A 574,033-nucleotide genomic window follows, 5' to 3' on the forward strand; every position below is an offset into this window, starting at 1 on the left:
GGTGAGAAATGTGGCAGCAGAGGTCGGTGGAACCAGAGGGACCCTGAAGCCTCTTTAGGATGGAGCAGCAGGGGATGCTTTCAGCAGAGTGGGAAGCGCCCAGCTGTGCATTCCAGGAAGGTCCCGGCAGCTCTGGACAGAGAACAGATGCGGGAGGAAGGCTCCCTTCCTCATCCTCACCACACCTGAAGGGAGAGAAGAGGGTGGGCTGCTTTAGCATGGAGGCCCTGGGATGGGACAGTGAGAGCAGATTCAGGAGCTAGTCAGCAGGGAAAATAGGCCGATGTGGGGGGAGGAGAGGGGGAAGTCAGCGATGACTCTCAGGTTATGGGCTGCGGGAGGCGGGGGCAGGGTCAGATGTGTTGAGTCTCAGGTGCCTGGGGGACACCCAGGTGGAGGTGTGTGCTATCCATTCATTCATTCATTCATGCAGCTGTTAAGTCAGCGATTCTTTCATCCAGTGAATATTGCAGACCTACCGTGAGGGGTGGGAGCTGGGTCTGGGAGACAGACTGGGACCCAGATAAAAAGGCTTTGAATGTCAGGACAAGAGGGTCAGGCTTTGGCCTCTGGGCGAGAAGAAACCACAGCAGCAGAGTGAGGCTGGGCAGGGCCGTGTCCAAAGGGAAATCTGGCCCAGGGCCCCTTGGAGCTCTTTATTCTCACCCAGGATCCTTTCAAAGTTACAAGTGGACCACAGAGGTCCGGGAGATGATTTTCATTGACACATGGGAAAAATTTTAATCTATTTTAATAGTTGTGTTTATGTAAATGTGTATTAGGAAAAAAATGTATAACGGGCACATTAGTGCCATGATTTCACAGACGTTATTGCTTAAGATGAAACCAAAGTAGGCATTTAAGTTTAAAGAAAAAAAGTTGGCTTAAAGAAAAATATTAAATAAATAATCGTGGAAGTGGTATGTGATTATGGTACGCGGACGGCTCAAGCAAGGCCCATCCTTACCCTCTGCTCAGGCCAGAGAGGGAGACGGGGAGGAGGGAGGAGGCCCATGGGATGGCTCAGGCTTCAAGTCCTTTTGGGCACCTGCTGGGCAGCGGGGAGAAGTAGCTGTCTTTCAGTCTCACAGAGGTTGCAGCAAGAAGGCTGCAGGTTAGATTAAAGGAAGCACTTCCAGGCAGGCCAGGCGAACGATCCCAATGAGTCCCTACTGAGAGTTACTGGAAGGGTTGTCTTCATGCAGGGAACAAATGCCACACTGTCTGTCTGAACTTGGGAGGAGGAAGGACCACCTGATTTGAAAGCAGGGGTGCTGGGTGAGCACACAGAGGCTTGGATGGGGAGGCAAAGGCGCCCTCTTTCCGCCCCAGCAGACAACTTTCTCAGCTCCATTCCCTGCACTGAGCAGTCATGGATAGAATGACCATCCGTCTGTCCATGGATAGAATGGCCGTTGGCCTTGGATGTTGACCTTGACCCCCATAGGTTGGCCTGACCCACAGCCCAGAGTAGTTCTTATACAGCCTGTTCTGCCCTGGGCACCTGCTCCCAGCCTCCCTAAAGCCACACACCCTGGGCTTGTGTGCACACGCCAACCTCGACATTGTATAAGCTTGAGTTAGCAATTCGTACGTGCACAGCTGCTAACCCACCCTTGCCTGTGTGCTCCCGCTGGCCCTGAGCACGTGCTCATGTGGGCACGTGCTGGCCCTGGACATGTAACAGCCCTGGACCCGTGACTGCACATGCCCCGTGCCCTGAAATGAGGCTCTGCCCTTTTGTTTACTCACGTCACCCCCTTTCTTCCAAGGTGCCCTTGGGGCCATGGTCCTTCCCCTGCCCGGAGGCTAACGGGCAGGTCCAGGCCTCTGGAGGTCACTGGGCTGACTGCCCTCTTCGGCTGGTGGCTGTGATGAGCCATCCTCCCCGCCACCAGCACCAAAGCCAACCCGTCCTGGCCACACACTCCCTCAGGTAATGGAAGCGTCAACTTGATTCATGGCCATTTGTCCGCAGCAGCCAGGCCTGAGGACAAGGCACGCTGGGAGGCTCATCTCTGGGAAGAGCCGCTGCTTCCAAGGTGCCGACTCCTTGTTTGGGAGGAAGTGGGGACACAGGAAAGCAGCTGGGGCTGCAGAGTTAGTTCAAATCCTGAGACCACCACTGACCTGCATTGGGCCTCATTCATCGAGAACTATTTGCCGAGGGGCTTCCGTGTGCCGGGCGCTGAGTGTGCACTGGAGCTGCCACGGTGAGTCAGAAAGACACTGACTCTATCCTCATGGAAAGTATATTCCAGGGAGGAGACAGAGATGACTTTAATAATTCTAACAAAAATATCAGTTCAGCTCCTGAGAAGCTCTGTGTAGGCGAACCATGGAAAGACCGGATTTAAACTGCAGGGGTGAGGGCGGGCCTCTCAGAGGAAGGGCCATGGCAACAGGGATTGAAGGATGAGGAAGGAGGCAACGAGGTGGTGTGGGCAGAAGTCACAGCATGTGCAAAGGCCCTGGGGTCGACATGAATGCCGTGTGGTTGTGTGTGACACTGGGACAGTATGCCTGGAGCTCCAGGTGAGGGCATGAGGGCTGCTACTGAGCAGGTGTCTGGGGTCAGAGTGTGTGGGGCCGTGTGGATTACGGCAAGTTTGGCCTTCACCTGGAAGGCTGCAGGGAACCTCTGATAGGAGGGTTTTAAGAGATGGACACATCAGCTCTGCGTTTTGGGAAGTTCATCCAGGTCTGGGAGATGGGGTGCAGGGCAGAGGCAGGGTGACCAGAGAGGAGCTGCTGCAGGTCCTGGAGGGAGATGGGGAGGGGGGGAGGGGCACCTGGACTGGGTTGGCCTTTCTCTGAGCCTCCCTTTGGGGCTTTGATACCGTGCAGGCAGGGATGCTGTAGGCCACATGAGGCCTTCGTGGAAACCAGGAAAGAGTGTCCTCTGAGTGGATGACTTAGAAAAGCTCCTGTCCCCAAAGCATGAGAGATGGGGGCCTGGAGCACACAGCCTGGGAGGCCTGGACTTTAGCTCCTCTCCCTGCTCCCCCCTCCCCCAGGGCCTCTGGGCAGTGAAGGAATTACACTGCTGCGCTGGTGGACAGCCCCGCCGTGGGACCGAAGATAAATTCAGCCCAGCCGGACCACCAGTCATGAGGAAAAAACCAGTCTCCTCTGCGTGGGGATTTACTGCACAGACAGACAGGAAATCATGGCGCGGGACCTCTTCCCTGTGCCCGCACAGCCCGGCCCACCATACCCTGGAAATTGCTTCTCGGGCCACATTTCACCCCGGACTGACGCTGTCTGAGCCTCTGCCTTCGGGGAGGCCGGTGACTGGGGGACGGCCAGAGGCCTGGCAGGGGAGCAGGCAGCGGCCAGGACTGGCCAGGACATTGGGGAGGGAGGGGCCCTGGGACTCGTGGGGCGGAGAGCGGGAAGGGGCCTCTGCTTGGGAGAAGTTCCATGGCATGAGGCCAAGATGGTGAGTCAGTGCACCAAGCCCCCTTCCCTGGACCCTGCTGACCCTCCCCCAGAACTTCCAGGGTGAGTGGATGGGTGTCAGGGGTGGGAGTTGCAGGCAGGGTGGGTTAGAGAGAGGAGACGAGGGAGGGGCTCAGAGCAGGGACAAGAGCTGGTGGGGGAGGGGAGAGCACTCACTCTCTAAGGCCAGTGCCCTTTGAGGACGACCAGCTGAGGCTGGAGGGCATCCCGCAAGTTCAGGTGGGCGGAGCGGGAGAGAGTGCCGTGTTGCTCTGGTGAGGAGCCTCGGCCCGGAGCTGGGCAGCCCTGGGGTCCCATTTCAGCCCCCAGGCCACTCTCTTACTGTGAAAGCCTCAGTTTGCACACCTATAAAATGGGGGCAATCGGGCTTCCCTGGTGGCGCAGTGGTTGGGAGTCCGCCTGCCGAAGCAGGGGACACGGGTTCGTGCCCCGGTCCGGGAAGATCCCACATGCCGCGGAGCGGCTGGGCCCATGAGTCGTGGCCGCTGAGCCTGCGCGTCCGGAGCCTGTGCTCCGCAACGGGAGAGGCCACAACAGTGAGAGGCCCGTGTACCGCAAAAAAAAAAAAAAAGGGCAATCATGGAACTTAGCCAGCGTGCTCTCCCTCCCAGGAGATGCCCTAAGGGCACCCAGAGAGACTCCACGGATCAGGCACGGCTGGCACCCTGCGACCTGGGTAAGGAAGCTGAGGAAGCGCGGGGCATAAAGTCACTGGAGAAGGTCGCACAGCTAGGAGGTGGTGGGGCCTCACTTGAGCCCTGGCTGGCTGGCCCCAGGGCTGTTGCTCCCATCATCAGCACGCTGGGGAAAGGGTACCCTCGAGGTCTCGGTGTCTCACAGTGATACGCACCATCAGTGACGAAACCCACAGAGCATCCAGCTTGGTACGGGCTTCGCGTGCATTGGCTGTTATTATTTTTGTTGTCATCATCACAGAACATGACTAGCAAAGGCTGCCCCTTCGGCAGGGGCTGAGCGGAGCCGTTTCCCAGAGGCTGGGAACCTGGAAGTGGTGTCGTGAGTGCCACGTGGAGGTCCAGGGACATGCCTGACCGCCAGCCCCATGGCACATTGGGACACACGACAGACACCTCGCCTGCTTCCCCTGGCCCCCTGGTCTGGGCCTGTTGCCTGACTGGATGTTTGAAGATTGAGTCCCAGGCCCCCAGGAGAGCTCTCTGCCTGCCTAGGAGGCTGAGCCCCACCCCTGCCGGGCCCTACAGCACTGTCCCCCCGTCCCCCTGCTCTTCCACACGATCAAACTGTCTCTGTCTCAGGGGTGCCAAGTCGGATGCTGTGGAGTTGTGACATCGAGGCCAGTGAGGCAAAAGGGGCTGGTGGGGACTGTGGTGATCTGGGAGGAGCCGCCGGGCTCAGGGCCAGCTCTGGCTTTGGGGACCATCTGGTAATGTGGGATGAGAGCTGCCAGAGCTTCCAGTTTTTCCAGAGAAGCAGGGAATTGCCAGACCAGTGCAGCCAACCAACCCCGAGGAGGCTGAGCCTCCAGACTGTGAGCTGCCGTTCCACTCAGAGGCCAGGGGGTGCCTGGAGCCTCAGGAAAGGGTCATCCTGGCTCCAGGTGGGGTGGGAGGTGAGGCCTGCGGAGGGACCCAGGGCATCTCAGCAAACATGTCTGGGCATGGGGCAGCTGTCACCTGTCTGGCTACAGAAAAAACAGCCTTGGCAGGCTCTGCGGGACCCTCTGGGCCCTTCTGAGGTCATGGTGCCAGTGCTGGAACTGTTTGGAGCCAAACAGACAGACAGAAGCAGGTCCTTCCCACTGTAGATCAGAGAAGGCAGGTCCCCAGGGCACGGAGGCCTGGGGGAGGCTCCCCTGGGAGCCTGTGCCTGCTCTTCCTTAATCCTCTTGTCAGCTGTGGCCAAGATTCATTCCCAGCAGACCATGCCTGGGTGCCAACAAGCCCCTCCGTGGTCTGGGTGCCAACTGACGGCTCTGGTTTGGGGCTGATTTACACCCCTGTGTTTACAGGGTCGGGGTGGGATGCAGGGAACAGGAAGCGGGATGTGGAGAGAGAGGAAGGCCTCTGTTCTCCAGGAGGGCTGAGGGTGGGGACTGTAGCTCCAGTCGGCAAAGGTTACCCCACTGACCCCTGCCTTTCTGCCCCTGGGCATTGAGGGGCGGGGCTGAGGTCTCAGGAATAATCTCCTCCCTCCCTTTACCTCCCTGGAGAGGCAAGGAGGGCTGGGGGGAACCAGCCCTGGGCACTCATGGAGCCAGGGGTCAGGGACTGAAAGCTCCCGGGGGCCAGGAAGGGAGGGAGGGCTGATGTTCAGGTTGAGCTGGGGTGGACGGTCAGCTACGCAGGACTTGTAACCGGATTTATTTGGCTCACTCAATGTTTACTTTAACTTAAACAATTTAGAGCCAACATTTAAAAGTCCGATTTCACATTAAAAATAATGAAAACACCTGGATTCCTGGCTTCCCTTAAAACCCCTGAAGATCTGGCCTTGCGGGACCCTGGGTGCTGAGCTGCAGCTGCCCCCTAGAAGGGGCCCATGCTGCCCTGTTGACCAGGTCCTTGAAGGCCAGCTTTGCTCCCCGACGTTGCTTGCCTGGCTCCTGAGCAACAAGGACCCAGGCCCAGGGCCCTGGCTGGTGGCTGGAGAGGCTTAGAAGTTGGGATGCCCGGCCAGCCTCACAGCCCACAGCTGGAGTGCAGGAAGGGCTGGCCTGCATTCAGGGTCTCCAGGGCTGGTGCAGAGACACAAGCCCTGGCAACACCATGGTGGCTGACAGTGCAGGGCCCTTCTGTCTTCACAGGAACTCAGAGGGGAACAGGGGCTGGGGCGGGCCCCCTAGAGGCCCTGCCATCTTCCCTACATTCGGGCAGGACAGAGGCCCTCTCCCCTCTCACTGGTTCAGTGGAGGGAGGTGGGGTCTCCAGAGGGCCCTCTTACCTAGTGCCAGTGCAATTGCTGGCAACCAAGCTGTAGTCTAGACCCCTGGCCCCTTCGACTGAACCTTCTTCCCACTCAATGGCTGCTTTAACCAGATGCCAATGCTCACCCCTAAGGGACGCAGGGGCGTGGGGAACTGCAGGAGGAGCCAGCAATCCAGCATCTGGGGGCTGGGCTTTCAGAATCCACACATGCTGAAGGGAAACCCCAGGGCCCAGGGAATTTCACCCCATCTCAGCTCTCCCTTGGTTATCTCAGGATTTGTGTATTGACTAATAGCTCCCCAAACTGTGTGTCTTGGGCAAGTTACTCAACCTCTCTGTGCCCTGGTTCCCTTGTCTGTAAAAGGGGGATCATAATCACACCTACCCTACAGGGTTGCATGTGGATGAAATGAGTTAGTTCCAGGCAGGTAATAACCACTATAAACGTACAGGCTTCTATTACCTGGCCAGGACCACGACCCCATTTGCAGGTGGGAAAACAGAACAGCCAGCCTCCAGTGGACTCTGACTCAGTTCTTGGCGGCAACACAGGCTCCCTCTGTCTGACCCCAAATCCAGTGCATCAGACCATATTCTTAACAACATCTTTTATTGATTTTGCAAGAGGAAAAAATAGAAAGTTATTTTAGAGTTAATGCCTGTACAGCTTCCCCCCCACCCCAAATTGCATGGTACATACAATTATTCTAAACATCAACTGAGACTCCAGGAGCAAGTGTGTGCGGTGTTCGTGCAATCTCCCGGACACGTCTGACCTGTAAACGTGCCTCGGCGGGGATGGAAGGCTGGGCTACCTTGAAAGCCACGGCACTGGTTTTGGTCACTAAAAGCTGGTCAGGTCTCCTGGGAGCCCCGAGGCCCCGGAGGCACTTGCCACATCTGGGAAGTGAGCAGGGCAGCCGGGGGCTTGCAAGCTACAGAAATGATGGATCTTCTCCTTCTCCGGGAGAAACAATTCCTTATCTTCACATCAGCCCCACGCTTCAAATGAGAAGCGCATTTGCATAGCTGCTCGGCTGAAGCTGCAAAGCTCATAAAGTATTTGCTGGGGCTTTTGGTTGCATAGGAACTACTCCGAGTACAGTAACGCGGCGGGGCTGGGCCGGGAGCCAGGAAAACAACGGATTAATATTTGGAACAAGAAATTACCCACCACTGGGAAACCAATTAGGTCCCTTATCCGAGCTTGTTACACGGGTGGAAATAGATGCGTTTTGGGCTTCACGCAGCCGGGGGTGCAAGGCCTATTTCCAACTTGCTGGGAAGCTGCTCGATGAGGGAGAAGGGGTGGGGACCCCCGGCAACAAGAACCTCACTGCCTGATGCCCAGGACACGGGGTCAAGGACAGATGGAAAGGGAAACAGCAAGCGCGAAAAGCCTGGATCAGACCGAGGGCAGGGACAGGCGGGGAGTGAGGGCCCCGCCCCCTCCAGGCTAGTTCCAGCGGAAGGGGGCGGGGCTTCTGGGGCCCTGGCACCGGTCCTCTGTCTCCGGGGCCTTCATCCAGAAGGCATCTGGGTGGGTCCTACTGGCCTTCTGGGGTATGACGCTGCCCACCTGTCCTATCTGGGCCGGGCAGCACCGCAGGGACAAGGCTCCGCATGCCAGGGTGGGGCCGTGGGGCCGGCTGTAGGCCGCTGGTGGGTTCAGCTCCTTCTGTTGCTCAGCAGGACACATGCCCTTGGCACATCCCTTCTTGGGCTTGACCAGAGGACAGAGGCCCTGCAGGACCGGCTCCCCTCAGGGGATCCCGCCTTCTCAACTGGGCCTGGGCGGGACCCAGGATGGGTGAAGGGGCGGTAGCAGTCCAGGCTAGACATCCGGAGGGGGTCCAGGGGAAAGTCCCACCCGCTCAGCTGGCTCCGCAGCCCCCAGATGAGGCGGGGATGTGGTGGGGGTGGGAGCTACTGGCCCCTCAGCGGGGGCCTCGGAAGGCAGGACCCCACGCCTGTCGGTAGTGGTGTCTGACGCCTAGCCTCCTTCGCCCGCTCAGCCCTACTCCAGGCCCTGGCACGGCTGGCCATGGTACCTTCCTGCCTGGAGTCAGGCCGAGCCCGCGGATCCCACGACAGGCCTCAGCGGACTCGGGCCCTGCTTTGCTGGATCTCACGGTAGAGCCACGGAGCCAGGGGACCCCGGGCTCCCTGCAGCTGGCCCCAGGACCGCAGGGGACAGTGGAAGGCCACACCACACCACTTCTTCCACCTGCCCGGAACTCCTGTATTTCCCAGGGCCGTTCACCCCTTGAGTGCCTTCTCTCCAGCGGGCTCCATCCACGCTGCAGCTCCCTTCCAGCTCCTGGGGTCTGGGGTCTGGGCTGGCCCACACGGAGGCCTGAGGGCGGGGGACATGGGTGCTGGGGGGGGCCGGGTGACGGAGCCCCACCCCGGCTGAGAGGACCAGCTCCCCCTCCTTCAGCGGTCAGCACCGCCAGCGTCTCGCTGTCTCCTTCTCGCTGATGCACGTTTTGGGGCGTAAGGCTGTCAAGGGAGAGCACAGAGGGAGCAGTGTCACCCAGCTGCCATCCCCAAGGGCTGCCCCATGCCCTTGGGGTGAAATCCAGACTGCCTGGGGGTTGCCATTCACGGCCCCTGGAGACCTGGCCTCCGCCCCCAGCAGCCTCGAGCTCGGAGCAGGCTCTGCCACGCTGTTCCCTCTGCCTGACCAGCCCTGAGCATCTTTCAGGATCCAGCTCAGGCATCCCTCCTCTGGGAAGCCCTCGCCCTGTGCATCCTCTCCTGGTTTCCCGCGGCCCAGGGCAGGGCAACCCTTTCAATATAGCGCTTCTGCCCTTAATGGCCCTTTTCCCTCTGTACATGCAAGGCTTGGCTTCTGGGAAGCACACGACATTGCTCCCGGGGCTCTGCCCCCGTCAGCACCCCCGCAGCCCCCCGGGGAAGGCTCCTGGGCGGAGGAGAGGGGTCTGAAGGCTGGCAGGGGCGAGAGACAGTGCGCGATGCTGCGAGCTCCTTCTCTGTTCCCACCAGACTCCTGAAGGGGGGTGGGAGGGGTGCTCTGGGCAGAGAAGGAAGCTGACCTGGGTCAGCTGCATTCTGCTTCCTTTTCGAGTTGGTAACGATTTGGTTTTCATTCATCATCTGCACGTCCTGACCCTCCACCTGATTACTGCGGGGAGGGAAAAGCCAGAAGGTTCCATCAGGCTCCAGGCAGCGTGTCCCTGCCATCCTTCCTTGTTAGGGCCGGCAGGGGAGGTGATGGGGGAGGGGAGGTCACGGGCTCGGGGCGCACCTGATGGCGGTGTGCTTCTCCTGGTGACAGATGTCCGTGTCCTCGGTGAAGAGGATGGTGTGGTAGGGTACTGTGGGCTCGCACGTGGGCAGGATGCCCCTGACCAGGTGGCCCACCATGGCCAGGATCCCATTGTACACGAGCAAGTCATCCACCAGGAGCTGGACAGACAGAGGAGGGGCTGTGTGGTGTGTGATCCATCATCCCCCTCGTCCTTCCCACGTGTGACCTCGGGCAAAGTGCATCACTGCTCAGAGCCTCGCCTACTAGGTGCGCGGCCCGTGTTATGACTTCAAACCTTCACGACGACCAGTAAAGGCGCCTGGATTAGCCCCACATTGCAGATGGGGAAGCTGAGGCTCAAAGGGCTAAAATCTTTCACCCATGTGGCAGGGCTGGGAGGCAAACTCAGGTCTCTGGTCCCCCAGGGCCCTAGCTCTCCCTACCCCAGAGTCGCCTCCAGCAGGAAGGCGACTGCCTACACCAGTACGATTCGAGAAGAAAAGCCACTTTGTTTTTTTCGGGGTGATGATGCAAATCGCTCGGAGGTTTTGAATTCATGGTTGGATGGCAAATCTCCCTGCCTCTGAGGACCAGGCATTTGTGTCTAAGGTTGTATCTGAGAGAAGTAAATCAAACTGCGGCAAATGATAATTGCTGGCAGCCTAATTACCAACGAGCATAATTATCTCAAAAAACCCAGCCAGTGGGCTTCCCTGGTGGCGCAGTGGTTGAGAGTCTGCCTGCCGATGCAGGGGACACAGGTTCATGCCCCAGTCCGAGAAAATCCCACATGCCACAGAGCGGCTGGGCCCGTGAGCCATGGCCGTTGAGCCTGCGCGTCCGGAGCCTGTGCTCCACAATGGGAGAGGCCACAACAGTGAGAGGCCCACATACCACAAAAAACCAAACAAACAAAAAAACCCAGCCAGTAAGTACTTACGCCAAACTCCTTCACCCCTCGATGGGGTGTTTTCGCGTAATTCCACAGTTTGATCATTGACACCGTGGTAGGCCGATCGAAAATCACATAAACCCGGTTCACCTGTCAGAGAGAAGAACTAATTAAAACAGGCATGTTTAGGAACAGAGGCACTGGGCTGGGCCCGGGGTGCCAGGCGTGGGCCAGGGCGCCAGGGTGGTGGGTGCCCGAGGCAGTGCCGGCCCAGGTGGGCCGCCTGGGCTGCTCGGGGCCGCTGTGCGTGGGGTTCCCGCCGCCTTTCTTCTCCTTGCAGCCCATCTTGAGTCAGGTCACGTGTGGCTGCGTTTGCAACAAACCGCTGAGCTGGCTGTTGAAAGGCCTGTTTTCTGGGCCTGGCATGGCCGTCATTTAAATGCCTGCGGAGAACTGGGCGTGCCCTTCCCTTTCCTCCAGGTCAGGTCCAGAAACACAGTCTGGGGCTCCAGGGGCCAAGGGAACGGTCCCCAGCTCCAGAGTCAAGAGGCACGACCTCCGAGCAATCAGCACAGCCTTGACCCCTGTTTGTCCTTTCTCCGAATCATAAATGAAAAGCACAGCCGAGTGGCCCTGAAGGCACCACTGGGTGATTTTCAGCGGAGATCTTTGAACCTCTGCTGGCGGATGGGGAGGGAGGTGTCCCGATCCGTGGCAGATCAGCTAGTAAAGTGGGACCCAACAGCCTCCTCACCCCCAACAAAGACTCGCAAATATTAGGGGGCCCCTTGCAAGACAGAAGAAAGCAGTAAGAATTCAGTGTTGGCCACAGGCTGCAGACTTCGTTTTGTTCCAGCCCTGGGTCTCAGCCCCAGGAGGACGTAGGGGGATGTGGAAAGGGTTGGCCTTCTGCTTGTACCATGGAAATAATAAAGGTCTAGAGGAGGGTCCTCAAACTCAGTTGCCCACAGCGTTCAACTGGATACAAATGTTTGAGTCCAGCTAGAAGAGGGAGAGACGGAGAAACTGCTCTACACCCAAAGACCTTCATGTGAAAGATGTTGGCAAATGCCTGCTGGCCAAGGTCAAGATGGCAGCCGGCTGGACTGGCCAGGGGGCCACCAGTTTGCAGCCCCAGGTCGGAGGGCTGATAGATCTATGTGGTTCTCCTTTGCAGTGGTGGGGCTGAGGGGTTTGGCCTCTTCTCAAGGGAAACTGATGGACCATTGAAGGGGTGCTGCCCCTTCCTGTGAGGGTTTTGAGAGGAAAATGTACCCCTTATCTTCCCACCCAGTGGTCACAGGGGTAGATGCCCAGCCCCTGCTGCACATCTACACAGGCATCTGGCCCCGTGACTGAGCGGCTAGGGAGTGCTACCCAACCCGTCCCATCTCCTGGTCTCTCACCGCCCTCTCTACCACTATCGACCAGGCCCAGGTGGGCAAAGGCCCACCCCGAGGTTCGCCATCAGGCCTTGGAGCAAAGAGATAGGCAGGACCAACTGCAGAGTCTGAGATCTGGGAGACGGAGTCAGTTGGTTGGAAGAGCTTACCAGGCAGGTCTGAGGCCAGAGAGAGGGCAAGGTTGGGGTCAAGTGCCCAGCGGCATAAAAAGGGAGCAGAAAGAGTGAGTGTGGAGAGGCTGGGGCTGGGAAGAAAAGGACAGAGTGGACTCTGCAGAGAGAGCCAGGGGCAGAAAAGAGAACCAGAGAGGGATGTCTTGCAGGGATTGACAGATGCCCAGGCCCCCAGGACTGCTGCACTGGGCTCCTGGCCTCAGAGTCCAATGTGGCCCTTCATCTCCCTGGTGTCCCCTTATCATATGCACCCTCAGAGCAAAGGGAAAGGACTCTGGCCAGGAAGAGCCAACCTGTCAGATGTGTTAGCAAAGACCCGAGGCTTCCTGGCGGCCCCTGGGCATTTTGACTTGTTCGAGGTTAACCTGGCCTGGAAGAAAGATGTGTCACTGAGACCAGGGACAGAAAGCCGCCCGCCCCCCACCATCCACCCCAGGGCTGAGAGCCTCCGGAACCCACCAGGCCGGGCAGGATGGGAGCCAGCCACATGTGTCTGCCGTGACTGGTGTCGTTCACTTGGTCGATGAGCTTGTCGGGGGTCCGGACGTCCCCACGTACACCCTCCAGAGAGTTGACGCTGTCGGGGAAGGCGGCGATATCTGTGGACGCCTCTAAGCTCTCATAACCCAAAGCAGAATGCTCAGCACCGCGCACCGTGGGCCACTCTTGCGGCCTCCAGCCTCCATCACGCTGATGGCGCGGCTCAGGGGGACGCCAGGGCAGGCGCACCTGGCGGGCAGAGCCGCCATCTGCTGCTCTGGGCAGCCAGAGGAGTGACAGCCAAATTAGACATGTTCTGGGGAAAATGAAAGCAAGGAGGCTGAGGGGAGTGGGGGTGAGAGTGGAGGCGTGGCCAGTTTCAAGGAAAGGGGAGGAGAGCAGGCAGAGAGCAGGCTGAAAAAGACGGGTTTCGTGGAAGTGCTGGAGGCGGGAATAAAAACTGTTGCTGTGTCTTTGGAGCGTGGAGGGCAGACTGAGGTTTTCCTTTGCGAGGGGATGGACGGGGTCATGGCTGGATTCTGCCTTGGCATGTGACCACCCTACCGAGACTGGAAGGATGTGGGGGGCGGAGCCTGACTCAGCTATTGCTACTCAAGGGATGGGCATTAATGCGGACGGAGAGGACATGGTCCCAGCTCTGACTCTGCCATCCTGACCTGTGAGATCTTGGGCAAGTCATGGGCTATCTCTGGGCTTGTCTCCTCATCTGTAAAATGGGAATAAACATCTCTATGTCCCAGAAGTGATGAAGACTTATACATCTAAGGAATCACTAATAACGATCAAAACCACCAAGAATCACTTATCCCAGGTGAGGAGCATGGTGCCACCAGGGCAAAGCAGAAAAGGATCCAATCAGAACCCAGGGACCCCAAAGAGATGCAAGGAAGGCTTTCGGGTTTGACCTGCTCTGGTAGTTCCCTAACTGGTGCATCAGGGATCACAGATCAAGAGCCCAGAGGGGTCAGGCAGGTTGTATCAAAGGGAAGCAGGACAGCTCAGTGGTCAAGAGCAAGGTCTTTGGAGCCAGACTCCCAGCTCACTGGCTGTGTGACCTTGGGTAAGTTACTCAACCTCTCTGTGCCTCACTTCACAAGATTGTTGTGAGGGCAAATGAGGTACATGGGACAAGCCCTGGCACCGAGTGAGCCCTTGGTGAATATTAACACTATGTTTCTGGGGCCTGGGAGGTAACAGTGGAGGTAGAGGACTGGGATCAACCCGGTGGATGCGCTTGGGGAGAAAGGGCAGCAGACACTCAGGTCCAGCCATCGTCACTATGCAGGACTGTGGCCTCGCACTGCCAACTTCTCAAGAGAAGCTGAAGATTGGGTTGTCATCTGAAACCTCCTGATTTTTAAAAAATATTAGCGACTAACTCAGAACATTTAAAAACTCACTGGGCTAACAGTTTGCTAATTCTGGTGTCGGTATTCTGTGAGCAAAGGGCTCCATGGTCCATAAATTCAGGACACACTGGGTTGAACACAATAGAACAGGTTTCTCCCTACAGGTCTTGTCAGAACCTTTACAACTCCAAAGTGTCTGTGGTTCTCCAAGAGGGGGCTGCAGTTGGTAGCCTCTCCCAAATTCCTGAACCACAGGACTCTTTGTTTTATGGATGTCTTGGCAGGTGTGCCTGGGAGCTTCTCTCTGCTTTGCAAGGGTCACATCTGACTGTAAGTAGAGCCCAGTGGCATTTTTAATTTCCAGGTGTGGTTCCTACAGGGACATTTCTCTCTACATTCGAGGATTCTGCTTCTTCCCCCGACCCTCCCATGCTCCCTGCAGTCTGGGTGGAGCCCCCCCTTCTGCCTAGAAAGGATACTGTTTTCTGACAGAGGGATTTTTTCTCCCCGTTCGTCATACAGCTCCAGGCCGGTAAGACCGATGTAATAGGGGTCACCCCAGCTGGTCAGGAGCTGAAACTGGAAAATGACTGGTACATGTTATTAAGGAAACACAGGCTTAATTTTCTGGAGAACAGAGGAGAACAATTACAAAGATAAAAGAGATATGTATATATATATAAACATATATATATATTTTATAGAGATGAACGAGAGAAAAAAATGATTTCTTTTTCTTTTGAGACTGAAGTCAATCAAAATATATGTGGCACGAAATTTTCTTTAATTTAAACTGCATATGAATGTGTGTATGTGTGTTTTAAGAATTCAAAAGCTTTCTCCAGGCCCCAGGAGGTAGGAGGACACACGGGGAGGGTGCACTCCAGGGAGCTGGCAGGGGGGACGCATCTGTCACAAACTCAGTATTTAGAGCTGAACAGTGACCAGGCCTCAAACTACCTCCTGCCTCAGTTTCCCTGGTTGTAAAATGACACAAACACAGTGCCTGTTCCCTGCTCCACCCGTTTCAAGTGTGCAGGGCGTGAACAGGGTGTGGGGATGCGGGAGCATCACAGCATTGGGGGGATGGGCCCTGGCAGGGTGACCCCCCCCAACTCCCGCATTACTGACTGCGCCTCACAAAGACAACCAGGCATCCAGCCCTTCCTCACCTCTGTCCCCCACTGGCTCCCAGCATCCCCAGGAGCAGGCAGGCCGGGAAGCCTGATAAGTGGTAGGGTGGTCCCCAGGCGATAAAGCCGGAGGGAGAACAGGCTAGTGAGAGAGCCAGGCTGTCTGTATTCACTAACCCGGTCCTACCCCTTCCCGGCTAGGTGGCCTGGCAAGTCAGTTAACCTCTCTGTGCCTCAGTTTTCTCAGCTGTGAAATGGGGATGCAGTAGCCACCTCACAGGGCTAACACATGAGGTTCATACAGGTGGCCTACTGCAAACAGTGCCGGGCGGCAGAAAGGGTCCAGCACAGTTGAGCTATGATTCCTTCTCTCTTCACCTCCTCCCTGCCTGGTTCCAAGGAGAGACCCCAGCCCAGTCCCCGGGTCGGTTCCAGCTCCTCTGGCCCCTCCCAGCTATAGTCCTTGGCGCTGCCTCCTGAACCTTGGCCCACCAGGGGGGCGGGGCCTGGAACTCCTCGGTCCCAGCAGCACCCAGTGTCCCCAAGGACCCGGGAGCTCTCCCATCCTCCCCTTAGTTTCCCTGCATGGGCTCCAGCTGCCTTGGCTGTGGCCTGGCTGAAACCCAGGGCAGCAGCTGAGACCCAGACCCCACCTCAGGGCCCGCGAGGAGGCCACAGGGGCCTCGCCCTCTCCCTGGGTTCTGGGCATAGACCCAGTGGCCGGGATGTGAGGCGGGTGGAGGAGGATACAGCCACAGGGCATCAGGGGCGCCTCATAGTCCATGCTCGCCCGCTCCAGGCTCTTTGTGTCCAGTCTGAAAAAACACAAAACAGCACCAGGAAGCAGAGGATTGCAGTGGCCCGAGTCGCTGGTCAGTTATCCCCCGGGGAGGCAGTGGGGGAAGGACAGACAAGCTTCTGGAGTTTCCATCTACTGGGGGAGGCTCGTCACCTTGGGTTTGACTCGCATTCCTCAAAACAACCCTGGGAGGTGGGTACTCTCACATCCCTGTTGTGGGTGAGGAAGCTGGAGCACAGGGAAGTGAAGTCACTTGCTCAAGGTCACACAGCTGGGAGGTGGCACAAGTGGGATGTGACCTGAGGTTGTCGGTTCCAGGGTCCACACTCTTAATCACCCCACCCAACTTTAGCCCCTTCATGAACAAGGTAAGTCCACACCGTTCTGAGAGCTGAGTGAGACCCACGATGGGCCAATGGGGTGGAGTGCTGGGAGCGGGCAGGCTACCCCAGGCAGTAATCAGGGAAGTGATGTCTGAGCTAAGGAGGAGGCAGCCATGGGAAGAGTCAGAGCCGAGCCTTCCAAGCCAAAGAGCACCCAGAACAAAGGCCCTGAGGTGGGATGGGGCTGGACAGTTGATGTTTGTCCCAGAAAGCAGCCAGACGGGCTGAAGTGTGGGGTGGGATGGGAGGCGGGCAGGGAGAGGAGGCAGGGAGGTGGGGAGAGCCCTGAAGTCTTTGCTTCATGATCTTGAGCAAGAGGCTTCACTCGCCTGAGACTCAGTTCCCACATCTGTGAAATGGGCCTAACAATCCCTGCTTCAAAGGGTGGTTGGAAGGATTCCCTGAAGGATGACTACAAAGCATCTGGCTCACAGAAGGCACACGGGAGGGAGCCTCTCTCCTCCTCCAGACTCCTCCCCGCGGGGCTTCTCTCCCTGGTCCACGGCCAGTGCCCTCCAGCCCTGGCCTGGTTTTCTTCAGTTTCAAGGGCAGTGTTATAATTAAGTGACTATTCCCAGTATCTGGCCCAAGGAGTGATCCCAGCTACAGTGGAGGGAAACTCATTTTGTTTTGAGAGCTTGGCCTCTGGTACTTGGACATCAGGGGGTTTAAATGAATAAACTTAATGTGGCATTTACAAATTGTTATGAACTTAATGCAGCTGAGATGGGCCAAGCAATCCCAGTGAATCCATGAAATGTTAGGCTCTATTTTTCTCTTTGAATCTTTCTAAATCAGGAATATAGAAACAAGAGGAGGAAGGTCCTTCCCCGAATTGGCCAGCAGGCATTTCTGGAATCTAGGCAGGCTTGAGCCTCTCTTCCCAGCAGGAAGCACAACGAAGAATTTAAAATCTCAAGCACTCCAGACTGTGAGAAACCCAAACATCCCCAGACAAGGTGGGTACATCCCCCAGGCTTCCGGAGAGGCTTGGCTAAGCTTAAGAAAACAGCCAAGTTGAAAAGCAATGTGTTTGATCATCATTTCAAAGCCCTTTAGGTACACGTTTCAGAGCACATGCAAAGCCAGTGCCCTTGGGCCGGGAGGGACCATTCATGGAGCCACTCCCCTCACCTCTGGGCTGGTGGGGGCAGCGGGCAGGGGTGCAGGTAGTCCACAAAGAGGATTTCTTGAGCAAAATCAAAGTGGCAGTTTCCCGGCCCCTTCCGGATGAGGAAGCCCTCAGGAGGGGAGACGCACAGGCCATCCAGGGAGACGTGGACGATTTTGGCCTAGCAAACAAAAGAAATAACAAGTCTGAAGAACAGGAGCCAGTGTGAGGAGGGCGGTGAGCGCTGACGTGGCTGGTGCTGCTGGCAGCTGGCATGTATGACTGGGGGCCTTCACAGAGCCCCCAGGCCTTTCTCCCAGACCAGAAGCACTTGGCCGGGGTCCCCTTTCCAGTGCCATCCCTACTCTGTGCTGGGCGCTGGACGTATAGCAGGGGAGCAGGCAGGTGAGGCCCTAGCCATGGTGGACACGCACAGACCTTCCCTGGTCTACTCAGCTGCAGTGGCCTGAGGAGGTATGACATGGTGGTCAAGGGCGTGGACTCAGCTGCTCTGAGATCCACCATGAGTAGTTGTGCAAGTTACTTGACTTCCCTGCCTCAATTTCCTCATCTGTTAAATGGGCTCAACGAGGAGCTGACTTATATAAAGTCTCCAGAACAGAACAGTGCCTTGCACAAAATACACACTGCAACAGTGTTAGCCTAGACTGATCCTTCTTCAAACCCTGGCTCATACCTCACCTCCTCTCCTAGCACCTTCCCCTGCGACAGAAATGGGCCCCTTCCTGATATTCCTTCTCACAGCCGTTGGTTTGTCCTTTTAAGGGCATGTATTCCCTAGCTGTGTCCTTCATGGTTTGGGGGTCTCCCCTGATGGCAGAGACCCCAGCTGGATTATCTCTACATCTGCCTCTGGGCATGGCACACAGTAGGAGCTTGCTGAATTGATTTGATCTGGGCCACCATGGCCCCCTGTTATAGGCCAGATTTTGCCAGCCGGATGGCCAGGATCTGCCAGTAAATGTCAAAGCCTAGTGGCAGGATCTGAGGTGGCTCAGCTCTGTTCCCCTGGGGAAGGGCGGTGGTAGGGGAGCAGAAAGCGGGGCTAAGCCAGTACCCTCTCTGACTCCACATTTTAGAATCAGGGCTCCTTGGCACCTCACTCCACCTTCACGGTTAGCAGCCCAGCCAGCTGCTGACCAAACTGGTGGTGTTTCACCCTGGAAGACACAGAGGGCTTCCCCATGAGGAAAGGAAGGGGCCCTGTCCTGGGTCTCATGGATAACAATGTACCCTGGGGCTCTTCACCCTTCAGCATTTAGGGAGCCCCCGTAACTCAGTCAGTCAGTCACAGGGTGCATAAACCTAAAAGGTGTAGAGGGGCTGGAAATGGCGACCCCAAAGCTATCTCACTACACCCCCACTCTGCTTTCCTCAAGCCTAATTCCTGCCTGGGCCCCAGGGCTGTGACTCAGGCCTGGCCAAACAGAACTGTCACCCACTGGCCATGTGGATGCAAGAGCCACGTGGTTCTTGGGGTTTTGCTGGCTTGCTCTGCTAGACTTGGAGCGTGCAGGATGCAAGCCCAGAGCTGCCAGGGTTGGCCCGGAGGAGAAAGCCACCTGAAGTGAAGCTGGCAACAGAGCAAAGCAGAGGTCCAGGAAGTCCCTGTCCCTCTTCTAGGGCCACCACCACCTCCTGGGAGCATCTCTGACTTCCCCAGACCCCGGTTCATTGCCTCAGAAGGGGCTTTTATTATCACCTCCATCTTATATCTAAGGAAACTAGAGTTCTGAGAGGCTAAGCAATTTGCCCAAGGACACACTGGAGGGGTGTGCAGCCCACCTCCTGGACTGCCAGGCCTGGCTCTAACCTCATGCCAGGGGCTCAGAGCCAGGGTGCCCAGTGGTGCCTTGTGGGGTAGGCAACTGATGCACTTCCCTGAGGAGGGAGGGGCCAGAGTTCCCATTACTCTGTGCCCTGGGATCGCCCTCTCAGATGGCGCTCATCCCCCCTCCCATGGTGGCCACTCATCACTGGCATCAAGGCTGGTGGGGGCCAGACCTGGGAAGCAGGGGCTCTGGGCCCAACGTTTCCAGGCGGTAAATCCAGGTCGTGGAAGCTCAACTGGAAAGAGGGATTCACTCAAGGGAAGGGAAAGGCCCAGAGGCACGAGTTGAGGCAAAAGAATGTTTCTTTAACGCCAATATAGCTGACATTTTATTCGCGCTCGACCCAAGAGCACGCTTACAAAGACACCAGGGCGGCCTGGGGAGGGTTTGTAAACGACACACTCAGGGGAGCCAATGCTCCTGAAGGCAAGCACCTGGGGGGCTGGGGGCTGCTCACTCCGCTGTGATAAACCACCACAGTCTTAAGTCCCTGGACATATTGGGGACCCAGAACTGGGCTCACAGCATCCTCACAGGCTGGGTCCTGGCTTTGTCAACTTCCGTGGGCCAGAGGCAGGTATCCTCCTCCTCCTCCTTTTACAGACGAGGAAACTGAGGTCCAGGGAAGGCGGGCCACTTGCCAAAGGTCACACAGCTGGTAAGGGTCAGAGGGGGGGATTCAGATGCAGAGCCTTGTGCATTTAGGGCCCTAACTGCATTGTTATATTTTAGGTGACCTTGTCATCATCACTTCCATGTAGTGGGAGGGGACAAATGTCTCATGGTTCATGGTCACACAGGTCAGAAAAGCCCATGAAAGGGGGCACTTCTTTTTTTTTTTTTTTTTGCAGTACGTGGGCCTCTCACTGTTGTGGCCTCTCCCGCTGCGGAGCAGAAGCTCCAGTCGCGCAGGCCCAGCGGCCATGGCTCATGGGCCCAGCTGCTCCGTGGCATGTGGGATCCTCCCGAACCAGGGCACAAACCCGTGTCCCTGCATTGGCAGGCAGACTCTCAACCACTGCACCACCAGGGAAGCCCCAAGGGGGCACTTCTGATGCTCTTTTCCACATGCCAACAGAGGCCCCTGCTTTTTCACACCCAGACGGAGAAGAACATAGTGTAGAAAATTAAGAGTGTAGGCTCCAAGCTCAGCAGACGTGGACTGGGCCTCTAGCTGTGTGACCTGAGACGAGTGACTGGACCTCTCTAAACCTCAGTTTTCAATACCCTGAAAGATGGGGCTAATAACACCTGCCTCCCAGAGGCTGGGATGTGGGTCCAATGAAATGACAAAGGCGTGAGAAGCCCTCAGCCCGGGCCTGGCCCCCAAAGCGCTCAGTGAACAGCAGGGCTGCAACCAGCCCCTGTGAGTTAGGGGCTGGGCCTGCTGAGGAGCCCTGAACCCCCAGAAGAGACAAGGCGCTGCAGTTCTCCGAGTCTGCCCTGGGCTCTTTAGCCTGCACTTGCTGTTTGCAGAAGAAGGAAACAGCAGCAGCTCTCTCTCCCTGGCTGTAACCTCCCCCAGCTTCATTTGGAAATTTCTGAAGGATTTACGCTCCTCTCTGGCAGCCACGCCAGCCATTCATCAAGGTGCTGTTTCCCTGACAGTGGACTGAGCGCGGCTGCTGTTGCCCGGCTTACCCCTCGATAGGTGTCCTCGGGAGATTTATTGTAGTTCCAGAAGCGCAGGCCTGCGATGCTCTCGGCTCTGTCGAAGTGGATCGTGACCACGTGGTCCAGCCCCGGCAAGAAGGGGATCAGCCACATGTGCTCACCCTCCATCGTGATGTTGGCTCCATCGATTAACCTGCGCTCAGTGGGGAAGGAGCGGAGAGATGGGGGCAGCCCGGTCTGCTGGGAGAACTCACAGTGTAGGGTCTACACCCACTCCTCTCCCCATGGCAGCCCCTGCCTGGCATGAGCCTGGCTGGATCCGGCTCATTACGGGGAGGTGAGACTAATTAAAGCAACAGTGAAGAGCCATCTCCCATCTGTGAAGTCAGACAAAATAGGAAAACAAGGGGGAAAATAACAGTCTGTGCTGTTAAAGGTACAGTGAAGCCATCATCAAGGTTTTTAAAACGGGGATGCGGGTGTGTGCTATTTTTTAGGACCCTTTAACCCAGCGATCCCATTTCTAGAATTTATTTCCCCTAAGAAAAATGTATGCAACATGTCAAAAAGCTATCTGCACCAAGATACTACTTACATTAGCAACAAACAAACAAACCCTAAAAGGTCTCAAAATAGGGAAAAGTTCAGTAAATCTGTATGGTAGTTAAAATGATAATCACAAGGATGATGCAGTAACGGGAAAAGGCAGGCTACGGGACGGCAGGGGCGCTGATTTTAATGCTGTAAAATGAGGACAAGGACCAGGAGAGATTATGCAAAACTGAAAGATATATTTCTGTCAGAGGGGATGGGGGAGTGTGACTATTTCTATTTTCCCAAATTTCTATAAAGTGATGTATTGACTCCATGGTACATTTTGAAAGAATTCTATTCCTTCTTTCTTTCTTCTTTTTTTCTTTCTTTTTTTTTTTTTTTTTTTTTTGTGTGTGGTACGCCGGCCTCTCACTGTTGTGGCCTCTCCCTTCGCGGAGCACAGGCTCCGGACGCGCAGGCTCAGCGGCCATGGCTCATAGGCCCAGCCGCTCCGCAGCACGTGGGATCTTCCCGGACCGGGGCACGAACCCGCATCCCCTGCATCGGCAGGCGGACTCTCAACCACTGCGCCACCAGGGAAGCCCTATTCCTTCTTTCTTGTGCTGGGGGAGAAAGATACTAAAGCACCAGGGTGAACTTGGCAGCTCCTGGCGTGGGACAAGTACAAGAAGGGGCAGGTGCCTGTGGCGGGGAGATGGTCTGGCCTGTAGTCACCCAGCCTGGGTATCCCCGGGCAGCCCGCCACCACTGGGAAGGAGCCCCCAGCACCCTCATGTTCTAAAAGAGCCTGTCACCACCCTGCAGTCCCATCCAGGCCAGTTTCTGGTTCTCCTGCTTGGGACATCCTGCCTCAGCCTCCCCAACTCTGCCCAGCACACCTCAGCCCAGACCCCAGCCCTGATCTCACTACCACTGAGAGGCTTGGCCCTGGAGATAGGGGCCCAACTCTCAGCCTCTTGGGCGACCCCCTCCCCTCCCCCTCCCATTTTCCTGGTGACTTTGAAGCTGCTGCCCTGGGAGGGACACAGGCTGCTGCCGCATTTCCTAGATTTTTTTTTTTAAACATTCTATTTATTTATTTTGGTGGCGCAGCATGTGGGATCTTAGTTTCCAGACCAGGGATCGAATCCATGCCCCCTGCATTGGAAGCACGGATTCTTAACCACTGGACTGCCAGGGAAGGCCCCATGTTTCCTAGATTTTAAAATAAACTTTATGTTTTTCCTCTTACATTTTGAAGTTTTGGACTTGGAATAAATCTTACAATTGAAGTGTTCATCCAAGGAGGTAATGTTTCTTTTTTTCTCTAAAAGGCTGTTATTAAATTGATGGATGGTGTGTCTTACAATTGCTGGCATCTTAAAAGTGAGGAAATGCAGCAATTTAACCCTGGGGTGTTTGTGGAATTAAGCTGACTGACGTCTAAAGCTAGAGAACCTTCTATTTCCTTCCAAAAGCAATTACCTCTCTGTCCTAGATATGGTGCCACCTCCAAAGCAAAACTACTGCCCAATTCTGAGAGTGGAGAGAACCGATGAAGCGTTTATAGCTGACAGTGAAGGGAGATCCCTATAGACACCCTCAAGAATATCTAAATGATACTTCCTAGCTCTGTCCACAAAAAAAGCCTAGAAACAAGGATTGACCCAGTAGCAATGAATATCCCTAGTGGCTAGATTATGGTCTCTAAATACCATTTTCCACTAGAAGGAACCTGGGCTTCTTGGAGAAATAGCTGATTCCATGCCTGGGACAATACACATAAAAGAGGAACCTGGACTACCTTGTCACATCAGAAAGCAAGGCAGCGATCAGAGATTACTATTTTACAACAGGATTTGGGAGGTCCCAATGTCCAAAGAGGGATCAATTTGAGCATCAATAGGATAAAAACCGTAATAGATCGAAACTCTTCAAACACAGTAGGTTTAAATCCATGAGTTTATGGTAGTCAAAAGCAAACAAATGTTTTAAAGGATGCTAGAGAAACAATTTGCTCTTTTGAAGACTGAAAAATAAAGGGAAAGAATCAAACATTTAGGTTGTCTTTCCTGTTTGAATTGTACCTCAAAGTAACCAAATAATTGGGGGAAATTTTCCCTTTATTGACAAAAAAAGAGTGATAGGATCAGTGTATCACTGTTTCACAACCCCCAATAGAGTAATAGATCTAACCACTAAGTATTGGCTGCCAACATCACAGAGAGCCTGACAACCAGATATTCCATGAGTCCTGAAGGGAATACACAGTGACATCCACACCCTGATGGTTATGTCTTGCCCTAATGGTCAAACCTCAATCTGATCAGGCCTCTAGATCTGGTGAACAATTTACAAGAAATACAGGGGCCTGAAGAACAGGCTAAATGATACCATAGTGATGCAGCCAGTAAAATCCAGACTCAACAGGGCAAAAACCCTGGTTTCTTCAACAGATAATTTATAAGGAAAAAAAGAAGAAAGATGGAAGGGAACCTAGAGATTATGAGAGGCTTAAGAGACATATCAACCTACAAAGGAACTTACTTACAAAACAGAAATAGACTCACAGTCATAGAAAACAAACATATAAAACAAACTTATGGTTACCAAAGTGGAAAGAGGTGGGGGAGGGATACATTAGGAGTTTGGGATTAAAATATACACACTACTATATATAAAATAGACAACCAACAAGGACCCACTGTGTAGCACAGGGGACTCTACTCAATATTTTGTAATAACCTGTAATGGAAAAGAATCTAAAAAAGGAATATGAATATATAGATATATATATCTGAATTACTTTGCTGCTTACCCTAAACTAACACAACATTGTAAATCAACTATATGTCAATACAATTTTTTTAAAAAATAAATAAATAAAATTTTAACATTAAAAAAAAAATTCTTTTTTGGCTGTGCCACTCGGTTTGTGGGATCCCAGTTCCCCGACCAGGGATCGAACCCGGGTCCTCTGCAGTGGATTGTGGAGTCCTAACCACTGGACTGCCAGGGAATTACCAAAAAAATTTTTTAAAACGAGGCATAACAACCAATCACAATGTATGGACCTTACCTGGATGTCAATTCAAGGAACAAACTGTTATAAAAGGGGGAAAAAGATGGTCAGGGAAATAGAAACATGCTGGATATCTAGTAATTTAAGAAATGACTGTTACTTATTTAGCTGGAATAATGGTACTCAGATTATGTTTAAGTCCTTATTGTTTAGAGCTACCTACTGAAATATGTAGAGATGAAATACTATCAGACCTGGGATTTGCTGCAACACAATCTGGGTAGAGGGTGGGTGTGGATGAACAAGCAGGGCCAGCCATGAGCTGATCACCTTTACAATCGGCAGCGGGGACCATGGTGTGCAGGAGTGTGACTCGCCAAGATGGCCCGCGACAGGCAATGACAGCAGGCTGTGAGGGCCGCGGCCAAGGGGCACCTTAGAGGAAAGCAGGTAGGAGTCCACCATGGACCCCACACATGCTCTGGGCCAGGGATGGGGCGCAGCTGTGATGTGGCAATCCCCCTCCTGCCCTCCAGCCATGGGAATTAATTATTGTCCCCATTCTACTGATAAGGAAACTGAGGCATAACTTAGTGGTTAAATGTATGGGTGTTGGTCTCCCATAGACCCGTGTTCAAATCATGACTCTGCCACTCAACTAGTGTGGGTGACAATTTTAACCTCTCTGTACCTCAGTTTCTTCATCTGTAGAGTGGGGGCCTCTTTGGGCTGTTTGAGGTTTAAATGAATGAATATCTGCAACCTGCTTTGCATGGTCCAGTGTCTGGCATTTAATAAATGCTCAAAAAATAGCAGTTATAATTTCCATTATTATTATTATTATCATGACTATTATTATTGGAGAGGTTAAGAAACTAGCTGGTAAGGGGCAGGGACAGGATTTGACCTCTCATCCCTCTGACTCCCCTAGGCTCTTCTTGTTTGCACCTCCAGGCAGGGCCTAAGCCTGACAGCTGTCCTGATTCAGGGGGACTGAGTGCCAGTCTGCAGGTTCTGGGGCCCCGTGGATCAATGCTATATTCAGGCTTGTGTTCTCTTATTGACTTGACCCAACCTGGGCTTATGAATCTGACAAATGCAGAGGAAAGTGCAGCTGTAGCCACCTGTGGAGACTTCCTCAGCCATCACCTCTGACCTCAGGGAGGGGAAAGCTTTCAGCCCCTGAGAGGTGGGGTCCCTCATGCCTAATCACCGAGCTAAAGGCTTACCAAGCAGCCACCATGTGCGAGGCCCATGCTAAGCACCGTGAAGAAAACACAAAGCACACCTGGGTCTGGAAGCAGGAGAGCCTGGCTTCTAATCCTGCCTACCTCTTCCAGTTGTGTGGCCCTTTCCTGGGCCTCAGTTTCCCTTGAGTATAAAATGGGCAGCCCCCAGACCTCACGGGGTGGCTGGGAGAAGGTGGAATAGGAGATGCCGGTTGATGGTTGAGTCTGAAACCTACGATACAGATCAGGTCCCTGAACCCCTGCTGTCATGAGCCTTGCGCTTCTTACAGACACTCACTTGTCCAGGGTCCGGGAGTCGTTGGTGTACTCAGGGAGGTCATTTAAGTCTCTGGGGGAGGCAGAGATCTGGTGCAGGTTGATGGGCAGTGCCTGGCCGTCCTTGCCCACCACTTCCAGACCTGTGAGCCCCAGGTAATGTAGGTCTCCCCAGGAGGCGGTGAAATTCAGCTGGAGGCCTGCAGCAGGAAGAAAAGTGTCCCGTGAACATCAGAGGTTCCAGAGGAGGTACCCAAGATGGAGAGAGGAAGAGGAGTGATCTTCAGCCTCTGCATTCTACCAACTGGAAAGCTCAGACTTCAATGAAAGGGCCTTCAGAGTGGGCTCTGCACCTTTCCTCTCAGTGGCCCTTGGGCCTGGGTCACTGTTGATGCATAGGAAATGTCTGCAGGATGAGTGCGCCTGTGTGGTTTAAACTTGCACACAGCCCTGGGTCTTTTCTCCACTTATCAATCACGTTGCCCACCCCGTGCTTAACACCTTAGCGTGGCTTCCCATGCTGCTTGGCCAGCAGGCTTCGTCATCTGGCTTCTGCCTACTTCTCTAACCTCACCTTGCACCCAAAATCCCTTGCTCCACTCAGACTATCTTTCAGTCCCTCATATTTACATTCCCCTCTCCCATCACAGGGCCTTTGCACATGCTGTTCTCTCCCTCCTGAACTCACATGGCCTAGGTTAACTTGTGCTCATCCTTTAGATCCCAGCTACTTCCTCAGGGAAGCCCTCTCAACTTCTTTGACCACATCAAGCCTCCACTCACAGCCTGCCATGTCACTGTGAACTTCCCCTTACATGCTCTGGTCACCAGTGTGATCTTGTGATCGTTTGGTAAATACCCATCTGCCCTGAGGGCAGAAATCTCATCTGTTTTGCTAGCTCATTGTGCCCGCAGAGCTTGGCACAGTACCTACCACACAGTAGGAGCTCAGTACCGATGGAATGATTAAACAAGTAACTAAATAGAGGAGGCTACAGCAGTGAGCCACAGCGTCAGAAATGGACATTTTATGCAAATTGGTCACAATCATAAGGATTCAAGGTAAAGGAAGTGACCCATGGTGACACTCCCATGTTTTTGCCCTTGTTCCACCCCTTCTCCATCAGGGAGCATTTAGGAGTGAACTTCTGGGCAAAACTGCCCAGGTGAGTCATTCATTTGCCCAGAAAGTGCAAAGCAGATGAATCTCTATCCAATATCTGGCTGGAGTTTCTCTTTCCTTAATGGTCTCCCATTACAGCAGGACCAGGATCAAGCCCCATGAACTCTTCTACCCTTGGAGAACTGGGGGCCTACTTTAGCACTCTTTTGGGTGGCTGTGTTCCAAAGAGTCACATTTGTTGCAACTTTCACAGAATGCCAGCACCATAGCACTGGAAGAAGGAAGCCTGGATTCATGTAGCTCAACCCATTTCAGCTCAGGGAGGTTGCAGATGTCCTTGTAGCTGGAAGGGAGGCCAAGCCACGTGACCTCCCTGGAGCGTGGCTTCCTCTCCTACGCCCCTGTCGTTTCCAACATACATTTTGTAACTTGGTCTCAGATCCCTCTGCCCTCCATGGTGCCAAGGTAACTCTGAGCATCTTGGGGGCACATGAAACAGATGTGTGACCAGCGTGGTCCTGGGCACATCATAGCTTCTCACAGCACCAGAAGCCTGCAAAATGGCCACAAATTCCTCCCACCGAGTCCTTGCCTCTTTGCAATGTGGTTTGCTGCTTCTCCCATCCAGAAGTGGAGTCTATTTCTTCACTTCCTGAATCTGGGCCATGTGATTTGCTTTGGCCAATGGGACAGAAGCAAAAGTGAAGCACGCAGAGGCTGTAAAGCGCATGTATACAGGGGTTTGGCCTCTCTTTCCACACCTGGAGTCTTGCCATGTGAAGGAGCCAGGCTAGCCTCCAAATTACAGGCCATGTGGGTGAAGACATCCTAGGTCATTCAGCTGCCAGCCCATCTGCCAGCTAACCAGACACATGAGCAGGGCCAGCAGAGGCCAGCCCGGCTCAGATGCAAAGGAATGCCCAGCCAAGCCACTGAATTATGATAAATCACAATTAATGGTGGTTATATTAAGCTGCTAAATTTGGGGTTGGTTTGTTTCATAGCAGAAGCTAACTGATGCATTCCTTTTCATGATGAGTCTATATTTAATTGTCATCTCCTCAGAGAGGCCCTGCCAGCCACCTGAACTCAAATAGCACTCTCTCCCATCACTCTCAAAACCCTTCTTCTGCTTTATTTTTCGTCACCTGACAAGATGTTCTACATTGATTTGCTTATTTGTTTTCATCAGTCTTTCCCACTAAGACGGAAGCTCCCTGAGGGCAGGGGCTCTGTTAGCTGTGTTCACTGTTGTTATCTCCAGAGCCTAGAATAGTGCCTGAAAACAGATGCTCAATTAAGGCTTTTTTAAAAAAAAAAAGATTGATTGAAGAGTATGTGTTTAGTAGATACGTGTAGGTAAATGAATCAAAATACAATCATTTGAGTTTCACCAACACAGTCAATGGTAAACATATTGCTACTATGGTACCAAGTCCTGTTCTTGGCACTGGAGATTTAGGGGTAAATACATAGCAAAATCTTTCTAGGAGCTTCCACTGCAGTGAAGACAGACAATGAACACACATCAAAAAAATAATCGGATAGTTCCATAGAGTGATGAATACCATGAAAAAAATGAAAGAGATAAGACAGGGACTAACTAAGCAGGAATAGGGCTGGTCACGGAGGGCCTTTCTGAGGAGGTGACATTTGAGCTGAGACCTGGGCGATAAGACGGAGGCCGCCATTCTGTAGCATTTCTGGAAGAACATTCTAGGCTGAGAGGGCAGGAAGGGCAAAGGCCCTGGGATGGGAACATATTTGATCTGTGGTTGGAACCAAGTGACTGAGGTAGAAGGTGGAGGAAAATGAGATCAGAAGGTTAGGTGGAGGCTAGATCATGTCATGAAGTCTGGATTTTCTTCTCTGCAGCAGGCAGCTAGGGAGGCTTAGATGTGGAAGCCGAGAAGTGACATGATCGGACCCGTGTCTTGGAAAGCACACTGGGGTTGGACTCCATAGGGAGGTCAGGGAGGAGGCTGTTGTGATACCTGTAGCCGGGACAAAGGCGGCAGTGGTGAAAACGGGGGCAAAGTGGACAGATTCAGGATCTGTTTTGGAGACAGCATTGACAGGGCTCTCAATGGCCTGATTGATGAACAGAGAAAATGCTTCTGACCCAAGGGACAGAGTAGCTGTGGGTACCATTCCTGAGATGGAGAAGGCCTGGAGGTGGAGGAGGGAGTGGACTTAGATCAGGGGGATCCCTGTGAGGGAGAAATGCCACCTCCCCCTCGAAACAAGGGGCAGCACCCCGGACTCTCCCAAGCCTGCCACCCCTTTGTTTGCCTGGTAAGATGCACTGGGACGCCATCTAATCTAGGGCTGCTCTGAAAGTGATTACTCTCCTTTTTGAGCTATTATCCGTGTTCCATATTCATTTTCCTCTGGTGTATCAATTAGTATTTATATAAATGGAAATTAATTTTGTTATTTCTCTCCCATGTTTCAACTCTCTCAGCTCCTTTCCTATTCATCACCGCTGATATTTGCAAAACTTCCAAAATTAGTGTCATCTGCAAATTAGCAAGTCATATATCCCCGTTCAAAACGTTAATAGGATTGGCCGTATTTACCAACCCCAACGCATCCCCCCTGGGTCACTTTATCAAAGCTCTCTTCATTTGCACAGGCTGGGAAAGTAGGGTTAGGATTTGGGATACAATGAGGAAAAAGCCAAAGGTTCAGAGAAGAGAGATTCGGAAATCACAGGCCTCAAAACGGGCAGAGGGGGTCCTTGATCAGGAGGTTCTTCTGCCTTCCTGCTGAGTAGATTACACTTTCCTTGCAGCAAAAAGGTCTGGGAGCGCTACTCCAGGGCAAGACTCCCAAAGGCACTGAAATAACATTTCCTAGAAAGGTCAGAAGCCGGTTCAGTGGGACAGACATTTACAGACAGCATCTTTGGGGAAATCATCAGAGGAAGAGGACAGTAGCTGCTTCTGGCCTTCCTCCCTCCCTCCCTTCCTTCCTTCATTCCTTCCTCCCTTCCCTCTTTTTCTTTCTTTCTTTCTTTCTTCCTTCCTTCCTTCCCTCCTTCCTCCTTCCCTCCCTCCGTCCCTCCCTTCCTTCCTCTGGTTATGGCACTCTAACCTCCTCTGAAGCACTGTATGGGAGGCTGACTCCTCATCCTTGGCTCCAAAGATGGGCTTCTGACCCAGGCCGGGCCAATCCGTGTTTTCCATCACACGCTCCTCCCTCCCCGCCAAGGTGAGCCACGGTGATTATTAGTTAAGGATGGGCACGTGACCTGAGCCAGGTGAGGAGACAATTCTGGGACAACTGTTGGACTTATTGGGAAACAGAAGTTCTTTTACCTGGGATTACCAGGTACAGCTTCTAGGAGCTCCCATGTGGATAGAGTCTGAATGGGAGACGGACAAGAGAGTGAGAAATAGGGCAGAGAGATGCAGGGAGATGCCAAGGCTTGACGACGTCATTTGCACACCTGGATCCAGCAGTACGGGGAAACTAGCAACGCCTGATCTTTTTAGTTGCATAAGCTAAGAAATGCTCTTTTTTGCTTAACTCAACTGGAATTCAAGTTCCATTGTTCCCCCCTGCCCCTGCCCCTCAGGATCCTGACCAACCTAGGGGAGTCCAGACTAAACAAGAAATGATTGCTGTCTTCTAGGACCTTACAGCTCTGTGGGGATGCTGACTCTTCCCAAAGACCTCTGAGGTGAAGCAGCCTCTCAGGGAGTGTGTTGAGTGGTGAGGACCTGCGCTTTGAATTCAGATATGCTTGGTCCCGTTCTTGGCCTTGTACTAGCTGTGTGACTTTGGGTGGCTTTCTCAATTTCTCAGAGCCTCAGTTTCCTAATCTAATCTGAAAAATGGGGAGAATAAGGGCTGTGAGTGAGATAAGGGAGGGAAAGCCCCAGCACACTGCCTGAATGGGATACGCAACCAAGCCTCAAACCAGGCTCTTGACTACATTAGGTTGGCTTTTAAATTACTCGGTTGTCCCAAAGTCCAAAGTAATTGAGAGAGAGTTCTGGAAAGTAAGGGGCTGTGAGGATTCAAAGGAAGACTTGGTCTTTTCTAAGAGGTCATTTGTCCTTGTGGAGTGAGAGAGGGAGAGCTGAATTCTCAGTGGGCACCGTGGGGAAGGCTTCTGGGGATGGGATTACAGCAAGGCCTTAGGAAGGCGGAGTGGAGGACAGGGGCGCCACCCAGACCCCACCTCCCATCCCCAGGGCTGAAGGGCTCGTTCCTCCAGTGGCTGGGAGTGCTGACAGCTGACAGCCCACAGCTGAGTCCCCTCACTTGTGACTAATCCTGGCTTTGCCCCTCGCCAGCCCATATCCAGTGACATGTTAACACAGGCATGTAAAGGCCCAGCCCCCTTACTCAACTCAGGGACAACTTCCAGGGGACTTTGCAGCTCCCTGTGGAGCTGGCAGAGGCCTTGGTGTGACTGCCCCACAGCCCAGTTCTCCCTCTGCCCAGCCCTGCTTCCTGCCCTCCCCCAAATGCATGCACCCAGGAAACTCCATCTCAGAGGCTGCTTCTTGGGAACCCGATCGACAGTCGACATCCTTTCAATGGGCAGGGATGGAGAGCAGGGAACAGAAGCCTGCAGGGGGAGGTGGGGGCGGGGAGGAGGCTAAACTCTGACACATTCTGGCTCCGGCTTCGTTCTGGAGACGATGGTGGGGAGGTGGGGAGGGGGCGTGACAATGGCACGTCTCTTCTTTTCAGAAGATAACTGGAGGCAGATGACAGGCACAAGGGGGCAAGAAAGAGCAGGAGGGGGACTACCCTGGTGGCGCAGTGGTTAAGAATCCGCCTGCCAATGCAGGGGACACGGGTTCGCGCCCTGGTCTGGGAATATCCCACATGCCGCGGAGCAGCTAAGCCCGTCATGCGCCATAACTACTGAGCCTGCGCTCTAGAGCCCCCGAGCCACAACTACTGAGCCTGTGCTCTAGAGCCTGCGAGCCACAAATACTGAGCCCGCGTGCCTAGAGCCCGTGCTCCGCAACAAGAGAAGCCACCGCAGTGAGAAGCCCGCGCACTGCAATGAAGAGTAGCCCTCGCTCGTCACAACTAGAGAAAAGCCCGCGCGCAGCAAAGAAGACCCAACGCAGCCAAAAATAAAAAAATTTTTTAAAAAAAGAAAGAGCAGGAGGGGAGGCCGCAGCGAGCAAGCTCCCAGAGCCTGTGAACAGGGAACCGGTGGGAGAGATCACGGCGCAACGCTGGGCCTGAGGATTCCCTGGGATGCAGGCGGAGGTGCTGGTGGGAAGTACGCGGAGTAAGAGAGGAACTGGCTGGAATGGCACACAGGCAGAGGAGACAGAAGAACAGACACAGCGAAACCCAGGCGGGATCTGCTCAGAGGCCACCACCAGCAGCCGGCTGGCCGGACACACGTGTTTTGTTTGGCTCATAGGGTGTTTTAAAATACTGTAAGATTAGTCACCAACATTGAAAAATCTGGAGATTTCATGTAAAAATCCAGATTTCTTGGCACCTGCGCCAGTACTCCTGCTGCCCCACCCCACCTAGAGCCAGGAGGATGCAGACTTTCTCTGCTCCAGCACCTGCTCTGTGGTCCAGTTTGAAGGGGCAACTCAAACCCCTAACTGACAGATGCCCAAGTCTCCCTGGCTCTTATGTCGTCTTGCTCTATAACTTCTGGGCTCCAACTCCTGCCTCCCGGGTCAGGGCTGCAGCTAACACGTAAGACGTCTGCGTGTGAAATGCAGAAGTGCCCCTCTGGGAGGGCACACTGCCAGGAGGACCCCTCCTCTGAAGGTATGCAGCCCTGCCCGGGCCAGTGTTGCCAATGCAGGCTGGTTTCAGCCCTGACTTACCCCGGGGCCTGGTGTCTCTGTGCCAAGGTACAACCTGCCCAACTGTCCCAGGAAACCCCGTCCCAAGTGGCCATGACTCCCTCCCCACCCCCGACCCGTGAAGGTCCTCCTTCCCCTGACATTGCCCCCAGAGAAGGTACTCACAGATGCCCTGGTAGACGCCCGGCTCTGGCGCGGTGACTTCAGGGACAGGGGGGCTGGCAGGCAGCTCTGGTTCAGGCGTCTGCACACAGGTTGGAGAGAAGCAGAGGGAACGGGGGTGATTTTAGTGATACCCACGCAGCTCACTGGACATCTTCCCAGCTAGATGCCCACTCTGTGCCCCAGGTAAGTCCCAGTGTCTTTTCTTGTGTTTTCTGCCCTGGTGGGAGCTCCATGACTGGTAATACGGGCGGGCCCAGAAACCCTGAGTGCATCTGAGTCCTTGCCGGAAGTTCTTACTGGTAGGGGAGGAGTTTGACACTAACCAGCTCAGGTGATTAGATTTTCTGGTACAGGGAAGGGCCCTATCTAGTTTATCTAGTGAACCAGAGGAAGCGGGGAGGGAGAGAGATCTGGAGGGAGGGATGGAGGGAAGGAGAAGAAAGAATTCAAACGTAGAGAGTGGTTCTCAATCCTGGGGCCTGTGCATCGGCATTTTTAAAACCTCCTCTGTGATTCCCATGGGCAGGCAGATAAAGAACCCTTGGTCTACAGACACAGTGGGCTGCCACATCCTGCTTCTTGGGTCTCTATGTAAACTCTTTTCATTAGATCTCTGCACCATAAGTCAGGGTAGAAGTGCCTGTACTACGTCACAGACAGGAAAGCTGAGATGCAAAAAGAGGTGAAGTCGCTTGTCTGGATCTTAGAGTTTTTAGTGGGGATGGTGTTTCGGTACCAATGACACCCTGATGACCCCTCAGTCCAGTCCCTAGGGACAGCCTCTCCAGGCCCCTGCCCGGCTATGGGGAGGAGGGAGAGGAAGGTTGTCTGCCAGAAGTTAACCCCTGATGCTGAGTGGCCTCCCGGAAAGCTGCTGCCCTGGAACCCACATGCCTTCTCCTGCTTTCCCTGGCACCCTGCCCTCCCTGAGCCTCCTGCCACGCCCCCTGGTGGATGCACCCGACCCGGGACACCTAGGTGGGCGTGGGGCAGCTCCAGCCCAGCCACCTGCTAGGGGTGTGACACTGACATGGCCTCCCTGAGCTCGAGGTCCTATCTTTAAGGCAGAGAGAGTGATCCCTCCCTGCCCCTCCCAGGACTAGATCCTATCAGAGCTCCTGAGCAGGGACTTTGCCATTTGGAAAATGTTGGGGGAATGAAAGGCCTCAAGGCCATCTCCCAGCTGGAGGCCTGCGCAGCAAAGCCAGACCACGGACATGTTTTGTGGCCCGCAGAAGGGTTGAAAACATCATGGATTAGTTGCCAACATTTCTTAATGGGGAGATTTTTACATAACAATCCAGATTTCTGGTTTTCTTTGAAAAAATCAGGACAACCATCAACAATGAGCTAGCTTGTCTGAGTGGGCGGGGCAGGGGCATGTCACTGTACCGCCTTGGTCATGACCTTCTTGTGTCCGAACCTTTTGTCTGTGGTTCCTGGTTCTTTCCACTCTTCCCCCCACCCTCTTTAACCATCTCCTCTTTCTCCTATGGCCTCAAGAACATCCCCGGAGACCCTGGTGTCTCTTCACCTTGAGTACTCGTCTTTGACTTGGGCTGACCCTTGCCCTGAAGGTCATCTTTCATTTTTGATAATTTGTCCATTAAAAGCACAGACTCTGGGGCTTCCCTGGTGGCGCAGTGGTAGAGAGTCCACCTGCCAATGCAGGGGACACGGGTTCGTGCCCCGGTCCGGGAGGATCCCACATGCCGCGGAGCGACTGGGCCCATTAGCCATGGTCGCTGAGCCCGCGCGTCTGGAGCCTGTGCTCCGCAATGGGAGAGGCCGCAAGAGTGAGAGGCCTGCGTACCGCAAAAAATAAATAAAGAAATAAATAAGCACAGACTTTGGAGTCCTGCATTCAAGTTCTAGCCTTGTTATTCTCCCAAGGGTAAGGCCCTTAGCCTGTCTGAGCCTTGGTTTCCTAAACGGGGATATTAATCATCTCTACTCCAAGGGCTGTCAGGAGGGTTAAACACCATAACAAGGTGCTCCACAACTGGATCACGGTATGTGCCCAATAAGTGATTGCCAGGATCATCATTCTTTTAATTCTCAAGTCGCCTATTAAAAGCATTTCTAGCCCTTCCATCAAAAACAACAGTGAGTGATCAAAATGTAACCCAAAGTAAAAATTCCCCTGAGACTGTCAACCTCTAAATTAGAGAAATGACACAGAACTGATTTCCCTTGGCTTTGATTAAAATTTGAATACTTCCTTCACTTTGGTTTAAAAAAAATAAAAAATAATTAGAGAATGAAATATGACCTACAGAACAAAAATGAAGCAGAAAAATGGGAAATGTCAAAACGGGAGCACCAGCAGCTTAAACGAGATCCATCTTCATTCCTCCTGGTATACTCTGAGCCAGGAGAAGAAGTCTCTCTGGGGCGCCCACCCGCCTCCAGTCCTACCTGGTCATCAGCCCAGGAGCCAGCCTGGGTGTAGGGCCTCTCCTCCCCCCGGCCGTCGGCCGTGCTGGGCCTCCTCAGCGCCTCCTCGCACCGCAGGCTGCACAGGCTCTCCACGTCCAAGTCAAACGTCTCATCAGAACAGAAGATGGCCTCAAGAATGTCATCATCGGTTGTGAATAAGATCGTGTCTCCAAAGTGCTCTGGAGCTGGCGGGGTACCAGGAAGACAGAAGAGTCAGCTCACCCCGTGTCCCAGTGATGTGCAGACCAGGAACCTAAACCCACCAACCTTTGGGCTAGAAAGTCCCAAACCACTAACAGGTCTTGATTTGTGTAACTGAGCCTTATTCTTCTTTACGTATTTGCAAATGGAATTCACAGACCATAAGAACCACATAGATTTAATGAAGGCACCTAATCTAATGAGAACCACTGTGGTCTGTCATGAAATAAGGGATGTTTCTTAGGCGCGGGTGAGGCACGGTAGCTGACGCTGTTGGTGCCCCATCCAGATCCTTTGCCGATCCTTATAGGGGGTCTTCCTGGAGGGGTGTGGGAGTTATGTCCCAACCAGGGGAGTCCGAGGGTTCCAAAGCCCTGCTGCTTTGCCTTAAGGCAGGACAGACCCTGCAATTTACACTCCAGAGCTCCCCTTGGGATCAGGCTGAGGCTGGGCTTCCCCTGAAACGATATCCTTGCCTAGCTTCTTCCCCCCACCCTTCCATATCCTACACCCCTCCCTGCCCTACAGGGTCTCCTGAGAGCACTCCCTCCATAACTCACTTGCACTCATCAGGCTCAGGCCCTAGGAAGCTAAGAAAGGCTGGTACCCAGGGGAGGCGTTTCAATGAGGTCAGCTCTTTCACACCCAGCAGCAAAAGGGGAGGAGCGGGCCAACTCTTGGAAAAGGAGAGAGACCTGTCTGTCACTGGCTAGCCACTAAGGTTAGTTTTTCTTCAGAGCCTCAGCCAGTAGCAGGTAGGGGTTTCGAGAGCATTCTTTCAGACATTCTGTACCTCCCGTCAGGGTTCCCGAGGCTTTGGCGATTTCTCCCTTAAAGATGCACTGCGTATCTAACAGCATCGTGATGTCCTTCACACCCCGGAAGGAATGTATCCGCGATTTATTGTAATTCCAGATCCTGATCAGGGCGACTTGGCAAGGCTGCACGAAGTCGATGGAGATGGAGTGGGACTTGCCCGGCGTGAAGGGGGCCAGCCAGACATGCATGTCGTCCTGGGTCCTATTCACCCCGTCGATAAGGTTGGTGACCACACGGGGGTCTTTCCCATAGGCCGGTAAGATATTGATGTCCGGGGGGTCGGCTTGAATGTTCACAATTTGCACCGGCTCTCCCTTGGAACTGAATATTTCTATCCCGTTAAGGCCAACGTAGTGCCTGTCCCCCCACGTGGACTTGATGTCGACGACCAAGTGCTGTCCGTAAGGCAAGACGGGGATTTTAAAGTCACCCCCGTCATCTATCTCTAGGGAGCCGTGGTCCTGTCCTTTCATGGGCTCCGGCTTCTCCTCCTTCCAGGGGTGCGGCTGGTCGCTGTGCCGGCTGCTCTTCTGCTGCTGCAGGAACTCATCCAGGATGTCGCCTTGGAACTCCACGTTGGAGATGCGTCCCTGGTGGGAGTGGTCAAAGACGGTGAGGGAGTTCCACGATTCACGTAAGGTGTGTTCCTGCTTGCTGTGCCACTGGGGCCGCAGTGGCGTCCGGGTGGACCAGGCATCCTCTGGAAGGAAGGACACAGGAGAGGCGAAGCCCCATTAGTGGCGTGTGTGGAAGTGGGGACCCTTAGAGATCGTTTCACCCAGTGGCTCTCAGCTGGGTGGGGGTCACCCTCGGGGGAAATTCTAGAAACCAGTGGGTGGTTCGATGCTCTTGGCTATCTCAGTGCCTATTGGCCCTGCTGGCGCTTGAAGGGTGGGACCAGGGATGTGACTGTCCCTCACTGCCAGGGATGGTTCCAGGCACAGAGTACACTCTTCTGTCTCAGGCGCCATTCAGGTCGGTAAAAAAATTGTTTATGGTCACCCGAGTCTGGAACCTAGTTGTTTTACAAAGAGCACAGTGTTTCTCGGTGTACTTTGAATTTTCTAAGAATGCGACTACCATGCAAATCAAGGGAACACTCTCTGCTTGTGTGAGAACCTTTTCAGAAACTCACGCGACCCAGGGCGATGCTGCTGCCTGCGGAGTCTGAGTCAGCAACCCCAGGGTCTGCTCTGAAGACTGTCACAGCCACGTGACTCTAACGGGGTGTTTCAAAGACTGCCTAATAGCAGGCGGAAGGCTTGTGAAAGAATGTTACATGGAAAAACAAAGAGCCAGGGGGCTTCCCTGGTGGCGCAGTGGTTGAGGGTACGCCTGCTGATGCAGGGGACACGGGTTCGTGCCCTGGTCCGGGAGGATCCCACATGCCGCAGAGCGGCTGGGCCCGTGAGCCATGGCCGCTGAGCCTGCGCGTCCGGAGCCTGTGCTCTGCAACGGGAGAGGCCACGACAGTGAGAGACCCGCGTACCGCAAAAAAAAAAAAAAAAAAAAAAAAGAGCCAGATGGGCCATTTTATTTTATTTATTTATTTATTTATTTATTTTTTATTTTTTTGCTGTACGCGGGCCTCTCACTGCTGTGGCCTCTCCCGTTGCGGAGCACAGGCTCCGGACACACAGGCTCCGCGGCCATGGCTCGCGGGCCCAGCCGCTCCGCGGCATGTGGGATCCTCCGGGATCGGGGCACGAACCCGCGTCCCCTGCATCGGCAGGCGGACTCTCAACCACTGTGCCACCAGGGAAGCCCCAGATGGGCCATTTTAGATGAGGCCTCTCCTAGTGTGGGCAGCATGTCCCGACGTGTTAATATCAGCGTTTCTGCGTGGTGAGTAGGAAAGACTTGTACTTTCTTCTTTGACACCGTATCTTCTAAGTTCCCTACGTGTAATTTTTATAATCAGGGACAAATTCTATTAAAAAACCAAACAACCCAGGTATATTACAAGGTAAGGAATTTACTTCTACTCGTGCTTAAACTGGCTCCAAGAGCCGAAGCTGCGTCTGGGGCATGCGGAGAACACGGGCCTGGCCCTCAGAGGCATGGCTCTGAGGGCCCTGCTCTCCTGCTTGTAGAATATTAAAGCCCTGGTGTGTGCATCTAAGCAGCAGCCGGTCCTCACGGCCACGCCATGGCTAACTGCCATCTAAGGGTGTCATTCTGGAAAAACAGCAGCTGATGACACTGACATTCTGTTTTTCCTTCTTTCATATCATGCTGCGCCCTGCACTCCATTTTCTGCCTGTCTCCTCGGGGGCCTGGCCCCATCAATTATCTCCTCTCTCCAGAATCTTCAATCACTCCTTCCCCACTGGCATCTTCCCCTCTCTCTGTCTGCAGACATGCATAAATCTCTCCTACCTGAAAGAGAAAGGAACCTGACCTGATCTTGGGGCTCCCTCCCACCACCGTCTTATTTTCTCCCTCCTTTCACCGAAGACACTACATCCTCATCACCACTGCCCTCTCTCACCACCATTACCCTCTCTCGACCCCCTGAAGCTTGGTTCCTGTGGGCAGAGTTGTTGTTTTGCCCACCCAGACTCCACTTCTCCTTCTCCTAGGAACAAAATTCTGATTTTCCCCACCTTCAGTCCATGCAGATTAGGCAAAACACGGACAGCATCCTTCCAAGCTGGGCTCGTGAAAGGAAGTACGGGGAGAGAGAGGGGCTCTCTTTAAATTGGCACTGCTGAGCTGGTAGGACGGAGGGGTGGAGTTGTTGGTGGCCATTTGCTACACTCTGTGTGTGGGGAGCCTGGCTGAGAATGAAGCCAACCTGGGGAACGTGAGCTGAGAGATGCAGAGTCCTGATGACAATCATTTGAGCCCCTGGATCCAGCTGCACCTGAAGTCAATCCCTTTGTGGTTTTCTGTTCCTGGCATCCGTAAGAGTCCTATAATTCCCACAACCCTCCACTGAAGTGACTTTCTCCAAGTACACAATGACTCCAAGTACACAACCTTTTCTCAGTTCTCCTTCCCTGCTCGACATCCCAGGCAAAGCTCCTCCATTCAGCAGTGCCCCCCTCCACCAGCTTAGGAGACATCATCCCTTCCTGGTTCTCCACTTCCCCGGCCAACAGCTCCTCTCTTTGTGTCATGGCGCCCTCCACTCCTCCCTGCACGCTAAGTCTGGTTGTGCCCAAAGCCCTCAGCTCCATGCAGTCCTCTCCCAACCCTGCCCTCATCCAGCTCCTGGCTCCCATGCGGGCCCTGCTCACTGACATCAGCCAAGTTCTGGCCTCTCTTCCTGGGGTACCATCTTCCAATTCCAAAGACCCCTTGGACGGTCCAGACATGTCCACTCTGTCACTTCAAACTCCGGGTACCTAAAATGGAGTTTGTCATCAACCCCTCTAACTGGCATTATCTCTACTACATTGAGAATAAAGAAAATCTAACTCCTCACCGTGCCCCTAGGGCCCTGAGTGTGGACCCCCAACTCCCGGCTGACTTCTCCAGCCTAGCCTCACACCCTTCTCTCCACGAGCATCCCACTCCAGCCATGCCAGCCTTTCATTCCATGGACACAAGTCTCTCCTTGCCTCAGAGTCTTTGCCCTTACTGTGCCCTCTGCCAGGAACGCTCTTCCCCCAGAGCCCCACTTTGCTGGCTCTTCTTGACACCCTCCTTCTTGGAGAGGCCTTTTCTGCCCTGTTCCCTGCTGCATCCCAGGGCCTGGCACAGAACCTGGTGCCTGGAAGTGCTCAATAAATGTGTGCCAGTAAAGGGACGGGTGGTTGGCGCCACCATCACGTACCCCCTGTGCTCAGGGCTGGATGCTGAGGGACTCCCCCTCCACCGGTCAGTTCTCCTACACTTCCTGTCCTCTCCCCTCCTTCTCAGCTGTCATTAACAAGACCCCAGGAGTTCCTTCCATCCTTTCTTCCAGGCATGAGGCTTAACATCTGGCAGAAGGAATTTCCCATATGGATCGTCATGACCTCAGTTTACTGTGATTTGATTTCCACTGACTGAAATGAATGGGCTGGGTTGGTCTGCAAGGGCAACCGAGGAGAAAGCGCCAAAAGTCTCGTGTCAGGGGACTCAGCCTGCCTTTTTCTGCCAGGGTGTGCAAGAAAGGCAGGACTTGGCTTTCATCCTGTATCTGCTTTCTGACCTATTCTCCCTGAGATGTACGTACGTCCTGGGTTTTAAAAGCAGAGAGGTATAGACTTTGTCTTGGACCTCTCAGGTGAAACAGCAGGCTGGGGCCCACGTTTCCCTCTGTCACACATGACTCATTAGACTTTGGGAGTTGGGCAACTGCTGGGATTGGTGCTTTGTCCTGTCTGTCAACATTCCTGCCAACAAATCTGAACTGACAACAGAAAGCTACTGCTTTAATCTGTAGTCCACATGGTCTGGGAGGGACCAGTATGAGATGATGGGATTAAAGGTTCAAAACTACTCTTTGGTGGAGATTAATATGAACTGCAAAGTTCTGAACTTCAGTTTATAAAAATCACTGGCACCACTATGAGGTAGGCATTAATTGCTATTAAAATGGGAGTGAAAAAGCATGTAGTGAGATGCAACAAAACCACGTTTATTCGAGGTGAACAGCCAATTAGCCATAGCTGACTGGACTAGGGGTGGACACCTGACCCATGCCAGCCAATCAGCTTCTGCCCTGAGACTCTGGAATTGTATTCTGGAGCTAGAGCTGGGAAATTGTCACTTTTGGACTGCAAAGCCATTTCCTGCCATGTGCACAGAGGAGGGGTGAGGAAGAGTGGACCTGCAAAGAAGCAGAGGCAGGGCCCAGCAGCCCTGGAGAGTCAGGGAGAAGCTTCCTCAGTGCCTACTGGCTTTCTGGTTCCTCCTTCAAATCCCATGTGATGCTTCCTGTCTTTGGGGGTCCAGGAGCTTCTCAAATAACACCCCATTTTACTGCTCAAACTGGGCCCATGAGATTTCATTCACCTGTAGCTAACTGACCCCTGATAAAGACACTTCCAAAATGCAGATGTCATTACAATGAGATACTTTGTTTAACAAAAGGATTTCCAGGCTCTCTATTATGGTGACAGCACGATTCCAGTCCCAGGGAGGATCGTTGGCAGTCATTCATTCTACAAGCACTGTTGGGGGGCTTGGCCCCCACTTTTCCTGAAGGGCATGGCTATGGGATTTGGCTCTATGTAATGGGTAATTTAAAATTTCTAAGCAACTTTCCTTTTTAGCACGACCAGCTTAACAAGCATGAAATCTCAGGGGCTCAGTTCTTAATGTGTGTTGAGCCAAGCAGTGAAATGCCTGGAAGGAAATTAAAGTGAGACAAAGTCTTCTGAACATGGACAAGTTAGAAAAATGCCCATCACCTCATAACTCCCAGAGGTTCTTTGGGTCTGTTTACCAGGAAGGTTTGGAATTGCCTAGCTCTTCTGGGGCAGGTGGCTGATGACAGCTGGGGAAACAGGGCACTGTAGGGTAGTAGTTCGAAGCATGGATGCTGGAGCAGGACTGCCTGGGTTCAAATCCTGCTCTAACACTTATTGGCTGTGTGACCCGAGGAAAGTTACTTAAACCTCACATTTTCTTTTCTTTTCTCTTTTTTAATCATATAACTTTCAGGTGTACAGCATTGTGGTTCAACATCTGTATACACTACAAAGTGATCACCAACATAAATCTAGCTCCCATCCATCACCATACAATTGACCTCCTTCATCCATTTCACCCACACCCCAACTGCCTTCTCCTCTGGTAGCCACTAATCTGCTCTCCATATCTATAAATTTGTCTTTGTTTTATTTTGTTTGTTTTGTTTATTAGATTCCACATATTAGTGAAGTCATCGGTATTTGTCTTTCTCTGTCTGACTTATTTTACTTAGCATAATACCCTCAAGGTCCACCCATGTTGTTGCAAGTGGCAGGATTTCATTCTTTTTTATGGCTGAGAAGTATTACATTGTACATACATTATTCCATGTACATATATACTATATATATATATATGTATATATATATATATATATATATATATATATATATACCACATCTTCTTTATTCATTCATCAGTGGACACTTAGGTTTTTTCCATATCTTGTCTCTTGTAAATAATGCTGCAATGAACATGGGGGTGCATATATCTTTTCAAATTAGTGTTTTAATGTTCTTCAGATAAATACCCGTAAGTGGTAAAGCTGGGTCATATAGCAGTCCTATTCTTAATATTTTGAGGAATCTCCATACTGTTTTCCATAGTGGCTGCACCAATTTACAATCTTGCCAACAGTGTACAAGAATTCCCTTTTCTCCACATCCTCTCCAACATTTATTATTTCTTGTCTTCTTGATAGTAGCCATTCTAACAGGTGTGATGGGACATTGCCTTGTGGTTTTGATTTGCATCTCCCTGATAATTAGTGATATTGAACACCTTTTCTTGTGCTTGTTGGCCATCTGTATGTCTTCTTTGGAAAAAATGTCTATTCAGACCCTCTTCCCACTTTTAAATCTGTTTGTATTCTTTTGTTGAGTTGTATGAGTTCTTTATATATTTTGGATATTAACCCCTTAAAAGATATATGATTTGCGAATATCTTCTCCCATTCGGTAGGTTGCCTTTTCATTTTGAGGATGGTTTCCTTTACTGTACATAACCTTTTCTGTTTGATGTAGTCCCATTTATTTATTTATGCTTTTGTTTCTCTTGCCTTTGGAGTCAGATCCACAAAAACATTTATAAGGCTGATGTCAATAAGGTTACTGTCTATGTTTTCTTCTAGGAATTTTATGGTTTCAGGTCTTATATTCAAGTCTTTAATCCATTTTGAGTTAATTTTTGTGTATGGTGTAAGATAGTGGTCTAGTTCCATCCTTTGCATTTGGCTGTCCAGTTTTCCCAACACAATTTATTGAAGAGACTGTCCTTTCTCCATTCTATGTCTTTGCTCCTTTGTCACTGAATAATAGTCCATATGTGCATGGGTTTATTTCTGGGCTCTCAATTCTATTCCATTGATCTGTGTGTCTCTTTTTGTGCCAGTATCATACTGTTTTGATCACTATAGCTATGTAGTGTAATTTAAAATCAAGGAGCATGATACCTCCAGCTTTGTTCTTCTTTCTCAAGATGCTTTTGGCTATTTGGGATCTTTTGTGGTTCTATATACATTTTAGAATTATTTGTTCTAGTTCTGTGAAGTACACCACTGGAATTTTGATAAGGATTGCATTATATCTATAGATTGCTTTAGTAGTATGGCATGGACATTTTAACAATATTAATTCTTCCAATCCATAAGCAAAGAATATCTTTCATTTTGTGTGTGTGTGTCTTCTTTAATTTCTTTCATCAGTATCTTATAGCTTTCAGTGTACAAGTCTTTAACCTCCTTGATTAAATTTATTCCTAAGTATTATTTCTTTTTTTTTTTTCTTTAGTAATTGCTTTTCCTTGATAAGGATTTCTCACTCATTACAGGGAAACTGCAAATGTAATAGTTAAGAGACACGATTCCACTGTAGTAACATTTTTCATCCTGACCCTATTCCCAAGGTTAAGAAACTACTCGTCAGTTTAATGTTTTCTATTTGCTTCTTTGCCAGCTGCATGTTTCTTTTTTTTTTTTATTTTACAAATTTAATCAGTTATACATATACATATGTTCCCATATCCCCTCCCTTTTGTGTCTCCCTCCCACCCTCCCTATCCCACCCCTCCAGGCGGTCACAAAGAACCGAGCTGATCTCCCTGTGCTATGCGGCTGCTTCCCACTAGCTATCTACCTTACGTTTGGTAGTGTATATATGTCCATGCCGCTCTTTCACTTTGTCACAGCTTACCCTTCCCCCTCCCCATATCCTCAAGTCCATGCTCTAGTAGGTCTGTGTCTTTATTCCTGTCTTACCCCTATGTTCTTCATGACATTTTTTTTTCTTAAATTCCATATATATGTGTCAGCATACAGTATTTGTCTTTCTCTTTCTGACTTATTTCACTCTGTATGACAGACTCTAGGTCCATCCACCTCATTACAAATAGCTCAATTTCATTTCTTTTTATGGTTGAGTAATATTCCATTGTATATATGTGCCACATCTTCTTTACCCATTCATCCGATGATGGACACTTAGGTTGTTTCCATCTCTGGGCTATTGTAAATAGGGCTGCTATGAACATTTTGGTACATGTCTCTTTTTGAATTATGGTTTTCTCAGGGTATATGCCCAGTAGTGGGATTGCTGGGTCATATGGTAGTTCTATTTGTAGTTTTTTAAGGAACCTCCATACTGTTCTCCATAGTGGCTGTACCAATTCACATTCCCACCAGCAGTGCAAGAGTGTTCCCTTTTTTCCACACCCTCTCCAGCATTTATTGTTTCTAGATTTTTTGATGATGGCCATTCTGACTGGTGTGAGATGATATCTCATTGTAGTTTTGATTTGCATTTCTCTAATGAGTAAAGATGTTGAGCATCCTTTCATGTGTTTGTTGGCAGTCTGTATATCTTCTGTGGAGAAATGTCTATTTAGGTCTTCTGCCCATTTTTGGATTGGGTTGTTTGTTTTTTTGCTATTGAGCTGCATGAGCTGCTTATAAATTTTGGAGATTAATCCTTTGTCAGTTGCTTCATTTGCAAATATTTTCTCCCATTCTGAGGGTTGTCTTTTCGTCTTGTTTATGGTTTAAGGATTGCATTATATCTATAGATTGCTTTAGTAGTATGGCATGGACATTTTAACAATATTAATTCTTCCAATCCATAAGCAAAGAATATCTTTCATTTTGTGTGTGTGTGTCTTCTTTAATTTCTTTCATCAGTATCTTATAGCTTTCAGTGTACAAGTCTTTAACCTCCTTGATTAAATTTATTCCTAAGTATTATTTCTTTTTGATGCAATTGTAAATGGAATTGTTTTCTTTACTTCTCTTTCTGACAGTTCATTATTAGTGTATAGAAATGCCACATATTTCTGTATATTGGTTTTGTATGCTGCAGTTTTACTGAATTCATTTATTAGTTATAACAGTTTTTTGATGGAGTCTTTACGGTTTTCTATATATAGTATCATGTCATCTGCAAATAGCGAGTTTTATTTCTTCCGTTCTGATTTGGATGATTTTTATTTCTTTTTCTTGCCTAATTGCTGTGGCTAGGACTTCCAATGTTGAATGAAAGTGGTGAGACTGTGCATCCTTGTCTTGTTCCTGATCTCTTAAAGGAAACACTTTCAGCTTTTCACCATTGAGTATGATGTTAGCTGTGAGTTTGTCACATATGCTCTTTATTATGTTGAGGTATGTTCCCTCTATACCAACGATGTTGAGAATTTTTATCATAAGTAAATGTCGAATGTTGTCAAAACCATTTTTTAAATCTATTGAGATAATCATATGATTTGTATTCTTCATTTTGTTGTATCATGTTGATTGATTTGTGGATATTGAACCACCTTTGCATCCCTGGAATAAATCCCACTTATTCATGGTGTATGAGACTTTTTTTTTTTTTTGCGGTATGCGGGCCTCTCACTGTTGTGGCCTCCCCCGTTGCGGAGCACAGGCTCCGGACGCGCAGGCTCTGGACGCGCAGGCTCAGCGGCCATGGCTCACGGGCCCAGCCGCTCCGCGGCATATGGGATCCCCCCAGACCGGGGCACGAACCCGTATCCCCTGCATCGGCAGGCGGACACTCAACCACTTGCGCCACCAGGGAGGCCCGGTGTATGAGACTTTTAATGTATTGTTGGATTAGGTTCACTCATATTTTGTTGAGAATTTCTGCATGTATGTTCATCAGTGATATTGGTCTGTAATTTTTTTTTTTTTTTTTTTGGTGATGTCCTTGTCCAGTTTTGGTATCAGGGTAATGCTGGCTTCATAAAATGTGTTTGGAAGATTTCCCTCCTCTTCAATTTTTTGGAAGCGTTTGAAAAGACTAGGTATTAAATCTTCTTTGAGTGTTTTGTAGAATTCACCAGTGAAGCCGTCTGGTCCTGGGCTTTTGTTTGTTGGAAGATTTTTGATTACTGTTTCAATCTCCTTACTAGTAATTGGTCTATTTAAATTTTCTATTTCTTCATGATTCAATCTTAGAAGATTGTTTGTTTCTAGGAATTTATCCATTTCTTCTAGGTTGCCCAATTTACTGGCATATAATTGTTCATAGTAGTCTCTTATGATCCTTTGTATTTGTGTGGTATTAGTTGTAACTTCTCTTTCATTTCTGATTTTATTTATTTGAGCCCTCTCTCTTTTCCTCTTGGTTAGTCTAGCTAAAGGTTTGTCAACTACATTTATCTTTTCAAAGAATCAGCTCCTAGTTTCACTGATTTTTTTCTATTTTATTTTAGTCTCTACTTCATTTATTTCTGCTCTGATCTTTATTATTTCCTTCATCTACTAATTCTGGGCTTTATTTGTTCTTTTTTTCTAGTTCCTTTAGGTGTTAAGTTAGATTGTTTATTGGGAATTTTTCTTATTTCTTGAGGAGGGTCTGTATTGCTATGAACTTCCCTCCCAGAACCACTTTTGCTGTATCCCACAGATTTTGGTATGTTGTATTTCTGTTTTCATTTGTCTCCAGGTATTTTTTGTTTCTCCTTGATTTCTTCAATGCTGCCCCACCCCCAGTTGTTTTGTAGCATGTTGTTTAATCTTCTTGTTTTTGTGGTTTTCCCCATTTTTTTCTTTTTTTTTTTTTCTTTTTGCGGTATGCGGGCCTCTCACTGTTGTGGCCTCTCCCGTTGCGGAGCACAGGCTCCGGATGCGCAGGCCCAGCGGCCATGGCTCACGGGCCCAGCCGCTCCGCGGCATATGGGATCCTCCCAGACCGGGGCACGAACCCGTATCCCCTGCATCGGCAGGCGGACTCTCAACCACTGCGCCACCAGGGAGGCCCTTCCCCATTTTTTTCTTGTGATTGATTTCTAGTTTCATACCACTGTAGTTGGAGAAGATTCTTGATATGATTTAAATCTTCTTGAATTTATTGAGACTTGTTTTGTGACCTAACATGTGATTTATCCTGGAGAATGTTCCATGTGCACTTGAGAAGAATGTATGTTCTGCTGCTTTTGGATGGAATATTTGGTATATATCTGTTCATCCGATCTGCTATAATGTGTTGCTTAAGTCTGATGTTTCCTTATCAATTTTCTCTCTGGATGATTTATCCATTGAGGTAAGCAGGGTGTTAAAGTCCCCTACTATTACTGTATTGCTTTCAATTTCTCTAAGTCCATCAATATTTGCTTTATATACTTCGGTGCTCCTATGTTGGGTGCATATACATTTATAAATGTTATAACTTCTTGTTGCATCGACTCCTTTATCATTATGTAATGTCCTTCTTTGTCTTTTATTATAGTCTTGTTTTAAAGTCTATTTTGTCTGATATAAGAATAGCTACTCCAGCTTTCTTTTCATTTCACTTGCATGGAATATCTTTTTCTATCCCTTCACTTTCAGTCAGCATGTGTCCTTACTTCTGAAATGAGCTTCTTGTAGGCAGCATATAGATGAGTGTTTTTTTCTTTTAATCCATTAAGCCACTTTCTGTCTTTTGATTAGTGAATTTAGCCCATTTAAAGTAATTATTGGTAAGTAGGTAATTACTGCCATTTTGTGAATTGTTTTCTGGCTGTTTTTGTAGTTCTTCTCTGTTCCTTTCTTTTTCTTTTCTCATTTTCCTTATGTTTTGGTGGCTTTCTTTAGTGCTATATTTAGATTCCTTTCTCATTTTCTTTTGTGTATTTACTGTGAGTTTTTTCCTTGTGGTTACCATGAGGATCACACATGCCATCCCAGGTAAGCTGCAGTCTGTTTTAAGTTGGTAGCAACTTAAATTTGAACACATTCCAAAGCTTTGTCTTTCTACTCCCCCTCCACACATTTTATACTTTGATGACAAGTACTCCATCTTTTTATTTTATGTATCCCTTAACAAACTATTGTAATTTTAGTTAATTTTTAACATTTTTGCCTTTTAACCTTCAAGCTTGCTTTATAATTGATTTTTTAAATAGATAAATAAACACATTTATCTATCTATCTATTTATCTATCTATCTATCTATTTATTTATTTTTGGCTGTGTTGGGTCTCTGTTGCTGCGTGCAGGCTTTCTGTAGTTGTGGCAAGCGGGGGCTACTCTTTGTTGTGGTGCATGGGCTTCCCATTGTGGTGGCTTCTCTTTGTTGCAGAGTACAGACCCTAGAGCATGTGGGCTTCAGTAGTTGTGGCATGTGGGCTCAGCAGTTGTGGCTCATGGGCTCTAGAGCACAGGCTCAGTAGTTGTGGCATGCGGGCTCTAGAGCGCAGGCTCAGTATTTGTGGTGCACAGACTTAGTTGCTCCACGGCATGTGGAATCTTCCCAGATCAGGGCTTGAACCCGTGTCCCCTGCATTGGCAGGCAGATTCTTAACCACTGCACCACCAGGGAAGTTGTGCTTTATGACTGATTGATCCACTACTTTTATTATATATTTACCTTTGCCACTAAGATTTTTACATTTGTATGTTTTCATATTATTAATTAGTGTCATTTAGTTTAAAGGAGTCACTTTAACATTTCTTGTACAGCCAGTTTAGTGGTGATAAACTCCTTCAGCTTTTGCTTACCTGGGAAACTCTTAATCTCTCCTTCAATTCTGAATGATAAACTCGCTGGGCAGAGAATTCTCACTGGAAGTTTTTTTCTTTCAGCATTTGGAATATGTCATGCCATTCCCTTCTGGCCTGTAAAGTTTATGCTGAAAAAAAATCTGCTGACAGCCTTAAAGGGATTTCCTTGCATGTCACAAGTTGCTTTTCTCTTGCTGCTTTTAGGATTCTCTTTTTATCCTTAACTTTTACCATTTTAATTATAATGTGTCTTGGTGGGTGTCTCTTTGGGTTCATCTTATTCAGAACTCTCTGGGCTTCCTGGATGTCTGTTTCCTTCCCCAGGGAAATTTTCAGCCACTATTCCTTCAAATGATTTTTCTCGCCCTTTCTCTCTTCTCCTTCTGGGAGCCTATAATATGAATGTTATTCTGCTTGATGTCCCAAAGATCCCTTAAAATATCTTTATTTTTTTAAAATTCTTTTTTCATTATGCTGCTCTGTCTGGGTGAGTTCCATTGCTTTGTCTTCCAGCTTGCTGATTTGTTTTTCTACCTCATCCAATCTGCTGTTGAACCCCTCTAGTGTATTTCTCAGTTCAGTTATAATTTGTGTGATACTTTCTATTTCTTTGTTGTTCTCGCCATGTTTGTCCATTCTTCTCCCAAGTTCTATGAGCATAATTTGACCATTATTTTGAGCTTTTTATCAGGTAGATGGATTATCTCTGTTTTGTTTAGTTCTTTTTCTGTGGTTCTGTCTTGTTCTTTTGATAGGAATATATTCCTCTGTTTCCTCATTTTGCCTAATTTTCTGTGTTTGTTTCTATATATTAAGTAAATCAGCTACCTCTCTTGGTCTTGAAGGAGTGGCCTTATGTAGGAGATGTCCTATGGGGCTCAGAAATGCAATCATGCCTGGCCACCAGAGCCAGGTCCTCAAGCAGTGTCCCCTTATGGGTTGCGTGCACCCTCTTATTGTAGCAGGGTCGTGGATGCTGCTGCCATGCATTGGTGGGCAGGGCTGGCCCCTGGAAAGACTGCAGTGCTGGCCACAATGGCTGATGGGTTCTAGTGGGCAGGGTTATCACATAGTCAGCTGTGAGGCCTGGCTGAGGTGCAGGGGTGGGTGGGGCTCTAAATGGGGTGTGTCAACTGGTGCTAACAGACTAGAGGGAGAATTTCAAAATGGCACCCACCAGCATTGGAATCAGCAAGGTAGCCTGAGACTGGAAAAACGGCTCCCTCAAGTTTCTCAGTCCCCAGGGAGCGTCCCAACTCATTCCTGCCTCTTCAGCAGATGCTTCAAGATTAGTAGGTGGATCCCATTCACCTACGGTCCATGCACTTTTCAGTCTGGTGTTTTTTTGCTGGTTTTCAGGTGGAGTGAGTGTGAGTGTGCCCTTTAAAAGCTAGCTTTCCATTCTCTGCAGTTCTATAGTTTTGAGTGTATTCCCCATTGGTTTTCAAAGCCAGATGTTTTGGGGCCTCATCTCTCTTGTGCAGGATCTAAGGACTGGGGTGCCTGACGTGAAGCTCAAATCCCTCAATCCCCAGGGAAAGTAACTGTACCTGTGTAATCCCTCCCATCTGTGGACTGTCACACCTGGGGTGTGGTTTTTTTCCTTGATGAGATCATCTCTCTGCCTCTCTTATCTGCCTTGATGCTGCCCTTTTACCCTTTCTTGTGGAGACTCTGTTCATCCAGTTTTCAGGTCCTTTTCAGCGGGAATTAGTCTACATGTAGCTGTACTTTTGTTGTGTCCATGTGAGGAGCTGAGTTCAGGATCTTCCTATGCCACCATCTTGAACCTCCCATCTCACCCTGCTTTCTTACCTCACATTTTCTTTATCTGTAAAATGGGACTGGTATGAGGATTAAATGAACCCGTTTGAGTAACGTGCCCAAATGACAGCCTGGCTTACTGCAAACATGCCATGCATCTAGCCATTGCAGTTCCTTCTTTCCATCATTTCTCCCACACTGCAGAAGACCCACCATGAGTCAGGCACCTGGGTCCTGGGGACCCCAACACAAATAAGATGCAGTCCCTGCCCCCAAAGAGCTTCTCGGTTCTGTTCTCCTACTCTTCTCTTCTCCCTGATACCTAGTCTCAGGGTTAAGTCTTGGTGGGGGTGGGCAGCAGAATCTGTAAGGCTGGGGAGCCAGAGGGGAAGCTCTGCCTGGGAGAAGGGAGCCAGCTGCTCACCATGGAAAGGCACTCAAGAGTCTGAGGGACTTGCTCTGCCCTAAGTAACATTAAGGGTCTGAAAGAAGCCACAAACTCTTCACATTTCTATGTGTAAACTCTGGCTAAATGCAGGCCTTTGGGGTCTGTCCAGTAGACAGTAATAGTGCAGATACTAATGTAATTCACTAAAAATATATATACATTGGCTTCACATACAGATACACCAAGAGGCAGAGTCACCGAATGGGAATGACGATGACAATGATGATGATAACAATAATAATAATAATAAATAGCAGCAGCTAACATCTGTTGGGTGCTCTATGTCCCAGGCACAGTGCCAAATGCTGCACATGTAGGATCTCATTTGATCCTCCCAGCCCCTCGTGAGTTGGATATTACTGGTGTCCTTATAAACGAGGAAACTGAGGCTCAGGGGGATTTCAGAACTTGCCCACGGTGTGGGTTGGCAGTGGGGAACCAGGATACATGCCCAGTCAGTTTGACTCCAGGGCTTCTGCTCCTGTGTGGTAGGGGGTGGGGATAAACTCAGAGGATCTAGAGGTGAGCCTTGCCTTGGTAGGTCCAGGAGCTCTGTGGGCAAGAAAGGATGTAGAAGCTAGTGTTGAAATCATGGCCACCACTTCTGGAGCACTTTCCACATGCCAGGCTCTGGCTATCAACTCATTTGAAGCTATCAACTCATTCATTTTTCACAACACTGTGGGGCATGGGGGTTCATTCCCATTTCACAGATGAAGATGCTGAGGCTCCGAAAGTGGAAATGCCCAGCTCTGTAGGACCCAGTCTAGAGGTCCCAGACCTATAAGTAGCAGAGCTTGAATTCAAATGGTTTGGCTCCTTGTTGCTATGCTACACTCCATCCCAGTAACCAAATCTGAGGGCAAATACTCAGAAACCCAGCCGTTGGCACCTCCTTTCAGATCTCTTAGAGATAATCTACTGCAAAGTTCAAAAAGCAGGTGAATCCTGCTAGCAGATGTATATATATATTTTTTGACCCACACAGTGATTTAAAAATAATCTCCATCAGTTGCCAATGTTAAAAAACAAGAATATTCTACAATTTTGATTTCTCTTGATAAAAGGAAAAGGGAGATCTGGCATACTGGTCTTGTATTCCTGAATACCATAGTCCTCACCATTCCCTATAGTCCTTCCAACCCCCAGGCAAGAATTGATTGCTATTTTTCATCACACTTGTATTATTTTTCTAATGGTATGGTTAAGAAGAAGTGAAGTTCTTAGAGACCAACGTCTCTATCAGAGGTGGGATAACAGTCTAGATTGGAAAAGCCATGTTTTGCAAGAAAAATGGACAAAGGAACATATCTTGGAGGTAATGACAAATATATCTATGAGTTTAACATGCAAAGTGTGCCTTGCCCTTTTCACTCATTGCTACCACCCCTGTGGCCCCTGAGACAGGGAATTTGTGACCCTTAGTTGAGAAGAACCCACTTGCTTTGCAGATGAGGAAACTGAGGTCCAGGGAGCAAAATGGCTTCATGCCAATCAGTGGCCCTGGGCTCAGGTAAGATGGCCCCGAGTCAGACTGTTTCCCAAGCTTACCTCTGCTGTCTGGCTGGCCATCACCATGACTGTTGTTGAGGGCATCCTTCCTCAGGCCCCTCCTCCCACTAGCAGGGTGCTCCCTGTGGGAGGGTTGGTTAAAGATGTCGAAGTCATCACCGCAGACTCTGGGGGTCGCTCTCTGAGCTCTCTCGCTGGCAATGACATTCCAGCTGCTTGCCCGCCCTTGCTCACGCCTGGGGCCTTTATCTCCAGCCTCCGTCTCTCCAGGCCCCTCACGGATGATATCTGCTGATGGAAGCCTGCCTCTCCAGTCCAGCGGCTTCTCCGGACTCAGCCAGAGGGGTTTTGACTTCGGGCCTCCCTGCTTCCTGCCTTTCCCTGTGGGAGAAGGTTGTAACCAGGATGGGGTTTTCCCTGGAGGCTCAGAGACTTTTCTGCCCATAAGGTTTTCCAGCTGTTGGATCAGCGAGAGCTCCTGGTCAAGAGGAGGAGGGCATTCCTCAGGGGAGGAGTGGGGAGGGACACTGGGCATGCCACCTGGCGAGGATGGTGCGGCTAAAAAGCTGCACTCTTCCTCTAACTTGGACAAATTGTCTTCCATGCAGTCAGGAGGATTCATCCTTCCACCAAATAAATTTCCTTGTGAAGAAACCTTCACATCCTCTGCTGCTCCAGCTGGCTGCGAGTAACTGGCACCGAGCTCCTCGTCCCCATCGGTGCTGTTCCTCTTGCGGGCACCTTTGCTTTCTTCTGAGTGGGCAGCAACGCTGTTTTCCATTCTCTCATTTTGCAGGCCCACCAGGATGCTCTGTGGGGCCTCGTCACCTCCTTTGTCTAAGTTGCCATCAAAGATGAGTTTTTTGTTGACATAAAGCTTCACGTTTTTGGCCCCAATGTCAAGATCCTGAAAACACAAAATTTCACAAAATGAAGATGCGTGGCATAGGACTGATGTATCAGAATTTGAAGGGAGCAGATGAAAAAGACAAATGTGGGACGCTGGACACGGGAGCTTTCTGAGACCACAGCACTGGGGCTGTGAAATCAGACTCCTTTTCATTTTGGCACAAAGGGTTACATATGTTATAAATCAAAGGATTTTCACAAAGCGGCGGCCTCCATGGCCATCTTCATCATCATTACCTCCTGCTGGGACACATGTAATAGCCTGCTAATTGGTCTCCCTGCTTCCTGTCTCTTGCTCCTCCAACCTCAGCTTCACATTGTCACCCGTGTTAGTTTTCTACAAAAGCAGATCTGGCCCAGTCACATCCCTTTGTGAAATTCTTCATGTTTTTTTCACTGCCTATAGCAGGGTTCTTTAAAGTATGGTTCCTGGGCCTCCTGTGTCAGAAAAGCTTGGCAGGCACATAAAATGCAGATGCCCTAGGTTCCATGGGTGCCATATTTTGGGGGCCCTGAGAGCAGAGCCTGAGACAAGGATTTGAGTGCAGGTAGCTTATCAGCAGGTGCTCCTAAGAGGGAGAGTCAGGTAGGGCAGGTGAAAACCCAAAAAGGTTTTGGGGCTGGTCACTGCTGTGGGGAACTGGGGCTCCATCCAGCTGGGACACTGTGAGGGACCGGCAGAATGCATCTCAGAAGTGTCCCTCCAAAGGCGGGAGGCTGGGTGTTTATCCACTGACTCCCTTCCCTGCTGTTGATGGATGCCCCTGGGGACACTGACTCCCCGCCATGACCACAGGCTAAGCCCTCTAGGGGCTTTGGCAAAAGGACCCAAGCAGAAAGGCTTAGAGCCTGGAAGCACTGGAAGTGGTGCCCAGTCAGCACGCCTGGGACTGTCCCAGCGCAGCTGTGGCCACAAGTGGAGGGGAGCCCAGAGGATGCGGTGTGAGCGCTGCACTTGTGTGGAGAACACCAGACCCATGAGATGAATTCCAAACCCCTCAGCATGACATACAGTAACCTTCACAAAAGGGTCCCTGCTAGCCTTCTGTCTCCTCCTTTCCCAGCACATGTGCCCCGTATCAGGCAGGTATTCAAGGCTTCTTGGGTCATACTTAAAATTAGGGGGCTTCCCTGGTGGCGCAGTGGTTAAGAATCCGCCTGCCAATGCAGGGGACACGGGTTCGAGCCCTGGTCTGGGAAGATCCCACATGCCGTGGAGCAACTAAGCCCGTGCACCACAACTACTGAGCCCTCATGCCACAACTACTGAAGCCTGTGCGCCTAGAGCCCATGCTCCGCAGCAAGAGAAGCCACTGCAATGAGAAGCCCTCGCACCACAATGAAGAGAAGCCTCCACTTGCTGCAACTAGAGAAAGCCCACGCACAGCAAAGAAGACCCAACGCAGCCAAAAAAAAAAAAAAAGAAAAGAAAAAAAAAATCAAATAACACCTCCTCCTGCTACTGCCTTATTTGGCCATGCCTCTTTACACAAAAACATTTTTAATAAACAGCTTTCTCGAGGAATATAATACATACCTCATACAGTAAACTGTACATGTTTAAAGCATACAACTTAATGGATAAAGAAGATGTGGTGTGTATATATATATATATATACACAATGGATATTACTCAGCCATAAAAAAAGCATGAAATAATGCCATTTGCAGCAACATGCATGGACCTAGAGATGATCATACTAAGTCAAGTAAGACAGAGAAAGACAAATATCATGTGACATTGCTTATATGTGGAATCTAAAAAAAAGATACAAATGAACTTATTTACAAAACAGAAATAGACCCACATTCATAGAAAATAAATTTATGGTTACCAAAGGGGAAAGGGAGGGATAAATTAGGAGTTTGGGATTAGCAGATACACACTCCTAAGTATAAAATAGATAACCAACAAGGATCTACTTATAGCACAGGGAACTATATTCAATATTTTGTGATAACCTTCTCAGTGAAAAGAGTCTGCAAAGGATATACACACACACACACACACACACACACACACACACACACACATATATATAACTATATATAACTGAATCACTGTGCTATACACCTGAAACTAACACAACATTGTAAATCAACTATACTTCAGTAAAAAAAAAAACATACTGCTTGATAAGTTTTAACACATATACACCCATGATCAAGGTAATGAACACACCCATCACACACAAGGTTTCCTCATACCCCTATGTAATCCCTGCCACCCTATCTTCTTCCCCCACCCCAAGCCAACCACCCATCAGCCTTCTGTCACCAAGGATTACTCTGCATTTTCTAGAATTTTTCTATAAAAGGCATCACACACTATGAACTCTTTGGGGCCTGGCTTCTTTCACTCGGCATAATAACTCTGAGATTCATCCATGTTGTGTCAATGAGTAGTTTTATTCCTTCTTATTGCTGGGGTGCCCCACAATCTGTTTGTCCACCTTTACAGCAAACTCTAAGAGTCACAGTCATAGCTGCGCCTCCTGCCCACTGGCCTTTGCCTCCTCCTCTACACGAACCCACCCTGCCAAGGGTGCCAGAAACTGGGTCACAGAACTTCCCTGTTTGCCTGGACGATTCTGACTTATTCCCGTTGCCCTGGTCTATCACTCATAGAGCCTTCTTTTCACTCCAAAGGGTGCCCTGGTTTGGACAATCAGCTTTAGGGTCCAGCAGGGGATCAGACCCACCAGGAAGTTCTCCGTTCTCAGGTAGACTGTCCTCCTGCCCCCTGCTCTCACCGCAGCCCAGGCTCCCCGCTGTTGCTCCTCTTCAGCTGGGCCTTGACCAGTTGGGCTGGTCCCCGGCCTCCCGATTTTCCTGCACCCTCTCACCAGGGGGTCCCACTCAGGCCCAGGGCCCTATCATTCTCTCACTGGTGACTCCTGACTATTTAATTTTACTTTATTATTGAAGTATAGGTGATTTACTATGTTGTTTCAGTTTCAGATGTACAGCAAAGTGATTCCGTTTTATATATGTGTGTGTGTATACATATTCTTTTCCATACTCTTTTCCATTATGGTTTTTTTTTAAATAAATTTTATTTATTTATTTATACTTTTGGCTGCATTGGGTCTTTGTTGCTGTGCGTGGGCTTTCTCTAGCTGTGGCGAGCGGGGGTTACTCTTCGTTGTGGTGCGCGGGCCTCTCATTGCGGTGGCTTCTCTTTGTTGCGGAGCACGGGCTCTAGGCGCGCAGGCTTCAGTAGTTGTGGCACGTGGGTTGAGTAGTTGTGGCTCACGGTCTCTAGAGCGCAGGCTCAGTAGTTGTGGCGCACGGGCTTAGCTGCTCCGTGGCATGTGGGATCTTCCTGGACCAGGGATCGAACCCGTGTCCCCTGCATTGGCAGGTGGATTCTTAACCCCTGTGTCACCAGGGAAGTCCCTTCCATTATGTTTTACTGCAAGATATTGAATATAGTTCTTTGTGCTATATAGTAGGTCTTTGTTGTTCATCTATTTTATATATAGTAGTTTGTATCTGCTAATTTCCAACTCCTAATTTATCCTTCCCCACCCCCTTTCCCCTTCGGTAACCATAAGTTTGTTTTCTATGTCTGTGAGTCTGTTTCTATTTTGTGAATAAGTTCATTTGTATCAGTTTTTAGATTCCACATATAAGTGATATATGATATTTGTCTTTGTGTGATTTACTTCACTTAGTATGATAATCTCTAGGTCCATCCATGTTGCTGCAAATGGAATTATTTTTGTCCTTTTTTATGGCTGAGTAGTATTCCATTGTGTATATGTACCACATCTTCTTTATCCATTCATTTGTCAGTGGACATTTAGGTTGCTTCCATGTCTTGGCTATTGTGAATAATGCCAATGAACACTGGATTCCTGACTATTTTAATCTCCAGTCCTGACCTCTCCATCCAGCCCACAGTGACCACGTGACCTCTCTTCTTGGATATCTAACAGGCGTCTCAACCTTAACAGGCCCCAAACAGAATGATCAACCCACTCTTCCCAAACCTTGTCTTCTTTCATCTCAAAAGTGGTTCCGCCGTTCAGCCAGCTGCCCCAAACCTAGGAGTCCTTGAGTCTTCTTGCTGTCTCACTCACACATCCAATCCATCAGAAGCCCTGCAGCTCTACCTCCAAAACCCCTCTGGAATCTGACCTCTTCTCCCTGAATGGCGGCCGCCTCCTAGCCCGGGCCACAGTCATCTCTCCTGGAGACAACAACCGTATCCTCCTAAGTGCTCTCTGCGTTTCCACTCTGCACCGTCACCCACCCACCCCCACCCCACCCCGGCACACACACTTCGTTTCCAGCAGCCAGTCTTTCTTAAAAAACAACTTAAATCAGGGAATTCCGTGGCGATCCAGTGGTTAGGATTCTGCGCTTCCACAGCAGGGGACCCGGGTTCAATCCCTGCTCAGGGAACTGGGATCCCACAAGCCGCACGGTGCTGCCAGAAAAAACCAAACCAAACCAAAACAACTTAAATCAGATCACGGCAGGCCCCTGCTTAAAACCACCCAATGGGGCTTCCCTGGTGGCGCAGTGGTTGAGAGTCCGCCTGCCGATGCAGGGGACACGGGTTCGTGCCCCTGTCCGGGAAGATCCCACGTACCGCAGAGCGGCTGGGCCCGTGAGCCATGGCCACTGAGCCTGCGCGCAACAGGAGAGGCCACAACAGTGAAAGGTCCGCGTACCACAAAAAAAACCCCAAAAAACCAAAAAAACAAAAAACACCCAATGGTTTCCTACTACGCGGAGAATAAATTCCAGCTCCCTTCAGTGGTCAATGTGGCCTGCGTGATCTGGTCCTGTGACGACCTCTCTCTCCCCTCTCCTTCTGCTTCCAACACACCGCTCTGCTTGCTGCTCTGTGACCCCAGGGAGCTCCTGCCCACCTTGGGACCTGGGCACCTGCCTGGAATGTTCTGCTCCGGAAACCTGCAAGGCTGGCACCTCCTTGTCTTCAGAGAGATGTGGCTGCTCTCCCTAGAGCAGCCCCCACCCCATCCAGTCACCTCTCTAGCCCATGGCCCTGTTTTCTTTCCTTCTGGTCTCTGAAATGGTCTTATTTATCAGCTTTCTAACTTATTTATTGTCTCCCCCACTCAAAGTTAAGCTCCAAGACAGCAGAGACCCTACTAATCTCGTCCAAGGGCGCCACAAGTGCCTGGCACATAGCTGCTGCTCAGTAATCCCTTTGGAATTATAAGTGAATAAACACAGGTATTTTTCTCCCCGGGGAACACTGTTCTCTAACAATCTTCAGAGAAGAAACCTGATCAGAAAAATGGTAGCCTGTTGGTTTCAACCCCAGACCATTTTCCATCTTGCTTTGGCTTCTGATCTGCTCTTGGGATACAAGATCTGAGATCCCAGAGGTGTCCATCTATACTTATTTCCCCCTGCCTTAGCCCTCCTGAAAGCCAGGCAATGAAGCTCCAACTAACTTCCTAGTTCACTAAGTTATTGCTACGAAGGTTTCCGTAGCAATTTAGGATGAGAAACGTCAAGCCCGTGTTACACCACAGGAACCCAGCTTCAATCGTCCAATTGCAGGATGGCAGGCTACTATTTGCCGCCTGTCAGTTCTCAAAGCCCTCTTTTACATGTTTATACGGATGTGTTCTCTGTTTAGCGGAAGCGCAGCGCAAGTGTGTGCTGTGAATTAATCAGGAAATAGCTGTTTGAGAAGGACAGCCTGGGCAGCTTTCAATGACTAGTCCTGCAAAATTACCGCCATGGAAACATCTGGTGAGACAGACACGCTCTCACTGAAAGAGGCGGTGGGGTGGGGAGGAGACCTTTCAGTCCGCATAGTCATCACATGGGCATCCTGGCTTCCGTAAGGAGATGCCTGGTTTCCACAATGGGCTCCTTGACCGTCCGTGAACGGTCTAGAGCCCCGTCTGACCTCAGCTCTCTCCAAGAAGCCTGGCTGAGTGGGGACAGAGAGGGGAGCAGGCTGGGGCAGGGGTGTGACCTCTCATGCCCCTAGGATCAGGCAGGTAGGAGAGAGAAGAGGGTTAGGGTGGAAACCACAGGGAGTGGCGGGGGTCATGGGGAGCTGAGAGGTTCATGCCCCCTACCTGATGGTGTTTAAACCTGCCAAGTTTCCAACACCCTGCAGACCAAACAAGCCGTATCTGTGGGTGGATTTGGTCCAAGCATTATCAGGGTGGGATCCCCGGTGGGAAACGGTAGGGAGTCACTTCTCTGGGGATTCTATGTGCTAAAAAAAAAAAAAAATGCTGCATGCATTGGCCCATGCTGTCCTTGGAACAACTCCCCAAGGTCTTGGGCATTAGGGCCCATCTGACAGATGAAGAAACTGAGCCTCAGCATTCTCTGAGGTCACACAGCTGGTGCACAGGGAGCCACTCTGGCTGACACCCTGAAGTCCTATTGCCACCTCCCTTTGGGTCAAGCCAGACCTGGAGTCTTGGCCGTGCTAGCCTGGCCACCTGCTCTGGGTGGAATCCTGAGTCCCCACTTCTATTTCTTAATTAGTCCCCATGGACCAACTATCTCGTACTCCCATCCTAGCTCTCTCCTCACTCCCTAGAGGCAGTCATTGTGGGCACCAGTGGGGAGCATATGTACGTATGCTTGTGTCCTTCCAGACTTTTCCTATGTATTTACGTACATATTGATGCAACTGCCATCACACCTCAAGAGTGTGGTCCAAAGCTATGTGAGACACATGTCTGCTCCGTGGAGAAGACGGGGTCGAGATTTTGCAGGTCTGTACTACTTGGCATCCCTCTGTAAAGCTCTGCATGAGGGGTGCCTTTGGGAATAGATCCAAGGGAAAATCCTTTCACTCCTAAACAACCAACCTGCTTCCTCCTTCCAGCAAGAGGGCTCTAGTCCTGGCTGTTTCCTCCTTTGCCTCAGCTTCCATGAAATCGAGGTGAAACTCCACGCTGCTGACGACCGTACCCTGAGAACCATGTGTGTGTGTGGGGGGGTACTTGCTTCCCTAGTGCTCCTATTTTCTTCCTCGTTTAACGGGAGTTATTGCTATGCCTTTTGCTGATGCCGTCTCAAACCCCTTTTGCAGTGGATTTTCAAAAGGACACTTTGAAACTCTGTGGCTGCCATGTGGTCAATGCGAGCACCTTCTCTAGTCCAAAGAAGGACTTTATCCTTTTTTCCAGTTGACGAGGACCAGTCACGTTGAGACTGTAATGCATTTTAAACACAACAACATTAATATTATTTTGATCTAAGTAATTGAAGTGACTCGATAAGGCCACCTTCCTCCCTGGTCCTGGGGTCAAATGACATGTCTCTTCCAATGAGCACATGAATTGCTCAGCAAAGATTGATGGCGGCCCGGCTCCATCACGACAACAACCCAAGCAGAGGCGAGGGCTCCTGTGCTCACAAAACACTTTCCCTAGAGACCAACAACTGCCCTCAGCACAGGCGAAAAAGCCTGAAGGAAATCATCTGGAGCAAAGCATTGGCCAAGCCTATGTGCCGGATGCCAGGGAGGGTCCATCAAAGCAAACCCTTCCTCGGCGTGGGTGACAATTGGAGTCGAACCAGCTGTGTGTCGCTGGACCTCATTCATGCACAGCCTGAGGGGGCCCACACTCTAGGGGTTCTGTCACCAGCTGGGCACCCATGCTGGCTCCACTACACCTGGAGAACATGGGCTGCCGTCCCTTACTGCTCTCTTTGCCGGGAAGTGCTGGGTCCACAACAGGAGGGGCCGAGGGGCTGTGGGTGATTGGGAGGCTTATCAAGCACGGGCGACTTCGGGGAGTGAGCTGCGGCTGCCCAGAGAGCTGCCATGTAGGCTTCGGGACCTGGCTCAGGAGCTGAAGACCCCTCCGGGAAGCCCCTGGCTCTCCCGATCTGCCCCTCCCGACCTGCCCCTCCCCGCCTCCTCGGGTTGAGTCGAGGGTCCTCCTCTAGGCTCTCACAGCTGGGCTTGCGACTGGACCCTTGCGCCTACTACCTCGTGGCCCCATGTGCTCACCGGTCTTCAGCGGATGGAGACCTTCAAGGATGGGGGACAGGCCTATCCCCATCTATCTTGAGGCCTAGCTCTGGGAACTAAACCTGCTCTTTGCACCTGAACTTGAATGCTTTATTGAGAGGAGATCTCAATGACCTTTCATATGTCCCTCGGGAGGAAGAGCAATGAAAACCCTTCTTTGTGATATAGCCACTTGAAGAAGATGGTGGGGACATGTGGCATTTAACAAGCTACATTTAACCTATTACATGCCAGGCTGGGGGCCAACGACTCTGACCTCCCGGTATCACAGACTCAGAGGACAAAGGACGGGGATGGGACCTGACAGACGGGGCCACTAACCGGAGGACCTACAGCTGGATCTGGGCTGGTTTGGCCCATAGAGCAGTTAAAAATTTCAAAACCAGCTGATAATATCTTAAAACTGAGAGCTTTCACATCACAATGTGCCTTTTTGGCCTCTCTTGAAGATTTAGGCCATCTGGCAGGACGGGGCCAGGGCAGAGTGATGGCTGCCCTAGGCAGGGCCCGGCTTGCCAGGGACCACAGTTACTCTCTATTGAAAGGCGGGACCAGGTGGTGGGCACCAGATTGCCTGGTAGTCATGTGACTACCAGCAAGTTCTTCTGCTTTTCTGGGCCTCAGCTTCCCCATCTGTAGGATGGAGCTGATCACCACAGTATCAATCTCATAGGACTGCTGTACGGAATAAACGAGCTCATACGTGTAAAGTGCTTTCAATGCTGACTGGCACATAATACACACTCAAGAAATGCAAGCCGCCATCATTGTCTTGTACCCAATCTACTGCCTGGATGGAAGTACCTGCTGAGGCTGGCTGCTCAGGGCTAGCGTGGCTGGAGACTCCCTGCTCCCCTAAGTCCTGGTGCAGCAGTTTCCTGTTCCTGGAAGAGGCTGGCAGCAGGCACAGGAGAACCCCATCCACTCCAGAGTGGAGCCTAGCATTACTCTTGCTGACTTAGGTCAAGATTCCCCTCAAGATGGGACTGACATATACACACGACTATATATAAAACAGATAACCAGCAAGGACCTTCTGTATAGCACAGGGAACTCTACTCAGTATTTTGCAATAACCTATAAGGGAAAAGAATCTGAAAAGGAATATATATATATATATATATATATATATATATGTGTGTGTGTGTGTATATATGTATATACATAACATATATATGCATACATATATATAACTGAATCACTGTGCTGTACACCAGAAACTAACATGATATTGTAAATCGACTATATTTCAATAAAAAATAAATTAAAAAAAAAAAAAAGATTCCCCTCGATCTGGGCTCAGGCCCCAGCAGGCAATTCTCGCAATTTTATTCAACCCAACACATACCACATGGGGGCCTTTCAGGATCCTGGCCTGTGTGAGACACAAAAGATGACAGCAAGTCTCCTCTCCTTAAGGAGTTCACAAAAGTATGAATAATTAGGTGTCACAGACTCAAATGCTTGCAGCACCACAGACGTGAGCGGCACGGGGATGCTGGTGAGCTGGGGAACGCACACCTGCAAGTCCAGAGGCTGCAGGGGTCACTGGACTCCAGCCGGTGGACGCCACAGAGGGAATATAGCCAGCTCATCAAAAGCCAACTTTCCAATGTTGTCAAATGTTTCACAAGCTGTACAACATCGTGAGTGCCAAACGGAATATGCCTGCAGGATAGATTTGGCTGGGGGCACCCGTTTGGGATACCAAAGGCTCAGGAAACTGAGGGATACCCTAGGGAAGTACATGACTTGGTGACTGGAAGGGGTGGCTGAGACCACCAGAAGGGGCCTGGGGCAGGCTAAGGGTGTGCAGGAGGCTGGTGGGTGAAGCAGAACCTTGATGTTTCCAAAGGCAGGGTTTGTAATGAGACCGACTAGGTATTCCAGGTGCTGGGAAGGGCAGGAGCAAAGGCACAGAAGAGAGGAATTTCCTAGGGACCAGAGGGGATGAAAGTTGCGTAAGGATGGAAGAGCCAGAGAGCCAGTTTTGGGGTCTGAGAATGGAGAAGGTCACCAGTGCATATGCACACAGGGCCTGGGCAAGCATGGCAAATGGGAGAGGTGGTGTGGTGTCAGGACAGCTGTGCCAGTGTGTCGGGGACACAAGTAGGAGTGGTGGGGACTGTGGTGCCATGACTCAGCTCCGCCAAAGCTTCCAGGAGTGGATGTGACCTCGTGTCACCAGATCGTCTAGTTTCTCAATAAAAGTCAAAAATCCCTATTTTGCATGGAATCCCTTCCAATTTTTAAATGTTGGCAATTAATTAAAGAACTTTGAAAACACGCTGTGAGCCAGCTGCAATCTGTGAGCTGCCTTTGGTCAGTTGGGGCATAGCCTCTTCCCAGGATGCCCCGGCAGCACGAGCTGGCCGGGGACTGTGGCCTCTCCCCTGAGGCATTCTGCAGTGGCGAGGCCCTTGGCTCATCTCCCGCCACTGTCCCAGCCCCACTGAACTGTGGTTTGCCGTTATCCCCCTGGGCCCTCCTGCCTGGGTGAGAGCTCGCAGAGGCAGACAGCGTGTCTGATTCCTGGCCCCAGCAAAACGCCTGAGTGTGGGGCGATCGATAACGGCTCTGCTGATGAGACGCAGGGACTGAGCAGATGAGTGAGCGGAGCGGGGAGGTGGTGGGGGCAGCGGGCAGCAGGGGAAGGGGGAGCTGGACTTGGAAGGAGACAGGTTTGGGCAGTGGAAATGGTAGGACTTAGGGATGACTGGCAGTGAGGGGCAAAGCGGGGAGCGGAGGATTCATAGGTGGGAGTCGGGCGCTGCTGCAGACAGTAAGAGGAAGCGGAGCCGGGACTGGGGCCGAGGGGCCTGGGGGTGGGGATACCAAGTTGGGGTGTCGGTGCAAGGCCGGGCGGATATGCCGAAGAAAAGTATGTCATGGCTAGGAGCGAAGCTTGGTTCAGAAATTAAGCCTTGGGGAAGGTTTAGTGAATAAATTCAACAGCATGTGATTTCTGCATTCTTAGAGGAAAAGAAAAAGGACCTAGTTTGGCTATCGTTTTCTACTTTCCCTGGTGATGTTCCCTTCTTTTGGAGACAGCACCTCAATTTTTCATCAGGAATCCACCCTTCCCTCGACCTGACTTCATGTGGATAATGTGGGCCTCACCCCAGGTTGCAACCCAGGCCTGGCCAGTGGGGCCTCAGTCGGGGACTTTCTTGAGGAGAGTCTCTTTCTGCAAGGAGTGCTGAAATCAAGAGCGATGTCATCAGGGACCACCACTTGGAACCTGAGGATGATGCCAACACAGAGGAAAGCAGAGATATGTGATGGAGGGAGGCAGCTTCCTGATGGCATCCTGTGAACTCCTGGATCCTGCCATGCCTGAAGCCAGAAAACTCTTACTCTCCTGTAACATGGGCCAAAGAACACTTTTTTGTCCTTAAGCCGGATTTAATTGGGTTTTCTTGTCCTTTGTTACCAAGAGAATCCTGGCTGATACATTAGCGCTGGGAAATTTAATCAAAAGATTCAGCTACTAAATCAGTCCTGGCCAAGGCAGGCAGGAAATGGGGAGCCCTACCGCCTAGGGGGTCTGGGATTTATCTTGCTGTCCTAGGCTGGCCCCTGCACATGGGTGAGCAGTTCTCCCTACTTAGACATCTGTCTGGTCCCAGATGCAGCCTGTCCCCTGGTCTGTACAGAACAGGATATTGGCCTCAGCTTCTACCCTGGTTTTGCATCTGTGTTCTCATCCCTGGTGGGGGTACAGTATGGATCTGAATTCCAACCTTCTGGTTGGAGCCTGAATACCTCGTTGAGTCCCCTCTCTCAAGGCAGAATTCTCTCCTCACCTCTCCTTCCCCTGCTGGCTGGGGGTCTGCTTCAAACCTGAGTCTCCTGGGACTCTCAAGATGATCACACCTGTATCTTCCCCAGCGTGGACTCTGCACATAGATTTCAGATCCTGCAGCCCACCTATAAGAGAGCACCCTCTGGTGACAGGCAATGGCCTAGACCAAGCCTGAGGTCAACACCTAAGGAAGGCTCTTGTGCGCCTGGGTTAGTGCCTTTCCCACCAGCTGCCCTGTTAAGATGCCATCATGATCTCCAGGCCCAAGGGTGCACAGACCCCACCATATGGCAGAGCCATCAGGCTACACTGACTCAGCTGCCCAAATGAAGGTCACATCTTTGACTTCAAAGCCATTGCCATGTTTGGCCTCAGTTTGTATCCTGATCCAAACAAATCAACTATTAAAAAAAATAGGGCTTCCCTGGTGGCGCAGTGGTTGAGAGTCCGCCTGCCGATGCAGGGGACAGGGGTTCGTGCCCCGGTCCGGGAAGATCCCACATGCCGCGGAGCGGCTGGGCCCGTGAGCCATGGCCGCTGAGCCTGCGCGTCCGGAGCCTGTGCTCCGCAACGGGAGAGGCCACAACAGTGAGAGGCCTGCGTACCACAAAAATAAAATAAAATAAAATAAAAATAATTTGGGGGCAATCAAGGATATTTGAATATGGACTGGGTATTACAGCATAATAATTAATTATTGTCAGGTATGATAGTGGCATTGGGATTATATAAAAACAAACTCCTTATCTGTTAGAGATGCATACAAAAAATTTATGAGTGAAATGATATGATAGCTACAATTTATTTTTAAATGTTAGGGGAAGAGATGGAGCAAAAATGGCAGAATGTAGATAATTAATGAAGCTGGTGAAAGGTACGTAGGTCGTTATTGAACTAATCTCTTCACTTGCATTCATTTGAAAGTCCACCCCTGCCCGCCCCCCTGCCAAAAAAAGAGGCCTTTCTGAAAATACAAATATTGCCCTGGGATGAATTGAATCTACCCATGGTGCACTCCAGAGGCACTGTGACCCTCATCCAAGCCACCAAGCTAGACTATGCTAAGAGCCTCCTCTTGGGGCTCCCTCTTCCCTCTGATCCCTTCTCCAAACAGCAGCCTGAGTGATCTTTTAAATTCCTCAATCAGATTGTATCACCCTTTGCCCAAAACCCTTCAATAATGATACTAAGAGCTGACCTTTGTATAGTGCTCACAAAGGCCAGGAATCATTCTGAGCACTTCATACGTATTAACCGAACAATAATCACCCCATTTTCCAGATGAGGAAACCGAGGCATAGAGGCATAGAGTAACATGCCCAAGGTCACATGGCTAGGAAGAGGAGGAGCCAGGGTTTGCCTCAGCTGGGCTGGCTCTGACCATCCCCTTATTCTGCCTGCAAACCAGTAAGGCCCACACGACCTGGTTCCCACCTACCCCTGGGACCTCCCCTTACCCTCTCCTCTGTTCACCAGCTCAGTCTCTGCCTAAACTGGTTGTTCCTGCCTTCCCTCTTGCTGTGCCCCGTGCTGGGAATTCTCTTCCCACTGATGTTAGCATGGCTGCTCCTTCTCCACATCCAGGTCGGGGAAGGCCTTTGATCACCTGTCCAGAGCAGCCCTACCTCTTTCTCCTCCTGCCTCTCTCCCGTTGCCTGATTTTATCGCCTTCAGAACACTTAGCATTACTTGAAATGACACTATTCACTTGTGCCCTTTTTTTTTTTTTTTTTGTCCCTTCCTCATGAGAAGTGACAGGGCTGCATGAACAGGACCTTGTCTATTTGTTCAACGTGGTTCCCTGAGCACCAAGACCCTTATGGTCCGATATGTAGTCACCAGCCACATGTGGACAATTATATTAATAATAAAATGAAATAAATTATAAAATGCGGTCTCTCAGTTACAGGAGCCACAATTCAAGTTCTCAGTGGCCACCTGGGGCTAGTGGCTACTGCCCTAGACAGGGCAGATAGAGCATGTTAATATCATCAGAAGTTCTATTGGGCAGTCCTGGCCTGGATCACCATGACAAGTCACAGAGATATACCACTGGAGTTTGGGATTGACATGTACACACTGCTATTTTAAAAATGGATAACCCACAGGGACCTGCTGTATAGCACAGGGAACTCTGCTCAATATTACATAACAACCTAAATGGGAAAAGAATTTGAAAAAGAATAGTTATATGTAAATGTATAACTGAATCACTTTGCTGTATACCTGAAACTATCACAACGTTGTTAATCAACTATACTCCAATATAAAATAAAAAGTTTAAAAAAAAAAGAAAAGAAATACACCCCTGGGGAAATCTAACATTAATTAATTAATAATTAATTCAAAAACTACTTAGCACCATTTCCATGCATAAAATATATCACTGGATCCTGCCTCACTTGCTGTTGTGACCAGGCTGGAGGTGGCATCTGCATGGTGATGCTGCAGGTGAAAATGGTGATGGAATGGTGCCACGTAGATGATGAATGTGCTTATTATAAATGAAAACAGATGGACCGTGGCGAGCAGCTGTAAGTCCACTTTTTGGATGGGTTATTACATCCTAGAGGAGGGAGACCATTGATTCTTTTCTCCTAGCAGATGTCGCTCTGCAGGGGAAGCAATGTCGAGAAAAACCGCAGGGAAACCCACAGCCCCCATGTTTCCTTCCCACCTCAGGCCCTTACTCCTCATGAGCTGGGCCAGTCATTTAATCTGGGGAAACATCACACAATGTGACAAACATATTATCGCGTCCTCCTCCTGAGCCTAAGACAGGCATCGCTGATCAATCACACACCCTTTCCTGGATGAACCAGAAGGAAAGCTCTAAATCCTTCTCAAGACAGCACTCCAGGCAGCCATTTCCAAGCAGAGTTGGCAAAAGAGACGCAGCTATCTGTCCCATAGGATCTTTTTATCCTAAGCCCCAGCTTCTTTATCTACAACATGGGGCCCGACAACATCCACCTTGTAGGACGGTTGGGAGGTTAATTGAGATGATTCATTTGTTCAGTTATTTGTTCAGGCATCAAATGTTTACGGAGCACTCAGTGGGGGCTTCATGCCTGCCTGATGCATGCAGCATTGGGTAAACAGCAGCTGTGATGAGTACCCACATCTGCGGGCCGCCCTGTGTGCCTGCGTGGACGGATGCTAGCCTCCGTGTCCTTACCCTGCCCGGAAGTCCTCTCCTCCGGGCCGGTTCATGCTTACCGCATCACCTAACGTGGCAGCAGATTTCCCAATAAGAGACTCCTTTTCTTCTAGCACCTTCTTTTCTTATGCTCTAAACAAGCCTTGGTTGGATCAGCGCCTCACATTGAACTTTGCTTCCTTGAATTCCCAGACACAAAACACTGTCTTAACAAGCCGTGTCTACTGGGCTGAGCTATATTTCCAATAAACTCTCATTTTATCTCCTCTAAAACACACAGTAATAGCATTCTCTGGAAGAATATTAAATGAAACCAACCTGCAGCTGCATTTGTTTGTGCTTTCTGTCCCCGGAAAATTCTGTCAACAGATAGATGTGTGTTACATAAGTGGTGGCCCTGTCAGGGACTGCGGTCCTCCACACACTCCTCTGTGTAGAAACACCTCAAGTCTCTAATCCCCGTAGCCGGCTGCTCCCCAAAGCGCCCGCAACAGCAATGACGCCCTCATGTCCTGCTCCTTTTCTATTCTCAGTACACAGGGAAGGCCAAGTGCAGGTTAAAGAAGAAAGGCAGGCCTCAGCCAAAAGGGACGAAGCTTATCTTCTTTGTAATATAGCACATAAAATCTGCCTTTCTTGGCCTGAGCAATATAGTTGATGACAGGGCCGAGCTACAGGGCATGGGCTTGGGCAGCCAGCGCCGTTTCATTAACCATTCCAGAAGATGCTGGTGACCGCCTGCCAGGAAGTGCCGGGCGAACTGGAGAAGGAGAGGACCCAGCCCTAGATGCTGGGAACGCACTGCAGCTACATGGGGCCGGGGCTGCATCCGGGGCCTAGAGGACAGCCCCTGCGCACACCCCGGGCAGGGGAGGCTGACACGCCCACAGGAACTTTCTCATTTGTTCCAATAGTTTGGACTTTTTCTCAAATTTAAACTTTAGGCATTTGTTTGAAAAAAAAAATCAAAACACAGAAATCAGAGAATGCTTTTTGTTACTTCTCTGGGGCAGCATCGTGTGTGAACAGAGCCGGCTGGGACCGCATCTGCCATGTTAGCCTCCAGATCCCCAGAGCCCAGCAGATGGTTATTTGGAAGCTGGAGAGACGGCTGGGTGAGTGGGTGGGCGGAGAACCAGCCAGAAGAGGTACAGGAGGGGAGGACGGCCAGGCGGGAGGAGGCATGGAGTCTCCTGGTTGAGCCCCAGCTGGCCTCTAACCTGCGGTATGACCTTGGGCAAGCATCCTAACCCCTCCTACTCCCAGTCTCTCATCTGGATCTCAAGAAGGATGAGACAATTGCTTATGGGCTCCTGGGGGAATGAACTCATTCATTCATTCGACAACCATGTATTTCTACTTGGAACAGAGCAGTGGTGGAGATGACTCAGGCCCTGCTCCCAAGAGGCCCACAGTGTGATGGGGGGGCAAGTGCCCATCCTGGTACAGGGGCGATAGAACCAGTTCATGAGGTCCAGAAGTGCACAAGGGTCAGGGGGTCAGGCGAGCATCCTGGAGAAAGGGAAGTCTGGGTTTCCCAGGAATTCGAGGCAGAGGCAAACATTTTGAGATGAGCGAGATGGGAGGGGCCAGGGACTAAAGATGCGCCTACCAGGGAGGGCGGTGGAGAGCCACGAGCAGCTGGCACTCTGGAGGGTGGCGTGGTCAAGGGGCGGGTGCCGAGAGAGAAGCAGGCTTGACGCACAGGGATTAGGGGCCCTCTGTCCTGGATTCTCTGGATCAAGGGGAGCCTTTGAGGGCTTGAAACAGTAGAGTCGTGATAAGACCTCCCAGTGGCTACTGGAGACAGACCGGAGGCTTGGGCCTGGGGTCAGGGAGAGCAATTAGGAGGCTGTACTCTTCCACACCTCCACGCCTTTGCCCGCGAAGCTCCCTCCACCTGGAGAGGCTTTCTCTTTTCTGTCCAGCTCAGTGCTTCTCTTTTCACTAGAGCTCAGGTATGTGCTCTTTCAAGTACCTTCCCTGACCTCTCCCAGCCTGAGGCAGGCTCCCTCCTCCAGGCTCCAGCGGCAGCAGACTGGGAAAGGCTAGCTCCAGCCCAAAGATGAGTTTGGTTTGAACTGTATGGTGGCTTCCAAAGAAGTGAAATTAGCTACTGACATCTGCAAACAGAATAGCTCATCTCAAAATCCAGATTCCCAGCTCTCAGGGAACGTTCAGAAGATCTAGCAGCACTGGCTGGCGTTGCTCCGTATCAGTCGTTAGTTAAAGCTGAAAAACGCCCTGCCCTTTACCTGGGCCACGTGCCTGCCAGTCTGCCACGTTCCCCACCAGGCCCTAGCGTCTCTCTAACAACATTGAGGCCGAGGATTGGTTCCCATTTATCATCTCGCTTGTACGATTGCTTCCCTTATAGCAGATTAGAAAGGAAAGTAGAACAAGTTTTGTTCCCTTTTCTGTCATAAGAGGGGAAACCAAGACAGGCTGAGGGAGTCCTGCCCCTCCTTGTTCACTGCGTTCCCTGCTGAGTCCCTGGGGCTTCTGTTTGAAACCCTTGGCTCTCTGGGTTCAGCTTTATCAAGGCCTTCATCACACTGCCTCATACTTCCACATTTACTTGTCTGCCAGCTTTTAGACAAGGAGCACTTCCAAGGCATGGACTGTGTCTTTACATCAGTGTCCTCACAATTGATCATGAAGCCTGACGGTACCTAGGATGTGCTCAATAATCAAGGTTGAATGGAGGAATAAATGCATATGAATATGTGAAAAACAACCCGGAGAAGAAAGCAAGGATGAGGGCCCGGGTAGTGGTATGAGGGTAGGAAGGAGGGGAGGGGTTCTGAAACCAGAGGGGCTGAAGAGCACAGAGGTTAAGAGCCTGGCTGTTTAGAGTGGGGTGCACACACCAGGGGCACTGGTACATGTGGGAGCTGGTTAGACGTGCAGAATCTTGGGCCCCGCCCTAGACCCGCTGGATTAGAACCCGCTTTTTATCAAGATCCCAGGCAAGTTGTTGCGGATACGGTTTGAGAAGCGCTGGCTAAGCCAATGGGCCTGGAGTCTGACTGCAGGGATTCAAATTCTCACTCTGACGCTCACTGGCTGTGTGCCTTGGGCCACGTTACGTAACCTCTCTGTGTGTCTGTTTCCTTATCTGTTAAAACTGCGCCTCGGTTCGTATTTCTCCAGTTCCCCCGAAAGGTGACCTGATTCTACTTCCCAAACCTTCAGCGGAGGCTCTGCTCCTGGAGGCTCTGACGACGCGAAGTGACATCCCCCAGCAGGCGCTTGCTACACGCAGGAGGAAGGGCAACGGGGCCTCCTGGTCCCCATTTTGCAACTTGGGGAATCAGGCTATGGGAAAGCACTAAATGCTTCCATCAGCCAAATGCCCAGCCAGGAACCGGAGCCCGTTACTTACGCCGTCAGCCGTGCAGTAATTCCAAACTTTGATCTTGGTTAGACCAAAGTCACGCAGCTGTCTCGTGTTGCGGATAACAAAAAAGAGCTGGAGCGGCGGGTGGAAGGGGCACGTCCACAAGGAAGGGTCTTTCTTGCCCTGAAACGCCAGCAAGAGAAGGAAGTTGTTACTGTTAGCACAATTCTGCCTTACCCCAAAGTAAGCAGGCAGTGACTATGGAAACCAGGGGAGGATGAGGGTGGGAAGCCACCCACCTTCTCTACTTCATCCTGGGTGGGGTCTTAGATCTCACCCCATCTGGACTGCATTTTGGAGCAGGTTACTGACCCTCGTCCCCGGCACAAAGCTGTCACATGGGGCCCTGCCATCCAGAGCAAATTTAAAATGCAGCGGGCTTTATTTTAATCGACCTAATCGGCTTTGCTGGGGAGAGAGACTGGAGGAGAAGGACGGGAAAAGAGCCATGACTTGAGCTATTTGATTAACCTGGCAAACAGAGCCTTTGATTTTCTTTTGTAAAACCCTGTAGAATTTTAAAAATTTCAAAATAGAAAAGAAAGAAACCGGCTCAGGCGTTTGTTGGGACGGGGCCATGGCACTGAGCCTTAGGATTTATTCTGTTCTCTTTCAGGGTTTCCAAGCCTTGGGACCCCTGTGTGCAGTTTCCGCCTGCCAGCGAGGCTGCCAAGGCCATTCTCAAGGCCAAAGAGGCAGAGGAGCAGGGGAGCCTTGCTGTCATTTTCATTTGCACCAACAACATTTCATATAATGAGTGTTTGGGACGCAGATGGGAAAAAGTGAAATCGGGGGACTTTTCTCAGCCCTGGTCACCCCCTCTCGTCTCTTTGGGTACCTCTTCTGCTCTATGTCTGGACAAAACGCACAGTTGTTCCCAAATATGTCCATGCTGGCTCGGCCTCTGCGCCTTTGCACAGGCTGGGCCTCTGAGTGCAGTACTCTCCTGCCCTTCTCCCCCTGGGAACTTCAGCTCAGATGTGCTGTCTCCCCCACTGTCACCCCTTCCCTTGACACAGTCACTCCCTTCTCCAGGTGCCCACGGCTCCTTGCAACACCTGAGGTTATGATTTTTTTTGGTTTTTTTTTTTTACTAGGGAAGCCCTGAGGTTATAATTTACTCAGTGTCCCACAAGTACCTGTCTTCATGTCTATGTCACCCCCCCCACAAACACACGCATGCGCACGCACGCACGCACACATACACATACATGCACACTCAGCTGCAAGCTCTTCTAATTCATTCCAGAACCCTTAGCGTTCAGCACAGTTCCTTGGCACATGGTAAATGACAAAAAAACTTTGAATTGAATTTTTTGAACAATCGTTGAATGAAGAAATGAACAGATAAGTGAAATGTACCTCCTAATATCTGTCCTCTCATTGAAACTTTAAAGAGACTAAACTGATCTGGCTGGCAGAGCTATTTTGTCTAGCTCATGAAGTGGTTTTTTTTTTTAAGGCAAATTCGTTGCCAAGACTTAAAGATGGAAGATATCCCCTCCCCCTCAGAGCTAGGTGTCTGGCTTGTCTACAGACTTAGGAGACACGGCAACACGGGGTCCCTGACAGCTGTTGGCTGGAGCTGAGTACACTGCTCTGGTGGCCAGGGTGGGTGCTCTCCGGTGCCCCAGTCCTCACCATTCCCTACTGTTCTACACCCACCTCACCTCCCTGGTTATGCTTCTGCCCGGCCCCTGCAGGCATGAGTTTAGGGTCCCTGCTTAGGGGCTGAACAGTCACAAGTCCCACCTGCCAATAAGCAACCTGTATCTCTGACACTGGCTGAAGTTGTTCCTTTTATCTAAAAGGAGCATCGCTCCGTATTTGAGAGCGTCTCCATGGGCTCCCATCCCCAGGACCGTGCCTGCCTCTGGGGTCTGTTGGCCCCCAGGAGACGTGAGGCTCAGGCTCCAGCTGCGCGGAGGACAGAGGTGGCTTGTCCCAGTGACAATGGTGCCTTTCAGGAGGGAGGAGGCTGCTTTGTTAGGGGGGAGAGATGAGTTCAAGGGGTTCTGACTTATTCTGGCAAGTTTCTCAAGCTCTGCGAGAACTTTTAGTGCTCTGGGCAGCTGCGAGGGGTCAGAGATAGCACATCTCAAATCCAGCAGGGGAGTCTCATTCCTTCTCTTCACTGGAGCCTAAAATGGGTCGCTGAGGCTGCTTGACAAAGGCAGAGACTGAAGACTGACCCTTAGACACAAGCGAGGGGACTGTAATTGATTTCCCATCACGTTTCCGTCAGCGGGAGGGATAACGGGAGGGCTAGGTGGGAGTCGTGGTGTTCAAAGCCGGAGAACATTAACCTGTGGGTAACTCTGGGCCTCATTAGCAACTGGGCAAACCTCCAGGTGCCAGGCCAGCAGGAGAGCGTCTGCTGCACCTGCCCATTGCAGGTGGTAATCAAGATGGCAGAACAGGGCTTCCCTGGTGGCGCAGTGGTTGAGAGTCCGCCTGCCGATGCAGGGGACACGGGTTCGTGTCCCGGTCCGGGAAGATCCCACATGCCGCGGAGCGGCTGGGCCCGTGAGCCATGGCCGCTGAGCCTGTGCGTCCGGAGCCTGTGCTCCGCAACGGGAGAGGCCGCAACAGTGAGAGGCCCATGTACCGCAAAAAAAAAAAGAAAAAAAAAAATACGGCAGAACAAGAATCAGGGCACCTGGGCACCGCCGTTATCTCACTGGGTTCTCTCCAAGCCCTGGAAGGTGAGTACTGCAGTAACACCCATGTCACTGAAGGAAGACCAGAGTCCAGCAAAGGTGTGGTTTGCCCAAGTGATGGAGTGAGGATTTAAACCTAGGTTTTTAATTCATTCATTCATTCATTCATTCACTCATTCATTCATTCTGTGTTGGTTTGGATTCCCCCAGGAACAGACCCTGAGGCAAGGCAAGTGTAAGGAGTTGATTTAGACAGTGAAGGAAACACCAGTTGGAGGGTGGGGAAGTGAGAGGGGGAGAGGCATTCCATAAAGAGTGTGTTACCAGGCTAGGCACACCTGTGAGCTCCACGTCACCAGGGAACCTGGGAACCAGTGTGGAACACACCTCAGGGTGACTCCACTTCCGGGACAAGGGAGCTGGGGTACCCACACCCCGGTTCCCATCAGTGTAGGTTCAGGGCTGCTCCTGGGGGCTCAGTTCCCCACCAGTCTGGGCCTGCTGCAGGGGAGGCAAAGTGGGCCCTGGAGGCCAGAAAACAGATCCTCCATTGGAGAAATGTGTGTGCTGGCAGTGAGAAGAGGAGCCAGCAGGGACCAAAGTGGGAAGGGCAAGGGCCTGCGGGAGGCGCCAACGGCATCTGCTACCCACTTGCTCAACAAATACCGAGTGCGGGGGGGGGGGTGCCTGGCCCAGCAGATCCCAGCTCTGTGCCAGGAGGGGAGGCAAACAAGTAACATTGCCAAGAAAAAAAAAATCAAGTGGGGCTGGGGGTGGGGAAATAAATTCGATGAAGAAAATATGAGAGAATTATTAATGGCCAATGGAAGGACTGTTTTAGAACAGATGGTCAGAGAAGAAGGCCTCTCTCAGGAGGTAACTTTCTAACTCCTAACATAGGTGCTTTCTCCAGCTTTAACCTAACACAGATCCACACACCCCCAGGGAGATGCTGGACTGCCCTCAGAAGTAGCCCCGATTTAATAAGTTATCGCCTTAAAAAGGAACAAACTCTTGATACAACAATTTGGTTAGGTGTCAAGGGCATTATACTGAGTAGGAAAAAGTCAGTCTCAAAAAGGTTACATATAGTATGATTCCATGTATATAGCATTCTTGAAATGACAAAAAGTATAGAGAATAGGTTGGTGGCTGTCTGGGTTAGGGACAGGGGTGGGGAGGGGTGGCCATAAAGGGTCGCATGAGGGAATTCCTTTGAGGTGATGGAGTTGTTCTGCATCTTGATGTGGTGGTGGTTCCACAAATCTACATGTGACAAAACTGAAAAGAACTTACACACACACACACACACACACACACACGTGTATGAAGGTCTGCACATTATACCAATGTCACTTTCCTAGTTTTGATAATGTACTATGGTCACATAGGATGTTACCATTGGAGGAAGCTGGGCAAAGACACATGGGACCTCTCTATACTTTTTTAAAAATTGAGATATAATTCACATACATGAAATTACCGCTTTAAAGTGTACAAGTCAGTGGTTTTTTAGTATAGTCACAAGGTGGTGCAACCATCACCACTATCTTTTCCTAGCATATTTTTATCACCCCCAAAAGAAACCCTTTAGCAGTCACTCCCCATTCCCCACATTCCCCCAGTCCCTGGAAACCTCTAGTCTACTTTCTGTCTCTATGGATTCACTCATTCTGGACATTTCATATAAATGCTATCATACAATATATGATCCCTATGTCTGACATCCGTCATTCAGCATAATGCTTTCAAGTTTATCCATGTTGTAGCATGTATCAGTACTTAACTCCTTTTTTATTTTTTTTTTGCGGTACGCGGGCCTCTCACTGTTGTGGCCTCTCCCGTTGCAGAGCACAGGCTCCGGACACGCAGGCTCAGCGGCCATGGCTCACGGGCCCAGCCACTCCGCAGCATGTGGGATCTTCCTGGACCAGGGCACGAACCCATGTCCCCTGCATTGGCAGGCGGACTCTCAACGACTGCGCCACCAGGGAAGCCCGTCTTTATGGTTTTGATTAGCATTTCCCTAATGGCTAATGATGTTGAGCATCTTTTCATGTGCTTATTGGCCATTTGTATATCATCTCTGGAGAAATGTCTATTCAGAGTACTTTGGTCATATTTTCACTGGGTTGTTTGTCTTTTTGTTGTTGAGTCTGAGTCATTTTCTTCATATATTCTGGATACAAGACCCTTATCAGATACATGATTTGCAAATATTTTCTCCTTTTTTGTAGGTTATCTTTTTACTTTCTTGATAATGTTCTTTGAAGCAAAAATGTTTAAAAATTTTTGTTTGTTTAAAAATTTTGATGAGGTCTGATTTACCTATTTTTTTCTTTTGCTGTTTATGCTTTGGATGTCATATCTAAAACTCCATTGAAAAATTCCAGGCTATGAAGATTTACACTATGTTTTCTTCTAAGAGTTTCATAGCCTTAACACTATAAAAGTTTCAAGGTATTTGACCCATTGAGTTAGTTTTTGTAAATGGTGTGTAGGAGTCCAATTTCATTCTTTTGCATGTGGAAATCCAGTTGTTCCAATACCATTTGTTAAAAAGAAACTATTCTTTCCTCATCGAATGGTATTGGCATCCTTGTTAAAAATCAATTGACTATTGATGTATGAATCTATTTCTGGACTCTCAGTTCCACTCCATTGATCTATATGTCTATCCTTATGCCAGAACCACACAGTCGTAATTACTGTGGCTTGGTAGTAAGTTTTGAAACTGGACTCACTCAAAGTGTGAGTCCTCCAACTTTGTCCTTTTCCAACATTGTTTTGGCTCTTCTGGGTTCTTTGAACTTTCATTATACACTTTAGAACCAGCTTGTCAATTTCCACAAAAAAGGTAGCAGGATTACATTGAATCTGTAGATAATTTGGGAGCACTGCCATATAAATGGTATTAAGTCTTCCAATCCATGAACACAGATATCTTTTCATCTTTCATCATTTAGGTCTTTTTAATTTCTGTCAACAATATTTTGTACTTTTCAGTGTACAAGTCTTTCACTTATTTGGTGAAGTCTATTCTTAAGTATTTTATTCTTAAATAGCATCAAACTATTATAAATGGAAATGTCTTAATTTCCTTTTTGGATGGTTCATTGTTAGTGTATAGGAATACTACTGATTTCTGTATATTGATCTTTTATTCTCTAAGCTTGCTGAACTCGATGTTAGCTTTACCAGTAACTTCTGTGAATTCTTTAAGATTTTCTGTATATAAGATCGTTTCACCTGCAAATATAGTTTATTTCTTCCTTTCCAACATCTTATTTCATTTTCTAGCTTAACTTCCTTGAGTAGAATCTCCAGTACAATGCTGAATAGAAGTGATGAAAGCAGGCGTCCTTGTCCCATTCCTGGCCTTAGAGGGAAAGCTTTCAGTCTTCCACCATTCAGTAGGATGTTAGCTGTGGGTTTTCATAGATGCCCTTTATCAGACTGAGGATGTTTCCTTCTATTATTGGTTTGTTGATGTATTATCATGAAAGAATGTTGAATTTTATCAAATGCCTTTTCTGTGTCTATTAAGACATCATGTGGTTATTTCCTGCTTTATTCTATTAATATGCTGTATTCTGTTAATTTCCACATGTTGAACAACTTTGCATTCCTGGAATAAACTCCACTAGGTCTTGATATATAAATCTTTTTATAGACTGCTAGATTTGATTTGTTAATGTTTTGTTGAGGATTTTTACATCTATATTCATAAGGGATACTGGTCTGTAGTTTTCTTGTGATGGCTTTTTCTGGTTTCGGTATCAGGGTAATACTGGCCTCAGAGAATGAGTTGGGAAGTGTTCTCTCTTCTTCTATATTTTAGAACAGTTTGTGAGGCTTGGTGCTAATTCTTTAAATATTTGGTAAGATTCACCAGTGAAGCCATCTGGTCCCGGGCTTTTCTTTGTGGGAAGTTTTTTATTGATCACTAATTCAATCTCTTTTCTTGCTATAGGTCTATTCAGATTTTCTATTTCTTCTTGATTCAGTTTTGGTAATTTGTGTCTTTCTAGGAATTTGTCCATTTCATCTAGGATATCTAATTTGTTGGCATAAAATTGTTCATAATATTCCCTTGTAATCCTTTTTATTTCTATTAGTTTGGTAGCGATGGCCCCTTTTTCATTCCTGATTTTAGGAATTTGAATATTTTCCCCTTTTTTTTTCTTGCTCAGTCTAGCTAAAGGTTTGTTCATTTTGTTGATTCTTCCAAAAAAACAACTTTTGGTTTGTTGATTTTTCTCTATTGTTCTTCTCTTTTCTGCACTGTTTTTTTAAAAAAGATTTCCTGTGAGTCTATAATTATTTATTTTTAAAAGTTCAAAAATGTATTGCTCTATGTGATAGGGATATAGTGTGAATAGGACAGACAAGAACTTACAGGTTGGTGGGAGGAGACTGATCAGAAACAAGTGAACAAAATCACTTTTTTTTTTTTTTTTTCATTACGCGGGCCTCTCACTGTTGTGGCCTCTCCCATTGCGGAGCACAGGCTCTGGACGCGCAGGCTCAGCGGCCATGGCTCACGGGCCCAGCCGCTCTGTGGCATGTGGGATCTTCCCGGACCGGGGCACGAACCCGCGTCCCCTGCATCGGCAGGCGGACTCTCAACCACTGCGCCACCAGGGAAGCCCCACAAAATCACTTTTGATAGTGGGAAGTGGTCTGAAGAAAATGAAAAAAGCTGATGTGATAGAGACTGGCATAGGGAGGGAACAGGACTCCTCCAGCTTGTAGAGTCCGGGAAGGTCTTGCTGAGAAAGTGATACCTGGGCTGAAATCTGAGTGATGAGAAAGGAAGGAGCCACATGAACATCTGGAGGAGGGATGCTCTGGGCAGAGGGAGCGGCAAGTGCCGAACCCACAGGTGAGAACGAGCTTGGCACATCAGAGGAGCAGAAGGGAGCCCTGGTATGTGAGGCAGGCAGAGAGGGAGTTGGACGTTGGTTCACAGACAGCCTCCGGGGCCACAGAGAGGCATCCAATTTTCCCCAGAAAGTCACGGCAGGGGTTTTAAGCAGGGGAGGGCTGCAAGCTGACATCTGTTAAAGGTCCCTTTGGATACAGAATGGAAAATGGAGTGGATGGGGGCAAGAATGGAAGAAAGGAATGAGAGAGGAGACCACTTAATAGTTCCAGTGAGAGGGAGCAGCTGATCAGACTTGGGAAGAACCAGTGGAAATGGAGAGAAGGGGCCAGATCCAGGCTCCATGTTGGAGGTGGAATCAATAGGACTTCCTGATGTGTTGGAAGGGGAAGGGGCATGGGGCAACCAAGGAAGACTCTTAAGTGGTGGGCTTGGCAGCTGAGCGGATGGGGATGCCATTTACTGCGCTGGAGGAGGAAGAGATGAGGGCGTGGGCCAGGGAATCGACACTCAGGTTTCAGGTCTCTGAAGTCTGAGATGCTGAGCGGAAGCTGACATTCAAGTCAGGAACTCGGAAGCAGGCAGGGCTGGGCATATAAATTTGGAGCCAACTTGAAGCCATGGGCCTGGGGGTGGCGATGAGAGAGATGGGGTGGGCAGGGCAGGAAGGAGGGTTTGCACTGAACACGGGGCACTCATACAGCCCCCCGCATGCCCCTCATTCACCTCCACTGAAGCAACTTCTCTTTCAAACCCAGACTCTGCTTTCAGGTATCTTCTCCTCAGCTTTCAGCCGAGCCCCACCACTCCACAGCAGTGTGGCCTGGACGAGTCACTCATCCTCCCTGAGACTTGGTTTTCTCGTTTATCAGATGGGGAAAGTCATCCCGAGGTTCATGTGAGGATTCAATGAGGGATGCCCGAGACCCCAGTGAAACTGAATGGTTCTGAGAGGCAGTGTGTTCTGGTGGCCTCAGGCGTGGTTCATAGGGCGACTATCAGAGAGATCCCAGGCCAGGGCAGCAGGGGGAATCCAGCCCACGCACAGCTGGGCCCAGAGATCTAGCAGCCCAGGGTGAGACAGGTGCCTCAGGGCCCCAAGTTTAAAAAAAAAACAAAAAACCCCCAAAAACGAAACCCACCCAAACCCCGGGCCAAAGTCCTCACTGCTATCACATGGCAATGTTCATCAGCCTCTGCTAAACAGAGAAAAGGGGAGAGCAATCATCAGAATTTGTCCCCATTAAATCCAGTGATGCTTTTTATCGTCCCTGGTATGCTCTGTTCTGTACAGTAGGCTTCCAAAATGCCACTGCTTTGTGCACGAGGGGGACGGGAGAGGTTTCGCAAGGGCTGGTCCAAGCCTCAGCAGCTTGCACGGGAGCCTACAGACTTGAAGCAGAGAGCAGAGCAGGGAATGCAAGGCCAGAGCGTCCAAGTGGCCATGACCTGTTTCTCTCAAGGTCCCATAGCTGCTGATCTGAGTGGGCTCAGAAACCACTCAGCCCAACCCTATGGACAGGCTGTGTTTCCTGGCTATCTCACATCTACCCTGCCTTTCTTTCAGTAACAACCACAAATTTCTTCAGGGAAAATTCCCTCCCTGCCCCACTGGGGCATCTTAGTGGAACTGGCACCAAGGTGCCTGGCCCTCCTAGTCAGGTTGGTCCATCAGCCTTCCTTTCCTGGACTGGATATCTCCAGCAGAATGACAAGATGACAAACCAACGAACCAACCAATCAACCAACAAACACTGCACCCTCTCCCCCCACCAAAAAAAAGAAGACCAAACTCTCGGTATTCATGCATCCCAGGATGCTACCCAGAACCCCAAGTTGCTTACAGGGCCTGTCCTCTTTTGGCCTGGGTGACAGTGAATACGCCAGCTACTCAAAAGCCTTGCAACAAATTTCTTTTCAAAAATTTGCTAAAGAGAGCCAGACTCAGTTTCTTTTGCTGGCAAAATAAGAATCATATGAATTATCCAGGCCCTCCACTCCCATTCTACAGGGGGCAGAAAAAAGTGACTCTTAGAGAAGGTGGGTAAGATGGCCAAGGCTAGAGAGTCAAGACCAGAACCTGGGTCTCTAGAGCTGGGGATTTCAAAGCCCTCCTTTCTTGCTTCTTTTTCTTTAAATGGCAATAATATTTACTTCATAGTGGTATTACTGCTACGACGACTAGTAACAACGGAAACAGTAACAGCTAATGTTTTGGAGCCCTTTCAAACAGTGAGGATCATATTTACATGTGATCCTTAAAACATCGTATCAAGGTAAGTATTATTATTACCCCCATTTTACAGACGAGGAAATCAAAGTAGATGTTAGGTGAGTTGCCCACGATCATGAAGCTGTAAGTGATTAAGCTTTGAACCCAGGCCTTTCTGCTTCTCCAGCCTGTACACTGTTTCGTTTAAATAAGATTATACACACAACACACTTAGCGTGGTGCTGGGCACAAAGCAAGAACTGAACATGTGGCAATTGTCTTCATTTTCAATACCTTTAAAAAATTAATAATTTGTTCTTTGGAATAGCAAATACATGTACGTCGCAGGAAATTTAAAAGGTGCAAAAAAGCATCCAAGGGAAAGTCTTCCTATTGCCCTGTCCCTTGCTCAGCCAGTTCCGTGGCCCAAAGGCAACCTCTATTCCCCATATCTCGGGCCCCTCCCAGAGGTCACAGTGACTGATGCTGAAGCACGGAGCACCATAAAGATGTCAGTGCTGGGTGGTCTGTCTAGTCTCCTGTGTCCAGCTTGCAAGCAGCAGGAAGAGAAAATGCCAGTACTCTTCTTTTTTTAACTTTCAGATATTTAAAAGAAAGTGATGTTCCACATTTGCTGGGTGCGTACTCCATGCCCCAGGGAAGCAGGACCCTGGCCCTGGGCCAGGCTGCAGGGGGTGCATTTGCACCGCCCCCCTCCCCCCTCCCCGACCTTCCAGCTGTGTGACCTTGGCCAAGTCAATGCCCTTGTCCAAGCCTTAGTTTCTTCATCTACAAAACGTGGGTGTTGCCCTCAATGACATCCCGAGGTCCTGTGTTTGGTGGTTACTGTGGGAAACTGCAATGTAGATAAAGGGGGTGAACCGGCTCCTCTTTGGCCCCTCACCCCCCACAAGAACCCTCTACAGAGCAGGGATCTGGGCAAGAGCTCAGGGCGGGGGGTGCCGCTGGAGGCCCCTCCCTGTACCTTGCCCTCCGGTTCCTCCCCACCCTGCCCAAATGAATGGCTGTGGATGATTACATCATCCTTCCCCTTGCTGCACCCACACCCTTATCGTGGGCTTATCGTGGGCAGAAAAAATGCACCAAAACATGCAGCCAAGACTCACACAAGGCCGCCTCCACTTACAGCTAAGTTCCTGCTGACCAGGTGGCCCGGCTCCCCGGGCGTGTCCGAGTTCCGGACAGCCACATCGCGAGGCGACACATAAAGCTTTGTGTTGTTCCGGTCGAAGAATTCCACTTCCGTGAGACCCACCCACGACGCGCTGCCCCAGTTGGACTGGATTTCCATGGTCACGTAGACGGCATCTTTGATCTCTTCTGCTTTCGGTCCCGATTTGTCCTTAGTGAGGAGAAAAGTAATGCCAAAGGATGGAAACACAACAGATGGAATCCAGCTCTACCACTAAATGACAAGGTATTTAATCGCTCAGTGGCCGGGTTTCCCCCTCTGTACAATGAGGATAAGAAGAGCACCCATTACAGATGGTTATCATGGAGATTAAATGAGCTCATGTTTGTAAGGCATTTCAAACATAGTTACTAGAGGAATTTCCTGGTGGTCCAGTGGCTAGGACTTGGCAATTTCACTGCCGGGCCCAGGTTCGATCCCTGGTCGGGGAACTAAGATCCCGCAAGCCATGCAGTACGGCCAAAAAAAAAAAAAAAACCTTACTATGAACCCTGGCACTTAGTATTTTCTGTAAGAGTCTGCAAATAACAAAGAATGTTTAAAAGGCATCAGACTCTGCCTGAACACGTACTTTTCTCACCCACTACCAAGGGTTCATGTCCTATAGGCATGTCACAACTTATGCTGAATTGGGCTTGTGTTTTGAGCTAAATTGTGTCGTCCACACACAAATTCAGAACTGAAGCCCAAACCCTAGTAGCTCAGAAGGTGACTGTTTGGAGACAGGGCCTTTAAAGAGGTAATTAAGTTAAAATGAGGCCATTAGGGTGGGCCTAATCCATTCTGACTGATGTCCTTACAAGAAGAGGACATTTGGACACCTAGAGAGACACCAGGGATGGGCAGGCACGAAGCAAAGGCCATGTGGGGACTCAGTGAGAAGCTGGAGAAACCCAGCTTGCCCACACCTGGACCTTGGATTTGCTTCCAGAACTGTGAGAAAAGAAGTCTCTGCTGTTTAAGCCACCCAGTCTGTGGTACTTGGTTGTGGTAGCCTAGCAGATGGCCTATCTAACACAGTAGATAACACAGGACCCTGGACAAGTCAGTTGACATCCCCCTGCCTGGTTGGGGACCAGGAGATGACACCATAGATCTGACAATCTTGTTCCAGAGATTAAGTGGGATACACACCCGGAGAAGACCCGGTCAGCAGTCCTGGCCTGCGTGCACTTTGTAAGTGGCCATTTCCGCCCATTTCTCTCCTCCATGGATTTTAATGCCTGCCTCCTTCGCGGGTAGGTTGTCTGGTCTGAGAGGTCGTGGATGCCATTAATCAAGCCACACCGCGGAATGGCTTCCCGAGGCCCCTTCGGGCTCCGACTGCAGTGCTGGTCGCCACGGATCAGCCGTTCAGAAAATGGTACCTTCCCCGCATGCACATGCCCTCTCTTAATTAACACCGTAATCTGCGATGGTTCTGTGAGCAGGAAGCTGAGCAAATGAACAGCAACTGTTCCCTACTTATTTTTTTAATTAATAGCCAGCGAGACGTGCTAGTGCTCTCAGCGTGTGTTTGGATGGGCCTTGATTGTCAGGTGATGGGATGGGGACATGCAGGGAGGGAAGTCAGTTGTCAGCTCCCGGAAGGAACGCAGGGGCTGTGTTTATTAGCAGACCCCACGGCTTCCTCCTTCTCTGCCGCGGGGCCTTGTGGGCCCAGGCCAAGCTCTCTGCTACCCTGGGCCTGAGTCCCAGGCAGGCAGGATGGTGATAAAACTCTACTGGCCCGGCTCAAGCCTCGGGGATCGGGAGGTTAATGAACTCATGCTTGGGAGGCGCGTTCCGCTGCCAGGTGCGCCCTGTGGGAAGCGTGAGGATGCGGCACTGGTCACCGTGGTTGTTGGCCGTTGGGAGGAGGCCAGATGGGAGGCGAGCTGCCTCGAGGAGGGGCTGCTGGATCTCACGCACAGTGCAATCTAAGATGTGCAAATTCCTGCAGCGGGGTTTCTAAACGAAGAAGCTGAAGGGTCTATTAACGAAGGAAGTGTCACAACTTGTCAGCGTTGCAACCCGATGGCCGCCCCTGCTCGATTTAGGATCGAGGGGTCTGAGGCAAACACTGGCTGGCAAGCTTCTGGTCCCTGGTGTTCACTGCCCCGCTCTCAACAAGACCACCTGCTTTTCCTTTGGTGAAGCTGCTCCTTCTCTTTTCTCAGCCATGAGGTATGGGGGATGGACACTTTCCTACCCTAAGGAGGAGATGAACTGGTCCAACTGATCAGTGTGTCCTGTTACCCGGGCCACCTGGAGGGAATGGCTCAGTGATGGGCACATGACCCAGTTTCAGATCTGTGTGTGGAGAAACTGCTCTTTTCTCCTGACCGTGGGGTCTGAGGGTATTAGGGCAAGAGGTGGGAATCACTCTAGCTATTGAGGGGTCACAGGGAAAGAGCAGAGCTGGGACTGGGCACTGAGGTGGGGATGAGGCTCAAGATGCAGCTGACACAGTACAGACATAGTGTGAGCTTCTGGATCAAGCCCTACTTGCTCCCGACTACGGCATTCAGTACAAAGAAATGTGTCATTTTTCTTCTCTGTTTTTTTTTTTTTTTTTTTGCGGTACGCGGGCCTCTCACTGTTGTGGCCTCTCCCGTTGTGGAGCACAGGCTCCGGACGCGCAGGCTCAGCGGCCACGGCTCACGGGCCCAGCTGCTCTGCGGCATGTGGGATCTTCCCAGACCGGGGCACGAACACGTGTCCCCTGCATCGCAGGCGGACTCTCAACCACTGCGCCACCAGGGAAGCCCTTCTCTTTGTTTTATAAGTCAGTTTGCACTGGGTTTTCTGTCTCCTATAATATAAGGAGACTTGATCCATCCAGGCTCTTTTTAATATGGCTGAGGTTTCACCACACTTAGGATCTTCATAGGTAAGAAAGCAACTATGCCATACAGGGGGGAACAAAGCTTTGCTTTCCCCAGATTTTTTTAGACGGCATATTTCCTGATTCCTCCTTGCCTTGTGCCAGGCACCGAGCCATCTGCCCTCACAGACCTTTCCTCTTCCAGCTGCACAGTGGCCCTGTGGGCTGTGGATTATTTACCTAGTTTGACAGTCACACACCCCCAGGACCAGACAGCTTAAGAGGCTTATGTAAGGTCACACGACCTCTTAATGATGATGCCAGACTTCAAGCCAGAACTCCAGTCTGGGCTGGAGCAGGGCTCTTTCTGCTTTCATATGAGCTTTACGTGTGACCTTGGGAGGGCTTCCTGTTAAGTCCCCATTGGCCAATCACAAGATGGGTGACCGCTGAACCAAATAGTTATAAGAAAGGCTTGGGTAGAGGAAGAGATGAGAGGATGTGCTGGACACACACCTTTTGACCCAAAAGAGAAAAGCATCATCCATTATCCCTCCACCCTGATGCTACCTTGCCCTTTCACCGTTCATGTCGCAGCTCCATCGACCCGCTCACAGCCATATCCTTGCCCAGTCGCTGCAATTGTATTGGACTCGATGAAGATGAACATCACTTTTTGCAGCTAACTTCATATCCTTAACATTTTCTATCTGCATAATCTCCATAATGAAAATTTCCATCCTTGTACACGACTGCATTGTGCTGATGTATCATACTTTCCTGATTAACTCTACTATTGTGAGACATTTATGTTATTTCTGTGTTTTTTTTCTCTCACCTTTCCCTACTTCCAATAATTGTGCAATAGACATTTTTGCGCCTATAGTTTTATTTCTGTTGAGTGATTTCTTCAGGGTAAGAAAGTGGGATCGTCGGGCTGGAAGACATAAGTATTTCTAAGGCTCTTCCTAAGAGCCTTTCGGCTTTTCAAAAGCTTTCCACCCATTTCTATTGCTGCCAGCAGGGTAAGACTGCCAGTTTTACTGTAACCTTGCCAGTGCTAGAGGTTATCATCAAAAATAATTTGTTAACTGAGATTTGCTAACGTCAAATGGGATGTTAAGGTTGCTCTAATTTGTATTTTTTTTGGGGGGGGGTTGGTTCATGGGCCTCGCACTGTTGTGGCCTCTCCCGTTGCGGAGCACAGGCTCCGGACGCGCAGGCTCAGCGGCCATGGCTCACGGGCCCAGCTGCTCCGCGGCATGGGGGATCTTCCCGGACCGGGGCAATCAGCAGGCGGACTCTCAACCACTGTGCCACCAGGGAAGCCCTAATTTGTATTTCTTGATTACAAGTGATGCTGGATATTTTTCTATGGGCTTACAGGCTATTTATATTTCCTCTTGTGTGGACAGGCTTCTGTCTTCTGAAACTTCACGCTCCACTTCATGGATGTCTATGTGCTGGGGAGGAGCGGGGATGGAGACTGGGGCAGAAAGATGCTAAGTTCACCACTGTCAGAGCAGCTCCCACCGAACAGAAATGATTGTACTGAGGGGCCCTTCCTCCCTCAGCCTCCAGGCAAGACATGAATGTCTTAAGAAACCCGCATAAGTCAAGGTTCTCACCTCTGGGTCCAGAACTTGCTCCTCAGTGGGTGAAACAGCCTGGCTGAGTTGGGCGGAGTCACTTTCGATGGCCTGGAGGACTTTCAGAACCTTCTGCTGGTGTCTGAAATTGATTTTGTTTTAGCAAACAGGTATGATAGTAAGGATACATCATAGAGAACGTTCCCATCAAGGGTACCAGGCTTACTTTTCTATTTCAGAGAGAAGTAACAATTTGAGACGAAAATACTCACACCCCCGCAGACAGATCAAAGGCGCACACCAGCTGGTTTTCTCCCTTTATAAATAATTGTACAATTAGCGATGAAAGAAGGGCCAAGTAAGAGAAATTGCTTGGGGCCAGATGGCCAGCTGATCTCCTTAAGCTGACTGCTAGGCTGTAAGAGTCTAGAGCGGGTGTCTACACAGTACATACAGCCTGCAGGTCAAACGCAGCCCGCAGCCTGTTTCTGTGTGGCCTGCAAGCTAAGAATGGTTTTTACGTTGTTAAAGCGTTGTTAAAACAAACAAACAAACAAAAAGTGAAAAGCCTGAAGTATTTGCTATCTGGCCCTTTACTGAAAAAGTTTGCCAGCTCCTGATCTAGTGACCTGCCTTGCATCTCTAGTTTCTGAGGACACAGCATTCCAAACCTAGCAGAGAGTTGTCTGCAAACACACCCTACTTGTGCTGTTTAAGGCTGAGAACTCCCAAGACCCTGAAGCACAAAGGATCTTGATGATGAAGAAAGAAGCATTTGGTGATGTGTGTGCTGCTTGTAATATATCCTGTATCTGTATCTGATGTAACATATCCTCATGGCCCAGCCCTTTCACTCGCGGAGGAAACTTCAAGTTCTTATTTATGGCCACAATGGTCCACAGCATGGTTTCGAATCTGGGGTGTGCAGACTCCTGGAGGAGTGGCTAGCACTGCCTTTAGCCTATTCAGAGTTTTTCTACAAATTATCAAAGGCAAACACCCTCTGGATGGACACAGATCTGGAGGGTACATAGGCTGGCCAGGAAATTCCTCCTTTGTGCAGAGAAAAAGCCCCCACTCCTTTCGGGGCTGCTGCAGCCTCAGGCCAGAGCCTCAGCTTAGCGACCACTGTGGAGGCTGGATTTCAGCTGCGCTCACCGCTCAGCCAGGCATGGGCACTGCACAGACTACCACGCGCCCAGCTCTGCACAGCGGCCCGGGGAGCATGGTGGGGCTCAAATGCATGCTTGAAGCTATTGGCTCGGCATGGTGCATCTTTCTGAAGATCAGTGTTGCCTGATGACTACAGGAAAGGCTTTATTTTGATAATGAAACTTGACAGTGCCAATCACTGATGCTATGTGTGAACGGAAGAGAATGCTGCATTTGAACAAACTCTGAATAGAGAAAAGAAGGTTCAGAGGACACTGCCTTGGGTCACTGTCTGCCGCGTGGGCTGCTTCCGTGGAAGCCTTTGAGGAGACTGAAGTTTTACATGGGCTGAAGGGAACTGAACAAGCCAAGAGACATGTGTCTGAAAGGATCAAGTCAATTTCAGGCTTTTGGGTTGGAGGGAGGGTGAGGGGGGATGCAGTCTAAGGGAGCAGTTTTAAATGGTCTGGAATCATAATGCAAAGAAAAACCTCAGTTAATAAGATCCTCGTGGCTGGATGGCTACGGGTTGCTGTTTTTGTTTTGAAGCTGCCTCGATAAATACCTGCTCCCCAGAAGGCCGCTTCTGTCGATGGCTTCACCGACGGCTCTGGCTCCCCCTGCTGCCCTGGACTGCTCCTGCGTGCTGGTCGCTGTGCTCGTTGCCGCGGTGATGGAGGGCGGCTGAGGGAGGATGGAAAAGCTTATTAAACAGATGTCCAAGGCGACCCTCCTGGCCCAAGACACAGCAGAGCCACCGTCAAAGGGACACACTTCGCAGGCCGTCAGTCTTGTTGAGGGAAACTGGGGACAGGAAGGAGGGTGAAAGCGACTACCTGGGGCTGATTAGATCTATAATCCCCTCACACGGTCTTTGCAAAAAAGGTGGGATCTCAGTGTCTTATGATCTGGGAGGTCCCAGGAAATGGTCTGCTTCAATGAGCCATTGAAAAATTTCTCTCATCAAAACCTTTCCCCTCCTCCAGTGAATCTCTGTTCTGTTTGCTACAAAGTAATGGGACTCCATGGAGGATGCCAGGAACATTAGACCCCTTGATTTTTAATCCTCCAAGCCTTTTCCCCTTTTTTCCATTTATCATCTAAACTAGAAATGTGCTTTGCTCTTTATCTGCAAATAATTGTAGCCATTGGAAGCTCTGTGAATCAGGGGTCAGGTCATCCAGAAATCCTGGACCGCAGGGTGGGCAAAGTGGCAAAACCTGTCAGAAAGATTGGCCGGCAATGGTTTCAGATGGCTGGGAAGTAATAGACAAAGTAGGAGCGATGCCAAAAGAAAACCACTATGTTGCTCTGGGTGCTGCCCTGCCCGCCCTCTGTTTCATGAGCGTTCTCTCCAGTTCCCTACTGTCCACCCCTTATCTTCCCCTGACCTCTTCTCCTCCACGACTCTCCCACTCCTGGAACAGGCCAGGCTCATTCTCACTTCGAAGCTTTTCCCCTGTTCCTTCCACTTGGAATGCTGTTCCTTTGTTGGCTGTCTCCTTTTTTTTTTTTTGGCTCCTTCTTACAAGGCAGAGCTAAGCCTAAATGGGACACCTTCCAAGGGGCCTCCTTGGATCCCCCTGTGGGAGGTAGCCACCATCCTATACCCTGTCACTCTCTCACCCATTAGCACCTTGTATTGCCACCTGTCTCTGAAGTCACCTTGGTTATATACGGCTTTACTCGTATATACTCGAATCTTGTCTGAAAGCTCCCTGAGGCCAGGGGCTACTCTGGTCTGACTCGGTCACCTCTGTATTCTGAGGACACAGCATAGACTTGTGCACAATCTAACAAAGACGCTCCCAGGTGTTTTATTAATTCACGACCATATTTCCTGGGGTCATCTTTGCTGAGATGGGCCTAACTGACCTAGACAGATGTAGATATAAATTTATTTATTTAGGATACTAAGATCCTTTTCTGTGTTATCTTGTCAGGAAATGGAAGCGTAACAAGGGACTGGAATCAGCAGGCCTGGATGAGTTCTGGCTTCCACTCGTAACCTTGGGCAACGTGCTTCAGCACGGGTCTCCCATGTGGGAGATGGGCAGAATGCTGGCGTGCTCAGGGAGCACAGTGAGGTCCTGCTGGGACCGTGTGGGGAAGGCCCTCTGGAGACTGTTGGCTGCTGTGGGAATGGGGCTCTGCTGTCCCTCTCTGGCCTTCACTGGCCTCAGGGGTCTCCTCCTTCAGCAGACTGGTCCATGACTCTGCTGGTGGTCTCTCTGTGCCCTGGAAGGATGGAATCACATGATCTGAGGTCAGAATAAAGCCACCCACTTTATATTCTTCACTGAGAGAGGTAAAGACTGTCTTGAGGTCATAGACACAAATGTCAGGGACAAAGGGCCGAGCACCAGGAAAAGAGACAACAGATGCTGCTTGATGATCACCCCAAAGAGCAGCCCGCCAACAGGGCCTGGGGAGCAACTAGTGGTGTGGACGGGGCCCTAGGCTTTCAGGCAGGCAGACCTCAGCCACGTCCACAGACATGCCATGAGAAAGCCACCCTGATTCCCTGGGTGCCATCAGCCATATCTATAAAACAGTGTGATGAAACCAGCCCTGCCTGTTTCAGGGCTACTGTGATCATCAAGTTAAGGTAAAGGATTTCAACAGGTGAGTCAGGGGACATGCTTCTGAGAAAGAAGTAGACATTGAGGGATGTCCAAGGCCTCCAGCTCCCCAGAGACCCCCGCTCCACCCCACGATCCATCCTCCTGTTTGCTGCTCAAAGCCGAAGGCTGCAGGCACCAACTCAAACACTTGTAGGGCCAGAGGGGTTTCCTGAGAAGGTGAAGCAGGCCAGGAGCAGGACGTTAAGGAGTGGTGAGGACTGCGGAGGCTGGAAGGGCTCATGCTCTGGGGAAGGGGGTCTTTCCAGAGAAGCCAGAACTGGTTGTTTGCGCCATCCTGTCTCTGACCCACCAATGTTCAACTCTAGTTGAAGGTATTCAGGGTTTGTAAGGAAATCAGCAAGAATTGGAGGCATAATAGCGTCCAATTAGGCTTAGGAAACAAAAGATGGAAAGGAGGTGGAGGAAATGGGGAGACTTCGACAGGTCAGTAAGCAGCTGAGCATCAGACAGTGGATGTGCCGATTGGTCTAAGGTCAGGGGTGCCTCCACTGCTCTCTCTCCTCACCACGTGCTCTTTGCAAGCACCGCTCAGACACTGTCTGGTCCCTGAGTAGCCCAAGTCCTTCTCCATCCTTTCCCTCTGCCTGGGAACGCACCTGTGGTGGGCTGGCGGGGGGCTCAGCCTTTCTGCTGAGGATCGCCCTCTGCAGGGCTTCGTTCTCCACCTGGATGGCTCTGAGCACGGCTGAGGCGTCCTCCTCTCGGTCCTCATCCTTGCGCACGAGTTTTCGGGTTGCTGATAGGGGTCTCTCTCGGCGGCTTCCAGGTCCTGGGGGTAGAAAACAGGGGGCGAGCCTTTAGATTGCATTCTTGGAGGACAGCTCCAAGTCGATTAGACTCAAATTGAGGAACATTCTATAAAAACAACTGGCCCATACTCTCCAAAAATGTCAAGGTCAAAAAAGACAAAGACAGCCTGGAGAGCTGCTCTAGATGAAAGCAGATGGGGCAGACATGGCAGCTGAATGCAATGGCGATCCCGAGGCTGGATCCTGGGTCGGCAAACATCCCTGTAAAGAACATTGTTGTAGCAAGTGGAGAAATTCGAGTAGAGTCTGTGACTTGGATAATAGTATTGTATTAATGCTAAATATCCTGAATTTCATACGTAAGTGCGCTGTGGCGATGTAAAATGAATGCCCTTGTTCTTAGGAGATACATACTGCAGTGTTCAGGGTAAAGTGGGATGCTGTCTACAATTTAATCTCAAATGATTTAAAAATACACACACGCAGAGCAAATATAAAGCAACTGCAGCAAAATGTTAACAACTGGTGAACCTGGGGGAATGGGAGTGTCATTTGTACTATCCTTGCAACTTGCCTTTACATCTAAAATTGAAATAAAAAGTTAAAAAGTTAGCCCTCTAACAAAGTGCGTATAAGGACTAATACCTGACATTGTGAAGGAGGATGGGTATTTGGGAATATTTTTGCTTTGTTTCATATTTACATGGGAAATAAGAGTTACAAAGAAATTACTCCTCAACTGAAGAAAAAAAGTATTGCAAAGCTGTAGTCGATTCTGGAAGTTCTAATGAGTGGAACACTGATTTTATAATATGCAAAAATATTCGCAATATATGAAAAAGTACCCAACAAGACTGGTTGGAAAAAAATACATTATGGTATGTTTACCCAATGGAATACTACGCATCTGTAAAAAGGAAGGCATTCTAAAATATCTATAGATAAATATGGTGACCTGAATTTGCTTCATAATCACCTGGGGTGTGGGTGTGGGTGCAGATGAAATTGGCCATCAATTGACCGTTGCCAAGGTTGGGTAATGAACATGGGGGGTTATGATAACATCCTCTCAATTACTTATGGTTGGATTCTTTCTCTGTTAAAAAAAATCTCCATTTAAAAATAGAACTGCTCAAAATGTTTCCATTGGGATGTTTAAAGAGGCTTTAACCTACTAAATTTCAACCCCTAGGCAAATATTTATTGAGTGCCACTCTGCCAGGCTCTGTTCTTAGCACTGGGGACACAGCAGCGACCATACAGATCAAGACCCTTGCCCTTGTAGAGAGAGGCAATAGGCAGAGAAACAATAAATACTCTAGGGTGTTCCATGTCAGAAAATGATATGGAAAAAGAAGAAAAGCAGAGCAGGGTAACAGAGATGGGGTGAGCAGGGTGGCAGGGTTGGCCTGACGGAGCGTTGGGGAAGTGCGGTCCAGGAACCAGTGTGAAGTGAGAGGCCTGAGAAGGGGTGGGGAGGGCCAAGGCAGGGCCTTGGAGGACACTGTAAGGCCATTACTCTGAGAGAAATGGGGAGCCACTGAAGGCTTGAAAGCAGGGGACCTGATTTGACTTAGGTGCTGAGTGGAGAACAGAATGAAGGGAGGTGAGGGGGAAAGCAGAGAGGCCAGTTAGGGCTCCTGCAGCTGTGCAGTGGAGCGGGGACACAGAGTGTGGTCAGTTTCTGCGTGTCTGTTGCAGACAGAGCCAACAGGATTTCCTGACAAGAGTAGATGTGGCTGGTGCAGAAAGAGAGTCAAGAATGATGCCAGGGTTCTGGCCTGAGGAAACAGATGATGGGGTTGTTTTCAGTTGAGCTGCAGAGGGCTGTCAGAGGAGCAGGTTTGGAAGCGAAGAGCAGGGGCAGCTTGGAGCCCAGAGATGTGATTCTGGCATCAGGGTGGAGCTGTTGAGTTGGCCTGTACACACACTCGAGTGTGGAGTTTGGGAGGGTGGTCTGGGCTGGAGATGTGAATTCAACCTAGGCAACTTGGTTGCATCATTTAACAATAGTATCAATGACTGACATTAACACTGGCCTATAACTAACTAACTGGGAATTGATAGCTATGACTTCTCTGGGGAGATATAGATATAGATATAGATATAGATATAGATATAGATATAGATATAGATAGCCTGGTACAAAGGCTTGTTAAAAACCAGCAACCTGGGCTTACCTGGTAGCACAGTGGTTGAGAGTCCGCCTGCCAATGCAGGGGACACGGGTTCGAGCCCTGGTCCGGGAAGATCCCACATGCCACGGAGCAACTAAGCCCGTGTGCCACAACTACTGAGCCTGCATTCTAGTGCCCATGAGCCACAACTACTGAGCCTGCGTTCTAGTGCCCATGAGCCACAACTACTGAGCCTGCATGCCACCACTACTGAGCCTGTGCTCTAGAGCCCGTGAGCCACAACTACCGAGCCCATGTGCCACAACTACTGAGCCCACGCGCCTAGAGCCCGTGCTCTGCAACAGGAGAAGCCACCGCAATGAGAAGCCCGCGCACCGCAATGAAGAGCAGCCCCCGCTCGCCACAACTAGAGAAAGCCTGTGAGCAGCAATGAAGACCCAACGCAGCGCGCAGCAACAAAGATCCAACGCAGCCAATAAATAAATAAAATTTGAAAACAAACAAACAAACAAAAAAAAAACCCAGCAACCTTCCATCTCATGACCTCAGTAAACAGGCACCGCTGATTATTAGAGATTTAGTTGGAGCCCTTTATCCTCCTGCTATGTTAGAATCTGCATCTGAATGAGACTTCAAGTAGCAACACCAAGAATGGCTTTGGCAGGAGAGGGAGTATAGCCAGGTACTGGGTTGATGGAAAAGCTAAGCTAAAATGAGGGGACACCAATTTCTTCCAGGCATCCAGGAGAGGGGCTTTGGATGTGAATGCCCAGGGACTGGGCAGGCACTCTGAGTGAGTGAGACTGAACTCGGGGTCGGGGTGGGGGAGATGGGAGGCAGCTGAGCCACTGCCCAGCTCCAGCCAGTGTCTGCCACACAGAGCGGTGCTTCTAGCGTTGCCAGGTTTTTCTCCAAGAAAAGTTAGAATCTGAAGTTTATGTGAAATCCCCCTGAATTTATTTGTTCATAAAGCATTTCAGTTTTTAGGAAATGTGAAAGCCAACAGAACCCAAGGGCTGGTCTAATACAGGCCACGGCAAGTCCAAGCTGCTCCTCCAGGAAAGTCAAGGGCACACAAAGGAAGCCTTGCATGCCTTCGGATGGCTGGCTGGATGGCTGGCTGGGTCATTCTCTGACTTTGATGGACTCTTGCTGTGGCTCCAGTACTGCTCCTGGGGACATAGAGTAAGGCACTGCTGGCAATGTGACCTGGGGATTCTGTTCTCCCCAGTCAAGGCTGCTTTAACTCTTTTCCTTTCTTATCAGCTACTCAGCTCACTCTGCAACTCGAGGGATGAGAAGGTGAGAGCTGGAAGGAGCTGATGGAGGTGGGGATTCTCGTTGCTATGGAAACACTGTGGGTCCAAGGGGTGTGGTGAGGCCACTGGGATCTTCCTCACGCAGGTCCCTGAAGCAGCTGAGAGGACAGGAAAAGAGAGTGAAAGAAAAGAAGCGGCCTTGAGACCCTCTGGAGCTGGAACTGAGGAATCCTGAAGCACCAACACACCCTCACCCCAAGGGGAGCTGAAGCAGAACTGGGTTCCCCGCAAGGCACAGGCATTAATGACACAGGCTCTCAACTGTCACTACACTGTGGGAGACAAGATGCTGCTCTGGGTGCCGGGGTACAGACGTGGGTGGGAAAGGCATGTCCCTGTCCTCACAGACCTCACAGTCATGGGGCAGGGACAGACACGGATCAGGCACACAGGACACGCCAGCAGCAGGTGATGAGTTCTGGGGAGAAAAATCAAGTGGGATAAAAGCTAGAGATGACAGGAGGGGGAAGGACACTATTTCAGACACTTGGTCAGGGAAAGTGACATCTGAGCAGAGACGTGAAGGCGGTGAGCCTTGTGCATACCCATATGGGGAGGCTGTTCCAGGCCAAGGGAGCAGCAGGTGTCAAGGCCCTGTGGTGGGCGGAGCTTGGCACAGGGAGGAATAGCAGGGGGGCTGGCCTCGGGGAGCGAGGGGAAGCCTTGGGGGCAGCGGGGGGTAGACAGGTCTCATGGGACCCTGAGGCGACGTAAGCCCCAGAGGCCTCCTGCTACTCCAGGAGGCCACGCCCACCTTGTTTGCTGCTACGCCCTGGCTCCCGGCATTATGACCGTTGTCAAATGAATGGATGGAAAATGATTTCAATCCCGAACCTTGTCAATCTCAGTATTTGCGAATATCATTAAAACATATCATTTCCTCCTCCATCTGCAGTAAAGCAGAGCTGAGAAATTCAAGGCCCCTTCAGATCCTACAGAAGATCCTACAAATAAGGGCCGAGGATCTTGTGTACAGCTAAACAAACGTGACAGCACTCTGACACTGGGGGTGCAAACTCCAGCATCAGTGCGAGGCTCGGGCAACGCCAGGATAAGCAGAACCTGAGATTCGTAAGCTCCTTCTGCATTTCCTGCCTCGAGCACTTATAGAGTCAGTCGAAGGAGAGCCCCTGCATGGTGACCCTTGCCTATTTATTGCCACTATGTGGGCAAGAGCCCCGTCCGCTTGTGCCTCAGTGGTCTGGAGCTATGGTGGAGCATCGCGCCCAACATAACTATCTGTTCTTGGCCACTACAACCCTACGATCACCTGTTCTTGGAAAAGGATAATCAGGAAGGCATTTTCTTCCAGCGGGGTTCAGCTTTGTCTGCACAAACCCTTTTGCCCTGAGCGCCTTTCACCTGGGAGGGAATGCTCCTGCAACAACACTATCGTTGGGTCCTGCCTGTGCCCTTTGAGTCATATTAGGCTAAGAAGATGCTTTTAAAAATTAAATCAGGCTTTCTCTGAGTGAAGGTCAATGCCACAGCTCCACCACCAGAGCTCTCCCCACCCATGGCTTCCCAGAAACGCGTGTACACAGTACAGTGCCCGTGTCCTCCTGAATCACATCCCCGCTGCCCGGCTGTGTAGACTGTGCATTTCCTCATTGCACACGAGGTCACTGCCTTTTGATTCCATTGGAATTTCTCCTTGCTTGCTTGGGTGAGCCGTTTCTGCACTGGCCTGAGCACCACGTGAGGGTGGATTTATTCTCATCACTGATCTGGAGAACGGTGGGTTTATTCACACAATAAATCGGTGCCACCAGCAAAAGCCAAATGGCACGTTTTAATTTATCCCAAGCCGCTCTTTTCTGGTTGAAAACCACTCCTCTACTGTTAACTTCACTTTCTCTTTGCTTCACTAGAACTTGGCTTTCATCTCTCTTGCAGGGAAACAAAAGAGCGTATCAATTCAGGAGATTTACCATGAATGCAGCACATGTCACAAAGAAGACATGAGGACATGGGGGCTGTCCGGTCAGCTCACCAGCCAGGTGGCTTCTTCCCACTCGCCAGCTATGACTCGAAAAGCTCAAAGTCAGAGTCTCAGCAAAATGACCCCTTCCCACATGCAAGAGACCTCTGAGATCACCTGGGAATCCACTGAAAAGGCACATTACATCTGAGAATCACAAGGGTCTAAGGTAGAGCTCATAGGCCGGCAGCCCAAAGGCTGAAGCCAGCCTGCAGATTGCGTTGTGTGACTTTTTTTTAAAAATTGGAAACATATGCTAAGTTAAAAAAAAAAAAAAAGAATAGGAAATCCACCTGAAAATCGGGATTCCTGGCGTCTCTTGAAAAGTCCTATGATCTGACGTGGCATTCGTGAGCTGGGGAGCAGCGCCTGCTGCAGACGGGGCATCAGTGGTGGCCACGTGCCTGTCAGCCCGGAAACTGTGCACGATTTGTGCGGTGAAACGTCCAGGGAAACAGCTGGCTTAGCCCTGTTTTGTCCTGAGCTGCACATACTCCCTCTAAACTCCAACCAGGAGGGGGAAGGGGGCTGCCCGCTGGGACAATAGCTTACATCGGAGTATTCCAGAGCCTCTGTGCATTTTAAGTTGGCTCAGCCTCAGCAGGCTACACACTTCCCACAGCGTAGGAGACCGCGACAAATGGCCACAAATGCCTCCCACCTGCAATGTGCCACATCGCCCTGTGACGCTGCAGCATCTCCCATCAAAAGGTGGGTGGAATCTGTTTCTCTAGCTGGGCATGGCCTGGTGACTTCCTTTGGCCAACAGGTCCTTAGCAGTCACGACCAAACGGAGCCTAACTTAAGAAAGCACGCACATGCTGGGGTGTGTCCTCTCGGGCTGCCTGGAGACCACCAGGCCCAGGATAATGAGACCACGTGGAGGAGAGACGAGGTGTCCCAGCTGAGGTCCTTGGGCCAGTGGGACCGCCAGATGCTGTGAGGGTGGCCGTGCGAGACCAGCCAGCCAGGCACCCACTATGGAACCGGCCAGCCCCACCGCAGCAATAATAAAAGCATTGTTGCTTACAGCCACTGTAGTGTGGAGGGGACTGTTAGGCGGCGAGAGATAGCTGATACACCTCGCTTGTCCAGGCCTGTGCTCTTCTCATCTCTGAAGCTTATTTAGGGGCCTCTCCACAGGCAGATGCTGTCTGTAACCCTTAACACTCATTCTTCCGCTGCGGTCTCTTCGTGAGCCCAGGAATGCACGTGACTTTTAATGATTTTTCAAGGAAGGCAGTCAGCCCCCATCTCCCCATCCCTGACTAAATAAATAACTTTACTCTTTCCTTGCATATTACAGTCCTTTGCTCCGCACCCGGCCCCTGAAGAATTTGTAGCAAAGTGTCCTGTGTGGTTAATTTTTGTAAGAAATGAGCAGCAGTTGCTTTCATCCTCCCAGCAGCAGTGACCTTCACGGCATCCATGTTTCCCTTCAGGGAACCACCTCTTCTCCATCTTCTCAGTCTACATGCTTTGGATGGATCTGGATCTGCCCCCACTCCTGGCCCTGCCTGGGCCCTTGGGAGAACAGGTGCCTCTCCCTGACTACAGAGACCGGAGATTGGTTCAGGGTAGAGCTGGAACTATTTGGAGAGGAGCAGTCCCTTTCCCCTGGGGTTGCTAAGTCAGTAAATGTGAGCCTGGAGCCACCAGGGACCATCTCTGGACCATGCCTGAGACTACAGATGTGGTTCTCAAAGTGTGGTCCCTGGAGCAGTAACATCAGTATCACCTAGGAACTTGTTAGGAATTAAAGCACTTAGGCTCCACCCTAGATGCACTGAATTAAAAATTGGGCAGGGTCCAAAAATCTGGTTTTAATTTGCTTGGCCAATAATTCTGATGCATGTTCAAGTTTGAGACCCACTGGACTCAAAAAGTAGAGCTAAGTGATGAAGAAACAGTTCCTGGTGATAGCATCATCTGAGTACCTGGATCCCACCATACCTGAGGGCAAATCTATAGTCGTGGGCTTTTCAGGTCTCTGAGCAATACATTTTCCTTTGTTGCTTCAGCCAGTTTGGATTTCTGACACTTGCTATTAATAATGAATACTGACATATGTTATGAGACTCTGGACTTTGGCAGAACAGTCTTCCTAATGCAGGTTTTCTTGACAGAAATGCTAACTGTGCTAACTGCAGGGCTGTTAGGGTCTTCTAATTCACTCATGCTGAGGGGTGTTACTTTATTTCTGTGGTTGGCAGCTTGTCTGGGAAAAGTGGTTCAGATATATAACTTCCCTAGAGCACTCTGACAACTTGGACAGTAAACTTTCTGCATTAAAGACTGATGTTCTTTCACCTTCAACAAGACAACAGGTCTCTAGAAGTTTCCTGGAAGGCTTATTGATAGAGACCAAAGTAACCCAGGGCATGAGGCCCTTTCATTAGAACAAGGGACAATTATAGTGATAGAGAGGAATTAAGCTCTCGTGGAGTTGCACCATATGTACATTTAATTGACATAAATTCAATTTTATGACCTTGGCCAAAGATAAAGGAGCAAGGAGAGAAATAACTCTTTTAAGATGGCAGGCAATAGGTTACACATATGGTAATGGCAGGCTATCTAATCCAGACCAACCTGTCCCTGGAGCACAACTAGAAAACCTGGACTGAATAGTAGTATAAAAATCTGTTTATAAAAAGAAATCTGTTTGAAGGCATGGAGAGTGAACAGGGCTGTGAAGGGTTACAGGCAGGAGAACAGAAACCTAGAGAGGTGACCCCAGCACCTGGGAAGTGTTTCCCCTCAAGGTGCTGCTGATTCTAAGAGCTGTTGCAAGGCTGAGAAACTGAAGATAGCTGGTGATAGACTCAGGGCTACAGTCTGAGAGTCAGGATGACCTAGAAAGAGCCAGGCGTGAAGGGCACAGAAAGGTTAACAATGCAGGCAAATCTAAATTACTATTGACTATTTTAATAATAATAATAATAATAATAATAATGATGTCTGGTGAGGTTTAATATCTAGAGAGAATTAAAATGCATGACAATAATAGCATTTAATTTTGGATGGGAGTAAATGGAGTTACAGAGTTGTAAGGTCTCCACTGAATGAGAAGCAGTCAACTTGCTAATTTAAAGTAGACTCTAATAAGTCAAGAATACATGTTGCAATCTCTGGTAATGACTAAAGAATAGTAAAAGAATGTATAACTAACAAGCTAATAGAGAAGAAAAAAGAGGGATAATGTAATCAGTTCAGAATAGGGCAAGAAAGGAGAGAAAAAGGAACATAAAACAGGCGGAACAAATAAAAAGCAAACAATAAAATGGTAGATTTAAACTCAAATATATCTGCAATTACATTAAACGTAAATGGACTAAATGTGCCCATTAAAACACATAGATTGTTAGAGGATAAAAATAAAAACCAATTACATGGGGTTTACAAGAGACAAACCCCAATGTAAGGATGCAGACTGTTTGAAATGAAAGGATGAAAAAGGATACGCTACATAAACACTAACCAAAAGAAAGCTGGTCAACTTTAAGACAAAAGCATTATTAGAGTGAAAAAGAGACAACACATGGTGATAAAAGGTTCAGTTCACCAGGAAGATATAAAAAGGCTGATTTTGTATGCCCCCCAGAAAGACGTCGCCCCCACAAACAGAAAGTAAAGCATCTAAGCAGTCCAGATTTCGCCTGGACAAGTGAGAGCTGGTTTGAGTCTTCTGTCCTTTCAGCAAGTCTCAGGGTCCTGTGCCTCTGGAGGAAGGAATATCTCAGTGACCTCAGCATAATGCCAGTGCTTAAAGTCACATTTTCCCTACAACCAGACCCTAAACAAGGCCAACTGCTTCATCTGGGGCTTGACCAAGAAGCTGTATTGTCCCCACCCTGGAGGAGCAATGAGTCTCTTGGGCTTAAGGACAGGTGATATGGCTGTATGGGGTTTTCTAGATGGAGCCACATACGCTGCACCTGATCATCAGTCTGAGGGATTTTCAAGGGTAGCTTTAACCACCTGCACTTTTTTTGGACCTTTAGAACCTCATCCCCATGGGACATGCGGCTCCAATGTCATCCCATTTCAGTATGAGAGTGGTGACAATGCCATGGTTTTCAACTTTCCTTTTTTTCAAATTTGGCCTATGTAGGAGCCATGTATACTTAACAGATAAAGGCTGACCTCCAAACCTGTTCAAAATGAGGATTCCACCACCTCAAACAGTATCCTCTTTAAGGGAATCAATGGGACAAACTAAGAACCAAGTGCCAGGGACAGCTGGTAATCTGATTTTTACCAGATGGACCCAGTGACATGTGTTGTTTATGTGAATGCATTGCTTCCTTGCCATGGTGGTCAGGAAACTCAAAGTCATGAGTGTGACCCCCTGAGGCATTCATCTGTTCACCCCTTGGTGTCAACTTATTGTTCCTACTCTTGTTTTCCCTTTACCTTCATTTCCTTACATATTTGTTAAAGTCTTCTTGCACTACAAAATTTGTTAGAACATGTCAGAACTTCTTGGAGAAAGGCAGATTATAAATAATTAATGAAGCTCGACTTCTCAAAATGCTGTACATGAAGGTGTGTGTTACAGTTGACTTGTTGAAGTCTTAACCTCCTAGTACCTGTGAATGTGACCTTATTTGGAAATAGGGTCTTTGCTGATGATCGAGTTAAGATGAGGTCATTAGGGTGGGCCTCAATCCAATATGACTGGTACCCTTATAAAAAGGGGAAACTTGGACCCAGAGACAGATGTGTACACAGGAAAGCACCAGGTGAAGGTTGGAGTTATGTTGCCAAAAGGCAAGGAAATACCAGAAGCTAGGAGAGAAGCCTGGTACAGATTCACCCCTAGTGCCTTCAGAAGGAACACGGCCCTGCTGACACCTTGATCTTGGACTTCCCAGCCTCCAGAAATGTGACACAATAACTTTCTATTGTTTAAGCCAGTCAGACTGTGGTACTTTGTTACAGCAGCCCTGGGAAATGAATACAGTATTTGAAATGATTTTAGCTGATACATGGTTTAACTTTAAAAATGTTAACAGTTATATATTTATATTAATGAACATTAGAAAAAACAGAACAAGTGACTCCAACCTGTGGATTTTAGACACGTCATTGCTTAGAACTAGATTGATGTGGGTATGTCGCAAGCAAATAGCAGTTTAGTTGACACACAAGGGGCCATGCAGTGGAGTGATTGAGAACAGATACTCTGCAGCCAGGTTTTAAACACTGGCTTTACACTTACTGGCTGTGTGACCTTGGACAGATTCCTCAACCTCTCTGTGCCTTGGTTTCCTCTGTATAATAGTGTTGATAATAGCAGTACCTACTGCACGGGGTTGTTTGGGTGATTAGATGCAAGATTAACACGTGTGGTACAAAACACAGCCTGGGAGCTGGTTCAGTCCTTTGTAAGTGCTGGTTCTTCATTTTATTACCCAGAAACGTAAATATTTAGTGATCGGGCTTCTCTGGTGGCGCAGTGGTTGAGAGTCTGCCTGCCGATGCAGGGGACACGGGTTCATGCCCCGGTCCGGGAGGATCCCACATGCCGCAGAGCAGCTGGGCCCATGAGCCATGGCCACTGAGCCTGCGCGTCCGGAGCCTGTGCTCCGCAATGGGAGAGGCCACGGCAGTGAGAGGCCCGTGTACCGCAAAAAAAAAAAAAAAAAAAATTTAGTGATCATGGCCTGCACATGAAGGAGGGAGATCCCAGTGAGCCCAGTAGGACGGCTGGGAAGGGTGCTTGACTGCCACTGTGCTGCTCTCACTCTACCAGGGGCTCTGGCAGTTTCCTGCACAGTGGCACTCTACCCTTGGTTTCATTTCTTTTAACAACTTGTCTTGGAGGAATTTTCTAAAAAGCCATTTTTTAATTTTTTCACATAGAGTGAACACCAGCAGTACAGACTGGAGTCCTGTCAACTCGAGCAGTGGTCAGTGGAGCCAGTCCAGGTGTAGAAGAAACAATGGCTCAGGGCTGGCCCTCCACACTCTCCACCAGCTGACCCTGAGCAAGCACTTGCTCTGAGCCAGGTGCTCCTCTAAGCAGTCTATCCATCCAGTCCTTTAATCCTTATTCTGACCCTCAGAGGAGAGTCTTACTCTTATCCCTGTTTGGCAGATGGGAGAGTGAGGCCCAGAGAGGTTAAGTAACCTGCCCAAGGTCACAGAGCTGGTAGGTGGACGGGAAGGATTTGTAACAGGTGGTCAGGCTGCAGAGTCTGCCAGGCCTATTTTCTGCCAGGGTTTCTGGGCTGGTGGGCTGTCAGCCCAGAGCTGCTGGTGGGCTGTCTCACCACCCTAAGAGCCTTTCTGAGAATGTAGGGCATAAAGGAGAAGCTGACCAAGAGGTGGGGAGAGGCAGACTGCTGACATACTTTAATTACTGGGGTCTGGCTGTGCCCAAAGGTTACCCCACCTTTGAAAGTTCATTTACATGGGTTGATGTAGATGCTTTTCCTTCAATCCACTATTTTTATCACTTGCTCTCTAAAACGCTTTGCCTTGTATTAGTCCGGTCTTTTCCCCCCATCAGTTTGGGGCTTGATAAGGGTTAATCAGGGAATGCTTGGGTGCCACCTTAGCCAGACCTCCACCTGCAGCTCTGCCTCAGGGGTCCGCCGGCACCCAGAGCCTCCTGAGCCAGAGCACTGGAGGGTCAACACCACCCGGCACAGCCCACAACCCAGGACCGAAGGGAGGGTCCCTCATCCACCCCAGGGTGGGAGCAGGCTTCTGCTCAGCCCCACCCGCTGAACTCCCCAGCAAGGTGGAGCTCCACTTGCCCAGTGAACTTGCTTGGTGATGAAGCCAGTTTGGGCTCCTCCCCTTTCCTGTCCCCTTCCAGGGACCACCTCCCAACTAGATTACTTGTTCTGAAAACCTTATCTCAGAGTCTGGTTCTGGGGAATCCAAACCAAGACAATATTTACATAGCAGGGAACAAACGCTCAGTAAGTGAAAGGATTGTTATCACTTCCTCCGCCTCCTTCCATCTGCCCTGAGCTGCTGGGAAAAGAGCTTCAAGCCTCAGGCCTCATGCATGGAGTGCACTGGTCCAGATCTGGGAACTGTGACTGGAGTAGGGGTTGCTTCCTGCCACCAGGTCCCTTGGCCCGTCCCTGCAGGAAACAGTCCCTCCAGCTCCTCAGTAAACATGGATGGAATGTCATGGCCACAGAGGTCACTTGTCTAACAAGGCTGGCTGCCTGGGGCTGGATTTTGCCCTAGGCACCCCACAGTTCCAAATTCTTAGGACACCAGGATGCCTTTACTCTCTGAGGTTCTTTGGATCACAGAAATCAGAAGCAAGTTGCCCTCACAGAGTCACTCCAGCCACTAGTTTGGATCCACAGCATCAGACTGAGATGTTTCATCTGCAGTCTCCAGTGTGTGCAGTCTGCTGGTTAAGGACACAGCAGTGGAGTCACTCCACGAGGGTTTGAGGCCTACATCTGCTGCTTTCCAGCTGTGTGAGTCACCTGCTCTGTGCCTCAGTTCCTCATCTGAGAAATGGGCACAATCGGAGAACCCACCTCAAAGCCTGGTGATAAGGATTATAATTTACCTACACATATAAATTACATATATAATTTACTTATACAGTAAGTCCCCTACACACGAATGAGTTCTGCTCTGAGAGTGGGCTCATAAGTCCAATTTATCATAAGTCCAACAGAGTTAGCCTAGATACCCAACTAACACAGTCAGCTATATAGTGCTGTACCGTAATAGGTTTATAATACTTTTCACACAAATAATACATAAAAAACAAACACAAAAAATAAAGAAAACATTTTTAGGAGACTTCCCTGGCAGTCCAGTGGTTAAGACTCTGTGCTCCCAATGCAGGGGTTGTGGGTTCGATCCCTGGTTGGGGAATTAAGATCCCACATGCCGTGCATGGTGTGGCCAAAAAAACAAACAAACAAAAACAACAACCAAATATTTTAAATCTTACAGTACAGTACCTTGAAAAGTATAGTAGTACAGTACAACAGCTGGCATCCAGGGGCTGGCATCGAGTGAACAGGCAAGAAGAGTTATTGACTGGATGAGGGAGAGGAGGTGGGACATGGTAGAGCTGAAGGATCGTCAGCAATAGGAGATGGAGGGCAAGCTGCAATGTCACTGAAGTCTGACGTTGATGGAACGCATGTTCACATCTTTGAAAGTTTGCAACTTGAAGGTTCGTACGTAGGGGACTTACTGCATATAGATGAGTAAATTTCATATAGAATATATATATATAAGTAAACTATATAATGTATATAAGTAAATGATAAGTAAACACATAGTAAATTGTAATAAATAAAAGCTTACAATGGTGGCTGGCTCATGGTAAGTACTCAATCAATGGACCCCCTCATTTCATTAGAAGGGCGGCACATGGACCTTTCACCATAAACTTCTTTGCATCTTTAGAAATGTAGTATCATCTGCATGTATTGTTACCCATAAAAGTAAGCAAATTCATTTAAAAGTAAAAACAAAAATAAAACAAATTTTCAATTATAACCACATCTTGGTTGTAGACCCAGAAAATAACTGTGACAGATAATTTTAGGTGTCCACTCGACTAGGCCGTGGGGAGCCCAGCTATTTGGTCAAACATTATTCTGGATGTTTCTGAGAGGATGTTTGGGGGTGAGATTAACATTTTAGTTGACAGAAGAAAACAGACTGCCCTCCATAGTGTGGGTGGGCCTCATCCAATCAGTGGAAGGCCTGAATAAAACAAAAACGCTGATCCTCCCATGAACAAGAGAGAATCCTCCAGCCTCCGGATTTCATCTGCAACACTGGTCCTTCCTGCCTGCTGGCCTTCGAACTGGAACACTGACTTTTCCTCGGTCTCCAGCCTGCTGACCCATCATATAGATCGGACTTGGCAGCCTCCATAATTGCATGAGCCAATTCCTTACAACAAATTTCTCTCTGGGGGAAGAAAGGACTGGAGGTATGGGGTTAGCAGATGAAAACCATTACATACAGAATGGATGGACAACAACGTCCTACTGTATAGCACAGGGAACTATATTCAATATCCTGGGGTAAACCATAATGGAAAGGAATATATAAAAGAATGTATATATGTGTATAACTGAGTCATTTTGCTGTGCAGCAGAAATTAACACAACCTTGTAAATCAACTATACTTCAATAAAAAAAATAAATTTCTCCACCTCTCTCTCTCTCTATATATATATGTATGTATGTATATATATATATATATATATATATATATATATATATATATATATGCATATGTATATATACACACATCCTATTGGTTCTGTTTCTCTGGAGACGTTGACCAATAATACATTTGCTAAAGGTCAGCTCAGGCCTCGGGGAGGAGGGTGATGAAGCAAGGACTCCTCCATCACGGCACCCCACTGACCCAAAGCCCAGCCCCAACTGCTCGGGGGTGGGCACAGAACTCTTACTTGAGCATGCCCTCTCCTGGTCTGGGAACACGGTCAGGGGCTGGGGACTCAGGTTTGGCTCAGGTTTGCTGGGAATGAAGACCTCAGCGTTGTCCTTCCGCTTAGCAGACAAATTCCTTTCCTTTTTATTACCTGTAAAAACACAATAGTTTATATGTCAAATACTGAGTGCAGGCAGAGTTGGGAAATTCTGCTCCAGCACCTGTTTATTTGTGCATTCACTTATTCATTCAACAAATGTTGATGGAATCCCTGCTCTGTGCCAGGCACCATGCTCATTTTGGATTTGTTGCAGACAACAAAACAAGTTTGCTGAGAGCCGTTATGTGCCAAGTACCACATTTTGGTAAATAAGTGAATTCTTCTAGGACACACACAGGTTTTCAAGTTTTAACATTTCTGAATAGGGACAAGTCTTATAAACAATGGGGTACTGGGTTTAATTGGCAGCAAGATACATAAAATAATGATGTAACCAAGGATATGCAGGAGCAGGAAAAGTATAGTAGGACATGTTTGCTGCCCTCAAGGCACATTCTTGCCAAGGAAAAGGACGGTTGAATGGATAAGAGAGCAGGGCTGGCACAGAAGATCCAGTACCAGGGTCACAGAGGAGCATGCAGCCTGGAGGACAGGGCTGGCAGGTGTGTAGCCAACATGAAGAGAACCCTTACAGATGACCGGGGTGTCTCCAGGGCACAGAACTGGGGGGCATTCAGACACAGGGAACAGTGTGTGTGAAGGCTTGAGAGCTGACATGCGTGTGGCAGGTGGGTGGCTAGGGTCTGGGCTGGCAAGAGGAGCCAGACAGTGAAGGGCCCACGGGCCATGATTTATAGTCAGTGTTTCCCAAAGTGGGGTGCCTGGATCACTGGTGAAATAGGTGATGACTGGGACTTCCCTGGTGGCTCAGTGGATAAGAATCCATCTGCCAAAGCAGGGCACATGGGTTTGATCCCTGGTCCGGGAAGATCCCACATGCCACGGAGCAACTAAGCCCGTGCGCCACACTACTGAGCCTGCGCTCTAGAGCCCGCGAGCCACAACTACTGAGCCCATGTGGCACAACTACTGAAGGCTGTGTGCCTAGAGCCCGTGATCTGCAACAAGAGAAGCCACCACAATGAGAAGCCCGCACATCACAACAAAGAGTAGCTCCCGCTCGCCTCAACTAGAGAAAGCCCGCGCGCAGCAATTAACACCCAACACTGCCAAAAATAAATAAAATTTAAAAAAAGAAAGCAATTATCTATCTTAACGTGTATGGGAAAAAAGTAAGCAACCAGTGTATCAAACCTTGATTTCATGTACATTATTGTGTGGAACAATCCTAGAATTATGAAAGAAAAGAAAGAAGGAGTGAGGAAGGAAGGGGTGAGGGGGTGGAGAGAGAAGGAAAGAAGGAAAGAAGAAAGGTGACTGGTTTAAATAACAGCTAAAAAATAGTATGAGTGGTCTGTGAATTTGGCAAAAAAAAAAAAAAAAAAAAATTGTGAAGAAGGTTTGCAAAGGGCACAAGTCTGGGTAAAGTGGCTCCAGGCAGGAAAGCAGCCCAGGGGGCAGCGAGGCAGGTGGCTAAATGGAATAAAGAGAAAAAGCAGGGAGAAGAGTTAGGTCCCTGGACTTGGGAACCTCCAGCCTGGGAAGGCAGAAAACCTGGGAAGTGTCTGCTCAAATTCAAAGGAAATCCTGGGGCCTGTGGTGGCCCAAAGGAGGGAAGCCCCAGAATCAAGGGCACTATGGGATTCTTGGGAGCTCAGGGTAGACGTTGGGGATGAGTGTGGGGTCTGTCCGACTTGCACTAACCTCTCTGCTATCCCCCTTTGACTTTGCAAAGGACACGTGTTTCTCTACACTTTCTCAAGGAGTGCATGAATGAACAGCCCATAACCAAGCACATCTTTTCAGATGTCTGCTGACTGTTCTTGAGTAAACACTCAGGATTATCTCAGAACTCCAATCCCATGCTGGGGTCTGGGGAGACCTTGTAACAGGCCCCTCAGCCTCCTTCTTGCTCCCCTTGTTGGGAGCCTGTCTCCTGCTGGGGCTGAGAAGCCAGCCAGGGGCTGCAGATGAAAGGGGCGGCTGAGAGCGGCGGTAGGGGGTGTTCGTGACGCCCTCGTGTACTGCAGACTGGGCACCCGCCGCCTGCAGCAGACATCACCAGGGTCAACTCGGGGCCTGCCGAGCAATCTAATTGTTAAAAAATGTAAAATGGCAAGAAAGTGAAGTTCTCTCCTTTAGCCATTTTTTTTTTTTTTTTTTGCGGTACGCGGGCCTCTCACTGCTGTGGCCTCTCCCGTTGCGGAGCACAGGCTCTGGACGCGCAGGCTCAGCGGCCATGGTTCACGGGCCCAGCCGTTCCGCGGCATTGTGGGATCTTCCTGGACCGGGGCACGAACTCGTGTCCCCTGCATCGGCAGGCGGACTCTCAACCACTGTGCCACCAGGGAAGCCGTCTCCTTTAGCTTTATGCCCAGTATCACTATTAAACTGCCTGGGGTCCAACTGCTCCCCTTCTATGGCCTGGTCCTCCACACCCGGAAGTGACTGTCATACCCATTCCCACCTCCATCCCCGCCACACCCCGGTTTCCAGGGCAGAGGCCCAGTCAACCCCCTCACAGCACTTCCCTTCCCCTTGGAGGAAACACAACCCACAGCAATGATGCAGCCCCAGTGGGTCTCACTCAGAAGGGCATGTTCATTGCCGTGACCACCAGATGCTTTAGCAGGTGGGCACAGTCCTTCACTTATTTTAAAGATTTCCCGAATGGCTTGAATGTGCCAGGTGAAGGCTGCAAGCTGGGGATGCAACAGAGGGGAAGAGCTGGCCTGTGCCCTGGCAGAGCTCACAGGCCGGAGGGAGAGAAAGGCAACTGCGGGCATTGAGACGAGTGCCATGATGATGCTACAGGAGCAGAGCAGGCACCGACCTAGCTGGCCAGGCTGGGAGTGCCAAGAAGGCTTCCTGGAGGAAGCAGCCTCTGAGCTGAGTCTCGAGGAAAAAGCAGGGAGCCAGGTTTCATGGGTCAGAGTGGAGAGGAAAGGAAATGTGGTGATCTAGGTGGAGGGAACAGCCCAGCAAGGAGGTGAGAGCATGTCGGAGGGACAAATGTTCTCTTCACTGGAGACATCAACCGTGGGGTGTAGATTTTCCAGAGCTGCCTGTTATTATGTCCCCCCAAGACTCATAGGTTCAAGTCTTAACCCCCAATACCTCAGAATATGGCTGTATTTGGAGGTAGGGTCACCAGAGAGGTAGTTAAGGTAAAATGAGGCCTTTAGAGTGGGCGCTAAGCCAACATGACTGGTGTCCTTATAAGAAGAGGAGATTAGGACACAGGGACACACAGAGGGAAGACCATGTGAGGACACAGGGAGAAGGTAGCCATCTGCAACCCAAGGACAGAGGCCTCAGAAGACACCAAGCTTGCCGAAGCCCTGATCTTGGATTTCTAACCTCCAGAACTGTGAAAAAAATTACATTTCGGTGGCTGTTGATGCCACCCCTGGTCTGTGTACTTTGTTACGGCAGCCTGGGCAGACGAATATACTCACTGCCTGATTTCAAACATTCCCTCATTTCTCCTTCCTTAGGTTCACTCATGCTTCCCCATTGGTTGGTCTTGGTATTTGGTTCAGGAAATACGGCACCTCCAGCTTTGGGGAGAATGCCCTAACCGTAACCCTCCCTGCCACCCACCAATTGTTCTGTTGACTCTACCTTCTAGGGTGATTTCTGAAAAACCTTCTCCAGTGGACAGTTGCTGTTGGTGCGCAGCTGCTTTCCTTCTCCTTCAGATTCGCCTTAATTTTCCTTTGGAAACTACTATCTCCGTCCATGTGGTTTGGGTGGCGATAACCACACCCCCAGTCCTGTTGACTGGACCTGGCCAATCAGAGCCACAGTGACTAGTTCAGAGCTGTGACCCCACGTGGGTTCAAGAGCCAAGTCTGGGACTTTTGCTGGAGCTTTTAGGAAGAGAAATCCACTTTCTGATGGAGTTGCAAAGCCAGTGTCTCAATTCTGCGTCTATATGTGGAAAGCCCACTTGAGAATGGTGCCAAGAAAAAAGAAGGAAGAGAGAAGAGGGAGAAAAGGAAGAAGGGAAGGGGAGGGGAGGGGAACGGAAGTGAGTCCTATTGCAGCCCTGGACTCCTTAGTTATCCAAGTCAATAAATAGTCCCGGGCTTCCCTGGTGGCACAGTGGTTGAGAGTCCGCCTGCCGATGCAGGGGACGCAGGTCCGTGCCCCGGTCCGGGAAGATCCCACATGCTGCAGCGGCTGGGCCCGTGAGCCATGGCTGCTGAGCCTGCACGTCCGGAGCCTGTGCTCCCCAACGGGAGAGGCCACAGCAGTGAGAGGCCCGCGTACCGTAAAAAAGAAAAAAAAAAAAAAAAATAGTCCCTTTTGCTCAAGTCAGTTTCACTAGCCAGTTGCCACATAGATGCTGGTAAACTTCCTACAATGCACAGGACAGCCCCCCACAACTATCTGCCAGACATTTACCATCTGGAATTTCAGGGTCATCTGTAAGCTTTTGGGAGCCTTCACCTCTTGCAATCAGCAGAGACCTGATATACACCCTGGCCTATGAGATGGTCTACCCAAAGCTGAATTCAAAGTACCACTGGAAATTTAAGTCCTATTATTAGATCCAGAGACATCAAAGGCAAAGAAATGCCACATAAGACAGAGCTTACTTTTGGAAGCTGGGTTAAATTCCAGCACTACGAGGGTGTCTGGGCCCTGGGGAGGGCGTCCGTCTGTCTCCTGGTCCTCGGAAACATGCTTCTGCACGGAGTCCCCACTGGGAAGAGGGGAGTCATCTCTAGGATGGCCCACCAGCACCTGGTCCTCAGGCTCCGGCTCAGAGAGTACATCTTCTTCGATAGAGTCAGACTCATCACTGGAACCATCTTCTTCTTTCCTTTGTAGGTTGACAGTAAGTTCCAGGCTTTTTCTCAGCTCCTGCCAAAAGTCAAGAAGAGAAGTGAAAAATGAAATATGTTCCTTTGAGGAAAAACTCTTTTGAAAATAGATCATTAGAATCAAAGAACTATTCCCGTGAAACTAACATTTACCAAAACCATCTCAACCCATGTGTTATCCTCACTTTGAGGATGAGAAAACAAAGGGGCAGGGACAAATAAGAAACTCTCCTCTGGATGGAGCAGAGTGTAGTTTTATAGTATTAATTGTGGTTTTCTGTAGCTGTTTGCAAATTTTTTCATATGTCTTCTGTCTCTAAGAGATTGTAGATTTACAATCTTAAGACCAAGCATTAAGCTATACTTACAGTGATCAAAAAATTTATCACTGAAGCCAGGATAGTTTGAATTTATTTATTTATGGCTGCATTGGGTCTTCGTTTCTGAGCGCAGGCTTTTCTCTAGTCATGGAAAGCGGAGAGCAGGGGCTACTCTTTGTTGTGATGTGCGGGCTTCTCATTGCAGTGGCTTCTCTTGTTGCGGAGCATGGGCTCTAAGCACGCGGGCTCCAGTAGTTGTGGCTCATGGGCTCAGCAGTTGTGGCTCACGGGCTCTAGAGCACAGGCTCAGTAGTTGTGGCACATGGGCTTAGCTGCTCCACAGCATGTGGGATCTTCCCAGACCAGGGCTCGAACCCATGTCCCCTGCATTGGCAGGAGGATTCTTAACCACTGCACCACCAGGGAAGTCCCCAGGATACTTTGGAAGGGGAATAAAGGCACTACTACATTTACACTGGGATGAAAGTGTACACTGGACTGTCTGGGGAACCCAGTATGTTTGGTTAGCCTAGCTAGGCTATCCCTGTAGCCCTTGTAGTAACTAACATAGTTGTGAGAGCGTGAGAAGCAATCAAGTTTACGATTGACCATAAACTTAATAGTTGCGTGGTAGGCTGAATAATGATTCCCCAAAGATGTCCAAGTCCTTATTCCTGGACCCACTGAATTAGTGAGGGCTCATGTACAAGTGAGAAGCACCACATAGAAAACTTTGATCATCTTAGAGAAATCATCCTAAAAAGCCCAATGATAGAAATACGGACATCAAAGGTGCTGCTGGTGAGGGCTCAGGAAATAAGGAACATGTTATTGGGAACTAGAGGACAGAAAATCCTGTTATGTGGCAGCAGAATCTTAGCCAAACTGTGTCCTATAGTTATACTGTAAGAGGAACTTGTAAAGGATGAACTTGGATATTTAGCTCAAGAGAGTTCCAAGCAAAGTGTTAAAGATACAGTCTGGTTCCTTCTTGCTGCTTAGAGTAAAATGCTAGAGGAAAGGGACAGACTGAGAGAACTGTTAAGTAAAAAGAACTGGGAGTTGATGATTTGGGAAGCTTTCAGCCTACTGCAAAAGATGCTAAAAAAAAATAATAATAAAGCATGAAAAAGCCAGGAAAGCATGCTCTGGAGAAAAAAACGAAGGGTGTGGCTCGACAACCTTTTGCCAAAACCTTAGAAGGATCTACAGTTTAGAGCAGCGGTCCCCAACCCCCGGTCCATGGACCAGTACCAGTCCACGGCCTGTTAGGTGAGGTGAGCAGTGGGCTGGCCAGCGAAGCTTCATCTGCCACTCCCCATCGCTCACATTACTGCCTGAACCATCACCCCACCCCGTCTGTGGAAAAACTGTCTTCCATGAAACCGGTCCCTGGTGCCAAAAAGGTTGGGGACCACTGGTTTAGAGTATTCAATCACACTGAGGGCTCTTTGAAGAGATTAGACATGTGACTCATGAATCCCCTTAGACATCTCAGCAGAAGCCAGGAAAAGAGATGGGATTATCCAGGAAAGATTTGTGGAGGAGCCTCTTGTCTTTTTTTTTTTTTTTTTTTGTAGGAAACCTGGGTTCTTTTATTTTTTTTTAACATCTTTATTGGCGTATAATTGCTGAGCCTCTTGTCTAATGGAGTGAATCCTAGAGACATACAGAGGAGACGCACATGGTTTTTGAGACTGTTATACCAGCAGAAACACTGCCAGCTTGGACTCAGTGGGAGAGGGAAAGGACAAAATTAAAGAAAGCTGACAGGCTCCCAGAATTCTACAGGCAGGAAACAGGTTAATGAAATTACGTAGGTGCAAACACATGCTACCCTTCATGAAAGAGGAAGAATGACTCCCAGGGTGGAGCCATGGGCCCAGAGGGAGGAATCCTGAGCCACAGTGAATTATTCCTGTGCCTTGAAACCTAATGGAGTTTGCCCAGTTGGATTTCAAAATTGCTTGGGTTTGGTGGCTCCTTTTTCCCTTTAATTTTCTGTCTGTTGTAATGGGAATGTCTATAACTGTTATCCTGTGCCTGACCCACCACTGTATTTGGGAGCAGATAACTTGCTTTCTAGTTTTAAAAGTTCCCAGAGGGAGAGAAATTTTGCCTTAAGATGAGTAATACCCATAGACTCACCCCTAGCTAATTTAGATATAGATAATGAGCTTTGGGAGTTTTGAGCAGATGAGACTTAAATGATATTTTGCACTTAAGTTGCTACTGTAATGGGTTGAGACTTTTGGGAAACTTGGGATGGGATGGAAGTATTTTGCATGTGAGGTGGACATGAATCTTTGGGGGCCCGAGAGCAGACTGTTGTGGACCCCAAAGATGTCCATGTTCTAATCACCTTGGATGGTGAATATTACATGGCAAAGGGACCTTGCAGATACGATTAACGATCTTGGGATGGGGGATATTATCTTGGATATCTAGAGGGGCCTATGTTATCACAAGGGTCCTTCCAAGGAGGCAGGAAGATCAGCCTCAGAAAGATAAGATATAAGGGTGGAAGCAGAGGTTAGGGAGGAGAGAAGATGCTACCCTGCTGGCCTTGAAGGAGGAAAGGGCACAAGCCAAGGAATGTAGGTGGCCTCTAGAAGTTGGAAAAGGCAAGGAAACGGATTCTCCTCTAGAGCCTCTAGAAGGAACATAGGTCTGCTGACATCTTGATTTTAGACCAATGAAACTGAATTTGGATGTCTGAGCTCCAGAACTGTAAGATAAACCACTAAGTTTGTGGTAAGTTGTCATGGCAGCAATAAGAAACTTTTTTTTGGTTTTTTTAGACATGCCTCACAGCTTGTGGGATCTTAGTTCCCTGACCAGGGATTGAACCCAGACCCCTGGCAGTGGAAGCACTGAGTCTTAACCATTGGACCACCAGGGAATTCCCCAGGAAACTAATATAGCTATCGATCTTTTATAGCTCTCTCCCTCCCACCCTGCCCAATATCAAGTGTCAGTGATATTTATTGAGCAAATAGAACACTGCCTGGCACATAGTAGATGCTTGACAAATACGTGCTGAATGACTAATTTATGTCAGTGACTGGGTAGAAGCTGTAAGCAGGGGTGGGGAGCACCCACCTGCCTTGGCAGTGGCATTAGTGATGTGACTCTTAGAAAGTTACTTAACTTCTCTGATCTGCATTTTGCCATCCATAAAAATGGGTTAACGAATCCCAACCTCACTGAATTGTTTTATTAAAGTAGTGGTGTGAACTGGGGATGATTTTGTCCCCCTCTCCAGGGGACATTTGGCAGTTATTTGGAGATGTTTTTGGTCAGAACTGGGGGAAAGGAGCGCTAGCGGCATCTGGTAGGTGGAGGCCAGGGATGCTGCTAAACATCCTAGAATGTACAGGACAGTTCCCACAACAAAGAATTATCTGGGCAAATGTCAATAGTGGTGTGAGTGAAAAACCCTACATTAAAGTGAGCACGTATTCACCAATGGCATTTCAGAAGATAATAGCAAGGTCTTCTAGTTGAGTGTATTGACATGATCCATGCAACCTTCACGGAAGCCAGACTGAAGTCATGGCTCATGTCTTCAAAGTCTGACTGTGGTCGGCAGTTGGAGGGCGAACAGATTTACTGCTCCTCCGTGGGGAAACATGAGTTCCTGGGTGGCCTGCTGTTTAACAGCAACTGCAGTGACTCTAAAGCTAGTAATCCTCTACAGCGGAATAATGTTCTGTACTTTACAAAGTGCGACTTGCTTTGGTGATAACGTGAACTCTGGCCACAGCAAGATAAGCAGTTGGTCCCGGTTCTTGGTCGACCCCACCCATCTCAGATGGGGTCATCTTCAGTTCTCTGTTCTGCAGGGGTGGAGGCGAGGCTAGGTGAGAAAATGGGGCAAACGCGGTATTCTCACCCAGTCACGGTGGAAAAAAATGGTAAAAGCAATGCCAGCTAAACTGGGAGACTCCCGGTTGGGAGACTGCTGTGACTGTCCAGGAGATCCTGGTCAGTCCCAGGGCCCAGAATCTTCTCCACTGATGCCTAAGGCTGAGTGGAGCTACCACCCACTGCCAGTTCCAGGAAATAGCTGGATGGGGCATTAGGATTCTAGAACCCACGGTCAGCTGAGCAGGTTCCCTCCAGCCTCTTCATTACCTTCACCTTGTGGTAGCCCCATATTTTAAGTGACTGAATTTCTGGAGTCCCCACAAGTCGGAGGACTGAGGCCTAGAGCCTTTAAGCTGGTCTCACCTGTCACAATGATTAAGTGGCAGAGTCGTGACGTGTGCCCTCAGCCACAGCTCCCTGCTCCTTCTAGACTATCCAAGTGTAAAACAGACTCACTTTTGTGGTCCAACCAATGGGGAAGAAGATGTGGCAACTATTATCATTCACTTATTCACACACGCAGGTTTGCTACAGGCGCTTCGTTGAGGGCTGAGGTAATGGCAGGGAGTAAGATGGCGAAGCTTCGGGCAATCAGTGCACAAAGAAAAAGAATCAGAGGCATTTCAGGTGTGGCCAGGACTGGGAAGGAAAGAGCCTGCCTGCATGATGAAACCACGAGTGAGTGGGCTGAGGGCAGCCCTGTTGAAAGCTGGTCAGGGAATGCTGGGTGATAAAGAAACGCCCAGTGAATGTCTAGGGCACAAGGTGTGTCAGGAGGAACAGCAGAGGCAAAAGCCTGGAGGCAGCAATGGCTGGAGGGCAGCGGGTACCAAACACACTGGGAGGAGAGGGCCGGGAGCAGGGAGCGGGTCACAGGGGCGGTGCCTTGTAGGCCACAGAGCAGAGTCTGGATTTTCTTTTATGTACCATGAGAGGTCACGAAGGATGCTAAGCAGAAATACAACATTATCTGATTTCTGTTTTTAAAGATCACTATGGCTCTTGGATACCAAGTGGATTTTGAGAGGCGGGGCCAGGATGGAAACAGGACAGACAGCAGACAGCTGCACCTGTGGTAGCAGGTAAAGAGGAAGGTGGAAGCAGAGGTGGGGAGAGGAGATGCATTTTGAGATGTATTTTGGAGGCCGAGATGACAGAAATGGCTGACTAGAAATTAACAATGTGCATACCCTTCACCCCAGCCCTTCTAGGATTTACTCTTCATTCTTAAGTATGCAAAGATCGTTGAGGCATCATTTATAAAAGAGAATGACCTGCATGTTCGTTAGTAAGAGATGGGCTAAATTACTAATAGAGCAGGCGTTGACGGAGCCCCAGGCAGCCCTTACAGAGAATGAGGTAGGTCTCATGCACTTATTCAGAAAGACAGCAAGATATATGTTTAAGTAAAAAGAAGCATGTTGGAAAATGTACATATAGTATAAACCTGATTCTCTTAAAAATTATTATATTAGTATGTATACATACAGGCATACACAAAGTCTGGAAACATCAAACTCTTAACAATATTCTCTCTGGGGTGGCATTAAGGGGACTTTGTTTTCTGCTTTGTTTTACTTAATTTTTTATTATAAGCATGTTTTCAATTTTATAAATAGAAAAATATCAGGTATTTACATTTATGTTTAAATCCTTACTCCTGAAAATAAATAAATTCCATATAGGAGTGGTAGGAACAGTGGTGTGGAGGACCCTGAACGGCCAGTTGTCTGATAGTCACTGATCTCTAGCCCTGGAACACATCTTGTCCCCAAAAGAGGGATTCAGAGATGGGTGAGTTGCAGCGCTCGATGCTGGCAGATGAGGGAGCAGCATCTAACTTACTGTATCCACTCAAGTGGTCCAGATTTAAAAGTAACACGCCACCAATCTCAACAGGGAGAAATTCCGGTAATATAAATATAGCACCCATAAGTCCTTCTCAGAAAAAAACCTCCAGAGGACAAAATCCAAACAATGAAAAGTAAAATCAAAATAAAGAACACAGGGCTTCCCTGGTGGCGCAGTGGTTGAGAGTCCGCCTGCCGATGCAGGGGACACGGGTTCGTGCCCAGGTCCGGGAAGATCCCACATGCCGTGGAGCGGCTGGGCTCGTGAGCCATGGCCGCTGAGCCTGCGCGTCTGGAGCCTGTGCTCCGCAACGGGAGAGGCCACAGCAGTGAGAGGCCCGTGTACCGCCAAAAAAAAAAAAAAAAAAGAACACAGACCAGGAGACCCTATGATAAAAGGTCTAATGGTGAACACTGAAGACGTTTAGAGACTAAAGAAATACAAGTGACCCTTGAACAACACGGGGATTGGGGCCCTGCCCACCATGCAGTCGAAAATACATGTAGTGCTATCTCTGCCTCAAAAGCAAAGGAACTGATAACTGGCTCACCGAAGGGCAGGAAGCTGAAGCAGTCTGGAGAGAAGGGGACTCAAACCCCAGTTCTTTTGATTTCGCATATTGTGATCTCTAACCGAACACAAACCTTTCCTCATACTTAAAGATCTGTAAAATGAAAATACAGGAACTATATTTATTGAAAAAAACCCCACGTACAAGTGGACCCATGCAGTTCAGACCCGTGTTACTTAAGGGTCACTGTATTAGACAATTGTATGTTTCCGGATTATGGACCAAAATGTAATGTTCTAAACCTAAGCTCTTAGCTAAGCTCACAAAAACCAGAAGAGGGCAGGCAGTGTGGGTGCAACCTGGCCTCATTTTCCATAGCATATTAGTCAATTCATATCCATCTTAAATGGAAACAACAGGGTTTTAAAAAATGGCAACTCCAACCTCTTAATATTTTGTTCATAATTTATTAAATAGACGGGATGTTTTAAGAAATCTCTCTTGTGATAAAGAAATCTGAATTTCAATAATTCTGTTTCAATTTGGTTTTGCTTCTGGCAAATTAATGCAAATTTAAATGCCATAATTGTATTTACTATAAATATATAGTAAATATATATATAAAAGAAGCCTAGATTCTGCATTACTGCTATCTTGTTCACAGAGGAAAAGAATACATTTGCTTACACTGGGTGAGCACACTTTAAGAACCTAGGCCCTTATAATGCCCACGTGATCTAAAACCATCTGTTCCAGGGGCAAAGGGGAGATGAATTAAGTAGCCACATTCCCTCGAGAAAGCCGTTTAAATCCTTTCCACCTGGAAAGATGAGGACCTTGGGTTGGTCGCTTTGAAAGACAACCTGCTGATACTTCAAAGGGATACCCTGCTAGGGCATCTACCAGTTGCTTTGAAGCTGTCATCCAGAAAAAGCTCTGTGAAAACTTACTTTATAGCTTTGCTTTAAAACCTTGTTATATGCAATTTCAATGCTCAGCCCTTAAAATGTTCAGTTCAAGCCCTTTCAACAGAAAACCTTCTGCATGAAGGCCAGGCTGCAAATACCACAGGTGGGGAGCAGATGATGGGACTGTATACAAATTGGCCTTCTTGCTAGAGAGCCAGGGAGGAGGCGAGGGAAGGAAGGATGCTGGAACAGTGACTAAAACGCAGCCAAGGTTTCATGGTCAGTGGATTAGTGCCTTACATGCCTGATCTTCTCTTTTCTGCTGGGCTAGGAAAAGAGCAAAACCAGGTCACCATAGCACATGAAATGTCTGCAACAATAGCAACCACAACTGTAATATCAACAATGGCAGCAGCTGCCGATTACAAAGCTTTTGCTACATATCAGGCACCAGGCTAACCCCTCTACACACCTCATCTCCCTGCAGCCTCCCACCACCCCTGTGTGTAGGTATCCTTATCTTATAGGTTCAGGGCACTTAAATGGCAGCCCCAGGTCATGTGGCTAGCAAGGGCAGAGCCAGGGTTTGGATGAAGGACTGTCTGACTCCAAAGTCCAGGTTTTTCATTCCGTGCCCACATTTATTCCCTGCCTGGCATCAATGCATTGGAAGCCAGTGGTCTCTAGAGCGAGATGAAAGTCAAGTGCTCTGTGATCACCCATTGGCTTACACGAAATTGATGACAACTGCCTGTAAGAGCTTTTGACACAAAGCTGACATGAGGCCACTAAATGTGTTAAAGCATGTGTTCGGTGTTAGTGGATGAAGCATTAAACCTCTAACTCCACTTAGAAAAGGGAACAGCTTGGCCTAAGTTCTGGATGTGGGTACCAACCGGGCTCCAGCCGCCCTATGTCCCCAGGCAAGTCCCTGAGCCTCAAGCCCCCACCTCTCATGTGGGAAAATGTTCCCTGACAACCTGACAAGTTTGTGGAAGGGATGCAATGAGATAATAGCTATGAATTAGTGTTTCATGATTGCTCTATCAGAGGTCTAGTTTTTACAGAAAATTTAACATTGAGATGACAGCATATTCTTTTCTATCTCTCAGACCCTATTGACACTGCGTACAAGAACATCAGATGTTTAGCCCATGAAGCCACACTGGATACTTTGAGCCCTCAAGAGGAAGCAGCAGTCTCTGCGGTAGAGGTCACGGACATGCCGCGAACCCCCAATGATGTCCTCATTTGATTGGCAATTTTATAAAAGTGGGATTTGCATGCACTGTTAGTTGCAATAATTTCCACCAACTCCTACTGCCTTATATGAGCCATTTTACATATATTAAACTGCCTGACCCAGAAATGATTTTTACCCTGCAATGAGGGGTTAATTAACTAATCTGTCCTTCTTTCCATTCATTCATTTATTGTTGAATATACGTGTCCCCGTAAGCAGGTCTGATTGCTAAGTGCTAGGGATAGAGTGATGAATAAGACAGAGTCCCTGTTCTCATGGAATTTATAATCTGGCAACAAAGACAGCCATTCCATAAGAAATTACCAATATAACGAGCGTCAAGAACCCACATCTGAGGCTTACCAGTCCACACCTCAAGCCTGGTGGCATCTAGATCACAAACTTCCCAGAATAAAGTGACTTGAGCTCTAACTATAGGGTCCATGCTGTGTATTTTTTTTTTTTTTTTTTTTTTTTTTGCTGTACGCGGGCCTCTCACTGCTGTGGCCTCTCCCGTTGCGGAGCACAGGCTCCGGACACACAGGCTCCGCGGCCATGGCTCGCGGGCCCAGCCGCTCCGCGGCATGTGGGATCTTCCGGGATCGGGGCACGAACCCGTGTCCCCTGCATCGGCAGGCGGACTCTCAACCACTGCGCCACCAGGGAAGCCCCCATGCTGTGTATTTTTTAAACCACATTTCCCTTCATCTATTCTGATGGAACTATGGCTAGGAAAATATGAGTTTTATCCGAGCTTCAAGTACCTGTGTGATGTTTTTGGTTTTCTGCTACTTTCTTACTGCCCCCTTTCAACCTTGGATTTTCTTTCACTGATTTTCATTCACAGCTAAATTTATTGATGAATCCCCCTAGAGTTCAGTCTCAAATGTCCATTATCATGAAGACAAAAGCCATCTTTGTCTTCAGGAGTGGAGTGATATGAGAGGAAGAGCACAGACTCAGGAAGCAGAAGGGTACCATTTCCTGGCTATAAGGCCCTGGGCAAACCCTGTGCCATCAGTGTGCTGTGGCTGCCTCACCTGAGCCTGCCCGGAGCAGGGGTGGGAGGGTGGCCGAAAGATCAAGAGAAGGAAATCAGGTAGGGATGGCAGGATAGAGACCAAACAACACAGAATGCTGCTGGATCACTAGAAAGTTTGAGGAATTCTTGAAAGGCAAGAAAGCAGAGATCACATCTATGAAGCAGTAAAAGCAGAGGAAACTATGGACCAAAACAAGGGCAGTAAAATTTTCCATACAAGGAATTGTGTGTGTGTGTGTGTGTGTGTGTGTAGCTGAGTCCAGAGTCAAGGTGGAGTGAGAGGAAGCCCTGGGGCATTCACTGGGGGCTGCTTTTAGGGCTGCTGGCCCCTCCCCAGCTGTATTAAGTACACACAGGCTGATGCCTGGATGTGGGCAATGCTCTAGGAGGTCATTTTCCCCAAAGTAGACTAGGAGTTCCCATACCTGGAAGAGGAGCTAAGGCACACAGCCTCCAGGAGCATGTTGTGCCCCAACCAACATCAAGGTCACGTTATATTAAATAGAACAGGCAGAAGAAGTAGGATTCTCAAATACAAAGATGAGCAGACAACCGAGAATGACCAAACATTTGGGAAAACCAGAACTCTGAAGAGTGGCACAAAATTTAATTAACAAAAGAACGAACACCCATTGAAAGCGAGTTAATAGAATAAGCAGAGGAAGACTTTAGAATCCTGAAAATGAATATCCCTGGAGAGATTTGAGAGGACATTTCATCCATGAAAAAGAAACAGCTAGAGATCTCAAGTTTTAATTTTATCATTAACATTTTGGAAAAGATAAACTAAGTACAGAAAGAGCTAAAAGGTGACAAATTAAGTGTGCTAGAAATTCAAGCCAAACAATTTCACATGGACACAGTATAAAAAGACAAAAAGAAAAATATGAAAGAAAAATTAAGAGACTTGAAGATCTGGGCCAACATTTGTCCAAGAGGAGCTCCAGAGGATAGAACAGAAACAATGGAAAATAATAACAACAACAATAATAAATGAACATTTTCCAATGCTAAAAAAAGACATAAGCCTTTAGACTGAAAAGGCCCACCTAGTGCTTTAAACAGGACAAAGAGAATGATACTGATATATTCATATGGATTAAACAAACAACCTGTCAGAAAACATCTTGACTCTATATGTACACAATGACAGATTTGAAATGTATAAAGCAAAAACAGAGAAATATAAGGGAACATTGATAAGTTCACAGAAATCACCCAGATTAAATAGACAAAAATTAATTAGGGCTCTATTGCAGTGGTTTGCTAATGAGCATAAGAATTTTCTGGGAGTCCTATTAAAAATGAAGATTCTGAGCACTCCATGCCCCCTGTAAACCTAGCTCTATATCTTTGAACAGGGTATGAGAATTTACATTTTTAATAAGAAGCCAGAGTGATTCTGATATAGGTGGTCTGGGACTATACTGGGACATACATAATTGCCTGGTTAAATAACATAATTAATAGCTTGCTTTAATAGATATACTGAGAACTTCATACCAAAAAGAGAATGATTATTCTTTCGAAATACCATAGAGCATTCATAAAAATTATCTGGTAGACCACAAAGTCTCAAAAACTTCCAAAACAACAGAAATCAAGCAGACCAATCTCTAACCATAATGTAGTAAAATTAGAAATTAACACAGAAAGATAGACAAAAACTCTCTACTTAGAACATTTGTAAAACTCTTCTAAATAAAGAGAAAAAAATCCCTAGAATCACAAACCAAAAGAAGTAAATGACAATGAAAACACTACATACACACAAAATTTGTGAGATAAGGACAGAGCAGTATTCAGAGGGAAATTTATAGGCTTAAAATTGCTGTATTAGAAAACAAGGCTGAAAATAAGGGAATTAAGCATTTAAAGTAAGAAGCCAGGTTATGGGATGGGGGTGGGGGGAGAATCAAAGCAATAAATTAAACCAAAAAGTTTAGGGAAGGAATCAAGATAAAAGCAGAAATGAACTGAAATAGAAAACAGTAAATGAATGAATGAATGAATGACAAAATAAATAAAGTATGCATGCTCAATAGAACTGAAAGCTAGGCCTGGTGTGTCTGGGCGGTAGAGAGAGCTTTTCCTATTTTACTCAGTTTACTTCTTAATTGTTTGAATCTTTTCTAATGAGAAATCACTCATATATTAGATGTTACATAAAATGACAAAATAATGTGAAAATACCTAAGAAATTCTAAGTAGACTATAAATGCAAGAAATAAAAAAGATTATTCTGGTATTGATCCAGAGATCATTTTAAATTTTCATTAAGATTGAAAAGGATGCTTTAGGAAGTCAAATACCATCCAGTATCTTCACTTACAGGGATGTTCTATTAGGTGAAAGAATTACTACATCTCTCAGCCCTGGACCTGTATTTTATGGGTATTTAGTGCTTGTTCAGCATCATTCCACACAAATCATTCATGCTCATAACTGAATTATTCCTGCTCAGCTGGCTTTGTGCTGTCTGACCTACCTGCTCAGGGACCTTCCTAATGCCGTTAGCCAGGTGGTCCTTTGGTCTGAGCTATCCAGCTGGGCATCTCTGGGTACATTCAGGATGCCATGACCCTGATGGTTCTGGGTACCAGAGGGGCTAACTCAAGTGTCACTGGAAAGGAAAAAACCTCTTCCTCTTCTCTTGTCAGGAGCTAACAAAGCTTTCATTGTCTAAATCAAAAGTTGCAAGCTGGTGGTCTGAAGACCAAATCTGGCCAGCAAGCACAATTTGTTTGGTTCATAGAAAATTGTGAATTAGTTACCAACATAAAAAAAATGGGAGAAATCGAACACAAACAAGCCCAGATACTTGGCTTCTCTTAAAATTAGAAAGCCTGGCACCACTGGGCCCCTATGATGACAGTCAGCTGAGCTGTGTAGAGACTGTTCCCTACATCCCCACTACTTTCTACCATGCCCTGACACCCAGGCCAAGTGCCATCCTTGGTACCGCCCCCCCAGCCCCCCTCACTCATGTCACTTAAAATATTCATTTTAATTAGCACCCTCTGCCAGAAATCCCAATATTTCAGAATCCAAGCTATATCTCCCAAACTGACACTTCTACCCCAAGCAGCACAGAAATTCTTTGTCAGATTATGTGTCCTGATTCATAGTTTGGAAAATACTGTCATCATAATTATAACTTAGCGATGTGATAACTGAACTCAGCTATGTGTGGGCTGGCCAGGGTGCCTAATCAACCTCTCTGCCACGCTAGCTCATTGATTCAATCAATCAACTACCCAATTCACTTGCTTAACAAAGATTTGCAAACTAACTCTATGCCAGGCACTTTTCTAGGGACCAGAGATACGGCAGGCAAGAGACAGCACATGTCTCTGCCATCATGAAGCTTAGATCTGGGATGGGGGGGAAGGGTGTTTCAAGCCCTAAATAAGTAACTTGCAAACAGCCTCCAGAAATGGTCCTTGGATGAGTGGAGGGCTCCATGAACTACCATGTATCCTCTCTTCTTGTGGATTTTGCAATATGGGAACACCTATAAACTCCCCCTAGGATGTATGATTTCAGAGCTGACAGGCACAGGAAATAATCTATCCCTTTTTGTTGTAGGGGAGGAAGTGGGGCTCCAAAAGAGTGTGACTTAGCCAAGTCCCCACAGAGTTTATAGAAGAGCTCAAACTACCCTCTCCAGACTTGCTGAGTCACAGTTACTGGTTCTTTTTCCTCCCTAAAACAGAGCCACAAGCTCCCTACATCTTCAGAAAATGTAATGCCGTGTGAAACAGCAATGGGAGACACAGTGTCAGCCAACAGGGAGAGGTGAGGACTAAGGCAGAGTGAAGGCTGCATGCTCAGAATAAAAGTTTTCTAATTCCAAATATTGGTTTGGCCAAAAAGTTTGTTCGGATTTTTTCCAGTTTGGCCAACCCCATAAAACAGCAACAATAATGATTATAGCACAACACCAGACCAGCCAATGAAACACACCCATGAGCTGAAGCTGGCCCTTGAGGTCACGGGTCCAAACCCTCCCCTTTGGATATACCCTCTTCCATTTATCACTATATTTCTACCCTTATCTTGAATTTAAGCATAACTTTTTCAAGTCGTAACTAATAAGAAATCCTCTCTTACATGCCGCTATTTTTTCTGAATTTTTTTCCTCAAATTTGAGACCTATTTTGAATGTGTGACGTATTTTGAATGTGACCGAAGTGAGAAAACCAAGTATGAAGAGTGCATATTCATTTTCTTAATATAATAATGCCTTAATAATATAAAATGAATTTCTATTTATCTAAAATTCACCCCTTTAAATAGTCAAAAACCTAAATAAAATAATTTTAAATGAAAGTATTTCTAAAATAGATAAGATTTCCTTGTCTTCTTAAAAGAGTATGTATATTAAACATAATTTAGTCTTTTCTTAATATGAATGATCAATATTCTGGAGAGAAATTGATCTATAATACAGGAGATATTGCCAGGAGCTCTTATGCTTTCATATCTTTCATTTATTAAGTGACATCCTCTCTTACCCGAGTTTCCAGAAGTACAGGATATGGTTTGAAGACAAGGGAAGAGCCCCCTCTCATCCCTTTCTGGCTTTTGTGAACCTCTGGATTTTTGTTGTTATTTTATTTTGCTTTTTACTTTACAGTTATCTTAATTTTATCTGACATATGAGATTCTGACTTCCAATTTTAACATTTCTTTCTTTTATAGTCCCCAAATCAAAGCCACAAAGTCCAAATGATCTCGAAAACTTTCCTTCCATTTAAGAGAGACTCTCATCTTCAGACCTTCTGATTCAGAATCCCCAGGAGTTCATCTGTTAAAAACTGTGCTACCTCCTGTAAACAACTCTCTTGGCATAAAAATTAGACCTAAAATATGCATTTAAAAAATTACCATGGTGGGCTTCCCTGGTGGCACAGTGGTTGAGAGTCCGCCTGCCGATGCAGGGAACGCGGGTTCGTGCCCCGGTCCGGGAAGATCCCACATGCCGCGGAGCGGCTGGGCCTGTGAGCCATGGCCGCTGAGCCTGCGCGTCCAGAGCCTGTGCTCCGCAACGGGAGAGGCCACAACAGTGAGAGGCCCGTGTACCACACACACACACACACACAAATATATATATATATCCTTAGTGATTCTTTTTGTTGTTGTTGTTATTTACTTTTCCCTTTTTTTTAAACATCTTTATTAGAGTATAATTTCTTTACAATGCTATGTTAGTTTCTGCTTTATAACAAAGTGAATCAGCTATACATATACATATATCCCCATATCTCCTCCCTTTTACGTCTCCCTCCCACCCTCCCTATCCTACCCCTCTAGATGGTCACAAAGCACCGAGGTGATTTCCCTGTGCTATTCGGTTGCTTCCCACTAGCTATCTATTTTACGTTTGGTAGTGTATATATGTCCATGCCACTCTCTCACTTCGTCCCAGCTTACCCTTCCCCCTCCCCGTGTCCTCAAGTCCATTCTCTACGCCTGCATCTTTATTTCTGTCCTGCCCCTAGGTTCTTCAGAACCATTTTTTTTAGATTCCATATATATGTGTTAGCATACGGTATTTGTTTTTCTCTTTCTGACTTACTTCCCTCTGTGTGACCGACTCTAGGTCCATCCACCTCACTACAAATAACTCAATTTCGTTTCTTTTTATGGCTGAGTAATATTCCATTGTATATATATGTGCCACATCTTCTTTATCCATTCATCTGTCGATGGACCTTAGTAATTCTTGTGTATATCAAATTTTAAGATCCATGGCTCTATCTTTTCCTTATAACGGTGATTCTCAAACATTGCTGCAAATTAGTCACATGGGGTGCTTAAACAGAGAAATCATGTCTGAGTCCAAATCCAGAATCAGAATCAAAACCTCTGGATGATATGACCTGGACATTTGTGTTTCTTTTATTTAGTTAGCTTTTTACTTTTGGTTTTGAGCTAACTGTAGACAATACAGAGCCATACCATGTACCCTTCATCCAGTCTCCCCCACGGTAACATCCTGTATAACAAGAGCACAATAGCACAGTCCAGAAACTGACATCAATACAATCCTACTAAGCTTTTTAAACTAGGTCTCCTTTTTTTTTTTACTTTTTTCTATTTCTTCCTTTGCTGATGCTTAGCTCTACTGAAGGAGCTTGTCTCCTCCTTAATGTACTGGCTTCTTAAAAACTTGGTTTGAAAAAATGTAAAACCCATAGAAAATTTATCAGCATAGTATAATAGAAGGGTATAATGAATGCCCAAATACCCATCACCTATATTCACCAATTCTTCACCAATTCTCAGAAACCTGAGAACAGGGACCTTTTCTTACATAACCACAATATAATTACCGAACTCAGGAAATTTAACATCAGTACAGTATTATTTTCTGATATAATATGATTTTCAAATTTCATTAATTTCTCCAAACCATCCTTAAATTTAGAGCAATCCCCCCAACCTCCCAGGATCTCACATCGCATAACTGTGGTATCTCTTTAGCTCCCTTTAATCTGGAACAGCCTTTCCCTGTCTCTTATGCAACTGACATTTCTGAAGACTCCCGGCCAGTTGTTTTGTAGGCTGTCCCTCAATTTGGCTTTGTCTGGTTGTTTCCTCATTGGACTTCACTTTTGAAAAACATTTTTCATCAATGTTCCCAGCTTGGGGTTCACTGGAGAAATATTTGTCAGAGGAGAGGTCTTCTCCAGGTTGTTTAAAACAGTTAAGCAAAACCGATGGATGGCCACCTCTGAACACCTTCCTCCTAGGCAGAACATCAATGATACTCATAACAGACCCTGCCCAAAAAACAGCTCAGCGCAATTCCTGGCCTGTGATTGTTAATTTTATGGAACAAGGAGTCCTGGGGTCTGGGCTTCCAGTCTCGGCTTCTCTGAGGCCTTGGTGAGCAACATCATTTCTCATCCCTCAGTTTCCTCAAACTATAAAATGAGAATGAAAATTCCTAGCAAGTAACTTGCAGGGTTAATGAATGCAGTGACGGATGTCATACACTGCACACAGTGCTAGGTACTGAGTAAGTGCTCATTTAATGTGAGCTTTTTCTATCATTAAAGAAAATAATGGTATTAAGTCAAGCCTCTTGTGTGTTGTTTGAAATCTTCTGGTGGGTAGGCCAGAGGTTTTTTGTTAACATCCAATCCTGTTGTGATCTGTGTTGTTTTCCCAGGTGTAAATGGAGACTCTCTCGTGGAGTCTATCTTATGGCCCAGCTGCTTGGTATGGAGAAGACCCTGGCCCCTGACAGTTAGGATGTGAAAGTCCATCTTACCATTACATCCTGAATAGTTAAGAGGATCCTTTCTCTGTCTATAGCACTTGGAGGGTTGGGGCATCCATGTACATTCAGAAGGGAGAAATTAAAATCACAGGGCATGGTGCTGATGGGAGATTTGGTATCCTAGGGGCAAGCAGAGAGAACTGGGTGTAGTAAAAGAAACTTATATCCCTGGAGATGTATGGGGTCCTCTTTCTCTCTCTTGGTCTCTATGCCTCCTTAAGTCATTCTCGCTCTTAAAGCTCATCTGATCAAACTCATCCCTGCTTTACCAACACCATTGCAGGAACACAGTTGGTAAGTGGACCAGGATTCAAACTCTGGCCACCAACAACCTAAACAGTGTTCAGAGCCACTGGGTTCAGATGGCTGAGTGAGTACTGGTGTAGTAAGATGGCCCTGGCATGTTGTTGACTAAAAACAGTGGAGCTATCAAATAGCCTGGATAGTATAATCCCACTTATGTGGAAAGAACAATAAAAGATCAAGAAAAGGGACTTCCCTGGTGGTGCAGTGGTTAAGAATCGGCCTGCCAATGCAGGGGACATGGGTTCGAGCCCTGGTCCGGGAAGATCCCACATGCCGCAGAGCAACTAAGCCTGTGCGCCACAACTACTGAGCCTGCGCTCTAGAGCTTGCAAGCCACAACTACTGAGCCCGCTCACCTAGAGCCCGTGCTCCGCAAGAGAAGCCACCGCAATGAGAAGCCCGCATATGACGAAGAGTAGCCCCCGCTCACCGCAACTAGAGAAAGCCTGTGCACAGCAACGAAGATCCAATGCGGCCAAAAATAAATAAACAAACAAATAAAATTTTTTTAAAAGGCACTCGCTCAAAGGTTATTTATATGGTAATCTGAGACAGCAGAAGTTCCCAAGCAATAGAACTGCCCTAAAAAACGATCCCTTGGGCTTCCATGGTGGCACAGTGGTTGAGAGTCCGCCTGCCGATGCAGGGGACGCGGGTTCATGCCCCGGTCCGGGAAGATCCCACATACCGCGGAGCTGCTGGGCCCGTGAGCCATGGCCTCTGAGCCTGCGCGTCCGGAGCCTGTGCTCCCCAACGGGAGAGGCCACGACAGTGAGAAGCCCGCGTACCGCAAAAAAAAAAACACCCAAAATGATCCCTCCTTTTTTAAGTCTCACCATTGAAATTAATGAAGGGTGACTGAAGGGATTTGCCGAAGAGCCCTGCCGGGGACAAAGTGGGGCGGGCTGGTCCACTGAGGGATGCTCCACCAATGATGGCACAGCCCCATAATCTACATTGTACCGACAGGTGGGTGAGCCGTCATGGACCACAGCAGAGTCCACATGTGGCAGCCCTGCTGGTGGCACACGGGTTAAGACAGGTTTTTAGTTGTTATATGTGTCAGCAAGTAACAATGACTTCAAAACACTGAATTGTAATTGTGGCCAAATATCCAGTTCACGCCACTCCAGGATCTACACAATGGAAAGAAAAACTCAGAGAAGGTATTCCAGAAGATGCTGGAGTGGGCCAGTCTTCTTCCCATCACCTGTCATGCTCTCAGGGACGGATAAGATAACGCAGAAAATACCACTCATTGGGAACAGGCCAGGACTGGAACATTCCAGATCAACTCTCTCATCTTGGATATAATTAATATATACTTTCAAGGAACATAATGAATATATGCAATTTTTAGTCTGGATGGTAATATACCCACCTATTCACAGCACTAATCTCTGGGGCAGTGGGATTAGGAGAGGACTTTTATTTTCTTTGTTATCATTTGAATTTTTAACATTGATCACGCATTGTCAGGAAAAAAAGGATACCTTAATAATAGAAAAAAAAATGTGTACTTTCATTCCTGGTCCTTAAATGGAGCCGAAAGCATTTAAATGGAGCCTTATTATCCATTGTAACACATACCCCAAGGCAAGCCAACATAACCCAGAGCTGGCACTTAGGCAGAACTCTCTGGAAAGAAAGAGGTGTCCTCTTTTCCCTGGAGTTGTTAAGCTACAATGGCTTACAAAACCCTATGATGACTTCTCCTCTGACTCAAAGGAGAATCCCTCACCTTTAGCACAGCCCTCAAAGCCCGGTGCCTTCTAAGCCTTGGCTACGTCTCTGGCCTCACCGCCTCTTCCTTGTCCCCTTGCTCACTCACCTCCAGCCACACTGGCCTCCCTGCTGTCCTCCCTCCTCGGGGCCTCTGCACCTGTTGCTCCCTGTGTGTGGAAGCTCTTCTCTATCTACTCATTCCCTGGCTTCCTTGAGGCCCCTGCTCACACAGCACCTCATCAAGGGTAAGCCCCGTCCTCCCATATCACATGGCAGCCTCCACCCACATTCTCTAGCCCCTTACTCTGCCCTAGTTCTCTTACAAGCCCCATCACCTGCTGGCATATTATGTACTTGTCTGTTTTAGCTTCAGCATCTAGATGGTGCCGGGAAATGGTGGGGACTGTGGTACATGCAGCACACACTTGTCTAAGGGGACAGGTACCCCCCAGCTCCACTCGCGGCTGTCATTTAAGAATGTAATTCCTGGGCTTCCCTGGTGGCGCAGTGGTTGAGAGTCTGCCTGCCGATGCAGGGGAAACGGGTTCGTGCCCCAGTCTGGGAAGATCCCACATGCCGCGGAGCGGCTGGGCCCGTGAGCCATGGCCGCTGAGCCTGCGCTTCCGGAGCCTGTGCTCCGCAACGGGAGAGGCCACAACAGTGAGAGGCCCGCGTACCACAAAAAAAAAAAAAAGAAAAAAGAATGTAATTCCTAAATCTTTCGACTTTTCAAGAGAAACCCCCAATTCAGATCTTGACATGAACTCCCCTGATTCTTAAATGTCAGCTGTAATTCACATCTTTTAAAAAGGCACAGTCAATGGGGGGTGAAGGCCAACAGAACACGCCTGCATATGCTGGTCTGTGAACTCAGAGCGCCAAGAAATTGAAGTTCACTAAGGATCTGATGGAAGGCGAAAAGGCTGGTGTGTTTCAACAGTGAAGGTCAGATGAAAAGTACACATGCGGACAGCAATTCCTTTTGCTCCATTTCAGACTGCACTTGCAAACAGTGGGAGGGGGGCTGAGTATATGTAGCCAGGCATTATTTTTCTTTCTCTGTTCAGATTGCATCTCTTAAGGCTTCTGCCTTTGCCGAAAACTGGCATGGCCATTTCACTCTTTCACTTAGCAGGAAAATAACTCTAAGGGGAAACTGACTGTGAAGGCTTACGGAGTGCCGCCTCAAGATGGGGAGAAAAAGGGAAGGAAGAAATACAATCAGGCACTCACGGTGGAGAAAATTAAGTGCGGGTGAGCAGGGAGATGCTGATTCAGAGCACGCTCACACAGGAATGCTAATGGCGCTTAATAGCTTGTGAGGGACAGGCTGCGTGGTGTTGCAGGGAGCTTGGAAGCTTGCAAAAGAAGGAATACTGTATACGTTCAATTAACAGGGGGTACCAAATGGCCAGAGGAGGAGAGGACGAGCATGCCTCTTGCTTGAAGGGCATGCACGCGTTCTGAGACAGGGGACGGGGCTAGGGTTGCAACAGACTGAACTTGGCTTCAAACCAGCCTCCCTAAGGGAAGCTGAGGGCTGTTTGCACAGACTGATCCTGAGCAGAAAACCTTTTGGTTGATTCAAAAGCGTGTGTGTGTGTGTGTGTGTGTGTGTGCGTGTGTGTGTCTGTCTGTCTGTCTGTGTCGTGTGGGAGGTGCGTGTTGAGGGCAATAAAGACCACGATTTTGCCTACTGTAAAAATCCCATTTCTATGGACTGTTTTTAAGGACTGTTTTTAAGTCTTTGGGTCCTTCCATAGAAAAGGACTTTTTTTTTCCAGGAAGACAAAAATTTGCAATTAACTTTAACTTTCAGATTTTTTGCAGCCGGAATGTGAAACAAAGTGATCCCCTGCTCCTTAAATCGTCTTTCCTTTACAAGCAAAGAAGGAAACACCAACATGCAATGGTGATCAGAGGAATGTTTCCTGGATGACATTCCCATCTCCTTTTTGAGTCATTTTCATTTCAGAAAAGCAGGTTTTTGGTACAGAAGGCACATGCGGAAGGAAGTCTGTCGTCCTGCTGAGGCTCTGGAATCCGCAGCCCGGGTCCATGGCTGAACAATCTCATTCTGGCAAATGGGGCAGGACGGGCTTAGCGACTTGCCTCTGCCTCCTCTAAAAGTTAGCTTGTATATAACCATGGAGATAATTTACGCACTCACTCTAATTATAAAAGCGATGCCCTTGAAATAAAATTCAACTCTCCGTCCCTACCCATGCCTGGTCTGCCCCTCTGCCCCACCAACCTCATCGCCTTCTAACTCCCCTTGGCTCACATCATGTCCACATCATGCGCCCTTGAACAAGCCCAGCCTCAGGTCACCCGTGCTCGCTGTTCCCTCCGCCTGGAATGCTTTTCCCATTGCTGGCTCCAAAGCCTGCTCCTTCTTATCCATCAAGTTTCAGCGGAAACGTCATACCTGAGAGAGGCGTTCCTTCCCTCTCTACCGTCTAATGTTCCCTCTCTCCCATGCTGTCTGATCTCCTGGCTGTCCCATCTCCCCTTTCTGTTTTTTTTTCCCTAGAACATATCAATACCTGAAATCGCATTATTTATTTCTTGGTTTTATTCTTTATTGTCTGTCTCTCCCTTGGGAACATGAGTTATTAAGAATAGGCCCCTTGTCAGTTTTGTTCATTTCTGCATCTCTGGTGCCTAGGACAGAGCCTGATGCTCAAAAGTAGGGACCCAACAAATGCTTGTTGAATGGGAGACTGGGGTTGAATGGGAGACTGTTGCAATTCCAAGGGTTTCAGAAATGAAATGACAATTTGAGGAAGGGGAGTGAAACACCCCATGGTCACCCCTGTGAGTTGCTACATGGCCAGGGACTCTGAGCTACAGCTACACAGGGCCTCTGGGTGTTTCCATGTGTGGTTTCTGGTGCTGTGGCAGGAGGGGGAGGGGGCGCAGATATTCAAAATATTTAACAACAGGTTTAGGCATATAGGTGTGGACAGGCTGAGTATCAGCTCGGCTTACCTACCCTTACCTCCCTGGCCCTCACACTCTTACCCAGCTTTTAGGAACCAGGTAAATGTCACTCCCTCCAGGAAGCCTTCCTAGATACTCTCCCTCCTGGTCCCGCTATGCCCTGCCCCACCTGTCAGCTCCCTCTTGTGGTAAAGGGATTATACACTTTTGCCTCTTTTGGGTCAGACACCAGCCTTGCTGACCTTTGGACACTGGATCCCTCCCTAGCAGAGCGTCTAGCACAAGATTTGTCTGCTTGTTAAAGTGCTAAATAAATGCGAGAGTGAAGGAAGGCAAGGGCTCGCAAAGGAATGAATAAGTAACTGTTAGAAAGCGCCCCCGCGAGCCGCTATAGCCCCGAGCTGAGGCCGGTCCTACCTGTGGACGATCCCCAGAAGCATCCTCTGCCTTGACAGTCACACCCCCACGTGCCTCACAATCTTCAGAACAGTCCAGAGGAGGCTCGATGTAGAGCCGCGGGCCAGCTTCCGTTCTGATCTGCACAGATTTCTATACACAGAAAGTCAGACTGTTTCAGATACGGTGAAACAAACCTCTTGTTTCCTCTGAGGGGCAAGCACTGTAGGGGTTCGCTGCACATGACAGCAGCCAGGTCAGGGTGCACCTGGCCCAGCATCATCCCGGGAAGCCCAGCTGGGTGGGTCACGCCACTTCCACTCAAGTCTTTACTGGTTCTTACCGCCCACAGTGTGTTCAGTAGAGTCTTTCAGTAATTTTTTTGGTTTGAAATAACTTATCGGTAGAATTTTAGTGGGTGTTAAACTTCCCCAAATGGGCTTTGTGATATAAATAAGTTTAGGAAAGCCCGGGTTTTGGGTCAGGACTTCTCAGGGCCTTTAATGGCCCCCTCACCCCCTCCTCCACACACACTGTGGATTTCCTAAAACAGAATACAGATGGAACATACCCCAAACTTTTGGGGCCATGGAAACTGTGTGGTGGGGCCTCTTCCTCCTAGCACTCCCTGGATCATTCTTTAGGATACCCATCCTTTGGCCTGGTGTGGCAGCCCACAGGTTGTCCCTGGAATGTCCGTTTCCCCTTTCTCTCTTGTACTGAGTCTCCAGATGTGCAAGTGATGCTCCCAGCATCCCCTGCGGCTGGGAGGGAGCAGGTGAACACGTTCTGGCCCGTGATGTGTGTGGGTGGGCGAGAGGGGCGTGTACATCTTTGACGTTGTGCCCGGAAAGGGAAGGGGAGAGCCCCCCCTTGCCCTGCCCCGCTTCCTGACGACTGGAACGAGGAGGTGGCAGCAAGCTGCTGAGGACTGTGGGGAGGGGGCGACAGCTGGAGGATGCTGGAGTGACAAAAGAGGTTGTGCTGGGGTTCCTCCGTGAACTCTCGGAGCAAGGTGACTGCCCACCGCTAACCTGTGTCAGAGACATTAACTTTCATGTTGTTTAAGCCAATATTTGGATCTCCTTGCTTTAGGAGCCAGACCTGTACCCTAAATGGTGTATACCTGGCATGTGAAGGTCTCTACAACACGGCCCCAACCGATCTTTCCCGCACTGATTCCCACACATACATTCACACACCTGACACCTGGGCCAAGCAAAATTGCTTCCTGTACCCCAAATATCTGCAGCTTTGTCAGCCCAGCATCCATTCCCCAGCCTGAAGGAAAGGTCTCCCTCATTTTCCTCCAGGCCCCATTTCCCTCCCCGACTCAGTCCACATGTGGCCTAAGGGAGGGTGGGAATGTGACTCAGGCCTGGCCAATCAGCCCATTCCATCCTTCACAATACGCCTGGCCAGCGGTTCAGAGACGGGAATGGACCTATGGCAGCCAATGACAGTAGCTCCAGGACTCCTGCTACAGCTGTCGGAGGAGGTGCTCTCTTCCTACAGGGGTGCTAAGCTGCAGGGAGGCACCCCAGGAGCTTCTGGGGACCACTGTGTCCCTTCCACAGAGATAAAGAGAGCTGAAAGAGTGAAGCAGAGTCCTGGTGGATTAGTTCAGAACCCCTGGATCCAGCCATGCCTGAAGGAAGACATCGCTGAAGCTTCCTCTCTTTTGCTTAAGCCAATGCGAATAGCGTTTATGTTGTTTGTGACACAGTCCTGACTCTCGCCTAGGCCCCAAACTCTCCCACCTCTGTACCTTTGCTCATGCTGTTCTCCCGACCTTAAGGCCATTCTTTCAAATCTTCTCCATGTATCCAAGTCCTATCTAAACTTTGGAGACACTTCCTGACCACCCAATAGCTATCCATGGCCCTCTCCATCCTGACTTAATGGAACCCCGATTCTATCGAGTTGGCATTGTGCCCCTTTAAGATGGTCATGTCTCTGGAGGCCCTTGCAGCTGGGAAGGCGTATGAGGCAGATGTGAGTGGCTGGAGGAGACACTGAGGAAGCCACTATTTCCCTGTTCATCAAGACTCACTCAGGGGGGCTTCCCTGGTGGCGCAGTGGTTAAGAATCCACCTGCCAATGCAGGGGACACGGGTTCGAGCCCTGGTCTGGGAAGATCCCACATGCCATGGAGCAACTAGGCCCGTGTGCCACAACTACTGAGCCAGTGTGCCACAACTACTGAAGCCCGTGGGCCTAGAGCCCGTGCTGCGCAACAAGAGAAGCCACCGCAATGGGAAGCCCACGCACCACATCAAAGAGTAGCCCCCTCTCGCCGCAACTAGAGAAAGCCTGTGCGCAGCAATGAAGACCCAACGCAGCCAAAAAAGACTCACTCAGGGACACAGGATTTTTGCCCTTTATCCTTCTCCCCTTCTTCCTGATGGAATGTGGATGTAACATTTGGGAGCAGGGTAGCCATCTTGTGAGAATAAGAAAGAAAGCCACCTGCTAAGGATGGCAAAACCGAAGGAGCCTGGGTCCCTGGGAGCATCATCCACCCGTCCTAGCAGCCTGGCTGCCTCCAAACGCCTTGTTCCTGTCAGAGGAAGAACAGCAAGTCTTTAAGCCCCAGGGGTTCAGTGTCCATTACGTGCAGCTGAGCTGCACCCTAGTGGGTAACCCTCCTTTGGGCACTCGGCACTCTTTGTGGCTGTTTTAGAGTTGCTCACATGTGGCTTAGGGCCTGGGTTCTAAATTCAGGCAGACGGGTTTGAGCCCTGGCACTCTGATGATTATTCCCTGTGCAGCCCTGGGCAAGTCACGGACCCTCGCTGAGCACCGGTTTCCACATCTGTCAGAGCGGCACTAGTAACATCTTCCTCGCAGAACTGCCCTGAGGATGACTCGTGGTGATGGGCTGAGCCCTTGGCGAGGGGCTGCGATGAGCAGTGCAGTGGGCTGCACCGTTTGCCTTAGGTGGCATCAAGTCTACACAGGGGGCCAGACCTCCCCCCAGGGGTATGTTTCATCCACCATGGACCCAGGACCAAACTGCCTGGGTAATCAAGCAAAGAAACCGCCACCGGTCCAGCACTGGCTGTGCTAGACTTGGTGAGCAAGGCTGGGGCCTGTGTGAGGCGAGCCAGGTGCCCAGGGAGCAACGTCTAAGGAGGTGTTCCCTATGGCTGAGGCCGCGCACGTGCACAAATCCGAGAGCCAGGGCCTCCTTAAATGTCACTCTGAGAGTCAGAAGAGGTCCACCAAGCCATGTGGACTGGACCTACTTCCTAGCCGAGAGACAGTCAAGGGTGATTCAGAGCTTGCATTTCCCCTGATGCCCCAGCGTAAGAACCCTCCACCCCCGGGGTGAGATTCAGCTTCCCCACAAGCTTGGTGAAACAAGCTATTTTTATATCTAGATGATGAGGATGGTGAGCCTTGTTGACCCGCGGGACTCTCGTGGGTTAGGACGGAAGTTCTTTCTCATCGCGTCCATGCCACCGGCACTCCCACCCCACCCCCTGCCGTCACCTGGGGCACCAAGTCACTTAATGCAGAGCGAGTGCACTCCAAGAGCTTCGAGGGCATTTGCTCATTTAGTCCTCACAGCCATCCCAGGGGGAGACCGGGGCACAAGGGTGTAAGCCACGTGACCAAGGTCACACAGCTAGGAAGCCACGGACCTGGATCTGAACCCCAGCAGCATGGCTCCAGAGGCCTTACTCGAAAACACGGATGGGCCAGTTTCCTGTAAAGAATAAATATTTTAAGGTTTTGCCAGCCCTGTGGTCTCTGCTACAATAGTCAACTGTTCCACTGTAGCTCAGAGCAGCCCTGGACGATGCCTACATAAATGGGCATGGCTGTGTCCCCACAGCACTTGATTTACAGAAACAGGCTGTGGCTGAATTTGGCCCCGGGGCTGTAGTTTTCTGACTGACCCCTGTCCTGCACCTCGATGCTGTATTGCCCCCAACAGGCAAGTGAAAAAGAAATGTATCCAGCCTGGGCTACAGTGGCCTTTGGGGAGAACAAGGAGGGATTCAAGAATTTTCTGAGACTATTTAACACTAAAGGGGCAGGGGCTGGGCTCTAGATCATTCCAGGAAAAAGCCTTGGAGAGAGAGTGTAAGAGGCAGAAAAAGGCAGGTAGGGAGCTCCCCGTCGGAGAACCGGGAGGCAGAGGTGCACAAGGAAGGGGCCCTGGGGCACTTTTCCTCCCACGGGCGATGCCATCTTGTGGCGATGTTCGCCAGACTCCAAGTGCGCCTTGCGCTTTCTGGAACTGCACCTTCCACCCATCTTCCTTTTGGCCGTCGGCCTCGCTGCCCTGGGCTCTGGCCTCCCGTATGGTGTCACTGCCTCCCAGGCTTTGTCAACTCGCTCTCAGAGCGTTTGTTGGCGCCAGCAGTGGGCACCACGTGGAGGGCGGGCACCACGGAATCCACAGGCCTGGGTCTTTCCAGGCCAGGAGGCTCCTGGGGGCTTTCTCGCCTTGGACCAGGATGAAGCTGTGAAGGCTTTGAAGTTCATGGCTGGGATGGGTGTTCCACAGTGTGCTCCTCCCTCCTCCCGGGAACCACTCAATGACGTTCAAATGTTGGGAAGAAACAGTCCTAGAGTGGAGGAGGGAAGGGGGAGGGGGAACAGAGCGAGGACCACTGGGCACGGGGTCCAGGCCTGGGTCGCAGCCTGGCTCCTCCATGGGTTTCTGTTCCTTTCTCTGGAAAGGGAGGGCTGGGACGAGGATCCAGGGACCAGCAGCATTGGCTTCTCCTAGGAATTTGTGAGAAATGCAAAGTTTCAAGCCCCACCTCAGATGCAGGAATCAGAATCTGCATTTTACCAAGAACTCGGGTGATTTACACGCACATTAAAGTTGGCGAGGTGTGAGATCAGGAGGTCTGTGAGGTTTTGTGCTGGGCGCTGTTGCTTCTGCCTGTCTAGCATGCGTTCCCCTGTCTTCTGGTAAAAGTACCCTGGTTTTCTTTTGGGAAATCCTCCCTTTCCCCACTCCCAACCCAAGCATTCATGTGGAACTGCATCCAGGGGTGGGTAGAGCACATGACCCAGGCCTGGCCACTCTGAGCATTAGATCCTGCTGGCCCACGGTCTCTGGGTGATTGGTTTAGGGAAGCCAAAGAAGTGTAACAGCAGGTGAAAGAATGTAAGTTGGGAGCTGCTGCTGGCCATCTTGGTTCACCCAGGGCAACATGGAAAAAAGCAGAGTTGGGTGACGGTGAATGAGCCCTGCTACATTGTCTGAGCACCTGGATCCAGCCATACCTGAAGTGGAAATTCCCACTGGCAAGTAAGAGAGTTGGGATTAATGCAGCTCTACTGGTCTGATCTTAATTATAACTAGGAGAAGGCACTCCAGCGTTCAAGGAGAAGAGTTCATGTGTGTCTCTCTCTGTCCTGCAGCTTTTCCATCCTCCCTCCAAGGAGCTTAGCACAACTGCTCACCTCACCAAGATATCAGGAGACAGGTTTGCAATAGGCATTAAGGAACAATCAGCAAGTCCTTACCGAGTGCTAACTGCATACTAGGCTCTGGAAACATGTCAACATATAAAAAAACTTTAAAACCAACGTCCGGGCCTCAAGGAACCCACCCAGCACACATAACGGAAAATGTGTTTATGAAGCAACATGTGACAAAATTAATGCGGTCCAGAAAGAGTGTCTAAACACTGAGTGGGTGCTGGAGAGGGAAATAAATAGTTTCTCCATCTGGCCAGCTCTCCCGCCCCAGCCCCAGGGAGGTGCCTCTACCCACATCGGGAGGAGATGGCAAGCAGCCCCGCCCATACGAGGACGCCCACCTGCTGCTGAGGAGCGCGAGGTGGCAGGTTCCAACCCAGTCCCCGGGCTCACCCGCCCGCTCCCTGTCTCCCACCTTCACGCCCTTGCGAAGATGATGCCCAAGCTTCTGGCTGGCTCCCCGCTCGGCACACTGCTTTACCCGGAGTGGGTGTTTCTAAGCGGCTGCTCTCTCCTGCCTACTTGCAAGTGCCCAGACCTGATACTCCCTTGCAGTATCGACCATATACTGGAACAGGGTTTAAAAGCCCTCATGCCTAAACACCCATGTTCCAGTTTGCCAGCCCAAGGCCAGCTTGTTCTGTACTCAGCCACACTCAGCCCAGTGTCATGCTCAGAGTTTTTTGTGTGTGTTGCCACCCCTCTTAGCAAAGTATTCTAAGAGGTCTGCATTAACGCTTATTATCAGTTAGAAAAAAAGAGCAAGGCTGGGGGCTGCCCTGGATGGTTGCACAGGTTGTGCAGTATGTAAATGGCTCCCTCTAGAGGTGGGAGAGCTCTGAAGATACTGACAGAGCCAGCTTTGGGCTGGGGTGGGGAATAAATCGACCTTATTTGATATGTTCTTCCCGGATCTGTCTGATCTCTTACAAATAACAGCATTTGCGTTCTGACAGTCTGTGTCAAGCAAGGTCACTGTAAAGGCTGATGCTTTATGGGTTGTTTCATTTACTATCCTCACTGCAGGGGGTTTCAAAACTCAGGAAAAAAAAAAAAAAAGAAAAGAAAACAAAGGGAAGGGCCCCACACGCTTCACATTTTCACTTATGAGCTTTCCTGGAGGTGTTTAAGCTGCCTGGCCCCCAACAGGAAAGCGGATATGGCGGCAGAGAGAGGACAAAGCCTTTGCTTTAATAATTGCAATGAACTTGCTTTCCAGGCCTTTAAGGAAAGCCCACCCCACAGTAAATTGCTGGAAGGCCAATCCCTTCACTACCAATTTACTGCTAAGAGCCGCTGACGTTCATCAAATCTGACAGCATTTTGGTAAACGACGGCTCTGTTGATTAGGCCTCTGTCCACCCAAGTATTACAAGTCTGAAGAAGCCATAAATCTTAATCCACTGATAGCAGCAGAAAGATCTAAGGCCGGGAAGCAGTGGGGGGAAAAAAGGACAGCACCAACAAGAGCCATTTATCACCACCAGCCCGATCCACAGCGCAGGCGGCCACTCGGAAGCCCAGCCCAGTGTCGCCAGCTGCCTCCCTGGCTCCCCCAGCACTGGAGAGTCAGGGAAGGGTCTTACGGGTGGAGTGGTCAGCATCTCGGCCAGCATTTGGATGACTCTCTGACCTTCTGGCCCAGGCATCCTCGGGCACGTGCACCTGCGGCAGCCCCTTCCATCAGGACAGCTCCACCCAAAAGTGCTTCCTAGTTGGTGGGCAAGACCCTAAGCTGGCAACTCTGTTCTACTGGAAGAGGCACTGGGCTTGGTCAGTGGAAAGGTAACGTGGGACTCAAGAGAGTTTAGGGGGCCGCTCAGAGAAACGGGCAAGGTGACATGTCGGAGGGGGCGGGGATGCAACAGGGAGGAAGTGGTGCTGGCTGGGGGCTGGCTGTGACCGCTGTGTCCCCTGCTGACCCGGCCACGGCCTGTGTGAATACACCCAGCGACTGTGTGGCCCCACCTGTCCCTTCTGCTGGGCACAGCACACAAGAGGACTGGGACAGGGCTGTGGTCCCTCTCCTGATGGGGTGGCTTTTGAGAACTGGCCACCAGTGGCCATGGGAGATTCTGCTGCCTTGACCACTCTGCCTGACCTTGGCCACCTCCAAGGGCGGTGGTCCCCATCCGAAAGGATGGAAGTAGAGAGACCGCCTTCCTCTCTATCCTTTGCACCCCCAAATCTGTCTCCGTGTACTTTCCACCATGGAGAAATGTTCTACTTTACTCCACTTCTTGGGGCCAAAGGAAGCCAATCCATTCCCTCTTCCTCTTGACAATAACAATGCAGTTGGCAAATCGAGTCTATTTACTGTCCTGCCTACAGCCTCCTCAACGAGAAGGTGGGGACCCAGTCCCTGCTCAGGGGACAGCTCTAGGGCAGGCAGGCTTTGAATCGTCTGACCTGGTCCCCACCACCAGTCCCGGCCAACTGAGGCCTGAGTGGGCGCCTCGTCAGGCTGACCGGCAGGCCAGGCCGTGCCCCGAGTAACAAAGACGAGCTGAGAGACTCAGAAGGTCTCTCTCTTGGAAAATGTCAACAAACAAATACTGAGGGAGATAAAAACTGTAACCCGGAGAAAGCTGAAATGAGAAGGAGAAGCTGGGGGAAGGGAGCAGGTGCAAGGGTGGGGCTGGGGAAGGTTGGGAGAGAGAAAAGGCCCGTTAGGCTTACGGGGAGCCCTGCTTCAGAGCCCCCACCTGGTCCTTCTGTGTAACCGCTGCAGATGTTTCCAAAACAGGAGCCCAACACACAACTTTCCTGCTGAAAACCCTCCAGGGGAGTCCTCACATGTAAGATGATATGCAAGCTCCTTTCTGGGGTCTTCTAGACCCTCTGGCCTATGAGCCCCGACCCGCACACCGGAGCTGGCCTAGCCTGCCTCACTTACTGCTCTGACCCCAGCACCTGCAAGTGTCCAGTAGATGGTCCCGGAATGAATGAAGGACTGAACAAGTGAAGGAACCCTCTGGAGTGAAGAGCCGCCCTCGGCATCTGCCTGCCTCTCAGCTGATTACAATGGTCACTACCATCTACTGTCAGCTTCCTCTGTGCCAGGCACTGGTTGGCGCGTTCTACAACTGGTTCGCTCACTCAGTCCTCAGCAACTACCCGCTGAGGAGGGTACCATTACCAGCCCCACTTACAGATGAGAAGACAAGCCACTTATCCAGGGCCGTACAGCCAGCAACTGGTAGAGCTGAGGCTTTGAACCCAGGCTGCTGGGTTCCTGAGTCTGTGCTCTTAACCATCTGGACTTGTGTGTCACCTGCCTCCAGATGCTCCTGCCTGAGGGAGCCGACAGCCCCTGCTGATGGACCGCCCGTGACACATACTATACACACATTCCTTCCCAGCAGCCCTGGGAGGCTTTATGGATGGTGAGCCCAAAGCTCAGAGAGGTCACGTGGCTGGCTCCAGGGCACACAGCTAGTAAGCTGTTTGTCTGACTCCAAAGCCCATTCCCTTCTACTCTCCAGGGGCCCAGGTTCAAATGCCCCAGTGAGTCAGGTGGGGAATGGCAAAGGGGGAAGCTGCTGGGTATAAGAGAAACAGCAGCCAGAGCATGATGACAAACTGCAACTACCACTCGGCCTCGGCGCTAGGGCTCTAAAGGGAGTGGTGGGGACCACGGCAAACAGGAGGGCTGCTCGCTGTCTAAACTGGGAACCGCCACTCGGCTGCCACTGATGGCTGCCTTCTGGGTGGCGGCCCAGCATGGAAGTCAGATCTTCCCATTTCCCTAGGCAAGGAGGAATCGAACTTTTAAAAAAATGTGTAAAATCTTTTGAATTTAAATGTTAGCAAGTGATTAAGTTTTGTTTTTTTTTTTTTTTTTTTTTTTTTGCGGTACCCGGGCCTCTCACTGTTGTGGCCTCTCCCGTTGCGGAGCACAGGCTCCGGACGCGCAGGCTCAGCGGCCATGGCTCACAGGCCCAGCCGCTCCGCGGCACGTGGGATCTTCCCGGACCGGGGCGCGAACCCGTGTCTCCTGCATCGGCAGGTGGACTCTCAACCACTGCGCCACCAGGGAAGCCCTGATTAAGTCTTTTTAAACTGTGTGAGTCCAAAAACCATTATCTGGGGGGCCAGTTCAGCCCACAGGCTTCAAGCTGTTAACTTTCAGAGTCTACGGGGCTAGCCCTCCGTATGTTGGAGAACAGCTGTTGCACCTCCCTCCCAGGATAAGCAGTGCCCATGTCTTCACAGTTGGATCTTCCAGGGCAGGAACTGAGCCTGATTTTTGTTTTTTAACCCCAGAGGCTTGCAGAGTGCCTGGCCCGTGGTAATACATGTTCGTTAACTCAATGGATGACTTCTCTCATGATATGGCTCCCAGTCCACTCACCACTTCTGAAGGTTCCCGGGTTTGTTTCTGTCTCTGAGGGCTGGTCCCCAGAGGACTGTGTGTGGGTGGAACAGAGTCGATGCGAAGGTGGGGGGAGCGGCCCCCCAGCACCCATTCCGCTCTCCTCCAAGGGTGCCTCTCTGCTCAGTAGAGGCTGGAAAGCCAGACACTGCATTTCCCAGCCTCCCTCCCAGCTGGGGTCTGGATGTGACGTGGGTGCAGCAGATCAGATGGCCTCATGGAAGGCAGTGACAGCAGAAGTGAGGTGGAAAGGAGGGGACACACGCTGGCTGTTTCTGTGCTAAGCATGTGGCAGAGGCCATGAGTGTTCTCATCCATGTCCCACCCTGGCTGGATGAGCTGTGAGCAAGGTCTTTCTTCCAAGTGTCGCTCTAGCAGACACAGCATCACTCTGAGGCCAATGGTTGTGGCACTGGCTTCCTGATTCCTGGATCACAGCTCAGGTGACACATTCCTGAGGCTGATCCCAACCTTCCCTCCTGTGTCCTAGGTAGCAGCTTTCCTGGCAGGTCTGCGTTAGGATGCTGGGTACCATTCCTGGAGGCCTGGCTCCGAGCCCATCCTCTCGCCGGATGCAAGCACCCAATTCCCTGCCTCCCATTCATTTATGCTTCAAATAGCCTGCCAGGTCTCTGTTGTTAGGCACTGACTGACCCCTGACGGATTCAGTACAGAAGGCCAATTACAGCCTTCATGGCATCAGAAAGCCAGGAAATTAGCCATGATTAGGCCCAGTGAAGTGTGGGACCACAGGGAGAGACTGGGGAGGGATGCAAATTAATCTTAGGCCAAGTCTTTAAATTGCACAGACTCTGGGGTCAGGCATTAAGTCACAGTCTAAGATGCAAATATGGCTCCTGATAATAGAAGGCACTCAAAACAGCTAGGAGAACTCTCTGAAGTGCCAAGTGGAGAAAGGCCTCATTATTGGGAAATTAACATTCATTGCTGGGGACAAAAGGAAGCCTCCAGGCTGTGTGCCCTGAAGGCCTTGCTCATCAGCATGGAGATGAGGCTTGGGAGTTAGCTGGCAGGAACACCCCTCCCCATTTCATCAGAGACCCACAGACTTCCCTGCCGAGAAGTGAGGACCGCTGGGTCTGGAGTCACAGGTCCAGGGTGCAAACCTCAGCCTACGTCCTCCCTTAGTATCTATGGGAGCACGTCACCTTATGACCTCTCTACTCTCTGGGCCTCAATTTCTTCAGTGGCACAATGAAGGATACTTATGTACCTCCAGGGTTATTGCAAAGATGGCGGATAAAGCGTAGGCAAGTATTTACCATAGACCCATACGTATGGGCAGTGTGAAATGTTATAAAGCAGTACTTCCCAATCTTGGTGAGCAAAGGATTAACATACACACACACACACACACACACACAGATATATATATATATATATATATATATATATATATATATATATATACACATATACTTATATGTATGTATATGTTGCTTAAGCCTCATCTCAGACCAAGTGAGCCAGAATCTCTGAGGGTGGGGCCTGAGAATCCCAGGTGATTCGAATGTGCACTGGGGGTCCCACTGGTCCCAAGTAAGGCTGAGTAACTGCAAGGGAAGGTGTCAGGACTCTATGAGCAAGAACACGGAGCTTGGAGCCACAGATCTAGATTTGAATCTTGATTCTGCCACTTCTAGTGGTTGACCTTGGAAAGTTCACTTAACTTTTCTGAGCTCAAGTGTCCTCAGCATCATGAAAAGAGGAAGGACTTTGGAATTTATCCTATAGGTCTGCTGTGAGGGTAAAGGAGAGGAGTCACGTGGGAGCTCAGCTCACGCCTGGTACTGGCAGGTGCTCAAAAAAGCCAGCTGCCAAATCAGCAGCATCGGTAGCAATCCGAAGAGGCATCTCAGGTCTGTGGGGCAGGGGTTTTGTCTCATCCACCCACCGCATCCACGGCATCTAAGACCATGCCTGGCACATCACAGGTGCTCAATAAAAAACAGCTGCACGAATGCATCATCATGACAGGGCTGTGAGTTTGACCTGTGATGCTCCTGAGTGGGGCTGGGGTGGCCCCAGCCAGAAGGGAGGATCATGCCACAGAGTGGGCTGGAGGGCCCCCAGGGCCCCTCTGCTCTCCAGAGGCCAGTGCCACAGGCGGAGAAGGCACCATGGCAGTGCCCAGCCAGACCCAACCCCTGCCCGCGGGGATTCCATATGCTCTGATTATGTTTCTATTCTCACAATAACCCTGCTGCTTATTCTAAAGTGTGAGCTGGGGCCACCGCCTTGTCTCTGCCCAGGGTTTCCACACCTGGTGCCATCCTCGGCGCTGGACTTTGCTGGGGGCTGTCCGTGAATTGCATCTTAAAGTTTCTTCAGCTTCTCGAAACAGGGTTTTTCGTCCGCAATCTGCACCAGAGATGAGGGAAAGAGACTTGGTGAGGCCCCGATGACGAGCCAACACCGATGGTGGTTTTGTAACTTACATCTACAATGCCCGTCAGGGTGCCCAGAGTCTTGTATGTGAAGCAATACGCTTTTGTAGCACTGTTTGTAGGCAAAAGGCATCAGAAAACAAGCTAAATGCCCAACAAAAAGGGATGGGGTATCAGTCACAGCACCGCTGTGCTATGGAACAGTAGGTATGTTCCTGAATTGGGCAGGTCTATGTACAAAAGGAGCAATCTCTAAGATACAGAAGCAGGGTACATAGGACAGGGCGCACAACAGACCAGCATTAGTATAAAAGAGGGGTGAGGGGAGAGAGATATGTTGAATGAGTAAATATACTGCTGGGGACCCAAGGACAGAGACTCCTGTTATCTGCACCTCCCTGAAACCTGGACCAGGAAAGGCCGGCTTCTCCTAACTAGCTGCTCAGCCAGACTCCTCCCCCATGAAAGCTAGGAGAGTCCATCCCACTTCCCTCTTTGCCCTGGGGGCTAGGAAACTCATGCTAAACTCAAGCAGAAATGCAGTGGCTCTCCTAAGGGAAGATTTGAAGACACTACTTTCTCCTTTTATCCCCTTGTTGTTGTATTGACTTTTACTGTCTGTTAATAGCTTGGGATCTTACCGTACCTGTGAGGCAATGAATTAGAACACAAGTCAAGATTATTGCGTGCTGGACACTTTACACTTCTTATGTTGTCTAATCTTCCTGGGAAGCCTGTAAGGTGGGCATAATTACTCCCATTTTACAGAAGAGGAAACTGAGGGTCAGAGAGGACCCAACTGCCAGAGGTCTCAAAGCTAGAAAGTGGCAGAACAGGGTTCGAACCCAACCCTGCCTTGTTCCAAATCCTCTTCTTGTAACCCAGTAGCACACTGTCCTCTTAGGCAAAGTGACCCGCCTTGAAGGGCACTCTGGCACTCATTAGCCCCATTTTAAAGATGAGAAAACAAAGTCACAGAGAGACAAAAATGGTTTCCCCAAAGCAATACAGCCAAACTGGTATCTGACTCCTATGCACTGCCATTTCATTCATTCAACCACCAACGAATCATTTTCGGTGCCTATGTGGGGCCAGCCACTGGGTCGGGTGCCTTCTAGGCCACTTCCCAGATTTTATTTCATGTGTCCTTTATTACAGGACACCTGAAATCCACTTAAAGTCTGCAGAGTATATATTAACTAAATTCAGACATGAACAGTGGAATCAATTATCACAGGGGTTAGGTACTGAAGTTAAGACATAGTGAGTGAAAATCAAGTATAATCAAAATTATCCTTGACATTTCCTTAAACGACTGGCACATGAGACCTAGGAAATGTAAAAGCCAGGAATTGACTGCTCTGGCCACCTTTGCCCTGCGGGGGTGGAGGCTGAGACTAGTTTAAAAAGAAGTGGAAAAGGATTTCTCTCTCTCTCTCTCTCTCTCTCTCTCACTTTCATGTTCTTTCTTTCTGGCCAAGTGGGTAGAGTTAACTTGTACAGGTTAACTAGTTTCTGTGCATGGGGTGTGGCTCCACTGTCCCTAATTTGTCTGCAGAGCTGTTGCTGGCCTGTGCTCACCGTGAGTCCCCTCGGCGTGGGAGGCACTTCTGGAGAAGTTGGAGTGGACGGCTTTCCGAGGGTGTGTCTTCAGTTCAGAATTGGCCCCGTTGACGTAGACAGAGAACCCGTGTTCCAGGTGTTCCAGCCTCAATTGCATGGGGTCCTTGGCTTTCAAATGCTTTAATATCCTGGAAGAGAAACGAATGCTGGCTTCTCATTCTAGGAGCCTGGGCCACCGCCCACCCCCACGCGGGGAGGGACCTGCTGCTCTGACAGCCAAGCGTCTCTAATCGGAGGCCGGGTGGCTGGTGCCCAGCTGTTCATCCATAAACAGCCCTGAGAGGCCCATTACACACATGCAGGAGCAGCGACGGGGAGGCTGTTCCGGACCCTGCAGGGGTGTTTCTGCTTTTCATTCTGAGGCTCAGACATACGTTAGCAAAACCTTGGGCACCCAGCCTCGCCCCCAAGGTGGCTGAGACAAAACATGCGCGTGTGCACGCTGCGGCACACAGCCCGGATCTCCAGGGATGATCCCAATTTCGCGCATCTCTACTTTGCGTGGAGAGCAGCACTTTGTTCCACGTGTAACAAAACGCGGTCTAAGCCTTTGTGAGAGAGATTGCACAGAACACATACACACATCAGGAAACGGCCGTCATCAGGCCAGGTGGACTGATTTTTGGCTTCAGGAAATAAATGTGTTCTCAAACACTCACCCCCTGATATCCCAAATGTCATTATTTTATATTCTGATGCAGTTTAAAAATACACCAGTGCAGGCTTTGCTCAAGATTAATGATGTGTGTGATGAGCACACCCTTTGGCTAAAAGGGTCTTGGCGTGAGCACGGCCGGGTCCATTGTTCAGCTTTCTCTAAAGCCCGACCTCGCACCTTGGCTTGGTCCTTTTCTCCCCAGTCCTGATGTTCACTGCCGTAAACGGTGTGCAGTGGTCTCTTTGGAATTGCTCCCGTGTGATGCCAAACCCTTCAGCGCCTTTACAGACACTTCTGGGCACCCCGCACAAACCAGAGTTATTTCCCCACGAGAAGAAATACAACCAACCAACCATCATGGCAACAAATGTGCATCCTCTTCAGTGATTAAGTAAGTTCCCACCAAATTAGCAAAATGTACATTTTAAAAAATAATAGTAATGGTAATCACATAAAGGGTAGAAGGCCAAACCCTGTTCTAGATGCTTTGCATATAGTCAGTTCTCATTATTCACAATAGTTATGCTCTATAAAGTTGCCGCAAACACTGAATTAGTGAATACTGAACCACTGTTCCGAGGGGAAAATACAGGATTTGGTACCTGTGAGCCTCTGGTCACAACATTTTCATCAGCCGATCAATACAAAACCTTGCTTTATGTGTGTTTCTGCTTGAAGGCACCTTATTTAATATATACTTAATACCATAACACTGAACTCATGCCAGCAGCACTTCAACTCATGAGTGAAGGAAGCTTATCTAACACGCGTATATTCTCTGTAAGGGACATCATAGCCTTCTTGGGCTTAGAAATAAATGCGAGACACCACTTTACTCCTATGCCAGGGGGCCAGTTTAAACAGCAAAGTCATCAATGAAAAGCACAAAAATATAAAAAACACGGTGAAACAGAGCAGGACCCTATCTATGGTCTTTGTCCCGCAGGTCCTCAGCCTGCCTTTTGTCCGTGGGAAAACTTAGCCAAAGAATAAATTTCATCAGAGAAGTGAGAAAATGCAGAAACAAAGGAAAACAGTCCAACAAGACCTTTAGTTCCTTCTCAAGGGCTATAGGTAATATTCTGAGCCATCTCCAGTGAGCTGTCTTGTAGATACTGAAAGCCCCACCAGGTGGAAGAAGTTAACTACATGATGACAGGACTGTAGCCATGACATAAGCTCCCACAATTCCAAGAACTGGCCTCAAGGAAATGGGAACAAACCGACCCTGGAACTAAAGATTAACTGTACTTAAAACAATCAAATGATGCCGGTCAGACCACCGCAGGACCAATTTCAAGATGACTGTCAAGAGCTGACTGTTCTGTTTCTGCCTGTAGTCCTCTTCCTTTGTCTATAAAAGCTCTTGCCCACTGACTGTCAGTGTGGGGAGAGTTGGCCTTTGGTCAGAAGTCCGCCCTCCCCTCTGGTTGCCGGCATCTGAAATAAAGCAAACTTTCCTTTCCACCAACCTGGACTCTTTATTGGCTTTTGAGTGGTGAGCAGCTGGACCCCACTTTCGGTTACAACAGCGCTAAGTAAAATGTGAAAAGAACACTTTACAGTGTAAGATCTGAAACAAGAAGGCAGAGTGTTCCCTTGTTCTACCTTAGCTGGGAACGTGTGTGCTGGGCAACTAAAATTTTTTTGCCATCCGCATGTGTCTTTGAGTGACCACAAAAGCATTGCAAGTATTGATTTGGAGGTTACAAATAAATTTTAGTGAGTGGGTAAATTTGCAAATATGGAGTCTGTGTATAATAAGGACTGACTGTATTAAGACTTTAATCTTTACAACAACCCTGTGGGGTAATTACTTTTCTTAACTTCACTGAATAGATAAAGAAACTGGAGCACAGAGAGGTTAAGTAACTTGCCTAAGGTCACTCAGCTAGTATGGCATCAGGGCTAGGATGCAAATTGAAGCAATGTGGCTCCAGAGTCTTCACCACAACAAAGGCGACTTATAAAGCTAGCAAGCTGAAACTGGCAAACTTAGACATTGCTGGAAACTCAGAGGACCTTCTCAGAAGTAATATGAAAATACAGAAATGCCATATACTTGGTCTTTGCCCAGTAAGCAAATTGTTTCTGATCAGGAACAATGGTCAGCATTCAGTCATAACAAAACCATGAAAGCAACTCGAATGTCCAACACTAGGGAAGGGGAAGCCGGGATCTCATGCAGCTGTTAAAATTACGAAGAGTCTGTCGAAACATAGGGGATTATTTGTGATCTGTTCAGTGGGGGGGTGAAAAAGGCAGGATAAAAATGGTATATATGTGATAAGTGCAAAGTTGGAAAAAAGTGTGTTTGTGGACCCAGAGCGGAGGGTGATAAATGTGAAAATTAAATCAGCTGTTGAGGGAGGGTGGTGATATTACTGGTGATTTCTTTGTTTGCTTTTTAAATGCTTCTTTAACGGTTGATACATCCATCCTGCCAATCGTGGCAGGAACATTTATGACAGACTGCTTATCTCTTGCCAGCCTCGGAAGCCTGGGAGATGCCTGATTGTTGGGCAACAGCATAAAACAGACGGAAAACACAAGTAACTAAGAGACAATTTCCAAACATGGCAGTAGCTGCATTCTCTGGAGCAAACAATCCAAAGGCGCAGTGGGTACCAGCAGTCCCCGGGGAGGGAGAACAGGGAGCCCAGGGAGGGGCGGCACGAGGAAAATCTGACCATCTAGACAGGGAGTGCCTGCCTCAACTTCCTTCCGGAGACCACCCGGTCTCCTGATGCTACCTTAATGGTCACGGTGGCATCCCGTTATCCAGGCTCTGTGGCTGGTGCTCCACAGAGGTCTCTCTTTAAGTAGAGTGATTTATGAAAATGTGGCTTTAAGAAACTGATAAGTGAGGAGATAATTATTCAGACTGTGAAAGGAATCACTAAAGGAACTCCCCTGCTGCAGCTAAGCACGTCAGCAGTACACACAGTGGCATCAAAGAAAAGTGGGCGTTTTTTAACGGATAGCTCACTTTGCATAAAAAGCTGCCCTTAGGGTCAGGGATTCCAAAAAATCAGATTAAGTCCCTGCCCTTTTGGAGATGGAGCCCCCAGCCACCTGCTGCCCTGTCACTCTCTATTCCCTTACAGATTCTGTTTGTTTCAGAGCACGTGTCTCCCTGCCTCATGCTATGGAATAGTATCCGTGTGCCTGTTTATTCTCCCTTCCTGCCCCCTGGGTGTGGGATCCGTGATGAGTGTGAGGAACGGTGAGGAATACTCTCAATATTTCTGGAACTCAAGGTCTAGCAGGAGAGAGAAGGCACGGACACGCCCCCTAATACAGCTACCGTGTATCTAACCACGTCACAGGCATCATTTCCGCTTATCTCATAATGACCTTTGGGGTCACTTGTACAGAGAGCTCTTTTGTTCAGAAGAGGAAGTGGAGGTACTGTGAGTTAGAGCACAGGGTGTCACGTGAGGGACTGTGACGGGGTGGTGGGGGGACGGACATGAGATGCTTGACGGCTGGGCGGTCAGGGCACAAGCAGGGGTCCAGGTGGTGAGAGGACTTAGCTGAGCTCAAAGGGCAGGTGGCGTGTTGCTCATAGGCCTAATTGTGACTGGGTTTATGACTGAACCATCTCGGTCTCTAAGCGCCACAGTTACTGTGTGACTGTGGGCTAGCCACTTGCCTCCTCTGGACCTCATTTACCCCCAGGATCAACTGAGGGGTTCTCTAAGGGTCAGGCATTCAAGGATTATCTGGACATCATTTGAGAAGGCATGGTTATCATTAAAATGATGATGATGGGGCTTCCCTGGTGGTGCAGTGGTTGAGAGTCCGCCTGCCGATGCAGGGGACGCGGGTTCGTGCCCCAGTCTGGGAAGATCCCACATGCCGCGGAGCGGCTGGGCTCGTGAGCCATGGCCGCTGAGCCTGCGCGTCCGGAGCCTGTGCTCCGCAACGGGAGAGGCCACAGCAGTGAGAAGCCCACGTACCGCAAAAAAAAAAAAATGATGATGATGATGATGATGATGATGATGATGATGATGGAGAAAGTATACTTGGATGGGTGGGCTTAACTGTGGACCTCCAAGCACCTCATCCTGCTTAATCCTTCACTGGCCCAGGGATTAAGTTCCTACCATTGATCTGTTTTATAGATGAATTTGCCCAAGGTCAGAGAGCCGAGGAAGCAGCCAGGATTTAAATTCCAGTCCATGAGGCTCCGGAGCCCGTCTCCCAGCCACATCACTGTGCCATTGCTTGTCTCCTCACCAGGCATCATGCCACAGGGGCTCCAAGCAAGGAGAGTTCAGAGGAGAAGCAGTGGCTCCCAGGTGGGGGCTTCTTGGAGGTGGTGGCATTTCAGTGCAGCCTTGAAGGATGCAGAGGAGGAGGGCAGTGGTGCAAAGAGCCTGCCATTCCTCCCAGAACCTGGGGGCCCACAGGCTCTGTAATTTGTCTTCTAGGATGTCACCACCCCCCACCCATGTGGGTGGAGGACAGAGCTCCGTACTGGAGGCTCTGCCATTTCCCAGCTTTTGTGACCTTGGGCAAGTCCCTACACCTCCTGGGGCCTGTTTCCTCTTCTGTAAAATGAGACCAAGGATGCCTGTGGCTCATGCGGATGGAAGGGGATACCAGATGAATCTCCAGCTCAGAGACAGGCCTGTGCAAGGCCCACCCCGGGTGCTGGTTCTCCCCTTTCTTCTTTCTGCCTGAATCTCCTCTTGGGGCAGTGGGTTCACCTCTCATATGGGTACGTTTTCCTATAAGTTTCCCTCAAACAACCTTTCTCAAAAAGCAAATACCAGGCTTCCCTGGTGGCACAGTGGTTGAGGGTCTGCCTGCCAATGCAGGGGATGCGGGTTCGTGTCCCGGTCTGGGAAGATCCCACATGCCGCAGAGCAGCTGGGCCTGTGAGCCATGGCCTCTGAGCCTGCGCGTCCGGAGCCTGTGCTCCGCAACGGGAGAGGCCACAACAGTGAGAGGCCCGCGTACCACAAAAAAAAAAAAAAAAAAAAAAAGCAAATACCATTGCTGGATTCTTAGATCTTAGATCTGCCACCATCTAGCGCGTATATTACAGTCCCTCTTGGCCATTAGCCCTTAACTGGTCCTCATATCTCAGCCCTTTGATGATTCTGGTTGGATTTTCATGAGTCCTGTTGGCCATGATTACATCTTTCCTGAAGCTGAGTGACTAGAATCACTAAGCACCCTCTGGGCGAGGGCTGTACGGGGGTGAAACAGGGCGGCCACACCTTCTCCACTCGCCCCGGTCCTCTCCTGGAGCACATGATCACTTTCTGCGCTTCCGGCAAAGTCACAGGTGGCCTTGTGCTCACTTGCCGCTGCCTGGGGAGTTCCTTGAGGGCCAGGGCTGTGTGGTGGGCACCTGTTCTTTTTGCCTGCCCAGCAACTCTCCCCCATCTTCCAAACACAGCCCCTCAGGTTCCCCTCGGGAACTGCTCTCCGCCTCCTCTTACTCCTCGTGGTTTGGGTGAGACTCACACCATCGCCCAGGTTAATGGGGTGGCCCAGGAGTGGCCAGGCAGACCCTGCCACCCCCACCAGGCACAGGGCGGCAATTGGCTCAGGGATGGGAACGGGGCCCCAGCCAGACCAACGGAGGCCCTCCTCAGCACTTTTGCTGGAACTATTAGGAAAGATGTGCTCTCTTCCCCTCGAGGTGGGATGTTAAGTGTGGGGTTTCCAGTGGCTGCCTTGACCTCCGTGAGGCAAGTACCTGCCTGAGATGATTCCAACATGAGAAAACAGAACTGAGACATGGAGAGTGACTGATTTCAGTGACCCAGTTTGAGTGCCTGGATCCAACTATGCCTGAAGCCAGTGTATCATCCTGGATTTGTTAATTTCACAAGTCAATACGTTTCGTTGTTTAAAGTCATTTACCTTGGGTTCCTGTCCCTTCAAGCAAAGGAGCACTAACTAATACAGTCTGTGTCTCCCTCATTGCAATGTTCTCCTTCATACCAGTGGTAATGCTAGGCACTGAGTCAGGTACTCAAGGAATCCTGCTGAATGAATAGAAGAATAATGTCACCAGCATCTTGTGGGCAGCTGTGTTCTGGGCAGATGTCTAAGAACTCAGCCCAGTGATTGCACACCCCCTTCTTGGGTCACAAGGCAATGCAGATAAGCAGCCCGGGTTTTCACCTTCCTCTGTGCCCAATATAAAGTTCAGAGGCTGGTTTTCTAGCCAGTCTTATAACTACATTTCCAAGTCAATTTCAGTTTATTCCCACAAAACTCCTCCGTAGTGAACTTAAGAGCCATTGGCAACCCTGGCAGGTTTCTCTCCTTTTGATTATTGATGACAATGTCGAACAAAACACAAATAAGAAAGCACCGCCCAGCTCCACCACTTCCTGGCTGCAGGACCGTGGGCAAATTGCTTGCTGTCCTGGTCTCCGCTTCCTTATCTGTAAAATAGGTGCAATAACTGTACCGACGGGGTTGAGGTGCCTGCCACACAGATGGCACTCCAGCAAAGGTGCCTTTTCAGGCTTCATCTGATGACAGCTCAGGGGCACTCCCACTCTGCAGGTCTCCACTTGGAGGTGTTCTCGCTCTACTTTCTCATTTCCTGTCATCAAGCCAGCTCGCTCTTGGTGACAACGCGTCCCCCCAATTGCACGGCAGCTCCATGCTGACGTATTTTTTAATGGCCTTTGTGTTGCAACCTCATCTCTGGATCTGTTCAGCTATGTTATTGGTCGGTGCCCTTTGATCACGCACGTATTGATCTCTCGATTAATGAGAAGCAATTTGCTCATAAAGAACTATGACACTCTCCTCCCAGACAAGTCACATGTATATGATTCAATGATCGCCCAGGTGTTCAGTGGCACCATCCAGCCTGCCAGAAACTGAATAAAAACATTCTGTTCCTGGCATTAATGATGATAAAAACCCACACAGGTCTAATCAGCACAAGCCTGGGTTTGAGGCTGCCCCTTGGATGGAGAGAGATGAGTGCAGAGCAGCTGGGCACATGGGATGTTGCCTGGCATTTCTGGCGCGTCCTGGAGAGTTGATCTATTCAGAAGTTCTCTACGCGGGGGCGGGACCGCCTTGCAAGGAGGCATCTGGAATGCGGGCAGGTATTGTTGTCATAGATACTGGGGGTCTTAGTGGAATTAAGTAAAGGGGTGGGTAGGCAGGGACGCTAAACTCCTACAACACATGGGACAATTCCGCACCATAAAAACTTGCCCCATGTGACATGCCACCGGGGCCCCAGTTGACAAGCACCGGGAATCCAGCCCATCAAACAAGGGCTGAATTCACATTCAGAATAACAACCCGCAGACTCTCTTACCTACAAGACCCCAAGCCCAGCCCACAACACAAAGCCCCACATTAGTACCCCTGTCCTTCCCCCTCCTGCAGATCTGTCTGGGGGGCCTGCGGTATTCCTCTGTTTGTTTTGTGCTTTGATTTGAATTCATTACCAACATTTTAAAACTCAGGAGATTTCACCACACAAATCCAGATTTCCAGCTTCTCTGGCCACCTTGGAGGATATGGACCCCTTGGCCCGTGAGAGTTCCAGGTGCCCACTGTCCCCACTGAGCCAGCTTCACTCCCCGCCTGTCCCCTCCTAGCATCGGAGTTTGCAAACCCAGCTTTCTGTAGGGTTCCAGGCCTGAAGACAAACCACAGTGAACTGCAAATGAACTTGTGTAGCCCTGCAAAGTCACGGAGGACATGATACCCACTCTCTTTCAAACCAGACCACAAGCCTTGACCCCAGTCACTACACATGGCATGGCTGCAGGCTTTTGTAAGAACCAGCACTTCAGAGTCAAAATCAGGACTGACTTAACTTTAAATGACATCAACCAACTTCAAACACAAGTGTAAAAGGACTCCTCCTTTATACAACAAGGCATGATTACGGGCTCAGATTTCCAGGGACCTTCAAAGCCGGTGAGATCACAGGCTGGCCTATTCAGGTGACTAATGCACAGGCCCTGCCAAATTCTAGCTTTTCACAGCAAACCCGGCTTCTCCCAGAACCGAAGCAGGGAAGCGAGAGGCGGCCCTGACAGGTCGAACAGTTTGCTACAGCTCAACCAGAAGATGCAATTAAATCGGTGAATGGAGAAATAGGAACTGGGATGGCGGATATTATTCCAAGATTCTGAGTGGAGGGTGACTGCATGCCATTCCTATGTGAAAAAGCCTGCATGCTGTTAATAAATCTAAATAGGATTTTGATTTGGCTAATATTAAGGGCAGCCGTTGAGCGGCTTCATCTTACCGGTTCCTCTGCTGGAGCAATATTAAATACTCATCGTGTTTCTCATCAAAGTCTGTCACCATGTCCTTAGTGTAACCCTGAAATGAAGAAACAGAGCGGTGTGATATCGGAATGCAGGGAAGCTTTACTGAAGCCTGGGTACAGCACACACCACACAGGAGGCCGAGAGGCAGGGAGGCTGACCTTGACGAAGGCCCAGCTCCCTGGGCACACCACCCTGGTGACCCAGAGACTGTCTTATGGGCCACTGGGTCTTGAACATACACAACTAACAATCTACGAAAAGGAGAAGGTCGATTCCCCAGCCTTGCCACTGTTCTCTCCTCCCATGTCCTATAAAATCAAGGACTCTGAGAAGACTTGGGCTTTACGGTTTTCTCCACACTCATGATTTTGTGATCTCAGTTGTCCCAACCAGATGGAACCCAGATCAGTTGTTTAAGAGGGGAAGCTCATCTTTCTCTTGCCATTGTAAGAAAAACGCATGCTTATTATAAACAACTCAGTCATTACAAAAATATATGACCCCCCCAAAAAAATATATGACCCAAAGAATGAAGGCTCCTTTAAAGCAGACATTTGTGGTTTCCTCCTTCCTCTTCCGGCCACAGAACTCTGAGTTTCTTCGGGGGAACCATTCGGCCCCCTTTTTTTAGTTCACTGGCTTCCTTAGATGCCCTTGAAAGTTCCTTTGGTCTCCTCTTGGGTCACATGACCTTGGCCTTGGTCTCAACCATCAACATAGTTCTTCCCTCAGCCACAACGATTCACTAGTCTAGGGATGAGCCATGGCCTGAGCACGGCCCTTGAAAGTCAGCCCTGGGACTTCGCTAATACTCCTGGGGAAAAAGCTGTTCTCTTTCCACTGGGGTGCTAAAGTGATGAGATGCAGGCCTGGAATTGCCTGAGAATGAAGTCAGGAAAGAAGACAGCAGATCCCAGAGATGGAGAGAGAGAGATTCCCAGTGACATAATTTGAGCCCCTGGATCCACCCATGCCTGAAGAAGTACTGGAACAACTTAGTTATTGCTTTAAAGTTTCAGCTGAGTTTCTGCCCTTTGTAGCCAAAAGAATTATAAGTCATATACCGTAACCTGACCATTAGAGATACCCCTATTAGAATTTGTTACAGCTTTATGGAGGGATAATAAATGTATAATAAACTATACATATTAAAAGCAACATGTATATACCAGTAAAACCCCCATTACAATCTGATACATATTTCTCTAGATGTTTTTCTTTGTTTACAATATACATATATTCATATTTATAAATACACACACAAACACACACATTCTTTTAAACAAAAGTAAGATGATACTGTAAACAATGCTTTGCAATTTTCTATGTTTCTTAACTAACTTTTTGCCAAGGAATGGATTAAAGGGACAATATCAGCTGCATTCTAGTCACAAGTCACAGGGATTAAGTGTTAAATGGCAAGCAAGACATTTGTAAGAGAAACACAATTTGTGTGAAAATCCTAACAATTATCATGGGAAGAAGAAAAAAAAAGAATCTCCATTATTCTCTTCTTAGCACCTCAAAATCTGGCCTTAACCCCACTAATCTACCAGAACTCTCCCCAAGGGTGACTCATAACCTCCTTAAGCAAATATAACAGCTCTTCCCAACTTCATCCTTTTCGTCTGCTCTGGGCCATGGGGAGCTAGCTGTTCCCACCCATCTGTCCCCAAATTCCCCTCCTGTAGCTTCTGCGGTTCTGAATGAGCCTCCCTTCCCTCCTGCGCCTCCTCTGGCTGACTTTCCTCCTTGGCCTTGGACATGGATGGTCACTGTCTCTGTCCACCTCACCTCTCTGGGTCTCTCTCCCTCTTTCTTCTCTTCCTCCAAGGAAATGGGTCCCCTGGATGGGGAAGCCAGAGAGTTACTGCTAGTCCAGGCCTGACAGCCCAGTCCCCTTCTCTCCCCTTTTCCTATAGGACTCCAGGTTGTGGCCATCTGCTTCCCTCTTTCCCTGTCACCCCCACTTTTCCTCCCAGGCTCCCCTCTCTCTGGGCCACCTGGGGACAGGATGCTGTACTCCCATCTTCTCTCACCCGATGTCTCTGAAGCCTCTGGATTTTCCTGGGGTTTTCCGGCTTAGCTAATCTGGCCAATCAGGAAGTGGGGAATAATAAGAAAGGGTGATATTATGAAATCATAAGAAATGTAAACAAACTAGCAATAGGTGTTCCTATTCCTATTTCCCTGGCTTCCTGAGATGCCCAGAGATGTGCCCTTGTCCTCCTCGGGACTGAGCCCTGCCTCACCTTGACTGTGAGAAAAGCCCGTGACCTCCGCCCTCTGGACAGCTGGTTGGTTGCGGGACACTGGGTCTGGAGAGGATTCTCAGTTCCTTCCACAACAACATGTGTACGATGCGGACAGTTGACGCAGCAATTCCATATACATGATTCTCCTTTGATCTTTGCAGCAGCTTTTGAGGTGGTTATTATTACCCCACTTAAGATACAAGGAAACCCATCCCATGCATCTCCCCGGAATACAGATCCTACTCCATGGCAATTTACAGAACCATTTTGAGATATTAAAATGACCACTGATACATTATGGTATGGAATGAAATAGTCAATGACATTTTTAGATGAAATATGAGACTTCAGAGAAATCTCGGCTTGGGGTGGGCTGTCCTGGGCTTTTACCTCAAACCCTCCGGGAATACATTTATTCGCCTCTGCCAGGAGGGAGATGTCATAGGAAAGATTTGAAGAGCTCAGGCATAGATCCAGCCAAACTTCTCACCAGCCCCCTGCTTCTCAAATGCTGATGTGAACACAAATCACCTGGGGATTGTGCTGAAATGCAGGTTCTCCTTCAGCAGGACTGGGAAGGGTCCCAAGCCGACACATCTAACAGGCTCCCAGACAATGCCCGTGGGCCACACTTAGCCAGCAAGGCCCTAGACCAGCCCAGCTTACCCCTCACTATTCACAAAACGCCCACCTCTAATCAGATCAGCACTGAACTTGAACTGTGAAGAATGTGAGCTTTGGAGTCCAGGCCTGGCTCCAAGTCACAACCGTGCTATTTGTTTCCTTATCTATCAAATGGAGTTAACAATAGTACCTGTCTGGTTGGATTTGTCTTTCCTTCACAGGGTCAAAGGTGGGTTGGATGCAATAACAATAAGAAAGCCATAGCACAGTACCTGGCACTTGGGTAGCTCTCAATGAACGGTTAGTTACATTTGCATTTATGGAGTTCCATTATTTAACTAGTACTATCCTGGCCCCTCTCCACTCCCAGTCAGCTCATTGTTATCCCGATGCCTTAATCATTCGATTCCCTTTCCCTCCAGCCTCCACCCAAATCCTCTCCAAGGCCCAGCTCAGCTCCCCAATTCTCCGCGAAGCCTTCCCCTACCATTCTCACCCCTGCTCCCTTCAGCTCATTCTGAAACCCTGCAATTAGTATTAAATTATATACAATACAGCGTGAAACCATATATAATTAAGTGCTGCACTGTAAGCCTTTAACTATATCTATTGCTCACTCATTATCTGGGGATTTGGAGACCTGGAGGTGAGTCCTGAACCCTGCTACTTACTTTCTCTGAGCCTCAGTATCCTCATCTGTAAAAAGGGAATAGTAATAAGGTCTACCTCGCTGCTCTAAGGATTAACTAGGAGAAAAGTAGAAGTAATTTAGGATCCATTTCTTTCTTCTTATTATTGATTCCCCAGCTGGATTATAAATTCCTGGAGCACAGAACTGGGGAAGGAGGGGACCATCATGGGGGAGCCTGGAGTCCTGGGCTCGGGTCTCAGCTTCAACAACATCCAGCTCCGTGATGATAACTGCTAAGGCTGACCAAGTACCCACCTGGTTAACCCTCACCGTGGTCAGACATCAGACACTACCTCTCCCCAGCACGGCATATTTCACTTTGCTGAGGCTTTATTTCTCAGGCTATAAAGCGGAGGCATTAATTAATATTTAAGGCATCCCACAAAGGTGGGAGAAACTTAGAAAGCGCCAGGTTTATCATCACTGTGTTTCAGCAAACACTGACCAAGTGTTTACTGTGTGGCTGTTACCTATGCAATGAGGGTTTAACAAAAAACTGACCCAGCGTGCATTCAGGTTCCGGCGTGCCTGCAGACAGTACCCAACCACCAGCCAGGGGCCGATCTGCACAACTCTGCCCCCATTCCTGTTGTGTGCGGTGTGAAGGGCACCCCCTGCTTTCATGTACCCAGTCAAGCAACACACTCTGGCCAGGGGTCCCTAATATGGGGGATGGCCCGCAGCGGGCTCTGGGGCACCGATTCAACTGAATGCACAAGGGTACTATTCTGGGAAGAGAGTCCATACTTTGATCAGATTACCAAGGGTGTCTGGGGCCAAAAAAGAGACAAGTGATGATAGCAAAATGTATAAAATGTGATGCCAAGGACCTGAAGGAGGGAACAGGGAAGGCTCCTGAGGGCACGGCCAGGCCCAAATCCTTGGCAGTCATCTTCGAAGCGTAACTCACTAACTCACTCTCCCACTCCACGTCCAATCCATCAGCTCCATGTGAAAAATACCATGTATCCAAAAGCTGACCACTTCTCCCCACTTCCCCGCTACCACACTGGTTCGGGACGCTTCACTGGCCTCTGGCTCCCGCCCTCACACCTACAGTCCGTTCTCCTTTCTACAGCCGGGGGTCCTGATGAAAGGGAAGTCGAATCACGTCACTTCTCTGCTCTGGACTCTGCACGGGTCCCAGCGGCCACCAGGCCCTGCCCATTGGGCCTCCATCCACGTCCCTGACCTTCTCCCACTGCTCCACCCTCCTCCTCATCACTCCAGTACCCGCAACACCCAGCATGTGCCCACCTCAGGGCCTTAGACCCACCATTCCTTCCCCCAGGTAAATACCCAGATTCCTCACCTCCTCAAGGCTTGTCTTAGATCTTACCATCTCGGGGAGGTCCTCCCCAGCCATCCTATTTAAAATTGCAAGCTGTGCGTGCACGTGTGCGCACACGTGCACACACACACACATACACACATACACACACTCCCAACCGCTTGCTAATAATCTCTACTTTATCTTGTTCATCAAGCCTTTTATTTATTGGGCCATCCCCTGCATTAGAATGGAAATTTCAGGAAGGCAGGGACTGCGCCTGTTTTGATTATTGGTGTATTCCAAGCCCCTAGGACATTGTCTGGCACACAATGGGCCCTAAATGAATAAATAAGGAGACATCTGAGCTGAGATTTGAAAGTTGAAAGGTTTGCTGGGCAATAAGAGAAAGGCATTCCAGGCAGCAGGAGCAGCACAGGCAAAGGTTTGGGGGCCTGAAAAAGCCTGAAACGTTCATGGATTGGCCAGAAGTTGGGTTTGACTAGAGTGATGGGTGCCGGGGAGGCGTGAGTTAAGTACGGGAAAAGGTTTAAGGAATTTGGACGTGATGCGAAAGCAAAGTCCCACTGCCAGTACTGTTATCCTTATCATTTTTATCCCTAATGCTGGCCCCAGAGATGGTGTAGAATTTTATCAATGGCCATATTATTAATTCTCTCTGGGGGAAAAAGAAATGGAATTGGAGAGAAAGGCCAAGAATCAGTTATGCTTAAAGGAACTCGATACAGTCTGTATTTCAGGGATCACGTATTCCTCTGAGGCCAGAATATTGGAATTCTCCTAAACAGGGTTGATTTAGCGAGTGCCAGAGCCTGAGCTGCATTAACGAGCAGCTTAGAGCATAGGGTTGGTTTCCAGGGCTGGAGGACATTGAGGACCTGACTTTGTAGGTGTCAAGTCCCAGCGGAGAAGAACAATAACTTGGAATGGTTTAATAATGAGCTGTGAACACACTGTGTCGGGGGCACCACAGAGGGGGCACCACAGAGTTCTCGAAGCACTTCTGCACACCTGACTGACTACTCCACCTGCCCTGCCCCTCCCCCCCCCCAAATGCCACATCTTAACTGAGGGATGATTTATGAGCGACAAGCGAGGTTACTGCAGCCCAGTCTTCCGGCCGCTTTAATGACCATTTATGAGGCTCTCTGTGGTGCTTATTGTGGGTGTCTGCAATAATGCTATGCCCTGGGGTCATTATCCTCATTTTACAGAGGAGGAAACTGAGGCTTGGAAAGCTGAAGCGAATTGCCCAAGGGCCATGTCCAAGTGGAGACAGTGGACATTTGTTGTTTCTGTCGGTCTAGCATCTATTCATTTTCTTCTAGTTACATCGTCTTGGTCTTCCTTTGGGAAACCACATCTCCTCCACTCTCAATCCACGTGGTGTGGGTGGAAATAACACTGCTGGCACTTCAAGGGCGAGCACATGACAGAGGCCTGGCCACTCAAGGCCAGGCGAGTCTGGCTAGTCCGTTTCCCTGGCCATGTGACTGGTTTAGGACTAGGCACGTGCCCAAAGCCAGGTCAACAGACTCAACCCAGGGATTGGTTGAATCTGCTGGAAAAGTCCCTCTTCCTCTTCCCCCGGAATTATTAGCTGATGTGAGCTGAGAGCTACAAGGGCCACCAAAAGGAAGAAGTTATTATTATTATTAATTTTTTTTTTTTTGCGGTACGCGGGCCTCTCACTGTTGTGGCCTCTCCCGTTGCGGAGCACAGGCTCCGGAAGCGCAGGCTCAGCGGCCATGGCTCACGGGCCCAGCCGCTCCGCGGCATGTGGAATCTTCCCGGACCGGGGCACGAACCCGCGTCCCCTGCATCGGCAGGCGGACTCTCAACCACTGTGCCACCAGGGAAGCCTGGAAGAAGTTACTTTTTAATCAACTGATTAGGTTCACTATTATGCATGTCCTTCTATGTTCCATGAAGAGATCTGTCCAAGAGTGACACCAACATAGAGGGAGCAGAATTGAGGACACAGAGAGACAGACCAGATAGAAAGTAGAACTTCTTAACCGTGTTCAATCCCCGTAACCAGCCCCGTGTGGAGCCAGCACTATCTTGGACTTTTAAGTCACAAGAGCTAATACATTCCTTTCTTCACTCAAGCCACTTTGAATTGTGTGTGTGTGTGTGTGTGTATGACTCACACTTGAGTGAGTTCTCGGTGGTACAGTGGAAGAACTAATACTCAGAGGTGTCTGAATCTGAAGTCTCTGCTGTGTCCTACGGCCAGAGGAGCATTTAGTAGAGGATTAAAATAATTCCTTAATGAGTATTCTCAACGATGGCCCTAAGCCCACAGAAAGCGACAATCCAAATGTATCTCACAGTACAAAACTCCTACTCTTCCTTCAAAACCCACCCCAGTGTTCTCCCAGTGATTCTGTTCTTTGTGTCCCGGTGCTGTATAGTAAGTCCTTAATGCATATTAGTTGAATGAAAAGGTATAGTTCTGAGTTTGTTTTTTGAGGCTTTTGCTGACACATCAGATGTACTCCCATCCTCAAAACAAGAACAATAAATACTCCACATTTAGTATGCTTACATTGCAAGACCTAAAGCAATGGCTGAGACTGCCTCCTAGAGGTGGATCAAAACAACACAAACACTGAAGCAAAGATTGGAGTGTTGCATGCCCTGGGTAGATGTGCCAATAAAATCACATGCTATTCGCAAACCAGGTGGATAATCCAAAGAAGACTTTGGGTTATTTCTCAAATACCTATGCACCATTATTTACTGCAACCAATGTACACCTTGAGGTTTGATACTTAGTTTCAGGTTCGTAGAATATTGATGCAGATCCAGAATCTAGGGCTTCCTCCTGGTCTCCAGGACACGGTACGCTGTATATTTATGAAAATGTTTTTCTTCCACGGCTATCTAAAAAATCATTTTCAATACATAGCCACTAGAAAATAATTAATGTTTCTTTGTATTCTCAGAAAAGTTTCCTTGTAAGACGGCAATGTGTATTATAAACTATCTTTTAGGCTGGCAAATATAGATTTTTCTTTTTTTAATCTTGAATGAGCTTGCTTTAAAAAGGAAACTTTATATTAATGCCATAAATGGAAAATCATTATCGCCTGCCATAAACAGAAGGCAAACAGAAATACGGCCCTACTGAAATAGCACGTTTACATGCCACCTGCAGTGCTGTGCAAGTGTGCAAACCACATACTGGGAAGCTCGGTGCCTGAAATCCCACATCCACACAACCCCGAGAGGCGGGAGGCGCTGACCTCATCTCCCCAATTCATTTGTTCACTCAATATTTATTGAACACCTCTTCTGGACACACAGTGGGCACATCAAAGTCTCCACTATCATGGAGCTCACATTCTAGCAAGAGGAGACAAGTAATTAAAAAAAAAAAAGTAAATATATAGTATGTCAAATGATGCTCAGTGCTACAGAAAATAGGAGGTAGAGAAAAACAGAGGGAGTGGGGAGAGAGGTGCTATTTTAGCCAGGGGGTCAGAGAAGGCCTCTGGTGAAATGACATTTGAGCAGAGACTGAAGGAAGTGGAGGAGAGGAACCCCTGTGGGAATCTGGACAAAGGGGGTTTCCAGGTGGCAGGAACAGCAAGTGCAAAGGCCCTGAGATGGGGGCGGAGGCCACGGTGAGGACTCTGGTCTTACTATGAGGTGACCAGGAGGCTAGTGGAGGGTTTTGAGCAGACCTGCCATGGGCTGAGGCTGTTCCCACAGTCCACCCTGAGGAGAGTTCGGGAGGGGACGTAGGCCTGCAGGGCCCACTGGAAGCCCAGTAGTGTAAACAGCCTCTGACTGCTAAGGAGGGAACAAGGCACGCCTGCTCTTGAACTCCCAGACTGGTGCTAAACTGATTTAGGGCGGCTGTTACCTGTCAGAGCCTCTAATCCCACAGCACCCGTCACTTGGCCTGATGGGAGGAGAGAGGCGGCCTGGGTGGAATTTTCCCTCCAATCTCTGCCTCCACCACCTGATTTGCACCCAAGAATTTTTCCTTCTAACGGAATGAACCTCTCACAGAGCGCATCCATCACCAGGACCTTACCTATCACCTCCTGCCCAGCAAGCTGGGCTTCCTGAGTGGACGCTCTCCTCCCAGGGCTGCCCCCACCGCCCCCTAAAGGGGGAGCACTCAGGGCCCCTCCCCACTGATTCAACAAAGACTCCTTGAGCTTCTCCTATGGGTTGGGTGCTGCGCTAAGGGCCCGAGACAGAGATGGATGTAATCTGGCTCCACTACCCTCCTGAGCTCATTCCCACCTCCCGCACCCCCCTCAGCCCAACAGCTCTTCAGGCTGTTTCTCAGAGAGGCCCCTTCCTCCTCAGGGCCGAGGCACTTGCTCTTCCCCCTGCCCGGATGGCTTCCTCTTGTTCATGGGCATGTGTGGCCCTTCTTGGGGCCTCTTCTGACTGTCCCCGGCCTTCTCAGCCTCCTCGACGTGGCAGTACTTCCCTCTTTGCAAGTATCTCTGTTTGTTTGTTTGTGGTTCCCCTGCTGGGATGCCAGACCCATGAGGGCAGGGCCAGCGTATTTGTGGAAAGGAAGGAATGAGGAGGAAGAGAAATAGAGGGAGGCAGGAAGGCAAGATCCCTGTCCTCAAGGAAATTAGAGGAGCAGCAAAGACACTGCTCTGAGGCCATGGAGTAGGTGCTGTGCCGGGGGCGGTGGGTGGAGAGGACGGGTCCTTGGCATCGCTCCAGGGCGGGGCAGGCCCTGCAGAGGAGAGGACAGGTGCCGACACTAAGGAGCTCAGAGGGGGACGGGGTGGGCAGGGCATCCGGGCGGGAACAGCGTGTGCAAAGGCCCAGTGCCAGGAGACCCTGGGAGCTCATCTCGGGGCTGGGATGGAGAGTGGTCAGAGCATGTTGGTTGATCGCAGGGGAGAGCCCTGGCTTCCGACATTCCAGCCAGCTTAAAGCCCGATGAGGGACAAAGCCTGTTTGTGCCAATAACAGGTGCTGAGTGGTGGAGAAAGCCAGGAAGGGAGTGAAACGTTCTGCTCAAGTCTAGGGCAGTGCAGTGGGGCTCAGGGTCCCCATTTTGATGTTGTCTCACACACTAGTCAAGATTTCTGCCGTGTGAGATCCTGGAGATCCAGGAATGTAAAGGAGATGGTTCGCCCCGCCCCCATCTCCTCCCTGATCACGTGGGGCTGTGATCCTTTCCTCCCTCCCTCCCTCCGTCTCCCCTTCCCCCCTTTAGGTTGATTGAGCACCTCCTATTTCACATGGGGACAAGTTCCCTTGCCTTAGGGAATGGACCATCTAGGGAGGGAGGCCAACTTGAAGCAAACGACCCCACCACCAAAGTACATCGTCAGCCATTTCTGGAGGTAGGTGTGTGGTACCTTGAGAGGTTTTCAATGGGAAACACGACTGTGGCAGGGAGGTGAGGTGACGCTCCATGGAAGGGTGACAACAACCGCGATGTGAAGGACGAACAAGTTAACTTACAGGCGCAGAGCAGGGTGTGCTCTAAGCAAAATGAACGCATGTGTGAAGGCCACGTGGTGAGAGGGAGCAGAGAGTAAGTGAGACAAGCTGGGATGTGGGACCCTTTGCTGCAGTGCTGCAGTGCTGCAGTGCTTGCACCTGGACAAATGTCTCCTCAAGCTACAAATTACAAAGAAACTATAAGGGACTAAAAATAACTGCGTGCATGTGCAGTTGGGGCAAATTATAGACAAAAAGATACAGAAAGACCAAAAAAAGCCCCAACTGACACTTCTGAAGGGCCGGGAGCAAAAGCAGGGTACTGCGCATGCCCCCTGCACTCACCACCTAAGGGGTGAGCAAACCAACTAAGCCACGCCTCCGACCCCACCCCTGGACACACCACTACCCTCACCCCATACAGAGTACCAGCTCCCCCACCACACACCTCGGGGAGCAAGTAAGGGGACCTGTTACTTGTTCTTACTCCTTCCGGCGGCTGCAGGGGCCTCAGTAAAGCCTTGCCTGAATTTCTTGTCTGGCCTCTAGTCAATTTCTATTGCTTGGGGAAGGCCAAGAACCCTGGTCGGTATCAAGAGGGACAAGGAATGACAGAGGGGCTGGAGCCGGGGGGCAGGGGAGCAGGGGTTGACTCGGGACTGAGCGGGCAAGACCACCATGTGGGCCACAGCAGGGAGTTTTTCCCTTAAGCCCAGACCAATGGGAAGCCACGTGAGGTTACTGGGGTAGAGGGTGGAGGTTGGAGTGAGAGGCACCTGGGAGTGGGAGCTGTGGGTGTTCCGACAAGAGGTGTCAGCCACATGGAGGAAGCAGGGAGAACATGCTTCCAAGGTGAGGGCGGAGGACTTGGTGATGGGCTGGAAAAAGGAGGCGAGGAAGAACGAAGTATTGATGATTGTGCAGCTTCTGGCCTGGGTAACTGGAGGGACAGTGGTGCCATTCTTGGAGAGGTGAGGAGGTCAGGGAGGGGCGGGGCTGAGTTTGGTTTGGAGCAGTCGTGTGGATACTCTGAGGCACCCAAGAGGCGCAGTTCGTGGACTGGAGGTTGGAATGTATAGGTTTGGGGTTCAAGGTGCATCACACAGTTAAGATGCCCCTTCCTCCCTGCTCACCCCCATCCCAGGCTGGGTTACACCCTCCCTCAGCTGTGCTCCTGAAGCATCTTCACAGACTGTTCCCTGTCAGGACACTGATGAAAGCCACCATGGACATGGGCCTAGGTGTGTAGAGTGGACTCTGTGCTACAGGCCCAGATCACCCACTCACACCCCAGCTGCTGGGAGCTGTGTCCCTTCCCAGAGAGAAGCCTGCCTTGCCCCAGGTTATTCCTGATCTCTGATACTGATTAATGACAAGGGTACAAAGACCCAGGCTCCTTGCCTCAACTGGGAACATCTCTGAAGGGCCACCCATCCCCACCGCTCCCTGTGGGGTCAGCAAGGCTGGCATCACAGTTCAGCTCCTCCCTCTGTCCAACCCTGCTTCCCTCATCCTCACAGGTGTTGTTCCTGAGAGCCCTCCCCAGTCAGCCTCCTGCACGCACATCTCCATCCCACAGTCTGCTTCCTGGGGACTGACAGCAGTTACTTGACCATGAACTCCCAGGGCAGGGCTGAATCTTGTTACATCAAAGGCCATTGGTAAACGCAAACTGAATTGAATGGACAGTCCCGACTCAGCCAGGACTCCCCACAATGGTCCTGAATTCAAACAGGACAGACCCAAGTCCCCCAAAAATGAATTCCTCGGACCATGGGGCCCCATATTTAATTCTGAAACATGGTTGCCATGAGGGTGTGTGACATAGGTCCTCAATTTCCAGGCCTTAGGTCGACAGCTAAACAGCCAAGTTGGGTGGTCAGGGCTCGGCTGTGAAGCCAGGCACCTGGGTAAGAATCCCATCAGGCTCTTTTGAGTGGGAAAAGATACTTGTTCCTAAGTTTCCTCAGCTGTCAAACTGGGATGCCATCCTAGCGGTGTTGTTCATAATAGCCCCCAAAGTGGAAGCAACCCAACTGTTCATCAATGGATGAATGGATAAACAGGCTGTGGCATATCCATACAATGGAATATCATCTGGTCATAGAAAGGAATAAAGCACAGGCACATGTCACCACATGGATGACCCTGAGAACATTATGCTAAGTGAAAGAAGCCAGACATAAAAGGCTACATATTGTATGATTTCATATATATGAAAGGTCCAAAATAGGCAAATCCACAGAGACAGAAAGTATCAGTAGATTAGTGGTTGCCAGGGAATGGGGGAAAGAGGAAGTGGGAGTGACTGCTAACAGGTACAGGGTTTCTATATGGGGTGATCTAAATGTTTTGGAACTAAATAGCAGTGATGGTTGCATAGCTTTGCGAATATCACTGAATTGTACACTTTTTTTAAAAAATTTGCTGCACCGTGAGGCACGCGGATGTTAATTCCTCGATCAGGGATTGAACCTGTGCCACCTGCAGTGGAAGTGCGGAGTCTTAACCACTGGACCGCCAGGGAAGTCCCAGAATTGTACACTTTAAAATGGTGAATTTTGTGTTACATAAATTGCATCTCAATTAAAAAAGGCAAAAAAAAAAAAAGTGGGATGACGATTAAAAGCATCCACCTTATAAACACAAAATATTTAGAATATTGCCTGGTGTGTAATACGTGCTCGATAAATGTTAGCAATGAAGATGATGCTGATGAGAAATATTTCGAAGTTTCTAATTACAATGGCACAAAATCTGAACTTGGAGTTGACCCTAGACCCAGTTCCCTGAGCTAACCCTAAAGGCATTTTATACCACAAAGTTAACACCCGCCTGAAATTCATGCAAAGAAAAGATGACGTAACTTTTCAAAGGCTGCAACTTTGCTTTTCCCGTGTAGGAAGGGGAGAGCAGCTGGGTGTAGGATTCGGTCTGCCTCAGGAGTGGGACTGCGATCACACCCTAGGAACAGGTGCCAAGCTGGTGACAAACACAACCTTGGGCGTGTACCAACCCTTGAATGTGCCGTCGAGGGTGGCAGGCAAAGGATGCTATCAGGCTGGGGTCAGGATAAGGGGCCCACTGATGGAGGAGTTGGTCTGCTCTAATAAAAATAGCATTTTTATAATGTCTTGATTGGTGTGTTTGTCAAAAGAGGATGACTTCAAGCTGGTGAGGAGGGCCAGGAATAGAAACCGGCTGACAGGGAAGAAGCCAGGCGTGCAGGCTGCAGGAGAGATGGTATTTCATTTGTGCTAATCTATTTTCAGGAGGAAAGAAAGGGATTGGGAGCATCTCTCCCAGCCCCTAAAGTAGCCTGTGTCCTCTCTGAATGTGGGTTCTCAAGAGCAGAACAGCAGCCCACAAATTCCCTGCTTGGCTTCCTGCGCGCTCCTTCCAACCCACAGCCTGCCACTGTGCTTTGCTCGACAACACAGATCCCTGTGGCTTCCCTCATGAAAAACCTGCCACAGCTGGCGAGTAAGGTGACAGAGGCACTTCAGGAAGCAATAGCAGTCTCCACTAAACAAGACAAAACAAAACCCTGAATAGCTTTGGTCTACTCAGACCCAGCCATTTCACTCCTTGGAATCTACCAGAAAGACTCACACAGGTGCCGGAGGAGGAATGTACAAAATGCTAATGCCCTCCATCTGGAAAATGACTAAATAACCCACAGTCTGTCCATAACATACCGTAACAAGTTTAGAAAAATCCGGGTTTGTTTGTAACACCGAGGATGGATCTTGAAGACATAGTTCAGAGAAGAGAGGCAAATGACAAGTTACGAAAGCACATATGACACGTTCATTATGACACCGTTTTGTTAAAATACATACACTCCCCAAATACCACATATATTTTATGGATACACTCGAATATGTGGATGTGCAGAGAAAGGTCTGGAAGGATGCATGCCAAGCTTGTGACAACAATTAGTCCAGGAGGGGAAGGCTGGGATTAGGGAGGGTTGGGAATTGGCACAAGGGACTCCAGGCTTATCTAGAGGGTGAAAAATATTTGCTTAAGGAAGCTGTCTCCTTGTATTACTTGCCTAACTAATGACCTCCATCCATCCACTTCCCTTCTCCAAAAAGTAAGAAAAAAAAAAAAAAAAAGATCAATGGTTCCAACATTCCAGACAGATGCAGCCTGACATGACTTTTCCCCAGAATTCCAGATTCCCATACCCAGCTGCGGGTTCAATCGAGGTCTTAACAGGGTTTAAGCTGAATTCCTGATCTTCCCCCTAAAACCTGCCCCCACTCTCGTGCCCATCTTCGGAGATGACCAATCTCTCTGGTTTTCAGACCAAAACTTAAAGTGCGTCTTGACTCCTCCTCTCTCTCCTCCCCACCCATATCCTGTCCAACCACAGATCCAAGCGACTCCATCTTCACAATGCTTGGGACCTGGCACCTTCTCTGCTCCTCCACTGCTGCCCCCCCAAGTCTGAGCCACCGTCACCTACACAGAGTTTCTGCAACAGCCCCGACAGGTCTCCCCATCTGCCCTTCCCCACTGTCTGTTCTCCACATACAGCCAGGGAGCATATCCTGCTAAAATCGGGTCCTGGCCCTCTTTCACTGAAAATGCTCCCATGACTCCCCTCTCACTCAGACGGAAGCCCAAGTCCTTACTAACGGCCACAAGGCCCTCCACGACCTGGCCTTTGCCCCTCTCCTCGCCTCCCACCACCCTGCCCCTCATTCCCCCAGTTCGGCCTCCACCCTCGGGCCTCTGGACTTTGCTGTCTTCTCTGCCCAAAGCTCTCCCCTCTCACCTCCTCTGGTCTCTGCCGGAGGACCTATATAACATAACAAGCCGCCTAGCAGCCCCCATCCCACTTCCCTGATTTATTTGTTTCCCTGCTACCCTTTATATTTTACTCATTTATTTGCTTGGTGTCTGCCTCTAACCACTGGAATACAAGGGTGTGGATTTGTGTCTGTTTTGTTCACCGAAATCTACAGGCCCCAGGGCAGTGCCTGGCACACAGCAGGCACTTGACAAATATTTGCTAAGTGGATGCATGAACTGATTGCTCTATGCTGGCCATATGTGGTTTACACGTATTATCTCATTAAATCACCACCACAACAACTAACAAAGTAGGTGGTATTATCTCCATTTTACAGTTATGGAAACTGAGGCACAGAGAGTCACCAGTAAAAAAGTGGCAGAGCTGGAATCTGAACCTAGCTTTACTGGGCTCCAAAGTCTGTGCTTATCCTCTTAAGTATCAGGTCCCTCATCAAAGTTGTGTGTGAGTCCTCTGATGGCCAGCACTGAGGCATCTGATGAGTCACCAAAGAAACAAGCAAACCAACCAACCAACCAAGGGTCTCAGAGCCCTGATCTGGGACATGGTGAGGCATTAGGTGGGTGCTTGAGCTGCCCCGCTAGAGACACAGGCCAGCCTTCACCAGCACCAACACAGGCACCGCCCTGGGACCACGTGGCCCAGTGTAAGGAACAGAGCATCAACAATACAAGCTTCAGCATCAGATAAACCAGGATTAAGTCTTGATTCCTCTACTTACTTGCCATGTGACTCTGGGCCTCCCTTTCATTTGTAAAATGTACAAATGTCATGCGGCAGGACTCTGGATGTCGCCTGCCCCATGGCCACCAGGTCACAGCACTGAGACTCCTGGAGGTGATGTCCAGACACTGTGATCCCACCACTGCCGAGAAGCAGGCACCTGACCCAAGCAGAGCCAGTAATCCTGGGGAATTGGGACTAACAGGCTCAGGGAAGATCTGGCTGTTTTCTCAAAAGGGGGAACATGAACTCAGAGTTGCCGGTGGGATTATTTTCTGCCAGGTGAACTGAGAAGCAGAGAAAGCTGGTTTGTACCAAGTGAGAAGAAGGACACGGATACTGACAGATATAAAGATAAGAGCCATAGAGAGAGGATTTTCTGGGACCTTAGGGGCCCCAGGCACTGGTTCAGCATTTTGGACACCATTTTTGTCATCGTGCCACCCAGATGCATCCCTGCCCTTGGCTTCTGGGAAGCACCTGCTTTTTAGAGCTTTGTAATGAAGTAACATAGTTTAAAAAAATAAACTCTATCTTTAGCAGAACAGGGACTAAGTCCTAAGTAATACAAATACTTACTATAGACTTGTTATAAGAAATAAAAATAATATATGAAAAATGCTTACCCCAGTGCCTGGCCTGTAAATAACACCCAATACATGGTTGTTAATATTATTATTATAATCAGGCCACAAGGACAGAGTATTAAAGGAACTGGACAAATTAATCATCTTGCCCAGTCATCTAAATTACTCTTCCCCTGAGGGGTGGCATGCCATGGGGTTCTGTCCTTGGTCGTATCCCAGGCCGTAATTTTTATCAATGGCCAGATCTGGCTGTTGAAGGCTGTTTATTAAGTCTGCAGATGATATTCAGATGGGTAGCACACAAAGTAAACTGGATGACGGAATCTGGGTTCAGATCAATTTCTACGGGCTAGAGATGGATCAAGAACAGGTTGATAAAATGCACCACGGCCAAGGTAAAGGTCCTATACCAGGAGAGGCACTGGAAAAGTCTGCTTGAGAAAAGTTCACGAGACATAGGCAGGGCTTTTAGCTAATGTGTTCAGTATGAGCTAACAGAGTGATGTGGCTGCCAAAAACTGCCACCACCACAGCAAACATGGTGAGAGATAGAAATTTTGTCAGGATCAGCGAGAAGAAGGGAACTAACATGTTTCAGCACCTACTGTGTACCAGGCCCCACCTTAAACACTTGACACACTATCACAATTGATACTTTCATTAACCTATGAGGGGGGTGTTATAATAATTATTTCCATTTGACAGGTGAGGAAACTGAAGTGAAGGAGAAGTGAAGGGACTTGACCAATGTATTGATAGCAGAGACCAGAGTTAGTATTGGAACCCAGTTCTTATTAGAAAGTACACTCCATCTCCGTAGTCTACACTGATCTGTTCATAGTTGGAATATTCAGTTTGGTTCTGACACAGTGTACTTTTAGAAAAAGATGAACTTGTCCAGATGAAGGTGACCAGGAAGGTGAAAACTCTAATGAGAAGTCACCTTGAGACTGAATCAAGTTGGGAAGACCAAGAGCAAGTACCCACATCAGCCTCTCCCACCCAAGTCCACAGAAATGACACCACTTAAAATTCATAAGAGCACAGGAAGATATGGAGGGGTGCTACTGGCAGCTTTAAAATGTTGAGAAACTCCTGAGAAATGGATGGCAGACAGAACTGGATTAATGAAAAGAAGCACAGGCCAAATCCGAAGCTAGAAAGGACTGCTGGGATAGGGGAAGGTGGTCTTAGGCTACTCCAAACCTAGAGGCAACACATTCTCCAGGGAGAGGAGGGGGCCTAAGGTCAAAGGTCAAACAGACTGATTGAGAATGCCTGTGGGGATGCTAGGAAGTGGCCCTTCAATCCACCCAGCTTGTAGGAGCTGTGACTGTGGGTCTCTGGGACAGAAAGGCAGGACGTGTCCAGAAGGAAAAGGAAGATTCTGTGCTCAGAAGACACACTATTAGCATCACACTGCTTGTGGCAATTTCCACCCCTCTGTCCACAATCACTGGCAGCAAATTCGAGTAAAAAGAAATAGCATCCACAGAGAAGAAAACAGGGGATCAGATTACATAGAAGAACACATATTCACAAATCACCAAACATTCCAGGAAAACTCACACCATGAAAGAGAAGAGCCAACTCAACAGACGGAACTAACAACCAAAGAAACAGAGATAATGATGCAAGCAGAGATATTACAAATACATTTAATATTCTTAGAGAGATAAGAGAGGACGTTGACTCCATCAAACAAGAGCAACCTACTATGCAAAAGAATTAGAAATCATGAATAAAATATTTAATCATCAAAATCAGAAAAAATCAAAAGTTAATGAAGAACTGAATAGATACAGTTATAGAGAAAATTACTGAGCTGGAATATCAGGTAGAGGTATTTCCCCCCAAAACACAGGAATAACACAAAGAGTACTGGCAAAAACAGCATAGGCTGGGCCTCCCTGGTGGCGCAAGTGGTTGAGAGTCCGCCTGCCGATGCAGGGGATACGGGTTCGTGCCCCGGTCTGGGAGGATCCCATATGCCGCGGAGCGGCTGGGCCCGTGAGCCATGGCCGCTGAGCCTGCGCGTCCGGAGCCTGTGCTCCGCAGCGGGAGAGGCCACAGCAGTGAGAGGCCCGCATACCGCAAAAAAAAAAAAAAAAAAAAAAAAAAAAAAAACAGCATAGGCTGTTAATACCCACTATTAGCAAGGTTTTAGAGAGTCCAGCATTTCTCAAATATTTTTAGCAGGAGTATAAATTATTAGTTTTTTCTTATGAGGCTATTTCTAGATGTCTTGCCACATGAGCCAAACAAATCCCTGTTGTTAAGCCAAGGGTCAGCAAATTATATCCCACAGGGCAAATCTGTCCCACTGCCTATTTTTGTCAATAAAACTTTACTGGAACACAGACACACTCATTAATTGACACATTGACTATGGCTGTTTTCATACTACAATGACAGAACTGAGTAGTTGTGACAGAGACAGTGTGGCCTTTTACATAAAAAATTTGCTGATCCCTGGTTTAGGCCATTGTTAGTTGGGTTTCCTGTTCTTTGCAGCCAAATGCACTCCCAACTGAAACAATGACTAGAATTGTATAAATAGAAAAAAGCCCAGAAAGATGAACATCCTACTGATAATAGGTTGTTTCTAGAAAGGGGAATTAAGTTGGGGTATGTTTGAGAGCAAAGTTTATTTAATGGGCAAACTTGAAAATTTAAAAATAATGACAACTAAATTATTCTAAAAATTTGCAATTTAATTTTTCTAATGAAAGAATAACTGAAGGTTTAATACCACAGTGGTAAAGAGTGAATTACTGATACATTTTAAAACATGGGGCTTCCCTGGTGGCGCAGTGGTTAAGAATCCGCCTGCCAATGCAGGGGACATGGGTTCAAGCCCTGGTCCGGGAAGATCCCACATGCCACGGAGCAACTAAGCCCGTGTGCCACAACTACTGAGCCTGTACTCTAGAGCCCATGAGCCACAACTACTGAAGCCCATACGGCTAGAGCCCGTGCTCCACAACAAGAGAAGCCACCGCAAGGAGAAGCCTGTGCACTGCAATGAAGAGTAGCCCCCGCTCACCGCAACTAGAGAAAGCCCGCGTGCAGCAACAAAGACCCAACGCAGCCAAAAATAAAGAAATAAAATAAATAAATTTATTTTAAAAAATGGATGAATCTTACAGATATGTTTAACAGAAACAAAAAGACAAAAAAAGTGCTTACTCTGTGAATCCATTTATATGAAGTTCAAATACAGGCAAAACTAATCTATGCTATTAGAGCCAAGATAGTGGTTACTCTTGGAGAGGTGTAGTAACTGGAAGGTGGCATGAAGATGCCTCCTGCATTGCTAGGAATGTTCCATATTTTGATGTGGGTAGTGCTAACACAGGAGTATTCATACATGAAAATTCACAAAACTGTATGCCAAAGATTATCCCCTTTATTGTATATGTTATACCTCAATAAATAAAAAAAAACTGATAAAGAATAATAGAAGGGGGCTTCCCTGGTGGTGCAGTGGTTGAGAGTCCGCCTGCCGATGCAGGGGACGCGGGTTCGTGCCCCGGTCCGGGAAGATCCCACATGCCGTGAAGCGGCTGGGCCCGTGAGCCATGGCCGCTGAGCCTGCGTGTCCGGAGCCTGTGCTCCGCAACGGGAGAGGCCACAACAGTGAGAGGCCCGCGTACCACAAAAAAAAAAAAAAAAAAAAGAATAATAGAAGGTAGGCATTTCTAATTGTCTCTTACTATGATCCTAATCCTGAAATATATATAGTTGCATAGGGAAAAGCTAGAAGGGGGGAAAAAAAAGTAAGAGTAATTATATAGGTGGTAGGATAAGGACTAATTTTTGTAGCTTTCTGCTTCTTCTATTTTTCTACAATCAACATGCATCAGTTCTGGAATCAGAAAGAGATTAAAAATGTCTAATGCTGGCCCCACTGAGGCAAATGCCTACAAATGTGAACTATACTGACCCTGCCTCCCCCAGCTACCCCAGCTGATGGAACATTCTATGAAGGGGACCCAGTGGTGGGACTATTGTTATAGCTATAATTGTAATGCTGTTGTTATAGCATTGTTATAGCATACATTTAAAGAGCACTTACAGGTATGGTCCTAAATACTTCATGTGTATTATTTAATTCTCTCAGCAACCCCATGAGGTGGCACTATGCTTTCAGCTCCATTCTGCAGACAGAAACTGAAGCACAGAGAGGTTATGTAAAGTGTCAAAGACCACACAGCGAATTAAGAGAGAACCAGGATGCAAACCCAAGCAGTCCGACCTGGACCCCTTCTCTACCCTTGACTAGTCTTGCCATTCCGTCTCTCATGTGCCAAGCCATCTCCCAGGGCATCAACAGAGCATGAGCAGCCCAAAGAAAATTTGTTGAAAGAGTTTAGGCTTCTATATTAAAAACATAAAGGCAGGACTTCCCTGGTGGTGCAGTGGTTAAGAATCCGCCTGCCATGGCAGGAGACACGGGTTCCAGCCCTGGTCAGGGAAGATCCCACATACTGCGGAGCAACTAAGCCCACGAGCCACAACTACTGAGCCCACGCGCCTAGAGCCCGTGCTCCGCAACAAGAGAAGCCACCGCAATGAGAAGCCCGCGCACCTCAATGAAGAGTAGCACCCCCTCACCACAGCTAGAGAAAGCCCGCCTGCAGCAACGAAGACCCAACGCAGCCAAAAAAACACCAAAACCAAAAAACCATAAAAGGGCATCAAAGTAGTCATCCTGGGAAAAGAAATGGGGAACTTTGTTGAACTTTCCTACACTTATTTCACAGTTTTTGTTTTGAAATACGTAGTGGGGGGCGGGGAGGGGCACATAATCTCTTCATTGGCCTCTAATGGGAATCTAGCCATCATTAACAGCTGGAAGTCAGTGTCAGACTATCTCAGCCCATCAGGTGAGGAAACCGAGGCTTCCATTTATCTGGCAGTCACTGCCCCGGCCTCCCACTCACCAGCCCAGCTCTATGGTCCCAGGAGCCTGGGGTCCCCCAGTCTAGCTCTGAAACGGCAGCAGGGTCCGTGGGGAGCAGAGGGGAGAGGCAGGGGCGTCCTGAGAGGGGCTGGGTGTCCCGTGTTTATCTCCCTCAACCTCACTGAGCCCTCAGACACCTGAGGAGGAAGGACTGATAACGCCCATTTTACAGCTAAATAAACTGAGTCTGGGAAGGGTGAAGAAACCTGCCTAAGCTCCCCCAGCTGCCTCCACTTTGCCACGTGCACAGAATGTGCGGGATCAGCTGGGTCCAGTACTTGCTGGGTTAACTGGGGCAGGTGGCCTCCTTGCCCTGAGCCGACGTTCCCCACGTGCGAGATGAGGATACTATCGCTTACCTCACTGAGTACTGTGAGCATGGACGTGAAAGCAATTCTTTATTTTTTTAATAAATTTATTTATTTTATTTATTTATTTTGGGCTGCAATGGGTCTTCGTTGCTGTGTGCAGGCTTCCTCTAGTTGCGGCGAGCAGGGGCTACTCTTCGCTGCGGTGTGCGGACTTCTCATTGCAGTCTCTTCCCTTGTTGTGGAGCACGGGCTCTAGCTGCGTGGGCTTCAGTAGTTGTGGCACACAGGTTCAGTAGTTGTGGCTCATGGACTCTAGAGCGTGGGCTCAGCAGTTGTGGCGCATGGGCTGAGTTGCTCCGCGGCATGTGGGATCTTCCCGGACCAGGGCTTGACCCCGTGTCCCCTGCATTGGCAGGCGGATTCTTAACCACTGCGCCACTAGGGAAGCCTGAAAGCAATTCTTAACAATTGCACTATTTGTCCCCTTTACCACACCCACTACACAGTGGCCAGGTGATGGACAGCGGCTGGGCTTTGCCTGCCCACCAGCCTTTCCCATTTCTTCTGGTAACTGGATCTTGATGGTACTTTGGGAAAACACCCCTTCCTTACCATGTACTTAACGTGCAGACTCTCTTTTGCTGAAATTGCTGAGAAAATTGTAATAATGACAGGAAAAAGTAAGAGAAGAGGAAGAAGCCTCTGTCACTCACTCACTTACTACATGTCAAGCACCGTATCCCTACATGTCAGGCAGAGTATCCCTGACAACCAGCAGAGGTAGGTGTTGCTCTCATCCCCATTCTACATATGAAGAAACCAAGGCTCAGAGGCAGATAAGCACTTGGGTCAGTGATGAGTCAGGATTCGACCCCAGGCTATCTGGCTCCAGTGCCTGTGTGATTCCCACCACTGCACCCCTGCACCCGTAAGTTATCCAGCCTCTATGCAGTCGGCCTGGAGCTGCCAGTGGCCAGTTTACACTGAGCAGGACCAGAAGCTGCAGAATGGCCACGTCTTGGAAGAAGGCAGGGTCAGAAGGACTGAGCCAGAGCACCTGGATCCAGCCATTCCTGACGTGGTCCACCCCTGAACTTTACAGCTAGGTGAGGCAACAGATTCCCTTTTTTGCCGACGTTGGTTTGAGGAAGGCTTCCATCACTTGAACAGAGCCTAACAGACACAGCTTGTGAACCCTAATGAAGTTGAAGTTCACAGGACCATTGGCTCTTATCAGACCCAGAGCGGGGAGACTGAGTGTGCCTCCTGTCAGCCACGGTGACTCAGGACTGGAGCCCAGGTGCCCTGGCACTCTTACAGCCCTCGTTCTGCTCCTCCAGAGGTGTCCCCAGACTAAGGAACAATTCTACAGGCGCATTTTCACCCAGGACACATACCTTTCATCAGTAATTTGCAGAAAGCTTCTCCCTTTAGATACTATCATTCTTTTTTCTGACCATATTCTGTATTCTATAAAGTGATTGGGGGGGGCGGTGGAGAGGTGAAGGGAGACTCAGGGCAATTTCATGCCTAAGATCTGAGGATATAGGAAACTTTGATGATGCTCTGGTGAAGGGCACAATGCTTATCCAAAACCGACTCAGGAAGAAGAAGCTGTCAACATTATCTCCTTCTGGTCACAAATTGCAGGTCTCTGATGGGTTTTTTTCCCCAAGTTTAATCTTCTGCTGGAAGCTCAGCTGATACCAGGAAGGTTTTAGACATGTCAATCTCCTCCCTGGCATTTTATCAGAAATTGATTCTCTTTGCTTGTCGAAGCTCAAGTCTTGGCCTTGCTGTTGTTTAACTTGGGTTACGGGCACGGCATCTGTATACACGTTTCCTGCAGCTCCCAGCCTGATTGCAGGAGTCTGGGAGTAGGTGGTGATTCAAGGGCAAGGTAATTCTCACAGGAGGGATTATGTGCTGTTCCATCACAGCGAAGGGGTGAGGAACAATGGCCCAATCCGTGTCCTGCTTTTTCTTAGAAAGAGTTCTCATCCACTTCCGACTCGGAAGGGATTAACGAGCCATTTTGCCCTCAATATAATACTAATTATAATACCAGTCCTAAATTATAATACTCAACACTTATCGAGTTCCTAGTAAGTGCCAGGCACTGTTCAAAGTACTTTACACGCATCAGCTCACTGAATCCTTACCTCACCCCTAGGCTGCAGCTTCTATATTATCCTTACTTTTTTTTTTCTTTTTTTCTAATTTTTATTTTATTATTTATTTATTTATTTTTGGCTGTGTTGGGTCTTCGTTGCTGCGTGCAAGCTTTCTCTAGTTGTGGCGACCGGGAGCTAATCTTCACTGCAGCGCACGGACTTTTCATTGCGGTGGCTTCTCTTGTTGCGGAGCCCGGGCTCTCGGCGTGCGGGCTTCAGTAGTTGTGGCACATGGGCTTAGTTACTCCGCGGCATGTGGGATCTTCCTGGACCAGGGCTCGAACCTGTGTCCCCTGCATTGGCAGGTGGATTTTTAACCACTGAGCCACCAGGGATTCCCCATATTATCCCTACTCTTTAGAAGAGGAAGTCAAGTCACAGACAGGTTAGGTATCTGGCCCGAGTGATGGCACGAGCCTAGGAATCCAGGCTGTTTGGTTCCAGGGCTCACTTGGCTACGCTGCTTCAAACCCTGCCATGTGACTGCCCTGCCCTGCAGAAATCAGAAGCTGTTCATGTCACCAGGGCCCCCACTTGTCCAAATTCTCAAAGCAATGGAGACCAAGAGCACAAGAAGCAAAAAAACTGACAACGGTAACTTCACAACTGGGAACACATTTGGCAGTTGGATGTAAAATGGATTTAGTTCTTCTCTGCCCAGAAATGTGAACTTTTTCCAGGAAAAGTGCAGATTTGGAATGTCAGCTGTCACATCAGACAGGCTCTTGTAATGCAGCACCATCAGCTTACATTGTCTTTTTTTCTCTCCCTTCCTTTAAAAAAAAAATATTTTTTTTAACATTTTAAACAAAGCAGTGGAGATCTGTAAATATGCAAGGGGCAGCTCCTGATTCCCCCAGGAGACTGAAGCTGCAAGAACACTGAGAACTGAAATGAGGAAAGGGGAGGGTCTCCAGGCTAGTGGGGTCTGAAGTTTACAAGATGAGTCACCAGTCCCACTGGCCTCCTGCAATTGGCCAAGACAGGTGCTTGGAGTTGAGGGCCCGTGAGAGATGGCATTCAGAAATCGAGGTGCTGGACATGTCCCCAAGTCCTTCTCAGGACAATGCCCTGCTCCCACTCCCTGCTGAGGAAAGCGGGCTGGGGAACTACAGCAGAGGCCACTGAGTGTGGGTGCCTCAGCCAACGGTAGCCACACTTGAATCTGGCCAGAATGCTACCAGGTGTCTTGGAACAAAAAACTCTGCCCACCTTGTGCATTGCTACAAAACAAATCAGAAACACTCATCTAAAAAAGCATACCCCTGTGATCCCTTATTTCTATTTGCAAGAATTAACCTTTGGCTATTCCTGCACAAGTGCACCGAGATGCCTGCTTTAGAATATTCTTTCCAGTACTCTTATAGTAGCAGAAGACTATTGATAGCCTAGATTAGTCATTAACCGGGAACTACTCATGTATTTATAGACAGGCCCACGATCCTTTATATGTCATTTTTTTAGAAGCAAAACCAGATCTGAACTGACATGAAATTTAAAGTCTTGATTTACCCCACATAGTATGAATATTCTTATTTTCCTACAGATATATTAACATATTTGATTATAGAGTGCTGACCCAAGCCATACTGGGATGGTATTACTTTCTAAATTCTAAAAAAAAGAAACACATTTGGCCTCAAAGATTTCATATAAAGGATTGTGTTTCTGTGGATTCACAGTGGAGTACTAGGCAGCCGTAAAAAAGAATGGATGAGGGACTTCCCTAGCGGTGCAGCAGTTAAGACTCCACACTCCCAACACAGGGGGCACGGGCTCAATCCCTGGTTGGAGAACTAGATCCCCCATGCCACAACTAAAGATCCTGTCTGCCACAACTAAGACCCGGCGCAGCCAAATAAATTAAAAAAAAAAAAAAAAAAAAAAAAAAAAAGAATGGATGAGATTTGTACTACAGAATGTTTTCTAAGACATGTTGTTAAGTGAAAAAAAAAAATCCAGAACAATGTGAATTGCATGCTATCATTGTGTTAAAAGGCAGGGGGTAGAGGTAAGGGCAGAGGGGATAGATAGAATATTTCTGGAAGGACACAAGAAATTGATTTCAATGGTTGTCTCTTGGGAGGGCAACCAGTGGGGCTAATGTCAAGAGTACTGTACCCCCTCAATGCCCTTTAGCATCGATTAGCCAGGTTGATTAGACTCTCTCTCTGGCCTCTGAGCTGAAAGAAGGAACAGCTGGGAGAGAGGAGCATAAAGACGACAACGAGGTACAGGGAGGGACCAGAGGGGAGCAGAGGCATGTCCGTGGTGGCACACGGAGAGGTTGTTGGGATAGCCCCATCCCTGGAGGCACCCTGGATCCTGGCCTCCCTCCTTTGCTGTGTTCCTCTGAGAACCCAGTCTCCTCCTTTGCTTGGCAAGATGAAAGGCATCTCTAGTCCTTGCACCACAAGGCTCTGCTTAATAGCAAGAAGTGTTCGTATGTGTGCAGGTGCACGTGTGCACACTTATGCATGCGTGCAAAGGGAAGGCTTAACATTTGCTAGGTGGTTGAGTTAAATGACTTTTGCAGTCCTTTACAAAGTGAGCTCAACAGAGGAGTGTGCCGTCAGAAGCATTTTGCAGAATCTCCAATCAGCTGCACAAGGAGGCAGTCCATGATCACAGAAGGCCTTCAAAGTGGTTTACAGTGGGGGCCCCAGAGCTAGCCTGCCTGGGGCTCGCTTGCCTAGGGGCACACCGCCAGGAGCCTGGACGGCTGGAATCAGCCTAAAGTCCAGCTGGAGCAAGGGAGACCCCTTCAGTACTGAAATTGTGCTGCCTTTTCCGTCCAAGGCCGTGACTGTCTCTCTGTTAAATTCTAGACACTCTAAGGAATGATTACAATTACGAAGCAACCAACATTTATGGAATGTTTACTATGTGCTATGTTAGGCACTTTATTACTGCCTGGACTCTGTATACTGAGTCTCCAAGGTGGGAATTATCAAATCAGGTGTGAGGGGTCAAGAGACTCGTTCAAGGTCACCTGACAAGGATTTGAGACAGAAGCCCATTGTGGGCACTAATTCACTGAGTTGCCTGGGGTCTCCATGCCTCTGTGCAGTAGCAGAACATGTCCCCAGCGCCATGTCTGTGAGCCCCAAGGTGCCATGGCCATCCGTGTGGACCCTAGTGGGGGGGGGGGTGATGAATAAAGATTTCTTCCTCCACTGTGGTCGCCTGGTGTTTTTTTTTTTTTTAACACTGTATAATAAATTTACTTTCTAATGATTTTTGAGTAAACTACAATGACCACGATTTCAAAACCATTAATAATTCATGACCAAAGGCCATAAACACTATATAATCTCCACAGGCAGTGAATTCTTGCTAGAGAAGAAGTGGAGAATACTTTTACCAGCTACTTCAAAAGTATCTACCGACTTCAAGCCAACCATCAAAGATACATTTTTTCAGAAATGACTGTAACCCTTCCAAAGCCTTGGTGAAAGCCGCCTCTTCCAGGAAGTCTTCTCTCTCTCCTCCAGCACCCACTGGGGCTTTAACTGGGTCTCCTCTGTGCTGGCTGTCATTCTCTGCTATGATCTGTGCCTGTCTGTGTCTGTGACAGGGCTTGAGAACCGAAGCATCCTTGGTGTAGGGCAGGCATGCAGCGCGGGGGAAGCACTGAGAACCAGGGGTTATTTAATAACCCGTAAAATGCTGGTTCTCATCCATGGCTGCACATCAGAACCACTTGGGAAGATTAAAAAATTCTGATGCCTGGGTCACACCCCCAGACATTCTGATTTAACTGGTTTGGAAAGAAGCCTGGACATGGGGGTATTTAATAGCTCCCAGGTGATTCTAACGTGCTGCAACTTTTGTGAACCGCTGACATCAAGCACCCAGCACAGGGCCTGGCATCATGTGGGTGCTGATACCTGCTTGCTGTTGAGCGGGTGGGGGGTCGGGGGGGACAGGGAGGGTCCCATCAAAAGGGGGACATGTCCTCATCAGAAGCCATTGCCCACTGTTGCCTTATAGGAATAAGGAAGGACTCAGTGTTGTCATTCTCCATTTTTCCAGAGAAGCCAGAAGTCTGCATTTTTATGTGAAATCTCCTAATTTTTGAATGCAGCTGCCTAATTTTTAAAAACTGTAGTAGGGTATGGGCCAAATAAAACACATCTTTGGGCTGAATGTGGCCTGGCAGGCTCACTGAGAACAGCTTCCCATCGTCCCTTTGCTGTGCTGGCCCATGACCATGCAGGATGGTACCCAATCCCCACCCAGGATGGAAACTGCACATCCACCTGCCAAGGTGTGAGCTGGCCCATATACCCTACCTCCGAAGGAACATGAGGAGTGTCCTTGTCTGCTTGTTCTAACCAGCTTGTCTTTTCCTTGCCTTTCGTAAGGACAAAGCTTCCTCTATACCTGGCATCCTGTGTAAGCACAGAGTATCAGGAAGTGCAGATTTCAGAGACAACGGAGTGGGGGCGGTGGGGAAGGATGTGGAAAGAGGAGGTGGGTGGAAAGGCACCTTATAATATATCAAGATGAGCATCCTGGCAGCTTGCTATTAGTTTCTTTCTCTTGTTTTTCTAACCAAACAAAAGCCTTGTTTAAGAAAGCACTCTCTTTTTCAGAGGGCCTGAAACCATTTTAAACATCTTTCAGGGTTAAACTCAGATGTGGTGATAAACAACCCCACTCTCCCTTTTCCCTCATTCAAGCATTTTTCAGAAGAGTGATCTGAAATGCTCTCGGGCGACTGGAATGATGGGAGTAGCCGGGAAAGAGGCAATTAGGGGAGTCCTGTTGCCAAGGAGAGAGGAGGGGAGGGAAAAAGTATCTCTGCTAGTTACCGGCTGCCCTGCTCCATCATTTTTCCAGAGAATTTCTTAATGTGGATAAATCAGATGCTGTCATTCTGCAACCAAAGGCCTCAGGTTTAAACAATTCATTCCTGGCCTAGGGGGACTGGTCCCCACTCTTGGTTACTTTTTTTTAAAATAGATTTAATTTTTTTTAATTTTTATTTATTTTTGGCTACGTTGGGTCTTCGTTGCTGCGGGCGGTCTTCCTCTAGTTGCATCGAGCGGGGGCTACTCTTCATTGTGGTGCATGGGCTTCTCATTGGGATAGCTTCTCTTGTTGCGGAGCACGGGCTCTAGGCACATGGGCTTCAGTAGTTGCAGCATGCGGGCTCAGTAGTGTGGCATGCACGCCCTAGAGCACAGGCTCAGTAGTTGTGGCGCACGGGCTTAGATGCTCTGCAGCATGTGGGATCTTCCCGGACCAGGGATTGAACCCATGTCCCCTGTACTGGCAGGCAGATTCTTAACTACTGCACCACCAGGGAAGTCTCTCACTCTTGGTTACTTAATCGAGGGAGACCAGGTGCCTGCAGGTCTGCGCTCACTCCCATTGTGGCTCCTCCATCCTGAGGTTTCTGGAAGGACTTTGTGGAGACAGGGACACCGCTCCTGCCTCCAGAAAAACGCCTCCACCAGAAAGTGGGAAAACCCACCCTGGTTCAGCTTCTAGAGTGTCCACTGGGGCTGACATGGAGGTCTTTGCAGCAGCATCCAAGTTACTAAGTTATCTACCAGCCCTCATCCCAGACAGGTCGATTCAATAAGGAGGAAAGACACACTGGCTCTTCTGGCTACAGCTGAGAAAGGAGGCAACAGGAGACAGGATGAAAGTCACAGCAAAGCACACAAGGCCCTTTGCAAGCCAACCCTGACCTGCCTCCTCAGAGCTGGCTGGGGTGAGGCCAACACCGAGGAAGCAGAGCCATGAGCTGCAGACAGAAGAATCAAGTCTAGTGGCCATTTTTGAGCCGCTGGACCCAGCTGAGCCAGAGAAATTCCCTTTGGTCTTTGGAATCAGGTCAGTTTACAGTCAAGAGCGTGAGTACTTAAGTGTCGACGAATTTCAGGATTGGCTGATACTGATGATGAGCAAGAAGCCTTCACACCCCTGCTCCCATCAGCCGCGAAATAAAACTCAAACGTAAACTCCCACAAGCTTGGGTCTTAATTGAAGGGCCCTTCAGTAATTCATGGGTCCTAACTGCCACTTCCCTCCTCAGGCTCAATGATCTTGCAGCTTTCCTTATTCATATCTCTCTGCCTTTGTATACTTATTTTTTAAATGTATTTATTTATTTATTTTTGGCTGTGTTGGGTCTTCTTTGCTGCGCGCGGGCTTTCTCTAGTTGCGGCAAGCGGGGGCTACTCTTTGTTGTGGTGCGTGGGCTTCTCATTGCGGTGGCTTCTCTTGTTGTGGAGCACGGGCTCTAGGCGAATGGGCTTCAGTAGTTGTGGCACACGGGCTCTAGAGCACAGGCTCAGTAGTTGTGGCACACAGGCTTAGTTGCTCCACGGCATGTGGGATCTTCCCGGACCAGGGCTCGAACCCGTGTCCCCTGCATTGGCAGGTGGATTCTTAACCACTGTGCAACCAGGGAAGTCCCATCTCTCTGCCTTTGACCATGCTATTTACTTGGCCTGGAAAACTACTCACCCTCAAGAGTTGGGTCTTTACATCCGCTTTTCTGCAAAGCCTTTCTTGATACTACTGGCAGAGGTAGGTGACCCTTTTTCCGTATTGAAATCCCACTCTTTGTCCTTCTCTCCCTGAACTGGCACTCTCACACTGTATTGTAATGATCTCATTGCACATCCCTTCCAACTACGCTGTGTACACCCTGAGTCAAGGGCTGTCTCTCATCCATCCCTTAGTCCCGGCCCTGGTACCCAGCACAGCGCAGGTGGGCTCAGTGTGGTAAATTTCAAAAATTTCAAGAATGGTAAATTTCAAGAATGTGGTAAACTTCAATATTTTTTAGCTCTTCCCATTAAGAGGTGAGGCCTATTCCCCCACCCCTTGAACCTGCATTGACCTTGTGATTTGCTTTAAAGAACAGAAAGTAGCAGAAGTGACACCATGCCAGTGCTGAGCCTAGAGCTCAGGAGTTCCTGCGTCTTCCAATCTCATGCTCTTGAACCCCTGAACCCCCATGTGAACAAACCTGGGTGGCTTGCTGGAGGATGGGAGAACATCGGAGGAGAACTAAAGCACCCTAACTGATGTTCAGGCAGCCCCAGGGCAACACCTCTGTTAACTGCAGATGCGTAAGTGAGCCCAGCTGAGGTCAGCAGAGCCTGGCCCATCAGCAGAACTGCCCGGGGAAGCTGAGCCCAGATGGCTGACCCTCAGAATCATGAACTAAATCTGTGGTTGTTTTGAGTCACTAAAATCTGGGTGACTTGTTACACAGCCAAAGCTAACTGATACATTCAGTAAGAGATTATTACTATAAGTGACACTGGGTTGATAACTCCAGTTGAGAATGAGAGAAAAGAATAGGAGATCCAGGGATACTTAATCACCAGCCCACTCCCTCAGGTCTCTTTAAATAGAGTTGCCTCCCACCTGCCCTCCCCAGTGACTCATTTACCTCCTTTTTCTCCCGAGAGCAGGACCGGCTTCTCTCAGCCTTCTGCAGAGTCTGACCTGTAGCTGTTCAAAAGCAGAAACAGAAATTAAGGCTGTTTTAAAACAGCTAGTTTATCACCACAAAAGCTTTTTATTTGCAAACCGAATAGATGGGACCAATCACAATCAAGTGATTTTAAGAAAATGTAGCCTATTATGATAATGGGAAAATGGCATACTCTTGAAATAGACCAACGGCAATGAAATGGTAATTCACACACTCATATTATTTGACTATAATGAACAAAGCCTCCACTCTTTAATCTGGAACATTATCTGCACTCTGCAAGGGCTGACAGACTAGTTTTTCCCAGTCGAATTACATTTTTATTAAATTGGAGTTATATAAAATGCCTTCCACTGTGCACATACACATAACCTTTGATGAGTGTGTGCCAATACACTGCACCAAACCCCCAAACTCGCCACATAGGTGCTGGTGCAGATGTGAATTAGCAGTAATCACCTGCATTTCACATAATGGGGCAACTTCAGAGAGAATTGTTGCTTTTCTCAGAAAACTAATATTGAAGTTATGCATACATTTCACTGATCGACATCAGAATGTTTAAATATGCTGTTCCAAGTGCAGTTTTTACAACTTCGATGGAAGTGTCCATTATAAAAGGAATCCTTGATGGGGAGTTAATGGATCGCCTTGGTTTTAAAACATAAGATGCGAGTCTCACTGCACGTTGTCAGTGTGTCTCCCAAACTGTCCAGCTTCACTTTCAGGTGGCTATTTTTTAGAGTGCCACAACCATATGTCCCATTAGCCAGGAGCACTCTGAAGGCAGGAACAAAAAGGCTTAGTGATGACTTATTGAGAGGCGAGAGATGGGGACCGAATCTGAGAGGAAAAACGTTTGTCTTTGGATGTGGTCACTTGCAGTGGGTCCACACGTGAGGGGGATGCAGAGGGGCTCACAGCTAGTGATAAAGCTCAGGTCAAGGGATGATGCTCTTTCCAAAAAAGTGAGAATAAGGGAAAGAGCAAAGGTCCAAAGATGAACTTCTGGCACTGGCCAAACTTTGGGCCAATACATAAGAGGATGTAGAAAAGAGGCAGCTATTTATAGGAGACCCTGGGATGTACAGTATCATGATATGGTAGACATCTTTGGGGGTATCTGCTCAGCTCATAATGACACCCTAGACTGCTCCCTTCTCTCTTTTCTTCCTCCCCATCGCCACAGTGGGGTCCTGTGGCAGCCATGACTGTACATGACCCCATACCCTGAACTTCATATGCTGCACTGGGTATGGGCCCTTGACCCAGTTGCAGCCAATCAGAATCCCAGCCCCTAACACTGAAATTGATTCTGAGAGAGAGAGAGAGGATAGAGGGCCGGAGCAGGGCTACCTCCATGTGTGAGCAGCCACCAGCCACTGGCCTTGGGGACAGACTAACACAGAATGCCAAGACGGAATGAACAGATCTGAAACCAACTGCATGCTTGCCTTTGTGTTCCACAGACACCCACTTAGGTTAGGTTCTCTGTGTGTGTGTGTCTGTTGCCTCTTTTTTTTTTTTTTTTTCGCCTTAAGACAAAGAAGCTAGGGTTTAAAGATGAAAAAGAGCCCAGGAAAAGATACCACTGTGATGGGGTATGTCGACAGTGGGGGAGGTTTTACATACGTGGACAAGGGGTATATGAGAACTCTCTGTACTTTCTACTCAATTTCGCTATGAACCTAAATCTGCTCCATAAAATAAAGTTTATTAACTAAAAAAAAAAAAAAAAAAAATAGCCCAGGATTTAGGGATCAGGTGATCCGGGTTGTTATGTCAATCTTATCCTGACCTCCTGATCCCTGATGCTCTAGGGCAGGAGCTTGGGTGGACAGCTCCCCCAAACCCTTATCCACACCTGCTCTGGCTGTCAGTCAAGGCCGCAGAAGCAGTGTTGAGGCAAGTAAGATGTCAGCAGAGCCAAGAAAAGCCCAGAGCAAGGGTAGGGAGCGGGAGGGAAACAGTGCTAGTTCGGGGGTGAACACGGCAGACCCCAGGGTCCGGCTGAGGCCCTTCCTGTTCTGCTCAGACTCATGCCTGGGATCCAGTCCAGTGGATTGCTGACCAGTTATGAGATCTTAGATAACTCACAAGATCCACCAGGTTCTCTATGGGCCATATTTTCTTCCTATTTTTTGAAAATGAGGATTAGACTGAATCACCTCTGGGTTTGCTTTCCATCTCTAAAGTTCTTTTATACCAATAAAGAACAGTAAAAAAAAAAAAAAAAAGATTCAGGTGAGCCATAAAAAGAAAATATTAATACAAAGAACAGAGAGCTTAACCACTGAAATTTGCAAGCAAATCTCTCTACTGGAGTTAATTAGAAGCTCCTTTATTCATTAAATTGGAAAATAATTTGCTTATTTTCCAATGAAGATAATTCACTCTAATTATGCACATTTGTTATCGAATGCCTCTGTCCTCGCCCCACTGAGCCCCTCTCTCCTCCAGGTAGCTCGACGTGGAGACGACTCCTTCTCCCCAAGGACAGAAGGGACCAGGTTACACTGTGCCTGTCTACTGCACTTAGCTTTTCTGAGTAGCTAGCTTCCTACCTAGATCTCATTTTATCCTCACAACGACTTAGGGAGGGGTAAGAAGGTGACATTAATATCAATATATGCTGCTTGCAAAATTAAGGGGGTGTTCCTCTGCATTTTTCAAGGTGACCTGCCAGCTTCAGCCAGGAAACAATAAATAAGGCCAAATGTAAATACCACGTGTATACCTCACCTTAGAAAACAGATGTGTGCCTGGGGAAAAGAAAAAGTGACTGCATTGAATTGTTGTAAATATAATACCGGTCTCCCACTTAGGATTTCAGAGAGATTTTATCTGCATTTAGGATTAATTTTCAGTGGTTAGAAGATTCTGACACTTTAGTTTTACTTTGCTCTGGATGCAGATAATAATATTCATCACTACCTTTTAGAGGGAAGTTGTGTCTTCCTTGGATGTTAGCTTCTGAAGTCCTCAGGCACGGGAAAATCAGTGTCAAAATTCCCCTTGAAAAAGAGCCTTAAACCTCCTGTAAAGTACAGCCTCCAGGACACAGATTTTATATCCACTGTTGTTGACTAATGTGCATGTGTAATATCTGGTGCATTTGGAAATGCATGGTACACGGTAAAATACATATGCAAAATATAATTTTATGGTATTTCTAATTAAGCTATTGATATTGTAATTATTCCCTCTGTTTTTCATCTTGGGGTAGGAGGAGAGGGCGGGGGCGGGGATGGTGGCAAGAACCAGGCACGGAGCTCCTGAAGCGTAAACGCTTAGTTGATATAGCTCCACTGTACCAGACACCTGCTATGGTCCAGGTTCTATGCACAGGCTTCATCTCCTGCATCCTCACAGACATTCCTTTAGATCAGGGGTCAATAAACTTTTTCTGTAAAGGCCCAGAGAGTAAATATTTTTTTAGTTTATAGACCATAAAGTCATGAAGTTATAAGGTCTCTGGTGCAACTACTCAACTCTGCCATTGGAGCGTGAAAACAGCCATAGACAATATGTAAACAAATGGGTGTGGCTGTGTTCCAATAAAACTTTATTCACAAAAACAGGCAGCAAGCCAGATATGGTGCCCAGGCAGTAGTTTGCTAACTCTTGTTTTAGGTGGACAGAGCTATTCCCACGGGAACAAGCCAATGAAGAAATGAGAAACTGAGGGTGAGTGATTGAGCTGCTTGCTCAAGGCCAGAGAAGGGTAGCTTGTAGGTGGTCAGGCTCAGTGTGCTCCCAATGGCCATCATCACCAGCACCAGCACCAGCACCAGCATCACTATCACCACCATCATTATCATCATCATCATTACCACATGAGCTCACCTTAGCCAGGGTTTCTTATGTGCCAGGCACTGAGCTCCAGGCTAAGTACATGAATCAACTCATGTACTCCTTTCTTTTTTAAATTAATTAATTAATTAATTAATTAAATTTTTTTTTCATTTTTTGGCTGCATTGGGTCTTCGTTGCTGCACACGGGCTTTCTCTAGTTGTGGCGAGAGGGGGCTACTCTTCGTTGCGGTGCGCGGGCTTCTCATTGTCGTGGCTTCTCTTGTTGCCGAGCATGGGCTCTAGGCATGCAGGCTTCAGTAGTTGTGGCACGTGGGCTCAGTAGTTGTGGCGCATGGGCTTAGTTGCTCTACAGCATGTGGGATCTTCCGGGGCCAGGGCTCGAACCCGTGTCCCTTGCACTGGCAGGCAGATTCTTAACCACTGCGCCACCAGGGAAGCCCCTCATGTACTCTTTATAGCTACTTTATGAAATAGGTACTATTATTATCCCACTTGTCGAAGGTGGGCACGGAGACCCAAAGAGGTTAGGAAACTTGCCTAATATCACACAGCTAGTGAGTACAGGAGCCTGGATTTGAATCTGGGTAGTTTGGCTCCAGAACCCGCACTCCTAACCACTAGACTATACTGCTCCTCGGTCAGGTTAAAGACAAGTCTGAGAAGGCCAGCATGTGCAAGGGAGGGAGTCTGACTTAAGGATTTCTTTCTGTGATGCAGCTTTTTAATGTACTTTGGACTCCTAGAGTAATTAATAAGGGGATTAGAACAAAATGATTCCCCAAGGGTCAAGGAAGATGGAGTTCCCCATTAGCCAGAAAACTGCCATTAAATGCCAAATGTGGAAAGGCAGGTTGGCATTAGACACTCACTCCCATCCACTCAGGTACAGTGCTCAGCCTTGGCAAGCAGGGTTGGGCTTTGGAGAATAAAGGCGACTCAATGGGAATCCAAGACCATGCAGGGACCTCCCCATCAAAAAGGAGTTTTAAATGAAGAACTTGTTTCTCCCAAGTGGGGTGATGGTGCTTCTACTAGGTTACTAAAACGAGCTTATTTCTTCTGCGGTCCAAATATAAGGGCTCACCCTGTTCTCATTTTATATATCTATGTAATTTAATTCAAATGGCAAATATCCCAGAGATGCCACTTAATCTTACCCACTGGATTGGCAAAAATCCAGAGGTTTGACAATATGCTGTTGGCAAGATCTGGGAAGCAGGCATTTTCGAGCACTGCTGGGAGAAATATAAAATGATACAGGCTCTGTGGAGGGGATCTTGGCAATATCTTCACAAAGGCATTTGGCAGTATCCCTTTAAGCTAGCAATTTCACTTCTAGGAATCTACCGGGAAAAATTACCTCCACAAACAGGAAACAAATGCATGCAAAAGGTATTCACTGCATCATAATTTGCAATGGAAAATATTAGAAGTGACCTATAAGTCTATCACAGTGGGGACTGGCTGAATAAATATGGTGGATCCACACAATGGAAATACAATACTGGGTGAAAGAATGGCAAGCTGATAATATGACCATATGTTAAATGAACTCAAGGGGGAGAAAGTTGACGTAGTATGCAATTTTTTCTCTATGAAAGAGGGAAAATAAGAATATATGCTCCTGGGACTTCCCTGGTGGCACAGTGGTTAAGAATCCGCCTGCCAATGCAGGGGTCATGGGTTCGATCCCTGGTCCGGGAAGATCCCACATGCCGCAGAGCAACTAAGCCCATGCGCCACAACTACTGAGCCTGTGCTCTAGAGCCTGAGCCACAACTACTGAGCCCATGCACCTAGAGCCCGTGCTCTGCAACAAGAGAAGCCACGGTGATGACAAGCCCGTGCCACAACAAAGAGTAGCCCCCACCTGCCGCAACTAGAGGAAGCCTGCGTGCAGCAACAAAGACCAGATGCAATCAAAAATAAATAAATAAAATAAATTTTAAAAAAACCCTATAAAAACAGATTTCTCTAAAAAAAAATGGTACAAATGAACTTATATATTAAAAAAAGAATATATGCTCGTATTGGTTCTGTTTGTACAAAGAACCACCTGGAAGGCACATGCACAAGAGCGACTTCTCAATGTAAACTTTTTATATTGTTTTTATTTTTGAATGATTTAGTTGGAACTATTTCCTACTCAAGAAACTAAAATAAACTTAAAACATTAAACGTCCAAAAGGGCTAGTTCAGATTTTTTAAAAATATAGTGAGAAACGCTGTGGACACTCCCACCTAAGGTCCAAGGGTGTGGTCTGCCGGAAGGAGACAAGAGTAGCCGCCATGGACCTCGGGACCCCGAAGCTTGCTCGAAAGGACACAGTATTTTCGGAGGACAAGCTGCCTTCTTTTAAGAGATTAGTCTGTAATGTGTGAGAGTTAAGAATGAAATGATGACAAAATATGGCTTCTGGACATTGAAACAACAGTTTCTGAGCTAAGCCAGTACGCTGGTGGTGACCTGCTCGTTTACTTGAGGGCTAAGGTTTTTTTTTTTTTTTTTTTTTTTTTTATGAAACGGCTAGACAAGATGAGAAAGGAAAAAGAGAAAAAGAAAAAAGGAAAGGAAGATTGAGACCTGCCCAGATGACTTGTCTGGAACTCGTGGTTTCCTAGTGCTTACCGGGCATGGTCAGGTTCCTCCCCAGGTGATGGTTCTTGGGATTCCCTCACTAGCATATGCAACAACAAAGCCGTGAGGCTCAGAGGAGCGGAGTAACTTGCCCAAGGTCACAGAGCAGTGAAGAGAAAGAACTGGGGTTAAGAACCCATCAGCTAGCTGCTAATCCCGTGTTCACTACATCCTGCGGCCCGCCTGCCTGCAAGCCTTCTTCACCTCCAGGAATGCCAGAGCTCCAGCCCCACTGGTCTTTCTACACCGCCCCACACCCACCTTCAGCCCCATCCCAGCCTCCTGAACCTACAGCCTCTGCAGAGATACGTGTGGCAGGGTGGGGACAGGGCAGTCTGGCAAGCGCCTGCCCAGCCTAAAGAGGAATCACTATTTGTCTCCGGCTGCAGGTTTCCAGGCAGGAACGTGGGCTCAGTTTTGTTGGGTGAGATTTTTCCAGAGAAGTCCAGGTGTATGAGAAAGCTTCTAATCTTTACATGTTGACAAGTAATTAAAATTTTTTTAGAGCTCTGGACAGGCCCAACAAAAGAGGCCTCTAGTCTCCAACCTAGTAGACAACTAGACAGGAGATGGGAAAATCTCCCACTCCTGCCGTTATTTCCTTATCTCAATGCCATGGACCCTTTTTGGGGAGGGGGAAGGGGGACCTCTTTAAGGAAATATCATCATTAGAACAGAATCTATTAGACAAAGAGCATGACTGTTTGGGAGCCAAGTAAACAAACATTGGCTCTGAGACACATTTTTGTCTTCAAATACTCCATGTGCACCTCCAGGCGGGTTCTGGGCCTTTAAGTTACATCCTGTCTTCTGAAAGCCCGAAACAATATCCCTGTCACTCTTCCTTTGCATTTTCTGTATAACTCAAATTCCCAGGGCCCAGTTTACTGCCAAATTACCTGAGATAAACAAGTCATGCTAAGATTCTCTTTTCCTTTCCAAACCTAAACAGCAGCTGGCAGCTAGAAATGGTTATTTATAACCTGCACACCGTTCTGCGCATTTGCTTGGTTTAGAAATGCTTAGCCGTGCATTCTTCAGCCAGCTTCATAATCAGATGAGAGCCTGGGGACGATGCTGTTCGTTGGCTGAGTGGCTAGGCTCTGGGTCAGCCTGTCTCACTCAGCCACTAATTACCTGTTTGGGAATCCTAAGAGTTCCGATTCCATTTTTAGGGTTAAGATAGTACATGTGAAACACTTAGAACACTGCCCTGCACATAGTAGGTACTTAGCAGTTAGCAGTTTCCTTCCGCAGAAACAGCTGTTTGTGGATCTGAGGGAGTTCCGCTGAATTCTGCTGCCCAAACATATCCTGAATCTGCTCCTTCCTCTCAGTCACCCCTTTGTGTGCCCTGTCATCTTTCCAATAGCCACCTGGTAGGTCTCCACCCTCCACTATTGCTGGCTTTTCCCACTGCAGCCATCTAAAAATAAGGCGTAAGTCCAAGTGATGACACTTGCCTGCCTGACCATCCTCTGGTGTATTTCACTTTGTACATTTCCCTCTTCCCTCCCTCACATTCACACCTCTGCAGCCCCCAGTCTTTCTTCTGCTCCTTGGACTCAGGATCCATTCCTGCCTCCGGGCCTTTGTCCTCATCCCCCTAGGTCCTCTCATGCTGGCTCCTTCTCATCAATCAGATCTCAGCTTAAAGGGACCCACTTGCTCAGAGTGGACTAGCCCCCAATCCTCCCTACTTTAATCTTCTGCATAGCACTTATCTGATCTTTATTTGCTGATGGAGTCTGCCTGCCTCACTAGCTATCAGCTTTGTGAAATCAGAGGCTGCTTGTCTGGCTTTTTTATCACTGAATTTCCCACTGGAACAGTGCCTGAAATGGAGTAGGCGTCAGTAGACATTTCTGAAATCGATGAACGAGTGAATGACCAAATTTCTGAATGGACAATGCTGGAAGGGCAGGAGGCATGATTATGAACTGCTATAAAGACTTCATCTTCTCTTACAATGTGCTTTCCTGACCCTTTCCCCCTGCTCTTTCTGGGATGGTGAAATGAAATATGACAAAGTAAGTTTAATACACCATTGGAGAGCACAGCAACAAAGACCCAACGTAGCCAAAAAGAAATTAAATTAAAAAAATACACCATTGGAGATAATTGGAAAATATTAATTTTTTTCATTTGAAATAGTGAAGATAAGTAAATGCCACACATCTGTAATCTAATCAGTGGTGACACGCTTCCCAGGCGAAAATGGACTTTGGTCTACCTCTGTATCCATCATACAAGCTCCCAAAGGCACTCCCACTCCAAACCCCACCCAGCCCCCTCCTCCCATAGCCCAGCTCCCCATAGAATACAAGTGAGGACACTGACTGCATTTGTGAAAATATGTGTATGTGTGTGTATATCCAAATTCAAGTATCTTTTGAGTATTTTCATCCCCCCCAAAAAAATGATCAGCCAAACAATCTTGGAAAACATGAGACTGGTTCATGAGATCCCCGGAATCCTAAGGAAAAAGATGCATTTGTTCCTCTGATAGCTAATTGTTACTGAGAGCCTATAAAGTGCTGGGCACCATTCTAAGGGCTTTAGATAGATGAATTCACTTGGTTCTCAGAGCAGCCCTATGGGAAGGTCCTACCGTTAACCGAGTCCAAACTTGTTCTGCTCGCCGCACGACAGGCCAATAAGGTGGAGACGAGGTGTTGAGGCAAGAGGTATGACTTTATAAGGAAAGCCAGCAGACCAAGAAAATGGCAGACTGATGTCTCAAAATAACCATCTTATGGGGCCTGGATGCCAGTTTCTTTTATAGAATCAGAGAGGGAAGTAAAGTAAAAAGGCATAATAGGGCTTCCCTGGTGGCACAGTGGTTGAGAGTCAGCCTGCCAATGCAAGGGACACGGGTTCGTGCCCTGGTCCAGGAAGATCCCACATGCCGCGGAGCGGCTGGGCCCGTGAGCCATGGCCGCTGAGCCTGCGCGTCTGGAGCCTGTGCTCCGCAGCGGGAGAGGCCACAACAGTGAGAGGCCCGCTTAACGCAAAAAAAAAAAAAAAAAAAAGGCATAATAGAGAGGGAGAGGTGGCGAGGAAGTAAAGTAAAAAGGGCCATCAGTCTTGCAAAACATCTCCTGGAATGGCCAGCTTTGGTGAGGGGATGTGTTAATTTCAGCCATTCACAGGTGGGCAGGGTCAGATTGTCTCCCAGTGAGCTGAACAAAGGCACTTTAGTTCAACATTCAGGCAGAGGGGCAGGGTTCCCTGAGTCAGGCCATTATGTATGATTATAATAACAAAAGCAATGAAAAGCAAAGGTTAAAGTCAAAGAAACAGATCCAACATGGAGTCCGATTTAGCTCTTCCCAGTTACACTCTATTAATCTCCATTTTACAATTTAAGAGTCTAGGTACTGAGATGAAGTAACTAACGCCCCTCCCCCAGCCGGGATCACATGGCTGGGAAGAGGAGTCGCCAGAAATCGAAGCCCTTTTGACTAACTCCATGAGCTCAGCTTCTTCCACTCCTTTCCAGGATGAGGAAGCCTCAGGTGAGCAACAACATGAAGAGAGGGAGAGGAGAATCTAAATTCTTGGCCCTGGTTTTCATAGTTCCACTCTGCAGGCTTAAAATGAAATCTCCATCCCAGTGGAGGCAGGAGGCAGAACTTCTGCTGCGCAGGCTCATTACGAGAAAGGCTTTGTGGTATGGGTAGGGGTGCCGGACTGAAAGCGATCTGAGCCTTGTTCACCTACTCTTGGGCCGCCCATCGGGGGCTCTTAACTACACGCCGTGCCTCGGCCTCCACATCTGCTACATGACAGTGATCAGACTACATCCAAAGTCACTCGCTGGCCGAACCCAGCCCATATACATTTGTCTGGTCTCCAAACTGTTAAGAAAGATTTTTCTTTTTCCAGCCAACATTTAAAGCTTGGGAGATGTCACATTTAAAAATCCTGAGTTCTGGATTCTTTTGAAAAACTGAAAAATCTGTCAACACAGGACCTGCGTTCCTGTCTGGCAGCCATTGTCAGGAGCTGAGGGCAATGCCCACCAGATGGCATGGTGCCCTCCCATCCCTCCCTGTTCCCCAGTTGCCTCCCTACCACAGAGGTCAAGTCCAAGTTGCCGTTTATCAGCAGGTCTGAGAGGTTTTTCCCTACAGTAAAGATGCAAGTGAAGGTTCATGTGTCCACGTCTCCAGCAAGAGTGAATCATCATAATTATCAAAAGTACTTAACACGTGTACTTCTCATGTGCCAACCCCTGATCTAAGGGCTTGGCAGCTACTAATGTATTTAATTCTCACAACAACCCTAGGAAGTGAATACATTTATTATCCCTATTGTATAGATGACAGAGAGATGGAGGAAGACACGTGCTTCAAGAAATTAGTAGAGGGACTTCCCTGGTGGCACAGTGGTTAAGAATCCGCCTGCCAATGCAGGGGACACTGGTTCGATCCCTGGTCCGGGAAGACCCCACATGCCACGGAGCAACTAAGCCCGTGCACCACCACTACTCAGCCTGCATGCTGCAACTACTGAAGCCCACGCGCCCTAGAGCCCATGCTCTGCAACAAGAGAAGCCACCACAATGAGAAGCCCGCGCAACGCAATGAAGAGTAGCCCCTGCTCGCCGCAACTAGAGAAAGCCCACACCGAACAACGAAGATCCCACACAGCCAAAAATAAATAAATTAATTAATTTAAAAAAAATAGTAGACAACAGATTTCTTTAGGAAATTCTCAGATATGCAAAGTGTATTTAGGTGCTGAAAAAACCCGATGCAAATCAGCATAATGAAATAAACCCTGGCCACTGCCGCCATTATATTACCTGCCTGGTCCCTGCAGGCTTCTAAACTTATGACCTCTCTACAGGATCTGCAATGTTCTGAGATATATCAGCATTCCCGAAATGGGATCCTAGACTAGATCTGTCAAGTCCCTTCCAGCTCTAACCTTCTGTGATTTTATGTCGGTTCATACAATGTATCTAATTAGTTTGGGACCCTTTGGAGTGGAAACACACACACACAATACATTGCAAGTTCACTTAGAGTTTAGAAAAGTGTTGTAGTCCCTGCAGGGGACCTGTGGTTGGTGACTAGACATCTGTGATATTCCAACTTCCTGCCAGGTGCTGCATTCACCTGTAACTTTCCTATCCCCTAAGGACATAAGTCAGGGGCTGTGTCTGGAGAATTCATCAGCTAAGGGTGGTCAAGTTATAATAGCATCGGACTCCAAAATGAGTCGGGAGGTAGGAGTGACAGAGACTTTACTGGGAGAGGGAATGGGGGAGCATAAGAATGCCAACTGAAAAGCTGAGGAAGAGCAAAATAAAACTAGAGGCTCTGGGGTATAGTAAAGGTAGCCAGGCTAGAGTATATTATCAGGACTGCATTGAATTGCTGCAAAGGACAGAGTCTGGAGGAACCATACTTGTCCACCAGAGAAAGAGAAACCAGCTGAGGTCTCTGGAACTTGGCCTGGAGGCTTGTCTACAAGGGCCTTTTCTCTGCTTAATGGAGACCAGCCAGCAATTCACTAAGGAACAAATGGATTCATCTCTTTCCTGGTTACAATGTCAACCCAGCAAATACTCATGGGCATCTCCCTGTGCCAGTCCTTGGGCCAAGTGTTGGGCATGCAAAGGAACAAGAATGGGTCTCTACCCACAGAGGAGAAAGGCATGGAGCCCAGTACCTATGATACAGCGCCATGCCTGAGAGGCCACAGGATTCCACCACGTGGGAGGAATCAGGACTGCAGGTGACATTACTCACTGTAATCTACAGTGTGAAAGTGACATGAAAGAAGGGCACAGTTGGCAGGGAGCACAGCAAAGGCAAGGCAGGGAGGTGGGCAAGGATACGGGGTGCTCAAGAGACGGCCAGCTTTCTGAGGTGGCTTGGCTAGGGGCTGAAATCACAGATGCCTGTAGGGTCAGGCCAATATTCTCAATGCAGGAAGTAAACACTTGATGGCTGGCACCACCAGCCAGAAGACTGAGTCAAACTGTTATCACATGCCCAAGGTCAAGGGGGTGGCCACTGGGGCTGTGTAGGAAGGCAGGTCTACACAGCCCCAGGGCTAAAGCTACCTTTTATCAAGAGACTGAAATGTCCAGGTTTTTATGGTAAATCATTATTTTTAAATGTGGGAAAACACATCTGTGGACCCAGTTCAGCCCAGTATAAAACCTCTGGGCATGAGAGTGGGTGGGTGAGTGTCTAAAGATGAAGAGGGAGACCAACAGAGGGATAGGTGAAAGGAGGGGGACTGCTTCCCCAGGGAAATTCTCCGATTAAAGGTGCTATGTCCACAGGGCAATTGTTAAGGTTACAAGGGTCAGGCTGTTCAAAACCCCATGGGGTGGACTTCCCTGGTGGTCCAGTGGTTAAGACTTTGCCTCCCAATGCAGGGATGAGGTTCCGTCCCTGGTTGGGGAGCTAAGATCCCACATGCCTAGCGGCCAAAAAACCAAAACCTGAAAGAGAAGCAATATTGTAACAAATTCAACAAAGACTTTAAAAATAGTCCCTTTAAAAATAGTCCACATGAAAAAAATCTTAAAAAGAAACACGACGCACAGGCTCAGCGGCCATGGCTCACGAGCCCAGCCGCTCCGCAGAATGTGGGATCTTCGCGGACCGGGGCATGAACCTGTGTTCCCTGCATCGGCAGGCGGACTCTCAACCACTGCACCACCAGGGAAGACCCAACAAATGCTTTCTTATTCCTACATGAAGTGCTCTGTGAACAGCTCCAAGCTCCTCCTTCCAACCAACCATGTTGCTCCTCGTAAGCCCCTCCTACATGGACATAGAGTAGCAGCCACAGGGTCAGATCCAGGAGGGAGCCGAGAAAGTAGTCGAGGACAGTGTCTTTTAAACCAGCCTAACGGGCAAGCCTCACCCGCAGACTCACTCCCCAGGTGTGAGAACCTAGCCACACACTGGCAGGGACAGGGCTGGGCTGGGTCTTTGATGACACACTAGAGTGTAGACTTTATTCAGCTGAGTCCTGCTTCTGCCACCAACTAGCTGTGTGGTGTAAAATGAGCACAATTATGGTATCATATTGAGCTGTCTGAAGGACCAAACTGGGTTTTCTACAGCAGAAGTTGGCACACTTCTCCTGTGAAGGGCCAGACAGTAAATATTTTTGGCTTTGGGGGCCATCTGTTCCCTGTCACAATGAGTCAGATCTGCCACTGAAACATGAAAACAGCCATAGAGTGTTGGTGTGCATTTGTATGCAAATAGGTGTGGCTGTGTTCCAATAAAACTTTATTTACACAAGCCAGCAGTGGACCAGAGTGCTTTGGGTGTGGGGAAGACCTTTACAAATGTTATCTTCCGGGGACCCCCATGTTGGACAATAGTTATCTGTTTATGTGGGGCTTTCTCACTCAACTATGAAGTTCTTCAGTGAAGAGAATAAATCCCCCCCACCACTTTTTTTTTTTACCAGATTAAAACTAAAAGAACAAGTAAAGCACAGTATGGCACACAATGAAGTACGTAGAGGTTTTCAAAATTGTCCCAGTTAATACTAGAGCAGGACTGTAACTTCAAATGCCTACAGAGGCGACTTCCCTGGTGGTCCAGTGGCTAAGACTCCACGCTCCCAACACAGAGGGCCTGGGTTCAATTCCTGGTCAGGGCACTAGATCCTACAGGCCACAACTAAGAGTTCGCATGCCACAACTGAAGATCCCCGCATGCAACAACGAAGATCCCGCATGCCGCAATTAAACCTGGCACAGACAGATAGATAGATAGATAGATAGATAGATAGATAGATAAATATTAAAAAAAAAAAAAAAAAAAAGCCTACAGGGGCCCAGGCAGGTACCATAGGCAATGAGGGAAGCCAGCCAGGTAGAGGCTGTGATGGATTGGAAAGGGCACCTCCCTTCTAGGGGGCAGTCTCCACTTAGCTCCAGCTGAGGGAACTCTTGCCATGCAGAATTTCAATTCAGTGTTAACTTTATTGCTTTTTATTGAGATTGATAAATCGACTTTACTGATATTTTAAGGAAAACACCATAATCAGATTTATGAGAAATCTCCCAATTTTTCAATGTTGACAACTAATTCAAAAAATTAAAAAACATTATGGGCCAAATAAATAGGCCTGTGGGCTGACTCAGCCCAAGACTCTCAGTGTGCAACCTCTGATATAGAGACTTCAGTTTTAAATTTGCTACATTTCTATTTTTTAGGGTTAAAAAATTTTAACTTACATGCTTTTGAAAAATCAACTTTAAAGAAGATTTGGAGAAGACTACAGTAAACTCCCATCTACTCTTCACCTGGATTCAATCTAATTCATCTTGATATCTCTGGATCCCAGTGCACAGAAGGAGCTGAATGTGGTAATTGAAGGAATGCCCCCAAGAAAAATAAGCAAAACAGAGTGTGCCAAGTTCCTGCGAGCTAAAACGACAGGATGGAATGAATGCTGAGGAACAGCAAGGGAAAAGAAATCAATCAGATAAAAGGATGGAAGCAAAGGAGGAAGAACCGACACAAAGACTACATGGACCACATGTTTATTTTGCCTGCTGAATGCTTTCTATGTTTTATTTTATTGTTATTTTTTTTTGCTTGGTTTATTTTAAGTAGGAAGAGAAACAGACAAATCACCAGGAGCCCAGGTAAACACCACAAAAGAACAGAAAAGATCAGACACGGTGACTGGACTTTCAGCAAAACCTAACTAATTCAACCATCACCCATTTTGCAGTTTGGGATTATTTAGACAAGCTAGGCTAAATTTCATCTTGGCATTATTAATTCTTTGAGAAAGTCTGCTAGGCAAATGAACAGTATAAACAGGGGAGACATCGAATATTTGCTCTGGGGGGAACCAAAGCAAATGCCTAGCTTTAAAATCCTTTCTAATTATCTCCATGTGCTGAACTTTTGTCTAATTATTATGTTCCTGGAAAGCTGAGCAGAATTTTTTTTTTTTCTCAGCCATCTCATATTTTAAAAGCAATGGGGGAAATTCGATTTTGACATAAAGATGAACATTTACATAGGCAGGAGACTCACACATTGCCAATTTACTTTCATGTAAATAAACATAGGCAGGAGACTCACACATTGCCAATTTACTTTCATGTAAATAAACCATGTCAAACACTGGGTTTTCTTTTAAACAGAGTGAGCTAATTGCAAAGATTATTATTTGTTAGAGAGCTTCACCATATTCCCTCCTTCCTCTTCTGTCAGCAATGCAGAAGTCTGCACATTGGCAGGTAATGACAGCATCAGCTACCACATAGGTGTGCTTTTTATATGCCAGACTTGGTGTTAAGTGCATTCATGCACTTAACATTGAATTCACAATAATAGATTCACCAACGGATGGGCACACAAAACAAGGTAAGCTTCATCATCACCTCCACTTTATTGACAGGAAAACTGAGGCTCAAAGAGGTCAGAGTACACCGCTGGGATTCAAATCCAGGGCTATTTGGTCTGCAAAACCTATGAATATTACACCACGCTGCATTGCAGAGCCAGATAGAACGTGCTGAGTCAAACCCAATGAGCCAGAAAAAATATTGTGAAAAGCTATGCTGACTAGGACAGGAGGAATAAACTAAACTACAATCCAGTTTAGGGATACTTAGCAGACATTTAAGCTTTTGTGGGTTTAGGAAGTAAACACCTTTCTAACAAGACTGGACTTATCTGGACTTATCTATCTAGTTGGCTAGAATCAAAATTCATCACAGTATGCCTCACTTTACCCAATAGATATGTGCCTGGAAAATTGTGCAGAGATCAAAGTTTTAAAAATTGCAAAGGAAAAAAAAATTGCAAAGGAAAAAGGGATCCTTTGGATGCTAAATCTGATCTTAGGGCAAACACTTTCTTAGAACAAATTTTTCCTTTTTGTAACCAATCTGAAAATGGACAAGTTCCTCCACTGGGCCATAATGCTCAGGAGCACTGAGATAATAACAGTTAGAACTGACTGAACAGACTTCTTGAAAATGGTCTACAGCAATGTTTCTCAAAGTGTGTTCCACAGATCCTGGGAGGAAGAGGGGTTCCCAAGGACAAGTATTATCTTCATCATAATTCTAAGACTTTTTCATTGTGTTGGTATTTGCACTGATGATGCAAAAACAACAGTAGGTAAAACTACTGATAGCTTGAGTGGCTACAAGGCAGCGGCACCAAACCGTATCAGTAGTCATTATACTCTTTAGTGCCATGTGCTGACAATAAAAAAACAAAAAAACATTTTCACTTAAGAATGTCCTGATGAAACAGTAGAAATTAATTTGATTAAACCTGAACCCATGAGAACACATCTTTTAAATATTTTGTGTGAAAAAATGCAAAGTACACATAAAGCATTTCTGCTATAAGCCAAAGTACAAGAGTTGATCCTAGAAAACACTTGTGTGTTTAAGTTGCCAGCTGAAGTAGCCACATATTGTATCAAATGTCATGTCTACTTGAATGAACAACTAGTGGACAAACTATAGTTATTCAGACGTGAGTATCTGGCAGACATTTTCTTAAATACAAAAGTGAGCATGTCACTTCAAGGAAACAACTGATGGTATTTGTTGTCAATGATAAAATTCAAGCTTTCAAGTGAAAACAAGTAGGAAACTTGTTTCCAGTACTTTGAGTTTAATAGCTTTCCAATACTTAAACTCTTTTTTTTAAAAAAGGGATATGAAGGAATGTGATTTTTTGATATTGTGTAATGACATGCCATTTAATATTGTATTTCCAATGTCAACATTTAGAAGATCTGCATAACTCAGTGAACTTTCCAAATGACCAATGCCTAATGTTACGGAATCATACATGGGTAAAATATGCAATCAAAGGGCAAGATAGACCAATGGGCTTTAATGTAAGAGTACAAACAAAAGTTCACCAATATGGTTTCAGATGCCACATTGTGACTAACCTTTGAGAAATTACCACTTGCTAAGTTTCAGAATACTATCAAAGAAGAATGTTTACAGCTATCTGAAAAGACAATTAAAATACTCCCTGTTCCAAAAAAAATGTCTGTGTGAGGCCCCATTTTCTTCAAATATATCAGCCAAAATAACAACACAACAGTTTGGTTGCTGAAGCAGAAACGAGTCTAGCTATTTCCTATTAAACCAGATATTAAAGAGATTTAAGAAACTCTAAAACAATATCATGCTTCCTACTAACCTTTCTGGTGGGAAATATAGCCACTTTTCAATAAAAAGTATTATTTATGTTCAGAAGTAATGCATTCATTATTGCTTTTAAATGAGTTGATAAATGACAAATGTCTTAAGATTTTCTTGGCTTTAATTTCTGATATGGTAAATATCAAAGATATAATACATACAAAGCTCTCTTGAGGTAAGAGCATAAAGGCATCCTGAGACCAGAAAGATTTGAGTACTGTTGTTCTACAGCAACATTACATTGACCTTTCCACTGGGCAAACTGGTGAATGACATTTTATACTACCTCTGAAGTACAAAGGGCAAAGATGTCTTTTAAGCACATAACAGATTGTTCAATTAAAATTTTTTTCCACAGTGTTAAGCAGATATCACAAAAGAACAACATTTCCCAGAAGTTAGGCACAGTGGTATAATGAGAAAAATTATGTGGATTCTGGCTGACTCTTCCCCTTTATAAAATGAGATATCAGGGTAGCCTATTTTTAGAATCATAGAATTCTATGATTCTTATCAGGGATCCCTAAATGATGTCCCACAGGCTGCATCTGGCCTTCAGACTGATTGGCCATTGTGGCATTTTTGAGAAGCACCCCAGGAAACTAATTGGTTGGAGCTGAGTGAGAAGCTTCCCTTTCAGAAAAGAAATTGACTTTTAATCAAAAAAGAAATTGACTTTTAATCACAGCCCAATCCAGCTCACCAGACTTGCCCCTGCAAATATCTGCATTTGCAACTTCTGGAATGAAGGGCTTCTAAAATCCCCTTCAAATCTCAAACTCCCTAATTCAGCTCCAGAGACAGTGTCCGGGTTCCTTACTCAGTCTGCCACTTGATGACTTTGATTTGGGGCAAGATACTTCACTTCTCTGAGCCTCAGTATCCTCATTTGTAAAATGGTATAACACTGACCTCAAAAGACTGTTATGACGCTTATCGAGTTGCTTGACAACATTTAGAGTTCCTGGCACTGAACAGTATCATTAACATCAAAGCACAGAAAGAGAGTCTCCCCCGCATCCCCCTTACCAAGTCCCATTTCCCAGTAGCTGATGACTGCATTCCCCATGATGGTGCTTACTTCCATACCAACTCCTGTATTCCACAGTTCCACGCCCCAGGATACACAAGAACCCACCCCCCACCTCTATTTGTCTTTCCCACCCTAGACCAAGATAAATGGAATACTGCCTGCCATATCAGTAAACAAAGGATGTCACAGTCATCAGCAATTGCAGCCCTCAAACAGGAGCCGGTGAGCCCTGAGGGAACTCCGGAAGAAAAAGAATATCTGCCATTTAGCACCCATCAGACTGCAGCCACTCCCTACATACTGAACCCAAATAGCTGAGGTGCACATCGAAGGAATGATTTCAGTGAACCCAGACTCTTGCATCTTCCCATACACAGAAAAGCGCTGAATTCCTTAACTTGGGGTATCTGGCTTTCTTTAATTAACAATAATCTTAAAAAAAAAATAAAAATAAAATTTAAAAAAAAACAATAATCTTTCGACGTTCAGACTCTTGCATCTTCCCATACACAGAAAAGCGCTAAATTCCTTAACTTGGGATATCTGGTTTTCTTTAATTAACAATAACCTTTTGACGTTCAGACTACCTGCCCTTTGTTGCAAAACTCCTATATATCCGGGCTCCCCCCACTTGCCTCCTCTGAGCAGTTCTCTCAGGTTACTTGAGATGCTGCCTAGCGGGGTTGAAGTTCTAAAAACTCCCACCAAATAAAACATAACTCTCAACTTTTAGGTTGTGAATAATTTTTCAGTCGACAACCTTTCCTCTGATGCCCTGGCCAGTACGCGGTTCCAACACAACCACAGGCAGCACAGTGACCAAATCACTGACCACTCCCCCCAGCCTCCTCTTCCCATCCCGGACCACTAAGGCTCCCTTTCCCTCAGACGGAGACCACCTTGGGTCAGGCAGTGGTGGTACAGGGGTCTGTGGCCTAGGGCTCTGCCCGGGTCGGGGGGACCCTCAGGAGAGATGGGAGAGTAACTGCCCGACCTCCCGGGGGGGGGCCCATGAACACTCACCGTCCATCCCTAGAGGCGGCGGTTCCGGGTGCTCGAACCGGAAGCGGCCTCTACACTATTTGCAGTTCCCCTGGTTACTGCGGGGCTCCGGACCAATGGCAATGGAGTTACACGGAATGAACCCTCCCCCAAAGGGAGTGACAGCACGACCATGCTCTGGATCTCCTCCTCCGGTCCCCGGATCCGCTCCGCCTCCCTGGCTGCCAGTCGTTGTGCGCAGGCGCTCTGGACCAGGGCCCTTGGCGGCGTGGTGCGCAGGCGCCCCGGGTGCTGCCAACTGAAGTAGCAATGGACGCGCTGGAGTCGTTGTTGGACGAGGTGGCCCTGGAGGGGCTTGATGGCTTGTGTCTTCCCGCGCTTTGGAGCCGTCTGGAGACGCGAGTGCCGCCCTTTCCGCTGCCTCTGGAGCCCTACACGCAGGAGTTTCTGTGGCGGGCTCTTGCCACGCACCCGGGCATCAGCTTCTACGAGGAGCCTCGGGAGAGACCAGATCTCCAGCTCCAAGACCGGTCAGCGGCCTGGCTCTGCGGGCGGGCGGGGGCACAGACCCGGGTCTGATGGAGCTGCGAGGGGGCCAGGTTCTTACGGGAGGGGAGAAAAAGGAGTGGAGCGGAAGAAAGACCCGGAGTCTGATGGAGGCGCAGAGAAAGGCTGATTTGGGGTCCCTCAGGCCTGGCAGGACCCAGGCGTCTGATGGAGTTGGGGGGGGGTCATCTGGTGATGTTCCATTATGTTCGTGTGTGTTTGGAGTGGTGGTGAGCAGGGCTGGGAGGATATTCTTTGGGTTTCAGAGAGTATTTCCTCTGAAGTGGAGCTTAGGATTGCAGCAGGAAGGCTGTTCAGCTCAAGACTGGAGACAGTTGAGTTCTACAGAACAGCATTCATTCATTGCTGGATTAGAGAGCCTAAGGCAACTAGAGATCTTCACGTCGGCAAGCTTAGCAACAACAAGAACAATAATAATAGCTAACATTTATTTAGTGCTCGTTATGGCCTCGTACTATTCTAAGATCTTGTTCCTGGAGTTTCAGGAGACTGAACCCACTTCATTCTCACAGTGACTCTGTGAGGAAGGTGCTCTTAGCTTCCCCATTTTTTTCTTTTTTTGGCTGTGCCACGGGGCTTGCGGGATCTCAGTTCCCCATTCAGCACCGAGTCCTCACCACTGGACTGCCAGGGAATTCCCAGTTATCTTCCCTATTTTGCAGAGAAGGAAACTGAGTGATAGAGATTAAGTAACCCGTCCAAAGTTATGGATATTGTGACTGAGTGTTGACTCAACCCAGGCCGTCTGTCTCCCAAGTCTGTGCTCTTAAGCCATATTGTGAGGGTCGGGAGGGGTTCCCAGAGGTAATACTGTCTAAAACAAGACTTAAAGGTTGGATTTAGGTAGCCAGTTGGCAGAGTATTCCAAAGGAAGAGAAGTACTTTAAGTTGGGTTGAAGTGTAGAACTGGAGATAGTGAATGAGGAATAATAGTTCACATTTACATATATGCTTATTGTAAGCAGGAACTGTTCTAAGATCCTAACGTATAGCAAGTTATTTAAGTTTTACAACAACCTTAGGAGCTGGATATTCTTATCTCCATTTTCCTGAAGAGAAAATTGAGACGCAGAGAGGGTCATCAACCCAGAATCTGAACCCAGACTGGGAGAAAGTGGTACCAAGGAGGGGAAGGAGGGACTTTATTGGAGGTGGGGAGTGGCAGTCATAACTTTAGATTTTTTTTTTTTTTTTTTTTTTGCGGTACGCGGGCCTCTCACTGTTGGGGCGTCTCCCGTTGCAGAGCACAGGCTCCAGACGCGCAGGCTCAGTGGCCATGGCTCACAGGCCCAGCCGCTCCGCGGCATGTGGGATCTTCCTGGACCGGGGCACGAACCTGTGTCCCCTGCATCGGCAGGCGGACTCTCAAACACTGCGCCACCAGGGAAGCCCATAACTTTAGTTTTGATCTTATCAAATCTGAGGCGTATACAGTTGAAGGCAGGATTAGTGTTTGGGGGAAAAACAGGACTGAGGATTTGATGGTGAGAATTGTTAACGTGCAAATGATAATTGAAACCATAAAAATGGATGGAAGTAGGAGAGGGATAACTAGAGAGATGTGGAAAGGTATCATCTTAAAGTAGGGAAGCCTTGAGTCATTAAGTCCAAACTTGATGGTTTGGAGACCAGGCACTGGATTGGGGGGAAAACAAAAGGCCATGACTTGGGCCAGGAAGGTGGTTCTGGTTTCAGCATTCAGCGTCCGGGGTGGATTCAGAGGCTCCTAGAAAAATCTCTTGTCTGGGATAGAGAGGCAGGGATGCTGCTTGTTAAGATGACCTGCGTTTGGAAGACGGGTGCGACCAGGTGATCGCACTTACTCTCTCCGACTTCTGCCAGAGGTTGTCAGAAGAACACGCCAAACGTGTTATTTCTGAGGCTGGGCTGTGGTTTGATATCTGTGATCTCCCCCTTAGGTATGAAGAAATTGATTTGGAAACTGGCATTTTGGAGTCCAGGAGGGACCCGGTCCCTTTGGAGGATGTCTACCCCATTCATATGATCTTGGAGAATAAAGATGGCATCCAGGGCTCATGCCAGTACTTTAAGGAGAGGAAAAACATTACCAGTGACATCAGGACCAAGACGTTACAGCCCCGCTGTACGATGGTAGAAGCCTTTGGCAGGTAACTGATTTGCATCATGGGAAACTTGTGGGCATCTTCATGCTTTAAGTTGGGGGTGTGGTCAGAGCACCACAACTGGCGTGCCGCCCTCGTGCCCATCAGAGTGCGTCGGCCCTACCCCAAGCCAGTCCTCGGCCTTTACCACTCCCCTCCTCTTGGGGCTAGTTTTGCTGGGGGGTGGGGTGGGGCGCTGCCTTTCTTTTCCCTTTGTGTCCACAGGCCGCCTGGCCCTTTGGGCAGGGCAGGCAGCTGTCATTTGGATTGGTGCCTTTCACTCTCTTGTCCAGGCTGCGTCCTCTGCTGCCCAGCCATAGTTTTGTGAGTCTTCAGTCAGGGTCCCAGTTTCCCAGGCTGCCTCAAGCCCCTCGCTCCATCCCCACCTCCCTTCCTAGTTGACAGAACAGGGAGAAGCTTCCAGTGTGAACTCTTCTAGTTGCCACCTTCTTCCTCAGCTTGCAGGCTTGCCTGTATTTCTCTCCCCCTCCCTCACCTCAGGGGGGATGGGAAGCCTGGCCCTGCCTCGGGCAGTCATCTGGATGCTTCTCTTCCTCCGTTTCCCCCCGTACCTCGTGCTCTTTCTCACCTCTGTCAGCTAGCTCCTCTTTCTCCTTTATTTGCAGCTTTTGCCTGTTGACCAGTACTTTCTCGTCAGCCCATTACCATGGCTCGTTCATCTTAAAACAAGACCTTTTGGCCTTGGATCCCCCGTAGCTGTGATTCTGTTGCTGCAGCCATGCTTCTTGGAAGAAACAGCTATACTCACTTCTTCTCCCTCTTGACCTCCCCTCCCCTCCCCTCCTCTGGCTCTGGAGCTTTGCAGCGTCTGCTTCCTGACCCTCCCCCACCCGGCTTCCTGCTAGCTCAGGAAGAGCTCTCCCTGGTGACTGCACACACGCTCTCTTCACACACATAGGCCTGAACTTGGGCTCCTCGTACATGTCATTCCATGACCTTGACCACAGTTGTGGAATCCCAGAGTAAGTGTTCCTTTTCTTGTCTTTCTCTTCAGTAGACTCTGAGCTCCGTGAAGGCAGATGCAGTTTTTATTTATCTTGGCATCTCCGGTACCTTGCATGGCGCTTCGTCAGTGTTGGATAACCTCTGTGATGACCAGGGTCAGCAAAGTGGGCCTCGGGCGGGAGTCCTAGAGTCAGCTACTGGGAGATGTTGGAGTTGTGATAGGACAGGGGAGTAGACCACGCTGAACACAGTCTTAAAGCAGCAAATCAGCTCCCCTGTTTTCAAACTTTTCTCTTCTCAGCTGACCTCTTGCAATTTAACGTAATGAGCCTGTTTCGAGACAGAGAACACAGGTCCTAAGTTTGTAACACACAGACACAGAAAAGTAGACTTTCTGTCCGTCACGTGTATTCACAGCCTAACATTCTTTTTGAAGATGGACCATACAGACCCTGTGACTATGCAGAAGACTAATTATGGGTCACAGGCAATGTGAAAGAAGCTGCAGTTAAATGAAAATGTAGACATGGCAATGGGCGGTTCCTCCTCTTTTTCCTTTTTGCCTGTTCAGTGGGAGCAATAACGTCATCTGGTATTGGGTGGCAAGGGGGGGCCAAGAGGAGGAACCGTCAGACTGAGCGATGTGACTGCAGACAGGCCTTGGGATCAGGCATCTGTAAACCACAGGCTGGGAGCAGTTGATGGTGGCTCTAGGTGGGAGGGGTTGGGAGCCCTTGGGCTCTAATATGGACCCTTGGTGACTCATTCCCCTGGGAGAGGGAGCTCCTCTAGCTGGTGCGTCTCGATGCCAAGGAGTGAGTACAGATGGCTTCTCTGCCAGCCCACCCTTGTGGGATCTCTGGCAGGGCCAGGACCTGAGACAGTCTGCACAAGATGGCCATTTAAGTCAGCAGGTAAGGCGCCAGGGTGGAGTCTCCATCTTCAGCGCCGTAGACTGTTCGACCTCAGCAGAGAAGTCAGTTTTCCCAGCTGCAACATCTCGAAGCACCTGGCTGGGAAGCGTTCTTGGCCTCTTTTTCGGGCATTATTTTTCACACACCAAGGCAGTAGGAGGAACTAATGATTTGTCCCAAGGCTGGTCTCCAACAGGCTGCAGGTCCACTGATGACACAGGGCACTGTTTTTGATTCTGAAGTTTGTTTTATCCATCCAGTTCAGTAGGCAAGTTTGTTCACTTATTAGATATTTACAGAGACCCTGCTGTGCCCCAGAACCATTCTAGGCCCTGAGGATGTCTTGGGGACCCTGATGACAACCTGCCCCCTCTTAGGGCACTTATTGCAGAAATGTGTACCCAAAAAAGCGGCCATTTCTGAGAGTGCCAGGTGCCATGGAGAGTCTGGAAATGGTCAGAGGCGGGGGATAGACTCTGGTTAGCATTTTCAGGAAGACCTGAGGTGTTGGTATCTGAGCAGTGGCCTGAATGATGAGAATCAGTGGCCTGAAGACGTGAGGCTAGAGCAGCCGGGCAGAGGACCAGCGGGGCTGTTGTGGATGCAGGGCAGGGCCGTGGGGGTGTGTAGGATGGGCCAGGCCCTGGTTGGGAGTCGGGGGTATGGCCTGAGGGCCCTGGCCAGAGGGGGAGGGCTCTGAGCAAGGAACTGGTGAGACTGGCTCTGTTCCCCCTGAACGCTCTGTGGTTCTAGGATGGAAACCTCCTTAACTGGGGGATTGTGAACTTCCAAGAAGAAGTAGGAAATGATGGTTCACTAAGGTTCTGCTTTTTTATATTTCGATTTTCTTAAAAATCAATTACAGTTATTTCTTCCTGTGGTGGCTTCTGATTTGCAGGTGGCGGAAGAAACTGATCATCGTTGCCTCCCAAGACATGCGGTACCGGGCCTTGATTGGCTTGGAGGGTGACCCCGACCTGAAGCTCCCCGACTTCTCCTACTGCATTTTGGAGCGATTAGGCCGGTCCCGGTGGCAAGGGGAGCTCCAACGAGACCTCCACAGCACTGCTTTCAAGTGAGGGGATGCTTTGCTTCTCTGCTGGAAATGCTGGGGCTCCCTGATCATTGGGCCCTGCCACCTGGGCAGTCCCCACATCCATGGTGATTGGAAGCACGATGCTTTCTCATTGAAGAGACCCTGGAAAAAAGACCAAGAAAAGGGGACTCCCTGGCAGTCCAGTGGTTTAGACTCTGCCTTTCCATTGCAGGGGGGCATGGGTTTGATCCCTTGTCTGGGGAACTAAGATCCTGCATGCCTCATGTTGCAGCTGAAAAAAGAAAAAAAAGAAAGAGAGACCCTGGGGTGACCATAGAATTTATTGTCCAAACCAGACATTTTGAGAGTGGAAGGTGGAGCTGACCAGAAGGGACGCCAAGGCAATGGGCATAAACTGAGACCACCTGGCGAGCCAGAATGCATGGCAACCCTAGTTATTGGCCGCTATGTGATTAGAGACCCATGTCTGATTAGCTCCTTGCTCATATAACCCTTACTGTCTCCCGCGCCAGCCACCCTTTCCCACTCCATTTCCCCTCTCCTCTACCCCCATCTCCCCATCCACCTCTCTTGGGGGTCTGGAGTGTGCCTTAGGCTGAGGCACGGCTGTTCTTTCCAAGGCCATTGTCACATAGCAACTGTTCTCTTAGGTTGGCTGGATAGGAGGTGTGTGTCTCTGGTGTTCATGTCCTCCACACTGTGGGGTGAAAGCAACCAACAAAGCAAAATGACCGCCCACTCTCTTCCTCTCCTCCAGGGTTGATGCTGGGAAGCTCCACTATCATAGGAAAATTTTGAACAAAAATGGGCTCATTACGATGCAGTCACATGTGATCCGATTACCCACCGGAGCCCAGCAGCACTCAATCCTCCTCCTCCTGAATCGGTTTCACATGGACAGGTACAGTGTGAGACACCAGAATGCTCCCTTACCTCTGTCTTTCAGCCATGTGTATTATACCTTTAAGGATCCTAGAGGCCAAACCAGAATATGACTAGCTTTTAAAAAAAGATATTTACCACCTATTTTGGATTATGAGAATAAGTCTTGCTTATTTAGAAAATCTGGAAATTATATAGAAAAGATACCTATCACCCCACAGCCCAGCAATAGGAACTGTTAACATTTTGGTGAAATTTGGGAGTGTAAAAGTAAATAAGTCAAATTTGATTTGTTATGGTGGCAGAGTTCTGTGGGTAGAAGAGAACAATGGACTAAGTCAAGATCTGTGTTTAAATCTTTGCTCCTGATTTGGGCAGGATCACGTGACCTATCTGAACCACTGTTTCCTCTTCTGCAGAATGGCCATGACAAAGCTTGGTACTAGTTCATACGCAGTGAATATCTGTGCCTTCATCTATTCTTTCATTCATTGAAAGGCAGTAAAAATGGAGAAGTGGGCGTCTCTGGATCCCATATATATGCCCTCCCTGCTGCTAAACCTGTTGGCAGTTAAAGCCCAGTTCACCTTCCCCAGCTGTATGACAATACCTTCCTGTCTGCCCCTCCTCCAACACCCCCCCACCCACACACAGCTAGGGTAGCCCTTGGCTCCTTTAATAGCTTCCTTTGGCATCCATTAGCTTGTAAGCATTTATTATGACATCCACTTCACAATAAAAGTGCAAAGGAAGGGAAAGTCAGTCATGCCAGTGAAGTGAGAGATAGAAACCAGGGCTTCAGAATCAGAGAGGTGTCCTGGTTACTGCAGAGGGCACTGTATTTCGAGGAAGAAGACCTGGGTTCACATTTTGTGCCTGAATTTTAGAAAAGCTTAACTTCTTTATGAAATAATCCCTATCCTTTCTTACCAAGTGATTTATAAGGAAATACGTTGGTGCTTCCTAAACCTTAAGGTATTGTCAACTCAAGAAATATTCACAATCTAAAAGTTGAGAGTTATGTTTTATTCGGTGGGAATTTTTAGAACTTCAAGTCCAGGGCAGGTAGTCTGAACGTCAAAATATAATTGTTAAAGAAAACCAAGTTAAGGAATTTAGCGCTTTTTTGTGTATGGCAAGGTGCAAGAGTCTGGGCTCACTGAAATCATTCATTTGATACGCACCTAAGCTATTTGGGGCCAGTATCCTGTGTTTTCACATCGTGAGTTTCCTCAGGGCCCACCATGGGGAGTGGCTGCAATCTGATGGCTGCTAGATGGCAGGTATTCTTTCCTGAGTTTCCTCAGGGCTCACTGGCTCACCTTGGAGGGCTGCAATTGCTGATGACTGTGACATCCTTTGTTTACTGATATGGCAGGCACTATTCCGTTTATCAGTATGATCAAAAGATGTAAGGCATTTTAAAGAATCATCTCTTGAGAGTTTTAGCCAGAGGCTAGTCTATACCCTGCCACTAGCTCGGTGACCTTGGCCGTGAGACTGAACCACTCAGAGCCCCAGTCTTTCCAGCTGTAATGGACAAGGAGTTGGGCTGGATGTTCTCTGAGACCTAAGACCACAAGGTTCTGTAGTTTGATATGTTGTCATTTAAATCTTGTCATCTTTAAAAAACAGGCAGTCTTTAGCAATAGGTCTGGGAAAAAATGAAGTGTTTTATGTTTCTCACAGGAGGAGCAAGTACGACATCCTTATGGAGAAGCTCTCAGCTGTGCTGAGCACACGGAGTAACCGGACAGAGACACTGGGGAAGCTGAGGGAGGAACTGGTGAGCTGCCCCTGCCCGTGTGGGGGGCTGGATCCATTTGTAACGCAGTGGGGAGCCTTGTCAAGTGTAGATTTCAGTGCACTGCAGTTGAAAACCCTGTCGTGGACTTGACCATCCCTGGCTGTTAGCGAGTTCCAAGCCTGTTCTGCCCGCCGCACAACAGGCCAGTAAATCGGGAGACGAGGTGTTGAGGCAAGGGAGAATGACTATTCGGAAAGCCGGCAGACCGAGAAGATGCGGACTGGGGTCCCCATAGACCATCCTCTCCCGGTCTGGATGCCAGGTTTTTTTTGTTTGTTTTTTTAAATATTTGTTTATTTATTTATTTGGTTGCACTGGGTCTTAGTTGCAGCAGGCAGGCTCCTTAGTTGTAGCATGCAAACTCTTGGTTGCGGCAGGTATGTGGGACCTACTTCTGTGACCAGGGATCTGAACCCGGGTCCCCTGCATTGGGAGTGGAGTCTTATCTACTCCGCCACCTGGGAAGTCCCGGATGCCAGTTTTTTTTATGGAACAGAGCTGGGTAGGAGGTGAGGAAGTAAAGTAAAACGGCCATTAGTTTTGCCTGGCTTGGCCAGCATCAGGGAGGGGATATGTTAATTTCTTCTTTTCTGCAGCCATTCACAGGTGGGCAGGGTCAGATTGTCTCCCTGTGAGCTGAACAAAGGCACTTTAGTTCAGCTTTCAGGCAGAGGGGCAGGGTTCCCTGAGGCAGGTCATTATGTATGATTATAATAACAAAAGCAAGAAAAGCAAAGGTTAAAGTCAAAGAAACATCAACATGGAGTCAAAATTGGCTCTTCTCTGTTACATAGCCATGAAACAAGCAGAACTTTCCTTTGCTTTATTTACAGAATGAAAAAGGGCTCAGTCTTTAATTTAAGTCCTTCCTGCTCTTGGGTGGCCTCCAGTTTTCCCGGGGATTTGCGCCAAGTCCTGCTATAAACGTTCCTGTGGAATGGTGAATCTGAGCATTTAGATTTACTTTCGTAATCAAGCCTGTAATTTTGTTCCCAGTGGTTTTATGCTGAAATAACAGAGTGACTACTGAGAAGGAGGAGAGACAACACAGGGAGAAAAGCAGTTATGGACCTGCTTCATCTTTGGGTCCAGGAACAGAGGCAGTGATGAAGTGAGAGTGGGAGGAAGAAAGCGCAGGGGTGATGCTGCTTCCGGTCTGATTTGAGCCCTCTTCGGTAGAAGTTAGGAAAGAGCCAGCACTGGAAACGGGAGGAAAGTAAGACGGCCCTGTAGGTTAAACAGTAGGATTTGAAGTCAAGATTTGGGGGTGATAGTAATTAGTCCCCAAAGGAGCATGGTTTGGAGTCTGGTTGTAGACTCCAGGTTGTAGACTCCAGGTTGTAGACTCCAGGTGGTAGACTCCAGGTTGTAGGCTCCAGGTTGTAGGCTCCAGGTTGTAGACTCCAGGTGTAGACTCCAGGTGTATACTCCAGGCTGTAGACTCCAGGTTGTAGACTCCAGGTGTAGACTCCAGGTGTATACTCCAGGCTGTAGACTCCAGGTTGTAGACTCCAGGTGTAGACTCCAGGTGTAGACTCCAGGCTGTAGAGTCCAGGTTGTAGACTCCAGGTTGTAGACTCCAGGTGTAGACTCCAGGTTGTAGACTCCAGGTAGATCCTTCTTGTTCCTCACCTTGTGCTGCCCCCGGGGGGCTCTGCTCTCTGATTTCACTGCGCTGAGGGAAGGGCTCTCTCCCCTCCTGCTAAATGCACTGTATGCCCAATTCTCTTTAAAGCAGAGGTTATAAACCAAAGCTTGTGGGTCAGATTCGGCCTGCACATTATTAAAAAGAACTTTGACCTAGCATCTTTTAAAAATTGAGATTTTGCCTCAAAATTTAGGTTACCAGCTTCCCTTGAAATATCAGAGGCTCTGGGCAGCCTGGGCCCGTGGTCTCTTGTGATAGCGGTTACCTGGAGCTGGCTGTGTGCTGGCTGCCCACCCCGGGCCCCTTACCTCCTGTCAGCTCTCAGACACGCAGGCAGTGCCATTTGTCACCCTATGAGCACTGCTGTTCAGGAGGAGAGAACTATTTCTCAGTAACTGAGTGTCTGTCAAAAGTGGGGAATAAAAGGTAGACTGATAAGGCCTCTTCCTGAGAGGCCCTAGTCAAGATGAAGGAAACTCCTACAAGCGCAAAGAAATATCTGCCCGCTTTGTTCTTTATATTGTTCGTCCAGCCCGTGCAGACACTGAAGATCGAAACCCTCTGCCCTGCTGAGGCACTCAAGGGTAGAGAAACTGAGCAGTCTCAGGCCAACGCTGTGGACGATCTAAGTGACAAGATTTGACTGATACAGGACACTGTTTATTTATTTATTCATTCAACAAATACTTTAGTGAGTATCTGTTTGGAGTCAGAACTGTGTTTCGCACCACCGTGGCAAAAATGAACGAGGATGACAGTCTTACACCATCGCAGAGCAGTCTAATTGGAGGGGCTGGCATGTGACCACACACTCAGGCCAGACTGCTCCTTGGAAGGATGTGTTGGAGTTGCGTGAAAGGAGAGATGGGAAAAGCTTGGTAGTGCCAGTTCCAGTTGAGCTGGGCTTTGAAGATGAAGTCAACATCATCCGACAGAGGAGAGACTATCTTTCAGGCAGAGGAGACGGGCTGGAGCAAAGGCGTGGAGCTGTGGGAGGTGATGGGCTGTTTCCGAGGTTGGCAGTGACACGGGGCAGCCAGGCGGCAGCGTGCCCGGCGGGAGTAGTGAGAGACGTGGCTGGAAAGGAAAGTTGGAGCCAGATAAGGAAGGTCTCGAGTGCCAGGCTGAGGACTTGGGTTTCACCCTTTAGCCTGGTGAACTGCAGTTTGAGTGTTGGGGAGATGAACTGATGGATGGGGAGGGGATTGGAGGCAGGGCGGGGACGTGGGTGCTGTGGCCTCAGGTAGGGTGGGGGACGCCTTGAATTGTTGGCGATATTTGGGGGTGGCACTAGCAGGACTTGGTGAGTGACTGAAGCCAGGGTGTGGGTGTCGGGTGTGGGGAGAGATGAAGGAGAAGGACTCTGTTGTCTAGCTTGAGTGGCAACCCCTCCCTGGGGTGGACCAGAGCTGGAGGGCGGGCTCCTGAGGGCAGGGACCACACCTGCCAACCCCCCACCAAGAGGACGGCCTGGCCCACGGAGACGCTGAGCCCAGATTTGTTGAACGAGTGTACAATGACAGTAGAGAGTTCAGAAAGAGGAATGAGTTTGCCTGAGATTGAGGCACATGACAAATTTGATTTTAGGATTTATTGAGTATGAAGATCTTCTGGGACTTTGACTTGGTGATGTTTAGTCAGCAGCTGGAAATAGGGGTCAGAGAAGGCTGAGCAGGATTTAGTGAATAATTAACCTCTGGATGAGGTGGACGCCATGAATATGGATGCTGTCTTTTTTGGGGGAGTGGGGAAGGCCACTTTCTTTAACTGGGCAGTTTGTGTGAGTCCTCAACGGTAGCCCCCCCATAAGGGAAGGACTATGTCATCCTCCATCCTCTGGGCAGATTATGTGAGTCCTCGATGGCAGCCCCCCATAGGATGGTCCAGGGCTCAGGACCATATGTTGAGTGCTAGGGTTTGATGGATGCGTTTCCATAGGGTCTTTCCACGACGCTGGGGGCACGGCTGGATTAACAAGAGGTGCCATCTACCAGCCAGCGGGTTAAGTGAGCCGTATGTGAGTTGTCTGTATTTCTTTGATAACAATATGTTCTGCTGCCCAACAGTTAGCGTACGGGCTCCTCCGAGAGGTGATCACACGTACGTGGGTGGTGGCAACAGCCCTCAGACATATGCTGCCTTTCTCCACCCCTGGAGTGTAAGAGGAAACCTGGGAGGTGCCATGCACCACTCTTAGTCACCAGTGCCTACTGCTGTTCAGGTGGTAACCTGCCCGGCTGTTCCAGTGGTGGCAAAATCAAATGCTAGTAGTGGCCAGGAGGGTGGTATGGATTAGTGAAATAGGCCAAGTGTAAAATAATTTTTTGAGGGAGTTCCCTGGTGGTTTAGTGGTTAAGATTCAGCGCTTTCACTGCTGTGGCCCGGGTTCAATCCCTGGTCGGGGAACTGAGATCCTGCAAGCCGCGTGGCGTGGGCAAAAAAAAAAAAAAAAATTTTTTTTTATCAGTATGGATTCAAGAATTATTCAACTTTCCTCTTAACTATCATGAGAGAAAAGCAGCACAAAAATGGTGATAAACAGGAACTGACCTTCGGCCTCACCATGTAAGGGGTCTGATGGGCAGAGGAGGCCAGGGCGTCCAGGTCAGGCGTGCCTGTCTGGAGGGAACCGCCGGTCCTCACCTCCCACTGGCTGATGCCGGGAGGAACCGCAGGCCTAGGATTTGTTGCCAGATCCTGTTTTTCAAGAGAAGGCAGAATCTTTTTTTTTTTTTTAACATGAACTCTCTCACTTTTCAATGTTGGCAAGTAAATTACTTTTTTCAAAAAAAACGTGTAGATGAAAAAACACGGCCTGCACTGGAGGCTGCTCGTTGGTAACCTCGACAGTTAGGAGCGCTTGGGGTCATTTTGGTTGTGGTGCCTCCTCGCAGAAACATGAGTGACGGGGTGGATGTACGCATCCTCATTTTGTTGTAACTTCACAGATAGACTAAATTTTTTTAAAGGTCTTTAGTTTTTTCTCTTCCACTGCCTGTGAGAGGTGTGTGTACGTATGTATATATATTCTATTAATAATTAATAATACGCTTACTTGTTTTAAAAAAACCAAAACGGCTTCCCTGGTGGCGCAGTGGTTGAGAGTCCGCCTGCTGATGCAGGGGACGCGAGTTCGTGCCCCAGTCCGGGAAGATCCCACATGCCGCGGAGCGGCTGGGCCCGTGAGCCATGGCCGCTGAGCCTGCGCGTCCGGAGCCTGTGCTCCGCAACGGGAGAGGCCACAGCGGTGAGAGGCCCGTGTACCGCAAAACAAAACAAAACAAAACAAAACCAAAACAATGTGAAAAGGTGTACAGTGAAAATCTTCTGGTGCTGCCCCCATCTGCCTCATTCTCACCCCTTTCAGGTGCATCCTTTCAGGATCTTTTTAGGGAAATCTCTTTCCCCACTCATAATCAAATGGATGGTTTACATGCTGCTGCAGACTCATTTTGTTCCCTGGACAAGGTAGCTTGGCAGTATTTTCTCATTAGTGCCTCCAGTGTTTCCTCATTCAAGATCGTCAGTTAACTCAGGTCCCCACTTGTTTGTTTACATGACTCTCCAATAGTTTCAAACACCTTGCTCTACCTAACAGCAGTGTTTCAATTTTGCAGGGGCTGTGCGAGAGGACATTTAAGCGTCTGTACCAGTACATGCTGAACGCGGGGCTGGCCAAGGTGGTGCCCCTTCCCTTACAAGAGATCCACCCTGAACGTGGACCTTGCAAGACCAAGAAAGGTAAAGGCGGTCTCGGCTTCTGCCTGGGCTGCACAGACAGTTTTCACTTCTCCCCTCTAAGTGCCAGCCTGTCCCTCTTACAACGTTCTGCCCTGAGGTAGGATGATTTCACGTTATTTTTTCAACTCTATTCCTCAGCGCCTGGCCCAGGACCTTCTATATAAAAAGCGCTCAGGAAACGTTTGCTGAATGAAACCCTTTCTGACTCCCAGCAAACACCTCTATGTGGATGTCCCTCCAACATCTCCCATTCCTGGTGTCCAGAAACCGAAATTTATCTTTTCCTTCTTATGCTAAGCCAGTATTTTTTAAGTACCTGATCTGTGTGTTGCATGATTGCATTTTCTAGCCCTGCAAAGTAGGTTGTATTATTACCATTTTACAGGTAAGAAAATTAAAGTTAAAAGATGATAAGTAACTTATATGAGGTTAAGCAATCAGGAAGTGGTGGAGGTGGGATTTGAACCTTCTAAGAAAGTTAAACTAGGGACAGTAGACTATGAAACTTTAAAAACCTTCCTTAGTCCTTTATTTTTCTCAGTTCTTGATTTTTATCCCATGCTGTTTAACCCCTCCTGATTAACCAAAGTTTAAAAATCTTAGGGTCAGAGCTTTCAGTAAAAGATGACAGAAGGAATAGATGTGGTTTTCTGCACTCTTCCAACTCCTTCCTAGTGATGATAGGCTATAAAAGGAATAAACCTGCAAGTACAAAGAGAATAGGACAGGAAGTGACGGCAGGGAGAGTTGTCTACATTTTTGTGCTCAAAGGCAGATGTACAAACGGTAACTGACCGAGCAGACTGGGAAAGCTGAATGCTTGTGCGGGGCAGTAACCAAGAGTGGACACCTCAAGCCTGAAATAAACCAGGGACCTCTGAAAGCACCAGTTTGGATGGGGCTAGAGACAAGAGGATTGGTTTATAGCCTGTGAAGAGCCATTGCACCCCCAGGTCCCCTCCCCTACTTGGCATAGCCAGGTAACAAGCCCTTTCCCACAAAGACAGAGGTCTGGACTTCGTGGCTTAGCAGTCTTTCCTCATTAGTACCTCCAGTGATTCCTCATTCCTTGGACTTAACCTCAAGAGAAGATGCACTGGAGGCTTTTGAGACTCGGACATGAGATGCAGCTGGGGACAGGGTACAGTGCTGATAACAGGCGGTATGAGATAATCTCTATACACAATGAGGTAGGAGTCTTCACTGCCTTTCCCCCTGTGGCTCCTAAAACACTGGTAGCCAGGCTTACAGTCCCTAAGGCCAGAGGCTGGAGGCTTCTTTTCTGCAGAAACTGACCAGTCCAAGAGAAAAGTCTTCTAGATCCTGAAATTTAGGGGTTTCCTAGCAAAATAGCCGGCCTCTGCCTGCTCACCCTTCATGGAAGCCCACACAATGGCAGCCTCTCCCTTTCTCTTCGCAACCCTGCAAAACACAGGACTTTTAATGTACAGCAGTATCTTAATGAAGCATTTTAACTTTTCACCAAGCATTTGAGAACTCTAACATGAGTGTAAGAGAAACAAACTAACTTAGGAAATAGAAACAAAGTGAGGAGCAGAAGAAAAGGAAAGGAGAGAGAAGGAAGATACTGCATCATGAAACCAGAGCAAGAGGCTATAAAGGAGGGACATGCAGAAAATAAAAAAGAGCTCTTGGAAATAAAAGAAATACGACTATTGCAAAAAGATTAGGTGGAAGGAAAGATAGTGAGATAAAGTTGAGAAAATCTCCTGTAAAGAACAAAAACTCAAAAGGGATGGAAATAGGAGAGTTTAAGTTGAAAATAAGAAGCTGAGCCTAAAAGATCCAATGTCCACACAGTAGGAGTTCAAGTTCACAGTAGGGGGAGGGAGTGTGTGTGCAAGGGAGTAGAAAGGAGGAGATGATGGGAAATGACATGGAGTTTTCCCAGATCTGAAGGATGTTAAGTTCTAGATCAAAAGACCCAGCAGATGTCTAGCATGATGAACATAAAGAAACCCACACCAAGATCCAACAGCCTGAGACTTCAGAAGTCTGGGGCTTGAAGAGCCTCCAGAGAGGAGACATCAGACTTCCCAGTAGTAATGGAAGCTAGAGAGCTTGGAGCAACACCATCAACTTTCTGAAGGGGATGGACTTTCACCCTGGAATCTTCCAGTCAATGAGGTGTGAGAATAAGGACCTCACACATTTTCATACATGCGGATTGGAAACAGTTAATCTCTGATCTCCCAAGTTCCCTTTTAGGAAGCTACAGGAGGATGTACACCATCAAATAACAGGCTAAGCCAAGAGACAGGAAAGCATGGGGTTCAGGAAGAGGGGGGACAATGGAAACCCTGGAGAGATGATGAAGGGAAATCATGATGACAGACGTGGGGGGTGGGGGAAGGAAGTCCATGCAGAGGATCAGTTGCTTAGTGCCTGTGAATGTGTGAAGGGAAATTTGTATGCTAGCAGAGAGTCTGAGTGTGAATTCGATATGGGTACAGAGAAAACCAAGCAAATGGAAAAAAGTTATTAACGCCAAGTAAAACTAAAAGGTGTGTAATTTTAAAAAGCTTAAGGCCTATGTGCTTGACTATGTGGGCATAGCAAGTAACCTGTGGAGGCTGGCCTCACTAACAGCTCCAGAGAACGTTTGCTGGCTGAGGACAGACCACGGCCTCCCCAACACTTGGCTTGGTGCCTGCAGGAGGGAGGTGGTATGCTTGCCGAGTGACCGAGCTGCCAGTCTGGGGGAGCTGTGTCTCTTCCTTTACTTCCTCATTTAGTTAATGGAATCACTGCCCACCCTGTCTGACTTCCCTAAGTCTTGTGGAGGAGATGGTAACACAGAGATATTACCACACAACAGGTGTATAAAAGGCAGGAGCCCCTGCCTTTTATAAAGGAGGGAGGTAGGAAAGCCCCCCAAGAGGAGACTTCATCTTTGAGTGTCTTAAGTGCTGAGTAGATGTGTAACTGGTTGAATGACTGGAGTTCCTCAGGGGAAGGGGTGGGGAGCATCAGCCTTTAAGTAGACAGGAAACCAGGAAGTTCCACTGGGTCCTGAGGCAGGGAAGAAAAGGCTTCAGGAACTGAGAGGTGTGCTGGGGATTCCCACCTAACATTTGACTTGGAAATAGGATTATCTGAATGCTTAAAATATCATGACCTGTGGATCTAATAAGCATTTTTATTTCCTGACTTATTGAAAGAAAGGCATTAAAAATAAGCAGATGAGTAATTTTTTTAGAGTAAAGAGAAATTAAGAAAGAAATAGCCTTAAATAACTTTTTGCTGGGCTTCTCCGTGGCTTGAGGTCCTTGGAAATTCAAACTAGCCCCTTGAGACTGTCACACCTGAATGGACTTTTGATGTAAGACAGCCTGGGTTAGAATTCCTGTCACTTCCTGTTGGGGAGTCCTTCAGCAAGTTTTGACCCCTCTCTGCCTCAGTTTCCTCATCAGGATTATCTGGAATAATAATATATCTTTCCAGAGTGTCGTGGAGCTTACAGGCGACAGTGTACACAGAGCAGGGCCTTTGGGCCACATCTGGCAGTGTATTTTGTTGGCCTCATGGTGTTTGTTTTCATTGTAGTTGTTGGCATTTAAAAATCAGAAATTTCACCTACAAAGTCAGCCTTTCAACTTTTCTATAGAAATAAAACTAGGCAACATTGAACTGCATTTCTTTAATAGCAGTTGGTGAGGCAGAGAGGTGTGCCACCCTCTGTTGAGGGAACCCACCTTCCCCATTCATTCAGCTGCTGTTTAACCCGCAGCTGGCTTCAGTCTGGGTATGTCGTCTGCCTAACCCTTGAAGGTGTGTCCTCATCACACCATGAGTGGTCCTAGTTTTCTGGAGGCCCAGTGCTGGGAAGAAGGATCGGCACGACTCAGAGACTGGGTACTAAGGATGTCAGTGGTGAGATTAAGAGGGAAAATACATAAGACGATGAGATGACAGTCAGCATTTTTAGATTGTCACGCACACGCGCAGTGAGCCCATTTCTGACTGTTCAGGAGGCTCGTCTTATCCCCGCGTGGTCTGGTCACCACCTCTCAGCTCTTTAGGCTCATGGACAGGCCTGCCACGCTGTGTCTCAGCTATTTATCTGTGTGACTTTTTCCCAACTAAGCCACCCTCCTTGAGGGTGGCGGCCGCACCCCTCACATACTTTCTGTCCTTAATGTCTGTGCATTGTCTACTGGGAACAGAGTAGGTGCTAAGTAAATGTTTAGCCAATTTAATTTAATTAGATGCCCCTTCAGTGACTTTCCTCGAGCAGGAGACAAGGGATGAATGCACAGCTTTTTAGTCTTTTCTGGCCTTGAGCTGTGTCTTCCCAGTTTGCAAAATTAACATAAAACCTTCCCTCCAAGCTGTTATGGAGTAGACAAGACTTAAATAATAAATAAAGATGATGTATTGCTTCATGTAAATTTGCAGGTGCGCCTGGATATATATGAGTGTTTCTAAAAGGCCGTTAACAAAGAGTTTGGATTTCAGCTTATTTCAAATGTGTTACAGAAAGCTGCAGTGATCTGTTTTGCAAAAGGCAAAAATATCTTGGTAATGAAAACAGTCACCTGAACTGATGTGTTTTGCAAATTTGGATTATTTTCTTCAAGTGTTTAGCAGTCATTCCATGTTTATTAAGTTGTGCTGAGAACAGAAGGGAAGAGAAATAGAAGTTAACTTTGTAATCCCTCGGAAAAGGATCACAGTCGGAAGCAGTTGACAGAAGTCGGGCTCCCTAGAGTTAATGACTGAGACAGGCATTTAGCGGGTTTCCCAGGTTCAGTGGCAAGGTGAGTCCAGCTGTGAAGAGGATGGGGTAGTTCTAGTGTCTATACCTCCCTGTTTATGGTGTGGACTCTTCCCCCAAGCTGCTGCCCTGTGACTTTTCAAAAATAAAAAACAAGTTCAACAGGATTGCAGGACAAGATCAATAGACAAAAATCAGTTATAGGGCTTCCCTGGTGGCGCAGTGGTTGAGAGTCCGCCTGTCGATGCAGGGGACATGGGTTCGTGCCCCGGTCCGGGAAGATCCCACATGCCGCGGAGCGGCTGGGCCCGTGAGCCATGCCCGCTGAGCCTGCACCTCCGGAGCCTGCGCTCTGCAACGGGAGAGGCCACAACAGTGAGAGGCCTGTGTACCGCAAAAAAAAAAAAAAAAAAAAAAAAAATTAAGATGAATAAAATAAACAGACCTTTTAATATGGCAAAAACTATTAAAGGCAGGAACTTAAAAGAGTTGAGAAAGGGGTAGAATCCTCAATGGCATAAATTCTGGGCCTTGGGTGACTTCTCTGGGGTGGAGGCAGATCTCCTGAGGGGGCACAGGCACTTGGAGGGTGCCCTTGTGGGAAAAGAGTCCTTTCCTCTGTGTCCCCCCCAGGAGGGAACACAGGCTCAAGCCTGCTGGCCGCTCCATCAACCCCCCTGAGCAGGGAGATGGGCCTGCCCAGTCTGTGGGGTGGAAGGAGCAGGCTGGCAACAGGGGGAAGGGCGGTGAGGTTTGCGGCAGAATTCTGGAGAATGAGAGGGGGACACGCTACAGTGGATGTGCCTCGGAGGTGAGGGACTGGCGGCATTGTCCTTTGAGAACTTTCTGTGGTATGACTGAGGGATGAGGAGGGAAGCCTCCCCACGCTTGGAAGAGCCCGAAGGCAAGTGCTGGCACCTGTGAGCACAGGGCTGGCCTACAGGTGAGCAGGTATTGAAGGGTGACTGAACTTCTAGACCGAGGCCGTTTCCACAGATTCCTAAACCTGTGTGAGCCCCGTGTGTGCTACTGTCAGGACCCGCGCTGCCTTGCACAGTTAGCCAGAGAGACCTTTGACTCTGATGGCTTGTCTTAGGGCGTGAAAAAGAGGAAGGGGCTAGGGGAGATTGTGCACTTTGTTAGCCATTTTTTGGCAGGGCACTGAGCCAAGTGTTAGTTCTTTGACTCTGATCCCTTTATCACCCCATCTTCTCAGTGCTACTCTTCACTGATAAGCAACTAAAGCACAGATCACTTGCCTTAGGTCACAGAGCTGGGACGTGCTGGTAGGGGAGTGAGCAGAGGAAAGTGTGGCTCTTGAGCCTGCGGCCATCAGGCCCCTCTGCCGCCTCCGCCTCCTGAGAGGCTGGCCTGACTGACAGGAAGTGCAAGCAGGGTGGGCTGGTGGGGGGTGAAGGCGAAGGCGTCCTGGGTGGCCGGGGGCAGGAGACTCCTCCATCAGCCCTTCTTCCACACCCACTGTTAACTTCCCGTCATGCCTGCAGAATGAAAAATAAAACCTCTGCTCGGCTAGAGACCATCTGCAGTCTCCGTTCTCATCCTCATTCCCGCCTCTCCCACCAGCACCCCTTCCCAAACGACCAGTCCTTTTCCACCTCTGTGCCTTTGCTGGTGCCCTTCCGTCTGCCTGGAATGCCTGTCCTCTTCTGACAGTTTCTTCCGGATCCTTTAATATCCCACCCAAATGGCCCGTCCTCTCTCTCTTCCCCTGCGTAGTCTTTTTGTTTGCCAGCTCTGTGGGTTTTGGAAGCAGAGCCCTGAGCACATTGTAGCCGATTTCTCTGTAGCCATCCAGCTGGAGAGCGTACCCTGAGCACTTAACTCATTCACTCCCTTAGTCCTTACTCCCAGGTTAGTCTAGACACGTTGTAGAATTATCCCCGCCTTGTAGATGAGAAGCCTGAGGCTCAGAGGTTCACAGCTTGCTCATGGTAGAGCCGCAGTTCACGCCCAGGCCCGTGTGAAGCCTAATCACCCGGTCCGAGGCTCCCAGGCCTCTCTCTCAGACACAACCCTTTGCAGCGGTGGGAACCCTGTCTTGTCCTTCTTTATGTGTTCTAGGCCCATCACACGATAAATGCTGTGAAATTGAGTGAAAGGCCCCAAGCAGCCTCCTGACATTTTCAACACCAGTGACTCTGTCTGACACTTGAGCCCCCAAGCTCTGTTTTTCTGAGGTTGTGGTGATGATAACAGTAATGATAGAGCAGTAGCAAGCACTGTCCTGAGCACTCTGTGAGGAAGATGCTATTCTTGTCCCCATTTCATAGCTGAGCAGCCTGAGGAACAGGGCTGTGGGGTCAGTCAGCCACGCTGATCCAGCCAGTAAGTGGCAGAGGCAGGTTCTCACCAGACAAACTGTCTCCAGAGCCCATACTTTTCCCCAGTTCCATCGCCCCTGGGTGTGGGCTGCAGCACCCTCCTCTGTCCTTCTGGGTGCTGCCCTGAATGCTGTCCTCCCATCTCTGGTTAGGCCTCTCTGCCGGTACCCAAGGCAGTCACCTCCTTAGCATGTCCCATGGGCTTGCTTATAGTTTCAGTTTCCCAGACTATCTGAGTAACTCCCCAGCCCTGACCAACCCAGCCCCATTCAAGGTGTGTGTGTGTGTGTTGGTGGGGTGAAGGGGGTAACACTCTGAATTTACATAACTTCCCCTTGGCTTGCTAGTAGGACTGTCCCTTTGTCCGTGTGTGTGTGTGTGGGGGGGTGTGAAGCGGGTAACACTCTGAATTTACATAACTTCCCCTTGGCTTGCTAGTAGGACTGTCCCTTTGTCCGTGTGTGTGTGTGTGTGTGTGTGTGTGTTGGTGGGGTGAAGGGGGTAACACTCTGAATTTACATAACTTCCACTTGGCTTGCTAGTAGGACTGTCCCTTTGTCTGTGACCCTCTAAGAGGAAGTCTGTCCTGGGGCTCATTTGTTGCTTTTCTTCCTCCCCGGGTTGATCACAGTTCAGGGTACCACTCTGCTAGGAGGCCGGATGAGATGTTTCATTGGGAATGTGAGACACACGGGCTGTTGGTTCTACGTCACAGCCGCTCTGGCTTTTCCTTTACAAGGAACAGTGCTTTCTGATAGAAATGTGAAATTCAGGCCCAACCATGTGGCCTAGTGTGGAAGGAAGGCCACTTGCTGGGTCCGAGGCCACTTAGATCACTTGAGCCCTCTGAGCTTCCGTTTCCTTTTCCTTAAAATGGTGATAATAACTTGGAAAATTCACACAATGATTAAGTAAAATAGCCTCTGAACGGACCTAACACAGTGCCTGGCCCATCCCAGGTACTTACTAAAGATTCTGTCCTTCCCTTCTTCCTTTTGGATCTTCAGGACATCTAAATTAAGGCACTTTTCATGCTAAGGTGGAGCCCTTCCTGGATCATTGACACAGAAGGACTGCGTGGTTCCTTTGTGTAGAAATGCTGACCTTAGTGCATGCCACATGTTTTTGTGTGCGTAAAATGCCTAAAATTTTGTGTGTTTGAGAGCATGAGCAGTGATCTGGCCGGTTGTATCTCTCCTCCCTTTTGTTCCTGGAAAGAAAACCCTGCACCCAGGGGTCAGTGGCCGACATCAATGGGACCGCGATTCCTCCAGGGCGGTTGCAGGTAACCGAGGTGGCAGCTCAAATGGAGTGACAGGCCACGTTCACCTGCGTGAGTCTGCCGACCAGTCTCGCTCGAGCCCCTTCTGCTTTGACCTCAGCTGCCTTGTGCTCTAGAACAATATCCTTAAAAATAGCAAGTATGAGGGACTTACTTCCCTGGTGGTCCAGTGGTTAAGTCTCCACGCTCCCACTGCAGGGAGCCCGGGTTTGATCCCTGGCTGGGAACTAAGATCCTGCAAGCTGCGTAGCACAGCCAAAAAAAAAAGAGGCAAGTATGAGCTGAAGGGATTTTAATAAAAATAGAAATTCTGAGTCTGGAAAATACTCTAGAACTATGGGAAATACATAAAGATCAGTGAAACAAGTTCCAAGTGGTCCCTTGGATCATGAAGCTCAGACTGCACTGTGCCCCATCCTTTACCTGCTTTTTCTCCTGCCTCTCTCCCCCAGCCCCACGAGGCTGACATTCTCATCAGCCCTGGTTTGCGGGTGAGTCAGTGGAGGCTGAGGGAGGTCGACCAACTTGCCCAGGTTCCCACACCAGCTCAGGCAGAAGAGTCCAGATTCTTAACCACTGTGCAGGCTCGCTCTCTCACGCAAGGTTTTCCAAAGGAAAGATGCAAATGGCATGGCCTGAGGAAAGGGAAACGTTGCGGCCATCAGTGCGTTGGGTGAATGACCAGGGCTTACCTCTCTGACGGATACAGAAGCAAGTGCAGTTGGGATTCAGGGCAGAGAAATCAGCTGTGCTCGGGGACAGGCAGAGCTGCAGACCCTGTGGCCCCAAAGCCTCTTCAGGCGCCATCTGGATGAGTCACAGCAGCTGCCTGCTCAGCCCAGCCTTAGATGCTGGAGCTCACCCCTTGCCATGTTGGGACTCGCCCTCCCCCCACTGGGTCGCATGCTCCTAGTTGGTCGTGGGGCTCACAGTTCCCAGTGTAGTCGCAGGGAGCAGCCTGGTCCTCCTGTGTCACCCTCAGCCTCCCCCAGCCAGCAGCCTGCCTGCCTCGGCGCCTTCCTGAGCCCCATGCTCAGAACCAGAGCAGGGGAGAGTTCCCATGGGCCCCAGGAGCCAGGTCACCCCAACCGTGGGCCAGTTGTGGGGCTTTCCTACCTGGCAGGAAGGGACCAACCATCTTGAGTCCAGCTCCTGTTTGTCATGCCCTTGCACGGTGCTAGGTGCCAGTGATGCCATTAAGAGAACTGCTATGTTAGTTGAGAGTCAGACAGCCTGGGTCACATCCCACCTCCGACACTTCACAGCTCCGTCGCTTTGAGCAAGTCACTTAACTTTTCTGTGCCTCAGCTTCTGCGTCTGGACAGTGCAGCTTACAGGGGCCTGCCAGCCTCAGCTCATGAGATCTGATGGGTTAATTTATGTAACGCTCACAACACAGTGCCTGGCCCACGGCTCCACGCCAGCCTCTGTACAGACGTTATCTCGGGTCTCGCTGACACTAACCCGTGAGGGAGAGAACATCATCTCATTTCACTGAGTGGGGAACAGAGAGCTACAGCAAGTCATCACCCCAGAGTTACAGAGCTGAGGTTGAAACCCACATGTGCCTGACCCAGGAGCCCGTTTATCCCCACTCTCCTCTGAGCATCCTTCCATCCTGGCTGTCAGCAGAGGGCGCAGCTGTGCCATCAGGAGAAGGCTCTGATGGGGGATGCAGGTGAGAATAGCTACTCCCTGGGCATGAGGAGCAGAAAGCTGATGGCTGAGGGCGTTTTCCTTTGTTGCCTTAGAGTCCACGAGTGTACTAGTAACGTTTTTTCCTCTTCCACTTAGCTTACTTTGAGGGCTGTTCTGTGTATCTTTTCTTGGCTAATTAGCCCCTTAAGGAAGTTATAAAAGTGGGAAAGAATCACACTGGGCTCTTGCCTGAGAGCGAGTCCGTCGGCCTCCATAAATGCTGCATTGTGTCACCCCTCAGGCGGGCTGGCCCTTGCCCCGGGTCACCTGCTGTTCTCAGTCACATGGGCATCTTTGAATTAGGGGCCGTATGTCATCAAAGGTTTAGGGCTTGGGCTCCGAGGCTGGACTGCCCAGTAAATTCCAGCTCCTCACTTGCTAAGGGATGGGAGTTTGGGCAGATCCCTTGGCTCCACACGTTCTCAGGTGTGAAATGGGGATGGTAGCCCACCTCCTAAGGCTGTGATGAGGACTAACCCATATAACCCGCCAGGAGAGCTTAGATCAGCGTCAGGGACCCGGCAGGCGTCCGAGGAGTGGTGGTGGTTTTATTGTTGGGAGAGGAAGTCGCTCTGTGAGCACCAGCTTAGGGGTGAGAGGGGGGCTGAGGGGCTTGGGAGTGGCTCAAGGTAGAGGACAGAGAGGAAGACCAGGTGGCGAGTGGCTTGGCGGCCAGTGTTCTGCCCACGTGCTGGGGGTGCTGGCCACAGGGAGAGCCCAGCCCCGGGCCCCGGAGCCTTGAAGTAGTTCTCACCCATTCAGATGGCCCAGGAGTCCCCTCGTTCCCAGGTTCTTTCCTCTTGGGAGGGAGAGGCCAGGGGAGGCACCGGGAGCGAAGCGCAAAGCTTTGGAAGCAGGAAGGGAGGACCTGGCAGGCGCAGAGGGAGCCAGGGGCAGGGAGGCTGTGCCAGGCGCGGGCTTCATGTTTCTTCTCATGAAAAGTCGAGAACTGGGGGATTTTCTCTCACTGGCGGGATTGGAGGGGAATCAGCTGGGGCCCGAGCCCTGCCAAGGGTGCCCGCACACCTGCTGACCTTTGGCCCCAGGCCAGCCCTCCCGGAGGGTTCTGATTGGTCTGACTCTGAGGGTCAAGTCTCTGATATCAGGCCCCTGAGATGCTTTACTGCTTGTGAACTTCACTTGCAAACCATGTGCTGTGTCCCCCACCTACAGAGAATCCCGTGCCCGAGTTGGGGTGATTGGGCTTGATCTGCTCAGACGTCAGTCTGTGCTGCCCTGATGTGGGTGTTCCACACACCTTCACAGCAAGGCCCTCAGTGGCACAGCTCCTGCTTAGGAGGCACTGGGTCGCAGAGACCAGCTTTACTGCCACTGCTCCTTGCCCTGGTACCCGAGGATTCTGCACCTTGGTGTGCTGGTGGACGCTGGTGGAGAAGCTGCTGATAGCCCTGCTGTAACAATGACTACAAATACAGTGACTTAACACAACACAAACTCGTTATTTTATCATTCTGAAGGTTGGAAGTCTGTCATTGGACTAAAATCGAGGTTTCGGCAGGGCTGTGCTCCTTCTGGAGGCTCCAGGAACGAACCCATTTCCTGGCCTTTTCCAGTTTCTAGACTCGGCTTGCATTCCTTGGCTCGTGGTCCCTTCCATCTTCAAAGCCAGCAGCGTAGCATCTTCCAGTCTCTCACACTGATCCTCCTGCCCTCCCTCTTACAAGGACTCTGATGTTATACTGGTCCCGGCCAGACATTCCAGGATAATCTCAAAATCCTTGACCACCAGCACCACGACAAAAAGCCTTAACTTAAATCGTGCCCTCAAGTCCCTTTTGCCACGGCAGGTAACATATTCATAGGTTCCAGGGGTGAAAGCGTGGACATCCTTGAGGGGCTGCTGTTCTGCTTCCCGGCTGTCAGTATCACAGGACACCACCTCTTCCGTATCAGAGACCTGGCACCTGCCTGAGTCACTTAGCCCCTGTCACAGGCTACTGGGGGTTTGGGCAAGTTAACGCGTCTGTACCTCAGTTTCTTCATCTGTTTGCCTCCTAGGGTTGTCAGGATCAAAGGAGTTAGCACACGTAGTGTCGCGATGCTTCTCCTTTTCCTGTACCTCTCGTGTTACAGCCATAGGCGTGAGCTTGTTATTTTCCTCACATGGTGCTTCCATAGGTTGAGTACCGGTGCCTTGTGATTGTCTGAAGGCAGGCGCTCGCCTGCAGAGTGTGGTGACTTGTCGTCCTTGTCCTGCCCCTTAGTCCTGGTCATCGTTAATATTATTCACAGAAGCTGGGTCTATAAAGAGTTCTGTGTGGACCTCTTACTGTTGGCAGTTTTGCCTCCTTTTGAGTTATTTCTTGGAGTAAATTCCTAACCTTGGCAATCATGGAGTTAAAGGCCTCTCGAAATGCTCTGGAAAGGTCATAGAACTTGTTCACACTGCTGCCCTACCTTAGTGGCAACAGGTATTGGCTTAAAAGGGAGACAATTGTATTCATCCCTTCAGCAATACCACCCTGTGCCTGCTGTGTGCCAGGCACCGTTCAGGGGAGCGGGGGGGCGGTGATGGGAAAAGACGAGCGCGTTTCCTGTAGTCATGGAGCTTGTCTGAAGCAGAGGCTGCTGTTTATTTAACAGGCCCCTCATTATTCCTTTCGTTTGCATTTCTTTGTTCACTAATAATATGTTTTTTGTTCTTAAAGCAATTTTATGGAGTCAGTATTCAGCTCTCGTGCCCCAAGGCGTGCCGTGTTAAATGTTCCAAGCTCGATGCCCTGTGCGGCCTTCCTCGGGGCCTCTGGGTCTGCTGAAGCTGCCTCCCCCAGGGCCGCACTGATTTGTCATCATGGAACCGTGTGCCTGTGTTCCCAGGGACCGACGTCATGGTGCGCTGCCTGAGGCTGCTGAAGGAGTTCAAGCGGAAGGTCGAAGACCAGGACGACGACGAGGACGAGGAGGCCATCTCCAAGGCCGTGCCACCGGTGGACATCGTGTACGAGCGGGACATGCTCACACAGACCTACGAACTCAGTAAGTCCCCTTCTCCTACCTGCATATACACAGGGTTCCTGAGCTTTGAGTCGAGGTGTGTTTTGGTCACATGTTGAAAGAGGGCCCTGCTGCCGAGAATGTCACGCAGCGGGAAGCTCCCTGGTCCCCTTGAGGGTTTAGGCTTTGGGGTCAGATTTGAGTTTGAGTCCTTGCTCTGCCCCTTGTCCGCCAGCTGAAGACTTTAGCAAGGTCTCCGAGCCTCAGTTCCCTCATCTGTAAAATGGGGATATCTCCCCGAGCATGTAAGAGGACTGAATAAGTAGGATTAAAACATCTGGTGTAGCGCCTGGTACGTAGAAAGCACTAAAAAAATTACCTATTAATATCACTACTCAAAGATTTGAGAGTCACCTACCAACTTCTCAAATTGGTCTGGAATCATTGCAGCCTGGGGATTGTTGTGATGAAGGGGGAAGAAACATGTTTCTGTCCATTCCTCACCCTTCCCCTAAATCCCCTAAAATCTATGTAAGACAGCAGTGACCCAGTGCCATAGATGGTGTGGCCGCAGGTCCCTGTGGAGCGGAGGATGTCTAGAGTAGAAGGGGAGGGGCTGCAGGAGATCTGGTTCAGCCAGCAGGTACGAAAGCACCTGGCAAATCAGCACAGCCTTTAGGGGAGGCTGTTTGGCTGTTTCCATCAACTCTTCAACATCTCTCAGGATCTGTTCCTCAGAACACAGTTTGAGAAATGCTGTCCTTAACCCTTTCATCCCTGCTTTTAGCATGTTACTAGTTTAACGTAGGAACACATTCTAGTCACGTCTTTCCATTCTGCTGTTTATTTTTATGCGTGGACAATACAGCAAAACTGCCTTTATCTAGGTTGGTTTTACCTGGCGGCCTCCAGTGTATGCCGCATCAGGAAATAAAGGGGAAGCTCTTTCTGAACGGTCCAAGAGTGTTGCCCTGAAGTCTGCCCTGTAGTATTTTGCTGGAGGGGCTCCCGCCCACCGCCACCCCCGCCAGGCTCCTTCCTGGAGTTCCCAACCCCTGGGTAGTCGAGTACCTTTGGAAGGGCTCATTGCAGGAAGATACAGTAACAGCACAGCGTGTAGCAGGGCAGGAGCTGACACACCAGAGAGAGCACGTAATAGAGCACAGTTGCCTTTCGGTCACCTATTACAGGGCCAAATAGCATGATTCCCTTCTGTGGCCCCTGCTGGCCGGCACCTGTTACGGGACAAGGCGATAATCGGTGTCGGTTGTGCCTCTGAGTCTACCGAGAAGGATGGGCAGCTGTTCTTCCTTAAAAATCCCTCCGGTGCTTTTTATTTTTATTTTTATTTTTATTTTTATTTATTTATTTATTTATTTATTTTTTTGCGGTATGCGGGCCTCTCACTGTTGTGGCCTCCCCCGTTGCGGAGCGCAGGCTCCGGACGCGCAGGCTCAGCGGCCATGGCTCACGGGCCCAGCCGCTCCGCGGCATATGGGATCCTCCCAGACCGGGGCACGAACCCGTATCCCCTGCATCGGCAGGCGGACTCTCAACCACTTGCACCACCAGGGAGGCCCAGTCCCTCCGGTGCTTTTTAAAAGGCTCAGTTTAATTTAGCTGAGAAAGTTCGTTCATGTGAAAGCACACTCTTCCTGCTGCAGGATAAAACAGCGTCCCTGGAGCTCGGTGGATCAGGCGTCGATTGCTTGACATACAGCTTTGACGTGGAAGAGTCAGATAGTGAGCGCTTAAAAATGAGCAATGAGTCGAGTGTTCAGAGTCTTGGGAGGGGAGGGTGGGAGGAGGCAGGTGTCTTACTCTGTCTGTCGGTTTCCCCTCATTGAAATGTCTGGGAACGGACCTGACTTGTGCAGAACGGCTCCGTGGTGGAGGCTGGGGTTCAAGCGTATTGTTTCACACAGTTGAGCGTCGTGGCACGAAAGGCATTTCCCAAGCTGAAATCCGAGTGGCTATGAACGTGGGAAAGCTGGAAGCCAGAATGTTGTGCCGTCTCCTTCAGAGATTCAAAGTGGTCAAGGTAACAGCGTGAGTTCGTTGTCTTCAGATGTGCACACAGCGTGGTCCTGAAGGGAGCCCAGGGCGGCCCTCTGTCTCCATCAAGGAGGCAGATGGCTGCCAGGGAGGGCGGCAGTGCTGAACACAGCCCACAAGTGTGCCCCACCCCACCCCCACTGTGGATTTTGTTGGTTTTCGCTTTTTGAAAATTGAATGAGTTATCAGCATTGAAAAGTCAGCAGGAGATGCTGCAGCCCAGGGAGCGGGTCCCCCACTCCTGCGTGGGGTGTCAGCTGAGGTGGCGCTTCCGACGGCGCCCAGAGACAAAGCGGGCACCCCCCAGGCCTCAGTCCCAGCCCGGCCCTCCCTCTCATTTACGTTCCTTGCCTGGGTCCTGGGGACACCGAGTTGGCCAACTGTGTCTGGTGTCCCCTTTCGGGACCCAGACCTGCTATCTCAGCCTGTTATGCTTCGCTCCCTTCTTGCCAACTTTTTGGCCATTTTGCTGGAAAGCAGTGTTAACAGTTGAGCTAATGATTGTGCAGCACTTAGCACTGTCCTTGGCGTGTGGTTGGTACATGAAAGGTGTTACTACTTCTGCCATTAAGGACAGAAAATCCCTTTCCCCTGTTGTAGAAGACAAAGGGGAGTAGCTGAGTGACAGCTTCACCGCCACTCCCCACGGCAGTGGCCGAATGGAGCTGGGGACCTCAAGGCCCTGACTCCGAGTCTGTGACAACAGTTAAGAACCGTCCAATTCTGCTTATTGACCGTCTCTCGTAGGCCTCGTCCTGTGCCGGGCCCCGGGGGTTTGCGGAAGGCCAAGTTAGGGCCCTGCCCAGCGGGGAGCTCACAGTCTCCTAGAGCAGACACACAGTCAGGATTGCTTCCTGTGGAAGCAGAACCTGAGGGATGGCGAGACAGGAGGACCCACGAGGGGCTGAGCTGGGGCCCAGGCGTGAGGTGGAGGAGCCGTGGGGGAACGTGGGAATGACAAGGAAATAGACACCGCAGAAGCCCGGTCACCCGAACACCTGGGTGTCCCGCCGTCCTCTGCAGTGTCTTAGACACATCTCGTCCCCTCCAGGGCTTCATGGAGGACGAAGGACGGCAGCGGACCACCAAGTACATCTCCTGCGTGTTTGCGGAGGAGAGCGACCTGAGCCGGCAGTACGAGAGGGAGAAGGCACGGAATGAGCTGCTGACCACCGTGAGCCTGGCCTCGGTGCAGGAGGAGTCCCTGCTGCCCGAGGGCGAGGACGCTTTCCTCTCCGAGTCGGACAGCGAGGAGGAGGGCCGCGGCAGCAGGAGGAGAGGCAGAGGATCACAGCGGGACTCGAGGTCCTTCTCGAACGGCGGTCTCAGGACTCGGCCTCACCACTCCACCCCGAAGGGTAGGGGCGTGCTCGGGGTGGGGGGTAGGGGGCGTGGGCAGGGGGTTGCGCACCCTCAGTCTGAGCCGCTGCCTATCCCGCCTGGCTCTGGGGACGTTCAGTCCAGCAGACACCTGAGGATGACCTTGGTGCTGCCCTAACTAGGGACCTGTTGGTGTCACGTGCATCACATAATCATAAGCTTAGGAGATGCTTGTGTGGTCTGTCTCCAGGCTGCTGGCAAGTCATTTCTCCTTGGCAGATGTTTTGTTTGTTTTGCTTTTATTTGGTTGTGCCGGGGCTCCGTTTAGTTGTGGCATGCATGTGGGATCTAGTTCACTGACCAGGGATTGAACCTGGGCCCCCTGCATTGGGAGCGCAGAGTCTTACCCACTGCCCCAGCAGGGAAGTCCCCTTGGCAAATGTTTTGTTTGTTATGTTTTGACTATTAAAGGGACGGAATTCCCTAAACGTCCTCTATCCCTTTCCCTCCAACAATCGGTGTAAGAAGCCCTTGGGGTTTTAGTTTCGTTCTGGAATGCTTTTCTTAAAACACGTGGAGGGTGGTGCTGACGACAGATTTGCACGTCGGGGTCGGGAGGGTGCGGCTCGCTGCTCGCTGGTCCACTTCCCTCGTCTTAAACTGACCACATGGACTCCTTTGGCCTGGGGGGCTCTGGTCCGGCAGCTGAGCAGAAGTGCCCCTTTCACTTTCCCCCTGCTGTGGCCGCGGTTCATCCGTTCTATGCCTGTCCTCCACTGCAGGGGGGTGGAAAGTCATCAGCCTTCACCCATTGAAGAAGCATCCGTCTTCCTCCCTGGGAGCTGCTGAGAGAGGCTGCCAGAGCTCTCTCAGGGGGGACAACCTCCTGGACACCAGCAGCACCTCAGACCCCAGCGTGTCCTTGGGCTCCCACTGCATGGAGAGTCACAGCGGCGACATAGCCGTGATCGAAGAGGTCAGGCTTGAAAACCCAAAGGTGAGTGCCCACGGGGGAGGGCATTTCCTCTAGGAAGGAGCCTCTGGCAGGTGGACGTCAGCCTTGGCTTCTCTGTGCTTAAGAATCACAACAACAACAAAATCAATACTCGTAAAAGTGCTACATGCTCAGGCAGTGTAGGTGGGGGGGCCTCTACAGTAGGAACGCAATGCTCGTTGACACACCACCTTCACGCAGCCCACCTTAGCAGAAATCACCTGCGTATTATTGACAGGGTTTTAAAATTTCCAACAACGTACTCTTTCTACTTCAGTTTATTTTGAAGGAAAAACGTGTATGGCTACTTTAAATCAGTGGTTCTCACTCTGGGCCGATTTTGCCCCCCGGGGGACATTTGGCAGTGTCTGGAGACTTTTTTTCGTTGTCACATCGGGGAAGAAAGCGCTAATGGCATCTCGTAGGCAGAGGCCAGGGATGCTCTTAAATGTCCTAGACGATGCGGGGTGAACCACAGCAGTTATCCAGCCCGAAGCGTCAGCAGTGCTGAGGTTGAAAAACCCTGCTTTAGATGAAAAGCCAGTATCATTTGCCATAAAAAGAAGGTGATCGTAAAATAGGTCTGATGAAAACAAAACTTTCTTAGTCCATTCTGGTCAGATGGTGTTGTACTTCACAGTGTTAAAGACAGTAGGATCAAACCAGTACTTTTTCCTCCGTGTAATTAGAAGGATTAAAAGGCAGTTGACACAGGAATGCCTTTGTCATTATGTGAGTCAGTGCGGTCCTTGGTCGCTGGAGGTGCCTCAGTGGCCCAGCACAGAACAGACTTGGGATCAGGGTGGCCTTTGATGCTATTGCTGCTGTTTGGTTCGGGCTTCACAGCGACCCTGTAAGATGAAAGCCAGCTCTGGTCAGGAGGAGGCGAGCAGAGCCTCTGGGGACTGAGGGACTTGCCTGCTCAGTTAATGACAAAATGGAGAGTGGAACCCGTGGGTGTGGAGTTCCCACTCTGCCCTGCTTCTCCATTTCCGGTGTGGGAGCCTGAGCTTGGGTTCTCTCCCTACAGCAGGAGTGATGGAGCACGGGTTGGGGGAGATTTTCTGTGGAATTTTCTAGAACCTTCTAGCTGTATCCTATCATTGGATGCCATGACTCTATCAAGTCATGATTGGTCTTGTCTCCACCTGAAGCACCTGCTGGCAGGTGGATCCCACCAAGTTCCCAAAGGTTTTCCCTGCCATCCTGGCCCTGCCACCCCCTTTGCACCTCCTCATCAGGTCCACGTGTCCCCAGCAGCACACTCCCTCCAGGCCCTGCCAGTCCTGCTGCTAGCTTCCTAGCTCAGCTCTTTCTCTTCCTCTTAGAAATCTGTCCCCAGAGTAATGGCAGAACCTTGTCCTTCTTTTTGCCCACTTGCTGAGAAGAGGGGCGTGAACTGTGCTGTCTGGAGGTCCCTTGGTGAAGCGTGTGATCACTTTGCTCTGCAGCAGCGCCGTGGAAAGCAGGCAGATTTTGTCGCGTGGTTCTCCTCCAAAATGTTTGCTTTGAAACGCAAGAGAGAACCAAAGTCTTTCTGCCACTCTTGGGCCCCTTCTTGGATCTGTGACTCTTTCGCCCCTCGAGCCCCGCTCCCTTCAGGAGAGAACCGAGCCTCTTCCAGAGCACCGGTGCCAGCAGGGAAGTGATGGGACCCCGGCCCAAGGCGCCTCCTCAAGCGTGTTCTTATTCTCTGGAAGCGCTTCTCCAAGCGAGGAGGGCATCCAGCAAAACAGGCCATGGGACCGCCAAGTGGCACTGAATTATGCTGAGTGATTGGCCAGGAGTGCGTTAGGGTTGTGATTTCCTTTCCCTTCAGGGTGCACATTTGGGCTTCAGCATCTTTGATCCAAAGGCAGATGGAGCAAGTTCAGATTCTAAGTTCCTGGAAGCTAAAAGGAAGCTAAAAGAGAGCAGTGGGCGTGGCAGCAGGGGTGGGGGAGGGCACCCGTCCGCTCTCCTCCCCGTCATTCACTCGCCACTCATCCTGATCCACTCAGAAGCCTGCCTCTGCATCTCCCTTATGTTCCCAGAGAGGCTGCCCGTGGCTTCCCGGAGGCGGAGGCAGAAGCCCGTCCTGGCGCACGTTCACGCCCTGGGACCCGGTGTGGTGGTTTCGCCTCACTGAGCCCCGGTTTCCTCTTCCGTAAAATGGGGACCATAATAATGAGGTGGTTGAGAGTTCTGGATGAAGAAGCCCCACAGAGTGACGGCGGGGGGTCGGCCCTCAGTCTGTCCATTTCCTCCCTTCCACTGCGGAAGAACCAAGTAAAGATTGAGTGAATGCGGTCCCCTTCCCCGGGAAGGGCTGGAGTAGATGCCTCTGCTTTCTGTTCTCAAACCAGCTGATCTTCATAAAGTTCTGGGATCCTCTGTTGGCAGATGTCTGTGCTGTTACAAAGCACTGAAATAGTGGGGTAGTGGGATCCTATGGGGGCAGTAATCCTCTTGACTGTTTTTCTTGAAATATGGCGTAGAAGTTCCGTAAGGAGGGAAAGCGTACCGGCAGGAGTGGTGTCTGGCCCCCAAACCTTGCTGAGCCCATAGTTTTCTCATGCTTTTGGTCCCTGTTCTAGGAGAGTAGCAGTTCCCAGAAGACTGGGAAGCACGGCCCAGGCCAAGACAAACCCCATGAGACTTACCGACTGCTGAAACGCAGGAATCTGATCATAGAGGCTGTCACCAACCTCCGCTTAATCGAGAGCTTATTCACGTAAGGAGTAGTCTGTCTGTCTGTCTTGCATTAATAGTAAATCCCACATCAATCAGTCATCACCATCCACAGAAATGACTTAGAGGCATTTGCATCTCTCTTCTGCTGCATAGATTCTCACAGGAGCCCTTTGTGGTAAAGAGGATTTGCAGTCTGTTTGTGTGATTTGAAAAGTGTAGACATTGAGGAATATCCATACACTTGACAGGGAGAGAATGATGGAGCAGGAAACAGAGGTCACGGGGAAAGTGCATTTGCCTTGTTCCTTCCTTAGGAATTTGGTGCTCAGGAAGGGGTGAGAGGAAACGGAGGCAGGGAATAGCATGAGCTTAGAAACATTGTTATTAGTTCTCCAGGGAGCCTTTTGTTCAAACAAAATCTTTTATGAAAACAAAAACAAAAGGGACTGTGAATGGATAAAGAAGATGTGGCACATATATACAATGGAATATTACTCAGCCATAAAAAGAAACGAAATTGAGCTATTTGTAGTGAGGTGGATGGACCTAGGTCTGTCGTACGGAGTGAAGTAAGTCAGAAGGAGAAAAACAAATACCGTATGCTAACACATATATATGGAATCAAAAAAAATGGTTCTGAAGAACCTAGGGGCAGGACAGGAATAAAGAGGAAGACATAGAAAATAGACTTGAGGACATGGAGTGGGAGGGCGAAGCTGGAGCAAAGTGAGAGTAGCATCAACATATATACACTACCGAATGTAAAATAGATGGCTGGTGGGAAGCAGCAGCGCAGCACAGGGAGAGATCGGCTCGGGGCTTTGCGATGACCTAGAGGGGTGGGAGGGAGGCTCAAGAGGGAGGGGATATGAGGACGTGTGTGCATGTGGCTGATTCACTTTGTTGTGCAATAGAAACTTTAACACGGTATTGTGAAGCAGTTATACTCCAATGAAGATCTATTTAAAAAGGTGGGGGGGACACACATGTGGAGCTTCTGTGTCCAGGGTGCAGTGGAGGCTCTGCTCCCTGGTTTGGTCCTTCTAACCCACTGTTACCACCACGTCCTGGGAGGCATCCTTGAGCTTCTGGGCAGCCAAGGTCAAAGCCACTCGCTCAGAAGGAGCCTTACCCTTGGGTCAAGGATGTGAGTTCTCTAACTAGGGGATGGGGAGACCGCCTGTGGATACTGCTGCCTGGGTCTCCTCTTCTGTGCAGGTGAGATGGAGCTAGGTGCTCCTAATATCCCTTCTGGACCTGCCATTCTATGAGTAGTGATATGGAAACATCACCATAGTGACTCAGTAACATCTAGAGAGAAGATACGTGAGGAGAGGAGTCAAAAGAGCTTCAGATCTGAGAGTGTCAACAGTGGTAAACTGGAACATTCCTTAGCTGGATGTTGAATTAGCATGGAGACTCAGTGAAGACAGATTTCCATGACGGAGCTCAGTTTCTCCACCATCGTTGTCTTAAATCATGTAATCTCTTTAGTTCCTGGTGAAAGGCTCAGAACGTGAAGCTGCTGTGATTGGTGGCTTGTCTTTAGCTAACTCATTTATCACAGAGAGATGATCTTTGCTATCTTAAGTCATCCTTTCAGTGGTGAAACACCCTTTAATTCTCCCCTACTTTCTGCTGGATCCCATTAGGCAGGTGTCGGTTGCCTGGGCTTAGAAAGGCCTTCCACGTTGAGACTGGGAATATTAACGGCTTATTTTGTGATGCTGCAGGATTCAGAAGATGATCATGGATCAGGAGAAGCAAGAAGGTGTGTCCACCAAGTGCTGCAAGAAGTCCATCGTTCGCTTGGTGCGGAACCTGTCCGAGGAAGGCCTCCTGAGGCTGTATCGGACGACAGTCATCCAAGACGGCATCAAGAAGAAGGTAACCACACAGACCACCGCGCGTGCTGGGTGTTCTCTTACCCGGCTTCCCACATCCTTGTCCCTCGGTTGTTCCTTTGTTGCCGATAGTTCGGAATTTCCCATTATGCCTCCTCCCTTGGGCAACGGATTATCTCCACTTCCTGTGGAAGCTGGAAACAGAAAAGAGGAATAATCTGCTTGGATTGTAGAGCAGCCTGTGCAGCCCAAGGCAGGTGTGCAGCCCAAGGCAGGTGTCCTGCCCCACAGCCAGCCTCGAAGGAGAGGATGGAAATGGAGGCATATCCAGGTTCAGCTAACTAGCACTGGGAGAAGTTAAGCAGCATTTAGAAGGTGGAAAATTTAGGGCTTCCCTGGTGGCGCAGTGGTTAAGAATCCACCTGCCAATGCAGGGGACATGGGTTCGAGCCCTGGTCCGGGAATATCCCACGTGCCGTGGAGCAGCTAAGCCCGTGCGCCACATCTACTGAGCTGCGTACCACAGCTACTGAAGCCCATGCGCCCAGAGCCTGTGCTCTGCAACAAGAGAAGCCACCGCAATGAGGAGCCCGCGCACTGCAACAAAGAGTAGACCTCGCTCGCCACAACTAGAGAAAGCTCGAGCACAGCAACGAAGACCCAATGCAGCCAAAAATAAATAAATAAATTAATTAAAAAAAAAAAAAAAAGAAGGTGGAAAGTTTAGACTAAGCAGCAAGAACATTAGCCACAGAAATCTGCAGAAACATATCCCGGAGGAAATGATGTCAGCGACTCAATTAGCATGCGTTGCCGGGTCGTCCAGTGAGGACAGTGGATCTCTTCTTTCCCAATTTATCTGTTTCTGTAAAGTTTAAAGTTTGGGGCCATTCCCATAGCAACTGCAGCTCAGTGGCTTTGCACATATTCTAAGGCATAAATTTTTCAGGGTCAGAGTCACTTGAGATACCCGGCTGGGCGTTGGAACCAAAGGGAATGCTGCTGCGGAATAGGCATTTGTAATTTCCTGCCCTTTTTTCTGACAGTGTTTTAAATCTCTGCCTTAAGAAAGCTCTGCTTTGATGTTTTGTTTTCTTAATAAGGTGGCAAGGTCATTTCTGGTCTTTTTTACTTTGAAATTTGAGAAACATAGAGCAGTACCAGAAAATGACTTTAAAAACTGTGTTTCTACCATTCCAAGTTGGGCAGCTCATCGGTTTTTATATCTGCTGTGAGTCCCCTTGACATCGCCCCTCTCCCTTCCGCAGGCTGCCTGCCTCTCGTCCCCCTGAGCATGGCAGGAGGTCCTGGTGCTGACCTCTCTCACTGGGGGACAACAGCCCAGCCGGTCAGCAGCAATGCCTCTGATTTCTGTTGGTCTTCACAGAGCAGGTCTTTCCAATGTGCAGCCTCCTCAGGCAGTAACTGAGAGCCGGGACATGAAATCTCCCCCAGCCTAGGAGTGGAGAGAGACTGTGTTTATATAGACATATGGACATCTGCCATGTCCCCCATGCCTATCTGGTCGCATATCCATCGGTGGTACCAGAGCGAGTGGGCAAGAGGTGGGGATGAGGAGTGAGTGTCCCAGGTGAACACTGATGATCAATCAGTGTCCCAGTACTGGGGGCCTCTTGCCAGGGGGTTACCACTGTAGTAGCCCATTTGCCAGGTGGAAAGGCCGCCGTACTGTACATCTGCCTCCAGAGTAAGCTTCGGTTTCTCGGCAGCACCTTCTCTGGCACCCAGAGCATGTGCTGCTGGCTGGCTCCCGCCGACCTGCTGGAGCCACGCTGGCTGGAGTTGCTGCGTCCGGCACCCGCCTTTTGCCGTTGCTCCTGTGTCCTGCCCTGTCCATCGGACTTTTGGGAAGTCGGCCCGGCCATTTGGCTGTGGAAAGTGGCGAACTAGGAATGCTTTGTATTTGCACCTGGCTTATAGATTCTCTGAGGTGTTGCCTAACTGTATCTCATTTGAACCTCACAAAACCACGAAAACGGTTGGCAGGGCAGCAGGGAAGGGTCTCCATTTCCCAAGTGAGGAGCAGAAGAGATGGAGCCACGTGTGGCCTTTGGAGTCCCTGTCCAGGCATGGCCACCTGTCCCCTGTGACCCACCCTCTTCAGGCCGTTTTGGTCGTGAAGCCTGCTGGCCAGAGTTACTTGTTTAGAAAACCTTACCTTGCTGTCTCCTGGGGCCCAGGCCTCACACTCCCATCTACTGCTCAGCCCCACTGAGTTATGGCCATTTGTCAGTCTAGTTATCACTCGAGAAACGATAGCCGCCTTACTGTTAAGCCTCAGTACCTTGGAAAAGCTAAAACAACAAAGGCAGCCCTGAATCCTCTGTCACTCTGTTTAGAGGCATAGCTGGCAGGTGTCCCCCAATGACACTCTCAGCAAGAGGAGGTTAATGAAAGCCGCTTACCTCTTCCAGATGGAAGCCCTCAGGATTCCCGAGCAACTGTGGGAAATGCTCAGCTAGCAGGATGGGGCGTCGGGAGCAGCCCCCCAGGTAGCAGCCGGGACCAGTGGGCCGTGACAGCCCAGCTGGGTGGCTGCAAGGCGGACGGCTTGACTTCCAGGGCAGAATTCCTAACCAGTCAGAGCGGCACATGACGGATGGCGGAGCTTTCTGGCTTGGGCACTTGAGGGATCTTGATGGCAGAAACTGTAAGGGCAAACTGTTTAGCATTTCACTTCCCGTTTCATAACTGCCTTTTGGAAATGTCAGTGACAGCAGGTATAACCAGGGTTCCACCAGGGAACCAAGTTGTGGAACTAAGTCTCCCCTGGCACCTCCCCAGCCCTTTGGGACCCCCTGACCTCTCTCCGCAGGTGGATCTGGTGGTGCACCCGTCCATGGACCAGAACGACCCTCTCGTGAGAAGTGCCATCGAGCAGGTTCGTTTCCGGATGTCCAATTCAAGCACAGCCAACAGGCAAGTGGCAGCTCCCATGGGAATTCACAGTGACGCTGCCTGGGTTTATGTTCCAACCTGAAGCAGTTTCCACAAAAGCCCTTTTATTCATACTTTTGTGAGATCAGTGAAGTCACTGGTTTGGGGTTTATGGTTCATGATCCCCTAGCCTCAAAAAGGATCAATTTCTGGATTCTTTAAGAGGAAAAATATCCTAACATTCTTCTTTTTTAAATTTTTATTTTATATTGGGGCATAGTTGATTAACAATATTGCTACTTTCAGGTGTACAGTAAAATGATTCAGTTATACATATATATGTATATCTATATCTATATATATATATATATATTAAGTTATACACGTATCTATTCTTTTTCAAATTCTTTTCCCATTTGGGTTGTTACAGAATAATGAGCGGAGTTCCCCTCTGCTAACATTCTTAATTCTATGCTCTCTGATAGAGTGTGAACAGAGTGCTCCAAGTCATAGGCCCTATGACATGTGAGACTTGCATAGTTTATAATATAGCTCAGAATGATTCTGGTTGCCTTTCTGAGGTCTTCTCTCATTTTGTTCATAAACCACCGAATGGACTGGCAGAAAGCTCGGTGGGAGAACATTCTCGATTGGGTTTAAATTAGAGGTGGCGCCTGGGCTCGCAGATGTTGGTTTGTGTGGCCTGCCATGCCTTGGCCACAGGGGCTTTGAATCCGTTACCAATTAATTTCATGTCAAATTCCTGATTTCTGGCATTGATGAAAGTGTCAGAGGTCCCAGCACATTGGGCAGCCCTTCTCGTGAGGTAGCAGCTGCCCCGTAGGTGGGGGTCCACTGTCCAGGTCAGCCCCAAATGTCCAGTGCCCTGACACATTTTATCCGTTTACATCACCTGTTTGGCCCCTACAGGCAGTTGATTTGAAACCCCAGGGCCAAATTCTTGAGGACAGACCCTGTCCTTTCTCAGCCTTTGGTTTTCTAACATCTTATATTTGAACTTCAGGGTTAAAGCGCCCCAGCCTCCAGCGCCTCAAGGGGAAGCTGAAGAAGAAAGTCAAGGAAAAGGGGACCCAAGAGGATCAGGAGACTCTCAGCTGAATGCTTCCTCTAAAGTAGAAAGTGGACGGGTGAAAAAGACTGATGAGAAAATGGGCATAACCCAGCTGAAAAACTATCACCCTGTTGTAGGTAAAAAGCAGCTTCTTGTCAGGGTCTGTTTGTGTTTCATTTGGTCTTCTGAGTCACCTGGTGTTGGCACATCCGAGCCCTGGGCTGTAGGCAGAGAGTCAGGTCTGAATCAACAGCTGGGGTCGTGGGGGGCTGGTCACGTGCTGGCATCAGTTTCCCTGTCTGTAAAATGGGGGTGATTCTTGCCCGGAGTACCTCACAAGGCTGTTATGAGGCCCAGGTGAAATTATGCCAGGTCCCAACCTGAGGAATTGTTCACGAAGATTAACTCTTTCTGCTGCATACCCTTGGGCTGGAACATTCTGTAAACCACAGAAACTCTCTGCCTTTCCTGAGCCCACAAGCCTCTGGTAGTTACAGCCACTGATGGGTTTGAGCATTCATCTCATTTTCTGGGATGCAGATCTCGAACAGGGCTGTCTCCCCTCACCCCACACCCAGCTGCTCTGACGTCAGCTTGTGCTGGGCCGGTGCCCACGGCCGGGCCTTCGCAGTTGGGGTATAGTTGTAGTTGCTGGTCACAGCATGCAGCTGGAGGAGGAGGGCAATGGTGACGGCTCACAGACTTCTGTCAGGCAGAAACGTCCTGGTGGGGGACCCGGCAACCTGGGGATTCTGAGCAGGAGAGGTCATTCGTGTGACTTCCCTTGCTGAGGGCTCCAGGCACACGGACTTAGCCCAGACTCTTAAGGTGTCACAGTTAGAAAGTGCAGATGGAGGGAGAAACCTGTGCACGAGGTGGCGCAGCGGAGCAGCATGTGCGCCTGAGTGGACAAGAGGCAGCCGAGAGCTCCTCGCGTGGTCAAGGCCTGACGGCAGAGGAGGGGCCCTCCAGTCCCTGTTCCTCACCACCCTGTTCCTATGCCTCCCTTGGCTCTCACCTGTCTCCTTTCACTGGGGAAAGTCAAGGAGCACTTTGTGTCAAAGAAATAAGCTATTTAGAAGAACCTAGACTCTGGGATGTTTTGCACAGTCCCCATCAGCCTCAGGTCCTCTTGCTGGGGTCTGTCGTGGTGGCCCCCTGCCCTGTTACACTCTGGCTCACTTCCTGCGCACGCCTCCTTCCTGGCTGCACCCCGTTGCTCGGGCTGGCCCTTCCTCGAATGTGCCAAGCACACCCCCGTCTCAGGCTTCTTGCATTCGCCCTGGGGGGCATGTCGCCCAGGTATCTGCATTGCCCGCTCTCCCTCACCAACTCGAGGACGTCCCTTAAGGCCTCTCCCCAGTGAGAACTTCCAGGCCTCTGTAGAATTACAGCCCTCCTCTGCCTCCCTTGCTTTATTTTCTGCATCGCTCTTTCCATCCGATGTACTGTCTTAGGTAGTTTGTTACTGTCTGCCCTTTCCCGCTAGAAAGTAAGTCCCGTGAGGGTGAAAACATTTGTCGTCTCCCTGGCCCTTGGGATACAGTGGCACTCAATAGTTTTTGAATGAATTGAACTTAATTGAATCTGGGATTTTCAAGCATCACCCTCCTTTCTTGCCCCAGTTCCTGGACTTGGGCGTTCTCTAGGGTTTCTGCCCAAAATGCCTCGCCTGCGGGTGATCCACATGTTTCTGTGGTACCTGATCTATGGGCACCCTGCCAGCGACACGGTGGAGAAGCCGGGCTTCAGCAGCGAAAGGAGGACGGGAGCCCCATCCTCCTCCGGGAGCAACTTGGAGGCCTCCTCCGATGCCCCACCCAAGGACACCCAAGATGGAGCCACCCGGGAGGGTGAAGTGGAGCTCTCCACAGAGACCGGTGAGATGCCCTGGGCAGGCAAGCCACAATGGGGTCCAGAGGGGAGTCATGGTGGTTCCTTGTCCTTATGATCTGAACTGGCTGAGTCCCCATTATTGCCCTGATCAAAACAAAGACGTAATCCAAACTGCTGAGCCTCCAGGCTTCCTGCCTGACAAGGAGGGTGTTGCCCTAGTTTGTGGTGAGAGGGAACCAAGACCTACTGGGAGGCGATACCAGCATCATGACCGGGACCCTGTCTCAGGACTGACCCCTGTTTTCTCCCAGTGTATGTGGATGAAGCCTCGTGGACGCGCTACATCCCTCCCGTCCCAGTCCACAAGGACTTTGGCTTCGGCTGGGCTCTGGTCAGCGACATTCTTCTCTGCCTGCCCCTCTCCATCTTCACCCAGATTGTGCAAGTCAGCTACAAGGTACTGATGACTCCCAGGCTTTCTCAGGGGCTGGTCCCTCAGCTCCATACCAGAGGGCCTACACTCACCTGGTCAAGGGAAAATACTTGCAATTGCCTGGCTGGCTGGCTGGGTGGGTGGCTCGATAGATAGGTAGGTAGATAGATAGATAGATAGATAGATAGATAGATAGATAGATAGGCTAGATAGATAGATAGATAGATAGATAGGCTAGATAGATAGATAGATAGATAGATAGATAGGCTCGATAGAGTGGCTCGCTAAATAGATAGAGTGGTTCAGATAGATAGATAGATAGATAGAGAAAGAGAAAGAAAAAGAAAGGCAGACAGAATAGATTGGGTGGATGGATAGATGGTGAGTCAAGGGAAATATTTCAAAGACTTGTTCTTCTAGATCAGTCAAAAGACAGACAATTATGGTATAGCAATAAAATATATTTTTACAAATTTGGTAAATACAGAAAAAGGAAAAAATAGAAATTACCATAGAAATGCTATAACTTCATCACTCAGAGGTATCACTGCTAGTGTTTTTGGTGCATTTTCTTCTAGTCTTTTTCTTACTATGCCATGTTTGTATGTAATGCATGTGTATATATGTGAGGTCTTCCTTTTTAAAAAAAACTGAATTGAGACCATACTGTATTTACTCTTTTATCATCTGTTCTTTCCACTGAACAATGTATTGTATTTTCCACATCGTTGCTTTAACTTGATATTAAGTAAATCTGCAGTATTCCTTCTTATGCACGTACCCTAGTGTATTTAACCAATACTCTATTTTTGGACATTTAAGCTCCAGTTTCTTGGTGGTGTTAAGTGACATGTTGATGAATACTTTTTGTTAGACGTATTTGTGGGCAGCTCCAAAATTTTCGTCTTAGGTTAAGGATAGAAGTAGAATCACTGGCTTTAAAGGCCATAAGCATCCTTCATCCGTTTTTAATTTTTTTTAATATGAATAAATATATTCCCCTATTGTCCCCCAGAAATGTTTTAGCACTTTGCATGCCCACCAGCAGTGAGTGAGGCCACCTGTTTACTGTACCCAGCAGTGTGGCAGATGGGTTGGAGGGGAGGGGCGTCAGGACTGAGAAATGTGGGAGGTTTGGAGCGACAGGCAAGAGGGGGCTCTGTCCCCATGGGACGGATGGCCAGATTCAGCGAGACCACAGCCTGGAAAGTAGTGGTGTTTTTTTTCACAATTCTTGCAATTCACCCTGTCCTTGAGGGTGAGATGAACCTGAAATTCACCTCTCAGGTGGACAACCTCGAGGAGTTTCTGAACGACCCTCTGAAGAAGCACACGCTGATCCGCTTTCTCCCCAGGCCCATCCGGCAACAGCTTCTGTACAAGAGGTGAGGTCCCTGCAGCCGACTCAGGGCGGCCGAGGGTTCTGGTAGGCCCCTTGGAGTTAGGCTTCTGAGTAATCGTTGACCAGGAAGAGGAAAGGTTTCTGCCTGCCAGGTTGTAGCAACCCAAGGTCATTAATTCAGCCACCTGTGCCTTCTACATAAAGCGCAGAGGCAAATGCAGTGTGGGCTGGGACATTTTAGTACTTGCTTTCAAGGTTCTTTTAAAGTAAAATCTGCTGATAAAGACTGCAAGTAATGAGGTGGGTCTTCCCTTTTGTTACTTTTACTTTCGAACTCAAGGCCCCCAAGTAGGATCAATGCCCCGTTGCCCTGGTTGGTGTTGGGATGGGAGTTCTGGGTCTCAGCACAGTTCAGGCCCGAGGCCCGTCCTCAAGGTCCCACTGGTCGAAGAGAGAAGAAGCAAGTCACATCCCTCACCCCCATGCAGACCCCCTGACGACAGCTAAGAACCCACCACCCCCCTCTGTTTTCCAGACGTTACATTTTCTCGGTGGTGGAGAACCTCCAGAAGCTGTGCTACATGGGGCTGCTCCAGTTCGGGCCCACAGAGAAGTTTCAGGATAAAGATCAGGTAACAGCCTCCAGGCCCAGATGAAGGTGGTCCTGACTGCTAAGCACAGTGTCCAGACACCTCACCCGGTGCTGAGGCTGAGGCTCTCCCCTCACCCCATCCGGTGTCTCCCTCGTAGGTCTTTATCTTCTTGAAGAAGAACGTGGTCATCGTGGACACCACCACCTGTGACCCCCATTACAACCTGGCCCACAGCAGCCGGCCCTTCGAGAGGCGTCTCTACGTCCTGAACTCAATGCAGGACGTGGAGAACTATTGGTTCGATCTGCAGTGCGTCTGCCTCAACACCCCACTAGGTACCATCCATCTTTACTGGACTCGCTGTTTTCCCTCCTTTCTGTGGGATAGCGGGAGTTAGAGCTAGAAGAGACTAGAAGCCGCCTGCTGGTTTTCCGACTGTCCCCTGGAGGCCTGGAGTGTCCTGGAAGCTCCCTTAGAAAGGACAGTGGTGGGCCTTACCTGGGAGGGCCACTAGCCCTCCACCCCATTGAGCCCACGCTGCTTCACTTTTGTCTTTATTCATTTGGTCCTTCTGTAGGTGTTTATTGAACACCTTGTGTGTGTCTTTTCCTGCACCCGATCACACAGCAACAGGACTTATGCTGTCTTGGCGAAGACACTGAGATCCAGAGTGTGATAAGAGCTGGGGAGGAAACACACCGGGTGATGAATCGAGGGTGTTTAACTGGGCTGGTCAGGAGCAGCCTTTCTGAGGAGGAGACTTTGAGCTGAGTTCTAAAGGATAAGGCCGAGCCAGCCGTGACCAGAGCTGAGGAGGAGCATCCCAGGCAGGTGCAACGGCCCTGAGTGTTGATGGAGAAACAGAAGAGGCCGGTGTGCGTGGGAGGGGAGTGGTAGCTGATGAGATGGAGAAGCAGGCAGGAAGCAGACTCTGGGGCCTTGCAGGACACAGGAAGAGTTCAGGTTGGTTCTAAGAGCAGCGAGAAGCCATTGGAGGTTGTAAGCCAAGATCTCAGGTCTTTCAGAGTTGCCCTGGCTGCTGTGTGGAGAACAGACTGAGAGGCACCAGAGTAGAAGCAGGGAGACCAGCTAGGCGCTGTGATTCAGGTCCAGGAGAGGTCTGCTGGTGATAGTGAAGGCCAGAGGACAGGTTGGGAGGTCTTTAGGAGGAGGAACTGACCAGACTGTCTAGTGGGTCAGATGACTTGGGCTTTGAGTTAAGCCTTGGCTTGTTTTTTCTTCTCTCTCTGGAACATCCCGACCTATGTTCACCTTGCAGATGGCCACTCCTACTTGAAGCATTCTCTCTCCGAGAAAGCCTTTCCAGCATCTTTACTGTCATCTGATGTCATTCTGGGAATTCCTTGAGTACAGGAAATTTGGCTTATATCCCCAGCGTGTCTCAAAGTGCCTGGTACATAGGTGACATCCCGTAACTGTTTGTGGAATGAATGGAGGGTTTGTAGAAGGCGTTAGAACCTCCAGTCTTGTGCTCTTTCCTCTAAGCCAGTTTTCGTCAGTTCTGTTCTTCCCGCCTGTCCCAGGAGGAAAAGGATGCCACATTCCATCTGCACCTGGGAGAGGACTCCCTCTCTTCCTTCTGTCACAGAGCTGGAAGATCAAGGTTACACTTTGATTTTTGCAAAGCAGGAGCCACGTGTTTATTGGGTAGAACTGTTTAATGCCAATAGGCTAAGGAGCACTTGTATAGGTACTTTAATGGGTTCAGACAAATTTTAGAAACAGTGTTTTGTAGAATCCTCTGGCATCAGCAGTGAGCTAGGCTTTTACCAGGGCAGATTTTAAAGTGCCCTAATTCCCCTGCATTTTATACCTAGATAAAAATTTGCGAACCAGTATGTTATTTGCACCAAAGTTTTTCAGGCTTGACAACTGGTGAATTTCCATCCCTTCTCATGTTCGTGAACCGAAATGTGGGGGGCTTATTGAGTCCATTAATCAGGCATTGATTGTCCTTAATTCAACGACATTTGAGGGGGTTCTTCCCCATCAATAATAAGACGTGAGCATCCTTTAAAGTGGGGCTCCCAGAGCATGAGTGCACACAGGCAGCACCTGGGGAACCCCTTGAAATGCGGATTACTGGGCGCGGTCCAGGGATTTGGATTTAGCAGCCCTGGGGAGGGCCTGAATCTGCGTCTCCCACAGGCAGCTTGGTGGTGCAAGGCGAAGCATCTCCTGAAGTCCTCTTTAAGTTCAAGGTCCATTCAAATGCATGACCTTGGGTAAGCTCTTTGTAACCTCCTGAGCCTCAGTTTCTTCATTTCTAATCTGGGAACACCACCACTGCCTTGTGGGGCTGAGGTGAAGCTTGAACCAGACATCTCACGTAAAGCTCCAGCTGGGAGGTGCAGGGCATGGGCTCTCCCCGCCGCCCCTCGCCACCACCCAGGCCAAAGTCTCCCGCTGACCATGTTATGAGAGGCTCTTCGGTAGTCTGCAAATTATCATAGCCTTCCCTGGCCTGACGCAAGCAACAGTTTTAGCCGTATTTTATATTTCCTTGCAAGAGATGCTTTGTTGTGGAATCACTGAATGTAATTTCCCAACGAAATTAATGCACCTCTGGGGCACTCAGGAAACGTCTGGCTGTTCCTGGAGCCCAGTGCGCCCAGGAAAACTGTGATGCTGCCTTGCACTGTCTAGATCCCCACCAGCCTGACCCTGGCAGCCACCACCGTGTGCAGCCGTTTTCACTCGTCACTTCCTCTGTGCGACACACAACTCCCCGGAGCATCCCCCTGGAAGGAGGAAGGCATGGGGTTTCTCTGGTTGCCTGCTCGCCTTGCCACCTTAGTAGAGTACAGGCTGCATGCAGGCCCTTTTCTCAGGTTCACGACCAGCTTTAACTCTCTGCCTTCTGCATTTTGTGCATTTTGTGCAAGGAGGTCCACCAGTTTCAGACCCTCTCCCCTGGTGGGGATCCTGGTCACAGAAAGGGAATCCAGTCTTCTCTCGCCACCCCTCAGCAGGCCGTGGCCAGCAGACCGTGGCAGGAAGGTGTCCTCAGCGGGGCTTGTGTCTGGTTTCCTAGGCGTGGTGCGCTGCCCGCGCATCCGGAAGAACAGCGGCCCAGATCAGGGCAGCGATGAGGAGGGCAGTCTGCAGAAGGAGCAGGAAAGCGCCATGGACAAGCACACCCTGGAGCGCAAGTGTGCCATGATGGAGTATACCGCGTGCGTCCCCGCCCCGCCCCGCCCACACATGCAGAGCCCAGCAGGTCTGGCCTGCCCCCCATCGGGCTTCCCTGTCAGGCCCGGAAGCCTGGGTCTCCGGTGCCGAGGCCGTGGCTCACATCTGGCCCCCGCCATGTTGTAGTTAGCTCACCTATGGTCAAAAAATAAAAAGAACCAGTAGCCAGAGTGCAGAAATTGGGAATTTTACATAACAGTCTGGGTTTCTGACAAGCCCTTTACTTCCACCTGCCAGGTGTTTTTCTGGGAAGGTAACAGTTATAATAAATGCCCCCTGCCCACTCCATGAGCTCTCTTTTCACTTCCCAAGGAGGGCTTGTTTTCTGTTTATTTCCATCTTCCAGGGGCAGCCGTGAGGTCGTGGATGAAGGCTTTATCCCCGGAGATGGGCTGGGAGCCGCTGGGCTCGATTCCAGTTTCTACGGACACCTAAAGCGAAACTGGATCTGGACCAGCTACATCATCGACAAGGCCAAAAAGGTGGGCTTTCAGGACGGGGGCATCCATCCCTGGGCCCCAACCCGGGGGGCTGCCATTGCTACTCACCTGCCTGTCCCTTTCCTGGCTCACGGTTTTTGAACTGGCCAAACCAAAACTGACCAGAGACACAAATAATTACTTCCATATATGCTAAAGGCATGTCAGGCCCCTTAAATATCTGCCTGGCCTTTTTTTTTCCCCCAACGGATTCTAATTCTGCGATGTGGACAAGTACTCCTTTTTAAAAGAAAGAACAGAAAGTCTGTAAAACAAAGGTCACACGGGGAGGGGGTACGTGTGTGATAGGAGGGTGGCGGTCCCCCCCCCACAGTCTCTTCGTCAGAGACTCGTGCACCTCAGCGCTGTGGCTGCCCTGGGCTCCCTGGGGTCCATGAAAGCTCACGCTTTATCCAGTGCCATCCTCGTCTTTTAGGAGACCACCGCATCAGAGAACGGGCTCACGGTGAGGCTGCAGACGTTTCTGTCCAAGCGTCCGTTGCCTCTTGGCGCTGGAGGTACGTGGGCCAGTAGTTCAGCAGAAATAGACGTGGGACCGTCTCGGGCCAACACGATCGCTGCACATTGGCTTTGGCTTCTGGCCTTTGCAGAGGTCATTCTGCAGCGCCGGTGTCCTGTGCTTATTTCCAGGCAACGGCAGGTTGACTGTCTGGGGAGAAGCGCGAGCAGGATCGGGGCTCTGTGCTGACAGGGAAGAGCACTTTGAGGTTGGCCGAGAGCCCACGCTGGACAGGAACCAGAAAGTGAGGGGTGGGAAAAGCCAGAAGCGCAAACGGCTGAAGAAGGACCCTGGGAAGAAGATCAAGAGAAAGAAAAAAGGTTTCGGGATGCTCGTTCGTGTTTGCCAGGCCTGCCTTTGCATGCACGGTCTGGCTGGGGATGGACAGCAGCCTCCCCGCAGCCCAACCTGAGCTCTGCCTTCAGACTCGGGTTCCGGCTCCTTCTATTTGGAGCACTAACTCTGCATGATCACGTTTTATTTTCCACACTCAGCCTGCTGACCGAGAGGGCCTCGAACTGACTCTGTGCTTCCCCCTGCTTACTCTGTCTCTGCATTGTGTAGAGCCTTTTCACTTAGTAACTCCCTCGGTTCAAATTTCTAATTCCTTCTCAACTGGGGGAAAAAAACCTTGGCAAAAAATCCATAGCAAAGTCCGCATCACAACCAGCCCAAATCCTATTATTCTTTTGGTTTGCTTGTTAATATCTGCATCTGTGCTAATCAGGGCAAAGTTTAAAGTTATGTTGTGTTTTTAAATCAGAGGCAACATGGGCGTCACTTAAGCCTGCAGGATCTCTCCAGATCTCGTGAACCCATCGTGTGTGGTGCCTCGTAGATTGCCCTTTGGAGTCTTCATTTGGGCGGTATTTACAGTGAAGGAGGGCAGCGAGAAGACCAGTGTCCAGGTTTTAGGCCACTTTTATATCACCTCAGTGGTGTGTGTGTTTTAACAGCGATCTGATAGCTATAGCTATTTCAGCTGAGAACAGAATATTTTAACAGGAACCTGTTTTTAGTGGTTTATTCTGCTGGTGCTCAAAACAAATAGCCTCACATCAGCTGAAACAGCCTCCTCTGTTTAGCCTGTCCAGATATGCATAAGATCAATTTGGCTCGCAAAGACCTGAATTCATTACAAGGCAAAATATGGTGGTGGTGTCGATTTGAATCTAAATGCTCTTGCCCACTTTTCTCCTGCCCTCATTTGGAAGATACTCATTAAACAAACAGTCTTTTGGAATTGGCAGTAGCATATGGTAGCATATGGCGTCTGCCTGTGAAACTGCCACCAGCGACTCCCCGAGGGGAAGAAACTTTGGGAAACCCAGTGGTTGAGAGCTCAAGGTTCCAATGCTGTCTGCTGCTTACTAGGCTCTGACTTTGGGCAAGGTGCTGTATCTCTCTGTGTTTCCAATTCCTCAGCTGCCAAATGGGGATAATAATTGTATCCTTCTCATAGGGTTGTTGCCAAGTATTATTTTTAATTATAAGTGAATATATGTAAAAAGCTTAAGCCAGTGTTTGGCACCTAGTAAACATTCCATAATGTTAGTGATTGTTATTATTTAGGTAGTAGCTACTTTGTGCCAGGTGCTGCGCGAGGTGTTTTATACCCAGTCTCGTTCACTCCTCAGGGCAGCCCCGTAGAGTGGGCCTTGTCCCCATGCTGCGCCAGAGTTTGCACAGCATCTCTGAGGTCGCAAAGCAGGGAATGGTGGGGACCCACTTATCCAGAGAGCGCACCCCAAGCAGGCTCCCTCGGCTTCTGTGCGAGGTGCTTTCAAAGGGCTCAGGACCTCCAAGGGAAGGATCAGAGATGGGCAGATAACTAACAAGAGGCTGCATCAGGCTGCCCAGCCCCTCTCCACGAGATGTGACCAAAGAGAAATGATGAAAGGGGTAAAAAAAATCTGTCAGGATGGGCTGAGTCTTTTGTGATTAATTTATATGACTCTGCGCACGATGAGTTTCTGATAACCAGTACCTTGGTGCAGTCTGACCTGCTGGGTAGGGACCCTTCCCCTCTCCACAGTGACAGCTCCAAACTGGTTATTAGAGGCCCCCTCTCCTCTTCCCCTCTTAGAAGAACTCCCGGAAGAAAAAAGCAAAAGGCTGCGTTACCACGACGAGACTGACCAGAGTGCCCTGCAGAGGATGACCCGGCTGCGCGTCACCTGGTCCATGCAGGAGGACGGGCTACTTGTGCTCTGCCGGATTGCCAGCAACGTCCTCAACACCAAGGTACCCGGCCCAGCGCCCCCGCCCCCTCCCAGTCTCTGGCCCGCTGATTTGCGAGTCCCTCTCATCATGGGACCCACATAGGGAGGCTTATACCTGGGACCTCTCATCCATCCCACCTACTCCACTTGGCTGCTGGGAGAAGCATTTCCCAGAATCCTAGCAATGGATACCACGCTCGTTTTCTTGTTTTGTTTTGTTTTGTTTTAATTTTATTGGGGTATAGTTGATTTACAATGTTGTGTTAGTGTCAGGTGTATAGCAAAATTAATCTGTTACACATATACATATATCCACTCTTTTTTAGATTCTTTTCCCATTTAGGTCATTACAGAGTACTGATAGAGTTCCCTGTGCTATACAGCAGGTTCTTCTTAGTTATCCGCGCGCCCGCCATGCTTATTTTTGCACATCTGTTTCCTGGCTTCGGCTCACGCATCTATGTCTTTGCCTGGCTGCAGGCCACACGGCTGAGAGCTGTGCTGTCCCTCTCTCTTCACCAGGACTCTGACCCTTCCCGGCTCCCTGCCTCCCACCCTCATCTGCCTGGAAAACTCCCGTTTATCTTTCAGTAACCGCTTATCATCTCTGGAAAGGCTTCCCTGATCCTCCCAAAGGGAAGTACTTACTGCGTTCTCACTCTGCCCCTTGGACACGTACATTTCACACTGCTCCTTTGGCTTCTGGCGCCTCTTAGCCCACTGGAGTGGCTGCTTCTAGAGGCAGAGAGACTACTTACTTGTTTTTGTAGCTGCAGCCCCTCGCGTGGTGCCTCCCACGCAGGAATCACTCTGTCTGTGCGGACCAAGTCAGCGTGGGACGGTGGGTGTCCCCGGGTTCACTCCCCACCTCCCATGCCATGCCGAGTCGAATGTCCCATCAGGCTGGTTCCCAGAAGCCACCCGGAGCGTGGGCTCTGCCAGTGTCCCGCCCAGGGCCCCTTCCAGGCAGTAATACCGCCAGGCAGAGTAGGTGAGGCGGCTTCATAGGAGCCCCGTTTGTGTTTCCTGTTCTCAGCCATACCAGCCAAGAGAAACCCACTGAGAGGGCTGACGCTCTCTGCCTTCAAGCTCATTAAATCCCTTTTGTTTATTTTTGCCCCAGATTTTCTTATCCGTCCACCCCTTCCTAGATTCCCACCCAATCCCTTCTGCCAGGAGGAACCCAAAGGCGTGTTGCTGTCCCTGATACCTGGCCTTGTCTCATCACAGCACTGATGGGAGAGGCCTCTCCCCTCCCCGCCCTCCACGCAGCCAGGGGAGCCAGGAGAGCCTTGCACGGACCCTCCACTTACTCGCTTCAACTTACACCAGATTCCTGGGCCCACTCCTACTGGGGCGCTAAGAAAATAACCCTGTCATCAAGGCCCTTCCTTACCTGGGCTGTGCCTTCCTGCATGTGTTCACTGAGAGGGTCTCCTGGGTCTGTGACTCAGCACGTTCCGTTTCCACTAGTGTAACCACAGGTGCCGTACACAGAGCGTTCTTGAGCGTACACGATGGGTACTTAAACCTCTAAAGCCGTCTAATGAAATGCATCTTCTATACTCCTGACCTCCTGTGATGCATTGCCCTCCAGTCAGTATTACCCAAGCACCCTCCGAGCACCTCTACTAGTCACCAAAAGATACTCTTCGCACTGGACCTGGAGGATTTGTCTTATTCCTCTCTGCCCAGCACCCGCTCGGGGCCAGGCACGTGGTCAGTGCCCAGTAGATGTGACTGAGTAAATGCATGAGGTGACAGTATTGAGTGTCCGCTGAGGAAAGAGTTTCCACAGAACGTATCCCCCCTCCTTTACATTAGTGACCCATGATGTGGGCTCCGAGGATACTGATTCTGTGTCTTGGCTTGTGTTTGATCCAGGTGAAGGGCCCGTTTGTCCCCTGGCAGGTCGTGCGGGACATTTTGCACTCAACCTTGGAAGAGTCTTTGGATAAAACATCCCATTCGGTCGGACGAAGAGCTCGCTACATAGTCAAAAATCCACAAGCCTATCTGAACTATAAGTAAGCCTCCTTTGAACTTCCATGACTCCAAGACGAGGGTATCCCAATGCTTCTAGTTCATTCTTTACACTTCTTTCATCCCATTTGCTTAAGAGTCGGCTGTAAAAACCAGGTAGACAAAATCTGAGTCGTCCAGTAGCACATCAGTAGTCTGTTGGAGACTGTTAGTGAGATTGTCCTTGATTTTGGGTGGCTATGTGTGATTCTGGGCACTTTCACATTCAAGGTGTTATTTACACTTTAGAACAGCCTCGTGAAGCAGGTGCCGCTCTCCTTTGTTACAGGTGAAGAAACAAGCTAAACAGGCTAGGTGACAGCACTGAATGTTCCCTCTTCACCTCACCTGAGTAGCATGTGGTGAAAGCAGAGGCCTCTGCCCATTTCCACTAGGGTTTCAACACTCCAGAGCAGCTCTTGATGTCTCCGTGTTAGTGGTCCATCACATAGCTCACTCCAGAAAGAAGCTAGACAGGAACGGGGTCACTGGACCAAATGCACTCGGCCATTTCCTCAGCAGAGCCGGGCGTTCCCTAAAGACGTGAGGGGATGGCAGCTGGCCAGGAGCTGCAAAGCCTCCCCCATCGGCAGTTGCCAGGGAGGCTGCCCGCCGTCTGTTTCCCTCAGGGCCACGGTGTAAAGCTGTCGCCAGCCCCGTCAGACTCCTGCAGCTCCCTCCCTGTGCCGGTGTGGGCTCGAGTGGGGAAGCCCAGCGGGTGGTGTGGGAAGGTACCCGAGTGTTGCAGCCAGCATGAGGGTGAGGCCGGGAAGCGGAGCTTCTTCCACCAGCTGATGTTCGGGCCATGGGTCAGTGGGAGAGCTTGGCTCCGGGTTGGTTCCGAGCCGTGCGCTGCCTGCAGTCAGCCAGATTGCAAGGAAAGCAGCCCAGCCCTGGATTGCAGAGGAGACTCAGCCCTCTGCGCAGGCTTCTCAGTCTCAGCGCTGCTGACATGTGGGGTGGCTCATTCTCTGTTGTGGGGTGTCCTGGGCACTGTGGGGTGTTTAGCAGCCTCCCTGGCTCCATCCCCGAGGTGCCAGTGGCAACCCGCCCACCCACACCTCACCCTCACACCTTCCAACTGTGACAATCAAAAATGTCTTCACACGCCCCCCCAGGGGGGCAGATCGCCCCGACGAGAACCGCTGGGTTAGACCCACCAAGGGGCCTTCCTGTGTGAAGCCACTTCCCCAGTGCATGGAAGACTCTTAGAATGTTCTGCTGAAAGGGCTCTGATCACCTGGTCCAAAGTCCTGCTTTTTGCAGAGTGGAAACAGGCCCAGAGAGAGCGTGCAAGTTGGCTGGGGTGACAGTGAGCTGGCAGTGAAGTGAGATCTGGAAGTCGGGTTTCCTGGCCCCTGCCTGACGCTCTTCCTCTTGTCCTGCAGCAGCCGGGGAAGAGGGACATGAAGGGGGCTGCAGGGCGTGCAGGCCAGGTCTCCATCCACTATAGCTCAGAGCTGTGGGACCTGGGACGGGGCATTCATCCCCTTAGAGGCTGTTTCCACACCTGTCCCACCTGCCCTGGCCCTTGGCTTCCGTGTGACCTCGGGGCAGGGGCAGACCCTACACCTCACTGAGCTGTGAAGTGGAATGACAGTCCCTACCTTGCAAGCTCTTTATGAAGGAGCAGCTCCAGCTTTCAAAGTGCGCAGCTCCTAGGAACCCAACAAACACTGGTTGTCTTTCCCTCCATTTCCCTTTGGGCAGGTCAGGCTCTTTTGGTGCCTGGAGGTGTGAAGATGTGTGCGGTGGACAGAGTGCTGGAGGAGGCCGGAGCTCTTAATACCAAGCACCAGGGCCTGTTTCTAAATTTAAGATCCTCTTTGACATAGGTCTCTCCTGTGGTCCTGGCCAAATCCCCGTGAGGGCAGGCGCGTGGAAGCTACTGTTCTCAGTTTGCACGTGGAGGACAGAAGCGCAGAGAAGTCGAGATGTGAAGCATGAGCACAAACAGGCCGACCCCCGATCCTTCATTTTCAAAAGCTATAATCACCCAGCAGGCACATAAGCAGATCATACTTCATGTTTACCCAAGGCCAGAACTGTTACGACAGAAATCTTCCGGTGGTTCTGAACGTGGCCATCGTGACATTGCCCAGACTTCACTGTGGCCTGCTCTCCCCACAGGGTCTGCCTTGCCGAGGTGTACCAGGATAAGGCGCTTGTTGGAGATTTCATGAATCGAAAAGGCGACTATGGAGACCCGAAGGTGGGCCCCGCGCGGTGGTTGGGCTCAGCCTGCCCTGAAGGCAGGGATTTCTAGGTTCTAGTCTGGTCCTCTGGGTCCCACGGTGCCTCTGCCAGCCTTGCAAACATGGGCTTTTCCCCTGCTTATTTGGGAAATTGACTTGTCAGTTCTTTGGCTGTGGCCCTCACTTGATCTGGGTCCAGCATCAGTTTTAAAGATGATTAGAATTTGCCATGTCTCTTTGCAATGCTGCTGTGTCTTGGGTCTATTTTATTAAGAAAATAGTGTTGCTCTTCAGAAATTACAAACAGCTAGACTTCTGGAAAGCTCGTGGATAGGCCATGGGTTTTTGGGGGTTTTTAAAATTTTATTTAAAATTTTATTTTTATTTTTGGCTGCGTTGGGTCTTTGTTGCTGTGTGCGGGCTTTCTCTAGTTGAGGCGAGTGGGGGCTGCTATTCGTTGCGGTGCGGTGGCGTCTCTTGTTGCAGAGCACGGGCTCTAGGCTCATGGGCTTCAGTAGTTGTGGCACGTGGGCTCAGTAGTTGTGGCGCGCGGGCTCTAGAGCGCAGGCTCAGTCATTGTGGTGCATGGGCTTAGTTGCTCCTCGGCATGTGGGATCTTCCCTGACCAGGGCTCGAACCCTTGTCCCCTGCATTGACAGGCAGACTCTTAACCACTGTGCCACCAGGGAAGCCCGGCCATGAGTCTTCTTTCTGAGTTTTCTGTGGGCGGGGCCGGGACGGTGATTGACAAGGAAGGAAGCTGTCTTTCCAGACCCAGGCTTCTCTGCTCTGTGGCTCAGAGTCTGCTCACCCCTCACTCATTGAGCTAACACCGGACTCCGCTGCGTGTATGTCCGGCCTTGCTCCAGGCGAGGCCAGCTGAAATGGAGCCACAGGGCAGTGGGACGGGCAGAGAAGTAAACGCGCACCGCAGAACAGTGCAGCCACCCTGAGAGAGGAAAGCACAGGCCGTTGAGGTCTCAGAGGGAGAATTAGGAGTGCTTTTGATGCAGGTGACGGAAAAAAAAACATAACAGGGGCTTAAGGCTTTTTTTCCCCCATGTGCCAAGCAGCCCGGAAGTAGGCCGTCCTATGCAGGTACAGCAAAGCAGAGATGTCCTCAGGGTCCCCCGTTTATCCTGTCACTCCGTCCCCATCCCTGGTGGTCAGCTTTCCATCCTCATGCTGGTCACCTCATGGCTGCCAGGTAACTGCTGGAGCTCAGTCCTCACAACAGAATCCCAGGGCAAGAAGAAGTGGGGAGAGGGCCCTTGTATCAGGGAGGGGACAGCCTTTCCCAGAAGATCCGTCCTGACTCTCCTCGGGAAGCTGGGCAGGCTGTCTCCCCACACCAAATTGGGGCTGGTTCCACTGCTAAGAAAGAACGGGATGAAGGAAGTAGGTGACCAACGGCATCTACTACAGAGAGCTTTTCAAATGTGTCAGCACTGAGCCCAGACTGCAGAGATGAGGGACCAGCCGAGGAAAGGCAGAGGAGAAAGGGGAGCGAGGTGCTCCATGGGAGGACAGCAGCGAGAGGCGTCAGGGAGGAGTGTGAACTTGTCCTGTAGCGCTGGACACCACGTGACAGGGTGACGGGGTCGGTTTGCCGGCCACACCATGGAGGATGAGTTGGAGGTGTGAGCCTGGGGGTGGCGAGGCAGTGAGGGACCACGCTGTGATCCAGGTCTGCACTGGGATGGTCGCAGGTTGGGTACAGAGGAGGAGGGGTCTGGTTTGGGGTTCACGGTTGAGCGTTGAGCATGGCGGTGGAGGCTGACTTGCACAGGTGAGTCACAGAGGAACAGACCTGGGGGGAGGAAGGCGACAAGGGGACACAGGCCTGCTGATTGGAGGAGACTGCACAGGACACGTTGGGGGCTCCCATCTGGGCCTTGGGGGAGAGTGCTGGTGGCGCAGGTTTAAGGCACCAGGTGTAAGGCTCTCCATCTCCGAGTGAAGTGGTGAGCATCTGTCACCTTCCGGGGTGGGGCTGGGGAGGCAGGAGGGCACAGGAGACGGCGTTTCTGTCAATGTCCGTGGGAGGTCGCTGCGAAGGGGGTTTGCTACAAGATTTTCCCTCAATGTGTCTTAGTGAAACCTCCATTCAGAGAGAAAAAGGGCTTAACATCTCATTCTCTCATGTTGAAAGGTTTGTGCCAGCGAGTTTAAAGAATTTGTGGAGAAGCTTAAAGAGAAGTTCAGTTCAGCCCTAAGGAATCCTAACCTTGAAATCCCAGACACACTCAAGGAGCTGTTTGCCAGGTAAGGTTCCCTTGGGAAGGTTCTGCGTGAACTTTGGGGCAAGAGGAGAAGTCACCGGCCAGGACCATCACGGGTGTGTCCCCCATCAGCCGTTCCGCTTGACCTTGCAGCGAACCCTGCACTACCCTTGACCCTGGACGCCCTCGTCTGCTCTCATGGGCGACTTGAAAATGGGAGGCACTGCCATCCCTCACGCCCCACCAAGTACTCCCTTCCATTACATGAAGGCCCTGCTCTGACTTAATTCTGGCTTACTCAAGTATTTGAGTCCTTTTGCTATGATTGCTCATTTTAAGCACAGGAAACTCTGAGGGGTACTTAACTTCCCAAGGTCACAGTGCTAGTGAGCCCCAGGCCAGGATTTGAACTTATGTAGGTCTGACCCCAGAGCCCCTGCTCTTTCCAGCTCAACCACTGGGCATCTGGAAAAGAACAGACTTGGGTTTGAGCCCAGACCTGTGAAACTTGAAAATCTTCAGTGCTGTGAACCAGACCTATTTCCGCTGCTTAATCCAAATGTGAATCCCTTCTCTTCACCATCCTCATCAGGATAGTCCCTCTCGCCACTGTATTTCCACATTTCTTCCTGTAGAGACACGTCCATCCATCAGGTCCCACTGTGAATTGTGTGGTATCTTTTCAGCAAGCCGTCTGCGTTTCAGTTGGGGATCTCGTCCTTTCATTCACCCAACAAATAGTTTATGTCGTGCCCACTGTGTGCCAGGGCCAAGGAGCGATTTGTAGTCGTTTACAGATTTTGCCTTTGCCACAAACTCTTCCCCAGAACCCACAAGTGGCATGGTTTCTCTTGTCTTGAAGATGTTTCAAGTGGCCTGTTTACCTATATATAATTTCTGTCCCCACATATTTTCAATAAATTCCAAATATTTTCTTGTTTGACCAAAATCAGGTCACGTTTTTCTGAAAAGGTGCTTTGTCTTGTTCCTAAATTTTAGGAAGCATTTACGATTGCCAAGATGAGTTTTGACTTTAGTTTTGTAGAAACCAAAGAAATGTCTCAAATAGATGGCCATGTTTTTTTGTAGAGTTCTACGATTTACTTCTATATTTATTTGCTTGGTATGAACACAATAAAACAATATTACTTGAGCTCAGAAAAGTAGATCGGGGGTTAACCTGTAATCCCGTCTCATGATACAACTTTGCCCTGTGGGGCGTCTTCTCGCCACCTTCTTCCTTATGCTTGTTCTTCATCCTGGTGACCCACAGCTGTCTGTCCTCCTCCGGTTAACACTTAACAGTTGCTCCCTGTGAGTTAACGTCTCCTTGTTGCCTCAAAATGGTCAGTGAACGAACATTTCTCATTTCCTCAACCCTCATTCTTGCAACACGCTCAATTCGATGGGCAGAACCTGGTGTTTTCTCATTTTAATTTGCATGTACATGTTTCAGTTTTAGGGACTTTACTATTTTTTCCGCCACGTTAGCCAGTCAGTAACCACCTCCCGCGAGCATCCCCTTGGCTATGGAAGGTCAGCTGGGCTCCATTCACAAGTTCTTCTGTTTCCTATGCAGATACCGAGTTTTGATGATTGGAGATGAAAAAGACCAAGTCAGGAAAGAGGATGAACTTAATAGGCAAGTACTGACAGAGACCCAGTACCTTTTCCTAGGCTGCTTGATTGGGTTGTCTGCAGCCTAGCACAGGGTCATCTAGGGCCGAATCTAGCCTGGCGCTGGTTTCTGGAAATAAAGTGTTATTGGAACACAGCCACACCCATTGCACGTGTAGTCTGCACTGCTTTCACGCTCTAACGGCAGGGTTGAGTGGCTGCAACAGAGACCACTGGGCCCAAAGAGACTAAATTATTCATTATTAGGCCCTGTGTGGGGAGAGTGTGCCGACCCCTCACCCTGCCTGTCACTGGCCCAGGTTGAGGACGGGTTGGGGAAGGGGTTTGAACTCCTAGCCCATGAACTTCCCAAGCAAAAACTCCCTTGGTACTTCCCTGATGGTCCAGAGGTTAAGACTTCGCACCGCCACTGCAGGGGGGCGCCGGTTTGATCCCTGGTGGGGAAACTAAGGTTTTACACGCTGCGCAGCATAGCGAAAAGTAAAAAAAAAAGAAAAGAAAAGAAAAAGAAAGAAAGAAGCCTCAGCATTTTCTTTCCATCTTGGATAATCAGTATTCAATTTGATTTTTAGCTCTGTATTCAATGAAAAGCCTATTCTCATTGGAGAAACAGTTGTTTAAAATTAGACAAAAAGAAAATCTAAACACTAACCACATGTGTTAGTTGTCATGAAAACCCGTTTCCAGGTTATGTCACCCCTTACCCACTGGACTGAAACTTTTTCCCTGTGAAAATGGACCAATCAGTAAGGCATAAAAACCATCATTTCTTTTGTTTTGGTTTATGACTAGTTTGGACATTCGTATCACTTTTGTGAGATTGAAAACTTTTTTGAGACCGAATCTACCCAAGATGAGCGTGCCCTGCGGCCTGTGGGCTCACGTGGCCCTGTTGCCCCGTCTCTTTCAGCGTGGATGACATCCACTTCCTGGTGCTCCAGAACCTGATCCAGAGCACACTGGCCCTCTCGGACAGCCAGATGGAGATCTACCAGTCATTTCAGGTGGGTGTCGGGGACGCAACATCAGCTTCACAGCAGTGCTCTGGAACTCGGGGCCCTTCCCAGGCCGGGCCATGTGAGGTTTCCACCCCTTCACTTCACTGCAGGGCCTCAGAGGGCCTGATTGCCCCTGAGACTCTAGCCCTCACTCCGTTCATCTTTTTTTTTTTTTGGCCGAACCGCGCTGCTTTTGGAATCTTAGTTCCCCAACCACGGATTGAACCCAGGCCACAGCATTGAGAGTACCGAGTCCTAACCCCTGGACCACCAGGGAACTCCCCCGTTCATCTCTGAAGTATGGGCACAGGATCTGGTGACCTCCAGAATCCCTCCCAGCGCTGAGGTTTTGAGTCTAATGTTGAAGGCAGAAAATTAGGCAGAAGAGGAAATGAACCTCTCAAAAGAGCTGAGAAAGTAATTGGACTACACGGCATATCTTTTCCAATTATAATGGACAAATATCAACATATTTTGATTGCTAGATATCGCCCAGTGGGAAAGCTGCCTTTCTGCAGGCGTTGAGTCATATATCTCTTGAGAACTTACTAGAACTGTAATGCTGCTTTATCGTGGCCGAATGAGGATGAAAGAGAAAGGCGGATCTCATTCAGCCCCGCACTAAGCCTGGGAAGTACTCTTTTACAAGTGTGAAAACTTGAGGTTCAGAGAAGTTCAAAAGCCCATGCCCAAGATCCCAGAGCTCATCCATCTAACCTGAGTCTGTGTGGCTCCAAGCCCCCAGCAGAGGGGCCCACTCCCCGAGCCCGTGCTTCCCTTGTTTCTAGTGATTGCAAAAGTGTGTTCCAAGTAGAGCCTGTCTACTTTTGTATTTAGTCTCTAAACCCAAAACTCAGCTCTTCAAGCCAGTTTGGGACATGAGGGGGAAAAAAAATAAGAAAACAAAAGGCTGGTGTTATTTCTCATCCCACTGATCTGTTTAGACGGGTGCTGTCCCAAACTTTGTGGGGATGCTTCAGAGTCAACTGGAGAGCTCTTGTGGCACGTGGGCCCCAGGCCCCACCCCACAGTCTGCAGTCAGGAGTGGAGGGGGCAGGACCCTGACGAGCTCTCCTGCCCAGCCGGGGTTAGAGCTAGCAGGACCTCGGGGGTCAGTCCAACCACCGTCAACACGAGAAAGCCCAGCCCCCGAGTTATGGCAAGAACCTGTTCCCTGTGTCCCAGCCAGGGCCGTGGCCTCACTTTTCCTTCCTCTAGCTCCATTTCCAGGTGGGGTCTGAGCGGTAGGGATGGTGCCAAGGGGCTGTCACTCTCCCTGACCACCCAGGGTGTGGGAAATCCCATGAGAGAGAGCATCTGAGCCCAAGGAGGACACAGGGCCCTTCTTCAGCAACCCCCTCCCCCTGGCAGCAAAAAGTGGGAGGTCATCAGGGATGAAGTCAGGGAATTCCCTGGTGGTCCAGTGGTTAGGAGTCCACGCTTTCACTACCGAGGGCCCGGGTTCCATCCCTGGTCAGGGAACTAAAATCTCACAAGCCACGTGGTGTGCCCACCCCACCCCACCCCCCAAGAAAAAAGAAAAGGGATGAGGTCAGAGGCCACCCGGGATCCTACCAGGCTCCCTGCAGCCCTGAGCTTCCGGGAAGTGTGCTGCAGGAAGGTGGACGTCACAGGCACCCCAGATGGCGGTAGTTCACTGTGTCTGTGACAGCCCAGCCTCTTAGGAGTCTGACGGGCTGTGCCACACTCCCCACTCACTGTGCGTGGTCTGTGCGCTCCTGTTCCACGTCAGTGGCCGTCTGGGGAGCGTGCCCATCCTCGTCTTCACATGGAAGAGGCGAGCAGAAGGTGCAGGTGTTTCACAGGAAGCTGGATTCAGCTTCCACTTCCACTTGGGGGGAAGCAGTGATGACCTAACGGCTGCATCCTGCTTCTTCCCTCCTCCCCACTCAGTCTTCCCTATCAGGCTGCTAGTCCGTGCGCCAGGACTGAGGTGGTACCTGGAGAAATTGAGGGCACTGTGCGCACCTCGGACTGACAGGACCCAGTGTGTGCCCAGACCCCACTCTGTCTCCGGGAGAGCCACCCCCCATGCTGCCCCAGTACCCCAACTGACCACCACTTGACTCCCAATCCCCTGGTCACTGGCTCGAGGACGAGACCTCATCCTCTCCCTGGTCCCGCCCCTCCCAGCAGTGTGGCCTCAGGACATCCCTCGAAGTCCATGAGCCTCAGTCTCCTGTCACCCTTGGGTCCCAGGGTCAGTGCAGCAGAGAAATTTCTAAGCCAGGATTCTGAGACCATGCCTGCAGGTTTTCTTGGCCGGTGCTTTGAACTTTCCTGGAGGCATTCGCTGTCAGTTGACTGAACCAATGCTGTTCGGAAAACGGGAATGACGGGACTGCCGGTCCCGCAGCCCTTTGAGCTGCGCCTCCTCTGGGCGGGATCCACATCTGCGAGCCAGGGAGCCATGGCGGCGTGGCCCCCGGGGGGAGCCTCTGCACCCAGGACCCAACACCGCTCTCCATTTTGCCCCATGCTGGGTGCCAGGCGCCTGCTGGGGCAGCAGTACGAGTCCTGTGCTCCGTAGAGAGTGACAGGGAATAAACACATGAGACCATGTCACGTAGACACGGTTACTGCGGAGAAAGGGAAACAGGTCAATGTAATTGAGTTGACTGCCGAGGAGCGGGACGGAGGAGGATTTGGCCTTTCAGGGGACGTGTGTGAGCTGAGAGCTGAATGTTAGGGAGTCAGCCACGCAGAGCCTGGGGGAGTGTGCTGTCCAAGAAATGGGAGCAGGAAGTGCAAAGGCCCCAAGGCGGGAGTGCCTTGGCTTTTTCAAGAAACATAAGGAAGCCGGTGAGGCTGGAGGGTGGTGAGCAAGGGCTGCACTTATCGTAGGAGTTGAGGCCAGAGTGGTGGGCCAGGTCCCACTCACGGGGGTCTCGTCAAGCCTAGTGAGGACTGGGAGTTCCCCCTGCAGACAGAAGCCGTCGGGGCTTTCGAGGCAGGGAAGGAACATGTGGTCTGATTTAGGCATCAAAGGTCTACTTTGGCTGCTGTGCAGAGTGGTCGGGCTGGGGGCAGGGGGCCACGGGGAGAAACGATCGTGGCATGGCCCAGATGGTGGCAGTGTAGATGGCACAGACCAGATGCGTCTGGGAACATATTTCGGGGGTAGAGCCCAGCAGACATGCTGATGGGTTAGGTAGGGGTAAGGGATACAGTGGTATCAGAGATGATTCTGCGTCAGCTCCCAGCGTCTTTGCAGCCAGAGAAATAGGCATGGGGCGCAGCCCACCTTTCCCTGCAGTTGCCTGTTCTCTGTACTCTCTGAGGTGACGTGAAGGTGGGTGCGGGCCGACCGTCGGGATGTGGGCTTCCTCCGGGCTCTCCCCCACCGCCAGCCGCTTCCTCCGTCGACGATCAGCTGTGGCTTCTGTGCATCCACATCGGGGTCTTCCCCCCCGCCGGCTGGAGAGCCCTGTTCACGCACGGCCTGCTGTGTTACAGACGTTCCGCCTCTACCGGGAGTATAAGGACCACATCCTGGTGAAGGCCTTTGTGGAGTACCAGAAGAGGAGCTTGGTCAACCGGCGCCGGGTCAACCACACGCTGGGCCCCAAGAAAAACCGTGCTCTGCCCTTTGCGCCCATGTCCTACCAGTTGTCCCAGACCTACCACAGGTGAGCACGGGGAGGGCGGGGCCTGGCTGCAGAGAGGAGCACAGGTGAGCGGAAGTGACGGGCGTCCCTCTTCATCAGAGAGCAGGGCGGCCTGGGCCTCTCGTGGCCTCGTGTGCGAGACGCAGCCTCTGGGACCAAGTTTCTCATCAATGTCTGTCCTCCCTTCTATGGGAATAAGGTTAATGCTTGCCGTATTTTGTGTTGGGGTGTTTTACCAATTTTGTAGGTAGTTTGTTTCCCTTTTCCCCATAAAATTGGGTAAAATGGGTTTCTAATAATTAGACCAGCTAAGAGTGCACCCTTCCGGTTGGATGTAACCTCGGTCCTTATCTTCACGGCTCCAAGTTGTACCAGGCTGCCTGTCTTGCAGGCTCGCACGCTTCATTTGGAAGCCATCATGTACTTTTTTGTTGTTGTTGTTGTTGTTGTTGTTGTTGTTGTTGTTGTTGTTTGGTGGTATGCGGGCCTCTCACTGTTGTGGCCTCTCCCGTTGCGGAGCACAGGCTCCGGACGCGCAGGCTCAGCGGCCATGGCTCAAGGGCCCAGCCGCTCCGCAGCATGTGGGATCTTCCCAAACCGGGGCACGAACCCGTGTCCCCTGCCTCGGCAGGCGGACTTTCAACCACTGCGCCACCAGGGAAGCCCTACTTTTTGTTTTTTTAAGTTGCTCTTTATATATATATATATATATATATATATATATATATATATATATATATATATATATATATATATTTATTTATTTATTTTGGGCTGCATCAGGTCGTTGTTGCTGCATGCGGGCTTCTTATTGTGGTGGCTTCTCTTGTTGGGAAGCATGGGCTCTAGGCACGTGGGCTTCAGTAGTTGTGGCACACGGGCTCAGTAGTTGTGGCTTGCAGGCTCGGTAGTTGTGGCGCACAGGCTTAGTTGCTCCGCGGCATGTGGGAGCTTCCCGGACCAGGGCTTGAACCCGTGTCCCCTGCATTGGCAGGCAGATTCTTAACTACTGCGCCACCAGGGAAACCCCATCATGTACTTTTTATACCCAGTTTGTGGCATGTCAGCAAGAGGTTGTTACAGGGTCTGGAAAGTCACCCCTCTGGACAGAGGCAAGGGCTTGACTGCAGGCTCCGAGTGGAGACTGTGAGATCGAACATACGCATATCCCTTTCCCTCTGTAGGGGTTCAGGGCTTGCCTTGTGTAAAGATGATTACAAAAAGCACATTCATCTTCCCCAGTTTGGTACCGCGAGGCCTAGGGTGTTGGCTTAGATGAAAAGGTGCAGCACCTTCATCCGAGATGGAAAACAGGGCTTCCAGGGAGAAGCTGGTGTGTTTAGTGTTGATGGCAAGATATGAAGTGCCCTCAGCCCATCCGCACCAAGGTCTCCAGCACCCTGTCCTCAGAAAGGCCCTTCCCTTCTCTTTCTGCGTAGGATTTTCACGTGGCGATTTCCGAGTACCATCTGCACAGAATCATTCCAGTTCTTTGACAGAATCCGGGCTGCTGGCAAGTTGGACCAGCCTGATAATTTTTCCTTCAAAGAGCAGGATAATAACGACTCCACGAGCGACCTGGTGGCTTTTTCTTTGGACGGCCCTGGAGGACACTGTGTGGCCGTCCTGACCCTTTTCTCCTTGGGCCTTGTTTCCATGGATGTCAGGATCCCAGAGCAGATCGTGGTGGTGGACAGTTCAATGGTGGAGAACGAGGTCATTAAGAGGTGAGAGCCAGGGCAGCCACTGGGACGCTGCTCTGAGCACCGTCGGGGGCTTTGGGCACCATCACTTCCTCGCAAGCTGTGGCATCTGCAATTTTATTTCCTCAGTCATCTGGGTTTTATTTTCAACGAACACTTGCTGCGTTTCTCTGCGTTGTGCTTGGCGTTGTGTGGGTATTTGCCGTACAAAGACAGCAGGGCCTCGGCAGTGCCTTCCGGGAGCTCACGGGTCTGTGAACCAGGGATTCCAATGCGGTGTCCAGTGCAGCACCTCCTGCTGGTGCCTCTGGGCGCCAGGGGAGCCAGAGGAGGGGGTGACTGGGCCACGCCAAAGAGAAGGACCCGGAACAGTGTGGCACGGAAGGTTGGGTAGGCAGAGCAGGGGTATCGTTAAAGGTTCCTTGAGGCTGTAATAGCTGGATTGGGATTTAATGGAAAAGCAGGCATTTTTGGACAGAGACTAGGAAGGGTTTCCAGGCCGAAGGGACAGCCCTTGCAGAGACACAGGTATAGGGACGGGGGGTGGGGGGGTATGGAAGGTGGACGAGGGGGATGAATCTGGAGCACAGTCTGTGCTGACCTGACCTCACAGCCGGATGCCAGGGCCACATCTGTGGTCCGAGCGCCGCTCTCTGAAGGGGCGGCCAGACCAGCAGAAAGCTTGGCTGGGCTCCGTCGTCCAGGTCCGTTTTCTGCTCCTAGCCTGGGAAAGGACGGCACCTTGGAAGAGGACGAGGACGAAGAGGAAGACCTGGACGAAGGCTCGGGGGCCAAGCGCCGGAGCATCGAGGTGAAAGCCCGCCAGGCCTCCCACACCAACTACCTGCTGATGAAGGGCTGCTGCGCCCCCGGCATCGTCAGCAACCGCAACCTCAACCCCAGCGACAGCATTGTGGTGAACTCCTGCCGGGTCAAGCTCCGGCTGCGCTGCACCCCGAAGCCCACCGGGCTCGGGCCCGCTGGTGAGTGCCCCCCCAGCTGCCCTGTGGCCCAGACCTGGGGCTCATGGCCAGGCTCCCAAGGCCACGTGTGGCAGCCACCACTGACTGAGCCAAAGCGGAAAACGAAGGAAAAGCCCTCCTATCCGTAGCAGTCGGCACGGGGGGCACACGTCCTGAGTTGCCCACTTGGGGACCCCTGGGCTGTGCCCGCTGTGTGGTTAGTGCTCACCATGGTCTTTTTGCCCGAGTGTTGTCTTTTGACCTCTTGCTGTGAAAGATGAGTATTCTGCTTATGTTCATTATCTCTTATCTCCTTTACTTCCAATTTTTACACTTTTCTGAGTTCTTCTGTTGATTGCCCTTGAGACGATAATGCCTTGCTTAAACCTCCATTCCCTGCGCCCTTAGTTTCTGGCCGTCTCTCTCCTCCCTCCATGTAAAACGAGAATATTGGGGCCTCGTCCCTGCACTTCTCTTCCCCCTTCCTGCCCCTTTCCTGCTCTGTCTGACTTGCCTTTATTTTCACATGTTGAGGTGTTCACCTTCACAGCCACAGTCAGTATTCTGTGCTGTATCAGGAGCTTGGCCCAGGCAAAAATGTGATGACCTGTAGCCTGTGGTCTGAGCAGAGACACCTTGTACAGGAAGCACCAGAAACCAGCCGTGGCTGGTGTGAACAAAAGTCGGGACTTGGGCTTCCCTGGTGGCGCAGTGGTTGAGGGTCCGCCTGCCGATGCAGGGGACACGGGTTCGTGCCCCGGTCCGGGAAGATCCCACATGCTGCGGAGCGGCTGGGCCCGTGAGCCATGGCCACTGAGCCTGCGCGTCCGGAGCCTGTGCTCCGCAACGGGAGAGGCCACAACAGCTAGAGGCCCGCGTACCGCAAAAAAAAAAAAAAAAAAAGTCGGGACTTGTGGGCAGGTCCCGGCGTATCTCACGGGGTCTGCGGAGCCGTGGACATGGGAGCATAAGGAAGGGTGGGGCCCGAGCAGCCTGAGTGGAGGGCCACCCTACTCCCTCCAGAACTCTAGGGTTCTGGTTCTCAGATCCCAGCCCCACCTTTGAGCCCTTCCCTGTGAATCTTGAACAAGAGAATCATACTGGCCCTGGGGATCCAGTGGGCTGGAGTCAAGGGCCCAGGGTGGCATGTATCAGGAACCTGACTGCCAGGGGCCCAACCGTGTCCACCCAGAAGGCAACCCCTGGACATTTGGGGAGCAGTGAGTCGGTGTTGGAGCATGACCTGCCTCGGCATCGCTTGTACACTGGTCTGGGGAGGAGAGGGGCTTCTCAGGGCTGATTCTGGTCCTCCTGGTCTCCACAGCCACTTCTCTGGAAGAGCTGATGGTGGGAACCTCCTGCCTCCCTGACACATTCACCAGGCTGATAAACAGCCAGGAGGACACCTGCAGCTTGGAAGAGTTCGCCCACCGGCTGGCGCTGTCTGGGTACAAACCCGGAGACGTGTCTGCCGCCCTGGAGGTCCAGGGGGCCATCGCAGCAGCCGGTTGCTTTGGGGTGGACAGGGTGGAGTTGAGCCGCAGGTTCTCTGCCTTGGCGAGGACAGATGGGGAGCGCTCGCGGACCTTCGCAGACTACGTCCAGGTGAGCTGTGCTCTCAGGCAGCCTGTGGTAGCCAAACCAGAAGTAGCCACTCACGGGCCAGACGCACGCTGCAGGTGGGCTAGGCTTGGGGCATGTAGTGGAATTTTTTCAAAAGCTGGATTCGTTGTCAACATGGAAGACAGGAGATCTTGCCTGAAATTTTGCCAGCTTCTCCTGAACGTTAGAAGGTCTGGCCACTCTGGGCCCTGTTTCTTCAGCACAGCTGGCCGGAGCCCCCCCAAGCCATGGGCCTTGTCCTCCCCAGCTCTCTGCTGTCTCCAGATACCCTGCACCTGGTCCACAGTACTCACCACTTTGTTAGCGCAAGTCCGCGTGCCCGACACGCAATGAGGCCCAACAAGCCGAAACGTCCGAGTTTGGAGGGGAGAAAGGTTTACTGCAGGGCCCTGCAAGGAGACAGGTGGCTCATGCCCCAGAGAGCCCCGAGCTCTCTGAAAGGTTTTAGCAAAGCATTTTTAAAGGCCAGGAGAGGGAGAGGGGTCTCAGAGTACGTGATCAGCTCGTGTACAGTTCTCTGATTGGCTGATGGTGAGGGAACGGGGCGGTGTCACGGGTTAACGCTGTCAGTCCTTAGGTGGCAGCAGGTCTGGGGGCTGCAAAGTTAAATTTGTTCCATTTGATGGGGGGGGGGGTTGCCTCTGTAAAACAACTCAGGAAAGTGCACCAGATACTGTTACCTGGGTACTGCAGAGAGGAGCTAAAGCAGAGGGTATGGGGGAAAGGCCTGCCCCGCAAAGGCCCCATAGGGTTCTTCTTGGTTACAGCTTTACCTGCCCGCACCCATTTTCATCAGTGACCCCTGAACCCAAAGAATGTGAGAAGAGTTGGACCTTTTAGATCAAGTGCCCCGGGACCTGGCTTGCCCTCCTGCGTGTCAGTTGTTATCGATGTTGCAGAGGTGCCTGCCTTGCGTGTGTTCCTGGGGCAGGGGGGAGGGTGTGGAAGTCGATAGTTGTCATTATCAAAGGAGTTCTTACCCATACAGGAAATGCAAGAGGGCTGTTGAGTACCTTTCACTTGGTGTTGGATTGTTCTTAAAACTCATGGTGCCTCTGGGGCCCTGGGAGAGAGGGTGAGGATTTTCCCCAGGCCCCGGTGCTGGAGCCCAGGCAGCAGATCCCGCTGACTGCTGAGAGGCGAGGGGCAGGCAGCTCCCTCTGTTCCCTGGTGTCCAGCACAGGGCCCTTGTGGCCCATGCGCCGCTAACCCTCCCCAGACCCGCATGATGTGGGTGTGAGTCCTGCGTCCAGGCTGTGAACAGGGGCAAACTCCTTGAATCTTGACTTGTGGGTTTTTTAATAAAAAAGAAAAAGATGTTGGTGAATCCCTGTGTGCTGCCCAGAGTTGGTGCAGCTTGTAGATAAGAACAAGGACGTGGGAAGAGGGCGTGGTGAACGAGGGAAGGAGTCAGTCTCCTTCACTTGGGAATAATTATGGCTTTTGCAGAGAAACTTGGTAACCCTCGGGGTGGGGTGTTAAGTCTAGGAGGAGCTGGCCAGGCAGAAGGAGACGTGTAAGGTCACATCAGCTTTGAGGGCGCAGGCGGAGCCACCTGTGCTGAAGGAGCTGGGCTGGCCACTTGCTCAGAACGCTTAAAACACCTCAGGCAGGGGAAGGGGACCCCAATGACCCTGGGGATCCCTACAGACGCCGTGTGTCTCCTGCTTTTCCTAGGACCTCTTAGAGCAACAGCAGGTGCTGGAAGTCGGCGGCAACACCGCTCGCCTGGTGTCCATGGCCTCTGCCGAGCCCTGGCTCCTGCACTCGGTGCGGCTAAAAGACAAAGAGGAGGGCACTGACCCTCAAAGAGAAGATCCCCAGGCCAGACCCCCTGAGGGGCCTTCCAGCGAGGACGACCCCTCTGAGAGGCAGGCACCACCTTCTCAGGGCCCCCTGAGCGCCAAGAGGCGTGCCAGCTGGGCCAGTGCAGATGTGGACAGCCAGGGCGGGGGGGCCGACCCCGAGAGTGCCCCAGAGCCCCCCACAAAGAGGCCCACACTCCAGGACTTGCGTTTGGCCCCCAGCCTGGGGCCCAGAGCAGAAGAAGAACCAGAAACCCAGGTGCCTGCCCTGCCCACAGCTCCTGAGGACACAGACGTAAGGGAGCCTCCCCCCAGAGCATCGGAAGCCAGGCAGGAGGACCAAGAGGGTGTCGGGGTACCCAGCTCCCCAGGCCGAGAGCAGCTGAGCTGTCAGGCCCAGCTTCCGGAGGGCCCTGAAGACCCCAGAGGTACCAAACCCTGTCCCCCACACCACCTTCCCCCACCTGCCCATTCTCTTGTCACGGGGCCTGATGGGCGGGCGAACCTGCTGCAGCCACAAAAGGGGCCTTTACATCAACTTTTCACGGCCTCGACTTCAAGGGGGAAGCTCTTGCCTGTTGACACTCGTATTTCCACTAGAGGGCAGAGGCCTCAGGCGCTCCTAAGCCGACCTGTGAATCATGAGGACACGGCGCTCTCTTGGTTCTGGAAAGAGGTGTTTCCTGAAGCATCCCTGTCAGGAAGCAGAAAGGGGAGGGCTCTGGCCTCCCCAGGGGCCTAGCAGGTGCCCCATTTTCCTCTCTCATGCTGTAATCCTCTGGGATGTTTTTGCCCAAGGGTTTCACACCCCCAGCTCTGCAGTCAGGGCTTCAGGCGCTCGCCGCTCCCCGGGGCAGGGTGTCCTCGGGCCCTGAGCCCAGCTGCACACTTGCACCCTGCCACCTGTCCCATGTTGTCCTGGACGTGCAGGCTTTGCCCCCCACGCCCTGCCGCCCTGGGGTGAAGGCTCTGAGGAGCAGCATTGCTGTTGCTTTGTTCACTGCTTTATCCCCAGACCCAGAAGGACTTGAGGAATGAATGGGGGGAGGGAGAGATGGGCCTCACCTTCTTCAGTCTCCCACACCCTTTCTCTCTTAACAGGTTTGGCGGATGGTTCTGCGGCTGGGGGCCTCTCCCAGGCAGCGTGGGAAAGGTGAGTGTGCTTCAGACTCAGGTGGCCTGGGCCAGGGGGAGCGGTGAGGGCCTTGGGGGTTGTCCCCAGGGTCCAAGATTAGTTATTACGTGACGGTCTTTCACAAAGATCTGTCTGGCACAGGGGTCCGGGACACGGGAGGGACTGTTGGTCCCGCTCACTGGGGGACCAGGCAGGTGCTCCTCGCACGTGGTGGACGAGGGCCAGCAGCGCTGACCGCTGTAGCGCCTGGTCCGTCGGGAAAAGTGGGTGTCACAAAAGCCTTTCTGGCGAGGGGGCGCCTGCCCCAGTGTGTACATCACCCTCAGCTTGGCGGGGCCGTGCTCTCCCAGCTTAGATGTCGCCCCCCGCCAGGGCCCAGTCACGCGGTCAGAGCCAAGTGTCCAGCTACCCTGGGGCCTGGCCTGTCCCGCGCTGGGACCCTGTGTGTCAGACCAGTCACTGGTTAAGCTTTTAGCAGAAACCTTCTAAGGAAAGTGTGTCTGGAACCCCCGTATACAGCACAGAAGTAGAACTCTTGAGTACAGACCTGAGAGCTTGGTCAGAAGGGGAGGCAGCCAGTGGCCCGGGTCCCAGATGGAGCTGGTAAATCCAGAGGTCCTAGCACTTCCCCACCCCCTTACCCCCACCCCCGCCAGTGAGCGGTGATGTGGGTCCGGCGCTCGTGGGCCGTGGGGCTGGGACCCCGTCTGTCCAGATGGGAGGGAGCGGCGGGAGGTGGAAGAGCAAGAGGGAGACGGTCCACAGCCCTGAGCCCCAGGCCAGGCGCCGGACCTCGCCGAGCCTTGGTGTCCCATCCCCGGAGCTGGGACCATGCAAGCCTGACGCCCGTGTGCCCACCCCGCAGGGACTGTGAGAGCATCCGCTTCATCGGGCGCCCGTGGCGCATCGTGGACGGCCGCCTGAACACGCCTGTGATCAAGGGCATGATGGAGGGCATGCTGCACCACATCATGACCAGGCCCGGCGTGCCCGAGAGCCGCCTGCTACAGCACTACGAGGGCGTCCTGCAGCCCCTCGCCGTGCTCGAGCTGCTCCAGGTGTGACTGGGCTCGGGGAGGGTCCTCATTGGGTCCCCGTCCCCCACTGTGGCTCCCTCTTCCTGGGTCTGGGCTTGAGTCTCGGCCAGGGGGTGGTGGGCGCATTGGCCGAGCTTGAGAGTGTGGCCGCCACGTACAGGCTCGGCCTGCGGGGGTGCGCTGGCCTCCTGGCAGACAACCAGGCTCCTCAGAAGAGCCTCGGGCCCCAGGTGTCCCCCACACTGCTTACTCCCCGCCCCCCGTCAGCCCCACTTCCCTCCAAGGCCGCGGCGCTGGCCGAGCCCCACACCCGCTTCTGTCCTCCTGCCTCTGGCCTCTGTGCCCTTTAGCGCTGCTGGCGCCCAGCCTTCCACATCCCCCACCCCTGCCCTGGGTTCCTGTCCCCAGGCCGTCCCTCACAGCTCCCTTTCCCAGCCCCGAGCTGTTGCCCAGGCCTACATGTTGGCATTCCCGGGGTCTTGCCTCTGACCCTTTCTCTAGACCAGGGCTCAGAGGCTCACAGGCCCACAGGGGCAGGTGAGTAGTGAGTGACAAGCCCCCGTGGGTGGCAGGGAGAGCTGGAGACGTGCTCGTGGCCTCCTGAGAGCAGCTCGACCTGATGGCCGCCGTGCACTCCGGCCTTGTGTGCCCTGGGCCTCCAGCTCCTCCACAGAAGTGGAAACGGGAAGTTCACTGTGAAATTCCCCGCACTTTACAGCAGGTCTGGGCCCAACAGAACCGCATCTGGAAGCTGGCCTGCAACCCCTGCTCAACACAGGGCCGCTGTACAGATGCTGGTCACTCGCTTCTCTCTCTTGCCCTGGGCTTTTGCCTAAACCCCCCTGGTCAATCCCTACTCCTCTCTCAAGGCCAGGTTCAGGTGTTTGTTCTGGGAGCAGCTCCGGGCACAGAGGACGTGGTCCTCGAATGCCCCTGTGAACCGGTCTGTCTGTGTCGTCTGCAGGGCCTGGAATCCCTCGGCTGTGTTCAGAAGCGCCTGCTGAGAAAGCTCCCGGCTGTCTCGCTCTTCTCTAAGCCGGCGGGCGGAGAGGCAGAGTCGTCCCCCAGCCCGGGCGGGAGCCCCATGGTCTTCTACGAGCCCACGCTGGACTGCACGCTCCGCCTGGGCCGCGCCTTCCCCCACGAGGCTAACTGGAACAAGTGGGTCCACTTCTGAGCCTCCTGCCCCAGCGCCGGCCCTGAGGAGAGGATGTTCTCTCCTGGGGGGGGCCCACATGTGCGGTGCAGCCTGGCGAGGTCGGGGCACAGGGGGCCCTGTGTCCCGCCCGCTGCACGGGTACACTGTGCCCAGCCTGCTGCCCCGCCTGTGGTTCCCGGCCTGGAACTCTGGAAGGAAGGCTGCCCGCCCGCCTGCTCCCAGGCCCTTCCAGGGCTGCCCCGAGGACTGCGCTTTGTCAACCCGGGGCCTGGGGGAGAGCTTGGAGACACTGGGCCTGCTGATCTCCTCCTTGTGTTCCCAATCTCTCTGGAGCCTGGGTTGTGGGGAGCATCCTCCAAGGGCTTCCGAGGCGAGGCTGCCCAGGCCCCGAGCCTTCTGTAAGGACATCCACTGGCCAGTGAGGGGTCAGGAGCTGGGGGCCACAGGGGTCTGCCCCATCCACGCAGACCTCGCCTTCCAGATTCCAGCCACCCCGCCGCGGAGGACTCTCCCTGCTCCCTGGAAAGCCCTTGTGGCCTGAGGGGCAGGGCCTCTTGGGGACGTGTCACAGAGCGGGGCTGGGTGCCCCACTGCCGAGGGCCTGGCATAGACTTCCTCCTCTCCAGGCAGTGCCCCTGACCCCTGGGCTGGGGCTGAGCCTGCGACCCGCCTGCAGGCCTCCTGCCACCTAGGAACGGGGAGTCCCGGCAGCTTTGGGGTTTGTTTTGTTCTTTCAACCTCTTATTAAGAAAAAAAAATCCCCTGGCATGTATTTATATATTTTTTAATTAAAGCAAAGTAAAATGCAATTTGTTGTGTGTGTTTCCTAAAGAATCTTTGATCCCCTGGGGGCTCCTTGTTTTTCAACCTCGGAACAGCTGGGAATAGATGTTACCTGTAAAACGGAAGAGACGGTGCTGGGCACAGCCTGACCGCCTGCGGCTGCCTTGGAAGCCCATCCTCCCACTCAGCTGGGCCCGTGCCTGTCCCTTGACAGGCCTCAGGCAGCGCCCAATCCAGGGCAGACCTGAGGCCAATCGTGGCCCACGATGCCAGCAGGCCACAGAGGTCTCAGGCCTGGGGCATGGATTTGGCCCGTGGCTGTTCTCTTTAGCCCACACTTCTTTTTCTGTTGTTTTTTTAGTTACCAACATTTTTTTTAAATTGGAGTTTTCACATTTAAAAAAAATTCAGATCTCTATATTCTCTTGAAAGATGAGAAACCTGGTAACACTGCATGTGACGGTCACACGTACGGGACATGCCCCCCTAGTCACCGCCGCTGCACCCCCAGGCCCGGTCTCAGGCCCATTGCAGCTCGTCTCACTCACAGCCTGCAGCTCCTGACCTGGCCCAGCCAGGCCCATCCTCCCTCTGCCAGGCGCCTGGTCCCCAGGCCAGACTCCAGAGTGACGGGGCGGTGGGCAGGGGAGCGGGGCATGAAGTCTAGGGTCTTGAGGGTGAACCCCCATAGCACAGCCAAGACTTGGCCAAGTCTTAGCATCATTTTTTTTTTTTTTTCATTTTTACTCAAGTGTGAAAAACTAGCATTTGGGGGGGGTGGTTCTGAGATCAAGTAGAATAGTGGATGTGATCTGCTTTGTAAAAGATGCGTATGTGGGAATGCGTTGTGTGGCAGGAGCAAGGTAAGGTTGGGATCAAGTCTTTTTGTTCTTTAGTTGAATAGTTGATTGACAGTACTGTGCCGATCTCCGCTGTACAGCAAAGTGTCTCAGTTACACACATAGAGACATTTTTTAAATATTCTTTTCCATTAAAGTTTATCCCAGGAGATTGGCTAGGGTTCCCTATGCTTTGTGGTAGGACTTTGTTGTTGGGATCCATTCTTGTTGGTCACATCTCAGGGCCTTGGTTTTCTCATCTGAGAAATGGGGATGCAATATCCCCCTCACAGGAGGGCCAGAGGAGCTGAAGAACACCAAGGGCAAGCACAGCTCAGCCAAGTCTGTTTCCTTTCCTGTTCCCCAAGTTGAGGGACAGTTTGGGCACGTGTATGGGAGATGGGACATAGGGATGTGGGGTCAGCTCTTGATGCTGAAATCTCAGCCTCTGTGCACCGGTGCCAAATTGAATCTCGGAAACAGAGTTTTGGGGGAAGCAAAAAAGAATAGCTTTATTGTTTTGCCAGGCAAAGAGGGACACAGCAGGCTCCTTCCCAGAAAAACTGTATCATGTCCCAACCCGGGAGGATTTGATGATTTTTTTTTTTTTTTTGCGGTATGCGGGCCTCTCACTGTTGTGGCCTCTCCCGTTGCGGAGCACAGGCTCCAGACGCGCAGGCCCATCGGCCATGGCTCACGGGCCTAGCTGCTCCGCGGCATGTGGGATTTTCCCGGATCGGGGCACAAACCCATGTCCCCTGCATCGGCAGGCGGACTCTCTACCACTGCGCCACCAGGGGAGCCCCCGGATTTGATGAATTTTATAGCAATGGTTCAAGGGTGAGGTTACTGATAAGATTAGGGTGTGTGCAGGGCCTGCACTCCTCTAATCTGGTCTCAAGTAATCTTGTTGATGAGCTTCTCTGGTATGACAAATGCTGACATCTTCCATTTGTTGGGTTTTAATTCTATAATAAATAGCTTAAAGACACTGATATGTGTATCCCCTGAGGTGGAACCAGGACCCTGCCCCCAGGCTGCACTATTGTTTCTTGGCTGCCCCTCCCTTGTCTTTGCATCCCTTTCCTTCCCAGGTTAGCGACTGTTCCAATCTGCCCTTTGGAACTCGGGGAAGGTCATGGAGTCTGGAGTCTGTTCCCTACAAGAAACGGGGGACAGGGGACTTCCCTGGTGGTCCAGTGGTTAAGACTCCGTCCTTCCCCTGCAGGGGGTGCGTGTTCAATCCCTGGTCGGGGAACTAAGATCCCACATGCCGCGGGGCACAGCCAAAGAAAAGAAAAAAAAAGCGGGGGGACAGGAAAGCTTCCGTGCCTGGGAGCCCCACAGGGTCCTGCTCTGTTTCATTACTCCTTTTTACTTACATAAACCATGAGTTAATCCATTCTCTTTAAACACTTAAAACATTACAGATATGACTTAAGCCTCCAGGCTGCTTTTTCCTTCAGGCCTTTTCTCTTCATTTACATACCTTTTATGCTCCCCTACCCCCGAGAAAACATAGACCTGTGATGACATTTTACATAGTGACACAGCTCCGGCTGTTCACCCTGCAGTGTCCCTGGCACATCTGTATCAGCACGTAGAGAGCTACACGCTACGTAATCTCTATGGTAGGAGTCCTGGCACTGAGGTCCTGATTTTATTCCCTCTTCACTGAAATTGCTTCCTGGTTTCCCCCACTGAGCATCCTCTCGGCTGCCTTCTCAGGATCCGCCTCTCTTCTTCCTGCAGCTCAATCAGATCTCGTTTGCCCCGCTGCTGCTGCCAGCCTCCTCCCACGTCCCCTCCCTTCCCTTGCAGCCTCGTTTCGCCCAAGGCCACCCAGGACGCTGGGCGGAGAGTGAGCTGTCCTCTGACTACCTGACCACCCATCCTTCCCTTGGGCCCTTGACCCACTTATGCCGGGGACTTTCCAGATGTGCATGTGCATATATGTGTTGTGTGTGTGTATATGTACATGTGTGTGTGTGCGCACACACATGTGATCTCCCTGCTTAGTGCGGTCTCACTGCCCACACTGCCCACTGCCCAATGCAGGTCCACCCACCCAAGGAGTAGAATTCAGCCCTTGTTGAATTTAAAAAAGAACCTACTGAAAATTATTAATTATTAATTAATTAATTAATAAAAAAGAACATACTGTGGTTACCAAAGGGGAGAAGGAGAGGGGGAGGGACAAATTGGGAGGTTAGGATTCACAGATACAAACAACTATACATAAGACAGGTAAGCAACAAGGATTTACTGTGTAGCATAGGGAATTATACCCGATATCTTGTAATAACCTATATGGAATATGGAAAGAAAGAAAAAAAGACACACACGCAAAACCCCCAAAAAACGGATCACTAGGCTATACCCTTGAAACTAACACAATATTGTAAACCAGCTATACTTTAATTTACAAAAAAGAACCTACCCGTTCACCTTGTGTCCTCTTCGCCACATTTCCACCGCATGGAGTTTCTGTGACGGTTGTGTTGTGAAGCCACCTGACAGCGCTGGCAGATGCTAGTGGAGCCCCTGGACTGCTGCGCGGGGAGGGCACCGCCTTCAGCTGGCTCCTCAGCCAAGTTCCAGTGGTCACCAGCAGGTGGCAGCAGCAGCCCAACATCTCCGTTTCCTGCTGGTTCCTCTGGGTCTCCAGATGTCTGTAGCTCGCTGTCTATCCACGTTTAAGGTTGAGATCAACAAAAGCTTGCTGGGGTGGGGAGGGACTTGGCCACAAAGATGATGATAAAGTGACATTTTCTGAGCACTTGCAATGTGCCACGCTGCTCTCCACACTTCATACATATTAACTCTTGGTTTCACAACAGCCCTAAGAACGTATGTCCAATTAATATACCCATTTCATGTATGAGGAAACCAAGGCACAAGGAAGTAAAATAATTTCTGCAGGTTGGAAGCTAGTAAGTGGATCTGTTGGCTTCCCAACTCAGGCCGTCCAGCCTCAAAGCCCTCCCCCTTGACAGTTCTTTCTAGGGATGGGGTTTGCTTTGGGGTGGGCAGCTAGCATGATGCTGATGCAAAATTTCTTTTCTGGGAACATCACTTTTTAAGAGAAAACCCCTCAGGCCTGTTGCCACTATAGATGAAGGAAGATCCCCAGCTGCCCCACAGTGTGAGCAGCGGGGCGGGGGGAGGGGGGTGTCTCTTGCTCCATTCACAGACTTCAAGGAGTTCCCTATTTTCACTTTCATGTCCCATTCTGGGCCATTTCCAAGTCCAAGGGCAAGTGGATCCCTCCTGGTTTCAGTCCCCTCCCTCCTCTCTGCCCACTTCTTTGTCAGTCACAACTCTGCCTTTGATTGATTGATTCATTGATTCATTCAGTATTTGTTGAGCACCTGCTATGTGCCAGGCACCATGCTAGGCTCTGAGACTGAGTAGTGGATAAAACAGACAAAATCCCTGTGCTAGTGGACAGACAGTAAATATGATAAGTAAAAGACATATGTTAAAAGCACAATAGGGCCACCCTGGTGGCGCAGTGGTTAAGAGTCCGCCTGCCGATGCAGGGGATACGGGTTCGTGCCCCGGTCTGGGAGGATCCCATATGCCGCGGAGCGGCTGGGCCCGTGAGCCATGGCCGCTGGGCCTGCGCATCCGGAGCCTGTGCTCCGCAACGGGAGAGGCCACAACAGTGAGAGGCCCGCATACAGCAAAAAGAAAAAAAAAAAAAAAAAGCACAATAAATGTAATGGAAAATAATAAAACTAGGTCTGTGGGGTGCTGCAGTTTTGAGTAAGGAGACTAGGGTGGGTCCCATTGCAAAGGTGACATTGGAGCAGACTTGACTCTGTTTGTCTTCCATTCATGTGTTGATGCTTCTTGACTGCAGGTGACCCCCTGAACCATCCCCTTCATTGTGGAGAGTTTATATGCCTTTCTGCTTTGCTCTTGGCGTCATGATCTCCCCGGAGGGGAAGTACACGCGCTCACTCTGCCATCACCCACGGAAGGCCCGTTCTGGGTTTTTTTTTGTTTTTTGTTTTTTTTCGGCCAGAGCCCCATCCCCCCGCCCCCGGCCTGGCATCAGCCAGTGCCCCAGGTGTCCCCTACCCCTACTCCCCGGCCCAGAGCTGTGTGGGCTGGAGAGAGAGCTGAGCTGCTTCCATGGGGAGCCTGGGGCCCACGGGGTGCCTGGAACCTGTGGCCTCCTTGAGGATGTGAAAACCACAGCACATCTTGACCCAAGCGTCTCCAGGGTGATGGCGGGGGATGGTGAGGGCTGCTCACACCTGCAGGAGCTGTGGTTTCACACTTGGGCTCCCATCCGAGCCTCACACCTTGATCCCAGGTTAACAGTCCCACTATTAAGACCATCAGTGTTCTAGAACTTTCAGAACCAAGGAATCCCGTGTTCTCAGTGACTTCTTCCAACCATCCCCTTTTACAGAAGAGTCACAGAGAAACTATCAGCAGGATCGACAGCTGAGCCCTCGTCCAAAAGCAGAGACAAGCCAGAGCTTCAGGCATTGCCCTGCATGCAGCCTGGCCTTTGGGGAGGGCCACAGGCCAGGCAGGTCCAGGCCAGGGTAGGGATTCCCCTCAGGGCTCTGAGAGCCGGCGGCTGAATCAGACTCTACTACTTTAACCTTGCTTCATGGCCTTGAAAAAGCTGCCTCTAAAGGTGAGCACCCTTAGGAGGAAAATGATCTCTTTTCTTTCTTTCTTTTTTTTTTTTTTTTAAGTATGAGTTGTATGCAATATGCAGCACCAATAGCGAGCTCCTGTCCAAAGCTGATGTTCAATAAGGTGCCTTCAAAACGTCACAAAGAAGTATTCTCTTAGCATCCTAAATTCACATTTCAGCAGTTTCTCCGACAAATCATCAAAAAGAACTTGACTGGGCTTCCCTGGTGGCGCAGTGGTTGGGAGTCCGCCTGCCGATGCAGGGGACATGGGTTCGTGCCCCGGGTCCGGGAAGATCCCACATGCCGCAGAGTGGCTGGGCCCGTGAGCCATGGCCGCTGAGCCTGCGCGTCCGGAGCCTGTGCTCCGCAACGGGAGAGGCCACAACAGTGAGAGGCCCGCGTACCGCAAAAAAAAAAAAAAAAAAAAAAGAACTTGACTTCCTCCAATTCCCCAGGACAAGCAAGTAAGATGCCAGGGGATCAGGGCCACCGTGTCATTACTGCCGAGTCCGGCCTGCGGCCCTCCCCAATGTGAGTGCCAAGGGGAGCGTCCTTTCGCTGTATCCCAGCACCTGCATGTACTCAGTAAATGTGCTCAGTAAGTATTTCTGGGGTGCATAAAGGGAGCAACAAAATGGGCAGCAGGAGCCAGAAAAAGAAATCTTGGTTGGTGAGGGGCTGATTCTAAGAAACTAAGCTGATTTTAAACCTGGAATCCCCCAAGTGCCCCTCTGCAGGGTGGGACAGCCCGCAGGTACCTGGGCTGTGTCTGGTTTCTCACTCCCACCCACCTCTAGCACAAGCCGTGGTCCTGGCCGCAGAAGGAAGGAAGCTGACGTTTACTGAGAGTCTGGGCTGCACACGGTACATGGGTGACCTCTCCAATTTCTCCCCAGGGTACGTCAGGCCGCCCCCATTATTAAGAGAGGAAACTCCAGCCCAGAGAGGGGAAGTGACTCACCCAAGGTGGCACAGCCAGGAGGTGTCAGAGCCAGGATTCAGACCCAGGTCCACTGGCTTCCCCCAAAATCTTCCCACCCCCAGGGTCACTGTGGGCTCACTTGGTCCCCTTCCCCTCCCCCTGAAAGGCGATAAGGAACAGTTTGGACTTTGTGTGACTCTGCAGGCAGAACCTGGGGGGCTGGGCTCGGTGTCTGTCCCAGGCAGTGTCCTGGTCCCAGCAGGCCCAGTGGGCAGCACTGGACCAGCCTCTCAGCACGTGACCCGGGGGTCACCCACGTGCCTCAGAGGGAGGGAGGCTGTCACCTTGGGCCCACAGACACGCGTGCCGCTCACATTCGCGCACACAGGAAGCTCACGTCGGCACAGACACACGAGTGGCCTTGGGAATATGGCAGAACCACGGGCGAGCTCCATGTCCACAGGCACGCAGGCTACTCACACGCGCAGCCACGCCAGTGGGCACCTGAGCCCCAGACACGCACTGTAAACACCAGGCTCAGGGGTCCCAGCCAGGAGACCAAGGGCTGCAGGCCTCTTTACACCTCGGCCCAGGTGACCCTGTCCGTGGCTCGTGGCTCAGTGGCATGGTCAGCTCTGGACGGCCACTCAGCCTCACTAGCTGGCCTGGGGCCCAGGCCCTGCAGATGGAGGGGCCATGACCACCCACTGGCGGAGGTAGCTCCTGGGGGGCCCTTCGTCCCTGGGGCTACTGAAGTCATGCTCCACGGGGCTGCCGCAGTCAGAGTCCACGAAGCCACTGTCAAACGTGTCCATGTCCAGGCCAGCTGGGGGTGAACCTACCTCGCTGTCCGACACCCCTCGGGGCGACCCGCCATCCCAGGGCGGCCCGGGGGCCCAACCCTCCTCATCCTTGAGGTGCAGCTTTATCCTGTCAAGGAGGCTGCCCAGGGGGCCCCCCGGCCTGGCAGGGCCACTGGCTGAGACGCAGCCACAGGATAGGACCGTGGCCCCCGTGCCCAGGAGTGAGTCCTCCGTGCCCGGGCCAGGCTCCAGGCCGGTGTCCAGGTTCAGGGCTGGGTAGCCGTCATCCCCGCAGGTGCAAGGCCAGGTGCACAGCTCCTCTGCATCCACCACAGTCACCGTGTCGATGGATAGCAGCCCATACGGCCGGTCCCTCTCCTGGCTGTGAGCTGAGCTGCCCAAGCTGCCGGCGGTGGAGGGGGCTGGGCCCCAGGAGCCCGGCTCAAGCACCCCGTCAGCTTCCACCAGGTCTGGGGGCTCCGGCAGCTCTATAGGCACCAGCCCCTTGGCTGCAGTCTGCGGTGGGCACTGGCTGTGCATCTCCAGGGACAAGGGCACCCCTGGGTTCCAGGATCTCAGCTCCAGGCTGGAGGCAGTGAAGGGGGTGCCCACCCATTTCTGCGAGAGAGAAGAGGAGGGAGAGTCATGGATGGGATGGGGGACAGGGGGCGGCGGGGGAGCATATCAACAGACAGACACAGAGACAAGACAGACAGCAAGAGAGAAAGAGACAAAGACTCCAGAAGATAAAGAGAGAGATGGGGGTGGGGGGAGATGAGCATCGTGCTGTGTCCCTATCCAGGGACAGTCCCTGCTGCTGTCCCGGCCTCCCTGGGTCTCAGTCTCCCTGCCTGTAGCAGGGAGCCACGGCCCTCAGCAGCCTGCAGGTGCAGACAATCCACTGCTCAGTGGCCTGGGGTCTGTATGGGTGCGGGTCCAAGATTCCCAAGCTGTGGGGACGAGGGGCAGGAGGCCCTGAGAGCTGAGTGACAGAGCCCCCACCAGGCATTCTGTTTTATGTCCTCGGGGAGATTTCTCGAAACCACGCATTCTTCTGTTTGTGTCCTCACTAGAGTGGACACATGACCAGGGAAGAAGCCCCAATTCTTCTGGTCATGTCTGTGTCCCCAGAGGCTCACACAGTGCCTGGCACACAGTAGGCACCCAATAAATGTATATTAACTAAATGAATGAATGGAGTGAATCAAGGACCAGCCACTCAGAATAGATAAGGGCTGTGGGGTGACAATGGACTGAGGCAGCCGTCCCTAAACTTTAAGGATCCCCCTGCCCTCACCTGCCAGGGGTCCCACTCATGACACAGGATCTCCATCCAGTTGGCAGAGAAAATCCCTGAGAACCAAAATCTCCTAGTTTTGAGCCTACTCCATCAGAAAGCTCCTCTCAGAACCCTGCTGAGGCTACCACCACTGATTTGAAGTCACTTCTTAGCTGTGTGGCCTTGAGCCAATTACTTACCCTCTCTGTGCCTCAGTTTCTGCATCTGTAAAATGGGCCTGCTAATAGTCCCCACTCCACAGGGTGGTTGTGGGGATTAAATGATAAATTAAATAACATCTGTGGCGCTCCTAGCAGAGTGCCTGGTGCACAGCTGTATGTGTGTTGGTAAAACAAACACAAAATAGATTTGATATTTGAGCTTCAGGGAAAGTGCAGAGGAAAGAGGAAAGGGTCTATCCAATGTGGGCTGCAGCCTAGGCTCCTCTCCTGCCCAGCTCTGAGCCTCGGTCTCCTCATGGTTCCCCTGGGATGGTGGAGCACCCCCTCCCCACCTGCAGGGGCTGCTAAGAGGATGAAAGGGTGGAGGTGAGACAGCGCTCAGTGAGCGCCAGGCAGACGGCATGTCGGCATGTCGCACTTCCTGACTTCCAGGCTCTGCTGGAGCAGGTGGCTCACCACATCCTCTCTGCGGTGACTGCCGCCACCGGGTGGGTGGTGGTAAATAGGCACAGAGAACCCAAGGGCGATGGCGCTGGTGACGGGGGTTGGGGCCTGGATGGGGCTGGTGTATTTTGCAGGCAGGGCCATATCCTTCCCAGAAGCTGCTCCCTCCCCACCTCCATAGCAAGGGCTTCTACCAAAGGACCAGGAGGCCACTTCGTGGCTCAAGGGACCACCTGGCTCACCCTCTCTCCCAGTTTGGCTCCTTGGGTTGGGAAACGCTGCAGGATCTTGTTTAATTCTTAGGCCAGCTCTGCCCCACTGGAATTATTTCCTGCACTTTGCATGTGCAGAGACTGAAGCCTGGTTCCAGGCTGGGTTGGGGATCTGGGTGCCCCGGGCCTACAGGGTGGGGCTGGTGGTCTAGGTGTGTGGGTGGAAGCAAGCTCCCAGAGGGTGAGAGGCTCCCAGGGGCTCATCATGTGGTGGGGACACTCACCTTGAAGTCTCCGCTGTGGCCCATGTACAGGGGCTGGAAGAAGGGCTCTGGGCTGGGCACCTGCACCCACACCTTTTTCCATAGCCTGGGAGGGCAGAGACGAGGTGAGCCCCCCGCATCTCCCAGAGGGCAGCCGGGCCTCCCGCTCAGATGCTCCCCAAATGTGTCCTGTGGGAGGCTCAGAGCCTCCAAGACACACCCAGGCCCCTCCCTTCCGCCCCTCTGCTCCAGGCCTCAGTTTTCACATCTGTAAAACGGGGCAGCGAGTCTCCTGAAGGTGTTCCGAGTTTAAGGGCTTGGCTGCCTATTCTCTGCTAAGCCAGTGCTGGCCCCTGAGCCTTGACTTCCTCCTCCACCACCAGGGATGAGCCAACAGCCAATTCCATGGGGCTGTAGGGAGGGGTCAGGAAGTGTAGGCCCAACACCAGGCACCCCAGCACCCAGAGACTGGCCTGCAACACCCTCTGTGATTCGCAGGCTTCTCTGCCTTGAACAGGGTATGCAGGGCCCCTGCCCAGTGTCTGCCACTTAGCAAGGGCTCAGCCTCAGCCAGGAGCACGCACGAAGGCCAGGGGAGCTTAGGTTTTATCAATATTTGTAATCAGCATCAGCCCTTCTCTCGATGGCCACGTTCAGCAGAAACCCAATACATAAAGAGATAAAAGCAAAACCTCTGGTTTTGAAGCAGGATTGTCGGGGGTTTATCCCACCAGCCCTTAACCCCCACCTGGCGGCCCCTCCTGACCCTCAGGACTCAAAGCTTAAAGTTCACTGGACAAGATCACAGCTGAGGTCACTGTTATGAGCACAGGTCGAAATTCCTTCTCCTCCACTTCACTGCTGTGTGACTTTGGGCAAGTTCCTAGACAGCTCTGTGCCTCAGTTTCCCCATTTGTCAAATGGAAGTAAATGCCATGTATCAAGCTCATATGGCTGCTGTGAGGGTTAAGCATGTGCTCTACACAGTGCCCAGTAAACAGTTTATTATCACCATCACTGTCATTACTATTGTCATGGTGACAGGTGTGTCCTCCAGTCCTGGCCCAGGCTGGGCCCCTCCCTGCCACCCTGTTCCCTGGCCTTACCTCCAAAGCAGGTGGGTCTTCAGGCCTAAGAAGACAAGGATGGGGCATATGAGGACCAGGATGGGAAGCAGTTGAGGGTACAAGTCTCCCTTTATCTCTGGGAAGGAAGAAAACACTGGTTGAATTTGACCAGCCTCTACGAGAGGCCACCTGGGCTGGGTGTGGAGGGCACTGGGTCTGGGCTGGAGTGGAAGGGGGTGGGAAGGCTGCCGGTGTCTCGCAGTGGGATGGACCTGGCTTCAACTCCTGCTCCCATCCTCATCCTAGGCAAGTGATTTCATCTCTCTGAACCTCAGTTTTCTCATCTGCAAAATGGGGATAATAATTCCCACTTCACAGATACATTAGGAGGATCAGAGGTCCCGCCAGGAGAAGCACCTGGCACCCAATGCAGGGCCTGGCAAGCAGGGGCCCCAGAAATGCTGTGGAACAGCTACAAGGGGATGCATGACTGAGTGGGTACCTTCCAGCCGTGCTGAAAATCTCAGGGCTCAGGGCCGCTGCACTAGGACAAGATTTAGTACAAGGAGTTGGTGTCCATCCCTGCTTCACATCTTACCTTCTGGCTGGGTGTGAAAGACGACTGGGTCACTCCACTCGCTCCAGGTCCCCTGGAAGGAGGAGCCAGGCTGGGGCCCTGCCCGCACCTGCAGCTCGTAGCTTGAGCCTTTGTGGAACTCCAAGGGGAGGAGAGAGACGCTTCTCGAATCCACAGAGATCAGCTTTCTCCCTGGACTCTGCCAACACAGGGAAAGGATGCATTGGGTTAGGACCGCCCAGGCCAACCCCTGCCTCCAGCAGAACCACCCTTTACCAGCCCCCAGGAAAGGGGTGGAGTTTCTCCTGGCAAGTCTCCACCCCCTCCACAAGAATCAGTCTGAGTTCTGGCCATTCCAGTGTGGGCAGCACAGAGCCATGGGCGCTGCCCCGGCCTTGCCTGTGATACAGTGCTTTGTTCGGTTTCTCACTGATCCCAGCTCAGTCACTCACAGTCCCACAGGGGACCCTTCCTGCTGGGCCTGGGAATGTCCCAGGAACAGCAGTGGCCATTCCTGGGAATGTTTAGCTGGCAGCATTCCAGACTTTGGACACTTCTGTAATTCTTCAACAGTGGGTATTTTCAATAGTGGGCATTTCTGGGCGTCTTTAACTACAGGCGTCTTAGCAATGGGTACCTCTGGAAGTCTTCCACTGGGGATGGTCTAAACTATGGCATTTATGAAAATCTTAAACTGGGACCATTCTAAAGGATGGATAATTCTAGAACACTTCAGCTGTGACTGTTCTAAATAGTGGGCCATTCTGGAACTCTCCAACACTCTAAACAAAGAATGCCTCTAGAAGCCTTCACGTTTGAAACAATGGTCCCTTTGACACTGAACTTTCTTGGTTATTGATACTTCTGGAACTCTCCAACTATGGCCATTCTAAGCAAAGTGGGAAGGTTCCAGACTGCCCCATTTCTGAAACTTCTTCTACTGTGACGGTACTAGACTTGAGATAGAACCAGGGACAGTGCTGATCCCTTCCTCCCTGGCACACCGATAGAGGAGGAAACAGGAAGGAATGAATTTTACGGGGTCTCCTACCCCAGGGAGAAATGAGGCAAGGGCAACACGGAGTGGGAGAGCACAAGGGGGAGCGTCCATCCCCGGCGAGTCCTTGGTTTCCACTCTGGACTGTGAATTACAAGCTCACCTGTGTCTGCCCCTCCCGCCAACCCGGATGCTCGGCACTGCCCCTCCCCCTCCCCCTCCCCACCCCCCCCCCCCCGCCCCAGTCCTCTGAGGGTCTCACCAGAGCCCAGGGGTCTCCGAGCTTCCTGTACCGCAGCTCATACTGAAGTTTGCCCTGCAACGCGTAGAAATTGTAATTGGAGCTCCAGGAGATGTTATAATGTCCAGAGCAGGTCACGGTCACGTTGAAAGGGGGAGATGGCTTGACTTAGAGGAAAAAGCCAGAAAGATAAAATGGGATGAGATTTTGCAGTAGCTAAGAATGATGCTCTCCTTGATGAGATCAAGACTAATGACCCTGAATGACTTGGCATAAAGCATCCCCTGTCTCTGGGTCTTAGTTTACTCATCTGAGAAATGAGAGATTTAGATGAGTCTAAAGGGGGGGTGCTATGACTCAGGGGGGCAAGAATGCAGACCCGCGTGGCCGGTGGTGGTGGTGGGAAACCAACAAGACCCACTCATTCTGCATTTCTGTTCTAAATGATGGCATCATTTTCTTTTAACTCTAGCTTCTTTGAGAAGTCAAAAGACTGTAATTAGCATGATGCTAATTAATTAGCACCAATTATGCTAATGACGGAAGTTACCACCTCTGAGTGCCTGCCGGGCTGCTCTACAACGAGCATTTTGATGCCCGCAGGGGCCCTGGGTATTCGATGTGACTGTTGTCATCTCCCAGACACCTTCTGGAAAGTGCAGGAGCAGAGGTCTGGGCCACACCACCACACCCTCCTGGGCTCTGTGATCCGGCTTGCCATATGCCCCTGTCTTGGGGATCTTAGCTCCTTGGGACAGAGGTTTTGTTCTCCCGGTCAGTGCTGTGTCCGCAGCTCCTAGGACAGAGCCGGCACATAGCAGGCCCTCAAGAGGTACTTGTTAAACCAACAAATGAACCTTCCAGGGATTCCATAAAGGAACTCTGAGGCTACTCCGCACCAAGGCCTGCGATGGGAGAAGGTGAGTGTTCAGGCGGCTGCGGCGAGGGCTTTATTGTCATTGCCATTTCAGCCATGGGTCCTCTGGGACTGGACTAACTGCTAAGCCCTCTCCTCTTTTCCCCAGGCCGACGGAGACCTGGTTTTCCACTTCCCTGTACGTCCTGGGCTGGATGGTGAGGACCAGAGCTGGGGATCAGGGATGGGGTCAAGGACAGGGGCCCAGAGCCCAGGAGGGGGAAGGGCACAGGCCTGGCTTCAGGTCCTGGCAGGGAGGGGGAGAGGGAGGGGCCAGAGAGAAATGGGACTTGGAGCCATCCTGCGAGGTGGAGGGGCCGTGGAGCAGTTCCTTCTCCTCTGCAGGGGCCGGGGGAGGCTTGCTGTCTGCCCCGTTCACTCAGAGGGGCAAGAGGGTGCCCCTGCTCCCACGCCTGGATCTGCATGGCTGAGTGAGCGTGTGCGTATGTGTGCATATGGGCGTGTGTGACAGAGCGTGGGCCTGTGTCCAGGCTGGCTAGGCCGAGGGCTGCTGGGACAGCCGTGCATTTGTCCAAGGGTGTATTTATGAGTGTGTGTGTGAGAGACTCTGGGTGTGTGTGCGTGTGTGTGAATCTTCATTCACACCTTGTGGGGTGCGACACCCACTCAGCGAAGTGGTGCAAACCTGGATCCCCTCCAGGTGACAGACACCCTCTCACCCGCCTGCCCCACCGCTGGGAACCTAGGGCCAAAATCCCCCAGAGATTCCTCGCAGAGGCTGGGCCTTCCCGAGGAGGGCAGGACTCTCTTAGCAGTCTGCGTTTGCATGCCTCTGAGCACGGGCTTCTCACCCGCTCTGTGGAAATCCCACTTTGGAGACACACACACACACACACACACACACACACACACACACACAAAGCTGCCTCCTGGACCTGCCTTGGGTCTGGACCCACAGAGACAACTGCTTCCACCAGCCAGGCCCCCGCTCTGCCCCTGGACTCCTCCCTAGCCCCGGCCTGGAGGGAAATTCCAGGCCTCACTGGAGCTAATGAATGGGAGGAAACTCAGGGAAGTTTTTCTCTTGGGACCCAGTGTCCCCACTTGCCTCATAATGTAGACAGAATCCCTAAGAGTCCGGGTTAAAAGGGCCCTCACTCTACAAATAGGGAACCAGTCCAAGTTCACAGACAGGCAGGGGCTGAACCAGAACTGAAGGCCAAGATCCTGGGTCCCAGTCCAGCTCCTTTTCATACCGCCGCTGCCTCTCTTTGGTTAAAGCTCAAACCTCGTTATCAACCCATCACACCTTCGTAAATATCAGTGCATCTACAGAGCAGAACTCTAAGGGGAGGTAAGGACATAGGACAGGTCAGCTATGATGGTGGGGGAAGGGGAGCCGTCTCAGGGACCCTGTGTCCTCCTCAGCTCTGGCGTCCAAGGGATACTCACTGCTTTTAGCCAGGACAAAGCTGCCGCACTCCTGGGAGTGGTTGCCCGAATGGTCTGTCATGTTGACACTGAAAACGTCGTCGGCCATGAATTGGAGCACATCCATGTGGCACGTGTACTCTGCATGCGTGGCGTTGTGGGTGGACCAGTGGAGGCTGCAGGAGGTGACCTCGTCCTCCAGTTCTCCATATGAGTCTTGCCTTCAAGGACAGAGCAGCCGGTTATGGCTGGAAGCCAGTGGGGCTCAGGGCACAGGGCCAGGACCCCAGCCCAGAATCTTGGGGCTGGGAGGGAGTTGAGGTGGCAGCGGGTGTCACCTGGTCCAACTACCCCTTTCCCCGGGAAGATACTCCTCCCCTGAAGTAGCCCTGATGGATGGTGTCCAGGCTCGGCTTGTATGCCTCCAAGGGACTGGGAACTCACTACGTCATTTAAGGACAGCAGCTATTAACTTTGGAAATTTGGGCCATTCTTGCCTGGACTGAGCCTAAATCTGTCCCTGTCAGTTCCATCAACTGTATCACTGTACTACAGAAAGGGTGCTAAACATTTCAGTTCTCCTTCCTGCCCTCCTCTGTCCAACATCTGTTGAATACCTAATAAGTGCTTGTGCTCAGGGCCAAGATAAGAGCCAAATGAACTTCATCCCCTGCTTTGGATGAACTACCAGGGAGACTATTGGTATAAGGTTGGGGGGAAATGCTCTGGCTTTTTAACTGCCAGTGGGCAGAAACAGTGGGTTTTGAAGTATGTATAGGAGTTCACCAGATATTTATTTCCCTACCTACATCTTCAGACTGTGAACATGACCACCCTTGAGGGCTAATATGGATGTGTGGACTCAGTTCTTTGCTAAATATTTGCTGGAATAGAAACTTCTGCTGAATAAAGTCTCTCTAAACCTCTTGCACAGCAGCCAGGAGGATCTTTAAAAACTGCCTGTCACCTCCATGCCTAAAATCCTCAGGTGGCTTCTCATCACCCACACAATAAAAGCTGGCCCTTGCTTACCTCTCATCTCCTTTGCTTGTTATTCTCTCTCACACTGGCTCACTCTGCTCTGGCCCAACTGACCTCCTCGCTATTCCTGATTCAGTCTCTCCCTACCTCAGGACCTTTGCACTTGCAGTGCCCTCTGCCTGGGCTGCCCTTTCGCCAGCTCACTGGCTGCCTCCTTCTCACCCAGAGAGGCCTGCCCCGACCACCCTGGCTAAAGCAGACCTTCTACCCATGTCACTTGCTTTCTACCCCAGGGTCAAGGTTCCTGGACTTTAAAGCACTCATTATTCTCAGAAAGCATCCTGTTGGTTGTTTACGTGTTTCTTGTCTGTCTTCCCAGTCACTCCCCACCTGCAGTGAGTCAGTTCCGGGACCAGCTGGGACCTTGTCAGTCTTAGGCTCTACTGGGCCCCCAGTGCCTGCAAGTGTCTGGCAAGAGCTTAATAAATATGTTCTGAAGAAGTAACTGAATGAACGAATGAATTGGTGATGACAGAAGGAAAGCCAGCTGTTCTTTATCCTGAGCAGCACATTGACAAAGACTCTCCTTGACCAGGCTCAATTCAGGCTCCTCAGAACTCTCTCCTCAACTAGGCCCTGACTTTGGGACTTCCACGCTGGTCTCTGCATTGTCTAATTTTAGCAAGAATCCTGCTAAGTCATTTTAGCCAGAATCTTCCATCCTTGATATCTGATCGAATTCCTCATCCTCCAAAACCCCCAGGTGACGTAGGCTCACCCTGGGCTGCCATTAGCAAGAATCCTGTTAAGTCAGTTTAGCTGGAACCCCCCTTACCCCTGATGTTTCCTCTTAGTATTCTTCTATCCATTGACCTGTTCCTTGGCTATAAATTCCTAATTTTCCTTGTTGTATTCAAGTTGAGCCCAAGCTCTCTTCCCCACACCAAAACCCCACGCAGCGGTCCCTACACCGATCATGATGGTCTTTTTTTTTTTTTTTTTAAAGAATCCCTTATATTCTTTTTTAAAAATAAATTTATTTACTTATTTATTTTTGGCTGCGTTAGGTCTTTGTTTCTGCGCGCGGGCTTTCTCTAGTTGTGGTGAGAGGGGGCTCTCTTCGTTGGGGTGTGCAGGCTTCTCATCGCAGTGGCTTCTCTTGTTGCGGAGCACGGGCTCTAGGTGCATAGGCTTCAGTAGTTTTGGCACATGGGCTCAGTAGTTGTGGCTCAGAGGCTCTAGAGCGCAGGCTCAGTAGTTGTTGCACACGGGCTTCGTTGCTCCATGGCATGCGGGATCTTCCCGGACCAGTGCTCGAAACTGTGTCCCCTGCATTGGCAGGCGGATTCTTAACCACTGAGCCACCAGGGAAGCCTGATCATTACGGTCTTGAATAATGTCTGCCTTACCATTCTTTAACAAGTGCAATGAAAAAGTTTTCTTTAACAATAGGGACCCATGAATCTTGGAGTCAGACTGCCTGTGTTTGAATCTCAGCTCCACCATTCACTGGCTGTGTGACCTTGGGCAAACTGCATAACCTCTCTGAACCCTAGTGTCCTCGTTTGTTAAATGGGAGCAATAATTGTGAGGATGGGAAGTGATGGTCCATGTGAAGTGTAGCAGGATGCCAGGCATGTATTCAGTGTTCAAAAAAATCATGTGGCAGTCTGGTCATCTTGGGGTCTCAAAACCACAGTCTGGCCTGTGTGAGCAAGAGAGTATGGTCTTTGGAGCCCTGCTCACTGGACAAGTCTCGTGAGTCCTGCATGGGCATCTGTAAGATAGGCACAGTGATTCCCAGCTCCCAGTCCCAGATCACGGTCAGTGATTCTCAGCTCATGGTGAAACCAAATGCTGTTGGTGAAAGGGCTGAGAGAGCCCCCAGAAGTGGCAGCCATTATTTTTATTGCTAAACTACCTGCCAGGCACACAGTAGGTCCAACTCCGTCTGTGGCCTCTGGCAGTCCTGCCCCACCCCAGCCCTCCAGGGCTACCCTGAATCGTATCCCCGAGGCTGGCGAGGCCTGGCCACTTACCAGGTGAGGGTGAGCATGTCAGGGTGCGGGGCCCATGTCTCCAGGATGCAGGTGACCGTCTGGATGTAATCGGTGTAGCAGACGAGGTCTGAGCAGCCCCAGGCTGGAGGGTCAAGGGAGACAGAGGCCTTGGTTGGGGGTGGTACTGGTCGGGGGCAGCAGAGCTGATCACCCCCTCACCCCCTTGAGGGCTCGAGGATGAGGGGAAGCAGGGGTCCCAGAGCCAGGATGAATATGATGACCCTAGGGCAACTAAGATAAAGGCCTGGAGCAAGGGGGTCCTTGCCACCTAAGAATTCTATTTTTGAGCCCCCAAAGTTGTGAGGTTGGCTATGGAGACAAGACTCTCCTAACGAGAAACATCATAAACTAAGCGGGTCCCCACCCAGCGCCCTCCCACAAGCCCTGTGTCCAGACACCAGGTCCACATCCCTCCTGGCCGGCCTCCCTCTCAAGGTGGTGTGTCCTGAACTCCCCGGTTGCTGGGGGAATCTGCACATCCTGCGAGAGGGATTCGTGTGGTCAGTGAGAGACCACATGCTCCCTCTGTTCCCCGCAGCTGGTCCAAGACAGGACATGGACCTCGGTGACCTGGCAGTACTTCGAGGGAGCAAGAAACCTTCAGAAAACTGAGAAGCCCTTGGATACTTTTGCCAAGATGTCTGTATTATCCTACTGCCCAAACCATCACCACCACCACCAACCAAGTGACACAGGTATGGTCCCCCTTGGGCAATTTTATTGCAAGATTTAATACTCTCCCAACTCCAACATGAATTTGTTCTAAAAATGTTTGACAAAATCCAGTTAATAAGTTTTAGTTTAGTTTTGTTTTGTAAGATCAAGTGCCAACGCTGCTATTCCCCCTGGCTCCACCCCCCACTATTTACCAGAAATTTGTTCCCCTTTTAAATGGATTCATTCTTAGTGGCTTTTTTCTATTTTTCCTTGACTAATGAGGATCCAGGGGGTAGCAGTACATTCCTCCTGGGTCTCCATCTAGGTCAGAAGCTGGATTTGCAGTCAAGAACACTGTCACTGGAAACATCCCTTATGTCTACTCCCATCACATTTAACCAATGAGAACACTGAAGCTCTGAGACTGGGCTGCCCCTCTTGTCTCGCTCTTGGTCTGGGCTCAGGAGACCCAGGAAAGGCAAAATCGAATCTGTGCTAGTTCTTCACACCCACACACGTGGCAGACACCGCGCAGCGATCATGGCACTCACTCCCTTGGGTGTGGCCTCAGAATCCTTCTCAACACAGTTGAGTGGCTCCAGACAGCCACTACCAAGGGATCTGAGATGTGGAAATGAATCCTGTTCTAGGAGGAAGTTTCTTTCGAAGAGGAGCACAGGGCTTGTTGGTGGACACAGAGTGGCCAGTTCAGGTACTTTGTGGAGAAAAGAGGACTGGTTTTGGCAGGACCAAAACCCACGTGGCTGTGTCCTCTCTGAGTTCATCGTATTCTAGTTGTTCTCTTTCAGGGCTCCAGACCTTGGAGAGGAGCTGCCTTTCCTAGGTAGACTCAAGGCCACCAAGAGACAGAGTTTGTCCAAACTTGTAATGAAACACTGGAGAGGGGACAGTAGTCCCTGAACTAGTGTGGAGGTGGCATCAGGGACCAGAGGGAGTAAAAACCCTGTCACCAGTCACGACCCTGAGCCCTGGGCAGAGAGCCCCCGGGCCACCACCCCCACCCCGCCCAGGGTTATCACAGCGTATGGGAGGCAGTGGGAGCCGTGAAAAGTGCACCCGTGACTCACGAGTGCTCTGAGTCCCTATTTGTAAGCTGGAGACACTGGCCCCTCGGAGGGGGTGGGGAGGTATTTAGATGATATCACACCAGTGCAGCCCACGCTGCCTGCACGTGGCACTCACCCAATAAAAGCAGTTAAGACCACGGGAATCAGGCAGGTTTGGGAACCCATCCCAGCTCTGCCACTGCCTGGCTGTGTGGCCGTGGACCTGCCTCTCACCCTCTCTGAGCCTCACAGGTTGTCGGCAGAAGGGAATGAGGATGCTCGGCCCCCGGGACACAGCAGGGGCTTGTTATTTGTGCTCACGGGGTGGGGAGAGGCAGCGGGTGACCCAAAGGCCCTTTAGAGGTTAGGACAGGATGCTGACCACTCAGAAAGGGAAAATAAAGGAGCCTGACATCTGTTTCCTGATGGAGCTAGTTGAGGCTTTCGGTCTTTTGGTTCCCATTCGAGCCTGTGTGCTGTGTCCCACCTCCTCTGGGAAGGCTTTCAGGATCTCTCAGCCCTGACTGCGCCCCCAAGTCTAACACCTGGCCTTTCCCTGCTCGGGTCTCGAATATCCCACCCTCTGACTGCAACATCTTCTGCTCTTCCGGGGCTTCCTTTTAAGGCTTTGGCTACTTTTATCTCCACAGCCACTCTCCCCACCAGGGAATATCTGTGCTGGCAGTGGATCCAGTGATTGTTGAGAAACATCTAGGAGATGAGGAGAGACTGTGGTTAGATCACAGGCAGGACTTCCTCACTCTGAGAATTGGGAGCCAGCCAAGCCAGAGAGAAGAAGGATGAAGTCTCTCATCCTCCCACCCCCCTTCCCTGGCCAGTGAGATGTGGAAACCAGGACAGTGGGCTGGGCCATGTGGGACTCACTGCTGGACAGTGGAGCTCTCTGGTGGGATGAGCTCTGGCTAATGCAGAGATGGCTACTGGACTTGTGTCAGCCGCAAGTGGACAGATGCCACAGACTCTGACCCTGTGGCCTCTACCCTGCCCTGGAGCCCACAAGGCCAGCCCGGCCGCTCTCCACCCGCCTACCACGGGGCAACTACTTACCCCTCTGGAGCATCAGGAGGAGCACAGGGGCAGTCCAGCCGCAGAGCATGCTGCCTGCCAGAGCCTGGAAGAGACACACAGGGAGAGCGTGGGCCTGGGGCCTGGGGACCAGGGGACCTTGAACATCCTCCCTCTGGTCCCCATCCCTCCTTTGGAAGACTTGCCTCAGTTTCTTGGATCTGTTTCTGAGAAACAAGAGTCTGAGGAGCCCGTGGCTGCCCCCAAGGATTCCTGTCCCTTAGAAGTGGCTTCTTTGCCCCTTGGATCCCTCCCCGCTTCTCCCCGCTTCTGCCTGGGCTCCCAGCACCATGACAAATGAGAGGGGCATGTAAAGGGTGAAGAGCTCGCTGCTGATCCACCCCTGCTAAGCCTGTTGACGTAGCACCACGTGTGCATGTTTATCCATCTAGATAAGAAAGAGGGAGGCAGGGAGGGAAAAGTGGCTTGGAAAGTGGTATTTGAGGGGCAGCGATCTTGAGTCCTCTTTCTTTTTCTTTTTTTTTTTTTTTTGTGGTATGCGGGTCTCTCACTGTTGTGGCCTCTCCCATGGCAGAGCACAGGCTCCGGACGCGCAGGCTCAGTGGCCATGGCTCACGGGCCCAGCTGCTCCGCGGCATGTGGGATCTTCCTGGACCGGGGCACGAACCCGTGTCCCCTGCATCGGCAGGCGGACTCTCAACCACTGCGCCACCAGGGAAGCCCTTGAGTCCTCTTTCTTACGAAACCCCCGTGTTGATGTTAGCCCAATTAATTGGCTTCTTAATGAGTAGCAAATCCAAGATTAACCCACAAAGGAGACAGTTACTGCATACCTAAGATAAGTTTAGCCCAATAGCGAGGGTTCTGACCCAAATACAGAGTTCCCCCGGGGTTAGCCCACCAGCAGGCACGGGGGAACCCAGCTTGACCACACGAAGGTGCCCTAGACACCCTGATCTGCATGAGATGGAGAAGAGACCTCTTTGGAGACCAAAGCCAGCCTGTCCAGGAAGAGCGGACTTTGGTACCTTGGGCAGAAGAACAACCCACCAGGCTGGCAATGCCAGGCTCTTGCTGGCACTTTGTCCATTGCACCCCCCAGCTCCGTGTCTACTTGGGGAGGTACCAGCCAGAAGCCAGTGGGTCCCAAGAACCCTACCCAGATAGATCCCATGGACAGGGGTGTAGCTGGAACAGGAGCCCAGAGGGCTGACCCGTGCAGGGACCAAGTCACACACATGGCTTCTTCCGGACACCATCCCTGAACCTGGGTTCCCCCAGAGCCTACTCTGGCCCCGCCAGGAGCTTCCTTTGAGCTCCCAAACAAGTCACCAGGCAGGCAGCGGTGCAGGGCGTGGAGAGGTTCAGCTGTGTGGCTCTTGGCTGGTCACTTCCCCTCTCTGAGCCTTAGAAGTAAAGATGGTAAAGCCTGCTTCCAGGATTCTTGTGAGGATTCAAAGACTCCATTTATAGAATCACTGGGCGCCTGGCATAGCCCCTGGCACATAAACACTCAAGAAACAGTGATGGATACAGGCTTTTAAAGCATCAGAACGGACGGACTCCCTGAGTGATAAGAGGTCCCCAAATGTCTCATTTTCCAAAAGTTGGCCATATTTGTAGATCATGTGTACTATTATTTAGTCAATGTATTTTCTATAAACAGACCCTATTAAAAATTTAACTCCAACTTCAACCTAAGCAATAATGCACATAGTTGTGTATTTTTTCCCCATAGCTGTGTGTCATTCCCCAGTCAATGAATGTAAAGCATTTGAAACAATGCCTGGCATATAGCAGATGTTATATAAGTGTTTCTTAAACAAAGCAATCAACTTACCATAAAACAAAATGCAGTGAAATGTAAAAACTAAATACAAGGAAAACAAAAGACAGTAATTGAATTTCAGTGAGATACTATTCCCTGCTTAAGACTCTGATGGGGCTTCCCTGGTGGCTCAGTGGTTAAGAATCCACCTGCCAATGCAGGGGACACTGGTTCGAGCCCTGGTTTGGGAAGATCCCACGTGCTGCAGAGCAGCTAAGCCCGTGCGCCACAACTACTGAGCCTGCGCTCTAGAGCCCGTGAGCCACAACTACTGAGCCCGCATGCCACAACTACTGAAGCCTGTGCACCTACAGCCTGTGCTCTGCAACAAGAGAAGCCACTGCAATGAGAAGCCTGCGCACCGCAACGAAGAGTAGCCCCCCCTCGCCACAACTAGAGAAAGCCCGCGCAAAGCAACGAAGACTCAATGCAGCCAAAAATAAATAAATAAAATAAATAAATTTATTTAAAAAAAAAGACTCTGATGAGTTGGAGATCTACTTTGCCTTTGTTTAAAGAGTATTAGAGAGGTGTTGAAGACATAGTAGCATCAAGTGGAGATTCTCACCCCCTCCCTCATCAGAGGATAGAAAGAAATTTGAAGACGGTCTCACTCTCTCACTAGGGGGTCCAGGGATATTTAACACCATCTAAAACAAGCCACTCAATTCTGGGAAACATCAGCCTTGAATGATGACGTCTTCTCCTGTTTCCACAGCACCAAGTAAGAACACCTCCCAGTCCTACTGCCCTCCCTGCCCTGAATCCACCCCTTATGGGGCTTCCCACTCAGCTGACTCCTGAGGGCAACAGCAACTTACTCCCCAGATGCACCCAGACCAGCAGGTGTGCTTCCTGAGTGAAGGACAGAGGGTGCCCTGCAGCCTCCTACAGAGGAGTGAAGAACACCTGGCTTGGAGTCTGTCAGGTGCCAGCTATGCGACCTTGGGCAAGTTCCTGACCTCTGTGATTCTCTGTTTTCTTATCTTTGTTGTAGGCACTAAATGCATCATTGCATGTGAAGCACTCCAGCGCAGTCCTGGATGGGATGGAGCCCTAAATTGGTGCTTAAACACCAGGCTCCAGCGCCTGGAAATGACTTCTGAGGTTGTGGTCCTTCAGACTAAAAGTTGGTCAAATTTCAGGAGAGTCTGGGGATGTGGAGAAGACTGGGGGGAGGAAGTCAAATGGAAGCAGGTACTATGGAGAACACAAAGTGCTTAACTTCACAGTCAACAGAGAAATGCAAATGAAAACCACAATAACAGTGCCATTTAAATTTTATCAGATTAGTAAAAACTAAAAGTCTGACAACATCACATGTTGCCGAGGACACAACGTAATGGGAACTCTCATTTACAGCTAGTGGAGATGTAAATTAGTACAACTAGTCTGGAAAATAGTTTGGCATGGTCTAATAAACTTGAACAAGTGTTTACCCTAAGACCCAGCAATTCCACTGTGAGGTATATTACCAAGGAAACACTGGCACATGTGTACAAGAAGCATAGGCAGAAATGTTTATAGTGGCATTGATTTTAATATTGAAAAACTGGAAACAACCTAAATATCCATAAGCAAGAGAATGGAAAGATAAACTATGGTGTAATCACTCAATGTGAAAATGAATCATAGCTTCACACAACAAAGCAAATGACTCTTACAGAAAAAAAAACAACAACCAAAAAACCAACCAAAAAATCCACAAAGCAAATGACTCTTTCTGAAGCAAAAGAAAAATTAGAAAAGAACACAGGCATAATAATACCGTCTGTGTCACACTTAACACCATGTAAAGCAGCTCTATATATTGTTTGGGTGAATGAATATATAGAGAAATCCAAGGGAATGAAAAACATCAAATCTTGAATAGCGTAGACAAGGAGGGGATGTGATGAAGCGAGGGTCTCCAGGGGTCTCAACAGTTTGGTAAAACTGAGTGAAGCTATCATGGGTGTTGATTATGTTTTTCTTTATACCTTTTTGTATGTCCAAACTATTTCATAACATTTTAAACGTAAGTGGATCTTGGATTTATAAAATAAAATGTGGAAGGGGGACTTTCACTTCTGGCCATGATGGAGCTGGTATCTGGGTAACCCTCTTACTAAAACAACTACAAGAGGAGAAAAAAAAAAAACACTAGAAAGCATGAGAAAGCAAACAAGTTAGATAGTACTTGAGAGGCCAGGGTGCCAGAGAGAAGGAAAATGTGTTGAAATTCTGCATGCAATGTCCCCTCAAGTAATTTGCCAAGTCACTGCAGATGAGTTACATTCCAGGAAACCTAGCAGAAAGCATCTGGTAACAGGCTAAAAAGCTAAGAAGACACTTTGTCAGTTTCACAATGCTAAGGAAAGAATCAGAGTCTAAGAAAAATGGGCCCTGATAAATACCCAGTTATTCAGGAAAGGCTATGCCTTGGGAATAAGAAAAATCAGAAATAGTTCAGTCTTCACTGCATCAAGATGATCTGCCTATATGCCATATGTCTGCTAGAAAAAAAATTAAAACCTATCTGGAAAAACTTAGCTTCATCTAAAGCCTCCATACTTTTCATACACAATGTCCAGCATTGAATTAAACTGATAAGACAAACCAGAAAACAGTACCAAATGACCAAAAGCCAAGAAGATAAAACCAAAACAAAACCAGAAACAGACCCATAAGTGATTCAGAAAATGGCCTTATGAGACAGGATTTAAAATAACTATGATCAGTATGTTCAAGAATTCCACCAGAAATATGGCATCTATTTAAAAGTAGAAACTCTAGAGCTGAAAAATGCAATAATTGAAATTTATAAGAACTTAATAGATGGATAAACGAACATATTAGAAAATCAGAAGATAGGACTGGTGAACTGAAAGAATGGTAGAAAATGAACAGATTGAAGCATGCAGAGAAAAAATGTTTAAAAATACAGAAAAGAGCAAAAGAGACACATGAGACATTGTGAAAAGGTCTAACATAAATGTATTTGGAGTCAAGAAAAAGAGGAGAGAGGATAACTCAGAAGCAATAATAGAGATACTGGTTAAGAATTTTTCAAAACTAACAAGAAACCTTAAGCTACTGATTCTAGGAGTTCTACAACCATCCCTCCCCCGCCACCCCAAAAACAAATACAAAGAAAACCACATCTAAGCACATCACAGAAAAACTGTTTTAAAAATTAAAGACAAAGATATACTTAAAATCCAACTTAGAGGGCCTCCCTGGTGGCGCAAGTGGTTGAGAGTCCGCCTGCCGATGCAGGGGATACCGGTTCGTGCCCCGGTCTGGGGGGATCCCATATGCCGCGGAGCGGCTGGGCCCGTGAGCCATGGCCGCTGAGCCTGCGCGTCCGGAGCCTGCGCGTCTGGAGCCTGTGCTCCGCAACGGGGGAGGCCACGGCAGTGAGAGGCCCGCATACCGCAAAAAAAAAAAAAAAAAAAAAAAAAATCCAACTTAGAATGTTATATCCAGCAAAAATATCATCAGAAAAAGAAGGCAAGCTCAATATGATAAAGGAATCTACTAAAATCCCACAGTTGATATCATACTTAATGATGAAAAATTGAAAGCTTTCCCTCTAAGATCAGAAACAAGACAAGGATGTCCACTCTCATGACTTTTATTAAACAAGGATGTCCACTCTCATTGTACTGAATGCCTTGGTTCTAGCCAAGGCAATTAGGCAAGAAAAAGAAATAAAAGGCATCCAGAATGGAAAGAAAGAAGTAAAGTATTTCTGTTTGCAGATGATATGATCTTGTATATACAGCATCCTAAAGAATCCACACCAAGAAAATAAAATGAAACAAAGCAAACAACCAAACAAAAACTATTAGGACTAATTAGTGAATTTAGCAGGATTACAGGATACAAGATCAATATACAAAATCAACTGTATTTTAATAAACTAGGAATGAACAATCTGAAAATGAAAATTTAAAAGTGATTTCATTTACAATAATATCAAAAAGAATAAAAGGGAAATTTAACTAAAGGAGTGCTAGACTGGTACACTAAAAACTATTGTACAAAACATTGCTGAAAGAATAATGGAAGATCTTAATAAATGGAAGGATATCCCATGTTCATGGATTGGAAGACTTACTATTGCTAAGATAACTCCCCCCAAATGATCTACAGAGTCAAAGTAATCCCTATCAAAATCCCAGCTGGCTCTTTTGAAGAAATTGACAAGCTGATCCTAAAATTCATATGGAGATAGAAGTGGCCAGAATAAACAAAATGATCTTGAAAAAGATGAACAAATTTAGAGGACTCAGACTTCTCAATTTCAAAGCTTACTACAAAGCTACATTAATCTACACAGGGTGGTACTGGCTTATTTATACACATACAGATCAATGGAATAAAACTGAGAATCCAGAAAAAAGGTCATACATTTACATTCAATTGATGTTTGACAAGGGTGCCAAGACAATTCACTGGGGGAAAAGAATAGTCTTTAAAATAAATGGGGGGGGGGCTTCCCTGGTGGCGCAGTGGTTGGGAGTCCGCCTGCGATGCAGGGGACACGGGTTCGTGCCTTGGTCCGGGAAGATCCCACATGCCATGGAGCAACTGTGTGCCATAATTACTGAGCCTGCACTCTACAGCCCATGCGCCACAACTGCTGAAGCCTGTGTGCCACAACTACTGAGTCCATACACCGCAACTACTGAGCCTGCATGCTGCAACTACTGAAGCCTGCACGCCTAGAGTCTGTGCTCAAGAGAAACCACTGCAATGAAAAGCCTGTGCACCACAACAAAGAGTAGCCCCCACTCACCACAACTAGAGAAAGTCTGCACACAGCAACAAAGACCCAATGCAGCCAAAAGTAAAATAAAATAATTTAAAAATTAAAATAAATAAATAAAATAAAATAAATGGTGCTCATACAACTGGGTATCCACATGAAATAGAATGAAACTGGACTCCTATTTCACACCATATACAAAAATCAACTCAAAATGGCTCAAAGACCCAGTATGAAGAGGAAGAAATATTAAACTCTTAAAATACAATACAGGTGTAAATCTTCAGAACCTTGTATTAGACAGTAGTTTCTTAGACATGAAACCAAAAGCACAAGAAACCAAAGGAAAACAGATATATTGAACTATTTCAAATTTTAAAACTTTTGTGCTTCAAAAGGCACTATCAAGAAAGTGAAAAGGCAATATAAAGAATGGGAAAAATATTTGCAAACTATATATTTGCTAGTGTTCAGAATACATAAAGAACCCTCAAGATCTAAAAGACAACCCAATTTTAAACTGTGCAAAAGATTTGAATAGACATTTTTCCAATGAGATATACTAGTGACCAATAAACACATGAAAAGATGCTTATCATCATTAGTCATTAGGGAAATGCAAATAAGGACTATGGAGTAACACCACCTCACACCCACTAGATGGCTATTTTTAAAAATGGAAAATAAAAAATGTGGGTGAGGATATAAGGGTAGAACCCTTATACATTGCTGACGGGAATGTAAAATGGTGCAGCCACTATGCAAAACAGTTTTACAGTTTCTCAAAAAGTTAATATAGTGTTACCACGTGACCAAGCAATTTGACTCCTAGGTAGCGAGTCAGAATAGCGAAAAGAATTGAAAATATATGTTCACAAAAAAACCCTTCTACACAAATGTTCATAGCAGCATTACTTATAATAACTCTAAACTGGAAGCAACTCAAATGTTCATTAACTGATGAACAGACAAACAAAATGTAGACTATGCATACAATGGAATATTATTCCACCATAAAAATGAATCAATTACTGATACATGTTGCAACATGGATGAACCTTGAAAATTTATCCAAAGTAAAGAAGCCAGACACAAAAAAGGCACATATTCTGTGATTCTATTTATATGAAGTGTCCAGAATAGGCAAATCCATAGACAGTTAGTAGATTAGTGATTGTCAAGGGCTAGAGCTTTGGAGAGAGTGGGAATAGGGAGTGACTGCTAATGGGTATAGGATATTTTTGCAGCAATAAAAATGTTCTGTAGTTAGATAGTAGTGATGATTGCACAAATTTATAAGTATACTAAAAACTACTTAATTGTGTACCTCAAAAGAGTGAATCTTATGATATGTGAATTGGATCTTAATTACAAATTTTTTTAAATGAAGGCAAAAATAAATCTTTATTTTTTATACCAAAAAAAAAAATGCTGAGAGGATTTTTCACCTGTAGACCTGCAACAAAAGACATATTAAAGTGAATTTTGGGGGCAAAAGGAAAATAATCTCAGATGGGAAGCAATTTACTGTAGGAAGGAATGAAGAGCAATAGAATATTATAAATATAAATAATGTTGATTGCTGAAAATAATAATGATCATATATTATGAAGTTTAAACAATATGCAGAATTAAAATACGTTACCATGATACCCCAAAGATAAGAAGGGGTGAATAAAGTTAAAGGTCACTGTATTGTCTGGGAAGTGATAAAAATACTAATATAAAGGTAGACTCCAAAAAAAAATCAATTACGCATGCTGTAATCGCTAAGAAAAACACTAAAAGAGTTACAAAAGAAAATATAACAAACTAATAGACAGGAAACATAGATTAATAATTTTTAAAACTTTATTCATCTAAGAAATGGGACAAAGAAGAAAAAGGAACAAAGGATAGGACAAAAGGAAAACAAATAGTAAGAAGTTACACTTAATCCCAAACACCTCAGTATTTTTATTAAATGAATGAACTAATCACTGAAATTAAAGATGTAACCTTGAAACCAACACTTTGCATTAAAATAAAGTGATATTATAGTTTAATCTCTCTCATAAATATACTTACAAAAATTGTAAACAAAATATTAACAAATCAAATCTGATGATATATACAAAAGTAAATTATACAGCCTTATCACATGAGGTTTATTCCAAGAATACAAGGGTAGTTTGACATTTGAAAGTCAGTAATCTATTTCACCACATAAACAGAATAAAGGAGAAATTTTATATGATAATTTAATAATTTTTAATATGACATTTAATAATTTGCAATACTCATTCATGATTTTTAAAACACTCTCAGGAAACCAGGAATAGAAGGAACACACTTAATCTGATAAGGAGCACACACGCATGCACACATGTGCACACACACATTATATACAACTAACATCCCTGATGGTCAAATATTGAACACTTTATCCTCTAGGGCAGGACAAAGGTAAGAATGTCTTGTACTGGAGGTCCTAGTCAATGCAACAAGGCAAGAAAAATAAATAAATTTATAAATATTAGAAAACTATAAGGATTGGAATGATATTATCTTAAAAAGTCCAGATTCTTAACAGATAAACTCTTAGATAATAACTGTTAAACAAGGGCACTGAATTTGAGACTAATATAAAAAATATATTTCTAAAGATCAGGGCCTCCCTGGTGGCGCAGTGGTTGAGAGTCCGCCTGCCGATGCAGGGGATACGGGTTCGTGCCCCGGTCTGGGAGGATCCCATATGCCGCGGAGCGGCTGGGCCCGTGAGCCATGGCCGCTGGGCCTGCGCATCCGGAGCCTGTGCTCCGCAACGGGAGAGGCCACAACAGTGAGAGGCCCGCATACCGCAAAAAGGAAAAAAATAAATAAATAAATAAAGATCAACAAAGTTGACAAACCTTTAGCTAGACTAAGAAAGAGAAGATTCAAATAACTAAAATCAGGGCTTCCCTGGTGACGCAGTGGTTGAGAGTCCGCCTGCTGATGCAGGGGACGTGGGTTCGTGCCCTGGTCTGGAAGATCCCACATGCCGCGGATCGGCTAGGCCCGTGAGCCATGGCCGCTGAGCCTGCGCGTCCGGAGCCTGTGTTTCACAATGGGAGAGGCCACAACAGTGAGAGGCCTGTGTACCACAAAAAAAATAAAATAAAAATAAAAAAATAACTAAAATCAGAAAAGAAAGATGAGACTTTACAACTGATGCCACAGAAGTAAAACTGATTATAAGATACAACTATGAATAATCATATAGCAACAAATTTGATAATGTAGAAGAAATGGATAAATCCCTAAAAACCTGTCAAGACTGAATTATGAAGAAATAAGTAGGCTGTAAGTAGGCTGCGAAAGCAACAAAAGCAAAGATAGGGAAGTGGGACTACATCATAGTAAAAAGTTTCTGCATTGCAAAGAAAACCATCAACAACATGAAAAGGCAACCTACTGAGTGGGAGAAAATATTTGAAAATTATATATCAGATAAGGGACTAATATGCCAAATATATAAAGAGCTCATACAATCTGATTTAAAAATGAGCAGAAGATCTGAATAGACATTTTTCCAAGGAGAACAGACAGATGGACAATAGATACATGAAAAAAATGCTCAACATCATTAATTATCAGGGAAATGCAAATCAAAATCACAATGAGATTTCACCTGACACTTGTTAGAATGGCTATTATCAAAAAGACAAGAAATAACTAGTATTGGTAAGGATATGAAGAAAAGGGACCACTTGTGCACTGTTGGTGGAAATGTATTTGGTGCAGCCACTATGGAAAACAGTATGGAGGTCCTCCAAAAGATTAAAAATAGAACTACCACATGATCCAGCAATTCCACTTCTGGGTATATACCCAAAGGAAATGAAATCAGTATCTCAAAAAGATATCTGCACCTCTATGTTCATTACAGTATTATTTACAATAATCAAGATATGGAAACAACCTAAGTGTCCTTCAATAGATGAATGGATGAAGATGATGTGGAATATACATACAATGGAATATTACTCAGCCATGAAAAATAACGAAATCTTGACATTTATAACAACATGGATGAACTTCAAGGGAATTATGCTAAGTGAAATAAGCCAGACAGAGAAAGATAAACACTGTATGATCTCTTTTATATGTAGAACCCCCCGAAAAAAATAAATAAGTTCATAGATACAGAGAACAGGTTGATGGTTGCCAGAAGAAAGGAGTGGGAGGTGGGAGGAATAGGTGAAGGGGGTCAAAAGGTAAAAAGAAAAAAAAATGTGGTGCATTACTGAGCAAAAACAACAATAAAAAAGCAGCAAAAAAAAATTTTTTTTTAACGTATGTACTTGCAATGCATAAGCCCAGAGGGTCTTGTTCAGTGTAGTTAAATTTCATGAACAGACTATTACTCCATAAATTATAATGTTACACCAACATTGAGTATTGCATTTATTCTAGCTTTGCTTATGTCTTTTCATTCAAAGAGTATGTCAAAAGTACACAAAAACATGTTTTCAGCGATTTTATAAAGACTGAGTAATGCTGCAGAAACTAAAATATATTGCAACTTGAATACAATGCATTCTCTCTAAAAGCAATGACACAGCTTATTAAAATACTCACTTTGAACTTTATATCACCATCACTGAAACTAGGGAGAATTTTAAATCATAAAATAAACTATAAATTATAGAGAGGATATTAATTTTACGTGGCAATGTATGATTCTGATAAATTTACCTTTACAAAGTAGAATGTACATTAAGCAACTTTGTAGAAATCAACTGATACATGATTCAGTATCAACATTCATATGCTAATTTTGACCTCTATTTTAAGAAGAGCCAACTTTGTTTCATTTTAAGAAGTCATAAGCCACACTGTAAAATTTATGTACTACTTTCCTTATTTAAAAAAATTATTTTAAGTATGGAGAAGTAGAATATGTGGTAAAAAAATCATACCTCTTGTGTCCTGGTATCTTCCCAGATAGCTTATCAAAAGGGAAATAAATACGTGCACAATTACCTTGTGCATAAGTCTAAAATATATAAAAATATGCATCAGGCAATAATAGATTAATATACTGAGGTGTCAGATAAATTGCCAAATGTTGATGAAGATAGCTTGATTGATGGAGTAAACTACCTTCATTAAATTGGGGTATGTTTTATTGTTCTCAAAAAAGGAGACAATAATAGGTCACACTGTAATTCCATTTTTTTCTCCAGTGGAAGTACTTTTTGAATTTAGAAAATTTTTCACTTATAAAAGACACAAACAAAAAGACAAATTGAAAAACAAGAATGGAAAAGAAACTGAAATGGGAGATTATATCTATATCTGTTATAGTTTCTTTCATATAATTATATTATATATTTTGTATAATTGTATATAAATATATAATATGTTAAACTATGTATATAATTATATACAACATATATAGAGAACTCCTACAAAACAATTATAAATAAATAACCCAGAACTCAATTTGTTTTTAAATGGACAAAAAGCTTAAGCAGACACTTCCTAAAAGGGGACATCCAAACAGCCAACAAGCATGTTAAAAAGGCTTAAAATCATTACTTATAAAAGAAATGCAAATTTATATCCCAATATGATAGCACTACACATCAGCCCAGAATGACTAAAATGAAAAAAAAAGAAAAAACAATTCTAAGTGCTAAAAAGGATATGAACTAATCAAAACTCAATCTCTACTCAAGTTTCTCTGAGGAGTGGAAATTGGTACAACCACTTTGGAAATTTTCTGCTGAACAGAAGACCCAACAATTCCATTTCTAGATTATGCACCAAAGAGCAAAATGTACATGTACATAAGCAGACATGTACTGGAGTGCTCACAGCAGCATTATTTACCTCCCCAAACTGGAAAGAACCCAAGTTCTTGGCTCCCCTGTATCTTCTTTCCCTCACTGATGATTCAGGAATGGGACTCGTTCAGATCCTTAAGTTGGTCATCATTTCCAATGTGACCCAGGTGGGGACTGGGGCTTGAAAGTGAATGGTGAGGGGTGTGGTAAAAGTAAAATGGCCCGTTTTCCATAGGGACCAAGAAAACATGAGGCTGTTGAAGAGGGACTCCCCAGCAGTGCCAGAAACAAGACCCAGCAGGTCACCAGAAGGGGAAGTGTCAAGACTGAGGGACTTCCCGAGAGGGAACACAGAAGAAAGGGCTCCTAGTTTATCCCTGGTCTCCAAGGACTTCTGCTCACCTGCCCTCCCCCTGGCCTCCTCCCTGACCTCCCTGCCTCCAGCTGTGGCCCCTCCAGCCCAGTCCTCATTCCAGCTATGTCTCTCCACAGCTCCCCACTGCCCTTCAGAGAAAGCCCCAAATTCCTTAGCCCAGCATTCAAAACATGTCAGGATCTGCCCCCCAACATTCCCTTTGCCCCTAGTTTTCATCCCGGACTCCAGGTTCTCCAGATCCCCGACATCTGGACATCTTCACAACATCCCCATTCATCTGGTTCTCACACCTTTGCACGTGCTGTTTCAGCCACCGGAACTCTCTGCTCCCCCTGGCTGTCTATCAGCTTCCTACTCAGGCTTCAAAAGCCAGTTCAAATGTCATCTCCTTTGTAACTCTTTGGCCTCTCCAAGGCATGAGTCACTCCTTCCTCTGGGGTCCGTCCTTCCACCAGAGCACACTGCTCATGGTGTTTTTGGCAACATTCTGAGCAATTTCTAGGCGGGAACCATGTGTTGCTTGGTTACTGCTGAATGGCAGTGGCTAACCAGTGCCTGACAGACAGTAGGTGCTCAAAGCATTTGTTACGTGAGTGACTAAACGCAAGAAGATGCTTTCCATCATAATGGATTTTGAAGCTTACCCTCAATGTTGAAACCCATGTAGACCGTACACTCCAAAGATAAATCTTATTCTTTTTGACTCTTCTTTCTTAAATTCAGTGCATTGAGGATCTGTATGCACTTGATAAGGATAAAAGCTCCAGAGCTCCAACATTTTCCCCCCACATCAGGGCCTGTGCACATGCCACTCCTTCTACTTAGAACACTTTTCCCCCCTGCTTCTTTGCTTTCTTATCCTCAGGTTTCAGCTACAATATTGCCTCCTTAAAGAGGCAACCCTCTCTGTCTAAAATGCGTCTCCCCTGCAGGTCTGGGTGCCACACACACCTTTGTTTGTCTCCTTCTTGGCAACTGTAATATTAGGATTCGTTTAGCAAATGTTCCTGGTTTTGTGTTTATGACCTGTCTCTATCCTGAAGCATAGGCTCCCAGAGGTTGGGAAATTTACCTATTTTGTTCACGCGGCATCCCTAGTGCGGAGAACAGGGCATGGAACATAACAGATACTTAACAAGGAGCTGAAGAACGGTGAATGAGTGACAGAGTCTACAAATTGCTGTGTCCAGTCCTACAAGGAGCAGGCCCCAAGGCAGCCCCCAAGAGGTCTTGGTTTCTCCATCCACTTTGTCACTGTCCTCAGGAACTTCCCCCCACCCGGGGCAACACCGTCAGCTCCCAGGGTCTGAGTGACCATGACCGCTGTCATCAGATTAGCATCAAGAAATTGTCATAGGGCCTCCCTGGTGGCGCAGTGGTTAAGAGTCCGCCTGCCGATGCAGGGGATACGGGTTCGTGCCCCGGTCTGGGAGGATCCCATATGCCGCGGAGCGGCTGGGCCCGTGAGCCATGGCCGCTGGGCCTGCGCATCCGGAGCCTATGCTCCGCAACGGGAGAGGCCACAACAGTGAGAGGCCCACATACCGCAAAAAGAAAAAAAAAAAAAAAAGAAATTGTCATAGAGGGACGTTGGGTTGCCCAGGGTCACACAGCGAGTTCTTAAAGCGGAGCTCTCAGGCTGGGGAGGAACCAGCCTTGTGGCCCTGGATCCAGAAGGAGGCTCTGCCTCTAACTCATAGTGGGACCTTGGGCTATTCTTTTCTCTGGGCCTCAGTTTCCTCACTTGTAGAATGGGGGCAGTGGCCCTGGCCTGGCTAAGGGAGCGTAAGGCGGGTGCTGGGCACACTGTAGGTGTGTGAGTATTGCAAGTTGCCTTTTACATAGTTTGGGGAGGGGGGCGGTGGCAAAGGGTGGGTTGGGGGTGTCTGAGGACAGGTGTGCCAAGACCCTGGGATGACAGCTTAGTCAGTAGGAGCTAAACATGAGGGGAAAGGCCTGCCCAGCCTGTCCCACCTCTGAGCCTGTGGAATCTTTTAGTCCGTCTCTCTCTCCCAGCCGGGCCATGAATCCCTGTCCACACAGCCTCTCCAAGCCTGACTGCCTTTCCCTACAGGAACTTCTCCAGCCTGTGCAACCTCTCCCAGCTGAGGCGCATGCCCCACCCCCAGCAAACTCTCCCTTCCTGTGCCATCTCTATTTGCCCTTCACTGTGCTAGGCAACCCCACCCAGACTGTGCAGCCTCTCTGGGCTCCCGTAACCACACCTCACCCCAGCCCCATTTCCCTGCCCCCCGACCAGGAGGGGCTGGCTGTAAGGCAGAGAAAAGAGGATGCTTCAAACCAGAGCTGCTTGAAGTCGCCAGGCAGGGATGTGGGGCTGGGGTGGGGTGGGGGGCAAGGCTGGCGACCTGCCCTTTATCCCATCCTTGCCCAGCACGCCCCCATCAGCCTGCCCTGGCCCTGGCCCAAGTAGACTGGGGGTTACTGGTTCATACTGGAAAAAGCCCGCAGGTCCTCGTCCCAGGCTACATCATCAAGCCTTCTTGGCAGATGAGGAAATAGAGGCCCAGAGAGGCCCAGAGTCTTGCCCAGGGTCACAGAGCAAGGAGGCCTGAGCAGGGAGCCAGGCTGGTGCATTTGCCCCACCTCACTCGGGACGATATGAGTGGCCAGATCCTTCCTGGGGGCTGTGAGGACCCGCAGGCCAGGGCCCTTTTGCAGGTGGCCTGGCCATGGGGGGCCCTCAGAGGGACCACTGCTCACACCCCGGGGAATATTGTCAGGTTGTTTCAGAAGTTCCAAGTTTACTCAGAGCTCTCATTTGAGCTGTCGTAAAAAGTCCCTATGGCCGGGCGCCAGGTCGAGAAGTGGGGGTGGTGCCACCTGTGAGCCACGAAGCGGGGGGCTCCTCTCAGCCCCCCTTCCCCTGCCCCTGGGGACTAGGGTGCTGCAGAAGGCACAGAAGGGGAGAAGCGAGGGAGGAAGGGGCTGTGATGGGGGGGAAGACCCCCACCCCAGGAAGTGTTTGTTCCCTTGTCTTAACAGCTTTCTTCCCTCTGCTTGTACATGACTCCCTGGGTGACCCTAGGAAACCCCAGCCCTCTCAGAGCCTCAGCTTCCCCATCTGAGAAAGGGGGGAGTAGAATCATAGAATGATCATTTATTGAGGCTGAGTATATGCCAGAAGCTACACCAAGTGTTCTGGGTAATAACAAGACGATTATTACCAATGATATTTAAAGTAAAACATAGTAGCTGCTACTTCTCATGAGCCACTGCTAAGCTCTTTCCCCTCAAAATGGCACTGGCTCTGTCTGTGTACCACCGAATCCCCAGGACCTAGGACAGTGCTCAATAAATACACATTGAATAAAACCTCACAGCAAACCGAGATAGGCGTTCTTAATTTCCATATAACAGATAAGGAAACCAAAGGTTCAGAGAGGTTAAGTGACTCACTCCAGGTCACACAGGTACTAAGTGATGGAGATGGTACTCAAACCTAGGTCTGACTGTTTTCAAAGCCCCAAATCACAATCGGTAGTGTGGTGATGAGCCAGATCCAGGGCTCCCCAGCTGACTGTGGAGACCTCCCAGCTGTGTGGAGAAGTTGAGCCATCATTCTGGCCTGCCAGGGTTCTGAAGGCACTGGCTCCCCTTGCTGGGAGGAAAGATGCCCTTTCTTCCTTCCTTCCTTTCATTCATTTATTTATCAGGCCCCAGGGTGGTCCTGATGCTGTGGAGAAGCTTTTGGTGGCCTGCTTTACTTGTTCTATCTTCTCTTAAACTGGCCCCCTCCTCCAGCAAGCCCCCTTCCTCTGCCTATAAGCCCCTTTGGGCTCCAGTACCCACCTCCAACCCCTTTCTCTTCCTCGATGGGCAGGCGGGAGCCTGCAGCACCTGGGGGGCATCCTTGTCTTGCTCACCTGCCTCTCCTGGCCCAGGGTCTTGGCCATGTCCTAACATAAGGGCTCTTAGTTTCCTCCACTGCGGGGATGTGAGCATCCAGACTCCCTGCCAGGTGTGGGGCAGGCAAGACTAGGGCTTCTGCTGAACCCACCATGGGGAACAGGTGATCGGGGCTCCCCCTCTGGGGTCTGCCCAGCCCCCTTGATCCAATGCCCCTCTCAGAAGGTGCCCCAGGACTATGACTCTTGCTTTTTTGTTATCCTGTCCAGTGGGTTGCCACCCTGGGGTTCCAAACCCAGCTCTGCATCTTATGGTCACAGCTGACCTGGGGCAAGCTTCTCCTCACTGAGGGGCAGTCTCCTCATCTGTGAAATGGGCTGAATGAGGCCACCAGCCTCACCTGGTGTTGTGAAGATGATGGGAGAGCTTCATGCGCCTGTTGCATGCTGAGCGCTGGCCCCGGGAGAACCAGAACCCAGGCAGCTGAGGGAGGTGGGACTGACTGCACGTTCCCTAGTGTGTCCCTGCACCTTCCATGGCTCTTGGAAACTGGCCTTTCTCCTCCACAGGCTCCAGCGTCCTCATGATGCAAACTTCCTTCCTGGGCAGGCCCCCAGCCAGCAGCTTTGATATTTTCATTCCCTTGAATCCTCACAACCAGCCCTACAAGGACGGAGCTGCCATTCTCCCCATTTCACAGATGAGAAAACCGAGGCTCCACGAGGCTAGAAGAAGAAGAGAAACTTGCCCAAGTTCACCCAGCCAGGAAGCCGCATGGCTGGATTTTGAACCCGCCAGGTTTTCCCCACTCTACCATGTGCTTCTAAAACCCCCACACTTTCCCCCAGGGGAAAGCAGATGTCCTCCCAGGAGCAGCCCCTGACTTTTTAATGCCCCCCCTGCCCTGGGTCCTCTGCATCCTAAGTTCCCCTCCAGGCGTTTACTCACCTGCTCCTCTGCCAGGAGTGTGTCTGCCTGTTTCTTCCTTCCCCCTTTTTTCCCCCAAGTCAAAATTCAACCCATCCTTCAAGGCTCAGCCTTCCTGAGTCTCCGCATTCCCCTCTCCTCCGCACACACAGAACCGATTTGCCTCTCAGCATCGGCGCATCCGCCGTGTTTTCATGAGAAAGATGAGGACACAGCATGTGGAGGGCAGGACCAGCCTCCAAGTCACCTGCCGACCCTGCTACGTACTGGTTGAGTCACCTTTGGAAAATCACTCTACCTCTCAGAACCTGTATTTCTCTGTGAAATGGGCACACCAACCCATCTTAAAGGAGATAAAACACAGAACCTGGTACAAAGTCGATGCCTCCCCGTTTCCCCAAACAGACCCCGTCACACTCATGCCCATCCCTGCCCGGCTCGGCTGCCCAGAACCATGATGACTGTCACATCATGTTCATTCTGGAACCAGCTTTCCCTCCCCAGCCCCTGCCTTTTGGAGGCTGGTTTCCACGACCTCAGGGGGTCATCTCAGCCATGCCTATGCCTCTGCCTCTATGTCCCTGGGGCCTCTTGCAGACCCACAGAGAGGCACGCCAGGCATCCTGAGCTGGGCTGAACTGTCCCCAGGTGTGATGAGGCCACAGGACCCCTGCACGTCTTCCTGGGCAGAGAAGGTACCTCCTCTCCCCCCCACCCCCACCACCACTCCAGAGCGGTAGCTAGAGGTGAGTTACCTGCTGTCCTACTTCTTTCTCAGAAATCCATTCTCTCTGTGCTTCGGGCAATCCGGTGGGCTCCCAGGGGATGGCAGCTGGGCTTGGCGTGAGGGATGGGTGTCTGGAAGAACAGGCAGGGGACTGGGGTGGGAAGCTGTAACCTGCCCCAAGTCACCGACCAGACAGCACAAGACCTGTCACCCAGACGGACGGCAGCTGGGCTCCGGGCAGGCGGGCCACGCAGAGGCAAAGGCAACCATCAGTCACGTCCCAAAGAGGTCACACGCGGACAGAAGACAGAGGTTGTTGGGCAGGGACCGATCACCTGCATAGGGGATGGACTGACAGCAGCCGAGGGCTGGCCCGTCAGTCAGACAGGAGAAGTCAAGCAAAGAGGTAGCTGGTCACCCAGGCAGACAGACAGACAGACAGGCAGACAGGCAGGCAGGCACACAGACAGACAGCCGTGTGGCTGTCAGTCACGCGCAGGGAGAAGCAGGCAGGCAGTCGAACCCCGAGCCCTTCGGTCACTCAGCAGAGAGACGCCAGTGGCTCCGCCAGAGGCGGTGCCTGCCATCCCAGCCCCACCGCGTGCTCAGGGTGGGGAGGAAGGGGAGGATGTGGTGAGCCGCTCCCCAGGCCCCGCCCATAGAGCAGCCGGCTCCTCCCCCAGGGAGCGAGAAAGAGGTGGGAGGGGGCCCGGCCCCAGGGCAAGGCCCACTGCTCACCAAAGGTCGCCCGTCCCAGCTGTGGAAACTGAAGCTCCGAGGGGGAGGAGGTGGTATAGGAGACCCGGGAGGTCCCCAGGGGTCTCAGCTCAGAGAGAAGCAGGAGAGCCCAGAGACCTGTCCAAGGTCCCATGGAGAGGCAATGGCCCCTCTTCTGGAGTTTGCACGCTGGCCGGCTTCACTCCTCTCGCTGCCTGCCTGGCCCAGCAGATGTCTGAGTTCCGGACCCCCTCCCAGACTCCCTGAGCCTTTTTCCTTTGAATCCCGCTTCCTGCTGCAATGCTGCAGGGAGCAGGATGCTGTCTCCGTGCCTTTGAGAAGACAATCCCTTGGGCATGTCACATCACCCCTCTGAATGCCTCGCTTTGCCCATCTGTCAGATGGGGAGACTTAGCCATTTAACACATGGGAACTCAGGAAGAAAATAGAGAAAAGAAATTCTCAAGAGAATTCGTGTCTTGCTGACAAGCCAAGGGCCCATGAGAGGGTCAGATGTCTCTTGCAGACATTTATGAAACCTGGGGACAAAATTCAGCAAGTTCACACCCAGCAGCCTCAAAGAGCTGGTGCTATCACAACTACTACTATTAGTGTCTTGCATTTTTTAGGCACTAGGTGATCTCATTTATTCTACAAACCCTGTGAGGCAAATAAGATTATGACTATTTATTTTACAGTGGGAGAAACCAAGGCTCAGAGGGGTGACATGTCACACTAGCAAAGAAGTGTCAGAGCTGGGATTTGAACCTGGGTGGATCAGATTCCTAAGGCTGTGGAAATGGGCCCAAACATTTCATCCTTGAAATGTTACCAGGGTGGATGGGGGCTGTTTGGGGCTGTTTTGTGCTGTTTTAATGACACAGGTTGGCTCAAACACACATGCCATCTCTCCCCACCTGACTCATTTTTGGGAAACAATTTGCAGCTAAGCCACATGACCGCTCCAGAGAAAAAGAGAAAGCATCTTGTTATTTCTTCTTTTTTTTTTTTTTCTTTTTCTAGCTGTTTCTGAGGAACTTGGTACAAATTCCCCTGTGACCAATTCAAAAGATGTTTGCCCTAAAGAGATTCTCTTCCTCACAACCAAAATAACTTGTATTCTCTGGAGCACGTTTCTTGAGAGGAAGCCAGTTTTTCTTTGTCTTTCTCTTGATCTTCAGGGTGAGTTTTCTGATACCATGGATGAAAGATCAAGAGAAGGAGTAGTTAAAAAAAAAAAAAAAGAGCTAATATTTGCTGAAAGCTGATTCTGTGCCAGGGTTTTAAGGACTTTAAAGGTGTATCACCTCACTTAGACCTCAGAATAACATGAGAAGGTAGTTATTATTACCATTATCGACATCATCCCTATTTTACAGATAAGGAAACCAAGGCTCAGAGAGGTTAAGTGACTTGTTCAAGGTCACACAGCTGATGCTGGCGGAGATGAGATTTGAACTCAGTCATTCGGGCTCCTGAGTTTACATTCTGGATCACACACTACACTGCTTCTGGATGTATGTTAACCCAGGGGTAATCAATCCCTCTTCCCACCCTCCCTCCCAGCTGCCTGCCTTCCTCCCTCCCATTCTTTTCTCCACCCACCCATTCACCCACCCACCCCCTCTTCCATTCTTCTACCCACCCACCCACCCAGCCCAACCCACGCATTCTCTCCTTCCGGCCTTCTACCCGCTAACACTGAACATGCCCTTGGCTAGGTACTGGGGACATTCTCCAGAAATACACAAGAATGGTGGCCCTCATGGAGCCTGTATTCTGGTGGGGAGAGACAGACAAAAAGAAGTAATGGACAAACTAAATGCAAATTATACTGTCATAGAAAACCGATGAGAGGTCTAGGTAGTGACACAGAGGGAGCACCCTGGATGGTAAGAAATACCCCAGCCACAGGGGAAGCATTTTAGGCAGAAGGACCTGCAAGTGCAAAGGCACTGAGGTGGGAGGGAGTGTGGCTCGCTCCAGGAACTTGGGGACAGTGTGGGGAATAGAGTGAGCAAGCAAAGGAATGCTAGGAGACGGAGTCATGGAAGTCCCACATCCTGCATACCACCTAGGACCTTGCAGGATGGGGTGAAGAAGGTAGATTTGGCTCCAAGGGAAATTGGATGTCATCTGAGGTTTCATCAGAGGAGTGGCTTAATCCAATTTACATTTTCAAAAGAGTGCTCCAGCCATGATTTAGGGAGTGGGTAAGATGCAGCAGTGGCAACTTAACCCTTTGTGTTTAAAAAGTAGATGCTTTTGGAGATGGAAAGTTAACAGCTGCCATGTCCTTTGGGGTGAACCTGAGTCCCCTTAGAAATAGATCTGTGTTGAGGGAAGGGTCCCTTAAGAGGCCCCTCTGGGTCAGTTCCTGTCTCGTGAATGTGGCCCAGGAGGTCTCAGAAGAGGGTGAAATAAGATCTCTCAACACCCTCCCAACACCCCTGAGTATTTAAAGCTGGTCAGTGGGGAGGAAGTGGTTAAATTTGCATTTCAGCCAAGGGGACTACTGGGAAAAAAATAATTGACACAGCCCCTCCTTCAACCCATTTCCTCTTTTTTATTTTAACAGTTTTATTGAGGTATAATTTACACAGCATAAAATTCACCCATTGTAAGTGTACAATTCAATGATTTTTAGTAAGTTTACTGAGCTTTGCAACCATCACCGCTAATTTTTTGAACATTTCCAAAAAGGTCCCTTGTTCCTGTTTGCAGTCAATCCCATTCCCACTCCCAGCCCCAGTAATCTCCTTTCTGTCTCTACTGATTTTCCTTTTTCTTTTCTGGTTATTCTGTATAAATTGAATCATGCATGTGGTGTTTTGTGTCTGCTTTCTTTTCTTTTGCATAACGTGTGTGAGTTTCTTCTGTGTGGTAGCATGTACTTCATTCATTTTTATGCCCAAGTAATACTCCATTGCACAGATATGCTACATTTGGTTAATCCATTCATCAGCTGATGGAAGTTGGATTGTGTTCACTTTATCTTTATTAGGAATAATACGGCTATGAACATATCCATGCAAATCTATGTGCAGACCTGCATTTCAAATCTTGCGGATATACACCCAGGAGTGGATTGCTGGGTCATTCTATGTTTAACTTACTGAAGAGCTGACAAACGGATTTCCACAGCAGCCACACCATTTTACACTCCCACCAGCAATGTATGAGAGCTCCAATTTCTCCACATCATTGCCAACACTTACTATTTTCCTTTTTTTGTTTTACTAGAGCCATCTTGGTGTGTATAAAGTGGTATCTCATTGTGGTTTTGCTTTGCATTTCCCTAATGGTTAATGGTGTTGAACGTATTTTTGTGGGCTTGGTAGTCATTTATACACCTCCTTTGGAGAAATGTCTATTCAAGTCCTTTGCCTGTTTTTAACTTGGGCTGTGCTATAGACTGTCTGTTCTCCCCCAAAATCACATGTGGAAATCCTACCCCTCAAATGTAACAGTATTAGAAGGTGGGGCCTCTGATAGATGATTAGGTCATGAGGGCAGAGCCTTCATGAATGTGAATAGTGCCCTTATGAACAAGACACTAGAAAGATAAGTTACTCCTTCTGCCTTGTGAGGACACAACAGTCTATAAACAAGGAAGCGGGCTCTATCGAATCTGCTGGCACCTTGATGTTGGACTTCCCAGTCTCCAGAACTGTGAGAAGTAAATTCTGTTGTTAATAAGCCACCTAGTCTACTGGATTTTGTTATAGCAGCCCAAACAGACTAAGACAGATTGTCATTTTGTTGTTGAGTTGTAAGAGTTCTTTATATATTCTGGATACTAGACCCTTATCAGATATATGATTTGCAAATATTTTCTGCCATTCTGTGGTCACCTTTTCACTTTCTTATAGTTTTTAATGTTTATGAAGTACACTTTATCTCTTTTGTTCTTTTGTTGCCCATACTTTTGGTGTCATGTCTAAGAGTCTATCACCAAATCTAAGGACATGAAGATTTACCCTTATACCTTCCTCTAAGAGTTTTATTTTGTTAGCTCTTTTTTTTTTTTTTGGTACGCAGGCCTCTCACTGTTGCGGCCTCTCCTGTTGCGGAGCACAGGCTCCAGACACGCAGGCTCAGCGGCCATGGCTCGCGGGCCCAGCCGCTCCGTGGCACGTGGGATCCTCCCGGACCAGGGCACGAACCCGTGTCCCCTGCATCGGCAGGTGGACTCTCAACCACTGCGCCACCAGGGAAGCCCTAGCTCTTATATTTAAGTCTCTAATCTACTTTATATTGATTTTTGTATATGATGTAAGTGTCCATGTATGTAGATATCCAGTTGTCCCAGCACCTGCTTGTTGAAGAGACTATTCTTTCCCCATTGAATTGTCTTGGCATCCTTGTCAAAAGTCACTGTCCATACATGCATGGATTTATCTCTAGACTCTTGATTCAATTCCATTGATCTCTATTTCTGCCCTTATGCCAGTATTACACTGTTTTGATTACTGTAGATTTGTAGTAAGTTCTGAAATTGGGAGTTTGAGCCTCCAACTTTGTTGTTCTTTTTAAAGATTGTTTTGGCTATTCTGGGTCCTATGCAATTTCATATGAATTTTAGGATCAACTTTTCCATTTCTGAAAGAACAAAAGATTATTGGGATTTTGACAGGAATTGCACTGAATCTAGATGTTGTTTTGAGGAAAAGTGTCATCTTAACAATGCTAATTCTTCCATTACATGAACATGGGATGCTTTTTCATTTACTTAGATCTTTAATTTCTTTCAGCAATGTTTTGTAGTTTCCAGTGTATAAGTCTTTCACCTCCTTGGTTAAAACTATTCCTAAGTATATTATTATTTTTGACACTATTATATATGGAATTGTTTTCTTGATTTCCTTTTTGGATTGTTCATTGTTAGTGTATATAAACACAGCTAACTTTTATGTCAATCTTGTACCTTGCCATTTTGCTTAATTTGTTTATTAGCTCTAATAATATTTTTGTGAATTCTTAAGGATTTTCTAGCTATAGTATTATGTCATCTACAAATAGTGGTATTTTACTTCTTCCTTTCCAGTTTCTGTTATTTCTTTTTCTTGCTGAATTGCTCTGGCAAAAACCTTCAGTGCGATGTTGAATAGCAGTGGTGACAGCAGACATCCTTCTTTCTGATCTTAGGGGAAAAGCTTTTGGTGTATCATTCATCATGTGTGATGTTAACTATGGGTTTTTCACATATGGCCTTTATGACGTTGAGGGACTTCCATTCTATTCCTAGTTTGCTAAGTGTTTTTTATCATGAAAGAGTATTGAATTTAATCAAATGCTTCTTTTTTTTGCATCAGTTGAGATGAGCATGTGGGTTTTCCTTCATTTTATTAATGTGATGTACTACATTGATTAATTTTATGTTGAACAACCCTTGAATTCCTGGGAAAACCCTACTGGTCATGGTGTATAATCCTCTTAACATGAGATAGGATTCAGTTTGCTGGTATTTTGTTGAAGATTTTACATCTGTATTCATAAAGGATATTGGCACATAATGTAGTTTTCTTTTCCTCTGCTGCTTTTATCTGGCGTTGGTATTATAGAATGACTTAGGAAGTATTCCCACCTCTTCTATTTTGTGGAAGAGTTTGAGAAGGATCGATGTTAATTCTTCCTTAAATGTTTGGTAAAAGTTATCAGTGAAGCATTTCTGACTGGACTTTTCTTCGCTGAGAGGTTTTTGATTATTGATTCAACTATTTTTTTCTTATATATCTGTTTAGATTTTCTTTTTTTTTGAGTCAGTTTTGGTAATTTATGTCTTTTTAGGAGTCTTTCCATTCCTAAGTGGATAATTAGGCTATCTAATTTTTGACATACAATTTTTATTCTCTTATAATCTTTTTTCTGTAAGGTTGGTAATAATGGCCTTATTTCCATTTCTAATTTTAGTCTGTTGCATCTTCTCTTTTTTGCTTAGTTCAGCTAAAGGTGTGTCAATTTTGTTGATCTTTTCAAAGAAACAACTCTTGGTTTTGTTGATCCTCTTCACTGTTTTTCTATACTTTATTTCATTTGTCTCCACTTTAATTGTTTTTATTTCCTTCCTCTGCCAGTTTTGGGTTTAATTTGCTCTTCTTTTTCTAGTTCCTTAAGGTGTACAGTTAGGTTACTGATTTATAGTAACAAATGGTGGAGGCCATTCAGATATTCTCTCTGGCCCTTTCCCTCCTCTCCTTCTGGGACTCTTATAAATCATATGTTGTTATACTTAATGGGGCCCCACAAGTCCATTAGGCTCTGTTCATTTTTCTTCACTCTTTTTTTCCTTTATGCACCTCAAACTGGATAATTTCAAGTTGCCTATCTTCAGGTCACTGATTTTTGTTCTGCCTGCTGCAAATCTGATGTTGAACCCCTCTGGTAAATTTCTCATTTCAGTGTTTACTTTTTAGCTCCAGAATTTCTATTTGGTTCCTTTGTATAATTTCTTTTTATTAATATTTTCTATTTGTTCATACATCATTCTGGTTTCCCTTAGTTATTCATCCATGGTTTCCTTTAGCATTTTGTGCATATTTAAGACACCAGATTTAAAATCTTTATCTAGTAAACCCAATGTCTGGATTTCCTCAGGGACAGTTTCTGTCATTTTCTTTTTTTGTTTGCTTTTTCCTTGTGAATGGGCCATGCTTTCCTATGTCTTTTATGCCTTATTGTTATTGTTATTGTTGAAAACTGGACATCTTGAACATTGTAATGTGATAACTCTGGAAATTAGATTCTTCCCTGCCCCTCTGCCCCCAGAGGGTTTGCTTTTGTTGTTTGTTTTGGCTACAGCCATCCATTTGTTTAGTGACTTTTCCAATCTATTTTTGCAGATACGTGTTATTCCTTGTTGTTGTATATTCACTGAAGTCTCCACTCCATTCCATTATCTTGGCAGTCAGCCAGTGACCTGATAGAGATTTCCTTAAACACCTGGAGCCCAAATGAATAAGGCACACAGAACAAAAAATATTTTCTCAGTCTGAGATTGGCTCTGAGCTGGGACACTTCTTCAATGCTTAGCCAGGCTGACTATAACTGCATATTAGCTTTCACCTTAGCTTTTCACCTGCTTGTGAAGAAGCCAAAGACCAGCCAGAGGTGCAAACCTAGGGTCTTCTCAGATCTTTTTTGTGCATGCATTCAGCCCTGGGCATATGCAGTGCATTCCAGATTCCCTGGTATATGTGGAAGCCTTTCAATGCCTTTGTATTTTCCTCTCCAGCCTCCTCCTTCCCAGGCTTTTTGGTCTGTCTGTGCTTGCTCTGTCCATCACCCCTTGCCCCAGTTGGGCAGTATATGTCTTTAAATTATTTCAACAGACACTACCTAGGAAGCAGCTCCAGTCTTGAAGGAGTTTCAAAGGGGGGCACAACGAAGGCAAAGGCCCAAGCCAATCCCTCAGGAAGCTACCAGACAGATCAAAAGGTACAACCACAATTCTTTGAGAACAAAGTCTGTATTGCCCTTTCCTGTTCTAGCAAATCACACCCAAAATGCAGACCACTGTTCCCACCCCCACCCCCCAACTGAGCTGGGGAATAGGAAATAGTAAGCAGATAAGCAAAAATGCCACAATACATTCTTAGCAAATACTGAGTCTCTTTCTTCATCAAGGAGGCCCCCTGGTTGCTTTACAGTTTTGATTAGATTCCAGGAAAAAAAGTTGATTCTGACAGTTTTTGCCAGCTTAATGCTTGTGTCATTTTAAAGTTTATTAAAGTGCAATTCACCAATTTTTTTTTCCTTCTGTGGATTGCACTTTGGGTGCATGTCTAAGAGCAATGTGCCTAGCCCAAGGTAACAAAAATTCTCCTTATGTTTTCTTCTAAAAGTTTCATTGTTTTAGTTCTTATGTTTAGCACCATTGTTCATTTTGAGTTAATGTTTGTGTATAGTGTGAGATAATCTAAATTTATCTTTTTGCATGTGAATATCCAATTGTCCCAGCATAATATGTTAAAAAGATTATCTTTTCCCCATGGAATTACCTTGGCACCTATTTTGAAAATTAATTAACTGTAAATGTACTCTATTCTGTTCCATTGCTTTAAGTCTATCTGTGTGTCAGTACCACACTGTCTGGATTACAGTAGCTTTTTTTTTTAAAAACATCTTTATTGGAGTATAATTGCTTTACAATGGTGTGTTAGCTTCTGCTTTATAACAAAGTGAATCAGTTATACATATACATATGTTCCCATATCTCTTCCCTCTTGCATCTCCCTCCCTCCCACCCTCCCTATCCCACCCCTCTATGTGGTCACAAACCACTGAGCTGATCTCCCTGTGCTATGCGGTTGCTTCCCACTAGCTATCTATTTTACGTTTGGTAGTGTATATATGTTCATGCCACTCTCTCACTTTGTCACAGCTTACCCTTCCCCCTCCCCATATCCTTAAGTCCATTCTCTAGTAGGTCTTGGATTACAGTAGCTTTGTAGCAAGTTTTGAAATTGGGAAGTGAAAGTCATGCAACTTTATTTTGCTTTTTCAGAATTGTTTTGCCTATTCTGGTTCCTTTGGATTTCTGTATAAATTTTAGGATTAGCTTGTTAATTTCTGCAAAAATATCTGCTGGGATTTTGACAAGGATTGTGTCGAATCTATAGATCAATTGGGGGAGATGTGCCATCTTAAAAATATTGTATCTTCCAATCCATGCCCATGAGCTAGCTCTCCATTTATTTACATCTTTTAAAATCTCTCTCAGGCACCCCCTTCCACATCCATTTCCTTTTGAGGCCCAACATTGTAGGGCTCCTTTGATGGACCAAATGGTCTGCGGAGGACTCTAGCCAAGGAAGGGCAGGAGGTGTTACACTGAGAACTCACCATAGCAAAACATAACGTCTAGGGGGTGGTGGCAGGAGGGCTGGGCTGTACACACATGTGGCTGAGACGTGGAACCATCTTTTCATTCTGTTACGCTGTTACAGTGGATTTATTTCAAGAGCAGTGGCTGAATATAAAGGTAAAACTAATAAACGGTGGCCTCAGTTATGAGTAACACAGAAGGGAAATGATTATCCTGCTTTCAAGACTCACCTTGGTGTGTTTGAGGCTGTGGACCAAACAGGACTCTCATTCAAGCAGATGATAATAACATCTTAGAATTTTCTAAATCTCTTCCTCAATTTAGTCTCCCTGGTGGGCTGATCAGATTGCCCAGCGATTGATCACATTATTGCTGTTTGAGGCAGGAAGGATGTCTTGGTTGGGTTCCCCCAGAAGCAATTTCTTTTTAATTAATTAATTAATTAATTAATTAATTAATTAACTTTTGGCTGCATTGGGTCTTTGTTGCTGCGTGCAGGTTTTCTCTAGATGTGGCGAAATGCAGGCTTTCTCTAGATGCTTTCTCTAGATGTTTAAGCACCCACCCCCACCCCCACCCCCCGCCCCCGTCTATGGTATTTTGTTACCGCAGCCTGAACCGACTAAGACATATTTCTCTGTATTAGTCAAGTTTCTCCAGAGGAACAGAACCCTGACTAATACAATTATTAATAACAAAATTGTTTACAGTTTTAAGGAACTTACCATCTAATAGGCCCTGTGCTAAGTTATCACTTTATTTCTTTATTTTATTTTTGGTTGCGTTGGGTCTTCGCTGCTGCGCGCAGGCTTTCTCAAGTTGCGGCGAGCGGGGACTACTCTTCGTTGCGGTGCGTGGGCTTCTCATTGCAGTGGCTTCTCTTGTTGTGGAGCATGGGCTCTAGGAGCGCGGGTTTCAGTGGTTGTGGCTCGGGGGCTTAGTTGCTCTGCGGCATGTGGGATCTTCCTGGACCAGGGCTTGAACCCGTGTCCCCTGCATTGGCAGGTGGATTCTTAACCACTGCACCACCAGGAAAGTCCCTAAGTTATCACTTTTAATATCTGCATTTTAGACTCAAGGAAATGAAGGTGCAGGAGATTAAGCAACTTGCCCAGGATCATAGGGCTAGAAAGTGGTCAAGTCAGGATTTGAACCTGGACAGTCTAGCTCCAAGTGTTAATAGGGCTATATCTAGATGGTGGGAATTTTTATTTTTAATTTTTTGTATTTTTCTGTACTGATTTTTTTTTTTTTTTTTTGGCTGTGCCATGTGGCATGCAGGATCTTAGTTCCCCAACCAGGGACTGAACCCATGCTCCCTGCAGTGGAAGCGTGGAGTCCTAACCACTGGATAACCAGAGAATTCCCTGTATTGATTTTTTTTTTCTTTCTTTTTTTTCGGTACGCAGCCCTTTCACTGTTGTGGCCTCTCCCATTGCGGAGCACAGGCTCCGGACGCGCAGGCTCAGCGGCCATGGCTCACGGGCCCAGCCGCTCCGCGGCACGTGGGATCTTCCTGGACCAGGGCACGAACCCGCGTCCCCTGCATCGGCAGGTGGACTCTCAACCACTGCGCCACCAGGGAAGCCCCTTGTATTGATTTTTTTTTTTTTTTTCGGTACGCGGGCCTCTCACTGTTGTGGCCTCTCCCGCTGCGGAGCACAGGCTCCAGACGCGCAGGCCCAGCGGCCATTGCCCACGGGCCCAGCCGCTCCGTGGCATGTGGGATCCTCCCTGACTGGGATACGAACCCAAGTCCCCTGCATCGGCAGGCGGACGCTCAACCACTGCGCCACCAGGGAAGCCCCTTGTATTGATTTTTAAAGTGATACATTGCTTCTGGAATCTAAGGAAAATAATAAAGCTATTTCCACTTTTGAAATTAAAAATGGAAGGTCACAAAGCACCTGCCTGCTGGAGAGAGGGCACAGCAAGAGGGAAGGCATTAAAAATTTATAGAGATGTGAGTAGTGGTCCTTCCAAAGACACTGACCAAGGATAAGTGTTCTGTCCTTTACTTTAAGTCAACTAGTCAATTTCACACGTGTGAGGATTAGAACCACTGAAGCAACACGCGCTTGAGGGTTTTTCCCAGCGTGAAGAGTATGTCACGGCCAAGAGAAACTCGAGGCACCCTGAGGCTGCCTTAAGAGAGGTGTGGTGCCCAGAACAAGGGAGGTGAGCCTCACTGCAGTGGCCACACCTGCAGCCTATGTCTAGTTCTGGCCCTTCATTTTAAGAACATTGGTGAACTGGAGTATATTCAGAAGAGGCAACCAAAAAGGTGGGAGGGGTGTGAAGAGGGTCTGAAAACCACGAGGGAGCAGAGGTATTTAGCTTGAAAAAGAGAAGATTCAGGGTGAGGGATGTGAGAGCTGACCTTTAGGTCCAGACCAGCGCAGTCAGAGCTGCCTAATTACAGTAGAAGGTGAACTTCCTGTCGCCGGTGGTATGCAAACCAAGGCTTGGCCACCTGTTGATGTGGGTATATGTATGGTCAGATTGATTGCATGTGTGGTTGGACCACAGGGCCAATAAAGCCTCCTTTCACGCTGAGCGTCTGTGCGGCTCTGATTTTTGGAAAGATGTGGGAGGGCTTATCCTGGAAGGAGAGTGTTCTGGACTGAATGTTGACGTCCCCGTGAAATTCACATGTTGTATCCCTAACCCCCCGTGTGACTGTATATGGAGAAGGGGCTGCTAAGGAAGTCATTAAGGATTGGATTGGTGTCCTTACAAGAAGAGGCACCAGGGAGCTCGCTCCCTCTCTCCCCCTCTCCACAGGCACTAAGGAAAGGCCATGTGAGGATGCCACAAGAGAGCAGCTGTCCAAGCGAGGAAGTGGGTTCTCATCAGGAACTGAATCAGTTGGCACCTTGATCTTGGACTTTCCTGCCTCCAGAACCGTGAGAAATAAATCTGTTGTTTAAGCCCCTTCGTCTGTGGTATTTGTTGTAGCAGCCGGAGCTGATTAAGACAGAGAGTTACTGCAGCAGCTACACTAATAGGGTTGAGGAGGAGTTGCTCATCTCCTTCCTCTCCTGTAGCTTCCGATTTTTCTCAGTTAATAGAACAGAACTTCCCTCTCTGTCGATGGTCTCAAGTCCAGTGGGAAAGGGACACGCAGGACTAAAAGTAAAGCACTTGGGATGGTGGCATTCGGTGAGTATAAGACTGACTTAAATAGTTCTTGTTAGTAGTAACAGGATTTAGGAGTAGTGCCTTTTTACTTTTTCTTTTTCTTTTTTTTCTTGCGGTACGTGGGCCTCTCACTGCTGTGGCCTGTCCCGTTGTGGAGCACAGGCTCCGGACGGGCAGGCTCAGCGGCCATGGCTCACGGGCCCAACCGCTACGCGGCATGTGGGATCTTCCCGGACCGGGGCACGAACCCGTGTCCCCTGCATCGGCAGGCGGACTCAACCACTGCACCACCAGGGAAGCCCCCTCTTTTTCTTTTTTAGCTTTCTGGTACTAGCTTACTCCTCTCCTGGTAATTGTGTCCTGATTTTTTCTGTCTCTCTCCCCAGCGGAGCACATGACCCTGTCCTAAGCCAATGTACTCTATTCTCCAGGCCACATTAATTAATCCAGTGAGAGTATGTGACCCAGTCAGAACCAATGAGACTCCATGAAACTTTTGATGAGACAATTAGGGCAAAGACTCCAGACTTGGAGCAGAGAGGATGAGCTATCTGCAGTAGCTGGAATAGCTGCAGATAGCTCATGGCCACAATGAGAGAACTTGCAACAGAATGGAGTCAACATACAGGAAATGACCCGAGAGATAAACTGAGTCGTCAGGAATCAGAACACCTGGATCCAGCTGTGCCTGAAAGTCAGACATCTTCGTGAAATGAGACAGTAGGTTCTCTTTTGGTTTAAGCCAAAAGCATCAGTTTTCTTTCCCTTGAAACTGAAGGAGTCTTGACAGATACATTACTGTGTGCCCTAAAAGTGCTACAATGATCGTCTGTATAAAGTGCCATGGGAACAGAAAAGAGGCAACTGCTAATTACATGCCTGGACTGGGTTGGAGGGACTGTTCAGGGAAGGCTTCTCAGAGGAGGGGCCGCTTGAACTGGGCTTGGAAGAGCAGTTCACTATGTTGAAAAGATAGGAGAAGCCATTCCAAAGGTTGTCAAAAATGTGGATGGGGAAACAAAGAAATACACCTCTAAATGACCTAAGGGACAATGAGAAAAATCACAGTGGGAAATTAGAAAGCATTTTGAACCGAACGATACAAAAAGTACACATCAAAACTTGTGGGTTGCAGCTAAAACAATACTGAGAGGGAAATTTGTAGCCTTAAAAATTCATAAATTAGAAAAGAAAAGCTAAAAAGGAATGTTTCAAGCATCCCTCTCAAGAATTTGGAAAAAGAGCAGCAAGATAAATGCAGAAGAAAATAAGAGAAGGAAAACAGTTAAGAACAGACTGAAAGAGGAAGGAAGTGTGCCCTGGAGATGAGCAACAAAGCCCCAAGCAGAGACACAGGGTATTTGGGGAATGAGGGCCCTGGTGTGGGTGGACAAGAGGGAAGTGGTGAGGCCATTGACTGGAGGGAAGATGGTACCCAGAGCCATAGAATGTCCTCAGCAGGGTAGTGGGCAGGGGACACATCGGGCCCTTGGAGACTGTCTACACATGAGAGGCCTAGGCCCAGATGCCTGGGCCGATTGAAAAGGAGAAGAAAAGCCACAAGGATGTCGAGTTCAGTTCCACAGAGGAACCAGCCTCTGTCACCACAGCTGCCTGCTGCTAACTGCCACCCTAGCACAGACTCACTTCTCATTCAGGGAGGGGCTCCCAAATCCCTCAGGCGGTCTCTTAGGGGCGCTGGAAGGATGGGGGAGCCGGGTCTCTCCACCTCGGTGCTGTAGACTTCTGGGCTGGATGATTCTTTGCTGTGAGGCTGTCCTCTACATCGTAGGATGTTAAGCAGCATCCTGGGCTTCTAGATGTCAGCAGTAACAACCGGAAGTGTCACTAGACATTGCCAAGTAGCCCCTGGAGAGGACCCCTGATTTGGTGTTGTAGTGGGAGCAGTGTTGGACCCACAATCCTACTGATGACCTCTCAGGTGAAACTCAACCCTTAGGCCCAAGAGAGCCTGGGCGAGCCTCCTTCTTTTGAGCCTCTACACCCCCACCTGCAGATGGGATGATAATGAGGATGCCATGAGGTCACCACGCCTGGCCAAGTAGGGGCTCAACAGACAGCAGGGGTTATGATTATGCTTCTCAGTGATAATTATTCCACCTGCTCCAGGCTGAAGGGAGTGGACTGCGAGTGCGCCTGGCCTCAGCCCAGGGTCATCCTTGCCTTCTCGCTTTCTTTCCTCACCCTGAACCCACGTGTCAGGAAGTCTTGCCAGTCTACATTCAGAACACACCCAGACTCCGAGGTCAGCACCTGGCCTGAGCCACCAACATCCCTCACCTGGATGATTACAGCAGGGCTGCTGCCCATCGCTCTTCCCACTTGTGCCTTCGGACCTCCCCCACCCAAAACATCCTGTTCTCCTCCCTGCAGAGTAGTCATGTAAAACAAAAACCTGGCGGCTTCCCTGGTGGCGCAGTGGTTAAGAATCCGCCTGCCAATGCAGGGGACACGGGCTCAATCCCTGGTCCGGGAAGATCTCACATGCCGCGGAGCAACTAAGCCCGTGTGCCACAACTACTGAGCCTGAGCTCTGGAGCCCGCGAGCCACAACTACTGAAGCCTGCGTGCCTAGAGCCCATGCTCCACAACAAGAGAAGCCACCGCAATGAGAAGCCCGCGCACCGCAACAAAGAGCAGCCCCCACTCACCGCAACTAAAAGCAAAGCCCGCGCGCAGCAACGAGGACCCGATGCAGCCAAAAATAAATTTATAAATAAATTTATAAAAATAAATAAATAAATAAAACAAAAATCTGATCTCGTCACTTCCATGTTGGGTAAGTGTTTGGGGAAGGCCCCCCAAAACCTTCCTGTCATTTGTAGAATAAACCCAAAGTTCTGCGACTAGCCTGGCAGTCAGGTGGTTAAGACTCGGCGCTTCCAATGCAGGGGGTGCATTGGAAGCAGGGGGTGCACTGGTGGGGGAACTAGGGTCCCGCATGCCGCACGGTGCGGCCAAAACAAACAAACAAACAAACAAATAAAAAAACCGAAGTCCTTAGGGTACCAGCAAGGCCCTCCGTGGCTGGTCCCCACCGCCAGTGAATTCATCTCCTCGCCCCCTCGCTCTCTGCTCCGGACACGCTGGCCTCCCTGCTGTTCCTGGATCACAGTGTTCCCTTCTCAGGGCCTTTGCCCAGGCTGCCCCTCCGCCCAGAACATTCTCCCTCTCCCACCTCCAGAGGCGTGCGTGGCCCATTCCTTTACTCCCGTCAAGCCAGTGTTCAGACACCCCCGCCCCTCAGCAAGGCTCTCCCTGGCCTCCCCTGACAGCAGCTCTCCGCCCTTCTTTCCCTCACCTCCCTGGCGTGTTCACTGCCACCCGACCTCACTCAGTGTGCTCATGCCCATCCCCTGGCTGTCTGTACCCACAGTAGGCCCGCAACTTCATTAGGGCCATGATTTGTCTGTTCTGTTCACTGCACAGCCCCCCACCCTCAGAGCAGTGCCTGGCGCATAGTAGGTGCTCATGAAATATTTGTCGAGTGATTGCATGGGTATTTCAAGGCCCTCCTTTCCACCATCAGCCCCATTCCACACCCACTTTGGACTCATCCCAGGAAATAGGCACCCCTGCCATCCCAGAGTCAGGATGGCCTGCAGATGACAAGGCCCTTTCAGCCTCAAACACCACGTGTGGCTCCCAGGGCTCTGCTTTCCCCTCCGGCTTCACCTACCACCTCACTCACCTCACACTGTGTGCTCCAGCCAGGTCGGGCTGTTCCTCCAGGTCTTTTGCCTGTGCCGTATCCTCCACCAGATGTCCTCTCGCCCCTGCCATCTCCTGGTAAACTGGTTCTCATCCTTCAGATTTCATTGGAGATGTCACCTCCTACAGGAAGCTTTCCTTGATGCCCCAAGACCGGGTGAGTCATCCCTCCCCTGGGCCCATGCTTCCCTCATCGTGCTGTGAGCCACACTGCATTATTGGGGCTTTTCTATGTGACTTCAAGTTCCACGTGGGCAGGAACCGGTCTTGGATCCCCCAGGGCCTAGAATCTTCTGGGACTCAAGAAATGTGATTCAAGTGAATCAGTGGATGAATGAACACTCTGGATTAGCCAGCCTCGGAGGTCACTTGCTGTCCTCCAGCCCCTCCCAGGGCCTGGGCAGGAGTGATGGAAAGTCCTCATCCTCCTTAATCACACTGATTGGTTGACAGTCTCCTCTGATGTCTTCTGAGGTACAAAGTTCCCCTCCTGAGCATGATTGCTCTTTTTAGACCCCTGAAAGTCACCTGGTTCTTTCCATTTTATGGCCTTAGTGGAAGATTCCGGCCCAATGGACCTCTCATGGGCATGCCCAGAGCCACTCCTAATGGAATCAGTGCCAAGGGCTAGTATCTTATTCAGTCCCCCAAGTGGCTCCAGGAGGCAGCTGCTATTATCATCCCATCTCACAGATAAAGAAACTGAGGCACAAAGTTTAAGTAACTCGTCCACGGTTGCTCAGATGGACGAGTTATGAAATGAAAGAGGAATTTGAGCCTGGACAGTTTGCTAACCACCGCCCCATCACCTTTCTCACAAAAGTCCATGCACGCCCCCATGTGTACATCTGAACAGCTCTCACATACACACACGTGCACATGAAATCACACCCCTGCTCACGCACCCATGTGCACGTGCAACCTGAGCTCTCAGAAGTAGATTCCCAGCTATCGGGAGATGCATCACGCGTGGTCACGTGGGCTGGTGAGGACTCAGCCCCCTCTCTCACGCTCCCTCTTCAGGCACATTCACACAGACGTGCACATCCCTGTTCACGTGGCTGCACAGAAAGCACACAACACCCCCATCCACCCATGTTCACCCGTGTGCAGGTACACACATGGTCACATGAACACAGGCACACGTGTACACGTGCACACTTGAATAAGAACAAATACTTTTTTTTTTTATAAATTTATTTTATTTATTTATTTGGCTGCGTTGGGTCCTCGTTTCTGTGCGAGGGCCTTCCCTAGTTGCGGCGAGCGGGGGCCACTCTTCATCGCGCTGCGCGGGCCTCTCACCGTCGCAGCCTCTCCCGTTGCAGAACACAGGCTCCAGACGCGCAGGCTCAGTAGTCGTGGCTCACGGGCCCAGCCGCTCCGCGGCATGTGGGATCCTCCCAGACCAGGGCCCAAACCCGTGTCCTCTGCATTGGCAGGCAGACTCTCAACCACTGTGCCACCAGGGAAGCCCAAGAACAAATACTTATTGAGCATCTACTATGTGCCAGACACTGTGCTGGGGACATAGCAGTGACAAAAACAGAGTTCCCGCCTTCCCAACATGTGTAATCGACGGGGTGGGGGGAAGGTGGCACGTGCATGTGTAGACATGCACGCACCATGTTCAAATCAGACAGGTCCTGGTTATTGAGTATTCACTCTGCAGAGCTGAGCCCTCCCATGCATCAGGGACTGTGAGTACTGTTCCCCACATGTGCACACAGGAGTAGACCCTCTCGCTCTCTGCTGGAGCCACAGGGCACAACCTGGGTCTTGGCAGGAGGTGGGTTGTGCAGGGGACAGAGACCAGCATTATTTTCAGCACCCTTTGTGGTTGGAGGATCCCCAGGCCTCTGTCAACCCGCCTGAAACCAGACCATGATCCAAGTGACAAATCCACATGCATTTGCTGTCGTGCACAACCCCACGTGTGTGCGTGCACACATGTGTCAGCCTCCAGGGCCTCCCACCCCACCAAGAGCCACTGCCCCAAAGTCCCCAACCTCCTCCTCTTCCCCCATCTTGCTCCGGAGGGAGCCTGGCCCCGAGACACCTGGGTCTTCCAAGAGGCTGCGCACGCAGGGAGGAAGGGCTGCAGTGACTCCGCTTCCAGGCAGCTGTGGTGAGTTTCTGCAAAGACTCCCTTCCTCAAAGAGGCTCCTCTTTACTGAAAGTTCAGGCTGCCGTGGTTTCCCCACATTCACATGGGGAAAAGGTCAAACTCACAAAAGTATTTACCAAGAACTGTCAGACAATCAACAAGCATTTACTGACAGCAGCAGCTTGCAGGCTGGGCTGGGTGCAGCAGGGACAGAGGAGGAGGAAGAAGCACAGGTCTTGTCCTTCAAAGGTCAGGGGCCACGAGGGAGCCGTGGTTAGCCGTGGGGGGAGGGGAGGAGGGGTCCAGGCAGAGGGAGCTGCACGCGCAAAATCTAGTTGTGGGAAAGCATGTCCCGGTTAGACTGAAACAAGGGTTCTGTGGTCCCCCCAAAATAACAACGGGAGGTGTGCTGGTCAGCCATCAAAAAGCAAACAACAAAAACCTGGTATGTGGTGTTTGCTGCTTTCCATGTTGTAAATACTCCCACCCTGGCCACTTTCAAGCTATCAACATGATGTCACAGAATGCAGGGCTGAGTAAAAATGACACAGCTGCTCTCTGGAGCTGGTGCAAACCAGCCTTAGGATGCCCATTGGTCCACAGCCTTCTCTTCCCAGGCACACATGGAGGATGCAGCCAGGGCCTTGGTGCCCAGGGCAGGGCAAGAGTCTCAGTTAGAAGGGCTCAGGGATGAGAACAAAATCACTTGTTTATCCTTTGATGCATATTCTGATATGTGCTTTCATGAACTCAGCACCCGCCCCATGCTAGACAACGGGCACCCCAAGATGTCTCAGATCATCCCTACCTGTGCTGATGGGGAAGCACAGGTGTGAGGAGCCCGGAGGAGAGGCACCTAACCAAAGTCTAGGGAGCCAAAGGACTTCCTGGAGGTGGGGGCATCAAAGCGGAAAGGTAACAGAGTAAAGCAGTGAGTAAGGGGTAGAAAAGAGTATTTCCAAGCAGAGGAAACAGCATGTGCAATGACTTAGTGATCTCATACACTTCTTGGTTAACCCAGAAAAAGTATCCTGTTTAATAGACTTCTTAAATGAGCCAGTGCTCATCTAAATGCTACGCAAATCTTCACTCATTTAATCCTCAGATGACCCTAGGACATACTTAGTATTTTTAGCCCCATTGTACAGATGGGACAACTGAGATGAGAGAAGTTCAGTCAACATGCCCGTGATGGCTGGTTTGCTCTGCCTCCCCACTCTACTGCCTCTAAGCATCTGAGGTGGGTGTGGCTTGGGGAAATTTTAGGGAGTACCCAGACATGGCAACCAACTGTAACTTTAGTTTGGGGTTTAATTAATTGTCAGAGTGTGGGAAGTGATCAGTTCAGCTAAAGCATACCACCCCCACCTGCCCTTCACACACAAACAAGGTAAGAGTGTTGTCCATTGTGGAACTGTTTACCAAGGATGTCCAGCAGTCAGTCAACAAACCTTTTCTGGCATCTTCATGTCTTGGCCCAGCCCAGGACTGGGATGTTTGGACTGAGCCCTTGTTCACTTTTTGTTTTAATATTTTATTATTTATTTATTTATTTATTTATTTATTTATTTATTTATTTTCACTGAACACTTTGTCTGAACCTGGCCCTGGGCTGGGGGCTAGGAGACACAGAAGAAATATAGTTTCTGCCCTCAAGGCAGTCTAGTCAGAGAATCAGGAGTAGTCATTTTCTGTATGTTCAAAATAGTCCATTGTTAAAAACAGAAAATAAAACTACAATCATAAGTGATAACAAAGGGATGTGTATAAAAGAGAGAACAATTCTGCCTTGTGTTTAATGAAAGGTTCTGGGGAAATGCCTACTGTAACTGGGTCTTAAAAAATGACGTTTCATCAGTGGTTACCAGGGGATGGGCAGAGGGAAAATTGGGAGCGACTGCTAATGACTTGGGGTTTTTTTGCGAGGAGGGGTGTGGTGGGTGATGATGGGATTAGATAGCAGTGATGGATTCAACATTGTGAATATACTAAAACCCAGTAAATTGTATATTTTTAAGTAATGAAAATGGAGAATTTTATGCTCTGTGAATTCTATCTAGAAAAACAAAACAAAACAAAACAAGAAAACACTGTTTCAAGCAGGAGCCTTGTGGTTGCAAGTGACAGAACTAGCTTTTTAAAATGGGTTTACTGGCTCATAAAAAGATTTTTTTTGAGTTGAAGAATATAGTTTCAGGCATGGATGGATCAAATAATGTCTTCAGATTGGAGGGCTCCACCTCTGGGATCTGCTTTCTCTTGTATTGGCTTTACCTTAAGCAGGCTGAGTGAAACTCAGCTGTTCCCCCTGCCCGCTCCCCACCCAAAAATAAAGGTTCTCAGAAGCCCAGGCTTATAACCTACCAGTTTAGGAAGCACAGAGGAAAGAACAGATCTTTTTTCTAATGGTCTCAGTGATCATATCAGGAAAGGCTCTCACTGGTCAGTTTTAATCACATGCCATCCCTGAACGAACCACTATACAGATTGGGGAAGGAACACCCTGAATGGCCAAGCCTATGTGTCCTATTGGAAGGCTGAGAGTGAGATCAGTTCCTTGGAAACAACATGAACTAAGATAGGGAGAGATTGTCCCCAAGGAAAACCAGGTCCTGTTAATAGAAGGAGGAGTAGATGCTGGGCAGACAGAAGCAGAATCCCTCTGTATGAGGATGGAGAGGTGTCTGATGGAGACGTGAGGGAGGGCACACTTGGTAGGGGGAAGGGCATGAACAAAGGCTTGGGGTTTTCAAATACATAGTGTGGTCTGGGTACAGTGGCCAGGTCATGGTGTCTAGGGGTTCCCAGGTATGATTCTGACACCAATTCTAATGTGTGTGTGCTCTTCCACACCACCAAGCAATTTACTTAATTCTGTCATTATCTACCCAAATATAGCATCAGATCCCACAGGCTGAGGGCTCAGTCCTACAAGACTGTCCCCCACCCCCTACTTCAGACACCAATTGCAAGTCCAGGCTGTCCCCTGTGCTTCTGATCAACTTGCAGTAGAGTGGAGGTTCCGACAACCCCCTAGTCAGGTTTGATTAATTTGCTAGTGCAGCTCACATGGCTGAGAGAAACATTTTATTTACTAGATTCTCATTTATTAAGAAAGGATTTAACTCAGGAACAGCCAGATGGAAGAGATGCATTAGGGCAAGGTATGGGGAAAGGGCACAGAGCTTCCAGATCATCTCCAGAACTAGCCAATCTCCCAGCACCTCCAAATGTTCACCAAACCAGAAGCCCCCAAACCCTGTCCCTTTGAGTTTCTGTGGCAGCCTCATCATATAGGCTCGAATGATCCCATCATTGGCCATTAGTGATTGAACGCAATCTCCAGCCCCTCTCCCTTCCCAGGAGGTTGAAGGGAGGGACAGTCAGTTCCCCTCTAATCACAAGGTTGGTTCCCCTGGCAACCAGCCTCCATCCTTAGGTGACCTAGGGACTTCCCAAAGGTCACCTCATTAACATAACAAAAGACATTTAATGCTCTTGTCACTTAGGAAATTCTGAGGGTTTTAGGAGCTCTGTGCCAGGAACAGGGATGAAGACCAAATATATATTTCTTATTATAAGTCGTTATATCACACAAGGTCATGTGTCTGGGGAGTAGTATGGGCTGAAGGAATGAGAAGGGAGGAGCCAGGAGCCAGGCTGCAAAGGGTTTGGGCTCTGGTCTGTAGACCCACGTCTTCCAAACTTTTGTTCCTCATCCACACTGCCACAATTTAGTTCTTCCAGATTTACATGTTTGTCCATCACTTTTAAAAAATTAATTAATTAATTAATTAATTTTGGGCTGCGTTGGGTCTTGCTTGCTGCGTGCAGGCTTTCTCTAGTTGCGGCGAGTGGGGGCTACTCTTTGTTGCGGAGCACAGGCTCTAGGCGCATGGGCTTCAGTAGTTGTGGCTCGCAGGCTCAGTAGTTGTGGCTCATGGGCTCTAGAGCGCAGGTTCAGTAGTTGTGGCGCACAGGCTTATTTGCTCCGCGGCACATGGGATCCTCCCAGACCAGGGCTCAAACCCATATCCCCTGCATTGGCAGGTGGATTCTTAACCACTGTACTGCCAGGGAAGCCCTCCATCACTTTTAAACTTTTTCTTCATATTGACTTACTTGTTTTATTTAAAGAATTTTATTTTTAGAAGAAACATTGTCTTCATCACAAATGGAAAACCAGCCTTCCTTTTCATAAACAGAAATGAACTATAAAAACAAAAACAATGACACCAAAGACGAATTATGAAATTCTAGCTAGATACTGTAGCCTGTGGAAGGCTCGTCAGATGAAGAGAAAGAGAATTGAAAAAGGGATCACTTTCTCAATGTCCTTTTACCCCACACCCATGTGCCACTTCAAATCATCTTAGGGACCCCAGGGGTTTGTGTCCCCCACCTGGATTACCCCAGGGGTATGTGTTCCACACTTCTGGCTAATGCAAGCCAGGAGGCACCGTGAGCAGGAAAGAGAGATGGGGTGCTAGGAACAGGGTGCCAGCGCCCGAATCTCGGTAGAGAGGGAGGAGGGCGCTGCCTGGAGTAATGCTCACTCTTTAGATTTAGCAGTTGAGACCAGGACCCGGAAGGAGATGGTGTACGGAGGATAATGAAGCACTCAGCTGAGGATACACTGAGTCTGAGATGTGGAGATCCATTCATTTGTTCAGAGTATTTCTTGAGCACCTACTATGTACCACACTCTGTTCTAAGGCCCCAGGGTACAGCAGTGGACCAACCAACCCAAAATCTCTGTCCCCGTGAAGTCTACCTTCTAGTGAGAGAGGCATGGGAGATCTGATGAGAAATCAAGGACAATATTTCATACAATATACCATAACTGATGTCACATTAGATAGCGATGTTTACTACAGGGGACATATCTGGGTGGGAGATGTGAAAATTGAGATACACCCAATAGCAGTTGGCTATATGGGTCTGGAGTTCAGGGGAGAGATCTGGGTGGGGAGACATATTTAGAAGGCATCATTCATTCATTGATTCATGTACTGAACCAATGTTTCTTGAGCACACTCTGTGAGCCAGGTACTGTGCTGGGTGCTGGGCAATACAGTCCCTACCCCATGAAACTCTAGTCTAGATTTAGTAAAGGTTGTGGTTGGCTACAATCTGTATGGACACAGATAAGATTCCCCATGTGTGTGTGTGTGTGTGTGTGTGTGTGTTTGTGTATGTGTGTGTGTGTGTGTGTTTGTGGCCCAGGACAGGCCCTGAGGACTCTCAACATTTCGGGGAGGGCAGAGGAGACCTGGGAAGGGAGCCTGTCCAGGAGCAAACAGCCTGCAGCAAGAAAACCAAGAAGGGCAGAGCCTCAAGAACAAGGGAGAGGCTGGTGCCAGAGGACGCTAGGGATTGAAACAGGCCTGGACCTGGCAGCTGGTGTCCATGGAAGCAGGCTCCTGGCAGAAGTGCTTCTACACAGAGAGGGCTGAGGAGTGGGTGTGCTCTTAGGAAGTGGAGACAGAGAGAGGAGACTGCTTTCGAGAACTGTGTCTGGAGAGGGAAAGAGAGAGAGACAGAGACAGAGAGAAAGACAGAGAGAGACAGAGAGACAGAGACAGAAAGACAGAGGCAGAGACAGATAGAGACAGAGACAGAGAGACAGAGAGAGGGAAAGTCGGAGGCTGGTGGAGGGAAGCTTTGGTTGTCTGAAGATGGAAGGGACCAGAACAGCTGCACGTGGTGATGGGAAGAAGCCTGCACAGGGAAAAAGCTGAAAACCCAGGGGAGTGATGGTATTTGGAGGTGGAGGGCTCAACCTTGGGGAGAAAGAATGAGTCCGTGTCAGGAATGGCTACGGAACTTGAGGGGCTCAGGGCAAAACGAAAACTTCAGGGCTTCTTCTTCAAAAAGTACTAAGAATTCAAGATGGTAACTCTTGGTACCTGGATGGGGGGCAGGCAAGAGGCTCGCTTCGGCTGAGTTGCAGCCTCTGGCCGCCCGGCAGACACACCTGGGGTGGGAATGGTCACCGCCATACTCTTCACCAAGATCCCATGAGGTGAGCAACCGACCTCCACCCTCCCTTGTGCCTTCCTTATGTCCAGCCCTCTCCACTGGATACTGGATGCAGGTGGGAAGAGGGAGGCCAAGTAGTATCTAGAGGGCCAGGGGGTGCAGGAGCAGATGGCTATGACCCTCTCCCAGGGGGGCGGGCAGATGGCTGGAGGTGGGAGTTTTGAGCAGAGACTCCAAGCCCTTGGTGCATGCTTCACTGTCCCATTGGGCTTCCCTTACAAAGCACAGATTCAAAGATAAAATTATTAAGAATTTCAGGAAAGGGACCCCCGAGCATCAAATTCCAAGCACAGGGCCCTGCAGCACTAGTGCCCTGTTGGCCTGTCCATGAAGTTCAGCCCTGCCCCACGTTCACTTTAACAAGAAATGATGGATGGGATGGAGGTACGGAGCAGGCAGAGATCTGACAGAACCCTCCGGAAGTGGAGACTGAGTGGCAAAAATGAGGGAGAGGGTGGTGATGGGTGAAGGGCTTGAGGAAAAGAAGGCTGGGATGTGTCCAGATGAATGAGGAGTATCTGTGGATTCGTTTCCTGTTGCTGCTGTAATAAATGCTACAAATCCAGTGGCTTGAAATACAAAAATGTATTATCTTATAGTCCTAGGGTCAGAGGTCTGAAACTGGTCTCACTGAGCTAAACATCAAGGTGTCAGCAGGGCTGCATTCCCTTTGGAGATGCAAAAGGAGAGTCTGTTCCTAGACTTTTCCAACTTCTAGTGGTTGCCTGCATTCTTTGGCTCCTGGTCCCTTCTTCCATCTTCAAAGCCAGCAGCGTAGCATCTTCAATTCTCTCTCTGACTCTAACCCTCCTACCTCCTTCTTTCACTTATAAAGACTCTTGTGATTATGTCAGTCCATCCACGTAATCCAGGATAATCTCCCATCTCAAGGTCAGTTAATTAGCAATTGAGATTCCACCTGCAATCTTAATTCTCCCTTGCAATGTAATATGTCCACAGTTTCCAGAGATTAGGATGTGAACATCTTTAGGGGTCCATTATTCTACCAACTACAGTCTTTAAGGCTGCTTTATGGCTTTAAAGCTGCTTTATGGCTTTTCTTGTTTAAACCAAGAAAATCTATATGGTTTAAACAAAAGCATGTTTATGGTTTATTTCAGAATCCAGAGGTCGATTTGATCACTTGATGATATAATGAAGGACCCAGGCCCTTTTTTTCTCTCACTCTGTCCCATTCAGAGCACTATCTTTCTTCTCCTAGCTTGTCCCCTCATGATCACAAGATGGCTGCCAAACCACCAGACATCACATCCAAAGCAGAACAGAAGGTGGCAAAGGAGCCTTCCTTAACACTGCTCTCTGACTAGAAAGGAGAACTGCGAGCTTTCTCTGTGGTTCCATGGCAGAGAGGAAGGACAGACAGACCAGATATGTTGACCAACTCAAGCTGAATTTACCAGCTGGAAATCAGGAAATGCCATTTCCCAGATGGGGTGGGGTGTCAGTGTATAAGAGTGAGGGGTCCAAGTAGCCAGAGTCAGAGATCAGTCTATGGTTGGGGTCAAAGATTATTCTGTTGCCAGGGCTAGGGGTCAGCAGGTGGCTGGGGTCAGTGTGCAGCTAAGATCATGAATAGGTCCACAGCATGGGTCAGGAATCAGTCCACAGCTGGGTCAGAGGTCATTCTGTAGTTGGAGTCAAGTATCAAACTGGAGCTGGGATCAGAAGTTTGTTTAGTGTTTCTCTCTCTCTGCATCTTGGTCTCTCTTGTTTTGTTCTCCTTCTCTGGGAAGACCTGTCTTATATAATATATATGAATATATGATGAGAAATGCATGATAGAAACCTCTGCAAATATACAAACACTGACTCTGCACATGGACGATGTCTAGAAGTGATGTGGACACATACAAACACAGTTGGTGGGGTGATGCCATCAGGCCATTTCTGTGTCTGATTTCTATTGGTCCAGTTTGTCCTTTTAAAAGTAAAGTAACATTAATTTGGAATATTATTCTCTCCTTTAATTATGTTTTATGACACCCACAGACCCATTCAGTATAATAACAATAACGCTAGGAAACACTCGGACAGCTTTAACTATGTGCTGGCACCATTCTGAGCCTTATGTGTATTAACATATTTAATTCTAACAACAGCTCCATGAGGTCAGTACTATTTTTTTTTTTTTTTTTTTTTTTTTTGCGGTACGCGGGCCTCTCACTGCTGTGGCCTCTCCCGTTGTGGTGCATAGGCTCCGGACGTGCAGGCTCCGCAGCCATGGCTCATGGGCCCAGGCGCTCTGCGACATGAGGGATCCTCCCGGACGGGGGCACGAACCTGTGTCCCCTGCATCGGCAGGTGGACTCTTAACCACTGCGCCACGAGGGAAGCCCAGTACTATTATTATTCCCATTTTACAGAAGAGGAAGGAAGCACCGAGGGGTTCCATGACTGGCCCTGAGCCACACAGTTGGTCCTTGGAGCACCCTGAGTTCTGAATGTATGTCAAGCCCTTTGCCAGGTGCTGGAGGGGATGGAAGAAAAAGGCAGGGATGAAAGAGAGGAGAGGTCGGGAGGGTGGAGGTATCCCAGGCCTAGTTTTCTGGGCTTTCTGGGCATGGTACCTCCATAGGCACAGAGGCAGGTGCTGGGCAAGAGTGAGCCACTAGGGGGCAGCAGGGACCAATGAGCTGGTCTCTAGCCAATCTGATCTCCACTGGCCAGGCGTCCTCAACTCATTAATAAAGCAGGAAAAGGGTGGGATTTTGAGGAAGAACTGGCACTGTCCTGCTGCTGTCAGGAAGCTCAGACACCCCCCCCATCCTGCCACCCCCACCTCCTGGAAAAATCTTTGTAAAATCGAGAGCAGCTGGGCATCGCCTGGCCTTCACCCATCAAGACATCTCTCCTTACCCCACCACTGTGGGCTGCAGGGTACTTCTCTTATCCATCTTTGATGGGGAGGAAACTGAGGCCCAGAGTGGTCAACACCTTGCCCACAGTCACACGGCTCCGAATTGGCAAAGGCAGGTTCCAACCGAGACAGGATGAGTGCAGAGCCCTTGCTTCTCTGAGTCTCAGTGTTCTCACCTGTAAAAGCGGTATAAGAACCTAGGCAAATGGCAGACAAGAGTGGTTAGGAGTCAGGGTACATCATGGAAAAGTCTCGCACAGAGGTCTCTGGCTGCTGTGAGGAGCCGGTGAGGTCATGCCTCCCTTGCAGCGGGGGCTCAGAAACTTCTTGCTGCTTGTGTTGTTGTTGTCTTTTTAATCAATAACTTTCGTGGGAAAATAATGTCAGACAGGTTATTCAACAGGATGTTAACGGAGATACACCTTCAAAAACAAACATATACATCTTGGGACCGCCCACGAGATGCCAGGTGCTGGGGCGGGGGACAGGATTTCCGGTGGTTTTCACTTTCCTATTTATACGTTTAGGTTTTCCCTGAATAGGAGAAGGCTGGCACGTGCCGATTTAGTAATCAGAAAAAAGCGGTAAGTAGGGGTTTTGTTTAAAAAAAAAAAACTAAAGCGGAAACGACCCCCCCCCATCCTGCCACCCCCACCTCCTGGAAAAATCTTTGTAAAATCGAGGCGGGGGGTGTGCGGGGCTGGGGCGGGGGGACCCCGAATTCCATGCTTCTGGAGGTCTCCTGGGTTCTGCTGAGACCTTCCAGTCTCCGGCCGCGCCCAGCCCCCTTTGGTGCTGCTACCCTGGGGCACCACCCCTGCTCTCCATACCTCTGGTCCAGAACGGCGAGGGGCGCTGGGAAACTCACGCGGCCAGCATCTCGCTCCGCCCACACCTGCCGCCTACTTCCTACTCGGTGGGGCGGTCGCCCACTGGTCCCACCCGATCCATTAGACCCCGCCCCCCAGTAGCTCTGGGGCAAACGTTTGATGCAATCTGTCCCTCCTCTCTCCTTGCATCTCTTCGGACCCTATCCTCTCTCCTCCACGCTGTGGCAATTGCTAAAGTTGTACCTTGGACTATAATGATCTAGCCCTGTCCTCCTGTCCAATAATGTAACCACTAGCCACCTGGGGCTATTTAAAATATTTTGGGGGGGGCTGTTTAAATTTAAATGTTAATTCAATAAAATTAAAAAATCAGTTCCTCAGTCACACTAACCATATTTCAAGTGTGTAATAGCCACAAATGGCTAGTGCCACTGTATTGGACAACGTGAAAGCTCTCCAACACAGCAAAAATTTCTGTTGGATAGCGTTATTCTGGACACTCATTTGTCTTGCTATAAATCCCTTCCTAATGTAACAGAGCAGGACCTTCTGGGGCCTTCTGGGGACAGACCCCTCCCCCATATCCTCTGCTGTAGCTCCTCTCTGAAGTACTGATATCTAGATAATAGCATCTGATGCACATGTCCTCAGTTGTTTTTACAGATGCTAAAACCACCACTAAATGGAAGAAATTAACTGCTTGATACTGGTGAGCCCCAGACCTACTGGCACCTAAGAATTGATACCTCACCAGCAGCCAATCAGAAAACTGTGCACGAGCTGATCACACACCCTGTGACCACCCCCCCTCACCTGGCCTTTAAAAATGCTTTGCTGAAGCCCTTTGGGGAGTTTGGGGTTGAGTACAAGCCATCCACTCTTCTTGCATGGCCCTGCAATAAACCTTTCTCTGCTCCAAACTCCGACATTTTGGTTTGTTGGTCTCACTCTGTGTCCGGCACATGAACTTGCGTTTGGTAACACTAAGACTGTTCCTTGAACCAATGTTCTCTTTTTTTCCGATTCCCTCCCTAAAAATCTAAAATAAAACTTTGATCCACTTTCATAATCTGAGAAATTTATTTTCGTTTTAACAATTGCTGTCAGGGAGTAATTATATTTGAATGAAGGGGTGACTCTCCAGGCTTAGTCTGGGGAAGCCCTGACCTCGAAGGAGTAGGCAGAAGCCAGAGAGCGTGGGGGACTGAGGGGGGCATGAGCTGGGGATCTCCCATGTCAGGATCAACCAATGGCAGTGGAAGTCATCAGGGGCTTACCAGGGAGGTTCGGAGTGTCTACTGGAAAAAACAAAAAAAATGCACACCGTGAAAGTTGAGAATTGTGTTTTATTCAGGGACATTACTGAGAACTATATAGCCCGGGATACAGCCTCTCAGATAGCTCTGAGGAACTGTTCCAAAGAGGTAAAGAGCAGCCTGGATATATAGGAGTTTTTGCTGAAACAAAACAAAACATGTAGTAGAACATTGAAAGATTATTGCTAATCACAAGAAAAAGCAGACATCTCAAGTTAATGATTTTAGTGCTTTTCTGTGTTTGGGAAGATGCGAGAGTCTGGGCTTATTGAAATTACTCCTTTGATACACATCTTAACTGTCTAGGGCGGGTATCCTGTTTTTCTCCCGAATTCTCTTCGGGGCTCACTGTCCTGGGGCAGCTGCAGTGGCTGAAGGCTTGATAGTGAGCAATATTTTTGTTTACCAGAATGCAGACACCATTCTTTGTTGACTGAAACGGCAGGCAACATTTTGTTTGTTTGGTTGGTTTTGGTCCACGGGAGGAAGGCCAGAGCAGTGGCTGAGGCTGAGAATTCTAGATTTCTAAGCTGGTTGTACCTTTTCACTCTTGTTACCTGTGCCCCTGCCAGGTTGGAGCAAACCCAGGAGATGATGAAGATGATGATAACGTAGACTATCTCCAGGACAACGCTCCAGTGCAGATTTTATTATCCTTCTTATTTTACAAATGAAAAAAATGAAGGCACAGGCAGGACAAAGGAGACAGAGAGAGCAGAGAGGGAGGCTGGGACTTCACACCCTGAAGACCCTTGGGTTCCCTGCCTAATTTGGAGACTAGTGCCTGGGAGGTCAAGATCAGATTTTAAGGGGATTTTTAAAAGTCTTTTATCAAGGAAATTCCCAAGGAAGACCCTGGCGGCCAGCCACTCCCCTGTGCTAATCAACACATTTCTGATGGAATTCACTTCACTCCTGAGTGAGAAGAGCAGCAAGGAGGATTTTAACCACCCCGTCACTGTTGTCAGAAGGAACCTTAGTCCTCCACTTCTGTGAGGTGAGAGGGAGTCCTATTGGAGGAACACCTCCAGTGCCTCCACTTCTTCTCCTGGGCTCCTGCTTATAGATGGATTACGTTTGGGACTGGAGAGATTGAAGAGAGATGGGTGTCTATTGGACCATGTTTCTCAGTGGGTGGGGCTAATGTGCATTTAAGCCAAAATATACATTCCTCACTCCAGTTCCCCATCCTGCCTGACCTTATCTCTCACCACTGTCCCTGGTTCACTGCGCTGTAGCTGATCTTTCTTACTGGGAACACGCCAAACTCCTTTTGCCTCAGGGCCTTTGCACTTGCTCTATCCTCTGCCTGGAATGCTCTTCCTCCAGTCCATCCTGGTTCTTCTAGTCACTGAAGGCTCAGCTCAAATGTCATCTCCTTAAAGACCTCTCCACTAACCGCCCCCCCATCTCAGGCTCCTATTTTTTCCTTTTGTCTTTTACATTTCTGCTCCCCCACTGAACTGTAAGATCCAAGAGGGAAGGGACTTTGTGTCACTCACAGTTTCCTCACATCCAGCACAGTGGCTGGCCCATAGTAAGTTCTCAGTAAACATCGGTGGGATGTGTGGCTTTCCCGCTCTCTCTGCTTCCTCCTTCCCTGTGTTAAGATGGAGAAGGGGGTTGGGGAAGCCAGAACGGTTACCTCTCTCCAGCTTCCCTGAACCTGGGGGGGTGGGTTGAAATCCGGGTAAGAGATGGGAGGTGTCTCTGCCTAGTTCTCCATTCTAGTTTCTCAAAGCCCAGCGGATTCTGTAATATGAGCCTCAGCTGACAAGTTGGGTGTCTTCCTCCTAAGATCCTGGGGATAGAATAAGTCAGTGTCAATTCTGTTGGACTTGCAATCCAACCAGCTCTCCAACACTCACCCAAATATATTTTCTCTGTTGGCTGCTTAGTTTTTTTAGTTTTTATTTTATTTTTGGCCACCCCGTGAGGCTTGCGGGATCTTAGTTCCCCGACCAGGTATTGAACATGGGCCACGGCAGTGAAAGCACTGAGTCCTATCCACTGGACACCAGGGAATTCCCTGGCTGCTTAGTTTTAAAATTTGATTTTCTGAGATGACCCGCAGGCTAATCAGAGCTGACAATCGAGTCGGTGCCATGCTGTACATGAGATGGCACACCATGGTGGCTGGGAACTCTGCAATCAGACCTGGATTCAAATCCTGGCTCCCGGACTTCCCAGTTGTGTGGCCCTAAGCTAAACCTCAACCTCTCTGGGCCTGCTCCCTTATCTGTAGAATTGGGATAATAACCTGCTCGCTAGACCTGTGACACAGTCAGTGTACGACACCAAGCAAATTGCTTGGTCCTAACTAGTATTTTTATTTTAAATTATTATATTTTATTACAAAGAACTCTTGAAAAGGTCCAGAGGGCTAGTTCAGGTTCTGCCACTCACTGTGTGACGTTGGCAAGTCCCTTTTCCTCTCTAGAGCAGTTTCCCTGATCTGCAAACCATGGGTGTGGGGTGGTGACTCAGGCAGCTAAAGGGATAGATTTGGGCTCAGCACAAAGGAGGCAGTTCTCACAAACATTAGGCTGCATGTGAGGTAGTGAGCTCCCCATCACCTCTGTAATGTATTACGTAGAATGCCAGAGCAGGAAGGAACCTCAAACAGCCGAGCCCTTCATTTTGCAAGTGTGGCAGTCAGGGCGGCTACTCAGACACAGAGTGATCGCAGACAAAGGAGCTTAAGATCCCCTGCCTGCCTGTCTGAGGCCCACTCCATACACCGACCGCCCAGATGTCAAGCACGGATCACCTACAAAGAGCCTGAGCAATGGCTCAGCTATGGGTCTGCCACTAGCTGTGTGACCTTGGCAAAGTAGCAGCTGCCATCTCAGCCCTGTCCACATCTCCACGTGCCCAAAGCTGCTCAAACACCGCTCCTCCCCCCCCCACCCCAACTCTCAATCTGAGGAATTTTTCCTGGAGCAGCTGGAAGTGCTGGAGAGTTGCCCCTGGCAGCAGCCCTCCACCAATGACAGGTGGCAGTTGGTGGACAAACAGCCAGCTCCCCACCTCTAGGCATGCACTGTGCCTGGCTTGCCCAAGCTCCCCGGCGGGGTGAAGCATCTGTTGCCCGTGCTGGCACTCTGTGTGATAACACCTTTTATTGCCTCTTGCCCTTCCCTGCCTCCTTTCCCCACTCTCCAAGCAGGGCTTCCTGGGATCGCCACCTATTTCAACCAACTGCAATTGAATCCTGGTCTCGGGGAAACCCAAGCAGACAGGAAGTTACTTAACCTCTTGGGTTGGTCTCAGTACCTTTGGATGGGAGGATTCTATGAGTTAATAGAGATAAAGCACTCACAGCGGTGCCTGGCAGTATGTTTGTTTAATAAATGGGGTGGGGAGGGTGGGGAAGGAGGTAAAGAACCTTTATTTACACAAAACTCCATCCCCTCCCATGCTACCCTCCTCAGCAAACACAAACACCAGGTGATGAAACAATTTTTGAGATGCACACAAACAAGCATTACTCAAGCTGAGGTCGGGGGCCGAGGTGCAGGCGATATGCCTGGTGTCGGCATCTCGGACGCCCAGCTCGCTGGATCAGGAGACCTCAGCCACTCCCTCTGAACCACCGATGCCAGCAACGGCATGCATGGGGGCACACACCGGCCCCAAGGTCACCAGGCATGCTTGTTCTGGGGATCCAGTGCTTAACAGGGACCCCACCCTTACAGCTGTGTGGGAAGCTGGCAGCAAGCTGTCACTGCTCGGTAATCACAATTTTTCGTGTCCTTGTTAATTCCACTTGACTAAGCGCCCCTCCGCAGCTCAGACTCTGCTGCCAGTGTCAACCTCTGTTAAATGAACAGGCGTCTCTGGGCAAATGACCACCCTTTCTGGACCTCAGTTTCCTAAGGCCTCCCAAATCATTCTCCCATTGGCTTGGGTAGCTTCTACGCTCAGCATCCAATCCAGTGAGATGGTGGCAGCTAACCCCAGGCCTGGGCAAGACATGGGTAACAGAGCAACTCGGTGGACAAAACACACCTTGAGCTTGACAGGGATAGTCCACTGGGGCAGCTGTGGACCCATGAAATGACCAACAGCTCATTCACAAGCCAAGGTGCCCGGGAACCTCCTGATCCCTGCAGGTGCCTGCTGTGGGTACAGCTGCCTGGCACCCTCCACTCCCATGGGACGTGGCGAGCCCGGGCCAATGTTGGGAGCCAGGGGCGTCCAGTCTCCATAGCCCCAGGGTTGGATGACTTCACAACTTCATACCAGGGTTCTCTGAGTCTTTCGGAACACTGCCAGCCTGCCTTCTGGAGGGAGGCATTTCACAGTCACGGGTAAGGCCCAGTCCTCATCTGTAGACTTCAGCAAGAAGCAGGCACGCACCTAGGAAGCGTCCATGCACGTGGGCCCTGGGGAGAGCATGGCCACCACCGTGCAGGTCTGGCTTGAGCTCTGAGCATTGTTGGGGGCAGTTTGGAAGAACAGGGGGCACTTACCCTCTTCTGAGACACCCAAGGGTGCTAGGGAGGCTGGAGAGAGGCTGGCCTCCAATGGAACCCCACCGGGCTGGGTGTCCAGGGCCCTCAGGGGGCTCACCGGGGGTGAGGACCCGTCCCCACGGCAGCAGCCACAGCAGGGGCTGGCCTCAATGTGGGCCTTGTCACGTTCCTCCTGGCCGTGGCATTGCTTCAGGTGGCCACACAGGTGGCAGGTGAGGGCTGAGTAGACAATGCCATTGCCCAGGTCATCCCTGAGGGGGTCTGTGGTTGGCTCTGGGGACAGCGGGGGCTTCTGGCTGTCTTTTCCCTTGACCACTGGCTCCAAACCAGGGCACTCTGCGGTGCTGCCTGGGAGGAGTGAGTCCTGAGGTCTGTGAGGGGGCTCCACGTCCAGTCCAAAGGTGAACAGGGGGACGGGGACTGGGGCAGGGGCTCCAGGGAAGCCAGGAGTGAGGCTCTGGAAGGGCTTGTAGCCCCCCTCCCCACTGCCGGGCTCAACCCCAGATGTCTCCGGGCAGCTAGCACTGCCAGCGAGCAAGCTGGAGAAGGCCTTGTAGCCAGCCTCTCCACAAGGGCCAAAGCCCTCCAGCCCACTGTCCTGGGCACCGCCCTGCTTCACCGCCTGCACAAACTCCCGGTAGCCACTGCTGGGGGCTGAGGCGGGGCCCGGGGCCACCCTGCACTGGAGGACGCTCTGGCGCAGGATCTGCTCCCATGTTTCTGGCTCAGGCTGGAGTGCGGCGGGCGATGCAGATTGCTGGGGGGCGGCAGGGATGCCGGGGTCCACTTCCCCAAGGTGTTCGGCCAGCTGTGGGTCTGAGTCAAGCTCTCCAGGGCCTGAGGACTGGCTCAGGAAGGTGCTGAAGCTGCGGTAAGTGGGACTGTCTGCGATGACGCCGGGCATCTCTGGGAAAGCCAGCCTGGCTGGGCTCTGGGTTGGAGGACTTGACTCTGGGTTCAAAGGCTCCTTGTCCTCAGACGATGCCTCCTGGGGCCCCACACTTGGGAACGTGGCCCAGGGCTTCTGAGCACTTGGATTTTCTAAAGGTGGAGGAAGGCAGGACTCCTCCAAGCCCTGTGGGCTAAAGCCCCTGTCCTCACCCCTGAGAAGGTCCAGCAACAGACTCTCTGTCAGCCGGGCTGCGATGCCCTCCCTGCCCTCCTGGAAGCTGCCCCCGCTGCTGTCAGGTGATGGCCAGAAGCTCCCTTTATCTTCTTCCACTTCCTCTTCTTCATTCTCCACTTGGGCCTCAAACAGCCCCACACACCGAACCAAGCTGATGCTCTCTGGCCAGAGGATTGTCTTGTTGACCTCCATGGGGTGCCATGCTACTTTTCCAGGACACTGGAGAGGCTCATTTCTAGCAGCCTTGGAGGAATCTTCATCCCTTTCCATGCCATGTTCCAGTAAACAGGGCAGAAGCTTGGCAAGACAGGTCTTCCAGTGTCTACAAAAGCAAAGTTTGATCAGGGTTCAGTTTCTCCACTTGAAAAAACTCCTATTCATCCTTCAAAGCCCAGCTCAAAATCACCGTGGACTGATGTTGAGACAGGCTGGGACCCAGGACCCTTTGCGGTAGTGCTACAATGCTTGCACCTGGACAAACCTCACCTCCAGCAACAAAATACAAAGAAACTATATGGGACTAAAAATAACTGCCTGCAAGCGCAGCTGGGGCATGTACAAAAGATACAGAAAGACCAAAAAACGCAACTGCCATTACTGAAGAGCCAGGAGCAAAAACAGGGTGTAAGGAGCAAAACCAGGGTACTGCGCATGCTCCCTGCACTTCACACCACCAGAGGGGTGGGCAAAACACCTAAGCCACCCCTCCGGCCCAATCCCTGGACACACCCCCACCCTCACCCCATATCAGGAACCAGCTTGCCTGCCCCCCTCGGGGAGCAGGCAAGAGAACCTGCTACTTGTTCTCCAACACCCCCCAGCCCCTCACCACCCCCCGCCCCGCCCCATTGCAGCAGGGGCCCCAGTAAAGCCTTGCCTGAATTTCTTGTCTGGCATCTAGTTAATTTCTCTTGACTAGGTAAGGCTGAGAACCCTGGTGGGTATCAATGTCTATCTGTTGCAAACACACTTCCAGACTTTATAATCAATAATCTATCAGTCCACCCTCACTACTAGATTGGGAACTCCTTGAAGGCAGGGTCTGTGTCTTACTTTGGGGTTTCTGGAGCCTGGCATATAATACAAACTCAATCTATTGAATAAGGAGAAGTCTTTGTCAGGGATGATGGTATTTAAAATACCTATCAGGGGTGAGATAGGGAGGGTGGGAGGGAGGTGCAAGAGGGAGGGGATATGGGGATATATGTATACATATAGCTGATTCACTTTGTTATACAGCAGAAACTGATACAACATTGTAAAGCAATTATATTCCAATAAAGACGTTAAAAAATAAATTAAAAAAAAAAAACCTATCAATACCATAGCATAAGTAAGGGCCAATTAGAATGGCTGGGGAGTCCTAGGGCTGGGGCAGCATCCTGGAGTCCCCTGCTCTGCTAGGTATAAACCCTTCAGTTACTGGATTGCAGGTAGGTTCAGGGGGCCCTGAGAGAGGGGCTAAGGAGGCCAGGAAGATGGCATATTCAAGGGTCCAGGATAGTGGTATCTGCCCACCAGTATGCCATTATGTAAACATTTTAACAAGTGGTACAGCTGCCCTGCCTGTTACCCCCATCAGGCTTGCTCAGGACAGACTGGGCATCCCAAGGGGGTTCAGTATGTACCTGACCCCCAGTGAAACTCATGGGGCTCAGCCAGCAGCTGACCTTCCCAGACCACCCCCTCCCCCTGCCACCCCTTGAAGTCAAGTGTCACAGGACAAGTGCTGAACAACAAGGAAGATAAGGCAGACTCTCAAGATGGGGCCCACCACCCCAATTCCATCCCCTTCCAAATCCACATAGGCGATGGGACCCAAGTTCATATACATACGGGCACTTGGCTGGTTCCTGGCCTTGGGACCGCTTCCCCCACAGTGACACCTAAAACATAGAAACAGCCAGTGACACAGAGCGGAGAGGCCTGTTGGCCCAGCCTAGCATCCAGCAGTGCTCAGCACGTGTTTGCCGTGAGAAGACATTGAGTCTTGACATCACACAGGTCTGAGGTCTGATCGGGTCACTTCCCCTCTCTGAGCCTCAGTTTTCTGAGAATTAAGGAGGCTGCACTATTAAGTTGCTGTGGCTGATGGCAAAAATGGCCACAGTCTCTGAAGCTCCTCCCATCCCTGAATCTGGCATGGCTGTGTGACTTGCTTTGACCAATAGAATGTGGTGGAAGTGATACTGTGCCAACTGGGTCAGCCTGCTGAAGGATGACAGACACATACATGGCTTAGTAACCTCCATGGCCCCAGATGTGTCAGCCACCTGCCAGACCTGCGAGTGAGGCCACTGGTACAGGCCCAGTCAAACTCAGGATCCTTCCACTCCCACTGCTGAGCAGAGCCCAACTACAGACTTGCAGAAGCAAGAGCTACATAAGTGGCTATTGTTTTAACTTTCTAAATTTTGGGATGATTTGTTACACAGCAAAATCTAACTGATACATAAATGACACTATGTGCAAGACACTGTAATATACACTTCATGTGGATTGTCTCAGTGAATTCCAACACCAGCCCTGTTATAACCACTGCTATAACCCACACAAGGAAACTGAGGCTCAGAGAAGTTAAGCAACTTGTTAAGTCTAACCTGCAGGTAAGTGGCAGAGCCAGGGTTCAAAGCCAGTACCACTGGACTCCAGAGCCTGCTACAGGGTCCCTGGAGAATTGAGGACACTCAGACCTTCTGTTCTAGACGGGACCTGTATCCTCCCCTCCCCCTGTCCTAGAGAACCCTGATGGCACTAAGGCAAACCCCACCTGGCCATCGCATTGGGGAAGCTGACCCCACCCGTAGCTCAGGGGTGGCCACCTGGTTGGTCTCAAGTATTCCCACTCCTTACAAGTGAGTGGTTTAGGAAAGAGGCTGTGATGTGATTCAAGCCAATGAGAATGGAGAGATTTGCTAGTGTTTTGGGGGGCAGTTTCCTACTCCTAAGAGGAATATTCAGAAAGCCTGTCCCCTTCTCCCTCTCCTTTTGGCCTCCTGCTCTGGTACAGGTACCTTGCCAAGAGATGACATGCCGATGACCTCAGGGATCATCTCCTCCCAAGGGAGGGAAAAGACCAACCCCAGAGGAACCCCTGTCCCCCACCCAGGCTGAAAGAACAGTCATGGAAGCCAAAGGGAAGGGAGTGAAAGCCTCTAGCTGCTGACTCAACCTACCCTGAAACCTTCCTGACTTCCCATGTGCAACCCCAAAAGCCAAGAAATATCCTGAACATCCCAGACATCTTGAGTTGTATTTCCTGATACATGCAGTGCACAGCATCCTCACCAACCCCCTCTTCTACCTGAGAATCCTGGATGACAACAGCCACAAGGGGGCTGTGGGCTGGGTTGGGGATTTGGTCCCACCATTCTTTCTTAATCCTGAAAAAGAAAAGGACAAGATGTTGGTCCCTGTATCACTAACAGGTTGACGTTCCTCCCATAAAAATTATCATAGTCATCAAGACTCATCAGGGGTCAGAGATCATGTCAATAGGTTTTTTGGCTGTCTCACCCTCACTCCGTGAAACAGGTTCTACTGCTAACCCCGCTCTACCGACGAGGAGACTGAGGCCCAGGGAGGTGAAGTGACAGCTGGTGGGCAGAAGAGCAGGGTTTGGGCTCCAGCATCCTGCTACCCAGAGTGGAGTTCCTAATGTGGCCGCCTCTGCTCCAGAGGGCATAAGTTCCAGGGAATCAGGAGACACTCAAGCTGCAGAGAGAGAATTCTGGGTTTCCCCTTCAACAACCTTTATTCTGGAGCAGCTGAGGATAAGGTGCTGGGGAGAGGCCTGGGATGGCCTGAGAGGCTGAGGGATTCCTTCTCCCTTCCTGGGTCAGCCTAGAGTCACGGAGCGTCAGTGCTGGGAGGGAAGGTCCTCAGACACCCCCTGGATTAGCCTCCACCCACTCCACTCAGCCAGTTAACACACATTTATTGAGTACCTACTATGTACCACTCACTGTGCCAGGCCTCAGAGACACACAGTGAACAAGACAGGCAAAAACCCTGCAGAAATGATTATGTGACATCATTCATTCCTGGCGATGAGTGCCAGGAATAAAAATAAAGAAGATAGGGACTAGAGAGGAATAGTGTGATCCAGGAAGGCCTCACTGAGGAGGTGACTTCTGAGAGGCAACTGTAGGTGGAGGAGGAGTCAGTCTCGGCGATGCCTGGAAAAAGGGCTTTCCAGGCAGAGAGCACAGTGAGTGCAAAGGCTCCAAGGGAAGATCTTGCTTGGGGCGTTCAAAGAACAGCAAGGAGGTTGGAGCACTGGAACACAGTGAGTAGGGGTAGGGAAGACAGACGATGGGGAAACTGAGGCTCAGAGAAGGGGAAAGATCAGCCCAGGGGGGCTCAGGGGCATCAGCAACAGACATGGAGAGGGGAACTTGCATTCCCTGCACACCTACTGTGTACCCGGCAGAGTGCAGACACTTGCTCACATCGATCCTCAACCATCGCCATCCTTAAGTGGTCAACTGGGGCCCGCTCGTCCCATTTCAGAGGTGGGAGGACTGAGACTCTGAGACTCCATGATTCCAAGGGCTCAAGCTCACTGGACACAAGGCTCCTTCTGCCCCCCTACACCCAGTGATCGGGGAGTCCCTTAGGACTCTTGGGACTGATGAAATAGGGACCCAAGGCTGAACAGAGGTTCAGAAACTTGGTCACACAGCTACGAAGCACCAAGGCCAGGATCTGAACCCAGGTCTGACTCTGCAGGGCAATCATCTAGAATTCCTCTGTCTATTGCCACGTGTCTTCAAGTGTCTGGGCCATACTCTGGGCGTGATCCATCTCACTTCTGCCAAAGGAAGGCCCTGCCCCCGGCTCCTGTCCTGGCCAGCTCCTTTCCCCTAGTCAGGTCTCAGCTCAAACACCTCGTCAGAGGGGCCCGCACTGGCCTCCCCATCCAAAACAGCCCCTGGAGCATTTCACCCCCTCGCCCTGGCTTATCTCCTTCAGCGCAAGGATCACTATGGAAAACAGCCATGGTTACTTGGTGGCCTGGCATCTTGTGCCTCCCCGAGGACACAGGGTCCCTGTCGGTCTCAGTGCCTCACACATAGTAGCTGCTCAATAAATATCTATCCTTGAATGAAAGGGCTGCAAGCTGACAGATCAAAAGGGAGATTCCCACCCACTCCACACCACAGGGGGCTGGCTTGGTGGCCTCCTGCACAGCTCAGGACTCACTTGATGATGCTGACATAGCAGGACAGGCAGACAGCCAGGATGACGACGCAGGAGATGCTGACGCCCAGTGGGAGGCGCTGCTCCAAGGTCGCCTCGTAGTCTGGAAGTGGAGGGAAGCCGTGAGCTTGCATCGTGCTGCGTCCAGCCTGGTCTCCATTTCCCAGAGCAGGAGACTGAGGCCTTGTGAAAGCATCCTCCAAGACTCTGCGTGAGCTGGCTGCTGCATCCCCTCCTACTCCCCTCTCTTGCACATTGAGCCCTCGCCACATCGGCCTCCTTGCTGTCCCCTGTTCCTCCAAAGCTCGGGGCCACCTCAGGATCTTGAACTTGCTGCTTTCTCTTTTTTGAAGCAGTGAGGTCAAGGGCAGAGACTCTGGAGCTGGATGGCCCCAGTTCAAAGCCTGACTCTGTCATATACTAGCTGGTGACCCAGGACAAGCCCCTCACTCACTCTGTACCTTGGTTTCCTCTCTGTGCAATGGGGTTAATAACGACTTAACTCATAGGGTTGTTGTGAGGATTGTACGATTTAATATACACTTGAAGCAGTGCCCACACGTCCATTCACACAGCTGGCCCCCTCTCCCTGCTCACTGTCAGGTCCCAAAAGTTCTCCCTCACACCCTCTCTACTGTTGCCTCCTCCCATCCCTTTCTCCTGCTTTATTTCCCTCCCAGAATTATTGTCCTCGGGATCTAGATCTCATTTATATTTTTGTTTACTTGTTTATTTTCTCTCTCCCCCTCTAGAATGTCAGTTCCACAAGAACAGGGATTTTCACCTATTTTGTTCACCACTGGGCCAGCACGTAGTAGGAGCTCAAGGAATATCTGTGGAAATAATGAGTGTCCAGCACATGGTATCTGTACCATACAAGTTATTTCCCTTCCCTTCTCCAGGTTAAAGGAAGAATCAAATCAATTTGACAAAACTCTCCCAAGCACTTACTGTGTGCCTGGCACCATGCTGGGCAACGGAGATATAGACACAGAGCAGATACTACCCATAGAGCTCACAGCCCGGAGTGGGAGACAGGTGGTCAAGAGGTATCCATTGAACAGGATAAGCAATGCTGAGAGGGGTGTGTGGTGGGTTGGGTTGGGGTACCTGCCAATCACCATTGTGCCCAGCACTTTGAAGAATGCTTCCTTCATTGAATGTTCACAACAGCCCTTCTCCCCATTGTAAGGATGATGCACGAGGCAGCCTCCACCACGCAACAGCTATCTCCCCTTCTTCTTTGCTAGGCTGCAGTGTGCCCACCTTGAGGTTTGGGCCAATCATGGGCCAAAACTAGTCCCCTTTCCAGACATTTGAGTTCCCAGCCTCCCTTGCAGTTGGGAGAGGCCACGTGACAGTCCTGAACAATGAAAGGCAAGGGAAAGGCCACCAGGACTGGAAAGGTTTTTGTTTCATGATAAAAGATGCATGGGATGGGGCCTCCCTGGTGGCGCAAGTGGTTGAGAGTCCGCCTGCCGATGCAGGGGATACGGGTTCGTGCCCCGGTCTGGGAGGATCCCATATGCCGCGGAGCGGCTGGGCCCGTGAGCCATGGCCGCTGAGCCTGCGCGTCCGGAGCCTGCGCGTCCGGAGCCTGTGCTCCGCGACGGGGGAGGCCACAGCAGTGAGAGGCCCGCATACCGCAAAAAAAAAAAAAAAAAAAAAAAAAGATGCATGGGATGCACTGATTGTGGCAGCCTTCCATTTCCTTTGGGTCTTGGGCATGAGGGTGTGTGCAGCAGACAACTTAGGGCCATGAGGTGACAAGGGTAAGGATAAAATGCTACCATGCTAGGGATGGCAGAGGGAAAGAAAAGACTCTGGGGTGATGTAACTGAGCGGCTGTATGAACCAGGAAGGTCCACTGGCAAGACTTCATTTTAGGGGAATTCCCTGGCAGCGGTCCAGTGATTAGGACTCTGCACTTCCACTGCAGGGGGCATGGGTTCGATCCCTGGTGGGGGAATTAAGATCCCACACGCTGCGCGGCCAAAAAAAAATAAAATAAAGACTTCATTTTATGTAAGATAATTCAATACTCTTTTGCAAAAGTGTGATAAAGTTGCAAAGAGTTGTTTGGAGGATGCAGCTACCAGGTGAGGGACTACATTTCCCGGAATCCCTTACAGCTATGTGTGGCCATGTGACCAGCTCCACCAATAGAGCTTGAGAGGAAGGGATGTGTGTCACTCCTGGGCTAAGGCTTTTAAGAAGCAGGTGTGGTCTCCCTGCTCTCATTCCCTTTCTGCTGGCTGGATGCAGATGATGGCAGGTCCATAGAGCAGGGATTTTAACTTGGGGTCCACAGACCTCCAACATGGTTGCCGTTAGGATTTAGGGGTCTGGGAACTTGGATGGAAAAGAAATGATATCTTTATTTTCACTAACTTCTGAAATGTGGCATTTCCTCCCATTAGGAATAAAGGGAGCAAACCACAGTGATAGCAGCATCAGTCACTTAGTCCCCATCAGAAGTCACAGCTATTCTCAAATCACCTGACAGCTGCAGTAGCAGGAAATACCATTTATGTTCATCTACTTTGAAATTACAGTATTTATGAGAACTACAGCTAGATCCTGTTTTTAATGTGTTATTAAAGAAGCATATATTCCTAGATAACAAATATATTTTAAAATCTTTTTATAATCGCATTTCAATAAAATTAGGTTTCCCTTGAAGGCCTATGTATTTTATTTTATATGTTTAAAAATATTATTCTGGCTTGTGGTTGCCAAGGGGGGAAGGTGGGGAGGAGGGATGAGTTGGGAGGTTGGGACTGGCATATGCACACGACTATATATAAAATAGATAATCAACAAGGACCTACTGTACAGCACAGGGAACTCTACTCAATACTCTGTAATAACCTACATAGGAAAAGAATCTGAAAAAGAATAGATATATGAATATGTATAACTAAATCACTCTGCTGGACACCTGAAGCTAACACAACGTTGTGAATCAACTATACTCTAAAATAAAATTAAAAATTAAAAAAATAAAAATATTATCCTGAGATGAGGCCCACAGGCTTCACCAGACTGCCAAAGGGGTCCATGATACAGAAAGGCTGAGAATCTCTGTCCTAGAGAATGATGGAGCCACAGGGAGGAAAACCACCCACCAATCAGCAAAGTTCGTGTTGAATTGTTATGTGAGCAAGAAATATATTTCTACAGTGTTAAGCCGCAGAACTTGTGGGTTTGTTACTGTAATCTACCCTACCCTGACCAGTACACCACATCAGTTGGTAATTCTGTCACTGCAGTTAGAGCATCCTATGATATGGAAACCAGATGTTTGGCTGGTGGAAGTCTCTGGCCACAGAATGAAAGTGGAAAACAGAGACGTTAACTGCTGGGAATTCCCTGGTGGCCTAGTGGTTAGGATTCCGGGCTTTCATTGCCGTGGCCCAGGTTCAATCCCTGGTTCCCTGTTCAGGGAACTGAGATCCTGCAAGCCACATGGCACGGCCGACTGCTCAGGACTCCCAGCAGGATACTCACAGTTAAGCCACTTGACGCTAGGGCTCCACTCACTCCAGGTGCTGTTGTAGCTCTGAGCCCATGCCTTCACCTGTGCACTGTAGGAAGCTCCAGACTTTAGGGTGCTGGCTGCAAAGCGGAGGGTGGGCCCCATGTAGGTCACGTTATAAATTTTGAACTGGTGGAGGAAAGAGAGCCATTAGTGCACCAACTCTGGGGGAGGGGAGTACCAGCTCCCACCCGGGCTGCTGTCCTTAGCTGACCCCACAATGTTTAAGAGCTACCAGCCTGGGTATTTGGTTATTCCTCCAATTTCAGGCCCTTGTTTGTCACTTCCACAACTGTGACCAGAATCGAGCAAGATGGGTCAGGGAATGAGCCCTTATCCTGACCCTCACTCCCACCCTGATTAGCCATTTTGACGTTACTGGGGCAAGTCGATGAACCTTTCTGAGTTTTAGTTTCCTCATCTGTAAAATGAAGGTAAGAGTTCCTACTGCCACTTTCTGGCTGTGTGACCTTAGATAAGTGACATAATTTCTCTGGACCTTGATGTCTTCTTCTGCAACATGGCGATAATAAAAGTGTCTACCTCCCAGGGTTGCTGTGAGGATTAAGTGGGTTAACACAGGTAAGCACTTCGGACAGGGCCAGGCATGCGGGGAGCATGAGAGTGACCTTTCTGAGGCACAGACAGGGTCACCGCATCCCTCTCTCTCCTTCAAGGGCTCTCTAGAGGCTCCACAGTCAAGCCCAAACCCAATGGCCCATCATCTCAGTCCCGCCCAACCTAGCCCCAACTGGGAAGGAAGGTCCAAGATCCGTTGTTAAGTGAAAAAGGTAACATGAAGATTAGTATGTGTTGTCTGTTGCCTTTCATGTTAAAAACATAAAGGGAGAAGGCATAGTGATGGTGGCAGACAGACTCATATGGCCCCGTGACCCCACCTTGTATCATGCCCTTGTGTAATCCCCTCTCCTTGCCTAAAGGGGTGGGGGGACCTAAGACTTGTTCCTAACCAACAGAATATGGTGAAGGTGATGGATACATAGGGACTACATGGATGTGATTCCATTATGCAAGACTGTAACTCCAACTTGCTAGGAGACTCTCTCCCTTGCTGGCTTTGAAAAGGCCACAAGGGAAGGAACTGAGGGCGGCCTCCCAACAAAGGTCAGCAAGAACCCGACACTCTCAGTTCAAAGCCCACAAGAAACTGGATGCTGCCAACATCACAGGAGCTTGGAAGCAATCCCCTGGCCAACGCCTGTGTGTGTGGCCTTGTGAGACACTAAGCAGAGGACCCAGCTAAGCCGTGCCCAGACTCCAGACCCCCAGAAACTCTGGGGCAATAAATATGTGCTGTTTAAAGCAGTTCTGTTTGCAGTAATATTATCATGTAATAATAGAAAATTCATGGTGATGAAGGAACACACACACATTTGCTCGTATAGGCATAAACTCTCTCCAGAAGGACACACGTGCCTCCACACCCTCTGCCTGCTCTAGCCTGGCCTTCCCCTCCTGGCAAGAGACGGGAGCAGTGGTCAAGCTCTGGGAGAGGTACTGGAGGTTGGGGATAGTTAGGAGAGAAACGTATTTCCTTTCTAAGTCCTTTGGTAGCATTTGAATTTTTTACTTCATGTAAATATTACTTTTATTTTTAAGACTTTAAAAAAATTAAAAATGAAGTAAAATTTGGGTTCAGGATGGATTCTGACAGCAAGACAGTGGCCTGAATCTTCTGCCTGGGCTTCTTCCCCTGGGGAGGGTCCATCCCTTCGCAGCCCCCCCTCGAATCCCCTGCAGCACCTTCCCAGATCCTGGCAACACTGCTCCTGCTGGCAGGTTGGAAGCAGCTGGGGGAAACGGTCTGGTGTAAAGTGAGCCGAGGGGAGGTGTGCACAGCAAGGAAGCAAAGTCCTGACAGCTTGCTGGAGAAACTGGAGGGCAGTGGGAACTTTCCAGGGAATCTGGGGACAGGCTGGGAGTGGCAGGAGGAGACCAAGGCAGGGAGAGAAGGACACTCTTACTGCCAGGGTTCTTTCTAAATCGCAGCAAACAGGAAGCAGCAGCTGGATCTGGTTCACTGAAGGAATCACACACCTTAGAGAGGAGTAGGGAATTGGGAAATGGTTTACTAAGAAACAAAAAAGAAATTGAGCTTCCGAGGAACTACCTGTTGTTGGTGTGTTTTTTAACAAAAAGGCCAGGTGTTCGGGAGACCATTCTGAGAGAAAGATCCAGAAGAAGAGAACAGCACAGGTCCCTCAGTCCAAATCCTGGCTTCAAATCCCAGCTTGGCCATTTCCAGCTGTGGGACACTGGGCGAGTCATTCCACCTCTCCAAACCTCAGTGTCCTTGGTCACTAAAATGGATGGACAAACACCTTCCCACCTGCAGGGCTTTCCCAGTCATTGGTGATAATACACACTGAGCCTGGCACATGGTAAGCACCTGAGACATTATCATGAACATGGCATTCATGGCCCTCAGTAAACTTGTGGCCTCATTTTCTGCTTTTTCACTGTACACACTCCCACAGCCCCATGATCCTCAGATACACCATGAATTTTCATGCCTCCAAGCCTTGGCTCATGTAGTTCCCTCTGCCTGGCCTACCATTCCCTAGCTAGAGAACTCCTATACATCCTTCACTGCCCAAGCCAAAACTCTACCTCCATTATAGAACCTTGTCCAGAAATCATCCAGGACAATGAGCACCTCCATCTCCCAAATTCCACAGCAAGTTTCTAATATTTTTAGAATTGATCCCACCAGTCTGAGCCACAGGTGGTGTCTGCAATACTGTAGCAAACACAGCTTGGCACCCACCCAGCATCTACACAACTGGGGTCGGGTACCCAAAGCTCAGGGCAGGTAAGCCTCTGTCTCCAGTTCCAGGGTTAATTCTCATTGGTCTAAACCAATCACGGCTATTTCATTCCCTAGCCTGTGGCTGGTTAGAGAGGAGCATGTGACTATCTCTGGCCAATGACTAATAAGAGGAATTCTTCGGGCCCGGTTCTGTCCCTGGGAAGGGAGAGATGGGGGAAGGGTGTCTCAATAGATTCTGCCCCACCAGCAAGAGAAGCTGGACCTGGAATTCTGAGGCCTGGGGCAGCCCCGAGCACCTACATGACCATTAAGCCATAGCCCAGGCACACCAACCAATTCTGTCCGCTGGCTGGAGTCTGGTGCTGGGTCCTAAACCCAGCTGTGTTTCAGCCAGCCCAGTCTCTGTTTCCTCTTCCGCAGAACTTCCTTTGGGAGCCACCCCTCCTTCATTTTCAGCCCATCTGGTTTGGGTGAGGCTGACCTGACCTGCTCCAGAGGTGGGCATGTGACTCAGCCCCGGCCAGTGAGAGCACTTCACCAGCACTTCATCTCCTGCCCACAGCCTGCGACAGTTCAGAGAGTGGCATGTGATCCCAGGCAGGTAACTGATCATTGGCCCCAGGACTTTTACTGGGACTATCTGGAGAGAAGAACTTTTCCCACTGCGGTTTTAAGATGCAGGCCTGTAGCTGCTAGTAGACATATTGGCAGCTACATGAGGGAAGAGCCTGCCTAAGAATGAAGCCAACACAGAATAAAGCAGGACCAAAGGATGGAGATTCCTGGAACCTGGATCCAGCCATGATAAGCAAATAAATGATATTCCTTTGGACCCTACAGGTTGTGCCCGTCTCTCCCCTCCAGCCTATGCCCTGAACGAAGCCTGCACAGGCCCAGGAATGGGAAAGGGATTTACTGACAAAACTGAACCTGCGTCTTTCCTCAGCGTCTGTGCCAACCACCTCTTCTCCATTGCTGAGAGCCGGGCTGCCCCATTCCTGCTTCCACCCCACATCCTGGCCCAGTGCCAAGGAGGAAAACCACACCTGTGAGATGTAAATCAACACCTGCCATCCCCCCGGCTTGGCCAGGAAGAGAAGAAGCAGGGACAGAAGCTGATGTGACGGCTCAAGATGTCAGGGGCCTGCTCCCTGGCAGCCGAAGCCAGGCCAGCCTGGGTCCCGGGACACGAGGGCATGGCTCCCAGCAGACCCTCAACAGTTACAGGCCAGGGCGTGGGAGGGAGAGTCAGATGGGATTTCCAAGGCCTGTGGCACTCAGGAGAAAAGGAGGATGATGTTTATGACAGGGGAGCCTGTCTGTGTCATACATTTCCTGCTCTCCACAGCCCTATGGGATGGGTACTCTTGTTATCGCCATGTTACAGATGGGGAAACCGAGGCACACGGAGGTTGAGCCAAAAACTCAAGATCACGCAGCAAGTGGCAGGGCAGGTACTGGAACCCAGCTCTGTGGGACTCTGGGGCCCCTGGTATTCAGATGTCATCCCTGCAATGGGAATATCTGAGGGGAAAACATGGGTGGCTGCAAATGGCCTCCACCCCCAGTTGCACCTAAAATAGAGGTGGGCCAAGCCATCCACTGTGTAGCCCCTGTGATTATTTACTTGACCGTTTCCTACAAATGAGCTCTCCCTATTTTAAAAATGTCAATACATTCGTTTTTTTAAAAAAGGAACATCATAAAATAAAATAATAAAATCGAATAAAATCGAATAAAATAAAATAAAATAAAATGGAACCTCACTGCCACTGCTATGACTGGAAAACAAGTATGAAATGCCGTAAGCACCTCATAAAGTAAATGCAATCAGAACTACGTAACGGCATTAAATTTCAGCTGAACTTGTTTTCTGGGGGAAGGCTCTGAGCCTTCAGCCTCTTCTCTCTGTTAAAGAGGAGGATTAGTAAACCAATCAGCTCAGCTGAGATGCCTCCCTTGACAGTCAGGGTCGGGCAGGAGCGGGCGTGGAGTGACCGTCTCACCCTGGGATTCGCTCATCTAAGTGTGTTTGGAGGTATCACCTAAAATCCCAAGTGTCCCCGCCCCAGGAGACAAATGTGGTCCAGAGCCCTTCTTTATAGATGAGGAACAGTGCCTGGAAATAAACCCCCCTGTCTGCACGCTGGGAATCAGGGGCCTAGAGCAGTGGAGAGCCTGGTCTCGGCACAGAGCCAGAGGAGAAGCTGGGGGTCCAGATCGCCAGGGTTTGCTATCCAATCGCGGGTCACTTTCCCCACCTCCCGCCCTAGAGCCTGAGTCTCGACCCGTCTGAGTCTCAAGAGGTCACAGAGAGACCCCACAGGGCGCCCACTCACATCCGTGGGGTCGTTCTCATTCGAGATGTTGACCAGGTAGGTGAGCTCGGAGTACAGGTGATTCTCAGGAGGGTACGGGTTGCTCCACGTCAGCAGCCACGTGCGGGAGGTGTTGGCATGAACAGTGAGGTTTCTGGGCGCCAGGGGTTTCACTGCGGAGAAGTGGTGCCTGGTGAGGGGCTGGGCCGGGCATCAGGAGGAGGCCCGGCCCAGCCTGCAGACCATTTAGATGTTCGGTCAACACCACCTCCGGAATACGTTGATGGGATACCACACAGATTTCGTCATAATGGAGAATTAAAACTCTGATACCGATTCTCATGGTGCTGAAATCCTACTTAGCACTTTAGTGGTTGTTAACTACATTTCCACAGTGAGTGCAAAATGCATAAGCAAAGTAACCCAAACTTTGGCCTTTTTACCTTCATCCTTCACTCTACTGGCCACCTCTATGCTCTGTATTATTATTTACTAAGTATTTTTCTTTATTTTGATTCATGTGGTTTAAAACTTAGTCTCTTTTAAAGCAATCATATCCATGAGATCACAGGTATATAATGAGCATTAAAATCAACACACACTTATAAAAATTCTTTCAATTCATGGATTCGTTCATGGGTCAATTTAAATCACCTCCCTCCCACACCCTCCAGCTCCGGGTATGAGTAAGCCCTTCCGGAATTGCTGATGGAGTGGTGACTACTGTGAGCTCTGTGAGAATACTGCCTCTGCTGCTGAGGAGCTGTGTGACCTGAGGGCAGGTTACTTGCCTTCTCTGAACCATGTACAGTTTTTTTCAATTGCAAAATAGGGATAATAACTGTCTTTTGGAAACTGAGGCTCAGAGAGGTAACATGACTTGCCCAAGATCATACAGCAATAAGTAGTGTTTTAAACTCCTGTTACTACACCCCAGCAAGCTCTTGGGGAATTCCTGTGGGAACTCTGGGTACCAGGATAAGGTCAGCCTCCCATGGTCTAGACTGTCTGAAGAAGCAGCAGCTGAACAGTTGACAGAGGGTGGAAGGACGGTTCCCAGTTCAGTTTCTGATCTGCAGCAAGCATGGCTTCCACCAAATACGCCTCATTCAGCACCCTGATCTGGGCACTTAAACACAGGGGGTTGAAATATCTGAACCGAAGGGGTCCTGACGTACTGCTGAGCCCAACCCCATTTCAAAGATGGGAGGACTGAGGCCCAGAAAGGGGCAACAACCCCATCAGGGGTTGGAGGCTGCTTGAATGGCCCCCTCCCCCAAATGGAGCCTGCCTCCCCTGCCCGGCACCTGGCCGCTGTGGGAACAACTGCAGCCCCGCCCTATGCCACCCCACCCTGCCCCACCCTGCTCACCATGCTCACTGGGCTTGAAGGAGCTCTTCCACAGCAGCCGCTCGCCAGCCCACAGGTCCAGCTGGTAGGTGTCCACACTGACCACGTTATCCATATGCATATGGCACATGCACACCGCGCCAGCTCTGTTCTCGGGGACACACGTGTGGTTTCTGCTGACATATATGTTTCATTAGGCTAGTCATGTGACCCACGGGCATCCCAGGATACACCTCAAGGAACCACAGGCCCTTCCAGCTTCCTGGTCACCCTGCCTTGAGGACCAGATCTGGGAACTTGGGAGCAGAGTGGCCAGGATGCAATGGGGACAGGGGCCTGGGACCACCTCCCTGCTGGCCACAGCCCCTCACCACACCCACCATGGACTCTTATTGGCCCCTGGCCCCAGCCTTGGACCCTGAAAGCCAGCAAAAGGGAAGAACCCACGGCATGAAAGAATTTGTAACAACATATGTGTCTGTTCCAGCACCCCTCTGGTAGCACAGTTTAGCCCAGTACAGCAGACTGTGGCTTGGCAGGCACATATCCTGTGCCCCACAGCCTAATCCTAATGTGTCACCCAAAACAGCCAACCCCATGTGAGACATGGACTAGGCCAGGGGTCAGCAAACGTCTTCTGTAATGGGCCAGATAGTAAATATTTGGGGCTTTGAGGGCCATACTCTTGCTGTTCCAACTACACAACTCTGCTGATACAGCACAAAAAAGCCCCAGCCATAGACAATACGTAAACAAATGGGCATGGCTGTGTGTCAATAAAACTTTATTTATAAAAACAGGTGGTAGGCCAGATGTGGCCCATGGGCCATAGTTTGCAGATCCCTGGTCTAGGCCAATGTATCACATACAGAAGCACAGCTGGTCCACCTTAGCATACTGCGGAATAACAACTCTGTCAGTGTAGCCCACATCAGGTGTGCTGTATATCCCACTGTGCTCCATAACTGTGTGCCTTGTGTACTGGGTCATGTCCTGGGGCACCACCTATACCAGTGGTTACCCCCGTGTACCATGGATTATCCCAGTGAACCACCTGGAAAAACATATCCCAAGTTCCACGGTCCACCAACCATCGCTGTGAACTCCACTGCTAACACTGCACCCCCAAACAAGGGTCTAGCCCAGAGGTTCTCAAAGTGTGGTCTGGGATTCCACTGGGTCAAACTGGTTTCATAGTAATACTCCGACATTAGTTGCCATTTCCACTCGCCTTCTCTCACAAGTGTACAGTGGACTTTTCCAGAGGCTACACGATGTGTGATGATGCCGTTGCTCCGACAGCCTGTTGAATGTGAACTTGTGGGCTGTTGTGATTTAAAATTTCTGTTTTAATTTCTAATAGGGGAAATAATGATAGATGTAAGCTACCCAGACTAAAGCTTTGGGGGTCCTCACTAATTCTTTTCTTTCTTTCTTTCTTTGGTTGCACCGGGTCTTATTTGCAGCATGCAGGATCTTTAGTTGCACCATGCGAACTCTTAGTTGCGGCATGTAGGATCTGGTTCCCTGACCAGGGATAGAACCTGGGTCCCCTGCACTGGGAGTATGGACTCTTAGCCACTGGACCACCAGGGAAGTCCCTGGTTCTCACTAATCCTTAAGCACGCAAGAGAGTCCTGAGACGAAAAAGCTTGAGAACTGCTGGTCTAGTCCAGGATTCCACCACATCCACACGCCATGTGCCTCGGTGACACTGAGCTTGGAGCACCATGACGCACTCGCTGTGTCTCACACACGCTGCACCCCAGGGCACCTCATCTCTACCATGCCCAGTAAGCCCCTGTGAACCGCATTTAGCACACGCACTCCGGGGTACCACGTGAGCCAGGTGAATTCCGAGGCAAACCTTCCCCAACTCCCAGTTCCAGCCCAGGCTTACTCAAAGTAGGGAAATTTCAGCTGGTAGAACAGGCGGAGCTCGGCTCTGCAGTTGGTGGGCTGGGCCATCTCCCACTCACAGGTGGAGATGTTGACGTAGTCGGAGAAGCAGGTGGGCCCCTGCAGGACCCTCACACTCCCTGGGGAGACACAGGAGACCTCTGAGCAGCTGGAGCCTGACGACCAAGAGGGATGAGTTGGAAACCAGCCCAAACAGGACCAAGGGGCCCATCACAAAACAACGAAACCACTGTCTGAGGCATGGTCCTCACGATGCAGGGGCCAGGAATGGGGCTCTGTGAGCTTCCCAGCTGGCACTGGGGTGATGCCTGCAGCTGAAGATATACCCTTGGGTACATGGTCCATCAGCGGAGACAGACCAAATGCACCTTTATAGTATGCAAATGCCAACTACCTGCCCTTGGCCGAATTAAAGGAAATATATGTCAGTCTAAGGGTAGCTATCCCACCATCACAGGCATCTATCCTATGGCGTGAGCCTGGTGCATAAACAGTCAATACTGTAAAGGTTTGCTGAATGAAGGAAGGAATGAATGAATGAGAGGTGGTGACTTACCAGAGCCTGCCGCCCACGCCAGGATCAGACAGCCCACCGAAAACGTGAGCCCAGAGTGAAGCCACTCCATTGGGAGATCCTACAGCGCCTGCTGGGAGCAAGTGAGCCCGTTAGCGCTGATTCATGATTCCCACGGTCCGCATCATCCCAAGCGCAGCTTTCAGAGCTCACCTCCAGATACAGCCCTCCCCGTCCGCTACACGCCCCTTCCACCCAGCCCCGCCTCCCTCTCCACCAGGCCTGCACCTGCCCCCCTGCACACCTTTACTTCCTGCTGCTCTTCAAACATACCACGAATTCACTCTTACCCCCATGCCTTTCCTCTCCCTGTCCTTCTCACTGATTCCCTCTGAGTCTCTCTCTCTGTCTTCTCTCTCATTTATTCATTTTATTCATCCATCTGTTCATAATGAATAAATGGCCCCTTAATACTCCAGTGTTTATTAAGAAAAACAAGGGGGGCTTCCCTGGTGGCGCAGTGGTTGAGAGTCCGCCTGCCGATGCAGGGGACACGGGTTCGTGCCCCGGTCCGGGAAGATCCCACATGCCGCGGAGCGGCTGGGCCCGTGAGCCGTGGCCGCTGAGCCTGCGCGTCCGGAGCCTGTGCTCCGCAACGGGAGAGGCCACAACAGTGAGAGGCCCACGTACCGCAAAAAAAAAAAAAAAAGTTAAAGAAAAACAAGGACAGTCGCCGACATAACTACAATACAACCATCCAGATCAGGAAATTAACAGGGATGCATTACTGCCAGCTAATGCACAGACCCTATTTCCATTTTGCTAATTGCCACAGCAATGCCCTTTATAAATAAGTCCAGGATCTAGTCCAGAATCATGCGTTGCATCTGATGATCGTGCCATCCCAGTGCCCAGGTCCTGGCTTCTAAATACTATTCTCTACTGACAGGAACCAGGGCTCCTCGGAGAAGCAGCTGGCTCCAGGAGCAGGGAAAGTACAAGAAAAGCCAGAAAGTAAGGAAGTGCTCCATGAATGATGGGGACCTCTTGAAAAGACATAGGAGCCAGCTAGAATGGACGCCCACTGGCCAAAATGGGCACAATTAGAGCCTCACAATGAATATTATATAATCAACTGTAACCCTTAGAGTTAAAATAGGGGTGCAGGAGTCTACGGTGATAACGATGAGTAAGTGGGGGGAAGGGACAGCTCTATTTCACCACAGCAGGCTCCAAGTATCTCCCCACAAACTCATATTAATTAACTTTACATAATTCACATACAATACTTGATATATGTAATTGTATAGAACCTTATATACAGAAACCTGGCAGATACCACCTTAACCAAATGGTCAGTGTTGACATGGCCAGGAACGGGACAAACCAAGGTCATGAGCTTTCTGAAAACAATGCCCTTGGAAGAACACAATATCACTTCCCTGGGGTCCCTGCCCCCAGTGCACAAATCACGTGGAAACATCAGACAAGCCTACACTGAGGGGCAGTCTATGCAGGAAGCGGCCTGTACTCCTCAAAAAGTGCCCTGGGGGCAAAAGGCAAGGCGAATGGGAAATGTTCTCCTTTCAGTTGTGTGTCTGTTGTCCCGAGAGCCTGTGTTTGTCTTGTGCTCGGCCAATCTCCTAGTACCTACGACAATGCCTGGCACACAGCACGTGCTTAAGCAAGTCTGTCGAATAAATTCACTTTGGACATGATGTGGGGCCGCTGATGGGCTCAGCACGGGGTTGGAAAGCTCTCCCTAGTGGGAGACTTGGTATCCACTCAAAGCCTCAACTGGCCTTCCTGGCAGAGCCACAGTGAAGACCAAGGAAGGAGGGGTGGGAGTGGGGTTTGGAAAACAGTGATGCTGGTTTCCTCTGCCAAGTCCCAGCAACCTTCCTTCTTGTGAGTTCACAGACATCCACCGCATCCTGTGGCAGAGATGGCAAAGGGGTCACTCTAGCCCCAGTTTTGAATAAAGAGAAACAGAGAGGTCAAGACGCATGTCCTAGGTCACACAGCAGAAAGGCTACCGTGGTAAAGTCCTTTAGAAAGGTGTGGGGGAGTGAAGCACCCCCCCAAGGGTAGACTAAATCATGACATCTACAGCGGTCAGGGTGTTATCTTTGATCTGTTTCGGAGGGCACATCCAGACATAGGCATGTGCACACCCACACACACCCACACACACTGACTGGTTTGACAGGGATAGCAGGTGCTGCATCTCAGGAGAAACCGCAGCACAGATGTGGTGGTGACAAGGCCTCTCTGAACATCACAGGGAACGAAGGGTAGAGGTGCAGAGAAGCAGAGGAATTAAAAAGAATAATTACCAAATGATCAGGGTGTAACGCACATGGCAAAAGGAAATAATTTCAAGTCCACACCCTCGACTGTGGGATTCCTGACGTGTATGGGTTGGGGGGAGTCTCGGGGTCACCTGCCCAGCCCAAGTGGCACCTGAAGAGGGGTGCCTGCCGAGATCCCATCTCTGACACGTTGCCATCCAGTTTCTGCTTGTACTGTTTCCATGGATGGGGTGGTCACCCCTAGGTCACTTTTGAGCAGAGCCTGACTATTGGAAACTGCTTCCTTATGCTGAACCAAGCATTTGCGTAAACAAAGCACTACTTATCAAGTACTCACATGTGCTTGACCTTTTGCCATGTGCACTAGAGTTATTACCTTACTGACTCTGCCCAAGAACCCTGCAAGATGGGTTGTTATTTCCACTTTCTTCCTAAGGGAACCGAGGCCAGAGAGATCAAATAACTTGTTCATCGGGTCCCACAGCTGGCGAGAGGGCAGGGCCAGAGTCAGAATCCAGGTCTGCTGGCTTCTGAGCCCAAGGTACCTTCCAATATACCAACTCCAGTTTCTCCTAGAACCACAGACTGAACCCAACAAGATGGAATGAAATGGGCCAGGAAGAGTTGGTCAACCTGCTTCCTTCTAAACATTTTACATCGATTAATTCAATAATCAAAACAGCTCTTCTAGGGCTTCCCTGGTGGCGCAGTGGTTGAGAGTCCGCCTGCCGATGCAGGGGACACAGGTTCGTGCCCCGGTCCGGGAAGATCCCACATGCCGCGGAGCAGCTGGGCCCCGTGAGCCGTGGCCGCTGAGCCTGCACGTCCGGAGCCTGTGCTCCACAATGGGAGAGGCCACAACAGTGAGAGGCCCACGTACTGCAAAAAACAAAAAACAAACAAACAAAAAAAAGAGCTCTTCTAGCTAAAGCCATATTAACAGAGATATGAGAGCCAAAACCAGGGAGGTGATAGTACCCGATCGTAACTGTGCATCCGTTTGGAAGAAATCTTGCTGATTTCAAGCTTGTCAAGGGGATGACAACTAATACAGACAGGGCCTGAAAATCCCAGAGGGACCAAAAGGCCTTTCCCTAAACGGCTCTGCTCTCCTATTGCCTGCAGCCTCCTCATGCACTCAGCGAACATACAATATTTACCCAAATATTTAAACATGCAAAGTTTCTTTCTAAACATTTTACATACAATAATTCAATATTTAAAACAGCCCTATGAAGTAGCTACTAGTATTTTTTCTCATTTTTAGGGGAGGAAACCAAGGCTCAGGCAAGTTAAGTGACTTGTCTGAGGTTACAGAGAGGTGATAGTCCTGGGATTTGAACAGGGGCAGCCAGGCTCCAGAGCCTTAGCTCTTAACCACTATCTGTGTTTAGACCCCAGAGTTCTCAATGTTTTGGAGGTCCCTGACCCATCTGAACCTCCGATGCAAACTCCAAGCCCTCTTTCCAGAAAAGTGCACACATTTAATTTTGCATTCCGTCTTAGTGGTTCACACAGCGGTTACTTGAGCTTACTGAAGCCCAAGTAAGGACTCCAGGTCAAAGCCACACCCGTCCCCCAGCCAATGAGTGTTTTTTTTTTTTTTTTTTGCGGTACGCGGGCCTCTCACTGTTGTGGCCTCTCCCGTTGCGGAGCACAGGCTCCGGACGCACAGGCTCAGCGCCCAGCCGCTCTGCAGCATGTGGGATCTTCCCGGACCGGGGCACGAACCCGTGTCCCCTGCATCGGCAGGCGGACTCTCAACCACTGAGCCACCAGGGAAGCCCCGCAATGAGTGGTTTTTGAGGGTCTTTGAATAGGGTCGTGGCAAGATTTTTCCAAGACCCAGTCTGGGGCTGGGGAGAACGCTGAAACGAGGGGGAGCCGGTGGCGTGGGGGGCAGTTAGCAGTTGCTGCAAATGCGAGTCTCTTCTCCATGCTGAAACCAGAGTCATTTTCAAATTGGAAACCAGGCCATGATCTGTCTGTTCACTTCACTGGCCTCTGGCTCTTGAAAGATGTTTTTACCACCAGTGTGTGTTGGGGGGGCACAGAGCCCCAGGGGTCCACAGCCCATCCAAGAGCAGCATCTCTGACTCAGAATCAAATCCAAGCCCCGGAGTGAAAGCAGCCAATCGAAAAGGCTACATGCTGCTTGATTCCCTGTATGTAACATTCTTGAAATGATCAAACTATGGAAATGGTGAATAGATTCGTGGTTGCCGCATGGGTTGGGGGGGGCAGCAGGGAGGGAGGGAGGTACGGCTATAAAAGGGCAACACAGGGATCCTTGTGATGATAGGACTGTTCTGTGTCTCACTGCAGTGGTGGAGACAAAAACTGTGCACGTGATAAATTAATAAGAAGCAAGCTAACAAAACTAATAAAAATAACATGTGTGTGCGTGTGCAAACACGCAAACACACACGCAAACGAGTACCAGTAAAACGGAGGCAATCTGAGGAAGATCAGTGGTTTCTATCAATGTCAATACCTTGGTTGTGATACTGAACTATAGTTTTGTAAGATGTTACCCTTGGGGGAAACAGAGTAGAGGGGATCTCTCTGTATTATTTCTTACAACTGCGTGGATTAATCCTTACAACAATTACCATAAAATAAGAAGTTTAAGAAAATGCAAAAAAAAAAAAAACCCCAACCCAAACCACCCAAGCCCCTCTGATGATCTGGCCCCCGGAGTCCCCACTACCATCCCCTCCTATTCCTGCTCCCTCCCCCACGAGCCTTCCGTCCCACTGGCCTTCTGACACACCCCTGTCCCTTTCCTCCCTCGCACCCTTTACACCTGGAAACACCATCCAGCAAGGGCACCCTCTGCTACTTCTCATCACAGCACCCTGTTTATTTCTGTCATATACTTATCACCATCTCTAATCATATCTCTGAGGTTATATGTGTGAATGTTTATTTTATTTCAGTAGGTAGATGGCAAAGATAGAAAGATGTGACTGCAGAAATGTTTTGAACTTCCCCAGATCAAAACACACCATAAAGAAAAAAAGCAAGCAAGCAAAAGATTAGCAAAAAGTGGCAATCTACATTACAGAAAGTGAAGGGCCTTAACATATAAAGTGGTCTTACAAATCAGTATGACAAACATTCCTTTAAGTAAAATAGCCATGGTCATTGCTTTGTCCCCTGTGTCTAAACAGTGCCTAACATGTACACAGTATGTGCTCATGAAACATCTATTAAATGAATGATTGGTTAAAATTCAACAACAATGAATACAATAATCTGTTTTTAAACATGGAGTATGTACCAAGCCTTTGCCCCTAATAACTGCCATGCATATACAGTGCTTATTATGTGCCAGGCATGGTTCTAAGTGCTTATAATATATTAAGCAATTTAGTTCTCACAACTTTATGAAGTAGATGCCATTAAAATCGCCATTTTAGGGCTTGCCTGGTGGCGCAGTGATTAAGAATCTGCCTGCCAATGCAGGGGACACGGGTTCCGAGCCCCTGGCCCAGGAAGATCACACATGCTGTGGAGCAACTCAGCCCATGCACCACAACTACTGAGCCTGCGCTCTGGAGCCTGCGAGCCACACCTACTGAGCCCGTGCGCCACAACTACTGAGCCTGCGCTCTAGAGCCTGTGCTCCACCACAAGAGTAGCCACTGCAATTGCAATGGGAAGGCCGCGCACCGCAACGAAGAGTAGCCCCTGCTCGCCGCAACTAGAGAAAGCCCGCGCGCAGCAACGAAGACCCAACACAGCCAAAAATAAAAAATTAATTTAAAAAAAATCCCCATTGTAATGATGAGGAGACGAAGGCACGGAGAGGTCACAGCACTCGTTTGTGGTCACAGAGCTGGGATTTGAACCCAGGCAATCTCACTCCAGAATCCACGCACCACTGCCTCTCAGAATGTCGTCCCTGCAGTCCTGGCATGTGGTGTTATTAGTCCGATTGGCCAAAGAGGAAACTTGAGGCTTACAGAGGGCAAGTGACAAAGCCAAGTTCATGGAGTTAGGAAGCAGCAGAGTGGGTGAAAGCCTGACCAAGAAAAGAGCAGAAGCACCCAGAGTGGGAAAACACTCCTGCTGGCCCGGAGACAAACTTAACTCACTCCTTTTATTTGGGGGGAGATGAGTGGCGAGTCTTGAAATGTCAGAAGCCAGCAGCGGTACAGAAGCGACCCAGCGGGGCTCTTCTGAAGCCAGTGGGGTGTGCAGGCCTCCTGGTCCTCTTCCCTCTCTTGGCTGCAAATCGACGTGGAGGGGGTGGGAGGTTGGATCAGCAGACAGGATGCAGCTGGTCCCGTGACAAGAGGTATGTGGACAGGAAGCCCGGGACAGCAGGCGCTGTGGGTGACCTCCCTCCGGAGCCACTGACCCCTGAAATTCCACAATCTTCAGCTGGCCTGAAGTTTCTGCTGAGCTGGTCTGGCAGGGGGGTAGGGATACACTTCTCTACGGGGCAGCAGCCTTCCCAGAACTGCTGCCCAGCTACGGTTCCCAGAAGCGAAAGCCACGTCACCAGCCCCACCCAGGACAGTGAGGAAGTCTGGCCAGGGCCCCAAAATGGCCTGGGCTCTGCCTGCCTGCCCCACCCCCAACCCAGAGAGTGGAGGGGAGGGGCGGCAGCAGCAAGAACCAGCCACCTGGGCCAAAGAGCGCACCAGGCTCCCCCCGTGCCTACTGTGTGCTCCTGGTCCTCACCCCCTCGCTTGTGCCCCATGTATTCTTGCTGCAGGTGTTTTCTCAGCACCTACTATGTGCCAGCTACTACAGATGTGCAAAAGGCCATTCATTCATTCATTCGTGCCTTTTTTCCTTCTTTCCCTTAACAAACATTTGAGCGAGGAGAGAAGTTACTGGAGGATTTGGGGCACAGAGGTGAGACTTCAAAGGCTCCCTCTGGCCTCTGGGGTCAAGGGCAGAAGCAGGGACCCATGAGGAGGCCACTGGACTAGCCCAGGCACCAGGTGCCAGGTGCACCAGGGTTGTAGGGAAGAAGAGGTAAGAACAGGTTAAATTCTAGATATGTTGTGAAGGTAGAGTCAACAGGCTTTGCTGACAGAATGGAGTTCGGGGGCTGGGTCAGAGAAAAGGGGACAAGTAGGGGTCAAGAATGACTCTGAGGCTTTTCAGCCAGAGCCACTGAAAGGATGGAGGTGCCACCCACGAAGATGGAGTGGGCTGTGGGAAGGACCAGTGTGAGGTCAGGCATCACCAGATACGTAAGAGGCTGTGAGGACAGAGCTGTCAGTGAGGAGGGGCGAGGAAGGGCCACCTGGTCCTACAGGGTTGGTGGGGGGCCAGGGGGCAGGTAAATGAACAAGAATCCTCCAGGGGGCCTTCCCTGGTAGCGCAGTGGTTGAGAGTCCGCCTGCCGATGCAGGGGACGTGGGTTCGTGTCCCGGTCCGGGAGGATCCCACATGCCGCAGAGCGGCTGGGCCCGTGAGCCATGGCCGCTGAGTCTGCGCCTCCGGAGCCTGTGCTCCGCAACGGGAGAGGCCACACAGTGAGAGGCCTGCATATCGCAAAAAACAAAAACAAAACAATCCTCCAGGGGAGGGACGGTGGCATGTGGAGAGGAAGGAAGAACGTCCCCCAGAAGGCATGGTGGGCTCCATGAGGGCAGGGTACGTGCTCTATCTTCTGGAAGCAGAACGCCTAGCCAGTGCCCAGCACAGAGCAGGTACTCAATAACTGACCATATGTACTTTACCTTATTCTGACTTTTACACTTATACAGTGCTTCCTTCATGCCAGGTACTATTCTAGGATGCTTTAAGACCCTGTATGAGATGAGTACAATTATTAAACCCATTTTACAGATTCTGAAGGATCCTAAGATAGGGAGGGTGTGGCCCATTTCCCATCCTACAAGACAGGCCCTTGGCTGCAGAGAGGGGTAGGGGTCATGGGGGATGAGAGCAGTGCAATCAGAAGGGCCGGAGGACAGCACTGTCTACCAGGGGTGGTAAGCGATTCAGACTCCATTCTCAGGGCAGTAGGGAGCCACTGAAGGCTATTGAGCAGGAGAGGAGCTGCTTTCCAGAAAGCCCACTCTGGCCTGCGTGTGGAGAACGAGTGCAGGAGCAGCTGACGGAAGAGGCGGTGCCGCTCGAGCTGCAGAAGAGAAGGCTGGCTCTAGCTCTGTTTGGGAGGTAGACGTGCCAGAACTTGGTGATGACTGGTGGCTGGGAGCTGGGAGCAGGGAGGTGGCCTTGGGCTGGAGCATGGGCGGATGGATGGTGGTGCGTGCCGGGAAGAGGCGTGGTCTTGCTGCGGAAGACCACGCACTTCGCCATACTGTGGACCTGGTGAGTCCAAGTAGGCGATGGGCCCCAAGAGGCATCCAGGAGGCAGTACGTCCTAGCGGCCTGGAGCTCAGAAGGAAGGCTCACGCTGGAGACCGGTTTGCAGGTCATCAGCTGTGGCTGAAGCCCACGGGGGCTGTGCAGAGTGAGAGACACAGCCTTGTCTGAGAAGGGAGGGACGGGGCTGGAGACCGTGAACCTCCTTCGTGGGATTTGGCTGGGCCAGAGCCCCAAGGGGGTGCACCATCTTGGGGACAGGCTGGCATCCTGTGCTAACAGCCACCTTATGGCAATGCGGACGCTCACGCTGGCTGCGGACACATTAAGTCCAAATGTCCACGGGAGGGGCAGCCGGGTGACTCCATCTAGGATCGTGGAAGCCACACCCATCCTCAGAAGGTACCAGTGCCCCCAGGGAGGAGGCTGCACCTGAGGACCTGAGTGCAGACGCCACCTGCTCAGGACCAGCGGCCAGCCTCCATCAGTCTGCAAGCCCTTCTCCTGCTTTTTTTTTTTTTTTTTTTTTTTTGCTGTACGTGGGCCTCTCACTGTTGTGGCCTCTCCTGTTGCGGGGCACAGGCTCCGGATGCGCAGGTTCAGCGGCCATGGCTCACGGGCCCAGCCGCTCCGCGGCATGTGGGATCCTCCCGGACCGGGGCACGAACCCACGTCCCCCGCATCGGCAGGTGGACTCCCAACCACTGCGCCACCAGGGAAGCCCCCTTCTCCTGCTTTATTTCTCTTCCTGGCACTTACTCCTCACTGCCTATCACACACGCATGTGTCCTGTTGACAGTCCAAATCCCCCAGAGAACACCAGCTCCTACAGGCTGTGCCCACCCTGTTCGCTGCTATAGCCCTACAGCCTAGCACAGTGCCTGGCACACAGTAGGGGGTGTCCATACATATTTGCTGAACGGAAGAATAAATGAACGAACTCCCCCTGGCTGTGTGCAGTGAGGCCTGGCCAGCCATCCCTGATGGAGGCAGGGATACAGCTCCCAGAGCTGGCATTTTCTGCCTCTTACTGTTGGATAAGCACTGACCAATTCTGGCTCAGAGTCTCCTTATATACCCCAAGGCAGGCACCACACCGATCTTGGCCACGCCAAGACGGGAGGGGGGAGCTGATCTCCAGAGAGCTGGTAATTGGGGCATTACCCTGATTACTGCTCATTGCCCTGATACACAGATCCAAGATGTCTCGGCCCCAAGATGATTAGATTTTGGCTGTCTTAGTGACAGTCACGGCTCCTGGCTCACCTTCTTCCTGAGGTCACCAGAAATCACCATGATTGCCCCCAATTCCTTGAGTCTTTAGAGACCATGCCCTGGGCCTTTCTGCCCATAGGTTCCACCCTTCCCCAACAGAGGAACATGGAAGGTGCAATTATTATCATTCCCTTTGTGGACATGGGGAAACTGAGGCCCAGAGAGGTCCACGAACCTGCCTAAGGATGCACAGCTAGTAAGAGGTGGGCCTGGGAATTGAACCCAGATCTTTTGGTTCTGGAGTCACAGTACAGCACCTGGCATGGAGGAAGCAGCCGTAAATTCACTCCTTTTATACACCTCTCTGTTTGCTCCTCCCAGCAAGCCCCGTGTGGAAGATGTGGTTAAACATTACCTGCACAGAGGAGGAAATTGAGGCTCCGGGGAATTCGGAAATAGTCCCAAGGTAACGAGGCTGGAAGTGATGAACTAGAACTTGGCCTCCACCACCGACCACTGTTTGCCCAGTCCTCACAGGAAGCATGTCTCAACAGGGACCAGGACTTTGGTCCTTGGGCAAACACAAAGCAGTAGCATGTCAGCACAGATAAGAGATCCCTGTTCATGGTGTGTCTGCAGACAGGCGGGGGTTGGGATGGGGCTCTCCCTCGATTTCTTTCTGTTGTCTCACCCTTTATCATTCTTGGCACGGTCAGGGACACACAGATGTGTGGGGACACCCACATGGGCAGGGACCCCAGAGCATCTAAGATGCGGAAGCGTAACTCTGAGCCTAAGCGCGTGGACTCTGCGCTGACTGGCTGGGAGACCTTGGCACACTGTGGTCCTCTCAGAGCCTCGGTCTCCTTCTCTGTGAAATGAGAGCTAAACCACTTGCCTCCTGGGGTGGTTGAGGGGAGGCAAAGAGACCATGGCTGGCATAGCTGGGTAGAAGAGCCTTAGGGCAGTGCTGATGGAGCAGGCAGCAAAAGCTCGTCTCCAAACGCCAAGTACAGACCCTGAGTACATGACAGTTGCCATGACAGCACAGAAGGGTCTCAGAGTACAAGCTGAGTATAAGAAGCTGGGCTTGAAAGGGCAATACTCATTCCATTTATATAAAGCCCAAAAGGACACAAACCAATCTTGGGGTTAGTGGTCAGGAAAGTGTCCTGGGGAGGGTGGGGCGGGAGAGAATCTTCTGGGGGGCTAGTCATGCTTTGTTTCCTGATCAGGTTATACACGCTTGTGTTTACTTTGTGAAGCTGGGCACTTGTCTGCATGCACATTGCAATAAAAAGAAAAAGAAAAAAACGATGGGTGAGAGGGAAGGGAATAGAGCAGAGGGTGCACGAGGCTATCGGGGTTTGTCAACGAAGGTCTCAGAACAGCCAGTTCTCAGGGCTGGTGGATCCCCAAAGACCCTGGAGTCCAAGCCAGCTAACACTTCAAGTCCCCCTAGGCCTTTGCCACAGGGCCATCAACCCTCTAGTTGCCTGCTTCCAGCAATGGAGCGCTCCCTCCCTCCGGGGGCAGTTCCCAGCTCCCAGCCACCTCTCATGGCCATGGAGGGTCATCTCCCCCAACGTCAACCAAATATCTAAGAGAATGCAGATGCATGACCTCAGTGAGTAGAGAGGGGGCAGGTGGCGAGCACATGTCCGGTCCTAACAGGCACCCGCCACTCTGCTTTGCACCGTGTAAATGAAGGCCTAGGGGTCGCTAGGGTGCTCGATTTTTCACAAGAAGCTAGAAATCCAGATTTGTATGTATATTACCCTGGTTTTGAAATGCTCAATTTTTAAAAACCACACCCCACATTTGTGGTCCCTCTGTGGCTTACAACCACCAGGTGATGTCCTCCTGGGTGAGTGGGTGTCCTGAGACATCAGAAGACCCCCAGTGAGAGGAAAAGAGCAACAGGTGAGACACCCCCCCCGCACCTTCCCTAAACTCCCTAAGCTCCGGCACCCCCAAACGTTCCTTCCTTCTGTCCCCGCGGGATGCGGCTGTTACGGTGATGAGAGGGAGCGAGGCTGGAGACACGCCATCACCGCCTGCCCTCGTGTGGCTGAGCAGCATCATTTTGTCAGTGAGGAATTCCAAAATTTTGCAAGCCCCATTGCTTTCCTCCTCAGGGGGTGTGGACGAGAGGATCAAAGAGCAGTCCTTACACCCCCCAGCCCTGCCCCACCCTCCCCATATGAGCCACAGACTCCCCACCTCCCTTGGGCTGTTTCCTCTGCCTCTCAGCACCCTCCTCCTAGGCCACCCTCTCAGGATGTTCCTGGTCAAACGCTACTCTTTCCTCCTCCCACCTCCCAGCTCTGCCTGTCCCTCTGTCCAAACATCATTTCCATTCTCATAAAGAGTGAGCTGTGCGCATCATTTTGCTCCATTTCCAGACCGAAAGTCCTCCAGGCCAGGGACTGTGTCTCATAGACGTCTCCTTGCGAACGCAGAGGCAGCCAACCAGTGACGGCAAAACTGAAGTCGTTGGCTGCCTCACTGTGGGTGTGTTCCTTCCTCCAGGCCTTTGTACATGCCATTCTCACTGCCTGGAATGCTGGCCAATGTTTACAACCAATGACTAATATGAGTACAGGGATGTTTACAATGCCTTTCATATTCACTATGTGTTGTTATCTTCACAAAAACCCTAGAGAGGGGCAAAGCAAGTCATATCCCCATGTTATTACGGTTTAGGAAATTGAGACCCAAAGAGGGAAAACGACTGGCCCAAGATCACTGAGCAAGTGGGTTGCAGAGCTGAGACTAAAATGCAAGTTTCTTTTTTGTTTTTTTTTTTTTTAAACTCATGTGGCTACCAGCCTGGGGTCAAAGAAAAGTCCTTCGACTTTAGAGGGGAAGAAAAGAAAATAAAGAATTGGAAAATTAGTCAGGAAAAATGCAAATAAAGATAACAGGTATAGGAATATTCATACTGAATAAAATGGAATTTAAGGCATCAAAGTATTAAAAGAAAGGTAGCTGTTTTATACTGATAAAAGGAGCAGCTCACCAAGAAGGTATAAAAATCAAAAACCCTCTTCTATTCGTATTGTATATTGTTTATAAGCACCTAACAACATACCTTCAAAAATGAAGCAAAAAACTGAGAGACCAGAGAAAAATGAACAGCTCCTCTATCATAGTGGGAGATAAATCAGGTAGAGAAAACTACATAAAAACAGAGAAAATATAAATGATATAATTAGTAAGCGTGAACAAAATATATTTCTAGAACTTTAACCCAACAAAAACACACATCCTTTCAAATACAAGAGGAACAGAAAAAAAATGGACCAGAAAATCCTACAAAGACGATCTTGACAATTCTCCATCACTGATATCATAGAATCTACAAATATTGACCATTATGCAATACATTCAGAAATCAACAATCAAAAAATAACTTTAAAAATTCCATCTACCTTAAAAAAATTATAACACACATAACACTTTTAATCAAAAGGGAAATTATAAACTATAATAATTAGTAGTGAATGACACTGTGTAACAAGACCTGTGGAATGAAGCCATAGCAGTGCTCAGAGAAAAAATTATAGCCTGCAGTTGATTTACTAGAAAACAAGAAAGACTGAGAACGATTGTTAGCCTCAGACAAGGAACCTCAGAATGGCAGAAACCTTAATTGACAGCAGCTCGTGTAGACGAGAGAACTGGAGGGTTTAGCTGACAAGTTCAATCAATACCAGCCCCAACTGGGGTGTGGCCACTACAAAGTATGATTGCAGGTGGTATCAACAGAGGTATGGGCTCCAGATCCAAGGAGGTGACAGTCTCCCTCCTCTCTGACTGGGCAGGCTTTGGGGGAGGCAATGGTTTTTATGTGGGACTCTGACCAATTAGATCATGCCCAAAGCCAGATTGAAGAGGAAGAATGACTGAGTGAATTATGGCTGTGTCATCTGAATAAGAGAATCACTGCGCTGGGATGGAAGAGGATGCTTACTACCTCCAAGGGGTAGAACCAAAGCCAGAAAGCAAAAGTTCCTGGAAAGCTAATCTGGCTAAATCCCAGGAAAGATATTCTCCCAGTTAGAGCTGTCCAACAGTAGAATCTGGTTTCTAGAAGGCCTACTCCCCAGAAGCAAGACTGTTGGGAAGCTGAGGGTCTGTGGGCTTGGAGGGCTGCCCCCGCAGAGATCTGGCGTCCCTCCTCTCTGGAGAAGTTCCTCTTTTAAAAAGACAAAACACTCTCTTGGCTGCTTCAGGAAACCCTCAGGCCTTCCGCAGTTCTCCAAAACAGCTCTTGGTGACTGTGCTCCCTTATTTCTAACCTAGAAACCTACTTCTTTAAACTCTGCTCCTTGGGCTGGATGGCTCAGAATAGTAGTTAAATGCATAGGCTTCCAGCCCTGGATTTGAATCCAGATTCTGCCCCTTCCAAGTTGCATCACCGGGTAAGTCTCTTCCCTGAGCCTCAGTTTCCTCCCCAGGGAAATGGGGAGGCACCCACGCATCTACCTGCCTCCACGACCCTCAGCCCCACCACTCCCCCTCTGCTTTAGGGTGTCTGCCATGCTGGGACGATGCTCATCGGTAAAATAATCTGTAAATAAAATGATCTGGGCAATGATCGGATCACCTGTGATGTCGGTCCTGGCCTGACCACGTGCACAGGGTTGCTGGGCAGATCAATGGGAGGTGAGCACCGACAGTGGACGGTGACAGGTGGGCCTTTAGCACTTGAATACAGTTTCCACGATGTGTTTAAACACAGTGGTAAAGACTGAGGACCCTGGAGCTGGCGGGTTCACAGCTATGTGACCCCGGACAAGTTACTAAAGCTTCTGTGCCTGTTTTTTTCATCTGTAAAATCTGGATAAGAGCAGTTCCTACCTCGTATAGTTACTGTACAAGTTGAGTGAGACAATGCAGGTCTCTGGCTCCTACTGGCCTTCCTGACCTCTCTCCCCAGGCCTCTTCAACTTGCTTCAACTCCATCCAACCACATCAGCTTCCTTGTTGTGAGTCAAACACACCTCAGGGCCTTTGCACTTGCTGTTCCTTCTGCTGGGATCACTCTTTCCCCAGATATCCACATGTCTATGTCAGGTCTTAGCTCAAAAGTCACCTCCACCACTAGACGGTCAGCTCCATGAGGGCCCTTGTTGCTGCATCAGTCACTGCTGTGTCCCCAGCCCCAGCACGCTTGCTGAGTTGAGTGTAAGCAGCGAGCCCCACGCTGGCACTCAAGATATGTGCGTTCCTGTCACTTTTAGCTTTGCAAACTGGCTCTGCAGGCCGGAGGCTGTTAGTCCCTTCACAGTCCTGTTGCTTAGAACACCTCCTCCCTCTCAGGAAAGCTGTTCCACCAAACCCTTGAGGGCCAAGCTTCTCTTCCCCTCACCAGGACCCACCTCCTTCCTCTCTCTCTGGAGGGAGGGGGAGGGGGGACTCAGATGCCAGCCCAGGTGGTGAGCATCCCCAGTGAGTCGCAGCTCCCAGGCCTGCTTTGGTGAAGACTTGGATTTCTTAAGTGACGTCGAGAAGATGAGGAGTCCCAAGGGGGCCCCAAGAATGAAAATGAGTCAGTCGGAGGCAAACCCGAAACCTCAGAGGCATCACCACTTCTTGGAAAGGCGAAGATGTGTGCATTTAGACAGAACTGTGCATGCAGAGCGGGGGCAAGCAGCAGGCCCGGAAATGGGGCCAGTCGGGCGGATGAGACCTTTTCTAGCATCCTCTCTGGTTCCCTCCACCTGGCCCGTTCCTCCAGGGTCTCTGCTTCTTGTCCTTCTAAATGTCCCTCCTCAGAGAGACTCCCCCGACTCCACCCCCACACTGCTTCCAAGCACTGTCACTATGTGACACGATACTGTAGGTGCCTGTCATCCTGTGGGAGATCCTGGGGGCCAGGTGTGTTTCCGAATTCAGAATTACTCAGATTAGAGAAAGGTCATCTTGTATAAAATACCACCCATCAAAACTACCCCTGCCCCCAACGGGGCCCCAGGAGCACACTGTGATCAATCACATGAACATCTCTGCAGCAAGACACACGAGCCTTCACACCAAGGAGAATAAATAAAGCCTCCAAAGAGCCTCGCGTTTAGTTCATGTCAGGTCTTGCTTCCACTTGGGTGATGAGAACGCTTCCGGTTTTCAGAGCTTGTGGATTTCGAATGTTAGATAAGGAGTATAGATCTGTGTATGTTTGTTTGTGTACTGCCTGTTTTCAGAACTAGAAGTCGAACTCCAGGGGAGCAAGGACTTTGTCCAGGGCTCTATCAGTAGCACCTGGCACCTTGCCTGGCACACAAGTGCCCAATAAATATCCGAAGAAGAAATGAATGAGGAAGCCAGGCGCTGGAGGTGAAGAAGTGACTCTGTCCTAATCGGGGAGAGAAACAGCAATCACGGAGCTGTGGGCAAGGTATCTCCAAAAATCATCTCACGAATACCGCCCCCTCTCCCCTCCAAACACCCATTTCACTGACAAGCAAACTGAGGCTCAGAGAGGTTAAGCAACTTCCTCCAGATCCCACAGATAGGAAGAACAGCAAGCTCACATTTGAACCTGGGGCCCCTGTCTTCAAGCCTGTGACCTCCTCTCTGCCTCAGGCTCAGAGAAGCAGAATGACTTGGCTGGAAGCAAAGCAACAGGGGTTACGGGCCATCAGATGCAGGGTCCCCCGGTCTCTCTAGGACTCTGAGCCTCCACTGGGGTTCTCCCATCCACATTCCTGCAAGGGCAAATTCGTACAACATCTAGGCAAGCCTCTCTTCTAGCCGAGCCAAGGGAAATCTGGTCAAACAAGACTGGCATGTCTCCACGGTCCTGAGGAATGCTCCAGAAGATGTCCCTCTTGGCCACCCCAGCAAAGTGGCACAGTGGGAAAGGACAGAGGTTGGGAAGGAAAGCAGGTTTGAATCCCTCCATCTGTCACTCTTAGATGTGCTCTTAGATGTACGACCTTAGGCAAGGCCACCACACACATCTCTGAGTCTTGGTTTCCTCACCTGCAAAATGGGCAGATTAAATGCCATCCAATGGGGTTCATTTATTTACTTAACAAATATATAGTGCTTACTTTACACTGGGTGCTGTTCTGTATGCTTGACGCTTATGAATTCAGTTCATCATCACTACAAATGGTATAAAGTAGACACTATAATTTCACAAATGGGGAAACTGAAGTCTTGAGAACTTGGCTCCATAAGAAGTGGCAAAGCCAGCATTTGAACCTGTGCGATCTGGCTCCAGAGTCCATGCTCTTAACCTCCAAGCTATATTTCTTGACAGCTAACAACAGACATGGATACTGACTGTGGATGTGTCGTGTTGGAAATTGTGCTAAGGAGCTTATAAAACATGATGCCTTTAGCACTCATAGAAGCTCAATTTTACAAACGTGAGGAAACGAAGCACCCAGGGGGCCTCTGTCCCTGCCCCACTCCCAGGTGCCATCAAGGGCAGTGGACATTTGATCCCAAACTCTCTCCTCAATCCGGGGGTAGGGATAGGGGGGTAGGGGGATAGAGAGAAGGGGGTCCAGGAAAGGGTCTCTCTTCTCATTTCCTTGATACTTCATTTCAGCTCCTCTTCTGCATCTGAACAGCAGGAAATTGTGAATGCCTTCGGGGACAGCATTCCTGCCCCTCCCTTGGCTTTCCGTAACCCTAGGCTTTTGCTGTACAAAACACATCACAGGGGCTTCCCTGGTGGCGCAGTGGTTGAGAATCCGCCTGCTGATGCAGGGGACACGGGTTCGTGCCCCGGTCCGGGAGAATCCCACATGCCGCGGAGCGGCTGGGCTCGTGGGCCGTGGCCGCTGAGCCTGTGCGTCCGGAGCCTGTGCGTCCGGAGCCTGTGCTCTGCAATGGGAGAGGCCACAACAGTGAGAGGCCCACGTACAGCCAAAAAAAAAAAAAACAAAAACAAAAAAACACATCACAGTTACTCAGTCACTGCCCAGAATTTGGAAACCCTTAGGTCATCCCAGGCCTGCTGGTAACTGGGCGTGTTGTAACCAGGGTGACTGGTTAGTGGTTTTCCCTCCCTGTGGCCTTCCCCCAGCCTCCCTCTAGATTTAGCTCCAGAGGTCCACGGTGGGGCCCAGGAATCTGGATCGTGATTCTTATGGTTCAGGCAAAGGTAAAATACACTGGCCTGCACTCCTCGGCATGGCATTCAAGGCCTTTCACAACACTCCCCACCTTTCCATCCATTACTGGCTTTTCCCCTGCTCCCTGAACGAACTCCTAGCCTTTATCCATGCTGTTCCCACTGTTCCCTCTCATTCTGCACCTACCAAGCTCCTCTCCTCCTCTCCCAGGGCTGGCTCAGAGGTCCCTGCTCCATGAAGTCTGTCCCATTGACCCATGAATGTTGATCACCCCCTACCTGTGCTTCTTCTCTTCCTCATAGCTCTCCCCAACTGCCCCCCGAGAGGGAGCTCCTTGAGGGCAAACACCAGTGCCCTGAACAGCACTCAAGCAGTGCCCAGTGAGTGCTAATGAGTGAATGAATGGCTGGGGTAGGTCAACCCCCTTTCTATACCTCAGCAACCTCATCTGTTCTCATGGTGGGGCTAGCTGAGTTCAAGTGGCCTTTGTAGGACTCTGGAAACCCCTGACTGTGGGGGACACCTGGACAAAAGTAAACCTGAGCCTCAGTTTTCCCACTGGACTTAAGGATTTTAATAAAGGCACTGTTGTCCCAGCAAATGTCTGGTGATCCTAAAAGGCCACCCACAGGGGAGGAGTTGCAGGGGGGCGGGGGTCATACCTCGCTGCAGAGGGCAAAGGCTGGGATTCAAGAAGGGTAAGTGCTGGCCTGTGGGTGACGTGTGAATCCCAGCAGCAGGCACCAAGTTTGCTGGTCCCCAGACTGTCCTGATTATAAGAAACATAGATTTTGTTCAAGAGAAGAAGAAGAAGGAGAGGAAGGAGAAGAAGAATCTAGATTCCTGGGTTTCCTGAATCGGAATCTCACCAAAAAGCCTGAGAAGCTGCACCTTAAGTGAATCCCCTGGAGAATTTGTTTATGGGGTAGTTTGACAAATGTTGACATGTGGAGGGCAGTGGGCTCTGGTGCCAGAATGAGTGCGTTGGAATCCTGCTCTGCACTTTTTTTGTGGGCGTCACCTTGGGCAAGTCATTTAAGCTGCCTGTGCCTCAGCAGTTCTCATCTGCAAAATGGCCACAATAAACACAAAGCACCGACCAGAAAGGTTATTTTGAACTTTAACTCAGAATACTTTCAGTGCTCAGGGCAGGCCCGTACAACATAAGTCCCAGCAAATGATCGCTATTATTGGGCCCATCCAATATTCAAATAAGGAGAGCAGAGGTCGAAAGGGCCTTGTTTCACCAGATTCCTCGATCCAAATCCTCACCGACTTCCTGTGCGCGGGGTGGGGGGTGACTGCCCAGAGAAGACGGGGGAGGTTGGTGGCCCAAGCCCTGCCTCCCCCCACGCTCACGACGTTCCCAAGCCCCTCCAAGAGGCCGCCCCTCTGACGTGTTGCGGACGGGGCGAGTTTGGGGCGTGTGGGTGTCTGAGCATCAGCACTAGCCTCCCCAGCCCCGCTTCAGGTGCGCTGGGCGGAATGGACGGAGCCTCCGCTGCCCCTCGCGCGAAGAGGAGCCGGCAAGTGAGCAATCCCCACTGGGGATCGGGAAATCCCGGGGTCCCCGCCACCTGGCGTCCCGGCGGCGGCCCAGCGTTCTATGGACCGCCGCCGTGTGCCCGGGCCGATCCCCCAGCCTCCCACCCGTGCGCGGGCCCCGGGTCCTACCTGCGCGCTCCGGGTCCAGTCGCCGCTCCAGCGCCGGAGCGGGAAGTGGGAGACACCCCGAGCGGCCGTCCCAGCCTTGGCTGCGGCGGGCGGGGCTTTCCTAGGCCCCCTGCCAGGCCCGCCCAGCTTCCTGCGCCCCGCCCCGCTCACCCCGCGTTTCCCTGGGCGCCCTCCCGGCAGAGGCGCCGACGGTCACAGCTGCGTCCCTGTCCCGGTCCCCTCCGTCCCCGCAGTCCGAGGGGCTGCCGATCTCTCCCGGAGGCGATCCCAGCGCCCGGGCCCCATGGCCGCTGGAGGTCACACCCCAGAGGGGAGAACTCCGCAGGGCTTCCCCTAGCTCTCAGAATAAAATCCCAGCTCCGGATGGAGCCTCCGGATTTGGCACCAGCTGGTCCCACCGCCCCTGCTCCTGCCTGTCCTGCTGAGGCCGCTCTCTGCCTCTCTAGGCACAGGGGGCAGGTCCGTTAAGGGTTGGGGGGCTGGGCATCTTTAATCCTGCTCCCCTTCCCGACAGCCCAACTTCTGCTGGTTGCGGATGTGTGTTCTTCTCTTTAGCAAATGTTTTCTGAGCGCCTACGATATGCCGGGCTCCATCAAAATGTAGATAGTAAAACAACTCTTCAATCAACAGTTAGTACCATCTGGCAGACCCCTTTCTAAGGCCATGCATATATTAACTGACAACTACCCTGTGAGGGGGCTATACTACTGTCCCCCAGTTCACAGATGGGAAAACTTGCTCAGAATCATGCAGCCGGTGTGGGATTCCAACCCATGCTCCATGGACCACTAATCACTGCACACTGTAAAAGCCCTGTTGGAGCCCAGAAGGTAGGGAAAAACAGTAAATGAATAAAGTATTTCAGGTAACAAGAGATACCAAGAAGAGAGTAAAACAGAGAGACCTCCTCCAGGAGGAGTCCTCGAGGAGGAGACATTTGAGTTTCTAGCCTGAAGGGGATAGGGGCAAGACTAGTTTAGAAAGTGAGAACAGCAAGTGCAAAGGCCCTGGGGTGGGAACCAATTTATCATGTTGGAGGAATTGCCTGAAGGCCAGGTTGGCTGGAGAGCCTGAGGAGGGAAGAGGGGAATAAGGTCAGGTAGGAGGTGTGCAGACCCAGGCTAGATAGTGCTGGGGTCCCCTCCTAAATGTGAAATCTTCTTTTGCCCCGTCTTTGTGTCTCTGAGTTTGTGCCAAGTTTTATCTGGAGACAGTGGAAGTCTCACTTTGGGAATGTGTGGCCTGGGCTGTCTGCCCTCTTGGCCTCCTGAACTGGGCTCCAACCCTGTTTTCTGCATCTTTAAGTCATTCTTCACTCTTCCCTCGCCTCCACCAGACCGACTGCCTCTGCGTCTGTGTACTAACCCCACTGCTTACTATGGGACTCTGGGTGAAGTGGCTCGTGCACTGTGCCTCAGCTCCCACATCTGCAAAGTGGGGATGATCACAGGCCCCACCTCATAGGGTCTGAAATACATGTGATGAGATGCATGAAAGGTTCTTGGAGCAATGCCTGGCACATAGTAGGCACTCAATAAATGTTCACTGTTGTTCTGATCAGAAGGAAGATGAGAAGCCAATTCAGAACCTGCTTCCTCCACCTGTTTGCTTGGTTGTGAAATGGGGGTAAAAACAGCACTGAAAAGACAGGAAAGGATGGGGCAGATGTGGTTGGATGTGAAGACATTTGGGAAATCTGGAGAAAGGGAATATGGGAATTCTTTGTACTGGCCACTTTTTTGTAAGTCTGAAATTATGTCAATATAAAGAGTTAACGACCCAACGCAACCAAAAAAAAAAAGAGTTAACCAAAATAGGGCATTGTCCTGAAGCCTTAGAAGGATAATAAATGTAAAGTTTGCCATCTCGCATATAGTTGCACTATTTGGATTCCTGCCTGAGCTGTCCAAACTTTGTCAGTGGCTGCTCTGTGTCAGGCCTTGGAGGGGGGGTTGGAAGCCCCAAAGTAATAACAACTCAGGCCCTCAACACAGGCGGTTACCAAGTTTGGCCTCAATATGAGCTCAGCTCACATTACATTACTTGTTTTTAATCCTGTCTTTCAGGTTAAAATTTTTTTTTAATTTTAGAACAGTTGTAGATGTTACAGAAAAATTGTTAGTACAGAGAGCTCTTATATTACCCTCTCCCCTGTGCATAATTTCCCCTATTAATAACATCTTGCATTAATACAGTACATTTGTAACAGTTAGTGAACCGGTATTTATACATTATTATTAACTGAAGTCTGCTCTTTACATTAAGGTTAACGCTCGCTTTCTTCTGAGCTGTTCTGTGGGTTTTAACAAATTCATAATGACATCTATTCACCAGTACAGCAACATAAAGAAGAGTTTCACCTTCCTGAAAATCCCCTAGGCTTCACCTCCTCCTCTCCATGAACATGGAAGCCACTGATCTTTTTACTGTCCCTATAGTTTTGCTTTTTCCAGAATGCCATATAGTTGGAATCTGACAGTATATAGCCTCTTAAGACTGGCTTCTTTCACTTAGTAATACGCATTTAAGGTCCCCCCATGTCTTTTCATGGCTTGATACCTCATTTCTTTTTAGCACTGAATAATATTCCATGGTCTGGATGTACCACTGCTTATTTAGCCATTCACCTACCGAAGGACTCCTTGATTGTTTTCAGTTTTTGACAAGTATGAATAAAGCTGCTATAAACACTTGTGTGCAGGTTTTTATGTGGACATGTTTTCAACTCCTTTGGGTAAATACCGAGTGTGATTGCTAAGATCATATGGTAAGAATACATTTAGTTTTGTAAGAAACTGCCAAACTCTTCCAAAATTGCTGTGCCATTTTGCATTTCCACCAGCAGTGAATGAGTGTTCCTGTTGCTCTGCATTCCTGCCAGCACTCGGTGTTGTCAGTTTTGGGGATCTTAGCCAGTCTAGTAGACGTGTAATGGTAGCTCATGGTTGTTTTCATGTGCAAGTTCCTTAAAGATATATTATGTTGAGCATATTTTCATATGCTTATTTGCCATCTGTGTATCTTCTTTTTCATCTGTCAAGATCTTTTGCCCATTTTTAAATAGGGTTGTTTGTTTTCTTGAGTTTTTAAAAATTCTTTGTATATTTTGGATACAAGTCCTTTATTGGACATGTGTTTTGCAAAGATTTTCTCCAAGCTTTGGCTTATCTTTTCATTCTCTTAACAGAGTTTTTTGTAAAGTGGAATTTTTGACGTTAAATGAAAGTCAACTTATTAAAAAATGAAAGTCAGCTTATTAAGTTTTTTCTTTCGTGGATCATGCTCTTGGTGTTGTTATCTAAAAACTTATTGCCAAACCTAGATCCTAGATTTTCTTCTATGTCATCTTCTAGAAGTTTTATAGTTTTTCATTGTACATTCAGGTTTATGATCCATTTTGCATTATTTTTTGTGAAAGGTATTAGAAGGTCTATGTATAGAATCCCTTCCTTCCTTCCTCCCTCCCTCCCTCCTCTCTCTCTTTCTTTCTTTCTTTCTTTCTCTCTTTCTTTCTGTTGTCTGCCTGTCTGTCTGTCTCTGTCTCTTTCTCTCTCTCTCTCAGCTCACACTTGGGATCCTTGAGCTGACATGTGAGAAGTCCAGCTACCCTGAAGCCACAGTCCCGGAGAGAGAACATGGAGAGAACACAGAGAGACAGAGAGAAAGGCCGGAGGAGCCCCAGCTGTACGGGACTTCCCAGCCCAGGCCCAGATGTGAGCAAGCAAGCCCTCAGGTGTTTCCAGCTCCCATTCCTGAGCCATCCCAGCTGACACCAAGAGGAACAGACATGGGCCGAGCCCACTGAACCCTGACCAAATTGCAAAGTCACCAGCAAAATGAATGTTGCTACTGTTTCAATCTGATGCCAAGTAGCACAGAGACAAACTGTCCCACACTGAGCCCGGCCAGGTTGCAGGTTCATGAGCTAAATAAATGCCACAAAGTTTGGGGATAGTTTGTTTTGGAGCCATCATACCTTGACCTGCTGCAGACCTACAATACTCACCTCTCACGTTCTTCCTTGCCAACAGAACCCAGACTTCATCAGGGCAGCGATGTACCCTCCCTGAGGCAATGGAACATGATTTGTTTCGGCTAATCATGACAGTCCCGTTCCAGCTTTCCTAGCCTCCCTTGTCCTATGGGTGGCTGAGTGACCCAGTTCTGCCAACTAAACACACATGGAAGAGTGTATGTGGGGGAATGCTTCCTGGGCAATGTTAGTATTCCTGACAGAAGGGGTCTTGCGGCTGTGAACACAGACCATCCTGCCGCCAGGAGGGAAGGCCAAGACAACCGCAGTGCGGGAGTCCTGATGTCTGCGGACTACAGAAGCAACTCCAGCAAGAGCCGATATCTGGAATTCTTGTAAGGTGAAAAGAATTTTCCAGACATGGGAGCCCTGACATCTTTGAACAGCTGAACCACAGCAACTGTGGTCTACCTCCAGACACCATTTCTCCACAGGAGAAATTTTGACTTTTTGTCATTTTGCAGTTTTTAACAGAGCAGATCCAGGGGGTTTATTTCAAGAGTTGGAGCTATCTGGGGCCTCCAAGCTGGCCTGGCTCACCTGGTTTTGGGGGGTGAGGACAAAGGGATTGATAACAACCCTGAACCAAGCTCTGTGGACATAGCCAGCAGACTGTGTCAATGGGGCTGAGGGTTGATCCCTTTTGCTACCACCCTTGGGGCAGAATGACATCCAATCAAACCTCAGGTAGCACAGGTTCGATAAACAGGCTTTCTTCTAAAAGAAAGGAATGATGATGATGGTGGTGATGATGATGACAATGATGGTGCTGCTGGGGATAATCATGGTGGTGGTGGTGGGGATGATGACCTTAATGATGATGGTGGTGATGTTGATGATGGTGGTGATGATGATGACAGTGATGGTGCTGCTGGGGATAATCATGGTGGTGGTGGGGGGGATGATGACGTTAATGATGATGGTGGTGATGTTGATGATGGTGGTGATGATGATGACAGTGATGGTGCTGCTGGGGATAATCATGGTGGTGGTGGTGGGGATGATGACGTTAATGATGATGGTGCTGCTGCTGCTGCTGATGGTGGTGGTGGTGATGATGATGACAATGATGGTGCTGCTGGGGATAATCATGGTGGTGGTGGTGGGGATGATGACCTTAATGATGATGGTGCTGCTGCTGCTGCTGATGGTGGTGGTGGTGATGATGATGACAATGATGGTGCTGCTGGGGATAATCATGGTGGTGGTGGGGGGGATGATGACGTTAATGATGATGGTGGTGATGATGATGATGATAGTGGTGAGGGTGTTGAAGTTGATGATGATGATAAGGATGGTGGTGGTGATGGTGATAGTGATGAGAGGATGATGTTAAGAGCTGACATTTACGTAGTAGTGTGGCATTATGTACCAGACTCTGTTGTAGGCTCTTGTCATATATTAATTAATCCTTACAAAAACTCTCGGAATTAGGTACTATGATTAGGTCCATTTACAGTTGAGGAAAAGACACAGAGAGGGTAAGATACTTGCTCAAGATCGCATAGCTGGTGAGTACTGAGTGAACACACTTCCTCAGGAGAGAGAAACTCCTCTCAGGAACCTAACTGACATTGCAACACTGTACTTGTTGCAGTATGCATGATTTGCCATCTGGGAGGAATGTACACAGAGCTTAGTGTTTCTGGCTGAAGACCAGTACGCTCCTGCCTGCTTACTTCACTGATTTCCTGGGACAAAGGAAAAAAAGTCCTGAATTATACTGTCTCCAGGGCTGCCTTCCTCCAGGCCACCGCGGACTCAGCTGTCAGAATTCACAAAGTTACATCTCTCTCTCTTTTGGTTGAGAATCTCCCTGTGACTCCTCATTGCTTAATGGTTAAGCCAGAGTTTCTCAACCTTGGCGCTATTGACATTTTGAGCTGGATATGTCTTTGTTGTGGGGAGGTGTCCCATGCATTGTAAGATGTTTAGCAGCATCCTTGGCCTCTATCCACTAGATTCCAGAAGGCTCCTGCCTGTTGTAGCAACCAAAATGTCTCCAGACTTTGCCAAATGCAAAGTCGGGTGGGAAGTGGTGGTGGCCCCAGGTATGGAACTACTGGGTTAAAGGAAACAGGCTTCCAACCTTTAAAAGGTAATTTGACCACAGGGCTCTCAGGGGACCCTCCCATCAGACAGCGGGCTTCCCAAGGGTGAAGACCCAGCCTTACTTGGCTTATTTCTCTTCCCCTGAGGTGGATCTGTAGCTCAGAGCAATGAGGACTCAAGAGATAGTAGTCAAATTGAGTACAACCAGATTGTGATCGGGGTAAAAGGATACAAACAGGAAGCGTGGGGTCTACCAAGGAGGGAGGCATCCGAAATGGGTCCTGAGTGCATCTCTGAAGAGGAGTGAGCTGAAGTGGAAGGTAGGGCAGCATTCTGAAGGAGACAAGAGGGAAGATGGGCATCCAGGCAGAAAAAGCAGCACGAGCAAGGGGGTGGAGGTGTACAAGTATATCTCAGGGAGTGCCGGGCTGGGGCCAGCAATGCAGCTTGGGGCCATGTTACAAAAGGTCTTGAACACCAGCCTCAGGTGATGTGGAGCGTCAAAGGATTCCAAACCAAGGTGAGAGAGATTCTACCGTGGGTTATAGAACAATCCCTCTGGCAGTTGCATGGATGGTGAATCTGAGGGAGACACAGCTGGTGACCAGCTGGGGTGTTGCAATAATCCACATGAGAGCTGAGGCCCAGCAGAGGGGAGAGCAAGAGGCAGAAGATTCTAGGCATGGCAAGAGGCAGTGTCTTCCTGTTTCATTGTGGATAAATTCTAATCCTTTCCAAGAGTGAACAGGCAGATATAAAATTTCCGGCCCATAGCAAGTGATTAATAATATGAGCTTCCCCTTCTCCATCTCTGTTCCCTGGGCTGGCTGTGCTCTTCTTCCATTCCTCAGCCTGCAGAAACCACTGTCTTTTTTGAAGGCCTGACATCTCCTCAGTGGAGAAGTCTTGAGCTTCCCAGACAGGGTACCTCCTCTGTAAGTCTATGGCCACCTACACAATGCCCTTGTTTAGGAGTTTTGGGCACCTTGTGATTTTGTGCTTGTTTTCTCTATTAGACGTGAGCTCTTTGCGGGCTGTGACTCTGTCTTGTTCATTTACTCTGTGAACCGATATTTATTGAGCACCTACTATGTGCCAGGCACTGTGCTATGTACTGGGATACAGCTACCAACAACAGTCTTGTATTTCCAGCACCCACAGAGCGCCTGCTGAGTGAGTGAATGAATTAAGGTGTGGACTGTGGGATCGTTGAGGCGGCTGAGACCTACAGAGCTTCGGTGAGTCACCCTCGACTGCCCAGCAGGAAGTGACCAAGGGGGAGCTGAAGCCCAGACAGTTAAAGAACGTGGAAACCAGCTCTGGCACACTGGGGCTCCACGTCCAATGCTTTCCTGTGATGTTTCTGTGTTCCCTGAGTGGCCTTTAGCTGGTCCTTTAGTGCCGTCTGTGTCTTTGGTCTTTAATTCAGCTTACCTCTGGCTGGGTCTTTTCTCTTCTCCTTCGGACCCTCAGACATACCTCTTGGGAAATGTCATTTCTCCAGACTGGACTCACTTCCATTTCTTGGAAACTTGCCATGTGCCCAGTGCCATATAATCAATTGTCCCATTTAATCTTCAAACAACACTGTGTATCCCCATTTTATAGACGAAGATGTTGAAGCTCAGAGAGATTAAGTAACTTGCCCAAGATCTCACAGCTAGCAAGTGGTAAAAATGCACAATACCCAATATCCCTCCTACTCCACAGCCTGTGCCCTTGACCACTCTGCTATACTTCCTCTCTGGGATTCTATCTGGGAGGTATATCTGTGGGCTTCTTTGCCTTGAGGGCAAGACCCAGACCAAAATGAGCCACTGACTCTCCTGACTTTGACCATCTTTCCATGCACATGTGCATTCACACCCTACACACCTGCTCCCATATCCACAGTCACAGAATTAGCGTTACTTTAGAAGATGCAGGGCCATTCTGGGACAAAGGCCACAAAGATCAGGCTATGATGTCATCCTCATAAAGACAGTTCTTTGCCTCAGCATGTCCAGAAGGAAGTTACAAGGATGAAAGGACTAGTATGGGACATGGAGAGAAGAAAGTTGAAAGGCTAAAGTCTCAGGGCGATTGAAGGAGTTTATAGAAAATGATGGTTAAGAAATCAGAGATATACAGGACAATAAGATACGCAGGAATGGGGCCTTGGGAAAAACCAGGCTGGTTTATTTAAAACCCTGTCACCCAGAACCCTGGGGTTTATTCATTCTTTCAGTGAATATTTATTGATGCCTATTATATGTCATCACATCCTGGGAGCTAGGGACTGCAAAAGCAAATAAGACATGGTCCCTGTCCCCAAGGAGCTTATGGTCAGCTGGAGGAAATCATGGCCAAGTAATTAGGGTACAATGTTATACCAGTTCTGAGAGCGAAGCATGAAAACAGAAGTTTTCTGGAGGAAGGGCCAAACGTGGAACATCTGATGGATGAGTAGGCGTTCTCCAGTCTGAGCGTGAGTGGGACGAGGTGGGGAGAGTGATTCGGGGAAGAAACACAATTTGCAAGGTTATTAAGAGGAGACCAACTACTGGGGTAATTGATATGAGATCAAAAAAGCTGAGGGGACAGGGAGAGTGACAAGACAGTTGGAAAAGAAACACAGGGTTCTGGTCCAGGAGAATAGTAGCTTTTAAATCTCTTTGATTACAACCCACAGTAAGAAATGCATTTTCTATTCTGGCCCGGTACAATCACACACACACATGCACATGCACACATGTGTGCATGCATGTGTGAAACAAAGATCAACAAAGCAATATTTTGCACTGCAACTTGCCATTCATTCTGATATGTTGTATTCTGTTCTATTTTGTTTTTCAAATGTTGGTCAGGGGTGAAATAAGCTTATCACAAAATAGTACACATCGTATGATTTCATTTATATGCAATTCTGTAACAGAAAAAACTAATCTAATCTACAGTGGTATAAATTAGGTCAGTGGCTGTCTGGGCTGCAGATGGGGTGGGGCAGGATTAAAAGCAAAGAAGTGAAAGAGAACTTTCTTAGGAGATGAAAATATTCTGCATCTTGATTAGGGTGGTGCTTACATGACACATGCATTTGTCAAAAATAAATACATAAAAATAAATGCATGGGAGGGAACTTTCTGGGGTGGCGTTGATGTTCTATATCTTGATAAGGAATTTGCATTGCGCAGGTGAATGCCTTTGTCAAAACTCATCAAGTGGTACACTTAAGATTTGTGTATTTCATTGTATGTACATTTTATATCAAAAGGAAAAAAATTGTGGGCAAGTAGTGAACTGTAGTTGATGATATGCATGCTGATGTGTCAGGAGAAAGTATTCTGGTGTCAGCAACTCACTTTTTGAAATGCATCAAAAAATAAAATAGATTGGTGGATGGATAGAGGAATGGAAAGATTTACAGATACGTGATAAAGCAAATATAAAAAGCTGTTAACACATGTCAAGACAATTCAATGAGGAAAGGCCAGCCTTTTCAATAAATAGTGCTGGAATAACTGGATATTTACATACAAAAGAATAAAGTTGGGGACTTCCCTGATGGTCCAGCGCGTGAGGCTCCATGCTCCCACCGTGGGAGGCCTGGGTTAGGTCCCTGGTTGGGGAGCTGGATCCCACATGCATGCTGTGACTGGGAGTTCGCAATGCCGCAACTAAGAGTCCAAATGCTGCAACTAAAGACTCTGCATGCTGCAACTAAGAAGTCTGCATGACTCAACTGAGGGATCCTGCATGCCGTGACGGGGATCCTGAGCGCTGCAGCTGAGACCCAGTGCAGCCTAAATAAATAAATAAATAAATAAATATTTTTTAAAAAACCAAAAAAACAAAAGAATGATGTTGGACCCTTACCTCACATCATATACAAAAATTAACTCAAAATGGATCTAAGACCTAAATGGAAGAGTTAAACTATAAAACTCTTAGAAGAATACATGGATATAAATTTTCCTGACCTTGGATTAGGCAATGATTTCTGAGCTATGACACAAAAAACACAGTCAACAAAAGAAAAAAGAATAAGTAAGTTTGACATCATCAAATTTAAAAGCTTTGGGGCTTTAAAGGACACCATTAAGAAAGTGAAAAGATAATCCCCAGAATTGAAGAAAATTTTTCAAAATCATATATCTGATAAGAGACTTGTATCTAGAATATGTAAACAACAACAAAAACTTGCACACAACGGCATTATGCATAATCCCCAAAAGGTGGAAACAACACAAATGTTCATCCACTAAGAGTGGATAAATAAAATGTGCCATATTCATACGAGGGAATATTATTTGGGAATAAAAAGAAATGAAGTACTGATACAAGCTACAACATGGATAAACCTCGAAAACATTGTGCCAAGTGAAAGAAGCCATCTGTGAAGGATCACATGTTGTGTGATTCTATTTAGTATATACGGAAGGTCCAAAATAGACAAATCTAAAGAGCCAGAAAGTAGATTATGTTGCCCAGGGTTGGAGGTGGGGATGAGACAGCAGGAGATTGATGGGGTTTCTTCTTGGGGTGATGAAAAGGTTCTAAAATTGATTGTGGTGATGGTTTGCACAAATCTGTGAATATAGTAAAGCGATTAAATTATACACTTTAAATGGCTGCATTGCATGGTTTATGGATTTTATCTCAATAAAGCTGTTTAAAAATGTTAATGTAGACATAAATGAAACAATTGATAAATTGCACTTCACCAAAATTAAACACTTGTGCTCTTCAAAAGATACTACTAAGGAAACAAAGAGACAAGCCACAGATGGTAAGAAAATATTTGCAAACTATGTATCTAATAAAGGACTTGTATCTATAATATAAAGAGCTCTAAAATGCAATAAAAAAAAACTCAGTTCTTAAAAATGGGCAAAAGACTTGAACAGACATTTAACCAATAAATATAGACATATAGCAAATAAGCATGTGAAAAGATGCTCAGCATCATGTCATTAGAGATTTAGAAATGAAAATCACAATGAGATACCTCAACACACATATTAGAGTGGCTCATATTTTTGTATTAAAATTTTTTTAATATATCACAATTCCAAGGGATAGTGAGGATTGAAACAACAGGAATTCTCACACCTTCTGGTGGGAATGCAAAATGATATAGTCATTTGGAAAATAGTTGGGCAGTTTCTTATAAAGTAAAACATGTTCTACTATACGACCTACTTTTTCACTCTGAGGTATTTATCCTGGAGAAATGAAAACTCAGGTTCACACAGCAATCTGACTGAAAATGTTTACAGTGACTTTATTTGTAACTGCCAAAAACTAGATGTCCCCCAGCTGGTGAATGAATAAATGAACCTCAGTACATCCATATGATGGAATGCTATTCAACAATAAAAAGGAAGAATCTTCTGATACGCACAACACTGTGGAAAAATCTCCAAAGCACTATGTGCTATGAAAGAAGCCAGACTGAAAATGCTACCTACTGTATGACTCTGTTTATATGACAAAATCGAGGGAGAGAAACTAGACCAGTGATTGCCAGGGATGGGGTGGGAAGCTGGGTCACTGCAAAGGGGCAGGGGAGAATTTTTTAGATTGAAGGCACTGCTCTGAATCGTGATCGTGGTAGTGGCTGCTTGACTGTATTTGTCAAAACTCACAGAACTGTGCACTAAAGTAGGTGAATCTTACTGTAAGTAAATTATACCTTAATCTAAAATTTTTAAAATATGTATTAATGGTAGAATCTAGATGGTGGGAATATGTGTATTCATATCTTCTTGGTATGTTTGAATAAGTTCAGTATCAGATGTTTGGCAAAAACATCAAAAAGATATTAAGAGATTGATAAAAATAAATAAATGTACGCATGACCAAAACAAACAATTAATTACAAAAAAAATAGTGAGTCATTTCACCCTTCAGATCTTAAATAATAAATGTAATAATTAAAGCATTGGAGGTCATGACCCACTAAATTGATTTTATAAGCTACTGATGGGTCGTGACCTGCAGTTTGAAAAACACTGCTTTAGACCAGGTTAAGGCCCTTAGAGTTTAACCTGAGAGAGCCTGGGGAGACTGGGGCCTCCAGAAGTGAGCAGAGCTAGGTGGGTTTCCCACTCTGGGACCAGGGCCAGTTGGAGGTCCTGGGCAGTAGCTGGAGCCTGTGCCCAGCTCAGAGGGAAATAGCTGCCTGCTGTCCCCAGGGAAGCTGAACCATGGACAGAATCCTGTCTCCTGCATCAGAGAGCCAGCTTGAGGTGACAGCAGAAGGCAGTCAGTGTTCTCGAAGTCATCTGTGTGGGTGAAAACCACAAGGCTCTCATCCACCATCTGGACTGGATTGGACCCTGGATTTTCACTCGACTCTGGATGGGAAAAATTCTCCCATTCTGACAGAGATTAGCTTTCTCACCAGCCTTGTCACTGGGCATACAGGGTCAGGCTTAATTTAATTTATTAGTAAAATCATGTTTCCTAACTTCAAGACAGTTGTGGTCAAGGAAAAATGTATCTCTATTATATCTGATTTTTATATTGGAGTTATAGTTAATTTCAACTTGTAGAGGTGTTCATGCATAAAAAAATGTTCTTCTGGGCTTCCCTGGTGGCGCAGTGGTTGAGAGTCTGCCTGCCAATGCAGGAGACACGGGTTCGTGCCCTGGTCCGGGAGGATCCCACATGCCGCGGAGCGGCTGGGCCTGTGAACCACAGCCATTGGGCCTGTGCATCCGGAGCCTGTGCTCCGCAGCGGGAGAGGCCACAACAGTGAGAGGCCCGCGTACCAAAAAAAAAAAGTTCTTCTACTTAAAAGTGCAAGTTTGGAAGCCCTCATTCAAAGTCATTTCTGCAATTTTAAGAGCTGGGCTTACCTACCCATGGTCTTGGAGCTCAAGATAAAACCCTGGTGTCTTCTTTACCAGAGTCATCACCTGAGCTCCGCACCATTTGCCCAACACTCAGAATATTCACAGTCCCGAAGAGGAGCAATGCCTTTCATACCTCTTTGCATTTGCATAGATTTTTTCCCCTCTCTTGTTCCCCTGGTGAAACTCCTATTCGTCCTTCAGTACCCTGCTTCACCTGCACCTCCTCTGTGGCGATTTTTCTGGATTCCTTCTCCTACAGCAGAGGCAGTGATTCCTTTTTTGGCATTTCCATCTATCTGCGCGTGCAGCTGTAAAGTCAAGCTGGCTCTCTCTTTGGATGAACGAAACGCCACAGGAATTTGTTGTTCCAAATAAAGTTGTCTGGTGCCAAGACCTCATGCCCCAGAGTATAACAAATTACTCTAAGTAGCTGCTTAGACTCTCCCAGCCTCCAGGTTGAGACAGAGGGTGGAGGCATGTATGCAGTGTAGACACTTACGGAGAACCCTCTGGGCTCTGATCTACAAAAGGCACCACGGAGGGGATCCTGTCGCCTCCCTGTGCACCATGAGGCAGCGTGGCATTGTCACACAATCCCAAAATGCCCGCACCCCCTCCTCCCAGTTGAGGAACTTGCTGCTTCTGCCCATCTCCCCCAAGCTCTTCCCTCTGTTCTCTTCCTCCCTGGGAGTTTTCACTGGAAACACAGCATGGTCTTGCTTGCCTAGGGGAGGGGGCAAGGGATACCGAAGCCAGACAGTTTCTTACTAACTCATACCCTGTTACACATGTATCAGCACCTACCTCACCACGTTACAGTGATTTATTTCCTGGCCTGGACCTTTCTCTGAACTGTGAGTCTTCTGAGGTCAAGAACAGTCTCACTGACCTTGGTCTCCAAATGCTCAAGAGTGCGCGTTCTAATTGTGCCACTGAGGCAAGTTTTTTAAACTTCTCTGAGCCTCAGTAAAATGGGCCCAATCTCATAGCAGTTTGGTTGGGATGAACAAAGGTAATGTATATTAATTCCTTAGAACAGTGCCTGTCGTGTACCAATAACTCAATTAATATTAGCTGCTATTATTACTTGTTATTCTTATTATTGTTACTTGTTGTGGATGTTTGGTTGCCTACCCAGCAGTCATTCCCAGCTCCTTTTTTTCCACTTTAGAGACTGAAAGTGCAAAGTAATCATCTTCCCAGCCTTGCTTGCAGCTGGGGCAGGCGCCTGTGCCCCAATCTTGGGCAACAGGACTTGAACAAAAGTGTGCAAGAGGCTTCTGGGAAAGATTTTCCTCTCTGATAAAAAGACAGAGAGATAGAGACCTTGGACACTATCATAGAGAGAGGTCATGCTTGGAGCTGTGGCAGCCATCTTGTGACCATGAGGGCAGAGGCAAGGATAAAAGTCAATATGCTGATAATGTCAGAGCAGAAAGATGCAAGGGTCAGGGGCCTTGATGACATTTTTTAAAAATTAATTAATTAATTTATTTATTTATTTATTTATTTTTGGCTGAGTTGGGTCTTCGTTGCTGTTGCACGGGCTTTCTCTAGCTGTGGGGAGCTGGGGCTACTCTTGGTTGCAGTGCATGGGCTTCTCATTGCAGTGGCTTCTCTTGTTGTGGGGTATGGGCTGTAGGTGCACGGGCTTCAGTAGTTGTGGCTCGCGGGTTCTAGAGTGCAGGCTCAGTAGCTGTGGCTCACGGGCTTAGTTGCTCCATGGCATGTGGGATCTTCCCAGACCAGGAATCGAACCCGTCTCCCCTGCATTACGGCTAAAATAGCTTAACTGATAAACTCTACAGCACTTAGCAGTTTCTTCTTTGATTATACTTACTAATGTGCATCTATCTTATTTTTTTAATCAGCTATATATTTTTTAATCAACCTGACTAGGGGCTACCAAGATTTCATCTTTGCGTGCTACCACACTGCCGTACACTTATAAAGCTCTCAACAATTATTTGTTAGGATGAATGCAAAAGTTGAATGAAAATGAAAAATTTGATGAGTCAACTAGACACATTCTTTTCAATCTTGGCTTCCAAATCTATTTTCAAGTGAGTTTTAATTAAGAGATTAAAAATATGATTTTACCTCTATTTTTATGATGATGGTGGCAATATATATGTTTTCAATCATATTATAATTGATTCATAACTTCAAAAATTTATTAAATGCTAAAGAATAAAATACTTTTGAAACATCAGAACAAAAATAGTATTCACTAAGCTCTTAAGTCATGACAGATAATATATGTAGGGTTTTTAGTGTTTCATCTCCCCATCCCACCCCTCCCCCAATCCTGATGTTTAACATTGTATTGTGGACAAAGAGAGAAGCAGCAATTTGGAAATATTTGTCTAGCATTCCCAAAGGAATTAACAATTTTCGAATCAGAATAAAAGTGTCCCAAGAAGTTGCTGAACCCATGAGGAAGAACCATGGAGAAGGAGGAATTCTCCATTTTTCTTCCTTTTAAAAAACACACATGTAAAGTGAAAATGATTTACAACCTGTTCCCAGTGAGAAAAAGAGAGAGAAGAGAGAGAAAATGCTTTTGTTGGAATAACCTTTAAGAGCCTGCGCCATGGGACGTGTGAATAAATTTAAGTGTTTTCTAAATCAGTCCTGCTCAAACTTTGATGTGCTTGTGATTCAGCTGGGGATCTTGTTAAAATGCAGATTCTGCTCCAGTAGGTCAGGGTGGGGCCTCAGACTCATGCTGTGAGATGTCCCACAAGCTCCCAGGTGATGCTGATGCTGCCAGTACATGGACCACCTTGGAAGAGAAAATGTAGAATGTTTCTTATGTGATCAGAACAGTCACTGCAATTCAAGAGCTCTTAAAAGGCCTACTTAAGACCACACTGAATTTGGAGTTTTGATCAGCTTGCCCTGAATTCAACCTTTGATGTTTTCTTTTTTAGTCAGTTAGGAAATCACTATGACCTTGAATCTTATCTGAAAATCACTTCTCTGGTAATTTCACTCTTTAGAAAATAGTTGAGAGCACAGACACAGGCAAAACAGAGGCCTGAGAAAATAGGTGTATCAAATTCTAAATGTGTTCACTTTACTAATATTTAGCTTTATTATTATTATTTGCCACTTTTCCAACATTTATTTGCTCAGGCCAGGGGACATTAAAAAAAGGCAATTACAAGAAGAGATTAGGACTGCTGGTAGCTTGACAGAGGGAAGAAGATGGAAATACTGTAAAAAGCTGATGCTACAGTTACAAACTTGGGGTATTTCATGCAAAGGCAAAAAGCCCTAGAAGTAGTAATTGTCCTCAAAGACTTCCCTGTACTCATCAAGAAAAGTCATTATTGGCTTAAAATGGCAGATAAGTATTTTAGAATTATTAATACAGAAAACAGAAAACTTTAAAAATGTTAGTGTGTAAAGGGATAATCTAGTTGTATGGAAAATTCCTTTCTGTATAACAAATCTTGGATGATGCTAGATAAATATGGCTGTAACTATATCCCAATTTTTATAGTGTCGATTTCATTATATCTAAAATCTTCATGATCACAGACTCTATTTTGAAAAATAATATTTCTCATGAATATAAGACATACTTTTCGAGAAAAGCTGGAAAATATAAGAAAGTGACACGAAAAAAAATTTACCTGTAATCCCCCCAATGAGGGATATCCACCGATAATATTTTAGTATATATTCTTCTAGTTCTCTAGTTTTCTCTTTCTCTGAAAATATTCTGCATTATGTTTTTTTTCTGACCTCAAGTATTTTTTGAAAACATGGTTTTCAGGCTGCATAATGTTCTGCAGACTTTTAACTTAGGCCAACCATTCTCCTTTTTAATTATATGGAGACATTTAAATTGTTGCTATTTTCGTCTGATGGAATTACGGCTATGATGTACTTAATTGTACATTAACCTTTGTGTGAGTCTCTGATTATGTCCTCAGATTCCTAGAAGTGGACTTATGAGGTCAAAGAACATGATATGTCTAGGCTCGTCATGGGCACAGCCAAATTGCCCTTTATAAAGATTGAACAGTCTACACTGCCCTGCAGCATGCACATTTCCCAGTCCACTGTTGGACTCTAAATAGGGATCGTTTTTAAAGCTGACCTTTGGGCCTCCCTGGTGGCGCAAGTGGTTGAGAGTCCGCCTGCCGATGCAGGGGATACGGGTTCGTGCCCCGGTCTGGGAGGATCCCATATTCCGCGGAGCGGCTGGGCTCGTGAGCCATGGCCGCTGAGCCTGCGCGTCCGGAGCCTGCGCGTCCGGAGCCTGTGCTCCGCAACGGGGGAGGCCACAACAGTGAGAGGCCCGCATAACGCAAAAAAAAAAAAAAAAAAAAAAAGCTGACCTTTGGGGGCTGTCTCCATCCTTCTAAGATAAGGGATGATTAGAGGGGAATCACTTTCCCTTTCTGCTCCACAAATTCATACCCATTACCTCCACCGGATCAAACTTCAAATGTAATGAATCCCCAAATTATGTGAGTAACAGATGCTAAAGAGGACTGTCATGAAAAAATGAAAAGGGTTTAACCTTTCTGCTTTCTTCTCCATTTATTGCCATGTACTTTATTTTATTTTATTATTATTTTTTTTTGCGATACGCGGGCCTCTCACTGTTGTGGCCTCTCCCGTTGCAGAGCACAGGCTCCGGACGTGCAGGCTCAGCGGCCATGGCTTATGGGCCCAATCTTCCTGGACCGGGGCATGAACCCGTGTCCCCTGCATCGGCAGGCGGACTCTCAACCACTGCGCCACCAGGGAAGCCCCTGCCATGTACTTTAAAAAATTAAAATATGGTTTTCATTCTTTTTCTTATTTTCACTCTTCCTATTAGAAATTTTTTAAAAATACAGAAAAGTGAAAGGGAAAAAAAATGACAGTCATCCATTTTCCCACCATCCAACATTAACCACTGTTAAGATTTTGGCACATTTACCTCTATCCCTTTTTTAAAGGGGATGTTTGGAAAATTATACAAACTCTATATGAATACATGGTTTTATTATTTTAAGATTATCATATTACAGGTAAACCTCAAGACTTCTTTATTTTCTACCTCATCCCACACCAGTTCCCCCTTCCTAGAGGCCCTCTAGTTACAGTTTTGGGACAATATTTCCAATCCTTAAAAAGAAAATACTTTATATGCATATATTTATCTATTGGAAATATAAACTATTCCCGTTATGCATTTCATCAATTTTGCATAAATGGTAATCCTGTTGCATCCTTTTGTGCCTTGCTTTTTTCCCACTCCATTCTATGCTTTTAAGATTCATCCGCGGAAATACTTGTGAGTCAGTTCATCCTTTTTAATGTTACACAATTATCTATTACACGTGAATATTTTGCTTTTTTCATTTCCCTATTAAAGATGTTTTCTTTTTTTCCCTCTATTGCCAACACTGTGACAACAAACCTCCTCAAGAGCACAAGGGAAATTTTCTCCAGTTAATTTCCTAGAAGTGGAGCTGATAGATGAGCTTTTTCTATTTCAGTAACACCAAACTGCTCTCCAGAGCAGCTATAATATTTACAACTCCACCATATATGTACGAGAATACTGATCTCCTCTCACCCTTGGCAACATTTTGTCATTCTTATGGGGGAAAATTGGTATCTCTTTGTTTTTATTTCCAAGTAATAATAAGGTTGAACATCTTTCTACACATTTTGCAGCCATTTGAATTTTCTCTTCTGGAAGATACACTGGGAGACTAAGTTTTTGCAACCATGTTTGTAATATAGATGGAGCTGACATTTTCTTTAATTCTGCTGTTCTCATTTTGGTATCAAGTTTAGACTAGCCTCATAGAATGTGTTGGATCGACTACTCTATCTTGTTCACATTCTGGGGCAGTTTGTGTAATACAGTTTTGTTCTGGTTTTTGTTTTTCGCATTTTTTGTGTATCACTCCAGTAAAATTATCTCAGTCTAGGCATTTTGGCAGTTGGAGCCAGTCTTCTATACTACCTTTTCAAGTTAATTGATGATTGTTCATCTACTTCTCTTCTTTTTGGACCAAGTTTTGTAGTTTGTATTTTTGTCAAAAATTACCCCTTTAATCTAGGTGTTCAAATGTATTGGCATAAAGTTGTTCATTATGTACTCTGATGTTTTCTAACATTTTTACTCTATCTGGTGTCTCCTCTGCCATTTATAACATTGCCTATGTGTATCATTTTCTTGATCAGTCTTACTAGGAGTTTGTCTATTTTATTTGTCTTTAACAGAACGTCGAGTTTTGGTTTCCATAATCAACTTCATTTTCTTTTGTTTTTCATTTTACTCTTCTCATTTTGCTTTTTTAAAATTGCTTTCCCTTTTGTTGTCTCTTCGGTTTTTATTTTTCTACCTCTTATATGCAACACTTAAATTTTGTTTTCTTGCTTTGTAATAAGTACCCTTAAGGCTATAAATCCCTCCTCTAATTGGTGTTTTAGTTAGATGCCACAAGTTTTATGTCTCACAAGTTTTATGTCAGGCTTTTATTGTCATTCATTTCTAAATATTTTATAATTTTTTAATTGGTTTTCTTTTCAAGCCATGTGTATTCTTCAGTTATCAAATGTATGTTCTTTTTCTTTCTTTTTAAAAAAATTAATTAATGAATTTAAATTTTGGCTGTGTTTGGTCTTCATTACTGCACGCGGGCTTTCTCTAGTTGAAGAAAGAGGGGGCTACTCTTCACTGCGGTGCGCGGGCTTCTCATTGCGGTGGCTTCTCTTGTTGCGGAGCACGGGCTCTAGGCGCGTGGGCTTCAGTAGTTGTGGCACACAGGCTCAGTAGTTGTGGCTCGTGGGCTCTAGAGTGCAGGCTCAGTAATTGTGGCGCATGGGCTTAGTTGCTCCACGGCATGTGGGATTTTCCGGACCAGGGCTCGAACCCGTGTCCCCTGCATTGGCAGGCGGATTCTTAACCACTGCGCAACCAGTGAAGTCCCTGTTGTTTTTGTTTTAAAAATATATTATAAAATCTTTCAAAATACAAAAAGATATTAAAAAAATATAATGAATACCCAGATTAAGAAATAAAACTCAAATGTATGCTGATAATTTTCAATTTTACTTTTCATAAGTAAAAGATGCACGTGATAAAAACCAAATCACTTTGTCTTGCTGGTCCCCTCCTGAGAAGCAACTGCAGTTACTAATTTAAGGTGTATTCTTGTGAGCTGAATAGGTTTCTTTTTGGCTCTGTTTTTGCTGTTGATTTTTAATTTTACTTTGTTGCGGTTTATGAATACAGTCTGTAGATTCTTCGGAATTTAAGCTTCCTTTGCTGGGCCAGTGCATAGTCAACTTCTGTAAATGTTTCAACTGTGTTTGAAACGAACAGATGTGCTAACGTTCTTTGTCTAAAATACAAAATTGATCTCATCACTTCCTCTCTGATAGCTTCTGTGGTCCTCGGGTGAAAGACCCACTGCCTTAGCCTATGATGTGGCACCAAGCTTCCTCTTTAGCCAAGCCCTCAGTCACCTCCCTTTGATACAACACATTTACAGACATGTAGCTCTTGTATCTTTTAGGGTCAACTTTCAGAAGAAATGCTTGAACTGTCAGAGTTGTCCTGTAGCAGACAGTCCAATGCCTGACAACGCAAAGGTCCTATTAGATAGATACTCACTGAGTCAACCAGAGAATGGGCTGTCTTCTGAGGATGGAGTTATGCTGAGACAGGACAGTCACCCAGTGGTGGGTTACTCACTCCCTCATCATGAACTCTAATCCTTACTCACTACTTGCTCCTCCTGAACCCAGCCTGTCTCACTGAGGCCTCTGGTTGCAGTACCCTCCATGTCAAGTTCCCAGCACTTTCCCTCCTCCCTCCCTCTGGCTGCCCACCATGGTGGATCACTTCAAAGGCCCCCCCACCACCAATGCCTCCAGTTGCTTTGCCTTCTAGAGTCAGTGGCATATGACCAACCAAGACCCACCCCAGGATGAATCCACACTAAGCTTCTGCTCTGAGGGCCCTGACACGCGAACGGGAGATTGTGTAGGGGGGTGAGGGGTGAGGGGAATCGGGTAAGCGACTGTCCTGTCTACACATTTAAGGTTTCAACCTTCGCTGGAACCTCACTTTTGCATTCACTTCGGCCTCTGTTCCAAACCTTTTGACTCCCCTCAAGTCCCCTAGCCTCTCCCCAGCCCCTTTATTCAGCAGAATGATAGTTTGCTAATTTATGGAGAAAATAGAATACATCGGGGTGAGCCTTTATTTAAACATTTTCACTTCCTTTCCTTCTGTTTCAGAGCGTCTCTCTTCCTCCTTAGGGTAAAAGTAATCCTGTCTCCGTATGTCCTTGACCCATCCTCTCCTGTCTCCCCTGTTTTTATTCTACTTTTTCCCTCTGCTCCTGTGCCTCCCCTTCCCAAACCATCCTTCCTAAAAGTCGTCAGCACCCCCGACCTCAGCTACCATGCATCCACTCCTATTGAAGGCCAACCTAGCTTCTTCCCCTCTCTATGGGCTCTAACTGGCCATCAAATTCTAAACCTGGGGGCTTCCCTGGTGGCGCAGTGGTTGAGAGTCCGCCTGCCGATGCAGGGGACACGGGTTCATGCCCCGGTCCGGGAAGATCCCACATGCCGCGGAGCGGCTGGGCCCGTGAGCCATGGCCGCTGGGCCCGTGAGCCATGGCCGCTGAGCCTGCGCATCCGGAGCCTGTGCTCCGCAAACTGAGAGGCCACAGCAGTGACAGGCCCACGTACCGAAAAAAATATTCTAAACTCGGGTCACATCTTTCTTGCCCTCTCCAGAGCGCTGAAGATCCCGACCACTCCCTGCTTCTCAAAACTCTCTCCTACCTATTTTGCCCGATACCACTCTGTCTTGAATCTCTTTCTTGTCTTTCTACCTTCTTTCTTGTCCCTTTGATCCTGAAATGTCCCCAGCGTTTTCTACTCGTGGTCCTCAGTTTTTATTTCTCCACACACCAGGAAAGCACACAATTCATTACGAAGGGGTGTAGTCTCTACCAAGCTCTGAACAAGCACTGCCATGGGAGAATGCTGGCTGATTGTCACTACATTGCCCCATTTTTCAAGAGCTGTCAGATACCCTAGGGTTTCACATGAAATGCCTCAACTTTAAATATAGATTATGAATTGAAAGTTTGCCAAAACTGTGCAGAGTAAATAAAACATGGATGGTCTCATTAGGGCTGTCCTTTTCTTATTCGACTGCCCCTAGGACAATTTATAAGGTACTTTATTAGTAATGGAAGTTCACATTTATTGAGGATTTACTATGTGCCAGACACACTTCTGAGTGGTTTGCATGTATTAACTCATTCAATCTTCACAACGATCCTATCAACAAAGTGCTATTATTATCCTGCTTTATAGAGGGAGCAAACTGAGGCAGAGAGCTTAGTACTTTGCCCTGGGTCTCAGAGATTCTGAGTTTAAGAACCAGGTTTGAAATCCAGACAGTCCAGCTCCAGAGCTCAAGTTTTTAACCACAGTACTCTTTTGGTTTCCTCCCGCAGTAGATGAGAAAACTGAGGTCCAGAGAGATTCAGAAGTTGTCCAAGACCACAGGAGTGGTAACCGGCCAAGTAGGGACTTGAAGATATCATCACAGGGATAGACACTTGCACTTTCTACTGGTCTATAATTAGTTACTTGTTACCTGTTGCCCTTGCTAGACTGCACGACCAGCTCTCAGACCAGGGACTGGAATACAAACATTTGTAAAGTGAGTGCCCTGGAGACGCAAAACAGTCCGTTCACCTCTGTTAATAACTTCATTTACTTCTCACAACAATGCCCAGGTAGGACAGTAGCTAACATTTAATCAGCACTTCCAGGTGCCGTTTTATCTTAAAACCTCACAAACACACTATTTCTTAGGGACTATTATTATCCCTACTAGACAGAAGAAGGACCTGAGGCTCAGTGCAGCTCCATGACTTGCCCAAGATCTGGCAACTAGTAAGTGACAGTCAAGATTCTAGCGCACGCTATAAGACAACAGAGGCCTCTTTCTTGACCATGAAGCCACACTGTCAGTTCTACAGATGGGAAAACTGAGGCCTGGGACAGGGCACTAACTTGTGCCCACGGAATCGCGCCCATTGAAGAGGGCATACTGCACTCTTGCTCTTCCCCCTCTTGGGCCGCGGAGTGCCACTGCGGAGCGGCAGGCGGAGGACGAGAAGCGAAAGCCCTTTCCTGTAAGGTACCGAGAGCCGCTTAGATGCGCGAACTCCCGCCCTAACTGAAGGATCCCGCGACTCCAAGGAAACGGCGCGGGCTGGAGAACAGGAAGTGAATCGCCCGGTGGGAGGGACAAATCTGCTACAGTCACCAATGGGAACGCCGCGTCCGCGTTTGCCCCGCCCCGAGGGAGGGCCCGAGCCCGCCTTTTTGCCTTCGCCGCCGGCAGTGTGGGCTGCGCTTGGGCGCTGCGGTGGGTAATCGGGGCGCGGGGGCGCGAGGCTGACAGGGAACGAAGAGGGCGGCTCAGGAAGGCGAGGGGCGGACGGCCGGTGGGGGTCAGGCCCCGGGGGTCGGTCCGCGTGTTGTGCCACAGTGTGGCTCCGGGGCCCGGGGGCTGGGGCTTCTCAATTCCTGATGGGGAAACTGAGGCCCCGACAGGGGCGGCAGAGCTAGGTAGACCGGAAGCTCGTCCATCACACGCAGACATTTTAAAAACGTAATATTAGGTGAAAAAATACTTTAAATCATAATATTAGTTGAAAAAGCAAAATACAAAATTCTTTGTAAACTGAATAAGTAAAATAAGGCCTTCACTGATCACCCTCTTAGTCTCGCCGGCCTCTGTGCTTCCCCTCTATTTTGGGTACAGAACTTCTTACTTTGTACAAGTCCGCAGCCCCTTATTTTAAAGCCCTGAGGCTGGATGTGTTCAGAACCCCGATTTTCTCGGATTTTCGGAAGGTAATATGGCGCATATATGTTCTGTCATATCTTCAGCGGGGTCTGGGGCAATGTCTTGTGATCAAATACATTACTTTTCTCACAGCTAAATGTGTGCATATTTACGCGAAGGGGGTAAACAACAACCATAAATAGTCTCATCTGAGGTCAGAGCAGGTTTTCAAACTTAAAAGATTAGTTTTGAGAACTTTAGAGATTTGAGAATTGCAGATAAGGGACCTGGATCATAATTTTATCGTTCACTCATATTTCTCATTAATTCGGCCTGAGGCTGCCACAGTTCCTCACCCTGCTTTTGTATGGTCACTTCTCTGTCTCCATCACTAACGCTGTGTCGCCTTGTGCTCTCTCAGCCTCAGTTTCCTCATCTGTAAAATGGGATCAGTAATGCTTTCCTCATAAGGTTCTGGGGAGGATGAAATGAGACTGTGAATGTGAAACATTAATACTGTGTCTAGCACTTGGCTCAGATAGTTATGTTTGAAATTTGCTTATTCCACAAACATTTCTATTTTTAAATTATTTGAATGGTGATACACCCCCCTTTCATAGAGACAACTGACTTCTCTGCATAAACGAGCCTATATGTATCTTTCACCCTCATTTTCCCACCCCTTTTTTCCCAAATTATAGCATTGTATACTGTTCTATACCTCCTTCTTATTAACATTTATTTTGGCTGTTTCTTAACATACTTATATAATTTTCTTTTTTTTTTATTAAGCTAAGTTACCCACCTATAAAAATGTGTGATATAAGTTTGAAGAACAAAAGTACAGTGAACACCATCCACACACCACCAAGTTAAGAAATAGTACATTGTTGGGCTTCCCTGGTGGCGCAGTGGTTGAGAGCCCGCCTGCTGATGCAGGGGACACGGGTTCGTGCCCTGGTCCGGGAAGATCCCACATGCCGCGGAGCGGCTAGGCCCGTGAGCCATGGCCGCTGAGCCTGTGCGTCTGGAGCCTGTGCTCCGCAACGGGAGGGGCCACAACCGTGAGAGGCCCACGTACCACAAAAAAAAAAAAAAAAAAAAAAGAGAAATAGTACATTGTCATATCCTCAAAGCCTCCACTGAATCATTTTCTTCCCTCCCTAAAGATAACTACTGCCCTAAATATTATGTTATCGTTCCCTTGTTTTTCCTTGTACTTTTTAGCATCTATGTATCGCTCATGAATGCAGTGTACGATTTTGCTAGTTTTTAGATTTTATATAAATGGGATCCGAATATATATTTTGTGTGACTTGATTTTTGCACATAACATTACATTTATGAGATGCATCCATGTTACTATGAGTAGCTCTACTTCATTGCTGTTTTGAATTCCATGGTATGATTATAAAGTCTTTATGTAGGTGTTCTTCAGTTGATTGGCACTTATACTGTTACCAGATTTTTGCTATTACATCATGCTTCATAAACATACTTCCTGGGGTAAATATGGAAGTTTCTGTAAGGTATATACCTAATAGTAGGTTTCTGGGCATATCAGATTTGTAGTGATATCAAATCAATGTCTGAAGTGGTTATAAGGGCTTATACTCTACCAGCAGTGGATGAAAGTTTCAGCCTCAGCCATTCTTAAGAATTTATGCCTTTCTGGTGATGGGTAAGACATTAATCACTATGGTTTTAATACTCATTTGCCTGATGACATTGAACATTTCTTTACGTATGTATTAGTCATTTGTGCATTCTCTTCATAAATTTTCTCTTGCTCATTTTTCTCTTACATTGCCTTCCCCTTACTGATTTGTAAGATTTGTTTATATATTCTGAATCTTTTGTGTGTGGCTTAAATGTGTTTCGGATACCTTCCAGTTTGAGCTTGTCTTTTGTCTCTCTGTCTCTCTCTGTCTCTGTCTCTCTCTCCCCCACTTTCTGTATTTTTGATGAACAGAGGTTCTTAATTTTAACAAAATCGGATTTATCAGTATATTCTTTTATGGTTTGTACTTTTCATATCTTTTAAAGAAATTCTGCTTTCCCTACCTTTGGGTCATAAAGTTATACTCCTATATTGTTGTCTAAAAGTTTTATTGTGTTTCCTTTCTTATGACCTTAATCCTCAAGAATTGAGTTTTGTGCATAATGTGAAGTAAGGGTCTAGTTTTATTTTTTTTCACATATGAATAATGGGTTGTTCTGGCACCTTTCATTGAAAAGTCTGCTTTGATCTGGAGTTCCATTTCTTCAACATATCAAGTATCCATATATGTATACATTTCTATTTCTTAGTTGTCTGTTCTGTTCCATTGGCCTTATTTGTCCATTTCTGTACCATTATCACCCATTATTCATTACTCTACCTGTATAATAAGTCGTGGTACCTGGTAGGACAAGTCCTCCTGCCTTTATCTTCTCTAAGAATGTCTTTGCTGCTTTGCCTTTACATTTTCTATGTAAAATTTAGAACCATCTTGTCAAATCACACACAGACATGTACAAAGCCTGTGAGGATTTTGATTGGAATTGTATTGATTCAATTGCATTGGATCAGTTTGGATTTTAAAGTGATTGCTTTGAACATTTCATTCTTAAGTGTTATGTGTGCTGTGGGTTTTTGTAGAAGTTTCCTTCTATTCCAAGTTTGTTAAAGAGTTTTTAGTATGAACAAATATTGAATTTTATCAACTATATTTTCTGCATCTATTAAGATGATTGTATGCTTTTTCTCCTTTCTGTTAATGTGGTGGGTCATACTGATTGGTTTTTCTCTCCCGCCACAGCTTTATTGAGATATTATTGACATATGACATTTTTTTAACATCTTTATTGGAGTGTAATTGCTTTACAATGGTTTGTTAGTTTCTGCTTTATAACAAAGTGAATCAGTTATACATATACATATGTCCCCATATCCCCTCCCTCTTGCGTCTCCCTGCCTCCCACCCCTCCCCCGGTCACAAAGCACCGAGCTCATCTCCCTGTGCTATGCGGCTGCTTCCCACTAGCTATCTATTTTACATTTGGCAGTGTATGATGTCCATGCCACTCTCTCACTTTGTCCCAGCTTACCCTTCCCCCTCCCCTTGTCCTCAAGTCCATTCTCTAGTAGGTCTGCGTCTTTATTCCCGTCTTGCCCCTAGGTTCTTCATGACCATTTTTTTTTGTTTGTTTTTTAGATTCCATGTATATGTGTTAGCATACGGTATTTGTTTTTCTCTTTCTGACTTACTTCACTCTGTATGACAGACTCTAGGTCCATCCACCTCACTGTAAGTAACTCGATTTCATTTCTTTTTATGACATGACATTTGATGGACTTTCAGATGTTTAACCATTGCTGGGATAAACCACTCGATCACAGTATATTGTCCTTTTCACATTGCTAGATTCGGTGTGTTAACATTTTTGCTATGTTCATGAAGGATAACGGATTTTCATTTTACCTTCTTTTGAAGTCTTTATTAGGTTTCAGTGCCCAATTTATGTCAGCCTCATCAGATGCTTTGGGGATGGTTTGTTCTTTTTCTGGCTCTGGGATAGTTTATGTAACATTTGAAATGATTTGTTTCTAGAATGTTTGGTAGGATTTCTTGATAAATCCATTGGGACCTGAAGTGTTTTTTGTGGGAAGATAAATTTCCCATAAAATGTCTTTAATGGTTATGAAATTGTTTTGGTTTCTAAATTATCTTTAGTCAGTTTTGAGTGAATTTCCTATGACTTTGTACATATTTAAAATACAGCTTATTTTAAGTTGTCTATAATATCTTTTTAAAATGTTTGTCTCTGCAATTAGTTTCCCTTTTTCATTCCAAATATTATTTATTTATAAGTTTTCTCTCTCTTGGAAAATCTTGTCAGAGTTTGTCACTTTTATTAAGTGTTTTCAAAGAATAATTTTGGTTTTATTGATCTTTTCAGATTTGCACTTATTTTCTATTTCATTAATTTCTGGTCTTTATTATTTTCTTTCTTTAACGTTCTTTGGATTTAATTTGCTGTTATTATTTTTATAGCTTCTTCAGATGGATGTCTAACTCACTAATTTTCACGCCCCCCCAAATATATATATATATATATATAAACATTTAAGACTATTAATTTCTCTCTACTGTTTTAGTTGCCTCCCACCAATTTCTATGTGTAATATTTTATTTTCAGTTCAAAATATTTTCTGATTTCCATTAACAATTCCTCTTTGAAAAAGGATAATTTAGGAGTGTGTTTTTTAAATTTTAAAGTTTTTCTACTTTTCTTTCTGTTTCTGGTTCCCACCTTTATTGCATTGCAGTCAGAGAACATGTTCTGTATGAGACCAGTCTTTTACAGTTTGCTAAGACTTGCTTTCTGACCCATATGTGGCAATTTGCAAAATTGTTCCAGGTATGCTTGAAGATCGGGTATTCTGTAGCTGTTGAGTACAATGTTTTATGCATGTCCATCAGATTAAGCTTTTTGTTGTGTTTTACAAATCTTCTCTATACACACATTTTTTTTGTTCATTTATCAGTGATGGAGAGGGATATGTTAGAATCTCCCACTATGGTTATGGATTTGTATGTTTATTTTTGTAGGTCTGTTAACTGTTTTGAGGTTCTGTTATTATGTGCTTGAATACTTAAAATTGTTATGGCTTCTTTGGAACTGAACCTTTTTATCATTTTAGGGGGACCATCCTTATCTCTAGTAATGCTTTCTGCCTTTAAGTCTATTTTGTGTCATATTAATATAGCCACACCAGCTCTCTTTTGGTTAGTTCACAGAGTGTATATTTTCCTATCCTTTTACTGTAAATTTTTTGGCATTCTTAGTTTTAGAAGTAACTTCTATGTCATATAGCTAGGTTTTATTAATTATTCAATTTGACAGGTTTTTGATCTGGTTTAACAGCCTGGCTCTATCATCTACTTAAAGACCCTTAGTTTGGAAAGCCTGAATCTCCAGAGTTTCTAGGGTAAAAGTCCGAATTCCTCAGCCCAGCGTATTCTGTTCTTTTGTCTGGAACAATCACTGGCAAATAAGGGTACTCAGTACCTAAAAATAGAATGGATGAATGAAGGTACTGATCCTAGTGATAGGAAATAGACTTGGCAGGACGTGGGGACCGGCTGGATCTAGTCAGCCTCAGGGGAGAGGAGGGTCAGGGTTTGATGCTCAGGTCTGCGGTGTCTGTATGTCTGCGTGGACTGTAACACCCAAACCAGATGATTCTCGAAGAGGACTTGGGGGGAGGAAGGGGTTGAGGAAGGAGAAGATGAGTCTGGTTTAGGATGGGTTGAGGTTGAGATGCTGGTGAGATATTCTCGAGGAGAGCTAGCAGGCAGTCAGAGAAGCTGGTCATGAGATGGTGCATCTTCCCAGCTCTGAGGCCCAGCTGATGACGCCGTTGAAAAAGAACAGTGACTAACCTTTTTGCGTATCTCCTAGAGCTAGTTCTTGGCAAACCCTTGGTAGTCATATCTCATTTAAACTGCATCTTATTCTTTAAAGATCGTATTATCCCCATTTTATAGAAGAAAAGACTGAGATTAAGCATATTAGCTAAAAATGTGTGTGTTATATTTGCCTAAGGTAACAGTGACTTTCTTATAAGATCATAGCATCACCTGAAGTGGATGTTAAAACCTCAGAATTTCAAGCCCCTCTGCAGTCAGAACCTCCAGAAAAGACCTGGGGATCTGCATTTTTAATACGCAGGTTAGGTGATTCTTAAGATCAGACGGGTCTGGCAGGCACAAGTCTCAAAGCCATCTGTCTACTTCTCACCCTGAGGTCTTAGCCGCTGCACTGTGCCACCTCTCTGTGGCAGGGGCAGGCTTTTTGATCAGGGCTTGTGCAGTCCTTTTATCAGCTCTGATCTTTGTGGTTTGTGGAAAGATAGCGTTTTAGTAGAGAGCAGGAGATTTTCAAAAACACCCTGCAGTCCTAGCATGACAGTTATTTTATTAGTGGTTTGGGAAAGGAGAAGGAAACTAGCATTTATTAAGTGTTTACTAGTAGTCCTCTAAGCAGTGAAAGTTATTCTGATCTTATAGTGAGAAATGGGGCCTCAGCTAAATTTATCGCAGGCCATAGATCTGGTAGGAGGCTGAGCCAAGTTTCAGACCCAGAAGTATCTACTAGTAAAAACAGCTAAAATTTTTTTTAGTGTCTAGTCTGTTACCAGGCTCTTATATGTATTTTTTTTATTGAGGTATAGTTGATATACAATATTATATAAGTTTCAGGTGTACAACAGAGTGATTCACAATTTTTAAAGGTTACACTCCACTTACAGTTGTTAAAGGCTTTTATGTGTATTTACTCATTTAATCCTCATAGTAATTCTAGGGAAGACGTTTCTATCACTATTCTCACTTAACAGATCAGAAACTGAAGCACGTGGAGGTTAAGAGTCCCTGTTTCACACACCTCCGTGGTGGAGCGGCCTGTGAATCCAGGCTTTCTGGCTGCGTCCAGAGTCCACACTTCTCACCACTGCCCAGTACTAATTTGCCTCACCCCTGACTCGTGTCCTTTTCATCTTTGTACTATTCAGTGTGATGAACTAGATTTTAAAAACCATAACAAACTTTTATCTGTTAATGTAAATTGGAACAGACCATGGAACGTTGCTTTTGGTGTGCTCAGACGTGACTGGATTGCCTTTGCTTCTTTTTTAGTTCCACCATCCATGCAGGGCAGCACGGGGAGAGTGGGCGTCATGACTGATGTCCACCGGCGGTTCCTGCAGCTGCTGATGACTCACGGCGTGCTGGAGGAGTGGGACGTCCAGCGCTTGCAGAAGCACTGCTATAAGGTCCATGACCGTGAGTATCGTTTCCCTGTTCCCAGGCTGCTCTGCCACCGTGTGATCAGGGACTAGTGACACTGGACTAACACCATGTACCCAGTCAACCGGTACTGCCGATCTGGGCATTCAAGTCTCTCACCATCTCATGCCAGCCCACCTTTCTCATCTCATCTTCAACTTTTTATTTTTTTTTAAAGTAAATCTAAAGTTTAGCCCAGTGGCTAAGAACTTGGACTCTGAAGCTGGATAGTCATGGTTCACACCAAAGCTCTAGCACCTTCTCCAGTCCAAGTTGCTTCATCTCTCTAATGAGGATAATTATTTGTACTTCACACCTGGGGTGGTTCAGAGGATTAAGAGACATAGTACATACAAAACACCTGGCACGGAAGGCGCTGCACTGGCTATTGATAGGAAGAGGGCACCTTAGCACAGGGGTGAAGGGCACAGCCTTGGACTTGGCCAAATTGGTAAAGTGCCATCCCTGCCCTGTGCCACCTGTGGGCATTGGGAGCATCTTCTCAGTGGGTTGTTGGGAGGGGTAAATAAGATAACACATGTGGAACACTCAGAGACAGGACCTGGTTTCAATAACTGGAGGGTAGCAGGAGAAGCAAGAGGATCCGTTTTGATAGATCAGTGAAATCAATGGTAGATCTTACTGACTGTCAGTAAGGGTAGATCTTGTTGAGTGAAAAAAGAAAGTTGACAACTTATACCTATTGTATGATGTCATTGTGCTAAGTGTTTTTTTAAAACTTCACGATCTTTATTGTTCATGAATACGTACATCTGTGTGTAAAAATATAAAAGTGGATTCTAGAAGGATGTGCAGTACACCATAAGTGTGCTTGCCTTTGGGGAGAGGAGGAGTGGGATCGTTTTGTAGCTAGAAATCAAAGGATACTTCGTCGTTACCCTGTTTTGTTCTTTTATTTAAAAAAAGACTTAAAGTAAACACGGCATTGTCAGCATAGTCTAATGGTTGTCCTTCTGACTGATTAACAAGAAGTTAAGTATTTGTTTTTTATTCTATGTTTTTGTCTTTCTGTATTTTTAATTTTCAAAAGAAGTAGTCAGCTAAGTCGAGAGGGGTGGGGAAGGGTGTGGGAGGGGCCCTGGGTGCACCGGTGAAGGGACCCAAGACGAGGTGACACATTGCGAGAACTGCAGCCTGTGGCCTGACAGAGGCAGAAGCCAGATCCCTAGGAGCTGAGGGGGGAAGGGCAGTAAGAGGGAAGACAGTGAGTAGAGAAGCGGTATCTTCCTGATGTGCAGAGGAAGGAAGGCTTAAGAGGGTGGCGTTTAGAGAAGAGGCAGGGTTTGAAGCGGCTGCTCCAGTGAGGTATTCACGGAAAATTCTGGGAGCTGGACGGTGCGCATCAACAAATTAAAAGCTTGGAGGGGCCCTACAGTAAGGAGTCCTTTTAAACTCTGTTTAATCTTCTGTGTCCAAACTTAACTGACCTCCAAACCTTGGGAAACTCTGGACGAGAACATACGCTGTGTGGGAAGAGAACAGGTTCTTGTGGTACGTAGGTTTACAGGTTATGAAGAACTCATAATTGTACCCCATAGTAATGGGTTTTTTAAAAAAAATTTAATTCTGTGGATATTGCAGACTTCTAGAAGGATTTGAAGCAGGAGAGTGACATAATTATAGCTCTGTTTGAGACTCCCCTTCTGGTGAAAATATGTTTGCTCTAACTGCCTGTACTGTGGTGGATTGGGGTCCTTGGTGAGAGCCTCCTTTATGGAAAGGGAATATTACCTCTGTCAAGCTACCTTCTCTTGCTCTTTAAAAAAACACAGCAGGACTTTAAACCTGGCCCTCAATGTCCTTTAGTGATGGGCAGAATCATGCTTTTCTTAATTTTACCTACGTGACAGTTCCTTTTCCCTTTTAGTTTCTCATCTGAGTCCTGAGTGTGAGCTTTATTGTTGAGGGGAAGTTTCAGAGCTCACTGGAAGGAGCTCTGTGATGCCTGAGCACTAAGAATGAAAGTGGTTTTGCTTTTATTTGACCTTTCAAGTTGTCATGACCTAACTTAGGAAAGTCCTGGAAAATGTGTCTAGGAATTGATTTATTCTTCACACTTTATGTACCATTTCTGTGCATCAAGATATGGTTATGGCTCTAGGGTAGTCAGGATAGAGCTATAGGTGTTTACTCCCATCGTTCATTTAAAAAAAAAAGGGGGGGGAGAGAGAGAAAAGCTTGTTTCCAAGTGTTAATGTTATGTGAGAGATTTTTAAACTGAGGGATGATGGAATGAAATTATCTAAAGTTAAGTAAAAACTTGCAAGACCAATATTATTAATCTCCTATCTTTTGAAGAGATTCCTAGGAAATTCCCCTTTTACCAACTAGAAAAATATTTAGGTTCTCAGTGTATGATGAAACAAAGGAGTATTTGAAACTGCAAGTTTCAGTTTCCCAGAGCATTTGTCCCTTTTATCAAAGCACTTCCTATTCTGGGCTCTTGCTTGGGCTCTCCTTTTACTGTCATTAGGGGAAGACCAACTCCCCACATCTCTGGCTAGTGAAGAATTTCGATTTTTTTTCTGATGTCCTGGTATAAAGCCTTGGCCTTTCTTCCTGGCATTGGAGCACCTTAGATTTTGAACCAGGGCTTGTGTACAAGCATGTGGCCATCCAGCACCATTTCCTGAGACTCTCCAGTGGGCCAGGCCTCTGTGCAAGAGATAAACTTGACACAGAGATAAACTTTTGTTTCGCCTTGGGTTTTGTGAGTCAGACATGGAATCAGACATGGAATCAGACGATTCCAGTATAAGCCCCCTTGATGGGAGCAAGTACAGGAGGCCTGGGGAGTGGTGGTTAAGAAGACTTGGATTTGAGGATTTCCACTTTAGACCAAGATAGAGTAACAGGGACTAATTTACCTTCCTGTCTGAAACAATCAAAAAATGGACAAAAACATGCAACACTGGACATTAGTCAGTGAAGGACAGTGATCTCTTGAGAGGTAGGCATGAGGGTTTTTCCCTCTTGACACCAAATATGCATTTTTTTCCCCAGCACTGCCTCCCCAGTTCTCTGGACACCAACTTGAGTGTCCAAGAACTCAATTCAGTTCTGACACTACCTACCTGGAGTGAGGGGCTTAGTCCCACGAGACTGCCCCTACTTACGATGCCAGTCTCAAGTCCTGGGCCACCCATACTTCTGACTGGCTATAAATCAGGGTTCTCATGATGCCCTCCTCAGGTTCAATACATTGGTAGAATGGCTCACGGAACTCAGGAAGACACTTTACTTGCATTTGCTGGTTTACTATACAGGCTACAACTCAAGAACAGCCATATGGATAAGATGCACAGGGCAGGCTGTTGGGGGCAGGGCTGGTTTGGAGCCTCCGTGCCCTCTCTGGGTGCTCCATCCTCCTAGCACCTGGGTGTGTTCACCATCCCGGAAGCGCTCCAGATCTCAACATTTAGGGATTTTTTAAATGGAGGTTTTATCACGTAGTCATGATTGATTAAATCATTGGCTGTTGGTGATTACCTCAGTCTCCTCTGCCCAGAGTTGTGGGATGGGGCCGAAAGTTCCAGGCATGTAATCAAGGCTTGGTCTTCCTGGCAACCAGCCCCCATCCTGAAGTTATTTAGGGACCTGCCAAGAGTCATCTCATTAGAACAAAAGACCTGCCTATCACCTTATCACTTAGGAAATTCCAAGTGTTTTAGGAGCTCTGTGCCAGGAACCAGGGACAAAGAGCAAGTATCTTTCTTTCTTTCTTTTTTTTTAAAACATCTTTATTGGAGTATAATTGCTTTACAATGGTGTGTTAGTTTCTGCTTTATAACAAAGTGAATCAGTTATACATATACATATGTCCCCATATCTCCTCCCTCTTGCTTCTCCCTCCCTCCCACCTGCAAGTATCTTTCTATACCACAGGGAGAATTGGGGTGCGCCCTACAGTTGCCTCTGCTCACTGCTGTGAGAGCACTTTCAGGCCATGGCACAGGGGAAACCAGGCAGAGCTAGACAGACACTCTGAGTTGAGGAGATGGAGCTGAGAGTTCAAGGAGATGAAAGCAGCTAGGGTTTGTAGGACAGAGAACTGTACTAGAGAAGAGAGATGCACAGAGAGAAAAGTAGAGATCTATAGAGTGCCCCTCCACCCGCATCAAGGATCCAGCTGAGAACTGATCAGCACGGGAACTACCTGAGGCTAAGGAAAGAACCAGTTGAAAGAAAGAATTAGGGAAACAATGTGGCATGTTCACACGGGGCTGGGAATAGTGCCTATTCCAGGCCCAAATGGCTTCCCTGGTGAATTCTACCAAACATTCAAGGAAGAAGTAATACCAATTCCACCCTCACTCTTCCAGAAAATTGAAGAGAAGGGAACGCTTCCCAACTCATTTTATTAGGCTTGCATTATCCTGATACTAAAACCAAAGACATTGCAAGGAGAGAAGACTAAAGACCAAGATCCCTCATGAATGTAGATGCTGAAATTCTAAACACAATTTTTGCCAATCTCATTCAGCAATATATAAAAAGGCTGATGTAATATGACCAAGTGGGGTTTACCCCAAGAATGCAGGGTTGGTTTAACATTTGAAAATCAATCAATGTAATTCACCGCATTAACAAACTAAAAAAGCAAAACGATATGATCATGTCAGTAGGTGCAGAAGAAGCATTTGACAAAATCCAACATCTACCCTGGCATGATGAAGCAGAAGTTTCTTACAGAAAACGAAAGTGACCCTCAGGGGCAGGGTGTAAACAAGATAAACAGGACCTCAGGCCTTAGAGCAGGAGAGAGGAATCAACAACTGTCTGCACAGAGTTGAAAAATCCAACATCTATTTCTGATTTAAAAAAATAACAACCGGGGTTTCCCTGGTGGTGCAGTGGTTAAGAATCCACCTGCCAGTGCAGGGGACACGGGTTCGAGCCCTGGTCCGGGAAGATCCCACATGCCGCGGAGCAACTAAGCCCGTGCGCCACAACTACTGAGCCTGCACTCTAGAGCCTGTGAGCACAACTACTGAGCCTGTGTGCTGCAGCTACTGAAGCCCACGTGCCTAGAGCCCGTGCTCCGCAACAAGAGAAGCCGCCACTGCAATGAGAAGCCCGCGCACCGCAACGAAGAGTAGCCCCCGCTTGCCGCAACTAGAGAAAGCCCGCACGCAGCAACGAAGACCCAGTGCAGCCAAAAATCATAAATAAAAATAAATAAATAAATCTATAAAAAAAAAAAACCCTCAGCAAGTAGGAAAAGAAGGGAACTTCTTTAACCCAATAAAGGGGATCTATGTAAAACTACAGCTAACATATTTAATTGTGAGAGACCGAATACTTCTCCCCTAATATCAGGAGCAAGACAGGAACATCCATTCTCATCATTTCTGTTCACCATTGTACTAGAGGTTCTAGCCAGTGCACTCAGGCAAGGGAAAAAACAAAAATCCACATTGGAAAGGAAGACATAAAAGTGTCTATTCACAGACATGATCATCATAGAAAATGTGATGGAATCTTTGAAAAAGCTACTAGAACTAATAAATGAGCTTAGTAAAGTTGCAGGATACAAGATATACAAAAATCAGTTGCATTTCTGTGTGTTAGCAGTGAATCATCAGAAACTGAAAAATTTTTTAAAGCACAATTTATAATAGCATCAAAAATATGAAGTACTTAGGAATAAATCTGACAAAAATTTGTAAGGCCTGTAAACTGAAAACCACAGAATATTGCTGAGAGAAATTAAGGAAGATCTAAATAGATGGAGAGACATGCCATGTTCATGGGCTGGAAAATTCAGTATTGCTAAGATATCAGTTTTCCCCAAATGATATATAGATTCAACTCAATTTCAGTCAAGTTGAAACCGCTAGGTGGCGTTTCGGGGAGGGCTCCGAGGAGCTCCGGTTCTTTATGTCTCAGTGCAGAAAGAATTCAGTGAGAGGCAAAGTGATAGATAAGAAGTGATTTATTAGAATAGGACGCTTGTGAGGTTACAAGTAGCAGACGGGCAAGAGGGTGCCATGTGCCGAGAACTTAGTGGGCCACAGTTTTATAATCAAAGGAAAAGTGGGGAGGGGGTAAAGGCCTCCCTCTTCCTCATTCTAGAGTAGACGGCAGGCTTCCATCATCAGCTCCTCCTACAGGTTGGCCAGGGGAGTTTTCTTGTCCCTACTTGGTCAAGCCAGGACTGTCGTGGCACTATGGAAATGAGCAAAAAGGCGGTGACATATGCTAAAAATGCTAAATCATCTCAGGTTTTGATATAGTGTCACCTTTTCCTTATATTTTTGTTTTTAGTACATGCAGAGGAGTGTGCCCTAGGAATCATTAACTTACTGAGTCAGGATATGGGTAGGATGTGGGTCTCATGCCACCATTGTTTTATTGTTTTGGGGTGTGTCTCATACTTCTGTTGCATGGTTTTCTTGCTAAGGAAGTCTGCTTTCTTTTTTTTTTTTTTTTTTTTTTTTTTTTTGCGTTATGTGGGCCTCTCATTGTTGTGGCCTCTCCCGTTGCGAAACACAGGCTCCGGACGTGCAGGCTCAGCAGCCATGGCTCACGGGCCCAGCCGCTCCGTGGCATGTGGGATCTTCCCAGACTGGGGCACGAACCCGTGTCCCCTGCATCGGCAGGTGGACTCTCAACCACTGCGCCACCAGGGAAGCCCCCAAGTCTGCTTTCTTGAGTCATCATTAACTTACAGAGGTCGCCAATACTTTTTTCTTTACTTACAATCCCCTAGCGGGATTAACTATTTAATTACAGTAAGTCCCCTACATACAAACGAGTTCCATTCCAAGAGCATGTTCTTAAGTCCAATTTGTTCGTAAGTCCAGCAAAGTTAGCCTAGGTACCCAACTAACACAATCGGCTATATAGTACTGTACTGTAATAGGTTTGTAATACTTTTCACAAAAATAATACATAAAAAACAAACAAAAAATAAAGAAAACATTTATAATCTTACAGTATAATACCTTGAAAAGTACAACAGTACAGTACAACACCTGCCATACAGGGGCTGGCGTTGAGTGAACAGGCAAGAAGAGTTACTGACTGGAGGAGGGAGAGGAGGTGGGAGATGGTAGAGCTGAAGGATCATCAGCAATAGGAGATGGAGGGCAAGCTTCAATTTCACTGAAGCCTGATGTTGATGGCACAGGTTCTGGTTCCTTGCTGGGTTCAGTTCTATCTACCCTCCTGAAAAACCGATCCGGTGATGTCTGGGTAGTAGGTCCTTTTTTCTTGTCATAGATGACACGGTAGCACTGGATTGCGCGCTGAATGGCTGCTGCACCTTCGTGTGCCGTGCTACGTTTGGGTCCTGTGCCTCAAAAACTAACAGTGCCTCCTCCTCAAATAAAGAAAACGCCCTTGTCATTTCCTGTGTTGTGAATCTCTTCAATTCTTCACTTACTTCTTCTTCCTCTTGTCTCTCTTTGTCCTTTCTCTGGGCACGTTCGCATCTTTGGAAGTTTGCAACTTGAAGGTTTGTATGTAGGGGACTTACTGTACCTACTTTGTCCCTTTACTCTGTCCCTATCAAAATCCCAGCAGGGTTTTTTTGTAGAAATTGACAAGCTGATTCCAAAATTCACATGGAAATGCAAAGAACCGAGAAGAGCCAAAACTATTTTGAAGAGGGAATCAAACTTGGACGATTAACTCTGATTAATTAGGTTAATTAAGATTACCTGATTTTAAGACTTATTATATAGCTGCCATATCAAGGCAGTGTAGTATTGGCATAAAGAAAGATATACAGGTCAGTGGAATAGAATAGAGAGTCCAGGAGTAGACCCACACGTAGATGGACAGCTGATTGTTGACGGACATGTGAAGCCAACTCAGTGAAGATAGTCTTTTCAAAAAATGATGCTTAGGAGGGCTTCCCTGGTGGCGCAGTGGTTGAGAGTCCGCCTGGCGATGCAGGGGACACGGGTTCGTGCCCCAGTCCGGGAAGATCCCACATGCCGCGGAGCGGCTAGGCTCGTGAGCCGTGGCCGCAGAGCCTGTGCATCCGGAGCCTGTGCTCCGCAATGGGAGAGGCCACAACAGTGAGAGGCCCGCGTACGGCAAAAAAAAAAAAAAAAAAAAAAATGTTTAAAACTTTGGGCCTCCCTGGTGGCGCAAGTGGTTAAGAGTCCGCCTGCTGATGCAGGGGATACGGGTTCGTGCCCCGGTCTGGGAGGATCCCATATGCCGCGGAGCGGCTGGGCCCGTGAGCCATGGCCGCTGGGCCTGCGCGTCCGGAGCCTGTGCTCCGCAACGGGAGAGGCCACAACAGTGAGAGGCCCACATACCGCAAAAAAAAAAAAAAAAAAATGATGCTTAGGGCTTCCCTGGTGGCGCAGTGGTTGAGAATCTGCCTGCCCATGCAGGGGATACGGGTTCGAGCCCTGGTCCGGGAAGGTCCCACATGCCGCAGAGCAACTAGGCCCGTGAGCCACAACTACTGAGCCTGCGCGTCTGGAGCCTGTGCTCCGCAACAAGAGAAGCCACCGCAATGAGAAGCCCGCGCACCACAACGAAGAGTGGCCCCAGCTCACCGTAACTAGAGAAAGCCCGCATGCAGCAACAAAGGCCCAATGCGGCCAAAAATAAATAAGTAAATAAATTTATTTTAAAAAAATGATGCTTAAATAATTGGATATCCATATTCCAAAAAAATGAACCCGAGGGGGCTTCCCTGGTGGCGCAGTGGTTGAGAGTCCGCCTGCCGAAGCAGGGGACATGGGTTCGTGCCCTGGTCCGGGAAGATCCCACATGCCACGGAGCGGCTGGGCCCGTGAGCCATGGCCGCTGAGCCTGCGTGTCTGGAGCCCGTGCTCCGCAGAGGGAGAGGCCGCAACAGTGAGAGGCCCGCGTACTGCAAAAAAAAAAAAAAAAAAATTAACCCGAGCCATACTTTGCACCATATACAAAAGTTAACTCAAGATGAATCATATACCTAAACGTAAAACCTAAAACTGTCACACTTCTAGAAGAAAATACAGGAAGAAACCTTTATGACCTAGCATTAGGCAAAGATTTCTTGGATATGATCTATAAGAGAACAAATCAATAACTGCACTTCAAAATTTTAAAATTCTGCTCTTTAAAATACACCACTTAGAGAATGAAAAGACAAGCTAAATACTGGGAGAAAATATTTGAAAATCACATATCTGATCAAGGATTTGTATCCAGAACATATAGAGGACTCAAAAAACTCGACAATCAGAAAGCATACAACCCAATTAAAAAAGGGACAAAAGACTTGAACAGACACTTCACCAAAGAAGTTATGTGGATGGCAGATGAGCACATGAAAAGTTGCTCAGCCTGTCATTAGACCTTAGGGAAATGCAAACTAAAACCACAATGAGAGACTACTACACACCTATCAGAATGGCTACAGTTTCACAGACTGCGTGTGTCACGTGTTGGCAAGACAGTGGAAGAACTGGTGCTCTCATCTGCTGTTGGGTGTGAAATGATATCAACATTTTGAAAAACAGTGTGGCAGTTTCCTGACACAGCCGTTTCTCTCTCATGTACTTGTTTTTAGACTCAAGAGAAATGAAGATACATGTCCACAGAAAGGCTTGCACGTAAGTCTTCAGAGTAGGTTTACTTGTAATGGCCCCAAACTGAAAAAAACCTACTTGTTCCATCAACAGGCGAACTGATAAATAGACTGTTGTGTTATCCATCTGATGGGCTACTACTTAGCAATAAAAAGGAATGAACCATTGCTATCTGCTACAATATGAATGAATCTCAAAATGGTCATGTCCAGTGGAGAAGCCAAACAAAGGAAAGTATATACTGTATGAACCCATATATAAACAATTCTAGACAATGCATATATGACTGTAGTGACAGAAAGTAGTTCAGTGGTTGCCTGGGGATGGTATAGTGGAGAGTTGTGAGGGGTGGGAGAGAGGGATTACACAGAGACATGAGGAGACTTTTAGGGAGTGATGGATATGCTTATTATTTTGACTGTGGTGATGGTTTCAAGAGTGTATACGTATTGGGACTTCCCTGGTGGCGCAGTGGTTGAGAATCTGCCTGCCAATGCAGGGGACACGGGTTTGAGCCCTGGTCCGGGAAGATGCCACATGCTGCAGAGCAGCTAAGCCCGTGCGCCACAGCTACTGAAGTCCATGCACCTAGAGCCCGTGCTCTGCAACAAGAGAAGCCATAGCAATGAGAAGCCTGTGCACTGCAATGAAGACCCAATGCAGCCAAAAATAAATAAATAAATAAATTTATTAAAAAATAAATCAAGAAAAAATTTTTTAAAAGTGTACATGTGTATCATAACTTACTAAATTGTACCCTTTAAAAATTGTATGTCAATTACATCTCAACAAAGCTGTTTAAAAAAAAATCTGCATTTAAACCTACTTTGCTACTTGGTAGCTTTGTAACCTTGATCGTCACTAAACCCCAGAGCTTCATGAATATAATGTGTGCTGTGTGCTCCGTGGCCTGTAAGTATCCATGTAGAGGGATAAACAGGTTTCCAAAATGTAGCTCATTCTCTTGGTCTCATAAGGCCCTGCGTCATCTTTGTGGGACTCTAAGGAAATAGATGCAGCATTCAGGAAAAGTATCCTTTCTGTATCCGGGCTTACCTGGAGAGGCCCCCTTCTTGAAGTCTGACTCCCAAGAGAGTTGGCAAGTAGTTATGGGAAGTTTTATTAGTTCAATTTCCTAAAAACAAAACAAACATGGAAGCCTGAATTTTGAAGCCTTCGAAGGAGGCCCAGGTCCCCTTGGGAAGTAGGTATTCCTGATGATAATGTTGGGGAATGGTGTTGCCCAGCTCAGGGCTTGAGGGGGCCCTGAACCTGAACCTGACTCTGGGTTGGAATGTGTGTCATTGATCATGTGGCTCTGCTGGGCAGAAGCAGAAAGTTGCCACAGCCCACAGTTTCATGGCAACGAGTCTCTCAAAGTTATTCACCTTGTTAAACTATTTTGGGGCTGGTCTTTCTGGTTCTGTTTGGTTGAACAAGTTGGGTTTTAGGGGATCATTGGGTCCAGCCTCCTCGTCTTACAAAGCAGGAAGCAGAAACCCCTGGGAGTCTGGTGTGCTGTGTAGCCCCTTCTCACACAATGGCTCTGGGCCCCAGCACTGCCCAGTGCCGCCTTCTGAGTCAGTGCCCGATTCTTTGAGGGCCTGCCTTGCTTGAAGCTCCTAGGGTTGCTTTTTAAATTTATTTTTTTATTTTGAAATAGTTCCAAACTCACAGGAGAGTTGTAAGAATAGTACAAAGAACCTTTTCCCCCCTGAATCATTTGAGAGTAGGTTACCAGTTTGAAAGTCCATCACCCCTACATTCTTTAGGGTGTGTTTCCTTCTAGCAAAGACATTCTCCTGAATAACTGCAGGATAACCATTAAAATATGACATTAACATTGATCCATCACTATCATCTAGTCCACAGACCCCATTGGGGTTTCTCCAGTTGTCCCAATATTGTCTTTTTTAGCAAAGGATCCACCCCAGAGTCATGTGTCACATTTAGTTGTCACATACAGTTTGTCCTCAGGACAAATTAGGTAGAATATCTGAAATCTTAGATTAAAAAATTAAGACTTAACATTATTTCAGCGGGCAGAATAAGTAATATGACGTTCAGGCAAAACACCCGTGAACTGAAGTGCACGTACCAAAAACAGATTAGGGAACACAGTGTCAGAGGAACATTATGGATGACAGATATTTTCCGGTTTTGTCAAACCTCTCATCTGCCCTCATCCTAGCTTTGTTTTTCTCCTGCGGATTTACATGACCGCTTCTGCGCTGTTGTCTGCAGGCCTCAGGGCTCAGACCCATCGCTGGGTGGCACGTGTTAGTGGTGAGGCAGTGATGCCGTCCACCTTTCAGTTTAGTATTCCATCCTGGATCTGCAGTCACGTTTATACGCACCTTCTCCTTCCAAGGAGGACTCAGCGATGATTAGACGCTGGCTCCAAGTACGTTTTCCTCCTGCTTTTAATAATTTCATTGTACGTTTCTCCCCTTTGGCCCTGATGAACAGTTAATAAGCTTACCGCCGTCAGCCTGCTTGCCTTTCCAGTTAATCAAGGGGGATTAGGCTTGTGACCATAACTGAAAAGTGGCATAAAATTAGCATGAAAAGTAACATCTCAAATGCAACTTGATGAATTTTTCAACATACAGAATTTCATAACAGGCAGTTGTGATGTGCTCAGACCAGAGTCTTTGGGTTCTGGAAGCTCTGCAGCCACGAGGAAACAAACTCTTGTGGCTTTCACATCTCTGGCTCTTGAAGGACTCACTGTCCAAGTTCCAGCCGGCCCTTGATGACTGTGCGGCACAGGAACCCAGGGGGCCAGATGGTTCCCAGCAGTCCTTCCAGGCCAGTGCGGATTTGCTGAGACAGGGCCTCTGTGTGCTCCACGCTCTCCCGAAGTGTGGCCTTCATTTGCTCCAGGAAGTGTCTTGTACTGGCTCCCAACCACAAGGGAGGGTGTGTGGGTGTGTGGAGGGCTGGGAGTGGATTCTTCAGCAGGATTACCACACACACCACTGGCAGGAATAGGGAAGTCATTTCTTGAAGACACAGGTTCAAATCAGGGACTTGGGAAAGTTTGTTTGTTTTCTTTACTTTCTGAGTCTCCGCTTTCTGTGTTATAGAGGAGATCTTACCTACCTCATGGAAAAGTCATGAGTGTTAAACAGGGAACTTAGGGGAAGCACCTGGCACAGAGTACTTCCTGCTCCACGTCCAGTACGTGCGCCTTGCTGCCCCTTCCTTCTTGTATGTCCCTCCCCCTACCATCTACTCTCAGGTCCCGGGGCTGGGGGTGGGGGCGGGAACTCACCTCAGAAGATCCAGGATGTTGGTAAGTAGGGTGATAGGAATTGTTATGTAGACCATAGGCTGCATTTCTCATGCTGGGATTTTCTCAGAAATCCTCGTGGAAGATCACGAGTGCAGGTGCTGAGTGGGGGTGTGAGTGACAGGAAGGCAGCGTGACCGAGAGTAGAGCGAGGGGGCACACGGGAGCCACTGGTGGCTTCCAGGTTGGTGGTGGTGGTGCGGGTATCTGGCTTCACCCTGGCTGCATGTGGAGGACGGTTGGGGGGCTAGGGTGGACGCTGGGAGGCTGGAGGAGGCTGTGTCACACTCCAGGGGCAAGGTGCTGGGGACTCGGAGGAGGGCTGCAGTGAGCCGGACGAAAGTGGCTGGAGTCATCTCTCTGATGGCACCACAGGCCTGCTCGTGCCTTTCAGCCACCTTCCTCACCCCTGCCGGGAACAGGGTGCTAAACCAAGTCCCACGTGTACGGAGTGTGGACATAAGTGAAGATCACTCAGATGAGAACAGGCAAGGGCTGTTTATTCAGAGCTTGCTCTAACAGGGGGACTTGTGTTTCGGAGACTTGCTGGCAGGCAGAGGAGTGGGAAAGCTGTATAGAGGAACAAAGGGAAGGCTTCAGCTGTGCCCTGATAGGAGGCCATCGGCCCGGGAAGCTGGAGGCGGGCAGTCTAGAAGCAGGACAGGCTGTGATTGGGGGAGCACACCTGGCTTTCTCTGGTTGGTCCTAAGTTGGAAGCAGGGACAAAAATTAGGGAAGCTGTCAGTTATTAATCAAGACCTGGTCATTTTTTAAAAAGAGATTATTTTATTATTTATTTTTGGCCACTTTGGGTCTTCGTTGCTACATGCAGGCTTTCTCTAGTTGCGGCAAGCGGGGGCTACTCTTCATTGCAGTGCGCGGGCTTCTCATTGCAGTGACTTCTCTTGTTGTGGAGCACAGACTCTAGGCGCGCGGGCTTCAGTAGTTGTGGCACTCGGGCTCAGTAGTTGTGGCGCACAGGCTTAGTTGCTCCGCAGCATGTGGGATCTTCCCGGACCAGGGCTCGAACCCGTGTCCCCTGCATTGGCAGGCGGATTCTTAACCACTGCACCACCAGGGAAGCCCAAGACCTGGTCATTTTGAGCCAATTATTACAGAGGTTATGGCTGGCTTCCTGAGCTGGTTGCTAGAGATAGTGGTCTGACCTCCTGCAGGTCTAACTTATAGGTATCAGGCTGGCTTCCTGGGCTGGTTACTCTAGGTGGTGGGTTGGTTCCCTGGGCTGGTTGCTGCAGACTGTGGATCAGAGCCCTGTTTCTATAACGTTTATTGTCCGTTTGTATATTCAGTCTCAGAAGAATGTGTGTGACACATTCTGTTTCTTTGAGTTGTTTGCAGTCCAGCTTCTGAGAAACCACAACCGCTTATCCGGTGGGTCAGGGGGCGGAGTGGCCTCTGCAGTCACCATATCTCTTTATGGCAGGGCTCCAGCCTACACCAGCATTTGAAAACTGGTGGAGTGTCATTGGGATCTAGCTTACAGTCAGAGCCCTGAGCTAATCTCCGTTGTCACAAGACGCTACCATTTTTCTCTTTTTTGATTCAGACCCCTGGGGGTTAAGGCATCAAGTTATGTTGTTGAGCATCGAGATATTTTTTTAACCTTTTATTATGGAGAAAGAAAGGTAGAGAGAATAATACAACGCAGCCTCATGTACACATCACCACCCAGTTAAAATGATAATTCATGACTAATCTTGTTTTATCTGTGCTCTGATTACTTACCCCCATATCATTTTGACATAATTCTCAGACCTCATTGCATATCTGAGTAAGAATTTTTTTTTTAAATGAATGCTCAGGTCCTTTTGTCACTGTGCCAGACTGAAGGCCAGATGTTTGTTTTCTGGCCTGGACTTTGTCACTTACCGGCCCTGTGGTCTTGGATAAGTCCTTACGCTCTCTGACCCTTGGTTTCCTCTTTTGGAAAACAGACCATACCACATATTGGCTCCCCTTGGCGGTCGTTCGTGAGGGTCTGATGAGAGCCCGAGGGAGCAGAACCTTAGCACGTAGTGACGTGACGTACGGACGGAGAGAACTCTTGTCTGTCTGTCTGCCGCATAAACGACCGCTCTCCTGCTGTCCCTGCTCTTCCCAGCACTGTCCACTAACCGCACTGTGGAAGTGCCGTTGTCAGCGCCCGTCTTTCCACTCACATACCTGAGTGTCGAGGGGATCATCTTCCCCAGGCAGCTGAGGTGAAAGCCCTAGGCTGGGACGCCACCCCTCACACACCTCTCTGGCCCAGTGTGCCTGCCTGCCAGCCTCTCCCAGCCCAGGGGTCTGCTCTCGGGCCTGATGTGGCCTAGTGCCCATGTCTGGTCCAGGGCCGGGGCTGCCCCGTCCTCAGTGCTCAGGAGGACCACCCGGCTGGCCCCATCGGATGAGAGAGCTCTCATGGGGCAAGTTGGCCCATAAGTGGTTTGGTCCCCTGGGGTCTTATTTTTTGCTATTATTTCCTCTGCCTAAAATAGTATTTCCTCTGCCTAAAAGTTTTCTCTCTGTGGTGCCTGGTTTGGAACAAAACTCTCTGTTGCTCAGAAGTTAGGGCAGCAGACTTCCTGCTGCCCAAGTATGCGGTGAACCCAGTGAACCCTGGGTTCCAGTAGGCTTCTGGGAAGCAGAGACTCTGATTACCAAGAAGAGGTTTGTTGGTTAAACTAAAATTTATTTTAAAAGAAGAGGAGGTAACAGTGGTGGCCAGAAAAAACGACCTCTCAAAATGAATTGAGCCAGCTCTCACTCCTCAGAGGAGTGTCCCGTTTGCTCAGCGCTACCCCAGTGAGTCCACTGCCCTGAGTCCCATTTTCTAATTGCCCCAACAGAAGAAGGGCATTTCCTGCTGAAGAAAGAGCTGTTCTGTCCTCTCCTGAGCCCTTGGCCTTTAGTTTAGCTCCTCCCGCAGCAGTGCGTGTGACCCCTGTGACCTGGCCGAGTAGTCAGGGCTGGAGGAATGATGGACGTTGGCCAGGCACAGCCCCTGTACGCGGCCTCGGAGCACAGCCCTCGGGCGACAGCACCGCCTCTGGCGTCTTTCCCAGGCACTGCTCAGACACTTTCCGTCTTTCTGTATTGGCTGAGTCCCTCTTTGTGACCCTGAAGGCACAGTGCCCAGTTCTGGAGGAATGTAGATGTGTAGGGTCTGGGGTAGGGAAGGTTCCCAGAGGACACTTGCTGTGCTCCACAGAGGCTGTGTGGCTTCTTGCCCAGGAGCTTGGCCTGGGCTCCATTTCCAACGCTGGGCGACTTATTTAACCTCTGGTACGTAAAGGTGATAATAACCGCTCACCTTATGGAGTTAGTGTTCTTGCAGTGATGCAACGAGCCAAGCTAGTGAGCAGTGCCCAGCACATGCTAAGGTGATGACAGCCCCACGTTTACAGGCCTGTTGTTCTCAGCCCAGCAGTAGCCGCCTCACCACACCCCATAAGAAAGGCACAGGTACACCCTGCTTACATGGAGAGAGAACACAGGTGGCACCAGAGATCTACAGACCCTTGCTTGGTTCAGCCATGGTGCTAATTGTCCTGGTTAGGGTGTCTCTTTGCTCTCTGAGGAGAGGCAGCTGGGGTAGGTCCAGGGCCTTGTTCTTTACCTCGTATAGCTGGTCATCCCACGTCGCTGACTGCTGGTCATTGGTGTGGAGGGACTCAGCCTTTGATCCAGCTCTACCTGTAAAAACTTGGTATTTCGATACTTACCTGAAGCTTGTCTTTTTTTCTCAATTGGTTCGGGATCTGAAGGGAGGAGCAGTGTTACTCGTTAGTTCTCTAAAGTCCCTCGAAGTGGTAGAACCAAGACTGGAAATAGTTGCCTCAAAATCACGTGATGTGGTCTTTATCTCACGCGCGGTATCATGACCGTGGACTCACAGGATATTGGGGCCAAATGGATCCTCGGACACAGCTTTAGGCCCACTGTGTTCCTACAGATTTACCAACTGTAGCTTTTCCACCACGGGCTCCAGGAAGAGGGGAGGGAGAGGGGGCAGAGCAGTGAAACTTCGCTGGTCTGAAGACTTGATCTTGGGAAGCACTGATCTGGTGTTACCTTGGCACTTAACGGGCACGTCAGGGATCTTGGTAGCAAGCAAGAGTTCCCAATTCTGGCCAACCTGAAAAGGAACGTGTTGGGAGGCTGTTGGGAAAGCAACGCACAGGACTGACCGCTGGCTGGTGGCTAGACTGGGGAATGGGCCGGAGCCCCTGGGCACCAGGCACAGGAAAGCACAGCAGCACCTCACGGCCAAAGCCACCCTCCCCCTGCAGCGACGGGGCTGGAACCACCTCTCGCCATCCCTTTGTCCCTTGCTCAGATTGAGAGGGTGTCTGACAGGCTGAGCATGGTTTCTGGCCCACTGTTGGCTGACCTGGGACCTGGCCCCTGCAGGTTCCTGCCCTCTGGTTTTCTGCACATGGGGTTTGTTTTCCCACCAGAATCACACAGATGGGGGAAAGAAAGACTCTTTGGTAGAGTCTATAGGGAGTGGGGCAGCCAGATTTGGTAACTGGAACAAAGTGTGATGGGGAAGGAAGTGCTTGAGGACCGTGGGAGGACAGACAGAGCGCGGGACCCTGATCCTTTGTGGTCAGGGCAGGCCTGCACAGGAAGGGACGTGTCTGGGGCACCAGACGGTCAGGAGCCTGGCTGGTTGGAGCGGGCGCGGTGGAGCGAGGGTTGCAGGGAAGTGTTCTCATGCGTGTGAGGTTGGATGTGAGGTGGCCGGTGGCCTTCAGGGATGAGAGAAAGGGAGAGACTGGCCTGGGGGCCCACAGAGGGGCGGGGCGGGACTGGGCCGGCCCTGCTGCTGCCTCTGTGGCCCCAGGCAGTCCAGTTAGGGTGGGTGTGGCTGAACAGGAGAGCAGCTTATTCCCAGGTAATGGTGCAGCGCAGGGCATCTGTGGGCAGCACGGGCAGGTCCGCCCAGGAGAGGGCTGTGGCTGAGCCCTCGACAGGGCCGCTGTGCGCTGGAGCCCACGGGAGCCCCTGAGCAGGCGGCCGGCTGCTGCAAGGTCAGTGGTAGGAAGGGCTTTTTTTTTTCTTAAACTGAGAACATTCATGTTTCTGAAAAGTGAGGCTGGACAGCAAACTGGAGGTGGTGGGAGAGGGGAAAGCGCAGGGCGGCTATTAGCTCATCTCCGTGCTGACGAGGAAAGTCCGAGGTAGCAGAATGCTTTTGATCTGCCCACAGACTACGTTCTTCTGAACGGCACCCAGGAGAGGCCTTTTCAGTGGAAAATGTGAATTGTCGCTTTCAGAGGGAGGTGGGACTTGCCACTGCGTCACCTGGGACGGACGGGCTGGCTCCCGAGGCAGAGGCCCTGTCGGTGGGCAGGAGGCGGTTCCTGGTGCCTGGGGGCCCCGCGCCCCAGTTTCCCAGGCTCGAGTAGGGTGCTTGGCGGGGGCCGAAGGGTCTCCAGCAAGCCGGGCGCGTGGCCCGTCCGTGGTAGCTGGCCCTGCACACCGGGGCGAGATGCTTTGCGTGGAGTGGGAGCGGAGGAAAGCACGGGAGCGCTGCGTGCCGGGGCAGCAGAGAACATCGCGTGGAAGAAAGTGCCCTGCGAGTTGGCTTTCGTAACTGGTCGATGGGAGTGAGGAGGAGGGCGCGTGAGCAGGGCACGGAGGCAGGAAATGTGACCGTGTTTCACTCCTCTGATCACAGTGTTTCAGCAGCTGTGGCCAAATTTCATCATCACGCTACCGTTAGGATTTTTGCCACGTTCGAGTACCATCTGTTTATTAATACAAATTTTTTCTTTAAATTGCATTCTTCGTCGTCGTTTTTTGTTTTTTTGGTCATGCCCCGTGGCTTGAGGGATCTTAATTCCCTGACCAGGGACTGAACCCGGGCCACGGCAATGAAAGCTCGGAGTCCTGACCATTGGACTGCAAGGGAATTCCCTAAATTGCTTTTTTTTCTTTTCTTTAACTTAAGCGACTTTACTTGTAAAGGAAGCTTAGATCCTGCCTGTGACTCGCGTGTTAGCATTTCTGTCCCGGTCTTTGTCACTAGCCTTTCTGGGCCTCCTCAGCAGAAGCCGTGCCTGTGTCACAGCTGCCGACTTTACGTGGCTGCGACCTCCACTGCCACCAGTGTGATCTTTTATTTTTTTAAACTTTCATAATATTTAGCTATACAAGGAGCTTACAATTACCTTTCTAAGAAGCCAAACAGATAAAGTTCAAGTGCCCTGGGATGACCCCCTCATTTTAGTTCACTTCCTAGCAATGGCCTTGTTCATCAGTTTGGTGGGTAACCTTCCTGGCCTTTTTCCTGCATATTGTTTTGTTGGTTTTATTAATATTATTAATTTTTTTTCTGCGGTACGCAGGCCTCTCACTGCTGTGGCCTCTCCCGTTGCGGAGCACAGGCTCCGGACGTGCAGGCTCAGCGGCCGTGGCTCACGGGCCCAGCCGCTCCGCGGCATGTGGGATCCTCCCGGACCGGGGCATGAACCCGTGTCCCCTGCATCAGCAGGCGGACTCTCACAGTACAACAGGGTGATTCCAGGACCCAAGGCTGACCATGTCTCTCCTGTGCTTCCAGCTCTGAGAGGCTCCCATGTCCCACAGGAGGAAGGGCGCACGCCCCCCAGCCCGTGGGGCCCTGGGCCATCTGCTCCCGCTTCCTGCTGCTGCCGCCGCAGCCCTCCCAGCCGTCCTTCCTTCCCCTGCCAGTCTGCTGTCCATCCACCCCAGCCCCCTGCGGTGCTCCCTGGGCTCTGTCCGTACCCCCTCCTCTGACAAGCTGATGGCCCCGGAGAGGGTGCTGCTGCCTTGTGCGTCACTAGGGGCAGCACGAGGCAGCTGGCACACAGGTCAGGGGCTGTGGCCGTGCTGTCAGGGCTCCCCGCTGCTTGCTGTGCCTGGCGGTGTAACGCCGGGTGAGTGAGCCCCCCTCTGCAGGTAGGATGGGTTCATTACTGCGTGAAAAGCGCTCAGATCCAGGCCTTCCCCGGGGTGGGTGCTCCGTGTGAGCTGCTGTTCTTACCCTGTGGTCGTTATTCTTCACTGTCGCAGCCCCGGGCCAGCACAGGTGTGTCAGTGTTCGATGTGTGTTTGGATGTCGAATAAAGGGAAGGATAGAGGTGGACCTGACGCGTGCATGAGGACAGGCAGGGGCAGAGGCTCTACGGAGGAGTCAGGCTGCGATGCCCACTGCACTGAGGTGCTGAGTGGGGACAGTGACCGGGCGGCAGGGGAGGAGGCCGAGGGCTGCCAGCCAAGACAGGAAGACCTCAGCAGGCTCAGATACCATTTCCCAGGCGTTTCTGCTTCACAGCGCTGTCTCTTTGCTCCAGGAAGAAAGAAGCCACAGGCGTTGGCGCTCACCCAACAAGGGCCAGGGCCTCCGCCCATTTCTGGCTTTGCTGTCCCGTGTTCAGGATGATGGCGGGATTGAAACAAGCTGCACCTTTTTTGATGGAGCACCCTCCCCCTTTTTTGCTTTTGCCTGTTTATTTCCAGGCAATGCTACCGTAGAGAAGTTGGAGGACTTCATCAACAACATTAACAGTGTCTTGGAGTCTTTGTACATTGAGATAAAGAAAGGCGTCACGGAAGATGACGGGAGACCCATTTACGCGCTGGTGAGTGCAGACAGAGCCCCCTGGTGGATGTGTGAGGGACTGCAGTGGAGACAGCCCCGTGCCCTCCTTACTGGGGCGAATGCAGGTGCACCCGCCTCACCAAGGGCTTGGAGGGAGAAAGGGATAAGATGCCTTTTCATTTAGAACAAGACATAGAAGCTGGGAAAAGAAACAACGTGCGTGGCCGCTAAGGACTGAGACATATTTGGGGCCTCCGGTTGTTTTCAGGTTTTCCCTCCCAGCTAGGAGAGGAGGTGAAATACAAATCCCCATCCTTGGCTCGGGAACCACCTTAGGCCGTCAAAGGAGATCAGGCTCCTACCCACCGGGCCCACACAGAAAGGGGCTCTAGCCCAGGGTTTCCCAAACGTTGTCCGTGGAAGAAAGGGTTATAGAGTCAAATAACATGGAAATGCTGGGTCAAATCGGTAAATCAGATTTATTTACTGCCAGACTTCCCAGTGCCTTTTGCATTTGAAGCTCCGTTAGCATGCAGACAAGTTTCCTGAATTTATCTGAGTTTGGAAGATATCGCACAATCTTGGGAATTCTAAAATCTCTGAAAATTAGACATATCGACTGAGCTACAGGTTTAAGCCTGTAACATAAGACCGGTTACAAATTTATCCCTGTGGCCCACAGTGCCGGGACACAGGTGCTCTGTGACTGGCAAGGCAGGGAGGGAGGCAGGGAGGGAGAGAGCGCCAACAAGTGAATTAATGACAAGTGAAGGGCACAGACTGACCCTCACACTGACTTATTTTTTAGGTGAATCTTGCAACAACGTCAGTTTCTAAAATGGCCTCAGATTTTGCAGAGAATGAGCTGGATCTGTTTAGAAAGGCTGTAAGTACAGTAATTCCCACTGCCCAGCAGCTGGGCTTCTTATAGGAATTCCTATCTTTCACTGGAAATGGAAACTGCAATCTTAGAGGGTCACCACTGCTGCCCGAGAAAGCCCTTTGCAGGGGGATGTCACCGAGCGCCTTGCCCAGAATTCATAGCTGCCAGGTGATTGCTGGGGATGTCGCCACGGCTGCCTAGAAAAGAAAGGCTGGTCCGGGTTTGACCCCAGCTGGTTGAGCAACAGTGGGCCTCCTGGGTGTGTGATGCAGTTGAGCAGGTGTCACTGCCTGGTACTGTGGCAGCATCGCCCGGGAGCTTGCTAGAAAGGCCGAATCCCAGTCCCCACCCAGATTGCTGAATCTGACCCTGCATTCTAAGAAGGTGCCCCCGATCCGTTTGCACAGGCACATTTGTGAAGCGCTGCTCTGCCTGCCTGGCTTTGGAGCTGTTCACTCAGCCACGTTGTCACTCACCTGGCTGAGCACCTGGTCAAGACAGTGGTTCTCAGCTCTGGATGCACCATAATAACTGGGGAGGTAAAAACAACGCAGGCATTCTGGCCTCAGGTCTGTCGAGTCCAAGTCTCTGAGGACCGACCGAGTCCTAGAATCATTCCTTTCTAAGCCTCCTCTGGGGACGATCAGCCAGGGTTGAGAACTGGGCTCTAAGATTCCAGACACGCCTGTGTGTGCAGGAAGCCTGTCTTCCCAGCGGCTGTGCCCTGCTGTGGGCAGAAGTGTTAGGGCAGTTGGCCGGCCAGCCTCTCCCGGCCCTGGGTCCACAGTGCGTCTGCAGCTCCCGAGCGTGCTCTCGCTGGCCCACCCTGCTCTCCTGCCCTTCCCGACCGACTCCAGCCTGCCACTCAGACCAGCCCTGATGGCCCGCCTCGGAGTGGGGGGGGGTGCTGCCCCAGTTCCGTATTCATTCATTCCTCAGCTTCCCCATCTTCAGGGAGGTGAAGTGACCCTTCTTGATTTGGGGGGCATCATTCATTTGGGATGATGTTACAGGAGAGACTTGGGTCAAAACTGTTTATGGCTTTGGATGCATATTATTAAGTTATTTTCCTGAAGAGTCCTGCAGTTCTGCCTGTGATATGAATAGTTTCACTGCACCCCTGCCAGGGTTGGTATTATTGCTTGAAAGTTGTTTTTGCCAGTTTAATAGATGAATGTGGTATCTATTTCTTCCAGTTGGAACTGATTATTGACTCAGAAACTGGCTTTGCATCTTCCACAAATATTTTGAACCTGGTTGATCAGCTTAAGGGCAAGAAGATGAGGAAGAAGGAAGCCGAGCACGTGCTGCAGAAGTTCGTACAAAACAAATGGCTGATCGAGGTACTTCGTGCCGTGGATTTTCCAGCTTGGCTCACTTTTTAGAATGAATCACAGTTTTTCCTCCAAAACCATATTGTATCTAACGGACGTCTGTTGAGCCAGGCCCGTTCGGGTCCCTTCTCTGCTGTGAGGCCCACAGTGACCCTGCGAGGAGGACTGGAACCTCCTGTTCACTCACGTGACCTGGGGGAGCCCCAGACTCTGCTGCCCAGGCAGGCCGTGTGGTGTGGTGGGCAGGAGCACGGCGCTGGCGTCAGCCCTGGGCCCGAACCCCGGGGCGGGTGCCCCCGCGTTCCTGTGGGGGTAGCGTGCGCCCCCGGGGGTGTGGGGAGCGGGGCGAGCCGCTGTGTCGGGTGCCAGTGCTGGGCCCGCACGGGAATCGCTGTCCCCGTCCTGGTTATCGTTGCCAGCGTCATGTTATCCAGGGCCGGCGCTGTGGGGTTCTTTCACTTAGATGGTGGCCCTTAAAGAGCAAAGAGGACGTGTAGACAAGCGTTTGGAGAGGAGCTGTGGGAATCTGAGCGCTTCAAGTTTCTCGACACCCCGTGTCTAATTCTGTTGGCTGGAGCAGTCAGATGTTTCAGTTCTTTTTCCACAAACGCACCACCGTTTCCAAGAAACGCGAGTCAGACAGACTCAGCGCTGCTTCATGCACCACAGCCCTACCCCTCGGGGGCCTGTGTCTGGGCAGGACGTGCCGAGATAGTCCCCCAACTTCCTCATTTGGTGGGAGGCCGCTGCTGTGGTGACACGCTGCTTCACTTCCTTCTGGGGTGGAGCTTGCCTCTGGAGTCCTGGCGACAGTGCTCTGAGTTACTGATCTCAGAGGGTGGGTGGGCCCTGGTAGCCGGACCAGAAACATTCAGTGCCTGAGGTACTTGCCTGATGGGAGGAAATGTCTGAAGAGGCCACAGCGGCGAGGGCGGGGGGAGGGGAGCCGCTAGTGGGTGCCAGCATCTCTGGGCGTGTCTGCGCAGCATGTGCTTGGGTCCTCCCAGCCGCCCTGTGCAGGCGGGGAGCCCCTTAGCTCTGTTTTGTAGCTGAACCCACTGCAGCTCCGTGACCTGGGTGAGGTCCCACACCCGGCCAGTGGCAGAGCCGTGTTCAGGCCCAGCTTGGGTGACTGCAGGTCCCCATCAATTGCTTTGTCGCAGTTTTTCTTCCTCTCTGGGGTGGATCTGGCAATATGGAATGTCCTCGGGCAGCTCGGGTCATAACTGACCATGCTCTGTCCTCGGGCCAGGCTTTCTAAGGTTGGGGACTGTGACTTCATCGTTGTACTTCATCACTCCTGGAGGTACTACTTCCTGAACGGTGACCGGGTGGGTAGATGAAGTTCCAGAGGAACAGCATTTATCTAAAACTTACCCCCAAAATAATACAAGATATCCTCGTAGATTAGGAAATACCAGTATTCATACGGGACCGTGTGGATACGAACACCCGTCGTATCCCCCGAAACTCGCCCTCCGCTGCCCAGGTGCAGCCTCTGTGCCCGGCTTTGGCCCCCAGGGTGGTCATGTGTGTCTAGCACATGCAGGTGCTGTCCCACCACAGTGCAGGGCTGTGTGCCCGACTTTATCGGGACTGATGGTTTGCTGCCCAGAGCAGGGACAACAGAAGGAAAGAAGGCCTCTGGGGTCTGCTGGACTTGCCTTGGGCCCTGCCTCCCGTGCTCTCTGCTTCTTCCTCAGTGAAGTGGAGGTGCTGGTGTGTCCTTCCAGGGCTGGGGGTTCCCTGAGTGCTGGCCTCCGCAGCCCCGACAGCCTCCGGGGAGCCCCCATGCTGACTGACCCCTCCGGCCTCGTGTGGACAAAGGAACAGACCCGGGAGGAGGGGGAGGGCATGGTGGTGAGACACCCCCAGGGTCCTCCTCTGGCCTTGTCAGTACCTCTGGCGGTGGCTTCTCGCCTCTGAGCCCGTTTCCCGTCTGAAGGATGAGGACGGTTGGTGGTGCGCAGGTGTTTTTGTAGCGAGGGTGGAGTGCTTTCTGAAGTGGTTGGCATGGGCATGGCCGTGAGTTCTGTGGCACTTTTCAAGGAACAGCTGAGGGGCTGCGAGGTGAGTGCTGGCCAGTCTCCCGACCAGCCTTCCTGGGGCAGCACCTGGACCAGAGGGACCATGTCTGAGTCTCATCCTCAGCCTCTCAGAAACGGGACCTTGCTCAGAAGCCATGCTGTGGGGGGGTGTCACCTGGCGGCACTTTGTTACGAAAGTACCTGGAGAGCCCTGCCCGGTACCCTGCGCAAGGCTCCGTCTGCCCTGGCCTTGCACAGGGTACGGAGGTGCTGAGGCACCTGTGCAGCCCCTCAGGGGGCCCTGGAGTAGGGGGTGGTCAGGGTCAGCAGGCGAGGCCCCAAGATATGGAGGAGGCCTCAGAGAAAGCGTGGATACTTGGAGCTTGGGTGTCTGCTGGCAGCTGCATCTCTGCACACCCTAGGGACCAGTCCCCACTGCAAGATCCCAGCTCAAAGGATGGCTGTGAGGCCTGGGAGATCACTTGGGTTTGGGTCTTCCTTGCAGATCCAGGGCAGGCCACCTGTCCCAGTGACGGGGCCCCGAGGATGGGTGGGTCATGAACAGTAAGCACCGGGCACAGTTTCAGGCAGCTAGAAGACGTTTAGTAACTGCAGCTCGAGCCTGACTCTGAACTTGAACTTGCTCACCCTAGCCTTGGGCGTTCCTCCTTGGGATCGATACAAGGCCTACTTAACTCTTCCCTTAGACGTTTATCACAGCACTGCCGAGCGCTGGGCCTCGCATCACGTGCTGGGGACACAGAGTGAGCAAAACCGGGCCGGCCCACGGTCTGGGAGGGAGCCGGAGGTCAGCCCCGCATCTCGCTGAAGTAGAGTAACAGAGAGAGAGGAACCAGGGTTTTATGACAGCACTAACAGAGGAACCTGCCTCTGCAGAGGAAGTGACACTCAGCTGAAGGCTGGATAGGAGGCACCTGGACTGGGGGTGGGCACCACGGTCCAGGGCAGAAGGAGCAGCCTGTGCCCAAGTGGGCATGGTGGGTGCAAGGAGCTGCAGCTGGGCGCTCTGGAAGAGGGGACAAGGTGAGCCTGGAGGTGGGCAGTAAGGGATTCGATTCTTCAGCCTAAGAATGGCGGAGCATCACGGTGCTGGGCCTCGCAGAGCTCAGGTCGCTGGAGAGGGTTGCAGAGGGGCAAGGGTGGGCCCAGAGGGCAGTTAGGAGGGTGAGGGAGGCCGTGGAGATGGAGCGTTGTTACGGACTGGGGAGCTTTTGAGAAGGTAGCAGCCACAGGACCCAGGACAGCCTGGGAGGCCCGCCCTCCCGTGCCCAGCACCTGAGGGGCACAGAGCTCCTGTCCGCTTCCTGGCTGGCCTGACAGCCTGCGGCGCGGGACACCAGCGCCTCGTGCTGGGCCCCCGTCCACTTGTGAGAGTCCCCGGGCTGCATCCTGCCTGCCTGCCCTGCTCTCCGCGGTCAGCGCTCCTGCTCTCTGACTGTGCCCATTTGCCGTGTCTCCCTCTGGGTGGTCGCCCGCCTGCCACTGGAGGCCCAGAGTGAATGCACTTCCTGGCTGGGTTACGGTGGGGGGGCGGTGTGAGGTGGGAGAAACGGGCCCGGCTCGTTGCAGGCGTCAGGTGGAGAAGAGCGGAGACACGAAGGAGCGCTGGGCTGACCCAGCAGCCGCAGGTTCCAGTAGCAGCTTCTCCTGCAAGGCCTGCGACGTCGGCCTGCCCACTGGCCCCACCGGCCCTCCAGCGCCCTTTGCCCAGGAGCCCCACCGGCAGCTCCTCCTCCCCCAGCGCGGGCAGCGGAGGGGAACAAACATGGTTAAGAGGTTCACCTCGTGCTTCACTAGTCGGCTTTCATGAATAAACGTCCGTGGGCCTCTGTGACCCCTGCCCCTGCCCTGTGAGCTGGCCGTAGGGCAGTTACCGCAGCCAGGTTTTCTGTACGTCCTGGCTTTCCACCGTGTCTGCTTGGGGGAACCGGGAGGCCCCACCAGCCGTGCCACCCAGCCACGCCGGGGGCCTCCCTGGACCGTCTCGAGCGTTGCCCGTAAAGTGGCGCAGCTGGAAGTGATCACGGATGATCCCCTCGGAGGCTCCAGGCAGCAGGGCTGGGGGCACCCGCTGTGCTGCTCCCTGGGGGTGGGGCTGGGGGGCGCTGGGGAGGAGAGGAGGAAGTGGGCGCTTGGGTAGGGGGTGGAGTTCACGCCGTGGGATCACTGCCTCCCTGTCCCGGCCTCTGTCCTCATCTGGGGGGCTGGGCAGGCCTCACATGTGGGGCTGCCGTGCGAGATCCGTGATTCCTGTCTGTGAAGGCACGAGGAAGGCGCCAAGATGATGCAGGGGCGGGGGTCCTTGCCTCGGTTTCCTTTTAGGTCTTACCTAAGTTTTCCCCGCTAGAGGCTCTGCAAGAGGCCGGCGTGGATGCCGGTTGACCGGGCTTGGTGAAAGCCTGTGCGGCGAGGGGCGTGTGGACCTCCCCCCGTTTCGTAAAAGATGGCGCTTCCTGTTGTGTCCCTGCAGAAGGAAGGGGAGTTCACCCTGCACGGCCGGGCCATCCTGGAGATGGAGCAGCACATCCGGGAGACGTACCCCGATGCCGCGAAGGTCTGCGCCGCGTGCCACAGCCTCCTCGTCCAGGTGCCGCAGCGCCGGGGGCGGGCGCTCGCTCGAGCTCTCTCTGGGCCCCAGGCCTTGCTCCAGCGTGAGCAGGAGGCGGGCGTCTCCTCACAAGTGTCCGAGCATGAGCACACGAAGGCCTGCCTCTCCTCCCTGGTCCCTCTGTTCTCGTCCCAGGGCTCTTTCTACTTTTTTTCCAGATAAGGCCCTCAGAGGTCTTCTGTGTGGTCCGTATTATCTCGGCAGCGGTGTGGTGAACACCTTTCTGTCTCAACCATGGTTTCCCCGTCATCTGTTTTCCCGTGTACTTTGTAGGGCTGCAGAACAGAGCAGCTGGACTGGTGCTGGATGTTTGTTTCCTTTTTATCTTTTTGCGATCGTCACCTACACCGGGATAGGCCTTTTGCACATCCATCCTTGGGCACCTGGTTGTTTTCTTGGGTTGAATTCCTGGGAGTGGAATTTATGGACCAGAGTGCACACACGACTGTTGAAAGCTTTGTTCCACGTGGCTAAAGTGCCTTCTGAAAAGTGGCCGTCCTCACGCCCACTGTAGGACCCACACGTGCTGGGAGCCTGGGACTCAGCCTTGCTGCTCCAAGGGCCTGGCCTGCCGCCCCTGCTGCCACGCTCTGGCCTTTGGGGTCTTGAGCTTCTTCCCCGTGTCCTCATTCGTCAGATTCTTTACTAAAACCCACTGCACTAAGGTAGACTTACAGGTTGTTTTTATTATTAATCTGGGGCCTGGAAGACAAAAATACTGAGCCTGCGGGACGTTTTCCTTGCAGTTTCCTGAAGGTTTATGAACACGGCGGGGTCCATGGCCATCACCTTTCTCATTTCAGGGTCAAAGCTGCGAGACCTGTGGAATCAGGATGCACTTGCCTTGTGTGGCCAAGTACTTCCAGTCCAGTTCAGAGCCGCACTGCCCCCACTGTAACGACTACTGGCCCCACGAGATTCCAGGTTCGTGTCCCTAAGCCGCCATCTCCTCCTGGCCTCTGGGCGGCTGGGCTGGCAGGGCTGCGAGCGTGCCCGAGTTCTGGTGCCTGGCTCTGAGGGGCCACGGGGGGCAGGGAGACGGGGTGCTCCAACAAAGCCGCCACGTGTGCGCAGGACCTGAGCTGCACACGCTGAAGCAGCTTCTGCGTAAGCGGAGGCCAGCTTTTGCTTGCCCTGTTCCACAGGGCTCTCTAGACCCTGGTAGACATCCTGAGGCACATGAGGGTCTGGTGTAGACGAGGCTCTCTCCCCGACAGCTGTCTCGGGAGGGGAGGTATAAGCAGTGTCCCCAGCTCCCTCTGTTTGTTTATCTGTCAACTGGGGCTAATTCTGCCTTCCTGGAGAGTAGAATGTTCCATAGGACAGAGTCCTTGGCACACAGGCGTGACTGTGGATGGCAGCCGGCCACACCGCTCACAGTATTTTCTGGCTTTTCTGCGTACAGAAGTCTTTGACCCCGAGAAGGAGAGGGAGGCCAGCATCTCCAAATCGAACAAAAGGTCCTTGCGATCCAGGCAGCACTAGCCGGCCACCGCCTTCAGGGGAGTGACCGGCGCGCCCCATTTGGAAGAGAGGCATCAGTTTCGTGTTTCACGTGAATCACCTCCTTTATCTTTTACATTCACTTGTTAACAGGTTTGGAATAAACTTACTAAGCAGCCACCTCGGCCTCGTCTGTGGTCGGTGCCCCCCTTTCCTGGAGCTCACTGAGAGCTGGGAGCCCCCCCGGCTTGGGCTCCGGAGTGAGGCTGGCAGAGCTCCTCCCGCTTGGCACCGTCCGAGGCCACTTGCTCAGGGCGGCTTTGCCTTCGGTCCCCAGTTGTGATCACCCGTCCCACCCACACTGGCTGGCCCGACTTGGGCTTGTGGGGGCCTTGGCCCCCCGGCGCCCCCCGGGCTGCACCCTCCTTGGCCCAGGACGCACTGGCCTGAACGGCGTCGCCCACTGGCTCCAGGCTTCTCCCGCGGAGTCACCTTCCCACCGTGCCAGGAGGCCTGGCGTGCGTGCCCCTGCTGACTGCCCTTGCCCGCGGGCCCGGGCCACGCGATGGGGCCCCGTGTACCTCAGCCCCTCTCCCCTCCTACTTTCCAGGGCACAGCATTTCTTTCTGTTCCTGAGCGAACCATCGTGTTCCTCACCGCCAGGCCCCTGCACACCCGTCTCCCCCACCTGCCTGCCCTCCCCTCGTGTGTCCCGCCCTTGCCGGCAACACCTGTCCGCCCTTTAGATCTTGGTTAGGCTGTCACCACCTCCACTCCAGTCCCCCACCTCCCCGCCTGTCTCTGACCATCACACTTGCCACACTATTTTGACTCCGTCTCACCTCCCTTCCACCCCAGAATCAATCAGGACCCCTTCAGTCATGGCAGCAAACCCGACTCAGAGTGGCTTAAACAAGGAAGGACTTGGCCAGAGGGGGTCCTTTAGGAGAGGCTTGACTTAGTGGTTCCAGTGATGTCACCAAGCGTCCTTATTTCTGTCTCTGCCCTGTTATCGTGAGTGTTGGCCTCAGGCTGGTGCCTAAAACATGGTCTTCCTCAGGAGGAAGAGGGTGGGTTTCATTTCGTGGCTCCCCCATCCCAGCAAACATCCAATCTGGATACCTGTGGGGGAGGGTGGGATAGTCCAATTGGTACTCTTGGCCTGGGCCACCTCTGAGCCGTGAGTAGGGCAACCCCTCCCGAGCCAAGTGGCTCAGTGAGGAGGAGGCTCTCTAAGCAATTTGAAGACGATATTACCAGGGAGAGAGGGAATGAATGCGGGCGCCCAAAGGGTGGGGTGTCCTCCACCCGTGCAGGCAAGGACGCTCTGCCCGATTCACCTGCATCAACCGGCTGTGGGGCGGGACCCAGGTCCGGCCTGGGCCCTGAGGCCCACCCCCAGGCAGCGAGAGGCGTTCAGCTGTGAGCCAGCCCGGCCCCTGGCCCAGCCTTCTGAAGGCAAATACAAGCTTTGGTGAAGCCCTGTGGGAGCCCCGACTGGCGGGCAGGCAGGTGCAGCTGTGTGCCAGGCACGCCACCGAAACAAGCCCCAGCCAGCTTACCCAGAAAAGGGGTTTTTTGGGAGGGTCTGAGGAAGCTTGCTAACAGCAAGGCAGGAGAACTAGTCTAGAAGACATGGACCCTGGATCTGGGGATTCCGGCGGGGAAGACCCATTCCCCGGTCATGGTGGGGACTGCCGCCACTGCACAGCAGCTCCAGCTGTTCTCTTCGTCCTCCCAAGATGCAGGTGCAGGAAGGGCTCCGGGCTGACACACCCTCCAAGGCTGCATTCCCGGGAGGAAGGGGATCCTCCACAATGCTGTTCCGGACAAGGGGGAACGGAGGCCAGGGGCCAAAAGCAGAGCAGCACGCCGTGGCCCTCCTGCCTGTCCAGGCGGGTGGCTGGGTGGTCAAGGCCAGGCAGGGTCACACCACGCAGGTGTCAAGGAAGCTCTGAGCACCTGCCGCTGGGACACTGCCCTCCTGCTGCCAGTCTCCCCTGCAGTGACGCCAGCATGAACTTCCTGAGGACCCCTTGGCACGGCCCAACCAAAGCCCTAACCCCAAGTTCCAGAGCGCTTGCCTGGCACTCAAGGTCTTTGTGATCTGCCCTGCCCGCCCCCGGGTACAGCCTGTCTCCCACCGCTCTGCCCTCCCACTGGTGCCCCAAGCGTGTCACTCCAGGAATTACTGGACCGGGGACACTCACTGCTCTTCCGGCCTCCAGTCTCCCCCTTCTGGGCTCTTCTCACAGGGCAGCGTGATCAGCCCTCGTCTCTCCTTGCTTAGCACCTTCATCCCTCCCCCCGCTGCCACAGTCCAGGCCCTGCCAACCCCACCTGCCCTCCCCATTCCCTCAGCGCCCTCTGCTCGTGCTGCAGCGGCCCCTTCCTCTCTCCCAAGGCCAAGTCTTTCCTGCCTCGGGGATGCTGCACCTGCTGCTGGGAGCACCTTCCTCAAGTCTCAGTGTCAGTTCTGGATTCCAGGTCCTTCAGGCTTCTACTCAGATGTCAGCTATGAAAGTCATGTCCCCAACCCCTCCCCTGCTGCCACATTCCACCGTCACCCTGTTCTCTTGCCTTCACGGCACTTATCACTACCCGCACTACTTATTTTATTGTCCGTCTCCTCTCTGGACCCCCCCAAGAGCACGAAACACAAGGAGGGCAGGGCCCCCATCCTGCTCGATGCTGCGCCCTGCCTGGCACAGGACTCGGGTGTTGAGCAGGCCTCTCTGCAGCTCCGGTGGCTGGGTGCCTGTACCTCCCCTTGGCCCTGCGAGCAGCTGGTTGACACCTTTCTTCTAAGCCGCCTTCAGTCCACACCCCTCAGAGCTGAAGCCAGCCCTCCAGCCGGGATACTAGCAACACGGGAGCCTTGCCCGGAGAGCAGATGAAGATTTCATCTTCCCATCTGACAAGGGACACTTGCTCGAGGCGGCCAGGCCTCAGTATGTTTTAATGAACCCTTCCTCTAGTCCCTAACTTTAGAACCACGACATTACAGATGAACCGCTTTTTGTCATCAGCGGCTCAGCAGGAGTGGGACCTGCCAGCTGGGATGGATGGGATCCTAAAGGCTGGGCCACCGTGGGAGCTGGAGCCGGGGAAGGAGTGGGTGTTATGCAGGCAGCCCTGGAGTTACGGCTCGTCTGCAGCCCGTCTGCTCACTGACGGCAAGCCTGTAGGCATGGTGGCATCCCTATTTTATGCCTGACTGCCTTCAGCGGCGTTGATATTTGCTATAAATTCTTCATATGAAAAATGAGGTAAATAACTATCAATAATGCTGGGTAGGGGAATAAACGACCTCACAAGCAATTGCTCAGAGCCCTCGATTCCTTTCTAAACAGCTCTCGTATTCGCCTGGCCTCCATGCCCGGCCCTGGCCCGGGCTCACCCACGGCGTCAGACCCACAGCCTCCCTGCAGCTTTGACCATCAGCCTCTCCTACTCCCTGCCAAGAATCAAACGTATGTTCTGATGATCTCTCTGCTCAAAATGCTGAAGCCCCAAGACCTACATGATAAGGTTCAGATTCCTTGGCCTGGTTACAGAGGACATTAGTAGCTAGTTTCAGCCGCCCATCAATGCTTCCCACCCCCCTTCTCATAGTAACTCAGGGGGGCCTGTGAGCCAGGCCCCGCCAATCAGGGCAGCCACTCCCTGCCCCACGGCATTGCCCCAGAATGGGCGAAGGTCCCAGGCCCAATGGTCAGAAACTTCCCTGAGGTTTCTGAGCTGTGGGTCAAGGTGCTGGGATCTGGAGTTGACCTGTTGGGGCCATCTTCTCCCCCCGGGGAGAAGACTACCTACAAGAGGGAAGAGACTGAAGCCAAGGTCAGACCAGCAGACATGAGGTGGCCACAGAGGGAGAGAGGCCTGGTGGGTAGAGGCATGGCCCTGGGCCACCTCCGCAGCTGTTCCTGCAGGTCTGTGACGCCCCTGCCCCCAGCATCCTTACCTGGTCAAAATTCAAACAGAACCACCCATGTTTTATACAAACAAAACAAAGGTGTTTATGGAAAGTCTGAAGCCTGGGCCTCTCTCCTGGCCTAAAACCCTCTTTCAGAGAGGAGTGGCCCCGGGCGATGGAGGCAGCAAGGGGCAGGAGGGCCGCCAGGTGGTTCCTGGCTGCTGGGAGCATGTGGAGTGGGAAATTCACCAAGCTAGCAGGGCTGTGCGCTTCTCTGAAGGCAGGTTACACTTCAGTAACCAAGACAGAAACTGCCCCAGGCCCCCACTGCCCAGCAGAGGCCTGAGCTGAGCAAGCCGGTAAGAACCCACCCCCGTGACCAGGCCATGGCCACCCCGCTCCAGAGCCTGCGGGCCATGGCTGTCCTGCCAGGCCAGGATTTACAACAGTAATAATCACGAAGACTGGTGACAGCGGCTGAGGTCTGTAGCGCAGCTCTGCCTACACCGCATCCCTAGAGCCCTCTGTGGTGAGGACTAGCACCGCCCTATTCTCCAGATGGAGACACACAGTGGAGTTCCTTACCCCACATCACACAGGGGTTAAGCGACAGGGCCAGCTTGAATCCAGGCAGCCAACCTCAGAGCCCAGGAGCTTCTGTGCGGGTTGTGGGCCGGGAATGTCCCTCTGGGATCCCACCCGCCTGCCTCTGCTGCCCACACTGGCCTGGGCACCCCTCGCCCTGCGTGTGCCAAGGCGAGGGAGTCCTCAGGCGCAGGCCGGGCCAGGCACAGGGCGGCGGATGTGTGACCACAAGCGCGTCTGCTTGCCGGGCACCCTCCTCTCGGGCTACGACCACCAGAAGCTGACCGAGAAGCTCAGGTCCAGAGCCCGCACGTAATGCCAGTACTTCACCGGGATGAAGAGGATCTCTCCCGGAGACAGGATGCAGGACAGGAATGGGGCCTCGGCAAACCTGGGGAACTTCTCCACGTCGGGATTCTCCACGTCAACCTGAGGAAAGCGAAGGAAGTCACTGGCCTGCTCTCAGAGACAGGGTGTGGAGGAGGGGAAACGGCAGGTCCCACCGGGTCCCCCAGGCCCACCTGGCTCGTGTTGTGAAGAAGGTGCGTGTCATGAGGATACAGGGCCTCTGACTCCTGCGGGGAGTACAGCCGGATGTATTTCCTGCCCATCACCTGCAAGGAAGAGCCGCCCTCCTCAGCAGGTGCCCGGCCGCCCCGGCTGCCCCGCGCCCAGCACACACGTCAGGTTAGGAGTCACTGCCTTCGCTACTGTTGCTAACAGGCACTCGACTGTGGCACCGCTGTTTCAGTGCTGTATGTTTATTACCTCTGAGCCTCAGCACAACCCTCCGAGTGGTCTATCCTTTCCCCCCCATTTTACGGGTGAGGATATGGAGGCACAGAGAGGTTAAGTGAATGGCTCACGTCCACAAGGCTGAGAAGCGGTCTGGCTCCCCGCCTCTCCGCTGCCTCTGGGGACTGGTCCCCGGGCTGGAAGAACACTCTCACTTGTCAAACCTCTCTGCCTGCGACGGAAGGTGATTTTATAACAGGTGCCCCTCCCCTTACAACACACACACGCACGCGCGCGCGCTGCTCTGTCTGGGTCTCAGTAAAACTACCCACTGGCTGAGCAGCTTCCCCGTATTTGGAGAGAGGGTTCTGGCAGGAGAAGCTGGCCTGGTTCTGATGGACGGCAGGGGAGAGGCATCCGTCAGGGCACTTGCTCCGTCCGGAGATGGCGCCCGGCCCTGCTCTGCCCTCAGGAGGCGTCTGGGAACCCAGACGATGCAGGAGCCATGTCTGGAAGCCGCCCCGACCAGGCAGAGGGGCCACCCCTGAGGCCTGGTACCTTTCGTTTCTCTGTGTTCACTTCTGTCCACATCCCTGTCAGTGGTTCATCTCTTTAGTGTTTAAATGTGGACAATGCGGCCAGGCCGTGTGTGGCTGGGCCAGGAGGAGGGGGAAGGCCGATGTTTTGAGCAGCTCCAACCTGGGCTAGGAAGTTCTGCTGGGGATCCTGGTGAAGCGGGGAGACGGTGCCTTGGGGACCGAACCAGGCGTTGATGGTGATCTCCTCTTCCTCCCCGGTGCCCAGGCAGCAGTAATCGGGGATGCTGATGTCCTGCTTCAGCCCCGGGATCTGTAGGGTCGGAGCAGACGTGGAGGGTTAAGACCAGGCCTGTGGCACACAGCAGCCTAGAAGTCCACTGACTCTCCCGGAAGGCCGATACACACTGTCTTCTTGTGTAATAATATGACTGTAGCCACATTTTACTGTACAGGAGTTTAAAAATCAATTTTAAAAAGTAAATACATAATTGCTAGGGAAGGGTTATAATTTTATTTTCAGATTTATTTCCATGGCATATGCATTTTAGCTTTGTTTCCTTTTCTTAAAAACCTGATACCACTGCTTTGTACCTAAAAATAAACCAGCTTGCAATTTTCTAATTTTAGAACATCAAATTAAAGAAAAACAAAAAGAAAATGGGACTGAGCAGTTAATGAAATCTATGGAAGGGAAGATTTTCCAAAATTTACTAATGGTAAAGCAATCACAGTTGGTACATTTAAGATAAGTTACTTAATACAAAGATGGGGAGTAAAATGGAAAACATTTGAACTGTCGTAAAGGAAGGTTAATGCAGAGAGTGCATGCAAAATAATAAGGAAAAATAATAAGGATCCCAATACATAAGGTATACAAATAAGAAAAGGACAAAAACCAGATCATACATAAAGATGAATTAGATATAAAGAAGGGTTTCAGTCTCATTAGCAATAAACGTCATCATTTCCCACTGATCAAATTAGCAGAAGTTGAAAAAGTGGTAACACAGTGGTGGTGAGGATGTGGTAAAGGGGGCACCCTCATGCCAGGCTGCTGGTGGCATCAAGCGATGTGGTCAGGACTTCCCTGGTGGCGCAGTGGTTAAGAATCCGCCTGCCAATGCAGGGGACACGGGTTCGAGCCCTGGTCCAGGAAGATCTCACATGCTGCGGAGCAACTAAGCCCGTGCGCCACAACTACTGAGCCTGCGCTCTAGAGCCCACGAGCCACAACTACTGAAGCCCACGCACCTAGAGCCCGTGCTCTGCCACAACAGAAGCCACTGCAGTGAGAAGCCCGTGCACCACAGCAAAGAGTAGCCCCCGCTTGCCGCAACTAGAGAAAGCCCACGGGCAGCAACGAAGACTCAATGCAGCCAAAAACAAATGAACAAACAAACAAATAGATAAAAATTGGGTTAAAAAAATTAAAAAAGCGACGTGGTCAAGTGTGGAAGTCTTAAAACCATTCATGAACTTTGACCCAGTTGGAAGTGAGCTTGTGCTGCTCCTTTCTGTGGCGGCATCAGGGGCCTCCGGGAGGCTGTGAAGTTAGGGCTCCCGGGGAAGGACGAGGGCTGTACGAGGAGGTGAGGGCTGTACGAGGAGGTGCGGTCAGCTCACCTGCCCTGGCACCGTCAGTGACCATCTCTAATGAGATGGACAGGTTCTTCTTCGATTTATGATGGGGTTGCGTCCCGATAAACCCACCATAACTTGAAAATATCAGAAGCTGAAAATACGTTTGATGCACCTAACCTACTGGACCTCACTGCTGAGCCTGGCTTGCCTTACACGTGCTCAGAACACTTACATCAGCCTACAACTGGGCAAAATCATTGAACACAAACTCTATTTTATGATAAAGTGTTGACTACCTCACCCAATTTATTGGATACCGTACTGAAAGCAAAAACCAGAATGTTATCTGGGTACAGAGTGGCTGCGACTGTATCCATTGTTTCCCCTCCTGATCGTGTGATGTACTGGGAGACCCAGCCCAGCATCACGAGAGAGTATCGTAAACACACCACTAGCCCAGGAAAAAAGCCAGATTCAAAATTCAAAGTACAGTTTCTACTGAACGCATATCACTTCGGCACCACTATAAGGTTGAAGAATCCTAAGTTGGGGACCACCTTATACTTTAAAACGGCAACTACCGTGAGTCCCCTCGTGTTTTCTTGTGCCCCACGCCTCCTCACTTCCCGACCAGACCTGCAGAAGGCAGCTCCAGGGCTCCACTCCCAGGGCCGGTGAGGAATCCAGCCGCCCTGAGGGAGGGGCTGGAGCTGCCTTCTGCAGGTCTGGTCGGGAAGTGGCTTCAGCCAGGGTGAGTGGTTTCTTCACTCTGAGACTCTGGTTCTTTCCAAATGAGGCCAGTCCACCACAGCCCTGCCAAGCCCCCAACCCCCAAGACTTGCCTGCTCTGCTGCAAATGCTCGGAGGCTTTGGGAAACTTAAGTTTGGTTCCCAAAAGGTTGCAAAGGGGACCTACTATGCTAGTTTACTCAGGTATTTCAGAGTGAGCTCTCTGGTCTGAAGGGACACCTGCAGGTGGACTGGCCATTACTTTAGTGGAACAATCGCAGGGGGCGGCCGGAATGTTCTCCCTGCGGGGAGCGTGGGCTGTTCCGTACTTTTAAGAGTCTGTCTCCAACTGCCCATGTAGAAATGCGGAAATGCTGCTGTGTCCACTGCTTTGGGCTGACAGAGAAGTTCACAGTCTGCGGTGCCCTGTCCTGTGGGGTTCCTCAGTGAGGGGCGAGATGCCAAAGGCCTCTGGAAACTGCCTGCTTCTCCCCTGCCAGGCTCGCTGTCACACCACACAGTTTCTGGCTGGGATTACACCAGACTCCAGCCCTGTGGGATGCTGAGAAGCTGCCTGGTTCCTGATGACATCATCAGGTTTCCTGAGAGGTGACTGGTTGACCAGACGGTGTCAGCAGAGCCACTGGCCAAGGATTCAGAGACGCCAAGAGGAGAAACCATCTTAGATGTGACTGATACTTGAAGGCAGACCAAGCACAGTGGCCAAAATCTTCTGAAACACAGGGTCGCTGGGAGGGGAGTCAGTAAGAGGTTTTGGATGGGGCGACCCTGAGCTTCGTGCAGGCAGAGAAGGCCCCAGAAGCCATGCAGAGGCTGGCAGGCCAGGTGGTCCCTCTGCGCTGCATGACAGCCCCAGGGCTTCAGTAGTCCCCAAGGTAGTTTGACAGCAGATGAGAAAAACCATTTCTGGGGTCCCGAGACAAACGCCTTCAGAGTCTTCGACCGTCATAAAAATAATCATGTACTTTGCCTTCTACTTCTAAATGTGCTTCCTCGTGTTCTAGTAAAATGGAAATTGGCTGCTCCAGGACAGGGAGCCAAGCTGACCTGTGGCTTCCAGGGGCCCTGGGAGGCCGAGCCCCACTATGACTGAGGCCAAGAGATAGGACAGGCCGGTCTCTTGAGATCACGTGGTAGGGGCCTGATCAACTTGAATCCCCCTTTTCTTCACTTAGCAAGAGAGGACAGGGCTCAGGACCCACGAGTCCTCACGTGGGGAAGCCTGGGCAAGAGGACACAGCCCACCCGGCCCCATCACCTCCTGCCCCCCTGTAACTTTGAACCTGCAGCTCCCGAAGGCTGGCACAGCCCCAACTGGGGCCCCCCGGTCAGGACAGGGACTCCAGCTTCCCACTGGCTGTGGTCCCGACCCCGAATGACCCAGGTCTTCCCTGTTCAGGGCACACACCCAGCCCCTGACCTCGCCTCCCGGACAGCATTGCCTGCTCTGGGCAGCTGTGGCGTCAGGCCTGGCCAAGACCACATCTGCCAAGTCCCCCTGGATGCCTCAGCTCCATCTAACGAGTGGTTCGGGTCCCAGACCTAGGCATCTTCCTGGGCTGCTCCCTTTCCCTCGATCTCTGCACGCCCACCACGTTGGGTGCCAGCAGCTCACACCCGTCCTAACCCCGTCTCTCCACGCACGGCGTCGGCTCTCCCTGGACCGCTGCAGCAGTGGTCTCCCTGCTTCCACACCTGTCACTTCAACGCCTCCCCAGACAGTGCCACAGCCATCCTGGAAATACTTCCCTTCACATTAAGAAAACCATCCTTCTTCCAGCCCTGATCTCCCTCTCAGGCCCCATCTGCCACTTCCCTCCCTTTCATGCGCTCGGCTCCGGCCACGCTGAACTCTCCTGCCCCTTGAAGGTGAAAGTTCACACCTGTTGCTCTCCCAGCTGGCGTGGCGCTTGTCATGTCCTTTTAGACACGAGAAGAAAATAAAATGGCAAGTTGATGACAGGGATAAAATACCCACAATGCTTATGGTTGACAACTAGCTTGCATCCAGAACATATATAAAGGATTCCTAAAATTCAAAATAAGAAGACCAACCACCCAATAAAAAAAAAAATGGGCAAAATATTTGCCATGTGGCTGGGTACCTACTGCTCATCTTTTGGGCTGTTGCTCAGACATTACCTCCCCAAGACCCCTTCCCTGACTATCGGATGGAAAGACCCCTTGCCCTGCCCAGCCTCCTCTGTAGGGTACACTTTTCCTTTCCTTCAAGGCGCTCATTACCATCAGATACGTGTGTTTTTCAGGGCCACAGGGCAGGAGAGCGACTGTCCCTGCGTCCCCAGGGCAGGGTTCAGCGCCGGTGCACAGGGGCCTACAAAGCAGCCGTCTCCCGCCCATCACCAGGGTCACAGTCCCGGCCACCCCCCAAGTACAGAGCGAAGAGGAAAGCGGGGGATGAGGCAAGGGGTGGACGGAAAGCCCAACTGTCCGGTCATTCCCCAGGGTGAGCCCTCCTCTGAGCGTTTCGGCATCCTAACTGCACGGCTTTGAAAGCGCAGGATGCAATCTGATTCACGCTACACTTCACTTTGTTCTGTTTTGTTTGCATTTGAAAACAAAGTCTCTGTTCTTCTTGTTATGAGGACTATACATACTCATTATAGATGATTTGGAAACTGCACAGAAGAGAGGGAGGGACCCCCTCACCCTCTCGCCCCCGAAGACAATCCCTGTTCACCTTCTGCGGCCTTTCTTCCTGTCCTTTGCCAACTCAGCTACGGCCATCCTGCACATCACTGCACAGCCCCATTTCCTCACTCCCCACGAGCCAGGCGGTCCCGGTTCCCGCCACCGCTTCCCCAGCTCTGCCATCTGGCGGCTACGGGCCCCACCTGACGCAGGTCTGGGTGACGGGTGACGCTGGTGCCATTGGTCTGGGTGCAGCCCAGGATGGACCCTGCACCTCTAAAAGCCAGGATGCTGGCGCTGTCTGGGCCACACCTGGACAGTCTCAGGGGAGCATGTGTGATGGAGAGAGAGCTAGCGCAGCCTGCCACGGTCCCTCTTCTTCCCCTGGGTGCTCTCCTTGCATCCGCTGGCGCCCCTGTTGGATTCTCCTGGGAATACCACCTCGGAATGTGAACCCTCGGCTCACAAACGTCCCAGGGCTCCTTGCTGTCTTGGCCTGGCCTTCAAGGCCCTCCCAGCTTGGCCCCAGCCTCCCTCTTCGGCTTCCCGCTCTGCTTTCCTGACCAAACCCTCTCACGCTGATGGACGCGCCCAGCACGTGGGGTTTGTTCTGCCCTCCGACCCTGGCTCATGAGGCGCCTCTCCCTGGGACTGGCCTCGGCCTCGAGCTCTGCTCCTCCCCTCAGCTCCAGCCCACAGCCCCCTCCTCTTTCAGTCTCCACCAGTTCGTCCTGAGGGTCCTCCATCCAGCCAGTCAGGGTACCCAGAGGAGTGGAACCCGGGCCCTGCCACAGCGCACAGGCCCAGGTGCGGGGAGCCTGCCTCGTGAGCAGACGACTGAAAGGTGGTCAGGCGGCTCCAGGCCCTGCCCAGGGAACTCTGTGAGTCCAGGTCAGCGGCCACTCGCTCCTTCTGGGTCAGGTCAGAGCCTGCCGCCCTCACCTGGGGGACCTGTTCCTCGGTTCTGACCACACTCAGGCTGTAGACTCCATCCCCCGGGGGCCATCCTAGGGCCTGCTCCGCTCCCCTGCTGCCCGCTGGCGAGTAGGGCACAGGTAGAGGCACAGGGGCCTCCCTGCTCACCGCAGGGGGCAATGCCACTGGGGAGCAAATGAGGCTGCGACCCCTTTCCAACCCTCCGGGGCCAGCGCCCAGGAAGGGAGGTGGGAGGTGGTGAGAGGGTGAAGGGTAGAGGGGCTCAGACTTACCTGGTCAAAGAGCTGGTGCTGAGCAAGGTACCCGACGTCCTTCGGCTACTCCATGGGAGAAAGACCAGAGGGGACACAGAAAAGCCCTGTTAGTCGTGGGACACCTCCTCAGAGCTGCCCGTGTGGCTGGCTCTCAGCACCCTGCCCTAGGCGTCACCTGGAGGGCCCTCCTCTCTGGCCTGCTTGGTCCCCCTCCTCCAACCCGGGGGCAAATGTGATCCCTCGCCAGCCAGCAAGACTGGGCTGATGGGGGGACTCAGGATCTGGCCCTGCCTCTGCCCTGAGTAAGTCACCCTGAGCCCCGGGGCTCAGTTTTCTCACATGAAACATGAAGGGGCTGTACACACATAAGGATTTTTTTTTTAATAAAAATGGAATCATACAATATGTATTACTGTGAAGTCTGCTTTTTTCATTTAATGATATATCATGACTACCTCTTCAGGTCAATACATGCATATGTGGCTCATTCTTTTGATGGATGCATGTTTTATAGACAGGATGCATCATTATTCATTCAACCATCCCCCTGCTGGTGGACATTAAGGTGATTCTGCCGCGGTGTTTCAACAAACAGCGGAATGCTCTGGTCCTGATGTTTACATGCTTCCAAGAGGAGAACAATGCAGTCAGGGAGTACGTGGATTTTAAATCTCAATAGCTTCTGCCACATTGTTTTCCCAAACGTTACATCATTTACACTCTCACCAGCAGTTAATGTGAGAGTCCACTTTCCTACATCTGCCTGCACTGGAGATGATCATTTTGTGAAAATTTCTACCAATCAGATGAGTGAAAAGATCAGTGCTTTACAAACTGGGCTCCCTGACGCTCAGGGGTTCTTTGAAGATGCCCGAGGGCCTCTGAAAGGGTCAGATGGGGGCGGGGCAGATGGGACGCTGGGCACCACTGACCCCAACTGAGGCCAGAGTGGCCAACAGGTATCAGGAAGAGGAAGACACCCAGGGCCCTCACTGTTAAGAAATGACAAAATGGTGTAGCTGCTTTGGAAGACAATCTGGCAGCTCCTCTGGCAGTTACACACAGAGTTACCATCTGACCCAGCAATTCCACTCCTCGTATACACCTAAGAGAAATGGAATCACATGTCCGCACAAAAATGTGTACGTGAATGTTCACAGCAGCATTTTTCATACCAGCCAAAAAGTGGACACAACCCAAATGGCCATCCACTGAGGAATGGACAAACAAGATGTGGTCTATCCATCAAAGGGATAGTATTCGGCCATACAAAGGCACGGAGGACTGGTACGTGCTACGACAGAGATGAACCCTGAAAACATTATGCTAAACAGAAGAAGCCAGACACAGGTCGTCACATATTATATGATTCCAATTATGTGAAATGTCCAGAATTGGCAAATCCATGGAAACAGAAAGCAGATTCGTGGTTCCCTGGGGATGGGGGAAGGGGAAGGGGATATGGGAAGTGACTACTAATGAGTACGGCGTTTCTTTGGGGTGATGAGAATGTTCTAGAATTAGATAGTGGTGATGGTTGCACAATCTGGTGAATATACCAAAACCCACTAAATTGTAACCAAAAAAACCCAAACAAACAAAAAAACCCTCCAAAAAACAAAGGGCCTGAAATGGGAACATATGTCCCGCCTGCCTTTCTCATGCTGGCCAGCCTACTGACCACAGGCCCTTAAAGAATGGCTTCTTGGGGCTTCCCTGGTGGCGCAGTGGTTGAGAGTCCGCCTGCCGATGCAGGGGACACGGGTTTGTGCCCTGGTCTGGGAGGATCCCACATGCCGTGGAGCGGCTGGGCCCGTGAGCCATGGCCGCTGAGCCTGCGCATCCGGAGTCTGTGCTCCGCAACGGGAGAGGCCACAACAGTGAGAGGCCCGCGTACCGCAAAAAAAAAAAAAAAAAAAAAAAAAAAAGAATGGCTTCTTGACTCCTCCAAAACCTCCCCTGGCAACACATGGAAGTTATTTGCCCAAATGTAATGCGTTCCCTCCCTCCTAAGTATTAGAGGAAGGAGTCAAACGACACACCTCATTCCTGATGTACTTGCTGATGAACTCATCCACAGTCATGAGCGTCTGGGACCACTCCTCGTCCGTGTACCTGGAACCGACCTCTACTGGGACAGTGCGGCAGCCAGCAATTTCTTGGATGTACTCCAGACTATTCGGAAAACAGGGATTGGCATTGCCATCGTATGCTAACACCCGTTGGGTGCCCTGCTAAATGTGCTACTCTGGTCTCCTTTCATTGGCACAAATGCTCACGAGGTGGAGGAAGACCCCACTTCACTGCTGAGGAGACACAGGTGCAAGAGAGGCGAGGTCACCTGCCCACCTGGCACTGGGCAGCTTTGCAGATACAACCTATGAATCTGGTTCTTGCTGGGCAGCTCTATTTCCCTGCTTGCCTAGCGCCTTTCAACTTCTCTCTTTGCTCGCCCTGTCACAAGCAGAGAGATCTTCTTTGGGCCAGTGGAGGACAGTGCAGGGTGGTGAGGGGCCTGGGTCCTCAGCTCCAGTGGCCTGGTGCCGAGTCCAGCCCTGCCTGTCACCCACCAGGGGACCTGTGGCAAGTCCCTTTGCCTCTCTGAGCCCTTGTTCCCCGTTTACAAACTGTGGGTGATGACAGTGCCCATCACACAGGAACCAGGGAGGGGACAATGAGGGAAGACATGGCATGTACCCGCCTTGCGTGGTCAAGCACGCAAATCTCAGCGGGAACCACTCCCTCCACAAAACCAGTGCCACAAGACAGGCTGGCTCCATCCACCTGCCTGAGACATGCCTCCTCATTTCAAAACTAGGCATGGCTGTGGCATCATGGCTACTGTCCAGCTGCCTGATCTGACCTTTCCACCATGAACCTGAGGAGGGACTGGAAACAGACATGAGGAGAGAATAAACACAGGAGCCCTCGGAGGCCACGCAGAGGGGGTGGGGCTGTCTTGGGTTCTTATTTCTACTCTCAAGGCTCAGGGACCCCTAAGAAACTCCACAGAATTCCTGAGATCCTGCAAAACTGCATAATGGACTTAACATTGGACTTCCAAGACGCACTCCTTAAAAACTGCTTAGGGCCGGCAAGCTGTAGAAGGTAAGAATCTTATAACCTCTGGCATCGCTTCAGAGCACTGTGCCTTTAATGCGTGTTTAACCCCTCGGCCGTCCATCTCACTTCACTGCCAATGAAGTGTCTGTGGGGCTGTATTCACTTGGGGATGATGGGAGGAGGAATCTGGGGGTCTCTGGAGATGCTAAATTGGGAAGAGGAACCACACCGCCCTCAGCAGACACCCACCTCCACTTCTTCATGCACGGCCAGTGGTTGGCCACACCTTCCAAGATCACAGGCCTCCCTGGATCCAAAAAATGCTTCCTGAAATATTGGAGGGATGGACAGTGAAGCCGGGGCACCGTTATTTCTGACGTCATATCTGGAATCGGAACGTGGTCATTCCTTGCTTTCTGTTCAAAATTAAGACAAAACAAGATGGCAACAACTGCAGAAAGGCCAAAATTCGAGGCATTCCACTAGGAATTTGCATCAATGGTAGTAAGACAGCTGAGATGTCATTAGTAACAATAATTAACAGTTAACATTTATTGTCAGTTTTACTGCTGCTACTGCAACTACTGACGTTTCACAATATCAAGATTTTTTTTTCTCTACCGGTTCATTTAAAATGTTTGTTTAATTATAAAACTAATATATTGCTTTTATAGAGGAAAACTTACTATCCCAAACTCCACCATCTAACCTACAAGGATTCTTCTCATTGCTGTATGTTCCTTTCCCACTTCGTTCACACATATGCATCTCTGATCCACTCTAAGATTCACGATGAATAAGCAACTCTGCCTCTTCTGTCCAATAATTTCTCCAAAGTAGTTTCCATGCTGCCACTCAGTCCTTGCAATGGCTTGAGTGGCTGCCTCATCATTTACTTAACCATCTCCCAGCTGAGGGACCTGAACAAGTTACTGTCTCTGAGCCCGTTTCCCCACGCGTTAAACCCCACTGGGTGACGAGACCTCACATGTAAAGCACCCAGCACTGCCGCCTGGCACCTGTCGCCTCCCTCGGCTCCCGCTGCTGGACCCCAAGCCCGTTCTCAACACTCATGCAGTGGCGGCAGCGACAGCTAACATTCTTCCCTGCAGGTGATGTGCGAGGCCTTGTATTTGCCTCTTCTTTTCTCGCTGTCCCCAAAGTAGACTTTTACTTCCCTGTACTCCCTTGTCAGACAGGCCTTCCCTGACCACCCTGTCTGAAGCAGCCTCCCCACCTTTCTCACCATCTGGGAGAAGACATTCTTTTACAGCCTCACTAGAATGTCAGCTCCAGGATGGCGTCTGGACCATGCCCTTGGTTCCTGGCACATCTGGGCCACCGCTGGGGCTCAGTAAGGCTGCTGAGCAAAGCCCCTCCTGCAGGTAGGGGAACGGGGGTGGCACAGGCAGCGGGGGGTGGCGCAGGAATGTGAACCCAGGCAGCTGCCTTCAGAGCCTGAGCTTCCACCCCCTTAACCATATACACTGCCCCAGACCACGAACACCACCTTGGCCATGAAGCCACCGCCATATCCCTTGGGACAGCCCTGGCCTGGGCAAGGGTGGGTGCAACCCCTGGGTCCAAGGGGACAGATATTTGTCCCTTGATCTGCATGTCTGCCCGACCCTCTGAAAGGTACACCAACACCCCATGCCCTTGGCCCTGTGGCACCCTTAGCAACACTGGGTGTTGTGTAAAATCTCATTTGATAGTTTCAGAGCCAAGAACGGCTGCTTTTTTTGTTTGTTTGTTTAAACTAGAGGTGAGGTTGAACATTTCCCACATGTTCGTTTAACAGATCTGCTTCCTCCTTGTGAACAGTCTGTTCGTGTGTCTGGTCTTTCTACTTCCTGGGGCCCAGTTTTTCTTTTCCCCTGTTGATTTGTATAATTCTTATACAATAAAGATCTCTCCTCTCTGACAGCTTTGCTGCAAATTTCTCTTCCCTGTTTATGGGCTCACTTTTTATTTCAGTTACATGTATGGTGTATTTATGACATCCATTTGCATTATTCTTATAGAAAAATAATACTCACTGTAGGGAATTCTGAAAACAAGAAAATATTTAGGAAAATGTCGAAAACACCCCGTAACTCCCTTACCCAGTGTCCAGTACAGTCTCGGCCCTTTTTTTCTGGGGGTCAGCACTCTGCTATTTTACAGATAAGGAAACTGAGGCTCAGAGGAGGTGACTGACTTGTCCAGAGGTACTGTGAGTGGGTCCGTGTGTCAGTGCTGAGATGTGAAGCCTGAGGAAACCACCCTCAGTGTCTGTGGGGTATTCTCTGGCACATGCACTTAAATACCAGTGAGGACATGGTCAAGTATCTAAAGGGCAGGACCGATTAGTCATGTGAGTTGTAGAATCTCATCCAAACTCAGCAGCACAAAGACAGAGGCAGCCAGGAAAGTGGGTGACACCTCAACCAAGGGGCCAGGAAGAAGCTGAAAGAGAAGGGCTCTCGCTGGCTGCAGGCCTCGGCCACACAATCCCTCTGAGCCATTTCTCTCAGGAACCACAAAGCTTTTACCCTCCTGCTCTCCCCAGGGGGCACTGCTTTTGCACAAACTGGGAAAAAAAAAATTGAGACAAGAGGCTGTTCCATTTCCAAATCAATGGAGATGCCATTTTTCAACCCGAGGGGTCAGCATGCCAGGGGCTTCACCCCAGGGGAGAGCTGACCTGTGACTTCTAGGAAAACAGAGCTGATGGATTTTGTTGGGTGCGGTCAGTGGCGGTTGCCCACCCCCCTGCCCCCGGATACCTTTATGCCAAGCGGCTCCTGGCTCGGGCCGGGGGCGGGCCTTTTTCCAGAGAGCAGGTGCTTCTGGAGGACGGCAGTGACTTTAAGGAGGATGTCCCCAAGGATGGCCGCCCCCATCAGCAGGCCCATGTCGCAGGCTTTCAGGGCGGCGGCCACGGAGGCAGTGTCCCCAGGCGGCGCACACAGACACACGGCTTTCAGGAGGCAGCTGAAGGAGTACACTCGCCGCCAGTCCTTGTCCACGTGCTGCCAGGGCCCCGTGTTGAGCTTCTCCCAGGAGTAGTCGAGCAGCGCCTCGCAGGTCTGCAGACACTCTTGCCTCCTGTCCCCGTAGAAGAGCTCGGCGGCTTCCTGCAGCAGCATCACCACGCTGCCCTCCACCTTCTCTCCCAGCTCCAGCTTCAGCTCCTCTTTCGTGCGGGGCAGGAGTGCCCAGAGGGCCTCCCAGAGCGCGCCCGGCCCCGCCATCGGCCCAGCCGGCTCCGTCCGATGAGTGCTGGGGGGGAAAGTAAGTTACAGCAAAACACCACGTTGTATGCCTACATATTTGCAGTTCTACATTTTCATAAAATAAGACTGGGGGAAAACAAGCTAGATCTGTGATGACATCCAGTGGCCAAAATGTCAACCACTGAAATTTTAAATATATATAAACTATTTTCCTAAAAAAAGAGAGAGACCGAGAGAGAGACCATGCACAGACCTGGTCCCCTACAGGTTACCAAGGCTTCCGGACTTGTCCCATGTAACACACATCTCATCTGCACTGATTCTTCAACAATGGTCTTCTCTGCCCTGTGAGGGCACCTGTGAGGGCAGGGTCCCTATCTGTCTGGTGTCACCACTGCATCTTCAGGGCCTGGCGTAACACCAGGCACACAGTGGGCACCGGACCCATATTTGTTCAGAGAGTAACATGTATTGTTCTCGTCTGGAATGCCTCCAACACCCCTCTTCTCTGGCAAACTCCTATCCAACCTTTAAGGCCCATCTTAAATGATCCCCTATGTGAAGCCTGCCAAGATTCTCTGAGAGTGTTTTGGGTTTGAGTAGCCCTTGAGCTTCTTGCAGAGTCAAGCTCATAGTAGGCACTCAATTAAGACTACCGAAGGAATGAGATCTTAACATCTCTGGAGGAAACCTGGAAATAGGTAAATCCTATACAAAAAGGTTTATCACAGTTGGTGCCTTCAGTGACTTTAGCCTGGACATTATATATAGATGGCAGGCCAATCTCTAGGAATAAGTACTAATATGTTAATAGGTTCTACTGCTCACAACTTATGGTGATTTATTTGCACTACAGTGTTGTAGGTATTATACTAACAGCTGCTATATGCCCTATATCATTTGATACTAAGAAATAGGGACCATCATGCTTTTTGCAGAGACTGCGCTACGCTGGGGGTCAACAAACTTTATCTGTAAAGGGCCAGATATCAAATATTTTAGCCTTTGCAGGCCATACAGTCACTTTTGATACTACTCTGTCACCATAGTGTGAAAGCAGCTTTATACAGTATGTAAACAAATGGGCACGGTATGTCCCAATAAAACTTTATCTACAAAAACAAACTCTTGCTTTAAGCTCACCAAAGCCCATTCCATCTTCTTCCTGGGCACACAGGTAGACTCCATTTCTCATTTGCAATTAGATGTGACCACGGCAGCATGTTCCAGCTAATGAATGGAAGTGACATATACCCCTTCCAGGCCTGGTCCATAAACACTTCCTGTATGATCCTCCACACTTTCCCTATCCACTGGCTGGAAGCTAAAGACTCTGAGGCCTTAAGGGATGGCAGAGCCATAAGATAGCCCCCCAACTAGGAATATCCATGCTGGAATGCTTCCGGAGCAAAAAATAAACTTGTATTGTGTTTAGCCACTACAGTGTTGATGATGCTTGTTGTAGCAGTTATCCTGCCCTGAATGAAGCAATAACTTCCTTCTATTATTGAGGAAACAGATGGCAGAGAACGTAGTAGAGGGTATTTGTTGAGTTCTGGTGGCTCAGAATCCTCTTCTCTTTCTTGACAACATACCTCCATCTCCTTTTGAGCAATTCCATCATACCCACTGAGATCAGTCTGGTGGGATGTTGCCAAGGGGTGGGTATGTGACCCAAGCTAGACAATGAGTTGCCTCCTTTGAATTTGAACTTTAAGTAGGTCAACTTGACCAGAGGTAGCTGACATTTCATTTTGTCCTAGCGGCAGTTTCTGGACCAGACTATTCTTGCTAGGGTCTCACAATTATTGTCTGCAATTCCTAGGATGCACTTTAGTTCTTGTCTTTTCCAAGCCCAGTTCTCCAGCTTTCCGTCGATTCTGTGGGCCCCACAGTCGCCCAAGAAATTTCCTCTTGCTTATGTCAACCAGGGTTTCTGTGGTTAATAATAGAAGAACCTTATTGGACCCTTAAGAGTAACTGACACTCAAGAGCCACTGGTGGGTGGTGAAGGCAAGAACGAAGACCTGCCTGTGATAAAGCCCCGTCACACGCTCCACTTCTTGTGAGGGAAGCAAGTCACCCTAGGGTGCAAGAGAGCCCAATGATCCCTGCTTGCTGTTATGAACACTCTTTTCTAACCCCCTTAAGTATGGGCAAGACCTGTAATTTGAGTGGTAGGCAGAATAACATCCCCCAAAGATGTCCACATCCTAATCCCCAGAACCTGTGAGTATGTTACCTAACATGGCAAAAGGGACTTTGCAGATGTGATGAAGAATAAGGGCTGTGAGACAGGATTATACTGGATTATCTGCTGGCCCCAACCTAACACAGGAGTCCTTGAAAGGATCTTTCCTGGCTAAAGTCAGAGTCAGAGGGAGACGTGATTACAGAATTGTTAGACAGTGCAAAGTTGCCAGCTCTGAAGATGGAGGAAGGGGGTCCCAAACCAAGGAATGTGGGTGGTCTCTAGAAGCTGGAAAAGGCAAGGAAATGGATTACCCCCTAGAGCTTCCAGAAGGGAATGCAGCCCTGCTGAGACCTTGATTTTAGTTCCATGTTTAACTTCTAACCTATAGAACTGTAAGCTAGTAAATTTTTATTGTTTTAAGCCATCACGTTTGTGATAATTTGTTATAGCAGCAATAGAAAACTATTGTTACTTGCCTCTAACCAACAGGTGTGTAGGTTTGGTTATGTGTAGCTATTTACTTTTTGGTCTAAGATGGCAAAAGTGATGAGATGCCACTTCTGGGATCAATCAGGTCACATAAGACTGGAACTTCCATCTTGCTGGCAGACTCTCTCTACTGCCTTCTTGGTTTGCATGCATCGATGAAGCAAGTGGCCCTGTTGGAGGGGCCCATGTGGCAAAGAACTGAGGGTGGCTTAGAGCCAACAGCAAGCTAGGAACTGAGGGCCTCAGTCCAGCAGCCCTCCAGGAACTGAATTTTGCCAACAACCACAGGCACTTAGATCCTTGTCCAGTTGAGCCTTCAGAAGAGAGCTCAGCCCTGACACCATAACTGGAGCCTTGTGAGAGACCCTGATGTAGATGACCCAGCTAAACCCTGTCCAGACTCCCAACCCACAGAAACAGAGATAATACGTGTGTGTTGTTTTACAGTCGCTAAATTTATGGTGGTGTGTTACACAGCAATAGATAATAAACACTCCTACCAGATTTCCTGGACATGCTGGGACTCCATCTATAACTCACACCAAAGAAGAGGAGGAGAAAGCATGGTTCCCTTTAGCTCTAATATGTGTGACGACATTAGCAGTAGATACAGAAACAAAGATGTGTGAAGGATGCTAGAGATATGGTCCCTGAGGGTGCGCTGGGCAAGCCATTCCTATTGCTGGGCCCCATTTCAGCTCACTCCCCACCAGTTCAGGAATATTCAGTATTCAGCAGACAGAATACTTGCTTCATTTCACCCTCACAATGACCCTACAAAGCTGATAAAGTACTTACAAAGCATTTGCTGTAAAGCCAGGAATGCTCCAAGCACTTTATATATACTCTTAATTCTTACAGAAACTCTAAGTATTATCATCTCCATCTTACAGATAAGGAAGCTAAAGCAGAGAAGTTAAACATGTCCCAAAGCAATTCAGCTAATAAGAGATGGAGCAGAAATTTAAAACTCAGGCAGTCTAGCTCACAAATCCATGATCTTATAAATGAGGGACCAGAGCCACAAGATCACAAGCCAGCACACGATGAAGCTGCACATCTGGGTTAACTCTCAAGAACACTCTGAGGAAGGAATTATTATTCTCCCCATTCTACAGATGAGAAAATCCTATCACTTCACATAAGAAAAGGGTGTACCTTTCTCGCTTGTTATTATTTTTGAGGTGCCTCTTCCTGGGCCTGTCCTAAAGTAAGTGCAGTAATTCAGAGTTTTCCTCAGTTCTGCAGTCTATCCCCAGCACCACTTTCGAATTGTATTTGTTCCTTACCATACTGTGAAGTGGACAGGGGTGTATGTGATCATTTCCCCTGCAACCCCACCCTCCTATTTTGCTGATGAGAAAACTAAAGTCCAGAAAAAATGAAGTGACTTGACCGAAACACACCACCACAGTCAATCGATTGTGCAGAGACAGAACTTAGATTATGCTCAACCTCAGTGCCCTTTCGTATGTGCCACGTCAGTGCTCCATGTTTTGGGGGTTTTGTTTTTTTTTTTGCTGTGCCACGCGGTTTGTGGGATCTTAGCTCCCAGAACAGGGATCAAAACCAGGGTCCTGCCGTGAAAGCGCGGAGTTCTAACCACTGGACTGCCAGGGAAATCCCAATGCTCCATGTTTTATGTACATTATCTAACATATCCCTCACAATTCTACAGTGTGAGGTTTTACAGATGAATGAAGTGAGAGTTGGGAGATAAGCAATTTGTCCAAAACTTTACAGTAAGTAGCAGTGTCCACTCAGACACTCTTCATGTTTGGGCATGAGGACTGCAACAGCTTTTGGAGCTTTAGATCCCAGCTCAGTCCCTGGTTCACAATGGATATCCTTCCCAGCTGGCTTACTGCATGACAGGACTCAGAGAGCCTGAGTGGCCTGGCCCAAGCCCGCCAGGATGATTTCTATCTCCAGCCTCCTAGAAGATTCATAAATGTCTTGTGTTGGTCTCGTTAAGAGCTTCACAGTGCAGGGCTTCCCTGGTGGCGCAGTAGTTAAGAATCCGCCTGCCAATGCAGGGGACATAGGTTCGAGCCCTGCTCCGGGAAGATCCCACATGCCGCAGAGCAACTAAGCCCGTGCACCACAACTACTGAGCCTGTGCTGTAGAGCCCACGAGCCACAACTACTGAGCCCACGTGCTGCATCTACTGAAGCCCGCGCACCCTAGAGCCTTTGCTCTGCAACAAGAAGCCCACGCACCTCAACGAAGAGTAGCCCCCGCTCGCCACAACTAGAGAATGCCTGCGAGCAGCAACGAAGACCCAACACAGCCAAAAATAATAAATAAATATAAATAAATTTATTAAAAAATACTATACTAATATCAATAAAAATAATAATATATTAAAAAAAAAAAGAGCTTCACAGTGCAGCCTTCCAGCATGGTCTTATCCACTAGCCACATGCAGAACAGCACGTGGACCCACCAACTGGCCTTCCTGGGTGGCCTCAGTGCTCATCCTGAGTGTCTCACATGAGTCTCATAAAGCAATTTCGAAAAATCTCACCTTGAGCGTGCAAAAGGCCTCAGAGGCCTCATGTTCTGGCTTCTCACAAAGGTCTACAAAAAGGCCTCCCAGAAGATGACTTATTTGCCTTAATATAAAAATGGCTTCTGCTGGGGCCTATGTACCAACTTTGTAAATTGGTCTCTTGGTGGTCTTAGAAAATAGCCTCCTGGAGGGTTTCAAATGGGCTATAAACTAGTTCCCTGGGATGCAGATTTTAACCTTTGTAAACTGGCCTCCCAGGGTGACCTTACAAAATAGTCCCTTGCAAAGCTAGCAAAGGCCTTACAAAGCCAGCTTCTAAGGTGGCCTCACGTGCTGTTTTGCAAAGACCTCCCAAGGTGGTCTCTGTTTGGTTTTCATAAACTAGCCTGGTAAGGTGGCTGATGTGCTGCTTCGCCAGTTGGCTGAGGGGAGGGCCTCAGGTTGATGGCCATGTGGACCAGCCTTCTGGGAGAGAGGGCCTCAAACTAGCTGTACAGAACAGCCTCTTCGTGGCCACATAAAATAGCCTGAGTAATTTATTTTGAATCCAGAGTTCCTCAGTGAACGTCTTACAACAAAGCCTTCAGAGAGACTTATGCTGACGCTGCACGACACAGCCTTCCAGAGGTGGGAGCTTTCGGGATGGCTGTGAGTTCATTTTCAAAATGGTTTTACAGGTTGCCTCTGTGTTAGCCACCTGAAATGGCCCTGCGCATCTCACCATTGATCTTAAACACTAGCCTCCCAGGGGGGCCTTACAATAGCAGCCTGTAGCAACCTGGTGAGCGGCCATGCTGGCCACCATCCGTCTGAGCAGTCTTTTTTTTTTTTTTTTGTGGTACGCGGGCCTCTCACTGTCGTGGCCTCTCCCGTTGCGGAGCACAGGCTGCGGACGCGCAGGCTCAGCGGCCACAGCTCACGGGCCCAGCCGCTCCGTGGCATGTGGGATCTTCCCGGACTGGGGCACGAACCCGCGTCCCCTGCATCGGCAGGCAGACTCTCAACCACTGCGCCACCAGGGAAGCCCCTGAGCAGTCTTATGTATGGCTTGGTTCCATCAGCCTCCCAGAATCTTTCATAATTTGGCCTTTTAAATAGTTGCTGAATCAAACAGCCTTCCGAGGAGAAGCCACATCGTGTTACATAAAAGTCTTCCAAAGTGGCCTCATGACCTGTTTTAAAAACTGGCTTCATTACATATTGGGCCCTCATCTGAGGGCCAGGTGAAACCTGGACTTTGTCTTAGTTGTACAAACCTATCTTCCATGATTCCTGTTAGCCGTCTGAAATGGCCTTATAGGAGCAAGGTCCTTCCCTGGCTGGGTGTACCTTCTTGTCAGCGGTGTGAAACAATCTTCCAGAGGAGCTGGCCTCGTGTGGGCTGTAAGCAGCAGCCTTCAACCAACCAACCAGTTGATACGGCCTTCCAGTGAAGGTCAGGTAGAGGCTACATTACGCTGCCTTTCTCAATGGCCTCACGTCCAGGCTTTACAAATCAGGCTTCCAGCATTCCCCACACATTAGTCTGATAGAAAGGTTTCTTGAATTGTATCAAGCAATTTTCTGGAGTAAGGTATCAGCCTGAGTAGCCTCATGGCCTGGCTTTACTGATTTGCTTCCCAGAGTTCCTCATTGAATTGTCTTTTTTTAATAAAAGGTTGTATTAAACGAACGAGGCTTCCAGAGGAGGGAATCAAGGGTAAACTGTGTGAACAGTCTTTCAGAGTGGGACTGCAAACTGGCCTTTACATTGGCTTCCCAGAGCTCCACGTAAAAGGGATAAGCAAGTTGCATAAACAGCCTTCTGGTAGGTATAGGTGGATTAAGTACAGAATTTATCATACAAACCAGGATGCTATATATAAGCCTTTTATTTATTTAGCTTGGTAAAATATACATTTTTCTTTTGCAAAATTTTTTACTCTCATCATTTTTGCCAATGTTTTTTTTTTTCACTGTTTGGAACTGCCATTTCTGCACGTAGGAATTTCATCTTACACAAGTTGAATACTGGAAGTACTAATAGTAGCTTTCAGGGACAAATCATAAACTGGCATTATTCCAGGCACATTGAGACCCATGGTCCCCATAATCACAGGCCATATGAAAAAGCCTAAGTGCCCTTGTATCCTCACTTTAAAGTCAAGTCTCCTAGGGCTAGAAAGGTATTGGCCTTAAAAGACTTGTTGGTTACATAAGGCTTTTTGAAGGGGGTGAAGGTAGAGGTGAATTGCCTTTTATAAAAGGTTGTATTAAATGAACAAACCTTCCAGAGGAAGGTCTTGTGTCCTGAGTGGTCGTGTGTCCTGGCTTTGTAAACTGACCTTCCAGAGTGCCACCTGCCTGTACTGGTCTCATGACATGAGACAGCTTCCACAGGAAGCTCAGGTACAGGCTGCATAGAATTGCTCTCGGTGGACTGTCTTGTCTTCTTATGTAAAGGACTGTTTGTTGGCATAGGAAATAATCTTGAAAAAGGGGTCAGACCAAGGTTGTATGAGCTAACCTCTCAGAGTGGCTTTTGTCTTGGCTTTATAAACCAGCCTAATGTGAACTCCATAAACGGCTTCTTGCTGGTCACGTTAAACACCAAGAAGCCAAGTACAGGCTGTATACAACAGCCCGACTCAGGTCCTGACTTCCATGAATTCACTATCCAGATAGAGGGCATTATGTAAGCTGGCCTTTGGTAGGCTGTTAGTTAACAGCCCAAGTGGGTTCCTGACGTTTATAAAATCAAGCCTTCTAGGAAGCCACCGCAGTCATCCCACAATTCTCTTAATTTATCTTTAAAACTCTAAAAGCGCCTCCCAGAATACATCGGCCTCAATCTGGCTTTCTGGGACTAGGCTGCCCAGTCTTGTAACGAGCAGACAGGATCGGGCTTGGGCCGTCGGTGTGGCCCCAACACCTGCCCACCTCCTGCCCCTGGATTTACTCCAAACTTTTTGAGCACGGTGACCCATCTTTGCTCAGAATTAACCCCTATCGAGTTAGACACCCCCCCTCCTCCAGGCGGCCACATGCACAGGGCCCACCGGGTCCCCCAGGACGAGCGGGCTGGGCGGGCTCTACGTAACCCACCAACCCTCCACCCCGAGGTCTCACACCTTTTCCCTCCCCGGCGCCTCCCCCGGGGCTTCATTTCCCTTGGTCCACATTTGGGGCCCAATGGTTTAAGCGTGCCCAGTCGGCCTAGCTCCAGATCGACAAACGGCGACTGGCTCGGGAGGGTCAGCCGGCAACCACCTGCCGCTACAAACACGGCGGAAATCGGAAGCCTCGCAAGGGCATTAGAGTCGCAACAACGCGACACCAAGAACCGCGCAGGGACACGACAACCTGGTCTCACGCACGCGCAAAAAGAAATGACTGCCTTAAGAAGTGCACCACGCACGCGCAGGGCCTTCCTCCTACCCCTGGAGGCGCTGGAGTTGAACGGCTAAACTGCGTTCTCAGAGCGCATGCGCTACCCCCGGTTCTTGCCCCACCCTGCAACACCCGGCTCAGTTTCGCTGCTTTGAAGGGCCGCCCTGGGCTTTCCAAAGCGCACGCGCGAGACCGTCCTTTCCTGCTTCGCCCCTTCACGCTACGCCTGCGCAGTCCTCCCCTCTCAGCCCGGCCTCCCCGCTTCTAAGGAGCCAGAGCTGCCCCGCCCTCTCGAGTTGCTCAAACTCACCTGTCTCGAGTTTGGACAGTGTCGAGTCGTCGGAGGCCGGCGACGACTTTTCCTTCTGGACCGAATACTCCGGCTGTCTCCGAGTAGTCAGAAGCTTGCCCGAGGAGTATCGATCACCAAGGCGTGCCTAGAGGAGCGCCGAGTGATCGATGCCGTGGCCCCGCCCCGCCCCATTTAAAAGCCGGAGGGTGGAGCTACAGCCTAGGCTTGGGCTTTTGCCTCGGTTTCTCCTTCCAAGTAGGTAACACCTGCGACTGCCTCTGTAACGATAACTGTGTACAAGGCAGCGTCACATCTACCGTTTTATCTGATCGTACGAGTAGGATTATTCTCTCTGTTTTACAGGGCGGTAAATCGAGGCTCAGTGAGATAAAGTGGTCGAATACTCGTACTTTCAGAAAGTCGCATATCCTGACTTTTCGAAGTTCACCCCCAAGTGCTGCATCCACGGCCTGTGGGAGTGAGGAGGACTCAGGGTTTCAGTGCGGAGTGGCAGGCGAGGGGTCAGAGTCCTTACTTCTCCCACTGCTAGCTTGATGCTGAGTGGTGTGGGCGTCACTGGGGGTTTTGGTTTTGAGCACACTCCCCATGGTCTCCAAGGACTAGGCCCTTTGAAGCATTGAACAGAGGCGATAGAAAGTTCTGCTCATACTGCGGTTGGAATCCAAGTGGAAATAGGAAGGGAATTTATTTACTGGTGTTAAAGAAAAATTTATTTGTGACATTTGTTAAAGACGGTAAGGCAGACTTTATTCACTGGGACTGCTGCGATGGGAGGGGCGGAAGTGTTGTGATGGGGAGAGAGATGGGGTACAGCTCTGAATACAGCAAGGACAAGCGGAGATTGATAGCCAAGGAGCAGGGTTTGGGTCAGTGGATGGAAACTTATTAAGAGGAAGCATAATGGGTAAGGGGAATTCTGGCTAAACCAAGGTCCCAGGTTTTTTGCTGATGGCAGGCCAGGGTGATAAGATATCAAGGGTGGAGGATAAGGATTTTGATCAGATATGAAGGGTAGGGGATTTTTGCTAAACTGACCCAGCAGAATTCTTGCTAAAACTAGATAAAGCAGATCAAAGACAGAGCCCAAGGGCAAGGTGTAGTTACAAAGAGGTCTCAGAAGAGTCTGACCAGAGTTAAGTTGAGGAGAGAGTCTTTGCCACTGGTTACCAGAGATGTGTCAGGCATTGTCTGGGCCCCCTAGACTCCTCCAAATTATGTAATTCTCTTCACAAGCCTGTGAGGTGGAGATTATCATGTCTTATTTACAGTCAAGGAAACTGTGGGAATTCCCTGATGGTCCAGGGGTTAGGACTCTGTGCTTTCACTGCTGAGGGTCCAGGTTCAATCCCTGGTTGGGGAACTAAGATCCTGCAAGCTACATGGTGTAGCCAAAAAAAGGTAACTGTACTGTCAGGGAGACTGAAGCTTGCTCAAGGCCAATTCAGCTGTTCAGTGGATCCTGGGTACTGTGCTGGCACCAAAGAAAACACACTGAATCAACTTACCCAGCCCTCACAGTTCTCACGGGTGAGATTCACAAATATTTATTGAGCATTTACTGTGCACCAAGCACTTCCAAGTTACTTTTCAAATATGAAAATTGTAGATAGTACTATCATAATTATCATCCCCGGTTGGGTGATGACAGCATTGAATTTTACCTGAGACCTGTGCTCCTGGGAAACAGTGAAGGTTAAAGGAAGACCCCTTACCCTTTTTTGTTCTGGAAAGGTACTTGCTGCAATGATCCACCATTCCTGTGACTTAGGGGGACTCATGGATGCCCACTTAGTTTACCTATGACAGGGCCAGCCACAGACCCTCCAAATCCCTGTTCTTTGCCTCATAAGTAACTAGCTGAACTGCTTGTCTCCACCAATCATTCTGAGCAAAATTCCTGTGTGGATAAAAAAAGTGTTGCCTGCCATCAAGCCATTAACTACTGTAGCCACCCCTACCGGTGCACCCTGAGGAGAATTCAGGATGGAGAAAAACAGGATACTGGCCCTTTATAGTTAAGATGCATATCAAAGGAATCATTTTAATGAGCCCAGACTCTTGCATCTTCCCAAACATGGAAAAGCAGTAAAATCATTAACTTCAGATGTCTGATATTTGTGATTAGCAGTAATCTTCTGCTGTTTGACTACATAGGTTTTGTTTGTTTGCCAAAACTCCTATATGTCTAGGCTACACCCTTACTTCTTTGGAACAATTCCTATCTGAGAGTCTATATGCTGGGCTAGAGTCCTCAGTAATGTCCCCGAATAAAACATAACTCTCAGTGTTTAGGTTGTACATTTTTTGTCGGTTGACACTTTTATTTTTGGCTTACAGGATCTTAGTGCCCCGACCAGGGATTGAACCTGCACCCTCAGCAGCGAAATCATGGAGTCCTAACCACTGGACCACCAGGGAATTCCCTGTTGACACTTGTTGACTACCTTTGGTTAAATTCTCTCCTTCCTCCAGGCCCCTGAACTTTGGCCCACTCTCAGCCTGAGCCTGCAGACAGCCCCTCCTGAGAATAGACCGGCCTCAGGATAAAACCCTCCCTGACCTCCTGTCCCATCATGCCTCCCTTTCATCCAACCTCCCAGTTCCTTCTTGCCTCTTTTTCTCCTCTTATAAAAGGAAAATTCTTTTGCCTAATCCTTGAGATGCTTGCAGAACTATGGTCACAGCACTGTCTCTGTTACAATAGCCCCTTTCCCCCTTTGCAATCATCCTTTCAAATCAAAGTCTCCCCTTACTAAGTCTGATTTTGTTTTTTTATTTGACAGTGAATGGGCAGAGACTACAGTGGCGGGGGGGGGTCACTTGGCCTCTAAGAGCCCAGACAGGCCCCACTGCAAGGACCAAAGGAGATTCGAAACCAGGACCCCCTGATTCTAGAAGGACACTCTGATTCTCTTCCACAATCAGGAAAGGGGTTCTGGCCTTTGACATTGAGTGTGAAGTGCTGCCAGCCAGGCAGAGAGAAACAGCCCTTTTGCCAGCTCGTTTGTGTTTTCAAAACTGGCTGGTTGAGAAGAAATACAGGCACAGATGAAATGTTTTTAGAAAAGAGAAGAACGACAATCTTTCACCATGGGGTTTCACTTCCTGTAGTCTCCTTGCCAATCCACCCCACCTCCCCTCGCTCCCTGCCATCAAGCTGATAGACCCATCTGAGTGCTGCAAGAGGCACTGAACAAACAAAAGCAGTCATTTATGTCCGTGTTTGTGATTTTTCTCCATTTGATCAGCAGCCTGTAACTTTAATATATCCAAGTGTGCTGGGAACGTTTGCGGCTTAATTATCACATTTATTTAAAATACACACATACAAACAAAACTCCAAACTGGAAAACATTTAGCTTGGCAAGGGAAGAGATGTTTAATTTACTCCAATTGTTTAAAGATAATGTGAAAACCGCCCACATACTGGCTCTTCCACTGATTGGTTGAGTGACCTAGGGCGGGTCAGTTACCTATTCTGTGCCTTCCTTCCACTTTGGTATGTTATCTTCACTGCCTCAGTTAGTGAATCTAAGATGATCTTAAAAGTCTGGGCAGGAAAAAACATGGTGTTTTGTTGAGTGGACTCCACTGGGATGGAGGCAAAAAGTCTCTGACGTCAAGTCAGACAGACTGGTCCACGTATTGCCTCTCTGAGCCCTAGCGTTCTCCTCCAGGAAATGGGTAAGAGAACCTACATCCCAAAGTGGTGGTGAGTATTAATAAGACAGCTGTACATCTCAAACTATACCCCCTATTCTCTTGTTTGTCCCAGAATCCATACGTTCCAACTTCCCATTTGCCTGCTGGTTGAGGCCCCATTTCCTGTTCCTTGTTTCTGTCAGGCTTGTGACTACTTTGACCGATGGAATATGGCAGGAGTGACGCTGTGGGACTTCTGGGGCTGGGTTTAGAAAATAATGCAGCTTCTGCTTTGTTCCCTGGAACTCTCAGGAGCGTGGAGCCCCCATGTAAGAGGTCTGACCCCCCTGAAGCCCAGGTACCAGGCACTTGAGTGAATGAGCCTTCAGAAGATTCCACCCCCAGCCATACAAGTCCTCCCAGCTGAATCCTGGATGTGATGGAGCAGAGACAAGCTGCCTCTGCCATGCCATTTCCCACCCCATCGAATCTGCAAACATGATATAATGGTAATTACATGTATGAGCTTTAGAGTAGCTCAGGATTAAATAAAAGGAAGGGGAGTAACTCAGATACCTTCCATGCAGGGTGGGGGGGTGTTCCAGGAAGAGAAAACAGCCTGTCTGCGGGGGGCAGGGCGGGAGAGACCATAGGGGTGATTTAGAGCAAAGATCCCAAAGTATGGGCTCTCCCACGGGTGATACAAGGGCTGCCTGGGGAGGCATTTTCTCCCACGCCCACGCCCGGGAACGCTGAAGTGTCACTGTGGCATTCATTTCCTCAGGAATAGCCGCCCAGTTCGCACATGTATAGGCAATAACATCTTGGTCACAACCGCCACCTGCTCTACAGCGATTACATGATGACATAGTCTGCAAGAGGCATCCTGACTTCAGACGTTAAATATGAAAAAGAATATGCATCTTAGAACAGATAAAGAGGGGTAAGAAAAGAGTACGAACATTAGGGGTTGGCAGAATATGGGAAAACTGGCAAAGGGCTTTCGTGAATGGGAGCCTCTTGGCAAGAACTCACGATGCGCGGCTTGGGTGAGCGTGTGGCAGGGGGCCAGGGACACGGTGGGGTGGTGGCCCTTTCTGGCTATCTTTGCATTCGGCTCTGTAGTCAGTACCTGCCCGAACCAGGTCTTGCTGCCTCCAGGCCCAGCCCCCGGCTTTTTACGTTTCCAGTACCCCAGTTATCCCATCCGATAACCTGAACAGGCCTGGGATCTTGCTGCTCTGACTTCCTCTAGCAATTTCAGTGCAGACTGAAAACGGGTGGGGTGGGGTGGGGAAGAAGCTGGAGATTCTGGGCTGTCTTCTTTTGGGGGGGCGCTACACCACGGGGCATGTGGGATCTTAGTTCCCTGACCAGGGGTTGAACCCGCGCCCCCTGCCTTGGAAGCGTGGAGTCTTAACCACCGGACCGCCAGCGAAGCCTCTGGGCTGTCTTGAGGGGGAACAGCCTGGGCTCTGCTCCTCACAGAATGTTGCAGTCGCCACCGCCAAGACGTCTCGGCCTGGCTGCCTCTTTGCCCTGCTGTCCCCCAGCTGCAGGAGGTTTCTGGGAGCTACGCCCAGCCTGGTGTGATGACGCCTCTGAGGATGAAGCAGAAGGAAGAGTCAGGATGTCCTGTCCTCGCCCTGTGTCCACCCCTGTGTCCATGGGGAGAGGCCATCAGCAGCTAGCAGAGAGGGGGCAAATATGGACAAAGAGCTTAGTTGATTTTCCCCAGGGGGACTTGAAGGGCCATTTAGCAGCATCATCATCAGGACTGTGATTACCATTGTTTTCAACAGTGGAAATAGTTACCATTTCTAGAGTGTTTACCTGGAGCTGAGTGCTTTGTATACACATTGTCACCTTTTATTTTTATTTATTTATTTATTTTTTTGCGGTACGCGGGCCTCTCACTGTTGTGGCCTCTCCCGCTGCGGAGCACAGGCTCCGGACGCGCAGGCTCAGCGCCCATGGCTCACGGGCCCAGCCGCTCCGCGGCGTGTGGGATCTTCCCGGACTGGGGCACGAACCCGTGCCCCCTGCATCGGCAGGCGGACTCTCAACCACTGCACCACCAGGGAAGCCCCACACATTGTCACCTTTTATCTTTACTTGTGGTCCTGGATACGTTGATACTAAAACTCCATTTTATTTTTTTAGTTAATTAATTAATTTACCTATTGGCCACACCACGTGGCTTCAGGGATCTTAGTTCTCTGACCAGGAATCAAACTTGTGCTCCCTGCCGGGGAAGCTCGGACTCCTGACCACTGGACTGCCAGGGAATTCCCTAAAACTCCATTTTAAAGATGAGAAAAGGGAAGCTTGAGGCAGTAACCCTCCCAAGGTCGCACAATTGCTGGGGCACAGTTGTGCCCCAATCCTCTAGTCCTGGCTGGTTACAGAAACTGCAGGAAGACACTTTAATTGCTCAGAGCCTCGTGTTCTTTAAAGAATCAGACCAAAGCTTGGGTACCCCAGACCTTCAGAAGGCTTACATCTAGTGAAGGAGCTGGAGAAGCTTGGGGTGAAAGTGATCAGTGATGCCCATCAGGGCAATTCCATGAATATTTTCCTGAGTCCTCTGATGAGCCAGGCACTGTGAGACTCTAGCAGAGGTGGTGGGGATGAAGCTACAAAGATGAAAAAGGCATATTATGTTCTTGGGAACTTAAACATTAATAGGGAGAATAAAAATAAGGACAAGCCCTAGCACATATCATCATCCTTGATTTGTATCAGACATATTTTGGTTATAAATTATAGAAATCCAACTCCAATGGTCACATTTATTGAATCACATGACAGATAATCCCAGGGATTGTTTTGGCTTCAGGCAAGGCTGGACCTAGGTGCTCAGAGGGTGTTGCATCATCTTTTGGCCTCTCTTTTTTCCTCTGAACTGGTTGGTTTTATTTCTAGGCAGACTCTCTTCTTATGGTGGCCCCGGGCAGTTCCAAGTTTACATCCTAGTATTAGCAACTCCAGGGGAAATAGAGTGCTTTTTCCTAAGAGTTGTAGCAAAAGTCCCGGAGAAGACTCCCACTGGTCTGGCTCGTATCCCTATGTATATGCCTGAGCCAATCATGGCGTAAAGTCGTTGTGATACTGTGATTGGCCATGGCTAGGTATGAGTTCCCCTTTAATTGAGAGTGGAGGTTGAGCAGTTCTGCTCTCAAAAATTGGGGTGCTGTTACTGGAAGAAGGGGAGCAGACGCTGGGCAGGCAAAACCCATGCATAACACAACCTCAGAGGTAGAAATGGCCTTGGTGTGCCTTATCCAATACCCTCACTTTATAGATGGGAAAACTGGGAGACCCTTCAAATCCCATCTCTGCCACTGGGCAGGCTCTGAGAAATCTCTTTACTTCCCTGTGCCTCAGTTTCCTCATCTCTAAACTGGCTAGAATAATGACATCATAGGGTTAATTGGAGGGACTTCCCTGGCGGTCCGGTGGTTAAGACTCCGCGCTGCCACTGCAGGCACAGGTTTGATCTAAGAACTAAGACCCCGCATGCTGTGTGGCATTGCCTATATATATATATATATATATATATATATATATATATATATATATATATATGTATATATATATGGGGTTAATTGGAAGGATTAATTTATATGACTGTTGTAACACATTTATTTTCTTAATTAATTAATTAATTAATTAATTAATTTAGGGCTGTGTTGTGTCTTCGTTCCTGTGCGAGGGCCTTCTCTAGTCGTGGCAAGCGGGGGCCACTCTTCATCGCGGTATGCAGGCCTCTCACTGTTGCGGCCTCTCTTGTTGCGGAGCACAGGCTCCAGACACGCAGGCTCAGTAGTGTGGCTCACGGGTTTAGTTGCTCCACGGCATGTGGGATCTTCCCAGACCAGGGCTTGAACCCGTGTCGCCTTCATTAGCAGGCAGATTCTCAACCCCTGCGCCACCAGGGAAGCCACTGTAACACATTTAGAACAGCATAACATTGGGTGCTCAATAAATGCTTGTTCTTTCTCCTCTTTGCTCACATCCCCAGGATCCCCCAGAGTCATTCACTCTCTTCTCTGTGTCTCTGAAATACTGCATCCATCCCTTTGCTCAAATCCAGTATTGTCATCATTTGTTCTTACTCTCATGGAGCTCAGTTTCTTCCTCTGGAATGTGAGTTCTACAAGAGTGGGGACCAGGTCTTGTGAATCGCTGTTTGCACTGCCCAGCACCTAGCAAAGGTCAATACATATGCGTAAAAAAATCAATCAATCAACCAACCAATCACCAAAGTTGGTCTTGCAGACCAGTGGTTCCATTTATCTAATGCTGCCTAACAAACCACCACAATTGACTTAGAACAACATTTATTTTGTGCCCAAATCTATAATTTGAGCTGGGCATGGTGGGGACAGCTTACCTATGTTCCACTTGGTGGCAGCTGGGGCAGCTAGAAGGCCAGGGACTGGAGACATGTGAAAGGCTGCTCACCGACATATCTGGTTCCTGGGCTGGGAGGATTCAGGCAACCGCTACACAGTCGCTGCAACAGGATGGTGTCAGGGAGATGGACTTCTCCATGTCAGTGCAGGACACCTAAGTTGTATGATGCAAGAAAAAGAGTACCAGAAGGAAGCTGTATCACTTAAAAAAAAATCAAAACAGGTTTAGAAGAGCTCTAGATTTACAGAAAAATTGCTGAGATAATATAGACAGTTTCCATGTACCCAACACCCATTTTCTCCTATTCTCTTAGGTTAGTGTTGTACATGTATCACAATTAATGAACCGATATTGATACATTTATATAATTAAAGCTCATACTTTATTCAGATTTCCTTAGTGTTTACCGAATATCCTTTTTCTGTCCTAGGATTCCATCTAGGATACGACATGACATTTAGTCTCCTTAGTGCCCTGGGGCTGTGACAGTTTCTCATACTTTCCTTGTTTTTGATGACCTGGACAATTTTGAGTCCCTTAACTGGGATCTCTCGGATGTTTTCGTCATGATTAGGCTGGGGTTATGGGTTTGGGGGGAGAAAACCACACTGGTGAAATGTCCTTCTTATCACATTATACCAAGGGTACGTACCGTCAGCATGACTGATCACTGTTGATGTTAATTTTGATCATGTGGTGAGGTGGTGATTATTAGTTTTCTCCCCCCTTTTTCATACTGTATTTTTGGGAAGGAAGTCACTAAGTATGCACAGCCCACACTTAAGGAGTGGGGAGTTGGGCTCCACCCTCTTGAGGGCAGAGTATCTAACATAAATTATTTGAAATTCTTCTGCATGGGAGATTTGTCTAGTTTCCCATATTTATTTATGTATGCAATCATTTATGTATATCAGTATTGACTCACACTTATTTATTTTGTGCTAGGGTACATTCTTTCTTTGTTGCTTGAATTGTTCTAGCTTTGGCCATTGGGAGCTCTTTCAGGTTGACTATTGTGTCCCTTTCATTCCCCTCCTCGTGCGTGTGTGAGCATGCGCGCACGTGCGCACTTCCTTACCTTTAGGCACTACAAGATGCTCCAGGCTTATCGTGTTTATTTCCTGCCTTTGTCTAGAATCAGCCATTTCTCCAAGCAGCCCTGGTTCCTTTTATTGGAGAATGGTGCTAGAAACCAAGATCTGGGTGTTAGGTGGGCTCATTGCTACTGGGGGGTATCGCCTTTCTAAACATAGCCTCTGAAGTCATGGATTTCTCTTCTGTCATAATCACAGCCTTGCTCAGAATCAAGGGGAGAGAACACAGATTCCCCACTTGTTGGTTGAAGGTCTGTTATTGTCACATCGTAAGAGCTTATGGGACGGGATATACTGGTGCCATTGTTTTTGGAAAACACCATCTGTCACGACAGTGATTCTGTTACACACCCAAGGATTCTTATTTGATTTAAAACATCTTCCACCCCTGTTTGGTTTCTATTTTGCTTCAAAGAAACTCTTTCCATGGTGTGGTTTTTCTTGACAATGGTTTTAGTTGATAGAGGGACGTACATTAAATAACATTGAGCCACATTGTGAGACAATCATTGCCTTCTCATTACTCTCCTAGTCCTTTTGTTGGGGTCAAGGAGAAAGTCTCAGTTTGGTGCTACAAATGTAGCACTTCTAACACTTGCATTTCCAACACTTGCTCATTTCTTTTCTTTTTTAATGTTCTGGCTCAGTGTTCTTACAACACAGCCTTCTAGGTAGAATTTAAGCGTATTTATTTATTTTACTTTGGCAGTTACTCTTTGCAGCAGAGACAGTCACTGCTTACCAGTTTGCATGTGCCCCCCTCCTCCCCCGCCCCCCATGTCTTAGTCTCCTGCACTTTGGCAGGGCCTTGTGACTCTCTGTGGCTAATGGGCTGTGTGTGGAAGATTTAAAAGCCTGTGAGCTACCCTCCTGTTCTCTCATCGCCTGTTCTAAGATGGCATTGCTTCTTCTGCCTGACACTCATTGACTGAGTAAAGAGGGCCTCCTGCCAACCCACTCTGGAGATGCAACATGTGTCCTGTGAAACTTTGCTCTTGGGATCAACTGTTATTGCTGCATCGCCTAACCTTTCCAGACTAATAAATGTTAAATAGAGTGAGTGATACTGGATTTTCATTTACATAATGATGCAAAATTCACCAAAATAAAAAGTGAATTTGTTCAAAGAAAAAGAAGTGAATCATTTGCTAGATGATACCCAGATATGGTGAAAATCCTCAGGGCAAGGACTCAAATGAGTAGCATTTGGGGAAATACTGCCATTGTTTTCTCATCTTGCTCTCTGCATGGGACCTCTGACCTTTATTGGGATTGGCCAGAAGAAATAAATCTCTGTTAATTCCCATTTGTTCCCTGTATGTCCTAGGGCTTAAACAACAATCACTAGAATCTCTTTATTAAAACTGATTAGTCAGAGATTACATGAAAAGATCTGAATTTTCAATTTCATTTTAGAGCCAAATACCTTGACTATTGTGTTCCCCAGACACTAATCAAGGGTGTAAACCTGGTGAGAGGGAGCTTTTCAAGTCTTTCTGTTCATGGGGTGCTTTTTAAAGGCAGAAAAAAATGCAAACTGACTCAGAATGAGAGACCACCCAAACACTGCTGCGGAGAGGGGAAGGATGGAGCCCGTTCCAACTCAGTGCCACCAGCAGCCAGCCATGTGCTGATTAGAGAGTAATTGGGTCTTGGCACAGTGATTTGCATGTTGGAAACTGCTAAAATATTCAAGTACTTGACTGTGTCTCTTCCAATTAGATGTAATAAATGCAGATTTGGGTGGCCATATGTTTTATTTTGATGTAATGATTTTAACCTTTATGGAGTGTGTGTGTGTGCGTGTGTGTGTGTGTGTGTGTGTGTGTTTCTCTAGGGCTGCCTGATTTGAGATAAGCTGGTATTTTAAGATGCAATGTGATTCGCTTATTAGAGACTCCTTCTTGGGATTGTAAGAACAGGTAGTATTAGCCTGTTCAAACTAGAAAGTTTGAATCCTTCTGCTTTTATTTACTCCCTCCCTCCCTCCCTTCCTTCCTTTCTCCCTTCCTCCCTTTGATTAATCTCTCTAAGCCTCAGTTTCCTCATGTATAAAATAGGGATAATAACAATACCTATGAGAATTTTTATGAGGAATAAAAAATATCTTTCCTGCAGATGAGGCAAATAGTACAGTGTTTGGCACATACAAAGTATTCAATAAATGATAGCCATTATTATTTATTTTTTAAAATAAATTTATTTATTTATTTTTGGCTGCTTTGGGTCTTCATTGCTGCGCGCAGGCTTTCTCTAGTTGCGTCGAGCTGGGGCTACTCTTTGTTGCGGTACGCAGGCTTCTCATTGCGGTGGCTTCTCTTGTTGCGGAGTGCGGGCTCTAGGCGCACGGGCTTCAGTAGTTGTGGCACGTGGGCTCAGTAGTTGTGGCTTGCGGGCTCTAGAACACAGGCTCAGTAGTTGTGGCACACGGGCTTAGCTGCTCCGTGGCATGTGAGATCTTCCTGGACCAGGGCTCAAACCCGTGTCCCCTGCATTGGCAGGCGGATTCTTAACCACTGCGCCACCATGGAAGCCCCCATTATTATTGTTATTATCAGCTGTGTGTCTCTTAGCAGGTTACTTAACCTTTCTGAACCTCAGTTTCTCCATTCATTACTCCAGATTGCTGTGATGTCTGAAGGAGATAATTAGATATTATTTTTATTATGTGCTCAGTGAATGAATGAATGAAGGAAGGAAGTTTGGGACTCATGTATTAGTCAGAGTAGGATCCCAACAGTAACAAACTACCCCAACATTTTGGCCAGACACAGTAAGTTTATTTCTCCCTCTCACTGCATCCCAGTGTAGAGGCACAAGGAGGCTGTGCTCCATACAGTCATTCGGGGATCCACAGGCCCTCCCGCTGAGGCTCTACCCTCTGCAGGGGCCTCAAAGTCCTCTTCCTTCCATTCATGGATGGGAAAGATGGTGGCAGATCTCATGTGGGAGATTTTTATGGGCCAGGCCTGACAATGGTCACTTCTGCTTCCGGTGGCCTCTCAGTACAAAGCTGGCCACAAGGAAAGGTGGGAGATGGTCTAGCTATGTGCCCAGGACAGCAAAGAGGGTGACACCTCACCCTGGATTAAGGTTCCTAGAAACCACAAAGTGAGGACCGCCAACTGCGTCTGAGACTCACAAAGTAATAACAAATGATCTGACTTGACGTCACAACAGGTTGAACAGGCAGGGGAAGGTTGGAAGGAGGGGAAAGGAGGGAATCACATTCAGAACCACGAGAGCCCTGCGTCTCTCCTATGGCTCTGAGTCCCACATGTTGGAGCTGTAAACTGTGTCCATACCCCCTCATCCCTCCTTCCGTCCTTGGTCATTTCCTCCTTGGGAATCCATTAGCAAGCTCCGTCATTGTTTTTCTGATTTCATTAAAAATGCCACCAAGACACATGCTCTGCAGTCTGCCACTTCAGTCCTAAGTGGGGCATTTTTGCTAGATGGATCGATTTTTTAAATGACAGCATCTGTTTGCTTGTACACATTTATTTATAATTCTTCCCTTGGCAATTAGAGCGGGGGAACCGGTGAGCGGTAACCAGCTGTTTGAATTAGCGGGAAGGCAGGCAGTGATTTGATCTGTGAAGGAGTACCAAAGCCCTGGACAGAAGCAATAAAAACGGAACAGATGCCTCAACATACACCATCCCGGGGAGGGACTTGTAAATCACGTACACTGCTGGCCCCAGACATGGCAGCTGAGCTGGAAAAGCCCATGAGAGTAGGGGGCTCTGTCTGGCCTTCCCTGGGACTCAAGGGGGTTGATGGGTATATGGGGGAGGGTAGCAGAGTAGCTGAGGGGAGTGGACCTCGGCAAGTTGGACCCTCTGCTGAGTTCCCATTTCACTCAGGGGAAAACCCGAAGTCCTTACCATGGTCCACAGGGCCCTGCTGATGTGGCCCTACTCTCTCTCTCACTCCTACCTGCCTCACTTGGTCTGTTCCAGCCAGTCCGGCTCCTTGCTGCTTCTAGAACATTCCAGGTGCTCCCTGTCCTCAGGGCCTCTGAGGCTCCAGCTTCCCCTGCCTGGAGCTCTCCTCCTCCATCTCCAATCTCCAGGGCTCTCTGCTTTTGCATCTGTGCTCCAATGTCCCTTCTCAGAACCTTCTAGTTAACACTGCAGCTCTAGCCTTCCTCTCCTCTCTCCCCTGGTTTGACTTTCTCCCCAGCACTCACAGCTTTTCTAACGTGACATGCATTTTAAATAAACGTTTATTTTCTGTCTGCTCCGTCCAAGCTTCACAATGGCAGGGACCTTGCCTGTTTTGTTTCCTGCTGAACTGTGCTTGGCACATAGTAGGTGCTCAGGAAATATTTTCGACTCAATGAAAGGATTTACTTTGGAGGGACACATTGCCCTTATTACGCTCCTCCTCTGCAATTTCAGGGGGAGGTGTCACAGAAAGCCCAGGTCACCTAGAGTGGCGCCCTGGGGACACCAACCCTGTATTCTCCAACTCTGTAGCTCCCCGGGGCCTAGCCCAGAGCTTGGCACACAGTAGGTGTTCAATGAATTGTTGTTCTATAAATAGTTATTGAGAGATGACTGAATGGCCCAGGTTGACACTCATCAATGCTCAGGGCAAAAACCAAGGCATCATCCAGATTCTTTCTTTTATTTTATTGTTGTTGCTGTTGTTATTTATTATTATTATTATTTTATTCCTTTGTCCAACACCAGAGAGTCTGACCAGCAGCACCTCTGAAATACACCTTTCCCGCAAGCACCAGTCTCCTGATTCTCCCCGAGTGCCGTGGCCTGGGCCACCATCACCTCCCACCCAGGGAACCCATCTCCGCTGCTACTCTTGCGCCCCCTCCTGTTTGTTTTCCAAACAGCAGCCAGAGTGAGCTCATAAAACTGTCAATCAGATCTCACCCTTTGCACGCCCGCCACCCTCCAAAAGGGGCTAATACCGAAATCCAAGCTGCGGCCACCGTGGTCCTGCACACGTGTCCGGTTCTTCTGCCCTCCCTCACGGCGAAGCCACCCTTGCCTCCTGGCTTCTTTTGAATATCCCTCAGAGCCTCTGTACTTGCTGTTCCCTCTTCCTGGAATGCCTCCTCTCTGGTTGGTTCCATGCTGCCGGCTCCTTTATCCTTCAGGTTTCAGCTCAAATGTCACCTCCTCGGAGAGGCCTTCCGGGGCTACCCCATCTCAACCAGTAACCCATCCCCTGCCCCTGCCTCACGGGGAGGAATGGCCTGAATCCCTCGGGGTCCCAGGGACTTGGGTCCTCTCTGCTCCTTCCCCTCCCCCACCTCCTCCCATCTGCTTTTGTACACGAAGTGGCATCATATTTTGATCTATTACTTTATCTTTTTTGTTGTTCCACGTGCCTCCAGTTTCCCCTTTCCCTTCTCATCAAAGCGGGCAGCTGTTGCCTCAGGGGAGGGATACAGAAGAAGGGGAGAAAGAAATAGCCCGTAAGTCTTTCTTGGCTTTTCTTCTCTTTCAGGAGAATTTCGAGTGCTCTCGGAGGAACTGAGAGGCTGCTGGGGATTTGAGGCACCGCGGAACCACCTTGGAATAACGGTGGGGAGAACGGACCCCCTCCCCAGGCTGCAGAGAGACTTCCCTTGGCTGAGGCCGGGGAGGGGTGAGAGGCGAAGGGCTGGGGCCCGAGTACCTCCCCTGCCAGGTCCCGGAGAGGAGGCTGCCTCTAAGGCCTCCCTTTGGGTTGAATCCTGCCCACAACTATGCTTGGTTTGGCCCATGGATGGTCTTAATTTTTTTTTTTTTTTTTAGTTATTTGTCCATAAGAGATTGGATATTTCAAAATTCCCTTGAAAATTCAGGTTCAGATTTGCAGTTTCTGGTGAAAAAGAGATCCAGTAGCCCTGGGCCTGTGCTCCTGTGAGGCTGCTCCTCCCCACGGGTGGGCCTGACACCAACTTGCTGCTTCCCGAAGCCCCTACCTCTTGCCGCTCTGTCACGGCCAGTCCACTTGGCTTCTTTCAATGACTAGTCTGGTTCCTGGGGGCATCTGAGTTCTCAGGCTCCGGATGATGGTGCCAGAGACAGCTTGAGAGAAGTTTCTGGGGCATGTTCTGGACGCTACAGAGAGTTTCTCCTTCTGAAGGGGTCGTGTGGTCAGGAAGGATGGAAACCCACGTGGACAGTGACTGCCAAAACTGACTATAACGTCTTGGCACTGTGGAATCCAAGAGCCGAGGCCCAGTCCCAGAAGGGAGGGGGCAAATCAAGTAGACTGAAGTTTACTCTTATGCTGGCACGGCAAAACGGAGGACAAGCGTCAGAGATTCAGTGGGTTACGGAAGAATTTAAAAAACGAATATATTTCTTGAGCAACCGCGTGTGTGGCTGAGATGCAGGGCTGCTGTCAGCCTCCTTCAGGCTCCAGATTATCCCCCCTTCTATGACCTGGACTTTCAGTCAGAATGGACTAATTCTTATCTCCGCTTTACTTAAGGAGTGAAGGGCTCCAGGGTCTCTTATTGGGAGAAAGCCTTTAGGGCTGGGCTGGAGTTGACCTTGGGACCCTTTTAGGGAGTTATCATGCCAGCTGGGCAGGCAGGTCTAGAAGAGTAGGAAAGGCCTGATTCATTTCATGCATCTTGGTTGAGCCCCATGGAAAAGCCACACCGGCTCTTCATCAGCCTGCTCCCAGCCTGCTCCTGGGTTTTTCTCTCCCTCATCTGCTCTGCTGAGACTGGCAGGTGCCAAAACTTACAAAGAGTCCCAACCTGTACTTCCATGTAGAACAGCAAAGCATCATAATTTCTGGGTTATGCCCAAGTGAAACAAGTTTCCGCCAGCTAAGGTGACACGCGGCAGTTGGCATTTGAACAAAGCTGCTTCACAGGACCGGCAAGAGACAGTAAGTGCCACCTCAGAGCTGTTACTCTCAGAGAGAGGAATAGCTACAAGCTTGTGACTTTGGTTATTCAATTGGTATTTCCCTTGAGATGAAGGGAGAGGTCGGTTATTTATTTAACAGGGCACTTGTTAAGTGCCAGGTACAGCACCCTTTACTTACTGCTTCACACAGTGCTTTGCAAATGTCAGCTCAATTAAATCCCCACCACAACCCTAGGAGGTTGGAACTATTGTCATCCTTGTTGCACAATGGGGAAACTGAGGCACAAACCTCTAAATAAATTGCTCAAGGTCCCACAGCTGGTGAGTGACAGAGCTGGGATGCGGTGGCCTGGCTTGAACATCTGTGCTCCTAACCACTGTCCTGTGCTTAGGGTGACCAGCTGTCTTGGTTTTCCTGGGACCGAGGTCTGTCCCAGGATGGATGTGGGACTTTGAGTGCTAAACTTAGGACAGTCCTGGGCAAAATGGGACAGTTGGTCATCCTAGCTAGGCTGCTTCTCAATGATGGAAGGTGGTTGATGGTGAAGATGGAAGCCCCCTTCTCACCAACCCCTATTTATAGGTTTTCCCCAGTCTTGTAAATAAAATATGCCAGGCGCTGTGTTGGAGGGTAGAAAGGGCAAACATGGCCCTGTATTCCTGGAGCTAACACTCCTCTGGGAGAATTGTGACAATGAGACAAATAATATATTGGATACTTTCAGATTGTGATGGTGCTTTGAAGGGAAGACAGACATCTTTAGATAGAAGAGTTAGGGAGGGCATCCCTGAGCAGGTGGCCTTGGAAGTACAGGTATCCCCCATTTTTTGAAAGTTTGCTTTATGCCACTTTGCTCTTATGAAAGACCTATATTAGTACCTCTATTTGCTAACTGACAAAAATCCAAGGAGGGCTTTCTCTTTTATGAAAAAAAGGTGAAAATTGAAACGAGCATTCAGTGTTTGCTTTGCAACGAGCTATTATACAGTCATGGAGCACTGCCAAGCTCCTTCCTGGAAACCATAATCAGCATCTCAGCATCAAGCCACCATAGCTCTGAACTGGGCCTGTGAGCATCTGTGCTTTACCTTGTTTTATTTTGTGCATCTGTGAGCAAGATGTGTCCTAAGGTAATTCCTTCTTTGCTTTATGCCATTTCGGCTTACAAAAGGTTTCATAGGAAAGCTCTACTTTCAGATAGCAGGGGAATCCTGTAACAGGACATGGCTATCCAGGGGAAGAATGATCCTGGCAAAGGGGATAACAAGTGCAAAGGCCCTGAGGTAGGAACAGGCTTGTCTTGCTGAAGGAGAGGCAAAAGCTTGGGGAACAGCAAGCAGTGGGCAAGAGATGAGCATGAGACATGGCTGTTGGTGATGAGGAATCTGGATACCATATTAACAACAGGCAGCCACTGGGGGATGTTAAGCAGAGAAGTAACTGGATTTGAGTTGCATTTTGCAGTAGTGGCTCTGGCTGCTCTACGGAGAAAGGACAGAGAGGGATTCGAGGGGAAGCAGGGAAGTGCATTAGGAGGACATTTGTCTCCCCAGTCCAGGCAGAGGTGACGATGGCATGGACTAAGGTGGAAGCAATGGAGTCGGAGTGAAATGGGTGGATTCAGGAACTATTTTAGGCGTGGAGAGATGGCATTTGCCATGGTTAAGAAGCGGAGTTGGAGGGTAAAGACAGGCCCCCACCCCTACTGTTGGCAGGACCGGGACAAGAGCACAGATGCGGACCCCCATACATGTCTAATATTTAGAAGTCAAGCTAACACCATTATTAAGCGAAATATATCCTGCTCTCCAGTCCTGGGAAACACCTTCTCTGTAGGCACCTGGAAGCCAAGTTTACATTAGGACTTCTGCAACTTCTTGGGGTTCTGTGCCAGAATGTGGTGGCCATGGGAGACTGGGGCAGTGACCTCCAAGGTGTGGGCTCCTTTCTTGCTGGGTTATAGAAAGGGAAACATCAGGGATGATGCCTGGGGTTTTGGCTTGAGCGAATTTTATTCCAAATTCATCCTCCACTGTGGCAGATTTTTACTTATACTCCCCTCCCCCAAGGCTGAGTTCCTTACTTCTTTTTCTTCTCCTTCAAGACTGCTTTGGGAAGTTTCATGCAGACAGGACTTTTCTACTGACTGTGACCTCAGCCAGTTTCTAGCCCTCTTTGAACCTCAGTATACTCAGCTGTATATTGGGACCACTGATACCTTCTTGCTACCTACCTGCCACTTAGTGAGTGAGAGGATGCATGTAAAGTGTGTGTGGCAGAGACAGCTGTACATCCACCAAAATCCCTTTCTTTTTTCCTCTGGGCACGTAGCCTGTATTTCCTAGTCCCGCTTGCTGTTGAATGTGGCCATGTGACTGTGTTCTGGCCAGTGGAAAGTGGGCATAAGCGATGTCCTTACTTCCAAGCCAGGACTATTATAACCTCCCCCCTCAAGATCCTTCTTTCTCTTCCCCTGTCTGCTGGCTGGGTGTGAAGCTCCAGCGGAAGGCTCTGATACCTTAGAATAGGGGTTGGCAAATGATGCCCCATGAGTTAGATCTCACGTGCTGCCTGTTTTTGTAAATAAAGTTTTATTGGAACACAGCCATGTCCATTCATTTATGTATCGTCTGTTGCCGTGCATATGTGCTCTAATGGCAGAGCTAAGTAATCGTGATAGAGACCCTATGACTCACAAAGCCCAAAGGATTTACTGTCTAGCCCTTTATAGAAAAGTTTGCTGACCCTTGCCCTAGAAGATGGCAGAGCCACAAGATAGGAGGAGCTAGGATCCCTGAGTAACCACATAGAAGGCCTCGTGCCTGCCAGAAGTTGCCATGTTGGACTGATTCTCAATGAGCAAGAAATAACTGTTTATTGTGTAGACCTCTAATATTTTGTGGATTGTTTGTTAAAACATCTGGAATTACTTATCCTAACTAGTACAATGCTTGGTACACAGAAAGCAAACAACAAATGATATCTTCCTCCCATTCTCCATCATTTTACAGCTCTCCATATACTACTGTAGTTGGAATAGCTCAGAAAAATGAGTTGGGCTTCCTTTAGGCCTTCTTTCACCTCTGAGCCTTTGCACAAGCTGGTCCTAACCCTCTGCCAAGAACATTCTTTCCCCATTTCTTCACCTCAGGGTCTCCTACGAATCTTTCAGGCCCTGAGGTAGCACCACTGCTTCCAGGCACGATCCCTTCCTCCTGTGCCCCCCAGGACTCGGTTGGGTGCCTTTGTTATAGGCTCCTCAAAAACCTTAGAGAAACAGGATAGCAGAGTGATTATGAGCTGAGCTCGGGTTCGGCCGCTGGGCTTCAGGTCCTGGCCTGCCACTTAAAGCCGTAAGACTCTGGGCAAGCGGTTTAACCTGTCTGTATCTCAATTTCCTTATCTGTAAAATGGAAATAATATGATCTATCTCATCGTGCTGTTGTGGGAATTAAATGAAGTAAAGTGCTGGGCTTCCCTGGTGGCGCAGTGGTTGAGAGTCTGCCTGCCGAGGCAGGGGACACGGGTTTGTGCCCCCGTCCGGGAAGATCCCACATGCTGCGGAGCGGCTGGGCCCGTGAGCCATGGCCGCTGAGCCTGCGCGTCCGGAGCCTGTGCTCCACAACGGGAGAGGCCACAACAGTGAGAGGCCTGCGTACCGCAAAAAAAAAAAAAAAAAAATGTGGCTTCTACATAACATAATCGTTGGGTGACCTCTGGCTGAGCCTCAGTTTCCTCCTCTTGCACTGGGAACAACGCTGGCTTCTCAGGCTGTTGGGAGGGCTGGTCCAGGGTGTAAACTCCACGAAGATGATACACCCACATTACAGGATGGGCACACAGTAGGTGCTTAACATATTGGGATTGAGTGGATGAGAGGGCAGGTCTCAGCAGAATGATTGGTCAGGAAATCTTATCTAAAAAGCTGAATGGACACCCAGGCCACCTCTGGGCTACAGGTTCCTGTGGGGGACACGGGGAGGGCAGGGGAGGGGAAGAAAGGGTTAAGTGTTGGGGTCCCTCCCCCAACATTAGAGCAGATCTGCACTGATCAGATTTATGCAAGGGATTCATTCCTGAAGCCATGCATTATTCAAGACTAAATTTCCCAGAGGGATAAATGCAAAGCAAGATCTGCATTATTTCAAAATCTGAACATACGGCAAGTCTTTATTAATATTTTTAAATCGCCCGTTTTCCAAGTCACATAACGCAAATTTTCATAAAATGGGACGCGCTGTTTCAGGGTTCTGGACAGGATTCGGTGGGCAGGAAGTTTTCTGAGGGTTAAACAGTGATACCCTATTCCTGGCCTCCCAAATGTGTGGGCGGGGGCTGTAACTAGAGGGGAGGCTGATCACAATCCTTTGATATTAAAAGCCATTAAAGTACCAATGTCAAAGAATGATTAACTTCAACAAAATTAGAGCTGATTCAAAGTAATTCCTAGGGAGCAGTGTGAATTACTGAAAGATTAATTGGTGTCTTTTTTCCTCTTTTTCCTCAACTGCTTTAGAGTCATCAGAAAGGAATGAGAGGAATGTTTCTTCCCATTTCCCCAGGACCTGCTGCAAAATCAGAGGTTCCACACCCGCTGAGAGCAGAAGGGCAGAAGGCAGAGGGCTGGCTGAAAACACAGATTCCTGGGCCTCAGTTCTGGGGCGGGCCCAGGACTCTGCATTTTTAACAGACACTTCAGGAGACTCTGATGTGGGTGGTAAGAACCCTGGGTGTCTGAGGCTCCCTGGAGTGGAATTTAGCTGGCTTCTGGGATGCAGAGGTGCAAGGGGCTGGTGCTTGGAGGGGAAAGAGGTATTTTGGCCTCCGGGACTGGGTGAGGAGATGCTGAGGTTCTGAAGGTGGTGGCCCTTGCAAAGGGCCCTCCAGGTGGTAGGTCGTCAGTGGGGTGGCTCCATGAGGGCTGTGGAAGCTGGACTCTCAGTCCTGCAATCTTGGGAATGTGGTCCCTGGGGCCCGAAACAGGCCTGCATCAGTGAAGAGAACCCTTGACGGACATCTTTCACCCATCCCAAAGAGCAGTTGTTGGTGGGGGCATAGTGCATGATGGTGACAACGTCAGTAGCAAACATTTATCAATTGTTCACTACTGCCAGGTCTCATTGTATTAAATACGCTAAGTTATAGGTCTCAGTATTACTCCCATTTTACAGATGAGGACATTGAGACACAACTTGCCCAAGGTCACACAGCCAGTGAAAGGGAGAACTGGGATTTAAATAGAGGCAGTAAGCCACAGAGTCTATTCTTAGTCCCTGTGCTCTACAGCCACAAGCAGTAACTGAGGGGATGATGATCACAAGACCTGAAAACTGAATCCTTTCTAATTATTTTGGACCAAACCTTGGAATCCTTGTATGATCCACGGAAAGGAGAAGACTCCAGAAATTGACTACTATTGAATTTATTATCTAACTAATGGGGGTATGACTTGATTTAGAAATCTAAAGAGCCTGGAGGGGTGGGATGGGGAGGGTGGGAGGGAGGGAGATGCATGAGGGAAGGGATGTGGGAACAGATGTATATGTATGACTGATTCACTTTGTTATGAAGCAGAAACTAATAAAAAATAAATAAATAAATAAATAAGAAATAAAAAAAAAAGAAATCTAAAGAAATGGGACATATTTTCTATTTCAGGAGTTATAGAACAGTTCATACCTATGGCCCCAATACGAATGTCACAATCATGTGCTTGCCTTTTTGATATGCTTTCTTTCTTAAGTTTTTGAATAGCTTCTGTATTGTTTACATAGTTCAAAATCAAAGTAATATAAAAAGATATTTACAAAAAAGCATCACTCTTTCTTGTCTCTGTTCATTGTACTTTCTCTCTCCTTAGATGGCCACATTTATTATTTTTGTGTGTCTTTCCCTAGCACTTCTTTTTTTTTTTTTTTTTTTTGCGGTACGCGGGCCTCTCACTGTTGTGGCCTCTCCCGCTGCGGAGCACAGGCTCCGGACGCGCAGGCTCAGCGGCCATGGCTTTGCGGGCCCAGCCACTCCGCAGCATGTGGGATCTTCCCAGACCGGGGCACCAACCCGTGTCCCCTGCATCGGCAGGCGGACTCTCAACCACTGTGCCACCAGGGAAGCCCTTCTATTTCTTTATTTATTTATTTTGGGGGGATGTATTGGATCTTCGTTGCTGTGCGTGGGCTTCCTCTAGTTGTGGTGAGCAGGGGCTACTCTTTGTTGCGGTACACGGGCTTCTCATTGCAGTGGCTTCTCTTGTTGCGGAGCACAGGCTCTAGGCACGTGGGCTTCAGTAGTTACAGCACATGGGCTCAGTAGTTGTGGCTTGTGGGCTCTAGAGTGCAGCCTCAGTAGTTGTGGCACACGGGCTTAGTTGCTCCATGGCATGTAGGATATTCCTGGACCAGGGCATGAACTCGTGTCCCCTGTATTGGCAGGCAGATTCTTAACCACTGCACCAGGGAAGCCCCCCTAGCACTTCTTTATGCAAATACAAGCAATTGTGTGTGTGTGTGTGTGTGTGTGTGTGTATCTCATTCCTTTATTACACAAAAGGTAGCAAACTATATATACTGTTTTATATCTTGCTTTTTCCCACTTACCAGTATATTCTGAAGCTCTTTTAATAGAGAGAGCTTCCTTATTATTATTATATATTTTTACAGCTGCATAGTGGGGTGTGCTGGAATCAGTAAAACTGATTGTTAAACTGTCAGAAATTTTGTGAGCTGGTTGACGCCATATTGGTAGCTTGAAATGGGCCTTGGAGGAAGTATTTGCTCAACAGAAGTGGGAAAACTCTACCAATCAGGGCTTCCCCTCTCAGAGGACTGGATGTTATGAACAAGTACAGTACTCCACCCATTGGATGGCTGTACTAAGGCTTAGTTAACTAGTCTCCTATAGATGGATACTTGAGTTATGTCAAATATATATTTTTTTAAATGGTGCTTCACTGAATCACTGCTCTCTGTCCAGAGAGGGAAAGAACCGGGATATTATGGCAGCCACGAGGATGGAAACTGTACATAAGCCCCACCCTTTCCACTCAGTGTGATCTTGGACCAGCTGCATCAGGGTGTCCAGGAGCTGGTTAGAAATGCTGACTCTCAGGCCCTGCCCCAGAACTCCTGAGTCAGGGTCTGCAGTTTAACAAAAAGCCCAGGTGGTTCACAGGCACCCAAATGTTTGAGAAGCTTCCCTGGACAACCTTTCTATGCCACAGCCCAAGGGGCTCGTGGGAGCCCCTGGGAGTCTCAACTAACCCACCTCCATCCTAAAAGTAGGAAGCATCAGCTGCTCTTTCTTTAAGATCTTATATCACTCAGGTGAGGAGAGACCACCTTAAGGCACAGTAGTGGAAAAAGGAAGCATCTGCCTGAGTGCTTCTGTAGAAGTGGTCTGTATGACCCACCAGGCCATCCCAGGGTGGCCATCCTTAAAAAGCCAGAGGATACCCCAGGTTACCTCTTACCACACCAGCCCTGGGACCAGTACTTTCAAGAGTAAGAATTGAGAGAAGATGGAGAAGGAGGTGTGTGTGTGCACGTGCCTGTGTGTGTGATGTGGGGCCTTGGCCTGATACATTAATGGGAGGAGGGAGAGGAAAGGGGAGCCTTGAGAGTCCGCTTGTGGCCGACTCAAGTGGTGAATGAATCCCGGAGCCCAGACTGGGTGCTAGCAAGGAAAGGAAGAGTAAATAATTGCCGGGTAGTAGGTAGACTACAGATTTGGAGAAAGAGACCACTGCCTGCACACACACACATGTGTGCACACCTGCTACAAGGGACCAATTTCTTTAGCCAAGGCTGCACAAGGCTGTCCCCAGAGCGGGAGCATCTTCTCTTGATTTCTCATGCCCTCCCCTGGTTCCCTCCATGGGACCAGTTCCTGTGTCCCTCTCCACACAGGATGGTTCTTTTAAGGGATGAGGAGACAGGAGAGTTCTGCTGTGATGCAGACCTTCTATGCCTGGACCGACAGCTGGGGAGAAATCCCCCAACCACCTGGGCACCCTGTTAAAAGGCTGTTTACACCTTCAGGCTCTGGCTTTGGAGCCAGGCTCACTGGTAGTGAGGCCGCATCCTCACCCAGGGGCAGAAAGTAGAGCCAGGACTCAGGCTCTCCTGAACAGTGTGTCCACCTCCACCTGCCCAGGATGCAGGGGGTCCACCCCTCTGCAGTAATAGTGGTTCCCATGTATTGAGAGCTTAGGAGGTGCCAGGAACTGCCCTCACTTGATCTGACTTAACTCTCACAACAAACCTGTCTAATGTGTGTACTGAATACTCAGTAATTACTGGTTGAATGAACGGATTAGCCCTTTGAATTGGATCTTATTATTCCCCTGGTGGCTCTCTGACTTTGTTTCCTACCACTCTCCTGCTCACTCTGTTCCAGACACACTGGCCTCCCTCCTGCCTCAGGGCCTTTGCATTTTTATTCCTCTGCCCAGATGCTCTTCACCCAATATCCATGTGGCTGGCTCCCTGCCCTCCTTCAGGCTTTACTCCAATTGCTCCCTCTTAGCAGGGCCTTCCCCCAAACACCTTATTTAAAATTATAACACCCCCTCCCTCCTTCCTCTACCTTATTTTCCCCCAAACATGAATTACCTTCTCCCAGTCTATACATATTGCTTCCTGATTGTGTTCATTGTTTGTCTGGTCCACTAAGATCTACATTCCTTCAGGCAGGGATTTCTGTCCGACTGATTCATTGTTGTGTCCCAGGTACCAGCTCAGACTAGGTGCTCAGTACATATTTACTGACTGTATGAAAGAATGGATGAGTTCCCTTTTTACAGAGGAGGAACTCGAGGCTTTGGAAAATGAGCTGATCACCGTCCAAGTCCGCATGGCAAGTAGGTGGCAGAAGTGGGATTCAAGTCCAGGCTGGCTCCAAATTGGCATGTAGGGCTTGATCCCGGAGGAAATGCTGGACGGGTCTTTTCAGGTGGGTTATGAGGCAAGTTGCCCTTGAGGTGTAGGGGAGGAAGAAAATGCTTTCTTCCTCTACCCATCTTAGATTCATTGTCTGGGGCCCTGTGAATTAGACCCACAAGAGATAAACAAACAGAAGATTATTAACATGTATGTCTAGCATACTCATGGGAGTATCCAGTGCTGAGTAACTCAAAGGAGTGGTCAGGACTTGGGCATAACATAGCATTTTAACACAGGCACAATATAGTGCTAGAGTGACATGAGAAGGAAAAGGACTTTGAGTTTCTAGGGCAGCACACTGTGGGGAGGTAACTATGGGGAAACTAATGGAAGATGAGAGCTAGTTAGTAAAGTTTGCTGTGTGGATTTCTCTAGTGTCATCTCCACGCTGACAAGATTCTAGAGTTGTCTCCAGTGATTAACTTCTGTCCTTCCCGGTAGAGAGGGGGGACACCTTTACAAATTTATGTCCTGCTTTTAGGCAAATAGGAGAAGGATGGAGAGATTTTCTTGTATCTTTTTTTTTTTCAGTTGCCTTCAGCTCAAAAGAATCCTTATGCCAAAATGGCATATTTTGGGGTGGCATATTCTGCCACCCTTCAGAGGCAAAGGGTTTTTAGTGGCTGAATGTTGCAACTTGCATACAAACAAGTTCAAAGAAGCTCCAGCCAGCCTTCCAGGTAACAGCAGGTAGCCTCAGGTGGCTGCAGGTAATGAGAAGATGCCTTGGGATGGAGGCCTGCCCTGTACATTATCTTTGCTGTTACTTTGCTTCAAGGGACAATTGGTCCCTTATAGCAGATGTGCACGTGTGTGTGTGTATGTGTGTGTGCGTGTGTGTGTTAGCCAGTTTGTGGGGATGTCTGCATATACAGCCACCTGTCTGAGAACCCCTTCCCACGTGGACCCTGTGGGCTGTACAAAGGAACCCTGGGAGTGAGCTCCAGGCTTTGTCCGCACCAGGGCAATTATGTGGGTAATTGTGCCAGTGTGCCCATTAGCTGACATAATCAGGGAGTGAATTAACTTCAGCTTTCCTGGCTGTATTTTAAAGGCATTATTTAAATGCTCTTTTTTTTGAGCCTATGCACTCTTCAGAAATTAAATTTAGACCGTGATTTTATTACCCTTTTTATTTAATTTACCCTAACGGTTGCATTCAAGCTGTGAACCAGCTGTTGACTTTGAAAAAACATTGTTCAATTTGAAGGGAGCATTTTAAAACTTAATGTAATGGCTGTAAGTAATCACTACAGCAATTACAAACTCCAGCACTGTGCGTCATAAGGGGCACAGGGGGTTTGGAAGAATGCTCAGGTGGGCAGAGGGATGGCTGGTGCAAGAGGCAGGGATGCAGGTTTGGGGGAGGGGGAGGTGGGAGGGTGGTACGCAGGGACCTGCAGACCACACAAGCCTGCCTCTCCTCCCTGGGCTAGCTGGGGCCTGGGCACGTGGATCTGCTCGGCTCCTCGCTCCTGCTGGCCTCTCCCCAGCCACTTCATCCCACGTGAGGCACGTGTGTGCTCTGTCCCCTGCTCCGTGCCAAGGACAGAGGAATATAAGAGGTTCCGAGGTCGGACGGAGTTCAGGGGCTCAACCTGGACATAACCTTTTCGTTAGTTCCATTCTGCCTTTCTATTTATTCATCTACTTGTTTATTCAATCATTGTGGGAGGTTGCAACAAAAACGGGCACAAATTCTTCCTATCCCTGTATCCAGTCCCTCTGTGATGCACTTCTTCCACTAAGAAGTGAAGTCTACTCCAAATCGTGGATTTGAGCTTAGTTATGGGATGGCCTTTGGCCAATGGGATGTTAGCAAATGCGGTGCCAGCTGATGTTCGTCCCCTTGTGCTGCCCTGAGACTCCACGTGGAAAAGCCCAGGCTAGCCTGCTGGATGAGCAGAGACGATGTGGAACACGGTTGAGCCACCCAGCTAATGGTAACCAGCTTGCTAACATGTGGGTGAACCCCCTTGGACCACCCAGCTCCAATGAGCCAGCCCAGCAAATCCACTGAATCCATGAGCTAAATACAGTGACTGTTGTTTTGAGCCACTACATTTAGCGGTGGTTCTCTATGCAGTAAACGTAAACTGAAACAATCACTCAGCAGTCATTTCTCTGGTGCCTAATCTTTGCCAGGCCTTGCACTCAGCCGTGGGGATGTATAGCCTGGTGGTGGACGTGAGATTTGGCCAATCAGAACACACCATTCCTCTGGTCACAGCTTCCTATTGGCCGGTTACCTCTTGCCTGGGGTGGGCCATCCGACTCCCTTGCTCTGCCCTGCTCTGCAGACTGCAAGGTCTCTACGTTCCAGACCCAGCTCCAAGTCTCTCCTTAGCGCCACTCTCAGATGGACAGTGGGCACTGCCAGTAAAGCTTAGTGGTTGAGTGCGTCAGACTAACAGGAGGTTCAAGTTCTAACTTCTCTATTAACCACCATCTACTGTCATGAGCTGGATGGTAGAGTCAGACTGTCTGGATTCCAATCCAACCTCTGTGACATTAGGTCACAGACACAACCTCACTGGGCCCTAGGTTCTCTATCTGCAAAATGAGAGATGATACTACCCCATTCATAGGGCTGTTGTGAGGATCAAAAAAGATAAAACCGGGCTTCCCTGGTGGCGCAGTGGTTGAGAGTCCGCCTGCCGATGCAGGGGACACGGGTTCGTGCCCCGGTCCGGGAAGATCCCACATGCCGCGGAGCAGCTGGGCCCGTGAGCCATGGCCACTGAGCCTGCGCATCCGGAGCCTGTGCTCCGCAACGGGAGAGGCCACAACAGTGAGAGGCCCGCGTACCGCCAAAAAAAAAAAAAAAATTAAATTAAATTTTTAAAAAGAGATAAAACCTGCCACATAATAAACACTCACTGCAGGAGAGACTTCCTACCATCACTCTCTGAGTCTCAGGTTCTCCATCTTTGAAATGGGCAGACATCATGCTACCTATTGCTAACAACCACCTGAGGATGGTGTAAGAATGAGAAATGATGCATGCATTTCAAGGACTCACCACTGGGGGTCACACATGGAATGTGCCCTATAGATGGCAAATATCATTGTTTTTTGCTATTAGTTATTATCAACCAATCAAGGGGGAAAGCTCTGGGCTGAGGCTGGCTTTCTACCTCCTAGCAATGAGCACTCTGAGTGCTTTAGGTAGTTGTCCTCCCAGGACATATGTCTTTGCTGGAGTGACAATGTGGCCAAACTGACTTACCATGTACGTGGGTTATGATCTTTTCTTCTCTGGCCTCTGTTTCTTTATATTTAAATCGGAGGATTTCAGAGAGGCAAATGGTTTTAAATTATGTGCTTCCTATGACTGATTGGTAATGTCTGTCTGGAACCATGAATGGAGATCTCACCACATCCAGGCTTATCAGGAAGAAGGGTCATGATGGATTAGTGATGTCTGCAATGTATGTGATGTGGGAGGATGGAGTGTATCTGCCGACCTAGACTAGTAGTCTCTTAGGCGTCTCTTGGGAGTACTAAGGTTCAGTCACTGTGTGGATTTCTGACCTGACAAGTCTATATATCAGCTTTCATGTTGTGGGTGCTTCAGAGTGGAGCTCGGTGTGGGGAATGAATATTACTCACCTTCATATTCTCAGGACCTAGTGAGGAGTTTCACTCCTCAAATGGCTTGGAGGAAAGACCATTGACTCTGTGGTCAGAGAAACCTGGAGTTCTATCCCAGAGCTGCTATTTCCCAGCCGTGTGTCTGTGCAGTGGTAATCACCAGTGCTGTTTGCCAAGTATTCTGGAGCTCCCATTTTGGGGGAACTAGATAGTATGGTTGTAGGATCATGTGATTAGCTCTGACCAATGGGTTGTGAGCAGAAGTGAGATCCCTCAGAAACGTTTATTCCCTTTTTCCATGATGACCAACAAAAATGTTCCAGATGTGCTTAGCCATCAACCTGGACCCCAGAGTGAAGGCTGGTCTCCCTGGGAAGCTGAGTCTGAGATGGAGATTAGCACACATGAAGTTTACTAGGTGATGCTCTTGGGATCCACACTCATGGATGAAGGGAGGAAAGCAAGAGCTCTGAAGGTGGTCCTTCAGTGATGTCCCAAGTTGGGGCAATGGTCTGAGCTTTTATACCTTCATATCAATCACTCATTGAATGTAAGTTACCCCCAGGAACTTTTGTTTTTCCTGGTCATAAAATATTTATAAAGGTATACTTTAGGGAATATAGTGAATATAAAATTTAGGATCACAATATGAGGCAATTTCAATCCTCTCAAAATGTCAGCCTAGTCCTGAATGCTCTGCAGATGTAAAGCCACTGGTGAGACTCACTGAAAGCAGTTAGACTAGTACAGAGGAGGCTTTTCATGAACATTTATAACTAGATCATCTGAATACCCCTTTTAAGTGCAAAATCACACCACGTTACACTAATGCAGCAACAATGCATTCATATTGTTTTCATTAGTAGTCAAATTGCATAGAACAACAGAAAAAAGCACAATGGAGCTCACAAAATGGGCTGAAAAAAGAACCTGTCCTTGCAAAACACACACTAGGAAGGGAATGCAACCTTGGATGAGATGGAGCTCTTCAGTTGAGAGCAATTCCTGCAGAGGGATCACAGCTGCGGGCTGAGGGCAGCGCTTCCAGCAGCTGGAGAATAGCAGTGGTGTGCTGGAGCCCGCTTCTTTTTCGGGGGGAGCGCCACATGGCATGTGGAATCTTAGTTCCCCCACCAGGGATTGACCCCGTGCCCCCTGCAATGGAAGCATGGAGTTCTACCCACTGGACCACCAGGGAATCCCCAAGGAGCCAGCTTCTAGCAGCCTGTGAGAACCGATTATTAAATGTTCAGGGGCTTCCCTGGTGGCGCAGTGGTTGAGAGTCCGCCTGCCGATGCAGGGGACGCAGGTTCGTGCCCCGGTCCGGGAAGATCCCACATGCCGCGGACCGGCTGGGCCCGTGAGCCATGGCCACTGAGCCTGCACGTCCGGAGCCTGTGCTCCGCAGCGAGAGAGGCCACAGCAGTGAGAGGCCTGCGTACCGAAAAAAAAAAAATGTTCAGGAATTTGGCGAGCCAGTTGGTAAACATAGTCATCATTAAAAATTAAATTACATAAATGTATAAATACATTTTATTAAAAACAAAGGTAATAAATACTCAAAACTCATCACTTCCTAATTATTTTACTACATTTTTTTTTACCTAAGCTCTTGAGCTGATTTACATCATTGTATGGTGGAAATACTACACAGTGTGTGCTATCACAAAACTCCAGCTCTGCATTCAGTGACCTCGGCAGCTTGAAATCTATCCTAGTGGGAGTATTTATACCACAGAAATTGGCAAATGCTACAAATCAGGGCTTTATCCTTTGTTTGGTTGATTGTCTAGACTGGAGAAAGTGATGGAAAAAAGGCAGACTAAACTAAATGTCACTGGTAGCTGTTACATTGTGAATAGTAAAAAATAAAAAAAGTCAAATAATAGTTGAGGGCTTCCCTGGTGGTGCAGTGGTTGAGAGTCCGCCTGTCGATGCAGGGGACGCAGGTTCGTGCCCCAGTCCGGGAAGATCCCACATGCCGTGGAGCGGCTGGGCCCGTGAGCCATGGCCGCTGAGCGGCTGGGCCCGTGAGCCATGGCCACTGAGCCTGAGCGTCCGGAGCCTGTGCTCCGCAACGGGAGAGGCCACAACAGTGAGAGGCCCGTGCACCGCAAAAAAAAAAAAATAATAATAATAATAGTTGAATTACAGCTATAGGTGGCTGTGGATGTATGAGTTCAATAAAGATCAATAAAAGCGTTCTGTGAGAATTATTGGGCTGTATGGAATTTACAATAAAAAGTATTACATATTTTATTATCATATATAAACAGTACACTACACATTCTTCACATCAGCAAAATTTGTAATAAATGTGTGTATTTATATTTTTTCTCCCAGAGAATTATTATTAAACATTATTAAACATTTACCAACACATCACTGGGGACTAGGTCCTTCATCCTCTAAGGGGCTGTCTTGGGGATGAAGCACAGTGTCCATGAAAGAAGGTGACATGGAGCAGAGTCGCTGCCATGCCTTGTTGGACACGCAGCTTGAGAAAGAGATAGTTTACTGCTCTCTGATGTTTTATGACTGGGATTTGGGGGATTGTTGTTTACACAGCATGACCTAGCCTACGCTGACTGATATACTTGGGTAAGGCACTTAATTCTCTGGGCTGTAGTTTAGTTTCTTCACAATAATACCTCCTTGTAGGATTTCAGAGAGAACCAGAGGTGAGGTCTGTATTACCTTTAGCATCCAGTAGGCACTCTAGATAATGCTTTTTATTGATAGTAGTGTCTTAATAAATGATTATTTATCTGATTTAAAATGTGCTTGAGCCAATTCATACGAGTCATCTTTGGATAGGTGGGATGAGGACACAGCTTTCTGTCTCTCTGCTTCCCTTGGTATCTGTCTCCATCCTCTCGACCCCTCTTGGTGTCTTTCTCTGCATTTGTGTCTGGCTCCATCACCATCTAGGGGACAGAACCAAAGGCCACCAGTCCCAGCTGGAAAGGCGGCACTTTAGGGGTCCTGGAGTGTTAACTTCACAGTTACTGTTGTTGCAGGTGCTTTGTCCCCAGGTCTTCTGAGCGGGGTAAAATGCCACCCCAAGAAACAGTGGCAGAGGAGGGCCAGCCATAAAGGTTAATGTCCTGAAATAGCTTGGAGGCAGTGGTGGTCGGCAGGAAGAACAACTTTAATATAAAATAAAAACGGATGGATTGATCACTACAAAGCCTGGCTGGACCTCACATAGCCTCCAGCAGCTAAGGCAGAGGAGGGGGTGGAGCGTAGACCTCAGGCCAGAAGCTCTGAGGGGCAGCCTGTCTCCCTGGGTAATTCTACTCTGCGGCCAGGATTGAGGACTTCTGATTCGGAGGCCAACTTCACACCAAGCAATTATTGAACACCAGCTGGGTGTCCTACAATTCAACTCAGTTCTGACACTATCTACCTGGAGATAGCATCAGATCCCACAGGTGAAGGGTTCAGTCCTACAAGACTGCCCCACCGCAGACACCAATCACAATCCAGGTTGTCACCTGTGCTTCTGACTGGCCATAAGCCAGAGGTTCCCAAGACCCCCTCCTTAGGTTTGATTAATTTGCTGGACCTCTTACAGAACTCAGAGAAACATTTTAGTTATTAGATTGCTGGTTTATTGTAAAAGGATGTAACTCAACAACAGCCAGATGGAAGAGATGCTCAGGGCAAATCATGGGGGAGGGGCTGCAGAACTTCCATGTTTTCTGAACACACCACTCTCTCCAAATCTCCGTGTGTTCACCAACCTGGAAGCTCTCTGAATCCAGTCTTTTTAAGTTTTTATGGAGGCTTTCCTTTTGATTAAATCATTGGCCATTGGGGATTGATCCAACTTCCAGCCCCTCTCCCTTCCCCGAAGGTCAGGAGGTGGGACTGAACGGTCCAACCCTCCAATCATGAGGTTGGTTCCCCTGACAACCAGCCCCCATTCTTGGATGCTCTTCATTATCTCATTAACATAAACTCAGGTGTGGTCAAAAGGGGTTTGTTATAAATATCAAGATACTTTTATTGCTCTTATCACCTAGGAAATTCCAAGGGTTTTAGGAGCTCTGTGCCAGAAATAGGGACAAAGTCAAATATATATATCTCTTATAAATCACAATATCACAGGATTCCTAATCATTTTAGATGGTACACGGATCGCCTTTGAACTGCACTAGATTGTTCAACAGGAATAACATGTCTCAGAGGCGATTGTGAGGATTAAATGTGATGCATTTAATAACTTATTAAAGGTCCGTCAGACGGGGACTCATTAAATAAATTATGGTTATCCATAGCTATTTATAATTATGAGACAGATTTACACATGTTGTTATGGCATATTCTCCAATAAATATTAAGAGGAAAAAGCAAGATGGTGAGAGTCTTGATGGTGTGTCTCCCTCTGGAAGGGGGAGGAGAAGCTGGGGGAGCTGGATGCTTGTATATTCGTGACTCTCTCTAGAAGGGATACTCCTGAAACTGTTCCAGTGATCGCCTGTGGGGATTGAAAACGGGGACTGGTTGACTGAATTCGGTGGGAAAGTTACCTTTTGACTACGCCCTCTGATACTGCTTCAATTGATTACCATTTATATCTCATACTTCTCCCTCTATTTGTTAATAGCAGAGAAAAAAAAATCCCTGGGAGATTTGGATACCCGACCAGGTTTTGGAACCACCACCATCGTCCAAGACACCAGTCCAGTCAAGTGCAATGTCACTATTGAGTCTCTGAAGATCCCAGGTGACCTAGAAGTTATTTATGAGGTAGTGGGGCTGGGTCCCCACAAGAGGACTCCAAAACACTATGGACAGGAATGACATGGATAAACGGCAGAGGTCAAGTCTTTCAAAGAGATTGGTTGCACACCAGAAGGACAAGAGGAACCTGACAATGCAAGTGCAGAATTTTTCGGGCTCATTCTGCATGGCAAGGACTGCAGTGGGTTGTTAAGAGACAGGAGACTTGGGAGTTTCCCTACTGAGTTCTGCCTTGTTTTTTTCCAATTCTGTCAACTACTAGGTCTCCCCAGTGTTATCATTGGGCCCCCGAGACCCTAACGTGTCAGAACTCCCCTTCACAGACCCTACAGCTGTGCGGCTGAGGATCCAGGTGGGTCCCTTGGTGCCAAGAGGCCCCTGGTATTTGGGTGTCCAGATCTTAGGCCGGCTGCGGTGGCAGTGGAGTTGGGATTGCTTGAGGCCAGGGACTCGGGGACAGTTATGTCTTCATGACCCCTTTTATGTGCCAGGCTCTGCTCCCCTTGACTCCTTCCCCCTGACTTTGGGGGTCAGTCTTTTCATCTTCCTGTCCTGACCCTTCCCTTCCCGAGACTCCATTCCTTCAGAAAGCCCTTTCCCCATTCTCCAAGGGAGTTGCATCTGAGAACTTCCACGTTGCCTCACTCAAAACAGCCTCCTGAGCCTCTGGGAGAAATGGTGCAGAAGATTCAGGATTGGCAATCAGGCCCCAGGACATTGGGCCAAAACCTGCCCTCAAGAATTAAGGTAGTTAGTTCCCTGGTGGCCTAGTGGTTAGGATTCTGGGCTTTCAGTGTTGTGGCCTGGGTTCAATCCCTGCTCGGGGGAACTGAGATCTCACAAGCCATGTGGCACGGCCAAAAGAAAAAAAAAAAGGCATTTATGTAAACAACAATGTCCTACTGTATAGCACAGGGAACTATATTCAATATCCTGTAATAAACCATAATGAAAAAGAATGTATATATATGTATAATGGAGTCACTTTGCTGTATAGCAGTAATTAATACAACATTGTAAATCAACTATACTTCAATTAAAAGAAAAGAATCAGGGTTTCCCTGGTGGCGCAGTGGTTGAGAATCCACCTGCCGATGCAGGGGACACGGGTTCGTGCCCCGGTCCGGGAAGATCCCACATGCCGTGGAGCGGCTGGGCCCGTGAGCCATGGCCGCTGTGCCTGCGCGTCCGGAGCCTGTGCTCCACAACGGGAGAGGCCACAACAGTGAGAGGCCCACGTACTGCAAAAAAAAAAAAAAAAGAAAAGAATCAGGGAAGTATTCTGGGGGACAGTGAAACTATCTGGCCTTGTCTTGCTGTGTACATAGCTGGCCGCAGGGTGGGGCATCGTGGTCTGTGTTGGGGAGTTTGCCTGTCTTGTCAAAGGCACCTGGTATGGGTGGTGTCCTCAAGGCATGGCTGACCCCACTTCCTCATCAGGAAAACCTGAGTAATGCCACCACTTACAGAGCTGTGAGTGAAAACGCACAACAGAGCATCTGGCCGCCCATAGATGGTGCGGGCAAGTGTTCGTTGCATCTGGATGTGGGCGGGTCCTAGCAGGAGAGGGCGTGTCCCTGAGCTGCAGAGCTCGCAGGGACTCCACCCAGGCACACACAGTCTGTTTCTTCTCCAAACATCCTGACCTGGGCAGACGTCCGGGCTGAGGTGGGCCCTGCCGGGATTGGAAAAACAATGACTGAACTCGTGGAGGCTGCAGGGAGAACAACCCTTGTTGGGGACCGGCTGTACCGGGGTGGGTGCTGGGGACCTGTATGGGTTCTTGGATAACTGAAATCCTTGTGGGCCCTTTGTAGCACCAAATGCCTAGAGAGTCAGCCAGATGGATCTTTGGAGGCTTAAAAGACAGAGACAATGGACAAACCTTTTGGATGCTGAAGGTCACAGCAACACCACTCGGTCTGATCTCTCTATATTCCTTTGCCCTTTTCTTCTGGCCACAAATTCTGGGCCATCTGCCTTTGGGTATGCAATCTAGGGTCTTGCTGACCTCATGAAAACCCTGTAAGAATTTAAGGAGGCATACAGAAAGCCCTAGAAAAGAAAAACTGGGAGCTAGTCTTGGCCCTTTCCTGGACTCAGTGGTCATAGTGGACCACTGATAACTGATTTTCTCCCTTCTGGTTCCTTCCAGCTCCATGACCTTCAGGCCCCCTCAAAACTCATGGGTGTGAATAAATTCCCAAATACAGAAACCAGCATCCAAACGTATCCCCTTAATTGTGTAGACCTGATCTAGAGAGATGAGTCTGGAAGAGCTCAGGGCAGAACCTCATTTAATATGGACCCTATAGTTTTACTTTTTCTGAAGTTTTGGAGTCAGGGACAAGCTGAGCAACTTCCCCCAAGCAGCCACAGAGAGAGTAAAATCTCAGCCTCACCCAGCAGGAACCACCGCATTTGCATGCATCAGAAACAATTTTTGTGAATTTAATTAATCACAGTTTACATGCTAATAACGCTTGAAATATTTTTATGGGTAAATAATGGATATTCCCTGCTGTGGGGGGAATTGTTGGTTCCAGTGCTCACTTACAGTTTATTTCCCATTGAGTGATTACAGCGTGAGAGTGACACCTACCATCGTGATGGGAGAAGAGAGGTGTGATTTTTGTTTCATGGATGAGGCCGGGAGAAGGCAGGATCTTCCCTAGTAGGTGCTTGGTGTCAAGATGGGGCAGCCGAAGTGGCCAATGCTGAATGTGGCCACTTTCACTTCTAGGTTTTCTGGTTATAACATCTTGATTATAATTCTATTATAGTCATCATCATCATAATCACTGCTGCCACTACCACTACCACTATGACCATGATCTTCTCTTTAACCAGTTTTATCCCCATCACCACCACCATCACCTCCATCATCACCATTAACATCAGCACCACCATCACCTCCATCATCACCATTATCAATCCTTAAACCAGTTTTATCAATACCACACCATCACCACTTCTATCATCTCCATCATCACTGTCATCATCACAGTCACCACCCCATCATCACCAGAGCCTTCAACACCACTGCCAGTATCAGCCTCATTCCTACCATAAGCACACCATCTCAACATTCATTCCCTTTCTGTACCCTGGGGACGCTAGTCCCTCCCTTCCTTGGATCCTGCTTCTCCTCTTTCCCTCTCCACACATCCTCACCCTGTCACATCTAACCAATCACTAAATCCGATTGATTCTCCCTCCTGCATACCTCTTCAAGTTGTGTCCTCATCTTTCCTTATATTTCTTCAGTCTAGGTCTTCATAATTTCTCAGCTGATCTCCTGCAAAAATGATCTCCCTATTTCTATCCAACGTAGTGCCAGAGTATCTTTCTAATATGGAAATCTGACTTCTGTGATTAAAACTTTTTCTCATTGCCTCATGGTCATCAGCGGTACTTCAGCTCTACAATATAAACTGTTTTTATGGAGAACATTCTATGGACCCCACACCAACGTGGGGCATAAATAAGAGAGAGCGCTTGTATCTTTCTGATCAATTGCTTCAGCAACACTCACCTGCCTTATTAGTAGGACACTTATCACTGTTCTCTTAAGTTTATTTCCCTGCCCCCACCCCTTCCTGGAATGCTCTCTGAACCTCTAAAAATTTCTTAGTTCACAAGGGGATCTGTCTTCCTCCAACCCAGACAAATCAAGAGCAGGAGTCTGGTCAGTCCACTGCTGCAGCTGCTGCTTCTTACCAAAGGAGTCACTGTTGAAGATAAATTCTGCACAGTCTTGTGGATGATTTGTTCTGTGGTTACACTGGGTTTAGTTTCTGGGTATCTGTCAAGAGAAGATGTTCTGACTCCTTCAGTGCTATGCTTGGCCAAGGCCCCAGGGTTACATCTCTATGGTCAATGTTGTCACTTCACATACACAGTCACTCTTTGGGTAAAAGCTGGACCCAGGGGCACTGGTTTGGAGTCAGTTCATAAGTATTACCTCATGCTTCCCCTCTGACCTAATTATTAGACAATTAGCCATTATTTGACTCATTCAAACCTCAAAGCTCTTGTTACATCTTGAAAGAAGTCCACTTGCAGGGCAACTTGCTTTGTGCCTATCCTTATGCTGCAGGCTACCCTCGGTGATGAAAAAATGTCTTCTATTCCTAGTCATGCTATCTGTAATTGACAGCCTCTTTAAGTAAAGTTGAGGGAGGAACCCATAGGTTTGATATTCTTCAGGACTGTCCTGTTATACTCCTGACAGTGGAGCATAGAGTACCCTCTCCTCACACATCTTTTTTTGTTTTGTTTTGTTTTTTTGCGGTACGCGGGCCTCTCACTGTTGTGGCCTCTCCCGTTGCGGAGCACAGGCTCCGGACGCGCAGGCTCAGCGGCCATGGCTCATGGGCCCAGCCGCTCCACGGCATGTGGGATCTTCCCGGACCGGGGCACGAATCCGCGTCCCCTGCATCGGCAGGCGGACTCTCAACCAGTGCACCACCAGGGAAGCTCTCTTTCTTTTTTAAAAAATTTATTTTTGGCTGCATTGGGTCTTTGTTGATGCGTGTGGGCTTCTCATTGTGGTGGTTTCTGTTGTTGTGGAGCACGGGCCCTGGGGCATGTGGGCTCAGTAGTTGTGGCTCACGGGCTCTAGGTGCATGGACTTCAGTAGCTGTGGCGCATGGGCTTAGTTGCTCCGCAGCATGTGGGATCTTCCTGGACCAGGGATCAAACCCATGTCCCCTGCATTGGTAGGCGGATTCTTACCCACTGCGCCACCACGGAAGTCCTGCTCACTCAGCTTTAAACATGGTCTAGAGATGATGTAGGAAGAATACAGGATTGGAAACAGCCAGAAATCATTCGTATCTGTGGTGGAAATCAGCTGCATTTGCCTGCCCAGCATCCCATTGCTTCTTCAACTCTCACAAAACCTCAATTTTCTTTTCAGGAATCACCCTTGCCCCCACTGTCAGTCCCTGTGATTTTGGCAAGACTGGTCTTACCTCTGTTCTCAAGGGGTGGGAATCTGACCGAGGCCTGGCCAATCACAGGACTGAAACTCGCCAGCTACAGTGATTGGTTCAGGGATCAGCCATGACTCAGGTAGGACCAATGAAAGCCTGACCTGAGATTTTTGCTAGAACGATGGGAAGAGAAGCACTGCCTTTCTGTTGAGAATGCTAAGCTGGTAGGATGTAGGCTTGAAGCTGTTGGGACTCTATCGTAGCCACCAGGTGGAGAAAGCCTGACTGAGAATGAAGTCAAGTCCGCAGGGAGCAGAGCCAAGAGATAGAGATGGAGAGATTCTTGAAGATTTTGAGTATCTAGATCTAACTGTACCTGAAGCTAACATTACTGACGGTCTTTTCATGAGCCAGAACATACTCATTTTCTAGTTAGGTCTGTCTGAGTTGGGCTGAGTTTTGGTTACTTGTCATAATATAGCTTACTAATTCATCTCCTGAGAACCAGTTTAAGAGGGGTCTCACTAGTGAAAGACATTAAGACAGACAGGCAAACAGGCAGATAGATAATCTATCATAATTAGAAACTTCTTTTTCACCTCTTTACAGGGCAGAACCACACCATCCCTCCTTGCTGGTTGCTTTGCTTGTGTCTGATGCAGCCAGGGCACGGTGCCAGTACCAGGCAGGCTGCAAATATTACAAAACGTCTGGGGAAAACAGTATTGTTCCCAATTTATGTTTTTGCCTCCCCTCCTGTCTCCTGCCTTTTTGCTTTTATTTAAGGCTGTGTTCTATGTTGTAATTACTTTTTAAATTGGTAACGTCTGTGTCTCGGGTGCATGGCTTCCCTCTGTTGCTGGGTCTGGCACTGTAAATAAACCCTGGTACTTTGGCTGGGAGGCGCCTGCTGAAATATTGCCCTAAATAAATGAAAGGCAAATTAGATATTGGAAAATAACTTTAAATTACATTTGAATTCTTGAGGAATTACATCTTACATCTGCGTTTAGGACAAATGAATTCACCATGAATAATATGTCTGGAGTGAGTGCCAATGGAGGATAGCAGTGTGGGGCAATGGGAGGAGGGAGAATAGGATTAGGTCTTTCTGAGGATAGTGAGGCTTAAAAGACGTGGGGCTTCTTAAGGGATGGTCATGGCAATGGGTGTGTGTGCGTATACATCCTAGGAAACCTTGGATATGCCCACTGCATCTTCCAGAGAGGTGGGGCTCCTCCAATGGAAAGTTGCCAGGTTGGTTAACTGGGTTAATTTCCTTGTGGGTGGAAGGGGATGCTGACATCACTATGTCCCTACTATCTACTGGGTACCTCACAAACATGGAGGCAGTGTAGTCACCAGCTTTGGGGACAGGAACCTGGGTACAGATGCTGGTTTTGTCACTACCACTGTTGACCAGCAGACAGACAGTTGACATCAGGAGACTTCAGTCCCCTGGCTTGTTGCTGAGGAATTGGGGGCAGGGAGGGTTATATGTCTTAACAGCAGGGGCTTTGGCACCAATCTGACTTGGGTTCAATCCCTGTTCTGACACTTCCTAGTGACACTTCCTAGTGCCTTTGGGCAAGTCACTTACCTCACCAAACCTGCTTCTTCATCTGTAAAGTGGAGTTCATAACAGTAGTAACTTGTCTCTCAGAGTTGCTGGAAGGATTAAATGTGATAATAAATATTCCTTGTTGAGCATAACTTCACTCATAGAATGGTAATATTATTCAATCTTGTTATCTCACAACAGCCTTGTGTAATTAGATGTTAAAACTGAGGTTTCAATTAGGCAACAAGATAAGACAGATTAGCAATTTCAAAGTGAGGTGCCAATTCTCTGTATGCAGACTTTCAAATAAAATAGTTGGAAACATGTACCTCAACTCTCAATCCCCTTTTACCTACTTCAGAAATAGAAAAGAACTGAAAATGAAGAGGAAGGCAAACAATTTGTGAGGAAGAAATCTTTACAAAAAGCTATCCTGAGAGCCTTATTCTTTCCCTGTCTTAAGGAGTAAAAGCTGCTGCTCTCTTCATCGTAAAGCTAGAGATAGGTGTGTGGAGTACAACAGTAAGACTGGTATGTGGAGGGTATTAGTCAGGATAGGACAGTCTCTGATGCAGTAACTAATAAACTCAGAAGTCTCAGTGGCTTAATCAAACTAAGATTTATTTCCTGCTCAGGTTGAAGTCTGATGCTGTTCTCTTCCATCTTATAGCAGTGCTGTCTGGAATACTTGGCCCTCAAGGGGGGAGAGCTAGAGGGTGGAAGCCTCTGAGGTTCTAACTATCTCAGTCCAGAAGGGACACATGGCAATCCTGTTCACTTTATTGGCCAGAACTTGTCACATGGCTTTAATCCAACTGCAAGGAAGTCTGGGAAACATAGGAGCACCTGGATATTTGGTGAGTACTACCATTTCCTAAGAGCTCTTCCTCTAGGAGAGCTTGAAGGGGTTTAGCCTGCATTCCCAGAGTGTTTCAGGGCAATGGATGTGTGGCTGTTTCCAATGGACTAGCCAAATGGGGGAGACCTGACATGTGATCATTGTGGGTCCCATCTGACAGGAGCTCCTGGAAAAAGGAGGTGAATGCATTGGGCTGAGGAAAGACCACTTGTGATAAAGATGCAACCACTCAAGTACAGGGAAACTTCAGCTGGTGAGGCTCCAGGAGGGAACCCCAAAGCACTAACAAGTCCCCTATGAAAGCATCAGTATTAAACATCTGCCCAGTCTAGAGGGGGCAAGGCCAGCTTGCACAGTAAGGGTTCAAGTAATACCTTTCTTGTCCCCTTACCCTCCTCCCTCTCTGAGCACCAGCCCCAGAAGGGAGAAGTCTCTCCATGTCAGGCGGGGCAGGCAGAGTGGAGGCAGAGAGAAGCCAGTCACGTTCCCTGTCCCAGGGCTAACCTCCACCCAGACATAGGCTTGACCTGGGAGAACCTCAGGACTTGATGGTTAAACCAAGCTCAGATTTGGATGAATACTTTGGTCTGGACACTCTACTTATTGAATTGAAACTATTTTATTCTTTCAGCAAATGTTTATTGACCACTGTTCTAGGTGCTGGGTTGCATCCATGAACAGAGCAACAATGACTGGTCTCATTAGGCTGCAATTCTAGTGTTGCTTCCTTGGAGAAGGACAGTCATGGTCAGAAGAGCCATGGGACCTGGGGTAGTTTTCAACCAGGCCAGGGGAAGATACCTCCTACTGAATGAAGTTTAAAGCCATGAAGACAGCCTTTGCACTTATCAGGAGGGCATTAGTCTCCCAGGTTTATAGATGAGAGAACCGAAATTGCCCGAGGTCACACAGCTAGAAAGTGGCAGAAGCAGAATGTCCAACTCAGGCCTCTGACTCCAAAACGCTTCCTCTTTCCGTGGTATAACCTAACTACCTCCTAAAGCCTTCTTCCTTTTACCAGGAGTCTCACTCACCATGCTATAAAAGCTCGTCGCACCCTGCCATCCTACAGCCCTCGAAGATGGGTGCAGAGGAAGAGGCAAAATCCAGAAGGTCTAAGACTGCTCTTTCCTTGGAAGCTCAGAGACCCAGAGCTTCCTTTCCCCACCCCCATCATAAACACCTACGACCTGAGGACAGAGGACCACGTGAGTCAACGGAACACAGATAGCCATCTGGGTGACATGTCCTGTGAGGTCCTGTTCCCTCGCCCCATTCTGGACCAGAGGAGCCCATAGCTGGCAGGGGTCATGAGAGGTGCAGGATGGCTGCTTTTTACTCTCCTTACCTATGTGCCTGTCACTGTTCTAAGCACAAATATTAAATCATTTGACCCTCAGAACAACCCAGTGAGGCGGGTCCTATTTCTAAATTGATTTACAGAAGAAGCTGAAGCACAGAGAGGGGAAGTTACCGGCCTAGGGCTGCATGGCGGGGGAGAGAGCAGAGCTAGGATTCTAAGCAGGCCGTCTCCAGCCTCCCAGCCACTCTGCCATCCCACCCCTCTCTGCCTCTGTAATAGGAGCTGTCGGGTCCAGTCCAAGCCTCTCATTTTTCTGAATTGGAAATGGAGGACCTAAGAGGGGTGACAACCTGCCCAAAGTCCCACAGTCTGCTAGTGTCCTGGCATCCAGTGGGGTCCCCTCCCTGTACCCACTGTGGATCAGGTCAACTTTGGGATTCTGGGGAGGAAGACTAGAAAGTGCTTCTTGGTCCATTGATGGCGTTACTGCTGAAAAGTTGTAATTGACCTTGTACCAAGAAGCACATAGAGACAAATACCTCCTAGAATGTGGAGAGGAAGCTTCAGGAGGCTGAGCCTAGGGGTGTCTGGCTGGGGAGATCCTGTACCCGATCAGAGCATCAGGGTCCAAGTCTGTGGTTGCAAGCAAGAGAGAACGATACGTGCAGAAAACACATGCTTCGTCAGAAGGGTGTGGGACTGCTGAACCGTCATAGCTGCTTGGGGGTCTGGGAGGCAGAGCCTGGGCAGCTTCACCATCAGGATGAATTAGCTGTAACCACTTTCCATCTGGTGTCACTTCATTCAAGATTCAAATTCTTGGGAGAGAGAATCTTATTGGATCATTTTAGGTCACATGCTTATCCTTGAGCCAATCATTGAATCCAGGTGGATGGGGCACTCTGACTGGCCAGGCTTGGGTCATGTGCTTATCCCTGGACCAGGGAGGATCAGGCTCGCCAGAGTCTCATGGAGCAAGACGGGGAGGTTAGTATCCCATCCCTTCCTCAGGGCAGGACTGAGTCAGCTACTGGAGCATCACCACAGGATCTTAGTGTGAGTTAGAAGAAGGAGATGCCTGTGGGCAGGATCAGCCCTGTGAGCTCAGGGCTTGGTAAGCAGAGCCTGCATGGATGCAGACACTTGTCCTCCAGATCAGTTAAAGCAGATTGCCTAAATATCAGCATCTTTCCTTTCCTTTCCTTCCTTTCCTTTCCTTCCTTTCCTTTCCTTTCCCCTTCCTCCCTCCCTGCTTCCCCCTTTCCCACCTTTGCCCCCTCCTCCTTTCCTTCCTTCCTTCCTTCCTTCCTTCCTCTCTTTCTCTCTTACAATGTAATGCCTTTTACTGTATTCACAGACTTGTGCATCCATCACCACCATCAACTGAAAAGCACTTTCATTACTCCAGGAAGATATCAATGCACCCCTTCACTGTCACTCCCAAATCCCCCCACCTTCCTCCACCCTCCACCTTAGCTGTAGGCAACCAGTAATCTACTTTCTGTCTCTATAGATTTGTCTATTCTGGACATTTCTTATAAATAGAATCATATAATATGTGGTCCTTTGAGACTGGCTTCTTTCACTTAGCATAATGTTTTCAAGGCTCATCCATGTATCAGTACTTCATTTCTTTTTATGGCTGAATAATATTCCATTATATAGATATACCACATTTTATTTATCCATTCATCAGCTGATGGAAATTGGGATTGTTTCCACTTTTGGGCTATTATGAATAATGTCACTATAAGTATTCCTGTACAAGATTTTGTGTGGATCTATGTTTTCATTTCTCCTAGGTATATACTAGGAATGGAATTGCTGGGTCACATGATGTCTTTATGTTTAACCTTTTGAGGAACTGCCAGACTGTTTTCCAAAGCAGCTGCACCATTCATACCAGAAGTGCAAGAGGGTTTCTTACACTTTTTTTCACATAACCACCAGAACTTATTAGTATCTGTCTTTTTTATTATAGCCTTCCTATCAGGTGTAAAGTGGTATCTTATTGTGGTTTCAATATGAATTTCTCTGATGGATAATGATGTTAAGCAACTTTTCATGTGCTTATTGGCCTTTTGTATATCTCCTTTGGACAAATATCTACTCAGATTCTTTACACATTTAAAAATTGAGTTATGTTTTTATTGTTGAGTTGTAATAATTCTTTATTTAGTCTACATACAAGTCAGACATATAATTTGCAAAACCTTTTTCTCATTCTGTGGGTTGTCTTTTCACTCTTTTGATGATGTCATTTGAAGTACAAAGTTTTTAATTTTGATTAAGTCCAATTCATCTAGTTTTTCTTTTGTTGCTTGTGATTTTGGTGTCATATCTAAGATTCAAACTCAAGGTCACCAAGATTTCATCTTATGTTTTCTTCAAAGAATTTGATAGTTTTACAACAACTATATAGTCTTACATTTGGTAGTCTTACATTTAGGTCTTTGATCCAGTTTGAGTAATTTTTTTTTTTTTTTTTTGCGGTATGCAGGCCTCTCACCGTTGTGGCCTCTCCTGTTGTGGAGCACAGGCTCTGGACGTGCAGGCTCAGTGGCCATGGCTCACGGGCCCAGCCGCTCCACAGCATGTGGGATCCTCCCAGACCGGGGCACGAGCCCGTGTCCCCTGCATAGGCAGGCGTACTCTCAACCACTGCGCCACCAGGGAAGCCCCAGTTTGAGTAATGTTTTATGTGCTGTGAGGTAGGGGTTCAACTTCATTTACTCTTTTACATGTGGATATCTAGTTGTCCCATCACTATTTGTTGGAAAGACTGTTCTTTCTCCCTTGCCAAAAATCAAGTGCCCATGGATATATGGGTGTATTTCTGAACTCCCAATTTTATTCCATTGATATTTATGCCAATACCACACTGTCTCAACTACTGTAGTATTGTTGTAAGTTTTGAAATTGGAAACTGTGAATTCTCCAACTTTCCCTTTTTCTTTCAAGACTGTAAGATTGTATTGCTGATTTTTTGACTTTCCATGTGAATTTTAGTATAAGCTTATCAATTTCTAAAGAAGAAGCCAGCTGGGATATTGATAGGGATTGCGTTGAGGCCGTAGATCAGTTTGGGAAGTCTGGCCAAAATGGCAACACTTAATCTTCTGATCTATGAACATGGGATGTCTTTTCATTTATTTAGGTCTTCCTGAATATCATTCAACAATGTTTTGTAATTTTCAGAGTATAGGTTTTACTCTTTTGTTACATCAGTGTTTTTTAAAGCTCCTTTGGTGATCCCAATGTGCAGTCAAACTTGCATAATGATTTCAGTAGCTCACATTCCTTTAGTGCTTTTATTCCAGACTGAGGTTCAGGGAAGTGAAGGGTATAGCAGAGCCAGGCTTGAGGCCCAGATATGTCTGACTCCTAAGTCAGGCTCTTTTATCAACATCCACCTGCTTCTCAGAAAACACACCTGGGATTGTAACTGAACTACAAGAGATCCAGGGCCCTCAGAGGATTCACAAAAAGGTTTGAGGCTTGGAGAGAAAGGAGCATGAAGAAGAGAATAATGGATGACTCAATTTCAACCTCACTTAAAGCTCAGGAAGCTCACAGCTATGTGTGTGTGTGGAAACATCACCTTTTGGATTTGTTCCCTTTGCCTACCCTCACCGCTTCACAGGGAAAGGGGATTTAGATGACCTCCTTAGGACAGCCCAATGTGTCAGTATCTTCTTAACAAGTGAAGAATTCAGACATCAGAGAGGTTAAGACATCAGCCCAAGATCACACAGCAAGTAGGCGATAGATGGGGATTTGGAGACCCGGGTCTGTCTGATTCAAGAACAACCTCTGCAGAAGGAGTTGGATGGGGTCTCTTGCCTTACACTTTAGCCACAAACCAGAGAGAGGCTGCAAGCCCATTAGCAATGTGTGCAGGTTGTTAGGGACGCCTGAGGGGATATGTGACTGTCTGCTGTGTGCAGGAATTTGGGCAGAGCAGCAGACCCAGCAGAAGCTTTATAGTTAGTTTTTTTTTCTATTATTACAGAATTGAAGAACAAGGAAGGGAACTAACATTTACATGCTCATTCATTTATTTCTTCATTCTTTAATTAAAAAACCTATTCCTGAATTCCAGGCTTCTTGCTGGGCAGGTTTCTTGCATTATTTATTGAATCCCCAAAATGAACCCAGCCAAGGTAGGCCCCCTGCTTCACCCCTGTTTCACAGATCTGAGGAAATGGAGGCTCAGAAAGGGGAAGTGACTCACTCAAGGTAACACTTCCACCCCCAAAGCATTTCCCACTGAGTGTAAAGCCTGCTGGGTGGCAGAATGTAGGGTGCAGTGGTTAGAATCATGGTGTTGAACCCAGGCTGTCTTCATTCAAATCTTGGCTCTCCTTCTTTAGAGATGTGACCTCAGTTTCCACATCTGTAAAATGGGGTTAGTAATGGTATCTATCTGAAAGGCTATTGCAAGGATTGATGGGGATGAGGCATGCAAATGACTGAGCAGAGCGAGGGCTCAGAACACTTTGACCATCACTGGGATCTCCCTTCCCAAAACTAGTGTCAAGTTCAACGCCATGAGGTAAACTCTTCAGCCACCTCTGGGCTCCCTCACTCAGCAGGTACCAGATCAGCTCTGCTCCCTTCCTTGAGGTGCTGCCTGGCACCCGGCCCTGGGGTAGGGGCACAGGGATGGGAGGACAGGCTCTGCCTTCAAGCCATCACGTGGTGGGCGGACAGGTGCAGACACAGGCATGCACCTCAGAATCCGAGAGGTGCAACTGCAAAGCTGGTTTCAAACAAGAGTACTGATAGCAGTGCCCCTCCCCCCTCCCCCCCAGCCTCTTCCTAGTGCATCACTTTGTTTCATTCATTTCTCAGCACTTAGTATCCTAAATCATCTCGTGGCATTCCTTGGTTGATTAGTTTGTTTCCTGTCTTTATCACGAAGTACCCCGCCCACCGCTGGTCCCGCCGCCCTACTATCCAGCACTGGGCCTGGCATCTGCAGATGCTCAATAAATATCAGCTGATTGTATGAACGAGTCGTTGGGTGACATGAAGTCTCATGTGTCAGTTCTCTGCCTCTGGTGGAGGAGGCAAGAGACAGGTGGGGAAGAGTTTGTGGCTCAGCCCCTGAGCTCCCTTGCCCCCTGCACACAGCTGGTGTCATCAGGGATGCTGTCGGGACTACAGCCTCGGGCCACCTTGGAGGCCGGCTGCCAACACTCTTCCACCAGCCCCGGGGGCTGTCTGAGGTTAGCTCCTGGTGTTCAAGGGGGAAATTTCAGGTGTGAGGGTGGGAGGGAGGGTCTGGGCAGCAGACTGTACACAAGTGGCCTTGAATAAGCCTCTGGAGGTCTCAGTGTATTTGTTGGGTGAGAGGGGTGATAGCATCCATTTTTAGCAGTTACCGCAGAGCCCTTAAGCCTGTGAGCCCTGGGTGGAATTTCATGGTTTAAAACCCGGGTGTTGCCACTAACTGGGTCTGGGTCCTTAACTCCTCTGGGCCTCAGTTTCCTCTTGGCGAAGTGGGGATAAAACCAACCTCATGGCTCCCTGCGTTTAAAATAAGCCCACATATGAAAAATGCCTGGCAAAGAGGAAGGCCTCAGTCAACATTAGCCACGCCCTTTCAAGGGTCCTGGGCTAGTCTTGGCGATTCCACTGACCTCGGCCACCGCCAAGCCTCGGTGCTGTTCCTCCCTGGGACCCTCTCTAACTCAGCAGGTTCTCTGCAGAGACTTTCCAAGGTCTAGCAGTGGCCGCTGGGCTGCAGCAAAGAGCTTCCCTCAATGCTTCAAACGTGATTCTTTAAAAACAGGGAAAAACATTTCCTGGATTGTTGCCTGCGGCAGACACAATTTAAAACTTAAACCATTTCCTTCTCCCACCCCCACCTCATTATCCTTTTTCAGGAGGAGAGAAGAGAAAACCTTTTCAGGAAAAAGCTACGGGAGACGCTTCTCTCTCTCTTCCCTCCAGCGGATGCCAAGCCTAGAGATGCTAAAGTTTGCAGCCGGCGCGCTGCCGCCGGAGCGAGGGACTTAGCATTTAGGGCCGGTTGCTGGGGAACGCGGGAGGCTCGGAGGGTCCCTGGGGAGGGTGGCCCTCGCGGCGTTCCGCCGCCGCCCCGCGCTGCAGCGCCCCGCGCCGCCGCTAGGGTGCAGCAGGGCCCTGCGGATGCGCGGCCGTCCGATCCGCGTCGCGTATGCAGACCACGTCCCGGCAGGGGCGAAGGGATGCAAAAGCCGGCGGCGGGGCGGTGACCCGAGTTGGCTCAGGGCTGCAGGGGCCGGAAGGCGCCGGCCTGAGACCTCGGGCTGCTTCTGGTACCCTAGGATCAGAGGTGGCCCAGGGCAGCGTCTCACTGCCCCTTCGTCCCCTTTCATCTCGTCCTGGGTTTCTGAGGGGGATTGCTTCCAGGACCCCCGCGGATACCAAAATCTGCGGATGCTCACTCAAGTCCCTTGTATACAATGAGGTCATACAGCTGGCCCTCAGTATCCGCTGGTTCAACCAAAGTTTGATCCGCGGTTGGTTGAATCCTCGGATGCGGAATCTGCGGATACGGAACCTGCGGATGAGGAACCTGCGGATGCTGAATCTGCGGATACGGAGGGCCTGACTGTACTTCCTTAATTGACCCATTATTCCTTCCTTCATTGCTTCAACCCCTGCATACTACTTTTCTTCACTCTCTCCCTTCCCGGACTTCCTTCTTCCCTCTCATTCTTTCACCGCCCGCCCACCATCCATTCGTTCTTCTCTCCATCCATTCCTCCATCCATCCATCTTTTCAACTTCCTCCCTCCCTCTCTGCTTTCTCACTTCCTTCCTTCCTTCTGGATTCTGCAGTTGGACTACAAATTCCACTTCTGGCCAAACGTGTCTGGGCAAGTTGTCAACGTTTCTGCATCGCCCCTTCCGTATCTGGGCAGCGAGGACACCAGGACCGGCTTCACAGGCCTGCTGTGAGGATGGAGTGACGGTCCCCAGAGGAACCTTGCCCAAGGTTTGGCACCTGGTGAGCGCTGGATTCTCGGAGCGTCACCTCCCGTTCCCTCGTTCTCCACTTAGGCTGCTCATGACAATCACCTGGGGAGCCTTTTGAATCAATTACCTGGTCTTCTCCAGAAATTCTGGTGGGGCCCCTACACTGGTAATTTTTTTTTTGCGGTACGCGGGCTTCTCACTGTTGTGGCCTCTCCCGTTGCGGAGCACAGGCTCCGGACGTGCAGGCTCAGCGTCCATGGCTCACGGGCCCAGCCGCTCCGCGGCATGTGGGATCTTCCCAGACCGGGGCACGAACCCGCGTCCCCTGAATCGGCAGGCAGACACTCAACCACTGCGCCACCAGGGAAGTACACTGGTAATTTTTGACAGCTCTGTTGGCGATTCGAATGGGCTGCTAGGGTGGAAACCAACTGGGAAGACTTTTTGACTGATGCCGGCTAGTACCAGGCTCTGTGCCAGGTGAACCCCCAGGGAGCTGGGTGGGGCGGGGACTTAACTTGCCCTCCCCCCAGTCACCTGTCTCCCTTCCTCCCACTCCCCTTGTAGCCCCAGGCCTCCAGCCTCCCTGCAGTGCTCCTCCTTTCTTCAAGGAACAAGCACATTCACATCTCCAGGTCTTTGCATACACAGCCGCCACCCCCACCCCCCCACCCCCGCACCTGGAAAACAGCTTTAGCACCTGGGCTGATGCCCCCTTCCCAGCCTCACACCCCAGGCTCACACATCCCCACATCTGCCGTTTCAGTGGCCTGTGTTTCTATCTGTCTTCTCGTGTGTGTGGGAGCTTCTCACGGGTGAGGTCTGGATCTGATTCTTCTCTGAGTGTCCCAGGCCTGGCATGGAGTGGGCACTGTTATAGGTTTATTCATGGATGTTTCTGCTGATTGAATTTGGTTTTGATCAAGTCCTATAAGCAGACACATCACCGTCACCAGCAAATCTGACCTCTCTCCCTGTATCCCCTGTGGTTCTTCTCCTGGGAGGGTGAATAATAAGATCTTTGGGTCCCGGAATATTTATTAAAGGGGAAAACGTCCCACCTCTAGCTTCTCAAAGACTTAAGGTGTAGCCAGAGCTTGTAAGATTGCCAAACCTTCCCCACTGACGTGTGTTGTTTGGCATACATAGGGTTAATTGTTTTCCTAAGAAGTAGTTGTTGACATTTAAAAACTGGCAGATTTCATACCTTCTTGTGAAAAACGGAGAGCTCTGGTAACATCCCCCGCTCCTTCCCGTGGGCTAGAGCAGGACTGACCTTCCATCAGACTGGGGGGAGCCCCTGCAGTTCTCAAGACCCCAGACGGGGTGGGGGGGAGCCCCTGAGTTCTCAAGACTCCAGGTCCAGGTTCCTGCTGATATTACCTCCCGGCCTCATTCGAGGCAGGGAGCTCTGCTGCCATTCTTCATTTTATGGATGAGGAAGCAGAGGCCCAGAGAGGCCTGTGCACTTGGCAAGGGTCACAAAGCAAGTGTTTGGAGACACCAGGGCTGTCAGATAGCAGAGACATAAAGAAGGGGTGATGAGTGATTCTGAGGGTCTCTTCTGGGGAGAAAATCATGAGAAGGACTTGGGGGTGGGATGGGCTGGGGCTGGGACTGTTTCACCTGAGAGAAGAGATGCCTCAGGGGTTGATGTGGGGCAAGCATAGTCGTTTCCAGGTGGGAAGGGTGTTCTGCGTGACTTCAGGAGGTCGCGATACATCGCAGCTGGTATTCACCGAGTGATTACCCTGCATCAGGCAGGATGCAGTGTGTGTGTCTCATGCGTCCTCCTTCACCCATGCCACAGGAATAGACACGTTCATAACCCTCCTTTTGACATGCAACAAAGGCTCAGAGAGATTTAGCAAATTGCCTAGTATCACTGTGCTCGACTTTTCTACTGGCACAAATATTTTGGTCTTTTCTCCTTCCTGCCTACACAGACAAGAACATTTTCCAGTCCCCTACGTTAGGCAGGGTCATAGGACTAGTTCTGGCCATTGAAATGTGGCTGGAAGTGATGGGTGTCACTTCCTGGCTGAAGCAGGGAAATGTCCTTCGATAATTATGGAGTCTCTCCCTTCCCACCCCCCATCACTCCAGGTGATGGAACCATGTGTTCTAGGCAGTTAGCATGTGGAGGGCAGTTGCCCTGACACGTGGTCCTGACCTTGAGTAGATTTGTGTGAACACAACCCCTTATTGTGTTAAGCCACTGAGATTTTGGGATTGTTTTTTACTGCAGCAGATCATAGCCTACCCTGATTAACACAGGCAGACCTCAAAGATATTGCAGGTTTGATTCCAGACCACTGCAATAAAATGAATACACAATAAAGAAAGTCACACAAAATGTTTTTGTTTCCTAGTACATATACAAGTGATGTTTCTACTATACTGCAGTCTAAGTGTGTATTATGTCTAAAAAATGTACATACCTTAATTAAAAATACTTTTTTGCTAAAAAAAGCTAACCAATCATCTGAGCCTTCAGTGAGTCATAGTAGTAACATCAAAGGTCACTGATCACAGATCACCATAACAGATATAATAGTAATGAAAAAGTTAGAAATAGTGTGAGAATTACCAGAATGTGACACAGAGACATGAAGGGAGCAACCGCTGTTAGAAAAATGGTGCTGATAGACTTGCTCAACTCAGGATTGTCATAAACCTTCAATCTGTAAAAAAAACACAATATCTGGGAAGCACAATAAAATGAGGTATACATCACACAGCTAAGAAGTAGAGTGGCTGGGAGTTGAACCCATACCTTTATGACCCCAAACTCTTGTCTATTACATTAAAAGCAGAATCAGGGAAGGTGGGTGCAGATTCCACTGATTCAAAGACACGTGTTTTCTCCTCTCCATGAAAACAGGTTTCATCTTATGAAATGGCATTTCACAATTGTTGTTAGCCTGATGGCAGTGTGATACACTTGTCATTGTCTGGAAACTTTTGGTAAGATTTTTTAAAAAGTGTCAGCATCAAAACTTGAAAAAAGAGTGTCTACTTGAGATAAAATCTCAGGGACAAAGGTGGAACACTCTTTTAAGAGATGTTGCATCACCTAAGCTCTTGATGTCCCAGAAGATGATATTGTGTGAAAAACACAAGCATCAATGACTCTGAGTTGAAAAGAGACTCACAGAAGTCAAATTCTGAAGGCAAAGATGTTGTAGGATAACTTGACCAATTTATTTTGCTCACGTTTTCCATTTTTTATATGCACCATAGTGACATATGATAAAAATCTACATTTAAATAAGAAAGCCCTTTTGATACATATAAAATAAAAATTCTAAGTGATAATAAAGCAGTATGTCTTGGTTTAATTGGCAGTGTTTTTTCTTTCTTAGTGATACATAAAGATGCACCATACAATCAATGGCATCTTAGATTTGTTGAAATATGGTCCCCGTTGATCACAGGAGGCAGAATTTGCTACCACCATTAGCTGCCTGGGTGTGTGGGGGGTGGGGGCAGTGTCTGGACCCCCTGCAGAGCCGGCTAGGGTTGGAGGAGCTGGCACCATCCTGGGGGCTCTGTTCTCAAGGCCCCTTCTCTGCCCGAGGAACCTGGCTTTGACTTTCTTCTCTGCAGATTCTCTTTGCAACAGCTCCTGATTTATGGCTGCTCAGCGGAGCTGATAGAGTTCAGGATAAACGCAGGCTCCACAGAGGGGATGTGGAATCCTCGGAATGAAATAAAGAGAAAGAGAGAGAGCTCCCCAGGTCCCTTCCAGGGAAATCAAGTGAAATTTCTGGAAGGAAGACAAAGACAGCTGGCTGTGCTCAGAGAGCAGCCCTGTCTGTGGGGCCAGACTCCTCTGGAGGGTGAAAAGAAGAGAGGCAGGATCTACTAGTCCCAGACCGTCCCCCCCATCCCTGCTCAGTGCTGTCACCGCCCTCATCGCCCTCCCTGACCACATCAGTCAGGGCAGATTGTGTACTGCTACAGTAACAAACACCTCCCATCTCCATCTCAGTGGCTCCGAGCCACAGAGGTTTCGTCCTCCCTCATGCTTCGTGTCCCTCATGGGTTTCTCCTCACTCGGGACCCTGGTGGACAGAGCCTCCACCATCTGGGGTGTCCCGAGTTGCCCACTCACAAGTGACATATATCCCTTCCACTGACATATCATGGCCAAAGCAAGTCACACAGCCACAGCCCATGTCAAAGGAAGTGCAGTCTTACCACATAACATAAGGCAGAGAAACTGAACATCTCTGAACAATCCTGGGGACCTTCCCATTGACCACATTCCCATCCCTGACCTTGTCCCCCTTTCTAGCCATGCCCTTGTCTGTAACCACTCTCATCACCAGCCATACTCCATCCCTCAAAGTCTCCACATCCCTGATCATGTCCCCGTGGGTGAGACTGTATTTGTGAGACTGTGTCCTGGCATTTGCTTCTGAAAACGCAGAACCGTGTCTGTTCTTCTCCTCTGGTACCTGTCCTATCTGCAGTACCACTTACATCCATGGCTGAGAGTCCTGCTGGTCTGGGGGCTCTCTCCACAGGATGGTGGTCATTCATTCTGTGCACTTCCCCCACCCCCATGCCCAGCACAGAGCCTGGCACAGAGGAAGTGTGCATTTAGAAGAAGAATGGGTATTTAAGTGAATGATAGAATGAGTCTTTGGAAGAATGAAGCGCTTCTTACCCCAGGGAGTCCAGACCGCTTGAGCCAGGACCCTAGTCTCTGCCCATTGACTGGCACTGTCAGAAATGCCCAGGAAAGGCAAGTGTGCATGTGTGTGTGTGTGTGTGTGTGTGTGTGTGTGTGTGGAGGTAGAGGGTGTGTGGTGACCCCCGTACTTAAGACACACCCTCAGAGGCTGTGCTGTGGCTGGGCTGGCAGGAGGTGGGTTGGGGTTGGTGGACCTTCATGTGTCATCAACACAGCTGTTCAGTCTAGACCAGTGGTTGTCAACCTCCCTGCCCCACTGCCATGACCCACAGGGCAAATGACATCCACAGGAGTATCTTGTTATAGGCACATCTAGCCTATGATCTGAAGCACAGGTAAGACAGCCTGTGGGTTATATGCAGTCCTCAGTGACTGGCTCTGAATCCACTGCTTTCTTTCTCTGTGAAAGAAAGCTGATCAGAAAGCAAGTGAGTGAGAGTAATTTTTTACAGTGTTTTTGTCAGGACATTTTTTTGGCTGCAAGTGATAGAGAACCGGTTAAAACAGGACTGTGCACACAAAAGGGAGTTTATTTGCTTATTTATCCAAAAAGTCCAGGGTAATGACTTTAAGCACACCTGCATCCAGGTGCTCAAGTGACATGGCCAGGTGTCTAGAGATGCTAATTTTCTCCTCATCTGCCCGCCTTCTGCAAGAAACTTCCCTCCTCACAGCCCTGGGTCACCTTAAACTGCCATCATCTATAATAAGTGACTCCACCCTTTCTCTTCCCAGTCATGGCTGATTGGACCAGCAGTGGCCCTGTGACCTGAGGACAGCCAGACTATAGGTTGGCTCACCACCTATCACTTGTGTGGCCTGGATGGGCTTGGCCAATCGGATTCTCTCTTGGAATTTGAACAAGACTCAGAGGGGAATTCCCAGTTGGTAGTGGCAATTGAACTTGAATGCAAACTGGAATCTGGGTTGGAGCAGCCAATTTGGACATGTGAGTCACAGAGGAAGCCAGGTAGTGGAGAAAGGAGGTCATGGCAGCTGTGTAAGGAAGAGTAGAGGTTCCACAGAGAAGTGACTTCCCAAAGGTGAGTAGCTTCCAGGTGGGCTGTAGCTGCCTCTCAGCTCTGCTTTCTGATTTCAAACATGGTACCTGCACTTTCCAGAACCCTGGTTATGCTTTCCACACCTCCCTGTGGATTTAAGCATTTCCTTTTCTCTTCTTCAATTTAAAGGCACAGGGAGTTTAGTTGAAATAAATTAGATGGAATAAAAATTAAGTCAACAAATATTTATTGAGCTTCAGCTCTGTGTCAGGAACTGTGCCAGTTCTATGAATGAGATGGGGTCTGTCAGGGGACATGGACCCATTCCTGACTTTAAGCTTTCCTGGGGGCATTGCACATAACCCAGAGTCTGTCTTGTCTATGCTCTGATCATAGGCTGGATATGTCCCTGACAGGATACTCCTGTGGATGTCATTTGCCCTGTGGGTCATGGTGAGGGCAGGGAGGTTGAGAACCACTGATCTAGACTGAATGGCTATGTTGATTTGGTGACCCACTCTCTCGGGTCTTTGTGAGGCAAAGAGGTTGGATCAGATATGTCTGAAGGCCTTTTTAGAGCAGTGACTTGGGGAAGAAAGTAGGCTTCCTTTTTCACTCTAAACCCACAATGGCCATCGCTTTAGCAGAGAAAGAGACTGGAAGGTGCAGACTGGCCTTAGGGTCCTCATGGGCCTGTCCTATGTTTGTTCCTGCTGTCATCACCATGCTGGCTCTTGGGGTGTTCAGCCAACCTGAGCACTTTTCTATGTGGATCCAGAAGTAAGTTCGTGGTCTCTCCTGGGTGTAGGGAAACAGATGTGCCACTGGGCTGAGTCGTCTCTCTTCTTCTTTCCTTCATGACTTTTTCTTATTTTCAGTTACACACATTAAAATAGTGTATAACTCTACTATATAAAATATAAAATAGATAATCAACAAGGACCTACTGTATAGCACAAGGAACTCTACTCAATACTCTGTAATAACCTATAAGGGAAAAGAATCTGAAAAAGAATAGATAAATGTATATGTATAACTGGATCACTTTGCTGTACACCTGAAACTAACACAACATTGTAAATCAACTATACTCCAATATAGAATAAAAATTTAAAAAAGAGGGCTTCCCTGGTTGAGAGTCCGCCTGCTGATGCAGGGGACACGGGTTCGTGCCCCGGTCTGGGAAGATCCCACATGCCGCAGAGCGGCTGGGCCCGTGAGCCATGGCCGCTGAGCCTGCGTGTCCGGAGCTTGTGCCACAGCAGTGAGAGGTCCGCGTACCGCAAAAAAAAAAAAAAAAAAATTTTAAAGAATAAATAAATAGTATATAAAGCACACACAGAGTTTAAAAAGTAACTGTAAAATAAAGACCCAGGTTGAGAAGTAGAACATTTCTCAGTATCTCAGAACCTCCTAGGTGCTTTTCCCCAGTGACAATTTCCCTCCCTTTCCAAAAATTAGCACCATCTTGAATTTTGTGCTAAGGTTTAATTCATTTTTACTGCTGTCTGGTATACTGTTAGGTGAATGACTGCAGATCATGTATCCATTCTGTTGGTGATGGATGCATGAATTGTTTCCAGTTTGGGGGGACTAGTTTGGCGGGACATTCCTATTTATGTCTCCTGGCACACTTGTTGAAGGGTTTATCTAGGTATGTGCCCGGGAGTATGACTGCTGGGTCATGGGATTTTCTTATGTAAAACTTGGGAGGTAAATCCAACCTGTTTTCAAAAGTGGTTATACCAAACACCCCACCAAGAGTGTCTGAGGATTCCTGTGATTCCACATCCCTGCTAGCATTTGCGAATGTTTTACTCTAACAATTTTCCCCATCTGTTTGGTGGGAATTGAAATCTCATTGTGGTTTTAATTTGCGCTTTTATGATTTGCATCTTTTATTATTATTTTTTCAATTCAGTAGTTTAGTTTTTTAATGAAGATTTTATGTTTTTAGAGCAGTTTTAGGTTCACAGCAAAATTGAGTGGAAGGTCCAGCGATTTCCCAAAGACCACCCCACACCGCGCCCAGCCTGCCCTGTTATCAACATTGCCCACCACATGGTACATTTGTTACAACTGATGAACTTACGCGGACACATCATTACCACCCAGAGTCCACAGTTTACGTTTCTTGGTTCACTCTTTGTGTTGTACATCCCATGGGTTTGGACTGGGGGATTTTTTTAAAAACACAACTCAGATCCTGTCTCACTTTGCTGAGAAACTTTCACAGTCTTCTCACTGCACTGGGAATAGGGACGTTCCCTGCTCAAGGCCTTGTCCTTTCTGTTTCTGATACGTCCTGGGCTAGAACACTCTCTCCTCAGCTCTTCACACGACTGGATACTTCGGTTTGAATGTCGTGTCCTCACAGAAGTTCTTCTGATCAAGTCTATCTAAAGGCAGCCAACTCCCCATTCCTGTTCTTCTTTTAAAAATTTTTCAGAGCTGAGCCTAATCTGTAAATTTCCTATTTCTTAAATGTGTCTTTCTTCCCCCATTATAAGTCCCCTCCCCCACCCGCCATGACCTTGTTCCGTACTGGCCCATGGTAAGCACTCAACACACATATGCTGAATGTTGAAATGCTACTAGGTTGTATCAAGAGTTTTCTGTGTGTCAGATTTGCATCTTTTAAATTATTTATTTATTAGTCATTGAGGTAACATTAGTTTATAAGATTATATGTTTCACGTGTACAATATTGTATTTCTGCTTCCCTGTACAGTGCAATCACCATCGAAAGTTTCGTTTCCATCTGTCACCATACAGTTAACCCCTTTACCCATTTCACACTCCCCCCACCCCCGCCCCTGCCCTGCTGACCCTTCGCCTCTGGTAACCACTACTCTGTTCTATGTATCTATGTGTTTGTGTGTTTGTTTTTGTTTGGTTGGGTTTAGTTTATTTATTTATTTGTTTATTTTTATATTATTAGTTGTTTGAGTTTCCTTTTCTGGGAAATTCCTGTTCATGTCTTTTTTTCCCCATTTTTTTTTTTTTTTTTTTTGCGGTACGCGGGCCTCTCACTGTTGTGGCCTCTCCCGTTGCAGAGCACAGGCTCCGGACGCACAGGCCCAGCGGCCATGGCTCACGGGCCCAGCCGCTCCATGGCATGTGGGATCCTCCCGGACCGGGACGCGAACCCGCGTCCCCTGCATCGGCAGGAGGACTCTCAACCACTGCGCCACCAGGGAAGCCCTTTTCCCCATTTTTATAGTGGGTTTTGTCTTCTTACCAATTCATAAGAATTCTTAATACAGTTTGAATAACAATCCTTTGTTGATTTGTTTTGTATGCTCTAACTATCTTCTCTTACATGTACGCATTCTTGAAAAAAATTCAAATATGGCTAATACTAAACTTCCACTTGAAGTCCCCCTCAATCCATCCCCCTTTCTCCCCAGAAGTAACAACTGTTATCATTTAACTGTGTTTTCTTTCAACCTTCTTCTATGTATTTGGGCACATACATGCACATACATTCCTATAGGAATACATTATTTTCTTCTGTTTGTTCCAATACAAATGAGATTATACTATATATATTATTCTATAACACTCTGATTTCACTTACTATGTCTTGGACATCTCCTGTCTGTGGTCATTCGTCTAGATCTATCTCTTTTTATCTGCTTCATTATATTCATAATATGATTGTATTATTTAAATTTAGTCATTCCTATATCTATAGACATTGTGCTGTTTTCAACTGTTTGCTCTTACAAATGATGCTTGTGGTGACCATCCCTATTTTATGCCTCCTTGGGCCCGGATATGAGTATTTCTCTAGGGTACTCACTTAGCAGTGGCTAAAATAATATCCTCATTTCAGATTTTAATGGACACTGTCAGATTGCCCTCCCCAAAGCTACCATTTTTCATTTCTAGCAACAGTACATGAAAGTACCCATTTCCCTACACTGTCACCAACCCTAGCCACTTTTGATCTAATTTTTTTGTCCCTTTGATAGGTCTGAAAGGGTTTCTCTTTAATTTCCATAGATCCTTGCAGGGCTGAGGATCTTTTTGCGTGTTAGTTGGTCCAAAGTCTTTGTTATGTGTGAGTTGCCTATTTATATACTTTGTCCATTTTGGGTTGTTTTTCTTTTTTCTCTCTCTTTTTTTTTTACTTGTCAATGGATTAAAAAAATTTAATTGAAGTATAGTTGATTTACAATATCGTGTAAGTTTCAGGTGTACAGCACAGTGATTCAGTTATACATACATACATATATTATTTATATATATATTCTTTTTCAGATTCTTTTCCCTTATAGGTTATTATATAATACTGAGTATAGTTCCTGAGCTATGTAGTAGGTCCCTGTCAGTTTTCTATTTTATAGTTTTGCTTTTTCTTGTTGATTGATAGACATGCATTTTTTGACAGTTAAATGTGTCAGAAAACATTTCTCTGCCCACTGAAATTTCAGTCCAGTGGAAAACTTTTACTTAGTTTAGTTCAATCTAGCAGTTTTCCAAGGGGTCTTTTTCCTGGACCAGTAAGTCTGAGAGCATTTAGCGAAGTGAACTACCCCAACCCAGATTAGCAGTGGCTGCCTGGTAAGCATAAGTTGCTGGCAGCTGCAAGGCCTGACCCATACATGCCCAGCTGGCTTCCCCATCTCTCCCTGAAGATGGTGGTTGAGTGTCAGATGCCTGGAGTTCAGTTACTGGGCAGGGCATGCTCGGCATCTGGAGAATCACCACGTATTGTGGGCCTACTCTGTCTGAGTCACCATACATACACCTCCCCAATCCCTACAGCTGACCTGAGAGATGCACTCTGTTATCCCTACCATATATAGATGAGGAAACTGAGGCTTAGGGAAGTGAGTTTCAGTGCTTCACAGTAACCATGTAGTGGGGCCAGGATTATTCAAGTGCGGCTTTGACTGACTTGAAATCTCACATTCTTACCCTTGCAACATGGCGCCCCTGTTGAAAGGGTCGGCGGTAGCAGGAGTTGCTGATATTCCTACTGTTATTACTACAACTGTTAATACTACTACTCTTAGAACTACTAGCAATTCTTCTTCTTACTACTACTACTACCACTACTATTATAAATGTATTAATTTGGTAAACTTTTAAATTTTATTTTATTGTGATAAGAACACTTAAAGTGAGATCTATCCTCTTAACAAATTTTAAGTGTACAAGACATTATTGTTGGCTATAAGTATAACCCTTGGCAAACTGTCCTTCAAAAATAAAGGCCAGATAAAGAATTTACCAGCAACACGATAGCATAAGAAAAAAAAAAACTTGTCAATTTCGTCAACTCTGTATGTGTCAGGTGCAATTCTGGCAAACAAAGGAGCTTATGGTTTAGTGGCTGATGATAAAGTCAGGAATTTTTTGAGCTCTGCCTATGTGCAGGCACCATGCTTGGCACTTTATGGACAGCATTTCATTTAGTTCTTACACATGCCCTGGGAGTTAGGGACTGTTGCTCATCTTCTGGTCTTGGCTCAAATGTCACCTCCTCAGAGAAGCCTTCTCTGACTCCTTGTATAAATGGATGCCCCTCCTCCTTCTTCCTGTTGTCTTCATCCTCTCACCCTGGGGGTTTCCATTATTGTTCTGGTCACATGTTATCCTCATCTGTGGGTTGATTTTCTGCTCCCCTGCTAGACCAAAAGTGACCTGTGTCTATTGGGTTTACCATTGTATCACAGACACCCAGCACAGCATCTGCCACACAGTAGGCAGCCAGTCAATATTTGTGGAATAAATTCCCATTTTTCAGATGGGGAAACTGAGACTCAGAGAGGTGAGCAACTTTCCCAAGGTCACCTTGCCAGAAGAGGCAGAAGTAGGACTCAAATCCTGGTCCTTCTGACTCCAGGGCCCCAATTTCCATTCACTGTACTATATAGGAACTCCCTGACTTGGGGGCTGTGTCCTGGCTTTCTGGGATGCCACCGAAGATGTGGTCAGGTCAAAGTGCTGCCTCTTACCTGGCTTTATAAAAGCCAACTACCTGTCCACATCTGGCCTCTCACAGACTGTGTTTTGGGAGTCACTATGGGCTTCAAGAGGCCACTTCCCCAGGTTCAGGCTAGCAAGGGTCTGTCTGGGATGATTCCACCAACTTTGCTGATATGAGAGGACACCACTCACTCTAACTGTCTTAGCATCTCAGGGCCAGAGAGAACTTTAGAAAGTAAAGCCTGAATCTTGGCCAGTGAACATCTTAGCAACATCCAGCGTCCGACCCATGAGGGTGGGTGCCCATGATGCCCTGGTGCTGTTGTGGGCTGGGAAGGAAGGGTTTTGCTCTAGACACCCTGATTTCTCTGTTCTTCTAATGAGCTGAGCTCTCTTAACCTCAAGGTCATTGCATAGGTTTTGTCCCCACTGTCAGGAACAGCACTCCACTGCCATTCCCACTTCCTTCACCTGGAAAAATGATCCATAATCATTTACTGGGTCTCAGCTTAAATATTGCTTCCTTGGAGAAGCCTGCTAGGGCTCTCTAGGTCAGGACTAGGGATGCTCTGATGTGTGTGTTCTCATGGTGTCCTGCACTTTCTCTTGGACCTACTAGATTCCAAGAGAAGTAAACCCCTCTTGCTCACCACAGTAACTGCAGCACCAACTCAATGTCTGGCATATAGTAGGTGCTCAATAAACATTGGTTGTGTGAGCATGGGATATTTCTGTCAGGATGCATCCTTCTAAGCACAGGTGACCAAGATCCAGTTTGCTTTCTGCTTGTTCTAACTGGTGTCTTCAACCACCCTTTTATGGACTGAATTGTGCCCCATACCCAATTCATATGTTGAAACCCTAACACCCAATGTGACTGTATTTGGAGACAGAGGCTTGAAGGAGATAACTAAATTAAATGAGGTCACAAGGGTGAGGCCCTAATCCCATGGGACTGACGTCCTTATAAGAAGAGGAAGGGACATTAGAGTTCTATCTCCTTTCTCTGCGTGCCACAGGAAGAAGGTGGCCATCTACAAGCCAGGAAGACAGAAACCAAAATTTCTGACACCTTGATCTTGGATTTCTACCCTTTAGAACTGTGAGAAAATGCATTTTTGTGTTTAAGCTACCCAGTCCGTGGTATTTTGTTATGGCAGCTGGAGCAGACCCAAGACTGATTATTTCTCTTCAGGAAACCAAGGGCAGCTCCCCAGCTCCTTGCTCTAGCTCTGTCACCTTGGTTTATCAGAGGCTCTTTCTCAGGGATAGCTGGCCTGGGGCCAGCGACTATGGCCAAGGAGAGCAGAGCCACCAGCAATTCCCACCTCTGGAGCCCTTGCGGACTGGGAAATGCATTTCCTGTAAACCTCATTAGGGCCAAATACACAGCAATGTGCACTAATATATTTAGCTAACTATTTAATTGGACTATTGGCAACAGTCTCAGAGGAGTCAGATTGAATAACAACAGAGTATGTCTAACCATCAAGAAAAAATTATAGCGTGTCAGCACGTAGGCACTGCAAGAGTACTGCCAAGTCTGTTACCAACGTGGATCTACCCACATCACTTTCTTTAGGTGGGGACCTTGTTTTGATCTTCTGAAAGAAATGCTGCTTTTAATTATGTTCATTTTTAGAGCACCACAAAATATCCACAAGAGACCCCAAATACACTAGTATTTCTCCCCTTAAACTGCCTCCTTCTTAATTGACTGCCCTGTCCTTTGTAAGGGAGGCTTAGTCCTGTTTGGAAGAGCAGTGAGGGAACCACTGTTTGATCCTCTGGACCCTTTCTAGCAGCAGACATAGTAAGGGTCCAAAGTGTGCCCCATGGCACTGGTTAGCTCAGCCCCTGGAAGCACCACCTGCACAGCCTTTGGCCAATTGTAGCACAGCCTACTTGGAGCCCCCAGCACAGCCCCCAGCTCCACATCCAACTAAACACCAAGTCCTGTTGATTCTCCCTCTCTTTGTCGGACCCACTCAGCCAGCCTGATTCAGAACTGCTGTGGTGGACAGTTCCCCTCTCCTGCCCCACGTCCTGTGTTCTGTGAGGTCTCTGCGTTCTCCTGAGCTGTGCTGGGCAATAGGATGGCCACTCCCACATATGACTATATAAATGTAAGTTCATTAAAATTAAGTAAAATGAACAATTCAGTTTCTCAGTCACACCGGCTGCACTTCACGTGCTGAGTGGCCACGTGTGGCTGGCTAGTGGCTACCATATTGGGCAGCATCAATGTAGAACATTTCACTTATTGCAGAAAGTTCTATTAGACGACAGTGCTTCAAAGCCTCCAAAGGTCACCCGGCTGTGTGTATATACTACTCAGATGTGTGGGGACCCCTGGGGGCCGTCTCCAACCAATGGGGGATGAGAGTTGGTGGATAAATTACTCAGGCTCCCTGTCCTCCAGTGGGCCAATTCTGTCTCCAGTGGGCAGTTTGCTTGGTTCTTCAGATGGTTTCCAGTGAGACTGAGCTCCAGGTGCCCACAGGGGGAATTTGCTCCTTGGCACACCCTTAATAGGTTCATCTCCTTTTCTTGCCTCCCTTTCCCAGCTTCCTCACGGTGCTTCCTGAGATCGTCTCCCAAATAAACTACCTGTATCCAAGTCCACGTCTGTAGTCTGCTTTTAGGGCAGCACTGACTATGACACCTTGGATTTGTAAATTTCTCTCCACTTCCAGTGCATCTGCCTCAGTGCAGACCCCCATCTTCTTTTATCTGGACGATGGTGACAGCCCCCTTATCAGTCTTCTCACCTCCCTTCTTACCTTCTATCAGTTTCCCACACTGAAGCCAGAGGACAAGACAAATAACACAAATATGAATCACCTCACTAACCCCATGTTTCAACCATTTAATAACTCCTTGTTATGGGCTGAATTACATCCCCTCCCCCCAAATGCAGGTGTTGAAGTCCTAATCCCCAGTAGCTCAGAATGTGACTGTACTTGGGGATACCATCTTTAAAGAGGTAAAGTTAACATGAAGTCATTTGGAGTGGGCCCTAATCCAATATGACTGCTGTCTTCCATCAGAAGAGATTAGGACACAGATACACAGAGGAAGGACCATGTGAGGACACAAGGAGAAGAGGGCCATCTACAAACCAAAGAGAGAGGCCTCAGAAGAAACCAACTCTGCTGACACCTTGATATCACACTTCTAAGCCTCAAGAACAATGAGAACATAAATTTCTGTTGTTTAAGCCTCTCAGTCTGTGGCACTTTGTTTTGGTAGCATGCGCTGACTATTACACCCCTCATTGTCCCGAGGACAGTGTCTAGATTCCTTAAAGTGGCTCTGAAGACTGGTATTATCCAGTCCTAATTTACACCCTCAGCCTCTTTCTTCCTAACCCTGAGTAACTGGAGTGTAGGTTAGTTCATCCAAAGCCAAGTCATCAAAAACAATTTGCCCCAAATTAGTCATCCTTCTAATGGTCAATTTGCCAAAATTGTGAGGGAAAGCCTTAAACTGAGTCTAGGTTTAAGACTAGGGCCAGAACTAGGGTAAGGTAGGGGAGTTTAGAGTTTTTCTTTTTGTGGTTAAGAACAATAAATTAACTTTTTATTTTGAGATAATTGTAGATTCACATGCAGGTGTAAGAAATAGTACAGAGAGGGCCCATGTATACCCCTTTCCCAGGTTCCTCCAATGGCAATGACTTCCTTAACCACGGTACAAATCACAACCAGAACACTGACATTGCTATGGTCCAGATACAGAACATTTCCATCACCACAAGGATCTCTTGTATTGCCCTTTCTCTGGTTACCACTAATCTGTTCTTTAGTTCTATAATTTTATCATTTCAAGAATGTTATGTAAATGGAATCACACAGTATGTAACTTTTGAGATTTTTTTTTTCACTTAATGTAATACTTTGGAGATTCATCCAAGTTGTTACATGTATCAATAGTTTATTCCTTTTTGCTGCTGAGTAGTATTCCACCGTATGGATGTACCACAGTTTGTTTATCCATTCACCAATTGAAAGACATCTGGAATGTATCACTATTATGAATAAAGCTGCTATGAACATTTGTACACAGGGTTTTGTGGGAACACACATTTTCATTTCTCTAGGCTAAATGCCCAGGAGTATAATTGCTGGGTCATCTGGTAGTCACATGTGTATTTTTATAAGTAATTGTCAGACTGTTTCCCAGAGTGGCTGTACCATTTTACATTTTCACCCACAGGTATGAGTGATCCAAATTCTCCACATCCTCACCAGTATTTAGTTTTGTCACTAATTTCTATTTTAGCCATTCAGACAGGTATGTAGTCTTGTGATTTTAATTTGCATTTCCCTAATGGCTAATGATGTTGGAACATCTTTTCATGTGCTTATTTGCCATCTGTATATCCTCTTTGGTGGAATTTTTGTTTATGTCTTTTGCTCTTTTTCTAATTAGATTGTTTGTTTTCTTATTGGATTTGATAATCCTTTACATATTTTAGATACTAGTCCTTTGTTGCATATGTGGTTTGCAAATGTTTTCTCCCAATCTGTAGCTTGTCTTTTCATTGTTTACATAGTCTTTCACAGAGAAAAGGTTTTTTAATTTTTATGATGTTCAATGTATCACTTTTTTCTTTTTATGCATTGTGCTGTCTTTCTTCTATCATTGGCAATGATCTTGATTTCTGTAGTTATATAATAAGGCTTGAAATTAGGTAGACTTATTCCTCCCACTTCATTCTTCTTTTTCAAAATGTTTTAATTATTCTAGTTCTTTGTCTTGCCATTTAAATTTTAGCATAATCTTGTCTACATCTACAAAAACTCTTTCTGTGATTTTGATAAGAATTGTGTTAAAACTGAATATCAAATTGGGATGAACTGACATCATTTCTATGTTGAGTTCTTCCAATCTGTGAAAATGGTATTTCTCTCCATTTATTTACATCCTCTTTGATTTCTTTCATCAGCATTTTGTAGTTTTCAGGATATGAGTCCATACTGTATGTATTTTATTAGATTTACACTTAAGTATTTCATTTTGGGGGGGAGAGGGCAATTGAACATGGTATAGTATCTTAAATTTCAGTGTCTATGTGTTCATTATTAGTATACAGAAATGCTAAACGTTTTTGTACGTTTACCTTGTGTCCTGCAAACTTAGCTAACCTTCCTTATTGGCTTAGGAGTTTTTTCTTTTTCTTTCTTCTTCTTTTTTTAAAGATTCCTTGGCATTTTCTGTGTAGATAATCATGTCATCTGCAAATAGGAACTGTTTTATTTCTTCTTTTTGATCTATATGCATTTTATTTCCTTTTCTTGATTAATTGCACTTGTTAGAAATTTTAGCACTATGTTGAATAAGAGTGGTGAGAGTGGACATCCTGGACTTTTTCCAGAACTTAGGGAGAAAGTATTAGGTCTTGCATCATTAGGTATAGTATTAGCTATAGTATTTTTGTAGATGCTCTTTATGAAATTGAGGAAATTCCCATTTATTTATAGTATTCTCAGAGGTTTTTTTTTTCAAATAATGAATGAGTGTTGGATTTTGTCAAATGCTTTTCTTTATCAACTGATATGGCCATGTGATTTCTATTTGTTAGCTTGTTAATACGGATTATGTTGATTGATTTTCAAATATTGAATCAACCTTGCATCACTTGAATAAACCACACTTGGTCAAAGTGTGTCCTTTTTTCTTATATATTGCTGAATTCTATCTGCTGATATTTTATTAAGGGTTTTTGCATCTCTATTCATGAGTAATAATGATCTGTAGTTTTCTTTCTGTTGTACTGTTTTTGTCTGATATTGGTGTCAATGAAATACTAGCTTCATAAAATGAATTGGAAGTGCCCTCTCTTCTATTTTCTGGAAGAGATTGTGTAGAATTATTATTACTTTTTCTTTAAATACTTGATAAAATTCTCCAGTGAAACCATCTAAGCCTGGAGACTCCTTCTTTTGGGGAATTTTAAAATTTTAAATTCACTTTTCTTAGCAGTTCCAGGTCTATTCAAATTACTTATTTAATTTTGAGTGAGTTTAGGTAGTTTGTGTTTTTCAAGAAATTGGTTCATTTTATTTGTTACCAGCTTTCTCCTTGTAGATTGTATGTGTTGTCTGTACTGTTCCTTTATTATTATCCTTTTGATGTTTGCAGGGTCTGTAGTGATATCGCTGTTTCATTCCTAAATTTGGCAATTTGTATCTTCTCTCTTTTTGTTTTGTCAGTCTTCCTAGAAGTTTGTCAATTTTATTGATTTTTTTTAAAGAACCAGATTTTTGATTTTCCTTATTGTTTTTGTTTTCAGTTTTTTTTTTTTTTTGCGGTACGCGGGCCTCTCACTGCTGTGGCCTCTCCCGTTGCGGAGCACAGTCTCTGGACGCGCAGGCTCAGTGGCCATGGCTCACGGGCCCAGCCGCTCCACGGCATGTGGGGTCTTCCCGGACCAGAGCACAAACCCGTGTCCCCTGCATCGGCAGGCGGACTCTCAATCACTGCGCCACCAGGGAAGCCCTTGTTTTCAGTTTTGATTTCTGTTTTTATATTTCTTCTGCTTTCTTTGAGTTTATTTTGCTCTTTTTTCTAGGTTCTTAGATCTGAGAGTTTTACTCTTTTTTCATGTAAGTATTTAGTGCTATGAACTCTTTCTCAACATTTCTTTATCTGTGTCCACAAATTTTGTCATACTGTGTTTTCATTTTCATTCAGTTCAATATATTTTTAAATTTCCCTTGAGACTTCCACTTTGACTCATGGATTATTTAAAAGTGTGTTGTTTAGTTTTCAAATGCTTAGGAATTTTGCTGTTCTACTTCTGTTATTGATTTCTAGTTTGATTCTACTACAGTCAGAGAACACACTCTGTATGATTTAATGCTTTTAAATTTATTGAGGTTTGTTTTGACGCCTAGGATATGATCTATTTGGGTATATGTTTTGTGATAACTTGAATGTGTATTATGTTGATGTTGGGTGGAGTGTTCTGTAAATGTCAACTAAATTCTGCTGGTTGATGTTATTGTTGATGTCAACTAAATTCTGCTGGTTGATGATATTGTTGAGTTCTACTGACTAGAAGAAGATTTTGTTGATTTTCTGAATAGTTGTTTTATCAGTTGTTGAGAGGGGGTGTTGATGTCTCCAATTGTGCTCATGTATCTATTTCTCCTTTCAATTCTATCAGGTTTTGCTGTATTTATTTTGTAGCTCTGTTTGGTGCATACATATTTAGGATTGTTATGTCTTTGTGGTAGATTCTTTTATCTTTGTGTGGTGTTCCCTTCTGTCTCTGGTAATTATTTTTGTTCTGAATTATACTTTATCTTGATTTTTTAGTTAAAATTTTCAGGATGCATATATTTCCATTCTTTTATTTTTAACTTACCTATACTGTTATATTTGAAGGGAGTTTCTTATAGAGAGCATGTAGTTAAGTCACTCTGACAAACTCTGTCTTTTAATTGATGTATTTAGGCTACTTATATTTAATGTAATTACTGCTGTGTTAGGGCTTAAGTTTGTCTTTTTATCTTTTGTTTTCTGTTTGTTCTCTTTTTTCATTTCTCTCTTTTCTTTTTCTTGCCTTCCTGTAGGTTACTTGAACAATTTTTAGAATTCTATTTTGATTAATCTATAGTGGTTTGTTGGGTTTTTTTTGCGGTACGTGGGCCTCTCACTGTTGTGGCCTCTCCCGTTGCGGAGCACAGGCCCCGGACGTGCAGGCTCAGCGGCCATGGCTCACGGGCCCAGCCGCTCTGCGGCATGTGGGATCTTCCTGGACCGGGGCACGAACCCGTGTCCCCTGCATCGGCAGGCAGACTCTCAACCACTGCACCACCAGGGAAAGGCCTCTCACCGTTGTGGCCTCTCCCGCTGTGGAGCACAGGCTCCGGATGCGCAGGCTCAGCGGCCATGGCTCACAGGCCCAGACGCTCCGTGGCATGTGAGATCTTCCTGGACTGGGGCACGAACCCGTGTCCCCTGCACTGGCAGGTGGACTCTCCACCACTGCGCCACCAGGGAAGCCCTATAGTGTTTTTGAGTATGTATCTTTTTTTTAGTGGTTTCTCTGGGTATAGATTATCTATATATGTCATTTATTTTACAGTCTACTAGTGTCAATATTTTATCAATTCAAGTGAAATATAAAAAATATATATGTATGTAACATATGTATATGTGTGTTTATATATCCTGTGCTTATCTCTACTTTAGATAAAGGTGACTGTATTGCTGATGGGGTGGTTATGTAGTTGATTCTATATTTCTATGTGTTATAGAAGGTTTTTTAAAATTAATTAATTAATTTTTGGCTGCGTTGGGTCTTTGTTGCTGCGCACGGGCTTTCTCTAGTTGTGGTGAGCGGGAGCTACTCTTCGTTGCGGTGTGTGGGCTTCTCATTGCAGTGGCTTCTCTTGTTGTGGAGCAAGGGCTCTAGGTGCACAGGCTTCAGTAGTTGTGGCTTGTGGGCTCTAGAACTCAGGCTCAGTAGTTGTGGCGCACAGGCTTAGTTGCTCTGTGGCATGTGGGATCTTCCAAGACCAGGGCTCGAACCCGTGTCCCCTGCATTGGCAGGTGGATTCTTAACCACTGTGCCACCAGGGAAGTCCCACAAGTTTTGTTTTTTTTTTTTTCTTTTTGCGGTATGTGGGCCTCTCACTGTTGTGGCCTCCCCCGTTGCGGAGCACAGGCTCCGGATGCGCAGGCCCAGCGGCCATGGCTCACGGGCCCAGCCACTCCGCGGCATATGGGATCCTCCCAGACCGGGGCACGAACCCGTATCCCCTGCATCGGCAGGCGGACTCTTAACCACTGCGCCACCAGAGAGGCCCAAGTTTTGTTTTTTTATTGAGGAATTATGTATAGTAAAGGGCACAAATCTTTTTTTTTTTTTTTTTTCTTTTTGCGGTATGCGGGCCTCTCACTGTTGTGGCCTCTCCCGTTGCGGAGCACAGGCTCCGGATGCGCAGGCCCAGCGGCCATGGCTCACGGGCCCAGCCGCTCCGCAGCATATGGGATCCTCCCAGACCGGGGCACGAACCCATATCCCCTGCATCGGCAGGCGGACTCTTAACCACTGCGCCACCAGGGAGGCCCAAGGGCACAAATCTTAAATGTTTAGCCTGATGATATTTTTTTAATATAACCACCACTAAGAAAAAGATATAGACTATTTATAACACCCTAGGAGGTTCCCTTGTGCCCTCTTGCAGTTGATACTCCCCAAAGATAACTCATACTATGGTCTCTATCACCATGGATAAACTTTTTTGTAAACAGGATCCTATAGTATATACTCTTTTGTGTATGGCTTCTTTTGCTAAATGTTATTCCTATGAGATTCATCGATGTTGTTATGTGTGGCAATATTCATTCTTTTTTCACTGCTGTACAATATTCCATCATATGAATGTGCCACAATTTGTCCATTTTACTGTTGGTGGAGATTTTTTTTTCCAGTTTGGAGTTATGAACATTTTCCAGTTGGCGCTATGGTCATTTTGTACATTCCTTTTGGTGGAGGTAGCAATCATTTCTCTTGGATATATACCCAGGAGTGGAATTGCCAGATCAAAGGGTAGGGATATATTTAGCTTTGGCAGATACTATAAAAAAATCTCCCCAAATGGATGTGCCATTTTACACTCCACTAACAGTGTATGAGAGCTCCCATTGCTGCAGAGTCTTGTCACCATTTGGTATTGTAAGGCATTAATTTCAGACATTCTGGTGGGGGTGTAGTGGATTCTTAGTTTGGTTTTAAGTTCCCTAATGATAGAGGCCCCAGACTCAATGTTTCTACTAAGCCACACCCTCCCTGCTGGCCACATCTTATTGGCCCAGGATGTATACCTGACAGTATGCAGGGCCAATCAGAATTTGGAATTGAGCTGTAAGTGATGCCAGTCAGGCTGCTGAGACCTTGAAAAAGGGCTTGAAAACCAGGGAGCCATGCAGTGTCCATCTCTATCCACAGAAAAGCCAAGAAAGCCAGTTTGCAGAGAGAGGAGAGGGAAAGAAATGCAGGAAAGGTCAGGAAGAGGAGATATTGGAGTTCTGGAGAAGAAGCAGACATTGAGAGAAGCAGTGCTTCTGGCCCGTGAGGCTCTGCTAGACCCGGCCCAGGGTCCTGCGTCCTGTGAGAGACCGCCCTGTCCTCAGTAAGCTGTTCCTTTTCTCCCTCACTTCCTCCTTTTGCCTCAATCCCTTTTGAGTGGATTTTTTTCCCTTGCAACTAAAGAGGCTTGAAAAAGAAGTGTTTTCTCTGTTTCCTTTCTGTCCTTCCCCTTTTCCTTAGCAAGTCTTTTTGAACATGTTAGCCTCTCGCTCAGCAGAGGGAAAAGGAAAGGGGGGCTGGCATTTGTTGGTCTCTCACTGTGTGTCAGTTTCGTCATGGGCACACAACCCCATGGGGGAGGGACTGGCGTTACCCTATTTCACAAATGTGGCAAGTGAGAGGCAGAGAGGATAGGGGTAGTTCAGCTGGGGACGCCATCCCAGGCTGGCCTGGCTCTGCAGCCTGGCTCCTCTATTCAGCCAGGCTCCAGCACCACCACCATGCCCTCTGTCCGTGATTGAGTCTGAGTGTTAAAGGTGGCACACACACGCCTTTTGTCACTGCTTTTAGAGTTTGTCTCCTACCCCTCCTCCCACCTGCCACCAACGAGTCCTGGGCGGTCTGGGCTGTATTACAGTAAAGGAGAGCAGTCCCTACGGGGACTCCAGAGATCTCCCCAGTTCCACTGTCACACCAACCGAATTTCATCTCATCCCTATCTCCCTTCCATCAGTGCTTTGTTGCAAACGCTCTTTGAAAGTAACATAATTTGCTTCCAGAAACTTCTTCCTTGTATGCAACTAAAATCCCAGTTGACACCATTGTGTCAAGATAGAGAATGTAGTGGCCATGGAGTCATATAGACTTGAGTCCTAATCGTGTTCTCCTGAGCTGTGAGCTGTGGAACCACAGGCCTCTCTGAGCCTCAGTTTCTTCATCTGTAAGATGGGGATGAGAAATATTACCCTGTGGAGTTTTTGTAAGACTTAAATAAGTAAAAGTAAAGTGTTTAGCCTCCCTCTTGGCACATAAGCGACCAATACATAGTAATTGTTTTTGCTTTTATTGTAGTTTCTTTTATCCTGGGAGTTCCTGATAACAGGAAACTGTTAAGTACCTGTTCTCTCCGTGGGCTTAATGTTCTCCGTCTGGCTGTTGCTGCAGCCAAACACCCCCCTGACCCCCTTGAAATGCCTCATCAGCAAGTCCAGCCTCTCTCTGGGAATTTTGGGGCAGAATCACTAGCTATGAGGCCTTGGCTTGTTGCTAGATGCGGAGAAAACAAATATTGTTTTAGAAACATTAATAATTGAGAGGTTTTTCAGCAGAGAATTGGCCAGCATTAGGGGAATTGAAAATTAAGGCTAAGACACTACCTCAAGCAGATTTCCTGATGAATAATTCATGGAGCCAGTGCCTACGAAGACCTAGAAGAGAAAATACCTTCTGTATTTTCTGTCCTCCCCACCACTGCCACCAGCCCCGTCACCTCGACTTTTTCCTGACCCCTCGGTGGGGGAAGGGGCATTTGAGAAGGTAAATAAGGGCCAAGAACACAGCAGAGTCCTGATTTGAGTTGTCATTGGAGTTTTGCCTGCATGCTGCTGTGTGATCATTGATAAATTCTGTCCCTCTCTGAGTAGAAGTCCTGCCATCTTTGAACTGACTCTGATGCTTTGAAATCCACGTGATGGAAGGGACTTTGAGCACCCACTGAGGCCTCTGTTTCCAGGGAGATCTGTACCCCAAAGCCTTTGTAGGAAGGGGTTTATTCCATTTACAGACCTCCCTCCTTTCTTCCTTTAGCACACATTTGAGTGGCTGCTCTGTGCTAAGTGCTGGGGATATTGCCCCCACAGAGGAGAAAATTGCCAAGGAAGTGGACAATTACAACCCAGAAGACTTGGACAAAGATGGAGCAAAGCAGAAGGTCATGAGAGTACAGGGAATGGGCACCTAAATTCAGCCTGAGGTGAGATCAGGGAAGGTGCAGGGGACACCTGAATTGAGTCCTCTGGAGAGAGTTGGGGAGGAAAAGAAGGGAAGGAGGGTGTTCCAGATTGAGAGAAAATTTGTAAAAATCCTCAGAAGAGAAGGAAAGGTACTTTTGTGGGGACTACATGGGGTCATGGGCTTGTGTGGGAGGGGTTGGAGAAAAGGCTGGATCCTGGAAGGCATCAAGGTCAAGTTAAGGCATTTGCATTTGGTCTTTACCCTGCGGGCAAGGGGGAGGCCATTGAAGGTTTAAGCTAGGTGCTGGAAACACGATTGGATTTGTTTTAAAAAGATACTGGGACTGCTGGCTAGAGCACTTGGTCGTTCTTGTTGTCTATAGTTAACCCTTAGGGCATTGGTTTAAACACTTCGCACCCTGGTCAAACTGATTGCCTGTCATCCTTTCCTTTGCGGAAAAAATCATTCCTTATGTCTCTAAAGTGTGTCCAATCTCAAGCTGCCTTTTTGTTTCTGTTCATCCATTACATCTGTTCTCGGGGGAGGGGGTGGGCTGTGGACAGGAGGGAGTTTGTGTGTGGTTCCCAAGAAGGACCTCCACTCACTTCTTTTGCCAACTTGTCAGCTCAAACCGGACACTGCCAAGTTCAGGGTAGGAAGCCAGCCAATCTCCAAGGAGAACCAGCTTCATAAACCAGACTTATTAGAGTGGAGGTCAGAAACTGGTGACTCCTAGGATAAATCTGGATCTATGGACATGTTTTGCCAGAACAGTGTTTTGTTTGAAAAAACAACAAAAAAAGGAAATAATCGTTAAAAATCAGGTGATTTCTCACAAAAAGTCCAGTTTCCAATTTTCTGGAAATAGCAGACTCGGCAATACTGGCGCCACCTTCCTGCGAAGCAGCCATTGGCTGGTGCTAAGTGGTAACTTCTCCTGAGACAGGGCTCTGCGGGTCCCAGTTCACCCCAGTCCCGACTATTCCCTGTCACCTTCCTGTCCCGAGGCTGATGGCAGCTTCTGTCTGTCATGATCCCTGCACCACATTTTTCTTCTACCAACCAAGGAAGAAAGTGAGCCATTTTTTGATATTACATCTTAATCAAAAACAGAAAAAAAAGTCAAAGATAGACCTAGAGGGCCATGTATTTCAAGACAAATGGAAGAGCACATATTTCTTGATGGAAATAAAAAATAATTACTTGATACATAAGCCAAATTTATCTATCTGGGTTAGAAGAGTCCAGCCTAAGATGCTTTGACAAGTAATGGGGACTCGTGTGGTCCCTTGCTCTTGTCTTGGGCTGGGCCTGGCACTCGTGGGTTTGTGACCCCTGGTTTGAGCCTCAGAGGACTGATGAGACGTGGTTTCAGAATCCCAAGTGCCAGAACCATCTTTTCCACTGTTCTTCCCAGATCCCTGTGGCCTGGGGCTCCAGGTGGGGGACAGATGGCTCAGGTCTTGCCCACTGCCCAGCCTTCTGTGCAAGCTCAGCCTCTATCTGCGCACGTGTCTCCTTTCGTTTGGGGTGGGGTTGGGAGAACGGTTTCAAGTACTTTTACAGATATATATAAAAGACATTGATCTAGCAGAGCCCTGTCATGTAACTATGGAGTAAACTCAGGCCAGAGAAGGCGACTGACCTACCCATTGTCACTGCGTGGCCTGAGTAGAAATGACCCGTCCCTCCCTCCCCTGCCTCCCTGTCTTCCCAGACTGAGTGAGTGCCTCACGCTGCCTCTGGCTCCATCATCTCCTCTCCTGCACTGTCTACCCATCTGCCTCTCCCTCCAGCCAAGGGCTGCAAACTCAACGGCTTACAGGCCATGCAAAAAATAAGTTTGTCGTAGAGGGACCTCCGCTCCAGCTGCTTGCTGCCAGGTGGGAACGTGACCAGATCTCAGGCAGATGGCCATTTGGATCTTTAAGTGAAATCTGCATGCTGATGCTTTCTGACTTCCGGCCCAGGAGCAACCTGAAGGCAGAAATGGTCTCATTCTGGTTTGGTTCTCTGACATCTAGCCCAGGGCTCAGCACCTAGTGAATACTGAATGCGTGAATGAGTTGAATCCCGTCTTTCCTCTTCAAGTTCTTATTTCATCATTCAACAGACATTTATCACCATCTGCTCTGTGCCAGCCCCTGAGCTAAGGGCTGGGCTTGGAGGTGGGGTGGAGGGTGGGAGGTGGGCAGAAAGACATGTAAACTAGCAACTAGAGGGACACATCCCGAGCTGGGAGCTACCTGGGAGGAGAGTCAGGCCAGCCCCAGGGTCTGCTGCAGAAATAGCCACCATTTATCGATGGCCAACCGTGTGCATTGAGACAGATGTGCTTGACACAGATTACCCTGGAGGTACTATTTCCATCCCATTTTACAGGTGAGAACACTGAGGATTAGAGAGCTTAAATTGCATGTTCCGAGGCACAGAGCTGGTGTGTGGCAGAGCCGAGACTTGTGCCCAGGGATGCTGAACCCCGTCTGTCCTCTAAGTTGCTGTGAATTCTAGGATTAGAATGAGGCCACCCTGTGCTCATACAGCTGATGTGATATGGAAGTGAAGGATTTTCTTTAGAAAGAAAGGGATTCCAGGCAAGTTTTCATAAACCACAGCTGACAGTCCATTGAGGAGAGCAGGTGGTCCTAGGGACTCATATGAGCCCAAGAGGTAAGTCTGTCAACAGTCACTTTTTTGACCTTGCCAGACTTGGTGTGTGCGTGTGTGCGTGCGTACGTGCATGTGTGTGTGTGTGAGAGAGAGAGAGAGACACTTTGAACCTCCATGGCTCTCACTTTTGACCTTTCGTGTTTTAAGAACTAACATTACAATCGAGGTTGGACGAGTTTCCACTGGCTGGCCTTGCAATGCTCAGATTCAACTCATTCATTCAAAAGTATGCATTGAGCACCCACTGTGTGCAAGGCTTGGCTGTAGGTGCTGGGGACACAAAGATGCCCCGACTGTGCAAAGGCTGTTCTGGGCTCCGGAGACCCAACAAAGAGCAAATTAGAGCCAGTCCCTGTCCTTGTGGAGCTAAAGGCAGATTTTAATCAAAGAGTCACACAGGGAAGGGTCAAGTTACAACTTGAATGAAGTGCTGTGACCGGGAGGGGCATGGTGGCCTAAGAGCGTGTACCAGGGGCCAGGGAAGCCTCTGCCAGGGGAGGGACACGTGAGCTGACTCTGAAGGAAGAGTGGGCAGTAACCAAGTGAGGGGCACAGAGAACATTCTGGGTCCCAGACTTGCTGGTGCCGAGGCTCAGGGCGAGAGGGTCTGAGGAGGTGAAGGCACCACAGGGAAGAACAGATGAGGCCAGAATGGTCAGCAGAGGCCAGGCCCGTGGAGGTCACGGGGAGAATTCTATTCTTTATCCTGAGAGCAAGGGGCCAATAGCAAAGCAGCAGCAGTTAGCTTTATCTGTGTAACAAACTAGCCCCAAAGATAACGGCTTTAAAAACCCACTTTAGCTCAGGAGCCTGTCGGTCAGCAGTTTGGCTTGGCTCAGTGGGTGGTGGTTCTGGTCTGGGTCAGGCTCAGCTGATTTGGGCTGAGCTTGTTCATGTGTCTGTGGTCACTGGTGGGTCACGTGGGGCTGGTTGGTTTACGATGGCCTTGACAGGGATGGCTAGGGGGCCTGGGGATTCTTTCATCATGTAACAGCCTGGCCCAGCTTGATCCCATGACAGCTGTGGAGAGTGAAGAGTGTGTGAGCAGACACTGCTAGGGCCCTGAAGACCTAGACTTGGAACTGCAGAGCATCACTTTCTGTCGGTCAGAGCAGATCACAAGATCAACCCAGATTCAGGGATGGAGAAATAGACTCCTCTTCTTAGTGGGAGGGGTTGCTAGGTATTGGGGCCATTTTCGCCAGATACCCCAAAAGTCTTAAGTGAAAGGGTGATGTTGTTAGAAGGTAAAAAGCGGAGAATTGATCGGGGGCAGTTGGTACCTTAATATCCATTCCTTCCTCCCCTACCAGTAACAGAATGCCAATTTCATTTCTGCACATTGCTTTGTAGAATAAAGACCAAATTTCCTCACCTCTCTTATTGCTAGGTATAACCCTGTCGTATGGGACTTTTAGGAAGCGTTTTTTTTTTTAAAAAAGAAGGGCCAAGCTTTTCTTCCCTCCTTCCTCCCCTGCTCTCCTTGATGTGTTGGATGGAGATGTGTTGGATGGAGCTTGGACAGCCATCTTGGACCATAAGCCCCAGCGTCTCATCCTAAGGATGGTGGAATGGAGATCTGGAAGGAGCTGAGCTCCTGATAACTGTGTGGGGCCACCATGCCAACCTGCCTGCCTGCCTGGCATTGCCACTAGTGACTCACAGCTGTCCCTTCTCTGGAGAATTGCTCTTAGTTGGATGGGAGCTATTCCACCAGGGAGGTTATGTTCCCCTCACCCAGGCATGGAGGCATGAAGGGCCCTCCCCCTTTGATTGAAGGTGGGACCAGCTCTGAGTTGCAATTGACACTGTAGAACACCCCCCCTTGCCCCCCTCCCACTCCCTCCCCCTCACTGTGCTGGTCTCCAGCCCCTTCCCTTCCCCAACCTGCTTTCCTCTTCCCTTCGCCTTGGAACAAGAACCCCCAGCTCAGGCTCTGCTTCTAGGGGACCTGACCTTGGACGCCCTACTCCCCCCTCTGCCCATTATGAGCCGTGGACTGAGAATCCGGCTTACCCAGCAAGCTCCTGGCTCAGAAAGAACCAGACTCGCCAGACTCCATCCATTTTACCCACTGGTTTTGGAGTGGGCAGAGGAGGAGAGGTCAGGAGCTTGAATCCAACAGAACAGGCACATCATAGCGTGAAAGATGACCTCCTTCCGGGCAGGGCTGGGAGACGGAGGCCAAGGGAGCACTGGGGAAGAGAGGTCCTGGATTTGGTCAGCATGTGAGGCCCACCATCCTGTCCTGTCTGCCCACTCCAGGCCTGTTTGAAGTCTGAGGGCTGCCGCGGTCTGCTGGACAGACAGCATTTGTAAGCAGCTCTCTCCCCAGCCCAGTTAATAATTCAGGAGCCAGCGCCTGCAGCCAACCCATCATTCCAGCTCTGCTGCACCCCGAACGCCGAGCTAGTGGACAGGAAAGAAAAAAATCACCGTGCCCACTTGAAAAATGATCCTCACTGCAAGTGCTTGCTGCGTACCCAGTGCTGGGGTAGGAGGGAGCTGGGCCAACACACATCTGCCGGGCAGACAGTGGGAGAAGGATGGAGCTGTCCTGGGGGCTGGGGCGTGCACAGTAAGCGGTAGTTAACTTTTGGACCCTGAGCTACATTTGCTTTTGGACAGTGGGCTGTAGTCGCTGGAGAATGGGCCTTGGAGGACCCAGCTCTCTTCCTCTGATTCAGTCATGCATCCTTCACTCACTTGCCTGCTCACTCATTCATTCATTCATTCATTCGGCGATCACTGGTGCCGCTGACAGGGATGGGGCCTCGAGGATATAGATGGGGTGGGGCCGGGAATTCTCTGGCAGTCCAGTGGTTAAGACTCGATGCTTTCACTGCCGTGGGCCCGGGTTCAATCCCTGGTCAGGGAACTAAGATCCCACAAGCCATGGCACGGCCAAAAAAAATTCAGATGGGGTGGGAGTGGCACCTCCCCTCAGGGAGACAGACACATCCAGTGGGAGGCATTATATTTAGGGGCCTGAGACAAGAAACAGCTGGCTGGGGGCCCTGTGTTTGATGTGGCCTGTGGCCTGGGTTTGCTGGGGGCCCGATGAGTCCAAAGCACAGAGGGAAGGGTAGAGAGGCCAATGGTTAAGATCATGGACTCTGGAGCCACACTGCCTGTGTTCAAATCCCAGCCCTGCCAACTAACTTGCACAGTGTTAGCCTTTCTGGGCCTCAGTTTCCCCATATGTAAAATGGAGTTAATAATGGGAGGCTGAAACAAACTTCCTCATATTGTTAAGGTAATGAACAGGGAGCTAGATCATTAAAATGAAAAGCCAAAGCTCTAGCAAATACAAAGTTCCGGGAAAGCAGAGCTTCCTTTAAAAAATGAGTTGGCAGTTTGTGTAAAGTGTAAAGTGAAGCACGCTTACATGCCACCCAACCGTCTTCTCCTAGGTATTCACCCAAGTGAAATGATAAACTTATGTTCGCACAAAACCCAGTACATAAACATTTATTAGCTGATTCATCACCTCCCCAGACGGGAACAAGCAGAATGCCTCTCAACCAGAGGACTGATAAACCATGGACCCTACTCAGGACCAACATAAACGATGTTGGTGGGTCACAAATGCATTAGCTAAGTGAAAGCAGCCAGGCTCAAACTCTGTGATTCCATGTACGTGACATTCTGGAAAATTGGAGGGACAGAAAACTGGTCAGTGATTGTGGAGGTGGGAGGAGGGATGGATATAAAGGGGCATGAGGGGATTTTGGGGGGGATGATGGAACTAGTTGGTATTCTGGGGGTGATGGTGGATCACCATGACTGCATGTGTGTGTTTGTCAAAAAGCATAGAACTGTACACTAACAAAGGGTGAATTATGTTGTATGGAAATTATACTGCATGCAAATTATGGCAGGCAGAGGGAAGAGTGTGTGCAAAGGCCCAGAGGCTTGAACTCAGGTTTGTGACAGTACCTAGAGGGTTAGGAGGAAGTAGCCGGAGTTGAGGTGGGGAAAACATATTTAGGTCAGTTTGTGAAGAGCCAGGAAGGTCAGGGAGAAGATCTTCCCTAAGAAGATCCCTCTATTATTCTTCAGGTCACATCCTAATTTATGGGCCTTGTGGCTTTAATTATGATTTGCGATTATTTTTACGTACTGGTTATTTATTGCTGTTGGTTCCCTCTGCTGCAATGCCAACCTCATGAGGGCACAGATTTTTATTTCTTATTTTCTATTCTGCCTCTGATACCCGGCTTAGTGCCTGGTACATAATATAATAGATGCTCATTAAGCATTTACTGAGTGAGTGAATCGACCACCTTCAGATGTATATTATAACCACGCAGGGAGCTTTTTATAAGTGTTTGGATTTTTGAGGACAGTGGCTCTCCCTTGGCTGCTTATCAGGATCACCTGAGATCACCTGGGTCCCACTCCCAGCGGTTCTGATGAATTGGTCTGGCGTGAGATTTTGGCATCAGAATTTTGAAAAGCTCTCCAACGTGATTCCAACGTGCAGTCAGCATTGAGAACTGCTGTGCTGGGAGAGAGGCTTGGCTACGTGTGCTTTTTTGTAGGTGATTCTGTGTGCAAATCTGATTAAGTAGTACTATAAGTGAGAACGCCAAGCGTGGCACTTATTAGCCGATACTTAATAGATGTTCACTGAATGACCGAATTAAGAAATTCATTGACCCCCCCCCCAAAGCGTTCATAGGTGGGTTTTAAGGACTTGGGGAATTCATTGAAATTGTGTACAGAATTTGCACTGAGCTACAAGTATGCTTTTTTCTCCCCTAAGGGAGGAGTCACAGCTTTCATCAAATTCTCTAGGGTGTCCATGATCCTCAAAAGATCAAGAAGCATAAAGATTCAATGCAATTCTTGCCTAACACTTGGGAGGGGGATGGCCCTGGTGCTTAGCCTGACTGTGATGGGTCTGGAGAGGGCTGGCTGGCTCTGTTTGGGATGCAGGGTGAGGAGAGAAGGGAGGCGCTCCTTGGAGAGTGAGCGGCCCCGCCCCTTGGCAGTCAGCAGGGCCAATCACCACTGTCATGTTTATTATGAATTCCTTTCCCATTGCCCGGGGCCATTCAGCGTCCCTCTGCTGTACACAGAGGCATCTCTTTTGCTTCAGAAATTCTGATCCTTCCGGGGTATGAGGGCATCTCACGGCTGTCTGACTTCTTGTTCGCACAGTCCTGCATTCCCCACCAGGGACTGGCAGGGAAAGGACAGAGCAGTGGCTTGGTGGTGATCCAGAGGAAGGGGCGTGGAGGGAGCCAGCTCTTGTAGGAAGCAGGGACAAGGTCTAGCTTTAGGGGACGGGCAGGAGGGAGGCAGGGGCGGACACCGAGCAGGTAGTCTGGGGCTCGAGACTGTCTCTGTCCCTTCACGAATGCAAAACAGGGCAGGGGCACCGATGCCGGGAATTAATGGTGAGCCTGTTGGGACTCACATTCCCTCCGCTTCCCGTCCCACCTGCCTCAGGTACGCTGCACTCTGGGCCTGCGGACTGTAGGGAACACCTGGGACGTGTCCAGGATAGAGGGCAGAGAGCACGCCAGTGAGGAGAGCGCTCTTCCTTTCTAGCACAGGTAACTTCAGGATCGGTACCTGCGGGTGCAGCAGGACCACGTGAATAGCCGGGACTTGGCTCAGCATCCTCCTTCTGAAAGTCTCTCTTGGTCACTCGGGGGGTCTTGGGAAAGCGTCAGACCAGAGCTGGCTCACCCGGGTGCTGTTTCCTGGCATCCTCCAGAGCCGCCGGTGCACGAGGCTCCAATGGAGCAGCAACCTCCTGCGCTCACGGCCCCAGTGCCACAGCACATCCGGGGAGAAGCGGGTGGAAGCTGTTTTCTCCACGGGCTCCTTTCTCATCCTGGCGACCAGGCACCAGGCTGCCTCTCCGGTTTCCAGCCTCCACTGCTATTTGCCCCCTGGAACCCTTCTCTCACCCAGATGCACAGTCCGGCCTCTTTCTCCAGACTCCCTTTTCCCTCGTGTATTTCAGTTTCTTCACACAGCTGACCGGTACCCCAGGACCTTAGCCTGACTCTGCGTCCCAGCCGAGGCTCAGACGGGAAGCCTAGCTGCAGTCACGTTATCTGTGTGTCCTGGAGACCAGTGTCTGCCCTTCCCTGGTGTGACAGAGACAAAGCTATATGTTCACTGAACCATCTCGTTCCTCGCCTGGGACTGTAGGAAAAGTACGTTTCCACCCCCTCACATCTAGGTGGGAACGGAACGTGGGCAGAAGGGATGGTCAGTGTTCTAGGCCTGGGATATCAATGTCTCCTGTGCATCCTTGTTTTTCTTCCCTTTGTGTAGGGACCTTGGAAGCCACGTGCTAAAGATGGCAGAGGCCCACGGTGGATGGAGCCTGGGTTCCTGAATGATCATGCGGAGAATAACCCCCAGCCTCATCCAACGCACCTGTGAGGTCAGCGAGCAGTAGGCTATTCTTGCACTAAGCCACCGAAACTGGGGGGAGGGATGATTATTTGTTGCCACGGCGGAGTCTGCTTTACACAGACTAATATATCATGTGCTTGGACAGCGCCGATGTGTTTCCCTGGTTTGGCTTTATCTCTGAGGGTTTCTGCGGTGGGCTCTGGGGCTGTTTCCCTGCCCTACCATCTCCCCTCAGAATCCCAGCAGCCAAGTCCCCTGATGGGGGAAATATACTTGCTCAGATTTTGAGGATGGGAAAGAAAATCACCAGAGAGAGCTTCAGTAGCCCAGCAGCCCCAGGCCTCCAACCCTAATATTTATTAACCTGAATTTACTCTGCAGAAACCCCAGGCTAAGTGAGGCATCCGTTCTCTGATGTGACACAGCATAACCACTCCTAACTCAGGGAGATGTTTTCTGGTTTTCATTCATTCATTCAGCAACTCTTTCCTGAGCTCACGTTCCTTCTTTCCTTCTACCAGTGCTGAGCACGTACTCTGTCTCGGGCAGGGTGCTAGCCCCCGCCCTCACAGATGGACAAAAAGATGTAAACGCATATCTGTTGTGTGACAGGAAAAGTTAGGGGGAGAATAAAGCAGAGCAAAAGGGTAGAGGATGATGGTGTGCGTGTGTGTGTGTGTGTGTGTGTGTGTGTGTGTGTGTGTGTGACATGTCATGTCTTTAGGCATGTGGGAACTCACTGTCCCTCAGTGAGTGACCTAACACAGGAAGAGGTCATAGAGGGAGCCACGGGGACGCTGGGACCTTGTGGGCCCCGGTGAGGACTTCAGATTTTACTGTACGGGGCTCAATGCTGCTGGGTCTCTCAGAGGCTGGGACGTTTACCCACTGGCCCCCCTGGGCATCTACTGCATTTCCTGTTTCTCCCGTGCTGGCTGAGCAGGCTTCTGTGGTGCCAGAGGAGGCCCGGAGGCAGAGGAGGGGGTTGGGGGGAGGAGCAACGCTTGGGTGAGCAGCCATCAGTCAGCTCCCATCTGTACCCGAGGCCGACCCCTGGGCGTCAAGAAGACAGGCGGGGGCGTCCGTGGAGTCAGCTAGCATGGCCTCGTCTGCAGGTGGGGACAGGGATTGTTCCTCTAGGTTGTACCGAGGATTCCGTGAGGCCAGGCCTGGCATAACTCAATAAATGCTAAGTATCAAGAACTTGCCTTGTGCTCCCCAAGGTGGTGGTGAAGAAATGGAGATGGATTGACGAAATAGAAGCTCGGAGAGATGATGTAAAATGGACTCTGGCCGTAAAACCACCAGATGGCAGGGCCACCATCCGGACCTGAAGGCCGTCTCAGGGAAGGCCAGTTTCCCCCCGCCCCGGGGGCTTCAAGCTGCTGGGCCCAGAGAGGTTAAATCCCCCAGAGCTGGATGTCAGGGGGCTGTTTGCCACCGTGGGTCTCAGGAGAGGACCAGGAGGCGGGGACCAGTGGCCCTGCAGGGAGAGGGCGCTGAGCACAGAACACGCTGGGCAGGAACCCTACGTGGGTGTTAGTATCTCAGCTCAGCGTGTGACTGAGGGGCTGGGATATGGGACTCCCAGTTTTAAAGGGGAACAGGGCTGAGCAAACGGGTGAGTTCGTCATCCTAACCTGCGGTGAAGTCATACACAGTCAAAATGACCCCTGAAAACCCACTCCATCCATCAGGCCCTCCGTTTTGTGAAGAGCTTCCTCCTCAGACGTTCTTAGAGGCACTCAAGCTTGCGAGCCATGCGGTTAGACCTCAGGCCGTGGGAAGTCCCTTCTCAGAAGTCCTGGGGTGCCCACCCCAGGTCACAAGTCCTGGGTGGTGGCTCCTGGGCAAGGCCTTAGCCCAGGCTCTGCCTTCTGCCAGCACTGCACCTGGGCTAGTTATCCAAACCCTCCCCCCAGTCTCCTCCCCCAAGAAACGAGGCTGGGAACTGCCAGCTCTGGCCATTGAGGTCAGGGGAGGCGTGTGTTTTGCCACTGCTGCATCCCCAGTGCCTGGAGGAGGCTCAAGCGTTCCCTAAAGTTTTGCTGAATGAATAGGTGCAAAGTGCTTAGAGCCACACTGACACTTGGAAAGCTGAGTAGGTTTAATTACTCTTATGATTGGGTTTTGGTATAAAGCCTCTTTATCGTCAACATAGGGCAAACCAGACGTTCACTTTCGGGGTAGGTTAGATGAGAAAGCAGAGTGACATCTTACCCAGGTGCTGAGACCTAAAGTCAGGAGGATGTTAAATGCATGCTGGACAGGGTTCTGGCCGGGGGCTGGGTAGGGTGTCAGGGCAGAGGAACCTTGGAGAAAGGTCCTTTGTTATTAAGTCCCAAGTTACAGATGAGAAAACTGAGGCTCAGTGAGCAGAACAAGATTTCCTAAAGCTGCATGGCTTGTAAGCCCCAGAGCTGGGGTTCAACCCCTTCTTCTGACTCCCAGTTCAATCTCACTCTGAGGGACACCTGGGGAATTACAGGTTTGCAGATGGGGACAGAGGTTCTCGGAGAGGTGAAATGGCGCCTGGGACAGGATGCAAGTGGGTGGCAGAGTGTGAGGGAGAGGCCACTTGTGTCCCGGAAGGCGGGGTGCACGGTGAGAGGGGGAGAGGGAGCATGGCCTGGGGCCCCCCTCCCAGGCACGCCGGGTTAAGCTGCGCGGCCCCAAGCGCCCTGGGCTCTGGAGCCTCGGTTTCCCCATTTGTAAAGGGAAGCAATGCTGTCAACCTGCTTCCCTCTCTGGGCTTTTGGGTGCAGGCAGGGAGCTCCCCAGAACTCCCGGAGGAGAAAACATTGCCAGGGGGCGGTTAATCATCACTGGGTCTGCAGACCGGCCCTGGCTGCCTGCCCCGTGGCTTCCTGGGGCCTCCCAGTGCATCCCTGCTGCCAGGCTGCCCCGCCTGCCTGAGCCCAGGGGAGAGAGCGCCAGCGAGGGCAGGGCTGGCCCTGAGTTAGCACAGCAGGGCCGCCTGCGGAATGTGGCCACCGCTGATGGGTGATGGCCTTTTGAGCAAATTATTCCCTCACGTTCACAGAGAGGAGGAATTATTGGCGGAAAATGAGGACATAAAACCCTGTGGGACAGGGAGATCAGCTCGGTGCTTTGTGGCCACCTAGAGGGGTGGGATAGGGAGGGTGGGAGGGAGACGCAAGAGGGAGGTGATGTGGGGATATATGTATATGTATAGCTGATTCACTTTGTTGTACAGCAGAAACTAACACACCATTGTAAAGCAATTATACTCCAATAAAGGTGTTAAAAAAAAAAAACACTGTGGGAACTGGGCACCTTTTGGAGCACTGAGCGCCATGCACTTGGAAGCCATCCAGCAGATTGGTTCATTTTTAATGATCTAGGACTATAGTTTAATTCTGTTTAATTCAAACGATGTGACATAATATCTTTCATTTGAACTTACAACTGCACGGCGCTGATGCGGCTCCCAGCATTCTCTGGGCAGCACGTTCTATCATTAATGCACATTCCCTCTCTCTGGCCAAATTTAAAGGGAAGGGCTGCAGCGTCGGAAAGGAGAGATCAACAGAGAATAGGTCACATCAGTTATTAAGGAATGAAAATGAAAATGAATTCATTCTTTCCTCCGTTGAATGAGCAGCTGTACTTGGGTCTCTGTGATCCATGAAATAGGCTGTCAGGAAAATAGGAGATGGGCCGCGTTTGAACTTCACTGGTTGATTCTGCCCTGTTGCCTTGGAGACTGGTATCACCGCCCAGGGCAGGGGCCAGGGGGAGGAGGGGCACCCACATTTATGAGGCACCCACTGTATGCCAGACACCTGGCTTCATCAGCCCTGGGTGGGGGGTGGGGAGCATCATTATCCCCATTTTTCAGATGAGGACAGTAAGGCTCAGAGGATCCAGGGGCTTGCTCCAGGCCACTCAGACGCAGAACCCTGCTGCAGTTTGAGGTGTGCAGCATTATGGCTGGGAATTTGGCCTGAAGAACATCAAAGCCTCACCCTCCCCTGGGTTCAACGTGAAGTGTCAGCTTTCCACACCATAGAAATACCCACTACCACTGGATCATGGTGAGGGGTGAATGAGGGAATGAACTTCATGAGCTTAGCGCAGGGCTCCATGCAGAGTGATTGCTCACAAACGTTACCCTTGTTACAAACTCCCGCCTTTCCACTCCTCAGATGGTAGAGCGTGAGAGTGAAGCCTGGAAAGCAAGTGACTTAAGTGCCCTAAGACCTAGTTCAGGTGGCTGGTGGGTCTGGAATCTGTCCCTCGGACTGGGCTGGGAGTCCCTGTTCTTCCTACTATACCAGGAGGTAGAAAGTCCGGACTGGGGAGGGGGTTTTGAGATGTTTGCTATGGAATTTTCCCCTTCTCTGCTTTATATCTCTCCATAACACCCTCCAACAGCCTTATATATTTGACTTGGTTACTTTGTTCATTGTTTGTCTCCCAGCCACTTGAACATTTACATGAGGAGGGGTTTTGACTAATTCATCACGGTATCCCCAGTGCCTAGAACCAGGGCTGGGGCTGGGGTGAGGCAGGAGAGGCAGGTCCTGCAAGGACCGCCTTAGGCTTAGGTCCTTAGATCCTGTCTTTAGTTAAAAATTTGATATTTTGTTCATTATATATATATTTGAATTAATTTTTTAAAATAAATTTATTTATTTTGGGCTGCATTGGGTCTTTGTTGTGGTGTGCGGGCTTCTCATTGTGGTGGCTTCTCTTGTTGCAGAGCACGGGCTCTAGGCACGTGGGCTCCGTAGTTGTGGCTCACGGGCTCTAGAGCGCAGGCTCGGTAGTTGTGGTGCACGGGCTTAGTTGCTCCGCAGCATGTGGGATCTTCCCGGACCAGGGCTCGAACCCGTGTCCCCTGCATTGGCAGGCGGATTCTTAACCACTGCACCACCAGGGAAGCCCCTGCATTAATTTTTATTTATTTTTTTTTTTTTTTTTTTTTTTTTTTTGCGGTATGCGGGCCTCTCACTGTTGTGGCCTCCCCCGTTGCGGAGCACAGGCTCCGGACGCGCAGGCTCCAGACGCGCAGGCTCAGCGGCCATGGCTCACGGGCCCAGCCGCTCCGCGGCATATGGGATCCTCCCAGACCGGGGCACGAACCCGTATCCCCTGCATCGGCAGGCGGACTCTCAACCACTTGCGCCACCAGGGAGGCCCGTTAATTTTTATTTTTAATAATATTGTATTAAAATATTATCTTGATGCCTGCGTTTTTTTGGTCCCTCTCTCAAAGTTTGCCCCTGAGAGCCTCGCTGGCCTCGCCCTAGTCCCAGCTCTGCCCAGAAGGGTGCCTGACACATAGTTACATTCAAGAAAGATTTGTAGAATGAATGATGCCCTACCATGTATGCAGGCTCATTTTCTGAGTCCCCAGAGAACACATTGTCTTCCAGTGGGTATTCAAAGGTCTTTGTATCTGAAGGAAGCTAGAACCCCAAACAGCTGCTTTTACTTGGCTCCATCATTTGGCGACAGCTGAGTATTTCTGATAGTGGTGAGCTAAAGAAGAAGGGCGTGCCCCTTTCAGGATCTGACAGTGGAACTAATTAGAACTCAGGTCTCTAAAACTGCCTAATGAGGGGATGAAATGCAAGAAATCTACTGGGCTCTGAAAACCTATGCAGAATTTCACGCCATCATTAGGCACCTTTCCCTCTCCTGGATGTTTCTTGCAATTAAAAGCCACATGGGGTTGTACTGACAGTCGTTAGTGTAATGAGATCTGGCTGTGCAGCACCACTTGTCCACTTCTTCCACGGCCAGCACATCTGGGCTGAGCCAGTCGAGTACAGCTGCGATACCTCTGATGCTCCATTTCAATGAAATATCAGGTCTTGCCTCTGAAACCAAAGCTGAGGTTTCATCAAGTTGCATTCTCGTAATTAAGGCAGGAGTGAGAAATAACCTCCTGTATAATTTAAAACGGTAAAATTATTGATACCTTTTCCAGCCTCAGCTTTAAATCTTAGCCACCAATGACTCCCCTATTAACAGACCTAATTAAATCCATTTCTCAGGACGTCTTTGGCAAATTCCATTTTAGCAAAACTGTAGGAAGTTTAATTTGATTTGTCTCTGCTCCCCAGAGCTCTCCTGTAAAAATGAGGGCAGCGTGGATGCCCGTCTCTCCACGTCTGATATTTATTAATCCACTCAACAAATATTTATTGAGCACCTACTACGCGCTTTGGCATCAAACTATGGGAGGAGGAGGAATCAGTGAAAAGACAAGTTCCTATTCCCATGGCCACAGGGGACTGGGGATCATTCATTAATTCATCCATTCAACGAACCTGTATCGAGCCTGCTGTTGGAGTGATGAAAGACCCCCTATGAAAGTCACCACCTATTTGAGGTGGTGAGACAGTTAATAATCAGTGTGGTGAATACCAATGCCCGCAACTCATCCCTGACCACATAAATCATAATTTCTGGGGGTGGGGTCAAGGCTTTGGTATCTTGTTTTAAAGCTCTCCGGATAATGCTAACATTCAGCCAGGTTAGAGTCACTAGCATGCAAAGTGGTGAGAGGTGTGGCTGGAGAGGTGGCCAGGAGCTAGGTCATGAAGGGTCCTGGAATCCTGTTAAGGGCTCGGAACCTTATCTGAGGGCAGGGAGGGTTCCAAGCAGGAGAAGGAGGGGCTTCTATTTGTGCTTCAGAAGGAATTACTCTGCCAGCAGTGTAGAGGATGCGTTGGATTGGGATAACTGGAGCCAGAGAAACTGGCAAGGAGGCTATTGCAGAAACCTGGGCCCACGATGATGATCATGGGGATGGAGAGGACAGAGATTCAGGAGGCCAGATTGACATGGCTGGGTGGTGAATCATGCATCCCAAATGAATTAGGGGAAGCAGTTTAAGAGGACTCCAAGTGGGCTGGGTGACCGGTTGGATGGTTATGACATTAACCAGAGAGGGGCGGGGAAAGAATGATTTGGGTTTAGGACATGTTGGAGAGATTTGATTGGCAGCTGGAGTTGAGTTCTGACCCTTGGAATTGTGCTCTGTGTGGGCGGAGCAACTGGAAAGTCAACTGGGACTCAATTGGAAGGTACCATCCAAGGAGAGTGTGTAACCTCAGAGTAAGAGGAGAAGGCCAAGGGTGGTGGGGCCTTTAGGAATCTCAGCATTTAAGGGCAGTTGGAGTTTTGAGGAGCTGAGAAAGAACTTGAGGAGGAATGGCAGAGAGGTAGAAGGAAAAGCAGAGAGAGAGTGATGTCACGAAGCTGAGGAAGGAAAGAGTTCTGAGTAGAGAGTGGCAACGTGTTGAAAGCTGTACAGAAGCCAAATAAAATGGAAGGCCTCGGGCTTCCCTGGTGGCGCAGTGGTTGAGGGTCCGCCTGCCGATACAGGGGACACGGGTTCATGCCCCGGTCCGGGAGAATCCCACATGCTGCAGAGCGGCTAGGCTCGTGAGCCATGGCCGCTGAGCTTGCGCGTCTGGAGCCTGTGCTCCACAACGGGAGAGGCCACAACAGTGAGAGGCCCATGTACTGCAAAAAAAAAAAAAAAAAAAAAGGAAGACCTCTTGTATATTTAGGAAAAAACAGTTTTGATGGGACATTGGGGGTGGTAACCAGACTGCAGTGGGTTGCAGAGTGAATGGAAGAGAGAAGAGTATAGGTGTACATGCTGGTCCAAGAAAGGGAAGCAATAGGTGAGCAGTACCCAGAGGAGATGTTGGATTGGGCAGACACGAGACAGGATTAAGTGCAAGTAGTTTATTTTGGAGGTGATCCCAGGAAACACCAGTAGGGGAGTGAAGAAATGAGATGTAAAGGTAAGGAAATCAGTAAAGGGTGTGCCAGCAAGCAAGTAACCACTGAGGGAAAATGGAACTTAATCCCATTGGGTAACTAGAGAAGGCAGTACAGAACATGCACCTGAGTTATTGTCCACGAGAGGCAAGGGAGCTGGGGTATTTATCCACCAATTCCCACAGTCATTGGTTGAGGTCTCTTCCTCATTGGTTGAGGAAGCATTCATTTCCAGACACTTTTGGCCTGCCATGTGCGTGGGGAGAGTGGGCTCTGGCAGCCAGATAAAGTCCTCAGGCAAAGAGACAAAGGTGGTGGCAGTGGGAAGTTGGATTGGAGTGATGCCAATAGTAAAAACTGAGGGGATAGGATCAGACACCAAGAGCATCTGCTACAGGAGGGATTTAGATTTTTCCAGACTGAAAAGAATCCATCATGATTGAATGGTGAGGATGAATAAGAAGGAGGGGTTGAAAAACAAGTAAAAGGGGATAACTGATGGAGAGTGGTCAAGAAGAGATGGAAGCTATAGAGAGTAATGTAAGGGGAGGGCTTGGTTGCAATGATAGGAGGTTGTGGTTGATAAGTAGGAGCCTGGGATTCAAGTTCAGGCAAAAGTTGGCATGTCATAATCATGGGTGTGGATGGTCGAAGTGGAAGGAAAGTGAGGTCCATTGGAGTTGGAGAGGTTGAAGATGTTGACTGGTTCATTCACATTGGACATCAAAGTCCCCAAGGACTTGGGAGTGGAGAGAAAGACTAATTCAGCTGCCAAAGTTATTACTATTAAAAGCCACCATGTACCCCAGTCCCAGTCACAGGGTAGGGTGAACCAAGGGAGTGTGTTGACCCCTGGGTCCTGGGCCAGGAAGGAGAAGCTGAGAAGAGCTTCTGAGAAGAGCTGAGAAGCTGGTACCAAGAATCTCCAATCCAAGGGGTAAGCAGGAGGCCTTGGACCAGAGACGGGGTCAGGAACTGGGGAAGCCAAGAACAAGTTGGGAAGCCAAGTTCAAGATTAACCGGGGCGCATGGTACAGGATCAAGGTTCTGGATAAGGAGAGGAAATAAAGGCTCGTGCTTCTTGGAGGGACAAAGGTCGGTAAAGATTGCACAAAAAGTACAGGGTACTGACTCTGCTTAGCTTCCCCTTATTCCCTGAGGCTTTACACCTGCTGAATCCCAGGGCCTCATGGAATCCAGTTAGACAACCACTGATGAAAGGAAGTGAGTTCAACTCTAGGGTCAGATCAACCTGGGTTCAAATCTCTGCTCAGTCTTTTCTAGCTGTGAGTCTCAAACAAGTTTTCACCTCTGAGGGTAGTTGAACCTATATCCTGGGATCGTTTCAAGGAAGAACTAAGTGTGGTCAAGTGTCATATCTCTGTTCTTGTTGCTTGAAGAATCATACTCGTAACATTGAGATGACAGTAAAAATAAGTGCTCGTGAAGGAAAGTTACACAGGGCTACAAATGTGTTATATGGGCGCCTGACCTAGTCAGGAGATCAAGGAAGGCTTCCCGGAGGAGGTAATGTTTGAGCTAAGATCTGCGGAATGAAAAGGAGTTAGGTAGATAAAAGTAGAAATGGGATCAGTCTAGGAGGAGGAGACAGCATGTGCAAAGACCTCCTGCGGGAGGAAGTGTGGCCCATTTTAGTAACTGGTTGCTGTGGAGACAGTGAGGGGGAGCACAGAGGAGCTGCCAGCAGGAGGCAGTCCAGGCAGGGCCCGTTTTCTCACAAGAGCAACCAGCAGTCAGAGTTTCAGCAGGAAGACACCTGGGTCAGTTTGTGGTTGCTGAATAAAGGGGGCACTGCGGGAGGAAGTAGCATAGGTCAAGGCGGGGGTGGCGGGGCAGTTGTGAGGTTGCTGCCTTCATCCAGGAAAGGAATACAATTGGCCTGGAATAGGGTGCTAAAGATGGAGCAAAAGACAAGGGAGTGGATTTGAGGGATGCTCAGGAGGTAATACACCAGACTCAGTAGTGGATTAGGTAGGGGTAAGGGATTGTTGATAGGGAGAGAGGTTAAGGATGGTATCCTCATTGCTGGTTGTCCAGTTAGCTGCCAACCTAAGAGTCATGCCTCCCTTTTTTCAATGTCACGGCCCCATTTTTGGAGGATCCATGTGCTCAGGCTGGGTTTCTTGCCCAGGCCCAGGTCACAGACCGTGATTAGCTTAAGCCACACGTGGCACACATGACCATCCCGTTCCCCCGTAGTTACTGCCTGAGAGGGAAGCGTGTGCCCAGTGGAGCACAGAGATGGCAAGTGAAGCCATGGGTATGGATGTGATAACTTTGGGAGATTTATAATGAGAGGAGATGAGGGCCTACTTCCAAGTCTTGAGTAACTTCAATATTTCACGGCCAGGCACTGGGGAACGACTCTGCAGAAGGAACAGGGAGAAGAAACTGGAGAACCATGTGACTGTGGTGCCATAAAAGCCAAGGGAAGAAAGAGTCTCAGAAAAAGTGATTGAGCCTGTTTGCAACAGCCAAGACATGGAAGCAACCTAAGTGTCCATCGACAGAGGAATGGATAAAGAAGATGTGGTACCTATACACAGTGGAGGATTACTCAGCCATAAAAAGAATGAAATAATGCCATTTGCAGCAACATGGATGGACCTAGAGATTGTCATGCTAAGTGAAGTAAGTCAGACAAAGACAAATATCATAAGCTATCACTTATACGTGAAATGTAAAAGACAGTACAAAGGAACTTATTTACGAAACAGAAACAGACTCACAGACATAGATAACAAACTGATGGTTACCAAAGGGGAAGAGAGGGGAGGGATAAATTGGGAGTAGGGGATTAACAGATGCACACTACCATATATACAATAGATAAACAACAAGGGTTTACTGCGTAGCACAGGGAACTATATTCAATATCTTGTAATAAACTATAATGGAAAAGAACTGAAAAACAGGAATGTATATATCCAAATATATATCGGAATCACTTTGCTCTACCCCCGAAACTAACACAATATTGTAAATCAACTATACTTCAATTTAAAAAAAAAGAAAAAGGGAGTGTGCTATAGTGCTGAATGTTGCTGCAACATGAGACAAAGGAAGGAGTAAAATTTTTATGATTCTCTTATTTTCCTGATGAGGAATTCAGAGACCAGACATAGTGAATGTTTTTATTATTCATACAGTGAGTTGGTGGCACAGGCTTCTGTGTCAGTTAGCTCATGCTGTGTAAGAACGAGCTCCAAAAAGGAAGTGACTCAAAACCACAAAGACTTATTATTTCTTATGAGTCTAGAGTTTGGTTGTGTTCTGCTGACCTGGACAAAGCTTGGCTGATCTTGACTGGACCTGTTCATGGTCAGCTGGTAGCTGGTCTAGAAGGGCCTCGGCTGGGACAGTTTATCTGTGTTCCACATGGTCTCATCCCCCAGCAGGCTAGCCCAGTGGTAAGGTCCAGGCAGAGGAAATAGCAGGTACAAAGGCCCTGAGGTGAGAGCAAGCTTGGATGTTTGAGGAAGAGTAAGGAGGCCAATGTGGCTGAGAGAGCATGCCAGGGGAGGAGCAGTGGAAGATGAGAACAGAGAGGTAGAGTGGGTGGGAGGTGGGGGAGAGTACCATGAGCATCTTGTAGATCATGGTAAGGATTTTTGCTTATACTTTTATTATTATCTTCTGCTGTGTTACCCTGACTGACTCCAGTTTGGATTCCACTCCGTGGAAGTGTTTTTGCATTTTATCTGGCCACGTTGATGCGGACTTTGCTTCTCCCCTCCCTGTGCTGACATTTCCTACATCCTGGTCCCACTGAGTGGTGCAAGGCAGGTCAGCGTCACTGGTCCAGAAATCACAAACACTTGCTCCTAAAGCCCCATCCTCTAGGATGGGAGGTCATAGCCCACAGGCCAAATCTGGTCCGCTGCCTGTTTTGGTAAATAAACTTTTATTGGAATGCAGCGATGCCCATTCATCTCTCTACCGTCTGTGGCCACTTTTATGTGACAACGGCAGAGTTGAGTAGTTGTGACAGAAACTGTATGGCCCACAAAGCCTTAGATATTTATTATCTGATCCTTGAGAGATAAAGTTAAACCTTCTGGAACTTAAGAGGAAATACTTTCAATTCCCTCCTGCTTTGAAGGGTGGGGAAGTTCAGGTCTGTGGATTTGCCTGTGGGCAAAGGAGGTGTAAAAGCATGCAAATCCACACTGTGCTCTGATTTCCAGCATCTTGCCCCCTTCATCCCCACCCACCCTGGGCTGACCTGCAACCCTGCTCCAGGATATAGTGATACTTCTGATGTCTTAGTCATCTTGGGCTGCTATAACTAAATACCACAGACTGGGTGGCTTAAACAACAGTTTTGGAAGCTGGGAAGTCCAAGATCAGGGTGCCAGCATGGTCAGGGTCTTGGTGAGGGCTCTTTTCCTGCCTCGCAGATGGCCACCTTCTCAGTGTCCTCTATGGTGGGGAGAGAGAGAGAGAGAAAGAAAAAGAGAAGGAGAGAGAGAGAGAGAGAGAGAGAGAGAGAGCACACTCTGGTCTCTTCCTCTTCTTTTAGGGACAGTAATCTCATCATGGAGGCCCTACCTTCATGACGTCATCTAAACCTAATCACCTCCCAAAGGCCCCGCTTCCCAATACCATCACATTAGGGGAGGCTTCAAGTTATGAACTTTGGGGGAATAATATATTCAGTCTATAACACTTAACATCTCTTATCTTTCTACCTGTGCCCCTCTTGAAGCTAATGAGGGGGGAGCAAGGCCATGTAGGTGATGGGCAAGAACCCAGTCTCTGGAGTTAGGCATACCTGAGTTCAAGTTCCCTGTAATCTTGGGGGGACTCTCAGAACCTCAGTTTTCTCAGCGAAAAGAGCTAATAATACTTCCCACCTCTTCATGTTGCTGGGAGGACATCGTGAGCATCACCTGTGCAGTGCTTAGCAGTGATTGGCAAACAGTAAGTGCCCTGTTTTAAATTGTGACTACAAAATGAACGTGAGGAAACTACCTTTCTCTCCTTTCTAGGAAAACAAGAAAACCCTTTGGCAAACAGAGCTGGGGAAATCAACAAGTCTACATTCAGCCCCCCTCTCAATAATTTCTGCATCTCTGGGCAGGATACCTGATTTCAGAAAAGCAGAAGAAGAGAGAATCAATATCTCCAAGCTTGCAGCCAATAAAATCTCAGAAGTGGCAATTTCATCTTGACTGTGTCTGCCTGAATCACTAACAGTGAGCTCAACACAAGGGTGGTGACGAGTCTGGGGGTGAGGGAGGCTCGTAAAAATGACCGATGTAGATATTAATGATTTAATCTTCTAACGTGGCGTGGCTGCCTCTGAGCATCCCATTCGTCAGCATCCAGGAACCCGTTAGGAGGAGGCTGGGTGAAAAGCACCGGGGATGGAGCAGGGATGTGGTGGGAATGAAGATGAATCGTGGAACACAATATTGATTTGCCTTGCTTGGAACGGCTGCTTTCTGTTTGAAAATATGGAAAGCAAATTAATGAATAAATGAGCCGGCTCGGTGAACTGCGCTCCACTGGGAGCCCTGGTGTTTAAGCCACATATGCCAACAGGCTCTGAGCAAATACAGGGAGAGGCGAGGGCTTACCAAGAGGGGCAGTGTCGCTCAGCCTGCCAGTCTGAGGATCTCGCCCGGGAAAGCTTTGGGAAGCAGTGGCAAGTGTCTTGAAGTCAGGCAGATTCTTGATCGAATTTTGGCTCTGCCTCCTGCTAGCTGTGGGGCCCCAAAAATTGATGCAGTGTCT

At 49.1% G+C, this 574,033-nt stretch overlaps 6 protein-coding genes across 21 annotated transcripts; 2 read left to right on the forward strand and 4 right to left on the reverse strand.

Annotated features, from left to right (window-relative positions):
• Positions 1 to 7,026: 7,026 nt before the first annotated feature.
• On the reverse strand, positions 7,027 to 208,085 carry KATNIP (katanin interacting protein). Of its 3 annotated transcripts, XM_060077979.1 has the most exons (28): positions 208,021 to 208,085; positions 188,278 to 188,339; positions 156,950 to 157,026; positions 147,993 to 148,162; positions 146,288 to 146,385; positions 134,202 to 134,333; positions 111,547 to 111,814; positions 106,841 to 106,972; positions 91,819 to 91,991; positions 90,756 to 90,815; positions 89,143 to 89,261; positions 87,465 to 87,567; positions 82,965 to 83,180; positions 72,046 to 72,183; positions 52,830 to 53,697; positions 36,440 to 37,165; positions 35,425 to 35,630; positions 33,007 to 33,085; positions 25,937 to 26,114; positions 20,881 to 21,046; positions 17,410 to 17,567; positions 15,844 to 15,908; positions 14,440 to 14,550; positions 12,570 to 12,709; positions 10,583 to 10,684; positions 9,640 to 9,800; positions 9,428 to 9,516; positions 8,722 to 8,870 (listed from the first exon to the last, which is right to left on the reverse strand). In XM_060077979.1, the coding sequence occupies exons 1-28, from the start codon at positions 208,025 to 208,027 to the stop codon at positions 8,812 to 8,814; spliced, it is 4,863 nt and encodes a 1,620-aa protein (XP_059933962.1). In that variant the 5' UTR covers positions 208,028 to 208,085; the 3' UTR covers positions 8,722 to 8,811. The 3 variants fall into 3 exon arrangements, with proteins under 3 accessions (XP_059933960.1, XP_059933962.1, XP_059933961.1); XM_060077978.1 differs by lacking the exon at positions 90,756 to 90,815; XM_060077977.1 differs by lacking the exons at positions 9,428 to 9,516; positions 90,756 to 90,815 and having other exon boundaries at positions 7,027 to 8,870.
• Positions 208,086 to 208,280: 195 nt separating this feature from the next.
• On the forward strand, positions 208,281 to 281,150 carry GTF3C1 (general transcription factor IIIC subunit 1). The gene is made up of 37 exons (XM_060120301.1): positions 208,281 to 208,529; positions 210,486 to 210,695; positions 213,468 to 213,644; positions 214,384 to 214,527; positions 216,198 to 216,294; positions 221,581 to 221,704; positions 234,603 to 234,761; positions 236,645 to 236,760; positions 237,826 to 238,132; positions 238,877 to 239,091; positions 241,665 to 241,801; positions 243,495 to 243,648; positions 246,442 to 246,545; positions 247,528 to 247,712; positions 249,201 to 249,455; positions 249,723 to 249,868; positions 251,132 to 251,229; positions 251,722 to 251,818; positions 251,937 to 252,114; positions 254,835 to 254,976; positions 255,339 to 255,474; positions 255,908 to 255,989; positions 256,123 to 256,311; positions 258,078 to 258,235; positions 260,098 to 260,240; positions 262,366 to 262,447; positions 264,583 to 264,695; positions 266,232 to 266,294; positions 267,201 to 267,294; positions 270,766 to 270,938; positions 272,357 to 272,644; positions 273,344 to 273,603; positions 274,907 to 275,187; positions 276,883 to 277,438; positions 278,112 to 278,163; positions 279,011 to 279,203; positions 280,147 to 281,150. Exons 1-37 carry the CDS (start codon positions 208,309 to 208,311, stop codon positions 280,357 to 280,359), a joined length of 6,342 nt encoding a protein of 2,113 aa, XP_059976284.1. The 5' UTR covers positions 208,281 to 208,308; the 3' UTR covers positions 280,360 to 281,150.
• A 7,052-nt stretch (positions 281,151 to 288,202) lies between these two features.
• IL21R (interleukin 21 receptor) lies at positions 288,203 to 301,801 on the reverse strand. The gene is made up of 8 exons (XM_060078945.1): positions 301,753 to 301,801; positions 298,940 to 299,042; positions 295,941 to 296,140; positions 293,633 to 293,778; positions 292,395 to 292,572; positions 291,836 to 291,932; positions 290,751 to 290,835; positions 288,203 to 288,967 (listed from the first exon to the last, which is right to left on the reverse strand). The coding sequence occupies exons 1-8, from the start codon at positions 301,799 to 301,801 to the stop codon at positions 288,203 to 288,205; spliced, it is 1,623 nt and encodes a 540-aa protein (XP_059934928.1).
• A 50,758-nt stretch (positions 301,802 to 352,559) lies between these two features.
• On the reverse strand, positions 352,560 to 392,519 carry IL4R (interleukin 4 receptor). 12 transcript variants are annotated; one of them, XM_060078148.1, is made up of 14 exons: positions 392,448 to 392,482; positions 387,544 to 389,038; positions 385,772 to 385,857; positions 383,093 to 383,248; positions 379,266 to 379,398; positions 372,896 to 372,983; positions 372,320 to 372,458; positions 370,441 to 370,592; positions 369,090 to 369,241; positions 363,932 to 364,088; positions 360,425 to 360,524; positions 358,524 to 358,602; positions 357,056 to 357,105; positions 352,560 to 355,541 (listed from the first exon to the last, which is right to left on the reverse strand). In XM_060078148.1, exons 6-14 carry the CDS (start codon positions 372,963 to 372,965, stop codon positions 353,978 to 353,980), a joined length of 2,463 nt encoding a protein of 820 aa, XP_059934131.1. In that variant the 5' UTR covers positions 372,966 to 372,983; positions 379,266 to 379,398; positions 383,093 to 383,248; positions 385,772 to 385,857; positions 387,544 to 389,038; positions 392,448 to 392,482; the 3' UTR covers positions 352,560 to 353,977. The 12 variants fall into 12 exon arrangements, with proteins under 12 accessions (XP_059934131.1, XP_059934130.1, XP_059934129.1 ...); XM_060078147.1 differs by having other exon boundaries at positions 370,441 to 370,595; XM_060078146.1 differs by having other exon boundaries at positions 372,320 to 372,494.
• A 23,220-nt stretch (positions 392,520 to 415,739) lies between these two features.
• On the forward strand, positions 415,740 to 451,978 carry NSMCE1 (NSE1 homolog, SMC5-SMC6 complex component). 3 transcript variants are annotated; one of them, XM_060078461.1, is made up of 9 exons: positions 415,758 to 415,798; positions 416,198 to 416,289; positions 422,905 to 423,051; positions 443,401 to 443,522; positions 444,291 to 444,368; positions 445,562 to 445,708; positions 450,218 to 450,301; positions 451,159 to 451,279; positions 451,761 to 451,978. In XM_060078461.1, the coding sequence occupies exons 3-9, from the start codon at positions 422,916 to 422,918 to the stop codon at positions 451,838 to 451,840; spliced, it is 768 nt and encodes a 255-aa protein (XP_059934444.1). In that variant the 5' UTR covers positions 415,758 to 415,798; positions 416,198 to 416,289; positions 422,905 to 422,915; the 3' UTR covers positions 451,841 to 451,978. The 3 variants fall into 3 exon arrangements, with proteins under 3 accessions (XP_059934443.1, XP_059934444.1, XP_059934442.1); XM_060078459.1 differs by having other exon boundaries at positions 415,759 to 415,798; positions 450,218 to 450,334; XM_060078460.1 differs by lacking the exon at positions 416,198 to 416,289 and having other exon boundaries at positions 415,740 to 415,798; positions 450,218 to 450,334.
• A 3,844-nt stretch (positions 451,979 to 455,822) lies between these two features.
• On the reverse strand, positions 455,823 to 479,030 carry KDM8 (lysine demethylase 8). The gene is made up of 8 exons (XM_060078112.1): positions 478,903 to 479,030; positions 469,578 to 470,073; positions 467,059 to 467,225; positions 465,789 to 465,921; positions 463,765 to 463,809; positions 457,734 to 457,883; positions 456,821 to 456,913; positions 455,823 to 456,728 (listed from the first exon to the last, which is right to left on the reverse strand). The coding sequence occupies exons 2-8, from the start codon at positions 470,043 to 470,045 to the stop codon at positions 456,564 to 456,566; spliced, it is 1,221 nt and encodes a 406-aa protein (XP_059934095.1). The 5' UTR covers positions 470,046 to 470,073; positions 478,903 to 479,030; the 3' UTR covers positions 455,823 to 456,563.
• Positions 479,031 to 574,033: the final 95,003 nt, after the last annotated feature.

The sequence above is a fragment of the Mesoplodon densirostris genome, chromosome 16 (genome assembly GCF_025265405.1).
Source record: "Mesoplodon densirostris isolate mMesDen1 chromosome 16, mMesDen1 primary haplotype, whole genome shotgun sequence".
NCBI lineage: Eukaryota > Metazoa > Chordata > Mammalia > Artiodactyla > Ziphiidae > Mesoplodon > Mesoplodon densirostris.

Coding starts and splice junctions, on each gene's coding strand:
- KATNIP (XM_060077977.1), bottom strand. Junction 33,086..35,424: donor GCTCCTGGGCTGATGACCAG/GTAGGACTGGAG, acceptor ACCTGTGTGCAG/ACGCCTGAACCAGAGCTGCC. Junction 26,115..33,006: donor GGGCGTCTACCAGGGCATCT/GTGAGTACCTTC, acceptor TTCCTGCTGCAG/GCCTCCAGCTGAATTTCACC.
- GTF3C1 (XM_060120301.1), top strand. CDS start 208,309: ATGGACGCGCTGGAGTCGTTGTTGGACGAGGTGGCCCTGGAGGGGCTT. Junction 221,705..234,602: donor ACCTTGCAAGACCAAGAAAG/GTAAAGGCGGTC, acceptor CTGTGTTCCCAG/GGACCGACGTCATGGTGCGC. Junction 241,802..243,494: donor TTAATCGAGAGCTTATTCAC/GTAAGGAGTAGT, acceptor GTGATGCTGCAG/GATTCAGAAGATGATCATGG.
- IL21R (XM_060078945.1), bottom strand. CDS start 301,801: ATGCTCTGCGGCTGGACTGCCCCTGTGCTCCTCCTGATGCTCCAGAGG. Junction 292,573..293,632: donor TCGGAGACCCCTGGGCTCTG/GTGAGACCCTCA, acceptor CTGTGTTGGCAG/AGTCCAGGGAGAAAGCTGAT. Junction 288,968..290,750: donor GCCACAGCGGAGACTTCAAG/GTGAGTGTCCCC, acceptor TCTCTCTCGCAG/AAATGGGTGGGCACCCCCTT.
- IL4R (XM_060078145.1), bottom strand. CDS start 372,965: ATGGAGTGGCTTCACTCTGGGCTCACGTTTTCGGTGGGCTGTCTGATC. Junction 370,596..372,319: donor CTGAAATTTCCCTACTTTGA/GTAAGCCTGGGC, acceptor CATATATGTCAG/CAGAAACCACACGTGTGTCC. Junction 369,242..370,440: donor CTTCAAGCCCAGTGAGCATG/GTGAGCAGGGTG, acceptor ACTTCTCCGCAG/TGAAACCCCTGGCGCCCAGA.
- NSMCE1 (XM_060078460.1), top strand. CDS start 422,916: ATGCAGGGCAGCACGGGGAGAGTGGGCGTCATGACTGATGTCCACCGG. Junction 444,369..445,561: donor TGGATCTGTTTAGAAAGGCT/GTAAGTACAGTA, acceptor TATTTCTTCCAG/TTGGAACTGATTATTGACTC. Junction 445,709..450,217: donor AAAACAAATGGCTGATCGAG/GTACTTCGTGCC, acceptor GTGTCCCTGCAG/AAGGAAGGGGAGTTCACCCT.
- KDM8 (XM_060078112.1), bottom strand. CDS start 470,045: ATGGCGGGGCCGGGCGCGCTCTGGGAGGCCCTCTGGGCACTCCTGCCC. Junction 465,922..467,058: donor CCGTGCATGAAGAAGTGGAG/GTGGGTGTCTGC, acceptor TTTTCCGAATAG/TCTGGAGTACATCCAAGAAA. Junction 463,810..465,788: donor GCAAGTACATCAGGAATGAG/GTGTGTCGTTTG, acceptor CCCATGGAGTAG/CCGAAGGACGTCGGGTACCT.